General features: G+C 44.2%; 10 protein-coding genes, 2 long non-coding RNA genes and 1 pseudogene across 17 annotated transcripts; 5 read left to right on the forward strand and 8 right to left on the reverse strand.

The window, feature by feature from the left end:
- The first annotated feature begins 14,356 nt into the window (after nt 1–14,356).
- On the forward strand, nt 14,357–17,197 carry LOC114668795 (uncharacterized). The gene is made up of 2 exons (XR_003718918.2): nt 14,357–15,686; nt 17,053–17,197. It is a non-coding gene; the product is annotated as an uncharacterized LOC114668795 (long non-coding RNA).
- Nucleotides 17,198–21,682: 4,485 nt separating this feature from the next.
- parp3 (poly (ADP-ribose) polymerase family, member 3) lies at nt 21,683–37,661 on the reverse strand. Of its 3 annotated transcripts, none has more exons than XM_028824735.2 (11): nt 37,568–37,661; nt 35,206–35,402; nt 34,772–34,897; nt 33,937–34,125; nt 32,675–32,801; nt 31,853–32,076; nt 30,564–30,716; nt 27,168–27,248; nt 25,573–25,750; nt 24,017–24,163; nt 21,683–23,742 (listed from the first exon to the last, which is right to left on the reverse strand). In XM_028824735.2, the coding sequence occupies exons 2-11, from the start codon at nt 35,383–35,385 to the stop codon at nt 23,573–23,575; spliced, it is 1,575 nt and encodes a 524-aa protein (XP_028680568.2). In that variant the 5' UTR covers nt 35,386–35,402; nt 37,568–37,661; the 3' UTR covers nt 21,683–23,572. The 3 variants fall into 3 exon arrangements, with proteins under 3 accessions (XP_028680568.2, XP_028680567.2, XP_028680569.2); XM_028824734.2 differs by lacking the exon at nt 37,568–37,661 and adding an exon at nt 37,340–37,521; XM_028824736.2 differs by lacking the exon at nt 37,568–37,661 and adding an exon at nt 37,056–37,077.
- Nucleotides 37,662–39,341: 1,680 nt separating this feature from the next.
- rrp9 (ribosomal RNA processing 9, U3 small nucleolar RNA binding protein) lies at nt 39,342–55,408 on the forward strand. Its single transcript, XM_028824661.2, has 15 exons — nt 39,342–39,860; nt 40,653–40,741; nt 43,114–43,223; nt 43,763–43,830; nt 45,174–45,215; nt 45,470–45,596; nt 49,170–49,294; nt 49,865–49,957; nt 50,244–50,344; nt 51,190–51,324; nt 52,737–52,799; nt 53,406–53,551; nt 53,628–53,707; nt 54,450–54,523; nt 55,269–55,408. Exons 1-15 carry the CDS (start codon nt 39,780–39,782, stop codon nt 55,351–55,353), a joined length of 1,419 nt encoding a protein of 472 aa, XP_028680494.2. The 5' UTR covers nt 39,342–39,779; the 3' UTR covers nt 55,354–55,408.
- A 343-nt stretch (nt 55,409–55,751) lies between these two features.
- Nucleotides 55,752–130,610, reverse strand: LOC114668883 (metabotropic glutamate receptor 3-like). Its single transcript, XM_028824893.2, has 7 exons — nt 130,130–130,610; nt 76,734–76,790; nt 76,145–76,642; nt 62,791–63,622; nt 60,053–61,116; nt 56,050–56,227; nt 55,752–55,892 (listed from the first exon to the last, which is right to left on the reverse strand). Exons 1-7 carry the CDS (start codon nt 130,325–130,327, stop codon nt 55,819–55,821), a joined length of 2,901 nt encoding a protein of 966 aa, XP_028680726.2. The 5' UTR covers nt 130,328–130,610; the 3' UTR covers nt 55,752–55,818.
- Nucleotides 130,611–138,263: 7,653 nt separating this feature from the next.
- Nucleotides 138,264–166,563, reverse strand: LOC114669049 (testis-expressed protein 264 homolog). 2 transcript variants are annotated; one of them, XM_051921104.1, is made up of 4 exons: nt 165,918–166,563; nt 156,790–157,011; nt 143,875–144,064; nt 138,264–138,806 (listed from the first exon to the last, which is right to left on the reverse strand). In XM_051921104.1, the coding sequence occupies exons 1-4, from the start codon at nt 166,173–166,175 to the stop codon at nt 138,487–138,489; spliced, it is 990 nt and encodes a 329-aa protein (XP_051777064.1). In that variant the 5' UTR covers nt 166,176–166,563; the 3' UTR covers nt 138,264–138,486. The 2 variants fall into 2 exon arrangements, with proteins under 2 accessions (XP_051777064.1, XP_028680992.1); XM_028825159.2 differs by having other exon boundaries at nt 143,899–144,064; nt 165,918–166,561.
- A 1,819-nt stretch (nt 166,564–168,382) lies between these two features.
- On the reverse strand, nt 168,383–219,563 carry fancd2 (FA complementation group D2). 2 transcript variants are annotated; one of them, XM_028825156.2, is made up of 44 exons: nt 219,409–219,554; nt 217,544–217,637; nt 215,426–215,560; nt 214,475–214,542; nt 214,266–214,372; nt 213,307–213,367; nt 212,404–212,456; nt 210,374–210,452; nt 208,582–208,706; nt 207,172–207,259; nt 206,822–206,926; nt 206,196–206,296; nt 203,475–203,586; nt 203,156–203,191; nt 201,799–201,945; nt 201,064–201,198; nt 199,278–199,409; nt 197,619–197,726; nt 197,410–197,519; nt 196,151–196,211; nt 194,011–194,130; nt 192,365–192,438; nt 191,857–192,003; nt 191,445–191,545; nt 189,766–189,881; nt 189,551–189,659; nt 189,203–189,304; nt 188,862–188,965; nt 188,225–188,371; nt 185,515–185,631; nt 182,512–182,640; nt 181,793–181,911; nt 178,294–178,404; nt 177,467–177,594; nt 176,559–176,658; nt 174,835–174,957; nt 174,125–174,218; nt 173,532–173,603; nt 173,249–173,287; nt 172,337–172,411; nt 170,585–170,659; nt 169,718–169,864; nt 169,374–169,454; nt 168,383–168,811 (listed from the first exon to the last, which is right to left on the reverse strand). In XM_028825156.2, the coding sequence occupies exons 2-44, from the start codon at nt 217,605–217,607 to the stop codon at nt 168,722–168,724; spliced, it is 4,347 nt and encodes a 1,448-aa protein (XP_028680989.2). In that variant the 5' UTR covers nt 217,608–217,637; nt 219,409–219,554; the 3' UTR covers nt 168,383–168,721. The 2 variants fall into 2 exon arrangements, with proteins under 2 accessions (XP_028680989.2, XP_051777067.1); XM_051921107.1 differs by lacking the exons at nt 168,383–168,811; nt 169,374–169,454; nt 169,718–169,864; ... (30 more) ...; nt 206,822–206,926; nt 207,172–207,259 and having other exon boundaries at nt 208,578–208,706; nt 219,409–219,563.
- A 5,692-nt stretch (nt 219,564–225,255) lies between these two features.
- Nucleotides 225,256–226,192, reverse strand: LOC127526228 (uncharacterized). The gene is made up of 3 exons (XR_007933864.1): nt 226,060–226,192; nt 225,929–226,023; nt 225,256–225,884 (listed from the first exon to the last, which is right to left on the reverse strand). It is a non-coding gene; the product is annotated as an uncharacterized LOC127526228 (long non-coding RNA).
- A 133-nt stretch (nt 226,193–226,325) lies between these two features.
- Nucleotides 226,326–233,854, forward strand: emc3 (ER membrane protein complex subunit 3). The gene is made up of 9 exons (XM_028825160.2): nt 226,326–226,477; nt 227,413–227,630; nt 228,150–228,207; nt 228,398–228,491; nt 229,607–229,711; nt 230,191–230,272; nt 230,540–230,619; nt 231,787–231,869; nt 233,389–233,854. The coding sequence occupies exons 2-9, from the start codon at nt 227,476–227,478 to the stop codon at nt 233,515–233,517; spliced, it is 786 nt and encodes a 261-aa protein (XP_028680993.2). The 5' UTR covers nt 226,326–226,477; nt 227,413–227,475; the 3' UTR covers nt 233,518–233,854.
- A 3,249-nt stretch (nt 233,855–237,103) lies between these two features.
- On the forward strand, nt 237,104–288,473 carry usp4 (ubiquitin specific peptidase 4 (proto-oncogene)). The gene is made up of 22 exons (XM_028825163.2): nt 237,104–237,335; nt 241,286–241,413; nt 247,678–247,808; nt 251,878–252,004; nt 253,139–253,284; nt 254,413–254,474; nt 255,045–255,188; nt 259,532–259,649; nt 259,961–260,134; nt 260,868–261,026; nt 261,426–261,650; nt 263,693–263,776; nt 267,146–267,240; nt 268,120–268,302; nt 269,769–270,031; nt 272,447–272,710; nt 273,424–273,494; nt 274,043–274,158; nt 276,555–276,704; nt 283,072–283,175; nt 285,755–285,843; nt 285,990–288,473. The coding sequence occupies exons 1-22, from the start codon at nt 237,184–237,186 to the stop codon at nt 286,110–286,112; spliced, it is 3,108 nt and encodes a 1,035-aa protein (XP_028680996.1). The 5' UTR covers nt 237,104–237,183; the 3' UTR covers nt 286,113–288,473.
- A 1,329-nt stretch (nt 288,474–289,802) lies between these two features.
- On the reverse strand, nt 289,803–291,402 carry LOC114668672 (glutathione peroxidase 1-like). Its single transcript, XM_028824544.2, has 2 exons — nt 291,145–291,402; nt 289,803–290,389 (listed from the first exon to the last, which is right to left on the reverse strand). Exons 1-2 carry the CDS (start codon nt 291,370–291,372, stop codon nt 290,039–290,041), a joined length of 579 nt encoding a protein of 192 aa, XP_028680377.2. The 5' UTR covers nt 291,373–291,402; the 3' UTR covers nt 289,803–290,038.
- A 12,646-nt stretch (nt 291,403–304,048) lies between these two features.
- Nucleotides 304,049–309,934, reverse strand: LOC127526225 (DNA excision repair protein ERCC-6-like). The gene has a single exon (XM_051921095.1). It carries the CDS (start codon nt 309,911–309,913, stop codon nt 304,049–304,051), a length of 5,865 nt encoding a protein of 1,954 aa, XP_051777055.1. The 5' UTR covers nt 309,914–309,934.
- Nucleotides 309,935–321,665: 11,731 nt separating this feature from the next.
- LOC127526236 (tripartite motif-containing protein 29-like) lies at nt 321,666–359,949 on the forward strand. 2 transcript variants are annotated; one of them, XM_051921163.1, is made up of 9 exons: nt 321,666–322,062; nt 337,740–338,323; nt 339,543–339,638; nt 341,576–341,809; nt 343,692–343,851; nt 344,328–344,384; nt 353,097–353,197; nt 356,117–356,243; nt 359,532–359,949. In XM_051921163.1, the coding sequence occupies exons 2-9, from the start codon at nt 337,748–337,750 to the stop codon at nt 359,666–359,668; spliced, it is 1,488 nt and encodes a 495-aa protein (XP_051777123.1). In that variant the 5' UTR covers nt 321,666–322,062; nt 337,740–337,747; the 3' UTR covers nt 359,669–359,949. The 2 variants fall into 2 exon arrangements, with proteins under 2 accessions (XP_051777123.1, XP_051777124.1); XM_051921164.1 differs by lacking the exon at nt 321,666–322,062 and adding an exon at nt 330,802–330,904.
- A 44,738-nt stretch (nt 359,950–404,687) lies between these two features.
- LOC114669292 (uncharacterized) lies at nt 404,688–404,814 on the reverse strand (annotated as a pseudogene).
- Between the last annotated feature and the right edge of the window lie 39,525 nt (nt 404,815–444,339).

Here is a 444,339-nt window from a genome sequence, read left to right on the forward strand (position 1 = left end):
TAATTTCTGCGCTCCCCCCTCTCACCCCATTCAGCCTGAGTGGTCGATGCGCTCCGGTCCCGGGGGGCTGAAGTGGCAGCAGGGTTTCGTTCAACGCAACTTCTGATTCTGTTTTAGGGTGCGTGTGTTTCAGTTCATGTTCCTGTAATTCTGTTGTGTTTGAAATTCCATTCAGCGATTCAACAAATCGGACTGGTGGGGTTTACAGCCCCTCAGCCCCCCCCCCCCCCCCTTTCGTTTATTCAGTCCTGCTGCTTTATGACGAGCGGCGATTCAGCCGCGGTCTCCGTTCTTGTGTCCAGCCTGTAAACCTCAAGGCCGAGTGAAAGGCGCCTCACCCAACCGAGGAAGAGAGCAGGAGGTGCAGACCCCGCCATATGAGGAGGGGGGCACTTCTGGAGCCCGTCCTGCACAGACGTTAATCAATCTGAGGGGCACGTTGGCGCAGCAGTCGATGGACGTCACGACCTTTCATCCTTCTGACTTTGTTTTTTTAAATGCATGACAATAATAAAGGAAAAGTAAAAGTGCCAGGCTGACCCTTCACACAAACATCTGAGGTGGCCCCCCCGAGTCCCCCGGGTGTTCTGTGTCTTCCCAAAGCCCCGCGGCATGGCCTCCCTCAGTCAGCGCCTTCTGGGTGGGCTTTAGAATCCCACCTTTTGACATTCAGTGTGCACTTGTCGGTATGCTAAGATGCCGCTTGTCTTCACACACACCACCATACTAGATGTGCCCTTTGTGCCCTCCATTCTTTAAGTGTGGCACTAGGCAGACTTCACCCTGCCCACTTTAGGTTCACCCATCAGCCTGACATGCCTGTCCTTTGGGCGTCTGATGCCACCGTGACAGCACAAGAATAGTCAGGATGAATTGCACAAACGTCACACTCACGCTGCCGCTTGGATGCCACTGCTTAGCTCCAGGCCCTTACTGTGGATTGTCAAATGGGCACTGAAGGGCACACAGGTGGGTCACAGGTTCAAATGCCAGCCTGAAACCGACTGGCCTCCCGTTTAGGGCTTGGCTTATCCAATTGGCCTGCCACAATGGCTTGGTCTGGCCCAGATGGTCTTTGGGCGTGAGGGCCACTTTGGTCTGAAATATGGCAGCTGCAAAACAAATGGCTGGCATGGAGAGCCGCTGATGAGTCCCTTATGTGTGAGGAAAGCGTAAAAAGCCAAGCAGGTGGCCTGCAGAGTGACACCATTTATTTTTAGCTTTGTGTTGTGGCATCCGTCCAGTGCCACCTCCTGCCTTATGCCCGATGCTGCTAATGTGCGCTCTGGCCTGCTGGTGACCATAAGTCAGATGAGGTGGGCTTTGAATGAAAGAATAAAACGAGGGTCACCGTGATGCCCTTTCTTTAGGATTGCCAGTATTGTTCATGATCGGTGGTCTCACAGTCATTAAAGCTGAGCTGTGGCGCTTTGGTCCACCCAAAGGCACATCAAAGTCCCAGCAAGGTCTTGACAGCATGCTGAGTGTATTGTGTGGTGGCACTAACTAAGACCCTGGTGCACCCTGTGTGGACTTTACATGTTCTACCCATGTGTGTGTTTGTCCTGTGATGGACTGACGCCTTGTCCAGGGATTGATCCTGCCTTGTGCCCGCTGCTTGCTAGATGAGGCGCCAGCTGCCCTGAGATCCAGCCCTGGATAAGCAGGCTATGAAGATTCACTTCAGTCGCTTGTTAACAAGGAACAGTTGGGTCGTTTATAAAGCAGTCCTCCTCACGTCGCTCATAACTGAATGTGGGCGGTGCTTGTTCCTGCTTTTGTCCTATTAAGATGCACTCTGCTGGTGCCCCGCCTTTCACCGGAAGGCTGCGTATGCACGCTGGCCACGTGGGTTCAGTGCCGCTGTGTTGTAGAGATGGCGATTCTGGGAGTGGATGTTGCCAAGGATATTAAATTAAATGAAAGTTTGAAAATCTGGAATAAAGTTACGGCGTGTAAATCCAAATTAGATAACTGGCTATCATGGAATCCTTTCGTTTTTGTCGGCATTGATGTCACCAACCTAGAGAGCATCTCGGGGTCCATTTTTCCAGCTTATTCTCTTTCCGTTTCAAATAGCAATATAAAGTCAATTAAATGACTGAATTTTGGTTTTATTTGGAAAAGAAAGGCTTATCATTGACAAGAGCATTAAGGCCATCGACTTTGATTGTGTTAATGGAACTTTAAAGGTCAAACGGCTAAAATGTTTTAGAATAAATAAATACATAAATGATGATAGGCTTTGATGTTGTGTCTCAAGAGTAACAGTCGATCAGCTGGGTGGTATTGAATTTTTATTGTATTGTGTCTTCTCCGTTGTAAAATGACCTGTGGGATTATCTTCATTTCACAGATACGTTTTGTTGTACTAGAAACTTTCATTCAAGCAGAAGTTGACACGACACAATACGGAATTGCACATTGAGTCTTTTTAGAAATACATCTGCATTTTGAGAGATTGGATGGAGAGAAACACGTGACCCGTCTCTCCTCTGTAGGTGACTATGGTCGCCTTTCGATGAATAGCCGAGGAGCATCTCAACCTCTGAGGATTAAAAACACCGAAGACCTCGCGAAGAAACAGCCCTCGTCTTCCACCTTTACCGACGGACGACTGTCATTTTAGAAAGAACATTTGGCCAAATACATCAATTAAATGTACACAAACAGTGTCCTTTGCGATTTTGCAGAAACTCCTTTTCTTTCGTCTTCAGCCCGTTCGTTTGTTGAAGTCACCGTTGCCTTCGAAAGCGAAAGAACTTCTCCTTAAAGTATTTCAAGATATTTACAGCTGAGGCACAGACGGACTCTTCATCCTAACGAGTGTGCAGCTCGCGACTTTCAGACTCCGTTTAGGAGCGGCTTCGTCCATTCCTTCACTTTCCCGTTTTACTGGGAATGATGTCATCATTGGGATTCTGTAAGAAACTTTGTATCCGAGAATTTACATTGTTTTGTATATCATTAAAACATACGGAAAAATGGCTAAATATTATTAATGATTTTAAATGATATGAACTCTCTTTTACTTCTTCTTCTTTCTCTTGTATTTGTTTCTTTTTTGTGAGCTCCGTTTAATTGTTTCAGTATGAACATTATATTTTGCTGTATTGTTCTACTATGTATGTGCTTTTGCGATTCATAGATAGATAAATCACATTTGAATTGATTGTGACGTGACGTGACGTGTCGAGGCTCCGAAGCATTTGACACTCACCTCCCTAGTGACACCTCCTGGCCACTCGTGTCAACAGCACAGCATCCCCGACTTTTCGATGTCTGCCAGTGAAACGGCCGACTCTACAAGTCTCGGACGAGTGAGTGCCGCAGGGCTGTGCAGTTCTGATGCCCGTCCCTACACGGCAGCATTGGCAAGAATTCGCCTAGCAAGCAATGGCGCAGCAGGAGTCCGGCCGACGTCGACCGTGGAGTTCGAAACATCGGCCGGCGGTGCTGGCATCTAACGTCTCGCGTTCGTGTCCGGAGGTCGCCCGGGAGCCCGCCGCGTTTGACTGACATGCGCAATGATAAAGTCAGGGGCATCACGTGGTGCCACGGCAGCTGCCACCTTTCGTTTTGGACCCCTGGAGGGCGTGAGACTTGTAAGCGGGACTTTAAGGCTGCCAGGCGTACAGTGGAGCGCCAGTCCTCATCTATAAGAACGAAGAAGTGACACCTCCGTCGCAGCTCCTCAGTAAAGACACCTTTAAAACTAACATTTTCTCATGTGATTTTACAGTAAAATACTGGCAGCAGAGTTGCCAGCCACTTACTGTACTTTTACAGTGAAGCTGCTGTCCTTAACATTTGCAGTATTGCATTGTAATTCCATAATACAGTATGGTACTGAAATATTATTGTACAATACTGTAGTATGAAATTACAGTGCAACACTGTAAATGTCACTCATTTGTGGTGAATTTTGAGGACAGCTGGTCAAACTAATTACTGAACCAAAATACTGCTTCTTTGTTGTGAAAAATGTGACGAAACATCAGTTGAAGAGTGTCGCAGCCCAACATGATTAGCTTATTGTCTGACTTCACCTGATCTTTCCAGGCACTGAGCAGTTTTTCGGCACTGGACATGTCATATGAACTCTTAAGATGTCCTCTTCTTTCACGTCCATTAAATCTTCTACTCCTCAGCCTACACATTTCTCAACTGAGTGATTGAGTGGCTCCTCAGGAAGGCTTGGTGTCACTCACAGGAAGGTTTGCTTCATCTCTTTTTTGTAACTCGGACATCATTCTAGTAATGGAAAAGAATGACGAAGAACCATCACAGCCCGACTACACGAGGAGTATTCAGGCAATGGCAGGCCGATTATTTAGATTAACGCATAAGTGACCCAAGTTTTGTGATGTCAAGCAGTGAACTCCCTGGTCTACAAGAAAGCAAGCTGTGCATTGGAACTGCCGTGAATGAGACAAACACAACGCCTTCATCATTTCTGTCCAGAACAACGTGAATGTTCTTTTTGTAACGTGACCGAGATGTTTCTCAGCTAATCTCACAATATCTGCAAAACTTGCTACTCCTACTAAAATCTGCGACAAATCCAGCAATGTAGAGTGAGCTGAGACTGGCACACGTTTACATCACCAGAGCCGTGAGGACCAAGTCTTAACCCAAGTAGTTCAAGTCCTGCACAGCACAACTAACTCATGTGCTCAATGCTTGCCCTTGTGAGTTTCCCCTTAGACAGATAGATAGATAGACAAATAAATAAATACTTCATTAGTCCTATCTATAGAAATGTAACAGGAATTCAAGCACGACACAAACAGCGAGAATCTCGTGTTTTCTCTTTCTTGATCCAAGTCAGTTGGCAGTGTGATAGAAGATTAACCCTCGCGACTCTGAGTCAGTATTAACACAATGTATCTGCCATAGAAGATTAACCCTCGCAACTCTGAGTCAGTATTAACACAATGTATCTGCCATCCCAAACCTCACAGTGTGGTGTAGCGGGTCCACAGCTCTCTCAGCCAAGGCCAGGTTTAGATAAATAATCCCCGCGCTCGCGGCTTAGCAAGGGGCCGTGGCAGCTGTGGCCGAAGTGGGTCTCAGGGTGATCTGCGGTGTGGGGGTTTCTCACCTAGGTGCACAGGTGACAGACTGGCCACATCCATGATTGTTCCTGGGGCTGCTAATGTGCTGCAGCTGCTATGCCCTCTCAGCAAGTCGGCTAGAAAGGGGGATGGAAAAGAGCAAGAAAGAAAAGAAATGAATGGCAAGAGAAAGAGGCGGAGGTGGCTGGAAGGAAATAAGGAGGAAGCCGGTGTGTCACAGAGAGAGAGCGAAGGTGACAAGTGCAGCTGGACTGTGGGCCCTAGCCAGGTGTTTAGCTGACACCGAGGGCAGTTGATTGTAGTCGCTCCCGCTGAGCATTAGGAGAAGAGCAGGAGTGACTAGCGAGGAAGACAGCGGGAGTCGGGAGACTTAAGCATGTAATCTCCAGCGTGGGAGTCTTGGCCGTTGGAGAGAAGGTCTGGGATGAGAGTGCGACCAAAGCTGGGATCGGAAGGCCTCCAGACCTGTGTGGGTGAGAGAAGGTGAGCTGCAGAGAGAGTGCAGGAGCCAAACGGGAGGAGCAGGTGAGACGCCACTAGTGGAACAGAAGCACCAGGCTTCTTCTCATTGTTTTAAAGGTCCGCTTCCAGCAACGCTTTACTCTCATTTTTAAAGGAATGTTTTTCTAAACCTCCACATGCAAACTCCAGGTCTCCCAACTGCAAGGCAGCAGCGCTACCCACTGCGCCACCGTGCCGTCGTGAAGAATAATGAAACGTATTATTGTTTAAGATATGTGGGGTATGTTCAGGAGGACATAAGGGGACTTTCCTCCCTTTCAGAAAAGGCTGTCTGACTGCAGTTGCCCGGGGGCTTGACGAGCGTTGGGGCCCCATGCTAATCTCTGTATGTTGTGGTCCCTGTGCCCCTAGAATGCTGTTAAGACGACCCTGATTTTACTTTCACCATTTACAGTATTGTACTGACATTTTTTACAGTGTATATACACAAAGTCCCTTTAAGATAATTAAAAGTGAACATTTGAGTCCCAGACTTCACTTCCTTACTCAGCACCCGGCTAGCCGATGCTCTCCTCGGACACCCAGCCTGAGACCCACAATCGACAAGTACAATTCGGGTCCTCCCCCCCCGTATTTCTCAATCCCACACTCTGCGTGTACTTAAGCGATCGATTCTGCGGTGCTGCAGTCTTCTCCTTTCCTGACCCCTTTCACCAGATGCGTTCACAGGGGACGGGCGTTGCTGACGGTCGGGCGCTTTTTTGAAGGTTTGGCTCCAGATGTGCTCATCCACACTGTAAAAAATGTTAGCCCCTCTTTGTTATTTACACTTATGTATTTTCATTCATTGAACTCAGCACAATAAATTGGATAAATTTAATTTAATTTCAAGAGTTTAAGAATAGTTCAACTCGAAATTATTCTTTAATGTAACTTCAAGACAATTAACAATGACCGGGTAAGTGTAATTAACTTAAAATTGCAAGTTATAGATAACATAACCGAGTGAAACACTTCCTCTTTGTGAAAGCTGATAAATACAATTGAAGAAGGAAAATGTGCTGTACATTGACAAAATGATTTTGCATAAACATAATAATTTTCTTATCCGCATTGCTAGCTAAAGTTAATTTTAATATTTACGGGGTCTCTCGTTTGTCCCCTCACTGCAGTCCTCGGACGGGGTATGTTTCCGGAGGAGATGAATGTTAGTGACACACCATTACAAACCAAACCATTTTCATTCTTCTTTCCTTAAGTATTTTACACGTGTTCAGCAGCAGCGAGGACAGTGTCGATTTATTCAGATCTGGTAGTGGAATAATCCACGAACTACAATGACTGGCGTAAGAGAATCACGTTGCACAGCCTGTCATCTCTAAGTGCTTGTGTCATTACGCGCCAAATAAAAGATATTCGGTATATGCGACAGGTTGAGAAAGGTGAGTGTACTTTAGTATACCAAAAGACACAATTATCGATGTTTGTTATTTTTAACATATGAGTACTCGGTACAGAGTTTGAAAGTGTTTTCTAGTTTTTATTTCTAGTATAGTCAATGAATTTTTGTTGTATACTGAGTATCGTGCTTAGGTGTGGACCGCTTCGTCCATTTTGACTACTGCACGAAGTGTAAAGCGGCACCGCAATTGGGAACCGGAGCAAAGACTTTATTTTTGTTAATAACTGCATCGATTAACAGTCATAATTTTTATTACTGTGAGATTTTTCAGACGCCACATGAAGTGGGACTGTAAGTTTTGCAATTTTTCCTCTAGTAATGAAAAGAAAACCCTTCACCACTACAAAAACAATCACGGACATCACAGAAGGGGTTTTAACTGTATTTACAAAGACTGCTTAACTATCTTTCAGTCCTACGTGGAACTTAAAAATCATTTAAAAGAGCACAAGAAAGAGACGTCTATTTCACTAGTTGCTAAAATTCGCTGTGAACTATGCACATTTTCAGAGCCCAGCACCATCCAAAAATATTTTCTTCATTTGAAGACATTTGAGGAACAAAGAGATTGTTAATTGCCCATTTGGTGATTGCTATTTTAAATCTAGCGTGGTTTCTACATTTACTGCTCATAGAAGTCGTTATCACCAGTCTTCCACTTTACAAAATTTCCGACCTGCACTTATTGTAAGTCACAGCTATCAGACGTCTACAAGTCACACCCAGTCAGACACTGGACTTAACGCCTATAGATCTGAGTGTGCCAGAGCCTCAACCTCAGCTGGAAAACGAGTCAGTTCGACGCCGAGTAGCATCTCTTTTGCTTCGAATGCAAGTAGTCCTGCATGTGTCACAGTCTGCAATTCAGGAAATAATAGATGAGCTGTTTGACATTGGAGAATTTGCTGGACAAATAACTAAAGTTTCAATTGAAAATATTTTAAAGGAACATGATTTTACATCTGAGAAATGTGTTGTTGATGCATTGGCAGATGCCCTGCAAAGTTCAAATCCACTTAATCTGCTTGCAAGGGAAGGACCTCTAGGCACAGAGCACAAAAGGCAATTATTTTACAAACAGAACTTCACAGTTATTGAGCCTGTTGAATACATTTTCAATGCATATGAAAGAACCCATACTTTTGTTTATATTCCTGTTATTAAATTATTAAGTGAACTTTTAAAAAGAGATGAGGTACTGAAGGTATTACAAGTAAATATTCCTGTCATACAATCTGGCCAGTATAAATCATTTCAAGATGGTGAATACTTCAAAGAAAACCAGCTTCTATCAGGTAAAGATATAAGTGTTTCTATTGGATTGTACATTGATGATTTTGAGATCTGTAATCCTTTAGGTACAACAAAAAAAAAACACAAACTCTGTGGTGTTTACTGGGTTATAGCCAATTTACCTGTAAAATACAGATCATCATTATTATCAATGTACCTTGCTGTGCTGTGTAAGACTGAACATATCAAAGCCTATGGGTACAAGCCACTTTTAGAGCCACTGCTTAAAGACACTGAGCAGCTAGAAAGAGAAGGTGTGTTCATTGAGAAACTTGGTTCTTATGTTAAAGGGACAGTGTTATATGTGGCTGCTGACAACTTGGCTGCACACTCTCTAGGTGGATTCCAGGAGTCCTTTAATGTACAAAAGTTTTGCAGATTTTGTCTGGCAGATCGTGGAAACATACAGACCTGTGACGTCAGAAGTGGGACTTTTGCTCTAAGAACACCCGAAGTGTTTGATAAGGCTGTAAATGTGCTTAAGCAAAATGGACTGTTGTGTGTTGATGGTGTAAAAAAAAGACTGTCCTCTAAACAGGCTGGCATACTTTCATGTTTGTAAAGGCTTTCCACCTGATTTTCTACATGATGTACTGGAAGGAATTGTACCTGTAGAGCTGAGCCTATGTCTTTCAGATTTGATTTCTAAAAAATATTTAACATTGGATGAGCTTAATAGTAGAATACAATGCTTTCCTTTTAAATTTGCTGACAAATGAAATCATCCTCAGAGAATACCATCAACTTTTCAACAAAGTGGAACTATAGGTGGTAATGGACATGAAAATTGGACTCTTATAAGGTTCCTTCCGTTAATTATTGGCCACCTTATTCCAGAAGGTGATCAAACATGGGAAATCATTCTTGAGTTAAAAGACTTGGTGGAATTATTATCTACGCCCTCTTTTTCTTCAGAAACACTCTGTTATTTGCAATCTAAAATTTCTGATCATAGGCAGTCGCTTTTAGAGGTGTTCCCTAATTTCAAGTTGCGTCCCAAACATCACTTTGTGGAGCATTATCCTGAACTTACAAAGAAGTTTGGACCCCTAATCGACCTTTGGACAATTAGATTTGAGGCAAAACATTTTTTTTTTAAAAAGGTAGTTCATGATGCCCGCAATTTCAAAAATATTTTGCTTACCCTGTCCACAAGACATCAACTTATGCTGGCATACTATCTTGAAATGCCAAACATTTTCAAGCCAGAGGTTGAGACTGGGAAGGTGTCTGCTGTGCACCTACACATTTTAGATGGTAATATCAGACAGGCCATTCTGAGTAGGTTTAGTGATGTTGACACTGTTGGGCTTACCTCCAATGCTAATGTAAATGGAACATGGCCTTCTAAAGGAATGATTCTTTCTGTTGGAAGCACAAGTGGACTTCCAGATTTTGCAAAAATACTGGAAATATGTATTGTGGCTGGCCAAATATCATTCTTTGTTGAAACTTTTTCAGCATGTTTCTTGGAGCATCTTAGGTGTTACCGACTTTTCAGAAAAAGCCCTGTGGAAACACTGGTCACCAAACCAGAGGACCTGAATGACCACGTCCCACTGGTGTCCTACCTTGTTGAGGGACAGCTGCTAGTCACTCCAAGAACATTCTTGTTACGTTAAGGTAAGTGGTGTTTGTTAAAGTTCAGCCTGATACTTGAAAATATCGAAATGTTTTTATGTTTAAAAACATGTTTATAACTTTGAAGGATTGTGTGTTAAAACTTTAAATTAGGGTTTTATTTGTTCAACTGTTCAAGTTTTAAGTTTATAGTGGCACGATATAATTCATCAAAGAGTTGGCAAAATCTATAGGAATTATATGTGTCTGAGGGAGAGAGGCAGGTGACAGGCGGCCTGTATTGGAATATTTTTTTAATTTGATAATTTTTCTCCTTTTCAGCTAATAGTTTCTAATCAAAAATGCTTCTTCGTGTCATTGTGTCAGCAAATGAAATAAGACGCCTCTCCATTGAGAACACCCCCCATCAGTTGAGGAACTGTGTCAGCTATTGCGATACAAGATTGGACTGAGAGGGAGCTTTATCTTACAATTTGAAGATCCAGAATTTGGAAACGAGTTGTGTAATTTGACAGATATCAAAGATCTTCTGACAGAGCGGGTGACTTTAAAGGTTTTGTTTACCCCTTCTGAATTAGTCTGCTCAGATTCAACTTTGGATACCGGCAGCCTGCCATCTTCCTGTAGTGGAGAGTCTTTAGATTGGCCTGATCCTTTTGAAATTCCACGTTTCTCCCATGATGTTGAACTCCAGCTAAAGGAGGCAAATGATGCTTATGTTAAAGATGGATCTGTAATGGTGATTTCCAAGAGTGTTAAGAGTGAAATACTAGACAAACTAGCAGATTTAATGTCAAAGATTACTGCCTACCCAAGTAAAGATCAGTATGACAGTGTCGCTAAAGCTCTTGTTGAAAGGCATCCTTGTCTCAAGGAGCCAGGATCTGGCAAAGGATGGCATTGCTGGGTGTACAGCCTAAAATTTAAGATGGGTAATTACCGCCAGAGTCTGAGTGCTGCTGGATGCCCAGAGGTTGTTGTAAACAAAAGGAAAAGAGCAGATTATAAAGGCAAATGTGTCAAGAAATCCAAAAAGGGTGAAATACATTATTTGCCAGATCCACCTGAAGGACAAAGTGCAGAGGACACGGAGGAGAAGCGGAAACTCATTGTGACTGAAATGCAGAAAAAAGAACCTGATCTACAGGTTGTGGATGAACTGATGATCTCCACATTTTCACAGCGGAGGAAGGGAATAGTTGGTGGTGAACCACTAATTTCTGAAATCTTTAACAGATGGCCAGCACTGTTTACTGAAAGACAGGTAACTGGACACATAATAGACTTAATTATAAATAAAGTCCTCAACATGTTTAAATATTATTTGAGGTTCAGGTGTGTTGCCACCTAAGTCATCTCACATTAAATTCTTTCTCTCTCCCCCCAGATAAGTGCAGAGTTCAAAAGGATCATCACTACAGACCTTTTGCAGCCATTTCTTGAAGGATTAGATGGTCTGGTTCCAAGACTTCTTGAAGTGTATAAAGCAGCAGCAATGTCTGGCAGAAAGCTGTCACTCAAAAGTATTTTGCAGTGTCTTGAGAAAGATGTAAGTAGTAAAAGTGATCAGTGTATAGATACAATGTTATTATTTATTGTGCAGATTTGTAGTATTTTCTTTTGTCTGATTTTTCTGTTGCCCTCTTGTAGGACACAAACCAGAAGAGAAAAACTGCTGCACTGCTTGGTCTACCATACTACATATCTGAAGATCCATCAGGCATTATCAAGACATGTGATTTATGAAAACAATTCTTTTAAGTCTTTACTTCTTCAGTGATCTAACCACAGTTTAAGTCATATTTTTAACAACCAGTATTTGCTCTGTTAAATACTGTGGTGGTTGTGCATCCTGTAAAATACTTAGGAAATAGACTGTTTTTTTCAGACCAGGGCAACTAGGGAGTTAGTGTTTGCATGTAGTCATGGGCAGGACCCAACTGCTAGTTTTTACCTGTCGTATACAGATAATGACAAACTAAGTGACACTTGCTATCAACTCAGTTATGGTCATTTTCTTAATTTCATGTGTCCTCACAAGATTAGCCTTTTAGAATCATTTTACTTTTAAAAGCTAAAAACATAGGCAAGGGCACAGTTTCTAATTTTTTTTTCCTCTGTAGGCCCATGGCGAACAGCTGGATGTGATTATGAAGGGGATGCAAGTAGGACTCCTGATTGGCCATGAAGGTGTACTTCAGGATACATTCCCACATGAGGTCTTCAAAGTGGCAGTTGTGGTGGAGGAGACCATCATTTTACACAGCCTCCAAAATGTGCCAGAGGGCTTTGCCATGCTAATGGGCATCATCTATTGTTTTAATCTGGAATATCCACAAAAGATGAAATACACTTTTGAGTTTCTGCAGAGAGTGGTTATGCAGATTAAGCCAGATCAAGGCTCTGCAAGGATACATGGCCTGAGAAATAAACTGCTGAGATACAGAGTGTAGACACTGATGTAAAAAAAAAATCATAATTCCTTTCAGAGTCAAACACTATAAATATGTTGGAACTTTAATTTATATTCTTGTTTTATTAAATTTTAAGAGAGAGAAATTTGCTTGGATTTCTTTGTTTATATTTCTTGTTACAAGCATGTGAAGATTGTGATGGAAATTTGTTGCCAAGCTGTGTATTCATGATCATATCATATTGTTCAAATAACAATTTGTAGTCAATTTTCATTTTAATTTAATATTTCTTTATCTTTTTTGATTGAAGGTTAACTCAGGGTTTCATTTACTTTGCTGTAAGACATTATTTCACACATTGATGACACATTTGCCACATGCATGCCTCATAGATATAGCTCTTCCTTTCAACACACAAGCACATTCATGTTTAGAAAGCATTTCATATATTGTATTTTTGTTTTATTATTGTGTTTAACCTGTGGTAACAGATGGTCACTTGCATTGCTGGACTGATTTTGGTATAGTTGAAAAGCACACTGTTATCAGTGTTTTCAGTTTCAGTATTCTTTGTATTAGATGGGCCGAGCCAAGTGCTGATTTGAGTGGGAGACAATTTAGATGTTAGCTTTTTATTTTGGATGTTGGGTTCAAATTTAAACAACAATAGTGCAAGTGACTATGGCAAAGGAAGCTCAAGTTTAGACTTTAATGCTGTTGTCTGAGTACTGACACTGAGAAAATTCATATCATTACTGTATTACAGAGTAATTGAAGTTGCTTCGTACATGTTATTTCTGAAATTTGTTTTAGTTAATGTTTTTAGAAATGTCATGAGAGAATATTTGAATGACAGTTGAATTTATGTGAAATTTCAGGAAACAAGGTAATTTTGTTTAATGGGTAGAATTAAAACGATTTTTTGACTTTAAGCAACACATTTCAGAGCAGCAAATAAACTCTGAGTCATAGTTTAAAACAAAGAATTGTGTGTGTTGTGATTATTACAATCCATGAGTTTAACCATTAAATATGGATTAGTCATATGGACTTGAAAAAATAAATAATGTCAAGCCGAGATTGTTCTTTTAACCTAAATCAGTAAGTGGAAACAGCAATGAAGGACAAGTGGAAACGAGTATATGACATTCAATAATGTGTTTTTTCAACAAAGATTGCAATGTTGAAAAGATGAATCTTTTGCATTCATTAACTTGCAACACTTCTATCTGTAATTTGAAACAACGAACAAGGCTAGGTTGTTTCAAGTGTTCTACCTGAAAATGATTAGTGGACATAATGAATATACATATATTTACTGGACTTAAAATTTCAAGGCAGCAGGGAAACTTGAGTTTTTAAGTTAAAATAGCCTATATTTTTTTACAGTGCAGCTGCTCCTTCTTGCCAGTACTCGAGTGACCTTTGTGTCCACCTCTGGATGAATTCACAAAGTTTCTTTACAACGTTTTTGTGTCTCATGAACACAGAAGTCCCGAGGCTCGTAGAAGAGGCCGTTGATGGTGCGGATTCTCTTTGAAAGGCACTTGTCGTTAGTTATGAGGCGCGCGCTGTATCTTGGAAATCAACAAAACATGTCAGCTACAGACCTGCAGATCACTGAGAACACTGAACACATGTACTGCCGTGATGTCGGCCTCCCAAACTCGGCCCGGGGGCCCATTGTGCCTGCAGGTGTTTGTTCCAACCAGCCTCAGTTTTTAATTGGACTCCTTAAGTGAACTGTTATTAGCCAAGTTCTGTGTTTTGGAAACAATAGAAAACGAAGTGTGGTAATAAAATTAAAATTAAGCAGTTATATGGGAATAAGGCATTTGTTTTACTTTTTAACAATATTTTCATCTTGATGTTCATTCTACTTTTCCAGGTGTTCTAATTGTTTAATTGATCCATTATTTACTAATTAGTGGCTCTGACGCTGAAGTAGCTGCAGCCTTTGATTATTGACTGACCGCTCTGCTCATTTTTAATTGTCATTAATAAGATACAATGAAGAGAAAGGGCAACATAGAATGAGAAAAACAAAAGAGAGTTTAGCATTTAAATTGATAGCAAAGAAAAACTATTTCTTCTATATGTCTTATAAATGTAAAAACCACGCTGCTGTGCAGGGCCGTCTCTGGGCCGAGTGAGTCTTCGACACGATCGCCATGGCGCAGAGCAGAAGAAGCTGCGCAGATGTGCTCATCGAGAAACGCGCTCTCCTTCGTTAATGGGTAGATAGATAAGTCCGATGTGGCATTGATGATAAAGATGGATGGCTAAACAGTAGAGGGGGTTCGGGGTCTCTTTAAGAGGCGAATGTGTAAACTGGCTCGAGGCGAGCTGGGTGTCGACAGGCCGGTCGGCCGTGAAGTCTGTGCCTCAAATGTTGGCTTTTATGTGCTGGATTTGTGTTCTTTTAAAGGGACTTTTAAGTATTTCTGTATGTGTGTACTAAGACTCCGGTGACTCAACTAATTGTAACTTTTTTGTTTTTAGATACAATGGGGCTTGTCACGTTTTTTTCTTTGCTCTTTTTACGATGTCGTATTGTTCGATTGACTCGCTCTGTCTTTTTGCTGTACTGTTTATAGATTCTGATTTTTTTTCCCCTGTTTATTATCACTTCACATTTTTATTGGCGCTTTTTGGAGTTTTATTGCATGTTACGAAGTTCATTTGTATTCATAGAAGCCTTGCCGTGTCGTATTGTATTTAGTTACCTGTTGTCTGTAATGTTATGTATATGATTCTCTCTGATGACATTTGTTTTCAATGCCGGACTTGTGCTACGACCACATAACCCTTTTAATTTTTGCTGTCCATGTGCTCTATGGGCGCCGCTAAGATTCGCGCAGATGGAGAAAGGCCGCCGGTTTTTTTCTTTTTGAGCCAAACAAGACCCGCCAGAGACTGGCTGACCAATAAGAACGTGGGACTTTCAGTGACGTCATGGAGCGAGCGCGCCTCATGAGCACGTGACCGGAGCGTTTGCCACAAGCCACAAAGCTGCGCTTCCAGCTGTTGAAAGCCATTTTAGCGTCTGCTCCCCACGCTTCATATCCCCAGCGCTTGGAAAGCGCGACGTGTCAGGAGTGAGCAGCCCATCGCTTATTGTCTGCTCTGCTGGACGGAGGGAATAATGACGGCGCTGTGAGCCGCTCCCGTCATCGGACACAAATCCGGCTCAACCGCAGCTGTTTTGACTCTCTGGACAGTGGCTTGGTGAAGTAAGCCACTGTCAGTAAGGACACATCGGGATGGCTGCGTGGCATCTTCGGATAGCCGCCAGTCAGGATTACAGGTGTTGGGGCAGACGCCGAGTACCAGCTGACCTACCGGTGAAGTAAGAGCGGGGCGGTCAAGTCTGAAAACGTGAACCATGAAGACCAGGTAAGATGACCAGTTTTTAATTGGTGTCTACTATCAGTTCAGTGATAGACGTGTACGTTACAGCTGGACGTGTGTATCTTCTGTAAATGTTGGTTATTATATACAACCTCCTCACTTTATTCTCTTCATTGTGGGGCATCGGCGACCTCCCGCCCTAAAAGCTGCTGCGTCCTTCATAAGGAAAGGCCAAAAAATGAACGAAACGAACGTGTGCCGTCTGTAGAGTCGCTGAGTGGCGAATACGCGGGACTCGGGGATGTCGGAGCCCGTTTTATGTACTTGAGCCTTGGGTGTCGTGCTCGTTATCCTCTCGCCGGTGTGTACGGGGTGCAACGAGGGACCATGGCCATAAAGTCGGTCATCTTCCAACCCGCTTAGTGTTGAACAGGGTCGCGGGGGGTCTGCTGGAGCCTATCCGAGCTAGCAGATTGGGCGCAAGGCAGGACCAAATCCTGGACAGGGCGCCAGGACACCGCAGGGTGAATCGAGTCCCCCACAACCCAACTACACGCTAGGGTCCACTTCGGCTCTCCAATTCAATTCACCTAAAGCGGCCCCTGGTAGCGATGAGCTAAGGTATATCGCATTGTCGTGAGGGGGAACGAGGCCCCCGTCCGTCGTGGCACGTAAAAAGACACTGCACCGCCCCTGCTTGTGTCACAGATGTGAAATATAGATTTACTTTTTAAGAACCACGCGTTATCTTAAGTTTAAAAAGTCTACTAAAAGGTAAAAAATAAGTCCCTCATACATCACTCGTAAAATAAAAGGGGGGCGCTTTTCATCAAACTTTCAAAAACATTTTACCTTTTTTGTACACTTTAAGTGTTTGAAAAATATATTAACTTTAGTCTTGTGATTACAAAATACTAAAACCCATTTTAATAGTTCTATCCGTTACTAGCGCCACCTATTGGTGAAATCTTGAACTATCCTTCATATGAATTTTATTTCTTAACATGGATTAATTAATCAATTAGTGAAACTGATTCACGTATTGTCATCGGAAGTAAGTGTGCAAAATTTCAAGTCATTTGGACAATAGGAAGTGGGTTAAATATCGATTTGTACCAGACAACAAACAGATGAAGTTAAAATAAGCCTGGTAATAAAAATCAAAGCTTCATGGTAAACTTAGTTTGGGGGGGCCTTCGGACACTCGAGAGCGGCTCACGTAACCACTTGAAGTTCTGTTAAGTGAGAGCTGAGGTGCCAGCACAAGGCCCGGAGCACATTAAAGTGAGCCTCCCAAGTTAACTTTACAGTAACTGCAGGTCCTTGATTGTGTACATTTTATTTTTTAATTTTTTTTTGTTTGTTTTTAATTTGCTCCCAAGGTTCAAAGACTTGCATTCTGTTCTTTCAGATTCTGCAAATCCTATGGGTGTCTGGTGGAGCCCTTTGATGGACCAACATGCAGTCTAAGATGGAACTGTAATTGGCATGTGTGGCTAATGGCACAGGTGAAGAAGCTGAATACAGAAGGTAGATTGTGTGTGTGTATATATATATATATATAAAAAAGAAATTAAGAGGTGAAGCACCTTTAAAATGTTTGTGCAAGATTGTCATTGAATTAACTGTGCATGTAATAACTTTGATGCAGCAAAGCCATTTCACACAGTCAATGATCAAATTAAAATGTCCCATCTCAAAGAACTACTGAGTGACATTAAACTGTAACTAAACACGCAAGTCTGTGTCCTCAGGCTTCAACCAGGAATTGGGGAGCGGACGGTTTTTGAGGGATGCATTTCTGGTCACTTCTATGTGCTTTTTGGGTAAAGGGTCCTCTTTGAAAGAAGTCAACATTTAATTATTTTTATATTTGTTTCTAGTTTTCTTATTGTCACCAATTTCCTCCAGTACTAGATGGCCAGAGGCAAATGCCAGAACTAAAAATTAGTTTTTACAATAAAATCCAAACTCTGACAATCTAGGAGGCAAAAGGTGGTGAGAAGTTGGATGGATGCCCTCCATTATATACATACCCTTGATACCAGTACTTGAGACGGCCTATCGGTGCCAAGGTGCCCTCGCCCAGGTCAGTTGGAAAATGTTATTGACAGATGCAAGACGCATTTAAATGGACTGGAGAATCCTTTTAACCTCTAATACCCTGGGGGCATTTTTCAGTAGTCGCCACCTAAATGGGGAGCACCCCAAAATAAAGCCTTTAATATTCAAAATATAAAGGCAGGACATTCCATTTTTTTCACTAAAACCTGACCGATAACTTCTTCTCAAATGTGATGGTGTCTGTGTCCAAGTGAGACGTTCCTTTAAACAGTAATATTTTCAAATGTCTGATGCAGTGTCTCACGTACAAGTAATGCCAGGGCAGCTTTGCCTGGACATGTCAGCTGTTGCTGTCTAAAGTTTCTTGTTGATAACAGAGTTGCAGCATATGGCCCCCGGACCACTCGCTGCGGGTCTGGACCATGGAGGTGGTGAAGGAGCTGTGCCTGGGACCGCTGGCTGGGTGCGATGCTTTAGCAGGTAAGCTGGCCAGATGTTGGTGGTCTAGTGCCATGGCCAGACGCGAGGGAGGGTAGTGCTAAACTTGTTTTCTGTCCTCACCAAACTAGTCCCTGTGCAACCATCAATTTTATAAAAGGACAATGACGCTAAGATAGGACAGCAACGAGACACACGCATTTTATGCAAAAAAAAAAAAAAAAAAAAAAATAGAAATGCCTTTGTGTCGATAATTTCAGGCACCACAGAGATGAAGAGATCTGCATTTTAATATACGTACATATTATATGTAATGTAGAAAATGTACATCATGGCTGCTTGACGGCGCCATTGTCAATGTAACATTCCTTATTGGTGCTCTACTCCTCTGTGTGCTGATGTGCCATTCATCTTGTAGAGACGTACTGGATTGTCCATGTCTCCGTTACACTCGCCCCAGGCAGTGTCTCATGTTCAGATATGGACATCTACAGTGCATCCAGAAAGTATTCACAGCACTTCATCACTTTGTCCACATTTTATGTTACAGCCTTATTCCAAAATGGATTCAATTCATTTTTTTCCTCAGAATTCTACACACAACACCCCATAATGACAACGTGAAAAAAGTTTACTTGAGGTTTTTGCAAATTTATGAAAAAATAAAAAAACTGACATCCCATGTCCATAAGTGTTCACAGCCTTTGCTCAAAACTTTGTCGATGCCCCTTTGGCAGCAATTCCAGCCTCAAGTCTTCTTGAATATGATGCCACAAGCTTGGCACACCTATCCTTGGCCAGTTTGGCCCATTGCTCTTTGCAGCACCTCTCAAGCTGCTCCAGGTTGGATGCACAGCCATTTTAAGATCTCTCCAGAGATGTTCAATCGGATTCAAGTCTGGGCTCTGGCTGGGCCACTCAAGGACATTCACAGAGTTGTCCTGAAGCCACTCCTTTGATATCTTGGCTGTGTGCTTAGGGTCGTTGTCCTGCTGAAAGATGAACCGTCACCCCAGTCTGAGGTCAAGAGCGCTCTGGAGCAGGTTTTCATCCAGGATGTCTCTGTACATTGCTGCAGTCATCTTTCCCTTTATCCTGACTAGTCTCCCAGTTCCCCACAGCATGATGCTGCCACCACCATGCTTCACTGTAGGGATGGTATTGGCCTGGTGATGAGCGGTGCCTGGTTTCCTCCAAATGTGACGCCTGGCATTCACACCAAAGAGTTCAATCTTTGTCTCCTCAGACCAGAGAATTTTCTTTCTCATGGTCTGAGGGTCCTTCAGGTGCCTTTTGGCAAACTCCAGGTGGGCTGCCATGTTCCTTTTACTAAGGAGTGGCTTCTGTCTGGCCACTCTACCATACAGGCCTGATTGGTGGATTGCTGCAGAGATAGTTGTACTTCTGGAAGGTTCTCCTCTCTCCACAGAGGACCTCTGGAGCTCTGACAGAGTGACCATCGAGTTCTTGGTCACCTCCCTGACTAAGGCCCCTTCTTCCCCGATCGCTCAGTTTAGATGGCTGGCCAGCTCTAGGAAGAGTCCTGGTGGTTTCGAACTTCTTCCACTTACGGATGATGGAGGCCACTGTGCTCATTGGGACCTTGAAAGCAGCAGAAATGTTTCTGTAACCTTCCCCAGATTTGTGGCTCAAGACAATCCTGTCGCGGAGGTCTACAGACAATTCCTTTGACTTCATGCTTGGTTTGTGCTCTGACATGAACGGTCAACTGTGGGACCTTCTATAAACAGGTGTGTGCCTTTCCAAATCAGGTCCAGTCAACTGAATTTATCACAAGTGGACTCCAATGTAACTGCAGAAACATCTCAAGGATGATCAGGGGAAACAGGATGCACCTGAGCTCAATTTGGAGCTTCATGGCAAAGGCTGTGAATACTTATGGACATGTGCTTTCTCAATTTTTTTTATTTAATACATTTGCAAAAACCTCAAACTATTTTCACGTTGTCATTATGGGGTGTTGGATTCATTTTTTTCCCCAGAATTCTACACACATTTTGGAATAAGGCTGTGACATGACATAAAATGTGGAAAAAGTGATGTGCTGTGAATACTTTCCAGATGCTCTGTATGTAGCGTTGGAGACGTCGGTCACTGGCAGCAGTGCTATGACCTGTGTGTGTGACATTTTGTGACCCAGAAATGTGAGGTGGTATTTGCCAAAGGTGACCTCATGCTTCCTCGTATTTGGAGGATAGCTCATGATTGGTGCACTGTACCATAACCTGCTTGGACTTGTTTTGATCAGGAGCATCCACTGTAAGTGCTGACATGTCACTTGTAGATATTTGCTGCTGTTTTGTGAAGTAATACGTGAGAGCACATGAAAAGTCAGAAGAGTGCAGAACATTGTTTCTGGTTTTCAGCCTGGTGCGAGGGTTCATTGCATTGCTTGGAATCTATTGGTTGGCACCTTTTGATTGATGTAGAACACTTGGGTCCATTTCTTATACAATTTATGAAACGCTGCCTGTGTGATGTTCTACCAGATTCAAAGTTAACTGTAAAGATTGTAGTGGGAGTGTGAAGCATATGAGGTGGTGTTTGTGCCAGTGTGTGGCAAAGGTCACCTGTGTGATACGGTACAAGACTTAACAATCACTCTGCCTGGCAACTTTACATTTAACAGGTCAATATTACTGAAGCAAAATGGAAAGATCCAGTCCCCTATACACAGGGGGTGTCCTTCACTATATATATATATATATATATATATATATATATATATATATATATATATACACACTACATAGCCATCACACCTCTATCCGCTAAGGGACTCCCAGAATGCCCTCTGTTTGTCAACGGAGACCACATGGATTTGCGCTTGACTGGACGGACCACCTGGACTCGGTACGTTTGGCCAGGTAGCATATAACAGTCTGATTTCATTTGACACAAATTGTATTCCGTCGTTATTTGCTTTAAAGGCACATCTCCTTCAGTTTTTCCTCCTCAGTTGCCCCCATGATGCTGACCTTGTCTTGGTTCCTCTTCTGTGGACTTTCTCTGGGCACGGCTCAAGACGGCACACAGTACTCAAGCTGAGGTCTCACTGGTGTGTTAAATAACTTGAGGACAATCTGCGCACATGATGGGCGCCATATAAGCTTCTTATCCTGTTCACCTGTCTGATCGTTTCGGCCCACTGCTCGGTGTAAAAAGTGCCCAGTCCACGTTGACTTTGCATGAGAGGTATTTTCCGGTGTCAGATCTCCCACTTCAGTTCCCATATAGAATATTTCCCATTTCCTTAAATTTCATCACCTCAACCCCACCCAAGCCTTTTGAATGTTTAAATTTAAAATAATGTCCTTCATATTGTGGCCAGGAGATGGCAGCATTTTTCCTTACAGCACTTGTCCCAAGGGTTCCTTTGACTTTTTTCATTTCTCAGTTGGGGGCTGCCACCCAGTTTGTTTCCTAGTGGTGCCATCCAAAGCCCCCAGGCTTCTCCTATTGTCCCCTGACAGTCCACAATTTAGGAGTCTTGACCCAAACACCAAACGGCAGCAGACTGACTTCCAGTATTATTTATTAAGCTCAATTCAGTAGGAGAGAGAAAGCCAGAAGCAGAGTCAGTCAGCCCATAGTTTATTACGACGTTAAACAAGCGGGTGGTCCTCGGTGCCGCCAGTTTAGGGCTTAGAGCCACAGTATCCATGTGTGTCTGCACGTCTCAAGGCGCTACATGAAACGAGAAGACATTGGACACTCTAAGAAGACGAACGGTAAACCAAACGAGGCCGACGTGTGCAGACGCAGAGGTAAGACATTTGGGAATGGAGAGCCGGCTGGCCGGTCCGTGTATTCGGAGTTTTGAGGCTCATCGAATGGGCAGCTCGCCGTTCTTCTTTCCCTCTTGGTTTTGCATTACCAGTATGTTTTAATGTCAAACCCGAGTTCAGGACGGCAATGTGAATTTGTGTTCTTGATTTGCTTGATCGTCATCTGCTTTACATCTCACGACCTCAGCCTGAAGGCCGTTTCTTCATGTATGAAGAGCTAGAAGGTCAGCAGCGTTTCCACATTCCTAATACTAAGCACAAATCAGGAGGCTATACCAGTAAAGGCAACACAAAACAATGCCAACGTTCAATGAAGAAACTATTGTCTCTGGAAGAGCCACTGGGCGCCACATGCTGCAGCCAGAATCAAAAAGCCCCTTCCCTGAGCCATGCCATACCACAAGTGGTGGACCAGCAGTGGCGTCCATTGGGCTCACCTCATAGGAGTACTCGGTGGGCACCTTTTGTGACTCCAGTTCAAGTCCAGCTCTATAATAGCCTTCACAGACGGGACTGGCTTCACCAATTATTGCGCTCTTGGGGTGTGACTGAAGGGCTGCTGGCCGCCTTATTTGGTTGTCACACACCGGCCTTGAGGGGCCAAGCAGATCCACACAGGTGGAGGTGTCGTTGCTCCGAGATGGACAGGGACAGCTGCCACCAGACACAACTCTTGACTCCTTGCCGATTTTGAAATCAAGAGTCAACAAGAGCAGCACATTAAAGCAATGGGATCAGCCAAATCCTGAAGGGCAGTGCCATGGCTGTGGGTCAGAAGTGGGCAGGCTGGGCCCCAAGCCCCACATCCATTCATCACCTCGCTGTTTTTGATGTTCGGGGTGCTTAACTCATTGAGAAGCAACGTGGCGATTGGGATGACTGAGTGGCATGGGGCGCATGTCAGTGTTTGTCACAAGAGTTTGCTTGAGCTTACCATGTGGGAGTTGGGCAGTGGGCACAGTCATCTAGAAGCGTTGCCTTGTGCGAGCACTTGGCTCCTAGTAAGGCTGTGGGTCAGAGGCCTGGTGGCCACTTGAACCCATGCTTGTAGTGTGGTCGGTCGGTGATGATGTGCCCGCTGTCACCTCCCAATGTAAACACTTGATCAGGATGCCAGCAAGGGGCTGTAAAAGCGTGAGCGCACGTACGTCAACGAGTTGAGACCAGAAATGAGCTCGGGTCTGGTTTTCTATCATCAGCATGCCATTGATAAAGTCAGGGGATTGAAGGAGTGGCACAGCGGTCAGAGCCCTCTAATGGGCAGGCCCCATTTAAAAGGAAGTCAACACATTGTGCCATCTTTCAAGAGCCAGCAGTGCCCTTTCCTATGGGAGCTCTGTCAGTGAGCCAACGCGGCCATTTTCATAAAAATCCCAGTGACGTCCCAGGTTTTGTAGCGAATCGGACTCTGCCATGAAATGCAAGTCCAGTACATCCTGGTCATCTGAAGGGCCAGCTCAGGGGGTGGCTGGCCACACTGATTCTTGGGACGTCACTGGGCTGATCTTCTCTGACGATTTTTACACAAGCGGCCGCATTGTTTCACGTGGCCATGTCTTCAAAGCTCACATGTGACTGAGCACTTCTGGCATCCCCTTTAACCACACGCTTTGGTGATCCTTAGAACTTTAGCTGCAGCAGGTAGCGGATACGGCACTGGCTCTCCTTGTAGATGACATACTCGCTCTGACAGAAGTAGCTGCTGTTGTACTCCGTCTGTGACAGCGGCTTCCCCTGGGGAACCATCACCTTCTTGCCATCCAGTATGATGCTCATGTCCTTGGAGGCGTCTGAAAAGAAGGGCAGACAGTGGTGACATTAAAGTCTCACAGTGAACACGGGCAACTAATGGGCAACAAATGGAGTGATTTATTTAAAGGCCATGACTCCATCCTGTGGAATGGCAGAAAAGACGCTGGATGCACCAAGGGCCACCACCAGAGGGTCTGTAGGAACCCACCAGTGACTCCCAGGGCTACTGTCTCCTTCTCCCTGGCATTGCCATCTGCTGGCCACCGAAATCCCCACCAAAGCACTTGCTTTAAACCCAGGCAGGCTGCTTACCTGGTTCTGTTCGACCTCGTGCCACAACGCAGTCGTAGCCATTTGGTGCCTGTACTAAACGCCCATCGTCGATGGTGATGGTGTACTCCTTACCCAGAGATACTTCATTAAGAAACATGATGCCAATTCTGTTGGAGGTGGGCTGCACTGTGAGAACAAAAAAAAGAGAGCTTGAACTTGCTTAGGCCTGAGGTGTTGGCATGATGGGCCATGCATCGGCCACCAAAGGTCACAAACCTGGACATCAGCAGAAGATGTACTGGGAGTGGGTCGCCAGTCTGAACTGGACCAAAACAGAAACATTCACACATGCTGGTCAAGAATTGTGTGGGGGCTATTTGAGGGGGATGTAACTGAAGGAGACCGGAGATATTAGGTGGACGTCTGAAGACTAAGGAAGGGTCAGGTGGTGGTGGTGGTGCCATGAGGAGTCCTCATTTTAAAGTCCCAAAGTCACAGGAGGCCTTACCACACGGGTGGGCAGTCCAGGGCTATGGTGACGGACGTGTGACAGCAAAGGTTTGCTGACAGGTGTGTCAAACGGCCTCATTCAGGGGGCTCAAGAGAAGGTGGGCACACAATATACAAAATGTCAATGGGGGCTCCAGTCAGAAGAATCTAAAGCACATGAATGAGGACCCACAGAAGAATGTGAGGCTAAGGGGCCTGGACCAGTGGTACGGAGACTGGTCGGCAAGGCAGGTGGTCTGCTTGGCATTGACGTCGGGCAGCAGCAGACAGTCACCTAGTGCGGTGATTGACATCAGAGTGGACAGGAAATGACCTGTAATGTCCCATCCCAGTTAAGTGGTCCTCCTCCACCAGAGTACCCTGAAAAGGGCCCCAATGTTTGAGATCAGTGACACTTCGGTTTGGGCCTCCCCTTTTCAAATCCTCCTCACAGGCAGAGGCTGGCCATGAACGCGGGGTCAGAAGCCAGCACGACGTGACTTTGCTGAAGGGAATCCATCAAAGGGGGCCTGCGGATATCTGTATGATGGTGGTGGGCTGCTTCTGTCGCGTCCTGGTCGAGTGACACAGGTCACCAGATTGGAAGCCAAATTGCTGCACAACGACATACCAGAGGGAGTCTTTGTGATGTTGGAGACGGACCACTTCATCAAGCGTGTTTGAGTGGTGTGAGCAGACCTGTGACATGGCGTGACATCGGCAAGTAGCCAATGCGAGGGGGAGACGCTTCAAAATGGCGCCAGTAAACTGAGGAGAAGTTGGCAGGCCCACCTTTCTGTCTCCTCCAAAATTTCTATTTTGGCTCGGTCACTGGACTCTAAACTTCTTTTTGGTGATGTCACCTTAACACAAACTGACATGTCTCACCTGTGTATCAAAAGACAATGGAGTTTCACAATTCGATTGGGACGGCAATGGGCAGCTTGGCCTTCAAACTAGCAGACTGGTGTACTGTGATCTTCTGGTGTAGCCACGTGGCATGTCACCACTCCACAGGCTTCCTGGACAGACCTTTACCATCCCATGACACCTTTGACCCCTCTGCTATGCCCACCCACTGAGGCCCGAGGGCCTGTTCAGCTTACCATAGCCTGCTGACTTGGAGTTCTCTGAAGCGAAGTAGATGCCCTTCCCGACTCGTCCTCCAGAATGAGGCATGATTCTTAGGCCACTTTTCAGGATTGCTGCAACGACGGCCACGTTGGTGCCGTGCCACAGCAAGCGCCGGTTTTCTATGCCATCGTGGGTTTTAAAGCGCTCGCCCTGTGGAAGAGAGAAAAGGAGTCACAAAATGAGAGGCAGCGGGCACACCAGGTGGGCTGCATCGGGAAGCCTGGCCACCACCATCACCCAGTAGAAGGAGAAGTGCAAAGACATACAACGGAAAGGCACTCAGTTGGCACGGCCACACTGCAGTAGTGAAGAAGGTGCAGTGATGTCTGACAACTCATCAGGACTTGCTTAACAGAAGAGTAGAGGACATGATAACATGGAACATGCAGAAGATCAAAAACAGCAAAGGGGTCTTAAAAGAGTGTGTCATGGGCCGACACAGGCGGAGGGGGACACGTCTGAGTGAGCCACCCTGATGAAATTCCTTCTGTGCCGGCCTCTGAACTGTGAAGCCGTGTTTCTTAAGCTGTCGTTTCTCAACCTTCTTGGTGTCTCGACAAACTTTGCCACGTTGGTTTTTTTGTGACCCACTGGGGTGCCCCTTGGTTATTCAAGTAACCGTGAATACCAACTGGTGACGCACTGGTGGGATACGTTTTTGGTGGGTCGCCACAATTGTGGAGCTCAATGAGTAGAGCTCATCTAAGACCAAATTCTGTGCCGAGTGAGTTGATGCCCTGTGGTTGGCGTGTAAATACACGCTCCTAATTCATCACAGGGAGTCTTCATTCTATGGGACAAAAAAATCAAAAACATTCCTCACGACACCAGGTGCCCTCCTACAACCAGCCAGCCTGAGACTGCAGACATGTGACATGACGAGGGACTGCAGCGCTCCGTTGAAATGACATTAAGTGATGTGGCACAAGAAAGTGACGATTTGTGGAGTGTCATGAAGCTCCAGTGACTAGAATTGGTTTTATATGTCGATGCCAAGTGCAATTTCGGTTTGGCCTACATTGAGCTGCAGACTGTAGCACAGGTGCCAGGAGGATTTTGCGTTGTATTTAATGTGACAGTAAAGTGGTTCAATAAGTGGCCATCAGCTGGTAGTGTGAAGGACTTGTTTCTTAGACCACTGAGAACTTTAACAAGGCTGAGAGGAGCCGCATTGCTTCAGGACGATGTCACTTGGGAGCGCTCAACATTTCACCAAATTATCCCTTAAGGTTCATCCAGACTCCTGCCCGTGTTTGCCCGAGCCCTGACTTCAGGATGTCCTGCTGCTGGTCCTTCTTTGCCCTCTCAGGCTTTCCCTGCTCCTATACCGTCGTTGTAGGACCTTCTGGTCATTTTGTGGGCACATTATGCCAGTCTCACTTGCAGTTTGCCACTTCCTTTCTACCACCACAGATATCAAGATGAGGATTTTGAAGTAAAGTGCCGACTCCTCGGCCACTGATGTGCTTGGCCATCTAAACTGACCTGACTGTGTGTGGCCACGGAGTGTGTTCAGTGATGGACGCTAACAGAAGGGCCGTGGGTGGCTTAGGCCACTGCTGCTCACCTCTTTTTCCCGGTCCACCTCCCACACATTGAGAAGCTTCAGTGACGGTGATCCAGTGACACTCAGGTACTTCTTGATTATCTAATCGGAGGTAAAAAAACAAGCGGAATTACAATGGAGGCCCCCTGTGACCTTTCAGACAATAACAACATAACCCTCACGTGCTTCTGGGTAAGTGTAATCCTAGGGTGATGCCAGTTGCTGCTTACCTCGGCTGTGTAAGGACCTGTGATGAGGTCCTCCTTATCTGGTCTTTTACATTCTTTGTGCTTATTGGCATTTCATGGCATTGTGACCAATAGCTTCTTATGGTCACTTAGGAGATTCATTCATTTTGTAGACTTGGGTTCACTGAGGCCAGGGAGCTTAGCTCAGTAGGCACCAACCCTGGGCACCAAAAGACCATGCAGACCTCAGACAGGGCCAAACCTGAACCTACGAGTGTTGGTGGATCTGGGTCAGGCCTGGTCATTAAAATGGCCCACAATTGGAGCTCTATTTTGACCTCTGAGCTCAAGGTGGTGGAGGAGAATATGGATATGAGAACATCTGTATATTTAAATACATCGAAAATAGTGCTGGCAGCAGGGGTCTTGTCAGGCCCGCGCGTCTATGGTCTGGTTCTTCATCCCTGGGCGATGCTAACATGAAACCTTTGGTGAGTGGAGACACAATTACCCAGATGTGAGGAGCTGCCACCAAGGTTATTATAGTTTTGCCTTTTTATATTAGTTTTTATTTCTATATTTTTTCTGACCTTACTTGGAAATTCAGTTTAGTTTTAGTTTTCCTTCATTGCGTATTTTTAGTTTTAGTTTAGTTTTTATTTCACAAAGACATTTCTATTTTATTTTTATATATATTAGTTTCAGTTTTAGTTTTAGTAATTATGGCATGGAGCGTCTATGGAGTTAGTTTTGTGTCACAATCAGACAGAACTGTACACTTAACAGATTTGGATATGAGTTTAATGTTAGTGGAAGCTTACTACACTGCCTGGTTTACTATCTGGTTTTGTTTTTGTCTGATAAAAACAAGCATAATCAAAACTAGACACTGAATATGAACAATTTTACACAATTTTATCATTTTAAAAATATTTTCTCATGAAAATCACAGGGGCTTAGGAAGAACAAGGCTCTTAGACTTGAATGAGTGTGCAGACCCCACCTAGCTGTATTAAGGGAAACAAAGAACAACAAGCATTAGTGTCAAGGTTAGGGGCAGTGAGACTTGAATAGACCACCATAAAGGACAGTAAGCCCATAATGAGAAGAGCAAGAGCAGGTAATAGGAGTACGGACAGGCATAAAACAACAGAGATCTCAGAGAGTCTGAGATTAAGAACAACATATACATTATCTAAACCTGTTTATCCAGAGTAGAATTGCAGGAAATCTGGAGTCTACCTCAGCAGGTTTGGATGCAAGGCAGGAAAAATCCCTGGTATGCAATATGTTTGATAAGGCTGATGTTAAGAACAAAAAGAATATGATATTTCAACTATCTATTTTGATAAAGAGAGAAAAACATTGAAAAAAGGGAGACAAATATTTTAAAATATAATTCTGCTAATGGATTACTTTCACAATATCAGGTATTTTGAGTTGTGAATATGAACTGAAAAAGATAAAAATGAATAAATATGGAATAAATACAAAAACCCATTAGTATGTTTAGTTTTTCATCACTTGTCAGACTGTCTACCTTTGTTTGTATCGCTTCGTTGTTAAACAATGTTTTTAAAGCAAAAGTGACTGGTCAGCAACAACATGCTGATCTTGTATGATGACCTAGTCAGTCTCTCGAACAGTGCCATTTTATTTTCAAAAACCGGGAGTGCTCTCCCCTCGATTTTCTTGTATACTCAGATATGGGGATAGACATTTGAGGAGTAAACCGCAAGACAATGATTATATTTTTATATTCTGTACATTAAGGAATCATCAACAAGAAATCAATTTAATAATATATTGAACAATTATTATAAAAGTGAATTTGAATAAATCGGACTCTGCAACTGTATAAATAAAAAAAAATCGAGTATGTGTTCAGGTAAAGGACCACTTCTGGGTGATGGATTTGGCCCAAAAGTTAATACAGAAGTATAATTGTGGCGTAACAACCACATGCTGAATTTCATCCATCTATCTAGTTGCGTTTTTGAGTTATCGTGTTTTTACACACACACACGCACACACAGGCCCACGCGCACACACACACGCACGCACACGCACACAGTTCCAAAGAACAATATTGTTGGACACTGGTTAGTCTATAACGTCAAGATTCATCAAAATATCTTGGTCGAATTTTTTCATGATTACTATACTTTCTCTATACTAAGTATATGAGAAAGTAAAAACGATTTCTCCAGTGCGAAGTGGCACGTGAATTGCTGTCAACAAAAAGCAGACACCTGAGAAATAAACTGAAACGTTACTCACTCGTGATTTTTCTGTCCATACGGTAAATGTTTTGTTGACAAGCACATTCTGATTTCAGCCGTTTGAATTACATCTTGATATAGAACAAGCGCAAAGAACGGCGGCATGCAAATCGCTTTCTATTTCGCACGCTTTACGCACCCGCACTCAGCTTGCTCTGTCACCGCAAATGCTGTGTGAACAGCCGCCCTCCGTCACCAGCCGCCGTTCACTGGATGAATATATGCGGGCAGCTCGTGGTGGATGACTTTCTGTTTAAGAGTTAAAACTTACAAGGGTTAAAGACTAATGGCAAGAATATTCATTCAAAAACGAAAACTAAAAATATTTTAGTAAATTATTATCTTATTTCAGTTAGTCTTTCCAGCTACTTTAATAGTTTAATTTAGTTTTAGTTTGTCATTTCGGTTTTGTTAATTATTTTATTTCAGTTTACGAAAATGTTTTTTTAATAATAGTTTCAGTTTTGATTTTAGTTTTCGTTAACTATAATAACCTTGGCTGCCACTGGTGATGATGATGATGGAACCCAGCAACATTCTATAGACCCTGCATAAAGAGGTCCAGGTAGAAGTAAGGGAGGTCTATCCTTGGATTTTAATTTTTGGGGAAAAAAGTGCAGAGTAAAACAACTCCAGACATTTTTTATAATCCAAACACAATAATTTCAAAATGTACCTGGTGGTCTTGTGTATGATGGACAGAAGAGCCAAACTGTGATTCATAAATCGTTAATGTTTCTGATTGACTCCACTGAGAAGCTCACTGGTATGGAATTCATTTGGACTCATCCCATTTGTCTTTTAATTCTGGATTCTTAAATTGGGGATTGTGTTTGATTTTTCTTCATATGAGTGGTGCTGATGCCCAGGGGCACCATAAGCGCCACTTCTCAGTTAGATGGGATATGTTAAGTTGATGGCCACAGCTCAGTACGACTCGCACCCACCTGGTAGTTTTTCGACTTTTCATCTAGGGGCGTAAGGCCACACTTGAGTAGCATGTAGTCCTGGTCAGTTGGGTGAGGAATCTCCTCCACTTCCACCTTGACCTTCTGTTTTTCTGCCTGGAGACTCTGAGCCACTTCAATGTCAGCAAGAACCTGGAAAAGATTTGGCAAATCGTTTACCTGAAATGGGAAAAGCAATCCAAACATCGGCGCTCAGAACCCTCAACAGAGCGTAGAGTCGGCTGTGGGATGGGCAGACCTCCTCAGCCCAGGCCTTTACGCTTTGGGTTGGACTTTCTCATTACTGATGCCTACTGCCTCTCATTTGCTCGATCCACCATTTACTTCCATTACAACCACAGCGGTCTCAAGTCCTGGCCTGGACACTCATTGTGTCCTCTCTGGTTTTACCTCACAGACATGCCAGTGTTGGTCCAGTAATGGACTGGCACTTGGTTCAGGGTAGACTTGTGTTCTCCATCTGATGTCATTCAACTCCCATGACCCTCGGTCTGAGTAAGGGGCTTCAGGCAATGGACAGATCGGTGGAAGAACCCAATGGCCATACAAACGGCCTGCACAGAGTCTACTGGATGGTGTTTGTGCTCACAGTTCCGATAACCCCGTCTAATGCCAAGTGTCTTCAGTGAATGCGCACACTGGCTTTCTGAACAGCAGGGGCATCCCGTCCTGGTGCACCAGACCGGCTCCAGGCTTTCATCTGAAAACCTGTGCCAGGCCTCAAGGGGGTGCCAGTCAGCATGGGAATTTCTTCATAAAGTAACTTAATGTACTTTAATTCAGAGTCCCAGTGGGGCACTGGGCATAGCCCCATACAGGACGCACTCACCCCTGACTAATTTAAAGTTACCAATGAACTGAACTCAGCAGAGGACCTGAAGAAACCCCACAGAGACATCAAGAGGGTCTAAGATTTGGACCCAGAGGACCCTGGCTGATGCATGTAGAGACGGACACTACGACAGAACACTCTCGATCCTGCATTACCAATCACTGTGGACACCAGAGAGGAGGCGAGTCAGTCCAAGATGGCATCTTTGTGGCAACTACCTGCAGCCAAAGCTCGTGGGACTGAGACAAGTAGGAAGAGGGCAGAAGAGCCTGTCTGCAAATCGGGGCGTCCAACAGAGAAGAGCACCCAGGAGATCAGGTTGGGCTCAATAAAGGCCGAGAGCGTTACGGCAGGATGCATCTTTCTAAAAGAAAGCCCCATGAGCCCCACCAAAGGCTGGTCCATGCACGAGCCCACCCGGGGTCCCTCCACTTACCAGCAGCATTTCCTTCTTGGCTTGTATGACTTCTTGGGAGTTGATAACGGGCGGCCGCATGCGCCCAAAGTTATGGGGGATGATGGTGTAGAAGCTGGATGAGAGCTCCTCGAGCTTCGCCTTGGAGGATTTGCTCTGAAGAGCCGCGTCCAGCTCCTCAAGGGCCTCAAACCCTTTGCCGATTTGCGTCTTACTGAGTTTCCCCAGGGGCATCTTCTTAATATCTGCATTGGAAAGAGATGGCTGGCATTAGCAATGGTGCTTTTCACCAAAGTTGGCTCCTCCACTTCTAAAGATTCACCGAGTAAAACGACTTACAACCAAAAGCCTCGTCCGACAGTTCACAAGTCCTGATCAACTCGGCTCCGTGTGCCACTTGGGTTTGTTTGTTTCTTTATACCCCCCACCCACCTCCCCCTTGCCATTGGGTTATTACTTTGGTGGTCCTTCCGGGTTCAAAGGCCAGCCCAGGAGTGATGCCAAATGACCACAATTGGCTGGTCATATGATTCTCAAGACTGTTCAAGGCACTCAAGTGAAAAGCTGAGATAGCGCCTACCTGGCACAACCTGTTCACAACATTCACATGGCACGCCAGTCCATCGGCACCCATGACTTGTTGAAATGCTGACCTCTCAGGTATTTTTGGAGGGTCCCAGTCTGCTCTGCCTCTTCCATTTGGGCTCTAAGCTCCTTATAATGGTACAGAGGACCCAAACGCCTCACTCCACCATGCGATTGGAAAGGTAGAGTGGGCATCTGGCCCGACATCAGCAGGATGGGTCCCGTCCTGCTGTCAATAAGCAGACTGGAGGTTCTTACCGAGGTTCATTGTCTCCATGGCGTTGTTGAACATGTCATTGCTGAAGATGAGCTGGATGAGCTCCTGGGTCGGCTTGTCCAAGGTGCAGGGCAGAACTCTCTTGACTCTTCCATCCACGGTGTCCGTCTACAAGCAGAGAGAGCTTGTCAGTGGTTCTGAATGTCCACTATGACACCCAGCAGGTAAACCCTCAACGTCTCGAGAAAGGCAGCCGTTTGTAAGGAATGCATGGACGGTCACTTCTGGGCACAACTTGGGCCACCAGAAGCCTTCAAAAACAAAGACTGTGAGAAACTGTCACATACTGTGGACACGGGTGGCTTTAGGCCATTGAGTGTCACACCACAAGTGATGCCAAACCACCATGATTTAGGATCAGAGGCTGAGCTGCCACCAGTCCTCACGGATATTTGTGTTTGCCCATAAGTATGTATGGATTGGTCACGTCCTTGAGACTGCCCTTCTGTTAAGTTCAGGTCATATCAAGCAACACCGTCCTGGACAAGCAGTCATGATGGGAGTGGCAAAGGGTCCCCTAGCAGGTGTCACCACTCAGCACACATAAAACCGAGAACGTGCCAAGACAAAGCAGGAGCAGACCTGAGGTATGGAGCGGTAGGTTTTAAGGCCCGGCTGACCGCCCACCCGCCTCCCGTCATCTCACTCACTCGGCTCTCTGACGTCACAGTCGACTGTCAGGTGGGTGTTTTGAGAACGCCAGCCTTTAGCCAGTGACAAGAAAACGTTCTGCGCTTGTAGGCGAGACAATGATGGACATTCACACTGACTTGTGGACTGAACGTCACATTCTGAATCTTCTTTCCTGCAAGCCCTTTGTGGTTTCACTCCATTCCCTTAAGAGATACAGGGTGGAAAGGAGAGAATGGGAAATGGGCTTAATCCAAATGAATGAATAAATGGAGAGCAGTGGCTGACCAACCTGAAAAGCCGGACAGTCACAACAGTCAAATGGGCCTGATGGCTGAGACTGAATGAGGGAGCTGAGCTTTTGTGGGTCCTGCAAACTCAAAAACTGCCCTGAGAATAAAAGTGGGCCATGAGCTGAAGGATAAATGGAGCAGTTGGAATGTCCAAGTGGCCAGAGGTCAGGCAGATGTCCTTTTAGGGTTTTTGGTAACAGTGTGGCAACTGACTGCCTCTGGCTGGTGGACACGGTAACATGACAAGAGGACCCCGTGTGACCAAGAGGGGTGGGACAGGTCCAAAGCTAAGCGAGAGGCCTGAGTGGCGATGTGCTCACCTTGACGCTGGTCACTTCCTCCCCCTCGCCCTCCACTTCGATCAGCGTGTACTTCCCGGGGTGCGCTTTGAAGTTGTCCTTGTTCTTCCAGTCATTCTTGGTTTTGTCCTTAAACTTCTTCTCAAAGTCTGCTTGGGCGGTGGCCAGGTTCCCGTAGGCTGATGACAGTTTGGACTGGCCTACCTCACCCTGCAGAGCAGATAAGGAACAACCTGGCATCAGGAAAAAGACGACACAAAATGGTGCTGCCCACATGTCAGCAAATTCACCGATTTGGGTAACGGGACGGGTCAAGGCCTCTAACAGTGTGCCACATGAAGGCCAGCCAAGCCAACATCAGCATGGGACCTGGTCAGAACAACAACGCCGCCAAAGTGAGTAATGCCCGCCTTTGAGAGGTCAGTGCCAGGGCCCACAGAAGTAAGGGGCACTTCGGGTGGGCAGGACCTGGACCTGGGCCAGGACACAAATTCAAGACGGGCAGTACAGCCTTAGGATGGCCATTTTCAGAGTGCCCCCCAAATCTCAGGGGGGGTTTGGGACCTTGTGAGTGGCAGACTTAAATAGGAGCATGTGAACCCTGAAAGACACCCACACACGGGTAGGAGTGCAAACTCATGAAGGCTGAGTGCTGCCAACAGGGGCCACCTGTGACTGGCAGCTGTTTAAATTGTTTTACAATGAAGGACAAAATTCAAATATGGTGCCCATCTAGCTGGTCTTACCACCCTTGTGCACCTGCTCACCTCTTTGTTCTGTAAAAGACAAGTGAAGTGGGCACTGCTAGCCCCCCCCCGCCCCTTAGTGACTGTTCTTTAATGTCACTCAGACTTACCACACGGCCCCAACGGTTCCAGCAGTAGAACGAGGTGCCCGCCTCAATGACTTGAATGATGTAGAACTTGTTGTTGTTGTTGCCAATGTTGGTCTGATTCAGCATGCAGTCGTAGTCGGCATAAATCTGGGAGGGCAGGAACACAAGAAGACTCACAGCTTGTCATTCAGCCCACCATATTGGAGGACCAGCAGGCCAGCCAGCCTGGAGAGCCCACCACAGCTGTTGAGACACACCCACTCAGTTTAAAGTCCTGGCACACGTGGCAAACCCACAAAGGCTGAGACCAGGCAGAGGTTTAAACTTCACAGGGGTCTGTCATCTTCACAATGGCAGCTAAAGAGCTAACATTAATGGCCTGGAATTTTAGGAGGAGACCTGCAGACCTCAAACAGCAAGCAAGTGCCCCTTGGGCCTACTGGGCAGGCACTCACCTTGGCATCAGGGTTTCTGCTGAGGCAACAGGCAGTGTCCACCTTGGCGGTGCCCTTTCCTTTGCCTGCAGACTTCAGGGCCTCCTTGGCCGATCGGAAGGCATCCTCTGGCTCCTCCGACTCCGTTTTCACTTTCTTTGCACCTTTGCTGCCCGCTGCTGCTTTTCGTTTAGGTGCCATTCTGCACACTTCGGTATCTAAAGAGTTTGGAAACAGGAAGCAAGTCATTTGGGGGCAAGTGCTGGGTGTTGCCTGGCAATTTACCAACTTACCAAGGTGGGCACACAGATCAGAGGAAGAAGAAGAAAGAAACAAAGCTTCTTTGGATTGTTCAACAGCGAGACCCTTGGGGGTCTTTGACTGGCCACAGGCTGGCACACGTTACCAATGCTTTCCCTGCCCACTTGCAAATTCGAACAGAAGTGGGTATTTGGGGGTATAATGGCCATGGCAGATGGCTATAATTTGGAGGCAGTGCCAAACTAAGAAGCTCTAAAAATGACTGGGCAACCCTTTATGCACATTCAGACTTTTCACACACAGCCATCATCATATGGGGTCAGTTCAAGTGCCCGCTGTGCCATGAAAGGTACCAATCACTGTGCTCTCAAATGTGCTGTGGTCATTCTCTGGAGAGAACATTGCAGTGTCATTACTGCCACAATACCACTGCTGCAGTGCGAGGGCTGGCATGAGACACTTCTACCCTGTTGGCATGGCGAGTGGCCAAGCATGTGTAGTCAGTACCCATGGGTCCCAACAATTAACTTTCTGGATGAGCAGTATGCCATCTTGGTACTGTTGGATTAACCTTACAAGACCGTGACACTACCCTGGCATTGTCCGATGAACATGATACCATCTAGGTACTGCCCGATGCCCACTGCATTCTGTAAGCACATGGCAAGTGAAGGTGTGTCAGGTGTGAAGTTCTGTGTTTTAAATCATCGTGGCGTCAGAGATTGGCATTAAAAGCTGGCAGCGTATAGTGTGTAGGTTTGGATTTTAGTGGTTAGTCAGTACGGCTACAACTCATGGATGTGACGGGTACTGCGTAGTGGACAGGTGGACAGGTAAGGCACTATAAAATACTGGATGCTGCAGACTGGCAACGTGTGCAATGTTGGTTTCCATGTAAGTGCCCACCTACCACACCCCTCCCTGCTCCCGTCAAGGTCCCACTGTCCTCATTTTTAGTCCCTGCTGGTGTCACTCAAGCTTTGGTATACTGGAGTGACTGGGAATTTCACACCAGCTGGACGGCGTCATCCAGGCCACGGACCAACAGTTCCCAGCAAAAGACACAAGCAGACTGACCTGGGCATAAACCTGAAGTCCACCCATTGGTGGGCTCGAGGTCAGCTGCGTGCCACACGGCTGTCCATCCATTACTGCATTGGCATACATCAGTCCAAATGCACTGGCCCACCCTAGAGGGGTTGTGCCAGTCCATGCAAGGGTGCAATCACATTGGGCTGATTACAGTCGCCATGTCAACTTGAGAGAATGGAAAACTGGGAATTGAGCCGAGGTAACCTCTGTGCCACCTGAACTCACAAAGGTCATGCATGGGAAAAGATAAAGTGCCAGTTGGACGGACATTCAAAGAGCTTTTGTGCCCGTAGTTCTGCTTCACCTGCCGCCCTTTAAGGCGCTATATGAGTATCCTTGTGTGTAAGAACCCCCGTAGCGCTTATGGACCCCACAAAAATACACCGACGGGAAATGGCCGGCTCGAGAATAGGCTTTTAGATCGATTATCGGCGTATCCGGGGACTTTAAATGGCCTTGTCATTCGGTCACAGGTGTCGCCCGCGCAGAGGAAGTCCCGGGGGTCTCTCGACACAAACCTGCACACGTTGTCTTGATGCAGAACCGGAACTGACGAGGTGACAAGTGGCACCTACAGTTTTGAGCCCCCTTCGCCTTGACTTTTTGACTTCCGCCTCCGAGTTGGCACTGCCAGCCGAGGGTGGCCCGTCCGGTCGGTCCCTGCAGCGGCAGGCGGGCCGGCAATTCACTCGAGCACAGGCCGGGGTTACTCGTCAGGCAGGAGAGAAAAATAAAAGTGGCAGAGGAATAGCGAACCAAACTAATAAAAGAGCCACAGTCCCCCCGACCCCGCGTCACTCACCGGGATGCCGATGTGCTTTTCGGAGGTGAAGGAGGGCCGGCGAAGCGAAAAGACGGGCGAGGCGAGGCGACGTAGTATGCGGCAGGGCGACGATGAGCTCACGGGGCGCGGTTCCGCCACGTAACGCTGGCTTGTTGGGCACACGGAGGGCGAGATCGCGAGAGGCGAGACGAGCGGTGACTCAGCGCGTCCCGCGGCCAAACACAAGAAGAAGAACAAAAACAAAACCTGTGGCTCTTGGCGACGACTTGGAGGGCCGGACTGACAGGAACAGGGCACGTGGCCGTGGGGGTGCAGGCGGGCATGTGGCTGCCTAGACGACGAGAAGAGCACAAGGGGCGGGGGCGAGCGTTAGGACACCTGTCATCCAGGTTAAAGTCACCTGACACTCGTGTATCAGCCGGCAGGCGACAAGCACAAGGCTGGACAAACGGCGGCGTCGCGTCTGTGCAGAACTTTAAGACAACAGGAAAGCCAAACGGATCCTAAGCGGGGGTGAAGGAGAGACAATGGCGACTGACAATGATGACGTTCAAGGCGCTATAAACGACTGGCAGGTGGCAACGGCGACCTACCATGGCTAGATAGGTGAAAGGCTCTTAATGTGAGACCGATGGGCACACGAGGGCGCTGTTTGACCGCTTTAATTTCTGCGCTCCCCCCTCTCACCCCATTCAGCCTGAGTGGTCGATGTGCCCGTCCTGCACAGATGGGGCACGTTGGCGCAGCAGTCGATGGACGTCACGGCCTTTCATCCTTCTGACTTTGTTTTTTTAAATGCATGACAATAATAAATGAAAAGTAAAAGTGCCAGGCTGACCCTTCACACAAACATCTGAGGTGGCCCCCCCGAGTCCCCCGGGTGTTCTGTGTCTTCCCAAAGCCCCGCGGCATGGCCTCCCTCAGTCAGCGCCTTCTGGGTGGGCTTTAGAATCCCACCTTTTGACATTCAGTGTGCACTTGTCGGTATGCTAAGATGCCGCTTGTCTTCACACACACCACCATACTAGATGTGCCCTTTGTGCCCTCCATTCATTAAGTGTGGCACTAGGCAGACTTCACCCTGCCCACTTTAGGTTCACCCATCAGCCTGACATGCCTGTCCTTTGGGCGTCTGATGCCACCGTGACAGCACAAGAATAGTCAGGATGAATTGCACAAACGTCACTCGGCCTCACGCTGCCACTTGGATGCCACTGCTTAGCTCCAGGCCCTTACTGTGGATTGTCAAATGGGCACTGGAGGGCACACAGGTGGGTCACAGGTTCAAATGCCAGCCTGAAACCGACTGGCCTCCCGTTTAGGGCTTGGCTTATCCAATTGGCCTGCCACGGTGGCTTGGTCTGGCCCAGATGGCCTTTGGGCGTGAGGGCCACTTTGGTCTGAAAGATGGCAGCTGCAAAACAAATGGCTGGCATGGAGAGCCGCTGATGAGTCCCTTATGTGTGAGGAAAGCGTAAAAAGCCAAGCAGGTGGCCTGCAGAGTGACACCATTTATTTTTAGCTTTGTGTTGTGGCATCCGTCCAGTGCCACCTCCTGCCTTATGCCCGATGCTGCTAATGTGCGCTCTGGCCTGCTGGTGACCATAAGTCAGATGAGGTGGGCTTTGAATGAAAGAATAAAACGAGGGTCACCGTGATGCCCTTTCTTTAGGATTGCCAGTATTGTTCATGATCGGTGGTCTCACAGTCATTAAAGCTGAGCTGTGGCGCTTTGGTCCACCCAAAGGCACATCAAAGTCCCAGCAAGGTCTTGACAGCATGCTGAGTGTATTGTGTGGTGGCACTAACTAAGACCCTGGTGCACCCTGTGTGGACTTTACATGTTCTACCCATGTGTGTGTTTGTCCTGTGATGGACTGGCGCCTTGTCCAGGGATTGATCCTGCCTTGTGCCCGCTGCTTGCTAGATGAGGCGCCAGCTGCCCTGAGATCCAGCCCTGGATAAGCAGGCTACGAAGATTCACTTCAGTCGCTTGTTAACAAAGAACAGTTGGGTCGTTTTTAAAGCAGTCCTCCTCACGTCGCTCATAACTGACGTGTGATGCAAAGAGCCAGCCTCCTGAAGAACGGCGCGGAGCTCCGGAGGTCTGCAGGACTCTCCAGTGCGGAACCTTTTTTTGGTCGCCTTGTTACTGAGACGTGCCTTGAGTTGGTCACACACTTCCCAGTCGAGTGTGCCGACGGCCTTTTTTGTTAAACCAATCAAGTCGTTCTGCTAGAATGTGGGCTGTGCTTGTTCCTGCTCTTGTCCTATTAAGATACACTTTTCTGGTGCCCCGCCCTTCACCGGAAGGCAGCACATGCACACGGGCCACGTGGGTTCAGTGCCGCTCTGTTGATATGCGAGGAGTTGGGACACGGGCTGGGAGCGCACGTTTGTTGTTTTAATAGCAAATTAACAAGTTATTCATATTGTCTGGAGGTTTAAAAGAAGAAACATGTCGTCTTTCTTCCTAAAGAAGAAAGGAAGCGCAAAGACGACGAAAAATAAAGAGAACGGTACCGCTGAGAAAAGAAAGGTAGGAGTCACTCGTTAATTTCTGGAGTTTTCTAACGCGTGTCCCACAAAGACACGGCCAGCATTTGAAGGTTTGATTGGGAATTGTCTGCAAATGTCCGCCGTCCAAGTGGACTGCCTGACCCTCCCCTTACTGTAGTCCGACATTCTGTGCCTCTTGCCAGCCTCTGTGTGTGTGTGTGTGAATATATATATTGTGACGTCCCGTCGAATAACACACTCAGGAGCCGCTTGTCCGGGGAAGTCTTCCAAAATGCCGACTGGCTTTTTATTCAATCAGCCGCCAGTTGTCTGGGTCACGGGGACACCTCCAAAATCACAAAGACTAATCACCTTCGTCCTATCTACCTCTCTTACTCTCCAAACAGTTACTTCCCTTCTTTACACCTTATACTGTTCTCCTCACTTTCTCCAGCCTCCAACTCCAACTTCCGGCCACACAGCCCTTTTTATCACGCCCCATTAATTAACCCAGATCCCTGTCCCTCATCTCTCCAGGGAGGTGCCCCAAGCCCTTACAAACAGGGTTCCCTCAAGACTCCACCCCAACACTGCTTCCCTTCCCTATAGCCCATGCAATGACAAGACACGTCACAATATATATATATATGTGTGTATTCCTAATGTGTTTGACTTTTTTGTTTTAATTGTTTAATGACTTCCGGTGGTTCTCTTAATTAGCACCGTACGTGTTTATGTTTGAGATTCTGTACCAGTGAGTGGCCCAGTGTTCCTGTTTTTCAGTGAGCAGGTAGTCGACCCTAATCGTTTTCTGTCTCCTTGTTCATTTCAGCTTGCTGTGACTGGTGACGGTAAACGTCAGCCTAAAACTCCCATCTCGAGGCTGAACGAAGAAATCTCCAGCGAATCCGACTCGGAAAGGTAAACGTGACGGAGCCCAACGGCGGATTGTAAGCACAGATTTCAGGGCAGGAGTCGAGCTGCCCAGGTGGCGCACACAGTGGCAGCACCTCCAGTGTCAGTAGGGTGCGGTGTGGGTATGTAGGCCTCTCCGTGGCTTGGAGGATGTGTGGACCCCCAATGGGAAGGCTGGGCTCCAGTAATACAGGGGCACTTGGGCTCCCTTGCTCAGTTGTGATTCTGGAATGAGTAGTTGGGGTTCCCTAGTAGATGTTAAAGGCAGGGACTTGTGACCTCCCTGACCAAATGAAACGGCAGGTGAACGTGGCGGAGAGAGGACTGCCAGCAGAAAGAGGAATGGTGGAAACAGTAGGCAGGAGAGGAGTTTCATTTGGCTTTTCCATGTGCCTTTCTGCATCGTTTTTGTGTTATATGAAGTTGTTTTTGATTTGGAGGACTGTGAGAATTTCTCCTTCAGGCCATGTAGGTTATATTTCCTAAATATTACACTTTAAAGTTTGAATAGTGTATTGATGCATCAGGTGGTTTACATGGGGACTTAAACACCAAAGTGCAGTGTATTCGTCTTAAAGTTCAAATTAAAAGCCTGCCTCTGCAGTGGCCTACGCAAACAAAGTAAATTCTTTTCTCTTTTAATCCAAAACGTACTCCTGCTTTTCTCCTGTCGGTGGATGTTGGTGCCACGTCTAAAAAGAATTGTGAAACCACAAGTTCACAACCAGGAGATTCAACAGCTACATCGTCTTCACCTTTGAACCTGTAACTATTGAAGGAACCTCGTAATTGGTGAGAGATCCCCAGAGTTGCCGTGAGATGTGGACATGAGCACTGGTGTGGGGTCGTGATATGGCTGCTCTTGGAGGGTTGTGCCCACACACTGGACACGCCAGCAGTCAGGATGGCACCCCTGGGGTGTTGGAGGGTTGAGGATCATAAGTTATCCTGCAGAACGCCAGCATAGTTGAGCTGCTTGTGGCCTGTTGTCTTTGTGACGCGTGGCCAATTTCAGATTACTACTTTTGAGTAGGAAGGCCGTTGGAAAGCAGGGTGCAGTGATGGAGAGGGAGTGTGAAGACCCTGTTCTGTGGGTGGAAGAAAAACCTCCTGACTTCTGTAAACATCTGTCCTGCTTGCCCACTAAAGCTGGTGCCAGTGATGATGGATTAAGGAGGTAACATCTGGAAAGATGTCTTCAAGTTCAGCGCATGCGTTGTGTTTGTGATTTGAGGCGTGTGGGATATGCACACTGGAGCATTCCTCATATGGAGGTGGGCATCAGCTATTGTGGGCTTGGTGTCATTTTGAAGGCTACGGAGTGTGCAGGCTGGCATCACACCCGCCTCCCTGGATGTGCATTTTGTCCTGCAAGTCCAGGGTGTTTGTTCAGGCACTTCAGGAGAGTTTTGCTGCCAGTGGCATTGAGGACCACATTGAGGTTGGCAGGAAGCAGAGAAGTGGATGCCGTTCATGTGGTGTCCGTGCTGTTCAGGGCCACAGTTCTGACTGGAAGCCCTCAAACAGATGGTGGGCCGGTAGCCGTGGAGTTCGTTGAGCACCATTACTGTAATGTAGGGATCTGAGGTCACATGAGTGTGCCGGTGTGCTTCATCAGCTGCTCTCCTCAGGAGTTAACTTGTTGATTAGACCTACGTCCTACCTTCACTAGGCAGGCCTGTTTTAGTGCACACCCCCAAGCACCCCAATGGCTTTTGCTGAACGCTATTGGGTTGTGGCAGGCGATTGTTGGTTATGCAGAAGACATTTCATTTTTCCTTTTTTGTGTCTTAGTTTTTGATGTCATTGGAATCTTCATTCCACTTTCACACGTGTCCTCGTTCTTCAGCCTCTATGGGCTCTCTGTGCTGGTAACTCAAAGGTTGTCGGTTCGAATCCTGGCAGTATCCAAAGGAATGCTGCTCCGCACTCCCCTGCAGTTTCTCCAGGGGTTCTGTACAAAATAGTCGACCCTGAACTCTGACCCCAGAAAAACTCGGTGGGGTATGAGCAAAATGACAAATCCTAATGCAAGAAAGTGTGGATCCAGGATTCAAATCTGAACATAAAACTCACAGCGGAGCTCTGGTTAAAACGGAGCGAGGAGAATGGGGGCACAACCTGCAGCACTCGGCTTGGGAGCCTCTGGTGTGAGGGGCTCAGGTTTGGCAAGTGGCACTGCCCGAGGGGCGACCTTTGACCGACTGGCCTCTGAATGTGACCTCGGGAAGTCCCGTCATTGGAGTTGTGCCCTTTCGCATTGTTCACGCTTGCCAGGCCTGTGGGGAGTTCTTTGTGGGACACAGTAAGTCTGTGCCCATCAATAACTGAAAGGGTGTGTGTGGTTTTTTTTTTTTCTTCTCTCTCTCCCCCCCCAGCCCTCCGGTTGGAAAAAAACAAAGAAACGAAGATGAAGAAATTGAGGAAACTGCCCAAGAGAAGAAGCTGAGACTGGCGAAGAGCTACCTTGATCAGCTGAGAGAAGAAGGTATGTGCCAGGCTGGCAGATGTGGCCTGATTGTGTCTTACTGCTTACAGCTCGATTCACTGTGTTACACTTGTGGAAGTTGTTGAAGGTTAAAGTGCCATGTACTTCACTGCTGGAGTGGCATCAGGATGTGGGAAGAGGCCAACCTCGTTTGCACCTCACGACGTGCCACGCTAGCCGCTGTTCTCGTTGTCTCCGAGTTTTGTGCTCCTTCATTTACTTCTTTAGGTAACCCAAACAGTGGGCAGACGTCCACAGATGTGCGAATGTTAAGAAATGCGAGTGCCTCAGGCAGGTGGCAGCGGGTGGCTCTGTGATTGTCACTCAGTGGCCTTTGTCAGCGTCATTGAGCTCCTTGAATGGGGTCCGTTTAACCCCTCGCCCTGAGACACGTATGGCATTGAAGTGGCGCGACTGTCAGGAGTCGCGGTGATGTGCTGAAGTACGTAAGGACGCTGTGCCCTGTGGGGTGACGTGTAGCCCTCCTGTGGGGCCGTCAGACTCTGCAAATGAACTTGTCCTCACTTTGTGTCTTTTAGAAAAAGAGAAAGCAGAAGAAGACGCTTTTGAGAAAGATTTAATAGCTGGGAGGCTACAGGATGAAGTGGTAAGCTGGCGCTGCGCACTTCTTTGTCAGTTGTGTGTTTGTACTTTACACTTTTTGGTAAAATAGAATAAAAATTGCAACAAACGTCTTTTAATTTCGCCTTGAAATTCACTTGACAACAAAATTCTAAAGATAAAACTCCATGCAGCGGCCCAATTGGACTTGAGGACGAAGTTGGTTTTATGATGTGGCTGTTTATACCAGAAATGGCTGAAGTGACTGCTGTGGGTTTCATCCAAGATTTGGTGCTCATTTTTCTAGTCATCACTGCCAATCTGCACTTGTTTAGCTTTTCATGTCAACTGAAAGAACCTCTCTAATAATATCGAACCGTTCTTATAAAAGTAAAGTTGGACTCTGCAGCTGAACGAACAGCAGCTAAAGTACCACTTCAGATTAGCGGAGATGGCCTAAAGGTCGATCAAAATCGACAACGACGTGTACCTGACACTTGTATGTTGAAGAGTAAGTGTCCTCGGTTATCGCCTTTACACACAGACACACACACATTCAGACTCGGGAAGGTCAAAAACGTCAAAGCTCATCAAAATCTTGAAATGGAATTTTTGGAGTATCCCAGCACCTTCCCTATACGAGAAAGTAAAAACTTAACCTTTCAAAACCTAAACTGAGAAACGACGTGTGTGTGTGTGTGTGTGTGTGTGTGTGTGTGTGTGTCAAAGTCCGACATATTAATTCAACAAAGAGACGAGACTGATGAAGCCAACCTTTGAGTCGATGATCGCACAGGAGAACGCCGCCTGTTGATTGTGACCTTTAATTACTTGGCGGGAGCGTCGGTGTGGTCAGACCTGTGGGTCCGTGTCCGTCACTCGACTGTCAGTCCAGGCTCGCGTGTGCTCTGCTTGTTTGTTGACTTGTATAAAGTAAGACGTCGGTCATATTAGGAGGTTCTGGTTCTTCCTGTACCTTCTGGGTTGAGCTGCTGACTTCTTTGTCATCTTTCAGTACATTTTGTGGATGACATCTTCTGCTCTTCCCTGACATACCTGAACAGGTTTCTGACGTGTATTAACCGTTTACGCTCTTTCTTTAAGATGAATGCTGTGCTACCCTACCATCGGTGGTCCGCACGTGCAGTTCACTCCCAGCTACTAAATACACGTGCAGTTGAGCTGCTCCAAGGTCAGGTGACTTGTTCATTCTGCGTGGTGGACACTTGACAAACACTGCAGTTGTGTAAAGTTTGGATTTCGTGTCCGTCATGACCTGCTGTCGTTCGTCACACGACTCTGGAGCTTACCTTGATGACGTTCAGACTGACTGGCACGTTATAAAGTGCAGGTTATGTGGACTAATGTCTGCTACTCTTTCTTTTCCAGCTTGAACAGAAAGGCAGATTACAACGACAAGTAGCAAAAGACGTAAGTTGATTTCTTATTTTTATTACAATATCAGAACCGATGACAACCCCTGCCCTCAGATATGGCCACAGATGCGCAGTCAGGCCCTGAACTTTCCCATTTGTCGTGGTGGCCACTTCCTCGTGCGTCGCCATCCCTGTCCCCGTTTTTCAGATCCATAACGTGACTTTTCTTTCCCTGCCGAGTTCCTTTTCAACTGCTTTGTCTGCGTGGCGTGTCAGGATTCACTCACTGACTGGCCTCCTGTTTTGCAGTTCCAGCCTCCCGATGTTGCAGACGTCCGCTTGCTAAAGGGACACAAGCTGCCTGTCACCTGCGTTGTCATTTCTCCCGATGATAAGCACATTTTCTCATCATCCAAGGACTGCTCCATTATTAAATGTAAGTAGCTTTGTGCTCCTCCGGAGTGAATCCGGTTAGACGGGAAAAGTGAAATTGTGGGCACGGAGCCCAAGAAGGGCATTGCTGCAGCCTGGAGTCCAGTGGGCAGTCATGTTGGACTTCAGTCAGCCGGGTAGGGGGTTTGTTTGTCCAATCACGTATTAGCTCATTTGTCACTCATTTTCTACTTCAGCCAACTGCTTTAACGATATTTAAAAAGGAGGCACAGAGCCATTCTGAGTGAATAAGCCCGTCGTTTTGTTCAGCAAGTTTAAACGACGTTGTGAGCATCGTGGGCTACACCAGCCAACACTTGACGTGATCTCGCTCTTTCTAGTGGACCCTTGTGACTCGACTACAGTTTGACCAGCGCCGCTCTCTGTGTGTGTCGTTGGTTCATCTCTGGAGAGTCGGGATGTGCTGAGAGAGGACAGGCAGGGTCTACAAAAGAACGAGAAGATCTGCAGTCAGTGGTGCTAACAGACACCTGTCATTTACGAATGACTTTCTAATAAAGTTCAGAGTCTCGCTCTGATGCTCGGCCTTCGTTCTTCAGCGTTTGGACCTTTTATTAGCTCTGAGGTTTTTAAGGCCTCTTTTAACCCGTGAAATGAATCGTATTTAGGAGTTCAAACTAGACGGGCGTTTGTCATTTAGCCTCCATCAGACTCTAAAAGTGTGTGAGACCCCTAAACCTACCAGTGGTGTCCATGACGGAGTTTGACCAGGTACTCGTCACCCCAATCCAACAGGACATGAGGACCCCCCACGAGTGTGTGTGACCCTAAGGCTCCGGCCACCATTCCATAAGGACTCGTAACCTTTAAGTCACTCGGCGTCCATTTTGTATTCACATTTGTCAAACGTGTATGCTGCCGAGGTGGCTTACGTCAGTATGGTCTCCTAAATGACACCGGTGTGTCACTCTCTCACACACACAGGGGTCACCGGCAGTGCTGGGCTTATGCAGGCCTTCAAGTTGTGAATGCAACGACTTGTGTGTTTCCTTTACAAAAGAGCAGACGTTGGAGGACAATTCAAACTGGGAGCGTCCTTACTGGCACACGTCGATGACTTCGGTTTACACCGATGTGGAGAGACTTCGCAGTGACGTTACGCTCCCCAGGTGACGGTTGTTCCGTGACAAAGCTTCGCTTGATCTTTCCCACCTTGTTGCCTTTCTTAACCGATGAGGGTTTGGTGCCGTGGTCATGTCGGTGTCTTCTTCCAGTGGTTCACTGCTGCCGTGTTCCTCCCGGCCTGGACATTAACACCTTGAAGTAAAGATTGGAATTTCATGCAGCGATTCGCGCGCAGGGCGCCTGTCCGCCCCCAGTCACAGCTCCCTGTCGGCTTGAACTGCCGCTTTTCCCTGTGTGGATGTGAGATGGGGGTCCTGGGGGGCCGCGGTAATCGGAAGTCATTTATTTCTAGCGAGGCGGTGCCTTTTGTGGCCGTCACTTTACTTCTCTTGCCTGTTTTTGCAGCGTCGTTTGTTTGAATTGCTGCTTGTTTTCTTAACCAGCCGTTGGACCCCCAGAACACACACAGCTCCGCGCCTGAGGAGTGTGACCACCATAATCATGAAATCAAACCGAACCCTGCAGTGCAGAATAATAAAATCACACAAACGGCCCGCTGCAGGCTTTCAGCACTTTATTTTCCAATCACACGTAACCTCCATTTTATAAAGAGACAAATCTCTAGGCAGGTGGGCACGCAGACAGAGACATTGGCTGAAGTTAAATTAGACGGACCACCTCCACTTGTTAAGAACGAACAAATGAACGCCGGATTGGCTGAAGTGGAGTTTGATTGAGGTGCCCACTTCACCGCGGCCAGCCTGCAGCAATAACTACTTACTGAGATGTGCCACTCTGGCGGTGACGATCTGCTTCCTTACGAAAAAGAGCAACGCCAAGACCGCACGTCTTTAAACGGCCCAAACGTCTCTTTAGGTCCGGTCTTCTGTCACACACGTGGGGGACAGGCCTACTCTGGGTACAGTGGTGACCCCTGGGGTGGCTGCTCTTTGACCCAGAGGCCTTCATTCTAGGACTTTGAAATTCGCTCTGAGCGGACTGTGCCCTCTAGTGGTCTGGAGAGCTTCTCCACTGCAAGGGAAGAGCCTTCACCATCCTGTGAATGAGCAACACCGGGCACCGTGAATGAGCTGTGGCCCAGCTGGCGCCAGCAGGTCAGATGTTTAGAGTTGGCATCCCGATGTGAAAGAAGCCTGACTTGATTTCACCTTCCACTAACTTTGAGGTCCTGTTACTGCACGGCGTGTCTGGGCACTTGGCCCTCCATTGGACTAAATGATGAAGAGGCTTGGCACACAAGCCGTCATCTTGTCACAGCACACTTTTTGTGGCAGATGTGTCTGTCCTGCTATCTGCAGTGACAGTGAGGAGGGTGGAGGTCACTTCTAGTAAAAGCCAGCTGGGTCACCACTGCCACACGTCTGCTTTTCCGTTTGTTTTACGGGGCACGTTGAGCCTTTTCAGCGTTGGCCTTTCCCATTTCTCGTAGGTTGTGTCCCCTTCTTTGTAGTGTGGGTGACGATTCCAGTGAAGGTATTTGTGTCTGTAAAACCCGCTCATCCTGATGTCACAGCCATCTTAAACTGTAAAGCATGCGGTTGTACTTTATGATCGGTTATTCTGTGGCTTGTCTAATGCCAGGCTGCTGCAGCATGTGTGCTCTTGGTGGCTTTGACTCTTCCTGTCACTTTTATTGTCACTCAGATCACTTTGTCAAGCCATTCATTTGTAGGACTGTGCCAGGGAGAAATGGGAGCATTTAATGTCCACTCTAGTGCCAGCGGTGTGCGAGCCACGTGCAGTGTGTGCAGATGGCCACTAGAGGGTGCTCTGCCTCACAGGTTTAAAAGCAGAGCCTGGCAGAATGGGCACTCGCTGGCAGAGGCTCTTGAGGTTAATGGAGTGAGAGTCTGCTGTGGTCAGGAGGGGTCTCGGCCCTGTACAGTACAGGGAGGGCCGCAGTGGGCTTTAACAGGCCCTGCCTCTTGACAGCCCCCCAGCCTAAGAAGACTCCCAAAAAATGGAAGAAACCTCTGGAAAGGCAGTTCAAAGAGAGAGACCCCCCCCCCTTCCAGGTAGGGTGGGCATGCAGTGGGTGTCAAGAGAACACAAGTCGTCTGGGAGGCCACACTTGGCGCACACACACACACAAGGCCCCGCCTTCCAAGTGCCAGTAGTGCCCACCAGCCCCGTGTAGTGGGCTTTATATCCTTTCAGGGTAGCAGGGACCCCCGTATTCTTCAGGTGCTCTTCCTACATTCTAACGAGGCCCTGGCAACCACACGAGCGGTCGTGTCACTTTGTCCCTGCGTTGGTCCCCATAAGAGGCTCTGCAGACCCCCACAGTTGCACTTAACATGGTGGGCACTTCAGCCACCACTAATGAGTGTCGTCCCCCTGGATGGTTTGTGCCAGTGCCCCCTTACCACACGTTCGCCACTATCTGGTAAAGAGGGGAGAGAGATTAGCCGGTGACTTGTGAGGACGTCCGGAGGTGCTGGTGGCTAACAAATGTTCTGAATGTGTTTAGGGGACGTGGAGACGGGCAAGAAGGTCTGCACAGTCCCTGGAGGGAGAAAGGGGACGGAAGACCGGCACGTGGGACACACGGCACACGTCCTCTGCATGGCGGTATCCTCGGATGGCAAATACTTGGTATGTGTGCCACTCTTCATTGCCTTTCTTGATGTTGACGTCTCGTGGCTGTGCAGGGCACCTCGTCATGCCACTTGGTGATGACCAAGGCACTGACGTTTTAGAGGGTTGAGGAGCACATGACGTGCCCATGAAGGGTTGGGCACGAGGAGCGCACTGGAGGTGGCACAGGACTGTAGTTTTGGTAAGCTTGATGTTTCAATGTTGGGGTGTGTTTGCTTACAGCACCAGTTCATGGCTGGCGCTCGCCTTGCCCTTGATGTTGCCAGTACAAGTCCTGCCATCTCATTGGTAACGCTGGCTTGGTATCGGGCTTGGACAAGAATGCTGGACCAGCAGACACTGGGAGAACATGTGCCCTGCCCAGAGCCGAGTCGGGGGCACTCACTGGTGGGTCTCCTTACTGCTCTTATAGGAAGCTGGCGAGGTGAGACCTGGGCGAGTGTCTTCTGGGCACGGGCTGCGTGTTCTCCCTGTGCCTATAGGTGGGTGCCAGTCATTGGTCAGGTGGGTTTGAGAGCCCACCATGTTTGGCACCGTTGCAAGTTCTGTTCTTATTTTCTGTCTTAGGCCACCGGAGACCGAAACAAGCTGGTGATGATTTGGGACGCGGCGACCTGCCGCCATCTCTACACGTTCCCTGGCCACCGGGACGCCGTGTCGGTAAGACTTGGGGGACCCTTTGGGCCCTTCTTGGCTGTTTCGTGCATGTGGCTGGCATGGCTGGGGGGGTCTGTGCCCTGAGCCCGCCCTTGCCAGCCGCTGGTCCAGCACCGTTTGTGTCGTCCGCCATGTGACACGTCATTAACACTTCGTCTCTTTTCCCTGTTGCCCCTTTTATGTGTGCCATGTTGTTGTTTTTTATGTCCTTAATTGCCCTTTAAGTGGTTGGGGGGCATATGGGTGGCATCTTCATGGGCCTTACTTTGTTCTTTCTTTTCTTTAACAGGGCTTGGCCTTCAGAAGAGGCACCCACCAGCTGTACAGCGCGTCACACGACCGATCGGTCAAAGTGTGGAACGTGGATGAGAACGCCTACGTGGAGACGCTGTGAGTGGGGCGTTGAGGGGCCGGCGCTGGCACGACATGTCTGGAGGGCTCGGGGTCTTCGCCTGGCACTTTCAGTTCTCAAGTACATTTCTGAATGGAGGCCACTCTGCCACACAAACTTGTAAGGAACAGACTGGCATCAGAGTGGCGGTCAAGTGACGCCCGCTGTCCAATTAAAGTCAGCCTTTGCCGTCATTGAGCTTCGTGGACCCCGAGAGAAGCGCGGCTGGAATCGACGGCAAGGTGGTCCTCGGGAGTCCCCAGCCCACTCTCTCGTTTTCCTACTTGCCAGTCCACCGATGCCCCCAAGTGTTCACTGCAGTGCGTTTTACAAGGGGACGTGTCGGGAGAACGACGACAAATGTAACCCGGTGCCATCGGGGGGCTGATGGGGTCTCCATTGCCTTATGACACCCGTGCTGACAGCTGTGGTGCCCCTCTAAGCTGGCATTGTTGGTGCTGCAGTGGGATTTGTGTGATGGCGGTGGCCGTGCTGCGGTCCTCCAGGCCAGTTGGGGTCTTTGACTCTTCGGAGCCGCATCTCGGACACGATGCCCTCTCATCCTGGGCCAGCGTGTGTCGTCATTGGCACGCTGGGCTGGCCGTTCACATCTTTCTCTTGAAGGTTTCCATCCTGCCGTGACGCTCGCTTGACCCGAGCTGAAGCCATCAGGGCTGGAGTGGCCATGTGGTGCTCAGAGAAGAGGGGGACGCCTTGGCAGAGACCCCCAGGCTCGTCACTTCAGTGCCACTGGCGACTATGCGGCTCCTTGAGTTTGTCCCCAGTGCCATTCAGCCGTCTTGTTGTGCCTGATAATCAGTGTTGGCGTCTCTTAAATCCGCAGGTTTGGCCACCAGGATGTCATCACCGGGCTGGACAGCCTGAGCCGAGAGCGCTGCGTGACTGCAGGGGGCCGCGACGGGACTGTGAGGGTCTGGAAGATCGCCGAGGAGTCTCAGCTGGTGTTTCATGGTCACGAGTAAGAAAGACACTTGGGCTTGGGGGACAGAGTGGGCCGCTCAACTTCCCGACTGCCAGGGGTACCCCCCATGTGGTGCCAGGCCACTGCTGAGGAATCCAAGATGGCCGCTCACCCCACTGACGCCCTGTGGTGCCACCTTATGTGTCACTCGAGGCCCACCCGTCACCCAAGTGTGGATGGAAGAAGTCGTCCTGTGGGCCACCGGGGGTCTTTGAGATGAAACGGAAGGTGCTGGTCCTCCAGAGGCCTCGGGCGATGGCCAGTTTGCCAGGTGACACATGGGCACAGCCCTGGTGCTGGCAGTCGTGTGAAAAAGTGCACCCCCCGGTTTGAGCCTGCATGCTCGTCTTCACGTAACCCAAAGGTGCGCCATGTCTGTCTCTAGGTGGCGCTGAGAGCTGGCATTGCCCCTCAAGTGGGCGTTTCCTAGAACTGTCTGGCGGTTTTCACCTGTGCAGAATTCTTTTGGCCGGTGACAATTGAGGGGTCTGCCATCCCCGTGGGAGTCAGACCCGTGTGGATCTACTGGTGTGTTCGGGGCTCTTGTCCTGTTGAAAGGTCACTTTCTGTTGACACAGATGGTGCTCTCGAGCCCCCCCTGGCACAGTCTGCGGTGATGCAGCCCCCAGACCAAGACCTTCCCTCCGCCATTCAGCTGGTTGCTGTCCTTGGCTTCTGCCAAGTGTGTCTTCTGGGGCGGTGGTCTGGCAGCTCCATCATTGTCTGTCCTGCTCTTCACCTGGTAGATGTAGGTGCCATTTGTGCGCTTTGGCATTGAGAGTGGCGCTGTGGTGAGCTTGGCCTTTGCTGAGGTGGCCTGGCTTGGTTTCCAGATGTTTGCAGATCTTTCCTCTTTAAGATCCTCTGCAAAACCCCCTAAAGGGCGCAGTTTGTTTAAGTAGGGGGATGGCCAATGAGGTGCCCCCCAATTGTGATGAAGGTTTCTTTGTTTTTTAGTCTGGAGATGGCATCTCAGTGACCATCACATCTTGAGGGGTCCACTTGGGTTGAAAATGGGACACATTACAGCGGGTGCACTTACTATTTCACATGACTCTGTCCCAGGGGTCTCTCGGCCACCCCCTCAAAGTTGAATTCGTCTTTCTGATTGCTGGGTCTTGGTGCCCACCCAGAGGACAGCTGAAGGGCACGTGCCGGTTTAAAATGGCCTTTCAGGATGCCAGTGGGCACTTGTGCAGGGAGTTGCCCAGCGTTAAGGATGGGCACATGACCCGGGCAGACCCCATGAGGTGCTTCACGGCTGCTTGTTCTGCGGTGCCACAGTCACGCTGGTGTCGCTTTAACGTGGCCTTGCTGAGGTGGGCCGGCTTGTGTCACCGTCATGGTGGTCTCTGGTTTGACTTGTGCTTTGTCCCCTCGATGTCATTTGCTGTCTTTTTGTTTTTCAGGGGCTCCATTGATTGTGTTCAGCTCATGAATGAAGAGCACATGGTGACCGGAGCGGACGACGGGTACGTGCCCTTGAGCTTGTATGGCGGGTGGGCTTGCAGTCGGGTGGCACTGCTTCACTGATACAGATAGCCAGACTTGGGCGGCTTGAGATTAAAATTAAAAAAAGAGACCGAGGGCAACAACAACATACAGACTTGAGAGGTGCCGGTGGTCCGTCACTTGGCACCCCAAACATCGGTGATGACGATCACCACTGTGATGATGGAGATGAAGGCCACCTGTGTCTGTGCCTTCGCTGGCCCAGGACTCCTAACACCCTGGTGGTCCCTTCCCCTCACGCCCCGTGGCACCAGTGGTCCTGCCTGTTTTATTATTTCTGTGCCACGTCTTGTCAGGCACTCTGTTTGGAAGATGGACTGGTGCCCCCTGGAGGTTAGAGTTGGGTGGGCTGAGATGCCGGTGCCCCGCTGGGTTGTGAATGTTCCCGAGAGTCTTGATGTGGTGGCCTTAACTCGGCGCCCCCTAGGGGTTTGCCGTTGTGTGCCCACTGGTCTTGACGATCGGCCTGGGCACAAATGAATGTTTCACCGTCGGAGGCTCACTTTGCCACCCGTGAGTGGCATCTGCGGCTTTGCCCACATTTTGTGTTTTCATTTCTCTTGCAGTTCCGTCGCCGTCTGGAGTGTCAACAGGAAGAAGCCCCTGGTGACCATCAAACAGGCCCACGGTTGCTATGGAGACGGGGCCTTGGCACAGCCCTACTGGATTTGCAGTATGGCTGCCCTCCAGAATGGTGACGCCGTGGCCTCGGGTAGGTGCAGGGGCATCTCTCTTACAGTTTTGAGTGCCAGGCTGATGCCCACCTGATGTCTCATTGTTGTCTTCAGGGTCCCACGACTCCAAGGTGCAGCTCTGGCGCTGTTCACAAGGTTTCCGCAGCATGGAGCCGCTCTTCAGCATCCCTCTGGTGAGTGAGTGGCACAAGTGGGCAAGTGCTGCAGGGTGCGGAATCTGCTGGTTTGGGTGGAGAGCGCACTATGGGCCTGCTGGCGTGTTGTGGGTACACAACAAAACAAAAAGATGATGTGCCCTGCTGGCAGCGTTGTGGGCACCCCTCCTGAGCTGGCACAGTGCTGGATTTTCTGTTTGACGTTACTCGTCTTGGTGCCTTACTGTCTTGTTTGTGCCCGCTCAGCCTGTGTCTCTGCAGATGGCACACAGCTGGTTAACTTAACTTGAAGGCACCGTTTCACATATGAAGCTCCTGGTGATCTCGTTTAACCCCTTTAGATGGGCACATTCTGGTGTTGGCACATCCTTGACGGAGGCAGGTATGGCAGTGGCGCTCCTGTGTGCCTGATGCCCATAAATGCATTGGTGTTGACGAGACTGGTCAGAGCATGTGGAGGCCTCAGCTCACGTGCAGTTTGTGACGGCTCAAGGTGTGCCACCTGTGCCATTGTTTGAAACGCCTGAGTAAGTCATGTGACCCCACAAACCCTAGGAGACGGGTAGGGCGCTATATAAGGGTCGTGCCGTTTGCTGGACTGGCACGGTTGGCACCCTGGCTTGTGCTGTGCCATTTCTATAGCGCCTGGCCCCTCCGTAACGTCTCGATGGGTACACAGAGGTGACATCGTCGCTGGACTCCGAGGGGCTGACGGACCTGCGCGGTGGGCTTTGGCTGACTCTGATTGTCCTCATTGCAGGTCGGATTTGTCAACAGCTTGAAGTTCTCCAATTCTGGGAAGTTCCTCGCTGCTGGTGTCGGTCAGGAGCACAGGTAGGGGACGCCGTGAGTGCCATCAAGTGGAATGGGAGAGTGCCAGTGTAATGCCCCCTGGGCTGATCTTCGCAGTGACAGCAAGCCTTGAATGTCATTTAGTCAGAGGTGTCCAACAGGCAGGCATTGGGGGTCTCCGGGGGAGCAAACGGGAGGACGGCCTGCTGACCTTGATGAGCACCTCTGGGGTCTTTGGTCGGTTTGAGTGCCAGTGAGAGCCCATCAGACACCGGAGATGCCAGGCATGAAAGTGACAGGCCACCACTGGGGTCACCTGAGAGACGCTTTATGTTAAAACCGGTGACGTGCCCGGCCAGACGTCGACACCCCCCCAAGGGTCTAGTGATGTCATCACGTCCTTTGGCTCAGGGCTGCTGTGGTGGGCAGGAGGTCCGAGCTCTCCTACCATAGGGCTGCCCCTGGTGGGGTGGCACAACTGCTCTGTAGTGACCTTGAAAGGTGCCCCCTGGATAGCGCCCCCCCCCCTTTACTCACTTTGGGTGGTCAGCTGTCAAGTCATAGGGTGTGCTTGTCGCTGTACGTCATCAGTGTGCCAATGTGGGCACAGTAGAGGAGGACATTTTATTGGGCGAAGGGAGAATTGACTGCTCTTCATTAAAGCCCACGTTTGTTATGTCGGCCGCCCAAGGACGGTGCCACCTGAGTACGGAGACCAAAAAGTACAAACGTGCCCTGGTGCCTGTCACGTGTGTCCACTCAGGGCTGCCACTCTTGTCTTTTTCAGGCTGGGACGGTGGTGGCGCAAGAAAGATGCCAAGAATGGAATTTACATTATACCTCTGCAGAAGGATGGGCAGGAGCGGGCCTGAAGTGGGCACCCCGTGTGCTGTGAAGCTGTAAATAAATTCATTTTTATAAAGTGTTGTGTTTGTCACTTCTGGATGACTTGTACGTTAAAATGTCACTTGCAGGTCCCCCTTTAGTGACTGCTTGACATGGCAAGCCATTGTTCTATAGCGCCTTACAGATGGCACACAGAGCAAGCATCTGGCTGGCAGTGGCGTGACTGTTGTTCTCCTCCATCTGGGCACTGCTGGTAGTGGTGCCATCCTTGGGCTGAGGACGTGCCCTGTCTGGTCAGCCATTGGCACACGAGGAGGCCAGTCTTGATAAAAAAGCCACCTTTATTTACATAAATTACAGAAACTCACAAACGACAACAGAAACGCTTCGAGATGGCACATCAACTAACGCGAAAGAAGAACAGCGAACGGAGCCACACGGACGCCCGTCATGCCCACGCACTGGGGGCACCTCTCTCTCTCTCTGGTGCTCTACAAGGACGAGGTCGTGGAGTCGACCACCTCGCGCCCGTTGCACACTGTGGGCACGTAGTTGGAGGCAGAAGCTGAAAGGCAAGAAAAGACAAAGTGAGAAACAAGTGGGCACCGCTTTCCTTACAAACCCTTTTGGGCACATGCCCAGGTGGGAGGTGCCAGTCTTGTTCCCAGCTCTGGCAGATTTACCCATGCCAACTTTAGGGCTGTCTGTGCCATTTGACTCACCATGGGAGTAGCTGGAGCCCCCCGGGCCCGTGACGCTGAAGCGGTTGGTGGCCACGCGGTGACTCGCCACGTTCTTCTGCGGCTGAAAGAGGATGATGTGAGTCTTGGGGGCGAAGAGGCAGCCCAGCACGACGGAGCCGCTCAAGCTGACGGAGATGCACATGGTGGTCGTCTGCACCTGCGGACACAGAGGGGGTAGGGGGGTGAACGACACACCTCGGCAGTGGGAGGTCCGGGTCCCCTGCCAAGTCTGCACCAGCCACGGCTCTGCCACACCTGGCTGTCCTGTTCACTCAATGCCAGGGGTGCCACAAACGGCCGCAACACTTGAGCTGCCCCACCCCAAATAAGACTGTCATTTATACTTAGCTTTTCACGAGGCAGCATTACAAATATCAAGTCGAGCCCCAGGCCTTAAGGGGACCCGCCATGGGTGAGCGGTAGGGCCGGCGACCCCGAACCCCAGCGGCCCGAGATCGATTCCCCGGTGAGGCGATTCCATAGCTACTACCCCAAGGCGGCGTCGGGGTGCACCCGAGGGGAGCTCCCACCCCAGAGGCCCGGGATTGATTCCCGCTGGGTGCCGCCCCCCTCGGGCGCACCTCGCCGCCGCCTTGGGGTGGGAGCTGTGGAATCGCCCTTTTGTGTAAAAGTGTAAAGTTAGTTATTTAGTAAGATCATTCCCATCGTGCTATCTACTACTGCAGTGCGATCTCGGGCCTCCCCAACGCCGCCCTAGGATGGGAGCTATGGAATCGCCTCACCGGGGAATCGATCTCGGGACGCTCTGGTTCGGGGTCGCCGACCTTGCTGCTCACCCACGACGGGTCCCCTTAAGGGCAGGGGTTCGACTTGATATTTGTAATGCTGCCTCACGAAAAGCTACGTATAAATGACAGTCTCAGTTGGGTTGGATGCTGTGGGGATCGATCTCGGGTCGCCGGTGTTCGGGGTCGTCTGCCTTGCCGCTCTCCCACCGCGGATGCCCTATAGCATAGGGTCGGCATTCGCTATTAGTAAAGCCTTCTCACATAAAACTAACATAAACCCTCGTGGGTTGGCTTCCCGACAGATCAGGGATCGAACAAGGAACCCTCTGTTTCCCGAGCGCCACTTCTACCGCTTCACCAAAGCGGCTCGGCTTTAGTATCGTAGCAGAACCCTTTGTTTGTAATTCAGTATTACGAAAAAAATACACAAATAATCATTTGCTCGCCCGCGGCTTGTTATCGCCGGTTCTACCGCTTCTCCACGACGGGGTCCCTTCTCACAAGCCCATCATTCGATATTTGTATAAACATATTTTTGTTTTGAGGGTGGGGCACTCTGGATGTATCGGGGGTAACGCGGGTCGTCGGGACTCTAAAGCGGCACTCCCTTAGCGCCCTGCCGTGGAGCTCTGTTCGGATGGGATCGCACGTGATCAGGCCGGGTTCATGGTCGGCTGTTCTCCCGCCTCTCCATTGAGGGTCTCCTTTTAATTTGGCGGCTCTTGTTTGATCTCCAACCCGGCAACGATCACTGACATTTGAAAAAGCAAAAGACGTGTCCGTAGCCAATGGGCAGCAGCCTGCCTGTTATTATACAGCAGGTGGGAGTTACCTGAATGAGCGACGTCACAGCACATCCCAGTCCCCTCGCGGTGCTGAATATCGTTAACGACGGTAGGCAGGAAGGGCCGGTGGTTTTAAACACACCGTCCTCAGCCCTAATTAGATTCAGAATGGCGCCAACGAGTCAGGTGATGGCACCGGACTCACGGCAGAGGCCAGTCTAATGTGACCCCAAGAGGGGCTGTCAGAGCCTGGCATTTGTCTCAGTGGCCCACCACACCCTCATAACTTTGGGCCCTGCAGGCGGGTGACCCTCCTCTGAAGACCCCACTTGTCCCTCTTCAGGCCCAATGCCAACCCTAACCACACGGCTCCTGGCATCTCACCATCATGACGTCTACCAGGACCACTTGAATGGCAACAAACCCCAGTGGTTTGCCAGCCGCGTTCTTCGCCCACGTCCTTGGTGAAGTGGGACTGTGGGAATGGCCAGCAGGTGCCCAGTTTAGTGCCCCCCGTGCCAGTTTAGTCCCGACGACGTGCGGGATTCCTGCCGATCGGCAGACGGAGGCTTTAATGAAATCCCACGGCTGTCCTCTAAATCCCCTTTTAATGAAACGGCGCGCGCCGCGAGGGTCCGTCGTCCACCCCCGCGAATAAAGTCTGGGGGGGTCTGGGGGGGGAGCGACACGATTATTAAAAAGAACAAAAAATAATAAAAGGAATCAACACCTCAGCCCCCGTCTGAATGAGTCAGCAGCCTGTGAGCCCCCCGTCTGAGCCTTTAATAAAATATGGAGGTGGGCAGTCGAGGGGCACCCGGCGGGCATCTTGAGCTACGCCAGTCTCAGCCGAGGAGGTGCCCATCTTATCTAGCGCCTCTCTCACGGGGGACCTGCCTTTTGTGAAGCCCGTTGTGCTCTGCTTGATGGCCACGAGGGGGCAACCTTGCCACTTGGCTCAGCATCAGATTCCAGTCGGGGGTCTTCATGCTGGCACAGCGTGTTACAGGACTGGAGACCCCCAAACCGGCAGTAGACCACCTTCATCGACACGGAAGCGCACAGGCAAACCACCCGCCCGGGCCACACTGGTCTTTAGAGTGAAGACCCCACTAGAACGTAAAGGACATCCAGGACCACCAGCAACGTGGAGGATTGCGACCCTGGCACCTGTCACTCTGGGCACTTGGCTGTCTGTGCCCCCATGGAGGGATCATTCTGACTCCTCATCAACCTGGCATGACTAAGCTTCCCCTGAGACCAACTGGCATTCCACCCACATCTGCCTGCCAATGCGACCTTGCGTATGCCCCCTAACCCTGTGGCTGCAGACCCTTTCTTTGTACCCACCCGGGCCTGTTGTCGTGGTGAGGGTTTAGCTAATCAGATGGTGAAGGCGTCGGCTGCTCCACGAGCAGGCTGGGGGTCACTCAGCTCAGGGAGCACCGGGGGACCCCCACCTCAGGCTGGCGAGGGGTCCTGGTCTCTCCCTCCCTCCCAGAGATGTTGTCAAAATGGAGTCCAGGAAGGCCAAAGTCCAAGAAGCGCAATGCAACGGGGGACCTGACGGCCCTGAAGACGCCATGTGGCAGCGCCCGTTACCAGCTGAACACCACACTGCCCTGCACCCCCGCTGGCACCCGGAGCATGAGCAGGACCGACCGTGACGTCCTGTGCGCTTTCCTGTGTCCCTTCCACCATCGTCACCTTCTCTTCACACAGAGGGGCCCACAGGTCTCACATTTGTGATCCACAGACCTTCTCCATGGGACGGGCACCACAGAATCGCTGACCAGGCTTGGGGCAGACGCCACCCAGATTTAAACTGCACATGTGCCCCAGTGGGCGTTGCCCAGGGCCAACAGATGGCCCCTTCAGCCCCTCGGGTCGTCTGTGTAGCCAAGTGGGCTCAATGTCTGCTCGAGAGGCAGAAGGTCACCACCAACAGTTAAGACAAAAGAACTGGGCACGAGCTGGCATTGCCGTTAGCCTACTAAGTACACAAAGAGTGGCAGTGTGGGATGGCGTGACTGTGGTGCCAGCGCGCCCGCTCCGAAGGGCTTCAGCTCAGTTTTAGACACATAACGCCAAAGCCTTAGTGACGTGCGGGCAGACGTGCGCTGCAGAAGTTAGACGCCTTTCTGCTCGTTTGTCCTTAGCCAGAGCCAGTCCTGGCAGCAGTGGGCACAAGCCACGCCCACTGTTCTACAACAGCCCTAGGAGAGCCTCCTTTCTGCATGGCCGCCTCCCTCACCCTAATGCCGCCCTCCACAGTGGCACAAAGGAGGAGGACGTGACGTCCCAAGAGTCATAATCCTCACTGCAGGCCACCACCGCCATGAAAGGACACGCTGTTGGTCACCTGCTGCCACCTTCTGTCCAGTTTGCTTACTGTAGCCCTTGCCGTCGTTCTCAAAGCGGGCAGCGCCAGCCCGAGAGGTTACTCACCCGGTAGTCACTTGACGTGACGTAGAAGATGGGCTGGAAGGCCAGCCAGATGATGCAGGTGGTGTACATGGTGAAGCCGATGAATTTGGCTTCGTTGAAGTTTTCAGGGCACTTGCGGGTCTTGAAGGCGTAGACGGTGCAGAGGATGATGAGGACCACGTTGTACGTCAGCGAGATGAGCATACTGGAGTCCCTGTTGTTACACTTGAGGATGACTATGTCCCTCTTGTCTGCCGCCACCTCCTTCCGCACGCCGGGTGTCTCGATCAGCAGCCAGACGATGACCACGATAAGCTGGCAGGAGATCAGAGCCATGCAGATGACCACCTGGGACGTTGGGCTGATGAACCTGGGTCTTTGGGCGCCGTCCTTGACGCCACTGAAGATCCTCGCGATGCGGTTGGTCTTAGTCAATAGAGCCGAGTAGCACACGGCAAAGGAGGTGCCCAGGCCCAGGCGCCGCAGGGTGCACACGACCGTCGAAGGCTTGGCGATGAAAATGAAGGTCATGCTGTAGCACATGAGGACGCCCAGGAGGAGGATGTAGCAAAGTTCTCGCCCGGAGGCCTTCACGATGGGCGTGTCGTTGTTCTTCATGAAGACCCCGATCACAAAGAACGTGCACATAAAGCCCAGGCAGGAGATGGAGACGGGACCCACGGCCCACGCGTCTTCCCAGTGGATGTACTCTTCGGGGAGGTCGTAACAGCTGGTGAGGTTCTCGCTGGGCCAGCGGCCAAACCCGCAGTCCATGCACGTGAATTCATCCAACAGAAACTCGTAAGGCTGGCACTGAATGCAAATCCAGCAGCAGACGTCACCGGGCTGCATGCTCTTCACCTCGTTCTTCCTACAGGGGTCGCTGCACTGGGAGGTGGGGATGGAGTGCCTGGCCCAGGGGATGCGGCTGGTGTTGAGAGACAGGCCTTGTGCCCAGTGGCCCACCTTCTCGTAGGTGTATTTGCCATCTTCCTGGTGGAAGTTGAAGATGTTGTACAGACCGAGGCTGTCGCCGTAGTCGTCGAAGAGCACGGTGTGTTCGGTGTCGGGAGGCCGGAAGGGAGCTGGAGAAGAAGAGGAGAGGAAGAGGAGAGGCTTAGGACCACGAGTGGGTGGGAGCAGAGATGTAGGTGGGCAAGACCAAATGAAAGGGTGTGGGCACCCAGGCGGCCTGGACAAATGCCAGCGTGCCACCTCGCACGGCCTTCATACTGGGTCCCGGCCCGGGCACAATAAGGCTGCGGGAACCCACTGACTGCTCGGCCAATCGTGTGTAGCAAACAAGAAGACGCCGGACCCCCGTCCACCTAATGGGACCTTCTAAGTTCAGCGATTTTGAAAATGGCAGGCGAGACACGTCGAGACAAACTCTCGTTCTTGATGTAAAACAACAACGACGGGCACTGAAGAGTCCACTCACCAAGGTGCCCACCGTGTGGCTTTACTGCTTGTGGCACTGCCCGTCCAAGTCATGGTGCTGAGCTGTCCGAGCACCAGTACACGATGCCATTGAAGCAGATGGAAAGAACAGCACAGGCCTCCTCACAGTGCTCGCCTTTAGAGCAGGCAAACTGGCACAGTGGTGGGCGCTAGGTGCCATCTCTGCGCATCAGTCCAAAGACACTTGGCAGGAGCAAGACGTAATGTCTGCTTCTGACTTTTACGTTTCTGCTAGATGGCAATGCCCGCACCCAAAAACCCCATCAAACACAGACTACTCGTCCTCCTCGTCACTGGCCTGGTTATAAATGAAGGGCACGTTGGCTCAGGCAGTAGCGACATCTTCTGATGGGCAGCAGTCTGTTCTGCGTTAGACGACTTGCCACACGCCTCACGGTGCCACTTGCTCTTCACTTTTGTGTACAACAAACACAAACCAAACCCACCGCCTGTCCTGGCATAAATCATACAAAGCACAAAAGATCCCAGCCGAGACCCTCCAAGGCCCCCGCCATCCATCGGAGGGGTCACTAATCCCAGCAAGACAGGTTATAAGAGCAGCGGGCCACTGGCAGGGTGGGCACAGCCTGACCTTTGAACCGACCTCATTGGACCCCGTGAAGTTCAGGCCCCAGCTGACCTGCGTGCTTGAGGGTGAGGAGGGTTGTGCAGAAGGTGCCATTCTGCTGGCTTCTAGAGTCAGGGCAGAGCCAAACGTGGCACACAGATGCGGTGTTTCCAGTGCCAGTCAAATGGCGTGGACAGGGGCACCATCAACAAAATGAAGCCATCCCAGGATGTATCAAGGTTGGCTGATCCTCCGCTAGTAAGAAGCTACGGACCCCTGGAGCGCGGACGGGAGGCACCACGGCTCAGTGGCCCTTTTGTCAACTGTAAGGCTGCTTGTGACCCCAGAATTGAGTCCAAAAACAGCAGACCCTGGCAGTGTACCCCAGAAAGACGTAGCTGAAGGCCCGGGTGGCATCAGGGGTTTGTTCCTTCCCATTAGTAGTTTTTGGGCATCACTTCACCTGTCTTGGCATTCTACTGGATCATTTCCTTGAGCTTCTGTAAAGTGGTAACCCCAATACATGGTGCCCAGACTGAGCGGAGCACAGTGAGAACATGGCAGTGCCACCTGTGGGTCTCCCTGGCCACTCTGCCATCCCGCACCTTGAGGACTCTAAACTCGCCCACTTGAAGATCTGCCCCGGTTCCCAGTGACCCCCTAACGGTAGTCCAAGTACGCCTCTGTATGCCCACCCCGTCGCCAGCAGCTGGCTGGCGAGGTGACTTACCATCAAATTTCGTTTTGAGGATGAAGTCCTTGTAAAGTCTTCTTCCGTTGCCAGGCTTCATGGCGTCACACAGCTTGGTGGAGTTGGGGCAGAAGGCCTGGCGCATCCTGTGCAGCGCGTGGGCCATGGCATACATGGCGTTGACCACAAACATGATCTTGGACTCCTGCTCAAACCTGCCCTCGTCCCTCAGCGACTGCTGCCCACAGCTCAGGTCCTGAAGGCTGCACTGGAAGCGGCGTTCCCAGAACTCCCGAAACCAGGGATTGCGGGTGTTGTTGTAGGGGTTGAGTTTGGTGAAGTAGGTCTCAAATTCCTTGATGGGGTAGGAGGCCAGTTCAATGGTGAACGCCCCGTCGGCCACCAGCTCGCTGCCTCTCACCACGCTCTCCTGGGCCCCCCAGCCATCGCTCGCCACCCAGATGAAGGACACATTCATTCGCATGGCTGCTGCCAACAGCTCTCGGGCATCTTCGCTACGGGTGAAAAGGATAACAACTTGGGCATTGGGCTTCTGCAGCAGCGATTTGATCACGACTTCATGGCTCATCGAGTGGCCCACCTTGGCAGACGTGGCAATGCAGATCTGGCGTGCGCGGGCCTCCTGTTCAAAAGCCTCGATGCCCGTCTCCCCGTAGTCTCCCTCCGAGGCCACTGTCGAGACGTATGTCCAGTTGAAAAAGCGTAGGATCTCCGCCATTGCCTTAGCCTGGTAGGAATCGGGCGGCACGGTGCGGGCAAAGTAGTCGTAGCGGGTCTTGTCGCTCAGTTTGGCACTGGTGGAAGCATAGCTGATCTGAGGGATTTGGAAGAGCCGTAGAAGGTTGGCTACCTAGGAAGCAAAAAAACAACAAAACAGGAAATCGTCATTCGTGGAGAAGAGCGACGGGGCCAAGAGGGGCACCTGAGGAGCCCACCATGTCAGGCAGGCTGGCAGGAAGGCAGTCTTTTCACTTGGCTTCTGTATCTAGGTGGGCAGCTGCCCGCATCAACAGGGCCAGGCTGCCCTTCACGGTGCACACCGCAGACGATTTGCTCTGCTAGTCACACTTGCTACGACTTTCAAATGAAGAAGGTCGTACGCCAATGGAATATGAAAAGGTGGCACAAGACGACTTCAAACGAAAAGCCGCCAAGGACCACAATACCAGTCGGCGTCATCTGGTCGAAAGAAAAGTGATGGCCCCTGCAGGAGAGACTTGTGCTCGTTGTATACCAGCGTGGCAAAGGCTCGTCATGACGGGCGCTATACAATGCGCTAATCGCTACAGTCCACCACACACCTGACACACCATTAGCTACGAAAGACGTGACTGGTGGGTGGCACCTGCACACTGTGATGACGAGATATCGGCGATGGCACAAACACGTCGAGCGTTTACTGAGACGATGGCCCCTTACGCTGCCCACCTCCAGACTGCCAGCATGATGGTCTGCACAGGTAATCACGGAGCTCACAGGTGAAGGAAACGAGGGGACAAGTCAGCAGTTTGCCACACACACACACACCTGGGACCACCACCACAAGGAGGACTGAAGTGGACAGCAGACACCTGGCCCTCACAATGGCAGAACTTCCTACTCCATGTGCAGCCACATCAACCAACAGATGAAAGGAGATGTGAACGCATCTGCAAATGAGCGCTGACAAATGGCAGCTGCAGTCGAATTCAAGAACAAGCAGCCAGGGAACCTCACAGGTGCACGCTGGTCACGGGCTCACTAATGGGGGCCTCAAACCAGACCATCAAGGGGTGACGCTGGAGGCAGAGCTCCGAACGGCTCCACTGGCTCAGATCCTGTCCTGCCCAAGGGTGAGACACTCACGGGCCCCAGCAATGCCACAGCTGGGCCTTGGGGGTCTCAGTGCCATTTTTGAAAATTAGGCAAACAGGACTGGTAAACTTGGCAAACACACATCTCAGTCCAAAGCCACAGGACTTTAGTGGGAGGCCCTCGGAGGTCTAGGGTGACAAAGCTGTCCCATGAAGACGACCTGCATGCAGCGCAGTGGAACACGTGGAGCGGTTTGAGGAGCCCGTCAGGCTCACCGACTCGTACTCATTGAACGTCTGCTCGACCCTGTAGACGCCTTCTGCAGTCGCACCGCTAACATGAGACCCCAAGCCAAGTCCTCTTTTGTGTCTCGTGAGGCTTACAGCTGGCGAGTGACGGCCGGATGTCACTTACACAAACGCACACCACGCACAGCTCACAAGGTCCTCCTGTTGCCCTCCAAGATGCGAGCATCTTCTTTGAGTGTCACTAACCCAAAGGTTGCTGGCTTGCCCATCACAAGGGGCACTTGGCCAGTGCATGCCACCGAGTGAGGCACAGCTGCTATGGCACATCCACTACGTGACCCCGACACTTGACAACGACTGCACGTAGTTCTGTGAGCGACTCACATCTCGTCTGCACTACAGAATGGGGAGGATTACCGGGCTTAGTTAGACCTTTTTGGCGAGGACAGAATTCATCTGGAGGTCCCAGGTGCCAGCTGTCTGAGATTTGGGGATGGTGGGGATGACCAAACAGCCAAATAAAGATGAAGAAAAATGACAGCAGCGTGCATGCAAGGTTCAAGCTTATAGATGTTTGTACACTCAGGGGACACAGAGGGGGGACTCGGTCTCCATCACTCTTAACTGGAGGCACCTGTGAAAAGGAAGCAAGAAGTTGGGACTCGAAATCCTTGGACGACATGTCAACTTCTGGTAAAGGGGAGGGCAGGCGGCCCACCAGCTTTAACTTAGTGCTACGGATTAGAAAAGCCCCTTCAGGACACGGCGGTCTCGGAGTGCCCACTTCCATTCCCAGAGAGCCAACCTCTGACACTGCAGGAACACACAAGCACAATGTCACCAGTGGAGCCTCCGCCACTGTCACTCGGTGCCAGAAATATTAGATGGCCACATAGAAAGGCATGCGATGACAGAGTGATGGTGGTACTGTGGTTGGCCGGCTCAAGGTCCACAGCGGTCAGCCCAGAAGCCTGTGGGCACCTCAATTTGCTTCTGTAGTTCTGCACTTTCTCCCGCAGTTTGTTTCATTTTAGTAACGGCACCCGTTTGATTTGCATTGTCCCTCCATAAATTACTGAGACGCGGTTTACGATGACATTACACAGAAAAGGAGTGACCCCCACGGCCCCTCTGAAGACTAAGCTAAGGTCCCTTCACGCAATTAGGGGAGCCTTTAGGATGGGATAGCTGGAGTAGCAGGGGAGAGGACGGGCCAGCCGAAGACCCCCTACAGATAGTGGGTGAACTTGACTGCGTTCCAGTGGGGTTGGGGGACCCTGTCATGCATGGTGACTTGAGGAGCAGAGAGAAACTAGAGGACTGGATGGCCTATGTGATCCCTACAGTGTCTATTTAAGGGTGTGAGGCAATGGTGGGCTCTCCCACTCCAAGGACACAGGGCATGACCGGGAAGAGTAGGACTGGGACTCCACACAAATTCAAAATGACAGAAAAGACGTCGAGCCGTGCCCGAGTAGTCCAGCGCAACTAGGTCTGTGGTGCACTCTTGCCCTATCCATCAATGGCACCGATGCCCAGCTCCTCTCTCTGCCATGCCAAGTCTTGAGGTCTGTGTGCTCCCTGTTTCTCCATTCAGTTCCTCCTTTTCCATCTCTGATCTCCTGCGCTTTTCCTTGGCATTTACACATCTTCCTTGATCCACTCTAATTAGGCCCGCTTGGCATGTGCCCTTGAGACGCCAGTCTTCATATCCGACCTACGTGATATCACAGAACTCATTTCACTGGATCGTTACAACCTGTCCTGTCAGCCGTTAAGAGCGTCACTTTCATCAAACGGGCCAAGGAATGCTAAATGACGCCAAAGTGTGTGTGTCCTCGGAAAACAAACTGCTGAGAGAGAAATGTGAAATAAAGGCCATTATTAAGACCTGAGCACCCTCACCATGGAGACTGGCACAGCTGAGCAGAAGCTAGCGGCGTACACACCTGGTGGATCTTATTTGGGTGCTGCCCCTTTGGAAAAAGTGGGCCATCAGAGCACCACTTAACACACTAGTGTGGAAACAGTTGACCCACTATGGGTACAAAGAAGAGACATGCATGAACTGGACTGAAGACATTCAAGCTGGCACAGCTACAGCAGCATGGTCAACATCTTTGTGGACCTCCATCATGTCCACACGAGGTTCTCTCTGCGTGCCCGACTCTTCCTTCACATCCCAAACAAGTGTGTACATCAGGGTACCCTCTGTCTGGATGTATTAGCACCAAGGAGACCTGTGACATTGGCACATGCGGCTCTTCATGACTCAGTTGGACGATTAAAGCGGTTTGATGGAGGTTAAGTGACTCAAGCAGTGATTCATCCATCTGTTCCTGACCCCATTTCCTAAATTGCCAGAGTGCATCCATTTTAGAGTAAGGAAGCAGAGGGCCAGTCCACCACGGGCAGCAGGCTCCATGCCATTTAGGAGGCCTCGAGGAGTCCAGTGGCTGGCCAAGTGTCCAACCAGGCATTTGGAGTGGTCCCTCAGTAGCAAGTGAACAGAAGATGAAGAAGGAGCTCTCAAGACAGCATCCTACTTTTAAGGCCCTTTTTCAGGAGTCTGTTTTCTGTAAGTTGCCCTTAGAAGCACTTGGCATGACGAATGAAGCAACCATGGATGAGGTGCCAATGTGCCCTGAGCTGTTAAACCAACAGGGCATCAGAAGAAACAAAGCGAAAGTGCTCCAAAATTTGAACCCAGGTCCAGGCTCTGAACTTGAATTCTGCCTTGCGTGCCATTTACAGCCTTAATGACATATAGCGCCTGTTCATGGATATCTGTCATGACGATGGCCACCTACCTGACCACAGGGACCGTCTCGCACTCCAAGGGGCCTGCCATTGCCCTTGCAGCATTCAAAACGCATCACGTGATTTTCAGCAGAGCCCTATCATTAATAATGGAATTGGGATTTTAATTAAAAATGAGCGTGCAGATGAGGAGAGGATTATACGTGTGTGAGGACGCCTGGAGGGCTGGCCAGGGTGGGCTTATTATCAGCAGTAATTAAATCTCGGCACGCCGCTGCTCTGTTTATCCTTTTTTCTTTGATTTCTTCATTTCCTCGCCACTCTCAAATGAAGATATCATAGATGTGCCAGCGCTCGGGAGATCATCCGGTGCTCTGCTATTTTCATACTGTCCTGTGACCTTGGATTCTGCAGGAATTTATAAATAGCTAAAAATGCAAAAAAGCATTTTTAACGACCAGACACGAGTCAGCATTTAAAGAAAGAAGAGTAAGCAGATTGGCACAGCAGTTAGTGCCGTGGGGTCACATCCTTGTCATCATCATCTGTGTGGAGTCTGCATATTCTTCCCAGGTCCCTGTGTATTTTCCTTCCTTACCTCGTAGGTCTGTGTAAGTGTAGGAGAGTGGGCCCTGTGACGGTGCGGCACCCTGCCTACTGTACAACAGGCCTGGGCACTAGCGGGATGCCCTGATTTTATTACGAGAACAGGCAGGCGCTGCAGACAGAGGGCGCTCCAGAGCATACCGAGGGCAGGACCTGCACTGCATTCCTCCGACTTTTTTAGTATTAATGAACGCCCACATTTGGACCCTCTGGCTGGGTTTCCCCTTAAAAGTGGTCGCTGTTTGAACTCAAACACGTACTGGCGCCTGGTGTGCTTTCATACCGTTTGTCAAGGCCTAGAAAACGACGCTGAATTCAGCCTGATGCGGTGGCCTCCTGCGTCGCCAATGGAGCAATGTGGGCTCAACTTACAGCACAGACCGAACATCACCTATGGGACACAGTGGGGTCAACTGGACCAGCACCCTACTCACAGTGGACACAGCCAGCACGGAGGAGGAGGAGGAACGATTCGCAGCCTGCCGAGGCCTCAGGTCCAGTTAGTGTGTTCAGCTGTCCTTCTCCTTTTGTCACGCCACTCGAGGGAGAACGAAGCGGCACATGTTTGCTCACACAAAGGGGTCCCCAGTGGCGAGCGCGTTCCCAAGATGGAGCTGGAGATTATTTTTAGGCGCTAATGAGATTGCATTGCACTGATGTGTGTTAGAAAGTTCCCCTTTGTTCCCTGCGAGACTTGACTGCCGTTCTGCACACCCGCTCAGCTCCGTGGCCAATCAATAATCAACCGCCGACTTAAAGACACTGCGGATCATGCTAATAGGCTCACGTGTATCTCTTATAATCTCCACTTCCGATGCACAGTAATGACCACTGGGAGTTATTCAGTTACTCACAGTCAGATCAAATGAGCAGCAAACAGCAGCGGCGTAAGCGTTTAAAAACACAAAGTATAACAAATGTGACCTCAATTAAAAGGCATTTATTTATAAAGCAGTTCTCTTAAAAAAAATTCCGAATACAGTGTTTGGGAATACGATGTCTGAAAAGAAGCGGCGGGTAAAAATAGACCTTTGCACATCGACATCCATGATGTGAATTCCGGAGGGATGTTCGCTTTTTTTTTTTTTTTACTTCCCCCCTAACATGAAAAGTGCATCTGTAGATCAGAGCGTAGTAAGTAAGCAGTTCGACAAGATGACGTCCGATACTCGTGGGGCTCACACTTACCGTGAAGAAAGGAAACGACGAGTCCAAACTAAGACAAAGCTTTAGGGGATGAAGGTACTGTGGTCCTAAGGAACTGCAGGACCCGAACCACAGGGTGTGCTCACTTGGCAGATTCACCACGGCGCTCCGGTGAGGTCCAATGTCCATTTACAGTGATGGGCAGTGAAGTCAACTCGCTTTACAGTCCACTGCCTTAGCCACTTGGAGGGCAAGGGCTGTAGGAAACCGTAAAGCAGCCGTAGCTTTATATAGTGCCCCTTGGGATTAATAAAGTATCTATCTGTCTATCTAACTATTCTACAGACGCTTACAGGCCCAGAGCTGCAGTTCACTTAATCAGGCTCACTGGCACTAGGCCTGGGCGAGGCGGCCTTCACACAACTGTGCCACCAGCTGATTAATGAACTGCCAACAGGCTGAAAAATGGCTGGCCAGAAGATGAAACGTCATAAAGGCGCTTCAGTCAAAACCAACCAATCAGCCCGTGGCCTGCTGTCCACATCAGAAACCAAAACCGGAGTCAGCAATGCGTCTGCAAGTTACTTTGCCTTAAATCAGGAACCATCAGCTCACTAAACGTTAAGCACTTCAATCTGTAAACTGCTGCTTGAAGACACAATCTGACAGAACACTGGAAGTCATCACCTGCTGACCTGTGAACATCCAATGCTCAAAATGGTGGCACCACAATGAAAACAAAATCCCACTGCAGCAAACACTAGTTAATGTTAGAAATGCCAGCATAGTAATTAACAGCAAAAATACTCAAAAGTTCAACAGCACCAAACTCCACCCGACTGTCCATCTGGAAAATCAAAGTCCACAGTTGACAGGAGTTTCATTTTGATTTTTTATTGAAGACTCCTTTCTTCATCTTCACTCGTTCATTTTATTTCCAGCAGTGCCATAGCCTATTCCGACTGTACTGGGGGCAAAGCGAGGATCAGAAGTGGAGTGGGGAATGTTTAGGACAGCATGCCATCCTACAGTCCCCACCAAACGTCACCTGCGTATGTTTGAAATGCAGGGCACTCCAGACCCCAGGTGTCAATATGGAGTGCTAAGCCCATGTCACCATGCTGTCATACGGAGCAGAAGTGGGTGACAATCTAGTCAGGCCAGTCCATTTAAGGGGGAGGCCTGGCACAGTCACCTGCCCACACAATAAAGGGTTAAAGAAGTCACCTGGGCGGGGCTTTTCAGTGGCTTCGCTTTCCAGCATCTCAACGTCTAGCATCTGTAATGGGCCTATTGTGATGTTCATATGTGTCGTATCTCATCTCGTCACAAAGCGAGACAGACAACGTGCTTAACGTTTCATTATTGGCTCCTAAAGCAGCACTTCATTAGAAGCTGGCCGAGTTCAGCGTAAGGTGACATTCTCTTCATTAATGACTAAACTGTGCTAAAACTTCAAGTTCTGGAGGAGTTTAATGGCGGCATAATGAGCAGCGCGGTTTTGAAGCGAGCCGAGGCCCCTGCCTGTGCGCTGCGTCTTCACACACTGCTCTTCCTTCTCTCCGTTGCTGTGGATTCTGCACACATCTCCAAAGTATTTGCATTAAAAAGAACTTTGTTTTCTCAAAGAGGCACTGAGTTGAGAAAATGAACGCCATTACTGTCCGTTCCAGTAGCCTCACCTACAAGTTCTGGCTGGCTGGAAACTGCCTGGAGCCTCATTTACTATTTCAGGATGTGTGGTGAAGGGAAACAAACCCACAAGGTACCCTCTCTGAGCAGCAACGGGGCGCGCATGAAGAAAATCGATGAACGCGTCCAGGCGATCGGCTGTTATCTGGCAGTGCACTAAGGAATTCAAGTCACATTAGACAAGACTTGGGAAAAGGTCACCTACTGAACAAGCATCAGAATGAAAGAAAGTTCAACAGAAGGCCATGGGTCCAGTTTGGCAGCACATGCCAGGCCATACAGGGAAACGGAGGAGCACAAGGGGGGTATCAGCACAGCGTGTGTCCTAACTGGTAGCCCATGTGGATGTTCTCTCTGGGTCACAACACAGGCATATCCTCTCCATCCAAGTCATGGAGGAAGAGCCGACTGACGACAGTAGCAGCAAACACCATGAAACAGTAATGGACACGATAGAATGCCTGGTTACTCGCATTTCCAACGTCAGGCCATTCAACTGTGGGGGGAAAAAACCTGGAGTGTCCAGGGGAAACTGCCATGTCAGCATGTGGGCGCCAAGCAGCAGCAGCACAAAGTGAACCGGCCTCTCTGCACTGTCGCCGTGCCACCACACAGCCACAATGGCTCCTCTGTCGTCAATTCATTGAACTCGTGGTCTCTGGTAACGTCTCCCACTCTTTGGCCCTACAGGTCAAATCACACCAGCCTGAACAACACAGACCCGACCGCAGTGGTCCCATCTAAAACAGCGAGGAGACTCCTAAGGGTTAGTGCAGAGGCATTGAGAGGTCCAGAAAACCTCCAAAAGGAGAAGGCCACCAGGTACAGCAATTCCAGTTAGAAAATCCAAGCTTCCACATCGCTAAACTGAACTTCAGAGGGGCAGCTCCATGTCCCTGGTGGTCCCAGCCTAGCTAATATTCTTTTATGTACTTCCACAACTTGCTTATTCTCCACATACAGTGCATCCAGAAAGTATTCCCAGCGCATCACTTTTTCCACATTTTGTTATGTTACAGCCTTATTCCAAAATGGATTCAATTCATTTTTTCCTCAGAATTCTACACACAACACCCCATAATGACGTGAAAAAAAAGTTTGAGATTTTTGCAAATTTATTAAAAATTTAAAAACTGAGAAATCCCATGTACATAAATATTCACAGCCTTTGCTCAATACTTTGTCGATGCACCTTTGGCAGCAATTCCAGCCTCAAGTCTTTTTGAATATGATGCCACAAGCTTGGCACACCTATCCTTGGCCAGTTTGGCCCATTCCTCTTTGCAGCACCTCTCAAGCTCCATCAGGTTGGATGGGAAGCGTCGGTGCACAGCCATTTTAAGATCTCTCCAGAGATGTTCAATCGGTTTCAAGTCTGGGCTCTGGCTGGGCCACTCAAGGACATTCACAGAGTTGTCCTGAAGCCACTCCTTTGATATCTTGGCTGTGTGCTTAGGGTCGTTGACCTGCTGAAAGATGAACCGTCGCCCCAGTCTGAGGTCAAGAGCGCTCTGGAGCAGGTTTTCATCCAGGATGTGTCTGTACATTGCTGCAGTCATCTTTACCTTTATCCTTACCAGTCTCCCAGTCCCTGCCGCTGAAAATCATCCCCACAGCATGATGCTGCCACCACCATGCTTCACTGTAGGGATGGTATTGGCCTGTTTTGGCCTGGTGATGAGCGGTGCCTGGTTTCCTCCAAACTTGACGCCTGGCATTCACACCAAAGAGTTCAATCTTTGTCTCATCAGACCAGAGAATTTTCTCTCTCATGGTCTGAGAGTCCTTCAGGTGCCTTTTGGCAAACTCCAGGCGGGCTGCCATGTGCCTTTTACTAAGGAGTGGCTTCTGTCTGGCCACTCTACCATACAGGCCTTACTGGTGGATTGCTGCAGAGATGGTTGTCCTTCTGGAAGGTTCTCCTCTCTCCACAGAGGACCTCTGGAGCTCTGACAGAGTGACCATCGGGTTCTTGGTCACCTTCCTGACTAAGGCCCTTCTCCCCCGATCGCTCAGTTTAGATGGCCAGCCAGCTCTAGGAAGAGTCCTGGTGGTTTCAAACTTCTTCCACTTACAGATGATGGAGGCCACTGTGCTCATTGGGACCTTCAAAGCTGCATAAATTTTTCTGTAACCTTCCCCAGATTTGTGCCTCGAGACAATCCTGTCTCTGAGGTCTACAGACAATTCCTTTGACTTCATGCTTGGCTTGTGCTCTGACATGAACTGTCAACTGTGGGACCTTCTATAGACAGGTGTGTGCCTTTCCAAATCATGTCCAGTCAACTGAATTTACCACAGGTGGACTCCAATGAAGCTGCAGAAACATCTCAAGGATGATCGGGGAAACAGGAGGCACCTGAGCTCAATTTGGAGCTTCATGGCAAAAGCTGTGAATACTTATGGACATGTGCTTCCTAAATTTTTTTATTTTTAATACATTTGCAAAAACCTCAAGTAAACTTTTTTTACATTGTCATTATGGGGTGTTGTGTGTAGAATTCTGAGGAAAAAATGAATTGAATCCATTTTGGAATAAGGCTGTAACATAACAAAATGTGGAAAAAGTGATGCGCTGGGAATACTTTCCAGATGCACTGTACGGTGTTGCCTGTCAACACTGGGCATAAGACAGCGTTCTTCAGAAGGCATGGCACACACACAGTGCCAATTTAGACTCAAGGTAGAAAGCAGCACACTTAGTTAAAAAGCCTGTGATTTGAACCCAGGACTGTGCCACCATGCGGTCCATCTAATTGACACAAATTAATGTGACATCATGCAGGTGGCCATTATAATACTTTCACTTGATTAATGTTGGGCTGTTTTCCTCTAAAGTCAGAGTAACATATGGAGATGAACCAATTATTCCGGCAGGAAAGCTACCTTGTTAATGCTGCAAACATTTCTAAGTATTTAAAATTCTGAACAGTTGAGATAAGGTTAGCGTTCCCACAAAGCATTAGGAATTCACTGTTGAGAACACGGAGGGATGCTGCAAAGAGAATTTCAAAGACGCAGCTTCATGTAGAAGATATGATGAACTCAAGAATTTATCAAGTGTCTGACGGGCATGACAACGAAAAACAAATTAAAACAACGAGCAGAGATGCTACCCGGAGGATGGTGGCCATGCCGATTTTACTCAGACCCCTTCTTCAGACAGTGGCACAACCAAATTCCAAGTGGATCACAGGACCACCGTCTGCAGCATCTCAAAGCTTCCCTGTGCTACAATCCATTTCTGAAAGGCCCTTCTTCAGATGAATTCTCATTTAAATGGAAATCATTCTTAAGCATCCATAGCCCCAAAATCTCACATAAAACATAAAAGGGGCAGACTTAGTTTAAAACCAATGAACCCTAATAAGACAAGGCCCCTTCTGAAATGCAGATGTTCACAGATGCTTCATCAGATCAAGTTTCCCACTCAAAGGAATGGCTTTTCCTACTACTTCATGCACAGAACAACGTGAGAAGACATGCGAGTGTCACATGTGACAGGCTGACTGAACCACAGCACGTGAGCGCACAAGCACACCCTGTGGATCTCGCCAACGTCCCGTCCAGCAGCTGTCAGAATGAGCGAGACTGCGATTGGCCATCACAGACATCCTGCACGGCCACAAACATCAGCCGACCTCCGTCCCCCAGGCTGCAGTGAGGTGTACGTGGTATGACTGTGAAGATCAGTAGTGTTTGTGCCAGCGGCACCCAAGACCCGGTCCATATGACCTTTCAGATTCGTGACCGTTACTTGTATTAAAGGAATTTCTACACACACACACACACACACACACACACACACACACACACACACACACACACACACACACACACACAGAGTCATGAAGCAGTTGTTAGTAATTCAGGGGAAGTCTTGGCCCAAAACACAAATTGTTGTATTGGATGGTACCCCACCATCCTAAAATATACACAGTGCAGCCCACTGTTGGTACATCTAATGTCTTACTTATTGTGATGGGAGTGGGGGGCAATGAGGTGTCTGGTAGAAAGAGGGCTGAAGATAAAAGCAGGACAGAAGGCAGGCCTGACCAAACTTCTTAGAAAAGAAGTCACAAGGGTGAAAGGTCAGCTTGCCCAAGTGCCAGTGTGGACACTCAAGGAGAGCAGTAAACGGGAAGCAGAGCCCAGGAAGTGTCCAGTGGATTAGATGTGCATTGGACCGAGGTCACAAGAGGACAGGTGTCCAAGGATCTGCTGCAGACCCCTAGGCCTCTAAGCAGATAGGCAGAGCTCAACAGGGGGGAACCCCAAAGACAGGAGGGCACAAATGGGGCTGTGCAAACCCTCTAAGAGGTCCCATTTGAGAATCCGTGCTTTAAGAGTTGGAGTGCAGGGCCATCAGCTGGACGGAGTAGGCACCCCATTAGTGACCCCCTCAGCACCATCACTCCTCTGGCCGTGCAGTTGGAAACGGGAGAGCCGAGTGTTCAAAGCTTTTTAGTAGGGCCCTCCTGGTTTTCTGCTTCTCGTATTTCTCACTTTTCCACACCCAAACGACGACAAGGAAGGGGAAAACAAAAGAGCTCTATTGTTTCTGATATTGCTGGATTATTTGGGGAACAGCACCCGCTACTCGCTCACTATATGGATTACTTTGTAAGTCTTGTAATATTATTATTACTACTATGATGTACTGCTTTGTCTTTTTACTAAAATATCAATCTGACACTCCACAACAGAAGTGATAACATGGATGGGGGGAAAAACAAAAACCCACATGACTGGGTGGTGCTGCCCACTTTCAATACTAAACCAGGCACAGAACTGAAGAGAAGCCCTGTGATTATGTGATGAATAAAAGAACCTGGGAAATGACGCAGTGGGCTGTGTAACTGTGCCCTCGCATCGCGGCCCAATATACAGAACTTAAACTTATTTGGCTCAGCTGGCACAAACCAAGTTCAGGTGATGAAGTAAGTCGAGGGTGTAGAGCATTCTTCATTACAACTGTCACTGATGTGTATTCATGGCTCATATTTCCAGATTTTTATCTTTACCTACCACAAAAAAATAAAAAAAAACAAATAAATCTGCCACACACATAAAAAGCAGTCTGCTATCTGAATCACGACACGTCTAAGTGAAGTCCTTGCCCTCACCTGAATGGAGACATCACTGTAAGAGCCACCAATGACACCGGAGATGGCCAAAGGGAAATCATCATGAATAGCATAGGAGCCATCTGGACAGATGTACTCCGTTTCGTCCACCTTGGTCAGCGAGGCCCGGACAAACTCCAAGGACTGCTCGAGGGCGTAGGTATCTTTGGAACAGGTGTCTAGGATGTGAGCACCAATCTTGAGGCCAGGCAAAATCTTTTCATCCTTGTTGATCTCATCTAATGCCAACAGCATGGCCTCCACCCTTTGAATGCCCCGCTGCTCATTTATCTTCCCACAGTCTTCTGTCCCTCTGCCCTTCTCATGAACAGGAAAGAGGCCGCCAATCACCAAGTCTCCTTCAATTGTTATTTCTCGCTTGGTTCCCGTGTTGTAGCTGGAAGTTGGAAGAGCAATTTCTACCAGAGTATGGAAGACCAGAAGCTGGAGGGTTCTCACCACACCCATGGCACACTTCATATTTGTCATTTTCACCCACTAATCAGGACGAAAGAGAAGGGAAAGAGCAAAGTGGATGGATGCTTCTTTTCAGTTTAAACGTGAGAGAAATTTATGAGACAGATCTTACAGAGGAGGAAGAGGAAGACCGCTTGAGACTGAATGATGCCATGTCTGTCTTCAGTGCCTAAAGAAAGAAAGAAACAAATAGGACAGACACTGTTAACATGACATTCAGCAGGAGGAAGGGGAATAAATCAATGATGGAGGCAGAAGGGAACAAAGGAAACTGAGCAAATGAGTGAGGAAAGAAGGAAAAGAGCACACAAGGGAGCAAGTGAACTGGCAATGGAGGCTGGGACTATAAAGGAGAAGACATTGGGCTTCAACTACAGTAAAGTCATTGAAGCACTTCAGGCACATCACTTAAGACTCCCATCTTACTGATTACCTTTCGTTACTCTCTAAATCCACTGCAGGTCCTTTGGAAGTGGAGGTGGGCTCAGCTAACCCAAGTACAAGATCAATGCCACCCAGCACAGTGGCACAGTCCATCACGGGAAGTGGAGCACTAGACACACACACACAGGCTAGCAATGTCTTTGAACGTTGACAGGAATCCGAGTGAACACCATGAGCCAATTGCCACTCATCACCGAACCCCAGAGTCGCAGTTCCGCCATCCTACAGAAGTAATAAAACTGTGAAGGACATTAAAAAAAACGTGCAAACTTGGTGTACCCAAAACCTTTAGGAGGATAGACAGACAGATTAGCGACTCGGAAACACAGACGTAACAATGACGGCAGGAAGTGCTGTGGATGCAGGCTGCACCTTTAACACTCTGGTCTCAAATGTGGCTTTCACAACACTGAGATTGCTGCTGGTTTTGACTGCAGAAGAGTCGCTCACTGGAGCCTAAGGGTCTTTCTCGTTATTCCCCAGCCCTCTTTAGAGTTGTCGGCCCCCTCATGTCCTTAACTGCACATACTGCTAGAAGTCCTCAGCATCAGCCCTCATGAAGAAGAAAGTCCCAACGCCACCAATCCTCTCATGCAGAGGTGCTATATTTGACGTTAATGTCTCTATGGTCAGTGGGGGCTTTCTGAATGATAGGAAGGAGTGCCAGAAAGGCGGCCAAGGACTGAACAAGACCACCATTATGAAATTAATTCTGTGTCAGGATTTGGCTGTTCTGTGCAGAATAATTAAGAGGCCATCAAAAATTTAAAAAAGAAGGACATCCAGTAAGCTTTCAATGACGTCACTCCTCGAGTGTTTCAAGCTAACCTTCCTCAGACCAGGCTTCTGCTCTTTACAGAATGTGCAGCAAACCACTGCACATCATTTTCTTCATTTCTCAGTTGGTTTCCTTATAAATGGAGGTGGACTGCAGTAGCAGAAGGCATCTCATACAGCATCACAATTCCACATTCTACCAAGAATAAAACATGTGGGACTGCAATTTCTTTTTATGCAGCAGGAACTTCACCAGATAAAGACAGACAGACAGACAGGGGCCTGAACATGTACAATCCTTCCCTCATTTTCTCCCAGCTGACACGCTTCAGGTCCATGTGGTCAGCAGTGCTCCAGCCCATTTCTCCTCATCCGGTCTCATCCATTTTCAACACTGCTCTCTCATTCATCACTTGTCACCAGTCAGTCAGTCAATCAATCTCCAGTTTCCAGGCCTCCTGAACGTAGCATAAGCCCAGGTGGGCCAAGTGGGGACATTCACACACATGGATACAGTGCCCCGGTGCTTTACACCCACTGATCATTTTCTGATTCAGTAATAAGGGTAATGGCAGGCCAGGCAGCTTGCTCAGGGTGACACAAGGAGGTCAGGACCCCTTCATCTCTCATACACACACACACATCTCTCTCGTGGCATAACACACAATTAAACCTTTCAGCAATACAATGGCCATTGCTGTTCAGCACTTCTTCACTACAGATGTGGATGTTAGCTGATGTGCAACAATTGCATCCAACAGGACGTCCAAAGAGGTGCAGAAGGTCACGCTGTGATTCAGTGTTACACACCATTTTTATGACCGCACCAACATGAAATCAACTTTCACAGTAAGCCAAACTTGGTATAAGCAATGTGCACATTTGACTCGGCCGCATATCTCCATCAACGAGGTGGAGTACAGGTGCCAGACATTCACTGCTTTTGGACAGCTGCACATTTCTCTAAATTTCTGCTCATCCCACTAAGGGCCAAGCAGGATGATGAGCTCCAATTTTCAGATTTTCTATTTTTAATGAAACCAACAACAAGCTAAACCTTAAAAATGCTTTCTGATGAAAAGTATTAATAGTAGTGTTAGCCTACAGGGGAGACAAAAAGTCAGAAATGAGGTCCTTTCCAAACCTTCAGTAAAAGCGCAGGCAGCCCAATGGCTAGTGATTAGTGCTGCTGCCTCCCAGCTCCAAAGTCCAGGGATTAAATGTGGTCCTTGTCACAGCCTGTGAGGAGACGGCACATTGTCATTGTCCTCCACGTCTTTGAGCTTTGGCCTAGTAGGAGTGTGCCACCAGATGGACATCCTGTGCTGAGATATGGGCCAGCTTCCTGCTATCCTGATCTTCATTAAGCAGGCTCACTGATGAAGAAGAGGAGACACTTTGCAAAGACGGCGTGTAATCTTAATACCCCAGAATTCCCTACAAGTCTGCTTGGGCCAGTGGTAAAAGACTGACAAACTAGCAACCCGCGGGCAATGTCACTAGGGGCACACCTTCCAGCAGTCCCGTCAATGCTCTCCCTTGGGTAGATGGACCTTTCATTTTTGAACCCAATGCTCTGTAACTCTATCCCCATTGGTTTCTGTCAGTAACGCTCACAGCCACACTGCATTCGAGTCTTTGCTCAAGGAGACATTGATGGACAGCTCAAGAATGTTATTCTGGCTAATTCTGTAAAGCCAGTCCTACACCAACCAATGGGCGACAATGCTCAGTTTCTAATTAAGACGTCTGAACATTGTAATATGCAGCTAACAGATCTTCACAAAGGTGAGAATTGTGTGCGTCATGCAGACACAGCCATTCATCTGTAGGACTTCTACTCCAACACTGCATGAGAAAGTAGTGCTGCGCCAATTGACAGGACGACTTTCACTACAAAAGACTCAATCGTTGATCAGTCAATTGGCTGATCATAAAGTTTCAGCCTCTACTTTTCTAAGCATTTTTGGTAGTTTAGTTGAAATGCTCCTTGACGCGAGGCATTATGTCTTTTTTATTTTATTGCTGTGAACTTCCTGTAAACAGACTTTACTAAGAAGGGAGACCGGAATATCAGCCTTCACAATAGAGAAAATGGTGTAAGAAACGGAGAAAAAGGAATCACAGGAGTCGGCCTGGCCCATTAGACAAACTTGGCTGAATTAGGACTTTTTATTTTGTCCTTTAATTAATTGAACACCCACCGCCTGCCTGAGTTTGGATGGCGAGTGCATTTGTGTTAAAGGCAGCAGCAGCTGAAGACGACCTGGAAAATGCTGCTTAGCAAACAAACAGCTAAAGGCGCCTGCCTACGTGACTCGTGAAGCACGATGGCCATCTTCAGTAACATCTTTGGCTTGTTGAAAGGTTTGGACTGTGTGTGTTATTTGTGTGTGTGCGCCACACAGTTTAAGTTGCAGTAAGAATCAAGCACTGCCTAATTACAATGGTAACCCAGGCTTCTAATTACACCTCAAGAATTACAAACGTCTAGCTGATACACTGGGGGGAAAAATAAACAACAAAAATATAGTAAATATAGATTTTAACAGATAAAAAAGCTGTAGTGCAAGTAGTGATTAAAACCTACAAGCTTGTGCAGCTTTACATTTCAACAGTGTTTGTGCCAGAATATATTTACTCTATCTGAGTCTGTTAGACAAAATGGTGAAAAAGACGCATTATAAATGAAGCTTTGTTTCCGATTAGAACATTACAGAAGAAATTAAACAATGGGTCAACTTCTAATTATGACAAACATTTTATTTGCTTTAATGCCATGCGTTTTTCTCAAATATTTTATTAGTTAAAAAGTGTGATTTGAAGTGAGTTCTATTTATTTTAGTATTTCGATAGTCACTGAACAGTAATCGTTCACTTTGTTAATAATTAATGAACAGACGACTGCTTTAACACTCACCAAAGTTAACACTTTAGTAAAGGACATACAGCTTATAGACATCTTGTTATGCAGGACCTTCTAGTGTGAAAAGGGATAAAGAAAAATAAAAATAACAAACATGGAATCAATACTGAAATCAGCCAAATTGGTGACCAGTATCAGCCTGATTGGAGCAGCCCATGGAGGAGGCCTTGTAAAGCTACCAATAAGAAGGCTGTATGAGTAGGAAACAAAAACCGGGCACCCCGGGTGCCTGGGATGAGCAGAGCAGCAGTCGAGAACGTTACCATTTGCCTTGAATAGAATCCTAAAGTTGCCATCATTGACTACGTCACTGTGGTGGCACTCATAATGATCTCATTCATACTACTTTGGTGATCACTACTCTGTTCCATTGCATTTTATTGTACTGTACACACATTTTCTGTTGTTTTCACAATCTTGTCATATCAGTTGTATTTCTTGCGACCTGCAGTAGAAACGCTGAGAAGGTTCCAGACCTTTCTATTGAAAGAGAGCAGAGCCCCAAGTCAGACTGCAGCTGGTTTACTGGACCACAACAACATTGCATTAGTGATAAGCAGCGTTACTAAACTCCATTACAGCTGTGGACCTGCTCGACCCTGGGGATTGTCGGCTCTCAGTAACCTTCGACCAGAGTGTGCAGACATTTGGAGAAGGGCCTGACGAGAGAACAGCCCTAACCCTAATGGGGCTTTGCTGGCATGCAGAATGATTCTTCAATTCAAGCCGATTATGAGAGGACGATTTGTGCTGGGATTGTTTTTTGTCCCAAAGTCATGGTTCAGGACATACAACTGGGACCAATCAGACTCCTTGCCATGTCAATAACCACTCGACGAGGAGTGATATGTATGGAGAGATCTTCACAGGGAAATCCACTTGTATGAACATTTCCATGGGTTGTTTGTCATGGCTGATTTAAGAGCTCCTCTTTATTTCGCCTTATATTTCACCTTATACAATTTCTTGTATTAGGAATTTGGTAGTTTTCGCATACCCCTTGGGGTCAGAGCGCAGGGTCAGCCATTGTACAGCGCCCCTGGAGCAATTACAGGTTAAGGGCCTTGCTCAAGAGCCCAGCAGAGCAGTGGCCTTTTTGGCAGTGACGGGGATTCGAACCGGCAACCTTTGGGATACCAGCGCAGATCCTTAGCCACAGAGCCACCACTCCGCCCTATTGTGCAGACACAGAACGTTCTCACCTGTCAGCTGTGCTGAGACCTGACTAAATGCCTCCAATATTCAGTTCGCTAGTTCTGCTGGCCTCCACGTCCACAGTAATGACCACTCCTGTGACTTGCGCGGCTTTAGCCGACACCCTATCTGCCTGTACTATAAGAAGGTGATGGCGACAAACCACCCAGTGCCACTCACACACGCCGTTTCTCCACTGACAGTTTACATACTTATCAGAATTTAACACTGATAAATAAGCAGACACTGATATTAGGAGACTGACTAATTATACTCCAGCTAAAACATCTCTACATGAAAAGAATTGACTGGCGACATTTAACATGTTTGATGGGAAACCAAAGCATTGCAAAAGCAGCATCAGGATGAACAGGTGCCTTCATTGAGACAAACGCGTGTTCTGTTGAGTGACAGTTGAATAAAACAGCTGATTATCTGTCCCCGTTTATACCTAATTCACAGTGTGGCGTTTTATTTTGAATATTCTGCTTCCCCAAGTCTGGCTCCAACTCGAGTGACAATGCCATAATGAAGTTCTTGGCACCCAGGCTGTGCTCACTACATCCAAGATCCAATACGTTTTCTAATAAAACAATGCAGATGGCAGGCTGAGGCCTCTCTTCAACTCCGGTGCTCGGGCTCGTCAGCAGCTTGCCATTATATTGCCCGTCAGAAAAGCTGCTCAGCCTTTACCGTTTACCCTTTTCAGATCAAAAATTGTGCTCAAGCATTGATTCTGCACAAAGGGCAAAACAGCACGTCCCTGATATGCTAAGGGAAGAAAAAAAAGCACAAAGAGAAACATGTTTGTGAGATTCAGCCATTTTAAAAGGAGGCCAACTATGCACTTCACTTCTCATCTTCCTCCATGGCACCACCTCGATTGCGATTATTGACTCTCCTGAATGCTGTTCTGACGACAACTAATTCAATAGTCACTGAAAAAAAAGTCACAATTATCAATCGCTCAGTCTGACTACAAAGAATCTTATTTGTGTTATTTCAGAAAGATGTTGTCCACTGCTGCCATCCTCACAAATGTTTGCATTTACTTCAGTGGTCTAGTGAGAGAAACACGGAGCATACGCAGAGCACGCAATCAAGTGACAAGGACTGAAGAGACACTATTGGCATACGCTGGACTTTACGGCCCTGCACAGAGTCTGCACGCTCTCACTGACTGGCATCAGGGAGTTCACTCATTCAGAAACATCGTCCTCAGTTGTTGATTACCACATCCTCAGCATGAGCAGCTCATCATGCGCTAAGAAATTCGATAATTGGTTTATCACACTTCTATTTCTTTCTGTTTTGTTTAATTTGTACAACATGCCACAGGAAGTGAGACACACAGATAGCTTGGCTCTTTCAAACTCTAAAGCTCGTATTAAAAATACTATGCAGTGTAATCAGTTCAAGTGACATTTGTTATTATGTGTGTTAAGTACAATGAACCTCGTGTGCTCCCCACCACACCACACCACGATGCTGCCACTCTGTGTGAATCTCACTCTGTAGGCCGTATAAAATAACAACGCAGACTTTAACAGGCAAAACGCAAGCGCTGTTTGGGAAAATCAATCTTATGACTTGAGTGCGCATCTCTCCATTATTACAAGCCATTTCAGAGCATAAGAAGAAGGTTAATAAGCAGAATACAGCTTGGCGGAGGTGGGCTGGCTTATTGGCATAAATCCACCTTACCTCGAGAAGACATTAAATGGACTCTTATTTCTAGTTTACTTCTGCTGTCACAAACACACCTCAGAAACGCAGAAGGTATGTTTTTGGTAAGTCAACGTGGATGTATTTGTTAAGTTTTAAGGTTGTTAAAAGACCCATTGACTCCATCATAAAACGCGCTCCATTTTAGAATGCAATTTCATGTGACAAATTAGTAAATACAATTACAAAGAAGTAACTTGGACTTCTCTTTTAATTTTCCAATCCATCGGTCCTCTCCACCAGCATTATTACTTACTTCTAATCAGCAAATAAATAAAGAGTCCGCCAATGAAAGCACGCTGCTGCAGTTCCCACTCCTGATTCCCAGTTTTAGGATTTCATTTCATGTGTCACCTTACCCGAGGCTGGGCAGCGTGAGCTCTACTGCAAAGAACATCTTACACCTAAGAAGCATCCAAAAAGCATCAAATTCATCCACCATCCGAGCCCAGTAGAATCCATGACAGGGGGTCCGGGCCCAAGCAGTCAGTCTCCAACAACACTAGATCCTAACACAGGGTCACAGGGTTTGCTGGAGCCAATCCCAACATCCACACAGCCCTTGTGGGCCATTTAAAAGTCCGGCTCAACACACACACACATCCCTGGGATGTAGAAGGAAGTTACCCAAGTATGTGCGGAGAAGCCACCCAGACAGCCAGGCCTGTGGGTATGTGGGGCACAAGCACAGACCACTGAGAGAGCAGGACATTAAAAAACAAATTACAGCTAACATGAAGACACAACTAACAAAAAGCCAGACTGGACGTTTGTTAAAACTATTCAATAATGTTGTTTGCCAAATTTCAACATGTAGTGCGTTCTCACGCTTTTGGTGTCTTCTGCCCTTCCTTCACCTTCAGTAAGCCAAATGTACAAAACAAGGCTTGAAATTCCGCCGTGGCAGAGTGAACCAGAGTCCGCAAATCAGGAAGGAGCGGACAGTGGCCAGGACAGGAGTTCATCACTGAGTCAGCCACTCAACCTAACCTACGGGTCTCAAACGAAAAGCAAAAGGAACGAGGCATGAGACACACTGTGGGAAGAGCTTTGGCTGGCAGTGGCCCGCAGAAAGCGAAAGGTGCGTCAGTTTTTAAAACTCAAAAAAACTCCAGGAAACGCAGTGACTGAAAGCACTCCAGAAGAGCAGGATGATGCAGTAAACGCATTGGTGTCCCGAGAAGATGACATCTTCTACCAGAGACAGCCATCTGGGCACATCAGTGGAGCCGCAGCTGAGCCAAGTACCTACTTCACCAATAGAGAGTGTGGAGCCATTTTAGGGTTTAATCCAAATTAGGAGAGAAGCAAGCGGGAGAAATTAGTAAGCCTGCAACAAAGAACAATAAAATCAAGAAATATGTCAAAAGAGGAAAAGAAATACAACTAAAAATGGCAAGTAAGAAGTGACTAGAGGTAGACAAAGCCCTAAGACGATCACACTCGCTCTGTCCCTAGAGCCTAGCAGAGACCTGCTGTGTACAGAGGACTACACTGAACAAGTGGGGTAAGGAGGAACGCTGCAGAAACCAAAGACCAACAATGATGAGACATTCTGCTCCTGCCAGTCCATCCATGTTCTTGATGCCCTCCTTTCAGACTGGTGACCAGTTCCTATTTCCCCATCTAATGGTCCACCCTGCAGTGCCCTAGGACTCCATTTTCCTGCTGTCTCAGTCTACTCCTCTTGTCTAAATTCACCTCGTATGAATGTACTTCAGTTACGCTGGTCACCTTGGTGCTTCAGGTGTTGTGGTGCTCTTTGGACTAATCTGTAGCTGGTGTTATATGTGCGGTGGAGGTCTGGCCGAGTGTTACACCAAACACTTGCATTTTTAATTTAACAAACTCATTTGCGGTGGGACACACCGAGGACTCAGAAGTCTGATACGCCCAGTCGCTGTTTGCAGTGGCTTACCTTCCTGTAATCTGGGGACAATTTCAGCTCTCATCATGAAGTGCACTCGTGTCATCCGAGGTGCTTTGTCACCCATCCAGCAGTGCTTACAAATTCACTGTAATAAAGTCACTCGAATGAGGCGAGGCACTACTTAATCAGGGCACACTGGAGGCTGAGGTATAAAGGGACCTATGGAGATCACACAATGCTTGAAGTATGCTATTAAAATGAAGTGTGCAAAACAAAAACGGCTCTGAAATTCAACCACCACCCAGGGTGAAGGGTTCCCAACAGATGTACAGGTGGTAGTAGAGCTGGGAGTCCCCAGAGACCGCGCCAGGCCACTTCAGTAGTTTCACTTTTTAGCACAATGGCGCCTTCAAGAGAGGTTTCCACTGTACTGTCAAGGCCCAGTTCTCAGATGTTAATGACAGCGGCTGCCATGTGGACTGAACGCTTTCTAAACTGGACTAAATGAACGGAGAGGCAATAAAGTGCAGCAGTACAAACAGCTCAGTCCTTTTACCTTGTTGATTAAGGGTCTGAGATCCTCCAAATACATAATGCAGGCCGATCCTTGCACTCGAGGTCCCAAAGGGCCTTTGGCTGTCCTAACTGCACTCTGGAGACACAAACATTAAAGGGTTCAAGTCAGCCAGTCGTGCTCCGAGATGTAATCCCCAGCATGCCAAGCTGATCAAGATTAATAGGATGAACACAACAGCTGAAATTCAGACGTCCTTGTAGTGCTAGTAAAGTGTGGCGATGCATCTGGCTTCTGTCAGAAGTCTGCCTTGATTTATGCACACAAGGATCTTCAAAATAGCCACATAATGAATGTAGCGTTATGTGGGCGAGAGATGGAGAAACCCCAGGAAATGCACCTAACGAGAGTGAAATGGGGAAATGAAATGGAGCAGAATAACGACCTATCACAAGAGCGCCCAGATCCAGGAGAAGCCCACAGCCTAATAAGCACAGCGTTTGTGGAAAATACCCAATCACAGACATCCTGCCTAAACGTGGACTTCTACGGGCAGACAAGGTGTGCAGTTACAGCAGACTAACCCAAGGTGCCGTCCTCCCACAAGTCCTTGCTCTTCCTACTTGCCCCAGCACAGCCCGATGAGGTGTGGAGCTCATGCGGGTGGTGTGGTGTTATACAGATTTCATCTCCAGCCATGTGTAGACACAGCAGTACACTGTGAGAGGTGACATCAAGGCAGCTGTGGAAACAGGAATTCAGTGTCAGGGCAAATGATGCCAGACGAAGAGAAGAGAAAATCATTCATCCATCTTTCTAAAAGCCGCGGCTGGAATTGAAAGTTTTTCTAGCAAGATGTCAAGCCGCCGCTCTTCCTTTTCTCTTCCATTTCTCACTGACTGAGGCTCCAACATTTCGCTACTGGGATTTGTTTCACAAAAAACCTCAAGCTGCACGTGCCCATTTTATTAAAGAGCCGTCAGACAGAGATACTTGTGGGACTCGTATCCGTTCTCCTGGTGTCGGTGTGAAATTAAACCAGGTATTCCGGATTCCTCCCACATCCTGAAGACGTGATTGTCAGGTTAATTAGCAGCTCTGAACTGGCTAGGTGTGGGCGAGTGCAGAAGCGTTCTCTCTGATGGAGCCGAGTGCCACCCGGTGTCACTGCCGGGATAGGCTTTGGCCTCCCACAATGGCAATGTCAGATGGATACCACCGGAGACCTTTAGGAACTGACAATGAAGAGCTCCAGTGTGAGGTGTACAGCACTTTAGGAAAATGCATGGAGGTCACCCGCTCATTTTAAAATGGATGGCTGGCCACTGTATGTTGTTGGTTAGTCCTTCTGCGTCCCAGCTCTCGAAGCCTGGGCTCCAAAGTCATTCCAACTCGTTATCTGTGGGCTCGTCTCACACATACTAAAGGTGTGTGTGTGAGTGTGTTTGGGTAATTGTTGGTTCTGATGAGCAAGTGTGGCTTTGTGTGCAGGAACCTGGTGAATGAGCACAGAAAGAAGGGAATAAAATAAAGTTAATGAGGCTGTATGTGGGAGACTGGGTCAGTGGCTGATGGGTCTCACTCGCTCTCGCTCTCCGCGCCTGAATGGTTAGACGGACAGGAGTCTTTGGAGAGCCTACTGTTCTGACGAGTGCACAAGCAAAGCATTTCAACAGGTTTGAATTCAGCCTGTCACGCTGTATGCTCACAAACAAGATGGACTGACGTCACACGACTAAGGCAGGGGGGTCAGAGGTACACCCTGAACTGGGCCACTTCTGACTTGCTGTGTGACCCTGGGCAAATCATTTAAGTCACCTGTGGCTTAACTAAGGATGTACACAAGTAGCCCGAGTGCCTACTGCATCTTGGATAAAGCTGTCCACACAAATACACAACAACAAGAAGTTATGCAGGGCTGCATGGAGACACAGGGATTGGCACTCACGTCTCACAGCATCCTGGGATTAAATCGTTCTTCCTGCATCCCTGTGGGTTTTCCTCCCAAATCTCCAAAGACTTCCATACATCAATAGTGAACGTCAACTGGAACTGTGCATGTCTAAGAGCAGGCCCTTTGATGGACTGGCCCACCACCCTGAACTGGATTAAGCAGATTTAATAAATTTGTCATAACATTTCATAACTCATCCTCTTGAACTTCAAAGTAAAAATACAAGAGTAGCAAACCGGGTAAAATAGTGACCCTCCAACAATGCACTGCTGCTCAGCTGTAGGCTACTGTAGTCCAAGGGAGTGCCTGCCGTTACACGTGGCGTTTCTCACAGCGTACTCATCGATGTGATGTCATCTCAGCACAGCACACTAGCAGACAGCGACATGCAGTGACATACAGCAAGATGGCCAACTGGTGAGGCACACAGGACACCAGTGTCAGCCCTCAAGCAAACAAAAAAGGGTCAGAATCAAAGACTGAGGATACATCTGAGACTGGGGGGAAACTGCCAACATATTGGCCTGCACTTTCAATCAGAAGATGGATTAGAGCGGGCACTTAATCTGAAAACTAATGTACAGGCATGCAAGCCAATAGAAATCAACAAGACAGGCAATTGGGTTAAATAAAATAACGTCTGTCCGAGTTTCAGATGAATTAGTAACACAGGGTTACACTTGAACTCACTCCGACGGTGTAGTTAAATACGTCAAACAAAAACAGTGACCCGTATGTATAGGCTTGACCTACAGAAATACAGTGATATGAAAGGCACTACAAACACATGGCACACTGTGGCGAATTCATGTGGGCAACAGAGCCTGGGCCTCAGCCATTTTAAAGTCAAGCACTGGAGATTTTGGGAGGCTTCTCACTACTCGCTAAGATGATGCAGCTTTGTGTTACAGGATGCGTCATCCTCAAGATTTCACAACACTTTTACTGCAATAGACGTTTAGCAGTGAAGTTTATTCTGTTTTGTGTGACGCGGAGAACATGCTGGGGTGCCAACAATTCAGAAAATTACAAGATGATGCCCAAAATTTGTAAACTGAGCACCCAGCAAGGGAGGTGTAGTGGGCACCATCTAGTGCCAACACACCCAGGCATGCTGAAGGGACTGTGCTGCTCGACTAACCTGGCAATAGCCCAAAAAGAGCTGGCACTGTGTGCCAGTCAAGACTATCAATTGAACTAGAAAAGGGCATTCCCTCAGAATGAGACTGAAATGAGGAGATGACTGAGTTGTCCATGTTTCTTAGGGTAATAATTCATCGTGGAGATAAATAATCAGGCAGTAGAGTAGGATCAATCACAGATGATCGCATGGGATTTGAAAATAATATACGTATGGCACCCATGCACCACACTTTGGCCCTTTACTAGAATAAGCAAGCTGGGAGAACAAAAGAAGTCTTTTACATGCACAGCATCACAAAGAAAGAACTGAACCAGCCATGGCATCTCTGACCTGTTTCGTCCCATCGAGTTCACTCGTAAACTGATCAGACAGCTTTAGTCAGCTTACCTGTTCAGAGGAGTCCAGCTTCTCACTCCATTAAGACAAAGTGAAAGAATAAAAGGGGGCATCAGCCTCTCTGCCACTCATGCAGTCACTCATGTCAGTTAGCGCCACCGTCTCTTTGTGGTTGCTCTGCTTTTCCGTCTTTACCGCCTCTCTGCTCTACAAGCTTCACTGACAGCCATCTTTGTCGTCTTTGCCCCCTGCTCAGATGGTCTCCTGTCTACTCCCTCTCAGCACATTATTTATGGCCACATGCATTCCTTTGTACCCCATCTGTAAAAACAGTCAAGTGTCTAACTTCTCAAACTGGAAACACGCTCTCCAAACAAGACTTTGAATGCTCAACTCATTCCTGGGATTCCCCAGACAGCCAGTTCTTTCAAAGGTGCCTTCTCTATTGGCCTTCTTGTAATTGAGACCAAAGGGTTTTTATCCCCCCCACCCCACTTTTCAAACCTAAATTTTATTTTCCTGTATCAATCATGCAAGTCCATTTTGCCACTTTTTAGAAATTTTAACCTCATGGTAAAAGTTTGGGGGGTTGGAGAGACTCCTGCTTCAACATGGCATGATTGCCAACAATTACATGGCACCTTAGGTGACTACGTGCTCCCTTGACCCCAACCTTTGGCTCTTGAGCTTTACAGCCATCATGATCAGCCATCACACATGGAATTCATTAACCAAACTGAACTTCAAAAACTTTCACTATCCTCCACAGTAAATCCAACAGGATCTTCCTAGCGAGGTGTCACTCCTAGTCACAAAAACATTATGGGGCACACAAGGCTATTTGAAAAGAAACCTTAATGATCATCATCAAACCGAACTTTGACCCACATGCTAAGCCAGCACATAAATTCTGTGTTTAGTCATCCAGATGAGAGCATCGTCCCAGCCCTGAACTGCTCCCACCATTACACATCTTCCCTGATCACAGACGTTCTCACACATGTTCTAGACGGACCTTGTAATTGTGCTCATCTTCGTCTTGACTCCCATGCATTTTCTGAACTTCCTTTACCCCAGAGGGTCCTTGGGTTCACAAGCCAATTCTGAGAACATTAGGAGCCCACCGTCCATGGACTGCTGTTGCATTAAAGGGGCTGACATGCTCACGATTGCGTTTCTCATGGTTGGACTGATCAATGGTATCTGAACATCTGCCTATGGTGTCCACGGATGATCCATCATTTTAAATTCGGATGGCTTGCTACAATCCCTTTTGCCCTTACATTTTCTCAGATGATCCTGAAATGTAGGTTGGCATCCATTCAGATTTTATTAATGACATTTTCCCTGCAGCTTTGAAATTTTATTAAATGATGTTTCTGGTTCTGGCTCTCAATTTACCAGTCGATCTATGTTCCTACCCTCACCTATGGTCATGAGCTATGGGTAGTGACCGAAAGAACGAGATCGCGAATACAAGCGGCTGAAATGAGTTTCCTCCGCAGGGTGTCTGGGCTTTCCCTTAAAGATAGTGTGAGAAGCTCAGTCATCCGGGAAGGGCTCAGAGTAGAGCCGCTGCTCCTCCGCATCGAGAGGAGTCAGATGAGGTGGCTCGGGGCATCTGATCAGGATGCCTCCTGGACGCCTCCCTGGTGAGGTGTTCCAGGCACGTCCAACCGGGAAGAGGCCCCGGGGAAGACCCAGGACACGCTGGAGGGACTATGTCTCTCGACTGGCCTGGGAACGCCTTGGGATTCTCCCGGAAGAGCTAGAAGAAGTGGCCGGGGAGAGGGAAGTCTGGGCATCTCTGCTCAAGCTGCTGCCCCCGCGACCCGACCTCGGATAAGCGGGAGACAATGGATGGATGGATGGATGGATGTTTCTGGTTGATGGCTCAGTGCGGCTCACGCTGCAGCCTCCCACCACCTGAACCTAGGTCTGACTGTGCCTTCTGCATTGACTTTTTATGACCTGCCTAAATTCAGGCGAGTCTTCCACCAAGAGTTATCTGCCTGTGTGTGCAGCAGAATGGAGTCTCATTCGGGGTTTGTTCTCACCTTGAACTCAGATAAGCCAGACAGTAAATCTGCTTTATGAAATGGAGGGACAGACGGAGTGAGTTAATTCCGTTCACCTATAAAGAAATCTAGTGATTCAGTACGGTGTGAAGCGACACCTGAGCAGATCACCTCCACAAACCCTAACTCAGCTACACTGGAATTACAGCCACAGTGTTGCTACACAATTAAAAATGTCAAGATGTGAAAATAGTAAAACGTTACGTATATTTTTTTCACCTACACAACATTTATTATTGGAATGCCATTGGCAGAAGCACTTAACACCGTATGAATGTTCTTCACACGTCTGATAGGACGACATGAGATGTCTGCTTTGGAGTGATTATCAAACGTTACTGCTCCGTGAACTGAAAGGAGCGCTCTGCTCGTTGACGTGCTTTCGCCTGAAACAGCAGTTTAGCAAGGAAAACACACAGAGCCTGCCATGACAACAGGATGCGAGTTCATCCTCATTAACAGCACATCTCCTAGAGCACCAGCACAGTAGTGGCGAGCTCCCAGTAAACAGACTATCTGGACAGGCCAAGCACCCAAATCTCAAAGTCACCAGCTTATTTGTTTTAAGGAAGTTTTTGATCACAAGAAGAAAACAAAAGGAAGAACAGCAGCAGTCAAAAAACACAACAGAAATCGTCTTGACTCATTTCTGCTCATGCCACGCACAATAAAAGGTTAAGACGTGTTGTCAACTAAATATGGAGGAACATTTACATGAAGTCTGCCAGTAAGCTCTTTTTTGTTCTTTACTTCGCCTTTGGCCATTTCTTGTATTAGGAATGTGTTAATTTTTGCATACCCCTTGGGGTCAGAGCACAGGGTCAGCCATTGTAGAGCGCCTCTGAAGCAGCTGCAGGTTAAGGGCCTTGCTCCAGGGCCCAGCAGAATAGGATCTCTTTTGGAAGTAACAGGGCAACCTTCCGGATATTAGCGGAGATCCTTAGCCAAAATGTTCTATGCAGCTCCTTTTATAAGGGGGCAGAGGATGCACAGGGTAAACAACTGGGTCCAAAATTCAAGTTTGGACGAGGCTTACAATGCAATTGTGTGGGACTGTTGTTGTGAAATTTCTATTGTTGCCCTTTAAAAGTCAAAATCAGAACATTAAAGAAGCTCTTAAGGAGCACACAGAAAAAAAAAAAACATATATACAAACGGTAGAATAATAAGCCATTAAAAGCAGAGTTTGACTTCAAACATGTACTTTTTGTCAGAAGTGCCTTTAGGCCTTTTCTATGGGGACTTTTTCTGAACAGTTATCCACAGTCCAAAAGACGCATTAGAACGGTTAAGAGAGCAAATATTGTTGGGTTTTTTTAATGCCCACCCTTTTTCCATTGCTGGTTGTTCCATCCGTCATCTGCACCATCTTTCTGCTCTTCGTGAACCAAGAATTTGTCCTTTTCATGTCTGACTGGACTGCATCATCTTCTTTCGGCTGCTTCCAGTAAGGGTTGCCACAGCAGATCATCTTCTTCCATACCTTTCTGTCCTCATCATCTTGTTCTGTTACACCCATCACCTGCATGTCCTCTCTCACCACATCCATAAACCTCCTCTTAATTATGGTAAATCCATGCCAGATTAGAATCAGGAATGTCACTTCTTTGTATTTCCTGGTTTACTGCAGTTTCACAAATAGATGTTTGATCCCACATCAATAAACTGAAAGGCTTGTTGAGTAACAGAATCTTTGATATGGCAAGTAAGCGGGACAAAACTACCATTTTTTGAGTTGTGCCCTCCATTGAACCTCATTCATGAAGATATTAGGTTAGGTTAGCTGTAATATGCAAGTAAAATGTCATCAACATTCCAAAGGTCTCTGTGTTGTTAGCCTCCCACGTCAACTCCCCAACGACATTGCTGAAACTCCACGTAACCAATAATATTAAAAAAAAAAAAAAAAAAAACAAAAAAAAAAAAAAAACACCACATTAATGCACACTCATTTGTTGCCCCCATCACACACCCATGGAAGAGATTGTGTTGTCCTGTGGAACACTGACCAGGAGAGCAGCTCTCACCATTATTAGGGCCAAACCCCAATGATATGTGGGACTCATTCCCATCAGATGAACTGTTTTAGTGAGATAACATGGCTTTGGCCTCAATGGAAGGCCTTCAAGTCTACATTTTTAAGTTGTATCAACAGTAACATGTAGGCAGCATTTCATGACCTTCAACTCGACCGTTTTGCAGTGATGCACTTTTTGCCCCCCCATCTCGACTACATTTTTGAAACGCCATATGATCTAGGATTTGAAGTTGTACCAACACCAACCTACACGCCAAAGTTTGTTTTGTAAAAACTGCTGAACTGATTTTCACAAACAAGACATGGTGTGATCGGAGGACTGAAATGAGCTTCTCAGTTTGCAGAAAAGAAACGACAACAAACAATGCTAAAGGGAAATGCAGCATCATTTATATTGATTAGCGTAAAGGAAAGACACAAATCGAGTGTGTAACGTCGCTGTTAGAAACTAAGTGCCATATTGGAGGACCAAGCAAGTAAAGTAACTCCCTCACAGATACTCGATGAATGAGCACTTTTATATAGCACCTTTCACAGTGAACACCATCCCACGCTATTACACACATATGACTGTCTGCACAGTACTGGCCAGCAAAGACTTGACAAGCGGCGGGGACTAAACACTCACACCTGTGCCGTTATACTGTATCTACCACCATGAAGACCAGGTATCCTGCGGCTGTTTCCAACAGGTAAAGTTACGTATCGGTGATGGGTATGAACTGGCAGCCATGAGCTTAAAGTGCATCCGGAAAGTATTCACAGCACATCACTTTTTCCACATTTTGTTATGTTACAGCCTTATTCCAAAATGGATTCAATTCATTTTTTTCCTCAGAATTCTACACACAACATCCCATAATGACAACGTGAAAAAAGTTGACTTGAGGTTTTTGCAAATTTATTAAAAATAAAAAAAATTGAGAAAGCACATGTACGTAAGTATTCACAGCCTTTGCCATGAAGCTCCGGTTTCCCCTGATCATCCTTGATGTTTCTGCAGCTTCATTGGAGTCCACTTGTGGTAAATTCAGTTGACTGGACATGATTTGGAAAGGCACACACCTGTCTAATTGAAGGTCCCACAGTTGACAGTTCATGTCAGAGCACAAACCAAGCATGAAGTCAAAAGAATTGTCTGTAGACCTCAGAGACAGGATTGTCTCGAGGCACAAATCTGGGGAAGGTTACAGAAAAATTTCTGCTGCTTTGAAGGTCCCAATGAGCACAGTGGCCTCCATCATTTGTAAGTGGAAGAAGTTCGAAACCACCAGGACTCTTCCTAGAGCTGGCCGGCCATCTAAACTGAGCGATCGGGGGAGAAGGACCTTAGTCAGGAAGGTGACCAAGAACCCAATGGTCACTCTGTCAGAGCTCCAGAGGTCCACTGTGGAGAGAGGAGAACCTTCCAGAAGGACAACCATTTCTGCAGCAATCCACCAATCAGGCCTGTATGGTAGAGTGGCCAGACGGAAGCCACTCCTTAGTAAAAGGCACATGGCAGCCCATCTGGAGTTTGCCAAAAGGCACCTGAAGGACTCTCAGACCATGAGAAAGAAAGTTCTCTGGTCTGATGAGACAAAGATTGAACTCTTTGGTGTGAATGCCAGGTGTCACGTTTGGAGGAAACCAGGCACCGCTCATCACCAGGCCAATACCATCCCTACAGTGAAGCGTGGTGGTGGCAGCATCATGCTGTGGGGATGTTTTTCAGCGGCAGGGACTGGGAGACTAGTCAGGATAAAGGGAAAGATGACTGCAGCAATGTACAGAGACATCCTGGATGAAAACCTGCTCCAGAGCGCTCTTGACCTCAGACTGGGGCGATGGTTCATCTTTCAGCAGGACAACAACCCTAAGCACACAGCCAAAATATCAAAGGAGTGGCTTCAGGACAACTCTGTGAATGTCCTTGAGTGGCCCAGCCAGAGCCCAGACTTGAATCCAAATGAACATCTCTGGAGAGATCTTAAAATGGCTGTGCACCGACGCTTCCCATCCAACCTGATGGAGCTTGAGAGGTGCTGCAAAGAGGAATGGGCCAAACTAGCCAAGGATAGGTGTGCCAAGCTTGTGGCATCATATTCAAAAAGACTTGAGGCTGGAATTGCTGCCAAAGATGCATCGACAAAGTATTGAGCAAAGGCTGTGAATACTTATGGACATGGGATTCTCAGTTTGTTTATTTTTAATAAATTTGCAAAAATCTCAAGTAAACTTTTTTCATGTTGTCATTATGGGGTGTTGTGTGTAGAACTCTGAGGAAAAAAATGAATTTAATCCATTTTGGAATAAGGCTGTAACATAACAAAATGTGGAAAAAGTGATGCGCTGTGAATACTTTCCGGATGCACTGTATATACAGTACTGTGCAAAAGTTTTAGGCAGGTGTGAAAAAATGCTGTAAACAAAGAATGCTTTCAAAAATGGAAGTGTTAATCATATATTTTCATCAATCAACAAAATGCAGTGAATGAACAAGAGAGAAATCGAAATCAAATCAATATTTGGTGTGACCTCCCTTTGCCTTCAAAACAGCATCAATTCTTCTAGGTACACTTGCACACAGTTTTTGAAGGAACTCGGCTGGTAGGTTGTTCTTCTGTGGATGTAGGCTTCCTCACATCCTTCTGTATCTTCATGTAATCCCAGACACACTCGATGATGTTGAGATCAGGGTTCTGTGGGGGCCATACCATCACTTCTTGTTCTTCTTTACGCTGAAGATAGTTCTTAATGACTTCTACAACCTCACCTTGGTAGCAGAGTTTGGCTGTTCCTCACCCCGTTTTAAGCTGTTTCTGTTTCAGTTAATGACTGTGTTTCAACCTACGTGTGACATCGATGATCATTAGCACCTGTTTGGTAGAATTGGTTGATCAGACACCTGACTAGAATCCTACAAAATCCCTGACTTTGTGCAAGTGGACCTATAAGAATTGATGCTGGTTTGAAGGCAAAAGGTAGGAACACCAAATATTGATTTGATTTTTCTTTTGTTCGCTCACTTTGCATTTTGTAAATTGATAACAATAAACAATCATTATTTATATTTCTGAATTCTTTGTTTACAGCATTTTTTCACACCTGCCTAAAACTTTTGCACGGTACTGTATATTATATATATACCCCAGTAACGGTGTACTGCACAATAATGTGCAGTGAATACACTTGACTTATAGGTTTCATCCTCTTTCTCTGTATGTTTAGCATTCGTTTGCTCAGAGGTTGATGCGCTTGCTGCTTCGTGAGCAGCTCTTCTTTTCTCCACCCTAGCTGCCTGCTTCTTTTCGCGTTAAAACTGATTCATTTAAGCTGGCACTTAAGTCTTAAATCTGCCTCAAAAATGACTTAAGATATGAAGAGGTAGGGGAAGTGATGGCGAAGGTGGTAGGGAATGAGAATGACACCCATACGCATGCGCCGCCACCCTGCTGGCCGCTGCCGAGAGTTGATTCTACAATAAAATAAAATAAAAAGAGTAATAAAAATTGTCACCTCGAAAGCGGATAGTAGACGTCACATAGTATATGTGTACCAAATTTCAGGTCAATAGGTGAAATGGTTTGCGAGCTACAGGTGATTTAAAATCCTGGACAGACAAACGAACAGCCACAGTAGCGTATTATATAAGATGATAATACTTTTCAGATGAAGTGTTATATCGTTAAAGCTTAATTTTTTTTCCTGCTTTTCCACAACGTGAGTCCTGTTGCATAATCCAATAACCCTGCGACTTACAGTTTAAAATCTGAACCTTGAGGGTGCTTATTGAGTTGGGCTCCAGCCTTCCATGACCTTAAACGTGGATCAAGCAGGTTATGAGCACTGGTGAATGGATAAGCATTTGGAGAGAACATCACGTTTAAGTTGTCCTTCTTGCCATTCATCCATGCAGATCCTCATACTGTCCTGCCCTGAGGTGCACATTTTATTCAAGGCTGTTCTTGTTCATTTATTAAATTTGGGAAGTTGTTTGCTCTTTTTGATTCTGTCTTTTACAAGCCTGCTTGTTCAGGTCGACTCACAGAGAAGTCAAGCCTCAATCACCAAGACAGAACAATAAAACTCGTTATGAAGGGTGGGCTTTTGCATCACTGCTGCTTGCCTTCTGCGGCGCTCTTCAGTCTTTCTCGACACAGCACGCCCAATTCCCCAGGTAGTTAATTAAATGCAGATTTAATTGCTCACTCATGTAATTTAGCTGCATTTTTACTGAGTAAATAACACGGGAGGTCGCAGGCTTCTCAAAGTGCCTCACTAAGTGAGGCCGACTTACCAACACAGCATGAGTTTTCACTAATTGCATGACCACTTTTATTGTATTTTTTTTTAATAATTCCTCATTAAATACTGCCATGACAAACACAAAGAAGTGAATTAATAACTTTACCCTTCCAATAACACTATAGCTGGTCACCTGCTGTAAGTAAAGGCACCAAATCCACAAAGCAGCAACTTTTCCATTATTCATGAAGAGAATTTCCTACTCTGCTAATGATGCACACAAACTCTTTTGCAGTCACACTCGTACAAATCTCCATGGCAAAAAGTCATCCGTATATTCAAACTTTTAATCAAAAAGTGAAATAGAGGAAAAGCCTCCAAAAATAAATGAACAAAAGGCCAGCTGAACAAGGCCTGTCCAAAGTCGTAACCATAATCTGATCGCAGAGGGTACAATAAGAAACTCCAAGTGCCGCTTCCTTAGTGCGGGTGCTGATGTGTTCACAGACAAACAGATGGTACACAACACTGGTGTAAACAGGAGGCCTCTGAACACAGCGCTCACACGTGACCCGCTCCACATTAGTGTGAAGAACGCTTCGGGCCACCACAGAAGATTAGCCAGATGATGCTGTGATGACTGAAAACGAGCCACGCATGATGCACAGTACCCAAGTGGTTTGGATCATCTGGTCAGCGGGCAGACATAATCAGAGTTAAGACAAGAGCTAAATGATGTCCATCTCAGTCTGACGAAGGACAATGGAAATGTTCAGGAAACACACAAACATCTACTGCTTCTTTGGTCAAGTTCTGGTCAGCCTTTGGAAATGCCTTTTTAAAATTTCAGCAATGGAAATAATGAGCATTATGGAAGCTACAACATAAAGGGTCAACATTGCAAAGGGAAAAATCCAGATAGGTCCGCTTCAGCCAAATGGTCCTTCATCTCTTCATACAGTAGCCCTGGAAATACTGACAATCAGCCAATATACAGCAGCAGCAGCTCAGGGTGTAGCATATTACGGGGGCACAGATACACAAGGGTGATAGTCTGACATGCTAGGCAGGAAAGAAGCCCTGAGTTTTGGGCTAAATAAAGAAAATAAGCCATTCAGTCCAACACAGCTCAGAATAGCCTAATCGGAGAGATGCTTTCTAATATCAGGGTGTGAAAGCCTACAAGAGGTTATGGTCATTTACACTCCACTATGGGAGGAATACTCCTTTACCGTTGTTGAGAACTTGCTGTTAAGCAGCTTCAAGTGGCACTTCATGTCCTCACTACATCTCAATCTTTGATTACTTGAGCTGAAATAAATGAACTTCTTAGACTTTTGCTCCAGTTGTACCCTCACAAGCCCCTTACACAGCCCAGGCATAACCTCTGCCAGCTTGTCCTCAACACAGAGTGCATAGTACCAAGTCAATGAGAATGTCTAAGCCTTTCCATTGTGCCATACTTGCCAGCTCCAGCATCAGCTGTTGAGTTGTTCTACCTCTAATTTTACTCCACATATTTAAGCTATCCTTCATCTGTTCACATCCACCTGAGTCTGTGTTACCTGTAAAATTACAAAGTGCTTCCTCTGTTAAACCACTGCTAGTTCAGGAAAGGTCCCTCGTTTCATAACCCATTTTCTTTTCATTCATGCATTCACGTGGCGAATCTGCTTAAGCCAACTTCAGATTAAAAATGGCCACCACAATCATTCACTCACACCAAGCATGCTTAAAATTGCAGACTGATTTTACACACATTGCTGGAATGTTGGGGAAAACTAAAAAATACCTGGAGAAAAGCTAAGACAGGGCGGCATGGTGGCGCAGTGGTTAGCGCTGCTGCCTTACAGTTAGAAGACCCGGGTTTGCTTCCCGGGTCCTCCCTGCATGGAGTTTGCATGTTCTCCCCGTGTCTGCGTGGGTTTGCTCCGGGTACTCCGGTTTCCTCCCACGGTCCAAAGACACGCTGGTTAGGTGCATTGGCGATTCTAAATTGTCCCTAGCGTGTGCTTGTGTGTGTGTGTGTGTGCGCGCCCTACCTGGGGTTTGTTTCCTGCCTTGCGCCCTGTGTTTGCTGGAATTGGCTCCAGCAGACCCCTGTGACCCTGTAGTTAGGATATAGCGGGTTGGATAATGGGTGGATGAAAGCTAAGACAGACGCAGGGAGAACTTGCACACTCCATGCAGTGACCACTGGCTGCAAGTCCAACCCATTCTACTGGGACTGTGAGGAAACGGCCACAACCACTGCGTGCCATCCTGTTCAATTCTGTGGTTACACAGACTCTACACCATTAAGTAATCTCTTGTAATCTGATCCCATGGATTTCAGGAGTCTCACTTCAAATGGTCCAGGCAAGTAAGGCTGTTCCAGCCAAATGCTTCCACGACTGCAGTAGCAAACTCCAGCACCTTAAAGAAGTACGATACTCCATGTAAACTCATGTTGACGGAGCAATAACAGCTGTACTGGATAGAAAGCCATCTGCTGCTTTCTGAAGAATTCCTTCCTTTAGGCAACTAGGTTGGACAAGCTTGTTGGGCTTAATGGCCTGTTCTCAGTGTTTCAGTTTGCTTGGGATACACATTGGGCTAAATACCATATAGTCTAAATAATGAGAGAGTGGTGTAGAATCTCTAAAGGGACACGGTTTGCTATTCTTATATATTTTACAAAAGGAAAAAAATGACAAAAAGTGACTGGATTTACTTGTTATCACTCTTTTAAACTAAACAAACATTCGCCAATGTCTGCATATCACTTGGTATTCCTGTTAAGTTTAAGCTCAAATTTATTATTACACGATGTACATGTTCTGCAGATGCAGTTTGACCTTTCCATTTCTGAGTTAATTAATTAAGGGAGTAACGGAATAATGGAACCCAACCTAAAGAAAGCCATGACCAGCAGCAGCTATTACACCTGTAAGTCCCCCTTAGCTCTTGTCACATGACTAAACACTTGAGGGCAAACCAACTTACAAACAACATATTAGGTGTTTATTATTGTTTATGTTCCCTTAGTTTACATAAATAAATAAATAAATAAACCAAAAGCCTATGTCATTTCCTTCAGCTCTTAGCGGCCTTCCCTACAACCTGACCTCCTTCATTCTCCTGCCACTGAAGCTCATACAGCTGCTATTAACACTCCAGGATCCCATTTTTTAAAGCGGTTCTAATCTGGTCAAAGAGCTCTCGTTCTTTCCCCCCCCCCCCAAATAAATGTTATATAGCACCTTTCACCAGTCATTTCAATTCTCATAATCTTGCTTTGTCACTGCAGGGTTCTAGGAGTCATGTAGTGCTTTGAATTTTTTTTTTAGCATTCATTTTCTTCTCCTCCGTGAAGCACTTGGTTTAAATTAGCTCAAATTTGATCTCTTTTTGTGTCTTCGAGGATCTATTAGATGAATTTGAAATTAAAATTCCACGTTTAGTTATGCGAGACTTACCAAACTCTGATCCCTGTATCCTAATGGGCCCTCAGCACTCTGTCTTGATTCTAAAAGGTGCACTAAGGGCACACTGGCTAGAGGGTACCAGTTTCCTTTATCCAGGGGGCCCCTAATCTCCACTGCTGTCTGTATATATCCATATGATTAACATGTGGCTTGACTCCGAGGTAAATTATCGAAGTATGCTAGCCTCACAGAAAACTAGCTACCTCTGATGATCAGTGACCACACCGAGGCTCAGTTGTCATGGAAACCTGCTTTAAAGAAGGAGCTCAAACACGAGGCTCATAAGGACGCATCTGGAATCCCGTCAGTCTTCTTCGAGGCATGGAAGACGTGCATCTTAGTGTTGATGAAGTGACGCCATAAAACCAAAAAAAAAGATTAATGCCAGGGGCGAACAATGAACAAAATACATGAGGTTGTGGACTGAACATTAAGAATATATACACACACACATTTTTTTTTGGTGAATGCAAAGAAAAAATGTTTAGTCAATTGTCAATCAGCAAGACTATTATGTGAGGAATGCTAAATTCATAAAGCTTGTCACACGGAAGCCATGCTGCACATTCACACTGACATGCAGACTCAGTAGATGTCCCACTATGAATAATATGGAGGTTGTTTCTCTGCTCCCGGGTTTGGGTTTCATTTTCCTGTACTATTGAAGCATACAATAAAGTGCTGAGATTCTGCAAACCCACAAAAGGCAACAACTGCTGAAAACAATGTTACTCAATACCAAAGACTCCCATGTATTTGATATCACAGTGCCACAATGTCTTGGGTACAAATCCCTGACCTGCTCACTGCGTGTGCTAATTGTGCACATTTTTGCCATTCCTCCACGGGTATCCTTCTGCCACATCGAAAGACCTACCTGCAGATTTAACTGGAGAATCTAAATCGAATGCTTAGCACCTGCACAATTTGTACCTCAAGTGCCTCCTATGTGAAATTCCCAGGTTGCTCTCAGAATTACTTAGAGGCATTTGTGATCATGTTCACGACCAACATAGCTGCATACGAATGAAAGTGTGTGGTGCCTGCAAGTGACTGGCAGCCTATGCACACCACATTACTGCCTTCTACCACTTACTGCAGGGACAGGCTACACCCTCCACCCTGCTGTAGACAAATGAAAACTATTAAAAAGTCTAAAATCTTGTGATCACAGCTTAAACCACCAAGATTAGGTATTAACTTTACGTTTTGTAAAGGGATGTGTCCTGACCTGGAACAATGATTAGCTACAGAAAACATTACACCAAAAAGCCAAATACACAAAGTAGGGAAGATCAGGGAGAGCATTAAACATCAAATAAAACAGACAAATCAAATCCTGGCTACAGCAGGTCCAAGTACCCAATACTCAAGCACCAAACAGTCTTCTATTCACCTCTTAATGTCTGTCACTCTCCAATCTCGAGCCACACTAAATGCCCATCTGCTAAGCTTTGGTCCAATGCATCTCCTGATCCAAAACTCGGTGGGGTCAATGTCAAGGAGCAGGGGTCAGGAAAAACAAAAATATGAAACCAAAACAAAATACATGAGACAAGAATCAAGGACAAAATGGGTACAGCAAAAATATAAGCAAGTACCTTGGGACAATCCCTTACAAAGAAAACAGAATGTGCAGCACAAACCCCTGACCACATCATACCTATGTCATCATTAAGAACAACAAGTCCACAGCCTCAAAAAACAAAGCAGCGGTGACCAATGACTGAAAATAATACCAAAATGGCACCACACCAATGTCGGCAACAGAATGACAAAATAATAAGCATTTAAAAACACATTTTAGAAATGGACAAAATCACTTCCAAAAGTGACAAAGACCCTCAGGCATACATGAGCCCCAACTACTCATTTACTTTGGGCAGCTCCCATGATGCCTGGCGTTGAGAACATGTAGTGGGCATAGTTAAGTGGCACCAGGAGCCCTGGCTGAGAACTTCTTACTCTGAGGAACTCTTCTGGTTATTGTACGCTCTTCACCCCGAGCATCCTTTAAGCAAAGGTGTCACACCACCTCTTAGTGGCCATTTCGCTTCAGTGACAATTTCAGATGCTCCCAAGTTACTAGTGTGCGTTACTATGTGTCCTTTGCTGCAGTGGTTCTCAACCAAGGGACCACACCCCACTAGGTGGGCTCAGTAAACATCTGGGTCCCACAAGATGACTGAAAATACTTATAAAATTGCAGGATAATGTTCAAATATTTAAAAATAAATAAAATAAATGCTACAACAGGGATGTCAAACTTATCTTTTTTAGGAAGACCACTTCATCAACATTCAAAACATTACATACGGCATGCAACGACTATCAGCTTTCATAAAGACCCCCTTTAACGTTCATTTCAGAGATTACATCCAAACAAAATTCAGAAGGATTGCATGTACACCAGACATTACAAAGTGTCTCCAGTGTCCACTCACGTTAATCTGTGCTGCACAGTGCACTAACCTTTAGTTAGAATGGGCATGGGCTGCTCGCAATGATCCGATTAGAAAAAGTGAAAAGAAGGAGGCGCGCCATACTGCCATAAAGAAATGTGGTGTTTTGGCACAATGACAAAGATGTGAGAGTCTCACACGAGATATGATAAGTCAACTTTACACACACCACTAATGCCATTCCACACATTTTCTTTTTCTTTTTAAAGCTGTACAGGTATCAGTGCCACACAATTCTTTTCTCCTTTCCACCAACTGGATTTTCATATGTGGAGACAAAGCACACTAAACAGAAATACTTCATTACTGAATGCAGAGGATAACCAAGTAACTTCTGTAAAAATGTCTGCAGTGTTTAATCCTTCATTTTGAAAACTACTTTAGATTTTTTAATTTCAGAAATACATAATTTTATGTTTAGTGAGAATTGAGCAGCTTTTGTTATCAAAAATATCAGTGACAAATTCAGCATTTTGGTAAATAGTATTTATCCCTTACAAAAATCCTGCTCATTTTATGATTAAGAAATTCATGCACTACTAAAAATTTTTAATGACACCACACAAGCAGTTTTTAAAAATGATTTCTTAATTTGGTTTTCTACTTTAAAATACAAGCAGTGTAATACAACTAGCAGAAAACCTGTAGCCAAAAGTACAGGAGGGGAAATATGCCGTAAGAGGGGCTTTCACATATGCTCCTGATTCATTGGGGGACCTAGAAGGAACCGAGGATGAGAACCACTGCTTCAATGGATTTTTCCCCTTTGTAACACCGCTATGCACTTCCTTAGATCTTTTCTAATCATTAATAAGACCTTAAGAACAAAAATACTTCAAGTGCCTGGTTTGTGTGTGGACACCCAAAATCTACGCAATAAATAAATCATGCTGTGTTTGGGCTTAACAGCAGCTGGTTCAGGAAATGTGATGGCCGAGACTCTGAAGTCTACCTGCAGAGCATACAGTGAATAAAATTATGCAGATGACCTCCTGAGTTGCTTTGGAGGTTGGCTGCAGTCTAACTCTCTTGGGAGCAAACGTCCAAAAAACAGACAATAAAAAATTCAGAAACCTGTGTGATCTCTTAGCTGAAGACCTCGCTCTCTGGCTGCACAGCTGACAGCTGACTTTCAGCTTAGCCTGTCTTTAGTCAGACCTTATGCCACCAAAATGTATCCAACCACTGATCAGAAATGTCAGCTGCTTCCTCCTTAGAAACACGACCATGACCATCAAGCCATTCCACTCGGGATTTCACCAAGCTGCTGCTCGGACTAAATTAGAAAGTAGAGCCGCACAAACCTGAAGGCGTACCAGGACTGTGACAACGTATAATATTGTAGAAAGAAACGCCACTCGTCTTTGAGTAACTCCAGACAAATACATGAGGTGTGGTGAAAAAATGTAAAACAATGTGGGAAAAAAAAAACCCCACAAGACTGGTGATGAAGAAAGCAAACAGTGACTGTGGCACAGCAATGCGGTTTCCTTAGTTCGGAGTATTTCGACGGTGCTGCATCTGCTTAAAAATACTTTGGACTAGAAATAAACACCAACCCCTAATGATCAGAAAAACAACTCATTGAAGGATGGCACCCATCCATTCCGCTCCTTCCCTTTCTCCTGCAGTCTACAGCCTTTGGGAGCAACCTGGGTGTGCCAACCACACGGAGGTCCTGTCCCAGAGGAGGTCTGCACTGGCGGACCCACTCGCTCGTTTTTAATTCTTTTTTGTATTACAGATAAACAAACCAGAACCGGAATGTTCAGTCGGGCCTGAGGCGGCTTTTCTCCACTCGAGTTTTTTCCTCTCTCTACTGACCATCTGACCCTTAGCAGAATTCGTTTATTTTTTATTATTTATCTCATAACCACTTGTAAAGCACCTTGAATTAGACAATGGATCTGAAAGCTCTGTATAAATAAGTGATGTCGCTAAACTCATACTTGGGCCATACAACTAGAATCCCCAACAACCACAGGAGCACCAGCAGCAACAGAACGCAGGCAAGAACAAGACACTTGCAAGTTAAGTTAAAATAAAGCTAACAGTTGGGCACCCTGATAAATTAAAGCACCGGCGTTCCACTCACATCAGGAATCGGAGTCAAGAATCTCAACGAGGCCCGCTGCTGTCCTTTTTCAGCGGAAACTCAAACCTTGGCCTTTCATGAAATGTACGCGATGGATATCTGTGAACTTACCGGGCCATAACAGATACGGAGGGAACAGCTGCCTTGCCTTTTCTTGAAGCTTTACATACACACACTCCCGAGAGAAGGCTCACCCTTCGTCAGGAGTTCGGCGTGGTCAATGGCGCGTGTGCAGGTCGTTTGAATTCCACTGCACTTGTCCATTTTCTTAACCTGCTTATCCAGGGTGGGGTAGCAGGACAACTGCAGTCTGCCCCCAACAAACATTGAGCACAAGTTTTCCTCCATTTTCATCTCTGTGCCGTCGAGGTCCAAACACTCGAGGAGCGTACAAAGCTACGCGCACAACTTCCAGCTACAGACGAAACCAATCGCGAAACGCCACGTCATCGCACCCTTACCCTGGAGTTCCCGCTTTGTGGTTCCTGGCCTCGATTAGTTTATGTAAGGAAAAATCTGGAAATGGAACTGCAGAGAGGCGGTGCTCGAACAGCTCCCGGCAAAACTAAGACAGCCAATCAGGACGCAGCGCGCGCACGGATATCCCCGGACTTGCGTAGCGTTGGGTTTGGCGAACATCTCCGCGGTGAGTAGTAACGGTTTTCGGAGTGGTCTCAATATCACATTTATAATTACAAGATATGGTCTCCTAATTATGAGATACTAGGTTATAATTACGGGAAAACGCCCCCCGCCAGTGTATTTTTACTTTAGTGAATGCAATGCGCTTCGGTACCTGGAGACCCCGTGGCTTTTTTACCTCAACCAGTTTCCCAATCAGTAATCGTCATTTTACCTCGTATTGATCTCATTTAATTAGCTGTTTTTTTTCTTGTACCATTTTCTGCATTCGGCAAAGTGATTTTTACATTTATAAGATCTTTAGAAATAAATGTTTATTTTTCTTGAAGCTTTAAACTCTCTTTTATAGTTTTCCAATTGTTTACCGTTTTCCTGTGTAGTTTGCTCCATTATTTACAGAGGACGTGGGTTGAAGTAAAATAATTCATCGGAGGACGATTTACATTTCGTGGGCACGTTTTAATTCGAGCGATTTGTGTAATTCGAGTGCACTTTGTGTGCCATGCAGTCTTCGCACCTTACAGTGAATCTCCTCTTCAATGGTGGTGGAGTCCTGAGAATCTTTCTCCGAGTGTCGTAATTCATTCCCAAATCCGAAGGTGAGCTTATCACTGTCCGTTACGTATACAATGACCGCAACGTTTTCCTACGATTTACTTTCTTTACCCCGTGCCAACTCTTGGCCTAGGCACTTAATTGTATCCCAAAAGTGACATCTAACAAGGAGTAGGGCAAACAACACAGAACGCTGAAAGGCTTGGGACCACCTTAGCACTAAACGAGCTAATGGGTTCGTTAATGCATTCAATAACCAGAACATCTGGAATAGCAGAAGAATGAAAGTCATGATGATGAGGGGAATGTTAAAAACCAAGTTAGAAAGAAACACTAACTGATCCCCATAATATGCACAAATGATTATTACACTCTATTAAAATATTACCAAAGTTAGTTTTTTAACCTAGAAATGAAAGTTTGCTTAATTAGACTTGGAGTTCTTTTAAAAACAGAAGTTGGTTAGAACAACAAAAAAAGAAAACTACAGCCACATGGGGTCCTCTGGGTTAACTGATTTGGAGGAATGGTTTCTTGTTTTGGTTCCAATGTTATACAAAGTTATAAAGGGTAAACTGTAGACCTACTGAGTCATAAAGCAAGGGCCTGTCCATATCATCTGTAAAGAATGAGGCAGATTTGTCGGCTCATACCCTTGTAGTCCAGGGGACTAAATTCCACTGGACACTTATTGGTTAATCAGTCCTGTTTGAAAGCTGCCAGCACAGTGCCCATTCTTCCACCCTCCCTGTTATCAAGCACCCAATAATGGCATTTCGTCTCGGACCAAAGGTAAAAAAAAAAAAAATGAGGATGCAGTCTGGGAAGTGGAAGCGATGAGGTAAGGTGAGAGGATTCTCCTCTGGTATAGAGAAACAGTAAAGACGGTGCTTCCTTCATGGGAGAAGTGAGACGAGCCTCAACAAAGTTACACTATGAAAGCTCCTGTAAAGAGGTCTCACTATCCGTTTGCTGAAGTCCAGGCCACCCTGATGTCACCTGCACAGTTCCTCTACATAGCAGGAGCACACAGTTGAATGGGCTAAGCCAAGGATTAAGAAGTGCTTGGCAGCTGGTGGCGCCAGTGTGCTGACTGGGGTTCCAAGTAATGATCCGCAGGAACAGGACATAGCAGATCAAAGTTTAGTAGGTGCGAGATGAAACACATCCGCCCATACACTATCACTGTCTGCTCTGGTTCACATGTGTTTCTTCTCAGACTCTGGATTACCTTTGATCTTTTTTTTTTTTTTTTTTGATGTACAAGAAATGACAACCAGAACAGAGCCTAGCGTAGAGTATGATGGAGTAAAGGTGCTCAGCTCTTACTGTCTCATGGGGCTAGGGCTGTGAGGTGAATGGATTAGGAGTAAATGCTTTGCAGATGTTTCCAGTCTTTTGAAACAAATTAAGGAAAAAAAATGGGGTCACTTGGATATTTGCTCTTCAATGGCCGTGTACAAAAAGCTGTTGTAGTCATGGCCAAGGGAACCACATACCTCCAAACGGTGTCATTTGTTTCTTCTTCAACGCTGAGGCTACTCACATCTAACGTCTGTATGGTGTCTGCATGTCCTGCCACCTGGACTCTGCTTATTCCTTTATGTATGCCATCTCTTTGATTAGCCTCTGTATTCTGCCCTGATGTGAGTTTGCATGTCAACCCAGTGACTGACTGTCATTCCTTTCAGGTCAGGTTGCCAGCTTGCATCTGATGCCCCCCAGTCACATTCCAGCTCCTGCAGTTGTGAATTGGATCCTGCAGCAGGTATGAAAACGCGTGAGCAGAAGGACAGACATATTGGTGGGTAATCAGCCTCTGGAGCCATCAGGTTAGAGAGTCCAAATACAAACAAAGAGTGAGATAATTCAACCTTCCAGATTCGGTACAAGTGTGGAAGCTTTTTGAACTAAACAAGCTCTGTTGCTTTAAGCCATCTTGTTGACAAAATAATATCAGAAAATGAGGGTGGAAAGGTAGATCGCTAATGAAAAATACATTTGGACGTGTGTAGAGAGCTTGAGATGCTCTATCAGATAGGTATCTAGTAAGTCTGAAGCTAGGCAGGCTTCTGTATCGATACATTCTTGTTATTTAATCTTACAAATGGCGTGAGCTGTTGTACATCAAGCTAATGTGCCTACTTATTGAGATGAACGTGAAAGGCAACGGCTCCAGCCTCGATGATAATCACAGTAATAACAACATTAGTAACAAATGTACTGGTGCGAGTAGATTTCCTACTTTTAGTTGACACAACATTTTCATTTTTATTCAGTCTTGGACAACTGTTGAGTGGGTTGAGTCTTTTTGTGTCTGCTTCACACATTTGTCTAGGAAACCCAAATGCAGTTTGCAGTTTTTCCGATCAAGCATATGGCCTGGTGTCATTCCAATCTGGTTTGATGACACATCTTCACAGCATGAATGGACTGAAAGCAGGTCTCATAGGACAGAGCAGGCATGGCTTTAAATGGCAGCTTACATTATTATGTATGTATTGTTGTATATTTACCTTAAATGAATTACAAAATCCAGAGATGTCCCTCTTCACCTACTCCATTAACTGTGAGTAAATGGACCTGTGGAACTTACTACTCTTAAAATTGTCATTTTTAGAGAATGCCTCCATCCTGAGCCTAGTGAAGAGCCAAATAAGAGGAAATGGAGCATCTTCAAACGTTCAGCGTCTTGGTCACTGCAGTGTGTGCGTACAATCTGGTACTAATAACTGCCTTTCAGAACTGGACAAGCTGTACCCAAAACATGAGCAAACCAGGCCCGCGGGTGACTCCTCAGTCTGTACTAGTGCTGTGAGGTGACCCTCTTGATAAATGACTGGTAGAATGGTCACTACGACTACTGGGACCATCCTGCTGCAAGCACTGTGACTTTTTACAGAAAGGGGATCATTGTGCAGATTATGCCAAGATTGTTTAGTTTTCCATGCTGTTTATAACTCGCCTATTCTCGAACATTGTGGTAGGAAAGTGCTGACTAAATGACACCATTCTTATTATATTTTTGATGGTACTTGCAAGGATTTCCCCAAAGGTTTAATGTGCTCCACAGTCATACAGGACATGCTCTTTTACGTGTATCACTAGAACAATGTCATTCTGTGGTGTTCAGTGGCCCTTTGTGTGCTTGGACCGCAGAACTCCAAAGTGGGGTGTCTCATGCAGGGAAGATGTGAGATTACCAGCTCCACAAGGCACAGCCCCTTGTGATACCCCCCCAGTGTGCACTGCTTTCAGCCTCAGCCTGCCTCGGCCCTAATACAGCCATCTGCTGTCCACCATAGAAAGGGGCTGTAAGATATCAAATGCTGTTTAATGCTGGCCACGGATGCTGGCATACCTTGGGAATTCCTCAGCCGGTGACACATTCTACTATATCTGTCTCTCCATCTCTCTTATCGTTTCTAACATTTCGGTTCTTCTTTTGACATCCAAGACCTTTCCTGTAATGAATGTGTGTTTATGGCTGAATGGGTGGAGAGATGGACACTTACCTTGGCCCTGCTTATTTTTCATTACCTTTGAAGCAAGGCTGTCATACTAATGAAGTGATATCAATTTGATGTCATGCCTCTCTCCTTCTGCAATTACTTTGTTGTGAGTTTAATAATTCCAGGCATAACCTTGTTCAGTCGAGTGCCCAGGAGCTGGCAATAAAATTGATAAAGATGAGTGCTGTCTCCAATGGGACCCTCCATGTTGTTTAAATTATGTATATGTTTGTATTCCCATGCCCCCTCTGCATGAATCGGCTGAGGTGATGTGGCAGGAGCCGGCTTTGCACTCTGCTGGATTGTGCATCCTCATCATCTGTAATCTGTGAGCATCAAATGATGAAACCATGCATTGTTTTGTTTTTCTGTAAAATGTCTCCCATATGTTTCCTCCTAATTAATTGCACAATGAGCAGCCCTTCCTCTGAATCCTGCGCCTCATCTGTGCTACACCATTGTATCTGCCTTCTGTTGATCAATTCAGGAGGCTTTTAGTTTTCTCAGAAAACTTTTTGTGACTTCATCAGCAGCTGCACGATTGTACCCTCACACTGGAGGAAGGTGGTGAAACTGTAGTCATGTTTGCAGCTGTGTTTAAAGAGACGAGCTGCTGGAGGATGTCCAGATCCACTCATTACCACAGCAGTGGGCCTGTTTGTTCTGCATGATAATACAGAGTGGGGCAGAGAACAAGAGAGTCCGCGGTTCAAAGCCTGCGTTTGGAGCAGGCATACTTTGTGAGTGTGTTCTGTGTTGGTGTGAAGTTCTTCATGTGCTCAGTTTTCTCTGGAATCCCAAAGATGTTCATAGTAAGTGTGCACATCAGTGTACCGTGTGTGTGACAAGTTAGTGGTCACTACTGGGACAGGCACCAGCACACCGTGACCTTAAAGTGGATGAGTGGGTTAGAAGGTCAATGGATAGATATAAAAAGATGATGTGAAACAATTAACATCGCCTCGTGTGGTACTTCTCAGCAAACGCGTAATCGATTCATCAATTTCATAGGTAATCGATGAGCTGTCACTGACCCCAGGTGTTAATAAAAGCCAGGCCGTGTCCTTTGTAGTGTAAGTGCGACAGCAGCAGAGTATGGCATGAGGTATGAGGCTGGCGTGGTGTCCACCTCCATTCGAGGGGGTTTTCCTTTCAAATGCAGTCCAAAGGGTTCTAGACTGTACATTAAATATTATTAGTGAAATAATCAACACATCTAACAGCTCACTGTTTTGTATTGTCTTACTTTGTGGTGTCCCTCTCTGCATATTTTACGAAGAGTGCCATCGATGGCATTTTACTTAGGCAAACAGCAGGTGGGGCTTCAAAAAGGAGCCAAGAGGTGGGTAAAATATGAAGGCATGGAGTAGGACTTTAATGTCTCTCATAACAATTCCACTCGGAGTCGAGAGCAGGTAAGATTAGGATGTCTGTAATTTCACTTTCCCAATCTTGGACTGGGCAGGAGAACCAACTGTATCAGACAGAATGGAGGAGGCCGTACTGCAGCATACTGTGGGCTGGTGAAATGCTAACGTGTCACGGTCAGAAAATGGGATTCCCTAGCCAGCAAGGTACATTGCATGGGCGCCAGTCCTTGTCGTTTCCCATCCTGCTTAGATAGGGTAGTGGCCCCACCTGATGCCATGTAACCTGTCTGAGATGAGGGACCCTCCCTACCTGTTTGGTTCTTACAGACAAGGGTGAGGTTGCCCAAGTGAAAAGCAGCTGCTGACTCGAATGTGTCGAGAGGAGGAAAGGTCAGCTGGCGAGACGGGTAGAACGTGAAGCTGTAATGCTAATGAGCCACTTGTGAATGACTTGCCTCTTCGGAGGCGCTTCTAGAACGAAGCTCTTGAAAATGAGTTCCTTGTCACGGTTTCAGACACTAATTGTCACAGGAAGGCAAAGTAGCAACATGTGAAATGATTCTCATCCTGGAAGTCTCATTATGTTTGGAAAAAATATTCGACAATTAATTTTTTTTTCTTTTGCTTGCTATTTTGGGGCAAAGTCGTACCAAAATAAAAGCGACTTATAAGAGAAAGGCTGCAATTGCTGATGTCATTATTTTCAAGGAAGAGCACTTCAGATGCAGCCTGGTGTGCATGGTGTGACAGGAAAAGACAAGACGAGAGCGGTAATTTGTAGTTTAGCACATAATACCGGGGCATTAGGATGTGAATGGGAACAAGAGGGAGCGCAAAGAAAGTAAACAATGACTTCTAAATAGAAACGCGGCTCCGTCTTCTGAGCTTCGGCACATCAAGGCAAGATTGTAATCAAGGCAGCCAAACTCAAGCTGGAAAGTGCACTTTGAAGCAGATGCAATTATTCTCTAAAGGACACTATAGCGGCAGGAGGCCCACAAGACCTTTGCAAACCCCAGGGTCCCTTTATCTGAAAAGGGAAAGCTTAAAGGAGAGGAGAAAGAGGTGAAAGTTTGGGAGAACCTCCTGTCTGACTGCTCTCGGTCCGTCCGTCTGTCTGTCTCGTGTCCCGCTTGTGTCAGCGATGCAGGCAGATGGCCCTGCCATCCAGAAAGTCAAGGCAAAGGCCATTTTTATTGTAATCACTCCTTAATTGTGAGGACCACGGAAAATACAACTGACTCGTGTGGTGGGGCAGAAGTGACAAGACAGTCGCACGTAAACCTTTGCTAATCCCAAACCTGGCAAGTCTAATTTAAAGGCAGACTTGGCCTCTCGTTATTAATGACCAGGGCACAGTTTGGCACTTCTCTTGTAGCACAAACCGCCAAAGAGGCTCCGTGGGACTGGTATGGTCACGGTCTGGGAGCACCCATCCTCCCCTCCTTTGTCATGTAGTAGTAACGGCCAAGGAGATGGCTCACAGATGGTCATGTTGGTCCAAGAATTTGTGAATAGATTTCATTCACCATCCAGGCTACAAGAGGATGTGCCATTTGGATGTACCCAGGATCCCCTGTGCATCTTGTCAATTCTGAATGGCAAATGCCCTCCCCTCCTTCCTTATTTCATGCTCCCAGCATGCACTACTGCTCAGCCCTAAGGCAACCAATTGGCACTTGACAAGCAAGCCATCAGGGTCCTTAGGTGAGCACAGTGACTGCCCAATGGCACACAGCCTCTTCTAATAACAAATACCACCTACTTGCAACTCCATTTTTAAACTGAAACTGCAGCAACACTCTTCCTCTTGCCAGCTGCCTTGCTCTCTAGCTGTGTGAGCTCTCAGAGACACACAGCTGCGTCCCACAGACTAATCATTTCCAACGCTGTCACACCACATGGAAGTATGAAGCAAGGCTTCCTTATTTATCTCGTGTGCAAAGTGACACTCACACAGCCCACACAGCCTACCACGTATGGGAGAGAGCAGAACTGGTGAAAGGGAACGAAATCCGCCATCGGCTTGATGGGGCCTTGCCGCTGGTACTGACGGCACATGCCAGGCTGGATTCCTCTGCCATCCACTATGCTGTGGTCAGCCAGTCACCTCATTTTCTAATCCAGTTAACCAGAGGAAAGAAGCGTAGAGCAAGACTCTGGTTGGCCACCAGCCACTTGGGCTGACTGTCCTTTAGACCGGAGGTCATAAGGTCACCTGTGAAGTCGTGTCTGAAATAATAATAATAATACATTTTTTTATTTATTTGTAGGCGCCTTTCTAAACACTCAAGGACACCGAACAATAGAAAAAAACAAAACTAAAATACAAAAATTAAAATCGGACAGAGCAATTATAATCAAAGAGAACAAGCAAACCGTCTTAAACAAATGAGTTTTAAGTTTAGATTTGAAAAGTGAAATTGATTCAATATTTCTAAGCTCAGAATGCTGTGCCCCCCCATAGTGGTAAGACGGACGAAGGGGACAGTCAAGTGGATGGAGGAAGAGGATCTGAGGGTGCAGGAGGCAATGGCAACAGGTCAGACAGATATGGAGGGCGAGGGTGTGGAGAGCCTTAAAAGTTAACAGAAGAATTTTGAATTGAATTCAGAAATGAACTGGAAGCCAGTGAAGCTGCTGCAAGACAGGAGTGATGTGGTGAGTAGAGGGGGTTCTAGTAATGATGCAGGTGGGCAGCTGAATTGTGGACCAGTTGAAGCTTATAAAGAGATCTGTGAGAAAGACCAAAGAAAAGGGAATTGCAATAATGGAGACGAGAAGTGACAAGGCTATGAACGAGGATAGCAGTGGCGTGGGGCGAATACAATTAACGTTACGCAAGTGGAAATACGCAGACCGGGAGATGTTATTGATGTGGGACTGAAAGTACTGTCAAGGATGACACCCAGACTCTCAGAAATAACAGGGGAGAGCAGCAGACGATCCAAACGATGATCAACGCCTTGCACTATTTCACAGTGCTGCACTATACAAAGCCAAGAGGAGTATTCTGCATCGAGATAAGGCCTGATGAAGAGCCTTTTGGACACACACGGTGAGCGCAAGCCCAGTGGTTTGGTATTTCTGTGTGTTTGTGTTAGTCACATCTGCTTGAATTGCACAGATATGGCCCCAGTGTGTCAAGTGCAAGTCGAAGCAGTACAGCTTTGTTGTATATAGCGTCTTGCTTAGCAGTGACCATAAAGAAGAGTGCTACAATATATATGATTACAGAAATGGCTAAATACAAATAGACAACATTCACTTGTTTGTAACACACAGAGAAGAAGGTCCAAATAAGACGTAAGACCAGTGGCAGAATAGAAAGAAAGTGCTGGTTATTCGTAACCCTCCTAGAGTAGAGATACCAAAGGCACTCTGCTACTGCACTGGGACCTCTGAAACTCCTCCGTTGTGCAGAGGTCTGTGACTTTGAGGACATTTCAAAGGCCGTCGTCTTTCATGACGTAAATGGCTGGCCTGGCTCAGCAGTTAAAGGTCACATGAGGACTGGCCGCTGCTTATCCAAAGGTGCAAATACGTGACGGGTCGGCAAGTCAGCGCTTTATTGGAGGATTTCAAGTGTAAGGACGACTTGCTACTGGGAACTTAAAAACCGTTAAGAGTGAGCGCACTCAGCCGTGTACTTGCTGAACCTGCTGCCGAATGAACATTCACTGCTGTGCTGCTGACAACCTTAAAAGCAGGCAGAGGAGACGTCTGAAGTGAAAATCTCCAGAAGAGCGGACTGCCCGTAATATGCGCCTTGGCGGCGGTGATGCATTAAACTCCCAGCCAAGAGGCATTGCAGCACCTCGCAAGAGACCGAGGCGGTTTACAGCGTGTATGACGATCATCAATACCCGCTTTAGGTCCTCCTTGTGAGTCTGACGCCCGGTTTGTGACGGTAATCTGGGTTGTCCTGCTCGTGTCCCCATGCAGAGCCTGGACCCTTAGCTACGAGGGGCGAGCGAGTGCTCCATGCACATTTGAGAAGATTTCAGTCTGCTCAGTCAGGATTTCTGAGTGTGTTGTTTAGTATTTTACACCTATTTAAGAAACCTTTGACTGGTGCCAGGATGATTCACTTTTGTTTTCTGTTTTAGCTGCCTTGCCCATTTTGAACCCAAAAGAAAACGTGACCAGGGGTATAACTTCATTTTGGCTCTCTTTAATCTTGAAGCTTCATTCTCTACTAATGAGAAGTAGATGATATTAAAGGCTTTGTGACAGGTCGCAAGTTTCAAAATTAATCCATTAGGTAGGGACTGAAGCTGCCGGCTGAACGATGAACAAAACGCTAGCGACAGGATGGCAGCACTAACAAGGTCCAATTAGGGTCGCTGGGAGCCCACATGGTTATTCATAAATGACAATAGACCAAGGAATCGCCTCCGTGGCGTTTAAAGTCCTCTCCTCTGCCATGTTGGATGGGTCTGTGCTGTGTGTGTGTTGTCCTTGTGGCGCTTTGGCTGCCATTGTAAAGCGAGCCTTACCCACATGTTTAGGAAGTCGCCAATTGGCATTTAGTTGAAAAGTCGTTAGTGTATTAAACTCGCATTTGGAATCGAGCAGAATGATCTCACCGGAGTCCTCTCCGGACTTGAACCATTTCTTGGTCTCTATACCAAATCATTCATTCCTGGCTCGGAGGCTCATGGCAGTGGCACTGTCTGCAGTCGCCCAAGTCTGCGCAGTTGTGGAGGGTTAGTGTTCTGTGCCCTGCACACATAGGACAGACTTGAGCCTTCTTAGCCTGCAGTAGGTGAGGCAGTGCTGGGACTTGATAACCTGGAACTCAGCCCTTCAAGTGGGAATTCTGTTTAGGGCAGCAGCACTGACAACAGAACCAAACTGAGTGCCTTCTGCGGATGAGTAGCGGCACCTGGTAAGGCTTTGCATGAAAGCGCAATTTTCAGGCTTATCTCCACCCAGGAAAAAGAGCCGAATCTTGTTGAGTCTTGGCGAGGGGGACAGATCCTGTCTCCCTGTACTCATCCCTGTTCTCTCTGTGTCATAGTTAATGATAGATATCCATGACAGACGTGATGTGAAAGATGCTATATCAGATGGAGAGCATTTACTGCATGTTCTGGTCTGCTTGGACGTCTCCTTTCATTCTATTCAGATAGACGTGTGTGTTTTCTTTTTACTATCCTATATGCCAATGTGCCCGGTGTGACTGATGACTCTTCAAAATGGTTGCCCGCTCAGACATGCGGCAGGCGAGCCCCAGTCCTATGTGCTCAAAAGGAAAGGCTGGCTTGAGGTTGTCTTTTTAAGCAAAGCTTAGGAATTTGTTTTTCTGCAAGTGTGTAATTGCCAGCACATCTCAGAGATGGCACATCGACAATACAAGAATAAAAGAATCTCCCATGGGAGATCGGTCTGGTCTCAGCGTCGGAGAAGGGCAAGCATCATGGTGCAAATAAAAAGCCGAGTTTGTCTCACTTGATTCTTATATAGCGCTCGTCGCTGAAGGCAGGCTGTGGGTGTTTGTTGTGTCTGTGTGCATTTCCATTAACGGCAGTTACGATGCCTTTAGCAACTCGAGCCTTTCTGCAGACATAACAGAACTGCCATCAAGAGAAGATCCAGTCAGCTAGAAACAAAAAGGCGCCTCTGTGGTATTCCTGGCGAATGTGAACCTGGGGTTCAATAATGTCACTGTGAATTGATCAGCACGAAGTTTCACGTCGCTGGTGATCAATCACTTTTTCCGGCGTTAGTGACAATGTCCAAGCCTATATAGGAGAGGAACAAGCTCAAAGATCGGATTATTGGTTTGATGTCTTTGGTGACCTCTGTTTTTATTTACTGTTCTTGTCACCATAAAGGTGGGTTTATTGAGCACAATTCAGCGTGTCTGTGACAACAGCGAGGTGTCACTTAGTGCTCTTTGTCAGACGTTAGGCACAAAGTGTGGCATTTCGTGATCTCTCATTTACAAATCCCGGCCTATGAGGCTAAGGTGTCTAAAACCGTGCTGTGCTCTTCTCAAATGGGCCCCAAAGTGGGGACGTTTTAGGACAGCTGGACTCCATTTGTACACATCTTGAAATAAGAAGCAATGCAAGTGCATTTCCGAAAATCTTACAGAAATCTTCAGATGCCTTTAGAGATATCTGAAAAATGGGAACATCGGATTAGAAGAAACCTCAAAATGTACACAGAGCTGTTGTATACGAATGTTTGAAAATGGAAAGAGAGACCGGGAGATAAAACTTGATTTATTCCCAGACATTACAGAAGCTCAAGAAAAAGAAGAGCACATTGAACAGAATGAAGTGTCTCCGAAACTGCATTGCAAATGCCTCGACGTGACCAGGTGGCACCTTGAACTCATTCTAGGGTATCTGAGTGGCAATTCCACGATACGACATTCTGCCCATACTTGGGTCATGACATGGTATTGATTACTGGCTGGCGTTGGTTGGTGAGGAGACCCCACCTTACGCTGCTCCTTGTCGTAGGATTTGCCTGACTTGCCAACTGCAGTTGCCAGCTCTCGTCGCCAGCCCAAGTCAATTTACGACTGCATGCCGACTTTCCAGCAGTTCAGCTTGGCCCTTTTTCTGGCCGCCAAGCGCATGCTGCCTGACTTCTGTATGATGGGTCAATCTCTGGCCATGTTAGGACTCCCATGAGATCTCCAGCCTGCCTTCCTTTTTATGGTTGTTGGACTTGAGTTCGAGATCCCTCCATGTTACTGCCGCGTGTCCTCCACACCCTGGGCTGCTTGTCTAATGCGCCGAAGGCTCCATTGTGCTGCAGACCAGTAAAGGTTTACAATTTGTGGTAGTCATGTGATCCACTGAACCAGCCATCCGGCCTTTTCAGTTCGGGCTCACAGGGGGCCAGTGCCAATTAGTTGAGTGATGAAGGCTAATGAAGTACAAATGAAATGGCAGTGCTACCATTGGCTTGCCTATAAAGGAGTCCTGACCTTCACACTGGTGTGCAGTCTTCTCAAGGAGCTCGTCTCTCATTTTAAGACAAGATCAGGATTGTGCCGTACACTCGCACCATATCCCGTGAAAGTCATCGGAATTGCTTTGGATGTACAATCCCACCTGACCCCTTAACAACAGAGTAACGCCCAATGGCACTGCGTTCTCGCCCTCTGCTGGCATCTTCTTCTATGTTGGTTCACTTATTTGGGAGGGTCCTAACCCCCCTCTTGTAGCTCAGGGGGATGTGATGTCTTCTATGATCTTAAATTGGAAAAGGCCTTTTAGAATTTGGCAAGAATTTGTTCAAGTTGTCATAAAACTGCCTGCCAGGCCTCATCTTGATCTTCGCTGTTGTTTTAAAGTTTGTGAGGAGGTTTGGGGCCGAAGCTTTGTGTTGTCCTTTTAGCTTGATGGCTTTGTCCTTTGTGAATTCGGTGGCCGTATTGGTCACATGAGGGTGTCATTGACTGAATTCTGTGCTCCAGTATGCGTTTGCTTCTCCTGCAGTCCAATTAAAAGAAGCCCATGCCCTGCGGTGTAACTGATTTTTATTTTTCCTCATGGATGCCACTCTCCTGGTTTGTGTACGGCACACTTGTATTTGTGCGTCACACGACTAAAGTCTTCTTTTCTCCCCTTCAGCTATTTTTATTGTTCCTTATGTGGAGACCAGCCTCAGCACAGACAGGCAGACACCGCCACACACGTTTTATTCTCCGTATTTACAGATTTGCACACAACCCAGTGCCCCTCGCCACACACCCTCAAGTCCGGGCTCTCCAAAAGTCCTCTCTTTGCCGCCTCCGCTCCTCTCCTCTGAGCTTCATCCTTCATCCACCCGACTCTAGCTGATGACTGGAGGGAGGCGGCCCCTTTTATGTCCACCCAGACGTGCTCCAGGTACCCTCCGACAAGCTTCCTGCGTCCAGGGCGGCGGAGTCTTCAGGGCACCCCCTGGCGCTGCCCACGGACCCCTATAGGGTTGAGCTTCCATGCTCAGTTCCCGTGGCCCCCACACAAACCAGGGTGGCTGCCCTCTCGTGGTCCTTCTCGCCGTCCCGGCTGGGCACAGCCCCCAACCGCCCGCCACACTTATCAAATGTCCATCTTGTCTTGTATTGTTTTGTGCGCTCCGAGTCCACGAGACTTGTGATGGAATAGGCGGATTAAGAAAACAAAATGTGTGAGTGCGACTTGGGGTGGCGGTGGAGCGTTCGAATGGATAACGTGGGCTGAGAAGCGCAGCATTCATGTGCTGCACAGTTGTTACTGGCTGTTGAAGTCTACATGCTGAAGACATTTGAAATGTCAATACGAATCAGGATCACAGGCCGAAAGTAAAATCAGCGTATGGATTTTAGAGAGAAACGAGAACTCCACGGCTCGCTGCAGCTTCACTTTTAACCATCGGCTGTGAAGCGGAAAGATCTGCAAACAAGTCGCGTCACTTTCTTTGTGTATTGCTGAAGCTGTTCTGCTGTGCTTAATTGGTGACTACAAATGAGAAAAGGTGGTAAAAGTCGGACACACGCGGCTGACCAGTCTGTTGGCGCAGTGCTCTGCCAAGGGAACGGGTACCAACACCGAGAACAGTGCCATCGTAAAGGCTTTTGAAGATTGTCTGTTCTGCAAACGTTACGTTGAACCAGCGACAGCGATGACACCTTTGAATTCGCACATCAGGAAAAGCTGAAGCCATCAGTGTGCACAGGAGTGCAGTAAATTTGGGAGGAGACCATGTGGGTCTGATCTGTGTGACGATGAACTGCATTTGCCAGTTAAAGCCATTTAATCAGTCGGCGCTCGAGCATTGAGTCTGCTTTAAATCATACGCCATGAGCAGCGAGTCTGCCAGTTTATGGAGCTTATCGCCATCGTCCACATTCATTAACTCCTCTTCCATTTCGGGGACAGTAGGGGACCCTCTTTGATGAGACACTTGTGACAACTCCCCCACCATAAAGGGATCTGTGGCTTAAAAAGCAGAAAATGTCACAAATCAACTTCCATTTTCCCAAGCTGCTTTTCCAGTTTCATGGCAGCGGGGAGCTGGAGCCACTTCTACCAGCACTGGGCCACCTGACAGGACTCCAGCCTTTGTCAGAGCCCTGGTGTTACTTTGCCACTGTTTCAGATAGCATTCTGCCCACTGGTGTGAGCCAGCCGTTCCATTCTGGGGGTCCATCAGGGTCTCTTCCAGCAGGTCAGGCCCCAGCCGTAGGCCTCACAGACGCCATGCTGCCTCCCTGCTCTCTAATCTGGAGGTGCCTCCTGTCCTGAAAGCGCACCTCTGGATGGTGCAAGAAACTTTGTGAACGCTGGTGACGCGGGCACTGCGTGGCGTGAGGAATCTGAGATGACAAGGCCACCGGCTTGTCACGGTGCCACATGTGATTAATTTATGTTTAGGCTGCTGGACTCTCTTCGGGGTAGCGCCTGGCTGTGGTTTGTATCTGTGTGTGTGTGTGTGTAGCGTTTTCACCTTCTAGGTGGTCCTGGTCGGGGATGTTGCACCACTGAGAAGTGCCCTCAGGTCCTGCCCTTCCTGCTTACTGGCTGTGACATTAGTCAGGATCACTTGGACACATGACGCCTGAGTATTGTGCTCTCGGCTTTCTCCTTCTGCTTTCTGGGCTTTCATTGTTGTTGTTGCTGCTTCTTCTTTCTAAACTCTGACATTCCGCCCATCTTCTAACCTGCTTATCCATTTCAGGGACCCAGGGGGATCTGGGTGGGATGCTAGTCCATCACAGGTCACCAATTAAGATCGTGTGTCTGTCTTTGGGGTTTGGGAGGTAAACTATAGGCGGAGGTTCAGGTCTGCCAGTGTGGGCTTGGTGCACTCTCCTCATGTCTGCCTGGGTTGACGTGGCGCTGCTTCTTCTAATTAGCCTCATGGCCTGGTAATGCTAACCTGGGTCCTTCTTCAAATTAGAGGCACATTTCACATCATCGGCCTCATTAACCTCACACTCAGTTGATTCACATGCCGTGTCTGCTTGTGAACCAACGAGTGCCCGTCACCAGGTGGAGTGTTCATAATTTAAACTCCTAAATCAAGGCCTCTGAGCGGGCGTCAGGTGAGCAGGCCACCCCAGCCGGTAGAAGCGCAGCATTGTCCGTCTAATTGATGGGGCCAGTTCAGCGAGGCGGATGTCTTCAGATATTCATTTGAAATTGCAGACTGAGCCTTTGCCATCTGCGCCTCTCTGACACTCCTCTCTCCACTCCATGCGTTTCTTTTCATTTTTCCCCCTTTCCTCCTCCTCCTCCTCCCAGGGGTTTTCACTCTGTTATCTAAGCGACCAGGGTTTCTGCCAGATGATGTATGGCCCAAAATATTCTGCTTGCTAACAGCACTCGAGTCTACAGTGTGAGCCTTGTAGCCCAGCGTCTGTGGAAGTGTCTTCATCAGGCCCTCGGTAACGGGCACGCGCATGGCAGGTGAACTTCAGAGCTGAAATAGTCCGATGTGCTGCTGCACAACTTCACTGTACACGTGGCCATTGATTTCTGCTACTCCTATCAATGCATTGTCACGGGGAGCTGGCGCACGGAGTACAGGGCAGTGCCAAACTCCAAACACAATGCCAGCTCCCTGCTGTCACTGACTCCTAGACACCGACCTGTGTTAAGTATGTGGAGGTCTCCCCGAGTCGGTCCCTGGGGCCGTGACACACACAGACTTTGGGTGACGCTGCATGTTGTCCATGTGGCTCCACCCCCACTTCTCACTCGCCGTTGACATTTCTAAGAAACGCCAGGCCTGCAGCTGTGGTGATAGGTGAGGATGAGCTGACTGTCTCCTGGTCTGCAGTCGTCTTTCTTTCTTTCTTTCTTTCTTTCTGAGATCACGGTTTGGTTTTAGGGCTCCAGGGACTCCTCTGCAGCTGTCCATCATGCTGCCTGTCACTTCAAGTCACCGTCTCTCACAGGGGAGGCTCCTGTCTCTTGTTGCTCTTTTTTATGCCACCCGACTGATTTTAAATTCATACCTGGGGAACAGGATATTGTAATGAAAAAATGTCACGTCAACGTGCAGTCACATTGCCAAATGACAAGGGACGCCAAAGTCTGGGCCAGTGACTTCCAGTCCCAGTCCTGAGAGACCCCTGTGGCTGCAGCAGAGCCGAGCTGTCATGGGGGCAAAGGACACAGAATGATGGAGGCACCAGAAATGTCACAACTGGGCTTGCCACATTTTATTGGATTGGAGCGGGCATCTCTGAGTGTTACGTGGCGCTCATTCTGCTTTTGACATTTCCTTCATCGTCATCATTTTGATTTTAATTCCGTTTGGTTATTTAAAAGCCATTATTTCCTATTGACCACTCTGGGGGTCTGACACTTGAGGAGCTGCAGCCTTTTGGCCTTCACTGCCATTTGTCCCCATGTCTGCTCCCCTCATTGTCATTATTCGAGTTTAACAAAGGGAGCACAGAAGAAAGGTGACGGACTAAAAAGATGACCTGAGAGCCAAACAATACAAATATTTCTACATTTGATATAATTGTAAATTGCACACCCTGGCTCTTTTAAAATGTACTTATTATGCACTTAGAAAGAGCCGCGCTTATTACTGTAAATGTGAAGATTTAATGAGAGGGAAACTGACTGGAAAACTGGTGGGATAAAACCCCGTGGCCATGGGGGTCTTCAGGACTAAGACTAGAAACGACTCGGGGCAGACCTGTAAGTGAAATGCCACCCTGCTGCAAATACGGAGTCACATAATGGCAGGCATGGCCAGTGAAAGTGACGACTCCAGGGGTGACAAAGGGGCGTGGCTTATGCTAATTAAACCAACAGCACACTGCGGTCAGCTGATGTCAGGCCAGCGCACACACACACTGGGCCAAGTCAGGGTCCTGCGATCACAGGGAGGACAAACAGAGTCGAAGACTTGAACCCGTGTCCAGTCACACAGAAGTGGCGCTGCGCCTCACTCCTTCTGGACAAAGCCGGGAAGGGCACAGCCTTATGGTGCCTGCCTGGCAGACTGTCTTGGCGTTGCTGCCATGCCCGCCTGATCTCCAGCTCCTTCTCCTCCGGCTGCTTTCTCACTTCTCCTCACACGTTCTTTTCCGTCTGCGGGCTGAGCAGATTTCACTCGCCGATTCTTGGATTGTCTTTTCTCCTCGTGTACGTTTGAACGGATCGGCTTTCTGTGTCTGTGAGTGCTATTTTTGTATTGAGCTGTTGTTGCTGCTGGCAATCGCTGGTATTATCATGTACTGTATTAGCAAATCCACAGAATAATTAGAAATCCTTTCCATGGCACACGACCCACTCGCAGAGCGCATTATGGACTGGGGTAGCGGGTCTTACAGACTGGGGGCTGATGAAATGGGCCCTCCTGCCCCATTTGTGCTTCTTTTTAGAAATTCTTTTAAGATTTATTAAAAATGCTGCCGTCTGTCTGAACAAAAAGGATCAAAGCAGCAACTGAGACTCCTGCCCTGTCCTCCTTTAGGTTCCTAATAGTCTATATAGTGCCTTTCACAGTGACTGTGTTCATGGCATGAGAAGTGATGAGCTGAGGATCACTTCTCACCAGGACCGCATTCTCAAGAGCCTTAGCAGACAATGCAATGAAGTGTGCAACGCTGTGACTCCAGTGCCACCCGTGATTCACCCTCCATGTGGGCCATCCTGGGAAGACACTTTGCACTGCTTCTCTTTTTGATGTCCGGACCACTTGGTGCCACTGCTCTACCTCTAACCTGTATTTCCTGCCCATGGGAAAGACCCCTGAGATACTGGGCGCCGTGGGATGCAAGTGTGAGAAGACTTAGGTGGCCCACACTGACTCTGCTGCAGAAGGACGGTCATCGTGGACCCCCACGTCCCACTCGCACTGCTGCCTGACGTTTTGTTTTGCTCTCCTCCATCGTCAGTCGTAATGAACTGAGCGGTGGGCTTTGTGCTGTTTGGGAGTCTGGAATTGTAGTGAGTGAGCGAGTGAAGGGTGCTATACAAGAGCATCCAAAGAGGAGTGCATCATGGGAATGGGAATTCAACTGGATTGTCAGGTTATTTTGTAATTAGGCAGAAAAAGAAGTCAAAGTCAGGAAACTTCCATCCATCCATCCATTTTCCAACCCGCTGAATCCGAACACAGGGTCACGGGGGTCTGCTGGAGCCAATCCCAGCCAACACAGGGCACAAGGCAGGAACCAATCCCGGGCAGGGTGCCAACCCACCGCAGGACACACACAAACACACCCACACACTAGGGCCAATTTAGAATCGCCAATCCACCTAACCTGCATGTCTTTGGACTGTGGGAGGAAACCCACATAGACACGGGGAGAACATGCAAACTCCACGCAGGGAGGACCTGGGAATCGAACCCAGGTCCCCAGGTGTCCCAACTGCGAGGCAGCAGCGCTACCCACTGCGCCACCGTGCCGCCCGTCAGGAAACTTGCAATTCTTAAATGAAACGCACCTTTATCATCTCCACCCTCTCCAAGAAGTCCTTTGATACGATGCTGTTGGACACATTCATAAATTAATACACCGCAGCAAAGGAGAAGCCCCCAAAGACACAAAGTGTGACACAACATGACAGGCTCGTCACCATGGCAACACCGAAGACATTCAAACATGAGAGCACAAAGGGGCGCCCCTCATGGACCCCTGAACCCAGAAGAGATGGCAAACAGACCAGAAGACTAAAAGCAGGCGTACCAATAACCAGAAGGGGACGAGAAACGTGCAGGCCTCCCCACGCCCTCTTCTGACACCCCAGCCATCGAACCCTGCCAGGTCCGAGCTCTCAAGTGGAGCCCCCAGGAATCCATTCTCTCACAGCACACCTTGAGGGTCCCTGCTGACACTCACAATGTGTGTGTGTGTGTGTGTGTCACATGATGAGCGGCACCTCATCTCTCACCTCCATTACAGTAATTATCTCTTTAATATCAGCATAGTGTGGCAAGTTCATAATGTAACCCAAACGGTGGGCCTGGACTGGCACGGCTTATCCCATGGTGGGCTTCTGAGGGTCACAATCTTCAGTCGGTTGTTGTTTTTGACAGTTCTTTGCGGGGGTCTACAGGGTCCCAGGTAGAGGGTGCGCTCAGGTTTTACCTTTCATGTTCTCTCTCAGAGGGGCTTTGCCTTGCTGCATCTGCTCTCACGTCAGTTGAGTTCTTTCCCTCCGCTCCACATTATTGTCTGTTCTGAGTCCCCCCGTGTGTGGAACAGCCGTCCTGTGGGGTCCTCCTCATTCACGGGTCACTTTCAGGCATTTTAGTTACGCTGCTACAGTATATGCAGTAGGCGCCTGATGAGCTGGCATTGTGCTTGTAGTCCCAATACTGACTATTGATTGCTTGGCATGCATCTTTGTGTGACAGTGCCCAAGGAAGTGCCAATCCGCTCCATCACAAGGCCTACTGCAGAGGCAGACGTTGAATGAGGTGATGTGTGACAACAGCAAATGACAACAAATGTCTCGGGCACTTTATTTGAAATGTTGTGTGCAGTATGCCAGTTTAAACTTAATGCCATGGTGGGACACACGTTAAGCTTACTGGCCTATAGATCTGCCCGGTCCCCCTCTCTGTATGATGGAGTAATATTCTCCATTTTCCAGTACTGTGCAGTGGCTTCCTAAATATGTGTGACGGGTTCATATCTGCACTCGCTAACCGCCTTAAGAACTCGAGGGTAAACATGACGTGGCCTGGTGACGTGTTTGATTTCAGCCTATTTGGTCATCACAGCTCCTCTCTCTCCTCCTTAGTAGTCCCTGTTACCACTGGGAGGTTCTCCTCGTCCTTCTGCGTCACTCTCTGTATTTTGAATTCCTCTTCACCTCCTCCTCGACTGATCTTTCACCTTCTCTGCTCCTTTCCTCTCTTTTTGTACTCATTCTGTGCTTCCAGGGGTTCTGGCTATTAAGACATTTCTTTCTAGTGTCTGCACTAGGGGGTCTGACGGGGGGGATGCTGCCGCCTTTCATCATTCTTTGTGTCTATGCTGCTCATCCTTAATTGACGTTATTAGGATACAATCAAGGAAGCAAACTCCACAGGAAAAAGTGAATTCACAATAAAGCGAGCAAAGAGTTCAGAACTTAAATCTGTGGGTGAAGGAAAAACAAGGCGAGCAAATTAAAGAGTGAGACCAGTTAGAGGGAGAATGTCCGAGTGATTGGGAAACTGCTGGAACAAAGGCCAGGGGTCCGGAGGGGTCCAGAGCGCCGGGCACACGTGGTGCCTTCATTCAGGCCCTCGCCAGTCTGTGTATCGTGTCCCGTTGTTCAGTCACCATGTCAGGACTGAGTGGCACTGTGCCACGGTAGCAGTACATGTGAGGTGATCCCTTCATTTGTGCAGTGTGGGTGCTGCCACATCAAACCGTGGGGGTCAACCCGTCAGGGCATCGCTGAAAACATTCACCACATGGCCACTGGTACCCCCTTGCCAGAGAGCCTGCCAGTTGAAAAGACTCCAAGTAAAGCAGCTGAAGGGTTAGAGCCGAGTGCAGGGCATCACACTCAGCCTGGCAGCTGCCAGCTACAGCTTTAAGGGCCTGGTGTTTACTCATGGCGCTATAAAATAGTGGCGTTTGTCTCATTTAAGGCAGTAAGCTGCGTTGCTGATGATCTCCGTTTGTGCAGTCAGATGCGGTTTCTGGGCGATTTTCTTATAATCTCGCAGACTGAGGACACACACCGTGCTTTGTGACACCAAGTCATGCGCCAAGGGAGACGTCAATAAAGACCTGCGCTGCCAAAGATAGCAGTAACAGCACGGAGCGAGTGGCAGGTCTGAGAAGTCTGAACGGCTTCCAGGGGCCTCCACAACTTCAGCGTTCATTACGTGGGCTTCATGGCTTTCTCTTTACGATTGTAAAACGCTACCTGAGGCTGGCTGAGCATATCTGAACATGACGTGATGCTCTAGAAATGAACTCATTAAAGGGAATTTGTGTCCTCGCGTTATTAATAGTATTGTTGGTCACAGAGCAGGAGAAGAGCACATTGAAATGTGCAGATTTAGGCAGAGCATATCGACTCGTGTCAATGTTCTGAAATTCACGTGAGAAAAGAAATCAATGTGATGTCAAAAAACAAAGAAAGAAATCACGACGCATTTATAAGAATATGGCGCTCATTTAGCCTGGCCAGGACTAGCCGGGGCTCGCCGTCGCCTAAATACAAAACACGAGCACCGCAAACCCGCGAGGCCGAGAGACGGGCACCTAACACGTGGGACTGGAGGGGGAGCCGGTCACCCGAGCGCTACTGGGACAGGACCATTCAGGGGTAAAGGCCTGGGCAGCTCACCTGCATGCTTACTTGAAGCTTTAGCACACGTTGGCACTGCCCATTTCAAAAACATGAGCTCTTGGACCTTTTGAGGGTTTCATGATTGCCACGTGTGTCCTAAACCCGTTCTGCCCGGACATCAGGTCCTCTTAAAGCAAAGCATCGCCCTCGTCATCTGCCATCCTGACACTCCAGCTCTGCTCACACTCGCCCAGCAGACTCTCTGACACGGCCGTCCAACATCTGGGCCCGTTATTGTCAGCTGGCCAGATCTCCAGGGAGAACCCTGCAGTGGAAGACATGATGGCTCTTCTTGTTGTTCGCTCCACAGAACTCCATGTTGGATTATCTCAGAACAAGTGTCATTTATGACTACAAGTGTGTGCGCAAACGAGAAACAGTCGTAGAAGAGAGTCGGATCGCTGCTGTGCTCGATGAAGTGCGTCTGCCGCGCTCTGTCTGTCCATCATATAGCGCCTTTCACGTCTCTCTACCTACCATGATTTTGTCCCTTCTTATACAGTGCTTGTTACATATCATTTCTATTATATAGCGCCTTTCACTTATCTGCATATTAAGCTGTGCCCATCTCTTGTACGGTGCCTTCAGTTGGGCACCTGTGTGTTTGTGTTCAGGGCTGCTCTCTACCTGGTGCCCGCTGCCCCCCCCCTAATGTGCTCCATGCCCACACAGCCCTGAGTGATGGGTAGCCCAAGCCGACCCACTAATGTACAGTTTAAGGTGAGGAGGCGTCCTGGGGGGTTTCCAGTGGCTGTCTAGGCTGATGATCGGGGGCTTCGGCTTCGCTTGTTCTTCCTGGACGGTCACATAGGTTGGTCTTCTTGCTGCTCCTTTTCCAGTCCCATCCCTCACTTCAGATAAGCAGCTTGTTATCAAGTATTCCTCTTCATTCAGGTGGTCCCGTGACCCTAAGCCTCGCCCTTGCAGGGGTCTCTTTACCATTAGCGGGTGTGCCATGTAGTCGCTGCCCACTCCTCATGAGTAGCAAATGAGCAATCTGACCAAAAAAAGCCAAGTCCTGGGCTTCAATGGCAGAGTCGCAGGATAAACGAGGAGTACGAGTTGGCACCGTGAGCTGCCATAACCAAGTTCTACCCAGTGCAGCCGCTGCGATTGTGGCCATTGTACTACAATAATAATGGGGTCCTGTGACTGTCCTCTCTTGTTATCAACTCAACTCTTTATGGAGGTCTGACTCCAAATGTTTCAACCAGGAAACAATAGTGTTTGAAATAAAAACAGAGAAAGATAAGAAATGGCGCCCTGTGGACCCTCTAGAGTGACCGGGCAGCGTGTGCCACATGCAGCTTGATCAACACATTGGAAAGTTTAGGACAAGGAGAAGTGCCATCTGCTGTCTGGTACATTCACACGGGGATGTTCAAGTTCAAGTGTGAGAAGACGTGCCGGTCAGCGGCTGACCATTGATGAGTCCGCAGTGTCTGTGTGAGAAAAGGAGACCCCCCTTTACAAAGCTGTATATATGTGTGTGTGTGTGATATACTGCGTAGCTTTAACTGAATACAATGTTAAGGTGACGCACAAATGTCCTCTCAGCATGTCGAGAGGGACAGGCGACATTCGCACGGCCACCCTCAGATCCTGACGTGAGCCCGGTGGTCTCGCGTACTTGTGGGATAATCGGAAGTGCAGCTACTCAAATGTCACATCAAACTATGAAGGTATTTTGAAAGCCTCTCCGCCATTAGAGACCATTAAGTCCCCAACTGCACAACTGTGTGTACGACACGGGCGTACGGGGTGTAAACGTCCAAGTAGACTCTGAAGTAACGGGGGTGGTGGGCGCGCGCGCGCGTGAGGTTTGAAATGATGGCGTTACAGAGAAGTGAATCATCTTCTTAGCGCCAATGCACCCAAGTTTGACGCCGCCAATGCGCACTCCCCAGACGAAGTCTTACCTGGTGGAACTGGGCGCCAGTCGTCCGGCAGGTGCGACCAGAGGAGTGGACTCCGCAGTCCTGGGAGCGACTCGCCAGACAAGCCTTCGTCGCGACTGAAGCCGAGTGCAGTTTTTGGAAGTCGCCGGGACTGAAGAGGATTCCCCCCGGTGTGCAGACGGTCTGATGCCGGCGTTCCGCTGACGCGCTCTTCCTCATTCGGCTCGTTTCCGAGCTGACGGTTGTGTTAGGTGTCTCCGGTGGCGAGGGCGCTAGAAACTGTAGCCGACTGTCCAATGGAAGTGGAGATGTCGCTGGAAGTCCCGTAATCGGCACATACCTCGAAAGCAGCGGCTCGCATCCGAGGGGATTTCGGGAGATAAGCCCTCGCTCAGCACTCGACGCCCTTCTCCGAGTGGCGCTCCGTCCGTCCCGGGGTGTTGAACCCCCGCTCTTGTCAAGTCCACGGGGGCTTGTGAGCCTGGCACTTGCCTGTCCTCCGCTGCAGCTCACCCCTCACGGCGCATATTCTAGTCTTGTCTTTTCCTTTTTGAACCAAAGTTAAATGTTCCGGAGCTTTAGGAAGGTTTCGGGTGTCCAAAGCCCGTGATGTCGAGATGCTAAGTCGGGGTGCGGCGGCGGTGGCGGCGCAGGTCTGTGCGTGGCGGGCTACTCGGCGCACTTTACCTTTATATGCCGCCCCTGTCCGTGGTGCTGATCGCGCGCTCGCGGCATTTCTCTCCTCTCCCCTCAGGCTCGGCTTTAGCGGATCTTAGGAGGCTTCCTGGGCTGACGAGCTCTCTGCTATTCTTGGTTTCAGTGCAAGTCCAGACCTGCTGCATCAGATGTGTGATTTTAGATGACAGCCAGCCTGCTAACACGAGCAGATTGGAGCAGAGACGACACCGTAGCGCCTTTCTGCATTGCCGCCTAAATCCACAGATGAGGAGGAGGAGGAGGAGAGAAGAGAAGAGAAGAGTGCGCGGTGTGCCTGCAGCACGTCAGGCGGTGATGCTCTCCGCTCTCGCAGGGCTCCTCAACTTTTAAAAAACGATCCACCTACATGTGGTGAAAAGTCAGAAGCAAATGAATACTCCGAGAAAGAGAGAGAGAGAGTGTGTGTGTGTGTGTGTGTGTGTGTGTCAGATGTCCCAGCGCACCGCACTGCACACTCCACACGCCTGCTTACTGCATGACTGCACGTGTGAACTTCATCCTCCTGACCACGGAGGTCTCCATCACTTTGCTTCCTCCCACCCCCTCAATGGGAGACTCACGGAGGTGTTGGCCCTGTGAGGCCCTGACGTCCCAGCCGGGGTGGGGTCCTCCCTGATGACAGAAGCGATTGTTTTAGGTAAGGACTGCAGACGAAGGGCAGATGGCTCTTGTCACGATTAACGCTGGCGTCACACACACATTGTGACATTGTGGCTCTAACCGCAGCACTTTGTGTCCGCGCGCAGAGCGTCCATAAAGAAGAAGAAGAAGTTCATCCTCACACTTTTTTAACGTCCTGTCTTCCAGTACCCAGTTTTAGTGAACGTGTTGTAACTGCCCTGTGGTAAGTGGGCACATCCGGACACGTCCAAGAGCACCGGTCACTTGAGGGGTGGGCACCCCAGCTTCTTTTTTGTTGACCAGATAAAGAAAATGGCTGGAGGAGTAATGACATTACTGTATATTAGGAATAAATCCGCATACCTCTGTGTGTGTGTGTGTGTGTGTGTGTACATAGAGAGGACAAAACAGGCAGCGGACAATGACGTGCCAGTGTCCCCACTGATGTCCCTCTTCAATATCAATATCACTCATTTGAATAAAGGACAAAAACGGTGAACAGCAGACATTCCCTGATGGGTAGCAGTCATCTTAGAGGGGCTCCAGTGGCAGGTGCCATCCTTGGAGTGATGCCCAAGCTCAGTTGTCTTATTTCTTTCATAGCCGGTGACTTGAAAGGACTTCACTGGTCTTTGGTGGGCTCCTCCACCACTCCAGGGCTGGAAGATAAAGTGAGCTTATCAGCCGTGTCTCATCCGTCTCTGTCCCCACTGTGGCCGGGGTCACTCCCGGGTGTCACTCTACGCACACAGACAGACCGTGTGTGACATACTGCAGTGTGTGTGCATGGCACTGAGCGCACCTCAATGTGTTTTCCACAAAACAAGAGAAGCCAACTGCAGTACCGGCTACCATTAAAAAGCGTTGTGGCGGAGGGAGATGTGACACGAGTCCAAGGAATAAATGATAAGGCGCCCACTGGGTCACCCCTTTTAATTATGGTATCGGGGACAAAAGATATCACGCTCGTTGGCACAGATTTAAACCAAGAAAGGATGAGTGCCCCCTCTAGGTGAACAGAACTCGGTCCTGTGGTGCCACTACATCTAAACGAGATGCCATCTTCGCTGGGGGCCTTAGACCAGAAAGGCCACAGTCATTGGGCATCTTGGCAGAGCTGTGGGCCAAAAAAGAGATGAGACCGTTAGTGACCGCGCCCTCTTGTGTCCCAGGGTGGTACTGCTTACCTCAGATTAGCCCGGTAGGTGACACACTTGCGTGACAATGTGTCTTCAGAGATATAGAGATCAAAACTGGTGCTGCTGACATCAAGGAGTAAATCATAAAGACCACCGACATGACACCACCTTCACCAGAAGTTCGGCTCTTTGAGCCCCATCACTCGGGGGCACATGGGCAGTTGGTGGCTGGCACTGAAGTGGCAGCCTTGTCACTTTTTGTCCAAAGCCATTAGCCGTTAAGTCAAAATTCCAAAGGAGTAAAGTGGAGGTGTGGCACTGGTGCCATCTGGTGTCTTCTGGTGTCTTCTGTCCATCACACAACGTGTCCCCAGTAGAAAGAGAAGAGCAGGGGTTTGACTCCAGAGATCCCAGTGGGACTGTCCTCCTGGACTGGCCTGGGAATTCCTCAGGAGGTTCCTAGGGATGGGCTGACCACCTCAGCGTGTTGCCACCTGGACCCTCAGTGCTTGATTCTTGTCCCAGAGGCTTCCAAGGGCACTCCGTTTTTTAATTGGGTATTTGAGGGTGGGGCTACAAGGCCCCTCACTGCCACCAGGCAAAGGCTTAACTGGCAAGTCAGCATGACGAGAGAGCAGCGTGTGACACAAGGACTTTGGTGGTTTTTAGACAAGTCACCCTGCCTGGCAGATGGTGACCAGCCCTGTCCAGTCGGCTCCAAAGGGTCCGCCGGGTGCTTTCCCTTTGATACTCAGGGATCTCCCCTTAATCATCCCTGCCAGGTTTACTTGGCTCCCCTTTTTGTGGGTCAGGGTGGCACATACTGCCCAAAAATTGAAATGAGAGCCCCAATTTGAATGGCATGTGTGGACATCGTTGTCATTACTGGTGGTCAGCAGAGCCCTCCAAGTGACCACCAAGAGTGCCAGGCCTCCAATGGAAATGTGTGCTTGACTTTCCAGGGTCTCAGGTGTGCCCCCCTAGTGCCAAGTCACCCCTTTGGTTCGAGTCGCTTAAGGACAGCAAGATAAGTTTGTTGATGCGCAATGAGCCAGGCAGGCGTGGGGAGTCGCCACATGACAAGGGGGGCAGCGAAAGCCCCAAATTCAGATGCCACACTCGTTAGCCTGACGGGAGCCCTCTTGTCGCCTTGAACGCAGGGTCAGGGCGATGTGACAGGGCGAGCTCAGGTGACTTTGGTCAGCACAATGGCGTAATCTGACGGCTGCTGCTGTTGACGTCACTAAACGTGTCACAATTAGAAATACTGCATGTGACGTCACAAAGTACACTGAAGACGGGGCGTCCAGCTCTGTGGCATGGTCGGCTTCGGTGGATGCCCGCGTCACGTATTTCTCCTTACTCTGCTGGCACAAGTGTGCGCCTCTGCAGTGGTCACCCATCCCCGCCCCCATTTGGAGTCATCCAATGAAGAGTCGCAGTGGGCGGTGCCAGCTTTGGCCCACCAATAGCGTCACAGACGCGTCTGCTTGCCCAGTGGAGCACATTTGGTCTCTAAAGGGGTGCCCAGCTCACTCTTAGCTCATTCTTAATCAAATTCCATCCACTTAGGGGGTCTTTGGGAGGTCCCACTAGAGGGGCAGAGCACACGGCTGTGTGGCACATTCAGCTGGGCTGGTGAAAGTCACAAAGGAGACTCGTGGTGATGTGGGCAGAAAAGAGAGTAACCAGCAGGGGGCAGTCTGGATTTAAATGTGACCAGTGATGGAGGCGTTCACCAAGTGGGCAACTATGAGGGCATGGCCAGCGGGCACACGGTGGCTCAGTACTCACAGCTGGCGGTAGCCTCAAGGGCCACAACATAACCGGGTGCTGCACTGGTGCCCGTCCACAGTTGGGTCCTGCTTTGTACCCACTGCAAATGCCATCTGTTGATACTTTGAGCTGAAAGGCCATTGCAGGCTGAAACACAGTAAGCCAACAGAAAGGTGACAAAGTCCTAACAGAGGAGGAAAGGCTTGGCAGTGGTTTGCCAGGCCGTGCCACCTACTGGCTATCTAGTCAACTTCACTCAACACAGTCAAAGGGTGGCATGGTGCCCATGTGGACCTTTGGGTTCAAACTGCAGCCTGGCCACTCCTTGTCCACATATGCCTGTCCCCGACACCCCAAGGCTGAACGGGCGATGTGTGTGAGTGGAACATCTGATCGTCGGGCATCTGCCAGTTTGGACTGCTGCCGGGTTGGCTCCAGCTCCATGTGACGCGGGCAGTGTGTTTGTCCAACGCGGGTGACAGATGGACCTTTGTGAAGCCACCTCTTTGTCTTGTTGTATTGTGATACGACTGTGCACTTGTGCCAGCGCGTCACCTCATGATGGCCTTTCACGAGTGTCTGTGCGTCGCCGAGGTCCTCGAGAGCCTGGCCAGTTAGGAATTGAACCCGTGTCCGGGGGGCTCACCCTGGACAGCCCTTACCAGACTGTGCACCGGGCTTCAGTGAAAGTGAAAGTCCTGGTAAGCAAGCTGCGCGGCACAAGCGGCACCAGAGAACTCGGCAGAAGGGCATTCTGTTGCCAAGGGAACCACCTGCATGAAAATACAGCGAGGGGCACCGCCGCGTCTTGTAAAATGCATGAAGGTAGAAACGCTCAGCGCCGTGTCAACGGAATTCAGTATGAACCCGGGGTCGCCTCCTGTGCCAGGCCACGTGCTCTTCATTTCATCGAAGACCCACATGTTGGGGGCTTCAGCTCAGCGGGCTGTTTGGTGTCAGTAAAGCACGTGACCGAGCGGGCATCTGTCTGTCAGGCAGCGTGTCTGAATCTGTGGGTGAGGCTCCATTGTGAGTGCCCGGTGGGCACAGAGATGCTCAAGAGCGCCATCGTCAGGCTTGAGAACTCCGTCGGCCGGGGGCGGTGAAGTGACAGGAAGCTGCGGGTCTCACGGTGCTTCATGTCTGATGTTGGTGGTGCACTGGCACCTGTGCCATGCTGATGGGCAGCACCTGGTCTTTGCTCACACCCTGTCCTTTCTGGAATGCCAGGCACTGTCTGTGGCACGTGCCATCTTGTACCGCTGTTTTATTCATTCTTGCCCTTCCAGCAGTGTGGTGCCCACACCTCATGTGACGTTTTAAGCGTCTTCCTATCAGAGGGCACAGTGAGCTCCGTGGTGGGCTTTGCCAAGACGATGTAGCGGGCCTGGTGGCGATGTGGCGCGGCTTTCTTTGGGTCCTCCTTGTCTTGTAATGAGGGGCACATCAAATGCAGCGCGTGTTGCTCTGGCAGCCCACCGTGCATTGGTGCGTGGCAGCGCCTTGGCGTGCGAGGCCTGACCTGACGTGCCACTCAAAGCCTGCCGTCATTCTTCTCTCTACTCAGCCTCGTCCTTTCTGCATCCGTCAGACGTGGAGAGAGAGGTGATAACAAAGCGGTGCCCTCATCGTGGTGCCCTCTTGTGACGCGTTTGTCCTTAAATGAGCGCCGGCGGATGAGTTTACTGGGAGTGTGAGTCGCGTCCTGCATGGCTGACAGGGACATCTGTGCCAAGGTGTGCAGTCAGTGACAGATAAACAGCAGAGAGTTGGGCAGGCAGGCAGGCGGGCGGGGGGACATCGCTGGGTGGTGGGGAACAAAACACGAGTTGACCTCTTTCACCTTTCATTTCAGTTAGGAATGGAACAGAATACAACATGCAGCCCGGCAAGCAAATGAAGGGACGTCCGTGGGCCAGCGTTCTGCCGGGTTGGAGCGGGCCCCCTTGATGGGCTGTCATCCCTTTGTGCCAGTGTTGTGCTGGGTCCCCGTCATGGATGAGTGGCGGAATTCTGCTTCACTTTTCATTCGCGGGCCCCTGTGGACAAAGAGACTTCTGCTCGCCTTGACTTGCTGGCACCGCTACTCTCTGCTTCTTTTAAACTGGCATCTGTGTCCTGACGCTCGATGGCACTTTATACAAAGCCTAGCAAGCTGTTGGCATGGGCATCCATACCAAGGCCCAAACACAGCCTGGCAAGTCAACGACGTTGGGGGGCAGCACCAGTCCTTCACTCAGATCTTCCACTTTCCTCTCTAGACTGAAAGAACACTGGGCACAAAAAGATTGGCATCACTTGTGCTCTGCCCAGGAAGAGTCAAAGCCTTCCATGCGATAGCCAGTAGAGACTGTCACCAGAGCATGGTGGTGGCACTTTCAGCATCTTCAGGGCTAACTGTGGGCATTAGAAGCCCCGGACCTTCTGCCCTGGCATTTGCTTCCCGTGCCCGCATTAATAAACATCGTATAGTGCCTGCCTCATGTGAGTTAGGGGGCACCTCCTCTAAGGACCGGGACGGCAACAGGAACTGCATCACGTAGTGTGTGACGGCGTACGATGGGACTCCACCAGACAGTGGGCTGTGACGTGTCACGTGACTCGAGCTTCACCGCCTGACCCACTAGGGCAGTCCATGGCTGGCACTGGGCACAGCAGGAGCACGGAGCATCTGCCTTGGTCCCGGGTGGCCCATGATGGGCGCTCACATAAGTGAACAAAAGGAGCTTCAGGAGTTCGCCATGTGTGAGGATGACGCGGGATTTCTGGAACATTCCTCAACAGCCAGGGCCTTCCTAAAATGTCAACTAAGCAGCCCCACGAAGGGGCCCCCTCGGTGACAGAGTGAGTGACGGAGTGACAGTGAGTGATGGGGTGAATGACTGAGTGACAGACTGAGTTTCAGGGTGAGTGACAGTGACAGAGTGAGTGACTGAGTTTCAGAGTGAGTGACTGAGTTCTGCCGCAGTCCCGGCTCGCTCTTCTTCTCGTTTCTTTCCCTTCCACAATCCATCCATGTTTCATGAATCAGCGAGGTGCTCAAACTCCATTTCACCTTCCTTGGCATCTGCCCCCAGAACATTGGACTTTCAGGGCCCTGAAGTGGGCAGGAGGTGGCACTGCCAATGGACTGCTCATCTGTAAGAGGTCACTTAATGAGCTCACCAGTGACAAAGGGTCTTGCTTTTCATGGGCGCTGCCCATTTTTCACAGTCGACTACGCCAGTAGGACTGGCGCTCCATGGCCATGTAGTGTCACCGGCTGCTCTGTCAATTGTCACATCAATTAAACCCGCTACCCTTTCTGGCACCTTGCTGCTCCTTTATTAACAAATGTGATAACATCTGCCACCTGGCACAGTGCTCTTTGGAGGTGGCCCACTGTTGGACCTTCTACATGTCACCTGGTGGCCTTGTACCTCCACGATGGCTGCTGTGCAGTGTTGCCTTCTTATGCCAGCCTGAGTTCCCTGACCCAGGTGGCACACCCAGAGCCCCGCCGCTTGTTTTGCTCTGCTAACTTGGCACATCTGCGGTCTCCTGTGAGATTTTCATTGGACGTTCTCGTGCTTTCATGCCCACAATGACTAAACTATTATGCTGCTGCCACTCAGTACACCAATGCCAGGCCGCTGGCCCTCTAGTGACCCGGCACCCCCTCCATAATCCCCCATTCATGAGGAGGGGTTTTCACTTTCGAATGCAGCTGTGGGGGATGTTCATTGGAGCGGAGGGGTCACACATGCCCATCAGGGTGGGCACCAAGAACACGAGGTGTGCAGCCCAGTTGTGGCACGTTGAATGCTCTCTAGGCTCCGCTTGGCTTTGGGCTGGTGACCTGGGGGCTGACAGAAGAAGCCCCCCAGCCTGCCCCCCCACACAAATCAGAAGACCACCAGGACAACAGCAAACCACATTTAATTGAGAACCAGAGATCAAATGAGGGGGATATGGACGACCGCGACACCATCAAACATTCAGTGACGAGGGAGAATGACACAAAGGACAAACGCGGACACAGAATGCCAACGCTGCGCCGCCCCTGCGGTCCGGAGACCACAACACGCTAAGACTACTGAAACTCCTATCATCGGTGGTCCCTTTGTGCCCGATGCCACCGCTCTTCTACTCCTCGCCGGTGGCCGCACTCGACTCTTTCAACTCCAGCAGGCCGTCCTTGTGCTTCACCAACTCTCGGTCAGATGGCACAACGTCCTTCCCATCGTCGACTCCCTCGAGGTCCAGCTCTTCGAAAGAGGAGCCGCTGGCCGCCGAGTCATTCGAGCCCTTGTCACTCTTGTCACTGAAGTTGTCTCCATCCTCCTGCTCCCGGTAGCTCACCAGTGGCGTCATGGAAGAGGCCACCGACGTCGCCAGCGAGGACCCCCGGCTGTCAGAGGCGGCATCTCGGTCAAAGGAACTCGTGTCACTCGCCGAATCGGCACCTTTGGGAGACAAAGAGAGAAGAAGAATATAAAATGGAGTTGGGCGCAAAACCCTCATGTCACCCTGTGACCAGCAGCAGGCGCCCTCGCCACTTTAACCACGGCGGGCCAATCAGCTGCGCTCATTGGTGACCTGCGCCCTGGGGACGTCGGTCCTCTTGTTACTGGCACACGATTTGTGGGGTCTCGTCTGTTTTATTCTTTAGTTACGTCGTTAATATCGTTGAGGTGAAGGGGGGCAGTGGGCATCGTGGGTGGTGCCAGCATCAGAGAGCGCCAGCTTCAAATTCCTGCCCGCTGCTGGGCACTGAGGGTTTTACATGAAGTTAGCAGGTGCCGTGTGGTGAGCACAGAGGGGGGTGAACTGGCATAGGCTGCCATCTCTCCTTTTGGGCTTGGCATGTCCACTGTTGTCCTTTCCATTCAATGGAGGGACCGCACTAGTGGGGGGCACTACAGGCCCGGAGACACCCAACCAGCCTGAGCTTCATGGGGCCACGAGGTGGGCAGATGGAATGTGCACTGCTGACCCCGCAGGTAAAACCTAGAGCTGGACTGGCATTGCCTTCAGTACGGATGGCATCCAAATGCCTCCATGGCTGACTGCCCCGTTTACGGCCTCTGCCATGTGACCAAACCCAAAGAGCAGTAGAAGGCAGGGCCGGGCATTTGCTCAGCTAAATGCCATCTGAGATGCCCTGCTGCACAGTCTGCCATCTTGCTCAGCTGGCGCTGATGTCTAAATGATATGTGATTATCTTGGAGGAGTTGCCCACTTGGACACGACGCGCATCTGAAGGAACAAAAGAGCGAGTGCCTGCCTGCCCGCCCGTGCCCGCCCGCCTCCACACGCGCCCTCTCGACTCATCCGGCACACATTTGTCAAATGCCTCCACATGCGGCCCCTCGACGGAACGTCCCCTGGAGCATCAACGACGTCAAAGGCTGACGCTCTGGCAGGAGGGGGGCCACCGTATAGAAAATGGGGTCAAAATGCACACCTGCTGCTGCCCCTTGGCCCCCCCCCCCCCAATCGATCGGTGGTCCTCCTCCTTTGGTGTCCTTTAAACCTTCAAGAACCTTAAAGAGCCCCCCTAGCTGGAGGCTTAGTGCAGACTTGCCTTTGAAGGGGCACAGCGCCATGTGCTGCCCCCCATTGGTATTCTGTGGCCTCTGAGGCGTTGTCTGCCCTCTAGTGGCCTGGGAGGCACATTACAGGTTTACAGTAGTAACGGGTACACACTATGCCACCTGCCCACCCATCTCAGGCTTTGCATGGCACCCAGTTCTCATTGGGACCCCCGTCAAGCAGATCAAACTGAGGTTCCTCTCTCAAAGGCACGTGTGGAGCCCCCCCTGTGGTGGGTGTTTTTAGGCTGGTCAGTCTGGGCCCTGTGTAGTGCCAACCTGCCACAGCAAACACGTGATGGGATGGGGGTGGAGGGTGCAGGGCCGAGTTCTTCATTTGATGGGCACAGCAGTTGGTCACCCCCCAGTCCCACAGACAGAAGCCTCTAACCTCCACGAGGCAGACAAAGCGAGTGGCACAAACCCATGCCAAGGGCACACTGCTTCGCCTCCTGTTGCGTTACTCTGTACACTCTCAGAGCGGCCCACCGTCGGTAAGCTCAAGCTGAGGGGCTGCAGGACAACACACCTAAACACACATCAAGGCCCAAAGAGAACCTGAGGTGACTGTCAGGAGTGCCACCGGCGGGCCAAGAAGCCAAATGGGCACCATGTATTCCACCACTGCTGTTCATAAATCGACGCGGGTTGGCGTTTTGTGCTATGCCATCTAATGGCCGCCCTTGCTTTGCATGGTCAAGCTGGTGACATTAGCACACTAAACTTGGACCTGGCCTGATAAAGAGGGTTGTGCAGACTGGCATCGCTTGGGGACACAGTGGTGTCCATGTGGGCCTGTTGGGCACCCAGGAGCTCCTTTTCTGTGTTTTGCATTCTTTAAGGAAACTGAAAAGGCGCCACAAAATGCCATGGGTGTGGTGGCACTGCCACAAACCCCAACTTGGACATCATTTGTGGCAACCTAACCCACCGCTCCCTCCAAGGGGCACCAGAAGGACGAGATGAGCAGCAGTGCCCCACAAGCTCGTCCTTACGATTTCCCCTCCACCATGTAGCTGAGTGCCAGAGGTGCCAACTTCAATTTCAAACTCAATTCTACCTTAACAGATGGCGTGAACTTCAGACGTGCCAACGACGGCCTGCCAAGAACACGCGGTGAACAAATCGGACGACAACGCCCGACTATCGATTACTGAGGGGGAGCAGAAACCTCAGGGGGCACGCTTGGGAGGCGGGAGCCAGTTATGGCAGCGGGCAAACAAAGCCGTCAGTGTTGTACGGGGGTCGAGCCGCCACTGCCAGGCCTGGAATGAGCAGGTCAGCCAACACCCTGGGGTCCCGGCCCACCACTGGCGCTGTGCCACTTCTTCTTGCTCACATGTGGCTCTGTGACCTCGTGTTGCAATGTGCTGTGGGCAGTCCAGGGCCGGCTCGCCATTTTTGGGCGTCTGGAGTGGGACGTGTTGCCCATGAGCCCCCCCTTTGTCCTCCTCCACGTCATGTTGTGTTTGTCTTCCTCGTTTCTTCATCTTTCTCTCGTTTCACGCCGATTCTTCTGGGGTCAGCACAACGTCAAGCAGCAATCGGGGGCTTCCATCCTGGGAGCCGTCGTGGAGTCCAAGCTGGCAGCGAGTCCTGGGGGGGGGCAGTCCTGGGTCACTGGTCGGGGGGGCCACAGTGGACCCCTTCTTCCACCAGTCACTGATGGGGGTTTTCCGAGGGCTCATTTTAGGTGACGGGGGCTTTGGTCCAAACCATCAATCCAGAGGGTCTCCCGAGCACTGCAGCCTGCTCCAAACTTCTGGTACCCACGTGCTGAAGCGTAGCTCCTGGTCAGACCCCACAAGTGCCACTAAACCCGTGGGGGTCCCAGGTTCGCCTTCCTCCTGGAGCTGTAACTCCCCCAAATGACCCCCATCTCATCCGCTCCTCATTAAGAATTCCGTCTTGGACCAAACCGAGAAAAGTGCCCCGGAGCCGCGGTAGGTGAACACGTGAAGCCTGGCATCTCTCCGCGCTTGGCAAAGTCACACGGCCACCAGGGCCTACCCCACGCCGCTGGGTCCTTCTATGGGCGTCATGCCATACCTTGGGGGTCCCGCTGTGCAGACTGCACTCGTCATCATTCTGGGACGTCACTCGTCCATCAGACCAAGTGGCACCCCAAGTACGGGGGGAGAGCAGACATTCACTCAGATGCACTGAGCTGGCGGTCCCGCTAAGACCCTCTCTCTCCAGTTGTAAATTCATGAAATGCTGTCTGGCTGAACTGGCCACGGGGGCATCGCTCCCCCTTCCCAGCATGAAAACCCATCAAGAAATCAGGGAAGACCCCAACTGATCGCTAGAATTCGGATTCTGAGGGGCAGGCGCCTACTGTGGTCGCCGTGCAGCGGGACAAAGACAGAAACGTGGCAAGTCCCTTCCGCGGGTTCCCTGGCACTTTCTTCTTGGTTTGTTTTTCCGCTAAAGACCCCCAGACTGGGCCACTGCTCATGCTATGCACACGAATCCCACCCAGGGTGAACCCGGTCATCCAGAGGATTCCCCAGACCAGCCCACCTTCTTCCATTGCTCCATGGCCCACTGTTGATGGTGGGCACTCTTTGTGTGTTCGGACCCCCTTCTCAGCAGCTCCTGTTGCCGGCTGGTCCTTCTTTTATCCCCTGTCGGTGGGTACTGCCCACTGCACAAGGCCAGTCGTCCAGCCATCCCAGTTTGTCCCCCTCCAGAACTGGCTGTTCAGCTGCTGCCTAAAATACGTCACCCACCAGGTGCCACAGTGACGAGGGGTGTCATTCACGTCACCTGCCAGCGGTTTTACTGTTGGCGCCGATCGGAGTAAACAAACAAGAGAGGACGAGGGGGCTCAGGGGAAATGCAAGGATAATGAAATGCGCGGACCATCAGTCAGTGACTTGAAACGAAGTGACACTTCATAGCCTGAGACCCCGTGTGTTATTGAATGAGGCCATCGTGGTGGCCAAAGCAGAGAAATGGCGGACCCTGAGGCGGGCGCCGCTTCGCTTGATTCTTCCCGACACGGATACAAAACCGGAGGCGACATCCTGAGACAGGCGCCAACCCTGGGCCTCGTGTTTATTCATGAAGCCCTCCGCTGCGTGCCACATCGCAACGTGAATGCAGCCTGGCACCGGTGCTCACCCTGTGTGCCAACTGTGGAGGACCCAGGAGATGGCGAAAGGGACCACCTGACTCAGCGGGGTGCAAAGTCACAGCCTGGTCATCTCTGAAGAGGGAATGAGACGTGGCAGCCTCAGCCCGCGCCAGTCCGTCTGCTGCAATTGGCTACCCACAATGCCCCGCCAGGCACCTTGAATGAAGGCCAGCAGCAGACGTCAGCTGACCGGTTTGCCATTTTGCCTTCCAGGGCCCGTGAAGAACTTTCTGAGCCTTCTGTAACAGCTTGGCAAGGGCAAGGAGAGCCCCTTGTCCACATGGCATAGTCAGATGTGCCCAGGCAAGTTTGGGGTCTGCCGACCACGGAGTACGTGGGGATGAGGAGGAAGCGCAAATCCCACCAAACTGGTGCAGTGGGTTCAAGGCCTACTGGCAGACTAAGAGGAGCCGGGGGTCCACAGCAAGGCTGCCCGGGTGGTGTGGAGGTCTGTGCCCGACTTTCTCACTGCCTTTGGTAAATCAGCTGAGGCTTGCGCTGCTGGCACTTCAACAGCAGGGGGCAGAATGCCCTCTGCGGTGAGCGAGAAGGCGGTCAGAGTCGGAGTTGGCGTGGCCTTTGAGTGACAGAAGAAGCTGAAAGACACGACGACGCTAAAGTCACCTGAGGCCCGGCGGGTCCTTGTCACTCAGCCGCCAGTCACAAACTGCTCTCCCTCTTCACGGCTCCCACGTCACTTCGCCCCAACTGACCGCTTCCCTCTCAATGACCAGGGCCACCATCTACGCCCGTAACTGTGCTGGTCAGGATGGGCAACCACCACCGGTGCCAGTGGCTTACCCTGACAACCCGGGCACTCGTTACCTGTGATGTCAGTGCGTCGGTCGTCATCCACGATGTCCTTCAGCTGCTTCTCCGCTTCTCTCACCTCGGGCACATAAAAGTCATCCTGCCTGGCCAGCGGGCACACGTAATAGATGAGCTCCCCATGGTATATCTCAAGGAAGGGATGGGCACACAACTTCCGCTCCTTTAAAAAAAAAACACAAGCGTTAGGAAGATGGCGCCTCCCACGCGTCCCACCCACACGTTTCATTTGAACCAATTTTGCTCCAAAAGTGACAAAACAACCCCGAAAGGGGCATGAGAGTGACAAAGATGAGTGGCCCGGGCACCAATGAGGCACACACCAAGTCACCTGTGCCACTGTGGCATAGACTCTCAACTTTGAGCAAAAACAAAAAAGGAAGGAAGGAGCACAGGATGGCAGCGGCGGGTGGAAGGGGTGCCCCCTTAAGAAGGTCGAGGCCACAGATCGGCGTTTCATAAATTTAAATAACACAACGACGCCATGGGGGCAGCCAGTATGGCAGTGGCACCATCAGCTGGTCATCACCACACATATCACACACTGAGCCCCTGTCCCCAGCAAACTCAGCGGGCACCATGTGCCAACAGCGGGGAGCTGCACGGAGGTCAAATCTCAAGCAGACCAAAGATGGGAATCATAGTGGATGCTGAACCCCTGGCTGGCGCTGCCCATGTGGTGGGGTTACGCTGTAAAAGTGAGAAAATAAAAATGGTGACACGACATTGTGTGCCAACCACATAGAACATGAGACCACCTCTGCACCCCCAACCCCACATGCCATCGAGTCAGTTGATCTGAAGAGCAGCAGCCGGCAGCCACCTTGTTTTAGTGACAAAAGGGACAGTTTGGGACATGTCACATTGTAGTAAAAAGAGCAGCCGTGTATGTGTGAGCTGCCAACTGGGACCCCGACAGCATTAATACAAAGTGCACCTTGGCAGAGTCCCACCGCAGCCTAAGACCCCGCCACATCTCCACTGATGCCCGCACGCCTGCCAGAGATTTACACACACACACCCTGCCACGGGTCTATCGGAACATCAGCCCGTTGTGCCCACGTCGAGCTGGATCAGTTAAGGGGGCGGCCACCCCAGAGCTGAGTGGGGTGCCAGTCCACTGCCACGCATTGAGCCTTCACTTTCACTCACTGCCCACGAGTGGCCAACTGCTGCGCTGCTCTCATCTCCAAACACCCTTTGTGTGCCAGGCTCTCCAAGGGGGCACGTGCCCTGTAGTCACTTCTCATCCTTGAATGGCGCAGGACATCCCAACACAAGTCACCATACTGAAGTCAGAGTCATCCTTTGTCCCAGTGGAACAATTCTAGAGGCAAAGGGGCCAACAGGATGGCAAGATGACCCACCACAGGAAGAACTGGGGCACAGGGGGCTCTTAGGTGGCGCAGTCTCTCTGGTCCATCTGCTGGAGGGCAGCATAGGGTTGTCCCTTTAAGGGAATGGGCATGCAGGTGGCCTGAGAGATGGCACCGGCTCACCAGATGAGATCAGAGACAGCCCTGGCATTGTGCCTGGCAGCATAGGTACAGGTGTCCTTGACTGTGGGACAAAGGTGAAGGACCACCCAATAAGGTCCACACCCAAGTCAGGGCAGGGAGGACAGCAGCGGGTGACAGTTCATGGGCAGTGGGGAAAGATGGGCACCATGAGAGAGAGGCGGGTGGCCTGGTGGGCATTAGGGAGAAAGGGGTTCAAAGCAAGCCGGTCATTTTACTTTGGACTTTCTGTGTAGCCCGCCTTTCAACCCCCTTGGCCTAACTAAGATGGCATCCAGTTTGGAGAATCAAACCTGCCACGTGCCAGTCCATCCTGGGAGGGTGTGGAGCAGAGTTACCTGAGCACGGGCGCCACCAGGGTGACAGAGGAGGGCACTGTGGTCCTGCTGACGGCTCCGGTGGGAGAGCCAATAGACTGGGGGGGCATTCCACTCTGCTTAACAGACGAAACCCAGCTGACAGAATCTGTTGGCAGGAGAGATGCCCAGCGGACATGAGAGGACCATGTGAGCCCAAAGAGCATGGCATTGGTAGCTCATGGGCATGTTGTTCAATGAGACCATCCAACAAGGCTCGGGGTGCCCATTCCATGAGGTTTGGTGGTCTGCAGAACGATGTCCTAAAAAATCAAACCTTGACTTTGGTGCCCCTTGGCCAGACATGGGTTCAAGCCCTGATCTGGCTCTGTGTCCAACTGGCGACGCCAACCTGATCTCACAGTAAGGGAGAATGGATTTCACCAGTGCATTGTCCAGTGCCAGTGTGTGTGCAAACACAATCCCCTGAGTCATGGCAAAGAGTGGCGAAGAACAGGGCTGGCACCGCTGCCAGGCAGACGCTTTGACGGCTTCATCAAGTGAGATAATAAGAGGAGCAGCGGCTCTAATGAGCCCCTGAAAAGGCAAAGGACAGATTGGCACATAAAAGTGCCCGGCTGTGGCACCCTGGGACTTCACATGTCAGAGTGGCATCAGAAAGCAACAAACTGCAGCGCTACTGCACGGACATCTGGCAGAGCTCAAAGAAAAACGGCAGCAGCAGTGTGCCCTTCACTAAAGCCCACTTGGACCAGGCTGGGGCTCAGCGTGGGCACACAAGACCCAGTCACAGGACCAGTGAGGCGTGTGCCCCTGGCACTGAAGTATAGTGCCTTTCTCTGGGGCTCCTCAGGCTCAAAGTGACCGATGGGCTGGCACACCCCCGCTGGATCCAGTGGCTTCAGAGGGACGGATTGTGACATTTTAGTGGGTGAAAGGGTGGAGTGGTAGTGCCAGGGGGAGCCTCAGCCAGCTTGTGAACTGACCGATGGCACGTGACAACATCTGCGTCACCAAGGCACACGCCAGAATGCGCTCACTTTGACACGTCCAGCCACTAATGAGGCCAGGTGCCCGGCGGCCCCCCCGGCGGCCCCCCGGCTCAGACTTCGTTTCACACCTTCCGAGGTGTTCAATTCTGAGATTTCCCTTCGGGTGCCACTTGGAAAACTAATTTGGGTCCCTGAGAAAAGCAGACTGACAGCTGGGCTCAGGTGTCTGAGCGACGGGCATAAGTGGCCCATTAGGAGGAGGGTGTCACGGGACCACCCCCCATAGAGGATCACACAACCACCTTTGAGGTGCTGTATGCCAGTCAGTGCCACCTGGGCTCTCCAGATACTAAACGCCCAGTCTGGTTGTCACATTCTGCACTTTGGCACAGAGGGCCACACAGCACATTAAAATGAGCTTCTCTGGGCAACGGTGCGCACCCTGCAAAGGCTGGGCAGCTGTCGGTTTCAGAGAAAGACATGAAGAGTCCGAGGGCGGTCACGCGAACCATTCCCGAGTGGCATCGGGTACGAGAGACAGGAGCCCCCCAGAAGGGTCTTCACCATATTCAGGTTCAAACTTGCCTGCATGAAGGCAACTAATGTAAGTGGATGGAGGCCCTTTGTGTGATTAGCATGTGGAGATGAGCAAAGGCAGCGGGCCATCAGTGGGCACAGCAGACCCACCTCTACACTTGAACTCAAAGCAGCATTTGGGTCAACAAAGTGAGCCCACCTTGGTCATTTACACTTGGCAGCAAATCTCTACAGAAGAGGCGGGCAGAGGGAGCTGCATGGCGCGACAGTGTTGGCACGTCCACAAATAGAGCACAAGTCCCACAATGCCCAGGCAGCAGGCTGCCCTCCAGGGTGGCCAAATTAATTAAAACTTGAGAACAAATCAAACTTGCGCAGATGTCTGCTCAGGAAAGCAACGGCGTGGCAGGCCAACCGCCAGGGCGCCTAACTGGCACAGCTCCCCCCTTGCCAAGTCGAGCCACCTGAGCCTTTGTCACCTTTGTCGACCAGTGCACAATGGCAGAGTTTGTCTTTGTAGCATTTGTGTTCTTTTTAGCATTTTGCTTGACTGGCAAGGTCGGTCCACCCTGGGATGTCACAGCTGTGGGCACAAGGCCAGCGTCGCAGCATGTGAGCACCACCGGAGGACAGACAGAGCCCATGGAGAGGCTGAAGACTTCTCACTTCAGATGCCGCCATCTCTGCCACTTTTGCCCGTGGATTCATTTTCTTATTCTTGGGTCCTGTGCCCTTTAGCAGATGGTTCCTTTTGCATCTGTCACTTAGGGGGATGAAGCAGACCCTTGCAGACTCGCCCACGTGCCACCTGCTGAAGCTGTGGAGTCCTCCATTTATGCCCACTTTAGCGCCATCCTCCTTGAGCTGCCACCTGCTGAAGCGTGGAGTCCTCCATTTATGCCCACTTTAGCCCATCCTCCTTGTTGTTACCGCCTGCCCTTAATATCCGTGGGCTCTCTCTGCCAGTCGTGCCTTACAGAGTGGCATGTCACACTACAGATCTGTGGATGGGCTCTTCCAGCTGGGACTCTAGTGCCAGGGTGCCATGCTGCAAACACTTCCAACTCTGTCGGCACATCTGGCCGGAATGGGCCTGACAGTAAGACGCCCCTCAGATGGATGCCCAATGAGAGCCACCAGGACACAACAAAAGATGAAGAGAGGAGGATGGAGATGGGGCCCAAAGTGAGGGGGAGGGTACAAGTGGGCACATGGCAGTGCCAAATGACCTCCACTTAGTGCAGCGGTGGCCGCAATGGGAGCAGGCACTATGCCCATCACCTGGATTTTGGAGGATGAATTCTGGCAAGTTACAAGCACTGTGGGCAGCACAACAGCCCCCCGCAGACCCCTGTACTGGGCACCACTTCAACCCTCAGCATGCAACAAGCCACCGACACCTCGCACCAGTCACAAGTGGTCTTCACGTCCCGCCATCTTGGCTGTCGCTGCACCACTGGCCACACTGGGTGGTCCAGCAGGCGACACAAAGGGCCAGCGCTGCTCATTCCAGGGCTCTGCCAAGCGCCACGCCATCTCCACCCTCCAGGAAAGCCCCCGGGGCAGCACCAGTCTGCCCTTTGCGTGCCACATCTAACGCCAGACTGTCTGCTACCAAACTGATGCCCCTGTGGCGTCTCGACACGTCACCCGCACACTTTACTGGGCGGACTGTGACCCCCATGGTCGCCTGAACCGTTGTGTGAATACGAAACAGACGAGGGTGTGTGCCCACCACGGGCGACGAGCACAGCACTCGATGAGAAGCAAAGACACGACACTCACAACGCACACCTGGAACCAAGCGGGACTGTCAACAAGGTGACGCAGTGGGCACAGATGCCACCTCACAAGTCGAAACCAGAAGACAGAGTGGCACCAGGCCCTTCCCCACAGTCGCCCGTAGTGGCACACTGCAATGGCTGCCATTCAGCTGCCTTCTTTTTTAAGTAACTTTGTGCCCTTGACTGGTGGCATTGACCAAAGCAATGGGCACAACTGCTCCCTGACTGAGCCGACAGCCAGGACTCAAAATGGGTGGCACAGCAGCACCCCATCACATGGCACACTGACTTCCCCTATGCATCGTAAAATTCTTCCCGCTTCCTGACTCGGACTGGCACAGATGCTTGTGCTGTCAAGCTGCCAGCGGGCTCCAGCCGTGCCAAGCGAGGTTTACTCGAAATGCCGCCCACCCTCCTTAACGCACTGCCTTGCCTCTCCGTCTGCATGGCATTTCCCAGTCCGCTTCAGTGGCCTTCGCCCTGCTGAGTCCACCGTCACTCGAGTGTGCCATCTGTGACTTGCTGGACTGATTCCACAAACGCTATCGATGCCCGGCCTCTTCCAGAATAGTTCACTTCACTGGGACAGCCGTGGGGTGGCATTGGGAGGGTCCACCTCTGTGGGTGACAGTAAGCCCACCTTTTTATGATGTAGGCCTCCTTGGCATGAGTGGGATTTGATGACCATCTGCACGTCCGGTCAGGGTGTGGTGCCCTAACAGGCCCATCTCGAGCGGGCAAAGCAAACTCGACGCCTGTGCTGACCGCGGCGCACGTCGGTAGCCGATAACCAGATGAGTGACGGCTGGTGACAAACCGCCGCAGTGCATTGTGGTCTGACAAGCCGAGACTTGAGCCTTTTTAATTGTTTTACTCTAATTGGCACCTGAAAATGTGCAAATTGCAAATCGTAAATTTAGGACGGGCGATTTTAGCCAAAGGTCCCCTCGCCCAGACAAGTTCGGACCATGGCACTCGTGTCCAACTCTCAGGCGCAGTTATTCTGGATGCGTCGGCTCGGTGACAACCCACCAACAGAAAGTACGTCACGACTGGCAGGCAGGAGGGGGCTGGAACTGCTATGATGGGCCACAGAGCAATGCAAAAATCCACCAAAAATGCCCAGCCAATCAGCACTCGGTCCACTGTGGCTCTCTATTTACTGTGCCCATCAATGCCCCCTACTGTCTGTCGTACCTGCCTTCACCCTCCATTGCTTTCCATAGCCTTTCACTCGTGTCCATTCAGATTGTTGTGCCACCCACCGCTTAACCCCTGGCTAGGCACTGATCCTGGAGGAGGGAGTGCCAGGCTCAATGCAGGCTTACGCTCTCCGTAAGAAGCTGGAGCTGCAGAACCCGGGCTTTGAGCTGAAGTTTGTCCACCTTGATCAGCCCCTACGGGTGCCAACCTGATGTCTTAAGGAGCCACTTGATTTATGAGTCGCTATGGTGGCATCACCAGCACCAGGGAGACATCTCCTGACATGGAGCGCTGGCATGAGGACCTGCTCACCTTATATATGGACAGTCAAGGGGTTATCATGTGCCACTCAGATGGCACAGGGGTGATGTTAACTGGACAAGCCAGGTAGGCATAAGATGGCCAGTAAAACAGAACCTGATGACGTTCACTTGGAGCCACGTGGCACTCGACATGATGCCACCGCAATTGAGGGCTTTAACTGGAACTTAAAAGCCAAGCTTTGGCACTAAAACTGGGTTGGGTGGTAAGTTCTGGAGGGAGAGAGGGTGGCACCATGGCGTAGCACTTGAAAAACCAAAGGATGAAGCTGAAGTGCCCATGGGCGTGCCGTGCCAGTCTATGCACATGCAAACAGCAGAAGGACATGGGGACTCCACAGAGTGTGGCTGTGACCACCTGCCACTTGAGGTGGCATTTCCTACACTGCACAAGACTGGCTTGGCGACGTGGCAATTCAATTTGCTTGGCGAGGCTTCAGGACCGTCATGTTGATCTGGCTGTCTTCGTGTAAGCAAGACGGTGCCCTGAACTCTGAGTGCCCGCTGCGGATTGCTGCCCGTCACTTGGCCCCCTACCCAGGGATTTCGCAGATGTTAACTGGAGGGGCGCTGATGGCAGCACAAGTAGTACGATTCTGACGCCGATGACACGCAATCCAGAAGCCCTCTGCCGGCCAGAGCGGGTAAACCAACTGCAGGCCAAGTCAACATTCGAGGAAAGACGAGAAAAATCATCTGCTTGGCAACGGCAGATGTGAAGCCGCTTCAGTTGGCACATTGTCTCTCAGTGGCGTTCGATACAATTTACACCTCGGCGCCGCCTCTCAAACACTTCCCAGCCTGCCTTGTCCCCGACTCGCTCTCGTCACACACGGCGCACACACACGGCGGCCACACGACAGACGTGGCCCTCCGCTCGCCCAGTGAACGAGCCCCTCGACTCGGTGCCATCTTGTTCTGGCGGGCTGGTCTGGGCCCAATCTCGTCAATGGTGGTCCACAGCCCCCCGGGCTCCTGGGGACCGCAAAGCCATTATGGCAGAGTTTAAAGTTTATAACGGGATGGGGGTCCCCAAGGAAGTGCCTCTCAGTGGGTCCGGCAGTGTAGCGGCAGCGCGGCTCCCAAGGAGGGCTGGTGGCCCCAGACCAGCCTGGCACGCCGTTCGGGGTCAGTGGGGCCCGTGTGCCAGCTGGAGGCTTACTGGCAGAGTCCCACTGCCTCCTCACCATTCTACTTCCTATTCAAATGTAACATTTACCGCTTAGAAACGTCTCACAAGCCATATTCTTACACTTCGACAGCCAAGTGCCAGGCGCGCATCAATACGAGACCCCCGAGCGATTCGCCATCGATTTCAAGTGTTGAGAGAAATTCTGATGAGTTAAAGCGGAGATGCGGGGCGGCACATGGGACCACCAACCTGCCAAACCCCGTGCCGGCCGCCTCTCTCCCTGTGCCCCTCTACGCCATCTCGTGAAACACAAGTCCACCATCGGCTCTGTCTGGCTGTCCTCAGGGCACGACGGCGGGGACTGCCAACCGAGGCCCACCAGAACTCAACTCCCCCCCTGCCTGGGACCGGCTGGGCGGTCACCAACTTCGAGACGACCACGGCCCGCTCTGAACTCCCCAGGTCAGCACCCACTTCATCTTCATGGGCTGCACATGCGAGGGACCATCCTGTGACACGAAATGCCACCCCAGTCCTGTGAAGAGCCTGGCTACGTAAGGGGACGACAGGGACACCCGTGTAAGGTACGGAGTGGATATAACAAGGGCCACCGAGACCCCGAGGGCCGAAACGGAACGGGCGCGGCGAAGGCAGCTGAAACCACAAAACAGAGCACCACCTGAGGTCACACCCTCTACTGCGGTGATGCCATCCGGGGGGGGGTGCCACACCTCACAGCACGCCCTGCTCACCTCCCACAATTGGCCCGCTGCACACCCGAGGCGGGGGGCTCTTCTGTCGTGCGTGCCGAGGACCGGGCCAGTTGAACACTCGTCGGACCTCCAAACCCAAAACCTAACTGCCAGGGGGGCACAACCGCGACCTCAGATGGCTCCCCTCTAATGGCCCCGAGGGTCTACAGGAGACCCATATCCAGGATACGGTATGTGTGCCCCCTGTGGGTTAAAGGTGCTGCCAACTACCACACGTGACAACGGGCCCACTCTCTGCTCATGTGACAACGACTTGACGCGAGACCCCGACTAAGTGGCAGTCAACGTCACAGTCAGAGGCACTGCAAGACCCCCTAAGGGGGCTCTCTCTGTCACAAACCCAGCAAGGGGCACCTCAACAGGCTTTCAAACTTATGTTCTGGGACCCCAAAGATGGAGCTAATCAGGGGGTCCAGCACCCCATGGTCTCCTCGAGTAGTGAATCACACTTGCATTTGGGTGCCAACAGGAGTACAAGCTGGCACAGACCAGAAGGCTTGCCATCCATTCCGCTACCTATTGTATGCCGACGCCCTCCGCCAGGCACATCCTCAAGGCACCAGAAGTGACAAGAGGAAGCCCCCGTGTCCGCATTGGCACCTCGCATATTCATAATTCATGCCATGAATCAAAACGCTGTACAAACAGCGCCGGGCGCGCGCATCCGCGGGGTTAATAAGGTTTGTGGCAGACGCTCTGCTGCTCCAATGCAATATTGATAAGCTCGGCTTTTATTATTCATGGACCCTCCAAGAGCGGGCCGAACACACCGACGGGGGGGCTCAAGGTCACGAGACGGTCCAAGGTTGCCCGGGCACGCCTGGGCGGCCATTAACCCTGCCGCGTCGGGAGGGACCACTCAGTAATGAGAAAGCAAAGGACGCGGCCTGAGGGTCTCTGCTCCGCTTCGGGCCCCTGGCTGTCCCAGCAGGCCTCATTAGCCGAGGGAGAGGGTGAACGTGACGGCCCGGCCAATTAGCAGGCAGCCCGCGACTGGAGGGGCCTGGGCAGAAGGAAAGGTCACGGCGTAGGCACAGATTTGCCGAAGCGTGTTTGTTAATGCCGCCGACCTTAACGCCCTTTGCTGTGTCCACAGCTCTAATGCTACGGCGCGGCTCGGTAAATACACACGGACGGGTGATTGGCAGGCACAGCGAGCGTGCCCACCGCGCCACGGCTAGGATACACACGGACTGACTGGAGACTCGGGCTCAAGAGCAGCGCAACTTCAGATTCCTTCAAGGTGCCAAGTACTTGGGGGGTCTAAGGATGCCCGGTTTGTCCACCGCCTTTTGCCAGCGTGAAGCATTGCGGTGCCACCCATCACTCTGTCGGCTGTGACTCTCTTATTTTATTGGGTGGCGTGGCAGTGGCCCAACTGCACATCCGCCGTTTCACTCCCTAATCGCTGTAATTATTTTTTAATGACCAAGATTGACTTGCTGCCTTCGCCGACACGGTAACCTCCACACGACGCCGCGCCGCTCGAGTCTCACCTCTCACGAGACGTCCAAATGACATCCCCGTGTCATCGGGCACTGCCAGGTCCTGGTGAGTCTGTCATTCATTACCCAGCAGTGACAGAAATGAAATGAGAAATCGCAATTCCGCCCACTCAGAGCCACCACACGCAAGCAATGAGGATCCCATCGTTCTCTTCCCTGGCGCATCAAACGGATTCGTCCCTTTTAATAAGTTGGCTGCCAACGCGCCACATCGAGGCTGAAGGGAGACCCCGGGTCAAAAAACGCCATTAGCGAGGCTCAGTGTGGCACCTCTCGGGATCCTTCACAGATGGATTTCAATTTTAAAGGAGCTGAAATGAATGCACAGACGGTCAGGTGGCAGCAGTCCACCCCGCCGCTTCAAGTGGCATTTTAATAAGAGGCCATCGGTGAACGCACAGCACGACTGAAAAGACAAAGGGTGGTACACTCGCCCACAATAAAATGCCTGATAATCAAGGTCAAGTGTGTATGGCGCGGCGACAGCCCAGGACTCCATGTCCTGCAGATGCCAAGCTGTCCCTGCTGCCTCACACACCCCCAAAGACGTGGGCTGCCATCTTGTGCCGCCCTGCAGATGGTGGCCAATGTGACACTCCAGCTCTGGAGCTGATCTATGCCGTAATGTGGCGTGGCACAAGTGTGACGCGGTCATCTGGACCTGCCCTGGCATCCATTACGCTCTCAGCGTCACAACTGCATGCCACGCTGTGCGATGCTGGGGGTGATGGACGGGCTCAGGTAGTGACGGCACCAGCCAGGCAACAGGAACATCAGACTGCGGCACGTGAAGGTTTGGGTTATACAGCAGGCGAGTCCTGGGTGGCACAGCGTCGCTGGCATCACCTCCATCGTTCGGTGCTGAACAACCCGCCAGACGAGACGGAGATGATGGCGCAAAGAGGACAATTGGCACTCTGATCCACGGCCTGGAGACGAGCACGACAGAGCCAGCAGCGTCCAAGCGCGTCTCTCGGGTGACTTGCAAAGGTCACCACATTGACATTCTGGGCATACGCCAACGAGGGTCTCCAGAGCTCATTAATTCAGTGGCGCACACAGCACGTTGGGCCGGGCAGGTGCAGAATTCATCAAGAAGTGGACGCTCCAGCTGCATATTAATTGACAAGACGCAGTTATTAGAGGGGCGCTGGCTGGCTGGCTGGCACAGCTCTAACCAGCCTCGGGTGACCATGGGGTCCGCTAAGGTGGCGTATCACTTGCGGTGCTCTGCACGGGCACAACGCTGGCTGTGATCGGCTGGACCTGCCACTCACTGCACTCATAAAGTCTCCAATTCGGATGCCAGCGTGTTTCTTTTTGCTTGGCACAGGCTACACAGGTGCCGTACGACTGGGAGCCCGCCCTGGCAGCTCTCCTACAGCAGACTGGCCATCCTGCCTTCAGAGCTTGCGGTGCAGGAGAGGCCAGCCTGGCACTTAACCTGTTTACTCTTAAGAAATCAATGCCACGCCGCAGCTTCTCAAATCCAGCACAGATGGCACAGCCAGACTAAAGCAACGCGTCATTTGGAAAGATCATCTCCAGCAGGGCTGCCACCCGAGAGGAACAAGGCCATAATTAAAGTGCACTGACAATTATACTGTCACTCTGCTGTGCCAGAGGGCCTTCCTGATACCGCCGGGACCGCCTCCTAGGGCACACGCGCTCGCTGGGAGTGGTGCACCTGTGCCACGTCCAAGTCAAGTAAGGAGGACAGGCACAAAGCCCCTCGTGAAACGACACTCGTGTCATCCCAGCAGTGCAGTGCTATGAAGTGACATCTCATCTCTGGAGTCGCAGACCGCCATTGCTGGACCCTCACATCACCATCCATCCATTATCCAACCCGCTATCTCCTAACTACAGGGTCACGGGGGTCTGCTGGTCTGCCCAGCTAACACAGGGCGCAAGGCAGGAAACAAATCCCGGGCAGGGCGCCAGCCCACCGCAGGGCACACACTAGGGCCAATTTAGGATTGCCAATGCACCTAATCTGCACACGGGGAGAACATGCAAACTCCACGCAGCGCTACCCACTGTGCCACCATGCCGCTCCCTTCGCATCACCGCTGTACTTCAGTAAACGTCACCACGGGACACTGGCCTGATGGCCACTGAAGCCATGAAGACAGTCTGAAGGCACAACGAGGGGCATCTGCACTTTAACTGGTGAACATCAATGAACAAAAGCTCAATGCCAGCAGCCCACTCTGCCATCTTGACATGGGACTGGTGCCAAAGTGAAGTGGCTGCCCAAGTGTGAGGCCACGTAGGCCGACCAGGTTGCGGCACCAAGTGACGCTGACATCCTCTCAGAATCACAGCCTGCCCATGAGTACCACCGTGACACACAAACGGTCACAAAACAGCGCGGCAAACATGGGGGCTGGAGAGCGGAGCGGAGGGCCAGTCACAGGGCACAGACGTGGCACCAAGTCACCAAAGACCGTCTGTCCTCATCAGTATGTGGGCAGTACTACCGGGTCCTGGGCACTGCAGGGACGTGACACCCTGATGATGCAATGCCCTGTCATCAAGCAATGACACGGTGGAGACAGAGACAAAACAAAATGGCTGCGGGTGAACTCGACAAAAAAACAAAGAGGAACGCAAAGTGAACAAAGGAAGGGTGTGCCATCGCGTCTCTTGCCAGTCCGCTGGGGCGCTTGCTACAAGGTCCTCGCATTCTAAAAGGAGCGGGCGCCTGATGGCACTCAGCTGTCGATGCCCCCTTTGAATTGAGCACAGGGTCCGCGAGGCCCAGCAGGGGCACCGCCATGGCAAGTGCCATTTTCAACGGCTTACCTTGATGTAGCCCTCCAGAGCGGGATACACTCGCCGAATGGCCAGGTAGAGCGACAGGAACGTCCTGAAGGGGAAGGCCGTCATGACGACGTGGGTGACCTCGGGGAAGGAGAACATCTTGAAGCCAAACTTCTCGTAGAGCCGCACCAACTCGTCAGAGGGCGTCTCCTCTCCTTCGCTTAATATGCTGCCCACAATGTAGCGGCATTTCTCCGCAGGCACCTGTCAAAAACATAAGAGCACAGTTTTCAGCCTCGACCCTTTATCAAAAACTCCAAAAGACGCCAAGTGGGGCCTGGAAACCTCAGAAGGGACGCAAGGTCAGGCCAGTTGGCCGTGCCAGTCCATCCTTCTCACCGGCTACGCCAAGCGAAGCGTCGTCAGTGCCAGTCGTTACGCAGCTCAAGTACAACGTCCACATTTCAAAGCAATCCACGGCCTCACGAAGGTCAGGGGCACTGCTGCTCTCGCCCGCCTGGCAGATTACACCAACAAGGACCCCATGAAACGCGAATGAGTGCCACGCGTGTGCAGAGCCCGCTGAACGGGAGACCTTTCAGATTGTACGACGCCACTCGAGGACCTCGGTGGACTAGCGGGAAAAGTGAATGAACCGATGGCGCAGGTGCCATGTGTGCCCTCTACGAGGCTACACTTGTGACAATCCCGTGAGGACGTCAAGAGGGCTGCTGTGAGGGACACGGTGAATGCGCCCAGTGACACAGACGAGGCAGCACAGCCTCCTCCATCACTGAGCGACGTGCCAATGACCGGTGCCCAAGGGTCTCTAGTTGACTCTTGTTATGCCACAAGACATCAGAGCAAACGGCGCCCCCACGTGGAGCTGCAGTGGTCTACGTGGGTCTGTCTTGTGCCGCTGCGCCCGTCACAATCTACACGCCAAGCGTTGCTTCGTTTTACTTTCTCATCTCGCCTTCTCTCTGCCAGGCCTGCCCTTTTCAGTGTTTGATGTGTTGTTGTAATAAAGGAGAAGAAACGACGGGACCCCCAACGTGGAGGAACTGGGGGGGCAGCACTTTAAGAGGAAACCCTGTGGGCGGAGCCTCTTTCAGCAACAGACTTCGAGTTGTCCCCAGTCCGGCCCCGTGACACCAGAGGGCACCTAGCGGGTACCATTAGGAAGAGCTCCAGCCTGGTGCCCCTTTAGCACTTGGAGGTCAGAGTGGGCCCAGGGGGCAGAGCGCTGAGTCACTCCATTGTTTTATTGTTCCTTTATTGCTTTTAACAATGGGGACAGCTCAAGATCGCCCCCTACCCTCCATAGTCAAACCAGGGCTGGCTACCTCTGGTGCCCATGCCAGTGCCACTGGGAGACCCGGAGGCCGACGCGTACGGAGGCTCAGTTTAAAAGCCCTTCTGATTGCATCAAACATTAAAAAGTGAGATCTCAATCAAAGCAGACGAGTGGCACGACGCTCGGCACGCATTTGTGGACAGCTGGCGCGTCTCCGAGTTTAAAAACACAAGCGGAATTCTAAAGGAATGCGCCACTCCGTCTCCACGTCTTCTGAAAGTAAACAAAGACCCTTTGGCGCGTCGCTGTCATCACACGACAAGCTGTCGGCAGATGGCTCTCCACCACGCTGGCACTACCCTCTCAACTCTGGCACACTAATTGCTTTCCCCTTCATCTCGATCTGCCATTTCAAACGACCCTCTAGGGAATCGGCCAGTGCTGCCAGGCGGGTGCAGCCCAATTTCGGTTTATTTCACAGCTAATAAGCGGCTTCAGCTTTGTCGGCTTCTCTCGCATTTCAGAGAAGAAAATGCCACGACAAGCCTGCACGACAAAAGGGCGCCGGCAGCAAAACACAACTGAGAAATCGAAAAACGAACTCTGGACCACTCCACCCACTTCACCAGTGGGGGCATTTAGACTAAGGTGTCTGCTAAGTGGTGGTCCGCACGAGGCCGGGTGACAATTTGTGCCTATAAGTTTAAACAAAATGCAGTGAATTATGGGAGAAGAACCCCCCGCCCCACAAGGGCACCGCACAGCCGTACTACAAATGCCAAGCGCTCCGGTGGTCCGTCCTGAGACACTTCTTTAATGTTCAGTCCGTTCAGTGCCAGCGGCCTTGAATGAACTGGGTGACTCACCACCGTCGTTTTGCTCCTCTCTGGCATCTCTCGATGTCTCAACCAGAGCAGCCCACGGGTAGCTGCTGCCATGAACACCAAGGGCAGCGGAGAAATACAAAAAGGAGGCAGGAGTGGGTCAGTCCAGTCTGGATGCCAGTCCACTGTGGGGCACCAATTTATAGGCACCATTCAACCTATCGAGCAAAAGGAAGGACAACAAAAAAAGAATTTGAACCCAGGACTCTAAAGGTGGGCATCTGTCTCTGCCACCGCAACTCCTCACCTTCCTCAGTCACTTGGCACTGCTCCATAAAGCTTCCCTTCTAGTCCCACCTCACTCCCTTGGCACTAGCTGTGGGCACACAAGACACCTGTACTCAGCCAGCCACCTCTTTGGGCTTCTGAATTAACAAACAACTCCATGTCAAACTGTAGGCCTCACATCACCCTGTGCCCGCCGATATCAGTGACGGCTGTCCGCAGGGCCACTCACCAACGGTGCCCATGCCCATTTCATGCCCATCGTCTTAGTCCTTGATGTGTTCAGGGATAAACAGAGCGGGCAGAAGGAGTCTTGAGACTCAAGTCAAGTGAAACATGCCAGAGAGCAGCCACACGTGTGCCAGGCTACAGTCGGATGGCAGCCCAGGGGTCCTCTCATTCCAGTCGCAACATGAAATGCGTTTTTAGACTCTAAAGGCAGGGGGCAAGGACGGGCACTTTTCGTTTGTGACTATGAAGGCGCCGTTACTGCTTTTGTGTGCGGGTTGTGAGCCCCTGATGGGCGACTAAGTGAAGCGCCAAGGCAGTGATGGCCTAATGAGGAGGAGATGGGCTCGAGCCTGGCAGAGGTCTGGAGACCCCATTAGCTTCTGTTTCGGATCATCCTGCTTGTCCTCGTTACGTTCCTTTTTGGCTTAACAAGCAAACATTTCCATTATGAAGACCACTAAGGTGAGTCATTAAGGACGCACAGGACCCTCTGGGTGACAGCAGTCAGAGCTGGAGGGACATTCGTTTGATTTGCGGCGTTTGTCGTGTCCCCTGCTTAAACGTCAGTGCCATCGTCAGTCACTCGTCCAAACAACCATCCTCATCCTCGTTGCGCCTTAGTGCTTAACAAGTACCATTTAATGAGACGTCACCCCAACAGTGGACAAGGTGGCACTGCCCCTCGCTGGAAAGGGGGACTTCAGCAGAATGACAAATCCTGAAGCCCCTGGGTGAAGACAAGCAGACGAGGGAGAGACTGACAAAGATGGAAGCTTCCGGACACACACAAGGCCTCATCAGCACCCTGAGGTGCCATCTGTCACTGGCACACAATAAAAATCGACTCCCAAAGGGACAAATCGCCCTCTGACCAACTCGACAGACCAAAGCTGTGCCTCACAAACAGGCACACTTCAGAAACTGGTAATGCTGTGGCACTGACAGGCCCCTGCAGCTGAGCCTGCCCTGGCAGCCGTGGACACATGGCAGGAACAAGCCCGGTACAGGATGCCAGTCCAGTCACGGAGGTTCTTCTTCTTGATTATGACATCTTCCCGTTGGGAGGCTCAGGTCAGGTTGGGGAGCACACGCTGGCACAGCGTGTTGGCGCACCCACCAATCGGGACCCTGCTTGGCAGACACACAGTCCAGCCGCACCCGCCCTCTATCTGCCCCCTTGGCCTGGTCCAGCCACTCAGATCACCCTCAGGGAGTCGCGCCACGTGGCCGCAATGGACGCCCCCTCACCCTCACAGTGCAGGTCACATTCGGGACTCCACAAAGTCACACCAGCGGGACCCAAGGACTCCAAAGAGACCCCAAAGGAGTCCGGTCTTCACCTCGGGTCACTCCATGTCTGGCAAACAGGGGGCACCGGGACTCTGAAGCCTTGGACCTTCATCCTTTTGTGCCACACACCCCCTCACCAGTGACCTCATGACCCCCCCCCATGCTCTCCCAATCCGTCTACTGACTTCACAGGAAGAGTCACGTGAATGTCACCGACGAGGTCGACACTCGGAGACAGACCCACTGCTGGTGGCCGTGCCCAAAAGGTCACTAAAGGCCTGGCTCTTGGTGTTTATCAGGACCCTCGCAAGCCCAGACACTCGGACCCCTTGCTGCCTGGACATACTGCCAATAATGGCAGTGCCTGCTGAGCTGGCATCACCCATCTCATGTGGGGCTGAACAGAAGAAACCAGAAGGCTCAGGCGTCTTGTAACGGTGCCAACGTCCTCTTCTTGGTCGAATGTTTGAGCAGGTGACAGTTCACCTCTGCGGAGAGCCTCACCTGTCAGACCACCAGAACACTCCCGAGGCGTCACGCTGCACTTGCGCTCGATGCTTACAGGTGGTCAAGTGCTGGGTCCCTGGCATTACCACCACCCTATGCCCTAACCCTCAGAAGCCTGACGGGCACTTCTGGAGGCTGTGGGGGTCCTGATGTCCGATCAGACGCACCTGTCCGCTGTCTGGCCTGAGCTTTGGGACGCCTCCACTGAACGCTAACAGTGCCTGACGGGTTGCGCCCCACATCCACCTGGCTCACATGTGTCACTTTCTAGGACGGCTTCTCCTGACAGATGCCCAGGTGCAGACCCCCAGGTCGAACCACGGTGTCCTTCAAGTGCCACCTCCTCACCTTTTGAATTTTACACAGACCTCTGGGGCTCTGCTGCCACCTGGTGACTGATTCAGGTACTGCAGATGTTAGCCAGAGAGGCCAAACCACAAGATGTGCCACATGTGCCCAGACACTCCGGACATTGCTGTAAAACTCCAACAAAAGAGGAAACAAACAAACAAACAAAAGTTAGCTGGGGCACAAAGGACAGTTGACTGGCATGACTTTAAATGAAGCCAACATCAAAGTGCCAGTGGGGTTAAAAAGCCACCAGTCCCTCAGTGGGCACTGAATGGAGGAGGAGGTCACTGGGAGACTGGCAGGAGTTCAGTGGCAGACGTGGCAACTTGCCTGAAATGCCATGCATTCTTTTCAAGTTAATCACCACCCAGTTTTATAAATGGCACCGAGTCCCAAAGAAACACAACAGAAAACACACCAAGGGGTCCACTAATGGAGTAAGATTGCCCCCCAGTGGACACGACTAGCAACTGCTCTTTTTATGGCTTTAGCAGAGGAGACAGGAGAGATCAGTCAGCAGGTGGCAGACACAATGGCCCATGTGGTCAGGCGGGCGGGTTTGCCACTCGTACTGTGCCAGGCACACATTAATAAATGAACACCGTGGGAGGTAAAGGGCACAGAAGCAGGTCACGCAGTCCGCTGGCACCCGCTGTTTGCTCCCCACATCTTCTTAAAGGTTGGCACAGCATCTGCTTCAACTGCATGGCTTCCCTGGGACATCAAAGAGAGCTGAATGAGAACCAAAGCACCAAGCAGAATCGCAGACAAACAACGCATCCTGATTGGACGGAATGAGCGAGAGCCGAAACGAGGGGGTTGGACCAGCATCCTGTCACGTGACCTTAGGCCAATGGCTGACTCGACTCGTGTCACATCTCCTCAGTGAAGTGACGTGCGGCCCGACTCACCAGGAACTCTACGAACGGCTCCCAGGTTTGCCAAGTTTCCACTGTGTCACCGTACAACACACACGAGACATTGGGCAAGCGGACCCCCTTTAGACTTGCGGCCGAGGGCACTTTGGTCACCAGGCACCATGACCCTGTGACCTCCTGGCCCAGGCCTGTCTTGCAATGGCCAGGCAGCCAAGGGGGTCCGAGAAGAAACAAAGTGGGCCCAAGACAAGCGTACAACTTCAAAAGACACAAGACAGCGCCATCCTTCTGCACGAGTGGCACTGCGTTTTACCAGCAACATCTTGCCGTGATGGAGACCATGCCAGGCTCCTGGGCAGAGTCCCTGGGGACGTCACACTGCATGATTAATGACCACAGGGGACACTGTGACTGACCACCACTAATTAAAAGACGGCTACACAGTGCCCCCTGGCGGTTTCCTCTGAGGGAGGTTGGCATGAAGGGAGAGTTTGTTTTGCAAACATTGAAGCTGAAGATGCCACGCCCAAAACGTGGTTGGAAAGCAAACCCAAAAGACCCTGGCAGCTGCGGGGGAGGGCATCTCAGTGACGTCACAGGTCGTGACCTCGTCATCTCGTGGGGACAACCACACGAGCAACAAAGACAGAGGCACTCATGAGAACCAAAATGCCGCTGGGACCCCGTAACTCAAACGCAGAATAAAAAACGATACCAGAAATGAAGTGGGCAACTTGAAAAACCCACCATGGGACACCTGCCACCCCACCGGGCCAACGCGCGCCCAAGACCTCTCACTTCTGCCCTCCGACTTGTCCCTGCCTGTGTTGCTGGCACTTCTGGGTGGGGTTGGTCGCCAGGAACACTCAACTCGCATCAAGGGGCTGACTTTAACAAGCCCCCTCGGGTGAAGGCTGCCACCACGTAAAAAGAAGAAGAGCACAGAGGTGGGTGTGGGGGGGGGAATGGGGCACTCAACACAAGACTGAGAAACGTCCGCACGCTGGCCAAGCAACAATAACGGGGGGATTCATAAACTCGCTTTGGGGGTACAATAATAAGCAACAAGAGCTAAACCCACTTGAACTTCACAAGAGGCGACGACGCCACAACCAAGAACCTGTCATGACCGCGCCCGTTGCTGTGCCAGGCTCCTGGAAGAGCCGAATGGTAAGCAGACCAGAAAGGGGGCCACCGCGTCACGGGCTGCAACTGGCCAGCTGACTGGCAGGAACCAGAAAGCGGAAGCCCCGCCCTGACATGGCATTCTGGGTATAAATGATGGCGTATGGACCACCCAGCCTGCTGACACACTGGGGGGAGAGCAACGGCTCTAAGGAGAACAAAGGAGGGGACGGGCATCAGAAGGGCAGGAGGGACTGCGTCAAATTCATAAAACATGTCAGGTCCTCCATCTGATGCCCTTTGGGGGCACAGCACACTCCTAGCTGCCCAACTCCCACACTAGACTGGAGGCTGTGTCATGCCAGGATGCCAGCTCAGGTCATGTCCCCACATATTTCCCACCATTTGGCTGATGCCTTGATCCAAGGTGACTTACAAGATGAGGACCCAAGTGCCACCGTCTGTTTCTGAGCCACAGATGGGGACTGAAGCCCATGGCTTTGGCCACCACAGCACCTGCCTACATTCTGGACTACGGGCATTGGCATCAAACGAGTGTGAGTAGCAAAGCCCCCTTAGACAGTCAGCAGCATTGGCGTGGGCTTGGCTCAAGCACTCAAGTTACGGTGGTCCATCTCAAAAAGAAACCGCCCAGCCAGCGTGGGGACGACAGCAGCGTCACAAAGGCCAGCAGAAGAGCCACCCAAGTGACTCAGAGTTCCAAGAGGCCCTCTTCGGCCCTCAGTGTCACGCGGTCAGACGACAATCCTGACTCACCTGGAGCTTTCCAGATGGCATTTCTGTGCCAAGGCTGCCAACAGGGCAGTGCCCACTCCGGGATATCGGCCCACAAATCGGTGAGGAGGACGCGGCTCTTCCAGGTTTATTTGCTTGAAATTGTATTGTGGTCTGCATGTTGGTGGGTGCCACGTGAAAGCCCCCTTCGGTCAATTCAAGACAACTCCATCCCACCACATGTAGGTCTTTTGCCCAGTTTTGGTACTTGGCAGGAAGCTCCCTCAGGGGGCATGTGAATCTATGGCGGGGCACAAAAACTCCATACTGCATGTGTGCAGCTTAGAGACCCCCATGAGGCTACTCCTAACCCGAGATGGGCCGCTACGCATCACGCCTTCATGGAACCACCAGCACGCTCAACCACAGCTGGCAGGACAATTGGACGAGCCTGGAGGGGTTCACTTGGCATGGCTGGTACCGCCTGCTTTCATCCAGCTGATGCGGGTCACCAAGATGCCTGCAGAATGGGAACCCACGTGGGCCACATGCCTAAGCCACACTCGGTCAGCATCATCGTGGGAGGCTATGTGATACTGCGAGATGGAATCGTCACTGTGCGTCCTATTTAAGACCCTCTGCTCGAGAAGTTCTGTTAAAGGTCCAAAACAAAGCAGAACATCGTCTGACTGAATTCAGGGCCACTGCAGTTCACCCTGGCAGCGCTGAAACAGGGGGCCATGTCACTTCTGAAGTGGGCAGACCAGGGCAGCCATCAGGTGGCCCAACAAGCTGCAGACGGAGTCCCAGAGTGGCCGCATGCCTTGGTCATGTGCTTCGCTCTTCACAACTGCTCACCTTGTGCGGCTTCACTGGCACTACTGCCAGTGATGCCATCCAGCGCTGCCACTCCTCATGTCAGGAGGTGACAGGAAGTCAGAAGACCCCGCCGGACTTGTGCCCCGAGATCTCTCTACTTTCTACACTTTATGACCGACTGGCACCACCACTCAATGGTGACAGACCACTCAGTGCAAGGCCTTTAGCCACAGTTGCTCATGGCGGTCTCACTGGCTCTACGTATTGGGGGTGCTGACCTCAAAGTGGACAGCCAGCAGGGGCTTTTCTGTCCAAAAATTACCTGCAGACAATGGCACTTTTGGAGATGTCGACCCCACAGGATGGCCACAGCCCTGACCCTCTGAGCCCACCTTGAACCAGCCCTCTGTCTCCACACAGTGTGGCACTTCAGTGTTGTCCATATGCCCGCCTCCAAACACCCGAGCCAACGCTAGCCCACCCATTCACTCATTCAACCCCTTTCTGGCCTGCGAACGGGGTGTCAGCTCATCAATGAATGCCCATGCCAGGTCCTCAAGTCTCCTATTCCTGGATGTGGCAGTACTGGCACTCGGGCCAAACCTGTGCTGTGAAGTCCCTAACTGTGCCAAGTGCCAAGGAGGGCCAGCGGGTCCACTGCCAGGCGTACGCTCAGCGCCAAACACACGCCAGGCAGGCCTCCTGGATACAGCGTGTTCTCCTGGGGGGCTCTCTGTTTATCTGCCCCCCCCCCTGGCTGCTGCCGACAGCGGTGTTGTGTGTGTTTTGACTACAATGGCATCTGCCACCCACCCACCCCGTGCCTACCTGCTTGGGGTCGTCGTAGAAGACGCCGATGGAGCGGAGTCGCGGGCCGATGCTGCAGCTCTCCGTGAACAGCGCGCCGCACTCCTTGTAGGGCCCCCGGCGGAACTTGTAGGCCACGGTGATGCTCTTGACGGGCGGCGACCCCGTCCGGATGGCGACCTCGGCGCCGAGCCCGGAGTAGACGGCGAGTCCCAGCACCGACGCCAGCAGAGTCGCCAGCAGCAGGGAGATGAGCGCCAGCAGGAGCAGGTCTGACATGCTGCGAGCCGGGGAGGGCCGCTGAAGACACGCCGACCGCAGGCTGTCCCTCCGCTCGTGTTCGAGAGTCCGCTACTTACTTCCCCAAACACCGCCACACGCCGCGCGGCTTCCTGTCTGCTCGGGCGCGGCGGGCGGTGCTGGTGGAGGTGTGTGGAGGGGGGGATGGTTAGCCAAGGACGGCCTCCGTACGCCGCGCCCGACCCGCTCGTTCTGCCGCCGCCGGCGCAGGGGCTTCGTGGGTTCGGGAGAGCTTCGGCGGCAGTCTGCGAGCTGCGGTGTTGGCCGCCGAACCAGCGGTTTGTTCGTCCCGCGCTCAAGCTCTCCCTCCGCGCTCGACACGTGGTGCCGTCCGGCGTGTTGCGTTACCGGGCTGTCAGCTGAAGGGGCGGCGCCTATCGCGTCGGCTGCTGCGTGGCTACGCCGGCGTCACCTGTGCGTGTGGGCGAGCGGGCGCGCGCTTGCTAAGGTGACTGTCGATCACCCCGTCCGAGTGGCATAGCTAGGGGTGGCATCTGTCAGGCGCCGTATTGATGTTCCCCATTGCATTTTGGCAAACAGGAGGGGGCGCGAAATCTCTGCCCCCCGTCCTCTTCATCTTGGGTTCCTCCGTTAAAGCTGCACAGCAGTGCTGGGATGCCCACCCAAGCCTGCAGGGTGTCCAGCTGGCCAGACGTGTGCCCGCGGCAGCAGAACCACTGGGGCATGAAAGTAGCCACGGAAGGCCCTCGGCAGCGCCCAGTGCTGGCTGGGCTGGTGGGGTACACGTAGCATGCCTCTTTGATGCTCATATTGTGCCCATCGTGAGCAGCTGTTTCCCAGTGTGCCCTTTGGTGAAATACCCCAGTGGCAGACATGGGAGCGGGCACTGAGAATCTCTGTGGACAGGCAGGGTGGCTTTGGTGTTTCAAGAACCTCACCTGCACGGAGATGTTGTTTTTTGAACTTTGTGATCCTTTGGTTCCCCCCTCTGCCTTTCAACTGTCTGTGTGCATCCTGTGCAGTTACTCTGTCCGTCCCTGCTGGCCGTTGAGTCACTTTGGCTCGGCACTAGAAGTCCTTCAAACCGTTGAGCAAATCGATTCAAATAAGCAGAAAGTCAGAGATCCAAAATGGCGGTTGATAGGCAAAAACGCAAAAGATGGGGGATGAACAATGGAGCAGAAAAACAAAATGTGGTGCCCACAAATCACCAGCTGCTTGCCTCTGTGTGTCTCGGTGCAAGGAGCACCAAAGAAACCCTGCAGGTGGACCGAGGGGTCCGACAGGCCACCACGTATGGGGCTTGCTTTCATCTTAATTTGTAGGCCATCTCAGAAATGATTTGGAATTTAAATCGTCTAAGTGGCAGTTCAGAGAGAGGTGCCCGCTTTATGTGTCGGTCTGTCTGTCTGAGTCTGCGTGGATTTATGAGGAGCTGACACCCAACTGGTCTGAAAAGGTCAAGGCCGGGCACAGCGAGCACTGGGCTCTTTAGATGGCACATTGAACGGGTTTGTTTCGGGGGGGGGGCTCACATTTTAGTCCAGACATGGTGGGCCCACCATAAAGCACTTAAACAATTGTGACAAGTAAATACCTCTGAGGTCTTTCAAGAGACCAACGTCACACCAACTGCACCTTCTCAGTTCCAAGAGGACAGCTGGCCAATGTCACCGTTGCCACTACGTTCTACCAAGGACCATGTGCTACTGGAGGATGAAGTCCAAGGGGGATGCTGGGCTGGGCCACTGAGACGGTTGCTTCATTGTGGCTCAGTCCCTGCTCTGCATGTCGTTTGACTGGACATTCCAGGCTTTGTGCGTCGTGTCCTGTAAACATTCAGACATTTTCATGCTTTTTAAAACACAGACACTCAACATTTTGACTTGGTGGCCGAATGACATGGAGGCCAATCGCCAGTAAGGTCAAAGGTAGGTTTGAGAAATGTAGGTGGGAATTTCTAATGTCCTCAGGCAGGAAGGGCCTTGATGAAGAAAGCCTTGGACCAAAACGCTTCCATCATCCCTGCTCACATTAGCTCTCCGCCATCACTCAACTAATGAATGAACAGATAAGAAACACGCTAACCCAACCCAAATGCAACTTGAGCGCCATGGCGGAGACTAAATGTGGCCAACACAAAATCTGCTTCCTGCATAGCAGTAAATTGGTCCTCACTGAGGGGCAACGCCTCATAGCCCCCCTCAGTAACTTTGTAATTTTACTTTGCTCATTCTGTGACTTTGCCAGCTTATTGAAGGACATGGCATTGACCCCGCTGGGTGCCCTGTGATGGAATGGCATGCCGTGCAGGTCTAAAATGGGATAGAGCGGTGGACAGATGAGCACATCTTACATTTGTCTGCATCACGACATGAGTGTTTAATTAAAAGTGGCCAGTCGTGCAGACTCACCATGAATGATCTTTTATTTACCAACCGTGGATGTCTGTGAATCTTAGATAAAAGAAAATCTGAAGTTATTTACAAAGAAAAGCTTCACCAACTCCAAGAGCAAAGTGCAATATTTTGAAATACTAACATCTGTTTTATGAATCAAGATGACTAATCAGAATCAGCTTCTTCTTCATCATCCTCCTCCTCCTCTTGTCTTTTTCTTTTATCGGAATCCTGTTTATTTTCTTTATCTTCATCCTAAGAGTTGGGAATCAAAAAGGACAAACTGAGCTTTTTGAGACACTAAAGCTGAGTTCATGGAAAGCAGTGCTCAAAATGCCATGAAGTCAAACGAAAGGATCAGGAAATGCCACGCGGGTCTGCCGTGTGCTGGCATCTTGCTTGGTGCCTAACATCTGATCACCAATCCGCCCTCAACGTCGCACCCATTTCACGTAATCTAACATCCAGGCAGCAAGCCTAGAAGGGGCGCCAGCTCCGCACAGGAGCTTACAAAGCCACATGAGGAGGTCCTGGTCCTGAGTGAGCGTAGTGGTGACCACAAGGTGACCAGCAAACGTGTCAGCCAGCACACCCAGGCCACCTTCCACAGGGGGGTTGCCATCCAGGACATGACGGTGTGGGGGTCGAGGGGCCCTGACTGGTGTAGGAGCTCTCCCATAGAAGTCTGTCCAATTCAGCATGTCGCTACTGGGAGACTCTTATGCAGAAAACGGCATACAGTTGCTTAAAATGACTCGAGTATAAATTCTAAATATGAAAGGTGATGCAAGTGAGGGGTGAATTAAACTGTACCTACCTCTTCATCACAGCTGTTTGAAGCAGTCTCGTCCTCCTCACTTTCACTTTCGTTTGCATTCTGTGATAGAATTTCTTCACCCTACAAAACAATCAAATGGTTTCAGACCCCCAATAAGATGGCTTCCTAACACATTCTCAGAAATATTTCTATGAGAGCAGATTTCTGTTTTTTTTCTACAAACACTAAAAACCACAAAAAGGCCATCTGATTTTTAAATAAAATATTTATATGCAGATATTTCACCTTGGGTTGGGGGAGTCTAATCTTCTAGTGTCATCACCTAAGCTAAAGTTAAAAACACAGAGAGGCCCATGGTGACCTGAGAAGAGTTTGCTGCGTACCTGCAGGTCTCGGTTTTTAAGGTTTCCTAACCAGAAGGCCTCTTGACAGTTGTTGAGCGCAAGCATCGCCTTGACCCGGTACACAAACTGCTCCAGGCTCTTCTTCAGCAGCGGAACGTGATTTGTGAGTCCGGTGTCTTGTCGAATCTGAAACACATCAGCTCCACAGTTCAAAAAACAAAAGGACTTGGCAAACAAGGGACGTTTCTAGGCATTAATGCCAGTGTCTGAATTCATCTGTGCGGTGTGGCAATGGCAGCTCAAACGTAACTCCGCCAGCCATTAGCTCCACCAAAGCATGAGGTGGGACATCTGGATTTGTGCTTTTTTAAAGGTTTTCTAAGGACTTGGTGGTGCCCACAGTGTACCTCAGTAGACAAATTTTGAAAATAACTTGGCATAAAGTGAGGACGACGTATAACTTACCATTAAAACATAATCAATGAACTCAATGCACACTTGTTCATATTTTGCACAGTGTAATTGCACATATGATACACGTCTACGCCACTTACCTGCCGTTTTGCACGGTTTCTTATAGTCCTTAGTCTGCCTTTGTCACAGCCTCTCTCCCAAAGTCCTTTCTCATATGTAGCTATTTGTACATATGTATGTATAGATATTATATTATTTATTCCCCCCTCCCATTCATCCTCTTGTGATCTGTCGGATTGTGTTCCTCGCTGCACCTTTGGTCCTTATTTCGTCTGACTGTGTCCTTTAATGTATATGATGCTTGAAATGACAAGAAAGCTCTTCTTGACCTGACTGCTCTTTAACATGAGGCACATGCAGAATGTGTCGCCACATTATTACCCTAACCCTTAAGATGCATGCACTGTGCCGTTTAATGGCCGTCACACATACCTTCGAGTGGCCACACATGTGATGAAGTTGTCGTGTACTCAGCTGGAATGTTTTTAGCAAACTCTGAACATCTTCCTGAAAGAAACAGAAAATGTTTAATCAGCAGAATGCCTGCCTTTCAGAATTTCATTTCTATTCATTTTGAAGCCACTTATCTAGTCAAAAGGGACGATTCTGACAAAAGTCACAAAAGCCATGCAGGCAACCATGAATTTCAAACATAGTTGTAAAAATTTTTCCTTTATTTAAAACTGCTTCCCAACTTTTAGGGGTCAACAATCCAACCCCTCGGTCCGCAGCTTCCTTTGTCCTCAGACCTTCACACTCTTCAAAGTCACCAGGTCTCCCCACCAAAACTTCTGCCTTCCTCTCCATCTTCTTCCTCCCACCGCCAGCCAGCATGCTTTTCAAATCAAGATGACCTCAAATCTGCTGCACACAACATGCCCAAACCAATGGCTTCTGCCATTTTGGTGCCTTCCCTGTCAGTGTCGTTCCCCCAACCGTAAATTAACCACAGCAACCGATGTTTGTTTTTTTTTTTGATGCTTTACGCAGACGTGTTAATACTCTATAGTACTATGCTAAAAATGTACTGCATGTTAAATTATTTGATAAAAGGTAATATGGACATATCGACAGATGCAGTAACCAGGCATCATCTGGAATCGGGGTCTCTTGGTATTATTTTTTATGGAAAATCTATCTTAATAAAAGGATACGTGCCTGTGTGTTTGCTATGTCCCTGTCATTCCCAAAGATGGCGCATCAGAAACATTTTTAGTAATAAAAACACATTGCCTTGGTCATTCCAAAACACTAACACTGCTTTTACAAATCCCATACCAAATGGCATATAACAGACACATATGCATCGCACGGACCACTGCAAAAGTTAATGCTGAGGTCTCTGTCAATTACTCCGATTTCAATCATTCAAAATGACCTTTGCCTTTGTTCAAATCAGGCGGCTATGGCATCAGTATTCATCTTTTTCAGTCTATGCTGGGCATCAACAAGCTCAGTCCCACAGGTGAGTTATGGCTGCTGGCCTATGATACAGCTGATCTTTTAAACTGTGTCTAGTTCTTGTCTCATACTAAATTGCTCTCTCAATGTCTTTTTTATTCTATTTCAGCATTTAACAAGCTATGGCAATACACGGTTGTATTTATTATTATTACCTGTATTGACCGCATTATTGTTTGGAATTCTTAAATGTGTAGTTAATGTGCCACAGGTAACAATGACAAAGTGACTTCTGTTATTGGGGACAGACTGCTGTTGCCACACTGGCACACTCAACATCATCATTCGTTTTAGACAGACAGAGATAGCCAGGCACAAATACGAGTGACCAAACACAGCTAGGTAACTCAAAATGCTAGAAAACATAAGAGACCGCCTTTAAAGAATAAGAATCAATTAGTTTAGTAATCCAAATCCAGAGTCGCCTAAAGAACAGATCAACTCATCTACGGGTGCGAGATAAAAGCCTCTGTGGCCCTTCTGACCTAAACTTAAAATACCCCAAACCACTTGGCTGCCTCTCCTTTCTTCCGTTTTAAAGTGCAATTAGAACAAAAACAAGCCTGAAATGCACCACACATCAACCTTTATGTCTTGCAATTACTATTAAGAGGAGTCACTCTTTAGAAAAATGAACAATTCATAAAATAAGAATTTGAATGAAAGCAGAAGGATCAGCAGCTGAACATGAATGAAGTTGTCAAGAGAAGAAGAGGGCCATACCTTGTGTTTCTTGAAGCTGTAGTCCAACACAGGCATCCCCAGTTTTAAAAAGGCTTCTACAAAGAGACGCCCAAACTAAGAAAAAAGAAGAAAAATGTAGCAAGACGACTCAAACACCATCTAGCTGGCTGGCAGATGTACTTCTTTTATCAAAAACCACACCAGTGTGACTAATGTTCATTTCTCCAAACCCATTTATTGATTAATAAAAAGATAGGCAAACATTGATTTTACAAATCTGAACCAAGCACTCTGCAACCAAAGTGTACTTTTATAAATGAAGTAGAAATATTCTAAGCAACATAAAATGACATTTCACAAGAACATTTGTGAAACAATGTATGCAGACCCTTTGAAGTGTTTGGGGTGAATGCCTCCTAAGTGTACTCTGATCTTCATCCAAATCATAAAAAGAGATGAAGACAGATAGCGCCCAAGTTTAAAGATCCTCTCACCTTATTGGATATACTGTTTTAACATTAAAGGTCAAGGACTGGAGTGTATGTGGACAGCGTTTGGAATGATGGAATATGGATGTGGCTGGTTTAGGGCCCACTAATTCCAGTTTCCTGTTCCTCACAGCCGATATCCTCAGCATCAAAAGAGATTTCATACAACCTTAGAAAATCCCTTGAAACACACGTGGCTGCAAAGGCTATTAAAGCTCTGGTAAAGTTCGGGACCTTCATCGATGCCCAATCTGGCAGACCACGCACACATTTCAGTACAGGTGGAGTGAACGTCTTGCAAAGATCAGAGATGCTAAATCTGTCCATATAATGCACAAGGACAAGGCAAAGACCCCTAGAGTGACAGTAAAGGGTCTAAGGCATCTTTTTCTGTCTTTGTAAATCTAAAATAAGAAAAAACTAAAAAGTGTAAGCATTTTATTTTATATTTAATGCCACTGACCTTCAATCCAACACCAAGCACCACTCTGCTGTCAAAAATCTAGAATGGGAAAGAAAATTGCACTGTGATGAAGGTAGAATAAACGTGCTGTGTGGTGCTCCAGTAGGTCATCAAGGGCCGAAACACGCCTGGCAATGTATTCATGACATTTTAAAAGAGTTCATTTAAGTTTCTAGGGTTCACACAGTACACCTTTGATACCCGACTGAGGCCTGGCACACATTTAAACAGCGTGTGATTTACTGCACAGGACAGCTTCTACAAAGCAAATCGAACTCCTCACCTTCACTAGGTTTACCAAGATGTGGAAATCCCTCATAGCCAGAGTCCAAGTACAGAGCTTCTCAGCTTTTAACTGTCAGAGGAAAGACAATGAAATAAAAATGAGGAGCGCAGGGATGGGCATCTCGTTGGACCTCTGAAGGCAGAAGAAACTGCTGGTTGTCTGTTGCTTGTTAACCGCACTAACTCAGCATGTAGTTTAGCAGATTTTTGGACGAACGCTTGTGCTCCTTCCCATAGATGACAGGTTACAGTGGGGCAGGTGCAAAGCAAAATGTTTTCCATATATGCCGAGATTTAAAATTTAAAAACAACATCTTAAACACATACTTTGTAAAATGTCCAAATAGTGACCCCTAAAAAAACAACAATCCTACTACAAGAAAACTGTTTATTACACTAGTCATAATCTGTTTTAGAAGCCAGTTAACATGTTGATTATCATCAGAATTATTTAATAATATAAGCAATAAGCAATAGAACTTGCATTTACCTTCCAATACATTTTGTGTTCAAACCAAGTGAGGTGTTGACTCGACTCAAGTAAAGGACATTTCTAGAAGCAGAAGGCAAGGAGACATTTTCATGTCTTACCTCACTGGAGTCATCTTGTTTTCCCACTGGAATCTTCCTCACAGTTTTCTCCAGCACCATCATCATTGCACGGTAGAAAACCAAAAATGTTTGCCTAGATTTAAATATCAACATGTAAGATGGAGCAAACACAATCACATTACCTGTAGTCACATTTTAGATTTAAAAGGGGTCGATTCTATTGTGTGCATCCTTCCAGAAAACGCTCGTCTGATCATCAGATACTGATGAGCGAGATTTTTAAGCATTTCTTTCTTCTTTAGACCATTACAACATAAGACTTTCAGTTTATAACATAAGCACAATTTTTGAGCACACAAATTCTTTAGGTATTGTGTGTCCAAATAATATACTGTATATGAAATTAATGCCAGGAGTTAAAAAGAAATGAACATTTGTCAGAATTGTGTGAAAGCATTTAGTGTTGCTGCCCTGTAGCACACATCTAACAGCATAAGAAGTCTGCCTTCGAAACTATTGTGGTTATTATTATTATTATTACACTCCTCCAACAGTACGTTAGAATGGTGCGTGGCACAAAATGTTAAAATGACACGGGAAACCCCACCTGTATTTTAGGAAATTATAACCTCCTTTACATAAAGAAATATGTTGAAATATGATGGTCTAGGATTGAAATAAAGTAAGCCATTCAATGTATTTTAATAAACTGAGATGCAAACCTTGTCACTAACCCTAACCCAGCTTACCTGTTCATTGTTGGGAAGGTTTTTGAGCAGCCATCCTTGGAAGCGTTGATGAGTTCAGGTACTCCCACCCCAGCAATCTCCTCAATGGCTTTCAGCACGTCCTCAGTGTGTGTAAAGTAAATACTGTGGCAGTGGAAAACAAGGGTTCAAACAATTGGGACAAAAGTAACTTTATTACTTGTACCTCCAGTTTTCCCCAAAGCCAAAATATTGGTACTGTATTTATAAAATATCAAAGCACATTACATCATACAGCACTACACCTGTACGCACACATTGTAGGCCCAACCTCATTCTCTGCTTGCTCTTGGGTGGCATCACTCTAAAGTGTAATGCAGCCTTCATGGGCTCGGACCACACACTGGCCGACTGCTCCATTTGAAGGCTTCAGTTCATTCAAAGCATTTTCCAATTGAGAAGGAAATGACTGCTTCATCCATCTGGATACAAGACTGTGTTTAATCCATGACAATAGGAGCAATCACACTAAAAAGTCTGCTCTGAGTAATGATGGCTGAAGGCATCATGGATATTCAGCCTAATTTGGAACACTCAAACTTTAATATGCATTTGGAAAAAATGTACATTTATAAAACAAAAACAGTTTTCATTTATAATACAACAAGTCTTTTGAAAGTTGTGAAAAATAAGTCAGAAGAAAAGTTAATAGCATTTATAATTAATGAAGATATGTATTGTGAATTGGGTGCTGCTGAATCCAAGCTGGGTGAAAGACAAAGCAAATCTGCAACAGGCGATACACGAGTGATGCAGCTGAAGACCTGAAATGCACACAGTTAGAGAGCCAGTGATACGAAACACGCCTGTGTGGCTAAGATCACATGAATCTACGAAAGGCAGCACAGAGCAGTGACAAATAAGAGTTCTACGTAAGCCACTTTGTAGCTTGACTTGAAAAGCTGAAACAGGGGATCTCAAAGTCGGTCCTGGGGGCCCACTGTGGCTGCAGGTTTTTGTTCCAACCAGATTCCATCAGTGACAACACCTGATAACACTGACCGCAATCAAGCTGGTATTTTTTTTTCTTTTCTCTTATTCTTCATTAAGAAAGCAGCACAGCATGATTTTTACATTTATAAGACATTTAGGAATATTTCCATTTTTGCTAGAGATTTAAATACTTTACTCTCTTCTGTTGATTTCATTCTATTTTGCCCTTTCTCTCCGCAGTTTGCTCCCTTCATTGTTTCTTAATAATGACAACCAGCAGAGCAGACAGCCAGGCAAACACTAAACAATCAAAGGCCGCAACTACTTTAGCGTTAGACCCACTAATTAGAAAATAATGCATTAATTAAACAATTAGAACACCTGGCAAAAAACAGAATGAAAATCAAGATGAAAATATTGTTAAAAAGAAAAAAAAAAAACATTATTCCCATATAACTTTCATATATTTTCATTTTTTTTTTTTAAACCAAACTTAGTTTTCTAATTTCTACATTTTTCCCAAAACACAGAATCTGACAAATAAAAGTTCACTCAATTAGCCCAGGAGTCCAATTAAAAAAAGCAGCTGGTTGGAACAAAAACCTGCAGCCACAGTGGCCCCCCGGACCGACTTTGAGAACCCCTGAGCTGAAATTTCATTAATGGTCCCCTATAGGTGTATTGTTTTGAATATTATATATAAAAAATTCATGTCAACTAGGAACAAAGAAGGAAATAAAATCTCAAAAACATAAACCAATGTTATGCTTTACCTCAGCAGATTCTGTAGCGTCTCATTATATTTGTTCCCCTTTTCCTTCTCACCATTTGGCAAAACCCATTCTTGGCAGAGAAATCCTCTGGTCAGAGAAGCTTCAGAGGAAGACAAGTAGATATAAGTGTGGTTTATTAGCAGAACACTAAAAAGAACACAAGTCTTAACTGAACTGATTAAGCAGACTAAACAGCGACTTTGGCTTATCTTGGCTGTCATCAAGTAGTACCTGGAGACAATGGGAATGGCCCCGGAAAGTGAATTATACTGGGCACCACATACCTGCTGCCTCTACAAGTGGGGTGAATGGCCTGACCTTTCACATTCTTAACATCACTGTGAGGATGTCCTGTTCAGCCACTAACTGGTGTGAGCTCCTTGTATCACTACAGGTACTCTTTGTACAAGTCTCTTATAAACAAAAACGATGAAAAGACCAATCAGCTCTTGTAAGTATTCTAGCAGATGGCCAGAATCTAATGCCATTTTGTACTTTGCCATTATGATAAGCGCCTTGGGTATGGGAAATGTGCTATGTAAATAAAATAGGTAATTATGATTAAATGGTTTCTTTCCACAACAATCTTCCATTAATTTATATTGATTTGTCTTCCCACATCACTCAGATCTCCTCAAAAATGTGTTTTCTGTTTTAAGTCCTTACCTGGCCTTTTATTAATTATGAAGGTTCCTATTCACATTACTATTCCCAAGTGCAGATAACAGCCCACAAAAAGGGCAGAAAAAGCAAAAGAAATTCATAATATGGATGAGAAATGTTTGAAGATAAAAACTACTTCCAGTTCCTCTGTGTTACCAAGTGAATCACATTATGCTTATTAATTGCACACAATTTTCCATTAATGCCGACAATGACATTTCATGACTTCATGCCAGTGTAGGTACCTATCTGCTGTTGGTAATGCGTGCTGGGTCCAAACTCTGACACAACAATCAGGAGATGAGAGAGAGTCAGACCAAGACTGATGCTGGGCAGGGTGCTCCGGAAATTTATCAGATATCGGAAACTATTCCTAGGAAGAATAAAAAGTTATTTTTTTCTCTAAAATGATTTATAGTTAAGCTAATTCAGTTTAGAGGTATTTGAAAGTTTATAAAAACCACAGGTGTGATTACAAACATCCCTCATTATAATTCCCAGGTTGTCAGAACACTTCTAATGGTGCTCACCTCACACAAACTGAATTCAAGGTACACAGTGAACCCCCAAGGTCTACTCTAGAGAGGCCTACAGCATTTAACACGATATTCACACCTGAGAATGTTTTTTTGCAACATGCTCCTTGTAACAGTGTATACTATTTGATTTTAGAAATGCTAGTTATTAATGATATAATCAGAACACATTGGGCACACTTGTACAGAAGCTTTACGATGGCACACTGCACATTTTATTACCCCCATCTATGGATGAGCTACAAGTTGCAGGTGTGATTGAGCCCACGTCTCCACTTTAGCCCAAGTTCATCCAAATCCATTAAGAAAACAAGTGTCTTAGAAGATGCAATTGACATTTCTCTTACACTGAACACTTGCATAAGGGACTACAAAATAATACTTGATGGGTTATTTCTTCATTTTATTCATATTACAAAAAAATTACTTTGGCAAGACTCAAGAGTCTCATTTGATGCCCTTTCACAGCAGATCAATTAGTTAGAAGCACAAGGAACAGTTACTCTAGACCTCTGATGTCTGCCCAAGTAACTTACTTGACAAGCTCTTCCAGACTCAATTTAATTTCATCCTCTTTCAGACGCTGAGCCAAAACTCCCAAGGCCGATTTCAAAAGTTTGCGGTTCTCATGTTGAGTAAATTCACTCCTGTTAAAAAAAATTTTAAAAAAACAAAAAGAACAGAAGTGATGTCCACAGATTAAATCTAATGAAATAATTTTAGAATACAATATACCATGTACATGAAATTTTACAGAACCTTTATTTACAACAAAAAAAATGTAAAAAGGATCATAGAGAAACCCATCAAGATGAAAACAATAAGCAAATGAAATACTTTAAATTTAGGACAAAGATCTGTAACACAAACACTTATCTACATGACACCTCATTGTAAAACTCCATAGTAACAGCAGTGAAGTTCTGGAAATCTCCAGAAAATGAGATCTCAAAAACTGAAAATAAGGGTGCTGCCCAATGAATCTGCAGAGCTGCATTCATATAAAACGGCTTCATTGAGAAGAGATGACTAAACCCAAAGTCAAGAAACATCCACTGCAAAGTTACGGAAATCAAGATCTACCAGTCAATCAATAAACAAATAAAAAATTAGAAAAGTAAAAAAATTAAAATATCTTGTATATAAGACACATCAGCAGATATTCCAAATACCTCCTATTTTTTATTATTCAATTGTACTGTTGATCCACAAATTTTGCCAAAGTGTTATTCGCTGTGAATTTGCTGCATTCACCCTTGTTCGTCGAATAATTTACTGATAATTCAGCCAGTTTAGGAGAATTTATTTTTATTTTAAATACCAGCACCCCATAATGCTTTGCAAGGCCAGTGTGACGTCCTCTGGAGCCGTGACAGCCAACGTTGATGTAACCACAGCCCGGGTATACAGTACAATGCTGATCATCTGCACTACAGACTCTGTGGGATGAGTTATCTGTGCTTGTAGCCAAATGTGCAGGTCGATCTTCGAGTTCCACGTCAACATAAGAGAAAGAGGTGCGTGCCCAATGCATGCGTAACAAGTATGAAGATTACAGGCCACGTGACTTCCATTGATCTTTTTTAGAGACAGGTTTATTCTACTCAGCTTTACGTCTCTGTTCTGTGATGAAAGACTTGGTTTACTTTTTAACTATATTACCTGTAAATGTATTTAATTATATTTTAGGACTATTATTAAAAATAGTTTAAAGGAGACAATGACAAGAACACAGAGTTTTATCTCTCTTGATGTGTATATCATCCCCATGTCAGGTACGGAGTCCTCTTAAAAAATGGAATATTTTCAATTGAATTGTTTTTTTTAGTGTACTTATAGTTTTAAGCTAGCATGCTGCTATAAATGGAGCAAACTTAAAAATTAAATAAATAAATAAAATCATGTGCCATGAAAAATGTGATTTTGGAAACACCACAACAAGAAGGCCATTCACTAGTGCAGGGGTAGGCAACGTCGGTCCTGGTGAGCCGCAGTGGCTACAGGTTTTCATTCCAACCTAATTGCTTAATTAGAAACCAATCATTGCCAATCTCAGACCTTATTTAATTTTATGGCTTGTTAGTCTGTGCAATGTAAGGCTCTTATATCGTAGATTTTTTTCCTTTCCAAGGATATCATCCAAATGATATGAAGCCTAAAACAGATCATTTTCAGTCTGTCACATTTTTCTATTAAGTGTTTTATTAAATCAAACAGTGCATGATGAACACACACAGATGTAACTGGAAAAAAGCTAGCTGGAGAACTGCTGGCTGCTTTGTCTTTTACATCTTATTGCTAATAAGGAGCAATTAAAAACACTGAATGCAGCAGTTTAAGATTGAAATAAGCAATTAAGGTTGGAGAACCTTAACAAGCGAGACCACTAAAATGAAGCATCAAAATGTCACTTAAGCAATATGTGCTTCATCAGCAATAATTGAGTTCTCGTTAAGGAACTGGGTTGGAACAAAAACCTGCACATACTGCGGCTCACCAGGACCGACGTTGCCTACCCCTGCACTAGTGTCTTGTACCTGCAAAATCTAATATTGTTTATCAGTACCCACCCATTACCTGTACAAGTACGTTGCTCTGCTTGATGTTTAATGGCAGCTGGGCAGACATTATATGACCTATCATATCTTTGTTGAATTTTCACATAGATTTAACTTTTACTTATACACAACTACGACAGTACTTAGCTTTCAGAAATATTAGGTGCTATACGAGTAGTAAAATAAGGCATCCTAACAGATAACTCTGTGGGCCTGGCGCTGGATCGTTTGAAGAACTAGAAACTTAGAAAAATGTGCTGGTTAAAAGAAAGAGGACTTAGAAGGAACATCAAGATCAACAGGCTCTTTTGTTGGACCTTTTTTTGTAAATATTTATCAGGAAAAAAGAGAGACTATAAAAAGAACAGCGGATACACAACCTGCTACTCGCTTCTTACCACAAATCCACTAGCAATCAAAAGGCTGCTCATAATTTTAATTTATTTTACTTTCTGTAAACTCTTGCTTCGATTATGTTGATGTTCCTTAAGCTCAATTTGTGTCAAACAAACAATGCCTATTTTTCTTTAATGTTTGACTATTTTGCCCATCTAGCACCTTTGATGAGATGTTCTGTTACACGACTGGGCAATCAGCACAGACTGTGAAATAAAAAGCATTTTCAGGGAGTTTGTGCTCTCAGCAAAGCACAATATACACATACAAAGATTTTTAGGAAGTGCCCTTATAATTTGTTCACTTAATCAACAATTATATCTGCAAAGCACGAATGATTAAATGAATATTAAGCACACATGCACAAATGAGAGATATCTTCAGGACTTATAATGAAATCCCACTCCGAATCAGGGGATGGCACTGCCACTTTCTGACTCTCCTTTCCTTCTACCAGCAGACCAGAAGAACATGAACATCACTTCTGGTTCAGGCAACCTTTAACCGGCCTCTTCTTACAAGAACCTCTCAAACTGGAGGTCAGCACCCTAACTTACCAGTCGTCTGAAAATGTGTTACTCAACAGCCTAGCTGTTATTTTTTCCCCCCAAACCTCTCTTAAACCCTTGCCATTTATACAAGAGTCACCATTGGTGCTCCAACATTTCGTCTTGTCCGACTCTTTTTGTATTTACAATATAAACTTGTAACTCAATATTCCAGTATTAAAGTGAGTTAAGCAATCAGTTTTATTATCATTTCAAGTAGAATTAGTAATTTCATTTCCAGATTACCATTCCTGCCAGAGGTTAGAAACCCCAGAATGGACGGAATGCCCCACTACACACACCATCCCTGGTCCTGCAAACACAAGTTTGTATGAACTATGAACAGAATATAAAAAGGTTAATGTAATTTGTTTAATTTACTAAAAGGGTAGATAGATATGAAAGCAAGAATTTCATTCTCCAAAAATGTTTGAAAAGTTTGAAAACCAGTCCTTAAACTAATGAATGCCATTTTAATGCCACTCAAGTGATTGGTGCCTATTGAGCCTTCCAGGCACTGACCACAGACTCACCAGGAGAACAAAGTGTGCAGGGTCTGAAGTAAGGAGTGGTAACAGACAGACTTGAGCTGCTGCTCCTTCACATCAAGCCCTGGAGCATCAACAACGCCCTGATTTTCTGTTGCCAGTTCCTGCAAAACATAATTTGGAATACATCCATTGAAGTAAAGTGCAACTAGCATACCGATATTCATAGTTACATCATAATAATTATTTAAAGTCATTAATGTCACATCAGAACTGCCATTTAAAGTAACCCCTTGCCAGAGGCGCACAACTGAATTAAAGCCAAACAAGTAGAACAATTTTTATTACCTGTGAATACATATCTGTTATAAAGGTGGCATCATTAAATATACATTTTTACAGGTATATCATCTATCAATTTTAATAGAAATACTATTTAAAGCAAACCATTTTGAACCCTGAATGGAACAGCTTTTTATTTTTACTCGATACTGTTAGTCAACTGCCATTTGACAGAAATACAACATTAACAGTGTCAGAAATATGCTCAGTGTAAGCCACATTTCCTAATGTAAAATATATTTAATAATTACAGTTTGAGTGCAAATCTACAGTAGGTGAGATCCATGTTGTGTAGAAGAGAACCTTAGCCAGGGTTTTCCTGAAGTCAGCATTGCCTTCCTTCCTTTCTGACCTTCACCATACAAGGACCTGCTCAGGCAGAGCACCAAGAGTATCGTATGCAGAAGACTGAAATTGCTGACCTGGAAGTAGTTATGTGTACTCTCCAAATGGCTGCACAGCGCAGGAAGCAGATGGATGCAAAATGCCACAATTTCTGAGGGGCTTGTCTGCTTTATGTGGGAAAACCCCACATGTTTATCAACTTTTGCCTAAAAAAAGCAAACACATTAAAACACATTCAGTATACCAACAGAGGCGGCTGATTTGCCAAATACAAAAACCCCAGACAATAGTGCAGGTGTTTTAGATTCCTGAATTTGAAACTTCACGGGATGAAAAGGTCACAACAAGTGTAGCATTCATTTTTCCAGTTGAGTGATAACAGACAGGCAGGCATTTTTGTCTCCACCAACGCCATGCACAGAATGCAAAGATTATTAAAGGAGGATGACTGGAGCCAAGAAAAGTGCCAGACAACCAACATGTGAACAAACAGTGCTTACAAAGCTGCTTATTGAAAGGGACAAAAAATGAACAAGATGGTCTAATCCCTGGTCATTTCACTTCCAACAAAAGCAAAGGGAAACGGGTGGAGGTCAAAGGAATTGGGATGTTTAGTACCCCCTGGTCACCATGCATGGCATGAGTGCACACACAGCACAGAGGCCTCTACGGACACCGAAATCATGGATTACATGTAACAAATGTAGGAGATTTGGTGACACCTGCTTGCATAAAATAATCTATGACACTGAGGGGGATTTGACAAATGTGGAATTTTAAATAAAAGTAATTAGCATTCATTCATTGTACAAGGACTTCAGACCTTGCTTTTTGGTATTGTGTGATGATGTGCTATGTGAAAGGAAGCAATATAAAATCAGAATGACTTATTTGTCAGTACTTAATGTATGGCAATTTGACTTGCTAGATTTTGAGCTACTTATAATAGAACACAACATCAACATTACAAATAGCACAAGATAAAAAGAAAAACGTCATACAAAGCTGCAGAATAGTACAATTATAAAGGAGATGTGCAAGTGAAAGAGGGAGTGTGTAGTGTGTATGAATGTGCACACATGTACAAACACTGTTCTCTCACACACACCTTCATACAGTTACTGGTATGAGAAAGGAACTATTGAGGTGTTTGTTAGGAGCTGAAGTGTTTACCAGAGGGGAGTTTTTGGAATAAATGATGAGCAGAGTGAGTCGAGTTCGTGGTGATCCTTTTGACACGGTTAGCGACACAAGATGTCTACAGGTCTGCAACAGATGGAAGAGCACAGCCGATTATTTTCTCAGCAGACCTCACAACACGCTGCAATTGATTTTTGGAGTGTGCCGTTGCTGATCCAAACCAGACAACAATGGAGAATGTGATTACACTTTCAATTATGGCTTTGTAAAATTGAACTAGGATCGGATGGGAAATATTTGATTTCTTTAGTTGGCGTAAAAAGTACAACCACTGCTGAGCCCTTCTAGTAATGGATGTGGTGTTAATGTCCCAGCTGAAAGTGTTTGTGATAGCTGTGCCCAAACATTTGAAGGATTCCACCATACGGACTGCAGAACCATTAATTACCATTAGTAATTAGACCAACAATGGTGGTGTCATCCGCAAACTTAATGAATTTTACTGAAGCGATAAGCAGACCCGCAGTCATTCGTATACAGTGAATAAAGTAGGGGAAAGTACACAGCCTTGAGGGGCACCTGTGCTAATATGGAGACAGTCAGAGAGGTGGGAGCCCACACAAGCATATTGCTTCCAGTTGGTCAGAAAACTGTAAATCCATTTCCAGATGGAAGGATTCAGTCAAGTCTGTAGAAGTTTAGTTAGCAGCAGTTCAGGGACAAAGGTGTTAAAAGCTGAACTGAAGTCTACAAACATTATTCTGGCTTAAGTTCCTTTATAGTCCAAAGTGAAGGCCTGTGTTGATGGCATTGTCCACAGAGCTATTTGCTCGATATGCAAACTAAAGAGGGTCGAGCTCAGTAACAGACTTCACATGGGTTAGGACTAACGGAAGGCCTGTAAATCACTGAGGCCACCTATTTTATCACTTTCAGGAACCGGAACAACAACAGAAGATTTAAAGTAATCTGGTATTGCACATTGTGGAAGAGAGACTGCTTAAAGATGTCTGTAAAGAGATGAGCGAGCCGCCTGGCTCAGTGTCGGATTGTTGCAAGTGAGACAGTATCCAGACCGATTGACTTTTTGAAGTTCTATTAAAATGAAGCCTGACTGAAACATAGTACTGACAAGGGACACTGCTGTCACTTCACTTGGCAGGTATTATTTCAGAAGATAGACAAGAGGATTACAGTGGACAAATAAATGTCATAGAAAAAATACTGCCCTGAGTACAAGGAGCTGTCTGTCCAGTTCCATTTTCAGACTGTGAGGTGACGGACATGTGAGGTAGGGTATTAACACTTTCACTAATGTCCTGAAAGCACTTAGAAGCACAATAAAGTCTACCATAGAAACCGAGCAAGTAAGCATTAAGAAGATGATGCAGAGAATTGTTCATTAACCAGACATTGCCTCAGTGGAAGAGGGCCTAGCCAGGAGCCACTACTGGGAAATGGACACACAACAGCATTTTGAAAGCTTGCAGACAGTGACAAATTAAGCTGACTAAACAAAAATAAAACTCCTGGGCCTAAATGCATATTGCAAAGCTTGGGTCAGACCAAATGAAACTCATCACCGACGCTGAAGGTACTCGTCTCGGTGTGAAACGACCAAAAACCCGCCTTGATCCATTATACAAAATACAAAAAGCACTCAGAGCTCCAGTTGCCATGAAAAATGTTTCTACCAAGTATGTTAGATAAATAGTTACTAATTAATTAGCTGAATGCGTTAACAATACAAGTAGGAACAAAAGAATATTTAGTAATATTCAAAAATGTGAATCCTTTCAGTATTTTATAAACATTTATTGCACAAAAACACCCTGTTTGAAATAAATATGTAAAGAAGTTACCAATGGACATGTTTATAAAATGCCTGTAAGATCTTTAAAATCCAGTGATAATACTCTGGTGAAACATACTGTACGTACTTTAAGGAAAGGCGCCCTCTTGGTAGACGAGATGCTGAGACTGTACTCGAGTTTTCGGGACAAGTCTTCTAATAAAAAAGCAAGCTCCACTGGTCCCAGCTGCAGAACCTCTGTAACCTGCAAAAAGATTTAGAAGCTGTAATGAGACAAAGCACCCTTGTGCCATTACTCCATACCTGAAATGACACCAGAGATGAAATGTATCAAAAGATTTGTGCTTATTATAACATTAAGCATTTAAGGCTGGGAAAAGAAAAGAACATGAAGTATATAATAATAATAAATGTTATTTATAGGGCACTTTACATTAGCAGTAAATCTCAAAGTGCTACATAAAGTTTAAACAAAGGCAAAGCAAGTTAAAAACTGAGATAAAACAACAATTATAGCATTCTTGTTAATATGCTTTCCTAAATAGTAAAAAGTCTTTAGTGGTTTTTTTAAAACAGCCCACAATCTGCTGTGTTCTCAGGCTCTCTGGTAGAACAGTCCAGAGCCGTGGAGCAGCGGCTACAAAGGCTCAGTCACCCATTGTGTGAAGTTTTTGCAAAACGGAAGTTTCTTGTAGTGGATTGTAATATAAGGAGTTCCTTAAGATATTGTGGAGCATTTCCATGAATACACTGGTGAGTAAGCAGACAAAGTTTGCATTCAATACGGAGGTGGATAGGGAGCCAATGAAGTGACCGAAGGATTGGTGAAATGTGGTCATATAGTGTACCCCTTTGCTCAGTCCCAGCTCTCTCTCTTTCACACACAATTCTAACTTCTTCCTCCAAACACTAAGCTTAATTTTAGGTGCTCTGGATTGGACTTTCTTTTTTTAGTTCTTTTTTAGTATGCATTTCTTATGGGTTTTTTTTTTTAAAAACATTTTAAATTTGTGACATTATCATACCATCATCTTTTGCCGGTTTCCTCCTAACCACATCTTTAAATGGCCACCCTGCCATAAGCTTCCCCAGCAACGGACACTGTGGTGAGATCTGTCAGCAGGAACTCATGTGACCTCTGGCCAGTTCTTCATGGCCTCTCCTTCGTGACAGATCATCAAGCACTCCTGGGTCTCCTTACGTCTACTCAGACTCCTTTCTGAACTCCATTTCTATCACTGCCATTGGTTCACATGCCCAACGGGGTCGCTGACCTCCTTTTTACAGTGGCATACAATGAAGTTCCCTTTTTGCCAGTCTCCCTCAGAGGCCTCGAAAAGACTTTACTATGTACTGTACTGTGCCATTGTGGTAGAACCCTTGGCCAAGCAAAGTTCTTCCTGCCATGCACACCTCCAATGTGCTTCTAAAAGGCTAAATGAGATGACCTGGTATCCATAGACAATGCTGTTTCAAACATTACTTTGTTTTATGCCACTGATGTTAACAGCCCTAAACACTAAATGCATCTCTGCATAAAAGCACTGCTGAAGTAAAGTCTTCTTAACACTTTCAGTCCGCAAAAAAACAAAAACACAAAACAAACACACAATTGACTTTTCTGGATACATCTTGTGTACTTAATGACTTCAGTCACCGTGGCCATTGAAAAACACGAACCAAGGAAGTGACATGTTTGATACACACTTTGCCTTGATGACCTATTATTGCCTGATGTGAAGTTCATTTTATGTCTGTCAGGTTTTGGCCTGCACTCTGTCCATGGCCCTTTCTTTTTGGTGTTTTTGTTTTATAGAATGCATTTTGACAATCAGGTACTTTGCAACTAGGCAATGCTCAAGCACAGCCCCCCCCCCCCCCCCCCCCATTTTATTCCTTCTTGGACGATTTGCTCTTTTTTTGCAGTTCCTGCTACTTTATTAGAGACTATAGTGTCTTTCCAGGGCTGCAAAGAGCTGAAGGTGTACAAGATTTAGGTGACAAAGAACTAACCGGAAACTAAAACTGGAAATGCAAGTGTTGTGTCCTTGGTTAGCCTTTTTTGTTTTTAATCCCAGCTATTTCAGTTAGCACCGGTTTATTACAGTTTGAAACAATTAGCTTAGTGCCCCTTATGGCCTTCACAGGGTTAGCCTTAGCAGCACTAAGTCTCTCTGGCAAACTCCTGCTTGAAAAGACAGCAACTTTGGGGCATAGTGCTAGCACTTGTGGTGGCTCAATAAGGCTCAACAATTATTCAGAAGCTCCTAGAATTGTTCTGGAATAAAGAGCTAATGGAGAGCTTGAGTTAAGTAGCTGCAACTATTGGAAAGATACTGTTCATTTCATATCCAAGTATGAGATCATTACTGTCCTCGGAGGTCTTTTAAACAAAGGTACTGGACTGATAATTAATTATTGTTAATTGACAAGTTAATGCTTACTTTGGTGTTGCTGTATGTGATGAATTTGCATTCTAATTAATACAGATTCCCATCAGTCTCAGGTTCATTTATACTCCTTGAGAATTTCTGTCTTAATTTCCTTTCTTGCTTTAGTAACAGTTTAGGAATAGAAATTTACTGTGGAGACCTTGTTACGGCTCACTTATTTAAGGATGTTACAATGCTTTTTGTAATCGACACATGACAAAATTCATTTTAACTTGGGTAAGGCTTAGAAAGAATAGGATACCTTTCCAGCATGACAGTTTCTACTAATTAGTATCAAAATAAGATGAATAGGTTTCTTTACATAGTTAACAAATGCTACTCAAAATCAACCTTATTTTTATTTTAAAGAGTGTAAAGACAATTCATAGATTCTTTTAATTCAACCTTGGTGTGCTCTTCACTGTCAAGGAGGGATCTTGTGAGAAGGCCACATTTCAGAACATTCAGAACCTCAATATCAAGCTCACGGAAGTAAGCCCTGTAAGAATCCAGACCCAAATCTGACTTTACATCTTCTTTCTCCTTGAGATCCTGCAAAAAATTAGGGTTATTACAATCTTACCATACAGTAAATCAGGAGCATTACAGATACGCAGATTTTAAAAGCGAAAACTTATGCCTGATCATTTCAAACAGTTCATTTTTTCTCACCAATTCAAACTTTTGTACAACTCGGCCTACAGCAAACACTAGGGTAGCTGCAACGGTTTGTAAAAGCTCTGCAGATTCTGCCCGAGCAAAACAAATGTGTGGCTTAATTCCAGCCAGGAGAAGTGTATGCTGCATACATATTAATCATTTTTCAAAGAAGCCTATCAAGTACTAAGGAAGATGAGATTTTACTGACATATAGGATGCGTTAGATCTTTTTTGAACAAGAGAGATGTACAAAAGGAACATGAACCAGGTCACATAGCCGGGCGTGTTTAAAACACATTTGCGTGTTTCAAGATTGTGTAGACAACAGAACTGCAGCAAAAAAAGGCAAACTACAGCAGGAAGATGTTGGCTAAACCTTTACCTTATCCTGCTGTGTCTCTTCCGCTTCTCCTCCATCTTCAAACTGAGTGCTGTCCCCCGACGAGTTCTTTCGATTCTTTGTTTTTTTCTTTTGGCTAGTGCTGTCTTAAGAGAGCGCCAAATCGTTTAGTTGCATAAACAGAGACTCTAGTAATCCAAACAAGCTTAGTCTTAATAGTGGAGGAGCTGGGATATCATATCAAAAAGCTGTAACAACTAGGCAATCTGTATTACTGCGATAAAATAGAAACCTTCAGTCAAAACCTCCTATTTAAAATTCAGGTTCAAAAATATAATGGGATGAAAACCCAATCTTTCAAAATAAGCAAAGCAGATTAGTACCTTTGCTTCCCTTCTTTGTAGGAAGTGCAACACAAGGAGGAATGCTTGCTTCTTGAGTCTCCGAATCAAAATGGGCGAGAGGAGGAATGAAAGATGAAGTGGCTGAGATAAACACAGAATTCAGTAAGGCATTTACAATTTATTAACCTTAAAACAAAGAATTTTACAACAGAGCACTACTACCTTTATGCAAGCGATGAGGAGGAGTATGTGTTGCTGTCACATTCTAATGCATTTAATAAAACTCTGATGTACTGAATATTTATGAATTAACTGTTAAATTAATCCTTTCTAGAATATTACCAATTTGTATGTCAGATTCAAGGCCTCCAAGTTGCTGATGCTAACCTGCTAAGCACCTTTCCAGAACTGTCTGCAGGTATGTAATGTTCTGCAGCCTTATCATCACCTTGCCCTTCATTTCTGGGTCCTTCTGCCTACAAAATGCATTTACCACCTGTAAAAACAAAAGATTTCTGGACTTTATGCTTTTCAAGAGATAAGATGCCACAAGAATGCACCATTCAGTAAAAATGGCCAACTTGTAAATATCATCTACTGACCTCTCTAAACCAGTTGATAGTGTAAAAGAGTAATGTGCACAGGAAGTCCTTCTCCAGTTTTGAAAGACTTTCCATCTTCTCAACCACTCCAAGATCAGTTAAAATTAAAGGACAGCCTGTAACAGAAAAAGGCCAATTACATCAAAAAGCTTCTTAAAATATTACTCTATTACTGCATAACAAGCAAACATCAGTAAGAACCGAACAAAAAAATGTACTTGGCGACATACAGCAAGGTGAAGTTTAAACCAGTGTTTGTGCTTTAAACTACATGGCTTTATTGAAACATAAAAGATTTCAGTTTTCAGTGTGTTAAAATGTTTTACTCAGTTTCTCTGTAGGAGTTTACGAGATCTTGCACCTAACACGGAGTTTTAGTAATGTGGAAAGAATAGACAAGTATAAAAGGCCACCATTAGACAGAGGCCTACTGTAGCAGGACAGAAGAGGGAAAGTCATGAGCAGAGGAAGAAGCAAAAAAACACCTGACTTCAGATCAGGGCCTCGGCTAGGAAAGGCTTTACTGTGCCAGTGCTACTTCTGTTTCTCTTCTCAGGGTGCTGGTAAGTTACTTGCTCCCTACAGTAAACTACACACCTGAATACAAAATTAGAACTTAGGGGTCTGTGTTGTGAATTTATGCAGTTTGTGCAAGTCTCCCAAAGCCAAGCTGCACACTCAGTTTAAAAATTGATTTAGCACCGCATTCACTTGCAGCATCAGCAGTCACTAACTTGCCCATCTTTGCCCTCATTTGTGAATGAGACACCAAGGTACCCACATTCCTTTACTCGTCCTACTTACCTTCTTCATGCACTTTAGTAACAAAGAAATGCAAGAAGTATTAATCTTTTTCCTTCCATTTGTTCCAAAACTCTCTGTGGGCACAGAAGGCTGAAGAATTCAGAAGTATCAGTGCATAATATTTTTGTTCCTGAGATTAAAACCGTTTTTAACCTTTTAGTGAGGTAAAGCCAATGAAGGAAAGTATTAGCATGTGTAGTTCTGGAAGTTTGTGTTAGTTGAACTGAAAGTAATAAAACACATGATGCCTAATCTTTAGCTTTTGTAAGTTTCTCTCCCTAAATTTAAATAAGACAACTAAACCCACAAGTGCACCCTTCATTAATGTACAACAACGGAGGGCAACAACAAAAGATTGAAACAAAGAGTGACGACCACCCTGAAGAAGATCAACAGGACCTTAGTAACTGAATCACATTATGCTTCCTTGAGCAATCATTTAGACAAGAACTAAAAAGGGGAGACAATTCATTAGTTTGTGCTCATTTAATAAGAAAAAGAATGAATGAAAATTAAGCTAACTTAGATTTATGTTTTCTGCTGTTTGTTGTTCTGCATCAGTACTCATATAGATCAATCTTTTATCACCTTTATGTTATTAATAAACCTTATTATTCTATTTATTACATTAAGAATGTTTGAATTAGTTTTATAATTAGTCTAGTTTCTCACCACGTTTAAACCATAAATGGAGAAAGAGAATGTATATTTTTAAGCCTTCACCCATTTATGAACTTTTCTCATTAACTGAAGTTTATGTCTTTGTAGATCGCTGTTCTGGTCTTGGATGTCACATAGATGAGTCTCATCAGTATCACTTTTGAAACAACAGTAGAATTCTTTAGTAACAACTTAAAATGAGAAGTAGCCTCTACCCAGCAATGCATCAATCTCCTCCAGATCTCCTTCATACTGCCTCTCTTCACAAAAGCGTAAAAGACGGAAGAAGGAAGCCAAGCACAAAGGTGAAACCCTCCTGTAAATAAAAGTACCAACAATCTCAATTCAATAAAACCTCAAATGAAAAGTCACACAAGTGCCTATAAAAATACCAGATATTTTACACTACCTAGTGAAGAGCAGGGTCAAAGTAAATTATGTATAAATCATGGCCAATTTTAAATTCTGAAATGCATCAGTAACTGAGTCAGGTGTAATTTATGCTCATTGTAGATTATGAAGCATAACGAATCATAATTACAAAACTAGAAAAAATAAGCACTGGTGGTATTGAGACAAGGGGTACAGAAAATACAAAGGGCTTTTTATACAGTTAGCATTACCCACTTCTTGGTGCTTTGCCCAGGAGGATTCCATTGATGGCTTTTTTGAAGAATGTCTTCAGCAAGTAAAGGCAGAAGATTGACTGCAATTCCTTCTTCATTATCATCCTCATCCAAATTATACATTAACAATGGAGGGAAAGGAAATGTCCTGTAATGCAAGCAGGTTATCAGAATTCTTTTTCCGCCGTTATTACTTTTCCCCAAATTGAAAGACTATGATCTGCCATTTCTCATTTATATTACTAAACAAGGTAATATTGCCTAAAAACGGCCCATTTGTTGATGTGGCTTTTCTGCTGAGCCATCAGACACCTGCATCAATAGATTCTCTGAAACCATTTTATCATGACTTGAAAAGCTTGGGTAAAGGGGTCCAGTATTTCCCAAATGACCCAACTTAATGAATCTGGTGAAAAATTATGGAGAAGAGCCTAATTTTTTTTATATTTTGATTAGACGCAACACCTTTACAGGTACTAAAGAAAGGCAATCCAGTGTTTAGCCCATACCCTTTCAGTTCAGGTCCCTGGTCTACAATAAAATCTTCTTGGAAATCTTCAAGCACAGTTTTCCCGATCCATTCCTGCAAAAAAAAAAAAAAAAAAACTCTTCCTTTTTATATTTATAAACATGCTCTATCACACAAATAAAACAAATTCCTCACTGACCTTCACATATATAAATAATTTATTTTGATTTATCATGATTCCAAAAAGCTGATATTTAAATGAATAAAAAGGATTTTAATGTAGAAATGCGCCACAACGTTCACTCGAGCAACATCTGACCGCATACATGTCCTTGTAGGCAGCAGCACATCCTGAGAGTGCTGTAGCATTATCTCCGTTTCATTTCCTAAAAATACTACAGTGTAGTGCATTATGGCTTCCAAATGCAGCAAAACCAGTGTTAGTGATAGCAGCAGCAAGAAGCAAGAGAGAAATACTGATGATTGGTAAAAATGAATTAATGCTGTTCCTCGTGATTTAGGCATGTCGCACGACAATCCTGAAAGCACAAAGGCAAAAAATTCTCCAAGCTATTAAAGGAAAAGCTCCACTTAACGCTACAAGGCTAACGAAAATGTAAGCGGGACCTTTATCAGATATGAAGAAGTTTCTAATGCTGTAGAATGAGGACCAAACACAAAGGCAAATCCCTCTCAACACGCTGGCAATCACTGCTAGGGCACGAAGTTTATTCAAGAGGCTTAAGGAAAAAGCAAAGACTGTATAATACGGTGTTCACACAACATCCAAATCCTAGATTTCAGAGATCATATGGGGGATGTTAAGTGATGCATACCAATATAGACTGCATAGTCCCAAACTAAAAGAATAAATTTGCATTTAAGTTCTTAGTCTAAAATTAATTAAGAGGGTAAGTTTAAGTCTGGGCATAGTCAAAAACAAAGCTCCTTCTCATTTGATTAAGGCACAACAAATCAGCTTAGCGTGGCTGGAAACTCATCATCAGTTATCATTAAAATCATCATTTTCAATTCACATTTCTAAGTGAAGATTCCAGCAGTTACAGGCCGAGTTGATCATCTACACAGATATTCAGATTCTTGCACCTTCCACAAGAGAGAGATACAACTCTTCAGGCATGCCCTTGCCGAGACATCTGCCCCGAGTCTCTTAACAGGGCTTTGCCTCCCATGGAAGGCACTTTGGGGACATTCACACTGGATGACAAAACCACCTCAGCTTCTCTACTCAGCAGCTCTACTCAGAGGTCCTCCTGCACCTTTGAGCCTAACCACTCACAGAGGGTATACAGACAACCATGCCCAGGAGCCTCATTTCACTCACAAGTGCCACTTACTTCATACCTATGGTCAGTAGCCAAAGCCCGCGAGCCACAGGGGAGGTGGACTGAAGGTAAATGTAAAGCTCTCACTTTAGCACCACTGTTCAGGAGTATGACTGGAGTACTGCAGCCACTCGACCAAACAAAGACCCTCATAAATATCCACACCCTTTAAAAGTACTCCAAGATATTTAAACTCTTCTCTTGGGGACACTGCTACTCTTTCCCCTCCTAATCCAAGTTAACACATTTTTGATTATCATTTATTTATTTATTTTTTTTACTTGGATACAGGCTTTACAATAAATTGCACAATACAGAAACAATCACAACCACAACTCACCTGCACTTGGGGGTCTAATTTGCCAGTTTGCACCAGGTTAGCAAGCTCATCATAATAAAGGGCTGATGCCTCAGGAGAAGACTCACTACATGAACGTACCAGCTCCAACAGAGAAATTGCCTATGTAAGAGAAGAATATTATATATGCATTGCAAAATTACAATTTTTTTTTCTCCTATCAGTAAAAGTGTAGTAAAAGATCTATACCTGTATAGCTCTTAAAAGCTTTTGTCTTTAGAAATTTGCTTTCCTTTAGAAAATATGGACCATATATAAAATCTGAAACCCTAACCTCTAACTTCAGTACACTGCTCATGGACTTCTCGTTAAAGAATGAAAACCCAGCTTCCAAAAATGTAGGAGGCTTGTGAGTAAAGCCACCGAGGAGGCACTGGCGAAAATTGGAGTTGCCCACAGAGTCAAGTATTGAGATGACAGCCACATCCCACCGTAGTGTGTGTCCCATCATATGTATTTAAAATGATATACATATAAATTATATAGTTAAAAATATACATATACACAATATATCTAGAAGACACTTTACTCTAAAAGACACCTGGACTTGACGGTGTTGAATGCTTATTTTTGAATTTTTATTTATACTTCAGATCTTTCACCATACCTTCCAGACAGGAAACCTGGAGCACACTGCGGCTGTCAAATAAGCCAAAATTAAGACTTAAATAATCAAATCAAAAATAAGTAAATATATTATTATATTCAAAGTTAGGTAGATTAATGATTCCGGACATTGTGGATGTACATGCTTTATGTTTGGTTTGTTTTTTTTTTTTAATACTTTATTATGGTAACAGTCGCAGCGGCCAATAAAAGTGAAGAATCAGCACTGTTGTCTAGTGTTCAGTCTAGTACTGATGTCTGGGTGACAAAGTCATAAACCACTCGGCCTGCTGGGCACAAGTTCACTCTGCCCCGTCACTCAACTTTCCTGTATCTACACTCACAAAAAGTGCCATCTCTCTCATATGTCTGCTTTTGCCTTCGAATGAGACCTTTTTCAAATAAGTTCAAATTATATTCAAATAGTTATGCTTAATCTGACAGCACTAGAGCACACAAAACCTTCATACAGATGGTGTCCCAGCTTGAAGTCAAATCAGCGATTTAAATGCTGTAAAACTGTTATGCTACCTGTCACAACGACACCACCATGCACTAAAGTAGCGTGTTTCAAACAAGTTATTGCTTCTCTTGGTATATCAATACAATTTACAATTTTTCTGTATCCTCTAAAGATTGAGTTCTTACAAAAATACTTATTTAACAAATTACTACTGTGCTCAAGAGCTAAAAAGAATACATCTTGCTGAAGGAAATAAGCAAGATGATAAATGTCAGTTCCTTCAACAGCCTAAATTTACTCTCATTTACTAAGAGAATGGTGTAATATTTTGATAAAAATATATACTTAGAAACCAATTGTATTTACTGCAGATTAAAACTAGTTATATAAAATCTCTAAAACTCTAGGCCTTCTAGCATGGGGAATACATGTGGACAGGACATGAACAGGCAGCAACTGAACAAAGCAGTTGTTTTTACGGTGAATGGTACAGAAGTGTCCAGGTGCTGCGTCAGGAGCTACAAAGTGACACTAAGAGGGAGCCTTGCAGTGCCATGCTTTCTCTCTGCCGTTTCTCCATCCATGGAGGAGAAGGCCAAGTCTCCCCTGGAGGCCTTATCCAGGTAATGTGCTGGCTAAAATGAGAACCAAGTGTGAATATAAAAGTTTATGTACTGTCTGAAACTACACATCTGGCACTGTCAGGATGGATCGTTTGCAAAGCTACATTCTATTTGCTTTTTGCTTATGGCACTAGTTATAATATTTGAAGATTGAAACATTACATGTAAGATATGAATCCATGTGCAAATTGCCTATTCTGGTAGTCTTTGTAACTGCCTGGTATTACAAATATAAAAGGGAAGAGAGAAGTCCTAAACTACATTCCTTGACAGTGTGATAAGAGTATGAGGAATTCTTTTAAGGTTCATATGGTAAGGAGAATAAAGGGGAACTGGGTCACCCTAGGACCCCAACAAAACACTTGATGTTATAAACTCTTCTTTATCAATGCACATACTCAACTGCACATTAGTCAAACACATCCCTCACCTGTCTACAGCATTCCTTAGATATGAGCGTTTGATCAGAATCCGGATTCTCCGTTATTGTTCTGCAGAAAAAGAGACAATATGGTAACAGTGGTTGTATTCAGTTTTAAATGACTGATTCAGTACATGAGGGATCCATCCACATATTAAAAGAACTCAAAATCCTCAAATAAAACAAATCAAATAGATAGATACTTTATTAATCCCGATGGGAAATTCACAAATGTAGTGGGCTGGAGACTGGACTTCATAGCACAGGTGTCCCCAATTTAAACTGTCACCTACCTCCCTGTTCTGATCTTTATGAATAACAAAACTGATGTCAGTGCTCATCTGAAAGTCCATTATGTGTAGGAACAGTAAAACTAATGGGGTTTTGTCGAGAGCATGTGTTCTTGTCTGTTGTTTCAGACTTTCTTCTGCTACTCAGAATCAGTTAGGACTTGGATAGAAAATGTTTCATGTAAACACTGTAAATATATTTGAAATGAAAGGGATTGTGAATTAAAAATTTTCTGAAAAAGAAAGGGAGTGTCAAAGTAAAATTAAAGTAAAATTAAGAATGGTTGGAAAGGCTGAAAAAATGCTATGAACAAAATTGCAATAGTGATTAGGGTTTACTCAAAACATTTGTTCAAAATGGAAAGTTTAGAATTGTTGTGAACAAACATAAAATTAAAAAAAGTGAACTGTACTGAGGAAAATGAACCCTCCCATCAATGAATTTTGTTCATTTTGATTCTACTATTTCAGCATTGTAAAACTGCCATATCTAACTGTAATTGCTTGATTCCTTCACAAGTTAAACATACCATAATACTTTCAGCCAAGGAATTGTTCAGCAGAAGTGTGTCAAGAAACGCTACTGGGGCTCCTTTATATCGTTTATTATCTTTTCCAGTTATTCTGCTGGGTGTGTCTATTTTTTAATATTATACACACACACGTATTTAACCCTAACCCCCTGGGGACAAGTTCTAGCTGTCTATCTAAAACACAATACATACACCGTAAGACATTACACTGGAAATAATCGCATCATGCTCAGGGATGCCTAACATACATAAATCTGTCAAAAAAGCAGAAGCAAAATCTCAGCACCATTATACTAGGCTTTTTGTAATATACCCTCATTTCGTAAGGTCTCTTGAATTAAAGCATTTACCAAATACATCATGTGAACAACAAAAGGAATAATAATAGTAATAAAATAAATAAAAAGCCAGCTGAGATTCTAATTGGGTTAGGATCTTCTCTCACCTGACTGCAGCCATACTTCCAACTACCATCACAGCACCAATGATGCCAATTCTTTTATATTTTGCTACAGTACTGGAGAGCTGCTTTCGAATTACAATGTGCATGTCATCCTACAGCAACACCACAAAAGAGAAGTATTAAAACGATTTGCACATATTGTAACTGTGCAATAAATAGAGAAGTAAATAAGACTTCATGACAACACTAACCTGAATGTGGCAACTATCAGTGCCTCGGCTGAATACCAAGGTGCTCAGGATACAGAAGAGCTTACGGATTTGTGAAGGGCTGAGGTTTTCCATGTAATCCAGTATGCCCTGCATAATGGAACAGCAATGATCCTAATTTAAAGCATGCAATAAATTCTTTTGTTGAATCAACTGTGTATTGCAAAATTAAGCCAGTTTAACAGTACTGTATATTGATATTTCACAATAACTGACAAAGCAAAATAACTGGATGTGTCTAGAAGCCGGAGAATGTAAACGCGGAGAAATTTTTATAAAACAGATTTATTACTGATATCTAAAGAACAAGACTTCCTGCTTTCTGAGATATCAATACTGTTTCACAGGTATATTAGAATACAAAAACATTACAAGCTTTCCTTAAGAACGAACAGTTCCAAATTACAAACGAGAAAAAGACAAAAACAACGGTTTACAGAAAGAGAACATGAGGCCTCCAAGTTATCCGGAGAGGATAATCAGCTTTCTGACTAAAACAGGAAGGCAGTCGTAGGCTGGGACACCAGAAAGCAGGTTTCCCATTTGACTGGCTGGACAGCAGGATAACTGCACTGGACATGTGACCTTCGTTGGGTAACTGATGGTCTTGGTCCAGGGGCACCAGAGGAGGTTTCAGTTCACTGGCCACATAGCCAAAGTTAAACTACCCTGGAAGCGATTTTAAGATCAGACGTGACCCAGGGACACGTTTTAAAAGCCACTTTGTGTTTACCCTGTGCTCGTCACCAAAACTACTTTTATATAATATGACCCCACTAGCGTTATCTGGGAAGCTGGGCTACTACAAGTGCACAAAGGCTTACACACATACATTGGCTGGTTCTCTTTTATTTGGGCTTTGGCACTACTCAACTTGTATACATAATTTTATGGTCAAAAAGATAAGCGGATGGTACTGAAGTGCACTTACAATCCCTGTGGGGATTGCTGAGTAATTTGTCCATTAGAAAGGACAAAGATATGTGATCTGAAATTTTAACATGCAAAAAAGAGATAGATACAGCATGTTATTGCTAATTTCCCCTTGGGATTAATAAAGTATATATCTATCTGTCTATCTATCTTGACATTAAATGGTTTGTGTTTGTTATTTTATTATGAACATTTTCTTAAACAGTTCCAGGAAATTCACAGTGAAAAGCTGTTGCTGCTGCATGAACACAACTTCTAAAAAAAGTGAGCGCCAGCTGATGATGTGTGCCAACATACAAACACCAAACACCTCACGTTCCCAACCACGATTTTCAACTAATCACATTCTTACTGCAAGCACAAGGAACAGACAGACATTCTTAGATAAAGACCACTCAAGATTGCATCTAATCACAAAATACCAGCTTCTTTCCCTAATATATTTCAATAAAAAGAGTGTCTATTAGATTTAAGAAAATGAAAATTAAAAAACAAAACACTACTTAACATGTATGATTATAAAGTAAGCCAATAATTTTGTGTGTGTCCTGATTTAAGTAGTCATTACAACACAAAGTTACACAGAGAGTTAACTAGTCAGGAATAAAGGAAACAATCCCCCCAAATAATAAAGTGCAAGTAAAGCTCAAGCTTTTCTCTACTGTCAAAACCACAGACAAGCACTTCTTTAAAAGGAAAGACACTCACCTTGACAAAGACAGCATAGAGAGCCATGTCAGCTGGCCGCTGGGCTATTAGTTCAGAGAGGATCTCCAAAGAGACATCAACTTCATTCTCATATCCACTGCACACATGAGTGACAAGAGAACCCACCACCTCCTGTTAGCAGAACACATCAAACAACAAAATGAGACCACTTTCACATTCTTTGGGCAATTTACTTTTAATAACGATTATAATATATAGTGGGACTGTGAAACAAATAGTCTTTGTGGTGTAGCAGGTCCACAGCTCATGTCAAAAAGGCCACCTTTTAAATAAATAATTGCCGCCTTCGCTGCTTAGAGAGGAGGCGTGGTAGTGTGGCTGATCGCTTCCCGGGGAATTCGTGATGTGGGCGATCCTCACTTAAGTGCACAGGTGAGGAGTCCTCCGCATCCGTAAATGTTCCTGGGAGCTGCTAATTGCCACAGCTGATCCACGTCCCTGTGATTAATAGAAGCGCAAGGCGGCTAGCAGGGGATGAAAAAGGAGAAAAAGAAAACAAAAAAGTGAACGGAGGTTAAGAGAGGAGAAAAAGGCAGCAGGAAGTAGGCAGGAGAAGGCCGGTGTGTGAGTGAGTGAAGAAGGCAGCTGGACTGTGAGCCCTCACGGTGTTTGGCTGACATCTAGGTCAGTCGGTAGTGGTCGCTCCTGCTGAGCGTGTAGTTGAGGAGCAGGAGTGACCGGAAGAAGGATGGCTCGCCGCAGAAGACAGCGGGAGTTGGGAGGCTTGGGAGGTGCATACTGCAACATGAGCGTCCTGGTCGCTGGGGAACCCAAGTCTCGGTCCGGGGAGAGCAGAACCGAAGCCAGGGATCGGGAAGCCTTCAGACCAGCAGGCAGAGCAGGTCAGCTGCAGCTAGGGTGACTCCCATGGTGCACTGCCCTGATGGGAGAAGCAGGGGAGTCGCCAGTCACCAGTAGAAAGGAGGCACTGTGCTTTGTGTTTTAAAAGACTGCTTTCAGCCATTGTTTTAACCTCTTTGTTTTTAAAAGATTTTTTTTTGTATTGAATTTTAACCTCCACCCTTTCACTTGTTTATTGGATTATTTATTTAAAGATTTTTGAGATGCACTGCACTATTTATTTCATCACTGTTTTAATTGTTGTTGTTGTTTTAATAAAAGCAATTGCCACTTTTGCACCATCCCCTGCAAACACATTTCCAGTGAAATACTGGGTGCTTAAACTTTGAAGATAATACAAGAAGACAAGGGAGCAACCCTTATGACAAGCTGACTAAAACACAGTACATAAGCACAGCATCTGTTGACTCCAATACACTGAGAGATAACATTTCAAAGTTAAAATAAATACATTTGCCTGGATATTGTTACTGAAACTTGTTAAACTAAACAAATATGGTCAAAACAGAATCAGGTTAGTGGCAGTGAAATACGAATAAAGACAAGATTTTAAAAAAACCTCTAAGTTCACAGGACATTTTTATTTCTTGCTCTCTCAAGCAGAATAATGAAACCACAATATTGTATTTGCTGTTAATGTGAACATCAACATCTTCCCTACAACTCTGATCAATTACAATGATGCTGATAAAACAGCGCAGTGGCACATGTGCCAATAACCTAAATACCAATACACCTTTGCAATATCTCACAGGGTATTAAATGACAAGAAAAAGAGAGGAAAAAATAATTCAAATTAAAAGTTGTATGAACCTCAGAAGGAAAAGTTTGAAATATAAGACTGAAAGTGACACAAATAGCTTTGGATAAGCATCTACTGGGTGATTAAAAAGACAGCACTGACCTGTTGGCAGTAGGAGTCAAAGTAGTTAAATGCTTCCCGGTACATTAAACTTCCAAAAGTGACTGTGCTGGGGTCAGCTGAACACAGCAGAGATTGAGCAAGAGAAAGAATGGAAGGAAAATAGGCTCGGACGACCTGTAAAATCACAACGAGCACAATGCACAAATCAAGAATCACTAAACATGTTCTTCAGTAAAAAGGATATTTTATGGCAAAAATGTGGATCTTATTTAAGTATTTTTTCCAGTTATGGACTCCACTTGTTTCTTACTCAGATCACATCATCCACGTTTGTTTGCCAAGTTCACTTTTCCATTATAAGACAGTGAAGGCCTGGAGCGCTTGGCAGACAGAGAAACAAAGCAGGATCTAATCCTGGATGGGACATCAGCTAATCTATCACACACAGCTAATTCAAGTTTTCCAATCTACCTAAAGGGCAGGCATCTGGAATTTGAAAGAAAAGAGGAGTACCTTGAGAAACCCCTCAAACATAAGTGGAATGTGCAAACTCCACACAGACGGTGACTGAGCAGAGACTAAAGCTCTAGACTTAGCAATTTTAACAAATGCACCCATGTGCCACCCAAATTAAAAATACCATTTTTGAATTATGTACCTTTCATATTTTTCATATTGGAAAAAAATTGTCTACCAGATTACTATTAATGCTCATAAAGTGGGTCCAAAAAATGACACAAAGCAAATGTATTCCGGCACTACGTCTTGACTCACCACAGCATGGTCCCTGACAGCAGCTCGGAGTAAAGATTCTCGAATTTGTCCTCCTTTCACTTTGTTTCGGAGAACCTTTTCTGCCCCCCGACGACTGTTATTGGCATTTACCACATGTAAGATGAGGAGTACTAAGAGATCAATCACCTGGGAGCAGAGATTTCAAAAATTAAACTCATACCAGGCTACCATTAATCTGTATGAGTCTTTCATTTCATCACTGCTTTCTCCCAAGTATATGGAAACAATAAGTTACAGTACTTTTAAAATTAATACAAACGTTGAATTTTCTAAGCAAATTAACATTTTAAAAATTATCTATAGCATTGTTAAAGAAAATTAGGACAAAAGTTTGTTTCAAGATTAAAACTAAATACATTTAAAAAGAGTACAATGTGTCACACAAAACTGCTAAGATGTGAATATACTGTACAGGAATTCTCCATGGCACAGATAACTGTCAATTAAGAATTGACAAAGGGGACTATAGGATTATGAGGAGCACACACTTCTGCACTGTACTGGCCACAATGGTTTGGGAGGAGTTCATGTAATAAAGACTACTTACTAATTCAGTTCAGTTCAGTATGTTTTAGCATTGCAAACAAAGCCCAGCTTACTTTATTTGAAAGATATGGATAATCATCTATACATCATCAAAATATTTATACTTAAAAAACAATTCAGAATTGTCCAAAGACTTAATGCCCAACTTCAGATGTACTTCATACACAACACAAGCTGCATTAACACTGCCGGGTCTCAATGCCCACATCAGAATTGGTAAAGAAATCCAATCCGACATGTGTGGTGTTATCATCACCGGCCTAACTTGTGACCTGCGTGTTTACATACACATTCAGCTTATGTGGGACAAATGTGACACGCATATGTTCTAATATATCAAAGAGAAAGGAGCCAATAAGGATTCCAACAAGTTTTTCTATTGATGCTGTCAGTTTTCTTAATTTGAAAAGAAGACGTCATATTCTAAATATGGCGAGTCAACACAGCACAATAATGTATAAAAGTGGTTTCCTTATTGCATCACAAATCATTTGCTTTGTCTGCCATGATTGTATTAACATGTCACATTATACACAAAATGTATGCAATCAAACTACATTCTAGCAAAAAGTCAGTGTGAATGTTTAAACTCAGATCTGACATGTCCAATTAGAACTGAATCAAAATTGAAATTGGTTTGTATCCAGTCTCAAAATAAAAACGAAAAATACACACATTGTGGTTTTAGGTATTTATGCCAAAATTGTATCTGTGTCAGATAAATAGGAATCAGAGTGGTAAGTATTAACACATCAAAAAGCAGGTCAAAAAAAGTTGAACAAGCACACACCTTATGTTCAGCAGCAGAGTCAACATTCTCAATGGCCTATGAGAAAAAAACGTAAAGATCAAGGAAAAGACAGACAGGTAAGCAAAGATCTTTTAAGCATTCTGGGCTCACGATTCACCTGTAGAGCTAAAACACAGCCTGAACATTCTACTCGTGTCTTACTACCTAAGGGGGGTGCAAGGGCTTTGGGATACTTAAAATGAAAAAAGGTTAATATTGTATACTGCATATATTATAGGACTAGGTGTTAATACTATGCTCTTCTACATTTCCTAAAGACAAAAAGAGTACCAGAAATTATATAAAGATATTAACATACCTTTATCCAGGCATCAGAAATGGTTTTCTGGAAACGAATAGAAGATTTAATGACATCTAAAACAAGTGTCACACAGTCCCCATTATTACTTGAGAGCGATTTTAGGGAAGACCTTAAATAAAACAAATAAATAAATAATAAATGACAACATGCATAATGAACTGCAAAATTAAATTCAAGTTCATTGCAATGTTTGGAACAAGGCGGACATACTTTAACACTGCGATTAGTTGTGCTTTGCATCAAAACCACACACAAAATTAAAATTATACAAATTACATATAAACCAGTATTAGATAACAAAGTATGTATAATCATCTACAATAGAACAAACAATAACAAATGGCCCCCTGAATTGTTTTTCTCAAAATTGTGTAGTTGCACAAATTTAAAATACACATATTCAGTAACAACTAAATGTTCAAAACAGAATTGAAATTTCTGAACAAATGAAAAACACAAAGTGGTAACTGAAAAGAAACAGAGTACAAAGAAGAGTGCAATCTGCTGTGTAAAGCTTCTGGATTCACCAACTAAAACCACCAACGGAAGTGCCCAATTAAACTAAAGCACTGGAGACTGACGGAGGTACTATATGAAAATTAGAGGGTCACTGAAGAGTCACTAGACCACCAACCAAAGCAAGATGAGGAAGACATACCAGTCTAGACAAAGGACCACATGGAAAGACACTCTAATAAGTGCACTGCAACCAATTCAAAGTTCTTCAGTGAACCACAGATTAAATATTGGAATGCAAGCAAAATAAGAACATTTGTGCAGGAAGACACTTGTGTACCTGCTGCTGCAGTGAGCTTCTGGAATGAGGTTTGCAAAATAATTTATGTCAGTCTTCTGGAATGGTCTTTTCCAGGGATTTGGCAACACTGATGATGTTGCAGGGATTTAAAAGAAGCTGCCAGGAATACCTGGGGGACAGCTGAACAGAGAGAACAAGGAGCAGATATAATGGAGACCGAGAAAGATATGAAGCTGGTATGCGTAGAAGAGAAAGAGAGAATAACAAATGCAGGCAACACAAGTAAACTTGTGAAATTTGAAGATGCCACTAAAATCGGGGGAATGGCAGAGACGGAGGAGGCAGCAAAAAGAATTCATGAAGATCTTAGAAAATCTTCAGAACTGGGAAAACACTTGAAAAACGCAGTTCAATGTAGAAAAGTGATCCACATGTACAAAAGGAATGTAAATTATAAATAAAAGATGGGAGACACTGTCATACAGAAAGCAACCTCTGAGAAGGAATTAGGAATATATTTTGACAACATTTTCATCGGCTAAGCAATTTTCATTTTTCATCTGCAGAAGCAATTAAAAAGGCATGTAAAATGTTAAATTCATGAGTTTTTATGATACAACCACATTTAGAGTATTGTGTGCAGCCCTGGTCACCACAGTACAAGACAAACATAGCAGCACTTGAAGCTATGAAGAGGAGAGCAACCAGGTATCTCCTGGGACTTAAGGACATGTCCTACTGTGACAAACTCAGAGAAATAAACTTGTTCAGTCTCAAGCAGAGGAGACTGAGTGGGGACCTCATCTAGGAATTTAAAATCCTCAAAATTATTGATAAAGTTGATCTAGCAACATTCTTTCCACTTAAGGGTGAATCACGTACTCAAGGACATTAGTGGAAATAAGTGCATTTAAACCTGAAGCCAGGAAGAACTTCTTTACAAAAAGAGTTGTGGGACTCTGGGAGAAACTGCAGACACATGTAGTTGAAACAGAAAGTTGAACAACTTTAAAGATGAATCTGGATGAGATATTGGAACAGCTTTTCTATTAGCTAAATACACGAGCGACAAAATGGTCTCCTCTCGTTTGTGAAATTTCTTATGTTCTAAACAGCGGAACAGGGCAATCAATTTAAGCTATTCACTTACTAAGCTGCAGAGAGCGTTCTTATTTGTATTTAAAGATTCTCCAATTAAATTAACAACTAGAAAGTTTACATAGGAGTTCCGATGATAGAGCGCAGTTTAATTTTAATTAAAAAAAATAAATACATACCAACAACAGTAGGAATGAATTGTTGCTTCTGTTTTACCACCTTAATACGCATAACAGTACAATAAGAGCCCATAAAACAATGGATCTCTCACAGGAAGTCTGTGTACTGTTAAGCGACTGTAAACGTGTCAAGAAAAGTTCAATTAGAATTATAAATAACAAATAAATAAATAGAATTGCTTACTCCTGTTCATCAAGATAACCGCTCAGGTAAAGTTTTAGCTTTTACAAGCCTTTCAACTGAAATTACCTAAAGAGACAGCAAAGGTGTACATTGGAGCAGCAGCCTTGTGACTGTAGTGAAAGGCGAAAAGTCAAACCATAAAAGCTTCTAAAATCTCTAAACTGAACTCCAGGGAAACTCCAAGAACTACAAACAGTATTTATCATCTCCATGTCTCATGTATCTTATATTGCATTTATTAGATCTACATTTGCAAAAGCAATTATCCTGTTTCACGTAGGTTGTGTTTCTAAATAAATGGTACTATTTTGCTTTTTAGAATGTGTGCAGCTCATGTATATTGTTGTAAGCAAGCATTAAATCCAAAAATTCAGATCCACAGAGATAAGAGAAAACAAAACGGGTTCCTCACCAAAAAAAGCAAATCAAGTAAATAAACAAACATCATTTCTTACATTTTTAAAAACATACTTAATAAATAGTAACAGGTTCTAACAAACCTCACTGGTCCTATACGGTTTTCCCGGCTCTGTGATGTCTGAAGTTGTGACGGTAAAATACAGGATTCAAGATCCAACTTTTTTCGAAGATCTGAGATAACCTGTTTTTTGTTATAAAAAAAATAATTACAATAATAACCTCATAACTAATAATTACCTCCTTTGAAATATTTACTGGAAAGGGCATAGGACACAGTCCAGCCCAAAAGGTTACAAAAGCTGCTCAAAGGATTATGGGCCATGTCCACTGATGCTACATATCTCTTACAAGTGACCTAATGTAATAAAGCAGAAATCTTGACATATAAAATATTACATATAGGCTATATTTTACTTTATTTTTGCTAGACAAATTTACAAACTAGTTTTCTTTTATAATGAAATATGTGGTGGCAAATCAAGCAAATTTATAACTGTAAAAATTCAAACTCGTATTAGCTGACTTACTGAGGCATATAATAACACACAGAGAAAATTAAACCTTTTATTTATGATTACATTCAATGGATCATTGTCAAATATATTATAACATTTACAGAACCACAGAAAATAAAAAGATAGAATTTAGTGGACATTTATATTAAAAGAACTGAAACACTAATTTGTGCCTTTGTTTTGTATTATACCTCAACAGCTTCTGATCCTGTAATGGAGTGTAAAATAAATTTAACAACCACTGGCAAATCCTCCAATGACATTGCAGAAAGTCTCATCATGACAGCCCGACGGACCTGTAGAGATTTATAAAGAAATATATATTTTATATATAATTTTATTTATATATATATATTACATTACACATTCAGTATATGTGTTATTTAAGGATTTATTTTATTTAGAAATAAAACTTTCTATGATCAAATTTAGTAAGGGTCAGAACACCCCTCAAAATGTGCATATAAAATGTACAGGAGTTTTAAAACAATTAAAGCTTGTGTCTAATTTTAAAGAAATACAACCAATCTAAACCCAATACCTCAGTGAGTAGGGTGACGCTTAAGCGGAGACTTGAAAGAGCATCCAGGATGGGGACAGTAAGCGGGGGATTTGTTTGAAGAAGACAGCTGCCAAAGAATTGTAGTATTAGACACAGCATTTAACAATTACGTACCAAGTTATGAACCAAACTTCCGTGCATACATTCTCTCTATAAGCACTATCATTTTGTTAGGTCAGAAGGATACACATTACCCACGCTATGCCTGTGCATGGTAGTTGGTTCAATTTCTCAGCTGCTATTATGTGCTTGAGCATCCATTTGCCCACTTGAATGGATTTTAAAATGACATTTAGAGCTTTTTCAGCTATGGGAATTCTCTTTTTAGCTGCCTCTGCACCAGTACACAGTTTTACTGTAATCTGAAGGCAACTTCTAATATAACAGAAGCACATTCCCATGTGTGCATATTCATATGTAGGGACAGAGACCATTTTAACAGTTAAGCACAAATTAATGACTGAGAACCTCAGATCCAAGCTACATAAGAGATGCAACTCTAAAAAGTATCTCAAAATTCTCAGAGTTACAGATTTTTATTGGAGTCTCTTGGTTAATGTCTCTTAAATAGAGCATGAGGAAAAATCTCTTCTTCTTGCCCAGAGTTCCTGCCTACAAATTTAGGGGACATGAAGGAAGCATTATGACTGTGTCCATTGTGGTACATTGCAAAAGATATTGCAAGGTTCTGGTGCCAGGGTTTTTTTTAAGCCTTGCAAACATGGAGAAAAATACATGCTCTCTTTGTTGGTGTTAAATTAAATCCATTTAAACCAAGAGTGAGAGCCAAATGTGAGCTCATCTTGTATCACAATTTTTACAAGGTGACGTAATTCTACATCCCATCTCCGACTCTGGCTGAAACCAAACATTATGATGCAAGTGTAAGAACTTAAAACAAGTTTCTTATGCAAAATTACTTCATTCACGCTACATTGGAGGGGTAAAGCCTTCAGCTGTCCAGAGGAACTTAAATAGATGCCACTGTTCTTCCAGACGAAAACCCAATTGAAGCAGTTACCTAGTGAGAATACAGGAAATTCCCTCTTAAAGGTGAGGTGAATTTTTCTTGTAAGCGCTTTCAAGAATCCCTTGGAGGGCGTGAAGACTACTTCTAGGGTTAAGAAAGTCTGACCTGTCCCACTTGGCCAGTTATTACAGCAGCCCTCACCAGGAAAATGATATGAAAAGTAAGCGAGAGTGAGTGAAGCTATAGAGACCATAACAATGCAGCTAAAGTGGACATGAACTTGAACCTGTTTTTCCCCCACTCATGACCGTATCTCAAGTGTAAATTACTTGTATGTATTTTAAATGTAGAATCACTTTCTTCGTGAATTGATCCCATAGGTTACAACATGATTCCTCTCCAGATGGTTCAGTACTCACTTAAGTTCTTTTGAAATGTCATCATGCTGTGTGTCCTCCAGGATCTCAGGCAAGCTAGTGATAATGTCCCTCTGAATCTCTACTGGTGCAACAGCTACAAGCTGCATAAGTTTACTAGCCAGATCCTGTAAAACATTGTAAGACTGAAATGAAGATCTCATGACAAACACTCAAACAAGCAGACATAGGTTACCACTGACTGATATCATTATCTGCTTCTAAAGAACATTCTTGGTTTAACATGCATGTGTGAAGAGGTCCCAAAGAATGTACATTGACAACAAATGCTTCTCAAACTTGTCATGGTTGAAGGCAACAAGTAGAATTTTCCACATTCCACTACAGCATACAAAATATGAGGTTTTACAGCAGACTGGGTGTTTAAGGCAAGAAGATCAACCCCCAAACATGTTTAGATACTCACACAGAAGAAGAGTCTCTACTGAATGAGAACTAAGCCCTGATTAATGATGCAAAGACTAATGAATGGCATCAAACCTGCTCTAACGGATCAGTATTTACAAACAGACCTAAAAATGAACACATAAACCAATTTACAGCCTACGGTATTCAGTGAACACACTTTCATTAAAAGATCACTTTTTAATTGTGAAACTTTGGAGAACCACACGTCACTCCACAAAGAAACTGCCAAAACATTGCGTTTCCAACCTTCTTTTTTACATTATGCACTCGTAAGCTGCCACAGCCTTTGCCCAACTCTCAAAATTGATTCTTAAGAAGTTGGACCTGTGAAGAAATGATTTACTGAAAACTTCCTTGCCAAAATTTCACACTGGCAATAGAAACACTGGTCAGATTTCTGTGGTGGAAGTGGACAGACTTAATAAATGAATATAAATGAAGAATTTATGCACTTAAATTAACAACCTGGCTTATTCACATACATATTTCTAATTACTGCAGCAGTGAGTTCAGAGTTTAAGGAAACACAGGAAATACTAAATATATTCTACATAAAACCATATCTAAATGGAGGCCAAGAGTGCTACTGCACTCTGTAAGACTTAGTTTTTCTCCTACTGCCTGGTTTATCAATTTAAAGAAACACATCCTTTAATTAAATAAGGCAAATAAGAATTAAATACAATGCATAAGAAAATGAAAGCTATTTACCTAATGTGACAGGAGATCAGAAAACAGAAACTACATAAGAAGGTGGTTGTTATACTAAGCTGAATATATCCTGTGAGAAATATGCACATACTGTATAGAAAGCAAAGAAAACAAGAGCAGCATTTTTTATGAATTGCACAGAACACTGGCAAACTTAATGAAATGTGGTTTATTGTAAGTGGTGACCCTGGTGTGAAATAAATATACATTTTTGAATTTCAAATGCAATATTACCCATCTACTATTCTGAGGATAGATACCTACAATATCCTAGTTCTATGGCATCGGAGCAGTATAAAATGGGCATTCATATTTTTGTTGTCTTTCATTTTTTAAACACTTTTAAGGTGTACGGGGATCGACATTTAACTCATGTCTGGAGGGGCTGGTAGAAACAATGGAAACACCTGTGGCTTCAGCTCCGTTGATGTACCAGGGCAGGAATGAAGTGCCACTTCCCGACTCGTCACAAATTAGTGAAATCGCTTCAGGGAGTATCTTGGCACTTGACTGAATTTTACAATGACTTTCACATCAGTGAACATGGACATTAGACTGGAAATAAACATACACTTATTTAATAGACAACAACATTAACACGCTCATTAGAAGAAAAGAACTAACAACTGCGAAAGAACAAGTATTTGACAGTTACCTTGCAGTCCACAACCCTATCTAGCCATTTGAACTGGTTGATTATGAGTCGTGGCATGTTCAGGCCATCTTCTCCAACGCTGAAGAATTATGAAATATTACAGAAAAATGAGAATAAAGTTAGAAAGACACAGAAAATTCAAGAGGTCACTAAATGGCCTATTAACGATTGACAAACTAGTCCATATTAATGTAATTTTTCCTATTAAAATACAACCAAGAGAAAACACAGCAAGGCTATTATTTGTAATTAATTTCATTTAATAATTACCATTGCTTTTTCCCTTTTCTGTTTACATATTTTAGATTAATTTTGGATGATATCCTACACTTTATTACTTTCCAAAAATAATATACTCAAACCAAGGCAGGGTGGTGTAGCGGGGCTAAGGCTTGGCATTTCAAACCCTGAGGTTGTGGGTTCAAATCCCACTACTGATACTGTGTGATCATGAGCACATACATCACTTGACCCATTTGTGCTCCAACTGGAAAAACCAAAAGAAAGAAATGTAACCAATTGTATCATAAATGTTGTAAGTCATCTTGGTGCCAGCCAAATAATTAAATGTAAACCTTGTGGATTTATATCTACAACATTAGACAACATTATCAAAGAAGTTAGAAATCGTCTAAATGGTACAACGTTCAAATGAGACTTATGACTTAATTGATTTGAAAGTTGGAGGATTTCAACTTTTTTTTTTTTTTTTTTTTTTTTAAGGGACTTTGATTAAGAGTCAGTTATCACATTTTTTATTAAATATTTTTGTCATAATGAATTGTATTCAAAAGTAACAGTGATAACAGAAGGTGCATTTGTAGACTACATTAAATACTCATTTTTAACAGCACGTTTTAATATCGTAGAGTTAAAATCAGAGTCCAAACAGGCTTGTGCTGGCTCAGCTCAATAATGGTCATACACAGCAGCGTCCATTTGATGTGATGCTGTATTATTTTATGTTCAATTAGTTTTTAGGGGGGCTGTAACTAATTCTATGCAAATTTCTCAAACAAAACTTTTTTGAAAGACAAACCAGATTGAAAATGAATACCTGCATTGAAGCTGCTTCAGCCCATGATGGAGAGCAGATATGCAGCTTTGGTGATAACTTAGTGTCAGAGAAACCCTGAATCACTAGAATGTGCAGATAATGCAGTGGTGATGCTGTGTTTAGTGCAATGTACTATAAATACTAAGGACATATTTGTCCACTTTATGCTTACAGAGAAACATCTATATAATGCTTTTAACTGTATTTCTAGATAAGTGATTATTTTATTTTTTACCTCAAGTAGCAAGAGGCAACAACATTCATGTATAAACATGTGCTTTATAAGTAAAAGTAGCTCAAAGTGCATTACAATATGAATAATGAGCAAAACAGAATTAAAAAAGAAAGTTAAAACTAAAGAACAATTAATGAACTGGTGTAGCAGAGGTGCAGCTTGGGAGTGTGCACCCCCTTCCAGCATTTAACTAACTTTTATCAGGGAACTATTTAACCATCAACACGAGCTATCAGACGGGTAAAAAGAGGAGAATCTACAAAACATAAATGTTCTAGTGACTTCTCTCAGGGTAAACTTGAAACTGTAAACAATTCTGGGATTGAAGTTGCACAAACGTTTTCTCCGTTTTAAGACTTACCAATGCTTTTCAATGGGAGATTTTGAAATTTCAACACTCTGTACGGTGCACACAAATTGAGATGTCTTAATGGCAAATTTCCTTGTAGAATAAGTGTGTCAAATTTCAACAAAACTGGTCCTCTGTTTTTTCATGTGGACTTTCAGACTGAGATATGGCAACCACACTAAATGCTTTTCACATTATATAAAACACACCTCAAAAGAGCAGGCGACCAAACTAATTAATAAACGTGTGATATTTGTCAATAAAACCTGTGTTCCACACATTATATGCATTATTTTAATCAGGAATTATAACTCAAGAAGTAATAAGAAACTAAATATATAGAATACACAACACAGTAGAAGATTAAAGCTACAGAATGTGCTACTCACCCATCAAACATGAACTCGGGCAGCTTCTCAAACAGTGTATTGATCACTTTTGGCTGACATGGAATGAAAAATGAATCAAGCAGTCACCACCATTCCTCATCTATCCAAAAACAATTTCTCTTATAGAGTCACATTTGAAAGTACATAGATTGCACTTTTAAGTAAATACAAAGATCACAATTGGGGTGTAAAAGCAAAGCATTACTTCTTAGACTTGATACTGTACAAGTCCAATTTTGATTAAGTAAACAAGAAAGTGGACATTTAAAGGTTATTTGTACCACTTTTCAAAAACACATAAATCTTGGTGTTCTGGCATTAAATTCTGTACTTCAACTCTAGATATCCAAACATACTACAATGGCTGTAAATCATAAATGCATATCCAAAAGCGTCATTGATTATTGTCTGCCCTACACTACACCCCATATTCAACTCCTAGATGGTATTTCTTCCAAGTGGAAGGTTTTTCATTAAAGAATTATGTAGAATTTCTATCTGCATGAGCCATTTGTGGATCGTTTAAGAACAGAAAACCCAAAACTGAGATGAGAGGTTTTCTTCCCCCAAGGCAGTCATTTCTAGAATATAGACATTGTGCATTATAATACTGAGGTGTGCACCAAAGTTCTGCTAGAGATACAATTCAAATGTGATAAGTCAGTGAACAATTAATCTTAAATCCAACCCATAAAATAGGAACTTTAAAACCTATAACATGGGAAACATGTATAATATAAAAACTAAAATATTTAAAGTTCTAAAGGGACTAAACTGGGGATAACTTAAGCAAGTCTTCATTAATGCTCAATGCCCGACTTCCTCAAAGTGGTAAGAGTTTATGACCCGGAAATTCACGAACACACTTTATGACCAACTCTTCCAATTCAGTACTCATCATACCTGTAGGATGTCAATTCCAAGCAACAGCTTTACGAGGCTCTCATGGTATGAATTATTAGCACTATACAAATTGAAATAAAAATAAGAGATTGGTTATTCTATAATATATGGACCATATATACATTATCCGATCATACAGCCTTGGCTTTGATTATAAAAACACACACATGCACAAACAAAAATAAATACTGCGAAATGTAAAGTTTTGCCTACGATATTCAGGTTTCCAATTAATAAATGGATGGAGAGCATCATAACCAATTTGCACAGTTGGTAGGAAAAAATTCCAAAGTAATCTTTTGAATCATTTCAGACATATTTTATATTGCACTGTAGTTGGTGGTTATTCCATATAAAACAAGCATTCTCCATTTAGTACCAATATGTTTTGTAGTATTGTAAAAACAAAAAACTACAGAAAACCACCAGTTAAGAGTGACATGTTTCCAGTACAAAATAAAGTTCTTGTATTTATAAAGTGGGTTACAAAATATCCAAATCATTCAAAAAAATAAATAAATAAAAAAACCTTTTTAAAAATAGAAAATCTATTTTACATTGCTGAAACAAAAGTACACATTATTTTAGAAAATCAAACAATTTTGACACCGTTGACTTTTGCTTACAGTATGACAGAAATTAAAATTTCCTTTTATAGCAATAACACTCCTATCAAGGTTTGCTAAACATGACATTGCTAGAAATACACGCTATATGGGGTACTAGGGTGTTGTACCGTTTTAGCCATTATGAATGTAGAGAAAAGCCAAGCAAAATGACACCCTGATGACATCTCACCTGAAGAAGGGGCCCGAGTTGCCTCGAAAGCTTGCATATTGTAATCTTTTTAGTTAGCCAATAAAAGGTGTCGTTTTGCTCGGCTTTTCTCTACGCTATATGGGAAATCACTACGAAGCAGTTTTAAGCATACTGTGTTATAGAGCATGTTTGTAAATCACCTGGACTCTCCATCCAAAACTCTGAGGACACAGGGAAGAAGGCAGGACCTCAGGTTTTCTTTGTCCTCCATATGAGATTCTAACCCTGTTATGAACTCCTGTACAACCTGCAAAACAAACCAAAATAGATGACCAAATAGCAAGATGTTACAAAACAGGATGGACCAAAACATAAGTTAACACACAAATATGATATATTAAAAACTCACACTTGGGTAACGTGGATGCTTTCTCAAACACTGGTAAATTTTCTTCTGGAACAAGGCTTGGTCTGATGCTAACAAGAGGAGAGGCTGCTTTAAAACTGGCAAAGATTATTAACTAATTCTTGACAAAATGATAAATGTATATCCAAGAGCATAAATCTTAAGCATTCATGTGGTGATTCTACAAAAACAAATGTTCTAGTTGCTCTTGCTGAAGCCTTAGACATGATGCATTACATGCAAAACCATGCAAGATATGACAAAGCAGCCAAGACCTCATTTCAGTAGTTTCAACCATCTTCTTGTGGCTTGTCAGTATTCAGCTGCCAAAATCAACGCCACTCTATCTTACCTCTTTTACCCAAAAGCAATCCACAACCCCTGGGTTTAACTCCCTCGCATAATAAATAAAACATTCCCACTATTCTTCTGGTTCTAAAGCTTTTCATTTCAGATTGCACAAAAGATGTGTGATATATACATTCATTTCAGTAAATTAAAACTCTGAGACCCAAGAATGCAAACATTTTAAAACATAGTTAACGGTAACAAATACCGTATTTGTAAGCATCCGTTTTCAAAATACATAAAAAGTGTTGAATGGACATGGCAGGTATGTCTACAAAGTTTTAGGAATGTTTTTTTCCTGTATATGCAATCTTGTTTTTAGACACTGTTAACCAAACAAAATGTCTGATGTTTTAGAAGTGACTATGCAAAATAGAAGAAAAGGTTAACAAATAAAAAAGAGCAACTAGCCAAGAAGTAATGGAATAACGTTGAGGAAAGTCCATATGAAAAGACACTCTGGTAATCTCTCATTAGCAGTGTAAAAAAGCTCAGTGTGATACAGTAGTCCTCAAATAACCAATATTTGTACTTAAATAGTTAAAAACAAATTCACACATCAGGAATGAAGTTCACTAAAAACAAGTTGTGTGCTTCTTATCTTACCAATCTCCACAGGTGCACCTGCCTGCTGTAAGATAACCCCAGCCGATCGGAGCATCTGTCCGAACACCGAGTCATCTGCCGCCTCTTGCACAAAAGACTTTGATTTCCGGCTACCAATGCGGCTCTTTTTTGGTCCTAAAAGCAATTTGTAATACAGAGGAGGTTTCTAAAGCTTTGTAAATAAATCAGGCACATTACTGTTACACCATACATGTACTCACTAACTTTACAAATTATTCTGTCAGATGTCTCTTAGTTATTTCTTGCAAAGACTAACAAGATTAGAAAATGCTAATCTAAAATCTTTGAGCGAACATGTACATGTCCTATTTGACAGACATGCCACAAAAGGTAACGAGCCAGGCTGGTTCAGTTTTGACACCAAACACCAGGAATCAAACCCAGAACACCGTACCCTTGCACAAACACAACTAACCACTTGTGAGTCTTCTGTCTTCTCCCAGAATCTGTGCAGGTTTTAAATTACTTTGTGAAAAGCATGGGTCTGATGGTGTGAGGCACCAGGTGAAAGAATGGAAGTAAAGATATTGGATACTGGAGTTGAAAAAACATTCATTCTCAGATTTATTGGCAAGTAAGAGTACAAATACAGTATATACCTTCTGGAGAGCACTAATCAGACTTACAGGTTAACTTTCTAAACGTTATTATTGAATAGATATCAAAAAGTTGAGAAGGATGCAAAAAAAGTAAAGTTAATTTACATACAAGAACAGTTATAATGAGAACAAGCCATTCAGCTCAAAAGATCTCATTAATCTTCTTTCACATAACTCTTCTAGAATAAGATCAAGTCACGTTTTGAAGGTCCCCAAAGTACTACTTGTTAAGACATTACCGAGTAACACATTTCATGTGAAATTTACTCTTAAGAGGCTTCCATACAGGCTCTTAATTCTTTTTGAAAAACTAATTTCAAAATAACAGCTTGGATCCACCAACGTATTTCTCAATCTTAAACATTTTATTCACCTTATCTCAGAAAAATTCAGCTCCTTCAAGCTTTCCTCACAGCTCACTCCCCACAGACCCTTATTCAACCGAACTGTGATCCTCCGCACTTTCTCTAGTGCTGCTATGTCTTAAACACCGGCTTTCTTGACTTGTGCACTAAACACTGTGCAATGTAACACCACCCTGATAGGCTTCTTAGCTGCTTCTGTCCACTGTCTAGATGTTGAAAGAAAGGAGTTCACCAATCTTCCTTTTGTAGCTCCTTCTCATAAGGTGTAATTCTCAGGGCCTCCATTGTGTATTCAAACTTGAGATTTTCACTCCCTGTTGAAATGAATGTTTGTTTTTCATTTATTTACATTAAACTTCATCTGCCCAGGCCTCTGTTCTATCTAGGTTCATTCATAATGATTTCAGGAATACTAAGTTGCCTGCCAGTCCACTTAGTTTAGTATCATCTGCATACTTAACCAGATTGTACATTTTTATTAAGTTCATTTACTGCATATACATTAGAAAAAGCAGCAGCCCCGGAATTGAATCCTGAGGAACACCACTTTTAACATCACCGATTTCTGAAAAAGTTCCATAACCCTTTGCTACTGATGTTTAGGCCAATTTATGCACCCAATTACACACTGGACCTTGAACTCCCACGTCTTTTAGTACGACAACCATCTTTTATCAAAAGCCTTCTGAAAATCTGATTCTCCGCTTTGATGCTTGTTCATAGAATTTTAGTCTATTAGTGAAACACGATCTTCCCATCTAAAGCCATGCTGGCTTCTCACTAACATGCCCGTTCTTGCCATGCAAGGTTCAACTTCACCTAATAACTGCTTGCTTCCATTAATTTACCAGTTACGCAGGTAAGCTGGTTGGTCTATAATAATTCTTTACACTTATAGAGCATTTTACTAGAGTTACTTGGACACGCCCAATCATCTTTTTAACATAAAGGAATAGCATCCGCTAGCTTTCAATGTGTAGGTATTTTTAGTTTTTTATGCTAAAAAAATTAAGAAAAAAAAATTAGATATTTTCAAAATATAATATGGAAATGATGTGCCCATTTAGATTTTCTAACATGAACCTGCATACTACGAAAATTAAATGTCAAGTTTTAAAAGTTAAAGGTCATACTAGAAGATTCAGAAAGCCTGCCATCATTCTGATTCTCAGTAAAAGAGCTTCTCTTCTTCTTCATCCTCTTCACAACAAAGTGCCCTCTGAATCCCTATAGAAACAAAAAAGAAAAATTAAATGCATTTCATTCAACTTTGAGATTATGATGCCAGGAAAAAATTCATAGATTACAGGAGAAAACAGATATGCATATTTATACTGGCCATGCATATACAGGTTCATTTTACAATTTTGTACTCCAGTTTCCTTCCACATTCTCAAACGTGTGTGTGTTATAAGGCCTTCCAAATTGGGAGTGTGGATGTGTGGGCCCTGTGAACGACTGATGTCCTACCCAGACCTCCTTCCTGCCTTGTTTCCAGGGTTAAACCAGTAACTAAATCAAGAGACAAGCCAGAGTGAAAACTTCAAGATAGTCAAACCAAACATCGGAATGAATTAAGCTAACAAGAAGCAGATTCACAATTAGAAGCCAAAATGTGTTTAAATCAAGTAGTCTAGATTTGTCCCTAGCAAATGCTAATGAAGCTGAATGTCTCAATGCTGGGAAGTCAGATGATGCACAACACTCTCTCAGGTAAGATCTGCATGAAGACACAATGCACCATTAAGTTGACTCAGCCGCGCCAGCATAAACAACCTGCCTAGAGCCTTGAAACACCAGCCTAAAAGGCAGTGGGTGAAGTGAGCCTCATAACGAAAATAAAAAAATAAATAAATACAAGAATCATGAGCTCCGGCAACTATCAATTGGATTAAGGGGGTTTGACAAAGTTATTAAAAATAAATAAATGAGCCACATCAGTGCTGTGGCATACCAGCTCCAGGACACTGGATTTGAGTCTCAGGCGGCACATTGTCACTGGAGAGTCTTCACCGGTCTCTTCAGGTGCACCTCCCAAACAGTTGTGCTGGTCGACTGGTGAGTGTGCCCTGTGATGCACTGGCACAGGTGCCCAGTCTTGACAGGGCAGACTCAACCTCTAACAGAGGAATTTGCTGACACCCACATTAAGGAACATGCAGAAAGGACAATGGAGTCGTTTCACTGAGTAGCTGTAAATGAAGAAATAAACTAAAGTTAATCCCATCCTGCAAAATAAAAAGGAAACACTATTTTTAATATCCTCTTTATTTTTCAACATGTAATTAACTTTCAAGTATTTTTCTATGTATATAAATGTGTAACACTTCAAACACTTATATGCCGTGACAATCATATCAGGTTTGCTCATGAAAAGAAAAAGTAAGAAATGAAGCCAACCGTCACCGCCTATCATGTACCAAGGCTAGCATTGGGTATCTGCCACCCTGCAATGGACCGAGGGGGCTCCGAAAATAGATGAACTGATGATGACTGCCATTGCTTGGGCGAGTTAAACCCCCCAACTGAATTATATTGTACAATGAAATGGTTCTGTCCCGCTTGAAGGGTGGAGGCTTTTGAAGACGTTTACACTCGGTACTACGGGGCTGCTGTGCTTTTCGTATTCCACAACAGACTGACAGGCCTACTAGGACACACGGGTCTCGGTATTCTGTGGAGTCGCTAAAGGCAGCACGCCGTCTGCTTCACGTCAGCTTCCTTGCTCGTTTTTTCTATTACTTGATAAAGTGAACGACATTCTAATAAACGAATCAAAAGCGTCAGTAAAACTGCCAGAACACCGCAGGTAGCGTCTCCTCGTTATCCAAAAGGGTACGTCTCGTTCCCCAGACACCCAGTGGGGCTCCACTCCGACCCGTTCGGCTCACTAAACTGACCGGCCGGCTCCTTGCCAAAAGTAGGCCCGCAAGTCAGGCAGCTTGAGCGCAGCTCCGCGCACGGTGGTGGTGCTGCTGCTGCTCGCCGGTCGACTCACCTTCGGACAAACGTTCACTGTTACGTGACTCCTCCGTCTGGACGTCCACGGAAAGAAAACGAGTCCGACAAGATGCGCGCCTTCCTTTGGTTTGTAACACAAAGTTCCCGCAAAATCCTCGGGGATCGTCGGAAAAATTCCAGATATGACGTCAGCGAAAACGCAGGCTTAGGGAGCGTCGATGCATTTCAGGTTTCTGCGCCGAAAGGAATTCGAGTGACCTCGTTACACGCAAACTCATCGGGGTATGAAATAATGCGGAGTGCTGGGGGTCGGGGTCGCCTGTGCCAGGAGACGAAGTCTGATATTAACGTATAAATCAGGCCCTCTGTGAGCAGAGGACATGAGGCTCAGGGGTGACGGCGGCTTAGGGCTGACAGGCAAGGAGTGAAGGATTTTTTTTATTACCATATGTACATTATATTATTGCAATAGATGTAACAAAATGTGTATATATATATATATATATATATATATATATATATATATATATATATATATATGTATATAATACAAAATCTTAAAAGAATAACATAATGACAGGGGAATATTGTCATATATGTGTCCAGGAGGAACAAATTCAAAATACGGTGCCATTTACAAATGAGTGAGTTCAGTAAGATTTGATGGACTCCTACATTGCGGACGGTCCAACTGCTGGCCACATCCCAGTGAATGTCGTGTAGGGCGACATAGAGGGGTGTCAAAGGGGGCACCCTGTCACCATTAGTTGAGGCTGCTGCCATTTGATTTGTTCCTCTGTTGTCTGCAGCTGTTTAACTCAGATACGGGAGGGTGGCCGGATCTTTCCCATGACATCAGCCACAAGGCAGGAAGCAGCTGTGGACGATGCACTGCACACCACACAGGTCATGACAGTTTATGGATGTACAGACTGCATGGCAAGTGCTTAGGCTGCCTTTCAAGCCAGGACCCTGCAGCAATGACCACCATTCTCGGGGCCTGCCATGTCTGTCCAGTTCTCAGACATACAGAACGCTGTGAAGATCAAGTATAGACTGTTACTTTCTGGACTGGAGGCCTTAAAACGTTTTGTGTTCCATTTTTAATCAGCATAAGACAAGCATGTTGCATGATGCCAATTAGTTGGCACTTCTTTGCATTTCACAACTGCCTTCTCCCCTGGCCTGAACCCAATACAGCACCTTTGGGATGCCCAATATCCAGAGCTGTCACCCTGTGCCAGGCAATGGCTGGCAATGTCATCAGCAATGAGTGACATTGACAAGGGTGGAGTCAAGTGGCCCATTAGTGCCTTGGGTTCAAGCAGTACTGGTCCAACTCTCCATGGTCATGGCCAACAAGGACTGGTATGTTTTTATCTGTATATTTTGGTCCTTTCAACCAATTTTTTTTTCATGTTTGCATTCTTTGAAAATGAATTGTATTTATTGATGTAATGCCCTTCTTGGATCGAGGCCTTGCCGTGGCAGAAGGGCTTGCGTGGTCTAGTGATCCTCGGAGCTATGTTGTCGGGAGCTACATGCTCCTGGTAGGGTTTCCCAAGGCAAAAAGGTCTGAGGTGAAGATCCAGACTAACTCGATCCTGAGACCCCACATAGATTTAAATGAAGGGTCGGCGTTTCACTTGCCCGGGAAAGGGTACCCGGGGCCCCACCCTGGAGCCAGGCCCAGGGGAGGGGCTCACTGGCGAGTGCCTGGTGGCTGGACCTTTGACCACAGGGCCCAGCCAGGCTCAGCCTGAAGGAGCAACGTGGTTCCACTCTCTTGTGGGCCCACCACCTGCAAGAGAGGCCATAGGGGTCGGGTGCAATGTGATATGGGTGGTGGCCGAAGGTGGGAGCCCTGGCGTTCCGACCCTCGGTTACCGAAACTGGCTCTTGGGACATGGAATGTTACCTCTCTGGCGGGGAAGGAGCCTGAACTGGTGCGAGAGTTTGAGAGGTACCGGCTAGAAATATTCGGGCTCAACTCTATGCACGGTCTGGGCTCTGGAACCATTCCTCTTGAGAGAGGCTGGACTTTGTTCCACTCTGGAGTTGCTGTGGATGAAAGGCGTCGGGCAGGAGTGGGCTTGCTTCTGGCCCCCCGACTTGAGGCCTGCATGTTGGGGTTCTCCCCGTTGTACGAGAGGGTGGCTTCCCTGCGCCTTCGAGTTGGGGGAAGGACTCTTGACTGTTGTTTGCGCTTATGCGCCGAATGACAGTTCAGAGTATCCAGCCTTCGTGGAGTCTGTGACGATGCGGGTTCGCTCCAGGTTCCCATGCAGCTTCAGGGAGCTCTTGAACCCGACACTGTTGGTAATGTCACCGATGAGCTTGGCAGTGAGGCATAACAATGAAACAAGGGGATGGTGTAAAAGTGACAAGTTCTTTTATTAAAACCAACAAAACAGTGTTCAAATAAATAGTGCCTAACCCTTCCGTCCCCCGGCTCCGTACAGCTACCTTACCGGACTGAGACTTGGGTTCCCCAACGGCCAGGTCGCTCACGCTGAGGCTCACCCTCCTAAGTCTCCTCAACTCCCGTTGCCTTCCGCGGGGAGTCATCCATACTGCCAGTCACTCCAGCTCCTAGAAACCATTCAGCTGGAGGGACCACTTCCAACTGCCCCTCCTCTAGTGTCGGCCACACTCTACCCGTGAGGGGCTCTCCATTCCAGCTGCCTGCATTTACCAGCAGACCTGCTCTCTTGCTCGCTCCTGCACCGGCTTTCAACGCCTCCAGCCTTCTTCTTCCCTTAACCTCCATCCATTTCTATCCTGTTCCTTTCCTCTCTACTAGCCGCCTAGCGCTTCTATTTATTACGGGGATGTGGATCAGCTGTGGCAATCAGCAGCTCCCGGGAACAATTACGGATGCGGACGACTCCTCACCTGTGCACTTAAGTGAGAATCGCCTGCATCACGAATTCCCCGAGAACCGCTCGGCCACACACCACCACGCCCCCTCGCTAAGCCGCGGCGATTATTTATTTTAAAAACTGGCCCTTTTGACATGAGCTGTGGACCCGCTATACCACAGAGTCCCTGGAGAAAGCGCTGCGAAGCACTGGGGACTCTATTGTCCTGCTGGGAGACTTAAACACTCACATCGGCAACGACAGTGAAACCTGGAGAGGTGTAATTGGGAGGAACGGCCTCCCCGATCTAAACTCGAGTGGTGTTTAGTTGTTGGACTTCTGTGTTGGCCATGGATTGTCCATAACGAACACCATGTTCGAGCATAAGTGTCCATAAGTTCATTTGGCGCAAGGATGCCCGAGGTCGCAGCTCGATGATCGACTTTGTAATCGTGTCATCAGATCTGTGACCTTATGTCTTGGACACTCGGGTGAAGAGAGGGGCTGAGCTGTCAACTGATGGCACCACCTGGTGGTAAGTTGGATCAGATGGCGGGAGAGGCTGCCGGACAGACCAGGCAGACCCAAACAAATAATGAGGGTCTGCTGGGAACGTCTGGTGGAGGAACTGGTCAGAAAGATCTTTAACTGCCACCTCCAGCAGAACTTCAACCTCATTCCGAGGGAGGCAAAGGACATTGAGTCTGAATGGGCCATGTTCTGAGCCTCCATTGTCGAAGCAGCAGAACGGAGCTGTGGCTGCAAGGTTGTTGGTGCTTCTCGTGGCGGCAATCCACGAACCCGGTGGTGGACACCTAAGGTTCGAGAGGCCATCAAGTGGAAGAAAGAGTCCTATCGGGTCTGGTTGACCCATGGGATTCCAGAGGCAGCTGAGGGGTACGGGCGGGCCAAGCGTGTGGCGGCATTGGCTGTTGCAGAGGCAAAAACTCGGGCATGGGAGGAGTTTGGGGAAACCATGGAAAACGACTTTCGGTCGGCACCAAGAAGGTTCTGGCAAACCATCAGGCGTCTCATGAGGGGAAAGCGGTGCTCCACCAACACTGTGTACAGTGGAGATGGGGCCCTGCTGACTTCAACTGCAGATGTTATTGACCGGTGGAAGGAATACTTTGAGGATCTTCTCAATCCCACCAGCATGTCTTCCTCAGAGGAAGCAGAGCTGGAGGACTCCGGGGGGGCCCGTCCATAACAGGGGCAGAGGTCGCCGAGGTAGTTAAAAAGCTCCAAGGTGGCAGGGCCCCTGGGGTCGATGAGGTTCACCCTGCGTTCCTCAAGGCTCTGGATGTTGTGGGGCTGTCCTGGTTGACACGTCTCTGAAACATTGCATGGACATCAGGGGCAGTGCCTCTGGATTGGCAAACCGGGGTGGTGGTCCCCCTTTTTAAGAAGGGTGACTGGAGGATGTGCTCCAGTATTCAGGGGTGCTGGAGAAGAGAGTTCGGTCGATGGTCGAATCTCGGATTCAAGAGGAACAATGCGGATTCCGTCCCGGCTGTGGAACACTGGACCAACTCTACACCCTGGCCAGGATCCTGGAGGGGGCATGGGAGTTTGCCCAACCAGTCCATATGTGTTTTGTGGATTTGGAGAAGGCATTCGACCGTGTCCCTCTAAGCATCCTGTGGGGTGTGCTCCAAGAGTACGGGGTACATTGTTACGAGCCATCCAGTTCCTGTACAGGAGGAGCAGGAGTTTGGTCCGCATTGCCGGTAATAAGTCGGACTCGTTTCCTGTTAAGGTTGGACTCTGCCAGGGCTGCCCTTTGTCACCGATTCTGTTCATAAGTTATATGGACAGAATTTCTAGGCGCAGCCAAGGAGGGGAGGGGGTCTTGTTCAGTGACCTCAGAATCCCACCTCTGCTATTTGCGGATGACGTGGTTCTGTTGGCTTCATCGGACAGTGACCTCCAGCTCTCACTGGAGCGGTTCGCAGCCGAATGTGAAGCAGCGGGGATGAGAGTCAGCACCTCTAAATCCGAGGCCATGGTTCTCAGCCGGAAAAGGGTGGAATGCTCTCTCCGGGTTGGGAGCACAGTACTGCCTCAAGTGGAGGAGTTCAAGTATCTCGGGGTCTTGTTCACGAGTGAGGGAAGAATGGAGAGGGAGGTTGACAGATGGATCGGTGCGGCATCCGCAGTAATGCAGGCTCTGCAATGGTCCGTCTTGGTGAAGGGAGAGCTGAGCCAAAAGGCAAGGCTGTCGATTTACCAGTTGATCTACGTTCCTACCCTCACCTATGACCATGGTAGTGACCGAAAGAGTAAGATCGCAGATACAAGCGGCTGAAATGAGTTTTCTCCGAAGGGTGGCTGGACTTTCCCTTAGAGATAGGGTGAGGAGTTCAGTTATCCGGGAGAAACTCGGAATAGAGTCGCTACTCCTCCGCAATGAGAGGAGTCAGTTGAGGTGGTTCAAGCATCTGGTCAGGATGCCACCTTGACGCCTCCCTGGGGGGGTGCTCCGGGCATGTCCCACTGGGAGAAGGCCATGGGGCAGACCCAGGACACACTGGAGGGATTATATCTCCCGGCTGGCCCTGGAACACCTCGGGGTCCCCCCAGAAGAGCTGGAGGAGGTGGCCGGGGAGAGGGAGGTTTGGGCTTCCCTGCTTAGGCTGGTGTCCCCGTGACCCAGATAATAATAGTGGTGGATAATGGATGGATGGATGTAATACTTTCACACCTTTATTTACGTTTTGTGCCTGGGGACACCTCCATTACAACATCAATCGTTTATGCATTAGGTGGTGACATGATGGGTGCCACCTTGTTTAGAAGCAAACCTCTGTAAAAAGTGAGTGTGCTGATTCAGGTCTCTGGGGAATGTAGTGACACTGGAGTTTGGCTCTGCTTCTTCATCATACAGTACAAACTCATCTCCATATGCAGATGTTCACAGTTGACCCTGCCACACTCATGACCAGTGTGAGAGGCACACCAAATTAACAAGCTTAATAATAAGGCAGGTTCACTTATGGGACACAGTAGTGGAAGACAGAATGAAGACCAGACAGACAGCCATTATGAATAACGTGACACTTTCTCCCTGACAAACCACCATTGAGAGCTTTTAGTCAACAGAGGTGCACCTTCACACCTATGGCCATTCGCCCTTATAGCACCTCCCTGATATTGCTCTCTTATCTTTTAGCCAAGTCAGAAGTTTTCTTCTTATTATTTTTTTGCGTATTTATGGGGGTTTTGTGTTGTTTGAATATTTCCTGAGCTTCTATAAAAAGCTAAACTCCCGCCTTGAGCCAAAAAAAATCTGTTTATTTATACTGATCACTTCTGGACATTTACAACTGAGTAAGCTCATTTACCAAGTCTGAACTCCTCCAAGTCACACCTTATCAAAATTTGCCAGTCGTATCCTCCATGAATCTGAGAAATAATAAATAAGAAGTTTCAAATTTTAAACAGAAAGATGTATGACCAGCTCTCCGCGTACCATCGAGGGTCAGAAAGTAAAGGAACGGCAAAAGATGCGATGGAACGATGAATGTAGCATTTACAAGTATCAGAACGCGCGTTCCTGACCGTTCCCACCCATTTCTCGGGTGCAGGATGGGCGGTTCGGTGCCGAACAACTCTCGACATGCCGCCAGTCCATGCCTCACTTTTCGTCCTTCTGACATCTGGCAGATGCATCACGATGGCCTCCTTTAATCTCACTAGACACGCGCACTCGACATAGGTCCATGACAGCTACTCTACTGTGACACCCACATTTTGGGACCTTCCGAATTATCCAACAAGCCCGCAAGGAACTGAGCGGACCCGAACTGACACAAGCCCTCAGGCACGGCGCCACAACCCTAAGCCCAACCTTTAGCAGCTCAGTGTGACAGAAATGCGATCGAGTCTTAAACGTCTAAACAGAGCCGTACAATTCAACAAGGAAGTTGCTAGAGCTCCGCACCCATCAGCCTGTCTCCTTCTTCTGTTCTGATTTTTGGGAGTTGGCAGAACAGCTTTAAGCTGCCCGATCAGCTCGTCTTTGTTAAGTAAAGCAAAAACAAGAGGGAGAGAGAGAGACGCGGAAACAGATCGGAAATGACGACATCCCTTCTGGGATCGCTGATTGGCGGAGAAACAGGAAGGGGGTGTAGAGCCATAGCGCGTCCGACTGTTGTTCAGTGAGCTCCGACGCCACACGCGCGGCTGATTTGCGATGAGTCGGCATGGCGACGTAGTTGGGTGACAAACAGCGGACTGCAAAAGGTAAGGGGGAAGCCAGAATGTAGATGAGCACAGGAAGAGTTACATTTCGGCGTATGCCCGACTGGCAGCGGGGCCCCACCCTGGTCTACGCGCCGTCATTGGCAGGTCCTCCCACTGCCGGGAAATTGCGTGGCCTTTTCATCATCCGATGGCGGCGGCGAGCCCAATGGTTGTTTGTTTTTTTTTTTTTGGTCCAGCGGCCCATGCCCAAGACTGGTTTAATGTATTTGGTATTCACCGAGGAAGGACTTCTTTACTTAATGTGGACGGTTGGCCTTTTCGCCGTTTCTGCTAATGAATGTATAGTTCGCACTTTTACGCCATGTCACTTGTCAGGTCGTGATGCTTGGCCACGAATGTTGATCGTTTGGGTCCTTTAGGATTTATTATCACCGCTGTGCCATCGTCGTCGTTTCTTGCGCCGGTGCGAGCGTTTTGTTTGAGCCGTTTATTCATTCGTCGCTAACCGCTGCGCACCGTTAGATGGCGCTCTCTTCTGGAGCGTTGTGGTTGTTGCCTATGAAGCAAATCTCTAGTGGCGCTACGGCACTTTATGGCCGTGTGTAGCGTTCGTTGTGGCGGTAATGAACGGGGATGACGTCGTGCGTCCGGAAAGTTGCTGATGTTTCCGTTTCTTTAAGTAAGTCCAACTTCGACTCCGTATTGCCCGCTTTTAAGTTTATTTAACCTTGGTGGTGAGTCATGGTACATTTCGTCCTTTGAGTAGGATTCGTTTGAAAACGTCAATTAATTCATCCGATTTCTGACCCGTTAATATCGTGTAATTTGGAGCCGTTGGTGGTCTGAGAGCTGCTCTTCTGTAATTGAGTGTGTTGTGCAGCTTCTTCATACATATTCCGTAGTAGACGTGTGTGTACGTATTGTGTTTTCTGTCTGCCATAATATAGAACTTTTTTTTTTCATTTTACCTCCAGGCCTTTTTTGTTTTAAGTCCATTTATTTCTTGAGCCCCAACCCTCTTTTTCTACTGCATCTTCATGGCGGAACCGGAGCTGCTCTTGGACTCTAACATCCGCTTGTGGGTCGTCCTGCCGATTGTTTTCATCACGTTTTTCGTGGGAGTGATCCGCCACTATGTCTCCATTCTGCTTCAGACTGACAAGAAGCTGACCCTTGAGCAGGTCTCGGACAGGTGGGTTTGTAACGTGTTCTTACTGCTCCATCCCTAACCCCTGCAGAGTCCTGTTTTTAACACATTTCTTCTCAAAGCCGCGGTGTTTGGGGTCTGGAGCCCGGGCCAGGATTGACATGTGCTTGTAAACTCTGAGATTAGTACTGCAGTACCGCTAATAGACTTTGCTGCACATTATATTGAGGCGGGCAGTGGGTTGTTATGGGTAAAGAGCTGTATATAACGCCAATAGCCACTGGCCACCTGTGTGACACTTGGCAAGGCACATGTCATTGGTGTGCTCCAGCTGTAATAAGACCCATGAATGATTGTAGAAGGTACCTGGACTTGTTAAGTGCCTTAGGGTGGTGGTCGTCATTCAAAGGGGGCAATGCACAGAGACAAACGGTAACCTTTATGGTGACTTAATCGGTTAGAAAATGGAATCCATTCAGGATAACCCCACATGTTACTAACCATCGTTTCAAGCAGGGCAGGAGCCGCAAATCTGATTGATTGTGCTTTTATTTTTACATTCAGCCAGGTACTCATCAGAAGTCGTATCCTCCGAGAGAATGGAAAGTACATCCCTAAGCAGGTACGGCTTTGCTTGACGTGTGCCTCTGCATGGAGGCTGATATGTGCTTTTACTTGACATGAGCTGTGACTCGCACAAATACTCTGCTTTGGGCCGTTTCATAGGGTATGTGTGTAGTAACCCAAAAACTGGGTGCAAACATTTTTTTGGAAGCCAATCTGTGATGTACTTTTTTTTCTCTTATTTGCAGTCCTTCTTAATGCGAAAGTTTTTCTTCAATAACCAAGAAGATGGTTTTTTTAAGAAAACGAAGAGGAAAGTAGTCCCTCCATCTCCTATGACAGGTAAAGGTGCTAAGCAGGAGTTGTGCGCACGTGTAAACACACAGAGGTGTGTGTTGCTTTTGAGGCCTTAGAGCACAACCATTTCTGCAGCTGAAGTGCTGTCCTTGAAGCTTTCAGATGTTTGGAATTGCAGATTGATTTGGAAAAGCTAAAAACTAGACGGTAACTGATGGAATAAATGTGGTGTTGGGTCTCCAGGTGCTGTCAGCATATTTGGTTCACCTTGGTAAAAGTATCTGGGAATGTACTGGCAGTATGCAAGTCCGCGTTTCCAGGTAAATCCCATCAGTGCGAGCTGACTTGGGACTGAGATCTGGTCACTAACGCGGCGTACTGCTGATGCTTTACCAAGTCCCTGGTCTGCACACCATGTGTTGACCTCCCATAGTCTGTCATTGTTGTGATAGAAGATTCTACTACCATCAGGAAGGAAGTCCACCATGCTAGGATGGCTGTTATCACTTCAAATTCATTTTGAGGTATTTGCTTTTACTTTACCTTGAAGGAGAACTGGTGAACATGAACTACAGCAGGCAGTGCCAGCAGAGCACTGGCAAACAAGACTGGCTTACTTGGTACATTTGTACTTGTCGCTGGAGGAAAGCCAGGTGAACAGTGGCATGAGTGACCACTTGATTTTTCCTCTACTTGTGTTCGTTTCACCTGTTTACCTTGGACGGTGTAGTTTCAGGTGTGATAAATAGTCTAGCATTGTGGCTAATTAATGCTTTGCTGCTATTTTGATAGATTGCTCTTTTTTTAAAACTCAGTGGCTGGCATGACTTTTATGACTGTTGCAGTCAAAATGGCCAATAGTTTCTTGTCCGTTTCTTTGTGTCTGTGCAACAGTTTTGTGGTCTTTTTCACAGTTGCCTCTGCCTGGTGCCTTTCCTTCCTGCTGAATGTGTCCTGACAATGGGCCATCACTGAGTTGTGGTAGACAACATTATGAGCGACTGGCTCTGCCCTGCATTGTTCTGCATGACCTTAAGCATCATAAGATAACTTGGTGACCATACCTGTGTAGGAACCCCAGCTTCCAATCCAGCTTCTGTCCGCCCACGTGACCTGCACATAGCTAAGTTCTAAGGAAAGTTTTTTGTTTCCCCCAACAGATCCAAGCATGCTGACAGACATGATGAAAGGCAACGTCACAAATGTCTTGCCTATGATTCTCATTGGCGGCTGGATCAACTGGACCTTCTCAGGATTTGTCACCAGTGAGTTATATTGCTGCTTTGGCAAGTCTGCGTGTGTTCATTCATGACCGAGAGCCCCTAAAGGTGGCCCACTCCACAGTGGGGTATATAATGGAGGTGGTATTGGTAAACCTATTTTACCAGTATAGGTTTTTTGTTTTGGTGGTAGTGGGTGGCAAGGTGGGTAGGCTGTTGGTTAGTGTAATGTGCAGTAAATATTAGAGTGGCACAGTTATTGGCATTGCCTCCTCAAATCTTACGAGTGCTGGGCTCCAGCAGCTTCTGCTTATATCTCTGGGGATCATCTTAAAGTTCTCTGCACCCTTCATATTTAGTAGACAGAGTGCTGATTTGACTGATATGCATGCACTGAAAATGTGAATTTGTATCTTTCCTATTTAAATACACAAACAGAAGTACATGAAATGACTGCTCTGCAGAACATAACGCAAGAAACCTGCATGTAACTTTTGTGACCCTTGAATGTTTGTCTTCCTCAGCCAAGGTGCCATTCCCACTCACACTGCGCTTCAAGCCCATGCTCCAACAGGGGATTGAGCTGCTGTCCCTTGATGCCTCATGGTCAGTATGCCGGCACTCTGCTACACAGTCCACTTGTAACATTTTTGCACTGATTTTCTCAATTTGATACCGAGGGACTTTTGAAGGAGCCGTGATGTTCTTATCTTTGTATACTTGTTATGTTTGGATCTATTTTTATGTCATCTGTAAGGTTAAACTTAATCCAGGTAAACGGTCCATGATTGTCCTGAAAGTCTGTTTTGGCACTATCACCTTTTGGGGCAATCCTTTGTTTTTAATGTTAAGTATTTCCTTATTTATCTTTAGGGTCAGTTCAGCATCTTGGTACTTTCTGAACGTGTTTGGTCTTCGCAGCATGTACTCTCTCATCCTAGGACAGGATAATGGTAAATTTGTCATTTTTAGATCTTAGCGTTTCATATAGAGGTCTGTAAATGTGTTAAGGTGTAATAATGTATCTTGTGTTTTACATTTGCTCACGTATGTGCTACTAAAAGGGTATTTATGGCATGGATGCACCTCAGAGTCTTGCATAGTGTGCAAGGTAACAAAATGAGAGGCCAAAACAATCCAATGTGGTCTCAACCTCTGAGTCGGTCATTCCTTTGTCCGAGGTCAGTAATTGCTAGTAGAAGTGCTGCACTACAGTGAAGCTGGCACGTTGAACAAGCTCTCCCTAGTGTGTGTTGTTGGAGCACTGCACCATCTAAGACCCCAATGCGCTCAGTCTTGTGGGCTGAGTCTGCCTAAATCTCTCCTGTCTGCTCAAACTCCCACTGGCCTCCAGTTAGGACAGGACATGTCATGACTTTGTCATTCTGTGTTTTATACGTTGTCAAAGTTTTGTTTTTTTCCTTCAAATGTCACCAGTTCCCACAACCTGTCCTGCATAGGAGGCACAAAGGGATTTCAGGATAGCCAGTGCCATAGGAATGCCACATAGCAACAGTGGACTCTGAATAAAACTAAAGGCTTCCTTCCTAAATATTAAATCTGCAAACTGGGCACCTGGTGGTACTTGTGCTCATTAATTGTGTAACTCCATGCCAGTCCAACATGTCTTTCCTGCTGTCTACCAGCAGTGATTCAGGCCTTACAACCTCACTTTTTCCCCAGAAAGGATCAGATATCACCAAGATCCAGGATCCAGAGGGAATGCATTTTTTAATGCCATGCTTTATAAATTTTGAGGAGCCAGTAATGTCCAATGTAAATCTTTGTTCATCTTTAAAGACGATCATCAATACTCCCATGTGATTAACTGCCATAACTTGAGCTAACATAGAGCACATTGCTGAAGATTATTAATCCTCTGATGTATTTACTTGTGAATCTTCATTTCTGGATACAGTCTTAATTTAGCACTCGTGTGGATATACATATACATGCATATCCTGTAAAACCTTATTTTCCCAAGATACACATTTTTATTCTAAAATCTACATACTATACCTGCTTAGAATAAAAATAAATGCACCTAACTGACCCTCAGATTGTGAAGCTCTGAAGACTGTGCATAGTAAAGTTCACTGAAGTCTGCTGCAATTTCACAGGAGCCGACCAGTCTCGGATTATGCAGGAGCAAATGAGTGGGGCCGCTATGGCGATGCCAGCAGACACTAACAAGGCTTTTAAGGTATGGCGTGTGAGTGTGTTACGGCTCTAAAAAAATTGGGAAAGAGTTCAAAAAGCCCAAGAAAAGCCAGTTAGCCCATTCATTTGATTGTGAGACTTGTGGAGAAGAAAGTGTCGAGGGTTCTTGAAGCAGGTTAGCTTTGTAAAGTGGAAGAAGCCTGTCTATATCTTTTGTTATCTATTGTCCTGAAAATGAGGGGACCACGGAAGGTGTAGTAGCTTCTTTTTGATGGGTTTAAAAAAAAAACCAAAAACAAACTGAGCATTTTAAATGGATATTCTGGGTGTATGGTACTTGGATGCAATATAAATCCTTGGAAAACCTCAAGTCAATTGAACATTCTACTCGTATCAGTTTTAATTCTCAAAAAATACTCTTAGTTGTGAGTAAAACAATGTCATATTTGTCTGGCTATCTAATCTGAGGGGAGTGGGGGAGTAGCCGGAGAATACACCTAACACAGTGAGAACATTAAAGGCCTCAGTATTTGGTTAGCTGGCCTTGTGTGCCCTGGTGTGTGCCCTGTGAAATGGCCTCCCAGTCAGGGTTGTTGGTCTCTGTCATCGGCCGTAATGTAAACCAGAGCACTTCCCCTTGCTGTGAGCAGAGGCTATCTAGTCTAAGTGGGACGTGGCGGTGTCTTGTTTTGTGTTTATGGAGGATTGCATGAATCGTGCGGTAGAGGGGTCCTTTCGTTGGATTGGCTGACCCAGCGCTGTTTTAGCTGTGGAATGGCCAAATATGGAGGGGGCAGCTTGATGGATAAGGTCTCCAGGACTCTAAACAAATCCAAATCATATTATGTGATACCATCTACTGTTAGGTTCGGCTCAGTACTGAGGATTTGTTCTGTTTTGTTGTATTGACCCCCTTTTTCTTTTTGACACCCACTGCATGCCCAGCCTACCTAATGGTATTGTATTGTATTTTGTGGGAGGTGAGGTTGCCCAGTCTGAAGTCAAGTACAGAACCACGTTATGGGTGTGTGGACATCAGTAAAGTTGCCTGTAATTTTGTTTCACATCATGTGCTGATTACAGATATCATTTGATGGTTTTGTGTCATGTTCTCTTCCAGTTTCTTGAATAACAAGGTTCAGCTAGAGTAAATGGTTTACTTTTGTTTCTTGCTATTGTATTACATTTACTGTAGGTAGTTAGAACCATAAACATGATATTTTTGGTGTCTTCAAATAGAGGGTGTTGATTGCTGGACTCTGCTCCTTAATTGGCTAATCAGCCTTTCCCCAACCTCTGTGTAGTGCAGGCAGAATATCTTTAAGAGAAATTTCGAACGTTTTAAAGTCCCAGCACAGTCAGTTTAACATGGTCCATAAATTACACCCTAACCCTGTAGAGGTGCCATCTGATGGAGTTAGAATCGGCTCCCCATATCCGCCGTGCCCACTTGAAGTCCCTGAAACCTTCATCAAGATGTTGAGTGCTCTGTGGCGGATTCCTCTGCCCTCTCTCAAGGTCTCCTTCTTAAAGCCCATGATGTTGTTTGATGTGTTTTACAGGCAGAGTGGGAAGCTCTTGAGCTGACTGACCACCAGTGGGCCTTGGACGGCATAGAGGAGGAGCTGATGAGCAAAGACCTCGACCTGGAAGGGATGTTCAGTGGCGAGCTCCCGACTGGCATCTTCTGACCACCTGAATCTTCAGCCTTCCTGCAGTTTAACTCTTGTGGAAGTGATCGCTCTAATTTTAGGGTTACATTGTTTGTTTAAAAAAAAAAAAAAAAAGGACAAAAAGATACAAAAACATTTTTCCCATAATGATTCCATTTCCATGTGTTCGAAAGCCTCATTTTTCTACTTATTAATTTTTAAAGCTTAAAAGCATCACAGTGGCTCACTTTATTTTTTTACCGTATGTAGAATTTGTTAATGTTTACCACGTTGTATTGTTTGTTTTTTAATTATTTATTCCCTGTGTGTTTGTCGCCTTTTTCATTTTACAAATACATGACTTTCTTTATAACAATGGGAGTTCTACAGACTCATTTTATTTTACCATCACTTTATTTTTTTTGCTTTACAAAGAATTAAAAGTATTTGTCACATTTAAGTAAAACAAAAAAAAGTCCATAGTTTTGAGAGCCACTCTTACTTAATCTTTGGTATGGGTGCCTTGCAATGAGCAGAGAAACTTCATTATTTTATCACTAGGCCCCTCCGACTCTGGTAAGCCCCACTTTGTTTGTCATGCTCTGCCCTTCATACAATACTGTATTTTATAAATGTAAAAAATAGTACCTCACTTGGTTTTTGCCGACTTTCAAAGCCAAGATTTAGTCAAACTAAAGAAAGGGATTGCAAATAGGTAAGTCATTTGCCAGTTTTGGTTAAAGTTGTCTTTTGAAGAGATCTAGTATGCAGCAGAAGGTTGTTTCTCCAACCCGAAAAACTTGCCAAGAACATACAAATAAAGATTATCCAGAAAAACATTCCTCGAATTGAATAGTGAAAAAAATGGCTTTACATGTAAGAGTATTTTTGATTTCCAAGTAGAGCCAAACGATGCTTTGACGTTTGACACAATCCACGGCGTGTATGGCCTACTTCTACCATCTTCATGAAAACCTCAAGGTCCTTCCATACTCTGCAGTAACGCATAGCAGCACATCTTTGCTGCTAACAACATGCAGGAACTACTGCAAACAGTTTATCATGCTCTCCGTGAGCGTAACAGACAGGCCCAGAAGGGGACTCTGCATGAAGTGGTGCTCCACCAAACAGTTTATCAGCTAGGAGACAGAAGCATGTGGAGACTCCCTGGAGGGCTGCCTGCTGTGTGAATCTCCAAATCCCTTTTGTAACACAACTCTTAAGAAATTGCACTTTTTTTTTTCCATATTAAATTCAGTAACTGATGGTGAATTTGCACAGTTGTTGTTCTAGAATGCTGAAGCACTGGGGCTTACATAAGCATAGAACAAAGAATATAAATGGAAATACTTTAGAAATGCCCCGGATAATGGAGTGCAGTGCATTATGGCAGTTATTTGGGTGATGAAACATATTGGAAAAACGTTTTGACAGTTTGAAATAATGCAGAAACTTCCTTAATCCAACATGGTGTATGTCCTAACACCATTGGGGAAAATGACATGAATTGACCTGTCTGGTTTCCTGATGTGAAGGGATGATGTTGCACTTCTGACTTCACTGGACTCCAACCTCCAGTTATCACAGACTGTGAAACCCTTCAAATGACAAGACTGGCATGTCCAAACGTGAGGCCAGGCCATGCTCCTCACCCAGCTCCTCCAGGTCTGTGTGCATAATGACCTCCGTGTCTTGCTCAGAAATAATAGTGGGGAAGTCCACCAAACTGCTGAAGTGGCATAAATACAGTGGGCATGTCATTGAAGTGACGACTCTAGATTTACTTGACCATCAAGGCCCACATCCTCAGCGACAATCATGTGTCCTGGCTGGTGACAATGGTAATTACAAACCGCTAAAGTAAGGTAACTCTTTACAGTATGTCAGGGTGCAGAATCAGACAATCGGGAGAGATGCTGCTCTTCTGGATGGGGAAGATCTCACTAAGGTCACTAAGCCAACTGAAACGGAGGACTTGCTGAGCATAAACCCTCTGGAAGGAGACCCAAAGTTAGATACAGGACATGCACTCTAGTATTACATCTCTCAATGCACCTACAATTGTGCAAAATCTTGATGAGAAAATACTGATCTCGACACTGCAACATCAGATGCCAGCTATAGCACATAAGACGTACGTCTCAAAGCAGCACATTTAAACGCTACTAGTGTTGGCTACGTTGCCTTGCAGAGGCCTTCAGACCATCTAACAGTTTACCTTTGCTTCTGAACTTCAAATAGTACTATATTGGATCAAAGCATCAGAACCTCCCCATGAACACAAATATATGAAAGATGCATCACACCATTCAGACATGCCCTAGAAAATGACATTCGTCCAAACTCTGCACGTACAGAAGACGGAGGCTCATAAATGAGGGCAGTAAACAGGCTGCCAGTCACCTGAAGAGCCTCCAGCCATCAGTGGCATATCACTCAGTGACATAAGGGTGATGGAATTCCAGAAGAGTCCTGTTAGGATCTGCTTGGTGTTTGCCAGAAAGCATCTGTGGACAGATAAGTACAATTAAACATTCTGGCCAAAACTTGAAGCACTGTGTTGGTCCAAAAGCAACACCTTCTATACAACCGACTGTTCAAGTACGGGGACGGCTGCTTGGAGCTTGGGGGGTGCTCAACATTTACCGGGACTGGGCAACTTCTCGGATTTGCGAGAAAAATTAAGTAAAAATAAGGCACTCAAAATACTGCAAGAGCATTTAGTTCTGGTTGCTAAAAAACTGATGACTGGGGGAAGATTAACCTTTCAATGGCGCAAGGTCACCCGAGAGTAATTCAGCGTTACCATCTGTGGCACATTTTAAGTGAAATTGTAGCAAACACGCAAAAATTAACAAGCAAAAATCACTCCGGACCACCATGCAAAACTGAGAAGACACTGAAAGCGGTTACCGCATCAAAAGGTGTAGCAATCAAATTATAAAGTGTGCAATCGGAGTACGTACAAAACACAGGATTTCAGGTTTTGTTTGAATGAAGATCTCTGTTGATAAATCGATCATTTTGTCTTTACCGTTCTTCTTCTTCTTCCTGGACATACGAGTTTGCAATAAGGATGCCGGTCATTTGTAATCCGCTAACATCTGAATGCATTTATAAAATCTCGATTTTTGTTTTTTACAAGGTGCAGTGTTAACCAATGGTGTGCGGCAGATGAACCTGAATAAAGATGTAGTAAGGCGTATGTAATGCTGAATGCCGAACACACGCGCAATTAAAAAACAATGATGCAGTACTGTACTTGTAACGTTAATTCCAGTACCACACTTTACCGTGGAATTGGTGTAAAGCGTACAGTCTCACAAATCCTACATCCTCCAAATAGTGTCATTTGGGGTTAACGGCGACTCCAAAGCTGGCCCTGCAATGTCCGGGCTGTTTTCTCTCTCGCCTTCGGTCCCCGCGCCTCTGTGCATATTCTCCACCAAATACACGAAACGCGAAAATGCGAAGTCACCTTTTAAAACGCTCCAATAAACCGCTCCACGACAATGTCACCATAGATGACGCGTTAGCCGCGCGCCACTCACTACCCGCTCAGCGCCAGTGATGCCGCGCGTTTTCACACGCTCGGAATGGGCGTGTCCTACAGCCGTGCGCGCACTCCAGAGTGTGCGTGCACGCCGGCCTCCCATGAGCAGTTGATCCACGCGCCCGCGACCCCGACCCACAGATCGCAGTACGATGGCGGAAGGAGGCGGTACCGAACCGGGCGGTGGGGCCGAGTCCGAACCGGAGCCGGTGCTTGCCGTTGAGGTGTCTATCCCGTCGACAGAGAGCCAGAAGCAAACGCTGGCGACGTTGCTGAAGACTCCTCTCCGAAAGGGTGACAGATGGTAAGAGACCGCGGAGGCAAAGAGAAAGAGTCCACTCGTGATAAGGCAGGTTGGAGCGCGGCCCGGCTGCTGGAACTGTTGGAAAAGGGCGAAGCCGGACACGGCCGCGTCTTTCCTAGAAAAGGGCCAGACGGGGCGAGCCCAGGCCGGTTATGGTTAAAGCCAGGAGTAGAGATAAAATTCGGCGGGGGCCTGCAGTTCCCGGCTAATGAGGCAGCAGGAAAGTTCGAGGATAGACAGGCCTCAGCCGGCGCACAGGGGCGCTGTGTCGGAGCCGAGACCGCAGAGGATCGGAGGCTGTTAAAATCACTTTGTAATGCTTTGTCATGAATGTTGGATATCGTCCAGAAGTTGTAGACAGAGTGCGAGGGATCGCTTGACGGCAACTCACTAAGGTGCACCCAGCAGTATCCACCGGTTTGGGAAGCCCCCCCCCCATGCTGATGAAGTTGGAAATCCCAGTCGCTGCGTTCCCCCCGTCAGGTGTGCCTAAATGGCTGGCTGCCGAACGACTGTTACTCCCTGTTTATCCATTCGCGTCTGTCGAGTTGTTGTTTTTTTTGTTGTTTTGTGTTAAGTAAGGCTTCAGTGTAAAAGTTACCGCGGAACTTCCAGTAAATTCTGTCGGCCTGTAGAGCTTTGGCATGTTGCCGGCCGTGAGACTGCACGACGGAGAAAAAAGTGAAGAGTTCGAGCAGGAAAAGGTGCGCCCTGTTAGTCAGCCTGCCAAAAAGTAGACAGGGTGGCATTTCTTAACACGCCGTCCACGTTTTACTAACTTTGGTGCTTTTGCTTTATTAGTTGATTCTTGTTTTATATAGCGCCAAGGACAGCAATGAACGTCACATGGCTCATTAAAATGCAACGACGTTTTCAGTGCAAAATCGATGTGAACCTCCAGGGTGAAATAAATAGGATCCGTTATAGCTACCTTGTAATCCAATACCGAAATTAACAGCGGTACTAAATTGAGACCCTTTAACTTCAGGCATGCACGTGTATTGATTGCGTTTATCATCATTTCTGTGAGCCTTTTTGGCTGACTACGACTGCATGATGCAGAATAATAAATATTACTAAGTAGCGTACTGTGTGTCCATTGGAGAAGTTCATGAAGGGATCTAGAAAATAACTGATACCCTTCTTGGTTTCCTGCCTGTTTTAAAGAGAGTTCAGAGCTGAACCAACACGTGTAAGCATGAGAAGGCCGACAGAAGTTTCGAACATCTGAGGTCTTTCTGTGAGAGGAGATGGAGCTTCACTGACACAGCCTTCAGGCTAAAATCATTTTTGCCATTTGAAATCTTTACCAGGTGAAAAAAATCACCGGCTTTAGGTAAATGTTTCATTTTATATTAGTGGTATGTGGGGAAAGGATTTAAAAAAGAACTTAAATGTAGTCATTTTCCACCAGAGGCTCAGACATTGTTTTCTGTTCAACTGTTTTGTGAACACTCAATTAATAGCTCGTCACACGATTGTGGGGAACCAAGACTGTGTTGACGCCAATGGAGTCCACTGTAAGCAGCTGCACGTTTGATGTGCATATTTTAGATTTATGTACTTCATAAAGTATTTTCAAATTGTCAAGACACCACCAAGAAACCAAGTGTGTCGAAGTCTGATGCTTCAGTTTGAACAGTTAAAGTATGGAGTCTGTTATCATATCCGGTTGAGGTTCACATTCATTCTTTGGATGTTAATGATTAAAGTGTCCGTATGATGCAAAGTGAATGTTTTGGAAACGTTTGCAAAGCGAACCCTTGGTTTTTTTGTTTTGTATTGTGTTTGGATATATAATTTCAAGACAGTGGTTTCTGTTCTCATGCCAGTGTCTGCAGTGTTTTGTTCCAGATAGTTTTGCAGTCGTTTTCCTTCTAATTGGTCTCCTTTGTTAATTAGCTGGTCTTTATTCAGTTCTTAAAGAGAATAGTTTTAAGTTCTTTTTTTGTCGTTTTCCTTCTTAATTCACCATTTTCTATTGAGTTTCCCTTAATTACTTTGTAATAGTAACTATTGGCAGTGAACAAAATGGACACCAGGGCAAATTATCTGCTATAACTTGTTCAAAAACCTAAATATTTATAACACAAACAAGTGCTACTTATAATCTCACTTTTAAACCTTTTTAATTTAGAAACTGGACTGTGAGAGAAGTATTTACTCTCACTGAAAAGTAATTAATAAATTGCGTTCTGTGGCTTGCAGTTGTGAAGACTGTGACATGGTTGTCTGTGTCAAGTACTGAAGAGAAAGGGTAGAGGCTTTTGGAAAGCATTCTGTGTTTATGACTGTGGCCCAAATCCCTGCCTTTGTTAGTCCCTAAAATGAATTAAGAGGTTGTGTACCTCCGTACTCCGGATACACAGCTATGGTTTACACTGCAGTGCTCTATTGCTGTCAGCTTTTAAACTGCTAGGAATAAGTTCTTGGTATTCAGGGCAGGGCAGATATCTTTGTGCTCTTTACTGATGAAAGTCAAACTTACTTTCTTTCCTTGGTATCTAACCCAGCACTGGTGGTGAGTTTAAAAATAATCAACTTTAAAGACCATGAAATATAGAAATTATTAGTTTTTGTAAATGAATTTTATTTTTAATAATAATAATAATTCATTGCATTTATATAGCTTATGTCCAATACAATATGAGCAGTAACTCCCATTTGTGAATGTGACAGAGAAAATCCTGAAATAGGTAGATAGTTAAGGAAATTGTAAGGTGCCCAGTTAACTTCATGAATATTTCAAAACTGTAAAATGTATGAAGCAGAGCACTTGGGGGTGCAAATAGCAGTTTTTAGCTTTGCAGACTTTAGTACAGTAATATTTGTACCCACTTTGAATACGTAAACAGTCACTTGTAGTTTGATGTCATAAATTGTCTACTTAAACTTCGACACAAGGTTATGCAATTTCCCCTCTTCACATTATAATCACATGTTCATTTTTGTGTAACGCAGTTTTATGTGTAGTTTATGTGATGGCCAGAGCATTGTCCATTGGAGGACCTCAAATAAATGGACACCTTTTTGTGAAAGTACACGAGCTAGAAGTATCAGCTTTGCATTACAGAGAATGTTTGTACATACATACACACATTGGTCTTGGGTAGATGTTTGCCATGTGAAGCTAATGTAAATAAGTGTAATGTGTAACACAAATAATGTAAATATGTAGGATAGAATTACCGAATGGAGGGATCTATGAAAATAGAACGTCCAAGTCAAACTAAAAAAAAAAAGTCTAAGGGACCCACTGCCGTCCACATGTTCTAAAGGTAATTACAGGATTTAGTAGGACGTGGGGTTGTGTAACACTCTGTGTTTAGTCCAAGTCAAGAGAGGCCATTCTTACATTAAACAGTCTTCTTCGGCGGCCTCATCTGGATAAGTGTGTGCAGTTTTGGTCTTCATTATAACCAAAAAAAACAACTTTCAGCCCCAGAGAATCTGGTTTTGAAGGAATTACTGGCAGTGCCATTTAATGATTCATTAATTTTAAATTAAGTCTTATCAGCAGGCATTTTGGAATTTAGCCTAAAATACAGGTAATAGGTGTAATATTGGAAATCAAAGGCAGAATCTCCTGTCATCCGTATATCTTTACATTTATTTAGGAAGTGACTTGACGTGATCCGCTGCACTAGGTTTGGGAGGTGACTGCTCCGTTATGTCATTGTGTTCATTTCTAAAGAAGACAATTTTGCGAAGATTGCATTTGCCAATTCTGTGCTCCACAGTAAACCTGAATGTTGAAAGTTTTTTGTGCTGGTAAAACACAGCATTTTGAAGCTAATTGCCTTTAGTGATTGACATTGACTGATGTTTGAATTCAAATGAGACCATTAACGTCCTACTTTCATAAAGTACTTAGGCTCCATTTGCCATTGAAACAAGGAGACCCTTTCTTTACATTTTCCTTTAAAACCTTTTTTTTTCCCCTTGGACAGGTTCCTGATTGACAGCCGTTGGTTTAAACAGTGGAAGAAGTATGTGGGGTTTGACAGCTGGGACATGTACAACGTAGGGGAGCATGGCTTGTATCCTGGACCCATAGATAACTCTGGACTGTTTTCAGGTAAATATTTTCTTTTTTCCTGTTTTCTCAAAATATTGAAGCTTCCTCCTTCTGCCCAGCCTAGAACTATAAAGTTGCCCAGGTTGTGCCTGAAAATGTGCCTCGCAATCTGGACCTAAACCCAGGGTTTCAATAATGCCTTTTGAAGCTGCAGGGGAAGGCTCCAACTCCGCAAGACTATGCAAGGGATGGAGTGCATTTGGGAAATGGGTGTTTGGAGCTCAGTCATTGGCAAATGCCTTTACTGTTTTTAAGTTCTGACCTTCTTCAGAAAGCCTGAAAACAATGCCTGTGGCTTAGCGCTGGTTTGTATGAGGAATGTTTGGGCGCCCCAGGGATGCCCGTTTATTAGTTGGAGCGTGTTTCCTGTGTCTTCCTGACAATCTGCTTTAATGTAGTTCTTGTTTCCTACTCGGTGCACAGGTAAGTTTAAATTGACGTTGCAACAGGGATATTGCCCTTACCAGAATGTTAGACTAGGTGTTTTTATTTACAAGACTTTGTTGTTAGTCTTCACTTTTCCTGCTGAATACTCTGAATTTCACAAAAGCTTATGAAAAGTTGCTGGTGCAGATGAATGTGTAGCGGTCCGGTGCTGCTAAGATTCACATCGTCAAGATGACGGTGATTTATTTATTTTTATAGTGGATCCCAGGGACATTCCCAGTCTTGGCTCGACCCGCACACACTCACAAACAGAGACAAAAAAAAGCACACTGGGGAATAACAACAATTAAAGAATAGAATGAAATGAAATCCTATAAATGAAACCAATAATACCACCCCTGTACCCCTATGGCGATATTACATTCAACATATAAACACAAACAACTCCACACAGCAAAGTCCATGGAAACAACACCGGATGAAATGAAAGATGACGATAGTGAGTCCAGAGATCTGCACACTGAAAGGGAATGAAAACCAGTCCTACCATTAGCCACTGTAAGGGTGAAGACAGATGGATGGTTCAGGAGCGCTCCTTTACTTGCGGGGAAGCCATTGAATCCATAATCAATCCTCAGGACACAGGGAGACAGAAGACAATCCAGACCCCAACAACGAACACAATCCAGGACACAAAACTAATTACAGCATAATCAACAGAAGGCAGTCTGACAGGTAAACGCAACACCAAATACAACAACAAAACACACTTTTTTTTTTTTTTTTTTTTTCCCCCTTTGGCCACCTGCCCTCCTTTTAAACTCCTCTGACCACCTTTGACCCCAACAGCCCCTGCAGAGACTGCTGGGAGATGTACCAGTGCTACTATTAGATAGAACTGCAAGTCTGTCCTTGAAGGCAAAGATCAATTGTGTAAAGAAACCCCTTTATAAAAAGTATTTTAATAAAAAAAAAATAAAAAAAAGCTAAAATCATGCAGATTTATTTTAGTATGTTACTTGGCATGAAAATGTGCAAAATAGGTAAACATTTCCTCCTGTATTGAGTAGTTTTTGAAGTGTAAACTGGTCCAAAATCCAAATAGTCTCTGATTAAGAAAGTGCATGTCATGAAAACCAGCCGCTTGGTGTCTCAGCTGCGCAGTGGTGAAAAGTGCAGCACTGTCCTGTGAAAGAGGCAGATGGTGGCCTGGGACAGTGTCGCCACTGAGGTGGCTTGGAGTAAAGTCACATGGGAAACCTCAAGGGAGTGAGTGAGCATGAGAGGGGCACACTGAGAGGGGCTGCCAGGGCATAGAGCCCAATAAGGAATTGGGCAGATCACCTGACTTGAGCAGGCCTCCTCGCCTAGCAGAGGACTAGTGTTCTGTTAAGGTACTTGATGTAGTAGATGTTAGTTTTTGGTGTAGTTAAGTGTAGATCAGCTGTTTCATCCTGGTTCAAATACACATGAGTGAAGAAGCCATCATTATTTTTTTTAGCACTTCTTGATGAGCCATGTTTACAGTATGAAATGTAATAAAGCGTCAAAGTTTACATTGTACTTTTGGGAAGGCCAACGTTGTTTGGTACCAAGTACTGCTTCCCTTTACTGTAGACTAGCCTGGTTTTGCCAGTGGTTGCTTTTTGCTCAATGACCATTTTTTCTGCACTCTTTCATTCATCAGCACCCATTCCTGTCTTGGCTGTTTGTTGTTATCTTGATCTGGCGTAGTGGAGGACTTGATGATGAACGCCTATGAAATGTAGTTTGCCACTGCTAGGTTGAATGATTAGGAAAGTGTTTCTAATCGAGTCTGGGGTAAGTAATAGTGTGCATATGAACACACTGTTACTAAATTGTTAAAACAGGCAATTATGCGAGGTGCTTCATCATCCTGTTGCTGTGAGGCTGGTCAGTTGAGGCAGTGAACATTTCCTTTCAAAGAGTTGTGCTTTAACATTGTCAACGAGGTTACAAAGTTAGAGGAGGTGAACAGAGCACAGACACATTAAGGTTTGCACCAAAACACTTGAGCTGGCGTTGGTCCCACCTAAATGTTGCTTGTGCGTTGTCTCCAGAGCAGTTCTTCTCAGTAGTGTGCATCACTTGTACCTGCTATAGTGACTTCATGGATGTCATGTGCCTTAAGTAGTACAGACACGAGTGTTCTGCTAGCCTCATAACTCTCCTGCAATAAACAATTCACCAGCTTAATTCATTTGGCCGTAGGTTTGCAGAGAATCAGCTGTTTCTCAGACTCTCTAACTGGATTTTCCTGTTCCTTTTTATGTTCTCAGAACTGTTTTTTTTTTCCAGGTTTGCGCTATTAATGGTAATTTATAAAATATTTATTCTTCTCCTTTTTATATTAAATATGTTTTTCAAAATTGCTTTCCTGATTACTTTTATGCCCATGAGGTCATTTTACTTTGAAATGAAATCAGGCAAGCATTGTGGTAGGGCTATAGATTCGTAATAACTGGGATTTGTGGGAATCTTCTGCCCAATCAGGATGGGCAGCTGCTGTTGATTTTCAGGGTGCCAGTAAATTGGGGACTGCTAAGGACAACACCTGATTGGGGGGGGTGATAAGGAATGCTTTTTTTCTGGTACTTGGGATGTGGGCTTGTGGGAAATTTTGTCCCCGCCTGATGGACAGAGTGAGAGGTCCAGTGGGGCAGCTGAGTTTGCTTTTAGGTTTACCGTAGATACTCGCCTATTAGTCAACCTCACAGATAAGTCGAGTGTATTGTTTAAGCCGAAAATTATGAAATTTGTCGAGTCGAGGGTAAAACTTGACAGCCTATCAAATTCTTTGAATTTTCATAACTATACCCAATGTACCTGGGCCCAGACTTTCAACATTTTAATCTTTGAAGAATTTTAGAAAGCCATTATTAAAACTCCAAAAGCATTATTTATTTACTTACAGTTAGAATATTTCAAATAAATTTGTATTCAAGTCCCTCGCATATAATAAAATGGCCCTAAGTGTCTTCTTCAAATCCTTTAAAGTCTGATTCTTCGTCATCAGAATGTCCGAATAAAACGTGAAAGTCTTCTTCCGTGACGTCGTCAGCATAAACATCATCTTCGCTGTCGCCATCTGTTGAATCATCTGCTGCTGATTCTTTGTCTTCATAGATGGCATCATCTTCTGATCCATCCATAGCATTACTGATGTCGCATTTCAAGAACGACTTTTTGATTATTTCTGGTGGAATTGAGTCCCAAGCTTCCTTTACCCATTTAGCTACTAAATCAATGTCTGGTTTCTTCAAATTCTCTCCTTTTGTTAATTTTACTTCTCCAGAACACATCCACTGCTGCCACATGCTGCATACTCTGTCCTTGAATGGCTTGTTCAAATAAACATCTAATCGCTGGAGCATCGATGTCAATCCGCCGGGAATAACAGCTAACGTAGTAGCCATTTTTCTGGCTTCATCCTTCATATCCTCTGATGTATGAGCACGGAACATGTCCCACACCAAAAGTGACGGGCGTTTACTTTGCCCTGCTGCAGATCGCCTAGCCCACACATCTTGAAGCCACAATTTCGTTCCAGCCTCATCCATCCAGCCTTTGGGGTGTACACGAACAGTAATGCCTGCAGGAAATTTTACGTTCTTTGGGTACGACTTCCTCTTGAATATTATCGTTGGACGTAGCTTTGTACCATCTGCCAAGCAAGAGAGGACAATGGTGAAATGGGTTTTTTCCATGGCCCGTTGACTTAATAAGTACGGTCTTCTCACCAATACCTGCTACAGTTCGATTCCTCTGCATATCAAATGTCATTGGCGTTTCATCCATGTTACCATTGTTACTGAGATCAAAGTCATGCCTTTCTTTGCTTGATAATTAATTTATGAAAGGAACTGACCTTTTCTTCTAGATCTTTTGGCAGCTTCTGCGCAATTTGTGTTCGCTGCCGAAGGCACAGCCCATATCTGTTCATAAACTGCGTACACCAGCCAGCCGATGCTTGAAATTTCAACAAAGGCTTACCATCGATCGTTAAATACTTTCCTTCTTTTGCCAATTGAAGTGCCCGTAACCGAATGCTCGAACGAGTCACAACGTATCCATTTTGTCTGCATTCCACAATCCAGTCATTCAAGTCCTTTTCCAGTCCACTGAAAGGCGAAAGTCCAAAACGCAATGCTTTCTTAGACTTTGGCATTGCTTGTAGAGAAAACTTACTTTTTATCCAATCTCTTACAAGTTTTTCACTAACGCAAAACTCTGCCAGCCACACAATTATTGGTTTCCTCCGCACACTGCATAACTTTCAGTTTGAACGATGCGGGATACGATGCTCTTGTCTTCTTTTCAGAATTCATGATCGTACCGTTAAGAAGTTTAACTTAATATATTGATCTATTTTACTAATAAACTGCAATTAAATATACGTTGGCTAATAATGCAGAGCATGTGGGGTCTTCAAGCTTCTTCCAGAAACAATTCAATGCAAATTTAATAAAGAGCTGCAAAACGTTGTGCCAAATGAATGTTGAGTGTATGTTTCTGGTTACCGCCATCTACTGGCAGCTAATGGTATGTTTGTTATCCAAAACCTGCAAAAGCTAATGCTCAAATTTAAGTACAGTAATCCCTCGCTACTTCGCGGTTCACTTTTCGCGGATTCACGACTTCGCGGGTTTTTAAATACAAGTGATTGCCCACCTATCGCGGAAGTCATGTTCCAGACCCATCAGCAACAGGAGAAAATCCGCGATATAGAAAGACCATATAAATAAACATTTTTATAGTTTAAGCCTTAAAATACCCATCCCACATGCTTTAAACACATGTAAACTTATAAAACACACTTTGTTAACACATATGATATGTGGATGTCGGGCTAAGGATATGAGTAACATCTCACTATTATAAAACTTCACACAAGACAAGACAGTGAGACAGGAAAATTGGTGATGTACAGGCTTTTAAATTATTGACACGCAGAGCGACAAGCAGCACAAAGTCCACTTCTCCTTAGCGTTCATTCAGCTCCCCACCCCCTTGACAATGCGAAGTGGCAGGAGCGTACTGCGCTTCCGGGGAGGGGGGGTTTGAGCGAAGGTGCGTTCAGCTCTCACACACACACACACACACACTCCTCTTTCCGAACGCGCAGAGCGACAAGCAGGCATTTTGGCAGAAGCAGCACAAAGTCCATTTCTGCTCAGCTTGAGTTCAGCTGCCCCCCTTCACAAAGCGAGTGCAGACACATTGACGTCTGATCGCAGTGTGCAGTGTTGGTCTGAGGTGTTTAAGAATGTAGAAAGTGTTTAAGAGCATAGGAAGTGTTTATAAGAGCGTGGGAAAGGTTAACAAGAGAGTGAGAAAGGTTTATAAGAGTGTGGGAAGGGTTTATAAAGCTTAAAGTATGTATAAATAATAAAATGAATATAGGTCGCTACTTCGCGGATTTTCACCTATCGTGGGGGGCTCTGGAACGTAACCCCCACGATAGGTGAGGGATTACTGTACAGTATTTCACAGTTTAAAGAATTATTTAATGAAATTAGTATTGCCCCGTGGATAAGTCGACTCTTTGTTTTTGAATGAATTTTAAGGCATACATTTTTCGACTTATACGCGAGAATCTACGGTACTTCTTTTGTACAGTGTGTTCTCCCTCTTTATCCTTCCATGTGTGTGCTTTTGCTTATTTTTCTGTTTTCATGCATTTCTAGTATGATTTAAATGACATAGTTCAAAATTTTAAGGTAGCTTAGCTGTGAAGGTGCACTTTAGGGCCAGATCATTTGTACACACAGACACACACACAGTGCTTCAATCTTAAAAGCCTAATGTTTTCTAGGGTGGTGACTTACCTCCATTTTGTTTTCACATTACTTACAGACCCTGAAACGCAGACTCTGAAAGAGCACCTTATAGACGAGCTGGATTATGTCCTTGTTCCAACTGAGGCTTGGCAGAATTTAGTGAATTGGTATGGATGTGTGGAGAACCAACAACCCATCATCAGAAAGGTAAAATAAACAGCATGCTGAAGTAAGTCTGTGAAACCTGCTGAACGAGATAATGGGGCAGAACATGGAGGTTTGCGAATCAAACATTTAATGCACATGATCACTAACACAGATCAGCATGGTACAAGCAAAAGTCATTTAATTTCCTTCCATTGATACCATACAGAAAAAGCTCAGTTCTGCTAAGAAGGAAGTTCCCAGCAGAGTAAAGCAATATACTTGAGAATTACAAATCATTCATTTGTTACAAAATTAATGTGTTAGGGCAGGGGTGGGCAAATTCATTCCTGGAGGGCCGCAGTGGCTGCAGGTTTTTGTTCTAACCCAATTGCTTAATAAGAAGCACTTATTGCTCTAGAAACACTTCTGCTTCATTTTAGTTATCTCCCTCGTTAAGATTATGAACCCTTATTGCTTAAGTCTTAAACAGCTGCATTCTTGTTTTTTAATTGCTCCTTATTAGCAATAAGATACAAATGACAAAAGAAACCAGCAGTTATCCATTTTGCTTGTTACCCTTTACACCTGTGTGTGTTTATCGTGCACTATTTGGTTTAATTAAATACTTGGAAGGAAAGAGAAGAGAAAAAAGTGAATGAAGTGTAAAATGGATGGGTAATTTTCAATCAAAGTATTTGGATGATATCCTTAGAATGGAAAAAAAAATCTAGGATATGAGAATGACTTAGCAGAGTTAAAGCACTAACAAGCCATGAAATGTAATTATTGGCAAGGATTGTTTTCTAATTAAGCAACTGGGTTGGAACAAAAACCCGCAGCCACTGCGGCCCTCCAGGAATGACTTTGCCCACCCCTGTGTTAGGGGATGTTTACAAGTTTCAAAGTGGGATTTCTGTGTTTTAAAGTCTTAAGTACTGTATGGATAAAAAAAATAGTAATTAAACATACAACCTCAATCACCAGACTGCACTAAGGAGGCAAAAAATGTGACCTGCTAAAAAGACTTTCATTTGTAAATATAATTTGGATAGGGCAGATATATACTGGGCAGTCCCTGATGATCTTTGTTTTAATTTATAAAAAACATTCTGAAATCTCTATCAAGTCAAACAGTTCCCAATTGGTAGACATGGGGTACATTTCTTTCCCAATCAAAAAATGAAATTCAGGCCCTATGTTTGTTTATCTGATGCTGCTTCATATTGAGTTGTCGGGTTCACTGGCACAGATCTGCTGCACTGTGTACTGCACTGATGGTGCATTTTTAATGTTTCTGCCCTGGTGAGGCGAGCAGCAAGTTGTACGTTTTAAAGGTAAGCTGAATTGTGTAGTCTTTGCAAAATAAAGAAAGTAAAATTCACAGATATGTTTCTACTATTCCTTTTGGGAGTGAAGCTATTGACAAATCTTTTACTCTGGTGGCAATGAGTATTAAAGTGCTACATTCTGATCTAGTTATACTCTGAAACATCAAGAAAAACCTCAGAAGGAGAACAAACTCCCAGCATTTAGGAGGAGGTCATTCATTATGCAGAAAAGCCATTTCATGGGGAACTCCAGTTTATTTTCAAATTATTGGTGCTTGTGCACCTAGTACATTGAAATTCTTCCTTGCATGTCTCCTAAAGTAACACAATAAATGCATCACCAGAAGTATGTCATCGGGCACTATATAGAAGAACACACGTCAGGTTTATGTATTGGGTTTTCATTCTACATAGCTGTTGAGTAGTCTTAGGACCAGTGTGTAAAACTGTCCCTGAATCCAGTTGGACGAGAGCTAATCGTCCTGAATGGAGGAGGGAGTCTGGTGACGTGGAGACATCTGTAACACAGAGCTGGTGGCCTTTCTGAGGAAGCTTTTGTTGCATATGCCTTGATGATGTGGGAGCAAGCCATATTCTGAGCTGAATTCACCTCCCTCGGTAACGCCCTGCGTTCCAAGGCTGGGCCAGTACTGTATCGGGAAGTTCATCAAATAGTGGCAATAGACGTTAGTGAGCAAAAAGAGCATATCTAGGCTTTCCTCAGAAATGTGAGAAAGTAAAGGTTTTGGTGAACTTTCTTGGTACTCGCTGAGCTCTACTATACCAGCTTCATGTCACTCATGATAGACAATTGTTTATTTGTCCCAAGAGGAAATAATAGTAATAATAATAATTAGCTTTGTAGAATATCAGGAATTATAGAAATATAACAAATAACAACCTCCCCTCAAAGAAACACAAGAATTACAGAAAAGAAGACAAAAGGACTCCCTTTTTGGCTTCCGCATCTCCCTGACTATCCCACTTCTTCTTTGCCATCCTCTTCCTCTGTATACTCTCCTGTACTTCCCCATTCCACCACCCAGTTTCCCTTTCCTCCTTCCTCTGTCCACACATCATGCCAAGCACTGTTCTTGCTGTCATCTTTACTACTCGTGCTGTAGTTTCCCAACTGTCTGGTGATTCTTCACTACCACCCAGTGCCTGTCTCATCTTCTCCCTAAACTCAACCTTCTAGTCTTCTTTTTTCAAATTCCACCAATATAATTATTATTATTAGGCCCAATAAAAGCATATTGTTATAGGAATGAAGAAGCCCCGGTTCTGTTTCTTGGCACACTTCTGCTGACAAGTATTACAAGTATTGAATGGTGGTGTGTCACAGAGAGAAGGTGCAGCATTGTTCATAATGACCATCGGTTTGGTCTTCAGTCCCTCCTCTGCTACTGCCTCCAGCAGGTCCTGAATGGATCTCATAACTCAGCCTGCCATCTTAATTGGCTTGTTGAATTGGTGGGACTCTCTTGAAATAATGTTACTGGCCCAGCACACTGAAGAGTTGTAGAATTTATAAAGGATGTCACTTCTTACATTAAAGGAGCACAGTCTCCTAATAAAAGTCTGATTTGCTGTTTCTTATATAATGTAGTTCCTCGGTGCTGCTTAGACAAGTCCAGCTCGTGGGTGATGTGGAACCCCAAGAACTTGTAGCTGTGCGTCACCTCCACTTGCGCTCCCTGAATTGTGCCTAGGACTGGAGGCTCTTTGATGCAGTGAAAGTCAATAAGTAGCTTCTAGATTTTGCTGATGTTTAGCTGCAAACATTGATGGTGAGTCAAAGAAATTGAAAGCTGCTGCTGATCACCACAGCTTCCCCACTAATCCAGGTGTGAGTGTGGAGCTGAAATCTGTACTGGAAAGATTTGAAGAATTGATAAACAGACACTCATTAATTTGCCATGATTCAAACTAGGAGCCTAAGGATTTTAAAAGATGAGGAAAAATAAGGAGAAGATAACTGATTGTTGTAGTTTGAGCTCTTCAGCAAAATCACAAGCAATATAAGCTGAAGTGCTGGAGGAAATGGGGCAGATTGATGGTGCAAAATGAACAAAGCAGCACTAGAACAGCAAGACTCAAGTGGAGGGTAAGCAGAATATGCAGAGAGCTGGTGATGTGTCTGCCACGATTTTCAAGAGCAGAGGTAGTAAGAAAGGAAATGGGGGGCCAGGGAGAGAATCCATTTGGGCCACATTTGTAATATACACCGAATAGGAACGAATGTGACGTGTTGTTCCTGCCTTGAAGAGTGGTAAAGAGGAGGTCTTTTAGAAGAGATGAGGGAGCCGTCCTGTTTATTCAGACAGTGATGGTAATGAATATTTTTTGTCTTGGTGTACACAATGGAGTAATGCCAGTTTCCTGACAGTTGCCTTTGGTTCTTGACATGTGAACGTCCCAAGTTCTCTACATATTCTACTCCCAAGTGTTTTTCTTGGTCCCGTTTTTCCTCAGATCATTGGTATTTTGAGCAAAGCTTTTTATCCTCATCACTTCGGCTTTATAGAGAGCCAGAGGAGGTCGCAGTTGCAAGTGCTTACTTATTAAATTTTGTGTTTTCCCACACATGGTTGATCTTCATCTTCGCTGATGCATTTACCTTCGGAGTACTGCTTGACTTTGTCTTCTGAAATGTGATTTATTTGAAAGTTGGATAACCATATAGCGGAGTCTTATTGTAACAATTTCAGTGTTGCAACAGCAATCAGAAGTGCATGCGCATCTTTGTGTGCTCTTGGGGATAATCATTTGTATCTTGTTCTGTGTTTGCACCCTCTCAGGTTGTAGAACATGGGATGTTTGTTAAGCACTGCAAGGTTGAAGTGTACCTTCTGGAACTCAGCCTGTGTGAGAACAGTAACGTGGAGTATGTGGTTACAAGACACTTCAGTAAAGCTGACACGATAGGTGAGTAGAGGAATTTTAGATACGTGCGTCATGAAAATCGTTTGTGAGGTATGGTCTATTTGTAACTGAACAGAAAAAGAACTTCTGAAACATTGAAACAAAAATACATTTGCTTTTAAATGTGTCAGAATTGCTTTGCTTTGATATTTTGTTAATTTACAGATTTGGAGAAAAGGCAAATGTCAACGGCTTTTCATTACAAACTGTTACTGAACTGGAATGCTTCTGTTCCACCGTTTTATTTTCTTCATTTTATATATTGTTTTAAGATTTTGTCAATTTACTATCTCACTATTATTTGGATGTATTTTACTTCTTTTTTGCATTTCATCCTTATCATGTAAACCACTTTGAATTGCCTAAAGGTATGAAATGTGCTACTGTATATAAATAAATTTTGCTTTGCTACACCAAATGCTCTCACCTGAAAGTACGAAGCCAAATATTGTAAGTGTGGGACCTTAAGCTATGCTTTAGTTTAGTGATTTACTGCAGTAAATTATAACTAAACTATATAATGAGTAAATTATAACTATCATTTTAAAGTAGTCCTAGTTGCTTGTCTGGATACTGCTGTAGATGCAGAAAAAAAATCCGTTTTCAAAATCTCGTAGTATGGAGGACTCTGGAAAGTCTTCCTCTTGCACATGTACACCCCCCCTTTCTAATTTTGTTAAGTACCAGGACTACGCAGTGGCAAAGCAGTTTAAACTGGTGCTACAGCTCAAGAGTTCTAGATTCGAAACCCCATACTGGGCACTTGTTGTGTGCCATTTACAAACCCCCACCTCTGTATTTGCTGGCGGCTCTGAATCTGCCCACTGTGTATGAGTTTACCCAGTGATTGCCCTGTTGACGACTGATTCATGTTGGGATGGAACCCGACCTGGCCAGTCCTTAACTGGATAAAGAGTTGCAGTAGTCCACGTTGTTAATTGAGCTTTACTTTGTGTCATTTGGAGTTCTTTGGTTTTCTACCCTAAGTATGCTGATGTTAGTTATTTGCCCCCAGTGTGCCTATCACCTACGTTTATGGAATTGTTTTTGGCCAACATTTTTGGTGTTACAAATTACAAGTTTTTGATATTTATTTATATTTTTAGTGTGTCAAAATCTTTTTTGTTTCATGTCCAGGTACTATTGAAAAGGAGATGAGGACCATCTTCTCAATCCCAGATGAAAAGGAGACCCGACTCTGGAACAAATACATTAGCACCACCTATGAACAACTAAACAAGCCTGACAGCACAGTGCAGGATGCTGGACTATTTCAGGGACAGGTGATGGCAAATTTTTACCTCCAGTTTTGTTGTTTGTTTTTTTTTCCTCCTAATTAGAGAGGGCAATTTTGCAGATGCCCACTCTGAAAGAAAAGCAGGTTCATTTAACTTGAACGTAATTCACCTACTTCAACAGTGGACAATAGAAGACAACACTCTGAAATCTTAAAGGAAAGAATAACGTTTAACTCTTGATGTTGCTTTAATAGGGAACAAGAAGGCAGTTGTAGACAACTAGCATTTTGTAATAAAAAAATATTTTGTAGAAAACAATGGGAGCAAGCAAGTGAGAAAAGTGGCAAACAATACTGCGTAAGTGTTGAAGTCCTCAACCCTCCAAGTCCGCCACAAAAATTTACGCTATTGTCTGTTTGTTCCTTAAACCTGGCAAAGAAATAACATATTTTTACTTTGTTTGATTAACTCCAATGCCAAATTGATCGTCAAAATTGAGGATGCTCTTCTTCTAACTGATAAAGACCAGCTTGTTCAATCTGATCAGGGTGGTTTTATTCATACTTTTTTGTTGTTAAAAATGTAACTACTAAAATTGGTGTAAAGTCTCTCCACTACATCTGCATTGATGTTCATTTTTGGTGAGAAGGTACGGTGATCCTATTCAGTTAAAGCATCAAAGCCTTGTTCGTCAGAGAGAATGGTGGCAAGAATGACTATTGGATCAGAGTGCAGCAGCAGTTTCAGGAATTTTATATCAGGCCATGATGTTAAAGGTATTATTATTAAGTGGAAGCCAAGTCAATTTAACAGTCAGTCCACCTCTCTATCTTCATCAGTGGTCTTGAGCTCTGGGTAGCCCAGAGAATGAGATTACAAGTGGAATTTGGCAAAATGAGGTTCTGTGATAACATGAGAATCTCTAGAATGTAGCAGGAGCTGCTTCCTCTCCAGATTGACAGACAATCCAAACGTATAATTGACTTTCTGTTGATTTGGATTATTGAAACAGTAATTATTCTGTGTTCAAAACAATATGATTTGTCTAGAGAGAGTATGTAGTGCTTACTCTGATGTGTAACAATCATTCTGGGTGAGCGGATTTTCTTCACATGTAATATCTGTGCACTATTATCCATGATGTCTTCTTGACTTTGTCCCTTTTCTCTTCAGGTGTTGGTAATCGAGCAAAAGAATGATGATGGGACATGGCCTCGGCAAGCAAGCCATGCAAAGTCAGTAGCTGTCATTGAAGTTTTTTATATAAATGTTGTGCTTATTTTCTTGGCAGTTAATCCTGATATTTTCATTGACTGCATATTCTGGAAAAGCTTTAAAAACTATAACACTTAGGGAGAACCTGTTTTCTTTGTGTGGATTTTTTCCCAGACGTGTAACATTTATGGAGCCTGCTTAAATTTAAGCATTTAAACATTTTTTTAAGTTCACAGCTTTTCTTTTATTACATAAAATTAATATTACAAGCCTACATCTGTCTTTTCTTTCTTTAGTATCAATATACAGTATTTATATATATATATATATATATATATATATATATATATATATATATATATATATATATACACACACATATAATATTGTGAATTTCCCCTTGGGATTAATAAAGTATCTATCTACCTACCTACCAACCAACCAACCAATCAACCATTTGGTGGCTGCACTAAACTATTGATTCATTTACACTATTTTTCCATCTTAAAGTTTTTTGTGTGTTTTTTTTTTTTTTTTTGAAAGGACAGACGAGTGTTTTTCTGTTCTGCTTATTTTGTCTGTGCTCATAGGTGCAGCACAGCCAGCTCCAGAAATTTTACTACCTCCCCGAAGCTGTCGTCCAACTCCACAGCCACTATTTCATCTACTGTAACAAATGGGGAAAGCAATAATTCGAGCTACACACTGAATAACAGCATCAGTTCCAGTAACAGGTGGGGAGTCTTATGTTATCTGGCAAGGCATATTGAAATGTAGTAAAATGTAGCTTTGTTACTTGGTCTTCTAAACAGAGGCTTCTTTCTTACTTTATTTTCGTGTATCATTCACTCCATATTTACTACTAAGACATAATTACTTAAAATTCACACTAAAACATTTAGAGTTTTTATCAAGTGAAGAGTTTAGCTTTCCTACCATTTCTATCTGTCTGTCTGTGTGTGTGTGTGTGTGTGTGTGTGTGTGTGTGTGTGTGTGTGTATATATATATAATATATATATATATATATATATATATTGTAGCAGTTAAGAGTGTTGTCCACCTCTCGAACCCTCAGGTACCACTCTTCGGACCAGGTGAAAGTATAATAATTCTTTATTATAATATTATACTGTGCACAAAGCACCCTCCACTCCACACTCATTAAACAATAAACTCTCTCTATATCCAATACTCCTCCTCTCCCAGACGCGTCGCCACCCTACCTCCCAGCTCAGCTCAAATGTCTGGGCTCACCCAGAGTCCTTTTAAAGCCCCTGACCCGGAAGTGGCTCTAAGCCAAACCCACAAGTCCGTTTTCCTTCCGGGTCAGGGCAAAGTCCTTTTCTTCATCCCGGGAGCACATCGCTTCTTCCAGTCACGTGACTGGGATGCACTCCCGGGTTATAGGGCATGCCAGCGCCTACTAGCCCCCCTACAGCGACTCCTGGCGGCCCCCAAGGTATCCAGCAGGGCTGTGTCAAAACACTACACAGTCCATGAGGCCCTGCTGGAACTCGGGGCGCAAATATGCTGTCCGGAGGGCTCCTCCTAGCGGCCTGGGGGTGACGACCGGAGTCCATAGCCGGTCGTCTGTCACAATATATATATATATATATATATATTTATATATATATAATATATAAAAACACACATACACAAGGTATCCATAAAGTCCGTGTGCAATTTAAAATAGTTGTAACTTTGTAAGTATATGTGATAGAAAGAATCTGTAAAAAGGATTAGAAAGAAGAAATGCTTACATTGTTTATTGTTCTTGTTAATTTTCAACATGTCCACCATCATTACTAATACAAAGGGTAATACGATTCTGTAGTTCTTGGGAAAACATTTTCAAGCTGATATTCTCTCTTTCGTGTTCAACAGACTCATGTGGATTTTCAGTTCCCAAATATGGCAAAAATAAAACTTCTAAAGAAAAAAAAAACTAGACACAACAAGCTTTCTAATCCTTTTTACAAATTCTTTCTATCACATATACTTACAAAGTTACAACTATTTTATACTGCACACGGACTTTATGGACATGCTGTATATACAGTTGTGCTTGAAAGTTTGTGAACCCTTTAGAATTTTCTATATTTCTGCATAAATATGACCTAAAACATCATCAGATTTTCACTCAAATCCTAAAAGTAGATAAAGAGAAACCAGTTAAACAAATGAGACAAAAATATTATACTTGGTCATTTATTTATTAATGAAAATGATTGAATATTACATATTTGTGAGTGTCAAAAGTATGTGAACCTTTGCTTTCAGTATCTGATGTGACCCACCTTTGCAGCTATAACTGAACTAAATGTTTCCGCTAACTGTTGATCAGTCCTGTACACCGGCTTGGAGGAATTTGAGCCCATTCCTCCGTACAGAACAGCTTCAACTCTGGGATGTTGGTGGGTTTCCTCACATTAACTGCTCGCTTCAGGTCCTTCCACAACATTTCGATTGAATTAAGGTCAGGACTTTGACTTGACCATTCCAAAATATTAACTTTATTCTTCTTTAACCATTCTTTGGTAGAATGACTTGTGTGCTTAGGGTGGTTGTCTTGCTGCATGACCCACCTTCCCTTGAGATTCAGTTCATGGACAGATGTCCTGACATTTTCCTTTAGAATTCTGTGATATAATTCAGAATTCATTGTTCCATCAATGAAGGCAAGCCATCCTGGCCCAGATGCAGCAAAACAGGCCCAAACCATGATACTACCACCACCATGTTTCACAGATGGGATAAGGTTCTTATGCTGGAATCCAAACATAACACTTTTCATTTAAACCAAAAAGTTCTATTTTGGTCTCATCCGTCCACAAAACATTCTTCCAATAGCCTTCTGGTTTGTCCATGTGATCTTTAGCAAACTGCAGATGAGCAGCAATGTTTTTTTGGAGAGCAGTGGCTTTCTCCTTGCAACCCTGCCATGCAGGCCATTGTTGTTCAGTGTTCTCCTGATGGTGGACTCATGAAAATGAACATTAGCCAATGTGAGAGAGGCCTTCAGTTGCTTAGAAGTTACCCTGGGGTCCTTTGTGACCTCGCCGACTATGACACACCTTGCTCTTGGAGTGATCTTTATTGGTTGACCACTCCTGAGGAGGGTAACAATGGTCTTGAATTTCCTCCATTTGTACACAGTATGTCTGACTGTAGATTGGTGGAGTCCAAACTCTTTAGAGATGGTTTTGTAACCTTTTCCAGCCTGATGAGCATCAACAACTCTTTTTGTGAGGTCCTCAGAAATCTCCTTTGTTCATGCCATGATACACTTCCACAAACATATGTTGTGAAGAGCCGACTTTGATAGATCCCTGTTCTTTAAATAACACAGGGTGCCCACTCACACCTGATTGTCATCCCATTGATTGAAAACACCGGACTCGAATTTCACCTTCAAACTAACTGATAATCCTAGAGGTTCACATACTTTTGCCACTCACAAATATGTAATATTCAATCATTTTCCTCAATAAATAAATGACAAAGTATAATATTTTTGTCTCATTTGTTTAACTGGTTTCTCTTTATCTACTTCTAGGACTTGAGTGAAAATCTGATGATTTAGGTCATATTTATGCAGAAATATAGAAAATTCTAAAGGGTTCACAAATTTTCAAGCACAACTGTATATATGTGTATGTTTTCTGCTAAGTAATTAATGATCATGATAATGAACTACTCACTGACCTTTTAAAGGTGCATTTTTGTTCCATTTGTGATCTCACACACACAAGCTTGTAGGGCCATGTTTTATGCAAAAGAGAGACTGGCAGTGAAATTGGTTAAATAAGGACCCTCCTGCCTTGTGTTTTCAGTAAGGTTTCTTCAGTTCGTGATTCCTGCAATTCCAATGTCTTCAACATTTAGAGACCCATAGGTTTAAGTGTCTCAATCCCCACTTTCCATTTATGGTCCACATAGCAGGAGCACTGTGCACAGAATATCTAAAATTCATCTATCGGCCTTTAAACTCCCCCTTCCCCATATTGTAGAGTTTAGAGGCAGGGCCGGATTTTCCTATAGGCTAACTAGGCTTCAGCCTAGGGCCTCAAGATCAAGAGGGGCCTACATTCAAATTGTTAGCAAAATTTTATTATCTCTCATGTAATTTACAAACTTAAAAATGGAAGGTGAAAGGGCCTCATAAGTGGAATAGCCTAGGGCCTCTTTTCATATAAATCCGGCCCTGTTTAGAGGTAATTGATCTTTGTGCTGCAGGGCTCCTTTGACTGACAGAAGTTGAGTTAAACCTTAACAGTGTGAATTTGAAAAGAACAAGGCTGTACTTTCACGTTAGACAGAATGCTGTTGATTTCAATGATGATGCTAATAGCCATTTGGACATGATGTGCAAATATGAGATGGTTATCTGAAAGTGTTACTGTATATTGTGCTGCTAAGAAACATTCCTCTTTTTATGATTGTACTGTAACATGCACTCTGATATATTTTCAGCCTGGCTGCATACCTGATTAGAACCCACACTAAGCACCCAAAAGCTATAAGACCACCAATCAGTACATTAAGCCAAATACAAGCCACACATTTATAGCATATGCAAGTAATTTACAACTGGGTGGGGTGCACTAATGTTACGGAAGCCTGGGAGAAAAGGTTAACCCGTGGACCACAGCTGTTGCAAACAAGTAAATGTCAGCTAAACTAAAGCCAGCTATCACATGCTTTTTATTCTAACAATTCAAATGCAGTCTCCCTCTCGCACAAAGAAGGCTGGACAGGCTTTTGCTCATAACATTCAGAGTTGCCATTTAATCCCTGGGCCAGCACTCTGCAGTGCGCTAAGAAAGAATGGGCTAAGTTGAATTACTGAACTTGAGCTGTAATACCAGTACAGCCCCAGTGAAGGCTGGTGGAGTAGGCAGAGACCCAGCTGTGAAAAAACAATTCAGAATGAGAAGATCTGTAATAAGTGATGAGCTAAATGATGGCTGGCAGGTGAAAGAGTTATCAAGGTGCAAATTATGTGTAATGTATTTCTGTATGTAATGTAATTGTAGCAAGTATTTAATCAAATGACACATTTATGAATCTTCTCAGGTTGGGAGAGTATAGCTGCTATAGTTCATCCTACAGTTACAGAGAACCCCAGACACAACCTGGCCTTTGTGGACTCAGCAACCTTGGCAATACTTGCTTCATGAACTCTGCTCTTCAGGTCTGGCGTCTTTCTTTATAGCTTGATGTTTGTTATGATTTCTGTTCCTAAGTTGAAACAATACTTTTTTTATTTAATATGTTATTTTAATAGTTTATTTATATAATGTATTAATATATGTCTCTCAGCTGATTAATCAAATTTGCTAAAATTCATTTGTTGTTTTGACCCTGGAATGTTTAACTATCAGAGTATCTTGCTGATGAACTTTCTCGTTGCCTTTCTTGGTCTGTCTTTAATTGCAGACATTTTTACACTAAGGTGAGCACTTTGAATGATTTTTATTTATTTATTTATTTATTCTGTTGTAGTGCCTAAGTAATGCGCCTCCGCTGACGGAGTACTTTTTGGAGGACAAATATGAGGCAGAAATAAACCGGGAAAACCCTTTAGGCATGCGTGGAGAAATAGCTGAGGCCTATGCAGACCTTGTTAAGCAGATGTGGTCAGGGCGCCACAGTTACGTGGCACCCAAGACCTTCAAGGTATGAAAGAGTTTATGAAAAATGCCAGCTTAATTAGGTAAAGGCTTTATTAACTAATACAGTTACCTCCAAAGGAGATGAAAATGCAAACATCGGTGCAATCAATCCTTGTTTTCTTACTGGATTATTTTAGGCATTTTTTTAAGAGCCAATCTTGAAATGGGCCAAGAAGAAATTGTGCAGTTGTGCATTGTATGCACAGATATTTTTACGGTGACACTGATTGATTATCTTGGGGTTCACTTGCACATTTTTGTAAAAAGTGTATATAAAATGTGTTTAAGAGAACATATGATGAGCTGGAGAGGATTCTGGTGACTTGTAAACCTGAATTCAGAAAATGGATTAGTTGATGAGAGAGGTTAGGAGCATACAGCGCTTTGCCGGCCCACCACAGGGCAAATCAACTCAGGATCCCCAGATTAGGACCCAAGTGCAGCCATGCAATGGGTCACACCTCAGCACCACACCAGTTCATATGGAATGGAACAGTGTGAGGTTTTTATGGTGGCTGGAGTGCCAATTCTAGTTGATGGATATAATAGAACTAATTTGTATTTTTTAATTAAATAGACTGCACTAAACTTTAAAGTCCATGTGTCCCATCATGAACCCTAATTTCCCATGATGCCTTCTGTTATGTACTGTACTTAATACATTGTTCATAGCTTTTAAAGATACATTTGAGGTTTGTATTTAAAGTCATTTTTTCCCTCCCCATTCTTTTCATCAGACCCAAGTGGGACGCTTTGCTCCTCAATTCTCAGGTTACCAACAGCAGGATTCCCAAGAACTGCTGGCATTCTTATTAGATGGACTTCATGAGGATCTTAACCGGGTTAAAAAGAAACCTTACCTAGCTTTGAAGGATGCAGAGGGTCGGCCAGATGAGGTATGGTAGTAGGTTATTATAATGGTCAATATGCTGCCTCAAGATGCCATTCTGTTACAATTTACTATTACTAGGGTAGAGAAGACTAAATGTTTTCACATTTTTATTGCATTTGCATTACTTTGGGTCTTCTGAGAAATGTTTTCAACTTCTGTGGAGAGAGTGATGTTTAAAATGTGCGTGTTTTTTTAAATTATTGACATACATGTTTACCCGGTGCTCAGTTTTGTAGATGTAGCATGTACGTGATACTGTCAGATCAGTGATCTACTTTGTATAGAAGTTTTCAATGTTAAAATGAACAAATGGTTTTTCTTTCTTTTGACGCACTGGTTTTGTGTATTGGTAACACGTGAATATTAAAGTGGGATTTTTAATTTATATTTTGACTCTTGACAGATTGTGGCAAAAGAAGCTTGGACAAACCATCGTCTTCGCAACAACTCCATTATTGTTGACATTTTCCATGGGCTGTTCAAGTCTACTCTGGTGTGCCCCGAGTGTTCAAAAGTATCTGTTACTTTTGATCCATTCTGCTACCTCACTCTCCCACTGCCTATGAAGAAGGATCGTACAATGGAGGTGTTCTTGGTTCGTACAGATCCACTGTCAAGGCCTATGCAGGTAAGAATGGAAGACTGTTATTAAATGTCTGCGTAATATAACTTGTTTTCCATTGATTTAAATCAACAGTTGAGGGTTGCAGTGAGAGAGAGAGAGACGCTTATTAATAATCCACCACTCATCCGTCTGTGGGTCAAAGGGGGTAACAGTCTTAGCAGTGAGGCCCATACGTCTCTTTCCCCAGCCACACTTGCCAACTTGTACTGTATGATCCCAAGGCATTTCTTAAGGGATATAATCTTCCCAGCGAGCCCTGGGTCTCCTCCCAGATGGTCAGGACTGTATAAACTCTCCAGGCAGGCGTCTAGGATGCCGCTGCATCAGATACCCGAACCACCTCTTGGCTTCTCTCAATGCGGAGAGTCAATGGCTCTATTCCTAGACTGTCCAAAGTGTCTACATCTCTCTCCCTAAGTCTAAGGGAAAGCCCAGCCAAACTGCAAAGAAAGCTCATTTTGGCAGCTTGTATCTATGATCTCGTCCATTTGGTCATAACCCAAAACTTAAGACTGTAGCCAAGGGTAGGAACGTAGATTGCTTGGTAAATCAAGAGCTTTGCCTTCTGGCTCAGCTACTTCTTCACCACTATGGATTGGTATAGGGACCGCAAACCTGCACTCACTGCTCCAGTACATCTCTCAATCTCACTGTCCCTTTCCCCTCATTCATGAACTAGACTCAAGAGTAAACCAGTAGGTCGTACTCCGATGCCCCCTCCAGGTTTCTCGTTAGGGTAAAGAGCTGGTCCACTGTTCCACAGCCTGAATGGAATCCACATTGCTCCTCCTGGACATGAGATTCTACGAGAGAGCGGAGCCACTTTCCCAGGGAGGCTGAGGATTGTGATCACATCCTCCACTCCCCCATTTTAAAAAAGGGGACCACCACAGTGATCTGCCACCCCAGAGGCAGTGCTCTCAGCAATCATGCAGCATTGAAAAGTTGTGTCAGCCATGACAGCCCAACAGTGTCCAGAGTCTTGAGCATTTCTAGGTGAATCTCGTCCATCCACGGGGCCTTGACACTGTGGATTTGCTTAACTACCTCAGGGAAATGAATGTCGTTCTCCCATCAGATTCTGGCCCTGCCTCCTCCACAGATGTCATGTCCGTAGGGTTCAGGAGCTCCTCAAAGTGTTTGTTCCACTGCCAGACTACATTCTCAGAGTGGGTCAGCATTTCTCAACCCGTCTGAGAACAGCATGAGAGAGATGCTGCTTCATCGAACCTGCAAAATATGACACAGAATTTATGAGAGTACAGCAGCAAATTGAAATCGGTATTTTCAATAGAAGAAAATCTTTCATAGGTGGTCATTTTTTCCCCCGGGTTACTATGCAAACATTACTGTAACCTTACCATTTATCCAGTAAAATTTACATTTTTCTATACTAATGTGATGTTTAGAAAAACTAGGATTGGGTTAAATATTGTCAACCTTAAACATTTGCATCACTTGCTCATATAAACGCACTTCAAGTGATCTTGTTTGGTACCTAACAACAGATCAGTGCAGGACAAATCACTTTAGCATCGGTTACTGTAGTTGTCATTGTTGGGTGTAACTTGTGCTGGTCTCTACGGAAGTTAAGAAGAAAACATTGTATTGGTTCAGATTTTTTTTTCCATAGGACTATTTACTGTTTCATCTTAATTAACAAAGCAGTCCATCAGAAGAAAAACTTGAGAACCTCCAAAGTGGTGAGCTGGCTAGAAGATGATTGTCATGTCTCAAGAATAGAACTTGAAAGAGTCCGTTTTAATGACTGGGATGTCATTGTTCTAATATGTAGCAAACTACAGCCATAACTTGCACAATGCTTACAAAATGCTGAGGCAGCATGGCCCTCAGAATGGCTTGGCCTTGGTGGAAAAACATATTTAAGCTGTTTTCCTTAGAGAATGGGTACTGGTACATTCCTGAGCCATTCTGGAATGGGCATATCATGTAAAGCTCATATTTGTCCTTGGTTCCTTTGAATCAGAACTGTGTCTTCCAGACATCTTTTCTAATAGTTTCTTGTTTCACTGTTTTTGTTTCAGTACAGAGTTGTAGTCCCCAAGCTGGGCTCTGTGGCCGACCTGTGTTCTGCCTTGGCTAAATTATCTGGTGTTTCAGCTGAGAATGTAAGATCATTTTTTTTGGAATTCGTTAAAACTGTAAATGTCACCATATTTGAAATGTACTAGAATGAATTGTGTACTATATGTGCAATTTTCTTGGCTATTTATGCATGTCTTGGCATAATCGCGTTTAATAAAACTGTTGGCCATCTTGTATTTGCACATCACTTCCAGGAGCAGCTCATTTGGATTTTGATTGGTCAGCTGCTCCTTTGTCAAACGTGAACTGTTTTGCGAAGTCATGTGATGGTTTGCTACTTTTTCCCTTTCAATTATTGGAGATCTTTTGCACATTACTCTAATCTTTTAACTTAAGTGATCAAGGAGGGTGGAACTTAAAGGATTATTTAAACTTGGAGATGAATATTTTGGTTTCTCCTCATTCACATGGTAATATGATTAAAGGGAGGGTGAAGAGGTGCACTGTGGGCATCGGGAAATGTTTTGCAGTACCCAAGTAAAATCACTTGCAATTGGTCAAATATGTTAAACCTACATAATCACTAGTTACGTTTTTTTTATATATATATAAAAACTTTTTTTTTCTTCTATTATTGTAAAGCACTTTGGCCACAGCATTCCTATGTTGTTTTAAATGTGCTATATGAATAAATTGACATATATATACAGTTGTGCTTGAAAGTTTGTGAACCCTTTAGAATTTTCTTTATTTCTACATAAATATGACCTAAAACAACATCAGATTTTCACTCAAGTCCTAAAAGTAGATAAAGAGAAACCAGTTAAACCAATGAGACAAAAATATTATACCTTGTCATTTATTTATTAAGGAAAATGACTGAATATTACATATTTGTGAGTGTCAAAAGTATGTGAAACTTTGCTTTCAGTATCTGGTGTGACCCACCTTTGCAGCTATAACTGAACTAAACGTTTCCGCTAACTGTTGATCAGTCCTGTACACCGGCTTGGAGGAATTTGAGCCCATTCCTCCGTACAGAACAGCTTCAACTCTGGGATGTTAGTGGGTTTCCTCACATTAACTACTCTCTTCAGGTCCTTCCACAACATTTCGATTGGATTAAGGTCAGGACTTTGACTTGACCATTCCAAAATATTAACTTTATTCTTCTTTAACCATTCTTTGGTAGAACGACTTGTGTGCTTAGGGTCGTTGTCTTGCTGCATGACCCACCTTCTCTTGAGTCTCAGTTCATGGACAGATGTCCTGACATTTTCCTTTAGAATTCTGTGATATAATTCAGAATTCATTGTTCCATCAATGAAGGCAAGCCGTCCTGGCCCAGATGCAGCAAAACAGGCCCCAACCATGATACTACCACCACCATGTTTCACAGATGGGATAAGGTTCTTATGCTGGAATGCAGTGTTTTCCTTTCTCCAAACATAATGCTTTTCATTTAAACCAAAAAGTTCTATTTTGGTCTCATCCGTCCACAAAACATTCTTCCAATAGCCTTCTGGTTTGTCCACGTGATCTTTAGCAAACTGCAGACGAGCAGCAATGTTTATGGAAAGCATTGGCTTTCTCCTTGCAACCCTGCCATTCACACCATTGTTGTTCAGTGTTCTCCTGATGGTGGATTCATGAACATGAACATTAGCCAATGTGAGAGAGGCCTTCAGTTGCTTAGAAGTTACCCTGGGGTCCTTTGTGACCTCGCTGACTATTACACGCCTTGCTCTTGGAGTGATCTTTGTTGGTCGACCACTCCTGGGGAGGGTAACAATGGTCTTGAATTTCCTCCATTTGTACACAGTATGTCTGACTGTGGATTGGTGGAGTCCAAACTCTTTAGAGATGGCTTTATAACCTTTTCCAGCCTGATGAGCATCAACAACTCTTTTTGTGAGGTCCTCAGAAATCTCCTTTGTTCATGCCATGATACACTTCCACAAACATGTGTTGTGAAGAGCAGACTTTGATAGATCCCTGTTCTTTAAATAACACAGGGTGCTCGCTCACACCTGATTGTCATCCCATTGATTGTAAACACCGGACTTGAATTTCACCTTCAAACTAACTGATAATCCTAGAGGTTCACATACTTTTGCCACTCACAAATATGTCATATTCGATCATTTTCCTCAATAAATAAATGACAAAGTATAATATTTTTGTCTCATTTGTTTAACTGGTTTCTCTTTATCTACTTCTAGGACTTGAGTGAAAATCTGATGATGTTTTAGGTCATATTTATGCAGAAATATAGAAAATTTTAAAGGGTTCACAAACTTTCAAGCACAACTGTATATATATAAATATATAAATATTGGCTTTTAAAAGGAGGAGGAGACCGACATACAAACCCATCCCAACAGTCTTCTAGAGGAGGACGCTTTAACAAGTACCAGTGGACTTCCTTGAAGGGCGTGCACACCAGTGGTACAAGAACTGATCTTCATTCCCCTTTGTAAAGTGTAGACATGATCTGAGCTGTTATCAGTTTCCTGTGATAAAAGGAAAAAAAAGTAAAGTCCATTGGGTTCAGTAAATTCCCTACGTAAAGCTGTGATTATGAAACTTTGACGCCATCACAGTGCGTTCATATGTGGTTGTGTTATGTGGAGTTACATTTGTAACTGCTGGCTGGTCACTTACATTCCAAATTGAGTTATTACATTAGTTAGGGTGTTCTGTGTAGCTCAAATGGAAACATACATATTTCAGGCTTTATAGATAAACCTCATGATGCATTTTCATCTTCACTGTTATAAAATCTCTACTCAGTAAAGCTTATGCTTGACACAGAGCTACATGATGGGGCACAGACTGACAACACTGGTCACCAGCTGCATGCTGACTAAAAGCGTTACGAGCTCTCATTAGTGAAGTTTGTGTTGTGTTATTGTAATGGTGGGTGAAGAGCACCGTTAAACTTGGAGTCTGTGTTTTATGTCTGAGATATGCAAAAGTAAAACATGCAGTTAATTAACCTCAAAAATGATTCTTTTGTCCTTGAAAGGTCCCACTTCTGCTGTCTGTCTTAAATCTTCCCTGTTTCACACAATTGAAAAATTTCTGTATTATCTATATCAATTATTTATTATTTATTTATTACATATCTATTGACTATATTTATGTATCTAGATTGCAAATACCATACATTGCATTAACATTCATATTGCTAACTACATGTCAATATTGCTGCTACTTTGTCTTGTCTTGTTTGCGTTTTAATTTAAAATTTTTATTTTAATTCACTTTTTAATTTATTATTTGCACTTCATGTTGTTACACTGTGGACCCCGAGATTCGCAATTTCGTCTGTCGGTATACTTGTATATGGTTGAGATGACAATAAAGTTCACTTTGACTTTGAATATATTTAATCTTTTTGGAAAAGCAGGCTTCATTTTTTTAAACTCTAATCTGTTTGTTCATTTCAGATGGTTGTGGCAGACGTGTATAACCACAGATGCCATAAGATTTATCGCAGTGATGAGGGATTAAATCACATTATGGACAGGGATGACATCTTTGTGTGAGTATTCCTTTTGGTTTCTTACTACTTATCATCCACAATGGCTCTAAAGTGTTGTTTATGACACTAACCCTAATTTTACTATTTATTTTATTCTAATTCAGTTGTGCACAATTCATTCACTTGTTTTTCTCCACCTTGAATGTGTGTGATGTTTGTTTTTGGCTAAGTGGTTGGGTTTATTTGGCACTCTTAGTAACGTTTATTAACTCAGCTGCAAACACAGTGCAAGCTGAGTATGGCTATTACTGCAACCAGTTTATATGGAAAATGTACTTTTATTAGGGTTTATTCAGCAGATGTAGCAAAGTCTAAAAGTGACTCGGGAGTGGAGATGGTGGAGGAGTCATGGGATCGGTTTTTAAAGCTTTACTTTATACATAAGTTTATTCCAAAGTGCAGAAGCTGTGCCACACCTGACAGTTTGTCAGTGGATGAGTAACACGTTAAAAAATTAAATTGCCGAAGGAAGAGCAGCTGTAAAACATGATCAGACGTGCATGCTTGCTTCATGGCACAAGTTTTTCAACTCTACAGAGCCTCCATTTCAGTTAAGAAACAGCATTCCAGCAGATTCCCCTCTGTTATCTCCTACTGGCAGGAGTTCTTGGTGACTTATTTGCATCTCATGTGAAAAGCTAAAGTGATCAAAGATGACGCGGTGTATGTATGTATGTGTAGACGTGAAGTCCCTATATGTTAATGACACGAGACTGTGCACCTCATGTGTGTCTACACTTACAGAATACTCAAATGAGAACTCTCAGGAGCCCTCCTGTCATCTTTTTTTAAAGATAGACGACTGCACAGATGTTTTTTGGAATGTATTTTAAACACTTTGTTATGTGGATATTTAATATATTCATGTAATTTCTCTAGCTATGAACTTGAGGAGACTGAAGGAGAACGAATCATCTTGCCCATATACTTTAGAGAAAGGCGCATGAAACACACAGGATCTTCAACTGGAACAGTTTTGTATGGACAGCCACTTATCATCTCTGTCAACAGGCAGAACCTGGATGTTGATATTCTCTATGACAGAGTTTTAGAAAGGATTAGGTAAGGTGGGAAATTGGGTAGACCGTGCATCTTTTGACTCTGAATGGGCAATCGTGATCACTTTCTGGCAGTCCATTTCAGCTCTTCAGCATTACAGCACTTAGAAGGAGTTTTCATTTGCTGATAAACAGCAATAAGGCTGTGTATGAGGTGACTTGAGTTTGTTTGTTAGAGCTAAAAGTCCATACAAGAACTGTTTTGTTAGTTTACATTTTTGGTTTCTTTCTCCATTTAACATTAATTCTGTTAGATTGTTGGACCTAAATACTTTTCAGTGAGTCCATGTAATTCAAGTCCGTTTCCCTTCTTGCTTGAAGTTATCATTTTGTACTCTTTATTCAGATTCTCTACATTCTCTACATTCCACCACGGCCTATTCCTCTTCCACTTTGCTTATTTCTTCATTCTTTCATTACCTGTACTCTCACCATCCTACCCTACTTTATGATGTGAAGTTCATCCAAGTTGGAGGAAATTCCTCTGCAGATGAGTAAATACTTCTTTAAAATAAAATAGATGTTTAAAAGGAAATGCCAAAATTCTATCAAGCAGTTTTTTTTCAACAGCCACTGCACATGAAACATGCATTATCATTAACACTTTATTTATGCACACTATAAGGAAACACTATTCTACATCTAAGTGAAATGTTTCAAGACACTTGACAGATGACACACATTCTGTTCTAAGTAATTCTCAGAGAACTTTGAGTGGCCACGGTGGATTGTAAGCCACATGTTCTGTGTCCTCCTCTCTGAGTGAATATGCACAGATTGTTAATAGTGGCCCTTTTGGGTGTCTTGGCAGACTGCACACTCCATCCTGGCACGCCCAAGAGGAGCACATTTCAAAAGAGACTCTGCTGTGTTGGTCTTTCAGATTTCTATTAGGTTTATGGTTAGGCTGCCATGGATTATTTCTTTATCTATAATTTAACAAGATCACATATCATCCTAGTTTAAAACACACACAGTAACTTGCAGGTAACAGAATTAATAAAAAGTTCACAACAACAGAAAGGATTTAACAGTAAAAACATCGGACAATAAAAGGGGCAGAAAAGGCTGTGCAGTGTCCAGCTCTTGAGATCTTGCCTTGCCATCTTTTTGTCAGTGATCTTTTTTTGTCTTAATTAAATTTCCAAACAGAAGCATAATTGTTTTGATTTTATTTATAAAATTCTCATAAATGTGCAAGATTTTTAATCATGATTTCCTCAATGTAAAGTAAAAAAAAAAAAAAAGCATTAAGGGTTACACTATATTTATAATGAAAAATGCAAGTGATTTAAATGAATTATAATCTAAATTAATAATTCATGTTTACTTAAACTGGACTGCCCAGCCTAACGTACTGATTATCTTAAAATCATACAGCTGTTAGGTGCTTTTGTCTTAAAATTATTTATACCTAAAGGCGATCAGACCAAATATGGGCCAAATACTCAACTTTTCTGTCATTTTCAGGCGCTATGTGAAAAGACCACCATTTATGGGCTGTGATGTAAAAGCCTCTGCCTTCACCCCGGGGAGTAGCAGCAGTCGGAGCAGCTCAAGTCAGACAGCAGAGTCGGCTGCAGGACCCAGCCAGGCAACAGAACTGGCAGCGTCGAAATTCCAGCCAGCGGAGTCCGTGCCCTCCAGACGGGGCCCTGTTGAGACGGCCACCTGCAACAGTAGTCAGCATAGCCAGATAGCAGCCTGTAATGGCCCCAATGGTTTATGTGAAGGTAAGACCACTTTTGATAGTCACTTAAACAGTGAGGAAAAGCATTTGTTTAGTAACCTTTGAAATTCCCTGAGTGTGTAAGTAATCCACATTATGCAGAGAGACAACCCTACAGACGTAGCAGCAGTTCCATTCATTTAAACATTGGAAAGGCAGATGAGTGGCTGAACAACTGAACTGTAATTTTCTTTTTCAGTCCCATGAATTAATTAGAATTTTCAGATTGTACATGTGTGGCAGTACTTTCCTAACACTAGAGCCGTTTCCAACAAAAAACAAAAAGATGTGTTCAGTGGATGGTTTTATGTTGGGACTCCTCACACCGCGTATTAAGTCTTATATACATGTTAAGGTGAGGACCTCACTTGGCCATCTCAAGTTGCTTTAGGATCAGAGTTGCTTTACGCTTCAGCTGATGGATTTAATGTATATTGTGACATCTAAATCCTTTTGGGTCAGTCCAGTATTGTTTTTTGTGTAATTTCTGGCTTCTCCACATTACAAGTTCACAGTGATTTGGTAGAAACAAAATTCACTTTTCTTTTTTTTTTTTTTTTTTTTTCTTCCTCTAATCCATTTAAATTCATAGTAAAACAGCAGTATAATTTATTACTCTTAATTTTCTCATTATTTGACAGGGTTGGTTGCAAAACAAGTTACTAAATGCTTGTTGTTATTTGTAGCATCTTCTTTGAATTCTAAGTGCAAAACTGTAAGCAGTTAACTTTGTTGCAAGCCAGTACCCCTTTAACCAGGCGCAATGTTGAAAGGATGCCACCTCAGGCCCAGCACAAGTGGCCATACATCCTGGCATTCCGATTATACTTGTCGATTAGCACATGTTCTTTGTATGTGTCAATAATAGCACTTAAACTTATATTCACTTGTTACTGGAGGTGAGGTGAAGGAATATATTTTTGTTGCTTCTTAAAAATGTTATTAAATTAAAAACGTAACGCTGACAACAACCCCCAATGTATGTATATACAATAGATAGCATTTGCAATGAGCTTACACTGCAATGCCATTTCCAACCACAAGGTGGAGTAGAGCGGTATGGCAAACTGTAGCAGTTGTCACCTGCTGTAGTATTGCCACCTGCTCAAAGACTCTTGGCTTCCACTGTTTGGTTTTCCTCCAAAATCTTCATTGTTAATTTGTATTTACATCATCGTAACATTCAGAGGTATTAAACATTCAGTGACACAGTAAGCACTGCTTTGAGGTCGGAAATGGAGCATTTTGCTAAAGCAATTGGTACGTTAGTGATTGAGGAGTATTGGTTCTCTGCTCATTTATTAATGAGTACTTTAATAAAATGGGACTGCATGAGACAGAGTAATAACCAATTTTAATAGCCATTTTCTTTCAGTGTTTACAGTGCACTTTCCAGAGGAAATGCCGCTTACAAGGCCATGAGAGCTGAACAGCAGGAGTCTTTCCTGGCTGATAGCACTTGTGAGGAGCACAATATAAATTAGTGATTTGATTAAAATCAACACTGACATTTCACACGTTGACATTTTCTGCAGTATTTTCACATTTTGACCACTAATGATAATGCATGTAATGTCAAAGGTATCCTTAGCGCCTGTCACAGGTAGTAGAAGCTGTCTTCGTTTTAAGGGGAAGGATTTTACTTGACGGAGTTGTATGTTTAGATCGTTGGGTACACCTGCACTTCCTAGAGCGCCTTGATATAAAGCTGCTCATTCCATAGTGCCGCCTGGAACATTCACATATGGCTTGCATCCTGGTAATTCGTTTTTCAACTTGCTACTGCATGTTATTGGCAGGCCCTTATTTCTTGATTTTTATATATACTGTACATTTCCTTTTTAACTTGTTTTTTGCTTCAGTTGTCCCCATCAAGTTAAGTCACACTTCATTTTATTGTTTTGTTTTTTGCTGATGTGGACTGCTGTGACGCAGAATTTCTCCATCCTGCTCATTGTATTTTACAATTGTTTGCATTCTGTTGTCTCAGTTTGATGTAAAGAGCCTTTTGTGAATCATTTTCGTGTAATCCTGTAAATAAAATGGACTTTTAAAATTCAGAAGTTTCTAGAAGTTGTCATCTTAGTTAAAAATGAGCTCAGTTTATAGACCTATGAGGCCTGAACTCTGGCTAGATGTATTGTTGGACACCAAAGAACAAGAATATGCCCCTTGCTTTTTCTTAGTGTTCTCAAGTTCAGCTTTAATGTCATTAATCAAGAATTTCATAATGCAAATTCTTTTGCCCTTTTGTGATCTGATAACATTTGTACAGTTGTTTTCTTGTCTGAAATGGTGACTGTTGCCAGTTTCTACTTTTGTTCATTCCAAAAAGTGTACAGGTAGCATCAACTACTGACCAGCAGTAACTAGACATCAGCATATTATGTTTCATTCAACTTTACAATTTGCTTCACAGGAGAAGATGAAGAAATGGATCATCAGGAAGACTCTAGGACAGACCAGGAGGTTTCTTTGGAGCCCGATAACAGCTATTCAGAAGGGTCTGTTGGGGAGGATGAAAATGAAGACCTGGAGAATGGGCTAACGGAAAATGCATCCAAGCAGCAGGCCAAATCTGGGAACTGTGGAACAAAACTCTTCTCGTTCAGTGTGGTCAATTCGTATGGTACTTCTGACATTAGTCCTCTGTCCAATGATGGTACTGTCCTCAAACTGAACGGTAGGTGTCTGTGGGGAAGACATGAATACCAAAGTGATTTGAAATGACATTTAAGAAGAAAAGGACTCTTAAGTGTGTGTGTGTGTGCTTTCTAACATTTAATTTTACTTTGTGATTAGTATTCCCTGGATTATTTCACTAATTAATATTTTTGTCATACACAACCTGCTTCGTAAAGTATGAATCATAAGAACATAAACTATTTGACAAATGAAAGGAGACTATTCAATCCATCAGGCTTGTTTGTTTAGCTAATAGCTAAGCTGTCTCCATATCTCATCCAGATACCATCCTAAATTTTTGCCAAGGTTTCTGCCTCAACCACAATTCTCAGCTGACTCTCTGTAAAGCGATGCCATTTGTTTTCTTCTGCTGTTTTACTGCTACAGTCAGTCAGGCTCTGGAAGGGAGCATTTAATTGCTGTCCACATTCTCTCTTGCACAGTATGTTGCAAGTTATGCTCTATGTTTTCTTCAGAAGGAAATAATTGTTTACATATGAAAATCCCTGCACTTCAGAATTAAGAAGTGACTACTGGCAGAAGTCTCAACTGAGAATTGTCTAATTGCTGTGTTTCTTGACTTATCATTAACTGCAACGTCACATTGATAATGGAGGAGTGCCCACTGTTTCACACTGTGTGTAGCCATACTTATGGATTTTGTTGTTTGTTTGTATACTTTTGTAAATTGACTTCTTTGTCGCTCAACAGCACATTCCACAGTTGCAATTGATTGGGATTCTGAGACTAAACGGTTGTGTTATGATGACCACGAAGCAGAAGTAAGTAAATACTTTAATGTGGAGATCATTAACTTTATTGATTTTGGGTTTATGACATTGACTCAAAGAAAGTTTCAGTACAAGCATGCAACATGAGGAGAACACCTGGCAACCAAATAGATAAGAACTTCCCAGGACTGTTAGTGTGAAGTGAAGTTAATACAGGTAAGCGTTTTAATGAAATCTGATAGTCCTGGTCGTGGTTGATCAAATATGTCCTTACAGATTGTGTGACTGCTGTGTTTTGTGGTGTCTTACTGTTTTGTAGATACATCTATTTATAATTTATTTAGATCTCTTTTCTGTTTTCACTTTGACATCAGTGAGTCTTTTTCTAGTCGTCAGTGTTTAAAAGCCAAATTAAATGTGCTGTGATTCAAAGTTGCATTATAATGTAAAATCTTTAAAGGGGGTAAATCATTTTTTGGCACTGTAGATCCACTATATCTAGTGTCCATAAATGTTATGTTTCTATTCAGTTTGCTGTATGCTTTGTTTGTAGTGTTCTTTGTATTAGGCTTACTGGTTTTATGTTGTGCTCCATGTAGGCATACGAGAAGCATGAAAGCATGTTACAGAATCAAAAAAAGAAGGCCACAGTAGCTCTAAGAGATTGCATAGAGTTGTTCACAACCATGGAGACACTGGGAGAGCATGATCCATGGTAAGTTGGAATTTAAAAAGTAAAACCTCGATTATCTATCTATCTATCCGTCGGGTCAGGACTGAGGCTGTGACAGATGAGAGAACAGCTGCTTTTCAAATGATATACAGTAATGATATACAGTAGATTAGTTTAGCGAATAGTCGTATTTATAGTTACAAAAAAAAATATTAACAAAATATGATATAGTTTTAACAAAATTCATTTATATAATATTGTAATGACCAGCGTAATAAGCAAATACAACTCGTGGAGTTTTCTACGTTTTACTTGGGAGTCTTCATTCCGTAACAAACGGTGCCATATCTTATACTCCATCATCTGGGTTACACAGCACACCTCTAAAACAATAAAAGAAAGCTTTCCCTATTAATAATTCTCTCCTGCCACTCACATTCTGTGTTTTTGTGTACCGCACACACTCCCAAGTCTCTACTCAACACCACCGCACCTTCCTTTTTCTCCTAACTTTTCCTGTCACTCATCTCCTCTGAGGCCTGTCTGCCCCTTCCAGGACAGGAGCCCTTAACCCAATCCTATCACTTACACAGCATTCCGCCCTTCCTGCTCCTGCGCTGTGTATCTCTAGCTGCCTGCATGCCACAGTATATTAACAAAACGTAATATAACAGAATTTAAAAAGAAAACTGCAATGCAGAACATTAACGTTAATACAGAATAACATTACTGTCAGTGGTTTCCATTTTCGACACGATTTTCAATTTTGTCGGCATCACTGTTCTTCCTACTCCATAAATTCAATCAATACTTGAAGCTCTTTTGCCGTTTCATAAACGTTTAATAATCGCAATTTTTTGTGACAATTCCAACACCACACGCTTATGTTTATCAGCCATACCAATGTATAGATGTTTAATTATAACAAAAGAGAAAGCGACGAAACATTGTTAAAGCTGAAGGTACTGTATGTAACTGAATCTGTGATTTCAAAATGCAGCATGACGTGGGGCTGAAGAACACTACACGCTAGCAGAAGGGAGAGCTGTTCCAATGTGCAGAGCTCCCAGCGTGTTGTACGGCAGTAGGAATAGCGAGACGCTGGTGTGCAAAATGTTGTTGTTTTTGTTTTTTGCCCTGATGGTTAATCGGGTGACAGATAATCGAGGTCATGAAAAAATAACACAAACAAGTTTAATTTCTATTTATTAGCCGTGTACTGAAAACAACTGCTTGTAGATTTGACATGTGAAGTCGTGTAGATACTCGTCTGAGGTAATCAGAATTTGGAATGTCCAGTCATTTTGTAATCGCAGTAATATAACTCTGATTGATATGCAGTTCAGTTATGGAAAAGACCAAACTGTTTGGATTATTAGATCCGTTTTACTTTGCATCTATTCAAGAGATCTCCTAATGTATCTTGAAAATTTGGGAGAGATTTCTTTTACAAAGGATTTGTGTACAACTTAAAGTCAAGCAGTAAACCTATTTGTAAATATAAAAGCAACATAAACTGCTCTAATTAAAAATCTCTCTGCCATGTTAAACATAAGACCACTCCTTGAACTTGCAGAATCACACAAGCTAACTTTTTATCCATGCAGTGAAAGTACTTGCAATGTACAGGCCTGCTGTATTTTGTATTAAAAATATTTGACACAACTCCCTTAACTTGTAAACGTAATTTATTTCTTAATTCAATAAAGTGGGATGCGGTTACTATTAAAACATGTCTGTCTTTAATTGCTAGTAACATGATACTTGCCACTCTGTTTTTGAAAGCAAATTTCTGACATTTATCAGCCAGAGGTAGAGCCATTATGTAACTTAACTTCCTAAAAAAAGCCTACATGCTGTTGTTTAATATTTGTTTAATTTGTTGATTGCTGGATATTGGATTTTTAAATACCTTTTCAGATTCACAAATAATCAATTCCTCAATAACCGAATTCTTAAATACTGTTAATTTCTTTTTCTTTAGAGTTTAGACAGCGTCTCACAGTAGTTGAACATTAAGAGAGTGGACAAGTGATTTGGAACATTAGTCTTGCATCCTCCTCTCATACTGTATTAGCTCTGTGCTCCTTACCTGGCCTGTTATGAAAAATCTTAAGGTGGCCACAGCACAATTGCTTCTTATAGTTTCTACTGTTATAATATGGAATGCTGTTCTTCCAGACCCCAGAAATTCAATCTGTGCAAAGGTCACTTATTTGCGCATCTGCTGTGGTCAAAAACCCCACTAGGCATGTGTGAAACCCCAATAGCTTGGTACCTCCACCGGACTTTGTTCCTTTATATTATTTAAGGGATCAGCTGAGATCAAGGAAATGTAACTGGTACACAAGCTTTATCAAAACTGGCCACTAAATAAACCTTCCTGCGTATTGTACCTGCATTTATTACATATGCTCTTAATACTTTCTCATTTTCAGGTATTGTCCTAACTGCAAAAAGCACCAGCAGGCCACTAAGAAGTTTGATCTTTGGTCTCTTCCACGAATTTTAGTAGTTCATCTGAAACGCTTCTCATACAACCGCTGCTGGAGAGACAAGCTGGATACAGTTGTTGATTTCCCTATCAGGTAAAATCACCACAACGTATAAAATTGATTTCATCAGTTTGTTTTGTCATCTAGTCTGTCTTCAATTACCTGAGCACATTAACAGTTTTGGACTCATGATTGGTCTTTCCAAGCCTGCAATCTCACAGACTCTCAAAAAAAAAAAAAAAATGACGTCAAAGCAAACAACGTCAAGCCCATCTTGCTATGGTAGTTTGCTTTAGTGGTACTGGTGCTTTGTAGTGAAAACGTTGAAAAGATAAAAAAGAGGCTTAATTTGCTGCCAGGGTTGTCTCTCTGTTATCGGCTATTTGTCTTTAACGTGTGCTGTCAAGCTGCATTGCTTATTAAAAAAAAAAAAAAATGCAAAATTTGGTGTCTTAAATACTGGACATTATATATTTATTATTTGAAATCAGCTTGACTGTAACTGGCTTGTGAGTGAATTGTGGAGGTTAAAAGTAATTGCTACGAAACTCACATGGCAGAATTTCTGTCCTGCCGGACATTGGGACTCCTTTTGCCATTGTCATCGGAATCTGGCCAGAATCTGGGCATTTGTCCTGTTTACTCCTGTCATTAGAGAATTGTTGCTTGTGTACTTATTTATATGTTAAATCATACAGTTGACAGAGGGGTTACTTATAAAACTGTTTAACACGTTGGTTCTTTGAGTAGTCCATTGTGTGTACAGTTTGGATCAGGAAACCTGTTGGTTAATTAGAATTGTTTTTCTTTCCATTAGCACTTGTTAAAGTGAAGTTCCTCCTAAATCTTTTAAGTATGGATGTTTTGTTAATAAGGATTCTGAATTGGATCCATCTGAGTGTCAGGGGACGAGTGACTGTGTGTGTGTGTGTGTGTGTGTGTGTGTGATAGACTGGCAGTCTGTCCAGGGCTTGTTACTGTTTTGCGCCCAGTAGGAAAAACACCTACAGGAAAACTGTTTACACAATTCTTTAATGGTTTGACTGCAGTTTGATTAAATCTTTTAACTGCTGAGCTTGCTGTCATTCAAAGCAGAAATAAAAATAAATCTAAAGCATGAGTAAATCGCTCTAGGTTTTGTTTATGTTCCCCCTAACTGATACTTCTACCACTCATAGCAATGGATGCTGGCTCGTACATCTGCTGCTGGCACAATGACGTAATACTTCACTGCTTCTGCTTACATCTCCAGGGACCCGACTTCCTTACCCATGTCAGAAGTTCCCAGCATCAGCTTCCTGCAAAGTTTGTTCAGAAAGGAAGTACAGCCAGGAATATTTAAAGATTTATTCATTGTCTGTGTTCAGATCATTTTTAGCGTTTTCTCCATCTGTGCTTAAGGTGTTGAAAAGCCACGGTGTCCGTAAAGGATTTCATAGCCGTGCCTGTGATCCACACCATGTTCCTCACACGAGGAATTTTGGGTAACTCAGTTGCAAGCCATGGATTTATTACTGTCTGACTCTTTATTAAAGAGTATGTGATTGTCAATGCTCATGTGAAGTAGTCTAATGCCAGTCATAAGAGTCTTGAAGAAATCTGTAGTCCATAAAGTTTTGCTTAATTAAAATGGATTGCTGTATTTTTTGTTTATTTTGTCTTTCAATGTCCCACCCAGGTTACAGACCACTCATCTGTATCAGCTACATATCAGCTACATGGCGGTATTACCATTACTTTATCTTGGTGACGCACAATCTGTCCACACTGGCAAATGAACACCTCTGTTTTCAGCTTTAACAAAGCTGGCAGTTTCTTCATGATTTGCAGTAGTCTTCATTTCGTTTGGTTGGTTGGCACTTTGACATGCAGTGAAGAAGAACAATTTGAGCAACTGTAAAAGTTTGTTTTCTATTTTCACCACTTTTAATTTGTCTTGGTACATTTTGGATTGTTATATCACTGCCCCTTTATTGTGTGTCTTAGGCTGTATCTCCTCTCTTTATAACTTCATTAATATGGTTCTTAAATCTGTTTAGTCACAAGGACTCTAACCTAAAGGTTCTGTGTTTAAATCCAGCACTAGGCAGTAGCATTCTCAACAACAAGAGTGCCTTCACTGTCGCTCTCTGATGGTCTCACTTGGCTTTTGAGGTGAGGACTTCTTTAGTTTGTGTATCGAAGAGTCTAATAAATAATACAATGAAAAATGAACAGTGTTGGATTTCAGTCGCATGTGTTTAGAGTACAAATAGTATTACAATGATAAAACATAAGAATGTAAAAGTGTTACTATTGTAGTGTAGTATCACTACTACAGGCCAATAAATTTTATTACGCCAAAGGAGTAAATAGATCCAAGGTGGCCAAAGTCCTCTTAATGTGCCCTGTTGGTATATGATGGACTTTGCCCTTTTCTAAATAACGCATCAAATTTCATTTATTTAACTGTCCAGTTGGATGTGTTAATAATTAAGTGTTGTGGCCTGGTCATTTTTCTTGTGCCCAAGGCAATAATATTTATGAAAGTTACTTTTTTGATCGACTGTTCTTTAGACTTAACTGTAGGCCAAGTTTTCTCACTAGCTTATTATCACCAGACTCAGTTTGCTTATTTAGCACTTTTATAAAATAGTACAGTCCATCCATTTTCCAACCCGCTGAATCCGAACACAGGGTCACGGGGGTCTGCCGGAGCCAATCCCAGCCAACACAGGGCACAAGGCAGGGAACCAATCCTGGGCAGGGTGCCAACCCACCGCAGGACACACACAAACACACCCACACACCAAGCACACACTAGGGCCAATTTAGAATCACCAATCCACCTCACCTGCATGTCTTTGGACTGTGGGAGGAAACCCACGCAGACACGGGGAGAACATGCAAACTCCACGCAGGGTGGACCCGGGAAGCGAACCCAGGTCTCCTAACTGCGAGGCAGCAGCGCTACCACTGCGCCACTGTGCCGCCCAAAATAGTACAGTGCATTACTTAATATTGGACTGTAGAAAGTGATCTGGTAATTTACATGTACTTACATTTTTGTGTCCTTGTGAAGGGCGATGTTCTGCCAATAGATGGAAGAATGACTGCATGGCCAAAGCCAATTTGTAAATAGCTCATTCGAAGGAACAAAGCACTAAGTCCCTAGTCAAATTTACAGGCAGAAGGTTATATCCACAATCTTGGCTAATCAGGCAGTGCCGGCTTATAAAGCATCACATCAATGACGTTGTGACAATCAATGCCACTTCTCTCGCAGCAACTTTCCATTTCATGGCATCAAATCCCAAATTGGTGGCACTGGCAGGAAAAAACAGATGCAGCTGTGGTACATTAAATACAAGCTTGACTTTAAAACAGAAAACGAGTAAGACATGCATGTTGTCTGGCAAAAATACTGACGAAAAAATGTATTGAATCATGACCGACATGTCTATGATCTTCTGTGGAGGCAGTCAGTGGTCCTGCTTAGGACCTTCTGCCTTATCTGCTCCAGAAATGAATGGAAATGCACCACCTGACAGCAACGTCTCACGAGAGTCACGATGCCGTGTTTGCTCAGACCCAGTTTTGTGATGCCTACATTGCTGCTTGTTTGGGAGTAGCTGAGCCATGTTCTGGGTTTCAGTGCGACTTAACCTGATCCCTGTGAACGCTATACTGGTATTCCATTGGTTTTCTAGATTTATTTATTTATTTTTTATTGGACTATTTACTTGTTAACCTGCACATTATTCTAACAAAAATGGTTTGTGTTGAAGAGTAAACCCTTTGTTTGTTTTTTTTGTCCAATTATACTGCAGTTTTGTATGTACTGTGGTGTATTGTGAATTTCCCCTTTCTATCTGAGCTGAAATTCTCTACTCCTGAAACACAACACACTTTTTCTCCAAATGCTTTTCAGTTTAGTTAAATTGGTTCTTTTAAACAGAGATATGCTATAAACTAATTATGACTATAATAATGAGATAACATCAAACAAAATGATGAAGCAAAAAAACAACACATAACCTGAGTGTGTGTGTGTGTGTGTGTGTGTGTGTTAAATTCAATCCAGCTCCCAACACCCCTAGTGGAGACGCACAGCACTGCATCATGGTGCTGCTCAGTGACAGTGAATCCAGCAGAATACCTGACGCTGGGCCCATCAGTAGTGAATTGTCCACTGCACATGACTTCAGGGTGTGTTTTAAGTTTGCCACTGCCAGTTGTGATGAGTAGAGGGCACAAATGGGTGTCAACAATACTGCTACTGATGGAATGTTGCTTTGAATCAAAAAGCTCCTAGCATTTGACAGTGCTGCTGAATGTGCCAAAGTGATTGATTAGTTTGTGTTGTCTAATCCACAGACTCGGTCCAGACACACAGAAAAGAGTCCGGTCACTTAGTCACATTCTGGGATTCATGAAGTGTTCGGGTCTGTTGAAAGGTTAACTTTGCCCCTGTACATGCCCATGAATGGCATATATAGAGAAAGTAATAAGGAGTTCTTAGCCTTTTGAGACCTAAGGAATTTCTGCAGATAGTTTATGGTGTGACATTTGAGAGGATGAAAGCATCGCTGAGATGTGTCCAAGGGGAAAGTAAAATCTTGAGGATCCCAGTGTCATCTTGGGCAGTAAAGACGTATTAATATGTAGGTCGTAAACCTAAAGATATCAGAGGTTCAAAACTTTGATGGGGTCACTTCAGGGGCCATTGCTTATATTGTAGGATCAGTTGTTAACATAAAAGCAATTTGCAAAGAGTATTGAATTGGACTTAGTGATGCCAGCAGCGAAACAATTTTACTGTGCACTTGCAGTTTTTAAATTACTAGATAAAAATGGCTGCTAAATATATCCATTTAAATAAACTTGGATTGCATTGTGTACAGTCCTCCCACTTAATATTTTTGCCTAATTGCTGAATGTGCAGATGAAACAGTTCACTGGAGTATTCTTAGCTTGACCAGTTTGTAGTGATGATTGTGGGTTTTACTGTTGCCTTAAATGAATATCCGATCATTGGCTTCTGCAGCTGTAGGCGTCCGTCACTGCGTACCACCCACCATTGACACTTACTGCTCCTCTGTGGGACCCCCATGTACTGCCGTGCTCCCTCGTGTCTTTCCTCACCACCTTTCAGGTGACATTCACTGGTTGCTCTGAGCACTTATCTGCTGGTGGACATTTTTGTTTTCTTTGCCCCAGGAGCCTTGGCTTTCACTTTAAACCACAGCAGCTGCAAAGCCAAAAGAAGTGATGGATCTTTTTTTTTTATTTATATATCTATCTATATCTATATTAATGTCAGTCATACTGTTGTTAGCCTGCAAATGTCACCCTTCATATCACCCTAGAGTTGCCAGTGCCACAGGCTTTACTCCTCCATTGTCTGGGTAGCAGGTTGTGTTGCAGAGAAAGGTCAGCACTTACCTTTATGTTAAGAAATTAGGAAGTGACCATAATGCGAAATATTTTTTTTTTTTTTTTATCCTATTAACAGGAGCTGGACTCGGCTCCATTTCAATTCAGAAAAAGAATTTTGCCTACACAATACATTTAGAAATGCTAGAAGATTGTTGAAGAATGATTCCAAGATATGTTGTGTTTGCTTCTGTCACCATGTGACGCTTCATGTGACGCTTTACAGCATTTTGAGCCGTGCTGAGGCTCTGGACTCACAGGAATGGGCCTTGTGCCTTTTGTATTGTATTTCTGCACTTGTGTGGCTAGCTCAGTGCCATATAGATGCTCTTGCTTCATTGTGTGTGCTTTATCTGGCTTGTCAATATGTGGCCATGTTTCGCAGTTGGCTTCACCTATGGCAATCTGAATGTCGCTTTGACTGGACTGTTCTCCTGGGTTACTGTGTTTGGTCTCATAAAGCAAGCTTTTTGGGCCACGATGGAGTGAACATGAAGCTTCCATATTTGTCACCTTAATGGGCTCTTACTTTATGGCAGTTTTTGGAATGTGCTTGTGCTGAAGTGTTTGTTTAACGTGCTAAAACAGAGTTGGAACAGTCTGGAATTGGAGATGACCGTCTGAGCGAGTGCCCCGACAGGCCAGTTGCTCAATTGTTTGTTTTCTTATGACAGCTGTTTTTCACTTTTGTCCACAAAAAAGCATATTTTGAAATCATTGCCCAATAGAGTGTTACTCCATGGAAGTAAATGTCGTTGTGTTTTCAGGATGGAAGTCTGTGTGTTCCCGAGTGGCTACTCTGAGCTGGCAGGCAGCCCCATTGCCTTTTTGCCAGCCTAAGAACCTTTGGTTTACGTCTTGCTACATTTGCACTGATAACTAATAGTCCTGAAGTGTCAAGGTTTTCTGTTTTCTTCACTGCTTTCTCTCCAACATTTCTTAAATTCTCATTGTTTCATCTGTTTCCAGGTAGAAGCTGTGATGTTGTAAGTGTTGTTCTCGTCACTCCTGAGTCACTAACCCTAATTCTCCTGGTTTATTTCAGGGAACTGAACATGTCAGAGTTTGTCTGCGATCCAAAAGCAGGGCCATACATTTATGACCTCATCGCTGTGTCCAACCATTATGGAGGAATGGGTGGGGGTCATTGTGAGTATACCATTTGAATTATTTTACCAGTTTGTGCAGAAGCTTAAACGTTGCAGTAGCCTTTAGCTATCCTGTACAGTGACACAACATTAACTCTTTTAGGGCTAATTTTTTTTTTGTTTCTTTTCTCCCAGGGCTGAATATTTTTCCAAAAACTAACATTTTTTAAAAAAGAACACAAAGCAATTGTTTAACATATCAAATCAACAAAAAATATTTACTTTTGACAAATGTTACTGTCTTGCATGTTGTATGAGCCTGAATTCTCTATGATTTCACATACATATCACATACATTTTACACAGCAAAGTCTGATCTCGCTCAAAGCAGCCAATTTCAGTCATTGCCACATTGCACTCCTTACAATACGTGTTGCTTTGGTGCCTATTTTTCAATTGTCTGTTGCTGCACTTTCTAACATATATTGTTAGTGTGTACTGTAGAGAGACAAGTCACCCATTTGCCATCGTGCCATGCCACTGCCACCAAGTTTTCTGCCTGCATGAAAACCGTATTGTCACCTCTTTTCATCTTCTGAAACTTTATGAACTTTATGTATGGCATTATAGCCTGGCTCACCCCATGGGATTTGCTTCTGTTTATTACAGAAGTGAATAAAACTTTGCAGCAGCACGTACCTAAGCCACCAGGGGACAAAACACGTTTGGACCAATGCTCCCTGAAGTTATATCACCAGTTCTGTCTCATCTCTATTTGTAATGCCACAGCGGGCTTCATCTCGTCTTTCGTTGTGGGTTTCCACTTTGAAAAACGAGAATGCGATGCAAATGCAGCCCGCGATTCAAAAAAAATCTCTGCCTACCTGTTTGTCTCGTCTGACAGTAGCTGAAAAGCAGCATCAGGAGAGAGCAGCCTGAAGTACAGCAGCTGGTGATCTGTCGTGTCCAAAAGCAAGCCATGCCGTCTTGTAAACTCCGGTAGCCAGATCGGCTCTCAACGGATCAATGTATGTGTATTTATCCCATGCGAACCTTGCCGTAGATGCATCGGCTGCGCGAAGGCACTCAACTGGCAGCAGATCCGCTCGCGCGGCATCGGCTGGTGTCTGATCAGCTGATGCCTGCTTCTAACTCTCTTGCTCGATCTCCTGATCACTGCCAATAAAGTCCGATTCTGAAAAATCAAGAATCCGACTCCGCGGTAATGCGCAAAACAACGTCTGCCAAGTGTTTTCTTTTCTGCACTTGCTTCGCTGCCTTTTCACATGTCGGTGCCATCTTGCCTTTGTTTACATTTCGCAACTCACGCACACGCAAGGTTTAGTTGCCGAGTCAACGAGTCTAGCATTCCTCCAAGCACAGAGGGAATGCCTGTGACGTGACAGTGAGATTTGTCGCCATTAACAGCTGATTGTCGCCCTTTATCCCTGGATGTCGACTTTTGTCGACATTCGCCTTCAACCCCTCCTGTCGACAAAAGTCAACATCCGCCCTAAAAGAGTTAAGGAGCTGAAGATACCTTGGTGTGCGCCGTAACTTGGACTGTGTGTGTACTTGAAGACTCTTCGAGTGGAGCTGAAACAATTGTTAGAGGGAGGCCTCCTCTGTCGCTTTAACTCTGAAGTACATTACAGGAAGTGTGCACGGCTGACATTGGGGTGGATTGAGATTTGTGTCGAGCTTTCATGTTGTGTTTTTGCTGCTGTTCTTATTCTCGATGTTTTCTACCCCAGTGGGACACAGTGAAGCAGCTCTATTAACCGTCCGTGCCAGAAAACATTTTGAAAATGAGTAGCTGACAGATAAAAAATTGTATTCATTTGGCAGGATATAGCAAACTAAAACCCCCTCAGCTTGTTAGGGTGCATATTATGAACTTCTTTTAGGTCGTCTTTATGGCGAGTTCCTCATGTCTATAGGTGAATAGCTACAGACAGATTTAGTGTGCCCTTTATGTACTTGCCATGCTCCGCATCTCCTTGGTATTGTGCTGTCATACATTCATAGAAGAAGAAGGCATTTAAGGTGACATCTTACAAGCCTTTCTGCTGCTGCACTTCAGTGGATGAAATGAATCCCAGTTTGGGGGGAAACACAATCAGTGTGACCAGCGCTCGTGAAATGGCGGCCTGTTTTCAGTGGATGAAGCATAAAAATCATTTGCCCAAAAAGCTCTCCAAATTAGAGTGCAGTGTTGTCACCACGGCTCCATTGACTTTCAAGTCAAATCAGTTACAACAGAATCATTCATAGAAGAGGAACACTTGGACCCTAACCCTGATGAAGAACATTCAGTTGCCACTGCGTGCTTGTTGGTGAACCACCCCGAGCCTCTTAGTGCTCCAGGGGGTCCCAATATCCGTCTGTTGGGCGAGGGTCTCCATGATTTACTCAGAACTGTTGTGAAGTTCGGCCATGGGCCCCTCTTCTGCTGACCTCTCTCCTTAGATAGCCAGTCAGGAGTCCACATCTCTAAGGATCACCGAGTCACAACCATAGGAGGCCAGATTGTTGGCAGCTTGTTCTTACTCCATTTATTTATTTTCCATACTACATATGCTACATTCACACATCTTGTGTTTTTTTTTAATAAGAGCATTTTTGACTTCTTGACCGCAGACACTGCCTATGCCAAAAACAAAGCCGATGGGAAGTGGTATTACTTTGATGACAACAGTGTGTCTTCTGCCTCAGAGGATCAGATTGTGGTGAGTGTCGAAGGGAGTAATGCGCTCTGGTGGTGCTTTTAGGATGAAATGTCGACGTTGTTATTAGCAGTGTGCTCCCTCTGACGGTGCTAAGACGCATTTCTGAGAGTGGCGCTCATGTCTTGCTTGTTTCTTTTCCCTTCCAGACAAAAGCAGCATATGTCCTGTTTTACCAAAGACGGGATGAGGAAGGTCTTCAGGTTTCTCCCTCATCATTTTCAGTAGCTGGAGCTTCAGAGATGGGTGACGATAGCATGGACACAAACTGAGGCGCTGGGAGACATTGAAACGAAAAGGCACACAAGCATCCATTCATCACTCTGTACATAACAAATCAAAAGATCTCTGTGCTAAATTAGACATAGGGGGACATGCAGGTGCACTCGAGTATGCCGGTTGAATGACACAAGTGACAATCGTATATTTAATCGTGTATTCCATTTAGATGGACGCATGTGAAACCTGGCCGTTCTTGGCCACTGACAAAGGAAACAGAATTGAAGACGAGTCCAACTCCTAGTTATCAGTTGTCTTAGTATGCAAGAATCAACCAGGAGTGCTCAGCTTGAAGCTGGATAGGCTCAGAGTGGCACCAGTGCAAGGCCCACTCAAGATGGGGTCTTCCCTGAAAACAGCACCTTGTTAGCTAGTGTGATCAGGCTGGACTTCTGATATCAGAACACCTAGACTTGAATGTGTGATGTTCTGTGTAGACTCGACGTATTTAAGTTACATGGAAAACCAATAGGGACTGCAGCTCGACAAGATAACATCTGTTAAGGAGCCTCCCAGGAATAAATACCATAAACGAAAACAAAGATTGGTGCTTTTTTCCACAAACTTGTACATAACTATTTGTATATCAAGCGATGGAATCGAGTTGCTTAACCACAGAGACTGCACCGCATATTCTACAGCTGTACTCAAGGAAGCCTTGTGAATCTCTGCTTGTCTGCCTCCTGCGGGCACGGCGCTGGATACCCAGGGGACAAGCTGGCTCCGAGCGGCCCCGAGGCTTTTGTGTGCACGCAGGATTGTTTGTCTGCAGTCGCTCGGCTGGAAGTGGCAAAGGCGGACTGTGAAGGAGAGCAGAAAGCGAAATGCCGGTGTGCCCAGCTAAGGTGGCGGCTGCTGCTTAACTTCTTCCTACCACAGAAGACCAGATGCCTTCTAGCAACAAGAAGAAAAGGTTCAAGTTCAGAATGAGGCTTGAGTGGATTCAGTTGTGGTTTGGGTTTATGCTTTTTTGGTTGGGTCAGAGGTGAATTCACAGATAACTGCTTGAAACACTGAATAGATTAAAAAGGAAATCCTAGCTATTTATAAATTATTTAGGTCCTGGGTCACCCTTTCGGCTTTGGAGAGTTCCATTTTACAAGTTGTTTCTATTGATGCACATTTTATTTTTGGTGACTTTTGTGTGACCGTGGTAAGGTGAGATTGTTCATTGCCACTACTGATATATAAAGAGTGAGGACAACGCACACAGTTTACACCTTCGAGTCCCCTGAGCGGAGCGCGTTGAAGCCATCACAGCGGCCTCTTCTCCTTTTCGCTTTGGCCCAAGTGGCTTCCTGCGCAGACGTGGATTTTATGTCCGTGACAAACACTGAAGTGTATTGGCTGGTTCAGAATTTCTGAGAAACGAGGTGGCCATTCAGTGTTTGTACTTGGAGGGGATTTCAGAAGCACCGCCAAGTGACCTTTAGAACATCACAGTGGCTGGCAGCGCCTTTGATTGAATTTAAATACCAAAAATGGCACCATCTGATGTTCGCTGCCTGATCTCCCAGTATTGCCAGTTGGTTTTTTCTTCAACTTCACTCAGTCCCGCTCTCCATGATCCATGACGTGGTGTTCTTGCTTTGACTTTTCATTGACAGTTTGCTCTGTTAGTGGGCGATGCCCAGCTGGTAACACACGGGTGCCGCGCCGTTCACGGTGCTTACTGTGCTTGAGCGTTGGAGACTGACAGCAGGCTCTCTCAGTTTTTCCCTTCTGCTTACCTTAATTTGCCCGTTTTAAACCGAAGCCAATTTATTATGCCACCCGGCTGCGGAGTGCGTTGTCACCTTCTAGTGACTGGCCCAGCTTGCTGCTCTCATATTGGCTTACCACTTGTCCTGTGTTGGCCATGGCTCTTCTGCCACCCTCTGGATTTGGAGCAGTGGCCAGGCTGTGGGTGAAGGGCTCGTTGCGTGAGATGCCTGCCCTGAAAGGAAAGCTTTACATAAACTCCAGCCTGGCATGGGTTTTGGGGTCTTGCCGATGTTTGAGGGGTGTTACAGGCTTACTGCCTACTGTCATTTCAAGAGAATTCTGGGGCCCTGGGTTAGTCCTGTGATTGGCATTGCCCGTCCGGACACGGCCTCAGACTATTCCATGTGGACTGTTGTTGCCCAGTGTTTGACAAGCGCTCAGTTCTTATGAATGTAAACTTGAATGTATAAGCACATTCTTCTTCTTCTCCCAGACCCCATGTGCCACCCGAGCCAAGGTCACAGGAGGCCCTGAATGGTCCCGGGCCCACCTGTACCGTACAGCGTAGTGGGCCTTTGTATAGACGAGCAGGTGGGCTATGGGAACGGCTGCTGCTGTGGATGTATTATAGAATTTTGAACCCGGGGCTGTTTTTCGTTTGTTTTTTTTGCAGGCCAGTACTTTGTAAGTATCTGAGTCAATTAAAATGAAGCTGAATCCTAAAACACACAAGTGCCTCTTTGTTTTTGTGCCTCGTGACTGCTGCTGTTCAAATGATGGGCTCTGTGATTGGAAGGTTTAATCAAAAGACAACACCGTTGATGACGAACCTTCACCTTTGGCTCGTCTTTGTTCCATTTCAGTGGAGGAGGCGCGTGAAGTCGGTGACGTTCATTAGTATGCCCGGTCACGTCAAATCTTCATTTATTGTGTGTTTGTGGTGTGCAGCCCAGCTGATTGGTTACAAGACGGCAGTTGGCAGGGCTGGATGGAGTGGGATTTGATACGTGAACATGTGATCTCTGAGGACCCCAGGGTCAGATTGGTCTGGGCATCTTGTGGGTGCCCAAGTTGTACCCCACAATAAGGGAAGAGGGCTCAGAGCGTGGGACAAAGCCATCCGTTACGATGGAGGCAGAATTGTGCTTGCAACAAGTGAAAAATCAAAGAGCAATATTGAGACCATGACGTGCCAAGTGAGAAGACTCACCATAACGCTGAAGTCACCAACGCAATGTTCTGAAGTCCTTCACAAGTGCCAAGGTGAAGACACGCCCTGCCCATCACACAGCTGCTCTCCTCTGGGGTTTTATTTAACTGGGCAGAACGAGTCACCATGGCTCTGCCCTTTAGAGTACAAGATGGCACCAAGGTGTCACCCTTAGGGGGGGGAGAGTGAATGCCAGCCAGCCAAACCACTCGTGTAGCACTCACTAAACTGAAAATTCTACTTGGATGGACCCAAACTGAAGCCCACCACCTTTCTTCATGAGCAGAGGCATTGCGGATGTGGAGAGCAGCCATTACTGTTTGAATGCGTTACTCACACTCGGCATCCTCTTCCCGTCCCTAATTAGTCTATCAGACACCTTTGGATGGCATTAGTGCCACTCATCTGTTAATACAAGAGGGTCTCGAGAGGTGAACTGAACCTGAGCAAGACAAAAAAGGGCATATGGGCACTCCTTAGTGCCCATTTAGAGACACCAACACTTGCAGGGCTGCCGTGCTCTTCAGTACCCACACTTTGTCATCATCTGGCCAGTGCTCGGAGGCTTTTACCGTTTCACCCTTTTCTTTGAAACTCCAAATCAAAGGCTGCCATCTTTTTGGTGAGGGGAAAAAAAAAAAGGCTAGAAGAATCGTTTTTGAATTGGCACAAGTGAATAGTATGTGGGACACTATTAGCAACCCCAGTACCCCAATAATTGTTTTTGGCTCCCCAGTGTGTGTGTACAAATGGGCACCAAACACCAAGGCACTCAGCACAACATTTTATTGGTCCATGAAGAGACAGAGAGACAAGCGTGCCTTACAGGACCAAAGCTCCACGGTGGCTTAGACCTTTACAGACATCAGGCGCCATTCTCAGAAGTTTCGAAGGGCACCTTCACATAGTAATAGGACTAAAGACTGTGGCACTCTGCACCAGAGGGCACAGCTGACCTTTATAAAATGGACCACAAAAACGACAACTACACCCACCGCTGCCCACCTATTTTACCAGCTTCAGCAGTTTCTTTATGTCTTCCTCAATGTCGATGGTAAGGAACTTCCGACTGTACCGCTTAAATGGGACGCCATCGGGGCCGATGAGAAACTTTTCAAAGTTCCACGAGATGTCATTCCGGCACACGGGACTCCACACAATGAACTTGGGGTCGGTCATCAGGGACTGAGGGTCATCGCTTGGGAAGGGCAGCATCTCCTTCAAGTAGATGAACAGCGGGTGTGCACCCTTGCCATTGACCTCCACCTTCTCAGTCAGGCTGAAGGTGGGCACAAAGCCACCCCCTGGACGAACGTACTTGAGCGAGTTCAAGATCTCCTCCTTGTTGCCATTCTCCTGTTTAACAAACAAACAAGTTAGCCAGGACAAGTTGAAGAGTCGACAGGAATCTAAGAAACAGTCCCGTGCCAGTCAAGTCCCGAGTTTCTGCGGCCTCCTGTCCGTCCGTCCGTTTTGGGGTCAACCCAGAAATTAAAGCTCAAGTTTTCCAAACGTTCACTGGAATACAGCGGGCAGGAGTTTTACAAGAAGAAGGTTCGCCTTCAGTTTCTTATTTTCGCTAATGAAGTCACCACTAACTAACTGTCGGTCCGACTCCGCCGCCTTTTAAACTTTAAAAATTTCTCCACACGTCGGGTCTCTCGCACTCCTGCGCCTGACGGGACTCTTCACCCACACAGGCCCCGAATCCGAACTGCTGCCTCCTTTAAAATGTCAAAGCCTTGGAAAGACGAAGCGGACAACACAAGCGGCACCATCGCGGAGAGCGGAACGGGACGAAGACGCCGCTTAAAAGAAAAAGCCGAGCGCGCGAACCCAAAGCCCGGAGAGCAGCCAGCCGTCTACGCGGTCCGGTCAGTTCTGGGGACAAAACGACGCCTTTGTGGGGGTAATTTGGAAAGAAAAGAGCGCAGTTCTCGTCACGCCCCGCCGAGAGCCAAGAAGACGCAAAGCGACATCTCCCGAGGGAGAATAACGCACGAAGGAAATGAGACAGCAGAAAATGCCCAGAACACGTGAACGCTGCCCAAGCTCGATAGGATGCCAGCCAGCTAAACTTCTTGAAAGGAAAAGGAGCCGGCAGAACTCACCTGGTGGCCAAACTGATTGCAGGGGAAGCCCAAGACCACCAAGCCCTGGTCGCCGTAGCGGCTCTGGAGCTCGTTCATCTGGGTGTAATCCCGCACAGTCGTGCCTCAGAGAGAAGCAACATTCTCCAGAAGCACCACTTTGCCCTTGAACTGGGACAGTTGCAGCGGCTCCTCCGTGATTAGCTGCTTCGTAGCGAAGTCGTAAATACTCTTAGCACTTCCAGCCATTTTCCTGCTTGATATGCGTGAAGGCAGCGCGCCTCTGTTTATGTAGACTGAGGCTGCGCGTCTTCTCCCGCCTACCAGAGGGGCGGGTCCGAGGCGCAGCTCACGAGCCTCCTTGTTGGTTCGTTCTCTCTTGGAACGATCGCGACGCGCGCAGGTGGGCGGTGCCTGACAACATTTTGAAGGCGTCAGTCAGTCAGCGTTAACGGAGGCTGTGGCTTCGCCGTCTACTCTAATTGGATTACTTGTAATAAAATACCCGGCAGCTTGCTCTCCAGTTTTCAACCTCATTTTAATATGAAAAGCTTCGTTACCGCAGAACGCTAGATGGCGAGTGCGGCGTTAAATTACAGGCCCCCCCGCCGAGCGCTTAAACCTGCCATTCTGGGCGCCGCTCGCAAAGCGCAGGTGGCAGCGGACGTGTTTGCCTTTCATACAGCGAGTGGCACTGTGTGGCGTGGTGTGCCGCCTGGTCTATGGATTATATAGCGCCTTTCTAGGCAAGCACCATGAAGGTAACTGCCCTCGATTTTTAACGTGAACTTCTTGATTGTGAGTTGCGAGTGTTACAAACGAGAAGGGGTCATTCCGTCCACCCAGCAGGCCCAATTTTTTTAAGCTTTCTCGGCTCAGTTACAAAAAAAGATGTGTGTCTTTTGTTCCCGATTCATATGACCCTTTGTTCACATAAGTCTCAAGTGCAAGTGTGTAAGGCGCTATAGTGATACATCAGGCCTCCAACGGGTGGACTTATCTGAGAAGCCAAGCACTGAGACGGCGCCAGCAGCAGACCCCTCGTTGTACTTACAGGTAAACCGGCACACCTGCCAGTGTCGCCTTACTAATCCAGTCTAGACGTCACCGTCTCTTATCTCATTTAATAACTGGCTGTCATGTCTTTGTGTCGCTCATTTGGGCTTCTGCTCAGACCCATGCCTGTCATAACTGCAACACAAGTCTTATTGACCAATAGGGATGCCAGGATGGGCCTGGGCATGAAGTCCGTTCACATGTGTGGCATTGAAGTCGCCCAGTGGAAGCCGTGATCACAGCAATAAAGGCCATTGAGGACTCTGATGAACGGGTTATTTATACATTTCAATGATCCAACCTGATGGCACTGCTCAGTGAGTCAGTTGTGGGGACTAAATGGCTATTTGTCATTGTGAAGTGGGGGCCAAGTTGGCATGATGGGAAGGGTTTGGTTTTTACGGGGCACGACGGGGCTGCCTTTACTGCGTGTCAGGCTGATGACTATACAGACCGTGTGTGTGTTAAGTGAAGAAGCAGAATTTCCTTTCTTTTTTGCCCCTCATCTGTGGAGGACAGAGCTCATGTGCTTCCCAAGAGCAGAATATTTGGCCGAGTTAAGAAATCTTCCATTACTAAATGACACGCCACACCATACAAAACCACAGAGGTCCTTTAATGTTTGTACAATTCAGCTTCTTGCAGCCAGGCACGTTCACAGGTCCAGTCAGGTGTAAAGATTCATTGGTCAGGGGGCTTCCCTGTGGATACCCCGGACAGCCTTCCATTTTCAGAGCCCAGTTAGTGACTGTCACAGCCTTTTTGTGGTTAATGTATTTGACTATTCAGGTTTTGCAGTGTGGCTTGTAGGTCTTGTGCTAAAATGAACCAACTAAAAGCCCTGACAGAGGCCAAAGGGGACCAGATGTCAGTGTGAGTGACCGAAACTCATCGGACACAACTGAGAGCTGGGTGGCTCAGCGCCCGCTTTAATATTGTCCAGCAGAAGCGTGCCAGCCTCTGACTCGGGTATCCTGGCTTTCTCCAGGCCAGCTTCGTCTCTGTTGTTATGGCGTGGACCTTTGGCACTTGGGCTGCTCTTCCTACAAATCCCTATGTGAAATGAAGTGGCTCTCTGGTGTTAAAGAGGCCACTGATTGTCTCCCTTTTGCAAAATGCCTTAAAAATAAAGAATTTAACAAAACAAGATAGGAGAGTTAAGTAACTTCACAACAGCCCATAATAAACACAGTAATACGGCCAATAGCTAGGGTGATGTTTTTAGATGGGTGATGGTGCGAGGAAGCTCCACAGAATTGGGTGACGTCAAGAGTGGTGACCAGCAGGGGGCAGTGCTGGGGCCGCTGCTGCTATTTTGAATAAGCAGAAATGATTTAGATAGGAATTTAAGGAACAAGCTGGTGATGTGTGCAGATGATACCCAGATAGATGGATTGGCAGATCATTTAGCGTGTGCTTTATTTACTACAGAGGGACTGGGGCAGCAGACCGGCTTGGGCAGAGTTGTGGATGATGACACGGAATGTCAGGAAATGTAAAGAATTACACATAGGAAGTAAAAATGGGAGGTTCGAAAATCAAAAGTACACCTTATGAGTCTATGGCTACTGTTATCAACTGGCAGACACTGTTGAGAGGCCATTAAGAAGGCTAACAGAATGCCAGGTTATATAGCGCCTTGATGTGTGGAGTACAAGTCCCATGAGGTTCTGCTCAGGCTTTATAACACACTGGTGAGGCCTCATCTGGTCTCCATAAAGACATAGCAGCACAAGAGAAGGTCAAGAGAAAAGCGACTCAGCTGATTATGGAGGGATACAGGGGATGAGTGATGAGGAAAGATGAAAAGAGCTGAGCCTTTACAGTGATGAAGTGGAGACCTGAGTGACTGATGGAGGGAATGAGTCCAGTGGATCGAGACGGGGACACTTGAGGGTAAATTTCACAGAAACATTAGGAACCACAGACACTTGGAATAAACGACCAAGCAGTATGGCAGACAGTAGGACTTTAGGGGCCTTCAGAACTAGACGTGATATAATTTTAGAAGAATGAAGTGGGCTGGAATGGTGAGCCTGGTGGGGCTGAATGGCCTGTTCTCATCCAGAGTGTTTGAATGTTCAATAAAATTATAATCTGGTGGGTGATCAGAACATGAGGAATGGCACTGGTGCAAGTACTGCACGTCTGATTTGCTGTGGCCCTTTCTTTATCTCATTTCTTCTTCTTCTTCTTCTTCTTCTTCTTCTTCTTCTTCTTCTTCTTCTTCTTCTCCTTTTCTTTCTTTGTTTGGTCCTTTACTTCACAATGGCAGCTCCTCATCTGATTGCCTGTCACTGCAAATGAATGCAGCCTTATTAGGGGGTGTGCCAGGATAAAGGATGGGCATTGGAATAAAGACACGGGCAATGCCAGGGGCTAATTAACCTCCTGAACAAGAAGGAAGTCACTGGGCTGCTGCCACTGGGATATTGCCACCTGGCTGGGTGGGCAGGGTGGCTGGCTGGCCACTTTTTGTGCTAACTGATGCCCACCTAAATTGGGTGGAAGTGAGCGAAGGGCAGGCTCCATTTCGGTTATGCAGTGGAGGACGGCATCTTGTTGGTCAGTCATTCCTGTTTAGGATCCTGAAGGAGGTCGTCTGAGGAGCTGCTGCTTTACGCATCCAACATGAGGACTATGATGGTCCATGAACAGAAGCAACAGCTGCTGGCACTGAAGAGGAGACTTTCAGAGCTGGCCATCCACCTCCTCCCGGGGCGCCCCAAACGCACAGATGAAGAGGACGAGCCCACCAGTGACCATGCTGAAGACACAGATGAGACAGAGAAGATGGGTGACTGCAAAGACCAATCTGAGGTGGCAGTGGCCATGCAGAGCCGAATGCAGGAGCGCCAACAGAACTCTGTCCAGCTGGCCAGTCCTGCCACGGCGGAGTGGTCCTGTTTTCTTTGAACTTCTTTGAACTTTGAGATGCTGCTCGCCCCTTTGGTTGGACACCTTGTTGTTGTTTGTGAACTCGTGGCTTCACCGCACTCAGCGCCAACATCGGCTCCCTCTTTGACACACGATGACCGAGGGGCCGTTTGGGGTTAATGGATGCTGCTGCATCTCTTGACAGCTTCAGGGTTGACCCATCACAGACAGCAAGCCTCTGGGGCACTTAAGACAACACTTGGCACTCTTGTGTGTCCTTGTGTCACTCGTATGTCTCTTGCTATTGTTTGGTTCCACACTTTTCCAAGGAAGAGCGCTCGCTGTAGCGATGTACAAGTTTGCTTCTTGATGGGGCACAGCAAGTGTTGCATTATTCCAACAAATTCGCCATTACTGCCAGGCAGCTCCAAAATGGAGACCTGAGCTTGGTTGACCTCGTCCTCATTGTCATATCCTTTGGCACCAGCAGAACACTGAACTGGACATTAAATGAAAGTGGGAGTTCTGGCATCCCAAACATGACCTTTATATTGTCTGCACCAGCCAGATGTATAGTCCGGCGCCAAACAGCAATTCAGATGGCGATCCGCATGCCATGGGTCCCGACCTGACTGTGTGGTCACTCATTACAGAGTATCTGACACTGAGCAGAAGTGACCGCGTGATCGACGTGACCAGGACATTCCAGTTTTTGTTTGGTCCTTTCCTGTAGTGTAAGGCCTATCGAGTGATCTGTCCAGATGACTTGGTGACTGTGAATGAGTGCCACTTGGAATTGCATTAAAGTGCCTCGTCATGCTTATTGCACAGAATTGGCGGCTCCCCGTGAAGCGATAAGGAGAGACGCTGGGCACGGCACGGGGTTGTATTGCGAAATGAAACTGGCTTGAGTTTCCTCTTTTCTTGTTTTTCATGTTCCAAATTGTGTAAGCCGAGAGGAAAGTTAAAAATGGCAACCTCACGTTCTCAGAGCCACCTCACTCTACTGACAGTCAAAGCCCCTCACAACCAACATGTGCGCAACGGGACTGTTTGTGTAGAATACGACTGGCACACCTCCAGACGGGCAACAATACGGGGCCTTTGTACACCTGAGGTGTGTCTGGCAGCTTTGTTTTCTCAGACACAATGAGGCCTCATCTTTGACAAGCTGATCCGAGTCTTTTTGCAGCTGTGTGTCCTTTGATGGCTCCAATATCCCCCCGGCAGATAAAAGGCCATCTGTCTCCTAACTTCCTATATGCAAGTCATGGCTGTGGGCGCGGCAGAGCCACTCGCTGATGAGGCAGTTTGACTGGCGGTGCCATGATGTGTCACAATCAGCAGGGAATTTGCCAGAGCTGGAGTCGCATTACCAGGCGCAGTTGAAGAAAGGGAGAGAGTTATTGGCCTGGACACACGTGAAGTGTGACTGTCACCGACTGTGTGGCCATGAAGCCACAGACAAATAACTCAGTGAAAATGTGAAGAGTAAAGACGCCCGTGGAGCGCACTAAATGCTGCGCAGCACATCACCATAATCCCTCAGAAGTGAAGCAGGCCTGAGCACACCTCCATGTTCCTTACTGAAGGCCCTCACTTCCAGTCCGTCCAGTCAGACAAAGCACTGGTCCTCTCCTGTCCTCTCCTCTGCTGTCCTGTCCTGTCCACTTCTCGGCTGAACTGCCCGCTTGTCTGCTGAGGACTGTGCTGTGGTTGGCCTCATCGGCTCAGATGGCCACAGTCTGCGTCTCAAGAAGCCAAACAGGTGATTGATGACTTCAGGAGGGTCTCGTTCTGCACGCAGCCCACTCTACATACATGGCTCCAATGTTGACCCTGCCCCGAGTATCAAGTTCCTTGGAACGCATCTTACAGAGGAGCCATAACTGATTGTCTGTCTCTCACTAAAACCTTGTAAGGTGGCTGAGGGACACAACCCTCCGTTCCTCTGTCCTCACCATAAGGAGCTGTGCAGCACTACGAGATGATGAGGGCAGCTGAGCACATCACTGGTGAGTCTCTGCCTTCCTTCCAAGACATCTTCAATAAACTGTGAAATGTCCCGCCGTATCCGCGCCCGCTCAGCCAGGCAGCCCGACAGCTTCTGCCCCCTTAATGCCACCTCTGACTCCTTAACTTGGTTTACATTTTAATGTTTGTGAATTCACAACTTTGATGTGTTTGCACTTGATTGTCGTTTGTTTTAAAATGTGTTGCATTTTACTTTGCCTTGCGTTGCTGCACGTCGGCTGTGGGCTTGAATTTCGTCTCCCATGTACTTCAATACGGCTGCCATGACACTAAGCACTTCTTGCCTTGGCTGGACAGTCATGTTTATCAAATGATCCTGTTGAAGAAAGAGACAGCAAACTAGCACTGTGAGCATTTAGTCCCCAAGTGCCACCTCTGGCCACCACTGGCATTGCTGCTTTTGGAATTTCCTTGAGGCTTAGTAAGTAAAGGAAGTGAAGGCCTCTAATCGAGAAGCCTGACTTATCACTTATCACCGATCAACTTCCTGTGCAGCTAAGAAAGTGACGCTACTCGCTTAGGGTCACACGCGGAGTTAACTCCTTTACGCTGACATGGCCACCTTGGAACTTGATGTTGGCTCTGCGCTAAGGTGACCACTAGAAGGTGAAACGACCACCTCCAGGTCAGGTCCAGGTGCTTCATAGTGCAGCCACACGACTTTGTCTTAAACGCTCGATGCCCCTGCCTGGTGCCCTGTGCTGGCTGGCATTGGCGCCAGCAGACCCCCGGGACCCTGTGTTAGGGTATAGCGGGTTGGACGATGACTGACTGACTGTTCTCAGGCCAGTAAAGCTGCTAATGGAAGTGAATGTGTAAACATAGAAAGTCCACGATTGGGGACAATGACCACTGCCTGGTCATCTCACCTGGTCATGCCTGCACCAGGCCTACATCTCTATGGCAAACCACCTCATCCCGCTGGCATTCCAGGTGTGTCCCATGGGGTGGTTTTCAACATATGAGAGCTGCTTGGGGTTTATGTGTAAAATACAAAATAAAAATGAACCTCAAACATCCAGGGTGTGTGTGGGTGAAAGTCTTAAGCTGTTCTTTACCCGAATGACACGCAACTCCTGGTGACGTCCATCGCTGGCCGTTTAACAACATTTTGTCAGGGGTTCTGTCAAACTCAAGATGGATGGTTACTCCTGCATACCTGCACAGTGGGGTGGTTCAAAGATGGCAGCCGTTCTAATCTCTGCATGACACCGGATAACCTGTTCATAATGTGGGGAGACCCCCGAGTGGATCCGCTGCTTCATAGTGCCTGGCCCCCGGTTCCAATCCCACTTGGGCAGCCTTTGTGTAAAGTTTCCACATTTTCCCTGTTCACACTCTGGCAATGCCAGGTAAACTCTCGCAGTCCACAGCCTGTACATCTGGTGGGTTGGCACAACTAAACTGATGCCAGTGAGCATTCATGTGTGTGGGTGTGCCTCAGATAGGCTGGCATTCTTACCAAGGATTTGTGGGGCTTTTTGTTACCTTGCACAAATTAAAGTCTCATTTCTCACCTAACTGGCATCCTTCGACTTCTTCTTCTTCTTCTTCTTCTTCATCTCTTTGACTGGCATTTTCCACAGGAGTTACCCAGTGCCATTTCCCCTGACTTTACCTGCCCTGGTTTGTCACATCCACTCTTAGGGTTTTTTAACTGTTCAGTTTATACTGCCAGCTTTTGTCCATCCTATGCCATCTGTTCCCCCTCTCACTTGACCCAAACATCCAGATGTGCTATCTAGCAGAGTGCAGCAGCAGAGAAAAGACACGTGGAGTGGCCAGGTGGGTGTACCTGGACGAGGGCACAGGCAACCACTGGGCAAACGTAGGGGGCCAGCGCTCCTCAGGCTCATGGTATTAAAATGACCAAAGCAGCTCCTCGCCCCCTTTAGACAAAGCACTGAGCTAATAAACAAAGAAAGGTAACACGACAATCACGTTAAAGGGCAGAGTGCCACCTAGTGGTGAAACAAGTATTAGCAGTGCCAGAGAAGTAGGCACACGGAGGTGTCAAATATAAAAGTCAAGATGGTGGGGCAGACACCCAACTTCCTGGCAGGACAGAGCAACTCAGTGCTTTTGGCATATACGTCTCCTGAAGCTGCCCCCCCACCTCAAAGCCTGCCCCGGGGGCCTTATAGAGAGGGAGGCCGGGCAGTGGGTTTCACTGGGGTTAGTGGCGTGTCTAGGTTCATCTTTATGACCGTATAACAGATGGATGGGTGGAAAGCTGAAGGCTGAGAGAACTGCATGCCATCTCAGTGAAGGTTTGTCATTCACTTCTTTGTGTCCCTGAGAAGTGCCTGGACTGTCACCATGCTCAGTGTGCCATGTATTCCTGTACACTTCTAAGCTATGGGCACCCTGGTACCAGAAAAAGGAGGTGACTGTGAGAGGCGCACTTATTTACTGAACTGTTGATCGTCTTTTGAAATGGGGGGACCCTCGGGTGCTGCGCCTGGCATTCTTCTGCCCGACTGTAGTGCTTGTAATGCTCATGCAACACAGAGACGGGACATCACAGAAATGTGAATCACATCAAATTTCTTAGTGAGTGAAAGATCTGAGATGTTGCTACAAACAGGATAAGATGTTAATACACGCGTAGAAAGGCATAACATACACCGCATCTCTGTTTGTGTGGGGACTTCCAGAGGATTTGAAAAATAACCACAGTAAGAATTTATAGAAGTAACCCTAAGCCTAGAAAAAGAATACACTTTCAAAGTCTGGCAGTGAGTAGACGACACGCTGCGGCATCAGGGCGTATCACAAATAAATATGAGAGTGTATGCCACCCACTAGACAACAGCAGCCATTTCTTTAAACGTATTGCAGCTTAAAGTGACATGGAAGTGCAGCAGGCATGTCATTCCTGCCTTTTGGGGTGACACTGGAGGTCTTGAATGGTCACTTTATCAGGAGACTGTTGAGCCGTCACATTGGAGGTTTCATGTCATCGGGTGTTTCATTGACCAGGCTGTAAGATGAATGGCCTGCGGTCTGACAAACTCTAAAGTGCTGTGGACACTTCTGGGCGAGTAAAACAAAATAAAACAACGTGACAGAAAATGAAAGTTAACTGCTAAAAGCTCAAACTAAATCAAAAATGAAAAGTAAAAATATCTCAGCGCCAGAGCCTGCTGCTCACAGTGGCTTAAACGTGGACACAGTAGTCCTGGATGGGGTGCCCCTCATGGTGACACAGGGCCAACTTTGAGTCACCGAGTCACCTCACATGCATTTTGGACCCCCGACTCAGGAGCCTGCCTGATTAAAATGGTGTCCCAGTGCCAAAGGTCCATCTGCAGCCGAGCAGGTCCTTCACGTTGAGAAGGTCCGTGCTGGGGATGTCATTGGCTGGAGGCCAGCACAGAAGAAAGGGCAGGCTGAGTGTTGTGACAAGAATGACACTTAGACATCGTAAGGGTTTGGGGCAGCCACCCGTATAATGTGTCATTTAAAGGTTGTGAGTTGTGCAAGCGGCTGAGTCCAAAACAGAACTGCAATATTAATTAAAAATGGCCAGTGTAGAAAGTGACGTCATCAGAGGCGCCAGAACCCGGTGGGACTTCCCGAGAATGGCCTGCAAGGGATCGAGAAAGACAGTTAGTGCACCCCGCCACCCCCTGGTCGGATGTAGAATTGCAATTATTCAGACCCTTTAGTTGACTCCTACTCACATGGCTGTCACAGTGTCCATCTTGAAGAAATGCCAGACAACAACCCAAAGTCCTTCAGACAAGGACGGGGAGGAGAGCTCTGAGGTGGCTCTCATGTCGCATTTGGCCTCACCACAGCCAGCTGAGTGTCTGATGGCACTTGGGCCTTCAACGGGCAAAGGTCCAGGAGGCTGTCACACTGCCGTGGAGGTGTGTCCCTGCGCACCTGACAGGTGGCCATGATTACTGGCACTGACTGGCCAACATCGTGTCAGCTGGTGATGGCCATCTCTGTCGTTTCGCTCATTCACCAGGTCAGACACATGTTCAAGGTGTCCCATTTAAACCCTTTGTTTTGCTTCATTTTAATTGTTGAGCTTTTTTTTTGGTTGTGGACTCAAAAATTCAAAATCTGATTTTTTTTCAAATCTTCAAATGTGAAGGCAGGCAAATGAAACAGGGGCTCATCTTTCAAATGGGATTCCACAGTTACAAACCAAGACTCAGTGATGGGTGGCATGCCAGTCCTTTACACACCGGGCATATGTAGGACCGGCAATCAACTGAAACCTGCACATCTCTGGGAGAAAAACTGGAGGAGGACACAGGGAGAAGGTGAGAACACCGCGCAGATCCAAACCCTGGGGTCAGGGAGGTAGAGCCCTCACCAGTAGGCTGCCCCCTGCGTCACTTGTGACTTGCACTTTAGGGCCATTTGAGCTTCTGTACTTCATTTGTATTTCATCCACTTACGAGTCGTCCTGGGAAGTGGTGAAATGTCCCTGCTCAGATAACTCAATCGGTGGCCCATTGCTAATTCAAAGGTCGGCTTCATCTTCTTTCTGCTGTTAAATGATGCGTCTCTAAATGTAAATCTATATATAAACAAATATGTTCAGTTATACTTTCTGGAAGGTGCTTTGATGAGTCAATACCTCCAACCTCCTTAAAATGAAGCTCACCAATCTGTCTTTACTGTGACTTTTATTTGGAATAGACGCTGTGACCAAGCCACCCATACGTTACACAGGCTTGAGCTCTATGAGGTCCCTCGTGAATAACAACTTCCACACACTGCCAAAGTGCCTCCAGCCCATGCCACGATCTCAAAGACGCGAGCACTTTTGGCTGAGGACATTTGCCACTTTCAGTCTGTCACTTGAAGCTCTACATCATGTCTGGCCACCAAACTGCACCTCCTCAGCTTTACTTTGTCTCCACCATGTCCAGGTGGCTGGCGTGGGGCCATTGAAGCACTCCCAGATATTTGAGCGACTGGTATGGTGGTCACTTGCAACACTAAAGCTTGGCAGTCAGAAGCTGTAGATTTGCAGGCTCCTATCCCAAGAGGCAGCTGCGGCGTGTGGACCCAGTCATCCTCATCTTCCAGGACTGGAGCCACAGGCAGTGACAAAGAAAAAGACTTTAGTATCCGTACTTTAGTACCCTCAGTTAGGATTAGGGTCCTGAGCCCGGGCGTCCAGCTGAGTGGGCAGTGTTATGTGAAAGAGGGCCAGTATCTGTGTGTCTCTACCACTGAGTGAGGTGAAAGCAATGAGAATGTCGACCCCGTGAACAAGGCTGAATATCTCTGTAGGCACACAAAGCCAGAGTGACACCATGACTCCAAACTGAGCTACAGTACATGAGAGCTCTCCTCCTGACACCTGCCATTTTTATTAAACACAGTCTGAGTAACTCAATGCAGGGCAGTCTGGGTGGCTATGGTGACGTGAAGCACAATTGGCATACCATCAGAACAACGTGGACAAGAGCAGGCCACTCAGCCCAAGAGGCTCATCAGGTCATACCATGGAGTCGAGTTTTGAGTCCCCACACCACTTGTCACTTGTTCTCTGTGTCTGTGGTTCTCTAGGTGAAGTAAAATGTGCTGTGTGAAACTTTAACCCTAACCCTTGAGAAGTTTCCAACTCTGTCCCATGTTCTTGATGAAGGTCGCGTTCTAAAGTAACAGCTGGGAACCACCGCCTGTCTTCATTCAGATCACCTCTTAATCTCAGTCTCAGTCTGTCCTCATTGCTCACAGCTCACATTCAACAAAATACCGAATTTAAAAATAAAAACTCCTTACCATCAACCTGTTTGTCCAGCACCCATTTCTTTTATTCAGTGTTATTTTTTTATTTAACACTCATTGGTTGTATTCCATTTAGCACTTTTCAAAGACCTCCACACACCCCTCATTCATAATCAGCTGTGTCTGCAGCTCTTTGTTCTGATTACTCTGGCGGCACAAAATTAAAAAAAGGATGGGGTCTCCAAAATAGTCCACAAAACAAATCTTCCCCCAAAGCAAGCCTGGCCCCCCGGAGAAAACAGGAGGCTTCACACCTGACTAGGCCTCAGAAAAGAGAGCAGACTTTTAAATTCAAAGCAATAGCAAGCAGCCTCAACAAGACTTTGAAGTATGGGGGGGCTGTGCAGACTCTGGCAGCAGAAGAGATACGTCCACAAATACTCTTTAGAAAGAGGAGTTTTATTTCAAAAATGGTAAAATATGAACAAAATTTTTAAAAAAAAGAAAGATGTTACCCAAATTCCACAGCAGAAAAGGTCAAAGGTCACCAAACCAGAGCACATCTGGCATGGACTGCACTGCCTTCACATCCCTGGGGCGGCCCCTATAGTTGATGGATAGGTAGGGGGGTCCACCCATAAAATACAAAGATACTAATTAATAACTAAATAGAATCAAATTTGCAAAATTGTAAAAATAACAGAAAACAATGAACAATAATGCAAAGATAGATAGATAGATAGATAGATAGATAGATAGATAGATAGATAGATAGATACTTTATTAATGCCAAGGGGAAATTCACTTACTCCAGCAGCTTACTGATACAAAAAACAATATTAAATTAAAGATTGATAATAATGCAGGTAAAAACAGACAATAAATTTATATAATGTTAATGTTTACCCCCCCGGGTGGAATTGAACAGTCGCATAGTTTGGGGGAGAAACGATCTCCTCAGTCTGTCGCTGAAGCTGCTCTTCTGTCTGGAGATGACACTGTTTAGTGGATGTAGTGGATTCTCCATAATTGATAGGAGCCTGCTGAGCGCCCGTCACTCTGCCACAGAGCACCAAGAAGACAAGAAGAAACACTTTAAACAAGAGTCATGGAAAGAACCCTGGCTAGACCTTAACAGCCTTGGCTTTAAAAAGTCCCCACTGGTGCAGGCATGTACCAGCACAGTTCATGCCACTTTTAGGAACATCAAATCTCCACCATGGTCGTTGTCTGTGGCAGAGAGCTTGCAGTCCGTTCAGTTGCCCTCATTACTTTCTGGGGTACTCCTCATTAAGTCAAATGGGTCAAAACAATTTGGATTGTCCTGCCCTGAACTAAATTCTAAGTCTGCCAGTGATTCTTCTAAAAAAAGGCGAAAGTCGTCCAGGACAGGGGTGGTGGTCTCTGGAATGTCCATATTTAAATCTGACCTCCTGCCACCAAGTAAATTAGCAGAGCTCATGGACGTCTGGTTAAGACTGGCTGTGGTTTCTAAGTCCAGCGTCGATAGAAAGTGAAGAGTCAATGGACTGATGGCTAAAGTGTTCTCAAAACCCTCAGTCAAAGGTGTCCGATCCCACACATCACGGCTTGCTCCTCTTTTATCTTCTAGAGTTTGCTCTTGGACAAATCTCTCATTGATTGGAAAACCAAGTGAACAGTGAGGAGGGTCCACCTGAAATGATTGGGATCCACTCACTAACAAGCTTCCAAACTCAGGTTCAGTTGCTTTTTGTATTTCATTCTCTGTAGATGGCAGTGAGGTTTCTCTTTCACTCTTTGGACTTCCACTTACTGGGTTCTCATCCCCAAATGGCACGTTCAATGTGACATCAGCTCGGTTTCCTGCTCTGTCTCTTATGAAATCTCTGCTCGTCCAAGAACACATGGAAGTTCCACACGGATGCTCTTTGTTTTTCCCAGTGCTGTAAAAGTAGCTTTCACCATGTGAATTTTCCTGCTGGGGTTGGAGTAAAGCTAAAATCAAGGAATCTTCATCATCTGTGCCTTCATCTTTATAGTTTTGCTCAACTTGAGAGTCCAAAATGTTTTCTGCTCTTTGACCTGATGAACTGCTCACCTCAAGTCCTATTATTTCTTTCAGGCACTCCAGTATGCTGTGGATTGCACTGTCTACCTGTGCTTCAGATGGGTCACCGTAATCCTCTAAACTGGTTGACATTGAGTCCTCTAAAGGTAATGTTGCATTTTTAAGGACTCTGACTGAGTCACGTTGAATATCATCGAAGGGAGGCTCCTTATCACAATTTGTTTCATTCCACAATTTTTGCTCTTTGATGGATTTTGTATTACAATGTGGAGAGTCCATCAGAGTTGACTGTGAAGCAGTGGTCAAGGGATACTTGCATAACGTGGGTTTTGCACTTTTTACCTTTGTCTTCTCATTTAGAATGAAGCAGTCACCAAGAACATTTCTAACTGTTGGACTTTCATTGACATTTCTTATTAAAAGACTTTGGGAAATGTCTCTGTTGTCACTGATTTCATGAAGTGGTAGCCTTTTTTTAGGTAACGATATTGGTGTCACCAAATAAGAGAGACCATTGTTACTATCCAGGCTTGACAAATCCTGAGGAGAGTGTGAATAATCGCACAGTTTTGGTAAGACTGAGTGATCCTTGGGCACACACTGGCATATAAGGGAATCCATAGGAGTCTCCTCCTTATTACCAGATGCATGAAATGAATGATTTTCAGAGTTGTTGGGAAATGATGAACGTGCGTCCAGACAGATATGGGGCCTGATTACTTTTTTCATGGGTTCAGGAGCTGAAGAATGATTAGTAAAAGTCATATTACTCTCCAACAAAGAATCCATGTCAGGCTGACTTCCTGAAGACAAGGTGTAATCACAAATTTTTGTCACATTTAGATTCTCACCAATTTGCTTTCGGGTACAGCCACTGTCTATTTGAGATGTTCTCGTTGCCATCTTGAACGCTGAAGAAGGTGCCCACTTAGAGCAGACCTCACTGGTTGTGAACTGTGGCATCCCAATAGGAGAGGAGCTGCCAATGGAATGGAGGAGAGACGCCTCATGACTCCTATGTAATGGGGTTGCTTTTGACACATTAAGGACTTTGTGTAGATTCCGACATTTAACGTCAGGTGATTTCTTTAGCAGGGACTCTCTTTTGTGACTTGACTTCTGATTTCTTCCCCTTTGTTGCTCCACAAAGTTTTGCTTCACATACTGTGGTATTTCTTGGGAGGCACTTCCTGCTGCTTTCTCAATGTCATTCAGGTTCTTATTTTCTGTGTCATCACTGCTGCATTCATCATCATCATCATCATATGGCAGCATAAACGTTACCTTCTTTCTGTCTGACTTCTCTTTACAAAAGAAAGGACCATTCAAAGAAAAACCACCAGGTGTTATATTATCATCATGATTTCCGTCTGAACATGTTTTGAGTGAAGGTGTTTTATCAATGGCCAAACTGTCACGTATTTTAATGCTAAATACGGGGGCTTTAGGCAAAGGTGTTGATGTGATGACATGAGAACGATTATTTAGCCCATCCAGCCCCAGCATATAATGAGGAGTTTGGGAATGATCCATCAGCTCCAAAGGCCTGCTGAGTTCTGTCACACAATCTGTAGGAGTCATTTGTTGATTATTAGAATCATTAACACTATCACTTCTCAATGAACTTTCTTGGTGAAAACGTCTTTCTGGGATGTCTCTACTGCTACTGATTTCTTTGATAGGCCAAGATGTAGATGGCACAACAGGAGAACAAGAGAAATCTTCTGAGGTTTGTGAGTATGGGCACAGTTTTGGTAATCCTGACAGATCCATGAGATCTGACTGATTAGTTAGGTTTATAGACGAGGACACAAGAGTCACGTGCTGATGATCACATTTATAAGCAGAACGATTATCTGATGGACTGGTAGATGATGAAGTTGAGTCACCACACTGTTGGTAACTGATTAATTGTATTTCTGGTCCAGGAGTAGACATCACGTGAGTAAAAGGTGTGGATCTCTCTGTAGAAGTGTCTGTGTCAGACTGACTCTCTGACGACAGAGAATACTCACAAAGTTTTGTCACATGTGGACTCTGACCAACTTGATTTTCTTTACTGTCACAGTTCATCTGAGACCTTTTTGGCATCACTTTGGATATTGGAGAAGGTACACTTTCAGAATTGGTTCCACTTCTATCAAAATGTGATGAACCACTGAGATATGAATTGTAAGAAGATAAATCATCCTTTCTGGAATGACTGGAAGAGTTCTTTTCATTGCTACTTTGTATGCTTTCTTGTGACATATCACACTTGTTGCATGTAATGCCAGATAACTTCTTCAGTGTGGACTCTTCTCTGTGTTTTCCATTCCTAGTTCTTGTGTTGAACTTTCCAGAGATGTTCTGATCGGCCCACTTCTCTGTTTGCTCAGATTCACTTTCCATTGTTTCTTGCACTTTTGTCATATTGAGGCAGCCATTTTTACTATTCTCATGTGTGTGTTCATCTTCCTCATCTGTTTCAGATTCTTCCTTGTCTTCTTTTGGCTTCACATTTATACTGCAGAGACCTCCAGAAACACATTGCTTGTTTTTATTGTCACTGTAATCTTGGGTTAAACATTTTTGGGATAGATTCCATTCAGTAACATCCCCACCATCGTTTATGACACAAGTGAATAATGGTGCGCCAGACCAAGGTGTAGATGCCACCGCTGAAGTATCCATGAGTTCAGAATCACCAGTCAGGTTTATGAGTGAGGCCTTAGGAGTCACATGTTGATTAGCAGAGTCATGAGCAGAACTATTAACTGACATGCTGGTTAATGAATTTGGCGTATCCCCGTAAGTTTGAATATTGACCAGCGAAGCTGATATTCCACAAGCACCACCTGAATTACATTCTATTGAAAAATCCATGCTAGACTGACTTTCTGAAGAAACTTCAACATCACAAATTTCTGTAATGGCTACAGAAGCTTTATGCTTTGAACCCAGACCACTGAGTTCAAAAGAATCACGCATATCCTCAGAGTCCAAGAGAGAATTTTCAATGGTCAGTCTAGACATTGAAGAATCCACTTCCTCAAACGCCACTTCATTTTCACCCCAATGTGAAGTCTCACTAGATGAGAAGCTCTCACAAACTATACTGTCACCAGACATACACAAGAGAGCGTCCTCGTTTGTGCTACTTTCTGAGCCTTCTTGTGACACATCGTTATCTTTGTGCAGTTTACTATAGTCACACCAAGAAGACTTCTTCCGAGCAGACACTTTTGCTATACATTGATTTCTTCTCCTTTGTTCTCCAAGGATGTTCCTGTCAACACAAAGCTGTGTTTCATTGGATTCACTTTCTATAACTTCTTGAGCATTCTCCACTTCTACAAGAATGCTCTCATTATCCTCACTACTGCACATATCTTCCTCTGATATTGTGAACAAGAGATTATGGTGTGAAATGCCATCGATATCAAGGGAGTGGAGGAATTCAATGTGCTCATCCAGTTTAGTGTCACAAGTTACCTGAGTGGACCTCGACTGCAGTTGTATTCGTGTTGAAGATGATCGGGTGTTTCCTAATGTAAAGATGTTCCCAAGTTCTTCCCGTGTAAAATGTCTAAACGGGTTCTTTTCATCCCCAGTTGCCTGCCGCATCAGTGAGTCCTTGAAGACTTGGCGGCAGTAGATTTTTTCCTCCACTGTTCCACAAGTTATGAGTCTGTAGACTATAACATCTTTTTCCTGCCCAATTCTGTATATTCTGTCAATAGCCTGGGCGTCATCTGCTGGAGTCCAAGAGGGATCAAAGATAACCACCCTATTGGCTGCTGTTAGATTTAAGCCAACTCCACCAACCTGAGTAGTTAGAAGGAAGATGGAGTAATCACTTTGGGTTTGGAAAGCTTCCACAAGTCTTTGGCGTTTTGATATTGTAACTGTTCCATCCATACGCAGATAACAAAACTTATTGTTAGTTAAAACGAGTTGTATAATGTCCAACATTTTGGATGAATGGCTGAACACAAGTGTGCGGTTTCCCTCTGCACACAATTTTCTTAGCAAAGGAACCAAGAATAACAATTTGCTTGATTCTTGGGCAAGACCGGCACCTTCTTCATCCAACTCATTGACTACAAAGGGAAACAGCAACCTTGGATGATCACAAACCTTCTTCAGCTTGCAGAGCACAGGAAACGTTAGCTGATCCTTTTGCACCTTAGTTGCAATTATACTTTTGTATTTGTGGCTTTGCAATTGTGTTGGGCGAAGCCACACAACTAAGTCGTTTTTTTTTGAGAGACAAGGCAGGATTTCCTTTGTTCTTCTCATGTAATAAGGGCTTATCATTGACATCAAACTTTCTGAACATTTTAATGCCAGAGTGCTCTTTCTAGGGCTTGCGTTCTTCACTCTTCCACTCATTATAGGATTTTCATATGAATGTTTAAAAGTCTTATAGGTACCAAGGACAGCTCCTTGACAAGCAACGTTGAAGAGGGTCCACATCTCTCTTAGGTTGTTCTGGACTGGGGTGCCGGTGATAAGGATGCGGATCTTTGAAGGAAGGGAACAAGCACTTTGGCAGGTTTCGGTGTTGGGTGTCTTAATGGTGTGAGCCTCGTCAAAGATGACAATGTCCCAAATAAAGTCCTCACCATTGCAGAATGAAAGCTTATTCAATTTGCTAACCATTGTTCCATAACTGGTAATCAAAACTCCTCCCTGTTTTTTAACTTCTTCTAAATTCCATAATTGTTTATTCTTTTCACTACCATGAAAAATCTTCACCTGGAGGTTGGGTGTCCAAGCCTTAAAGGTGTCTGCCCAGTTGGTCATAAGACTGCAAGGCACCACGAGCAGGACACTTTCTTTTGGCTTCATGTTGATTACTCCAGAGAGAAAGGCAATGATTTGGACAGTTTTCCCTAGTCCCATATCATCAGCCAAGAGTCCACCTTTTCCATGTTTATACAAAGAGTAAAGAAAGGATACTCCTTCCTTTTGATATTCATACAGTTTGGTGTATAAGTCTTCTTTAATCCAAAATCCACTTTCTAAATAATGCTTGCCTGATCGCTGGTTCTTCATTTCTTCCTTTGCAGTAACGTCGCACAGCATTACTTCAGGATGACCACCAATATCACTAAAAACAAGAATGAAAAAGTGTAAGTCTCAAAACTATTCTGTAGCAAAACTGAATCTTAACGTGCAGACAAATTCTGAGTGGTTGCACAAAGAGGTTCTTACGTGTAGGCCTCCTACAGATTAGTACAGCAGACAAGCCAGGGGATGAATGGCTCATCAGACCAGAGGCCCACTCTTGAGTGGTGATGTCAAGAGAAGCGATGGGTGAAGAATTGCATTCATAGTGGATGTTTGAGCTCTTCTTCACACTCTGTGTTTGCTACAAGTGAAATTCTCACCATTAGCACATGGATTGTCATCTCATCTACAACCTTTTTCTTCATATGTGCAGGCGAGACTGTGGAGCGTGTGAATGGAGTGCCCGAGAAGATCATTGAGCTGTTGGAGGCAGCTGAGGAAGAGGCCGGCTTTTATTGGTGAAGAGTGACTCTTTCAGAGCAATATTCCCTGCTTTCCTTTCCAAAAAACGTACAAAAAAAACTTAAGGCACACTTTACTGTTTTGAAATTGCAAAACTGCATGCAAAAATAATTTTAGGTTCAATTTTGTGCAACTGTATGCAAAAGGAAATTCTGTTGTATTCTGTGCTGGGTTGCATTTCTAGGGCCCATGGCTTTCAGCATATTTTTTTTGGCTACTTAAGTATTTTTTTACATTTTTTGAATATGTTTTGGTGTTTTGGGCTGCAGTGATTCCTTTACCCTGATGGTTAATCCAGTGCTGGACTGGAAGAATGGAAGACCATCTGTAGTGGATGTGGACACAAAGTCCAAACCTTACTGAAGTAAAGAAGCGCATAAACAAGACAGAGCCATGTAAAGAAACGCATTCATCTTTCTGCAGTGCAGGGCCGACTTATCACTGACTGCCCTGACATAATTTGATGTTGGCAAATGAGGAGCACTGCCCATGAAACTCAGCACCAGCTGCAACCACAAGGTGTGACCAAAGCAAAGAAGGAGAAGAGAATCTGAACAAAGAAACAAAAAGTGCCTCGAACGTTCCTCACATGTGCCAAAGTGCGCTGACCAAGAAGAAGTCGAGACAAAGCATCGCCTGCTCTACTCCCAGAGTGAGTCCCGAGTCCACAAGAACGACTGGAAGTCATAAGCAAACCAGCTGACTTATCCTGGTTATGGGTATTACTGTACCTGAAAAGTCTGATGAGAACAGAGGTATTGAACTTCTAGAAGTTTCTCTTCCTAAATTCAGTAGGAAAGTTCAACACAGTATCTCACACACACACACACACACACACACACACACACACACACACACAGAGACACACACACATAGAGACACACACATACACACACTCAGACACACACAGAGACACGCACACACACTCAGACAAACACACACACACACACACAGAGACACACACACACGCAGACACACACACACACACACACGCAGACACACACACACTCAGACAAACACACACACACATACACAGAGACACACACACACGCAGACACACACACACACACACACACAGAGACACACTCAGACAGAGGATGTGTGTGCAGTGCAGATTAATTGTGAAAAAATCAACACCACAGTCAGAGTGCAGCTGTTAGAAACTTTATCCATCACACTGGCTGAAGGAGCAGACTTCTCACTAGAACATTTTAAATCAAATTACAATTCCTGGTAATTCTTTACATAAGAACTGAGGAAGTGGAATTCATAAGTTATGTGTCTTTTTTCTGTAAAAGAGAAAAAGATCACCCTAAGCTAATGTAGATTTGTGTTTTTGGCTGTTTCTTATTTCCCTTTGTCTGTATATAGATAGATAGATAGATAGATAGATAGATAGATAGATAGATAGATAGATAGATAGATAGATAGATAGATAGATAGATAGATAGATAGATAGATAGATAGATAGATAGATAGATAGATAGATACGTTATTCATCCCAATGGGAAATTCACATTCTTCAGCAGCAGCATACTGATACAATAAATAATATTAAATTAAAGAATGATAATAATACAGGTGAAAAAAACAGACAATAATTATGTATAATGTTAAATATTAACGTTTACCCCCCCCGGGTGGAATTAAAGAGTCGCATAGTTTGGGGGAGGAACGATCTCCTCAATCTGTCAGTGGAGCAGGACAGTGACAGCAGTCTGTCGCTGAAGCTGCTCTTCTGTCTGGAGATGATACTATTAAGTGGATGCAGTGGATTCTCCATGATTGATAGGAGCCTGCTGAGCGCCCTTCGCTCTGCCACAGATGTCAAACTGTCCAGCTCCATGCCAACAATAGAGCCTGCCTTCCTCACCAGTTTGCCTATTGTATATACTTGCATATGTCCATTTTTAATATCCTTTTGTTATAAATTAATTGTATTTATTTTTTTTGCAGCAAGTGTGCTACTAGTTGTTTAAAAATAGTCTATCACATTGTGTCTGAACCACAAACAGAGAGAGTGAAAGCTGTTTTATATGAATTTTTGACAATGTGTTAAGTTTGCTCATAAACTGTACAGATCACTTCAAAGTTCTGTGTGAAGTAAAACAAAAAAGAGCAAAAAATAACCAAATAGTCAGTACATAGACTTTGTCACGGGCGGCTGAGTGTTATACCCATCCGGGACGCCTGCCTATATAGCGCCTCTGCCATGAGAGGACAGCCGCCCTGGTTGCTATGGGGGTCACGGGAACCGAGCTGAGAATCTCAACCCTATAAGGGTCCGCGGCCTCCGCCAGGGTTAGGGTTCTGGATTCTGAAGCCCTGGAAGTCAGCACTTCTGCCACACCAGAAAGTGCCGGTGGAAGTTCATCGAGGGGCACCTGGAGCATATCCAAAAGGGGCCGCCTTCCAACAGTGTTGGGAGGAAGAAGACAAGGCTTGGGAGAGTGGAGAGAAGGCGGCCTGAAGAGGAGCATCGTGAGGCTCAGCGAGAAGGGTGATTGGTGCTGGAGCACTGTGTGTGGAGCGGGACAGTTAATGGACATTTGTAAATAGTGTAAATAAACATGTGGTGGACTTAAGAAGGTGTCTGTCTGTCTGTGGTCAGGCTGGCTATCACAACGTGTACAGTGCTCTTCTCTTTATCCCTGGACACCATCAGCATGTGGCCACCACATGCAAAAATATTCAACTTGTACAAGAATTGTTTGAGTTTGTGGTGCCAGTGCAGCTGGGCACTGGCAAATACTTACTGGCCCAACCTGACATTGTTTGAGTATCAGCCACGGTTAATGTGAACTAATTTCCTCATTAAATGTATTAATATGAAGAAAAGTTTGCTGGATTTATTACATTGTATACAGAAAAGCAAACCAGTAAAATACTTTGGCACATTACCTCAAGTTTGACCTGAGCTGTAGAAGGGCGTAAAAGCGAATTGATTTCACTGAATTTTGTTTGGCCCATAAAGTGACCCGTATGGAAAGGGCCTGTTTATGGATTTTTTTTATGGTGAAACGTCACCAATTTCGATATTTGATTGACATTTCTTCTACCAATGGAGAGAGGCATCTAGGAGGCAGGGCTTGATAGCAAGTATTTTCTGTTACGGCCTGCAGGAGAAGGCTATTGCTTCAGACCAGAGACATTAAGGGTGGATCTAGAGGCGGGATAACTGTCAATCAAATTTGACTTCAGCAAATCATATTGTGCTAATTCAGAACTTCAACGAATGAGATTGTTGTTACTGTATGACAGTCAAAACCATCCATCCATCCATCCCTCCATTTTCCAACCCGCTGAATCCGAACACAGGGTCACGGGGGTCTGCTGGAGCCAATCCCAGCCAACACAGGACACAAGGCAGGGAACCAATCCTGGGCAGGGTGCCAAACCACCGCAGGTCAAAACCACACCTGTCCAATTATCAGCGTTTGAAGTTGTCTATCAAGTGTGACTTTAACCAATCGTTTCACAGTTCATGATCTCCTACCTCTCTGAGGTTCTGCCTTATAGAGTTTCCTGTGAAATTGTACCAAGCGACGACACTCCATTAAACAAAAAAGAAGACAAAAAAGAAGCAGCAGCGACGAAACACCATTAGACAAAAGAAGAAGAAGAAGAAGAAGTAACAAAACTAATTGCTCGTTATTTTTGACAATGGAAGTAAGTGTGCTTCGAAATTAAAACGTTCGAAATTTGCATTGGCACAGTGTTCTTCATATTTTTTAATAACTTTGTTTTGGTTATGTTTGTACCGTGAACCTTTACGTTTGTATTAATAATCATTCTCGCTGTAGTAATTGATGCATATTCAGTGTTTGAAGTGGACCGGCACTCAGCGGTACCAGCAACGCTCCAAATTCCACAAGGCAAGTTTCATGAGAAATCCTTGACTGTGCATAGAAGACAAAAAATTCAACTTTTACAAGCATCTTGGAAACGCGTGATCAGTTATTCTGTCGTGAAGCAGACTTTTGACAAAGTTCAGAGTGACTGCAGTGGTGCACCATGTTACCTTCTTTTCTTTGTTGGAGTTCTTGGAGTAATGTGTCTAAATTGTAACACCAAGTAATCTGCCATGTTTTGGTCCCGTCACTTTGAATACAATTTCATGGTAGTTTTGTGCAGATGATCCATGCCATTTCTAAACTGTTAAAGACTTTCCTGCAATGGTCAGTGCGCCACTAAACTGTATGTGACTCAGAGTGACAGTCACGATGTCCACAGAGCCTTTCAATTTAATTACAAGTGACATTTAGATTTTTCCTTTCAGCCAACTTGCTACAAGAATATCTTCTGTAAATTGGATATTAATGGAAAGATCAGGCAAACTGCAAACACCCGTCTGTCAAACTTGTCATTCACTTGTAGTGTCGGACTTTCACACGTATTTTAATTTTTCTTTCCTTCTTTTCCTAGGACTTCCCCACTAGTTCAGTAGACACGGTGAATATGAACTGGAGGCTTTACATAACTTCAATTTATGTTTCGATTGTTTAGGATTTCAGTACTTTAGCTCTTATTCTCTCAGTCTGCTCTTTATCGGACTATGGAGGGACCCTTTGATTTTACTGCTGTCACTCTTTTAAAGATGCTGGTAATATAAATATATATATATATAATTTTTTTGTCTTCCTGTTTGGCATACTTTTAACTGTGGCATTCATTTTCAGTGCCCTCCACTATTAATGGCACCCCTTATAAAAATGTTAATTTTAAAAATATTTATTTCTTGATGAGAGCTTTGTTTTTCTTTGGATGAACTTGTTTCAATTAAAAGTCAAATGTTTCTCATTTTTTCAGTGCCAGATGACGTTTCTTCAGCAAACAGGGATTTATTTTCTAATCATTCTTACTAATTTTTACAAGGGGTGCCAATAATAGTGGAGAGCACTGCATGTACCCCTTTTGTCTTAGGATGACATGCCAGCCATTAGAAAGTGCTGCCGCTTGCTTCTTGTAGGACACTGCTCCTATGAGTGGTGAGTATTCAGTGTTTCCTTTTTTCTGTGGCCAGCTCCTCTGGTCTGGTTTAGTGGGTGCCAGATGACCGCTGCCTTTGCTGGTACTTGTTCTGAGGGTACCATTACTGACTGCTGGTGCAGATACCCTGCTTTTGGAGCTGGCCCTTTTGGGATGCTTGGACAATCTAAGGTGACACCTCACATCCAAATAGTGAAAACAGTCCATTTAAAAAGCTTGGAATTTGAAATACTCCAGTGTTTAAATGAGGTCAAATAGTGTAAGCTTTAAATACACCAGTGTGTGTTTTAGTATGTACAGGTAAACTTTTACTGGCGCTCTTTACTTCTGTCAAATGAATAACATCAATATTTTAATGTCTAAAACTCAGGACCAAGAAGAACATGGCAGCAGTGAACTCCTTGAGGAATACACAGATACAGCTACACCAAGGTATTCATGTAATATTCATCGGTTCGACTTAACATTGGACATGGAATGAAGGATTGTCATGGGCTTTATCAAGGACCAGCTGTCAATAGATAGATAGATAGATAGATAGATAGATAGATACTTTATTAATCCCAATGGGAAATTCACATTCTTCAGCAGCAGCATACTGATACAATAAATAATATTAAATTAAAGAATGATAATAATGCAGGTGAAAAACAGACAATAACTATGTATAATGTTAAATATTAACGTTTACCCCCCCTGGTGGAATTAAAGAGTCGCATAGTTTGGGGGAGGAACGATCTCCTCAATAATGGATGTATTCTAAAAAAACTATTGAGATAGCCACCAACGAGAGTTTTTGTAGTGAACCACAGAGGAATTCTCACAGTTTGGACTCTCTTGCAATGTGTCCACTTTTATGAGGAAACAGGAGTGTTCAGACCAAAGCCAGATAGCTTGCACAAGACAAACACTTGTGACATGTGACAATCTGATGTATTTATTTATTTGTGTGTTCACTGTGTAGGAGAGCAGGCTGGCTGTGTGGCTGCAGTGGGACAGCTGACTCCAGAACAAGGGGCTCAGGTTTTGAGGCTGCAGAGATCAGCGGGGCCTCCAGGAGGACTTCACATGAAATCTGTTGGAGGTCATCATAAAGGACCACTTGCTGGTAGCTTAGTTCAGATCACAAGTAAAACTTTGTTATTGTAATCTGTCTAGTAGCAAAGAGCTTCCATGACTTTATCACACCAAACTCTTCTTTGCTGGTCCAACAGGCTGTTGTATCTGAAAAGTTGTCATCCAAATGGTTTAAAAATGACGAAGATCCTAAAGGTCACCAGGTAATGACATACACACAGTAGAAGATGAGGAGCTGACAGATGACCTCTACAACTACCTGGTGACAGAGTTGTCACCATTCTGGATGTGCTGATGCCGGAGGCTCATTTGTCTCCATGAGTGACGTCCTCTCTGTTTCTGTGTTTGGGATCGGCTCTCATTAAAGCAGAGGGTCTGTTCATTGATGGCTCAGTAGACGGTGAGTGGGACGTCATGTGCTGTTGGGGGGACACAGACCTTTCTTTTTCTTTTCAGCACCATTATTCTGTTAAACAGAATAACATTTTACTTGTAGTGAATATAAACTAAATATACTGTACAGTAATCCCTGGCTACTTCGCGGTTCACTTTTCGCGGATTCACGACTTCGCGGGTTTTTAAATACAAGTGATTGCCCGCCTATCGCGGAAGTTATGTTCCAGACCCATCAGCAACAGGAGAAAATCCGCGATATAGAAAGACCATATAAATAAACATTTTTATAGTTTAAGCCTTAAAATACCCATCCCACATGCTTTAAACACATGTAAACTTATAAAACACACTTTGTTAACACATATGATATGTGAATGTCGGGCTAAGGATATGAGTAGCATCTGACTATTATAAAACATTTTAACTTCACGCAAGACAAGACAGTGAGACAGGAAAATTGGTGATGTACAGGCTTTTAAATTATTGACACGCAGAGCAACAAGCAGCACAAAGCCAGCACAAAGTCCACTTCTCCTTAGCGTTCATTCAGCTCCCCACCCCCTTGACAATGCGAAGTGGCAGGAGCGTACTGCGCTTCCGGGGAGGGGGGGTTTGAGCGAAGGTGAGTTCAGCCCTCACACACACACACACACACACACTCCTCGCGCAGAGCGACAAGCAGGCATTTTGGCAGAAGCAGCACAAAGTCCATTTCTGCTCAGCTTGAGTTCAGCTGCCCCCCTTCACAAAGCGAGTGCAGACACATCGACGTCTGATCGCTGCATGCAGTGTGCAGTGTTGGTCTGCGGTGTTTAAGAATGTAGAAAGTGTTTAAGAGCATAGGAAGTGTTTATAAGAGCGTGGGAAAGGTTAACAAGAGAGTGAGAAAGGTTTATAAGAGTGTGGGAAGGGTTTATAAAGCCTTAAAGTATGTATAAATAATAAAATAAATATAGGTCGCTACTTCGCGGATTTTCACCTGTCGCGGGGGGCTCTGGAACGTAACCCCCGCGATAGGTGAGGGATCACTGTATATCTGTCAGAAAGTCCTTTGTCAGGTTGAATTGCGACCTCTAATGGCAGAATATTAAAAATCACTTGTGGCGCCTTTCCTACATATTTCCGGGTGAAAGTTCAGGCTTCGCACGTCTTTCGTTCCTTTGTTTGCTTGCTGCACGTTGTGGGAATAGTTTGTCCTTTTCTCTTATCACTTGAGCCATTAATGCTGTGCGTCCTTGCGGAAAAGTAAGTTTATCATAGATAATTTGATATAAAGAGGTTCAAATGTTTGTTAAACTTACACGTTCAGAGTGTTAAAATGTGTATTTGTACGTAACGTTGTAACTTAGTGTATGTATTTAATTTGTTTACAGACCACAGCAACAGGAATTAAAGTACTTTCAGAGTTCAGATTGTGCTTGAAATTAATCTTTACCTCGGTATTGGAAAGGAGAGTTTACAAACAAAGTTGTACCACCGTGGAGTTAATAGCGGCACCTCCCGTGGCCAGACATCTGATCGTGTCTACGGTCGTTTGGACTTTATCTCACCCGCATCTATTACACTAGCCTGTCGTACCGAGACCAGCTCTCAATTTTAATATCAATGTAAATATATGTTTAAAGTGAAATTTAAAATACGCTTTAATACACGTTTAGTAATGGTGAAAGTAAATCTTTTTTGTTTTTTAAAGTGAGAGAGAAGAGTTTGACACACTTGTGCTGCCAACTGTTGGAGTTCAACGACCGACGGCATCACTGAGGCACCTCAGCCGCTCCTCTAATAAACGTCACTGGCTTTATTGGCCTTTGGTCTTTTATTATTTCTGAGTGTTAAATTGAGTGTGCATACGAGAGTTGTGTAGATTTGATTTAACTATTGATGTAAATAATAGAGGACACTTTGTTATTGTTAAAGATTGTTGATTAAGTTCTGCATATTTGAAATTTAAACTGCTCAAATAATGAAAGGAGCAAAACACATCAGATCTCAATGGGAACTAAACTCCTACTGGTGTCCTCTACTGCTATGGACTGATATGGTGATGTGTGAGGAGTGAAAGGATGGCAGCCTCATCGTGTGATGGAAATGAAAACGATCAACTGACAGAGATAAGGCTGAATTCAAAGACACCCCGGAAATCAAAGGGAAAAAAATGATGCGGCAGGCAGGTAGGTGAGTCCATTCTGGCCAAATTTCATTGCAGTCACTTCAAATCGTGCACAGTAGTTTGTGTGCCCCCCCCCCCCCAATATACCTAACAACATCCTAATGAGGTGACAGATGGTGTCCTGGGGATCTCCTCCCAGATCTGGACCACTGAGCTCCTGGACAGTCTGAGGCGTCAGATGGACCGAAACATTGTCCCACCCAGAGGTCTTCTATTGGATTGAGGTCAGGCAAGTGAGCGTGGTATGGGGGGCAGTCAATGGTATCAATTACTTCATCCTCTCGCCACCAGGAGGAACCACCATGGTGTCTGACAATGGGTCCAAGGATTTCATCCCAATACCTAATGGCAGTCAAGGTGCCGTTGTCTAGCCTGTAGTGGTCTATGCGTCCCTCCATGGATGTGCCTCCTACCCAGACTGACCATCACTGACCCCCCACCAAACTGGTCATGCTGAACGATGTGACAGGCAGCATAACGTTCTCCACGGCTTCTCCAGACCCTTTCACGTCTGTCACATGTGCTCAGGGTGAATGTACATGTAGGTTTGGTTCCTACATGTGTAATCCACTGTAGGAACCAAACGTAATTCTTACACCTGGAAAAAGCCTGCACGTGGGACCAAGACCACCGTAATATGTTTGAGTCTGCTGTGGTCCTCTGCAGAATTAGGGTTGACAATGGAGGAGGAAGAGGGTGATGTCCTTCATTCATTGGGGGAAACGCGCATCTGTTTTTAGGAAACACCCCTGAGAAATGCTTAATAGTATTGGAGTTTACTGTAAGTACCTAAGAACTTTGAAAATGTATTTGTGTATATAGTATTTGTTTTTTTGTATAAATTAGAATTTATATTTTTAAGTGTTGTTTTTAATACTGTATTCTGTTGCTATTGTTATATTTGAATAATAAAGTTTTTCTTTCGCTATTTTAATTGAGTCCAACACTTTTTTATTGAAAACAACATATTTGGGAACTTCTGACAACTAAAAAATTTTAAAATATCATAGGTTCTTAGAAAAAAAATGATGGTTTAGTTATACTGTATTTGGACGGTACCAAAATATGTTTCTTGTTATTAATTGGTGAAATACTTACTTTAAATTAGGCAATTGTGTGTCTATTGCATGTTATCATTGTAATTATTTAATAGCATTGGAGAGAGCGTCAAAAGGTAATTAAAGCCAAACACGTGCTATGTATTAATAGATTTACGAGGATTAATATCAATATACTGCAATACAAGGTAAAGTCCAAATCGGCTCGCTCTGTAATTGATTCTATAGATCTATTTTGTAAACCAAAAATTAATGAATACTTCGCACATTTTATGTTGGGAGGAAATTAATGCATTTTGTTAATAACCAGGTATATTGTTATAAATTGTTATATATTGTTATATGCAAATTGTTATAACACGCACAATTTGTTCAAATTTAAATTATATTCGCACAGTTAACAAACAGTCACCACGCAAACGTTTAAATGCGGGTACCGTTGAACTATAAAAATTTATAAAATTGGACAAGAAAAAAATTAAAGTATACGTGCAGGGCTATAGTCAGTCCCACAATAATGGCACGTAACATTGAATTTACACATTGAATTGCAGTATTTTTCGGAAGTATGATATAGTCAGGATTATTAGACGGCTACATCTTGAGCAGGTGACAAATACTCGTCGTTTTATCTTGAGGTCTCAGAATAATGATAACGGATATAAAAACAAGATTGCTTTTACGTCGTCAAAGACACCAAAAGTGAAATGGCAGTGCCAGTTGCGCTTACAAAAATCGATAAAGCCATGAAATGAGTGTTCCATAGAAATGCATTATAACCGTTTTCAAAAACCTTACAATGACATTTCACAATGAACGGGACAACATCAAAATTCTCGGTCGGCTAAAGTCGTCTGGCTTGGGGGTTTGTCGATTGCTGATGACGTCGTGGGACTCCGGGAGAAAACACACGCTGCCGTGGAGCAACACGCCGTGACGCCTGTGCCAACTGGCACTACAAGCTGTGCCCCATCGTGAATGATACAAAATAAACGTCCATCCGTTGTCTTGACAACAACACACACACACACACACACACACTTTGTGCAGAGCAGAGTCTTGTGGAAGCGACGAGCGCAGTGCGCTGCTTTAATTATTTTAGTATAATCTCAGTCCAGGCAGCGGCGGCATGTAAAGCAGCGCACCCCGGCCGCCACCTCAGCGTCTCGTCAATGCCCCTCCCTTCGTCAGTTATAGCGGAAAACAGCGGCTGTAAAGCAGAGCGAATATGGTGGCGTTGTGCACTATGACGGGTTTACGGCGTAGAACTTTTAGCGTTTAAGACAAGTCGCGGACTGCCAACGTGTGTCAGAGGGACCCCTGTGTCGCTGGAAAATGAGCGCCGTTTTTGGACTTAAAGGTTGCATTTCAGGTGTGAGTTTTGTTTAATTTCACTCACCTAATTTTTTAATCGTAACTGCGTTCTCCTGTTTTTAACTTGAACGTTTATTTGTTGCCAGGCAGAACATTTTTTAGGACTTTCACTTGGTAGTCCATCCATTCACATAACCAGATACGTAGAAGCGACATAATATGCATACAGTGCCTTACCTGTCAGGTGGCTGAAGTGATGATTTTGTGTTCCTTCAAGTTCAGAAGGTCAACTCTTTTGACTGATGGACTATCTGAAGGGTTTCTGAAGATGCAGAACCTTTTTAGAAAAATCTCAGAATTATACAACACCTCAATACCCTGAATTTGCTACAGCTAAGAAGCTCAAGCTGCAGGCATTTATATACCTTTTACCTCCGTCTATTATTTTTCACCCTGCTAAGTTTTCCCTGGGGATTTTACAGTGGGAATTTACCGGGGTGTGTCCTGGCTGTGACAATTCGAGTGAACTCTGAGTAACAATGTAGTTAGTAGACTTTCTTCAAAATTTCAAACAACCCACTTGGCAATGCGGTGGGCGGCTAGTTTGAAGCCAGCAAGTCCATCCCAGCATTGCATGTCCTTTCATGGCAACACCAACAGATCCATCCTTTTGTTTTCTTATCCTTTCAGTTTCTAAAGTAGGTGACGTACTCCACCTATGAGATCTCCGCATTTTTTAAAATTGCTGTCTCTGATTGTTACGTAGGGCTTGCTGTTTTTGTTTAAAATGTTACAGATCTGGTATAGAGATCAATGGGTAGGACCTGAAGCTGCTTTTTGTTCTACTTAATCTAAATTTACAGAGTGAGAACAGCAAATTTAACCAGTATAAATCTTCATTTAATTACATTTTAATTTTAATCCACGAGGTAGATTAGAGGGCAGGCTAAGGCTGGCAAGGAGTGTTAAATCATGACAGGAACAAAGCTGAACACCAAGCGCTTGGCTGAACCTGCTGGGGACCTGAGTCCCCACCACCAACATAGCTGCTGAGATCACTAGGACATGCAAACCCCTTCACCATGATGAGCTAACACAAGGATGGCATTGCCAGGTGTGACTCGTCTAAATTGTTTTCAACAGTGTGGTACTTTTTTTTTAATTTTATTTATTTTTGGTCTGTTGTCATTTAGCCTGTAATGTTGCCATTAACCCTTGCAGTTAGCAAGGACACACAACCAAAACCTTGAACTTACATTTGCACTGGAGTTATATTTTACCTAAGGTCTCCATATTGCAGTCAGTGGAAGACCCCTGCCATGTTTCTGAGGAGGTGAGTGGTACGATGAGTTTGTGCTCCTTCACCCTCAAGTTGAATCAGCATGAGACCCTTGAGTGTCACACTTTCTGAAGATTGTGGTAACTTCTTAAAAAATGACCTCCATAACGAAAGTCTGCATTTTTTACAGACTTGAGGGCCGCCTTTGGTGCTGATGTTTGTTTATGTCGGCCTCCTTTAGTGCTGTTCAGTTTTTCCCAGGATTTTCTGGGTGTGTCCGGACTATAACCGCACAATTAAGACGGAGAAAATCATCTCGCAGAGGAGCAGTGTGGCACAATGCGGTGCTGTTTTTTTATTTATTTATTTTTTAAGATGTTTTAGATACAAAGAATGGCATTATTGAGAAAACTGAAGAAAACAAGCTGTTGTGGACGCCCACTTTAAAGCCAACAAATCAATTACAGCGCTGCAGACTGTAACCACAAGATGAAAAAATGTGCTTTCACTTTCAAGATGACATTGTCCACCTTGAGGAACCCTGCATTTTTTTGAAAAACAACACACCTTGTGATCTCTCATTTCAGGCTTGTTTTCACATGATTAGTTATTTATTTCAAAGTTTTATTGTAGCTCCAGCCAGAAACAGGAATGAGGACAGTAAATATCAAATTTTGTCAAAATTAGCCAGTAAAATAGTTGGAAAATTCAAATCCCAGACACCTTCCATCCTGTAGCAGCCTAGGATGTAGCAAGTGGAAGACCCTTAGAGCATCCGAGATCAGGGTGGCACTTGCACACGTGGCAGGCCCAGGAGAAGAAAGCCAACGCTAAAAAGAGACATCTGTGAGGAGCTCGGATGTCTGACCTCGAACCAGGAACAAGGATCACTGCCATTTTGCTGTACTAGAAAAGAACGATCCATTAATCTGCCCCACAGAGAGTACAAGTAAAGCAATATTAGACATTTCAGAAGCTAAGCATTGAGGATCAGAGGTTTTCCACAACTGCAGTATTTGAGCAGCAGTCACAACCAGTTAGAAAAACCCAGAGCACAAGACTTATGAAGGGTGAGAGTTCTTCAAGGATGAGGAGGAGTTTTCAAAAAGAAATTTCCATTCATTGAGCAATAAAGAAAATGTGGCCCCTCATCATATCTGAGAATAATCACCAAAACATGATGAGACGCTGGAAGAAAGAGCAATGGGGTGCAAGCAGAGACTCTGTGCTTCTCCTGTGCCGAGTGGGATACGCTGACATTACTATGGCCATAGGACGAAGTTACCTCTGTTGTTTTTATCATGAAAGGGTTTTGGGGTGACCCTGTCCTAAAACTTATTCTTTAATTTCCATGCTCAGATTCATTGTTACATTAGCAATACGTTTGGCTTTGCCCACATTTGACTGCTGCTGTGGTTCACCTTCTCAAAGGGAGGACATCACCTCCTGTTTTGTAAACCTCTGATTTCAAGGTAGAAGCGATAAAGCATGGGGCAGGTTTAGATACTTCATTCAGACATTGTGGATTTAACATTCTTAATGTGCTTAAATGCGACAAAATGGGAATCAAAAAGCAAATGGATGTGACAAATCACCTCACTCTCTGGATGTTTTAGTAGCTGGCACAGATAAATGCTGACTGTTGCTGCTCAAGGTTACCTAAATGTCTGCTGTCATGGGTCCTCCTCTTGTTGACCGTGTTTTCCTGTCTTCTCCTTTTTTAAAGCTTGTCAGGTCCAAGGTCCACCCTCCAGACCCCCTTTGTCCATGATGTCATCGGACTGACCAGATCAGCACTTTTGAATGTGCAGTCAAACTTTCCAATGTTTTAAAGCTTTGACTGATCTCTAAGTTCTGCTTGTGTGCTGAAGTTCCTTCTTACAGTGGAAGGGTTTTCTCCTGCCATCTATGGCTGCTAACAGGTCCTGTTTTATGCAGTTAGCTGCTGTGACAGAAGTCAGAAGTTCAAATAAAACACAAAAGGACAAAGTTACAGTTCTATGCTGCTTGTGTCCTACAGAAAATGCTTTCAACAATTTAACAATCTTAGATAAAAGAATGAACGAAAGAGATTAACATTCTTGATTTATTACTTCTGCATTCCCTGACACTTTTGCTAACTAAATAATACTGTGAGCCACAGATCACCAAAGACATCTCTGGCACAATGAGGAAGAAGGAAAGCTGGTTTTAAAGAGGAAGATACATCCATTAAACAAAGGAACATGTCTTCTGGAGAAAATAAATCAAGGAGTGCCCAAATGATGACCAGCCACATTAAATCTGGAAAGGTCTGAGTGCAGAAAGCAGGGGAGGGGAGCCGTCAAGCGGATGAGGACCACACTCTTATTGCTAGAGAAGTGAGGGTCTGTCTTTTGGGATTTCTAACCACTTATTTCACTGCCCAAAACTGAACAAGTCAGGGGCACACTTTGGACAAAATGTCAGAAATATTTGTGTGATGGAGCTCAGCATAACAGAAATGGAGGTAACGATCAACAGAGCAGCAGGGCCAGATGGTACATTAGGGCAGCTCTTGAAGTCCAAGTCAGGCCTGTGTCTCCAGTATTTGATGTGTCTTTTTACAGGTGCCTGATCTGTGGAAGCAGCCATTCATTATGCCAAGTGAGTGACTGTAGGTCAGTAGTCCTCATCTCTTTAGGAGTGAGAATGATCCCAGAACAGTTTAGTGCAAGTTCTGAATTACTTGCACACATCCTCCGTGAAGCAGCCTTCAAATCTTCATTCCTCGTTAAATATTGGCTAATAGCGCCCTCTTGTGGTTAATTAGTTTTTGTCAGTTTGCGGTAAGGCTTGATGGAGTTTATTGGTCGCGTTCTTCCAGCTTTTCAGCAGATCGGAGTATGTTACTGTACTGCACTCGGGACCCCACTAACCGGAGAGTTCGCCATACTTGTACTAATGCAGCGGCTCGTTTAATTTCTGACTCTCTCATGGAGCGCCCGTCCTCGGTCATTTCGCCTTTGTGCGGATACTCTGTCTTTGGGTGGATTGGAAACAAAGGCTCCTCGCCATCATGTGACCCCCGGGTGCGCACCTAGAGCGCCCCTAAACTCAAGGATATTTCCCAGTACCAAAGAGTATAATGCGTCGTAGTTCAGATTCTTGTGAATGTTTTCTTGCGTTACGTGTTTGTCAGATGTAAATGTCGTCCGTGTCACATGATGCTCGAGGACAGAAGTGGCCAGTCCATCCCCGCACGGAACTGTCAGGTCAGTAGCAGCGATGGCGCTTATTTTATGACATTACATTCCAGTTCGTTTTATTTTGGGATCGTACGGAGGTCAACTTACATTTCTTAAGAAATAAAAATTGTAAGTTTAACTCGAAAGATACAGCGTTTTGTTCCTGCCTTGCGCCCTGTGCTGGCTGGGATTGGCTCCAGCAGAACCCCGTGACCCTGTGTTAGGATACAGCGGGTTGGACGATGACTGACTGACTGATGACTCGAAAGATAACTTTACAGTTTAAAGTACATTGTAAGAGAGAATGCAAAATGAACCGCGCTGTGTATCTGAGAACTGACATGTAAATGTTTGCTGATTTGATATTTTTGTTGATTGTGATGTCCAGCTTCTTAATCAAAGAGCGCCTAAGATATTTGAAAGTCTTCAATGTCCATCCATCTATCCATTCATTTTCCTAATGAAAACCCTAAAGGCGTCATCTGGCATAAAACACAGCGACGTATCCCAACGTGAACTGCGATGCTTGTCTGTGTACAGGTGAGGTAAATTAAACCTGTCTTACATTCACACACAACTATAGTGGCTATTTAAATATTTAAATGTAAATTCTTTTCTTTTGATCGCTACCTGCTTGTTTGATACACCATGAGAGAAGAGACGCCAAGGCACCGACCAAGCAGTTAAAGTAATCCCTTGGATTCATTTTTTAAATTTTTTTTTATTTTGTGAAACAATAGCCTCTGCTTACTGGTTTATTTTTTTGAAACGATAGTACTAATGTACGTCATGTAGTTTATATTGAAGGGACATTTGGGTGTCATCCCTGTTCCTTCCAGTTACTACAAATGTGCATGAGTTTAGAGATTAATGTAAAAGTAAACTAATTAGCAATGTGATGACTTTTTCCAGTACGTAATGAGTAAAGTAATCCTGTTACAATCTGAGAAATTAGTCATTTGTAGCCGATTACCCCAAGTATGCTTCATCAGGAGCAGTGCATCGCGCCCCTTGAATATGGTTAGGGCTATACTGTAATGCATTCATAGTGTGGCGCCTTATCCATCATGGCATGATGAATGGATGGATGGATTATGCAGGTTTTCAAAACTTTGCTTCTGTTAAGGTTACCTTGGCAAACTTACTTAAAGGGAAGGGGCCACATAAGGAGCGAGCCAAGGTCAAGACTGAAGTTTGCTGGGGTTGTTGCCTAAACCAAGAGACCTCAGAGAGATGCTAGGACCGATTCCTGGAACCAGGCCTGAGGATGGTGTTGGCTCGGTCAGCACCTTCCTTCTCCGCTTCCCACATATCACATGTTGTCAGGTGAGCACCTTCAAGCTGAAGGGTGGGCAAGGGTCTGAGGGCAATGGCAGTTCACTCTTCCAGACCTTGGCAATAGAATTTGGATCTTAAGACATGGACATGGCTTTTGCAGGACTGAATACAGCAGAGTATAGTCGGCATTACCTTAATACAAAGCATACAGTGGTGTGAAAAACTATTTGCCCCCTTCCTGATTTCTTATTCTTTTGCATGTTTGTCACACAAAATGTTTCTGATCATCAAACACATTTAACCATTAGTCAAATATAACACAAGTAAACACAAAATGCAGTTTGTAAATGGTGGTTTTTATTATTTAGGGAGAAAAAAAAATCCAAACCTACATGGCCCTGTGTGAAAAAGTAATTGCCCCCTTGTTAAAAAATAACCTAACTGTGGTGTATCACACCTGAGTTCAATTTCCGTAGCCACCCCCAGGCCTGATTACTGCCACAACTGTTTCAATCAAGAAATCACTTAAATAGGAGCTGCCTGACACAGAGAAGTAGACCAAAAGCACCTCAAAAGCTAGACATCATGCCAAGATCCAAAGAAATTCAGGAACAAATGAGAACAGAAGTAATTGAGAGCTATCAGTCTGGTAAAGGTTATAAAGCCATTTCTAAAGCTTTGGGACTCCAGCGAACCACAGTGAGAGCCATTATCCACAAATGGCAAAAACATGGAACAGTGGTGAACCTTCCCAGGAGTGGCCGGCCGACCAAAATTACCCCAAGAGCGCAGAGACGACTCATCCGAGAGGTCACAAAAGACCCCAGGACAACGTCTAAAGAACTGCAGGCCTCACTTGCCTCAATTAAGTTCAGTGTTCACGACTCCACCATAAGAAAGAGACTGGGCAAAAACGGCCTGCATGGCAGATTTCCAAGACGCAAACCACTGTTAAGCAAAAAGAACATTAGGGCTCGTCTCAATTTTGCTAAGAAACATCTCAATGATTGCCAAGACTTTTGGGAAAATACCTTGTGGACTGATGAGTCAAAAGTTGAACTTTTTGGAAGGCAAATGTCCCGTTACATCTGGCGTAAAAGGAACACAACATTTCAGATAAAGAACATCATACCAACAGTAAAATATGGTGGTGGTAGTGTGATGGTCTGGGGTTGTTTTGCTGCTTCAGGACCTGGAAGGCTTGCTGTGATAGATGGAACCATGAATTCTACTGTCTACCAAAAAATCCTGAAGGAGAATGTCCGGCCATCTGTTCGTCAACTCAAGCTGAAGCGATCTTGGGTGCTGCAACAGGACAATGGCCCAAAACACACCAGCAAATCCACCTCTGAATGGCTGAAGAAAAACAAAATGAAGACTTTGGAGTGGCCTAGTCAAAGTCCTGACCTGAATCCAATTGAGATGCTATGGCATGACCTTAAAAAGGCGGTTCATGCTAGAAAACCCTCAAATAAAGCTGAATTACAACAATTTTGCAAAGATGAGTGGGCCAAAATTCCTCCAGAGCGCTGTAAAAGACTCATTGCAAGTTATCGCAAACGCTTGATTGCAGTTATTGCTGCTAAGGGTGGCCCAACCAGTTGTTAGGTTCAGGGGGGCAATTACTTTTTCACACAGGGCCATGTAGGTTTGGATTTTTTTTTCTCCCTAAATAATAAAAACCACCATTTACAAACTGCATTTTGTGTTTACTTGTGTTATATTTGACTAATGGTTAAATGTGTTTGATGATCAGAAACATTTTGTGTGACAAACATGCAAAAGAATAAGAAATCAGGAAGGGGGCAAATAGTTTTTCACACCACTGTAGATAGATAGATAGATATAGATAGAAAGGAGGAATGAAAGGCACTACATGATAGATAGGTAGATAGACAAACGGGGAATGAAAGGCACTATATTCCCTTATAAGACAGATAGATAGATAGATAGATAGGGTAGCTGGGTGTCGTGCATGTGCGTTTGTAGTCAGCCAAGAAGTTCAATTAATATTCAGTGTGTCACTTCAGTTTCTCCATTCAAAACACTTTACACGCCATGACTGCATGCTACGACAGCACCTAGAGAACATAATGGCCAGAACACTTCCAGTAACTGCTGTGTTCATTTCTGTCCACTTTTAACACCTGACAGGGGCTGATCGAGATTTCTATATTTAATTACCTGCAAAGTATAAAATTACTATTTATGTTGCCATTGACATGTATTGTTTTTGTAGTTTTGCTGCCACTCATGCCTTTTCAGATGTCCCTGTAAGAGCCACAGCCTTTTCTGCAGTCAGATTCTCAGCATTAAACCCGGTCCATTCCTGGAGCCCTACTGGATACAGGGGTCTGTATTAGTTTACAATCATCAATTTATTGAGATGCAGAGATTAAAATGTACAAAGAGTATTCTGCATTCCTGGAGATCCCATGTGTGAGGCTCAAATGGTGCTGTCCCGTCAAGTCTGTGGTCTTATTGGCAAGAGGTGGACAAGAGTGTCTGATCTAAATATGGGTGATAAAGCCTTATTGGGTTTTTAGCGAGGTCAGCTACCGGAACTAAAGGTCCGCTTCTTTAGGTCAGATGACCAAAGAAAAGTTTCAAAGGAGGGCAAGAAATGAACTTCTAGTCCAAAGTTTGCTAAAGCGGTTAAAATGTATAATGACTTGTGTGTAGTAAATGGAGGGTTTGCCCTCTTGTCCCTTACCCAGCATGTGTGTATTGAAAGTAAAGTACAAAACAGATGGAACGAAACAAAACGCCAGTCCCAGTTTGAAAAGAAAACGAGAAAGACAAAGGAAAGATTTGGGACTCCAACAAGGAGAACCCCATTTATTATGGTAACGCGTAATGAAGCCACCAATACAAAGTCCTTCAGTAATAAGAACGGGGATTTTGAAGCATCTGCTGGACAAGGGAGGAATTGCAGTAGCAAGTGTGCTGCTTGAGCTCTTTCAGTCACAAATGGCAGCTCCTGCTGTGTGTTTGTCTGTTTTTGAGGAAGAACTTGATGAGAACATGACATTAGTCATCTTCTGGCTGCTGTTCTTCCATGCTAGGGTTGGAAATGGAAACTGTCAGAATAAATGTTGCATGCTCTTGTTGCTCCCCCATGTTACCTGAAGAGAAGTCTGTGTAAGAGACTCACCATTCCTGGGTGTGCGACACCATTCGGGTCTAAATCGGTCTTACCACCTTCTTTTACATGGTGGGGGAGGGCGGTGACTTGCCCATTTGACCATCTCAGAAGAATCAACACCCTTAAGCCTTTGGTTGCCTTCCAAGGTCCAAGTCTGTCAGGCAGCTTCCTGACTGCTCAGCATTTTAAACAGCAGCCCTTTCATCCTACAGACTGTGGGAGAGAAATGTAACTGGAGTCATTGGTGTGTTAGAGAGCTGGCAGCAGGCAATTAACAATGGCACCTGGAGAACATGCAGCCCAGTACCACAAACAGACTCACTGCCTAAACATTACAGGTAGAGTGTGCCCTTAAATTAGAAGACTAAGGTGGTCCCTGTAACCGGTGAGAGAAGGACTGTGAGTCAGCCACCTGCTTCCTTATTCCAGTCAAAGCCTTCAAATCAGCAGGAGTGTCACCTGCCCCTTAAAGTCACCCAGCTCTCGGTGTGACGTTGTGGCAGGTCACTTCCTGTCAGACAGGTTTGTGAAGTGACATGCCTGAGAATACGGCTCACCTGACCTGGGAAGTCTCTCTGCGTTTTACGGCTCTGCTCCTCACCTGTGCAGTTTTGCTGAAATTGTCTGCCTTTGTAAGTATAAAGCAAATGTTTGGCTACGGCACTTTTTGTGGCAGTTATTCTGTCTTTTCAAGGTTACAATTTGGTGATTTTATTGTTGTGAGTTCTGCTGATTTTGCCTTTCTTAGTTTCCTTGTATGTTGCAGTTTCTTTTTCTTTTCAATGGTTGTGAAAGACAATGACATATGGCGGGGCGACTAGGCAGGAGACGGCGGACAGGATCAGATTTCACATTTTTAGCATAGAACTCTCATTAGTTTTTAATGTAATAAAGTTTAAGTAGATAAAGCTCATCATTGTATTTTTAGTTGAACAAACCAAGCCCACAAACAAGCTTGATTTTTATGTAGTGTGTTTATACTATATAGTACATACATTTTATTATCCTATCTGTCCGTTCAGTTCACCTCATTAACCCTTTGCAGTCGTATTTAATTTTCAACGTCACGCTACATTAGTCGTAATTAATTATTGAAAAAACGGCGTTATTTAAAAACAACACTTTATTACACTTATTATGCAACAACACAATACACATGTACTTTTTCAGTTATACACGTGTTCAGATAATCTTTATAATGTCAATTGAGAAATATAAACTTAGTTTTTGTATTTTTCCATAGTATGATACCGTTCAAAACACAATCCCGGACACAATCCAGGTTGCATCGTACATGTACTGCAGGCGAAACGAGAACGTTTACGACGTCCCCTCTTTCTATCAGTACATACAACACAATCTTTGAGCTTCTGTTCATCCAGTGCACAGGTGTCGAACTCCAGGCCTGGAGGGCCGCAGTGGCTGCAGGTTTTCTATCTAACCCTTTTCCTAATCAGTGACCAGTTTTCACTGCTAATTCACTTTTTTCCCTTCATTTTAATAGCCCTGCTTTTAAGGATTCAGTCCTCTGAATCGATTCATTTCTTAATTAAATGGCAGCCATACAGAAATGAGACGTGAAACAAGCCAACAGATGACTAGCTTAACCTGGGGCTTCAAACTCCAACCAGTATCTTAATGAGAAGCCAATGCTCACTGTTAATTAAACCCGTTATTTAATTATTCATTCTGCCACAGCAGACATTTCCAAAACTGATGATTTTATGTTTTTTTCTAAGAACACCGTCAAGATGTTTTGATGACCTGAGAGATCAGCCTTACTGAGACCTCCACCTTTCTCTATTTTCAGATTCTGTGTGATGGGAACAGGTGAGCTGGTCATGTGGCCGCTTGTTTCATGTCTCATTATTGTTTGGCAGCTAATTAAGGAAAAAGAAACAACTAAGGGGCCTGAGTCAAGTTAATTAAAAGAAGTAATTAGCAGCAAAAACTGGTCACTAATTAAGAAGATGGGTTAGAATGAAAACCTGCAGCCACTGCGGCCCTCCAGGACTGAAGTTCGACACCCCTGATCCAGTGGATAGATGAAATGTGAGCGACCGTTCAGGCGTTCTGCTGTAGCGACTTCTTCAGAAGGACGTCCTCGACGAACAACCTCTTTCGTTGCACGATGATCTTTTACTAATTCATTTATGAGTTTTCTGCGATATGCAAGATGACGCAGTTTATCTTGGGGGTAACAGTGATTTGTAAGAAGTCTGAGGATAACTTTTAAAGTAACAAGTACAGCAGTTTCAGATTTATGAAATACACAATGGCAACATAAAGAGGAAGACAAAACGAGTCCCAGATCCAAACTGTGAGGGGCTAATTGTCTAACTGCAGATGGGCATGAGGGAGCACCCTTGGCAGCATCGGAGCAAACTGAAAATAACTTCATTATATTAGCCATATAGTCATTATTATGTTTTTAACTTGATAGGTAAGTTACTAATAATAATATCATTATAAAAATAAGAGCAGTGTCTGCAATAAACTGGACTGATCAATATTATCAGAAAAGCAGCTCCTAAATGTTTATTTAAATTTAGTGAAAGGCATGCTAATTGGGGTGTCTGTGTGTCCAGCGGGCAGCAGTACCTCCATGAATGGCCCCATCCCTCTAAAGGGAATCACACGGTGGAAAGGTCACTCTGGTCAAAGTGCCACCTCAGAGCCACAGCAGGATCCAAATCAACATACAAAATGTGCAAAGCATTCATAAGGCAAATAAAACGTTTGTACCAAGGTGATAGTAAAAACATTTTCAGCCTACTAATCATCGGGCAGACCCAGCCAGGAGACCCAAGTTTAAAATCGACAGAGCGGAATGCAGCAGTAGCGGAGATGCTCTCTGCGCTCCTCTTTTTATTCTCCAGATGCTGTACTGTGGTTTGGAAGGTGAAATTATGAAAAGCTGCTGTCCTTCTGCAGCGTGTCCAGGGTGTGATGTGCCCTGATCGGCCACTCAGTGTCTACCTAGGAGTTTTGCCACCCTTTTTTCTAAGTAACTTGCTCTGCCATTTTCCCAACAGAATTATATGGGGGTACGGTGCACTGCCAATATGCCTGCAAACACAACTTCTTTGTTTTTAGCGTTACTTTTCCAGGACGACTCTGAAATGGCCACTTTGTTTATCAGCAGCACACTTTCATGATGTTCCTCATTCAGTCAGGTTAATCATTGTTAGTTGTCACAAAGTTTTTATGACTTAACCAGCCTGCATTTCATGTACCTCCTTTCTAAACATTTTTTTTTTGATTGGGTGTGTAACATTTTTATTTTCTGATTTAATTGTTCAATATGATTTTTTTTAGATTAGGTACTAGAAACAAACATAAACTTGAGCTAAAGACTTTTTAATTCCTTGTGCCAGACCACTCACCAATATTAACCCTAACCACAGCAACACCCATTTTTAAATTGGCATTGTGACCTTATTTTCATGCTGTTTCCTAAATATTATGTCTTTCAAACGTTTGTATTAAAAATTAATAATTCATTTCAAAGCTGCTCAGGTCTGCACTGGGCACAAATAGGAGTGCTGACTGGGTTGAAATGAAGCCATCATAGGGCGGTGCACTACTCCAACATCATTGTGACTCCTTACATCTTTCCAGAAAAAAAAAGGCCTTATCAGTTGGGGTTAAGCGCGAGTAATGCAGAATAAACATCTGAAGGGCAAAAGCAGGGAGAAGACATGGCCAGTCTAGGACAAAGAACTAAATCAAAGGGCTTCATGGTGCTTGTAGTGAGGCGAAGAAAAAGTCCAAATCCAAAAGACTTCAAAATGAAATGCCCAAAATAACCATCTCTGCTGGGGAAGCTGCTCCGTGGGTTTCACAGTGGGGTTGTAGCCTACTGTCTACAAACACTGGGGTGTCTCATTCCAAGGAGACCCCCGAATTCCTGGATGAAATGGCTGCGAAACTGCAGTGGTGTTCTTCACGGTACAACATGCGCTGTTATGATGGCTCTGACCCAGCGCTCTGCTTAAGTGCACGCTTGCACATTTCTCTTTCACTCAAGTCTTTCCTTTATTAGAAAAGCATTACAAATTCTACAGTATCTAAACATGCAGTTCGATCTTTTAAAGTTGGTTGCCAAGATCGTTTCAACAACAGTGACGTCACATTATTCAGGGTGGGCTAATGAAATTTGGAAGTTTTTTTTTTTTAGGAATGGCATGCTGTTTATTGCTGCGGAGGATTGACTTTTTCTGCTCATTATTGTGAGGCACTGGAAATGAAATACATTTTAGTGTTTTATTTTGTGTTTTTTGTGAATAACAGAGAGGACTAACATAGGGTGCTGTTAGTGCAGCCAGTGCCTTGACCCAAGTTGATCAGTGCAATCTCGTTGCTTTTGTAGTGTATCGTAAGTGAGTGTTCCATAGTATTTAATAGTACAATGTATTTGAATTGGCTGTTTCCCAGTCTGAACTCTACAGTTCTCTGAGTTGCTGGGCTCTGTGAAATGAACTCCATGAGATAATCATTGACTGACTAAAATGAAAAAGAAGCCCATGGCTTGGTTCAAGTCTTTGAAACTTGAGTTGGGAGCACCAAGTTTTTCCAACCTTCTGTTCTGCTTCTTATATGAATGATTGAATCAAATGCATCATCAGTCTCCACAGTGAACGACGGTAAGTAGGAAGCCACTTTCATCTGAATGCCCTCCTGTATTAAACACCATGAATGGTACCACAACAAATTTCAAATAACTGTTCATCCAAACTCAAAGTTCATTACTTTTCTAATTCCAGTTGGTATGTAATTATATACACGTGTGAATTTGTATGTATGTATGTATATATATATATAATAATATTTTTCTGTTAAAGCTCTCTGCGGTGGGTTGGCACCCTGCCCGGGATTGGTTCCTGCCTTGTGCCCTGTGTTGGCTGGGATTGGCTCCAGCAGACCCCCGTGACCCTGTGTTCGGATTCAGCAGGTTTGAAAATGGATGGATGGATGTTAAAGCTCTTTCCTAAACATCAGATATTGCTTTTGTTCTGAGCAAGTAAACCTCAGACAGGGAGAAGTAGAAACATGTGAATTCAAAATGAAAGCTGTGATCTTAGCCCCTGGCACAAATGGCTTATCAGTGGACTGAAACCGCTTCAATCTTTAAATAGAGACCAGTATGTAACTGAACGTCCAAAGGGTTCAGATTTTAATAGCAACCAAGAGACAAGTCTGAAATACTGTAGCTAGTGTCAGACTCAAATGATCACCTCAGCTGGTCATTCAGAGTGAAATGAAACCTCAAATTGCAAACCAATGCTAGTCGCTGCCAATATGTCTTTAGAACACTCTAGACGAGAACGGGCCATTCAGACCAATTTGTTTACTTGTTACTCAACAATAGAATTGTTTCTGTCTTTTCTTTCTCTTTAGAACATTTGGACGCCAGTTGACAGTCTGATCTGAAATAACTGGCCACTAGGATGTCTCATATCCGTCAGTCTAGTCTGGAGGCATGTAGCATCATAACAACAAAATGAATGGGCAAAACATGAAAAATGGAGGAGAAAAAATATGTAAAAAGTAAAAATCACTCAACATAAAACATTATTTCTTAAACCCTGACACTGTGGAGGTTCTCCCTGAAGTTTGTTGTTTCACACTTGTAATGCAAAATGGGATCAATCAAACAATTGTAGAATAAATAAAAAGAATGAAACAGTATCAAATCTTATAAGTGAACTCTGTTCTTATTGTGATCAGCCAGTACTTATGGCAGCTCCAAGCTTGTGATCTTAGTGCAGCGTGGCAAGCAACATAACACAGCTAGCAAATCCTTTGTGGCCCAGTGACTAGCTTAGAGTTTTCTACAAGAATCAAAGGACAGTAATAATTATATACAAAAAAAAAAACATATCTACTGTACTTTAGAGGGTAGTTCATGATAAGAAACCTGACAATGAATACTCTGTCTGAGAAATCATCATCTACCATCAAAAGCCCACCAGAACAAAAATCCAGAGGATGACATGCTGTCCATAGACTGGAGACGATGCGTCCTCCACTTGCATGAGTCAAACTGTCTGAACATGAACATCTCTGCAGGTTTATGGCAAATGATGTATTAATGTATGGACTTGTTGGGGACTAAGCCTGGGAGATGACAAACATCACATCACAATTCTCTGAGAATGGATGTTTGTCTCATACTGTGGATTTTCAGAGCCCACATTCAGTCAATGTGACAAAGAAAAGTGCAGGTGAAGTTGTGAGTGATTATATTGTGACATGACATATTAGAAATAGTTTTGTAGGTCTATCGTCACTGAATGATTGGTTGAAGTTGTGTCATTCGTCAAAGTTCATTGCATGAAGGATTTGTTTTTGTTTTAACCCTAACTTCCCCTGCTTGTCTTTTAAAAGTGACACCCTGATGCTCCCTGGTGTCAATGAAAGCATAAAGAACTCTTCTGTAAGAAAGCCCCTAAACACTTGCAAGGTGAAGAATTAGATCCTATGTAGAAGTTGGCTACAAAATACTGCCACCCAGACTGTAAAATGAAAAGGTTGCAGTGAACATTTCAGGGTATAGGTGACCAGCGCCATACCAGTTTGGGTCCAATTCTCAGTTCATATCTCCCAGAGCTGCTCAGTCTTCCCTGCCACAAATTCAATTTCAAATTACCAGAAGGTGACTTTGGGTTCTCAGAGTATTAACTTGAACATAACTGCACAAAGCCAGTGGAGGCATGTAGATGGCAGTCGCCGCTTTTTTAGCTGTTGTGACCTTAGCTGTGCTGCAGTCCTTCCTGCAAGGAGGAGATGAAATCTTCACAAATGAAGACACATGAGAAATGTTGTAAAGTCTTCACTCCTCTCACCCATTAGGCAAAAGTATTTACAGGAACTATTCAGTGATGGTGACCTAGATGAGAGTCCAGTACGAGTCCAAGCGCTCATCCCACTCCTGCTGGGTTTGATTATTGACTTGATTTAGGATGGAGTCACTTCAGGAGGATGATGTGACTGAAGATATGTATTTTGAACTGCTCAAAACCCCACCAATAGAGCATCATTCACTTGTTCATCATTGTTTTTAATTCTGCCTGTTTAGCCAAATCATTTACTGGTAACTACTGGAAATCTTTCTAGAAGCCACACCAGAACTGTCTTACAGCATTCACATTTTGATTTTAGAGTCTAATGCTGGTGTTTGCTGATGCAAGTAGCATAGTGTAGGGCTAAGATGTTCAATTTTAAAACTGTGCCCCTGTATGTGCTCCCAACCCTAAACTCGGTGTGTACTCGGTTTGTAATTAAAGAATGTAAACAGTTGTACTCTACACTGATGCTGTAAATTGCCTTGGATAAAGATGTAAGCCAAATATACAGGACCTTCCATTATTACTGATGTTGCTTTCACTGCAGGTATATTTTTACTCACCATCCATTTGCCTCAGTTGTCCTTTCCATTACTTTTGTTTCACTTTCTTTTTACAGGCAGAAGGATGGCAGACTACACACCACTGCTAATTCCAGGCACTGTAACCTGTAGCATTTGTCTGGATGCGTTTACGCAACTTGTCACAATCCCTTGCGGACACAATTGTTGTACAAGATGCATAAACCATTGTTGGAAAGAGACAGACACATATGAATGTCCAGTCTGCAAAAGCACATATTCAAATAAGCTTGAGTTTCAGATTAGTCAGCTGCAAAATGAAACGACACAAAGACCCGTAAATGGACAGGCTGGCGGACCTCGAGAAGATGACGCAGATTCTGATGAGCCTTTATGCGACTGCTGTACCGAAGGGAAGGTGAGAGCCATCAACTCCTGCTTGGTGTGTGTGGCCTCCTACTGTGAGTATCACATCAAGCCACATCGGGAAGTACCGGCTCTCAGGAGACACCAGCTTGTCAGTCCCATCAGGAATCTGGAGGACAGAATTTGTCCTGCACATCAGAAAATCAAGAATCTGTTTTGCAAAAGTGATGACATCTTTATTTGTGGACTCTGTCATGAGAAGGATCACAGGAGTCATGTTGTGTCTTCTGCAGCCAGTGCAAGGGCAGAGAAGCAGGTAAGTAATTTTAAATACGTTTCCTTCTTTGAACCTTTGCTGAAGTAGCATTTTTTCTAATGTGCTCGCATATACCAGCATTTTATATTTCATTTTTTTATATTCTGCTTTGCATGATGTCTAAAATTAAATGCACTAAAATACATTTTTTGTAGACACTGCACTTTGCTATGTGACAGGGGATACAGAGCTGAGTCCTATCTAAGCTGGCAGAAATAGATAAAAATGACTGTTGTTATGAACTTTTGATATGAAACTTGGACAGTGGGAAGCAGGGCAGGGGCAAGTTTAAGAAAAAGTCTAAGTTTTCTGGAAGGAGTTCCGGAAAGGGGGCAATATGGTCCGTACACACCAGTATTCACAAAGTAGAAGCCTGCCATGTGCCCCAGAGACACTAAAAAGCAAGCGTTTCTCCAGTTATGAGGATATTCCAACTCTTTTACTACAAAAGATGGTAATTCCAAGGAGGAAATACAAGAAGTGACAAGAGTTCATGACCACTATAGGGTACTTAACTCTGGGATGAAACACAAGGGACCATGCTGTCCCTTTAGCTGTGTAGTTGGCTATGAGGCTGCCTAAGGCTCCTGGGTGCATGGACACCATTTACTGCCAGGTAAAATAAACACCTGGTAAGGCTTTTGCAATTTTTTCTGATGTATGAAATGACCCTACAACGGGTCTTAACGCTGCCTCATTTCAAGTGCTAGGGGGATGCCGGAGGAAGGAGCAAACTCTGAACGGGTGAAAGGAGAAAGTCATGAAGAGCGAGCCCAACAGGGAAAATGGCCAAACTTAACATTTGGGGTACACATACAAGTGTGTCTAAGTGTAAGTGAGCAGCTGCTCCAGGGGCAGATGGGGGAACGAGGCTCCAGTTTCCCGTTTTCTCTACCTCATACCTTTTGTACTGATTCTTGTTTAACCTTTCCATTTGCTATTTAATGATAGTAATCTTCTTTGGCCTTCTGTTTTAAAGGACACTGTCCCCAGTTGTTGACACCAACTTCTTAGATGTGTATCATATTGGGCAGGAGTAGGATGGCTACAGCCATAATGTCTTGTGGGGAAATCACATAATGTCCAAAATTTCTACCTTTTTGTAATTTTTGTGTTGACCTTTATCAAATGACATATGGGAAGTACAACACAATGAATGGAAAAAAAACACAAGAAAACACTTCCAAATGTTGTCTTCATTATTGTTTTACTCTTACAGGTTGACATAGATGAGATGCATGTGGACATTGAAAAACAACTTGGAAAAAGAAAGAAGGAACTGGAAGATCTTAACTTAGCTATGGAGTCAGTCAAGGTTTGTAGCCTTCTTTTCAGAGTTTGACCATTCACCGTACAGGATGTTATTAAGGACACAGTAGAAACATGCATATGATAGTACTGTGCTAGTCTGCATACTGTAAATACACCTTTGAAATCCTAAATCCATCCCAAATAACTAAACATGTATCACTCTTATTAAGGGTTTAGTCTTCCTGTTTGTCACAGAAATCTGGCAAATGAATTCGCAAGTCAAACACCCATCTGCAAGAAAAAGTTGAACGTTCCCCAAAGAATACCAGTTAGTTCAAACTATCCTCGTCTTTGTGCTGCTTCAATGACAATATGCCACTCACATATTGTTAAAATGAATTGCAGAAAGATGTCTTTTTAATTGGACTTTTTCCAGGAGTCTCACAAGTCTTAGGAACCAGTTGAGGTAAAGTGCTGGAAGGAGCTCCTTGTTTTTCTCTTGAACCAACAGAGAATTTGCTTGATCTTGATTACTTTAATGGATGCTCTCGAAACACATCACTGTGGGATTTTGCAATTTTAGATTTTCTAAAGAGGTTTGTGAGTGGGATTCTGAAAAAATGTGGACCTCTTCATTATTTAGCAAGATATAAATGTACATTTCTTCAGAAAGGCAATAACCATAAAAAGGTTGTGCCCCATATGTAGAGTACACATCACAGCAATCACAGCAGAACAACAGACTGATGACAAAAGGTAACAGAAAAGATGTTTAGTATCTAACTGTTAAATTATGGAATGATGTTGTAGTTCAGAAAGGCCTTATTGGCATCAAATATGACATTGTCAGGATTTAGGGACCCTGGCGTGTATTTTCATGATAACGTCTTTGTTTTATTCTCTGCTTTCATTAAGTTTGGAATTTTTCTGGTAGTACTCAAGTCACAATGTCGAGATGATTATTTTTTGTCAGAACTTTGTTTAATGCTCCACTATTAAGGACTATTAATGGAAGAAAAAATATTGAATACAAATGGAGAAAGAAAAAATGAAATAAAAAGAAAATAATCCAGATTTAGAAAAACAAAACCTCTTGATGCTTGACAAGAAAGGAACTTTTGATAGGTAACCTTTCCATTGTGTACTTGTGGCCATGCTTTTTTATTTACCGTTTTGGTGTGCCACCTTCTTCATTTTGTTCTTCTCAATATGACTCAGATACTTGTGTGTGAGGTAGCTTTAATTACTCAATTACAAGGATGGAACCAAGTTCTCAACTTCTAGCCTTGAGGATAAGGTCCTCGTCATATTGTGCCATTAAGTAACTTTTTTTGTTTTGTATTTTCAAGAAAAATTTTGTTTAGTCTCCTTAAACTCTGTATTTATTAATAGTCATTTGATTTTTGAGTGATCCTACTAAAAGATTAAGCTCCTAAAAATAAAGTATTGGATGATAAACAGTAATATTTTAAATGGTCAGGCCAGTAGTTAGGGCTGCTGCCTCACACATCTAACATTCTAGCTTCTAATCCAGTGCCCACTATCATTAACTTCAGAGTGTACAAAATCCCTCCATGTCTGCCTAGGGTTTTCTCTGGATATTTTTGTTTTCTCCTGCATCTATCAAGAAGTGCAGGTTAGATTAAACGCCCATTCTAAATTGGCCCAGTGATAGTGCGGGTTTGTTCATCGGCGGGTTGTATGATAGACTGGCATCATCTCCAGGCTGTTTCTTCATCTTGCCCTCAATCCTTTCAGGATTGGCTCTGACCACATTAGGATCCTGGATTGGATTAAGCAGAACTTTGTTATTATGTATATTTCTAGTACTCTGGATTTTAAAAGGCCAGTGGATTAACCCTTTACAGCCAATGTGATTCTTGTTTTTTTTGAACAGTTGACTGTCACCTGGTTTTCATTACCCTTTGAGCATTGCTCTTTTTTCCCTACAAAAGCTTTTTGTTCTTCATTGACAGTATATACACATTGTTTGTTTCATAGGTCAGTGCAAAGAAGGAGAAAGAGGACAGTAGAAAAGTTTTTGATGCATTGATCTCTTCAATCCAAGAAAGGAAGAAAGTAGCCAATGAGATGATAGAATCAAGACAGGCACTATATACGTCTGAAATCTCTACTTATATGAAGAAGGTACACGAAGAAATTGCTGATCTCAAGCAAAAACAAAACCGACTGCTAAAGCTCTCAAGCACAGATGATCATGTCAGTATTGTTCAGGTAACCTGCCTTAAACTTGTATCTTGGGTGCTGTTTTTTAAAATCGACAAATGTTGAATTTATTTGAAAAGAAGCTTTTGCATTGGTTGGTTTTTGGAACACATCTTATAACTAATCTTGAGCCTTAAGATGCATTTAAATTAATTTTATTTTTTACGTGTGTGGTCTGCATGTTGTTTTGTCTTCCTTCTGTGTGTCAGGTGTTCCCCCAAAGTCCTCGGCTCTAAATTAGGCCACAAAAATTACACATTTTTGTGAATATGCTCTGCAACAGACTGACATCCATTTCATGGCTGGAATTTTGAAGCTGAAATAAACAGGTATAATATGGCTGGGTGCATAAGTGATGAAATACTGCAAAGCTTGTTGTAAAAAATAAAAAACTGACTTTGTACTAAAGTCATAACCATCTATGAGTTAAATTGTCTCATTTAAAATATGCACAACAATGAGAGATTTGTTTTAAATGTAGTTTTCTTTTTGAATATTAAGTATTTACCAGTAATTCCAGTGTACAGACCTCCAGTATTAAAAGAATACATTTAAGCTCAATGACGACATGCGCTGATCACAATAACTTAGTTGGGTTTTTCACATGAAAATGATAGACAGCCCATCCCATAATTTTACTGTGTGTAGATTTCTCCAAATTAAGAATTCACGTATCATAATAACATTATCTGTCCATCTGCTGGTAACAACTATTGAAACATTCAAGTTCATTTGATTGCGGTACAGCCGTTCAAACAATGCGATGCTGCCACCTGAAGTGACGTAAATGACAACAGGTCATTAGAATGAGCTCTGACATCGTCATCATCTGACAAAATCCAGCAGTATAGATTTCATTGTTAATAATTTGACAGCCTTGCAGCTACCTGCTGATTAGGAAGATGTGTTGGCAATGAACTGCTAAAAATGAAATTGAAACACTAAGTTTTGGATTGAGAAGTGGAAAAATTAAGAAGTCAAACGTAAAGTATGTAGTAAATGTTGGAAACTTCTTACTTATTTAGCACAGCATGTGGTGGGGCTGTGCTCCGTTAGTCCTTACTGCAGTACACTACTGTAATAACTGTGGCTGTTTCTCCATATGTAAAGGCAACATTTACTGTTTGTTCAGTGCACATTTCTCTACTATTAGATTTTTTTATTACTATTATTTAATAATAATAATATTAGATTCAAAGTGAGTTGTCTTTTGACAACAATGGTATAGTGTTTGACTGAGTATGAAATATGTATTGTAGGGTTGCATTTACCAGAGGAAATTCAGGGAAGAATCAATGGAAAATTGTCAAATTCAAACTCGCTTAAATGATTCCTAAAGTCTTCTACAGATGCCCAAAGATCAAGAACAAAGAGCATTTTTACTTGTAAGGAGAGAAAAGGGGTGGCATTGAGACATCCTGGTCAAAACTGCTGGGGGGGTATGGTATGAAATAAATCAGGCTGAAACTAAGACTGAATGAGAGCATAAAAACTGAGAGAACACCTTGGGTAGCAGGAGAAGATCCATGTCAGAGCTTTACACTTTGGAAAGACAGTTTGACCAGGATTGCAGTACCAAAGGCAATCCAGTGCTGAGAACAGCAGTACTGTGTGTGTAGTCAATTTCCTAAAATATCATGTGGGCATCACCATTCTTGATGATTTGGTCTCAAAAGCAGGCACAGGTGGCTAAGCAAAAAGAGCAAAGCACTGAAGAAGAAATGAAATATCATAACTGATAAAATAATCAGCTGATGAATACAGCTATTGTGTGAAATAAAGAAAATGTGTTCCTTGAAATTAGGTAATGGAAAGAGGGAGCCAATGATTCGATTAATTCTAAGAACATGTGAATCGTGTCAAATGTGTTTAACAATTTTTTTTATTTTAGTATTTTCAGTCCATCTGCACAAAGTCGACAGATAATCCTCTCCCTTACCTTGCCATCAACACCAAAATGAACTTTAATGAAATTTCTAAAGGAGCTAATGTGATGAAGGTACAGCTTGATAGTATCTGGGAAAGGATATCCACGGCAGTAACCAAGTCAAGTTAGTATTACATGTCTGTTAAACAATATGCTTTGTAATCTACTATAGTATATCATTACAAGGTAGAGAAAGACCAACGTGATCGAAGCATTTATCCATATAGAAGTGAGTTTGATTAGATTATGGAGGAAATAGTGAATCTAAGACTATTGTAAATCCAGTTCTTAATAAATCTTAGTTATTAATCATACGGAAGCCTGAAACCATCATAGCTGTAGCAAATCCCAATTATTGTTGTTTTCTGCTTTATTCTATTTGATCTGTATATTTCATTGGTACTTAAGGTGAGATTAATTATCTAAATTCCCTAAGAAAAATTCACAGTTGTTCAGGATGGAACTCTGAAACCCAACATTTTTCCCCTGCTTTATTGTGAGCTGAACAATATTTAATGCTAAAAGTCTGTAAGATAATTCCTGTTCATTTTATATAACTTAATAGATTTATAGAGATCTTCTTTTTTTCCACCCACACAGTGAATCGAACCGTCGTTGTCTGTAAGAAGCCTAAACTGAAAGAGTGGCCAGTTAAAGGTATGAATTTAACCCATCTTTGCATAATCACACTTGTTATTGCTTAGAAACACATGTTGTCCCTCATCAGTCAGGAGGAATTCAAACTTCTTATGGACATCTTGTAGTCCAAGATCAAGCCTTCCTGTCCCTGGTATCCGAATGTAATGTTGTATGTCCCTGTCTGTGTGTTTCTGCCTTTTCTTCTTTATATGAATGTCTGTATATATTTCAGTTCTGGGCACCTAGAACAGACAGTGTATACCTGAAGTTCCTGCCTTCCTGCACTGCTATGATAACATGCAACATTATTGCCAGCACACCATTTCTGCCATCTTCTAGGGCCTCGATGAGTAATGTACCTGCTCTGTGCCACTTTTTCCTGCCTGAAGTCCCCTATTGCAAGAGGTCACCCATCAACCAGGATTGAGACTAGACACCATACTAAATATTGGGCTACTGGCTCACCATTGTCAGCTTTGGCTTCACTTATTGTCACAGCATGTGTATTGTGTGTGTTTTGGTGAATGAGGGAAGTTAGTATTTGTATTAGTTTGCAAATCTTGCTCAAAGATTAAAATAAAGGAACTTTGCTTTGATTTTTAAAAAATACTTTGTTTAGAAGGTTTTTTGCTGCTACTGTAGCAATGCTAAGCTGTGGAGGGGAGTTCAAATGAATGAATGGGCTTAGGGCTTTTGTTGCCTGCAGAGGTGGTGGCAACAGTGGCAGTGGTGGCACCTGGCAGGATAAAATGTCAATGTGTTCATCAGTATCCTCACTAGTTTATATTTATCTGCATTCAGCTTCATCTTCCAAAAATCTGTCCAGGCATGAATTTTGTCAAGGTCCCGTTTTATTGTCCTCTGATTCTCTATTCTCTGCTATTTCATCTAGTTTAGGATCTTGTGCAGACTGAACTACTTGGTACTTGTGCAAATTCATATTTTTTGTATTAAAAGGAGGAGCTGCCCCAGCAATGAGGGACAGCAGTTTTAACATCACTTAATTGTAAATTATCTCCTCTCACAATAACATTTGCTCCTGATGTTTAAGACAATTTTACACTCATCTACTCAAAATGCTCTGAATTCCTATATCTTTTAGTTTGATCATTAGCCAATCACATGGGACATAATCAAAAGCTTTTTGATTATTAAGCTAAATATCATATGCACTTCTCTGATTACATGCTTTGGTTGCATATTAGTAAAACCATGATCATCTAATCCATAGCTTCCCATAGTGGGCGGTACCACCCCCCAGTGGGCGCTGAAGCCTTCTAAGGGGGCAATAGTGGGTTCAGAAGCATTTGGGGGGCATTCAGGCGGTCTAGGGGTCGGTGGCTCCTTATTGAAGAAAATGAATATATATTTAAAAATTATTTTAGTGATTTTTGCGATTGAATAATCATTTAAAATTTAAATTCTGCAATTTAATTTATCTTATGTCCATCTTATACGATCAATTTTTTCATTAATTTTCTATTTCAATTATTTAATCATTTGAAAATTGACTGTCTGACAGAAATATGTCAATTTTCTATGTTAATGAGAAAACAGGGCATGTATATACTGTATGTGTGTATAATAGTTTGTTTACAATAGTAAATATATTCGTTATATTTCATTTCAAAATATATATAAAAATTGCTTTTCTAATTTATTTGTACAAAAATAAACAAAATTTTGAATGTTATATTAAGAGTAAAAATAATGGCAAGAAAGAAACCCTAATTTTAGTTAGTACCAACTTCTATTGCTAACTAGAGGGAAAGGCAAAGCAAATATTATTTGAAACTTATTATACTGTGTTCTGTGGTTATGTTTTGTAGATAGATAGATAGATAGATAGATAGATAGATAGATAGATAGATAGATAGATAGATAGATAGATAGATAGATAGATAGATAGATAGATACTTTATTAATCCCGATGGGAAATTCACAATTTGTAGCTTTGGTGTTTATATCTTGTGTAATTTTACTTATTATTATAATTATTCGGACAATGCCGTGGTCGGAGGAACAAAATTGCGTTTGCGTGCAAAATAAAAAATTGAACGTGTCGTACATGCAGGGCCGGATTTATATGAAAAGAGGCCCTAGGCTATTCCACTTATGAGGCCCTTTCACCTTCCATTTTTAAGTTTGTAAATTACATGAGAGATAATAAAATTTTGCTAACAATTTGAATGTAGGCCCCTCTTGATCTTGAGGCCCTAGGCTGAAGCCTAGTTAGCCTATAGGAAAATCCGGCCCTGCGTACATGATATTTTAAGTTCAATTTTTTATATAAAAATTGATCGTGTCATACAGACTTTAGTCTACCCGTGCAGCAGATGAGTCTTAACTAGTAGTATGTCGGACAACTATTACGTAGGTAATTCACGCAATTGAGCAAGTTTCGACAGGAACATGGGTGCTTGCAGTGACTTGTTCACAGTACGAGTATGATGGTATCGCAAACAAGTCAATGCATGCAAGTCGATTCGGGCTGGATTTCAAATCTATAAATACCAGTGGTTTAGGAATAATTTTCATTATTTTTTTGTGTGCTTTGCCAACAATCAGTCGAAAGTGTGATAAGTGGAGTCATACAAAGTGTAAATTAAATCTTTTATTTTGTGAATATTTTTGCAAATTTTATTAATTCACTATGTCTCAATCTAAGAAGAAATGTCGACAGTACAGTATTGAGTATTTAAAACATGGCTTTATTCATTCTCCTACGAACCAATTACTACCTATGTGTTTGATTTGCCAAAATATTTTCAAATTAAGCAATGAAGCCTTCTAGGCTACAAGAGCATTTGACTAAAATGCATGCTGACAAAAAGGATAAAGATTTGTCCTATTTTCAAGTACTAGAAGAAAATATTTTAAACGTCCAACTATATCAAAACTTTTTGCATCGTCCACTAAACAAGATAATGAAGGATTACAAGCTTCTTATAATATTTCATTATTAATCGCAAAAGCGGGAAAACCACACACAATTGGTGAGCAATTAATCTTGCCGGTAGTAAAAGAAGTAATAAACACTGTGCTTCATAAGCCAGCATTAGATATCATCAGGAAACTTCTCTTGAGCAATAATTCAGTGCAAAGAAGACTCAATGAAATGGCTGAAGACATTGAAAAATCATTGTGCGATTATTTGAAGATATGCCAATTTTTCCTTCAACTCAATGAATCAGCTCTTCCAAATAATGATGCACTACTCTTATACGTACGGTTCATAAAAGAAGAAAAAGTTTGTCAAGAATTATTTGCTAAAAATTTGGAAGCGGATACAAATGGAGAATCTATATTTAATACCATGAAGTTTTTTCAAGAGAGAGACATTCCTATTAATATTTTGTCTGCTGCTACTGGTGGTGCTCTGGCAATGACAGGGCGCCACAATGGTTTCATAGCGCATTTGAAACAAGCCGTACCAAATGTACTCGCTATACATTATGTTCTTCATTGTCAACATTTGGTTACGAAGAATTTAAGTGAACCACTGCAAACGTCGCTCCATTACGTTATTAGGGCAGTCAACAAGATTAGAAGCAATTGATTGAGTGACAGATTGTTTAGCCAACTTTGTAGTGAAACCAATGAAGATTTCAATCGTTTGCTGCTTCACACAGAAGTTCGTTGGCTTTCAAAAGTCGTTTGTTTGAATCGATTTTACAATTTGTTTGATTCAGTACTAGAGTTCCTATAAAACGAGACGACGGATTGTGGGCCAACCTGATTACATCCAAAAATGACATCGCTTGTTTGACAGAACCTCTATAAAATATTTAATGAAGTCAATCTACAATTACAAGATGATGAATTTAATTAAAACAAAAAACGTTATTGCAGCTTTTGTGGGGAAACTTCTTCTGTTCAAGCAGAATCTAGGCCGAATGCACTTTTCAAATTTATCAGCAGTGTCTCTCAAAAAGGAAGATTTACTTACATACTGCCAGCACTTGGAGGTTCTCCATGCTGATTTCAATGAGCGATTCAAGGATATTCTAAACATGAATATACCAAATTGGGGTTCTGGATCCTTCCTCACATGTAAACACAGCAGGATCATCAAATTTAGAAGTGGAACTCCTAGAACTCGCAACAAATGAAGAACAAAAAATAAAATTCTGGCTTCAGAAATCAATACTGACACTGTACCCTGGATTATGGGAAATATTGCAGACATTTTTAATTGCATTTCCATCTTCTTGTTTGACTGAGCGTGTGTTTAGTGCTGTAGCGAATTTACTATCTAAGAAAAGGAACTGATTACATATAACCGAGTGTGGCGATTTACAACTGTTTTTAACGAAAGTGAAATCCGATAATAACAAACTTTTAAAAATGCATCAGACTCATCCTTAACATTAATTTCTTATTTTTTCTTTGTATTTTTACTTTGTAAGTTCGAAATAAACAATTTTCTAATACATTTGATGTTTTAATTATTACAATATGATTCTTACTAATTTAATACAATCTACTAATATGTATTCCGAATTTTCATATTTAAACCATTGTATGAAACTATGCATAATTTTGTTCGAGGATACACTTTACAATCTTTACATATGGGCTACGTTTAATCAAAATCGGTATAGCAATAACTGTGTTCAAGATGAAACACATTGGCCACTACTTTTTCAATAATTTAATGGCATAAGCAGTAATGTATCATTAGTTGATATTTATGTTGAAAATATCAAACGGCTTGAAGATGGAAAACTGTTATAATGGGGGGGGGGGGGGGGTTTACAAAATTTCTCTTGCAAAGTGGGCTGTGGGACGAAAAAGTTTGCAAACTTATGATCTAAATCAATCGTGACTGCTCACTAGTATTCCTGTTCCTACCACCTGATGCTCAGTCTTTTCCTTAATGATCGCTTTTATCCAAAACACAAGTTAAACTTATTGGCCAGTACTTATGTGAATACATCCCATCACCCTTTTCTTGTAATGGAATAGTATTTGCAAGTGTCCAGGATTTAGGAATCTGCCCAGTTTGCAATTATCTTCAAAAAAATTGTTTTGAGGGGATCTTTGTGTACTCACTAACCTAATTGAGAACTCGAGTAGACACGTTATCAGCTCCTTTCAATGTGTTAGTCATTTGGGAATTGTAGAGGGGAAAAGTGCTGCTCAAATTAAAATGGGTGAAGTCTAAAAATCTTCTTGGCAGTCCCTGCTACTTTTGAGTGATTCTTCAGACATAAAATGATCAAAAAATGCAAGTTTAGAGCATTGTCCATTTCACAGTTTTTATGTTTGTGTTCACCCTTACATTTTCTAATGCACTTCACCTTGACTGTTTATTTTAAACTAATACTCTAAGAATCTGTTTAGGTCATTTTTTAGGTCCCCTTATCCACAATATTTCTTTCTTAGCAGCTTTCCTACTGTGCTTTTTAATGGTTGCTCCCATGGTTAAATACATCTGAGGGTTAGTGCTAGAATCATTTGTCTAATACAGTATTTCTTATTTGTCTGTTTTTTCCCTTTGTATCTTTTTTTTTTTAGTTCTTTATTTATCCATTGAACAGTTCTGTTTAATTTCAAACTGCATCCATGCAAGAGAACAAACAGAAAAATTGACAATATTTTAAAAAGTAACTTTATAGTTACTTGACTTCCTGTAAAAAATAAGTTTACATTTTATGTTTATTAAAAAATGTACTTATTGATTGATTGACTGTATTATCTGTCCTGTGAATCTATATTCTTATTTTTTATGTTTCTGATATTTTATGCATCTGAACTTGCTCAATGGAATAATACACTTTATCTAATGTAATCTAATCTAAAATCAGGAATTCAATAAAAACCACTTAACATTTGAATATATAACAAATGGAGATTTATGTAGCCGCACAAAAATATGTTCTAGCAATTATAGAAACCTGGCTAAATCCTAGAGCAGCATTTCTCAACCTTTAAGTTTTTGCGACCCGAGTTTTCAGGATAGTCTTACTCGCACCCCCTAACATTTTTTTGAAACCCTAATAAAATTCCATCCATCCATCCATTTTCCAACCTGCTGATTCCGAACACAGGGTCATGGGGATCTGCTGGAGCCAAACCCAGCCAACACATGGCACAAGGCAGGAACCAATCCCGGGCAGGGTGCCAAACCACCACAGCCTAATAAAATTTATTCCTATATTTTTTTGCTGCCGATGCACCGCTGCACGTTTAAAATTTTCCTACGAATAGCGAAATTTCGCCACATATGGCAATATTCGCTCACCGGGCGTGCCCCACAGTTTGAAAACCACGGTCCTAGAGAAAGGAACAAATGTAAAATAAATGGACACACTATTTAGAAAAGAGAAACAAAATCAAAAGGATTTGTGTGGTCAATTAGAATACATAAGAGAATGCACCTACGAGTCGTCTTCATATAGGAGGTGAGTCCCGTCTTAAGCCTTTGTCACATTTCCAAAGATTTTCAGTCATAGACCTCATTTATATAATCTTAGTGAGTCTGAGTCAGCCCGCAGCTCACTGCCATGAAGCTAAACATCTAATGTGACATACAGTGCATCAGGAAAGTATTCACAGCGCATCACTTTTTCCACATTTTGTTATGTTACAGCCTTATTCCAAAATGGATTAAATTCATTTTTTTCCTCAGAATTCTACACACAACACCCCATAATGACAACGTGAAAAAAGTTTACTTGATATTTTTGCAAATTTATTAAAAATACAAAAACTGAGAAATCCCATGTCCATAAGTATTCACAGCCTTTGCTCAATACTTTGTTGATGCACCTTTGGCAGCAATTCCAGCCTCAAGTCTTGTTGAATATGATGCCACAAGCTTGGCACACCTATCCTTGGCCAGTTTGGCCCATTCCTCTTTGCAGCACCTCTCAAGCTCCATCAGGTTGGATGGGAAGCGTCGGTGCACAGCCATTTTAAGATCTCTCCAGAGATGTTCAATCGGTTTTTAAGATCTCTCCAGAGATGTTCAATCGGTTTCAAGTCTGGGCTCTGGCTGGGCCACTCAAGGACATTCACAGAGTTGTCCTGAAGCCACTCCTTTGATATCTTGGCTGTGTGCGTAGGGTCGTTGTCCTGCTGAAAGATGAACCGTTGCCCCAGTCTGAGGTCAAGAGCGCTCTGGAGCAGGTTTTCATCCAGGATGTCTCTGTACGTTGCTGCAGTCATCTTTCCCTTTATCCTGACTAGTCTCCCAGTCCCTGCCGCTGAAAAACATCCCCACAGCATGATGCTGCCACCACCATGCTTCACTGTAGGGATGGTATTGGCCTGGTGATAAGCAGTGCCTGGTTTCCTCCAAACATGATGCCTGGCATTCACACCAAAGAGTTCAATCTTTGTCTCATCAGACCAGAGAATTTTCTTTCTCATGGTCTGAGAGTCCCTCAGGTGCCTTTTGGCAAACTCCAGGTGGGCTGCCATGTGCCTTTTACTAAGCAGTGGCTTCCGTCTGGCCACTCTACAATACAGGCCTGATTGGTGGATTGCTGCAGAGATGGTTGTCCTTCTGGAAGGTTCTCCTCTCTCCACAGATGACCTCTGGAGGTCTGACAGAGTGACCATCAGGTTCTTTGTCACCTCCCCGATCGCTCAGTTTAGAAGGCCGGCCATCTCTAGGAAGAGTCCTGGTGGTTTCGAACTTCTTCCACTTACAGATGATGGAGGCCACTGTGCTCATTGGGACCTTCAAAGCAGCAGAAATGTTTCTGTAACCTTCCTCAGATTTGTGCCTCGAGACAATCCTGTCTCGGAGGTCTACAGACAATTCCTTTGACTTCATGCTTGGTTTGTGCTCTGACATGAACTGTCAACTGTGGGACCTTCTATAGACAGGTGTGTGCCTTTCCAAATCAGGTCCAATCAACTGAATTTACCACAGGTGGACTCCAATGAAGCTGCAGAAACATCTCAAGAATGATCAGGGGAAACAGGTGCACCTGAGCTCAATTTTGAGCTTCATGGCAAAGGCTGTGAATACTTATGGACATGGGATTTCTCAGTTTTTAAATTTTTAATAAATTTGCAAAAATCTCAAACTTTTTTCACGTTGTCATTATGGGGTGTTGTGTGTAGAATTCTGAGGAAAAATATGAATTTAATCCATTTTGGAATAAGGCTGTAACATAACAAAATGTGGAAAAAGTGATGCGCTGTGTTTAATGTTGCCTTATTAAAAAGCCTTAAGCAATTTTCCTTTAGCTAAGCTCTCCTTCTCAGGGGTGGGGTTTGATTAGTCTTCAAATTTGTTGGGTTATAAATTGATCTGTTTGTATGTAATGATTACAATGAAAATTAATAAAATAAAAATATATAAAAAAAAAATAAAATAAAATCGAACTGGTTTAATTTTGTCTGTAGTCTCAAGCTGCGTGTGCAGGAAAGCTCACAAAAAAAAAGATTATGTGGATGAACAAAGCAAAGAATGTATTGATGAGTCACAGTGGGGTTTAAATGCTCTTACTAGGGAAGGCATCACATGAAGTGATTGTCTACATGTTGTTCCTGTCCAGTTTGCTTCCACAGTCCATAAAATTGCTGCAAGTGACTGAATCTTAACTTCTCACAAATTAAAGGATTAGTTTGCCAGGTAAATCTTTACAGCCTTATTCAGAGGAAAAATGAGGGGCATTATGCCCGTTTAGAAAAATGAACATTAAACGTGATGGAGACACTATTAGAACATTAATTTTTTTTATTCAATTTATCTGTGTTTTTTATCATCAGGGCAAATGCCAGCAATAAAAAAAGCATTTAATAAGTTGACATTTCCTGAATTCTCAAAGATGATGAAACCTTCAGTAAAATCTAACAAGAAGTCTCCAACGGTATGTTTAATTTTTCTGTTCCTATTGCATGTCTTAAAGGAAATGATTGTGTGTTCAACAATGTGCAATTTATCTGGAGCATTTTATAACTAATAAAGCTTGGAATTGTCTTTTTTTTGTGTTGCTGGTACATGGCTTGTAGTAGCTGTATATAAATTCTAACTTCTTTTATGTCTGTGTACTGTTGGTTTTCCTTCCAAATTCCAAGTACATTTGGTGTTACAGTATGACTGAAAATAGTTTTTGTGTGTGTATATATATATATATATATATATATATATATATATATATATATATATATATATATATATATATATATATATATATATATAGGCACTAGTTTGTGCCTCACACCTCATGGTACTTGCATGGGCCGCAATTCAGTGACCCTGTAGTTGAATTAAATTAGTCCAGAAATTGGATTTATCAACTGTTAAAGGTGGGAATGGTGGATGTGTATCAGACAGCAGATACTTTCATAGCTAATCTTATGTACAATGAAGTAATAATATACTAGTTGCAAGCTTTCAGCCTAACTTTTGAGTGACACAGTGGGAGTGACATTCCCGCAGACCGTATAGTCTGCACAGTCCGTGTGTCTGACATGGCATTTCAATGGGTACTTGAATTTACTTTCCTCTTTCATCTAATATGAAGTTTAGGTTGATTGTCCAATGTTGTAGTTGTGATTGTGACTGTGTTCTTAACTCGGTGTATTTCACTCTACTCTTGTGCTCTGTACTTCCAGAGGGGGCTCTAGCTGCCTATGATGCTTAAACTGTATTAAATGGATTATAAAGTTTTGAGAAATTAATATCCATCAAATTTTATTCCATCCATTTTCCAACCCGCTGAATCCGAGCACAGGGTCACGGGGGTCTGCTGGAGCCAATCCCAACCAACACAGGGCACAAGGCAGGAACCAATCCCAGGCAGGGTGCCAACCCACCACAGTCAAATTTTATTATCAAATACAATTTATAAATACTGTACAGTAAAATATGCAGTGAAATGCTTTGTTGCTCAATCACAATGGCTATGCCTTTAACAAGAATATAAAGGGAAAATAATACAAGTAACAAAAGATTACTGTTTTGGGCAAGAAATATTGAAGTTGTGTATAATAGAATATCCAATAACACATACATGACCAAGAGCTGCCAGCATGGTGGGTGAGTGGAGAGGGTCAAAATGGTTCTGGACAGAGATGCCTGCCTCCACCGATGGAAGTGATCTAGCCTTAAACACCTGCCCACATGGCTGAAACACGCCAGTTCCCTTGTTGTCATTGTTATTGTTCCAAAGCTACATGGAGGTAAAGCTCACTTGACCCTGAAAGTGAGAGGCATGGTGTGGAGTTGAAGTTGCTGAATCGCAATGAGCTACAATGATTTCAGCTGCCGAGGAGGACTCTTTCAGGAGGCGAGCCTTTAATTTAACTCAGTTCAGTCCATCTAGTGAGGAGTTGCTGAATTTGGTTCTCGAGATCCCAGAGTAATTTGAAAATGCACTTCATCTCACCTTGGCCATTGTCCACTTGTCAAGGTTTTTGCTTGAATTGAATGATGTACTTACTGGCGTCAGTCCTAAATGCTCTTCACCAAGTAATAAACAGCCACTGACACTGTAGAAGACCTTCTCAAATGTGCAAGCTAAACAAAAGCAGAGGAACCTGCCTTTGCATCTCTTGGATTTACATTACATCTGTCACTATAGAATTTCCATACTATATTTAAAATTGTACATAACTGTTCCATTTGCACATGCCACTCATTTTAAAATATTTTTTTAGAAATATAATTATAACAATACACAAATGTCATATCAAAATATTTTTATACACACTATATGACAAAAGCAAAGAAGTGTCACATTGAGTGTGAAATTGCCCTTTTAGTTTTGGTCGATTCGACTGATATGATCACGTGTAGTCTTTGGCCTGGCTACAAGGTTTGGTTAATTTCTCTGAAAATGATATTAAACCATAACGTTTGTGACACTCAAAGTATTTTAATAATTTCTTTGCCTGTTTGTGTCCAGGCTAACCTACCACAAGAGTAGACACAGAATGTCCCATAATCACACACGTTTATTTACAAAGTCCAGCACACAACACCATGCCCATGCACCAAACAACCTTGTTCAATTCGGATCTCTACCTTCCGGATGTCTCCTGCCACCTTTCCTCCTCTCCTCCCAAGTGTTGCCTTCTTCCTCCAGACTCCGGCTTCCTTACTTGAGGGAGGTGGCCTCTTTTATGTACACCCAGATGTGCTCCAGGTGCTCTGTGATGGTCTTTCAGCGTCACTTCCTGATGTGGCAGAAGAGCCACATGAGCATCCTGAAGCACTCCATGTGTCCCTGGAATTACTTCCGACAGCACTTATGGGTGTGGTGGTAGTGCTGTCATCCAGGGCTCAACAATCCTCCGGGCAACCCCCCTGTGGTGGCAACGGGCCCCAGTAGGGTTTATCTTCCATGCTCGGTTCCCGTGGCCCCCATACAGACCAGGGCGGCTGCCCTCTCATGGTCCAGGGGAGGTGTAGTCCCTCTCATGGTCCTTCCAGGCATCCTGGCTGGGCATAACCCCCAGCCGTCTGCCACACTCTTGTTATTTGTTTTACACAAAAGATATTGAAGGTGATCAGCTAGGTCACATAGAAAATAATTGAGAGCCACATAAGGATCTAAATTCAGATTCAAGGATAGGATTACAGTTTTTTTATTTCTGTTATTTACATAGTAAGGAATACATTTGAAAGTGTCCCAAATACTCCAAAATATAGAAGCAAAGTAAACTTGAGCTGTAGATATCTTATTTATGACTGTTTTCTCATTATTTTCCTGGAAACAATAAACATCCCAGTGTTTGCATATTTTTGTTAGTCTGCATAATTGTTGTCTTTGTTCTTTCTACAGAAGGTGAAACAAGCTGTTTCTGTCCAAAGTAACGACAATTTGTATGATGACATTTGTGTTAACCCAGAACAAATGGACGGTGAGGACAAAGGAGTGTGCGCGTTAGCACTTTTTGACTATGAAACAGGTTAGTGTGGAAAATAGACTTTAAAATTATATAGACGTGAGTTTATATCTTTTGTTTTTCTTGCATTGTTTAAGAACTGGTTTGTTACTTTAGCTGTGTGAAAATAAGCAAGAACTTAGGCTGGAAGTGTGAGTGAACCCTGGTGTGTTGTGGTTGCTGCTGCTCATTAACTTTGTTTTGTATTCCTGTTTTTATTGTCTGAACTTTTTAATTCATTGGACAGTGACTCTGAAAATGGTTAGATTTTTACATTGTTTGTACATTTCTGAAAATGTTTGTAGCTACTATTGGCGATTACCGTGCTTCTCTTCTATTTTGGCTATGGTTGACTTTCATGTGTGTCTTAGTTATTGAAACAAGTATGTTGTCGAATTCTAATTGTGGTCAAATTTTTAACTACTATCATGGATTACTTCCTACAATTTACTATTCATTAGCATCACTCCAAACTGTATTGATGTACTCACATGATGAACTTCATTGATTTTGGACAATTTATGGGCCATCTGCTGATCTCGTGGACCAATTGTCTTTATTACAGAGCAGTTAGTAGTTTAAACTATACTGAATGCAATGACTCCTAATATCATTCTAATGGGTGATTTTAATGTGCACTTCAATATTCCTACCCATTTTTTTAGCAAAACTTTTAATACAAAGCTTGATTTATTTTTGTTACACATATTATCAACCTTGGAACTCCATAACAAGTGACAAATTCTTAGCCTAGTCTGTTTTTCTTTTATCACACCATGCAGTTTTACTTTTTGCTGAGCTACCCATTTCAGGTCATAAAATTGAGCCATTAGACACTTACCTGCCACTGAAGAAATCAAAATGTCAGTGTGTCATGTCATAGCATTAATAAGGTTCATCAAGAGAATGTTACTAGATTAATTAAGTTCAGTACCAGTTCACTTTCCATTGCTTGATCTGCTTAATTAGTGAATCATTTATAATGATTCGGACAGGAGGCAGTTTGTTCAAATGAACAGCTTTCAGTTTAAGAGGAATGTAGTTTTCAAGGAGTTCCGCAGGGTTCAATTTTGTGCCCGTTACTGTTTACTATACACCTATTGCCTCTTGGCCGTATTTTCTGTCATCATGGCATTTCAGTTTCACTGCTATGCTGATGACACTTAGCTTTATCTATGAATTCAAATACTGGACACTTGTATAGGCATTTGACATCAAAAGCATATCCTTCTCCCGAAATATACCTCACTTTTAAAACATTTGTTCAAACTAATTACTAAATTGTTTTACAGCCTGGGAAAGGAAGATATGTCAGAAGGTACTAGGCAATATCAAAAAAGTTAATTATTGGGGGAAAATAGATAGATTAAAGAGTTTAAGCGAAATTCATCTAACATATTGTAAGCTAGCTAATCGGTGTATGCAAAATTCATGTGTTTTAAAACTCCTGGCATGAAATTTTATAATAAATATACCTTGTCTGAAAGCAACGTCCGAAGATAAACAGCGAGCGACAGAAGAGCAGGAGTTAAGTTACCATTTAAATAATGTATTATTACTAATATTCATAAATAACAATATGCAAAGTGCATTTGAATTGTGGAAACCATACAACCAGGTAAATATTGATGAGTAGTTTTAAGGGGGCACACAGACTTGTTAATTAATTTTTAATGTCTCTAGTTAAGGCATCATTTGTGGTCCGCTTTGTTCAGAACAGGCCTCATGCCTGTCTCAATATGGCTGCCGAGCTGCGCTCTTCATTGTGCTGTCTTTTTCAGGCCATGGTGTGTGAGATGTTCCTTCATTATTTGGTGTGAGAGAGAGAGAGAGAGAGGTAAAGCAAGCACATTTATAGATTTTTCTGTCCACACCCTACAGCCAATAGGGCATCGTGGTACTTGAAGGCTTATGATACAAGCCAATTCCAAACAGCCATACTTCTGACCAATGAGGGGACAGAACACCTTCACACCTGCTCCGAAAACCATTTAAGGTGAAGCTTGCCAGCTAGATAGTTGGCTTCCATGCGGGTGTTGATTGAGAGAGCCCTGCAGAGAATCAATTGCAAAACCTGTTGAGGCAGTTCCCCTAACCCTATCGTAAAATTACAGAGACTTAGTCCTAAAGGGGGGTAGAGGTACTTAACCAAACAAAGACATACACAATATTTATCAACTTAAATGCAAAATTTCACAACACAACAGTTGTTCATTGTGTAATGTCATTGTGAGGTTTTTGAAAAAATTTATAATGCATTTCTCTTGGATTGATTCTTGTAAGTACAACTGGTACTGCCATTTTGGCTTTGACCTAAAAGCAATCTTGTTTTTGTATTCATCATACAATTATTCTGAAAGTTCAAGATGCCCATGAAGGGGCTTAATCCATAGTGTCGGACATTGATGGCGCATAACATTTTCTGGCTGCAGCTTGCCAGTTTCCATGTGTATCAGCCAACATGAGGCTCTGTGATATGCACAGAAAACAAAGTGTGGACTGGGTCAGGGTTGAATGACTCGTACGTAAGGTCATGTTTAAAGTGATCCAGTCAGGCGTTGCTCCACTTAGACCTTTTGAAACAGTCATGTATGTGACAAGATTGTCTGCTTGGTTAACTGCAATGCTTTGCTTCAAAAGCTACATTGTGGCTTGGAGGGATAAAGAAAGCGGAGAGGTTTTGATAAAAGTATACAGTTTTTTTCACCCCCATCAGTTTACATTGTGTGTGCCGTCATTTCAAAATTAGAACAAGTCTGACAAGTAACGGCCATTTAACTCAAGCAAGCTTGTCAACCTCGACTCAGGTAATTCTTGCAAAAACATTGTCAGGTTGTGAAGGTCCCTAAAGTCTGATTGTCCTTTACACTACCTGCTCATTTTTTTCAGGTGTCTGTATTTTTCTATGCAAAGCAAATTTCCAAATATTTATTTAAATGTTCACTATTTTCCATCTGTGGTTCTTTTTGAAAAAGTTAATTTCAAACTAACAGGTGGGGTTCACGAACGCACGACATAATTATAAACGGCTTTACCACGACACCCCTCTAACTTCATTTTGATAAGCTGTAAAGTGGCAATGGTTGTTACACTTTTGAAAGAATCTTTTCTGAAAATGAGTGACAGATGAAAGCAAAGTGTTACCAAGTATTCAAGTTCAGAGAGTGCTTTCTGCTAATGGTACCAAGCTTTGTCTCTTTTTGGTAGCCACAAAGTGAACGTCTCACAAATTAAATGTTTGATATCTAAAATGCTACGGTTCCATTTTCAGTTCAAAAGTCTTTATATTATTTGTATGTTTCATTTATTTAGGTGAAAAGGACGAAATTTCATTTAACGTGGATGATATAATCACCAATATTACAATGACTGATGATGGCTGGTGGAAAGGCTGTAGTCCAAAGGGACAGTATGGACTTTTTCCTTCTAACTATGTGGAGCTTCAGTAAGTGAAAGAATTTGGCACAAACCCTAAAGAAAACAGCTCTTGGTTTCTGAACACAACTTTATATTGGATGCCTTTTTGTTTGCAAGATCTTCGCTATTGGAAATAATGTTTTGGATTAATATTCATGCTACAATATTTATTACTGTGACGCTTCATGGATCGTTTAATGTTTTATGTAGCATTGGCAAATGGACTCATTCCATCGGTTTTATGTTGTGTATTTTGCTGACCGCACTCTTGTCAAAAACATGAACACACCTAGAGACATTGTGAAAAAAAATCAATTTTAATGTCCACAACTGTATGTACAATAAAATTAAACTTGGAAAATATTTTATTATGCATGTAAGTTTCATTTTCTGAAATTGTCATTTGGTAACCCATAGTGAGTAAAGGCACACCACTGATTATGGTGGACACCTTTAAAAAGGAGGACAGAAAGGCCATCTCAATGGTGAAATAGCACACAAGGAAACGCCTGGTAAAGAGGATGATAAAAACCATCCATCCATCCATCCATTGTCTCCCGCTTATCCGAGGTCGGGTCGCGGGGGCAGCAGCTTGAGCAGAGATGCCCAGACTTCCCTCTCCCCGGCCACTTCTTCTAGCTCTTCCGGGAGAATCCCAAGGCGTTCCCAGGCCAGTCGAGAGATATAGTCCCTCCAGCGTGTCCTGGGTCTTCCCCGGGGCCTCCTCCCGGTTGGACGTGCCCGGAACACCTCACCAGGGAGGCGTCCAGGAGGCATCCTGATCAGATGCCCGAGCCACCTCATCTGACTCCTCTCGATGCGGAGGAGCAGCGGCTCTACTCTGAGCCCCTCCCGGATGACTGAGCTTCTCACCCTATCTTTAAGGGAAAGCCCAGACACCCTGCGGAGGAAACTCATTTCAGCCGTTTGTATTCGCGACCTCGTTCTTTCAGTCACTACCCATAGCTCATGACCATAGGTGAGGGTAGGAACATAGATCAACTGGTAAATTGAGAGCTTCGCCTTGCGGCTCAGCTCCTTTTTCACCACGACAGACCGATGCAATGCCCGCATTACTGCGGATGCCGCACCGATCCGCCTGTCGATCTCACGCTCCATTCTTCCCTCACTCGTGAACAAGACCCCGAGATACTTGAACTCCTCCACTTGGGGCAGGATCTCGCTCCCAACCCTGAGAGGGCACTCCACCCTTTTCCGGCTGAGGACCATGGTCTCGGATTTGGAGGTGCTGATTCTCATCCCAGCCGCTTCACACTCGGCTGCGAACCGATCCAGAGAGAGCTGAAGATCACGGCCTGATGAAGCAAACAGGACAACATCATCTGCAAAAAGCAGTGACCCAATCCTGAGCCCACCAAACCGGACCCCCTCAACACCCTGGCTGCGCCTAGAAATTCTGTCCATAAAAGTTATGAACAGAATCGGTGACAAAGGGCAGCCCTGGCGGAGTCCAACTCTCACTGGAAACGGGTTCGACTTACTGCCGGCAATGCGGACCAAGCTCTGGCACCGATCGTACAGGGACTGAACAGCCCTTATCAGGGGGGCCGGTACCCCATACTCTCGGAGTACCCCCCACAGGATTCCCCGAGGGACATGGTCGAATGCCTTTTCTAAGTCCACAAAACACATGTAGACTGGTTGGGCAAACTCCCATGCACCCTCCAGGACCCTGCTAAGGGTATAGAGCTGGTCCACTGTTCCGCGACCAGGACGAAAACCACACTGTTCCTCCTGAATCCGAGGCTCGACTATCCGACGGACCCTCCTCTCCAGGACCCCTGAATAGACTTTTCCAGGGAGGCTGAGGAGTGTGATCCCTCTGTAGTTGGAACACACCCTCCGATCCCCCTTCTTAAAGAGGGGGACCACCACCCCGGTCTGCCAATCCAGAGGCACTGTCCCTGATGTCCATGCGATGTTGCAGAGGCGTGTCAGCCAAGACAGTCCTACAACATCCAGAGCCTTGAGGAACTCCGGGCGTATCTCATCCACCCCCGGGGCCCTGGCACCAAGGAGTTTTTTGACTACCTCGGTGACCTCAGTCCCAGAGATGGGGGAGCCCACCTCTGAGTCCCCAGGCTCTGCTTCCTCATTGGAAGGCATGTTAATGGGATTGAGGAGGTCTTCGAAGTATTCCCCCCACCGACCCACAACGTCCCGAGTCGAGGTCAGCAGTGCACCATCCCCACCATATATAGTGTTGACACTGCACTGCTTCCCCTTCCTGAGACGCCGGATGGTGGACCAGAATCTCCTCGAAGCCGTCCGAAAGTCATTCTCCATGGCCTCCCCAAACTCCTCCCACGCCCCGAGTTTTTGCCTCAGCAACCACCAAAGCCGCATTCCGCTTGGCCTGCCGGTACCTATCAGCTGCCTCCGGGGTCCCACAGGACAAAAGGGTCCTGTAGGACTCCTTCTTCAGCTTGACGGCATCCTTCACCGCCGGTGTCCACCAGCGGGTTCGGGGATTGCCGCCACGACAGGCACCGACCACCTTACGGCCACAGCTCCGGTCAGCTGCCTCAACAATAGAGGCACGGAACATGGCCCATTTGGACTCAATGTCCCCCACCTCCCTCGGGATGTGGTCGAAGTTCTGCCGGAGGTGGGAGTTGAAGCTACTTCTGACAGGGGGCTCTGCCAGACGTTCCCAGCAGACCCTCACAACACGTTTGGGCCTACCACGCCTGACCGGCATCCTCCCCCACCATCGAAGCCAACTCACCACCAGGTGGTGATCAGTTGACAGCTCCGCCCCTCTCTTCACCCGAGTGTCCAAGACATGTGGCCGCAAGTCCGACGACACGACCACAAAGTCGATCATCGAACTGAGGCCTAACCATTTGAGGTAAAGAAGAGTTATTGGGGGTTAGGAGAGAAAATGCTCAACCATTTAGAACTTTGAAAGATAAGATGGTGACAGCTGAAGAAAATTAATAAAAATGCAAGTAACCAACTGGATAAAGTCAACTTTAACCCTTAAACCGCCACATACTTGGGGGTAAATGACAAATAATTGTTTACTGCAATTTTTAAGTAAACATCACAATTCATAAAGAAAACGTGAAATGGTAACGGAACACATTTTTTGCACAATTACTGCAACACTGATCATTTTACCCACTGCAAACGAACTGTAAAAAATATTTAAAAAAAAAATACAGCAAAATTTAATTTTTATAAGTACAAGATGTAATTTCTGCAACTGATGAAATTCATTTAAATCACTGAGCCAACTGTGCTTGAACTTCCTGCATGCAACTACATAGAGGTAAGCACTAAAGCGGGGAGCCACATCTAGTGCATCGACTGAATCCCAGGGACATTGGTGCTACAGGTCTGTAGGCGCCAACAATGGTCATGAGGGGGCGACTCAAGGAATATACAGGAATGACGGAACAACGCTGGCATACTGGCAGTTCTCTGTGTTAAATGATGACAGTCAGCTGTGGCAGTTTAAATATTAAAAAGGAAAAAATAAAAAACAAATAATTCAGAATTACCTATTTGTTACAACCCAATTTTTACTCTCCTGACTTAACCCTTCTTTTTTACATGATTTTTGGTGTCCTGAATTAGGGTTAGGGTTAGGTTAGGGTTAATAGAGATTATATTTACCCCGAAGGGTAAATGCGCACTGGTACACTTCATACAGTCGTGTCTACACACTTTAATTCACTAGAAGAGCACATATTTTAAACTTAAATCTATTACAACATACCTTGTCCGAAATGGCTCTCATTAATGCCTCAAGTCTATTACATTCATCTATACTATATAAAGTTGAAAAAGATCCCAAAAATCTGTACACATCTGATTAATTCAGTTATGTGTCCAGAATTGGAGCCCTCACTTCTAACAAATAGAATTAAACAGACTTACTGTGGCACACTCAATACAAGCCTTTGCCCCCGGTATTTAATAATAATAAATATTCTAGTATGTCTATCGAGCTGTATCAAAAAAAATCTCAAAACTAGTACCCATAGAAAAAACCTTATCTATCAAATTTTAGATCCTAATAAAATATGGACTTACAGGCCTCACCTTAAATGGCTCCACCTTAATATTAAGTTAGTGAACGCCACCAAAATGAAATGCCCCCAACAAGAGATTTACCATTGTTAACACTGCGTGCCCCTACACTATCTTAAGCTTAGGCACCCAGTTACAAACTTAACATTAGGGACCCCAATCTAACTCAACTGCCTACCCCCACTCACTTTAAGTTTAGTCCTAGGGGTGAGGGGCAGGTCAGTCCAAAATCGGAGCCTCTTCCAAATGCCAAATAACAAAAAACAAACTCGAAGACAGACAATCTTAAGATTAGGCACCCCTTACACAATTTAAGATTAGGTGCCCAATCACTGATTAACATCAGGGATTCTACTCTATAACTACTGCCCACCCCCACCCACCTGAAGTTTAGTATTAGGGGTGAGGGGCAGGACAGTCTAAATTTTACTGCACCAAGAATCGTGTAGACGGGTGATGCTAATCTCCTCCAGACAACCAGGCTCACTCAAATCCCAATATAATCCCAAGGAGCCATTTGGCAATATGCCATCGACATCCTGTTCATGCTTACATAAAATCGCATTAAAATGCCTAATCAAGGGATTACACTTATCTTTAGGAGCCGGGGGGGGGGAATCAAAGAGATGTAGCAGCGTGCCTACGGGAAAAATGTCTTGACCACCCTAATCATTTGAGTGACAAACTTGTCAAACTCATCTACGGGGTTTTGCAACAGGGTCAACAAACCCGCCAGAACGACAATCTTTCTGACGCGTTTCTGGACCCCTATTTTTTCAAGACAACTTGATAAATTTTCAATTTTCCATTCCCGAGAGCCAATAAACTGCCACCCCCTTCTCATCTCCCAACTCCTTTGAGTCAGAGTGACATCCCCCAGGACAACATAGGGACTTTTGAGTGCCCCTTCTTTCTGATCATCAATTATTACCTGATCTGTAATTTTAGTTTTTGACCTAGTTTGAATATGTGCATCAGATATGACAAAACTATTATCATTCATCATTTGCACAACTTGTTTCTTTTTGGATTTTGATTTAAGTGAAAGTTTTGATCTGGGCCTCACAGTTATTCCTGTTGAAAGAACAGGAGAAGAACAATCTATGTTGTCCCGTGAAGATGTGCCCCGTATTATGCCAGTGTCTGGAAGAGAAGAGCACTCGCCCATCTCAGGAGTCCTGTCCCTGACGTCTATCCCCTGTCCAGCCGATGGAGAATCCTGTACCCTCCGGCTGCACAGTCGAGTGCACCTCCTGTTGTTCTCGTACCCTTGGATTGGAAGGACTCTGCACTGCACTTTGCTGCAACACCTGTTGGAACACCTTATTCCTAAAAAGATCAATAGAATCTGTTGTTAATTTTATTCTATATCTTTTTTTGGCATTAGAGATGGCCCTATACATTGCCACCTCATCAAATTTAGGTAGACTTTTTTGTATTTCAGCGATTACTGACTTATAATGATATTTTAAAAGATCAGCAATCTCTTTTATCCATAAATCAGTCCTAACCTTAATTTGTGCTGTTAAATCCTCATTAGGGGATGAAGGTTTGATGTAACTCACCGACTTATCCCCATATTTTTGCAGGCCTTTAGGTGGTGTTGCTTGATTAAAGATGTTATAATGGTGAATTGCTTGCAGCAATTTAAAGTAGATTTTATGTGTAGGCAGTGCAGACATCCTCCAAGTCAAGGTACTAAAGTCCTACAAAATATAAAAAGTTAAAAGAGACGAGTAATCCAACCCCCACACAAGGCGTAAACCCAAGAAGACAAATTAGCTGCCGTTCCTATATCCCATACAAGGAAGAAAATGAAAAATATGGACTCACCGACTGGGACCAAAGATGAATCTAAGAGCCCTTTGAAGTTTTACAGGTAAGTACACAGGATCTAAAGGTAAGTTTTTTTTTTTTGTTTTTTTCTTAAGGTAAGTATTTATCAGAGTGTTTGAAATCAATAATCCAATATGAAATAAAGTTTAAAATTGTCAATATATCATAAAGTGTTATTTAACAAAAAAAACCTAAAATGTGTGTGCCTATAACATGTGTGATAAATGTGTCTAAAAAAACAGTTAAAAAAAACCTTTTAATAAACTATACTTAAAAAAAGAGCAGAAAAAGAAAAAAAGAGAAAAAAGTAAAAAATAGTGCACTGTTGAAATTAGGGTTAGGGTTAGTACGCATGTATGTGTGTGTGTACGCATGTACGTAGTACGCATGTATGTGTGTGCGTACGTATGTATGTGTGTACGTACGTACGTATGTATGTGTGTATGTATGCGTACGTACGTATGTGTGTGCGTACGCACGTATGTATGTGTGCATGCATGTATGTGTGTGCGTACGCACGTACGTAGTACGTATGTATGTGTGTGCTTACGCACGTACGTAATACATATGTATGTGTGTGCGTACGCACGTACGTTGTATGTGTGTGCGTACGCACGTACGTTGTATGTGTGTGCGTACGCACGTACGTTGTATGTGTGTGCGTACGCACGTACGTTGTATGTGTGTGCGTACGCACGTACGTTGTATGTGTGTGCGTACGCACGTACGTAGTACGTATGTATGTGTGTGCGTACGTAGTACGTATGTATGTGTGTACGTACGTAGTACGTATGTATGTGTGTACGTACGTAGTACGTATGTATGTGTGTACGTACGTAGTACGTATGTATGTGTGTACGTATGTGTGTACGTACGTATGTGTGTACGTATGTGTGTGCGTACGTATGTGTGTACGTGTGTGTGCGTACGTATGTGTGTACGTATGTGTGTACGTATGTGTGTACCTATGTGTGTACGTACGTGTGTGTGCGTACGTATGTGTGTACGTATGTATGTGTGTACGTATGTGTGTACGTACGTATGTGTGTAGTACGTATGTGTGTACGTACGTACGTATGTGTGTACGTACGTATGTGTCTACGTACGTATGTGTGTACGTATGTGTGTACGTACGTATGTGTGTACGTATGTGTGCACGTATGTGTGTACGTATGTGTGTACCTATGTGTGTACGTACGTATGTGTGCGTACGTATGTGTGTACGTATGTGTGCGTATGTGTGTATGTACGTATGTGTGTACGAACGTATGTGTGTACATACGTACGTAAGTGTGTACGTACGTATGTACGTACGTATGTGTGTACGTACGTATGTGTGTACGTATGTGTGTGCGTACTACGCGTGTACGTATGTGTGTGCGTACTACGCATGTACGTATGTGTCTGCGTACGTATGTGTGTACGTACGTATGTGTGTACGTATGTGTGTATGTACGTATGTGTGCACGTATGTGTGTGCGTACTACGCGTGTACGTATGTGTGTGCGTACTACGCATGTACGTATGTGTGTGCGTACGTATGTGTGTACGTACGTACGTACGTACGTACGTATGTGCGTACGTATGTGTGTACGTATGTGTGTACGTACGTATGTGCGTACGTATGTGTGTACGTATGTGTGTACGTACGTATGTGTGTACGTACGTATGTGTGTACGTATGTATGTACGTACGTATGTAGTACGCATGTATGTGTGTACGTACGGTATGTGTGTGCGTACATATGTGTGTACGTATGTGTGTGTGTACGTATGTGTGTACGTACGCACGTACGTAGTACGCATGTATGTGTGTGCGTACGCACGTACGTAGTACGCATGTATGTGTGTGCGTACGCACGTACGTAGTACGCATGTATGTGTGTGCGTACGCACGTACGTAGTACGCATGTATGTGTGTGCGTACGTATGTATGTGTGTACGTACGTACGTATGTATGTGTGTATGTATGCGTACGTACGTATGTGTGTGCGTACGCACGTACGTTGTATGTGTGTGCGTACGCAAGTACGTTGTATGTGTGTGCGTACGCACGTACGTAGTACGTATGTATGTGTGTGCGTACATAGTACGTAGTACGTACGTGTGTGTGAGTGCGTACGTACTTACGTGTGTGTGTGTGTGTAGTACGTACGTGTGCGTGTGTACGTACGTGTGCGTGTGTACGTATGTGTGTGTGTATGTGTGTACGTACGTACGTGTGTGTGTGTGTACGTACGTGTGTGTGTGTGTGTGTGTACGTACGTACGTGCGTGTGTGTGTGTACGTGTACGTGTGTGTGTACGTGTGTATATGTGTGTGTGTGTACGTGTGTATGTGTACGTACGTGTGTGTGTGTGTACGTATGTACGTGTGTGTGTGTACGTGTACGTGTGTGTGTACGTGTGTATATGTGTGTGTACGCACGTGTGTGTGTACGTGTGTGTGTGTGTACGTACGTGTGTGTATACGTGTGTGTGTGAGTACGTACATACGTACGTGTGTGTGTGCACGTGTGTACATATGTGTGTGTGTACGTACGTGTGTACGTACGTGTGCGTGTGTACGTATGTATGTGTGTATGTGTGTACGTATGTGTGTGTGTATGTGTGTACGTACGTGTGTGTGTACGTGTGTGTGTACGTGTACGTGTGTACGTATGTACGTGTGTGTGTGTGTACGTACATACGTACGTGTGTGTGTACGTACGTACGTACGTGTGTGTGTACGTACGTTCGTACGTACGTGTGTGTGTGTACGTACGTACGTGTGTGTGTATGTGTGTACGTACGTACGTACATGTGTGTGTGTGTACGTGTACGTGTGTGTGTACGTGTGTATATGTGTGTGTACGTATGTGTGTGTGTACGTGTGTGTGTACGTACGTACGTACATGTGTGTGTGTGTATGTGTGAACGTACGTACGTGTGTGTGTGTACGTACGTACGTGTGTGTGTGTATGTGTGTACGTACGTACGTGTGTGTGTGTGTACGTGTGTATATGTGTGTGTGTGTACGTGTGTGTGGTTACGTACGTGTGTGTGTACGTGTGTGTGTGTATGTACGTACATACGTACGTGTGTGTGTACGTACGTACGTGTGCGTGTGTACGTACGTGTGCGTGTGTACGTATGTGTGTGTGTATGTGTGTACGTACGTACGTGTGTGTGTGTATGTACGTACGTACCTGTGTGTGTGTACGTACGTACGTACGTGCGTGTGTGTGTGTACGTGTACGTGTGTACGTGTGTATATGTGTGTGTGTGTACGTGTGTATGTGTACGTACGTGTGTGTGTGTGCGTACGTACGTACGTGTGTGTGTGTGTACGTATGTACGTGTGTGTGTGTACGTGTACGTGTGTGTGTACGTGTGTATATGTGTGTGTATGTACGTGTGTGTGTACGTGTGTGTTAATGTACGTGTGTGTACGTATGTACGTACGTGTGTGTGTGTACGTACGTGTGTGTGTACGTGCGTACGTATGTGTGTACATACGTACGTGTGTGTGTGTGTACGTACGTACGTGCGTTTGTGTGTGTGTACGTACATACGTGCGTGTGTGTGTACGTGTACGTGTGTGTGTGTGTGTATATGTGTGTGTGTGTACGTGTGTGTGTACGTACGTGTGTGTGTACGTGTGTGTGTGTGTACGTACGTACGTGTGTGTGTATGTGTGTACGTACGTGTGTGTGTACGTGTGTGTGTACGTGTGTGTGTACGTGTACGTGTGTACGTATGTACGTGTGTGTGTGTGTACGTACGTACGTACGTGTGTGTGTACGTACGTTCGTACGTACGTGTGTGTGTGTACGTACGTACGTGTGTGTGTATTTGTGTACGTACGTACGTACGTGTGTGTGTGTGTACGTGTACGTGTGTGTGTACGTGTGTGTATATGTGTGTGTACGTATGTGTGTGTGTACGTGTGTGTGTGTACGTACGTACGTGTGTGTGTACGTACGTACGTACGTGTGTGTGTACGTACGTACGTGTGCGTGTGTACGTACGTACGTACGTGTGCGTGTGTGTACGTACGTACGTGTGCGTGTACGTACGTACGTATGTGTGTGTGTACGTACGTGTGTGTGTACGTGTACGTGTGTTCGTACGTACGTGTGTGTGTATGTACGTACATACGTGTGTGTGTACGTACGTACATACGTGTGTGTGTACGTACGTACATACGTGTGTGTGTACGTACGTACATACGTGTGTGTGTACGTACGTACATATGTGTGTGTGTATGTACGTACATGTGTGTGTGTGTATGTGTGTACGTACGTACGTGTGTGTGTGTACGTACGTACGTACGTGTGTGTGTATGTGTACGTGTGTGTGTACGTGTGTATATGTGTGTGTGTGTACGTGTGTGTGGTTACGTACGTGTGTGTGTGTACGTGTGTGTGTGTATGTACGTACGTGTGTGTGTACGTACGTACGTACGTGTGTGTGTACGTGTGTACGTATGTGTGTGTGTACGTGTACGTGTGTGCGTACGTACGTGTGTGTGTGTACGTACGTACGTACGTGTGTGTGTTTGTACGTACGTGTGTGTGTGTACGTACGTACGTACGTGTGTGTGTGTGTGTATGTGTGTATATATGTACGTGTGTGTGTGTACGTACGTACATACGTGTGTGTGTGTGTGTACGTACGTACGTGCATGTGTGTGTGTGTTCGTGTACGTGTGTGTGTACGTGTGTATATGTGTGTGTGTGTACGTGTGTGTGTACGTGTGTGTGTGTACGTACGTACGTGTGTGTGTACGTACGTACGTACGTGTGTGTGTACGTACGTACGTGTGCGTGTGTACGTACGTACGTACGTGTGCGTGTGTGTACGTACGTACGTGTGCGTGTACGTACGTACGTATGTGTGTGTGTACGTACGTGTGTGTGTACGTGTACGTGTGTTCGTACGTACGTGTGTGTGTATGTACGTACATACGTGTGTGTGTACGTACGTACATACGTGTGTGTGTACGTACGTACATACGTGTGTGTGTACGTACGTACATACGTGTGTGTGTACGTACGTACATATGTGTGTGTGTATGTACGTACATGTGTGTGTGTGTATGTGTGTACGTACGTACGTGTGTGTGTGTACGTACGTACGTACGTGTGTGTGTATGTGTACGTGTGTGTGTACGTGTGTATATGTGTGTGTGTGTACGTGTGTGTGGTTACGTACGTGTGTGTGTGTACGTGTGTGTGTGTATGTACGTACGTGTGTGTGTACGTACGTACGTACGTGTGTGTGTACGTGTGTACGTATGTGTGTGTGTACGTGTACGTGTGTACGTACGTACGTGTGTGTGTGTACGTACGTACGTACGTGTGTGTGTTTGTACGTACGTGTGTGTGTGTACGTACGTACGTACGTGTGTGTGTGTGTGTATGTGTGTATATATGTACGTGTGTGTGTGTACGTACGTACATACGTGTGTGTGTGTGTGTACGTACGTACGTGCATGTGTGTGTGTGTACGTGTACGTGTGTGTGTACGTGTGTATATGTGTGTGTGTGTACGTGTGTGTTTACGTGTGTGTGTGTACGTACGGCTTGAAAGTGCAGCTGGCAAATGTGTAGACATTTTGTGGTGTAGTCATGTCAGCATAGACATGAATATCAAAGAAATATTTCCAACATCTTGTGGTATGCATGCCACTTGGAATTGAGGCTGTCTTGAGAGTAAAAGAAGGTCCTACCCAGTATTAATACAGTGTTGTAATAATTTCTCCAGTGAGTGTACACGCTCTGTTTTCTCACCTGAGAGTTACTTTCTTCTCATTGAAGTTTTAAGGGAATGTCTGTCCTTCCAGTTGCGAGCCTGCATCAAACTGTCTCAAAATAAAAGTATACACCCGATCTATAGAAAGAGCAAAACAGAAGAGAACCGTACAGGAGACAACATCGAATAAGATTCTGTACTGCTGACTGTCAACGATGAAGCAACCTCTACAGATTAACCGCAAAAACATCATCTGGCCACAAGATGGCGCGCTCTACCCAGCTTTTACCGTGCGAATTCTCACGCTCGGTTGAATCTTACACAGGAATCCAGTTTCCTCACAGGTCATAAACCATATTGTAAGTGGCCTGGTGTGATCACGTCTGGGCGTAGCGCTGATAAGGTAACACGTTATTCGGGAGTTCTTTTGTCTTACTGTCTTTTTCAGGCACTGTCTCTCTTGTATTACATTCAGAAAATGAATGGATGCAGCTTTGCACTTTCCCTTCTTGCTGCCACAGATGGGTCTAGCGGTGGTCTTAATTAAACCAGCACTGTTAAGGGCGGGCCAGCTAACAGGCAGTCTCTCCTGCTAGTAGACGTTAAATATTAAACGAATCGACTCAAATGCTACGATAGTAACGGTTCCATACTCGTAGATCCAGATTTCTATTCACTTTACACGGGGCGCCTTTCTTTAATTTGGTCAAATTGCATGCACTTTAAATGGGCATATGTATTGTTTCTAACTCAGTCAATTCTTGTAATTCACTTAGTCTCAAAAGATCGATTCGCTGATTTCATTTAGTTTCCCTAAACAAGAGAAACAACTCAGTTTGAACCAACAACGGCAGGACAGGCAAACGAAAACGGTGTCTTGCTAAACGCTCACTATGTCAAGGGGCTCGTTTGCGTCAGTGGCTGCTTTTTGATGAATTAGCCTTGTCTTATTTGGGTCACAGCGCTACAATGCAGCCAATTAAATCTCCGCACCCGCCTACCTCGACACGTTCTGTCTTGTACCCTTAATCACCGGCAGATGGCGACTGCACGACTTGTAATTTGCGCTGCTTTGCACGGTGGAGCTTAATCTGCTGAATTCCTCAGATCAGGTGGTCTTATTTTCATTTTAAAGATTGACTTATTTTTGAGTATTTGCACATGTCTTAATGTATATTGCCCGTGTAGTGAACCACACATATATAGATCAGGTGTGTCTAGGTCAGTGGTTCACAACTTTATCTATACCTGACACCCATAGAAAATATCTGATTTTTATTCACACCTCCTGCAAAAGTAAAAAAAGTGAAATCTCTCATTCTTGAGCCACAAATTGAACCACATACAGCACTGTCGGCGAACAAAGTGATTTAAAAAAAGACGATTTTTAGCTCAGTGCATAAAATTTAAATATAGATTGAACAATTTACATTTACATTGTTTTTCCTCTGTGGAGTTTGCATATATGAGTTGGTTTCCTCCGGGTGCTCCATTCAGTTCAAAGATATGCAGGTTACGTGGATTAGCGTTTCCTAAATTGGCCCTATGAGAGGTTGTGTGTTTGTGTGTGTATTTGCCCTGCGATGGACTGGTGCCCTGTCCAGGGTTTATTCCTGCCTTGTGCCCTATACTAACTGGGATAGGCTCCAGCAGACCCCCACAATGCTGTTCAGGATTAGGTGGGTTAAAAAATGACTGACTGACTGACTGACCTTTATAAATCCCAGTAATCTTGTAAATGTGTCTGCAGTGAAGTTTAGTCACTTGATTGACCATTTGGGGGGTTTGGGTATCCTGCAAAGCATTGAGCACTTTGAGGAAATGTCAAACGTTTAATGATCGAGGGGTTTGGGGGATTCGAGAACTGTGGGAAGCAACAGATACCAGCATGTCACTAAGCAATGAAATACAGTCGACGAACTTTGTAACACCTGCCCTGCAGTTCAAAACCAGATGAACTAAACAGTTAAGACTGTTGTACTATTGCCAGGACTGCCAGCAGGAGAGATGGGCTGAGAGAAGGCAGTAGACCTACTTGCCAACCCCAAAAAATGTCAATCAGACATCAAAATCAGTGACGTTTCACAATCAGGGCTTGCACAGAACATCAACAGACAATCAGATGATCAAGACATCGGCCTTCACTACGGATCATTGCAAGGTTCAAATTCCATTCTCTTAGAAAAAAAAACAATAATAATAATAATAATACATTTTATTTATATAGCGTCTTTCCCATGGTCAGTGAGCTTAAGATACAAATAATTTCTGCACAGAACAATAAACAGATAAATACAGGATATGCAAAGAATGAAACAGAATAAAAGAAAAAATAAACCAGAGAATAATACTAAATTCAATACCAAAAAAATGCCTGAACAGACCACATAACTTGTGATATAACACACACTCAGAAATCATGCTGAGCATCTGGACAGAGAAGAAGACTGAAAGAGGAGGCGGAATGTCAGGTTACATTAAAAACCTTCCTGAACAGATGAATTTAAAATGTATTTTTTAAAAGAATGAGTGGAGTTAGCTGATCTCATTAATTTTGGGAGGTCATTCCAAGGTCTGGGCGCTATACAGCTGAAGGCCCTGTCACCCCCAGAGTGCAGGTTAGTGGGGGGCACAAGAAGATTGGCAGTATAAGAGGACCTTAGTGGGTGAACAGGAACAGAGCGTTGGAGAAGGACACTGATGTAGTCCGGTGTGAGGCCATTTAAAGCTTTGTAGGTTAATAACAGAAATTTATATTCAATCCTGTAAGACACAAGGAGCCAGTGAAGGCGAAGCAGGATGGGTGTGATGTGTTTGCTGTTGCTGGTTTGAGTAAGGACTCTTACAGCAGAGTTTTGAATCAACTGGAGCTCTGATAGAAGATTAGAAGTGGCACCTGCCAGTAGAGAGTTACAATAATCAATGCAGGATGTGATAAAAGCAGGGACACGATTCTCAGCTTTAGAGAAGGAGAGGAAGGAGTGAACACGGGACATGTGACGGAGTGGTTAATGTGGTTTATGTGGGTGGAGTAAGAAAGGGGGGGGACCAAAAATGACACCATGATTCTCATCTTGATACCTACTGTAGTTAAGCAAGATGTCAGACGTTTTGGGGTTTGCCCCTGTGTTTGGCTCTCAAGACCAGAAACACCCTCAATTTTAGTCCAGATCTGGACCATATTTTGTGCAGGAAATGACACCTTATGATAAAGAATAAACCATCCATCCATCCGTCCATTTTCCAACCCGCTGAATCCGAACACAGGGTCACGGGGGTCTGCTGGAGCCAATCCCAGCCAACACAGGGCACAAGGCAGGAACCAATCCCAGGCAGGGTGCCAACCCACCGCAGGACACACACAAACACACCCACACACTAGGGCCAATTTAGAATCACCAGTCCACCTAACCAGCATGTCTTTGGACTGTGGGAGGAAACCCACGAAGATACGGGGAGAACATGTAAACTCCACACAGGGAGGACCTGGTCCCCAGGTCTGCCAACTGCGAGGCAGCAGTGCTACCCACTGCGCCACCGTGCCGCCCAAGAATAAACCAATAATTAAAAAAATCTGCAAAAATAAAGGCCTTGAAGTTTTGCATGTCACATCAACTGATCCCAGAGGTTCAACCCCAATGGGATACAAGGGGTCAAAGTTAGTCCTTTTCACAAAACCTTGAAGAAAACGGTGATCTATAATATAGGACTGTGATTTTGTTATTTCTATTGTGAACTAGGAGTTCCAAAGCAGATAAATCCTAATAAGTTCCAAAGGATGTTGTCCTAAACTCTTCCAATAATGCCCACTAGAGGGGAAAACGTCAAACCCAGCTAGTAACAAGGGCAAACACAGAACTTTATCAAAAGGGCAAGGTTTCCTCAAAAATGCTCTGTAAAGTTCCGTAGAGCACAAAAGGAATACGAGAGTTGCCTAGCCCAGTGTTTCTTAAATTCTTTTTTTCTTACAACTCAATTATTCCCCCTTGGAGAATCACCCCTGACAGTCGAGGTTCAAGGTTTCTTTATTTAGTCCTGTTTACACAAAAAAAACATGACATTTGCCTTCTCAGTTGCATCTAATAACAAGACAGAAAGAAATGAAACAAAACAAATCGAGTCAAGACAGGTTAAGGCAAGGCAGTTTGATAATGCATGTTTACACAAAAATCGTTACAGGATACAACACAAACCTTAATCATTTTCTGCGATATTCCTTATTAAAAAGTTGTATGTTACTAGGAAGAAAGGAAATTCTAAAGCGATTTGTATGGGTTTTGAAAGCGACTATCCTTCCTGATTTACTGAAGTTAAGTTGTAGATGTAATGGATGTCTCTCGTCAGTTTCTTTAGCATTGTCCTCTGACACACACTTCCCAGATCATCTACATCAGCCCTTTTAGCGATTGCAACTATTGATTGCCTAAACTCCACCGGGGAACCCATCATGTACATTTCACAAACCATACACGACAATTTCTCATTGAATACAACGCTGAGTCAGGACTCTGCTTGACCCAAAAGCATCAACATGCAGAATTCAAGAATTCTATGACCTGGGGCCTCATGTATAAACGGTGTGTACGCACAGAAATGTTGCGTACGAACCTTTCCACGCTCAAATCGCGATGTATAAAACCTAAACTTGGCGTAAAGCCACGCACATTTCCACGGTAACTCATTCCTTGGCGTACGCAATTTATCCGCCCGGTTTTGCAGACTGGCGGCACCCAGTGTCAAAGCAGTGCTACTGTTCCTGTGTGATCACCCTTTCTTTCTTAGATCCACATTCCTGGCGCGGCTTTATAAATACACTGAAATTAACTGCATATTGTTTATTAGTGTAATGCATCTGATTGTAATTAACCTGTAGCAATATAATGGGCCAGGGAATAGCCATAGTATTCCAAATACCATAACTGCTTTAGCGTTGTAACTCTCACTGCATCTTCTTTCAGCTGCTCCCGTTAAGGGTTGCCACAGCAGATCATCTTTTCCCACATTACTCTCACTGCACCACTCGGAGTATTTATATCAGTGTATCTGAGTGGGGAATCACAGCAGCAGCTGATTGGAAAGAGAATTATCGGTACACAGCATGAAGCAGATGCTGCCTGAGCCACAGCAAACGCTTTAGTCCCTGTACGGACTTTGCGGTTTAGAAACAGTTTCATCCCAAGAACTCTAAAGGCACTAAATCAGTCCATCAAGTGCTCCTTGTAGAACTGTTTGGACTTATAAGTACAATTACCTCACTGTAAACTTGCACTACAGTTATAATATTGCACAACCTGCGCCACTTTATAAAGCGCGTATTTACATGTGATGACGGTATTCATTTCTAAGACGAAATGCAGCAAAACATGTTGATTATTTTATACAGATAAAACTTTAACTTCATTTAAATAATCTGTATTGTTAATAATTAAACATGTGAGGACACGATGCCGCAGCGCTAGCTAGTTCAGTAATTGTTCCTGCCTTGCGTTGTATTCTTGCTGGTGCTGACGCGACACTGGAAGGATAGACGGATATAATAATTAAACACGTACTACTAAGATATTTCAATGTTCCTTAAAAGTTTTGAAGAATCGAAGTTCTAAGCTTACAGATGGCTTCACGTCTATTACATAGCTTATTGTGTGGCGATTGACTTTTTGGAGAAAGTAAGGACAGGAATTGGAGGTTAGTACGTTTGAAAGAGACAGTAGTGCTGTGATAAATTATTTCATCGAAGGTCACACATGGCGCAGCAAGCCTCTTGTGTGAGACATGAACAAGCACTGCGCCACCGTGTTCCCATGTTTAATAACATGCTTTCATTCCTATCATCATGAAAAAGATATCACGTATACATCTCAGTATTTTAATTATTCAGAGAGCTGTAATATCACGAATGTAATGGAGTATGTGTCCCGTCGGAGAAAGAGAAAGCCCGTTTAAAAAGCAGGCAGTGATTCACACACACAGAGCACATAGAAGATCAAATACAGAACAAAGCATTTAACATGCCACTTTAGTTACAATGGGATTTGAGAAACTAGTAAATTAAACGATTTTAAGATGAAGTTTATGATGTTCTACTTTAATGGCAAAATAAACTACGTGATTAAAGTGGAAATTTCGAGATTAAACTTGACATTTCGTGCTTTTTTCCCCACTGTATGCCTTTTTTTTGTCTGTACCCTAATAAGCTTTCATATGACACTCAGACGGTGGGCTACGACTCGCTTTTTCACGGCGACTTTATTATTTGATTTCTTTTTTCTTTCGGGCACTGTGCGACTTTGTGAAGTTGAGCCTTCGAGTTTCTCCGACACTCTGTCACTCGATCAGCTTCCTTTTGTTGATTATACCACTGTTTAAACCAACAAATAGTACGTTTTTCCTTTGCCTCCACTTAGTATTCGCTGAAATTCTTATATTTTCCCCCGTGCTTTTCCCATTGTCTTTTCACAGAAGGTTATTTATATTGATTTGCATATTCAAAGAGGCGTAATTCTGGGAGGAGTTGGGGCGGGACAGAAGGTGCGTGCACGTGCGTTACTTTTCACGCAAATCGGGATTTATGTAGTGGAAGAACGTGAAAGTATGCGTGCGCACAGATTCCTGCATCTGGATTTTTCTGTGCGTACGCACAATCCCGCTTTTGTGCTTACGCCATGTTATAGTGTGAGTTCTACGCACGGCGTTATACATGAGGCCCCTGGACAATAAGAAAACTCAAAGCTAACACAGACCCACAAATCACAAATCCAAAGTGAGGACAAACACATAGACAAAACAAGATATATCAAAAAGCACAGCAGAAACGTACCAAACCTCCCAAGTGTATTCAAAATGAACCACCAAGAACTGTGGGAGACCCTTTAAATATACAGGCCGGTGGGACGTTCCTGATGGTGCGTGGCAGGGTGGAACATAACCAAGACAATGACACATAGACAAAATGAAAAACAAAGAAATCATAATAGATATGAGCAATATTAATGTAAACAAAAGAATAAGAAATGGACAAAATGGACCTAAAACAAAGATCTGAATGTCAGCCAGTGAAGGAAATGTGGCTGAAACATAACAATTTTAAGGTCGCTGATAATGAATCTTTATATATAATACGCTAGCGTGACGTTTCATTATACTTTGCCCTTTCTCTGTGCAGTTTTCCCCCTTTGTTGTATCTTAATATGACAATTTAAAACGAGCAGAGCAGACACGCAGGCAAACAACACTAAATAATCAAAGGCTGCAAGTACTTTAGCAACCGACCCACTGATTAGTAAATAATGGATTAATTAAACAATTAGAAGACCTAGAAAAGTAGAATGAAAATCAAGAAGAAAATACTGTTAAAAAGAAAAAAAATACATTATTCCTATATACATTTTAATTATTATTTTTTTTTTTTTACCAAACTTAGTTTTCTAATTTCTATATTGTTCCCTAAACACAGAACTTGGGAAATATCAGTTCACTTAATTAGCCCAGGAGTTCAATTAAAAACAGAAGCTGGTTGGAACAAAAACCTGCAGCCACAGGGAGACCCCAGGACCGAGTTTGGGAAACACTGTCTTAAATCATTCTTGAGGCAGATTGAAGACTTAAATTCCAGCTTCAGTGAAAAATTAAGGAAAACGTACTAAGTAATTGCAACACAAACACTGACTTAATCAGTTTTAACGTGAAAAGATGTCAACGAAAGAAGAGAAGAAGCAGGCCGCTAGGGTGGAGAGAAGAGCTGCTCAGGAAGCAGCAAGCGCATCAACCTCTGAGCAAACTAATGCTAAACGTACAGAGAAAGAGGATGAAAACGAGGAATTCTCAAATCATGTGTATTCACAGCATGTTATCGTGCAGTGCGGCATTACTCGTTTGATAATATTTTTGATATTTTATTCTTTACCGGTGGTCCCGGCTCTCTACAAGCCACTTCTGGAAGGTTACAAATGACAAATATCAAACATTTAAGGTACCGTTTTAGAGTTTTTTTAAGGTCAGTGATTACAAATATGATGTCCTTTTTGATTTTTGATTCTTTAATAGGGATTTAGCTCCCTATATACCTCTATCAGACGGTGAAAAATGACTAATTTCTTTTTCAGTGGAGAAAATGTAGACTTTAAACATTTAAATTGAAGCGCATATTTTAATATTTCAAGTATCTAACACTACTATTCTTAGTTATTATGTACTTCTACCTCACAAAGTAAACCATTAAGTTTCTTATGAACACGCAGAATTAGACTGGCTTATAATAATTCAGACTTTTTTGCTTACAGTCTCCTTTACTTCAGCACTATGTCATTCACCAAGTCACCTCACTGACGCTGGTGTCGTCCCCACAAGCATTCATGTGTCTGCTACCTGGCTGAAGGATGCTTCTGTCTGTCTTTCTTGCACTCCGCTCAGAGCGTGCTAGCCATTCATTTATTCTGATTGCTAATTTGTAACAACACTACTTCCATTTAACTCTGCCTTCTGCGTTTTGTGCTCTAATTGTCATCGGCTTGTGTGTATTCTGCTGCTGAGAATCATTTTGACAGAGAAAAATGCCTTGGGATTTTGTAATTTACAGACATCCTGGAGTTTTTCCCATGATAATTTGATGCCATCAGATTACTCTTGATTACTGTATAATTATAAAATAAAAATGGATGATCAATTTTAATTTCAAAGCTGCACTGTGGAAATGAGACATCATAAGAAATGCCCTCAAAGCTGCCAACAAAGCAGGCAGTGTGGCATGCAGCATGCCCATCTCCCTTACATTGCAAATGTAGTGTTGTTTATGACCTACTAAGAACTCTTTATAATGGCTCTCCTGTGTAAGTTGCTGACACACACAATGGATGGAATCTGATAAAAAAAAGAGGCAAAGCAATTGACATTGTGCTCAAAAGAAATGAATGCCCTGCTTTTTGTTATTTAATTATAATATGCATGAGCAGTCACTCCTACACTACACTACCAGCTTATCCAGTGCCAACAACAGAAGGATTTAGAGTCGAAAATGATTCAAACATTTCAAAATCGGCTTAAACAAAACTGAGCAAATTGGCAATATGGAATGGACTCGTTTATTTCATTTATACATTTTTATGCCTCAGGCCTACACAATTTACATTGACATCAATTTTCATACAAAACTAAGACAATGCTAGAATTTTTAAGATAGCCTACAGCATATTGAAGTTGCAATGGACAGCATGAAGGGACTGGAATCCCGGCCAGGACTGAGCAGGGCTCCAGTGTAATGGAAGGAATGGGGAAGACAATTTACTTGGAACATTTTCTTTTACAGAACATTGGGTTGAAGTATTTTGACAGATACCCACACGGCATCTTGGGAACTGTAGTCCCATTTAATGGCCCTGTTGGGTTCCGTGGGTGCCACCTGGGGGCGCTGCTAGGATTCACAGTCCCTGCTTTATGGGGCTTCAGCCATATCCAGAAGTGCATCTGAGGGACAATTTCTTGACACCAGAAGTGCTCTCAGGTTCTGGGAGACCATAATCGAGAGGAAGTAGACGAAGCTTGCCTGGAGGAGTGGAATGGGAGAAGGAAAACGCAATAGTTGTGCTGTGTGTGGCTTTTGAAACCTTTGTAGAAGGCATTTAGTTAATTAAAATGTTTCATTTGAATTGGGACTGTGTCCGTGCACTTGTGTCTGTCATTTGGGGTGCTACAACATCATTGTGGTCACAAAGGATTCTTTTTGCATGTATAGCTGCCGAGAGTTAGTAAGCTGATAGCAGCTTATCAAGACAAAAGTATTATTTCTAATGTTTATAATCCATCCATCCATCCATTTTCCAACCCACTGAATCTGAACACAGGGTCACGGGGGTCTGCTGGAGCCAATCCCAGCCAACACAGGACACAAGGCAGGAACCAATCCCGGGCAGGGTGCCAACCCACTGCAAATGTTTATAATAATATTAATAATAAGTCAAGGCTTGTGGTTTTATTTTAAACCATCTGCACATCATATTGCAGCATACAGTAGCATGAAATATAAACACTCCCCTGGACTACGGAGCAACATGTACATAAACACAGGAAAGTGCAAGACAAAGAAGGAGCTCTTCTATACTATGCCATAAATAAATAAATAAATAAATAAATAAATAAATAATTGAAACTGATAGTTCTAAATAAAAAAAACAAATGAAAACAAAAGTAATAACAAATTCACAGCACATACAAGGGTAGATCAAAAAGTAAAGGCAATTTGAAAATTATGTGGTAACTGCAACAGATAAAGGCTGAGGCCATGCAACACGTTTGCAGTGGCTTATGGGTAGTTTGAACACGCACAGTGCAGCACTCCGCTCTTAGTCTAGTTGAAGCCAAGGTCAAATGAATATGGACGTTCCACTGTGGGATTGCACCATTGTTGAACAACACTCCACTGTGAAACTTCATTGCGTAAAATAAGTGAAACCTACTAAAATTCACCTAAAGATGTTGGCTCAGTACGGAAGTGACAGCACCATGACTGAATGAAACGTTTATGAATGGTCACACTTCTGCACTTGGGAGGCAGCTTAAGAGCTCTGGTGACAGTAGTTACCCACAAACCAGGGGTTGGCTGTCTTCCTCCCTCTGCAGATAGGAAGATTGACGGCTGTTTTACATCTGACGTCACTTCTGTTGTCTGCCCTCCTTGACCCGCCACTTCCCGCTAGGAACCCATATGAACAGCAGTTCGGCCATGTTTAAGTTCTATATTGGGCTCCCATCTGAAAAAACATCATTGTTATCTTTGTAAAAATATCATTTTTCTTTTCATTTCTCTTCACTTGCCCAAAAACTTTATGTATTTGCTTCTTGAATTACAATAGGTAGAAAGGTTTAATGCAGGAAGAACAAGAGTAACTGAAGAAGCTGAATCTGGTCGACCATCAACATCACGTAGACAAGCCCACATAGACATGGTGAATGTTTTTATCAGAGAAGACTGATGGATTACGTTGTCTTCTGTTGCTGCACATTTGGACATCAGCTATGGATCTGCACATGCCATAGTGCATGATGACTTGGGGAACGTTAAAGTTTACGCAAGATGGATACTCAAACTGCTTACTGATCTGCACAAGCCATAATCCTTAGGTGTGAATTTCAGGAGGTTTCACTCCCCCTGCCCAACAATGGTGCAATCCTGCAGTGGAGCGGCCATGCTCACTTGACTTCATTCCCAACTATATTAATGGCAGAGTGTTGCACTGTGCGTGTTCAGACTACCCATAAGCCATCACAGATGTGTTGTATGGTCTCAGCTTCAATATGTTGCGGTTACTGAGTAATTTTCAAATTGCTTTTACGTTTTCATTTACTGTCATAAATTAACTACTAGGAGCAGATCTGGGGGTACCGGGGCAGCACAGAGTTCAGAGTCCAGACAGACAAGGAGTTGAAGCAGTGAAGAAACTGGCAACATTTTGTTTTGTTAGGGTTTTTTTTCCTGTTTTTTGGTATTTTTTCTAGATTTATTTTGAAGTTATTTGTTGCATAGCTCTGCAATTTTTTTGCTCGACTGTACCATCTTGAAATCAAACTAATAAAATTAAAAAAAAAGAAAACTTGCTCAGATGTTATGGTATCTTCTGTCAGATGAAAGTGGGACAAAGTGACTGTGGGAATGGTGGTAGTGATCCTCCACAATACTGTAGGCTTTGCGGATGCAACACTTAATAAAGAGGTCTTTAATGGCGGGCCTTTTCTACTGTGTGTACCATTCATATTTTTTAATTTATTTATTTTATTTATTTATTTTTATTTTTATACTCTATTGAGGATTTGTTCTGTTCTGTGTATTGTATTGTATTGTATTGACCCCCTTCTTTTGACACCCACTGCACGCCCAACCTACCTGGAAAGGGGTCTCTCTTTGAATGGCCTTTCCCAAGGTTTTTTCCATTCCCTACAAGATTTTTTTTTGGGAGTTTTTCCATGTCTTTCTAAAGAGTCAAGGCTGGGGGGCTGACAAGAGGCAGGGCCTGTCAAAGCCCATTGCGGCACTTCTTGTGTGATTTTGGGCTATACAAAAATAAATTGTATTGTATTGTATTGGTGGCGCAGTGGGTGGCGCTGCTGCCTCGCAGTTGGGAGATCTGGGGACCTGGGTTCGCTTCCCGGGTCCTCCCTGCGTGGAGTTTGCATGTTCTTCCCGTGTCTGTGTGGGTTTCCTCCGGGCGCTCCGGTTTCCTCCCACCGTCTAAAGACATGCAGGTTAGGTGGATTGGCGATTCTAAATTGGCCCTAGTGTGTGCTTGGTGTGTGGGTGTGTTTGTGTGTGTCCTGCGGTGGGTTGGCACCCTGCCCGGGATTGGTTCCTGCCTTGTGCCCTGTGTTGGCTGGGATTGGCTCCAGCAGACCCCCGTGATCCTGTGTTCGGATTCAGCGGGTTGGAAAATGGATGGATGGATGTATTGTATTGTATTGTATTGTATTGTATAATGATCTTTTCTACTGTGTGTACCATTCATTCTAAACATCAGAGACTCTGCAGAAATAACAACATTTTAGTGGTTTATAAAAAAAAGTAACATCAAATTTTACATTTGATTGTTCTTACTTTTTAAGGCTACTTCAATGACATCCTTTGTTTAGTGACAAATTGGGTTTAGATATTTCCACATAAGTGCACAGCAGCACAATGGTTAGCGTCCCAGCACAGTGGCTTCAAGCCCGGGCCTGAGCAGTGCCCATGTGCTGTTCACACATTTCCATGTCTGCATGGGTTTTTCTCTAAGTACTAAAGATTTCCTCACACATCTCAAAAACATGAAACTGGGCATTACAAACTGGCCCTGTGAAGCTGAGGTCTGCAGGTGTGTTCTACAGTTGAATGGCAGCTCCCAAGAGGCCAGTAACTGATCCATTGTTGCTTGCTGCTTTGTCCCCGGGGCAGCCTAGATAGGCTCAAGCCACCATAAGTCTGAATGGTTTACGGGAGCACAATAAAGCAGTAATGGTTAATGTTTATGAAGTTTAAGATGTTGTAACACAGGGACGTTGGTGACATTCATGCTTTTTCATTCAATATTTTAGAACTGCTTAGTTTGTCTTGTGTAGGATAGCTGCTGTTGTGCTGACAAAGCAGTGCAGGAAATGGATTTTTGTCTTTGTCTGGTTGCAGGTCTAATTATATAGTTGTAATATTAGTACAACTCCCTCCTGATCCTTTATATTTCCTTGTTCTCTGTTGATATTTGCACCTTCTAATCATTCTTGCATGTATTATAACTTGCTTTGTAGTTTGCCTTGAATGAAGGTGTCAGCTAAATAAATAATAATAACATTAACAACATTAAACAAGCTCCCTTGAAGGATGTGTTGACACCGGAAGAGTATTCTGGTCAATCAATAATGACATTTCTACAGGAGTGATCAAATGATGAAACCTTTCACTTAAGAGAAAAAGACAGGAGAAGATAGAATTCTGATCATTATGGTAAAGATGCCTCAATCTGACTTTCTTCCAAGCAAACAGCATGTGCACAGTTAGAAGCCTGTAGCTTGGGTGAGAGTGAAGAAATGCTGGCTAGAAAAATGTGTTGTTTATTAAGATCACCAGCTCACTGGCACAGAATGTACTGCTATTGTACTTTTATCCAAACACATAAAGTTGTACTTAAACACTGCTAGAACGCCACATTCCTTTCCGCTCCCTTTGAGATATCAGAGACATTGAGTATCCCTGCAAAGACTGGAGCTGGTGAGTACATTTTCATCTCTGGGGTTGCTGTCATCAAGTATCACGCCAGCTGTAATATCTACACTCAAAGGTATTCTGCTTATGTTCTGTGGCCTACCCAATAGCAAAGCTAAAGTACTAAATGCTTTGTTTGTGAACCCTTAATCTTGATGACTACACCAATTTTTGATTTAAGTAGCAGCAGAAACAATGTTTTATTTAAACTTTAATATCATACAGACTATTATCTATTTTTATATTGTGAAAGACAGGGGGCGCTTTTGAGCCCCAAACCCCAGACACAACTGACACGCACACAGTCAGAGGTGCAAATAACCGTTTTTATTCTTCTAAATGCCTTCCAAACAATATAGAATGTAAATGCTTGGTGAATCCTTACTTTATCCTCTTCCTCTCCCAACTCTTTTTCCTCCCGCAACTTTGTCTTCTGCCTCCCAACTCTAACTCTCTTGAATTGAGGCAGAGTGGTTCTCTTTAAAGTGGATCCTGGGAGTAATTCTGGTGTCTGCCCACAATCCAATGAAAGTACTACCAGGTCATGCGGAAGTCTCTAGAAGGCAGGAATAGTTCCTCCCTGCAGCTCCCCTTGGCGGTAGGCATGGTAAACCACCAGGCTGTAGCATGGGACTACACTTCCCAGCATGCCTGTGGGTTGAAAAGCAGGGGCAGCGACACAAGAATGCTGCTGTCTAGTGTATTGGGGGAGTATAGGCTCCGGGAACATCCAGCTCCTCTGATCCCTTCATCTTTCTGGCCTCCCTTCCTGGTAAGGGAACAGTTCTTCACCTGGTCAGGATGCCACACAATCCCTGATGAAGTTTACTATTTTAATACATAATTTGCCTGCCTCCTCACTCACTCACTCACGTCCATCCGAAGCTGAATGCACAGTCGCCTTCTGCGCATGTCCAAAGCCAAATGCGCAGCTGCCCGAAAAACCTTATGAGACCGACATCCAACCCCAACATTGCAGCAGGCAGCGGATTTACGACCGCAAAAATTCAAAGAGAAAGGCGACTTCGATTAAAGCTCTAGAGGCCTGAAATGCGATTTCGACTACAGCTCGAGGCCTAATTATGCATTCTGATTCAATTACGCATTGATTCAATACACCTATATCAGGTTTGTGGTGCTTATACTTATTACTATTCCATATTGTACTGGAACATTCATCTTTCAATATTATACTATAGGCCTGGACAATTCATCAATTAACAGTACAAGCCTGTACTGTATTGAGTAAAGCAGACTACAATCATTACAAAACAACTTCTTTGTTACTTATCATTTGTTCTTCATACACTGCTGACATAAACTCATGCCTGTTTCATCTTACGTTGTCGAAACGGGCTCTTTGTCTAGTATATATATATCTCTGTTATAAAAAAAATCTTGGGAGGAAGACAAGGGAGACGAGACATGATCTTCTCAGAAGACACTTTAACATCACACGAGACAAGGCAGTGAGACAAAAGGACAGCTGCTGTACAGTCTTTTAAATGATCAACACGCAGTGCGACAAGCAGAACATGCAGCTCGCTAGCAGCAGCAGCAATCTAGCAGATGATCCAACAACATCTCCTTAGCATGTGTTCTGCCCCCCCCCTTCACAACGCAGGCGGAAGAGACATGAAATGGCAAAAGGACAGCTGCTGTACAGGCTTTTAAATGATTGATGCACAGTGCAACAAGCAGAACACGCAGCTCGCCAGCAGCAGGAGCAAGACAGCAGCTAATCCGATCGCAACTCTTTAGCATGTGTTCAGCCCCCCCCTTCATAACGCGAGCATCGTAATACGTTCAGCGAGAAAGACATTTAACCACACACGGGGCCGGAAATAAAGGACAAAGAGTAGATGACAAAGTAGAACATTGTAAAGAATTCAAAAAATGTTGGTACGGTACACATGCACAGCAGGTCTTCTCAGATCTTCTCAGAAGACACTTTGAAGTCTCGCGAGACTACTTGCACGTCACGCCCTACTTACTAACATTTTCTCTGAGACACTTTAACATCCCGCGAGACAAAGAAGTGAGACAAAAGGACAGCTGCTGTACAGGTTTTTAAATAATCGTCGCAGCGCGACATGCATCTTCTCAGAAACACACTTTGACGTCTTGCGAGACTAGACTTTACAACCTTTGGAAGCAAGACATATGAGACAGTGACTTTTGCATGCCATGCCCTACTTACAAACAATTTAAAACAAGATCACAGACATCTAACCTCTCAATTGTTGGAATGATTTTGGCAGACACACTTCATGTGCTCCCAGCTCTTAAAAAGTGTATGCGTTCTAGATGGCATGTCAACGACTAAGTGAAGAAGAAAGGGCAGCTATGTGCAAATTCTGAAAATAAGGAAAGTAATAATCATCCCAGACCAAGTGGAATTGAAAACCTCGTAGGTCCAATCGAAGTCAGAAATAAAAGACTTCGTAAAGATGTTAAAAAGCATTGGCGCAATACACATGCTGAGCAGGTTAGAGATTATGAAAGCAGTGGAATTCGAAAGGCTCAAAAAAAAACGTGGGCACGATACACATGCACAGCAAGTTACAGAATATGAAAGTAGTAAAATTCAAAAGTATCAAAAAAAAGAAAGTAAAGAATGCATTAGCACAAACAAACGGAAATTATTACTCGGTGAAATAATGGAACAGCAAAAAGAGATTGAATATATGGACATAAGTGATATGTCAAAAGTGTGTAGATATTGTAAGGCTTTAAAGTTTAAGTCGGAGACTTGTAGATCGTCTAATTCGTGTTGCCATCAGGGAAAAGTAGTGTTGCCTCCCAATGAAGAAGCGTATCCTTGAGAATTGAAAGATTTGTTGTTTGGTGAAAGTGAAATCCACAAACACTACAGGCAAAATATCCGAGCCTACAATAATTGTTTTGCGTTCGCATCATTCAAAGCGCAAAACATAGATATACTTAATAATGGACCATACGCTACGAGAATCTGTGGTCCCACAACAATTAAAGCTATGACAAGTTTATTTTTGAAGAAACCATAATTCGGTCAGGTGTATATTTATGATCACAGAGAAGCGATGCAGCATAGGATTGAAAGAGTATGTAACAATTCCCATGAAATTAGCAATCTCTTTAAATTGTATATCCGGATAACCAAACCCAGGGGCAGGCGAGCGAAGCAAGCAGGTGGCAGAGCCCCTAGTATATATTGTGGCAAGTGGCTGGGGGTGGTACCCAGCCAGGACGCCCAGGAGGACTGGAGGAGGGCTTACGTTTCCTCCAGACCACGAGGAGGCGACCGCCCTGGTGGCTTTGGGGACCACGGGAACAGTGCTTAGAAGCTCAACCCTATAGGGGCCCGTGGTCACCACCTGGGGGCGCCCCAATGCCTGAGGAGCCCTGGCCCTCAGCACTTCCGCAACACCCGGAAGTGCTGGGGGGAAGAAGACCAGGGACACCCGGAGTGCTTCCGGGTGTGTAGCCGGTACTTCCGCCACACTGGGGAGTGCCAGCGGAAGCTAATTGGGAGGCACCTGGAGCCTCCCAATTATATTTATTTTTTTTTTAATTTATAAGTGTATAAAAAGGGCCACCTCCCTCCATTCGAAGGCTGGAGTCGGGAGGAGGAAGACAAAGTCTTGGTGGCGAGGAGTGGAGGCGGTGAAGAGAGGCATCATTGTGTACAGAGGCCTGGACTTTGGGGAAGTACTGGGGTTATGTGCTGTTCACTGTAAATATGTTCAATAAACGTGTGTTGGGTTTTGTACCTACGGTGTCTGCCTCTCTGTGTCCGGGCCAAGTACCACAATATATATATTATCATGAATAAAGACTCTCCACAAAACAAAAAGAGTTGGGGAATGTCCCCATATAATGTCCAGTGAACTCAGCAACAAAATGTTTGCAAAAAGTAATCAAAAAGCAAGGCAATTGATAAACTGTAACAGTGACATGGTGTTTATATACAAACATATGGCTGACAGGAGTGATGTGGCAGGCGATGATGTCAGAATGGGTGGACAGAAGTAACGTCATCATCGGGAGACCAAAAATGATGTCATCGTGGTCGTGACAGAAGTGACGTCATCATCGGGAGACTGGAGGTGACATCATCATCGGGAGCCCAAAGTGATGTCACTACTGGGAGACTGGAAGTGACGTCATCATCTGAAGTCGGAGGTGGAAGTGATATTGGCCAGCCATCTTGTGAATCCAGAAGTTTGAGTGGTGAGTACAAGGAACTATTTTTCACGTATACAAGAGAATCACAATGCTGTCAGAAGGAAGGACCCGCGGTTTCTGATATACACACATACATGTTCAACTGGACACATATTTAAATGGGATTCAGTGCAAGTAAAATTCAAGGCAAATAGTAAAAGTGCCAGGGAATTGGCTAAAGCATGACTATCCAATGTAAACACCAGTTACAGACATTTGGACATGAACATATATGTAGGCTTGAAAAGAAGAACATGCAAATAATAAATAAGACTTCCAAACCCTACCTCATCATCCCCACCCCATCCTCTTATTCTCCCCTACTTATTTGCTAAATATTGCCTTTGATTCCTGTATGTCTAATAATCGTCCTCTGATGATGACTTCTGGTAGGGTTTGAAAGCTTAGGAATAATAAACTATTTTAAGAAACTTGATTAATCTTCCCTTTTTGTGGATTTCTAGCTACAAATACACTACTTTGACTAGCGTCTTAATCTTAGTTTTAATCAAATACTTAAACAAGTGATACATTCTGGAAATTAAAAGAATTTCAGGTAGCTACAACCATCCTCAACAAAGTGACTTGCAGTCATGGATTTATCATGGCAAAGTGATCCGAAAATCAAATGATATGGTGGAAAGAAAAAGAAGAATAGCAACGTCTCCTGAGCATCAAGCAAATTGCAGAGGCCAATTATATGATGAAGAACACCATTATAGGAAGAAGAAGAAGAGTAGCACCATCTGCTGAGAGTCAAGTGCAGGATACAGTATACAAGATCGACAAAGAGAGCAAAATGCTTGGTAACAATCACTTGGAGAGATTACTTTGTTAATATCTAGCCTTTTGTTGGGTCATACAACCCCCTGCCATAAGAAAGCCAAATGCTCAATCACATTGACAAGCAAGAAGTAATCCTGAACACAGAACAATTGAGCTGCAGACAAACGTTATGTTATATATAGGCACACAAGACAGAGTCCAGGATAAAGACTGCAAAAAGTCCCCCCCGAGATAGAAGTGTATGTTGAGAATTGAGAACACAGTTGATTAGATGAATCATCCAACAATATGAAAGCATTGCTTTTCTATCCTTACATCGATTTTTTTTTGAAGACCACTACTTAACAGAGTTGCCATCTGTGATGTAATTAGTCTCAAGCTGTATTTTTAATGTTGTAAATGAAAGAATGTGTTACTAAATTAGAAATGTTCTGCTTACTCTAGCTAAGCCACAAGCCACCAGAAGTAATAAACTACAATAACACTTTGAGAAGAAATGAACCAAGTAGCTATTTAGAAAACATAACAAATATCAACAGATCATTGTCTTTAACTTGGCTTTTATTTGCACTTTATTTTAGGTCAGTGAGTCTGCATGTTTCACTAGCTATTATCAGTTTCCTTATATTGTGTAGCTATTTCAGTTATTATTTTTAAGTTGTGCATTTAATAAATATATTTCCTTACTACTGTTGGCAACTGCATTTCCTGTCATATGTTTTGACTAATGATGAAGGAAACTGGCAAGTTTTGATTCACATAACAAGTCTTTTTAAGGTTTAAAAGGTTTTTGGGGATGGAAAGTGAGAATTGTTATTCTCTAAAGCCTCGTTTGCACTTCTGTACTTACCTGCTTTGCTTTATTGCAGCTACATAATTCACAGAATCTGTCCCCCAGCAGTAAAATCAATTTTATGTCTGCCTCTTGTTCACATCATCACAGAGGAGTACCGTGTGTTTCTTTTTAAATATGAAAAACTGTTTATTTTCTACACAAAGACACACTAAAATGCACCATTGTTTACATTACTATGCTTCCCGGACACGAGAAGCCATACCTTTGCTGGGTCTTGATTCCTGCCCAAGATTCCTGCTGTTTCCAAATGTTGTGGAGTTTCAAGTTTCTTTTCTGTCTCCGATGCATCTTTAGGATTTCAATCGTCAACATTCTCCTCATAATTGTCAGAGCCGGGAATTGTACTACCATAACTAGAACACATCCAACAGCCTTCAGTCAGATCTTCATTTATATACTAAATGGCAGGTAGATGAAGGTGGAATTAATGTTCCAGACAGGCCTAGACATCCTTCTTCTCGTGTCAATGGCACACATTTTGCTGAAAGTGAAACAATTTTTCTAGCAAAATGTTTTTTGTGAAGTGAAACACTTTGCAAACCACAATTTGTTTTGTTCGCCACAAGTCTTTCACTTACTGATCCTGCTCAGATCCTATAAAAGATGTCAGCACATATCTCATTAGCCAAATGCTTAGATAAAATACAAACAACTCCATGATTTTAAAATAAATGATTTGCGTAGCAATAGTTAAGAAAAGGTTTCTAGTTACTGTTAGGACTTCTGGAATTTGAGATTTGTGACTTCAACTCCTTCACCTATTTTTGGCTTAGATGCTCATTTCTTTCTGATCTCCTGGTTCAAGACATTGCCTGTTTTCTGATCACCTTTTCCTGGTCTTTCCAGCTTTTTAAGTACTTCTTGTCCTATTATAACATGGACGAGCCTGTAGTACGTCTCAGGGTATAATAATGTTCTATAACTGGCCTTACAGTTACTCTTAAACATTTGACTCTCACATCTCCAATAGATTAAAACTTCATTCCACCATCTACAGTATATAATATGTCCTGAGCCACCCTAAACAATAAAAGTACTTCTCGAGTCATCATTACTTGTCCATTGTATTAATGTAATTTGTTTTTCTCAATGGTCTCCCCACAACAGATAAAGAAACACATGAAATAACAGACATAAATTCTGTCACATTTCTCTCTTGTTAGTCCCAACATGTACTAAATGCCTTGGCAGCATTTCTCCTTTGCCAGCTTCACTTCCTTTGTCCTGCTAGCCATTTAAAAGTTTGGCATTTGAATCCATTCTCTTCCTCTAAATATCTGAACATTGTATAAAGCTCTATAATTCTCCATAACCTGCTCATCCACATAACACCTCACTGCATCACTCCAGGTAAAGGCTCCTTCTTTTCTGAGGATCCCAATATTTGTCCATTTAGTTCGTGTGAGCTCCAGCATTCAAGTGGAGGCTAAACACCAATCTCTTGTCGAGGAGAGCATTTTAAAACTGCCGTTGCCTTGAAATAATCCTTTGTATTATGCTGTACCTGTCTTCTATGTCCCATGGAGTTTATTTGCCCACCATTGTAAACACTATGTGAAATTTACCTTTAAATGTACCTTTAAACATTGTTATAACTGAAGAACAACACAAGTTTTTATTTGAGATAAGATTGTCTAGCAGTGTGCTATAGATTAATGCAGACTCAGAGGTCCCTGTCCACCCCATTTCAAACTGAAGACCAAAATCTTCTTGAAGAACTTGCAACAGTCCAGCTACTTAGCACCATAAACCCATTCAGAGCTGGGAATGCGGTCATTTATAATGTAACTGGGATTATTTGTGTTTAATTGACCCTACTTCTGTAAGCTGAAATAAACTTTCCAGGTGAAGCCATTTTGAATTAATTAACATCTTCTTAGTAATGATGATACCTCACATTCAGATGTAAATAGGAGTTGCAAATTCTGTCGCTATCTGATAGGTGCAAGGGGAAGTTTAGCAAGACTTTATTGTTAACCCCAGAGGGAAGTACAAACACAGATACAATATCACAGTTCAAGACATTGCCATAGTCTTAACATACACCTAGGTTCCCCATAGATAAGAATTTTGAATTGTAGCAATAGACGGTAATTATTCACCAAAATGCAGTCACCACCTACTGTTAGTTACAACCACCTTGTAAAATTGTTGGTGCTTAGATAGCCAAAGAAACACTGATAAACAGGTAGCATTGGTTCCCAGCTGTTACTGACAAATAGCAATGAACTTTTAGCTCACCGTAATTGTTGGTAAGGCTGAATATCTGCCGACCATGGAATGAGGTCAGCTTCACTCCCTCTATGAGAGCAGATTGAAGCAAATGACACATAGGCAGATAAGAGGCATGAAGTTCTGATTCTAGATCTAGTGTGTGTGTACATTCATTTATTCATTTACTTACTTATTTTTTCACCTATTTATTATTTATTTATTTAAACAGTTTCTATAAAAAGCCCTCTATCTATCTATCTATCTATCTATCTATCTATCTATCTATCTATCTATCTATCTATCTATCTATCTATCTATCTATCTATCTATCTACATTTTGCTGTAGAACATGGGGTACTCTGCGGTGGGTTGGCACCCTGCCCGGGATTGGTTCCTGCCTTGTGCCCTGTGTTGGCTGGGATTGGCTCCAGCAGACCCCCGTGACCCTGTGTTCGGATTCAGCGGGTTGGATAATGGATGGATGGATGGACATGGGGTACTTTTGGTCCTTTTAAAAATGAAGTTGAGTGCTGCGGCTGTGAAGGAGGAAACATACTCACAAGGACATTACAAGGTCTAATATACCCCACACTCTGTCTTACCAAACTATTCTGTTTGCCTGATTGGAACAAGAGGGACTGTGACCACTGTCCAGGATGTGATTATTTGAACAAGTCCACCAGGACTAAATGTAAAGAATCACATTGAAAAGTTTTCAAAGAGCTCAGAAATGTCACTGATAAGTCTGGTCCCTTTACAAGTCTGGGGAAGATCCGTGACCTACAGTTGACTTTGCCAACCTTTACCCCCACTGCCACTCACGCCATTGCACCCTTTAAAATGACCTCTGCAAATGATGCTGGTTGTCTGTGTTGAGCAGCAGGATAGAAACAACATGTTGGGCTGCATCCTGCAAAAGGACACACTGTACACCTTGCTACTTACTTTTTAAATCATCATTTCAAACATTAAACAGGATGTTGTCCACTTAGGACTCCAACATATTTCAGTTCTCTTTTTTTATGTTTACACCATTTACAGAAATTAAGTCAACAACAAACAGGCATCATTTCTCAGAAAGACAAACGTTTTGGAAATGGCCATTTGTGAGGCGTACTCAAATTTCACACATAATTTCACTCTTACAATACAATACAATACAATACAATACAATACTGTTTATTTTTGTATAGCCCAAAATCACACAGGGAGTGCTGCAATGGGCTTTAACAGGCCCTGCCTCTTGACAGCCCCCCAGCCTTGACTCTCTAAGAAGACAAGGAAAAACTCCCAAAAAAAACCTTGTAGGGAAAAAATGGAAGAAACCTCGGGAAAGGCAGTTCAAAAATGAGACCCCTTTCCAGGTAAGTTGGGTGTGCCGTGGGTGTCAAAAAGAAGGGGGTCAATACAATACAATACACAAAACAGAACAAATCCTCAATACAGTATAAAAATAAAAAATTTACAAGTTCGGAACAGAATTTAACAGTAGATGATATCACATAATAAGATTTGGATTTGTTCAGAGTCCTGGAGATCTCAGCCATCAAGCTGCCTCCCCCATTTGGCCATTCCACAGCTGAAACAGCGCTGGGCCAGCCAATCCGATGAAAGGACCCCTCTACCCGATGATTCCTGTGATCCTCCATCAAGGATGACTTTACCTTAGGCAGGCAAAACAACTTGGCAGGTGGGCAGTGGCACCAAGTGCCACATTTGAGTTCCGAGAAGAGAAACAGAATAGGTGAGGGTTAGTAACAAATTATAACGATCATGTTACTTATGTTTTAGTGCTAATGACTAACAACAGAGATGCAGTCTGTACAGTTAATCAGCAGCTCTAGTCAGGGTGTGCTAAACTGAAGTAGTGAGTCTTCTGCCGGGATTTAAAAGCTGAGACCGAAGGGGCATCTCTTATAGTAGCAGGCAGATCATTCCACAGTTTAGGGGCCCTGTAACTAAAAGCTCGACCTCCCACCGTTATTTTATTAATTATTGGAATCATAAGCAGACCGGCATCTTGAGATCTTAATGTGCGCTCAGGTTTGTAAGTCATGATAAGTTCAAACAAGTAAGCCGGACCTCGGCCATTTAATACTTTATATGTTAAAAGGAAGATTTTGAAATCTGCCTTAAACTTAACCGGGAGCGAGTGTAAGGATTTAAGAACTGGAGTTATGTGTTCGTATTTTCTTGTTCTTGTAATAATTCTTGCAGCAGCTTTTTGGATTAACTGGAGGCTGAATAAAGAACAGTTTGAACATCCAGTGAACACCGCATTGCAGTAGTCAATCCTACTAGAAATAAATGCATGAATTAATTTCTCAGAATCCTGTTAATTTAGAAAGTGCCTTAATAAACAAATACACGAGTGCAATTCTATTTGTTGCTTGTAGCAAAGAGAAACATTAAAGTAAAGCTCTAAATATTTAATTTATGGGTTTTATTTACTGTGTTTTTATTTCAGGATTATTTAGATGTAGGTTTTAAATGAATAAACTATGTGCCCAGGGCTTATAGCAGAAAGCTGGCCTTGCCTGTGTTACAGTATGTGACCAAAATACTTTGTAACCAGAAGAGCAGGCTGGTGCAGATGAGCTCATTAGATCAGAAGGAACACATGATTAATGATTCATATGAGTGAATTTAAAAAAGAGCATTGGGTTCTGGAAGATATGTACTGTAAATATAAAATGGAAAATGGACGAAAATACTGTATATGTTTAAGCTTGGCTAAACAAACCAGTGTGTATACATAAGTGCAGATAGAAGCCCATTTGGAGCCCTAAGTGAGGTTGACAGACATCGCCCCCTTGTTGTTCATATGCAGGTAGTGGGTATTATTAGACTTCAATGACCTGTGTTGGAGGTCCTGCATGTGTGTGTGGGGGGTGGCGGCGGAGGGGGTGTCCCTCTCAGTGTCTGAAAGGCACATTCCTTTAATAAACACAAACGGCACACTTTTGTGCATATACCACAGACTTAGCATGCTCATAACATGTGCACTTTTACTTGCATAAATGGCAGCCAGCGAGTAACAGTGGCTGCTCAGTATCAACAGAGTTTAAAGGGTTTCCCTCGGTGTCTGGAGCATGTGCCCCTTTAGAAACATAAATGCCACCTCTTTGTGTACATAACATGGACATTAACAGCACGCTTCTACAACTCAGAGGGTGGGTGGACCCCCAAGGTGTACAGAGCGCATGCTCCTCAACATTCATAAGTGACACCCCTCAGAAGACGGTGCCCAAGGTGGCTGCCTATGTTACCTAATTGATTGACCAGCTCTGACATACAGTATGTGTTATAAGAAGATGTGAGATGGAGGCATGGAGGGTGTTCAGATTAATATGTTTCATGGTTAGTTAAAAGTAATTTTATTAACAAGTAATACTAGGGTGTTGTACCGTGTTAGCCATTATGAATGTAGAGAAAAGCCAAGCAAAATGACATCTTTTATTGGCTAACTAAAAAGATTACAATATGCAAGCTTTCGAGGCAACTCAGGCCCCTTCTTCAGGCAAGATGTAATACAGAGTCTGAAGTTCCCTATGTTTATATACACACTCTAGGACAAGAAACAACATTGGTAAATCTTTAAATGAGAAATTTTAAATGTAAAAAATTAATAGATTTATTCAGGCTATGGTTAATTTAACAAGAGAGAAAAGAACAATGTAATTTCATGCATGAAATGTCCTGACACTGCACTCTATGTGGGAGAAACTGGACAAACACTCCGCCAGAGAATGAATCCATATTACTAACCGAGAATGCTAAACCGGATGATGGACGCAGGCACATCCGGCAATGGGCCGTAGCTGCAAAAAGACGTACTGCGCAGGCGCAAAAAGAGTCCGCGAGAGTCGGCTGAGGAGCCGAGAAAGGCGGACAAAAGAGGGCGAGAGAGGCGGACAAGACCACAGAAAAAAGGAGTGAGCACACGAAAAATGGAGAAATGAGGCGCAAAGAGCAACGAAAAAAGGAAAAGGCACATAAAAAAGTATTCAAACGCAAGTAAAGCACGAAACACATTGCACACGAAACTAGACCCAAAAAAAAAAAAAAAAAAAGAGGCTCGCGCACAACAGCAAGGCACCCCCCCCCCCCCCACAGGCACCGGACGGGACACACACCAAGAGGGGGATTCAACAAGCCCATGGAACACAAAAAAAAGAACACAAAACCACCCCACAGACCCTACAAGCAACGGACGGGACACACACAAAGAGGGGGATTCAAACAAGACACAGGAACACAAAAAGAAAGAAGACGCTCGCGCGACAACAATCCTCAACCCCCCCCCCCCCCACACACACACACACACACATCCATAAGAAGTGACACCCAAAGCCACATATTCTAAAGTGAACGTCAACACCTTCACACTAGACAGCATAGGTGTCAGCATTGGTGGATCTCCTTACAATAAAGCACTATTAACCGTTCAACTGCAGAAAAGGAAACATATTAACAGTGACTGCGATCCTCCTTATTACTTATCCATATTTCTAAAAGAAAAAATGTCTCGACTCCAAAAACGCAAAGCTCAACTAAAGCTTCTAACTAACGATGTACCTAAAAGTAAAAACTTTATGAACTGCGTTAGATCCTACAATAGTTCATTTGCTTTTAGTAAATATCAGGCCACCAAAAGGCAATGGCCCATACTGCTTTCCCATATGTGCACAAATACTGCATCGCATTGGAACAGTGCACCCTGAAACAAATCAACAACGCAAATATGCACAAATCTACATCCTAGATCCACATGACGCAAACTATCAATCAAAGTGCTGCATCGCAACAGGCACGGATTCAAAACGAAACACCTCCCGTCTCAGACATACGTTAATGGCAGCGAAGGCTACAACGGGCTTCTCACACAGCACAGGCAAATCGATTACAGCTCCAAAACAACACGTCCCAAATACTACACATGCAACAACGCGCCTCTCAAACTACACAAGGAAAACATACACCAGGAAAATTCATTCGGATTAATGAATGTCATTTGCAATCATTGTCATTCAGTTCACTTCCCTGAAGAAACAACTGGCAATACAAGTTATACATTTACACGTTGTTGTCAAAAGGGTCAAATTACACTGCCTTCTTTACATTCATATACTGAATATCTACAAAAGCTTCTAACTAACGATGTACCTGAAAGTGAAATCTTTAACAACTGCATTAGATCCTACAAATCGGTATCCACTATGAACATTAACGGTGGCACTGCACGTGACATCCGTCTTGAAAAAATGTTGTTTATTGATGAATGTACAATGGCATGAAGTCACTTACTCAACACCATTCATAAACTTCTACAAACGTTTATGAATAATAATATTCCATTTGGAGGAAAGGTACTTTTATGAGGAGGAGATTTTAGACAGTGATTAGCTATTCTTCCACATGCCATGCACTCAGCTATTGTTCAGTGCACCTTAAAATACGCAGACAATTGGCATTGCTTTCAAAAGATACAGTTAGTAAAAAAGATGCGATGTTCAGAACCAGATCATAACAATTGCTTATTACAACTGAGAGATGGTACACTCACCAATACAGCTGGACTTCAGGCACATATTATTACAATTCCTCAAGCCTTTATCTGCGACGACTTAGTTAGAGAGAGATTTGGAACAGCAATCTCATTAGACCAAATGCCCCTTTTAACACAACGCACTATATTATGTCCAAAAAATATTAATGTGGAAAACATTAATACCCAAGTCATTCCATTACTTCCTGGAGAGAAACAACTCTTTCTAAGCTCTGACAAAGTTGACTCTGATCACGATAATGACCATCTTCATTGACCTTTCAAGTTCTGACCTGGAATTACCTTTTACACTTAAACGGCGTGTACAAAGAAATTTTCCAATAAACCTTTACACTGTGCCACACACTTTATTGTTTGCTTTCTATTTACATCATCTACACCGTCACACTATTCTATATCTCATTCATACATCACGCTCTTTGTCATTCCCAACACCAGGGGTTGGCGAGCGAAGCGAGCAGGGGGCGGAGCCCCCTAGTTTATACAGGTTCCACATTAAACATGGCAACACAGATTTTTTTTTTTGAAAAAATATACTTTATTTACATATATGATATACATAAAACACAATCCAGTACAATTACAAAATATAACTGTTTACAAATTCAAATAGAAACGACTGTATTCAGCTATAGTCTGATACAGTCTTACACTACTCCATTACTACTACACCTTATTTACATATACATTGCTCAAATATATGAACAAAAAAAAACCAAAAAGAAACTTTTACAATGTTACAAGCCGTGATAAGATTTGGTTTACAAATTGGATCACAGTTAACATTACATTCAATATACTGTTCCACATTATATTACTTTTTACAAGTTATTGCAGTCTCGACTTGGTCCCCATCCTCGAAGGCTTGTCCTCAAAGATGGGGCTTTGCCAATGGCTGCAGTAAAACAAAAGTCACATTAATAACCTCTTGGAGGGAGAGGTGCCTGTGCATATCCTCAGTTCTTCAAAGAGTCCAGGATAGAATAGTTTCTGAGGAGGCTGTGGATGTATCTGCAGCAGTCCTGGATTGTCATCCTTTCCCTCCTGAGGACGAGGCGGTTCCTGGTGACCCATAGTGCGTCCTTCACGCAGCACATGAGACACCATGCCTCCTCGGTGGCTTCCAGCGAGTGGGTACCCAGGAAAAGTCCATAGAGCACCGAATGGTGCGAAAGATTGTCTCTGGGTACCAGCTCTTCCAATTCTTCTTCTAGGGCGTCAAGGAGTGACTGTGCCACTGGGCATTCCCAGAAGAGGTGCAGTGCGTCTTCTTCTCGCAGGATGCACCACGGACAATGTCTGTACCTGCACAGATTCCTGGCGTGCATGAACGAGCGGAGAGGCAGTCCCCCCTGCACGGCCATCCACGCCAGGTCCCTGTGCCTGTTTGTCAGTTCCTTGGAGGCTATGTTCTCCCAGACCATCGTGGCTGTTGCGGATGGTAGGGTTCCGATAGTCTCCGTTGTGTCTTTGGCTCTGATGAGCTTGTAGATTGTCTTCGGTTTCCACAGGTCCGGCTTGACTTCCTGCAGTCCGTGTTCCCTTACGAAGCGGATGACATCCGTGTAGAACCATGGAGTGTCCCAGTTGTAAGGGTAGGAGCTGTCCCACTTGTCCCAGCCGAGCCTCTTCCAGACTGGCAGGAGGAAGAAGCGGGACATGGAGTTTCTGGATGATCCGCTGCTGTACTCCGTCAGTGTCCTGCGGATGCAGTTGCAGGCAAAGAAGGCCCTGAGCAGGGTGGGGATGTCGGGGATACCTTTCCCACCCTTTTGGGGTTCCTTGTACATGACTGCCCGCTTGACTCTATCCATCTTGGAGCCCCAGATGAAGTGGAAGACTGCTCTGGTGATGGCTCTGCAGACAGTGGCGAGGGGTGGCCACGCCTGGGCCGGGTACTGCAGGACAGGGAGGATCTCGTTCCGCAGCACCAGCGCTTTGCCTTCCAAGGTGAGGTCCCTGAGGCTCCACAGCCCGATCTTCTGCCTGACTTTGGCCAGTCTCTCGTCCCACGTCTTCAGGGCCGCTCCGTCTCCGCCGAACCAGCTGCCCAGGATCTTGATGGAGTCCCGTCTGATGGTGAAGGGGAGGGGGGCGGAGGGCGTCAGGTGCCATTCCCCAAGGAGCATCGCCTCTGACTTCCCGCAGTTGACCTTAGCACCTGAAGCTCGTCCGAAGTCTTCGCAGATCTCCGCCAGCGCCGTCATCGATGTCTGGTCCGCGCAGATCACGGTGACGTCGTCCATGTAGAGGGAGCATCTGATCTCTCGCCTGTCTGGTCCCGGTGCGGTGATCCCTCTGATCTCAGGTCTTCCTCTGATCTGTTCCGCCAGGAGCTCTATGCAACAGACAAAGAGAAGAGGGGAGAGAGGGCAGCCTTGTCTGACCCCGGACAGGACCGGGAAGGGGTCAGTTTTCCAGCCGTTCACCAGCACCGTGCTGGAGATGTCTCGGTACATCAGGCTGATGTACGAACAGAACATGTCACCCATTCCGAGACCTCGCAGAGCCCCGATCATGAACTCGTGAGACACCCGGTCGAAAGCTTTTTCCTGATCAAGGCTGACCAAGGCCGCGGTGATGCGGCGTTCATTCACGTAGTGCACCGAGTCCCTGATCATGGCTAAGCTGTCGGCGATCCTGCGTCTGAGGATGCTGCAGGTCTGGTCTGGGTGGACGACCTGTCCGATCACCTTTTTTAGCCGTTTGGCTATCAACGTGGCCAGGATCTTGTAGTCCACATTCAGGAGGGTGATGGGGCGCCAATTCCTCAGCTCGCATCTCTCTCCCTTCTGTTTGTACAGGATCGTGATCATTCCTTCTCTCAATGACGGGGGCATCCTGCCCTCTGCCAGCATCTCCCGGTAGAGCTCCAGCAGGTCCGGGCCGATGAGGTCCCACAGTGCGACGTACAGTTCGGCCGGTAGTCCGTCACCGCCCGGGGTCCTGCCGGCCCTGAAGGATTTGGCAGCAGAGTGTAGCTCCCCCGCCGTCAAGGGTGCGTTCAGGGCAGACTCACCTGTGGGATCCAAGGTTTTGTTAATACCTGCTAGGAACCGGTCAGTCGCGTCTGCTTCGGTCGTCTTTGGGGAGTAGAGGCCGCTGTAGTAGTCCCGGACCACTCCCATCACTGCCTCCTTCCCCGTTTTGACGACCCCTCCCTCATCTCGTAGTTCTCTCAGGGGTGTGTGGCCGGAGTGGAGTTTCCTAAAGAAAAAGGAGTTACACTTCTCACCCTTCTCCAGGTTCTCCACTTTGGATCGAAAGACGATGCGTTTGGATTCCTCCTCGAAGTGCCTCCTCAGGCTCTCCCTGGTCTCCTCCAACTCACGTCTCACATCCCAGCCGCACTGGTGAAGCTCTTGCAGGGACCCCAGCTCCTTCTGCAGTCTGCAGAATTCCCTTTGCCGCTGGCACGCCTGTCGTCTTCCTTTGGCCTGAAAGAAACTGCGCAGTTTAATTTTTATAAATTCCCACCAATCGCTTACCTTCTGGAAGTGGCGTTTCTCGTCCTTCCAAGCGAGGTAAGCGGTCCTTAGCTCCTGCATGACGTCTTCCCTTTCCAGGAGGCTACAGTTCAGTTTCCACGAACCCGGGCCATGCGGAAAGTTTTGGCCGAGGGATCCCTGGAAGTGAACCGCCCTGTGGTCTGAGAAGAAGCACGGGACCAATGTGTACTTCTCGGCTGTCACTGCTCTGGAGACGAAGACGAAGTCGATCCGGGAGAGGGTCGAGCCATCGGGCCGGCTCCAGGTGTAGTTGGCCGAGCCCGTCCCGTTAGTCCCCACAGCGTCCGACAGGGATGCTTCCGTCACCATCTCCCTGAGCAACCTGGATGTGGTGTCCAGTCTGTCGGATGTGCCGGAGCTGCGCCCGTCCTCCTCCAGGGGGCAGTTGAAGTCCCCGGCCATCACTACCGCCCTGGAAGTGGCGAGTTGGGGCCGCAGGGTCTGGAAAAGCTCCAAGCGCTCGTTCTTCCCAGGGGGTGCGTACATGCAGATGAGCCTGACGGGCTCCCCTGCCCAAGAGCCGTCGACGACCAGCAGTCGGCCGCAGACGAGCTCCCGGACGGAGTCCAGCGTGAAACGGTTCCCCCTGACAAGGACGGCGATCCCCGCTGCCTTGTTGTCGCCACCTCCCGACCAGTAGGAAGGGCCGTGAGACCACTGTTTGCCCAGGTGGCGGTAGTTCCCGGAGGGTGGGAGGGCACACTCCTGCAGCATGTACACATCGCAGTTCTGAGCTTGTCCTTGATGCTCCTCACGTTGATGGAAAATAAAGAAAGAGTAGCCATCATGGGGAGTAAGAGTCATTGGTTCGTGTGTTCCAGGCACCCCTAGTCGTCGCCTCGGTCAGGCGGGTCTTCGGGTTTGTCGGCTTCGGGATCCTCAGCCTGGAGAAGCCGGTTGATCTGTGCCAGGTTGTCCATGTCATTGTGGGCCGGTTGGAAGTTTGGAGCTGCTTCGAAGAACAGCTCCTCTTCCATCTGGGTCTCCTCATCTTCTTTTTGGGGGCATCCCAATTGGGGCTCCGTCGTCTTTTTCCTCCTCTGGGCCTCCTCTGGGCTGTTTGGATTTCTCCTCTTCCTTCTCTGCTTCTCTGTGGCAGCGGCAAGAGGGGGAAATTCCTCCCTTGGGGGGGGTGGAGGTGAGGGCTCTGAAGCAGCGGGGGAGGGGAGAGCTGCCTCAGTGGTGGGAGAAGGAAGGGTCGAGGAGGGAGGAGTGGAGTTCTTTGTCTTTCCTCCTTTGTCCTTTTTTTCTTTTACCTGTGCCGCACCCGATGCTGCGGGGGGGGACTTCAGCTTCTGCTTCCTTTCGGCCGGCAGGTTGGTCTTCGGTCCTCCTGTGTGCAGACTGTTCGAGGCGACAGCGGCGTAAGACTTCTGTCTCTGAGGGCAGTCTTTGTACATGTGGCTGGTCTGTCCGCAGAGGTTGCAGGTCTTTTTCCTGGGACAGTCTTTAGTCTCGTGGCCAGTCACACGGCAGTTCTTGCAGGCGGCCTCCTTGCAGTCCTTCAGCACATGACCCATCGCTCCGCATCTCCTGCAGGATTTTGGCTGGTCCGGGTAGTGCAGGATTGCGGCCGAGTTCCCCAAGGAGAAGCTCTGCGGTAGGTGTTGGAGGCCGTTTGGTGAGGTGTTGTCCTTCCATAGTTTGACAATGACAGCCCACTTGCCCGTCCAGAAGCCATTCCCGTCCTTGATCTTGGTGGGTTCCCTCACAACGGTGCAGAAGCGCTTCAGGAACGTGGAGATGTCCTTGCCAGGCGTATGGGGATTTCTCATCGCAATTGTTACTCTCCTTTCCTCTCTCTGTATGGGGCAATTCCCCACAAAGTGAGCAAAGGGGGAGCCCGGCACAGCATTCTGGACCATTTCCCAGTAACGTTTGCAGATCGCAATGTAGGCAAACGTGACGTAGAAGAGGCCCATAGCAAATGACTGAATGCTCAAAGTGTCTGCTCTGGAGAATCCCTGCTCCATGACCATCTTCTGCCCAAAGGTCTCAGAGCTCATTGCAGGAATCCTTCCCTCCACCTCCTTAAGCCTCAGCACCACCGTCTGCTTCATCCAGGGTTCCAGAGCCGGGGGGGCCTCCTGGGTCTTCCAGGCTGAAGGAAGGTGAGCTGCGGCCTGGGAAGTAGTGGGGCCAGAAGGAGGGCAATCTTCCCGGCTGGAGGTAGCCGCCCTCCCCTCTCCCAGCTTCTCGGAGGTCTCTCTATCCAGGGCAGAAGCTGGAGCCGAAGGAAGAGATGATGCAGAAGCATCAGCAGGAACAGAAGCCAGGCTTGTTGCATCCATTTTCTTGTCTTTTCTAGTTGGAGGTCCTCTGGAGGTGAAAGATGAGGAAGATATCAGCGCTCTTCTTAGTGGGCGGAGCTATGCAGATTAGCCTTCTCCAACTTCTTTCTTTCTTCTTCTTTGTTTCTTTCTCAGCTTTCTTGTTTCCAAATTCTTTCAACTTTGCAAAAAGTGGTGGACTCAGCCGACCTACTTCAGCTCAGAATCAAGAATTAGATTCAAGAATGAGATAGCTGTAAAAACAACTCTTGGGTTTCACCTTACTGACTTTGAGAGCAGAGCTTCAATCGCCGTCAAAAGGATAATAAGATCGCATGCACTTCCAAATAGCAAAACCAAGCGGCTCTCCGCTCTGATAAGAACAGATACTACACTTGATCTTAGCCAAAAGGCCGAGAGGCAACACAGATGGACAATGTGAGAGGGACTTTAAAGTCACAGTGCTTATGGGCAACTTCAAAACACAGCAAGAGAGAAAAGAATGGGAAGTTAAACTCATGCTAACATTTAATACATTACAACATGGATTGAACAGAGACAAGAGATTTATGGCCAGATATGAGGATTGTTCACATCTCTCAGAATGACAGACAACCTGTCTACAGACCCACATTGTTTTGAAAAAACTCATTACAAACTTCAAAAGACTTTGGTGGACAGTCATCTTATCCAGAGATCTTGACAATACATTGTTCTTTTCTCTCTTGTTAAATTAACCCTAGCCTGAATGAATCTATTAATTTTTTACATTTAAAATTTCTCATTTAAAGATTTACCAATGTTGTTTCTTGTCCTAGAGTGTGTATATAAACATAGGGAACTCCAGTCTCTGTATTACATCTTGCCTGAAGAAGGGGCCTGAGTTGCCTCAAAAGCTTGCATATTGTAATCTTTCTAGTTAGCTAATAAAAGGTGTCATTTTGCTTGGCTTTTCTCTATATTCAAAATGGCTAACACGGTACAACACCCTAGTACTACTGGATGTAGTATAAAATGATATGAAGTTGCTTCTAGTGAATATGGCAAAAATAAATAGAATTCTTTTGTCCACTCTGTACTGGAAAGGATTTTAAAAAGCATCTCCAGAAACATCACCACTGCCAGAGAGAAAGACACCTTGGTCAGATTTGTCATCTACTGTCCCTACTCTTGCAAGCATCACATCTGGCTTAAGAAGACAAAGGCTACTAAAACTAAAGTTGTAACCACACCGATTTGAAGCTTACTGTGTGACCCCAATCTGAATCATTCAGGCTGTATGTTTTTCCTTTGCAGGGTCACGGGACTGCTGAGCCTATCCTAGCAACAATCAGGCGCAAGTCAGGAACAATCCCTGGAGAAGGTGGCAGCCCATCGCAGTGTTAACACACACCCATCAGGGTCAGTGTAGCATCACTGATCCACACAACCCAAATGTGGGGAAACCCATGCAGACAAGGGGAGAACATGAAAACTCCACGCTTGGAGATCTGGGACCCCTGTGTTCTTGTTGCAAGGCAGCAGCGTGACAACATTTCCACCTAGATAAGTTTCGGGTTTTCTCGTCTCTCTGTTAAGCTAACTGAGACTCTGAGTTTCAGCACCACTACATGTACAATGCAAGGCAAAAATGCATTAAGGTTAAAAAAAAATAAAAGAAAGGTGAATTTTTTTTTAGATGAGCCACCTGAAAACGGCTCCATTTAACCTTTGAATGTCCTTAATAATGGTGGTATGTGAGAAAGAGAACCTTTGATTAAATCTTCCTGCTTCTGATCCCCCTGGCATTTGGCGCATTTAAACAATCCATAGCAGAAATGATTTCCAGTGGGCACAGAAACTGAAAATTGTCCATTTGTGTTTCCTCCACTACACATTTTCCTTTTGACAAGCCAGTGCCTGTGTGGTTCTTTCATTTTTTTCTTTCCATTCCTGAAGTATATTTGGGTTTGTGTTGTACTGTTTGCCCTTCTGAAAATGAAAATGATCGTTTGACTTGGGCTGAAGCAGTTTCGATATGATTCTTATAGCCGTGAGCACTCTAGACTCGACAGCAGCAATTAGCACAGCACACTCGGATGTCGGCACTTATTTTCTGGACCCAGCTGCAGGCTGAATGCACTTCAAGCTTTCACAGATCAGCGAGCGCACCCTGCTTGGATGAGCGTCGAGATTCACCTCATTTGTCAGGCAGTGTCATTTTCTTGAAGTGACACTCATTTTAATGAATTGGTGGAGCTACCGTGTTCAAGTGAGGTCTACTTCATCCAGCACTTCTCAGTTGCACTTATTCAGTCATTGAAAAACCGCCAATGTGTTTAGTGGATGCTTGCTTTGACAAATGAAGAGAAATGAGTAGATGAACAAATTAGAAAAAAATATAAGATATAGGTTTCACTGTCACAAAGGTGCTGGACTGTAAAGCCCAAAATTACAGGTTCGGTCATTTGTTTGAGCTGAAGTAAGACAGGTACACCACCAATGCTGAAAAAGTAGAGCGATAGAAATAATTGTACTGTACGGTACTATATAAGCTAAAGTGTTTTCACGCTTGGCTAGTGTTCTGTAGTGAATAAAGCATTGAATGTAATATATAAGCATTTTAGTTCCTACCATGACCCTGGCTGAGTTACTTAACCTTCCTGCACTGCCATTACTAGAATTTCTGATATCTGCAATGTGCCATAAAAAATAAAGTGTGCTCCCACTTGAGGAATCGTAGCCTAGAGGCTAAACCAGTGAACTGTAAGCTGTAAGACGGACGTTTCAGTTCCTGCCGCCAACACTAATGCACTCGTTTACCCTAGCTGTGCTCCATTTTAGAGGTGTGGAAATAACTTTTTGCATGTGTATTTAAAAAATTCTCTTTGTGCAAATAAGCATGGTAATTTAATTCAAATACTGTTGCTAAATGTTGGCACCAGATGAAACTTCTTCTGCTTTACATTATTAATGGTAATCTACTCAGCTCAACAGCAGAGAGTCTGCTTTGCCAGTGTTTTATAGGCAGACTTTACTTCAGTATAACACAGTTACAAGGAATTCCATCCATCCATTTTCCAACCCGCTGAATCCAAACACAGGGTCACAGGGGTCTGCTGGAGCCAATCCCAGCCAACACAGGGCACAAGGCAGGAACCAATCCCGGGCAGGGTGCCAACCCACTGCAGGTTACAAGGAATTCATCTTGGTTTTAGAGCCATGAATATAACAACTGCAAATTCAATCAGACAGCAAAATATGTAATATCTGGCAGCATCACATTCATGCAAAGGTAATCTTGGGTATATAAAACCTCACGCAAGGTTTCACTCTAATATTTAAAAATAAAATCAGTGCCCTGGTTGCAGCACTTCCCCTTTTAGCTCTTGTTCCACATCGATGAAGCAAATGCGGACCAAGCCCTGTACGATGAACAAATGTGTAGTTTTAGTCTTCTGAAGAGCCAGTGCTGAATGGCTCCGCCATAGTCTGGAAAGAACATGCTGTTTAATAAACATGTTTAGGTGATTTAGGGGACTGCAGGGTTTGTCTTAATTAGTTTGTAAAGTCTTCACCTTGACTTTCAAAAAGCATTTAATAAGGTTGGGCATCAAACTAAAAGAAGTGGACGTTCAGGGTGATGTTTATAGATGGGTGCAAAATTGGCTCAGGGACAGTAAGCAGAGGGTGATGGTGCAAGGAACTCAATCAGAATAGGCCGATGTTAAGAGTGGTGACCAGCAGGGGTCAGTGTATAAACCATCTGGAATATAGAATGTACTGCGGTGGGTTGGCACCCTGCCCAGGATTGTTTCCTGCCTTGTGCCCTGTGTTGGCTGGGATTGGCTCCAGCAGACCCCCGTGACCCTGTGTTCGGATTCAGCGGGTTCGAAAATGGATGGATGGATGGATATAGAATGTAAACAAAAAGCTGGTTAAGTTTGAAGCACTTTGAGCTACATTATTTGTATGAAAATGTGCTATATAAATAAATGTTGTTGTTGTTGATACCAAGGTGGATTGGCACATCATCTCAAATCCATTTAGTCATTACAGAGGGACTTGGACAGCATACAGACTTGTGGCAGATGAAATGTAATGTAAGTAAATGTAAAGTTTTACACATATGAAGTGATAATGCTAGGCTTGAATACACAATGGGAGGTCTGAAAATGTAAAAGTCCCCCTTATGGGAAGGATTGTAAGTGTCGTAGTGGACTCAACACTATGAACGTGCAGATTGTGTTCAGAAGCCATTAAGAAGGCAAACAGAATGTGAGGTTATATAGCACCCTGATGTGTGGAGTACATGTCCAAGGAGTTTCTGCTCAAGCTTTATAACACACTGGTGAGGCCTCGTCTGGAGTACTGGGTGCAGTTTTGGTCTCCAGGCTATAAATAGGACATAGCAGCGCTTAGAAAAGGTCCAGAGAAGAGCGACTAGGCTGATTCCAGGGCTACCAGGAATGAATTATGAGGAAAGATTAAAAGAGCTGAGCCTTTACAGTTTAAGCAAAAGAAGATTAAGAGAAGAAGTGACTGACATGATTAAAATTATGATGGGAATTAGTACAGTGAATTCTAAAATTAGTTAATCAAGAACACGGGGACACAGTTGGAAACTTGCTCAGGGTAAATTTGACACAAACATTAGGAAGTTTTTCTTGACACGGAGACACACAGATACTTGGAATAAATGACCAAGTAGTGTGGTAGACAGTAAGACTTTATGGACTTTCAAAACCCAAATTAATGTTAATTTTGAAGAATTAAGTGGATAGCACTGGTGAGCTTTGTTGGGCTGAATGGCCTGTTCTCGTCTAGATTGTTCTAATGTTGAAATATACTAAATCTTTTTTAATTAAGTACCTGAAGTCAGCCTTACTCAGCCTTACTCAGTAAAGACATTAAAAGGGCAAAGATTCAGAACGTGGTCCCCCGGATACAAAAAGGAAACATAAATCTCCATCTAATTTGTAAGAAGCAAATACCCAAGGTGAATTTAAAAACTGTGATTTTTATGTCTTTTTTTTTAGCATATATAGCTTACAGTAAGAATGATTGTGTAAGATAAATGTTAACAAAAATAAATTTCCTAATTATTTACTGCTGTCTTTCACAGTTCTGCAGAGACACAGATGCTTATATCAGTTCTCAGAAAGACAGCAATTTTCTAAATATTAAAATCTGTAAAGCAACTGGGAAATCAGACACACCACAGCCTTCTAGGCAGCAGGTCTCCACCAGTCCCCCCCCCAATGCATTAGGAGTCAAATCCCACATCTATTCTCAATGAAACGGAATGTTCTGGCACTATGGAAGTAAACGGCCTCCTGGGTTTATTTTTAACAGTCACCAACACTTTTGAAAAACAATGAGTGTTCTGTAATCTGAGAAATATTCACTAAGGAGAATTTTCTTTGGCAAGGGCGTTGCTTCAGTGAGGCATGAAGGGAATTTTTTAATTCTAGATAAAGCAGAACAAATGGCTGGAACCACAGTTTAAAACCAATTTGGCATACAGTGTACTTTTGTGTGGATTAACAGTATACTACAAGTAACTGTCAATTAACCCAGGAAAGAAAATACCTATTTCATAATTTTTATTTACAGTTAAATATGAAGAAAACAGCTATTACTAAAGCTCCAACTGAGTCTCATGATGTCTTCTGCTGTGTATGTATTTTATATAAAAGATTCAGATCATGAACAGTATTGTTGCACAGTGTCTCGGATCTCCAGGGATGTAAGCTTAATGTCCGGCTTAACCACTGTCTGCGTGGAGCTGATGTGCTCTCCCCGTGCTTGCATAGTTTTTCTCCATTTGTACTTGTGTTTCATTCTGTGTCCCACTGTGCTTTATGCTGCAGCCTAGTTCAGTGTCCAGCACATTACTGACACGAGGAAATGTTTGAATTTCTTAGTCACAGGACTTAATAGCTCCTTCAAAAGCTGTTTCTTTTGACCTATTTGATGTTCTCTTTTCTGGCGACTTTGTCACACTGTGTCTACATTAGTTGTAGCAGCCCAATCTAAATTATCCCAGCTATGTACTGTAGCTCTATTTTTTGTTTTTGTGAATTTCGCTTTGTATTCAAAACAGATTTACCTGAGCACATCTTATATGTGATTGTTATTTTTACTTTATTTTTTAAGAGAATACAACACATAAAATGACATACAATTCTGTCAAAAACTGACTCAAGTAAGCAATACAGAGACACAACCATTATGTTTCCAAAAAGAAGAATCAAAAACTACGCAAGAAAATATTTATTTTAAAAACCCATAAAAATCATTCTTCTTCATGTGAGACACAATGTGATCCCTCATTTATCTTAACCTATGCAATGTCTTTGGGTTACATTTGAATTGCTTCTGTGTTTGAAATCAGTAAAAGCCCCCTAAATGTTGCTGTTCTGTATGAAACCTCATGACTGTTTCTGTTTCTTTCCTCAAAATAATGAATAATTAAAAAAAGTTAAACATCCCATAATTTGTACAGCTTCTAAAAAGTTCTACCTTGGCATATCTTTTGGGTCAATTTTGACCTACCATTAACTTTAATGGATTCTCCACCAGTATTTACTGTAGCTTGTTTCTTCACAGCCCATAAGAAGATCCTAAATATCATCTTTTCAACTAACTTTACTAAATAGCACTGACTTCACAGAAAGTAAAGTTCCAAAATACCATAATTGTGGTATGTACAGTTGCTGCACATTTTGAGCACTGCCATGTCTTTAAGGGATACATTTGAGCCACATTATTTCTCTTTTTCTTGAGCATCTGTAATTTTCCATTAGGGCAAATAAAAATCTATCTATCTATCTATCTATCTATCTATCTATCTATCTATCTATCTATCTATCTATCTATCTATCTATCTATCTATCTATCTATCTATCTATCTATCTATCTATCTATCTCATATAGTGCCTTTCACATCTATCTATCTATCTATCTATCTATCTATCTATCTATCTATCTATCTATCTATCTATCTATCTATCTATCTATCTATCTATCTATCTATCTATCTATCTATCTATCTATCTATCTATCTATCTATCTCATATAGTGCCTTTCACATCTATCTATCTATCTATCTATCTATCTATCTATCTATCTATCTATCTATCTATCTATCTATCTATCTATCTATCTATCTATCTATCTATCTATCTATCTATCTGCTTTGGTTTATTTTACTCTCCATTTAGGCTACTGCTTGTTTATATCCCATTAAAACATCTTAAATGTCATCTGTTCCAAAACTTAGGTTCATCACTTCTTTCGGTTAAGATGGCACTTGAAGATGTTGTGAGGGTTACAAAAACCAGCAAAAATCCAATGAAGACCTGGCGAACTATTTTTATGATAAAATTAATTACTTCTTTCCAAATTGTTAAAAATTCTTCAACCATTTATTTTTTTGTGCAATTTATGATCATATAAGACTTTCCCACTGAGTTATGAATGGTGGATTAGGTTTCTTCCAGTCTGGCAAGATGCGTCCTTGTGTGAGAAATGTAGTATGGAACACCACAACAGATTTTTCCCTTAGCTAATGATATCCTATCTGATGCAACTCCAAGTATTGTTGTTAAGATACTAGGAATGATTTTAAAGAGTTTAATACACCTGATGTAAAACTTTAAGTTGAATGATTTGCTTTTTTAATAGCCTAGCTCCATTGCGAATTTTTAATAAAAATATTTTTTGAATTGTGCCTTGCAATCTTCTATGGGTAAATTCCTTGAAATCAATTCATAAAATTTCGTAATACATGATGTAAATTCATCGGAAATGGATTGTTTTAAGACTGGAGGATAGTGAAAGGTAAGAAAAATGAGGCATATTCCTTTTTATAAAACTTCTGACTTGTATATACAGTAGATAAAATAATGTGTTGCTGGTTTGTACATTCATCATAGGTGGCTTGGTGATGCTAAATTGGCCCTGTTGTGCACATTGGGGATGTGTGTGTGTTCATCCTGTGATGGACTGGTGCTCTGTGTAGAGAGTGCTCCTGTCTTTCCATTGACGGTTACTGGAATAGGTTCCAGCATCCCAGTGACCCTTCTCAGGATAAGCAGGTATAAAAAAAATAGATGAATATGGTAGTTCAAAATAACATATACAAATTTCTCAGAGATTGAAGAACTAGTGATTTTCCTATGTGGAATACGGAATACGTTAAAGAAGGCTGGAATATAATGTTATTATATATGGATGCAGCAGGTAAGAACATCTCTGCCCAAAAGTATGTTCCACTGCGGTGCAAACTCATGTGCAACTGGTAAATCACATGATTACTAGTAGACTGACTGCAAGTAGAACTAACTGGACCATACAAGGCAAACAAAGAGGATTTTGAGCACAAATTAATTCACAGGGCAAGTAAAGCAAGAGCAGCTTTAGTGCCATCTGTACCCTTCCAAAGTCACAATGTATGTATGTTTGTAGCCCAGTAATAGAGCACAGTTAGGTAACTACAATCTTGTGTAACATGGAGTTATAAGTGACACTTATGAAGATTTTACAGTTTGCATAAGTAAGATATTACCATGTTGTCTTTCTGTATAGCTGATAAAGCAACTGATAAAACATTAACTCTGCCTTTCCTGAACATTGCTTAATTGTACTCAGATTTTGAGTTCCTATGAAATTTCTGTTTTTTTTTTCCTTTAATTTGAATCAAATGTAATTGTATTTTCAGAACAGGCTTAAGGTTAATTTTATTAGATAGACCAGCTAGAGGATGCAAAATGTATTTACTTCACTGAATCAAAGAACAAGCTCTTTTTAAAGGTAAGATTTACAGCATGTTGTTGTCTCATGTTGCTGAAAATATTGAATTGTGTGAAAAATGTAATATTATATCTTTATCTAATAAATGTATGGAAAGTGAGTATCTCTGGGAATTTTAGGATAATTTTCTGCGCAAACCCCTGCATGAAATGAAGGATGTAAAGTTTTCAAGGCTAAGGTCCTCATTTCACTAATAACAAGGGGGCTCTGCCCCCTGCTCGCTTCGCTCGCCTACCCCCGGTGTTTTGAACCCGTGCCCGCTGGGCAGCCATGTGTGAGGATGACGCACGTTTAATACGGAGCGTTCGCCCGTGTCACTCTGGGGACCCCCACTGTTAATACGGAGCTCCGTCCGTACTATTATACGGTGCATTGTGTACTACTGCGGACCCCGTAGTGTTTCCCGTTTCAGTTTGTATCCCGGTCAGTCGAGCTTTTGTTTTTGAAGCTTTTGAATTCCGGTCTTCATTATCTGTAACCTGCTGTCCATGTGTTTGGCCCCCTCGTTTAACCTGTTTATGACGTTTTACTTTGCTTTCTACTCTGTCTTTCATTTCTGATCTCGCTTTATTCTGCTTTTGTTTCAATGACACCTGGTCCGTGGTGAATATATTTTCCCTTTTTCGAGTAATAATTTTCATTTGTTTGCGATACTGTGATGTTTATCGTACTGTTATTAAGGCATCACTGTAATGTGATTCACCTATGTTGTATAGTTTGGACATGTGAGGATGACGTATGTTTAATACGGAGCGTTCGCCCGTGTCACTCTGGGTCTCCCCACTGTTACTACAAAGCTCTTTCCGAACTATTATGCGGTGCATTGTGTAGCACTGCGGACTCTGTAGTGTTCCCCGTTTCACTTCGTATCTCGTTTAGTCGAGCTCTTTCTTTTTGGAGCAGTGCCTGCCTTGTCTGCAGCATTTCAGACGCACGTTGTAGGCGCCTGCGTTCATTAATTATATCCAGGCAGGCGCGTGTTTGTATCTCGGTCACTCGAGCTGTGTCGTGTTGAATCCGTGCCTGCTTTGCCTACGCAGTTTGAGACGCACGTTGTAGGATGTGTGGTGTGGACGTTTAACTGTCGTTGTTTCTGCCTTTATATTCTGTATCTCGGTGTGCATGTGTTTAGTGCCTAGGTTTTTTTGAAGCTGTTGCATTCCAGTTTTCATCATCTGTAACCCGCTCTCCATGTGTTCGTCCCCATTCTTTAATCACTTTATAAAGTTTTACTTTGTTTCCTACTCTGTGTTTTATTTCTGACCTCGCTTTATCCTGCTTGCGGCATGTCAGACGGTTCGTAGTCTCTCTCGTTTTACTCTGGGGAGGGGGGCTTTGTTCTGTAACCTGCTCTCCATGTGTTTGTCCCTGTTCTTTAACCTCTTTATGACGTTTTACTTTGTTTCCTACTCTGACGGTTTGTAGTCGTTTTGCTCTGGTGCGGGGGGGGGGGGGTGTTGGGGGGGGGCTTTGTGTGGCGCCTGCGCACGTGCGTAGTCTCTCCCGTTTCACTCTGGGGGGAGGCTTTGTGTGGCACTTGCGCATTATGTCTTTTGCGTCCACGGGCAGGTCCCTGCGTCCATATCCAGTTTACCATTCTTGTTTAGTAATATGGATACTGAGTGATCATGGTGCTGAACAGGGTGACATGTTGTTTGTTGGTCAGACATGCAAGTAAGAATTTCACTGTACTTTGAGCATTGTAAGGACAAGACAAAACAAGGTCAAAACTTTGGGACACCTTTCGGCAAACCCTGTATAATTGAATGATATTAAATTTAAAAAAAAAGGGGTACAATGCAAAATAAGTATTCTCAGACAAATGTCTCTTTCAAGATTGGCAAACATTGTACAGTAAGTAGTTCTTCCAGTTATAATGAAATTAGGGAGGAAGAGGCAGACCCAGGTGGGCAAACCCCAGAAGTGAGGTCAAGGGAGCAGAGCTGTCAGGGCGGACCCCAGAAGTGAGGTCAAGGGAGGACAGCTGCCAATCTTCCTGTCTGTAGAAGGAAGAAAAGAAAGGCTGTTATTGCACAGTGCCAGCTCCTGGATCGGTGAAGAATTACTATCAGCAAAGCCCTTAGACACGCACACACGTGACAGACAGCATGTAACAATGAACATCAGCTTGAGGTCGTCTCTGGATCTCCAGCATTCTGAGGCCTGCCATTGATGATCTTGAATGTGTACTCTTTAACATTCTCATTCTTATATTTCCACTTTGTAAATTTAACCTATTGCCAGTACCAATCTTTCAGAGTGTAGTAAACGCTTGGTTTAACTTCTTTGCTTTGTAAAGCACATTGTATTTAAGTACCTGATATCATCCTCTCTGAATGAAGGCAGTATGCCAACCTTTTCCAATGAAGACATTAAGACAACAAAGAAAGATTTAGTATTTGGTCTCCTGGATTCAAAATAGAAACAAAAACCTCAATTATTTTCATTAGTGAGAGATTATTCCCAAGGTGAATTGGTCAATTTAAGAACCTCCTTTCTTACTACGGAGAGCTTCTAGTAGAAAGAGTTATAAAAATAAAGATTACAGTAGCTCGCTTAAAGCACTGAAATATAGGGAGTGCCTTCTGGCTCCACAACTTTACTCCCTCTACACCAACTAGAGCACATCCAGTAAAACTTGATAAAGACACAACACAGATCAGCATAAAGTCGAAGAGAAACAAGATCATGAATTGAATGGTGGTCTGTCAGCTGGTTATTTAGTGTGCACTCAACAATGTGGGGCTAACCACTTTAAATATGGTTCCAACTGGCTGTGGTCTTCAGGAGGGTGGAATAATGGAAATCTTGGATGCCATTATTTCTCAGTTAGCACTGGGATAAAACAGTATTTCATTTGCACACTTAAGTTCAGCTGTAAACAATTTCCTTCATCACCTTAGAGAAAAGCCAAGCAAAATGACACCTTTTATTGGCTAACTAAAAAGATTGCAATATGCAAGCTTTCGAGGCAGCTCTGGCCCCTTCTTCAGGCAAGATGCAATCAATGGCTAACACGGTACAACACCCTAGTACTTCATCACCTTAAAAATTTTAATCTGATCTGAAGATTCAGTGCTAGTTTTTAGGGTAACTCAGTGGTGTAGCTCGAGTTCATGCCACTCAGGGCAGGGCAGTGCTTCGATTTTCCACCCTCTAACATATCTGAATATGTTAACCTATTTAAATAGAAAATTAAAATGGCGTATAGAGAAAAATTAAGATACATTTTGCATAGATTTATTCATATATAGAGAAACAGCAATAAGTTTTCACATATAATTATTTATAAACATCAACTAGACAAGAATATAGTATAGACGCACTGATAAGCCGTGTTCTAATTATTAGTTTAATATAATTACACTGTGAAAACCAGAACCAGTGTGGTGTACAAGTGATAGGTGGGGATGTTTTCTGTGTAGAGCAAGAATGCATTCGGATTGATAATGAAACGAAATTATAAATTGTAAATTAGTTGTTTATCTTCCTAGAAATTATTATCGGCGTAATGTTTATTTTTGTTATTGCCTCATAAATTTCAACAGCTGTGTCTGATGCCGACCCAGAAGAACATTCTGAAAATTATTTTTGAACCATTTGTGGATTTTTTCATTCATGAGTGATAATTTTCCGAACCCTGGTGCTTACACACGAATTGTACTGAGCCTTTTGGCCAATAAGGCCGCCCCCAAAAATGTGCCGCCCACCCCTAGCTACGCCACTGGGGTGTCCACTGTCAGATTCCTTACATCCTCTTTGGTTAGCAGCAGGTTGTATGGACATTGGACAGAGCAGTGGGTCTAAAAGTGTTTCAGCACTTACATATGTTTGGAGTGACGAAGCAAACATCTAACTCCTCCCTCTTTGAGTTACTACTATAGGGCAAAACTTTCAGATCAGCTAAAACAAAGAGTCCTTGCCATAATGCCTGTAGGGGGTATCTCCACACCCTAAAACCCAGACACAACGATACACAGACATAATTCCAGATTCAAGAAATACTTTTTATTCAACAAAATACCTTCAGACAGACTGCTTCTTTAACAATAAACAACCATCTTCTTTCTTTTCCCTTCTCCTTTTCTCCTCCCCAGATGATCTTTGTCCTCCGCTTCCTCTACCAACTCCAACTCCCTGAGTGAGGTGAGGTGCCTCCTTTTATTCCAGACCCAGGAGTACTTCTGGTGTCATGGCATTGCACTAAGGAAGCTCTAATGGGTCAGATAGAGCCCCCTCAGAATAATGAAACCCATTCTCAGCAACTTCTTCTAATGACACCCATGGGACATAGCACAGCTGCCCAACAGGACTACAATTCCCAGGTCACCCTGTGAGTGTCATATGGGTGGTACAGCCAAGAAACCTAATGCAGTGGAGGAGTTTACAGCCTAAATAGGCAGTCTCTCCCTGTCTTTCCATTTCATAATCCCAACAGGAAAGGTAAAGCCATTCATCCCAGTTGGGACATCCATCCATGGTTGCCATCCATCCACTACATGAGTCTTTCAGCTAGGTATGGAATCATGCATCCCAACTAGGAAGCCAAACCATTGCTGTCTTCCTTTACAGACTCTTACATCAGTCCTTAAGTGGTATCCCCACCTGTGAACTCCCATCTCTCACTCCACAGACTTCACTTTATGTGGATTCATGGATTGTGACACACAAATGTTATTGCATTTGATGTTGTAATGGTTAATATTTTATGAACTTATGTATTTATTGTGGGTTGTACACTTTATTGCGGCATATAATTTTGTAATGGTGTCAGGTACTGTATATGACATATTGTTATCTAACCCGATTAATCCAAACCAAGGTTGTGTCAGTCGGAGCCTATCCTAACTGGCATAGGCAGAAACAAACCTCAGACAGGGCAGACAGGGCAGACAGTCCATCGCAGGGCGAACAAATACACAAACACACCAAGCTCACCACTTGGGTCAATTTACCAGCACCAATTCACCTAATGTGCATGTTAATGAGAGAAAACCAGAGCACCAGGAGAAAACCCATGCAGCCAATAGGAGCACCTGCACACTCCATGCACAAAGGACCTAGGATGCAAACCGCAGCCTCCCTACTATGAGGCAGCAGTACTACCACTGTGCCACCATGCCAACCATGTTCTATATATCTGGCTGTAAATTGAATAGATGCCTTCTAACACCAGAAGACAGGATGTGGCTGCAGGCCTTCTCATTTTGGATGGTGATAGCAGAGTGAATTTTTCAAAAGCACATTTGAGGGGCAGAGAGACAGGGAAACGTTGTGTTGCTGTGTAATGAAGCTGTCAGTACTATCCCAGGACAATATGCAGTACTAGTGATGATCTAACTGGGAATGCTTGGCCTTTCAGGACAACTCTTCAAGTTTGACAGCAGCAGAGAGATCCCATTTGATTCTCCAAAAAGAGAGGAGACATCTTACTAATTTGTAGACCAGGCCCTTGTTAGGGTCACTCAGGGCTCTGTTCTGCCAAAGGCTGTTAGATGCCACTGTAATCATGCAGCCCTGGATTTGTTGTATCCAAAAGTAACCTGGGATGGAGTTTAAAGGCTAGCCATGGCCTGTGTACCAAATAAGCTTGCTGTTGGAAAGTGAACGTTACAAAGGCTCAGTGGACTTGACATCAAAAGGTAAGAGGTGATGGAAAACCAGAGAGACTGAGAAAAGAATGGCTGGTCAAATCTAAAGGGTTTTTATATGCTTGGGAGGTGAGAATGTGGGGAAGTCATCCTGTTTTACAAACATGAGCAATAACCCGTGGAGGCAAATCCATATGGGCAGACAGGACTTGTCTACTTTTTTCATTTTGTATTTTCTATTCTTCTTGAGATGATCGTCCCTTCTTTTTTTGTTTTGGTATAAAACTGCAGGAAACAGTTCAGGAGTAAAAACTCCCAGGGGCCCACTCATAAAGATAAACAACGCCTGTTATATATGGTTGACATGGATTTAATTTACAGTTTAAGTGCAGGATATAAAACAACCATCTACTGCTTTCTTTACAGATAGTTCCATATTTGACTGGGGCAGGTGTCAGTGCCACACCACCCTGTACTTGATGAGCAAGATCTGAAAATGTATGGGCGGAGTTGCTCAAAATAATCCTTAATGCCTCCAGGGATTTAAAGCTTTTATGTAGCATTAATCAGAGCACCACATATCAGCAAAAATGCTGTTCCCAGTGGTTCAGGAGTTGATATCTGGTGCAATAAATAGAAATTTAGCCCTACCATCCAAAAAGGACTGAATAATGTTTATAACATATAAATGTCTGGGTAAGATGTATGGTTTTATGATTTATTCTAGGAGAGGTGGACACATCATTCAGATTAAACATACAGTAATTCCTTTTTGCAATTCTAGTTTTCAGGACCTTTTTCCAATTTTAGTTTACGCAACTGTATTCAGTATCCTTATCCTGCTCAAGAGCCTACTATTCTCTAAACAAACAAGCAAAGTGTACCACCCATTGTGTATCCCACTTATTCCTCAAACTACTCATATGCATCTTAAGAGTTTACCCTTGAACATTGTAAGTCAGTGACAACCATCTTAACAGGTATCCTTGTCCAGAGCAATGTATCTCATTTGCCCCACAAAAGCCCTTCAAGCATCTGAAGGTTGCTGCGGGTAGAATCCTACTTACCTAAAGCCATTTGTATTTGCTACCCACGTTGCCTCTGTTAGCTGTAAAAGCCTAAGTAAGTGTATGGATTACTTTTTTTACACATGTATTTTCTTAGTACTGGGTTATGGGTCACTATCTTAGTACTGGGTTATGATAAATGATGTTATAACACTGGGTGTATGGATTTCAGCAAGTGTACACTATTGAAATGTTGAATGAAATATACACTGTTAAAAAAAGAAATTACTTCCACAATAGTCTCAATAGTCTCTTCTAAAGGGGGAAAAACAATTGCAGATTAGAGTATTTCATCGAGGGTAAGTCAATAATGATCCACACATCTGTGATCATTTTGTTTGGGTTGACTGGTTAGCTTTCCCTGCAAACATGTGTCAACATGCTGTGTCTATGGTCGAGGTCCCCTGGCACATCTTGAGCCCATAAAAAAGTGGACCACTGTTTGCTGCTGCTCTTTGGTGCAAACAGATAGAGGAGGAGCCATGTTTACTCCTAGAAAACAAGAACAATTAATCCGGGTAGAAACTTTACCACTGTGACAACAAACATACTAAGTATGCACAGGGAAAACTGTACAGCCGGACCTAACAACGTTATAACAGATGTGCAGATAATTATTAACTTACCTTTATATATATTGTTATGTTATAGCTGAGTTGGAGTCATTCCACAGCCAACTCACGGTTTGTGTGGACTTTACACATTCTCACCATGTTTGTGTGGCTTGAGCTTGTGCTCACTGGATAATAGATAGATAGATAGATAGATAGATAGATAGATAGATAGATAGATAGATAGATAGATAGATAGATAGATAGATAGATAGATAGATAGATAGATAGATAAGAAAACAGTATTAATCTTGAAGGAAATTACAGGGTTACAGCAACATACATAAAAAGGTACAAATACACATTTAACAATAATTATCTGTAAGTAGATTAACAAAGTGTAGGTATTTAAGTGTAAAGTGATTAGAATTGCACAAACTTATTAGTTACAATTTTACAGTACAAAAGGCTTTGCTGAGTAGAAATCCCTTTAATGGCCTGGCATTTCTTCCAGATTACTTATTTCCGAACACATGGTGCTGATGGGATAGGTACTTAATACAGGATTAAGCAGGTTCTCTAAAATAAAGGATGAATTTTGTTGTTATTATTAATTCTACTCACTGTGTGGTTATAACGTATTACAAATGAAACTTATTTATCCAGACTTGTCTGAGGCCATGGACCAGCACCAAGTTAATAGCAAGGGTCCTAATTTTCTAAGTTGAATTAGTACTGTAATAGGAAGAAACATTGGATGTTGGTTCCAGCTAGGATGGAGGGCATTCTTGTTTTACAGTAGTTGTGACACTAAGGGGGTGCCACTGAGCCACAAACCACAGGTACAAATACTGTAAAATAGTCACAGGTTCAAATAAAATAACTTTATTTGCACAAAGACACCTCCAACAGACTCCTTCTCAGTTCATCCAGTACATCACAATATATACAACACAGAATATTTCTTTTCCTCTCTGTCCACACCTCCCAACGAGTGTTATCCAACACCTTCAAATTCAATTCCCCTCTAAGGTGAGGTGGTCCTTTCTTGTCTCGGACCTGGGAGTACTTCCAGTGCCATAGCACTAGATGAGGGTAGGACTTGCAGGTCAGGTGGAAGTCCCTTAAAACAGAAATAATTTTCTCCTACTGCCACCCTGGTATGGGATATCCAGTAGGGTTGTCCCACAGGACTACAGTTCCCAACACTCCCTGCTAGATGCATCAGCCCCGGAGTACTGCCACCTAGCGTATGGGGGACTGAAGTATCCTGGATGTCTCCCTTAATGCATCCCCTTTATAGTTCCATCCAGGAACAAGAATGCCCTCTATTCCAGCCACAAACTCCATGCAATGTCCCTTCCTATTATAGTATTTTTTATTGTTATTTTTTTATTTTGACCCACAGAAAGTTAAACTCTTGATGTGCTTCTTTCTCTACAGCCTTTGATGACACAATGATCTTGGCGAGCCATTTTCTAGATTTTTTAAACAACATTCTTTTTTGCCTTTGCATCGCAAGAATGTGCAACCATGGATTACAAGAATGTTCCAATGGATGGAGTCATTTTTGGTTCAAATGTCAAATTTATGATAATGAAATTGAAACATGAAATATTCATTGCATGGTGTTCAATCATTGACAGTTTGCTATGAATGAAGACTATGTTAATGAAAACAAATCTAATGTTAATGCAGGTGTTACAGAAATTGAGACTACAGACACAATTAGCAATCTCAGACTCCACAATTCTGCAGTCACATTTCAGTAACCATTAGGCCCTAGCAATCTTTTCAATGCAAAAGATGCTGGCTCTGTACAGGAGACACTAGCATAGAGTGGAGGATATCATAGATGCCTTTGTGACATACCGTAACATACAGACAAATCGTACACCAAAAGTGCCACAAGTACTATATCCTGTTAAATGTCTATGAATTTTTGAAATATCTCTATATTAGTTTCATATATTAAGTTCTGCATTTGAAATAGTAATGAACACTTATTTTTGGCCAACCCACCCCACAAAAATATTAAATTAAAAAGGTGTAATTTTTTGTTAATGTCATGTAGTCTCACTTAAGGCATGTCAGCCATAATTGTCTAGTACCACTCCTGGAGTGATTAGACAGCCTATGATTAGGGCATCTTTTCAATATTTTCTAAGGGAGGTAGTTAGTACGGAGTCACATCCATGTGTGAGACAACTATCTTGCAAGTATTGTCTCAGTGCCAGATCATGATAAGGAGCTGCAATCTGTTTACCAACAGGCTTGGAGAAATGGAAAAACTAAAAGATGTCTGTGTGTAATATAATCTGTGATGAACTATTAGGAAAGTAAATCTTCTCAAATGCAGTTGTGCTACTAAAATCAAGCTGAAGGAAACAAAGTCATAATGGAATTCACAAAAACAAAGAAATCCTCAGACAGCATTCAACCAGCTGCTAGTGTCTCTCACCTTGGATAAAGTCACGTCTCTTATCTTCACAATCTGAAAAAACACTATAAAATGTAATTCGTTGGGCAGAAGCAAGGGCAAAGTCATGGCTGACTGAGAAGAACATTTATAATCCTGACAGCTTTTGCTAAAAGCACCTGTACAATTTTAAATTTCACTGTAAAGTATTATTCAAATTACTTTTATTTTTTATGACTCCTTTCTCAGTTGAGAGACTTAAGAGTGCAGAAGATTTTCACAAAAATAGTAAAATATAAAGCACCTTCGTCAAACGATTGTATAGTACCCTAAGAAAACAAAACCAATTTTAGAACTATTTGTGTTCCATTATGTTTTCTGGAACCACACTCTGAGCTACAACAGGAATTCCATTCCTGTCATTCAGGATAGTTGGTGGCAGTGCCATCACTTGGGTTGCTTTTTACCTGGTCCACTTATAATCATGAAACAAACATGTATTCATTTTTATTCTCCTACCCTTCCATTAGATATACTCATTACTGCATCTTGGTCATATATACCACCCAGAGTTGAACTGGGGTTAAAAACTGGCCCATCACAATTGACTGGGCACCAACCATCCTTACACCTCTACTTCAGTTCCTGTTGATTTGTAAGTAAATTGTGTAATATTAGTAAGAACCTGGTGATTTGCCACTGCAACAGTCTCTTCAGTTTCACAATACCTGCAATGGAGTTTCGGTCAACAACATCAAAAATACAACCAGAGAAAGCAACTCAGAATGCAATACAGGAAAATATTCAATTGATTGAATTGAGGGAATAAACAAATATTGATAAAGCATATGAATAGGAAAAACTACCTTACATGTGCTTTATTGATAAAACCTGCATTTGGCTTGTTGTAGTGCAGTCCTTCTGCATTATGTTTTGCAGCATGAAGTTCAATTTGCTGTAATCAGGCATATTTGTTTTGAATCAAATATAATGTTGCCTTTCTTTGTGTTTTAATCATGCATCGACCCACAGTGAAATTCCAATGCCCTCCTGTTAAATTTGTCCTGGTACTGACCTTGCCTTGTGGTTGAGTTATTTTCATATCATAATTTTCACAGCCATGGAGAGAAGGAGTCAAAAGAGTCTTGTTTGTAAAAAAATCAAATTCTGATACTTTTCTGCAATGTTTCAGTTAATAAGGTCTTCAAATAATATACTCTAGAGTGTAAGTAGGCAAACTCATCATTGGAAGTAGACCACTTAGCATTTTAATATACATACTGTGACAGATATGGGGCAACACTGAGCCCCAAACCCAGGGAACAACTGACACATGGAGTGTCACGGGTTCAAAACAGAGGTGTTTATTATAAAATAGATCACAAAAGCACAAATATACAAAATAGTCTTTTTCTTTTCCTCTTTCTGTCTCTTCTCTGTCCATCCACTTTTCTCCAGCAGGTTTTGCTTTTCTTCCTCCCAGCTCTGACTCGTCAGAGGAGGCTGAATGGCTTCCTTTTATGTCGGACCTGGGAGTACTTCTGGTGACAGGGCATAGACTGAAGGAAGCGCTTCCGGGGCAGGCAGAAGTATCAAAAAGTAGGGATTGCTAATCCCTACAGCACCCATGGCAGCTCCCAAGGGACACTGCAGGGCTGACTTTTGGCACTACAACTCCCATCATGCCCTGCTGAATTTCACATGGTTACTGTGGTTCTGGGATGCTACCATCTACTGGAAGGCGGATGAAAATATACAAATTTAGGAGGTCCCCCCACTACTCGCTTATCTTGTCCTCCCAACTGATTAAGGATCCCATACTCATGCTGGCTGGGATGCCAGATAATCCTGCTTGGGACATGGCACAATACACTAATGATACTCAAAAGCAGATCAAGAGGCAACATATTTGAAGTGTTCAAAATTATGAAAGGATTAGTAGAGTGGATTGAGACTGTTACTTTAAAATTAGTTCAACAAGAACATAGTTCTTGAAACTTGTTAAGGGTAAATTTCGCACAAACATTAGGAAGTTTTTCTTCACACAGAAAACCATGGAGACTTGGAATAAGCTACCAAGTACTGTGTTACACTGTAGGACTTTAGGGACGTTCAAAACTCAACTTGATGTCATTTTGGAGGAATTAAATGAAAAGGACTGGCGAGCTTTGTTGGGCTGAATGGCCTGTTCTCGTTTAAATCTTTCTAATGTTCTAATGACATTTAATCAGGCTGTGTAGATGCTGCACGGTTCCTATAGCTACGTCTTTTCCAGGTTCTCAAAACTGAGCAGTTACTGAGTTGGCAAGGCAGGATCTAGTATGAGTCAAACGCATAACAAAAAAATCTTATCAGTCCAATAAAGTTTGTTTTAAAAAGGTTTAGTGAGAATTTAAAAAAGGACAAATCACAAAAATTAGGAAAAAAGTTATTATCCATGCAGAATTAAAGGCAAAAAGGCAAAAATCTTATCTTTCTCTTGTTAAAATTCAGTTACTTTCTATATTTAAAGGCTGTGTTATTTCTGTGTGGCAAGCTCACTTAGTACATTCAGTATGTTCTGTACGTATGGTTTGTATCTGTTTGCCCTCCATGCCTTACCAATTGCAAGGCGAATCATAAACTGGAACTAGTCTGTAATCAGAGGGACAAGAAATAATTAGAATATTACATTTTCAATTTAGCTTGTGGGGGTTATAATAGAACCTCCCACTGATTATGCGCTAATATATAGGCAAACATTTTACATAAGAAAACACTTTAATCAATTTAACAAAATCTAACAAATGGTTCTTACAGGCACCCTTCAATGTGTCTGACTCAGAGCACTGATACTCGTGCACCTTCCTCATACCAGGTACATTCTGCTACTCTGCAGATGGTCTACTTGGCTGAACCTTGACAAAAGATTAAGAATGTGTGAGAATCTAACAAACATGTGTGCAAAGCTGGCATTGAGCTCCGGCTGAACTTCTGTTGACTGCTTTCAACCTAATGTTATGTATTGCCCTGTGAAACGTGAACTGAGAAATGGGGATCACTGGGAGAAGAAGCATAAAACCAGCTAAAATCAAAATCTGTCCTATTGTTCACCGCTACCAAAACAATAAACAACAAATTGTAGTATGGAGACAAAGCAAAGAGCATAAGAGCTAAAGACACATGTATGTAAGGTTGTTTTTTGATGATACCTGCAAACTAGGATAGTGGCATGCCTGACGTGACACTATTTACAGTAATCCCTCGCTACTTCGCGGTTCACTTTTCACAGATTCACGACTTTGCGGGTTTTTAAATATAGTAGCAGTAGTATTTCCTAATCTAAGAACAACAAAACAAGTTCGGTGACTAAGTGCGTTGTAACACGGGCTGTGATTGTTACATGGGAGGGAGACGACAAATCACAGCTTCCCGCTTTCTAATCGGGCCTGTGATTGGTGCTTTGACTGATGCCTAGATCCCACAGTATCTCCCCTTGTCATTTCGCTTCAAGCTTTCTCGCCAAGCGGTTTACTTTACACTGTGCTGTGTGTGATTTTTTTGTGGATTCTTTGTGTTGAACTTCGTTTCAAGTTTCACCCCCTGCAATGGCTCCCAAACGTGCTCCTTCTTCCAAGGCTGGTGCTGAGCCTAAATGACAAAGAAGAATGATGACGATTACTGAGAAGGTGAAACTTCTGGATATGTTGAAGGAGTGGAGAATGTTTGCGGCTGTGGCCCGCCAATATGGCGTGAACGAAAAAGAAGCAGTGGCAGCAACTGCCGATCACAATGTTTTTGCAGCCTCGCAAAAAAGAGCCAGTTCCTACTACTACTACTACTACTACGGATACACCTTCGGAAACCGTGGAGGAGGTGCCCCAGGAAATGGCACCGCCGTCTGAAGAGACGTTAAATACAGTCATCGGCTGCGCAGTAAAAGTCATCATCACCTTCATCGTCATCATTTTTACTGCGCAGCATATTCATCACCATCATCACGTCATATATAGCTACGTGTACTTCGCTATACAATAAGTGTAAACTTATCTACCGATTTCATATTGCTTAGCAGTTGTCCCTATTATTAATAGAGTAAAGGGTGGGTTGTAAACAATACAGGGAAGGTTTAAAAACATCCAAATACACGTTAAATAATTAAATAAATATGGTGTCCCTACTTCGCGGAAATTCAGTTATCGCGGTCGGCCTTGGAACCTATCTCCCGCGATAAGCGAGGGATTACTGTATATCATTACACCATTTGCATTAATTACGGTAGTTCTATAGATGCACTTCATAGCAATCAGCACCGTGTCGTAACAACAGCAATTCAGCATGGTGGTGTGCATAAAAAAATGTGAACAAAACAGCTGTGGAATATGACCGGCCATTCATCCCGGCCAATACCCCCAAGTTGCCAGGTGGAGCCCTGCCTGCAACATAGAGGTACCCCGAGTTCCAGCAGGGCATCATGGACAATGGAGTTTTTCATCACAGCCCTGCTGGATACCATGGGAACCTCCAGGGGACGCTGCAGGAAGGCCCAGAGACTTTTGTTTCACCTGCAACCCGGAAGTGTGTATTAGTCACGGCGACAGAGCGAATGACTCACTTCCGGGTTGAAGAAAAGGAGTTTTTATCTGACCCGGAAGTGTTAACAATCACATGGACAGAGAGAAACACTTCCGGGTCAAGGACTATAAAAGGACTATGGGAAATCCCAGACGTCGAGCTGAGCTGGGTGGAAGGGTGGCAACGCGTCTGGGAGTGTGAAGGATTGTGATTATTGAGTATTGTAGTGATTATTGGTGATTGATGAGTATTGTGGAGTGGAGGGTGCTTGGTGCACATTATTATTATAAAATAAATAATAATTGGATTTTTATCTGGTGCCTGACGTCTGATCTGAGGGTTCAAGGGGACGACAGTGCCTCTATCTTTCACACAGCATATTTATTTTTATTAATAACTAAAAACAATAATAATAGGAGCTGAACAGGTGCTTGGAAAATATTAAAGTACACAAAATCATCACACTTAACATTAACTCTTCAGTGTTATGTTTCAGACAAGGTTGTTGTGCCTGCTTGCACTTATTTTCTGTTTATTTAAGCTTTTTGTTATCTTTTAAATATAATGCTGTATATGGTGTTTTTAGTTTCATTTTATCTTTGTGCAATGTTATGATTTTCTTTGATATTGTCTTAATTGATATTTTGTATTCATATTATAATTTTATTGCAGGTACTTTTGTCAGTTATTTGCTAATTCTCCTTTATGTAGAGCCAAAGGAGGCAGGGCCACAAAATCATTCATCAAGCGTCATGTTTCAGCTAGCATTTCTCCCCTGGCTGCAGGGCCATCTTAGCAGCATCATAGGCCCCCAAAGGCCCCCAAGCAAAGTACAGTAGTGTGCTGGGGCCCCTGTTTTGATAGCAAAACAGAAACATACATAGCCATCAGAAACATTGTGGGCCCCTATGCCCCTGGAGACCCTGGCCAGTGCCCATTTTGTCCTTACGTTAAGACAGCATTTTCTAATTTTGTTTAATTCATTTATATTTAGTCAGCCAGTCATTGTCCAACCCGCTATATCCTAACACAGGGTCACGGGGGTCTGCTGGAGCCAATCCCAGCCAACAAACCCTGGGCAGGGCTCCTTATTTATATTTATTTTTTTTTTACTTATCATGCATATTTTTCTTTATGTTTCTTGTTACGTGAGAAAGGCCTAGGTTATGCTCTTTGTGTTTTGTAAGTACTGTAGTTCCCTATGGGGTTGAGACACCTGCCAATCACCACCAGGAACGGCCCTTCGCCCTATTTAAGGGATGGCTTCCCAAAGTTCCAGGCAGTTCATTTTGAACGTGCTAGGAAGTGGACAGTTCTAGTGATCACAATGCTCTGTGCTATTGCTTCTTGATTTTCTGGTATTTCAACCCTGTGCTCATCTTTGGATTCTGTTGTGGGATTCTGTTTTTTGATTTTTTTAAATCTCTGCTCTGCTTTTTGACTATGCCTCTGGATTCTGTATTGGGACTTTGTTTATTGTGATTGCCTTGCCTTTTCAGGCAACTCCTTTGAGCTCTTCAGAGCTTCTTGTATTACACAGCCTTTGATAAATAAACCTTTTATTTTTATAAAGATTTTTCTCAGCCCTTTGGGATTCAGTCAGGGTTTTGATGGTATTTTACCCATCTTGTGGGCAACTATTTTAAGTGTTTCTGAACTTGTAATTTTGAGACAACAGGGTACTGGCCACAGCTAGTGTTTCAGATGAAACTCCAGTGATAATGGACCTTTGGTAATTTGTTTGTGTTCTCGATTCTAGTTTTTTTGCCCTTTGCTTCATCTTATGATTCACTGGCCTTGACCACTGTGTTCACTATAAGATACTGTTTATTTAATTCTGATGGAAGGTTTTTGACTTTAAGGTAAATACTATTTTTGCCATTTTCCATATTTCATTTTTCCTTTAAATAAATTATTTAAGCAATTACAAATTTTGCTTTTCTCTCTTTTGGAGGAAGTTTTCTACCTATGACATTGTTTTGTTAATACAAGATTTTATGCTCCTAAACTTTCAGTGTATCCCTCACCATTGTGGTTGCTGCTTAATAAGCCATTTAAAATTTGTTTTAATTTTGAGTGCTATAATGAAATATCGTGACTTGTGTGCCATTGTAAGTTGTCATAGTAACTAGACTGCTAAGCTGACCCCCTTCAGACTCTGACCCTGCTGCAGTCCCTTACTCATAAATCAATAATTTTCTTGAATTTTGCTGTGTGTTCTGTCTCTGTAGAGCCAGGCTGTAGAGCTCTAGTGGCAGACCCCTTTGTGTCTGCTCCAGCTACAGTGCTAAAGTACAAATGTTAAAACAGTAAAGTACCTTTTGTTATTGAACTCATACACTCTTAATTTATGATATTAGGCTTTACTAGCAAAATGGAGCTATACTTATTTATGTATACTCAGCATCCACATCTGTTTTTACATACACACATACTGTATGTTTCTCTTCTAAACCAATATTTTTGCTTTGAGGAATCACTGAACAGTTAATTTTAAAAAGAACCCTGTGCCATGAATTTACACTTCACACCTCCAGTCCCAATGGTACTGCCACTGGAGGTCTGCAGCTAGACCCTTCATATCCCACGTTGAAGTAATTTTAAGTATTTTCCCTTATTTTTCAGTTCACCTCTTTCTTTGTTTTTCTAGAGAAATGCTCTCCATCTCCTCTCTTATTTGCGTCTAGTGCTTTGTCTCACAGTTTGGATAGGGTGGTGGGGGGTGGCTGTGGGTTAGTAGGATCATATGATTGGACAGGCATATTGAGGACTCACATCATGTCTCACTTGGTCACACTTTCTCAGAGTTTGTGGCCTGACAGCTTGGCCCAGACGCCACAGCCCATCAGGATTTGATTCATTAGTCCTGATTGCCAGTCCATGCCTACAAGTTTATTGTGTGTCTTCCATTTGCAGCTGCTTGGCGAGGGCAATCACCTTACACTCATGCTAAACCATTTGGGCTATTGGTATATTTAGGCACTCTTCCAAAATTATCTCAGGGATCAATTACTGAGTCTCTCAAGTTCTTGTTTCCTTGTTCCCTTTCCAATTCTGAATCCTATACCTTATGATTTTACAATGTTTTGATTGCAAACACTCAAATTGCAAAAAACATTATTCACTTTTAAGATCATGAACTTTTGCATGTTTTTGACAATATACTCACATTAACAATTTTACACTGCTCACTGACCTTGAATTGAGATTCATGAATTCATTCACCTTAATAAAAGGATAAGTGTTCTCTGAGTGTCTGTCTGTGTGTCAATCTGGTTGCTATGTCTCTGTCATTCCAACAAATGGAGCATCACAAACACTTTCAGTTATAAAATGCATTGCATTTGTCATTCCAATGGAAGGTGCATCACAAACATTAACACTGCTTTTACAAATCCCATACCAAATGGCATATAACAGAAACATATGCATTGCATGGTGCACTTCAAACGTTAACTCTGAGATCTGTGTTGATTACATAGATTTCAACCCATCTTAGAAGGGTAGCATAGCTAGTAGTTTTACAAGACCATGAACAGCATAGTCTAAGATGTTTGGCCAGATTCCTTGTGTTCACAAATTGCCTAAATGGCCCTAAACTCCTAAACGGCCCTAAAAACTCATTCATTTCCTGGACGTAGTATTGAGAAGTCAAGCAAAATGACATATTTTATTGGCTACCTAAAAAGATTACAATATACAAGTTTTCGAGGCAACTTAGGCCCCTTCTCCTTGCCTGAAGAAGGGGCCTGACTTGCCTGGACAGCTTGCATATTGTAATCTTTTTAGTTAGCTAATAAAAGGTGTCATTTTGCTTGACTTATCACTACATTCATAATGGCTAACACGGTACAACACCCTAATACTACTGGATGTAGTATAAAATGATATGAAATTGCTTCTAGTGAATATGGCAAAAATAATTAGAATTCTTTTATCCAATCAGGTGATAAATGAGAATTTATTTTGTGATCTGTTTTGTGCACCCCTTTGATTCATCAGTTTTTACTAAGCTTTTAAGGCGTGTTTGGAAATCATGCATAACTTTCATGGTGGGCATCTAGTCACTCCAATCATATGTTTTTGGTTTTTTTTTTTTAATTGCTTGATGATTATAGTTATCTTACAGTTCCTAAAACCACTTTGGCTCAGTTACATATATTTTTAAAGAGGCTACAGATAATACTGCCGAGCACATTCTTTGAGTCTTGTCACTTTCCTATGAACTGCATTTTTTTTTTGTTATTTTTTTTAAACCCTCCATTTATTTTTAGACTGTTTTTGCTTTGTGACTTTACTGTCTTATGCTAGTTTGAGATAAGGACCGCTTGCTTATTTTTGACTATATACTCATCTGCTCCATTATTACTTTTCACCCTGATTGGTTTACTGACCTTTAATGAACTGCATTATATCTACCCATCCTCTGGTGATTAGATTGACACTCCTGAACTCCTCAATAATCTCTCCAGCCAGGCTATTCCTCCCACATACAGGAAAATCCTCCATGGTCATGACTGGTTCAACTTCTCAAGGGAAATATTCTGTGAATACAAAAGTAGAGGTGAAAATATATTAAGTCAGAATGTGTCAGGCCATCTGTCTATCAGTCAAGGCTAAGTCTGGGTAATGCAGCAAGGTGATGATTTCAAAGCAACAGATATCTGAGAGAAAAGAAGAAGGCAAAACTCAATATTCTGAAATGGCCACGTCAAAATGCAGGCCCTTAGCACTACAAAAATGTTGTGGCAGGATCTGAAGCAAGTTGTTCTTTGAACAAGAAGGAAGAAGCCACTATAAAAGTCAAATCAGCAGTCCTTACAATCTCACTACTTTACTATTTCCTAGAAACACCAGGAATCAGGATTAAGTTAGTGGACTGCTTCTATGTATTTTTACATTCTTGACATTAAAAGCATGAACTTTAAAGGAAGGTGTTATTGTTCATTGATTACATCAAACATAAGTGTTATAACGGGTGTTGTTTTTAAATTTTTTGTGAATGTCTGGTGTAGGATTTGGACAAGGTTTGCTTTTAGCCTTGGGTTTTGACACTGAAGAATCTTATGGAAATATCTATTTTGCTCTACAAAATGCTTTTGTGCAATTGAAAAATATTTTCATATTTACAGCACCACCATTTTCCATCACAATCATCGCCTGTTAGTATGACGATCATCAAAGCGACCATATATAAGACCAAATGTGTACATTATCCAAGATTAGTGAGCAAACTTTTGTTTTCTTTCTTTTTGCTATAATGACTTTGAGCTCTACTTTTGTTTTGAACTTTGATTTTTGACTAGCAATTTGGGCTTTGATGATCAATAATTTGACTCACAGTATAAACTTGGCATGTTTCCTGACCGTGTCTTTTTTTCTTGTTATTTTTCATTAAAATTATTTACTGTCTATTTAGAGTTAGTTCAATAAACAACAAACAGGTGTGTACTTACCCCTGTATAAGATAAGGACTGAGTTATTCTGGTGCTAATTACATTTGTTGCATTTTTATATGCATTCTTGAGTTATAATTACTCTGGGCATTGTGCCTATTTCAACCAACATCTTTGATATTCACCTATACAGCTCCATGTTATAAGGCAATGTTTCCAAATCGTGATTAATGATACAGCTCATTGCTGTTTTTCATCTGTAATTCTGTAGACTTATTATCTCATTTTACATAAAATGTGTGTATTACAAAAGGTAAAATTAAGGGTGCATAGAGAAATAAGTTTTTGGACAAGAGTCAGTTATAAACGTATCTGTATGATGACACTGAGCTTTAGCCAGTTAATAACGACAACACTGCAACGGTCCTACAGGGGTATTTAAGGGCAGAACAAGTTCTACATAAAGTACCAAGCAGGACCAATCGTGCCTTGAAATTTTCACTGGGGCTTTTAGCAATTTTCCTAACAAATATAATGAAACATCACAGGGACTAGGCTTCACTTGTTTCCTGATTAATAGTGTCAATGCAGTCCAAGTACAGTATGTGGATGTGCTTATTGAAGCTATTGCAGCTAAACCAGCTATGAGTCTAAGAGACCAATTACATTTTCACATAGTTCAGGCTGGATGACTTTTGTTTTATAATAAAAATATTAAAATTTAGGGTTACTTGCTCTCTCATGTTTTCCTAATCTGTTATAAGGATGATGATTTAGATCTCATAATATGCAATTGTAAAAATATGCAAAATTCAGAAAATCTGAGAAAAGGTAAATGATATCTTGTACAGTTTTATATGTTTTGAAGTAGGATGTACATGTTATAATTTGCCTAAAGGTATACTGTGCTTCAAACAATGACATAAAAACTGGCTCACCTTATCAGAAGGTTAATCACCCACCACCTTCTGCCTATAGCCAGTTTGAATTGGTTCCTAACAGACTGATACTAACAACCATGTCAACTTTGTTACATAGAAAAGGAAAGAAACAGAGAGAGTGAAATCACAAAAGCAGCACACATGTTTTCAATATTGTGATTTTGCTGGTTATGAATCTACAGACTATTTAGGAAAAAGAAAAGAAGAAATATAACATTGATCCAAATCTTATTATGTGATATCATCTAGTGTTGAATTCTGCTCTGTACTTGTAATATTTCTATTGCACTATTATATTGTATTGAGGATTACTTCTCTTCTGTTCTGTGTATTGTATTTTATTTACCCCCTTTTTTTGACACCCAATGCACGCCCAGGCTACCTGCAAAGGGTTCTCCCTTTGATCTGCCTTTCATTTTTTCCCTAAAAGGGTTTTTTTGGGAGTTTTTCCTTGTCTTCTTATAGAGTCAAGGTTGGGGGGCTGTCAAAAGGCAAGGCATGTTAAAGGCCATTGCAGCACTTCTTGTATGATTTTGGGCTATACAAAAATAAATTGTATTGTATTGTATTACTTACGTAGAACATTACAATAAGGGCAGACCTGGTGCAAGAACTATCTGCAGTTAAAAGCTGTAGCAACTGCAGCTGTCTTGGGTAATGGCCAATCAACTCTGAAATATTAAGGTCTTTATCTTATGTAGCACCATTCATGATTTACACTATCCCAAAGTTAAACAGAACAAACCAAACTCATGCAAGATGTATGAGTTAAACATTGAAACTAAATTAGAACTGAGAGCTGCACATCAAATACAGTATCTACTAGTTCTCTGTCCAGTAACATCTTCTCATGTCACATTTACAATAGGCGTCTGTTTACCGAGGAGGTCTGAATGTTTAACCAGACAAATGTTCATCAACACCCTTTGCAAACATGGCTTGTATAAACTGAAATCCCAAGGTCCATTCAATTGGCCAGCATTTCTTGAGAATAAATGACTCTAGTTGATTTTCAATCAGGTTTATTTGAATGTCTCTTCAGCTTTTTTGTAAAATAAAAAAAGACATCAAAAAATTAAATGAAATAGAGTTAAAAGTCAAAATTGAGCTCATATGCATGTGGAACAATCCTTCTCTCCAGCTTATTGCAGGAATTGTGTAAGCAGAAGGAGTTGGCACTTATCTTAAAACCAGTCTGAGCTTTATTTAACTCTTTCTTGTGTGCTGTTGACCTTTGATAGCAACTGACAGCAGCTCACAATGATAGACATTAAAAGTCTGCCATTTCAGCTGAGCATGACCTTGTCAGACAGTTTGCTGGACACCCCACAAGCATTGATGGGAATGCGCAGCAGCAGCTGCTGCTTGTGATGCCAGCTTGTCCTATTTTTTTAATTATTTTGAAACTGAAGCTCTGCAAAGTCCATTAGACAAAAACAAGATTGAACTCTGCAAACTTATGTATGCAGAAAAAGCATGAGCTTAATCCTCAGCGGTAGAAACAACAGGGAGTAGAGCTAAATTCTCTGTGTCTCTCTGGAGGCCGACTTTGGGGGCTTAATTAGCCTTTTAGTAGTTTCCTTTTGATGAATTAACAATGTCCATAACAAAAGGCATGACTCTTGTGTTTCATGATGCCACTCAGAGAAGCATTTATTATGTATTCACCTGTGTTATTATAAGGATGGAGATGGAAGTAGCTTTTAGGGTCATCTTAGCTGATATACAGTCATATGAAAAAGTTTGGGAAGCCCACTTAATTCTTTGGATTTCTGTTTCTCATTGGCTGAGGTTTCAAAGTAGCAACTTCCTTTTAATATATGACATGCCTTATGGAAACAGCAGTGACATTACGTTTACTGGATTAACAGAAAATATGCAATATGCATCATAACAAAATTAGACAGGTGCATACATTTGGGCACCCCAAAAGAGATATGACATCAATACTTAGTTGAACCTCTTTTTGCAAATCTAACAGCCTCTAGACGCTGTCCTCCTATAGCCTGTGATGAGTGTCTGGATTCTGGATGGAGGTATTTTTGACCATTCTTCCATACAAAATCTCTCCAGTTCAGTTAAATTTGATGGCTGCTGAGCATGGACAGCCTGCTTCAAATCATCCCATAGATTTTCGATGATATTCAAGTCAGGGGACTGTGACGGCCATTCCAGAACATTGTACTTCTCCCTCTGCATGAATGCCTTTGTAGATTTCGAACTGTGTTTTGGGTAATTGTCTTGTTGGAATATCCAACCCCTGTGTAATTTCAACTTTGTGACTGATGCTTGAACATTATCCTGAAGAATTTGTTGATATTGGGTTGAATTCATCTGACCCTCGACTTTAACAAGGACCCCAGTCCATGAACTAACCACACAGCCCCACAGCATGATGGAACCTCCACCAAATTTGTCAGTAAGTAGCAGGTGTTTTTCTTGCAATGCGGTGTTCTTCTCCCGCCGTGCAAAATGCTTTTTGTTATGACCAAATAACTCAATTTTTGTCTCATTAGTCCAAAGCACTTTGTTCCAAAATGAATCTGGCTTGTCTAAATGAGCATTGGCATACAACAAGCAACTCTGTTTTTGGCGTGAGTGCGGAAAGGATTTCTTTCTCATCACCTTGCCATACAGATGTTCTTTGTGCAAATTGCGCTGAATTGTAGAACGATGTACAGATACACCATCTGCAGCACGGTCTTTGGAGGGGATCTGTGGGTTGTCTATAACCATTCTCACAATCCTGCACATATGCCGCTCCTGTATTTTTCTTGGCCTGCCAGACCGGCTGGGTTTAACAGCAACTGTGCCTGTGGCCTTCCATTTCCTGATTCCATTCCTTACAGTTGTAACTGACAGTTTAAACCTCTGAGAGAGCTTTATGTAGCCTTCCCCTAAACCATGATACCCAACAATCTTTGTTTTCAGATCTTTTCAGAGTTGCTTTGAGGATCCCATGCTGTCACTCTTCAGAGAAGGGTCAAAGGGAAGCACAACTTGCAATTGACCACCTTAAATACCTTTATATCTCATGATTGGACACACCTGTCTATGAAGTTCAAGGCTTAACGAGCTAATCCAACCAATTTGGTGTTGCAAGTAATCAGCATTCAGCAGTTACAGGTATTCAAATCAGCAAAATTACAAGGGTACCCAAATTTTTGCACAGCCAGTTTTTCACATTTGATTTAATTTCATACAACTAAATACTGCTTCACTAAAAATCTTTGTTTGGAAAACACCCCAGTACTCAGATGTCCCTAGGAAATGAAAGACATACCACTGTTATCTTTTTGTTGAAAGGAGAGTCAATTATTATGCAGAGAGGGATTCCCAAACTTTTTCATATGACTGTATTTATAAGGATATCCATCCATAATTTTTGTGTACATGTATTGTCCACACGGTGGCGCAGTGGTAGCGCTGCTTCCTCACAGTTAGGAGACCTGGGTTCACTTCCCGGATCCTCCCTGCGTGGAGTTTGCATTTTCTCCCCGTGTCTGCATGGGTTTCCTCCGGGTGCTCCGGTTTCCTCCCACAGTCCAAAGACATGCAGGTTAGGTGCATTGGCGATTCTAAATTGTCCCTAGTGTGTGCTTGGTGTGTGGGTGTGTGTGTGTGCCCTGTGGTGGGCTGGCACCCTGCCTGGGGTTTGTTTCCTGCCTTGCGTCCTGTGTTGGCTGGGATTGGCTGCAGCAGATCCCCATGACCCTGTAGTTAGGATATAGCGGGTTGGATAATGGATGGATGGATGTACAGTGGAACCTCGGTTCACGACCATAATTCGTTCCAAAACTCTGGTCGTAAACCAATTTGGTCGTGAACCGAAGCAATTTCCCCCAGAGGATTGTATGTAAATACAATTAATCCGTTCCAGACCATACGAACTGTATGTAAATATATATTTTTTTAAAGTTTTTAAGCACAAATATAGTTAATTAAACCATAGAATGGACAGCGTAATAGTAAAGTAAATGTAAAAACATTGAACAACACTGAGAAAACCTTGAACAACAAAGAAAACTAACATTGCAAGAGTTCGCGCTATACTGTAACCTTATGACCCGATCGCTGTAAACACTCTTTTTAAATGAGTTTTAAGCACAGGGGAAAAAAAGGAACATTTGAACAAATCCGAACTTTATTTAAAAGCCAACCATAAGCAACCAAGAAAGTAACATTGCAGGAGTTCACGCTAATAGCCTTACAACCCGATCGCTATGTAAACTTTTTTTTAATGAGTTTTAAGCACAGGGAAAAAAATGAACATTTGAAAAATCAGAAATTTAATAAGCAACCAAGAAAAGTAACATTGCAACAATTCACGCTACGAACCAAAAAATGAACATTTGAAAAATCCGTAATACAAAAATTAACAATAAACCACCAAGAAAACTAACCTTGCATGAGTCGAGTTCTGGCATGAAATGAGGAGGAACTGGGTGGAGAACAATCCGGTCTCGTTGTAGCTGAAGACTTGTTGCGGGATGTAGCGAAATTGTGTGAAATTTTTCATGAATTCTTTCGTAGCTTCAACGTCGGAACTAGCAGCCTCTCCATGCCTTACCACACTATGAATGCCACTTCTCTTGCAAAACTTTTCAAACCATCCTCTACTGGCTTTAAATTCCTCACTTTTGCCACTCGTAGAAGGATAGTTTTGCAGCAAATCGCCATGAATCTTCCTGGCTTTCTCACATAACATCGCCTCGCTTACGCTATCCCCTGCAAGTTGCTTCTCGTTCAGTCACACTAGCAACAGTTTTTACACCTCTTCCAGCACTTGAGGCCTCTGCCTGGTTAACGCTGTAACTCCTTTTGCAACATTAGTTGCTTTAATAGATTCTTTCTGCTTTAGAATAGTCGACATCTTGTACTTGGCGGCAAGATCAGTAACACGAACGCCACGCTCATACTTTTCAATAATTTCTTTCTTTACTTCGATTTCAGTTTTCTGCAAAACTTTCTTCTCACCACTCTTCACTTGCTTAGAAGCCGTGGTTAACTGCAAAAGCACATGAAATATTGTAGAGCAGAAAGAGTTCACAGGTAAAGTACGCACGTCTGACTGAGAACAATGAACAGGGAGAGGCTGAACACGTGCTTAAATACAGTAATCGGCGTGTACGAACCGGAAGGGAAATGAAATAGAGCACAAAGAGTTCACAGCGAAAGCACGCACGCACATGCAAGCACGCATGTCTGACTGAGAACAATGTAACACGTGCGGAAATCATCGGCGCGCACAAACCGAAAGGGAAACTGGCTTGTTCGCATACCAAGTGTGTGGTCGTGAACCGAGGCAAAAGTTTGGCAAACTTTTTGGTTGTAAACCGATTTATACATGTACCGAGACGTTCGTGAACCAAGGCTCCACTGTATTGTCCATTTACTGTCCCTGCCTATCCATCACTACAAAAAAAGCCAGAATTAACCCAGGGAGGCCAGTTTCTGACAGGACACATTCACAAAAACACTCAAAATGATTTAACACCAGGCTAATTGCATAACTTGCATATCTTTGGGTTACGGGAGGAAAACCACAGCTCACTGAGAAAAACCCCATGTACACACAGACAGGACGTGCAGAGTCTACACACATAGTTTGGCCTCTGAATCTGTAAGACATAAAATTTAACCACTGTGACACCTAAGTATTCTACATCCATCCTAGCCCATTATGGAGAACTAGAGCTTGTCCTAACAGCTTTGGGTGCAGAGTACTGAATGCCACTCCACTACTGGGCACCATCACACTCAGCTAATCTAACGTAACAAATACACCTAACATGCATATATTTCAAATGTGGGAGCAATCAGGAGTGAAAGAGAAAACCCCATGTTGGGTAGAGCAGAGCGTATACAAACTCCTACCAGGTAGTGACTGGGCCAGAAATTGAACTTGGATTTCTGAAACTATGTAGCAACAGATCCAACAACTGCAATACTGTGCTGCCCTAATGACAGCTGTGTGTCAATATTTTTGAGTGTAATACAAGAAGATGCAATCTGTAATGGGTGTGAACATGCGGAATAATCTCTGAGAAATGTGCATTATAGGCTTTATAATGTTATGATGTGTCATAGTGATATGATAGCCGTGTTGCATTAGAAGCTAATTCTTTCACTTATCTTGCTTCTCCTTCACTCTCTCCACAGGGTCTACCTTCATGTGTCACCTATAATGGCAGTACCACCCTTTCTTCCTAGTTCAGCTTTAATAAAAATAATTTCTAGACTTAAATTTCTTGTAGTCATTGCTTGGATTAATGAACATGCAACACGCGCAAGTCAACTGCAGGACCACATGTTCAATAAATAAACACGATCAATGACAGATCAATTCCTTATTTAAATAAATTGCCCTATATTTGATAATATACATATTATCTTCTTTGTAAAAGAGCACATCCATTCCCAAAAGGGATTTAAAGTGCTTAGCTTTGAATTGTACTTCCACATTTATAGTGAAGCTGTTTGTGAATTACTTATAAAAGACCTTGGTTTCTGCATATTATATGAAATGTGGAACTCCAGGAGCTTAACTGGAGTACTGGCAGGAAACAATATTGATTATCTCTGGTCTGATGGAAAATGTGGTTTCTTGGCACAACCAGTGCTGATCGGCCATGTATTTTCAATTATAGGCCAGCTGTGTTTCAATCAAGTGACTATGACAGCTTAGTTTGGGGCTCTATAAAATGTTATTTAAGTATTAGGCATACAGACAGAAAACATATAGGAAGAACCTTTTGCAATACAGTGCCTTTGGGATGTGGCTTTACATGGAATGCACGAAAATTAGCAGGCACAAGTTTTTACAAATTGATGACAAATTATTCATTTTAGACTGGATGGACATAAAGATTAGGTATTGTACTTTCATTTGACATACAACACACCACATTTCAGTACAACCTTTAAAAGTCACTTTGACATTCCTTACATAATGAAGCCACTGTGTCACCATGTCATTCATATGCACCCAGTACAATAGAATTTGTTTCTTCTTCAGCAAAAAAAAAAATAGTTAATGAATCAAAAGGAAAACAGCAATCCTACAACACATCAACCTTAACAAAGTAAACTAATACAATATAGAGAAATATACAGTATACAAAATTATGTAATATTGCAGTAATGATGACATTTGACAGCTTTAAAAAAAAAGGAATATCTTTCAGACAATTAGAGGACCCTGGTTGGTCATGAAATGTATGGCATGGAGATGAACATTTGATAGTTAAGGCAACAATTTTTTTCCCAAGTAGGTTGAAATCATTCATTAAGATGGTGCTTTGTGTGGATGCAGAATGTACAATTGACTGTGTTTCTATACCACACATTAGTTATACACTTTTAACAGTATCTGCTAACTAATCCACATTTCTTCAAGTGCTTTAGAGATGCAGTGGTTTGAGTGCTGACGAAAGCACTGTATGAATGTAAAGAATTATTATTATTATTATAATTATTATAGGGTGTAACAAGGCACTATATAGGCGCCTGACCCGACACAGACACAAAGGCACGTATGAAACAACACAAGACTTTTATTTTCTTCACCTGTGGGCGCACGTCTTCCCCGTGACCCACAGGCAATACACAGTCCAAAAGCACTCTTCCACACAATACAACAATCCTTTCTCCTTTTACCACCACTCCTCCACAAGCGTAGTCCTCCTCCCGTGACCTCCTCCGGGTGGGGCTGAAGATTCGTCCAGCCAGTCTGTTGAAACCAGACAGCCCCCCCTAGCGGCCACCCCAGGCCCCAACCAGGCTGTGGAGGACTCCATCTCCCATGGAGCCCTGCGGCAGGTTGGGGAATCACCGTTGGCCAGGGAGGCTGCCACCAAGCGTCCTGGGGGAGGTACTGAGCTGTCCATGGCTGCTCCCCTGGACCATAAGCAGCAGGGGCGTCCCGGCTGGGCATGGGACCCGACTGTTCACCACAGGGGTTATAGGAGAAAGTCACATTGTCATATAACTGTAACCCACTGAAGCATCTAAACATTTCCATGGTAGTATGCTACACAGTGTGTGATTCTCACGCCGTGTCTTGAATTCTTTTATCTTAGTGCAAATGGACACCGCATTGTCAAATCCTTCACCTCACTGTTGAATGTTGTCTCACCCTTGCTGAGACAATAACTATAGTGCAGTCAGTAAATATGATGATGTGATTGTCACTCAGTTATGTTGAGCAGTCATCTAGTAGCAGTGCAATAGATGACATCTTGTGCAATAGTGCTCATGTGCAATTAAGGTCTTATGTTGAATGTTTGTGTTCTACCTTATTTCTTCTTATTCTTTCTTATCCTTTTTTTAATTATATTTTATTTATATTTTGACACCGCAGGGACTGCACCTAATTTCATTGTATTTGTTACAATGACAATAAAGATATTCTGATTCTGAAAAGTGAGTAGAGTCTGAAGTTACAGTTGCAGTCTTCAGTGGCTCCAGTATTTGAAATCTTTTTGCATAAGGTTTTTTACCCTTATTGCTTGCACAATATTAGGAAAACCTTAGACAGAGTAATAGAAGTTTAAGTTCATACTTAATGTCACATGTATTACTGGTGTAGTGGAGTACATTTTTGCTAATAAACATTAATAACACGTAAGCAGTAGAAAGAATGTCTTACAACCAAACATATATTATTCAATAGACTAAATATCTTTCTGATAAGCAAAAATCACCTCTTGATTATGGACATCTTTGCATTAAATACATACTGAATGAAAGCAGACAGTGTTTATAACTCAGTTTGTTTTGTCTAGGACGACTTCTTCCAGACTGATAGAGTATGAACAGGTGATTACTGAATGCTGACAGCTTTGGCATTGTGATACTTGATGTAAATGTCCTTGATACTTGACAAACCCACTAACTCAATTTTCTATGTAATACAGACCAAGTGCTTAATGATCTAGTAATCATGGACTGGCCTATTGTTTAATCAGATTATGAAGTTTCCAGTAATTATTCTCTCCATGGTATTGTGATGAAGGTTAATCGTTGTTGTAGTGTTCATGTAACTGTCCTTTCTTTTGAATGGTGTCAGTGTTGCAAATTGCTTTTTTTTGTGGACAGATCTGTATTTTTAATTTTCATTTAGGCAAACACCAAAGAGAAGAGCAACAGGATGATGTAACATTGAAAATGAAATTATTTAAAAACACTAAAGTACAAAGGCATAAAAATACATACAAGTAAAGGTAACTTTCTAAACATTTGCCTTAAACTCATTGTTTAATCTCAAATCTGAATTACTTGTACATGTATATACAGAAAAAGCAGCAATTTTTAATTCACTAGACTCTATAGTTTTGAAGGGCACCTTTACACAGTAACAAAACCAATTCTCCTCAAAGGAGATTCAAGGATAATATGCTGGGGTAGAGAGATGGCCTAAATGTGTATGGAATGCTGTCTTAGGCTAACTGAATTTTGTAGTGTTTAAGTTAATTATCTTTTGCTCCAAATTTTCCTGAAAATATTGTGGTGTCCAGCTTTTTAATGGCTGTGTAGGGATCAGCACTGCTGCCGCATATCTTCAGAATTTTGGCTATGAATCAGGGCCATGGCACTGTTTGTGTGGAGTTTGTGCATTATCTCCATGTATGAGTTTTTTTTTTTTCTTTTTTATCACATGGTGTGGTTTCACTTTCATATCCCGAAGATGTGCACGTCAGCAACTTTAAATAGGCCTAGTGTGACTGAGAATAACCAGTAGTAGACTAGAACTCCTTCCAAGGTTTGTTTCTGAATTGCATCCAATGAAGCCCCAATGCCACTGAAGTGGAATAAATGGCTTTAAGAGAGAATAAAGATGAGATTTAAACACTAACCTTCTGCAATCTAAAATATCTGATTTACTCAATTTTTTTTTTACTTTTAAGGATTTTAGGTAATATTTTTGGCATCATATTATCAGTCTATACAAAGCACTGTAGTGTAAGGTAGTTTAGAAAACAGATGAAATGGATGATTCATAATTATAAGTAACAACCCATCTCTGGATAAGCGAGTTAGGAAGATGGATGGATGGTAGTAAGAAATTCATAAGCTAAACAAAATGGTCCTTTATAGCTTGGTGCCCTTCTGTGACTTACTAATCAGCAGTGTCTGCTTCGAGGAAGACATCTAAATGGATGGAGGAGCAGCCACACTTAAGCACTGAGTGAGGAAGACCATGGGGCGAGCTCTTCCTCATTTAACCTTCTGTTCAATGGAAATTTCCAACACATTAGAGTTTCAGTTTTGTAATTGGTTATTTCTTCAGGATTTTCTTATAGTACTTTATATTTTTTGTACTTTTATTCTTATTTATTGTGTCATATTCTAATTCAAAGCTTTATGCTTCTTGTATTACATGAATATTAGTTTGTGTTCAATATTGCATATTCCCTGTTCATTTTGAATTTCTGTCAAACACTGAGTATGAGTTTGCTATATAAATCAAATGTATTATTATTAGTGTTATGAATCATTATTGTGCGAATGACCAAATTTTACATCTTGAAGAATGTAAGAGGTAAGACCCACAAATAAAAATATACAGATATTACATGTTATCCTTTGGAAGTTTAGAACCATTTAGATTCACAAGTAATGGTAATTGTTCTT

The sequence above is a fragment of the Erpetoichthys calabaricus genome, chromosome 18 (assembly GCF_900747795.2).
Source record: "Erpetoichthys calabaricus chromosome 18, fErpCal1.3, whole genome shotgun sequence".
Lineage (NCBI taxonomy): Eukaryota > Metazoa > Chordata > Cladistia > Polypteriformes > Polypteridae > Erpetoichthys > Erpetoichthys calabaricus.

Bases quoted from the DNA above. Each gene is read 5' to 3' on its own strand.
- parp3 (XM_028824735.2), bottom strand. From the start codon at position 35,385: ATGGCACCTAAACGAAAAGCAGCAGCGGGCAGCAAAGGTGCAAAGAAA. The intron at 32,077-32,674 runs GTAAGAACCTCC...TTTCCAATGCAG, and splicing joins CATGGAGACAATGAACCTCG to ATATTAAGAAGATGCCCCTG. The intron at 24,164-25,572 runs GTAAGCTGAACA...TTGTTCTCACAG, and splicing joins CTCCAAGTCAGCAGGCTATG to TGCAGCCCACCTCCAACAGA.
- rrp9 (XM_028824661.2), top strand. From the start codon at position 39,780: ATGTCGTCTTTCTTCCTAAAGAAGAAAGGAAGCGCAAAGACGACGAAA. The intron at 40,742-43,113 runs GTAAACGTGACG...CTCCCCCCCCAG, and splicing joins AGCGAATCCGACTCGGAAAG to CCCTCCGGTTGGAAAAAAAC. The intron at 49,958-50,243 runs GTAAGACTTGGG...TTTCTTTAACAG, and splicing joins GCCACCGGGACGCCGTGTCG to GGCTTGGCCTTCAGAAGAGG.
- LOC114668883 (XM_028824893.2), bottom strand. From the start codon at position 130,327: ATGAGGAAGAGCGCGTCAGCGGAACGCCGGCATCAGACCGTCTGCACA. The intron at 76,791-130,129 runs GTAAGACTTCGT...TTCTTTCTTTAG, and splicing joins CTGGCGCCCAGTTCCACCAG to GCACTGAAGACAGACATGGC. The intron at 76,643-76,733 runs GTAAGATCTGTC...CGTCCTGATTAG, and splicing joins GGTCTTCCTCTTCCTCCTCT to TGGGTGAAAATGACAAATAT.
- LOC114669049 (XM_051921104.1), bottom strand. From the start codon at position 166,175: ATGTCAGACCTGCTCCTGCTGGCGCTCATCTCCCTGCTGCTGGCGACT. The intron at 157,012-165,917 runs GTAGGCACGGGG...TGTTTTTGACAG, and splicing joins TCTACGACGACCCCAAGCAG to GTGCCTGCGGAGAAATGCCG. The intron at 138,807-143,874 runs GTAAGCCACTGG...TGTCTCCCAAAG, and splicing joins CGAGTGCCCGGGTTGTCAGG to GTGCCGATTCGGCGAGTGAC.
- fancd2 (XM_028825156.2), bottom strand. From the start codon at position 217,607: ATGAAGAAGAAGAGAAGCTCTTTTACTGAGAATCAGAATGATGGCAGG. The intron at 212,457-213,306 runs GTATGATGAGTA...ATTCCATGTCAG, and splicing joins TTGGAATTGACATCCTACAG to CCAAAAGTGATCAATACACT. The intron at 192,004-192,364 runs GTATGGGCTAAA...CTTGCATTACAG, and splicing joins CAGGGACCTGAACTGAAAGG to GACATTTCCTTTCCCTCCAT.
- emc3 (XM_028825160.2), top strand. From the start codon at position 227,476: ATGGCGGAACCGGAGCTGCTCTTGGACTCTAACATCCGCTTGTGGGTC. The intron at 228,208-228,397 runs GTACGGCTTTGC...TCTTATTTGCAG, and splicing joins GAAAGTACATCCCTAAGCAG to TCCTTCTTAATGCGAAAGTT. The intron at 230,273-230,539 runs GTCAGTATGCCG...ATTTATCTTTAG, and splicing joins CTGTCCCTTGATGCCTCATG to GGTCAGTTCAGCATCTTGGT.
- usp4 (XM_028825163.2), top strand. From the start codon at position 237,184: ATGGCGGAAGGAGGCGGTACCGAACCGGGCGGTGGGGCCGAGTCCGAA. The intron at 261,027-261,425 runs GTATGGTAGTAG...GACTCTTGACAG, and splicing joins CAGAGGGTCGGCCAGATGAG to ATTGTGGCAAAAGAAGCTTG. The intron at 285,844-285,989 runs GTGAGTGTCGAA...TTTCCCTTCCAG, and splicing joins CCTCAGAGGATCAGATTGTG to ACAAAAGCAGCATATGTCCT.
- LOC127526225 (XM_051921095.1), bottom strand. From the start codon at position 309,913: ATGCTGTGCGACGTTACTGCAAAGGAAGAAATGAAGAACCAGCGATCA.
- LOC127526236 (XM_051921163.1), top strand. From the start codon at position 337,748: ATGGCAGACTACACACCACTGCTAATTCCAGGCACTGTAACCTGTAGC. The intron at 338,324-339,542 runs GTAAGTAATTTT...TTACTCTTACAG, and splicing joins GTGCAAGGGCAGAGAAGCAG to GTTGACATAGATGAGATGCA. The intron at 356,244-359,531 runs GTTAGTGTGGAA...TCATTTATTTAG, and splicing joins ACTTTTTGACTATGAAACAG to GTGAAAAGGACGAAATTTCA.